This window comes from Drosophila sechellia, chromosome 3L (genome assembly GCF_004382195.2).
Source record: "Drosophila sechellia strain sech25 chromosome 3L, ASM438219v1, whole genome shotgun sequence".
Taxonomy (NCBI): domain Eukaryota; kingdom Metazoa; phylum Arthropoda; class Insecta; order Diptera; family Drosophilidae; genus Drosophila; species Drosophila sechellia.
The window spans coordinates 19,198,349-19,742,475 of record NC_045951.1 but is presented as its reverse complement, the minus strand read 5'-3'; the positions used below and the strand labels follow the sequence as shown (position 1 = coordinate 19,742,475).

Genomic DNA, 544,127 nt, shown 5'->3' with positions numbered 1-544,127 from the left:
CACCTATTACACCATTGATGGCCGAAAGGTCAAGGTGACGCGGAAGGATGGCCAGCCGTATCGGGCAACGATAGTAGACCAACAGGATGGCAGTCCGGTGCCGCTGGCAGTGCCAGTTCCGGCGGGATCCTATCCGGCGCAATATGCCAGTCCGGCGCTAAGCTCCGCAGATGGATCGCCCATCACGAATTTACATGCGGTGGACGTGGTCAGCACACCGCAGGCCCAGGTGATCGTCTACAAGACGGCGTCACCTGTGCAAAGGCGGCAAGAAGCGGGCGCTGGATCGTCTGCTGCTTCCACACCCACCACGGTGGCCTACTCATCTGTGATACAAAGCACCCTGCAGCAACAGCAGCAGCAGCAGAACCTCTGCTGGACGAAGCTGGATGACGATGGAGCGGGGCAGGAGGACATTAAGAACGTACTGCATCTGCAGGTGAAACAAGAACAGCGGCAGCTCGATTTTGCCAGTGAGGCATCCTCAGTGGACGCCGGTGGTGGTGGCGAAAATCTAGTGTTCAACCTGCCGCCCGGGCTGGAGATCAAGCAAACCTTCTATCCCGCGGGCGTGGTCGATGGGGAGCAACTGCAGCTGCAGGAGCACAATCAGAACCAATCCCAGTCCGCCGGTCGGCGCCAGCACGTGGTGGCCAACATGATCATGTCGCCGTCGGCGGGCAACTTAGCGTCACAGATTCAAGTAGTGCCAAAGGTTTGTATGACATTTTTTTTATTTCCGTTTCTATTTGTTTATTAATTTGTTTGTGTTCTGCCTTTATTTCGGTTTATTTGCTTTTCACACTATTTCTTGAAAGCCTCTACCAACTTAAATGGACTAGTTTGGAAGATCTCTTATTTAGTTCACTGTACGCTTTTTCTTTGCGATTGGCTAAAAATAAATTTGAATTAACAAAACGTACCTTAACATAAAAAATTACATTTAGACACAACATTTCTAATATTCATAATATTTGAAGTCTAATTTAATAGGGTTTTCTTGCTTTCAAATATTTGAAGTATCCAGTTTCCCGAATATGAAGTTATTTCGTTAAAGCCCTGCTCTGTAGCTTATATTTTTATAAAAATTTGCATGCCCTTTCGATTATTTCTTGTATTATGGTGGAAGCTATTCCTTTGGCCTTCTGTTCTTACACGCTTAATTTGAAAATCTTCTGTTAAATCTAACAACTGCTTCGAAAACTGCTAACTAATTCTCTAATTTAAAGTCCTGTGGCCACTTTGAAACTGTGACGTTATGTTGTAATGGTATGATCCAATCCTAATGGGGGTGAACCCAAGCACCAAACGCGTTTGCCGCTCGCAGCCCAGTTGTTAATACCCCATAAAATGCTCTGGGAGCAGACTGTTCTCTTTACCAGCCAGTGTACACGTTTACCAATCGTTTCTAATGTCCCAATGTCCAAGCTATTGATAGTGTGCTGTTTGCTTATAACCTTTGGTGATGCCGAGTGTTCTAATCCGCATTCTTTTCACACTTGCTTGCAGGAGGAGGTGAAGCCGCCGCCGAAACCAGCGAAGACTCCGCGCAAGCGCCAACCGAAGAAAACGCTCATCCCCAGTAGCAGCGACTACGGCAATGTGCGCAGTCCCCAGGAGCCGCAGCATCATCAGTTGCAGCAGCAACAGCAACAACAACAGCAGCACAATCAGCAACAGCAGCAACAGAACACGTACTACGACTTCAATAGCAAGTGGAATGCTCCGCTCAAGACGGAAAACAATGCGGCGTCCGTTTCGCCGGCGGCCACAATCAACATACCCACATATCCTCACCAGAGCCAACAGCAGCAGCACCAGCAGCAGCAAGCGCAGCAACAGCAGCAGCAGCACTTGCCACAGCCGGCACACCTGCAGTCTTCGCAGGCCCAGTCACACTTGACCCAGTTGGCGCAATACTATCCAGCCTTCCCCCAGCCCATTGCCTCCCAGTACACTGCCTGCATGCAGCAACAGCAACAACAGCAGCAGCAACAACAACAGCAGCAGCAACAGCAGGCGGCCTATACGCAGCAGCAACACCAGCAGGCCTACACACAGCAACAGCAGCAGCAGGCGCAGCAGCAGCGTCAGGAGAAGAGTGAAGCCACTCAACAGCAAGAGGAGGAGGCGAACGCAGCTGCAGCGGCGGCGGCAGCAGCAGCGGCCAGCAACAAGGTCATCGTGCCTAACATCGAAGAGGAACTGGACTTTTTGGCGGATGCCACAGCAACACCGAAGCAGGGCTATGCCAACTCACTGTCCAGCAACGGGCGCGGCACCAACTCCTCCACGAATAACACGAACTTTGGCATACGTAATCCGAACAAGACTCCTTCCCCGGAGCCAACGAACTGTCCACCCAACTCGCACGCCTCCAACAATGGGCATGGTCATTCGGCGGTGACGCCCGCGGCGCCTTCAAGCACCGGAGTCAGTGCATCCACGGCGTACAGTCCTGTTGCTCCCAAGCCTGTGAGCGTGGGCACGCTGATTGGGGAGAAGAAGACTCAGTTTATGGACAGCTATCTGAAGTTTCTGCAGGGCGAGCGGGACGACGATCCGCCGCCGGTGGTGAAGCCATCGCGGAAGTTAAATTACCCACGAGCTCCATACAAGCGGAAAGGCAAGGGTTCTGGGAGCGGAGATGAGCCCACAACCTCACAGGCCACACAGTCAGCGGGGGAAGCCGTCCAGGCAGTTGATGGACTGGCAGGTCTCGTCGGCGATGATGGGCATCGTATCAAAATACTCTCGCAGACGCAAATACTTCCCAAGAAGCGTCCGCACGCCCAAATGGTGGCTGCTGCAGCCGCGGCGGAGTCGGCACCTTCGTCGTCGGTAATCCAGCAGCCCGGGGATCAAACCTCCTTCCGGCCATACGCCCAGCAGCAGCAGCAACAGGCGCAACAGCAGCAGCAGCAATCGATGAGCGGACAGCACTTTGTGCAGCAGCATTGCGCCCAATTGACAGCTGGAGCGGGTCAAGGTATGTTACTTGACCAACAGCATAGTACCAATAAGCACTCCACTATCGCTACTTCCACGCCATGCAACAACTACAACAACAACAACAATCACCACCACACGCCAGCCAGCGCGAATGCAACAGCGAATTCGAATTCAACAACGCCGACGCCAGCACCAGCGCCGAATCCTCATCACTTTATAAACCTGCTGTGGCCTTGGCAGCACTAGCGGCTGCCACTAGCAGCCGCACCACCCACCCACGCAGCACCACCACCACCCACACCACACGGACAGACAGACAGCCAGACAGACAACCGACCACTAGACCCTTGGACGGTGTGTATATGTAAAAAACAACCATAATGACATCAAAACAAAAACAAAAAATAAGGAAAATGCTATCTTTTAAATTTGTTAAAAGAGCAAACAAAAAAAAAAAAAAAAAAAAAAAAACAAACAAAAGGAGAATCCCATGAACAAAAGTATAAAGTATTTTTGAGATGAAATCGAGAAGAACAAATATTATTAATTTTCAAAAACCCAAATAAACCGTGTATTTTTATTATTTGTACTTGTAAGACGGATCCGAATCCGGTGGCGATTCCGATCCAGGTGCTGGTGCTGGTGTTCCATGGCCGTGGGAGATGTGGTGCTGCTGGTGTGCTAGTTTGTTGTTGTCGATGTCGTTGTTGTGGATCCTGTCCCGTTCCGTTCGTGTCATCCGGGCACTCGCCACGTCCAGTTCAATGTTGCTAACCCACTTTTGTGCTCTCCACAGACCCCTTGAGTGTGCCGCCGCGACGGGAGCAATGCTCCCGCAAGGCCAAGCAGAGCAGCATGCATGCCATGCTCATGAATTCCAGTTCTGTTGCTGGCGATGGTGGAGTAGTTGGCGAGCCGGATGAGTTCACCGACTCGGACACGGATCCTGTATGGACTCCGCAGGAGGAAGACGTAAGTTTTTCGCCTCCGGTCTCGAAAACCACTGTCTCACAACCTGCTTATCACTCCTCACACGCAGAGCGATGATGGAAAGGGCTATGGGAAACGAAAGTTGGCTCGCCGGTCGAAGGGCACTCCTCGCAAGAACACCTACGACCAATCCTCAGACCTGCAACAACAGCAGCAGCAACACCACCAGCAACTGCAGCAGATGCAGGTCAACCAGCAACTTCACCAGCAGCAGCAACAGGTGCAGCAAATGACGGGTGGCGAATCAAGCTACAATTCGCAACAGAATATGTCCGGAGTGGCGGATGTGGGCTATGCCAGCGCATCATCGGGTGCAGCTGCCAACTCGGAGAACTTTAAAGTAGGTTGATATAAATGTATATACTTTTTACGATGAAGCCTCACACTTTTTTGATGGCACCATTTTAGACGGGCGACTTCATAGTTTTGCGATCGGATCTCGTGAACGATTGGCCCACCATTTGGCAGGTGGACTCAAAGTGCATTTTGCAAAAGTACGAGCCCTTCCGCCAAAACGGAAAAACCTTCTATCGCAACATGTCGAAGGTGGGTCTGCTGCATCTCTACCAAGAGTGTACATGCTGTAATCACACTTTCTTGGATTTCAGTACGCCTCTTGGAATCTCGAAACGAAGAAACTCTACCTCAAAGCGCCGGTGCGCATTCAACTGCATTCACACACCGAAACGATTGTCGAGTTCATGCGATCAGAGTTGCTGGCCGACGATACCGAGCAGTTTATTGAAAAGATCATGGAGGACTACCTGTCCTACAGGGATAATTTTGAGATCTATATACAGACTATGATCTCCCAGGCCCTCGATCCAAGCTTCTTCTCGGAAATAACGCGGGAAAAGGGTAAACTATCCGAAAAGGGAACTATTTTTTATATTTATTACTCACTTTATATCAATGCATCTCATCCGTAGACGACTACTTTTTGGGCAGTGTTCGCGTGGTAGACAATATCATGGAAAGCTGCAAGCGCAAGCTGCTGGCCATCACTCCTTGGACACGGAGTACAATCTCCTCCATCGAGACGTGGCCCAAGTGCCATGTGTTCTCCGAGTGGGAACAAAACAATCTTACCCAGAAGAATTGCGCCGGTTGCCACCAGCCAGGCATCGCTGTGCGCTTCCTCCTCTTCGGGGAGCCGTACAATCCGAACACCATGCAGACTATTCCCGTTGATCCGCGTATCGTCTATGAAAAGGTGCGCGTTGCTGAGACGCTGGTTAGGATATATTAGGCATATATTGACTTTAATGTTATTTTGTTTCTGCAGGATATTGTTCTATGTCGCATCTGTGCCGCTCGTGCAGACCTCTTCCACAAGATTGCACACGAAAAGTTCAATCTGTTCATCAACTGCTCGCAGCGGGTGACCGAGCAGCAGCAACAGTTCCCAGGAAAGACGTCAACAGAAATATTGAATGATCTGCTGGCCGAACACAACTGGATCGACGAGGTACAACTCGAGATTACCAACATGTGCTACTGATACCAACCCATATCAATTGTTTTCAGCTCTTCCGCAACATGCGCAACTGCTGGGCCGAGGTGGAGAGTCTGGAGAGGCAGAAGCGCTTCCGGGAGGTCATGCAGTAGAAGCCATTGTTACCAGGACCCATTATCACTATCAGGAGGTCTCCTGATTGCGTATCCAAGTGCTGGACATTAGGACATAAAACGCCAAGCCCCACGTATTGCTGCAATAAACTCAATGAGTTGTTATTTTATTATATACCAGAAGACACGCAAAAGCTTAGTTTTAGTGCAAGACACATATTGTACTGTGTAGGCCTTTAGTTTAAGATAAGGTCTATTCTTGGACTATGCAAGTGCATGCCATGTAAATAGCTATACTGATAGCTATAGCCGCGCATTATATCGTACGTGTATGTACTAAATAATAGAGTATTACTAACCTCATCAAATCGAAAGAACAATATTTCTGTTGCGCTGAAATTGGTTAAGCATTCAAATTATGACTTATTTGGTAGTATTTCTTAAGAAGATCATTTACCTTAGACACCCGCAAACAATCAAATTGTGTTTTTCTACCGAACGTGGTAAGGAAACCATTATCATCACTATACATACTAATTGTACATACTTAGTTTAAACCTTAGTTCTTAGTTCCACAATCCAGTTGCAGACATTTAGGTAACTTTATTTGTTATGCGGATTTTAATTTAAGTTGTGAATTTGTAGAATCTTAGAGTTCCCTGAATAAATATGAAAGAATCCCATATGTATACTGGCAGAAGCTTTAGTTGTGCCTCGCTTACACTCAACATATTTACACCCTTAACTTCTATGGGAAGTTTTCTATTAATGTTATTATCTATAATACTTTAGCAATTGGCTCGGATTCCAGTTTGAATAGCGGCTCCGTCATGTTGTACTTTATAAGATCCTCGACGATACCAGTGATTCGCCGCTTGAAAATCGGTAAAGTCCGGGCGTTAAGAATTTCGTATTCTTCAATCAGCTCCTTGTACTTGGGTTCATCAGAGGATGTCGAAATACTCTGGATGGCCTCGGAAACCGTGTCGATATCAATTACTTCGTTGGCATTGGAAATGAAAAAGGGTAGAGAAAATGCACCCATTATCGAGCCGTAAACACCGTACAGTTGCAATTGTCGATTGAAGACGCTGCGCGGATATATGTCCTCGAGGGAAAGATTGCAGGACTTCAATTTCTGGTCCAGCGTGTTGTAGTAAGCATCCATGAAGGCGGGGAAGTGCTCGTCCCGCAATCGTTTCTCCGTGCAGGCAAACAGGTAATGGACTATATCCAGTACCGGCGGAGCATAGCGAGACATTTGAAAGTCGATCAGCTTGGCCTCCACAGGTTGATCAGAATTGGGCTGGGGAATAGCAATAGTAGCTTATTCAGAGAACTACTTCGAACAAGAAGGATTCGTTACCTCATGCCTATAGAGAATATTGTTATTCCAGAAGTCACCGTGACAGATAACAGCATGTGGCGCCTGCGCCTTTCCATCCACACAGTAAAGAGCCAAGGATTTCAGCTGCTTTTCACACAGTTGCAGGACTTCCTGGACCGCGGCCACTTGGTCGCCATCGGATTCATTCAGAATGTTTCTCGCCCTGCGCAACTGCGCCTTTCCAAACTCAATTGTGACCTCCTCAATGTCGGGTGTAAATAGGTTGTCCTTCTCCACGAACTCCACCAACTGCTTGAACTGCAAGGGATCGGTCTGCTGCAGGATGAAGGAGCATGCATGTAGCTCCGCCAAAGCTTTCAGGGAGCAGACCACGATGTCGTAGGTAGGCATGATACTGCGCGAATTGGGCCGAAATCCACTCTCGGACAGGTCCTCGAATATCAAGAACTCATCGGGAGCTTTCAAGTCATTGGCCTGTAGGGCCGGTGCCACGGTGAAAGTGTTACGATCTGGAGATAGCGCCCGGAAAACGGGGAACACCTCCTGGTACATGAAGACCTCGCGAGCATAGTAGTCCACGACGTGCATATGGGATCTTCGGGCCTCGTTCCTAGGCGCCATTTTGACCACCACGGTGGCTGCGTCCGCGATCGTAGGCCAACTCACCCGGAGAACCTGTCCGTAGGCATTCTCCCCAACTCCGACCATCGGTTGCGAGACCATAGGTATGCCATGGCGTTGATACAGCTCCAAAAGGACTTGGGTAACGGCGTCTGAAAGCTCGTTATCGCTCATTTTGGTACCTGGTTTGAAGCTTCGTCGATGTATCTATCTTTCCAACTGAACTACTGCAACGCTTGTTTCGGCTTTTATAGTTCGTCGGCCGAAAAGCTCCACACTAGTTGCGCTGCATTGAGGGTGGTGGTGATGATAGAAACCACGTGACCGATTGAATGGTGAATGGTCAAGTGGTGGGGTATCCTTCTTGCTTCTAAGCTAACGATTGTATAAAAGATATTGGAGTTTGCGCGGAATATTAGTAAACCAGCACTACTAACATCATCGATATCATTGCTTATATGGATATCTCGATATTTTATCTAGAAAACATATGATATGAGATATTTTTTAAAATTCATCTGGTTTTCAACAGCATAACACTTATTTTATTGAGATCGCCAACGTCGCAGATTCCTTCTGGGATCACATATACTAATAAAATCACCGTGGTTTTGAAAAATGGTATTAAAATGTAGTACAAGTTTTTGAAAACAGTATTTATTATCGTCCATACTAACATACAGATTGATTATATAAGACCATTTACAACAAATTTCAAATTACGTAGCCGATAAAGAGCAACGAATTTTTCGTACTGTTTTTCCCCAACGTTTTTGGTAGTTTAATTCAAATCATAACTGAAATATATGTAGACTTTACTAGTTACACTAGTTACAAAGATACATTTAAACTAAATAGTTTCAATTATTTAGCTTCGAAATTAGGTTTTTCGGTTTCGTTGCACTGCAATACCAATATTTACCCCATGATTAATCTCCATTTTTATTGTAAAGCCCCCAATCCGGAAGGGTTTGAACAAAATATATAGGCCAATCGGTAGGAACGATAGTGCATTTCCCATTGTGCTCAATTTTCAGCACTAACGTCAGTAGTTTCGGTCGCTGACCCGGCTCAAGGCCATTGCTAATGCGAACATACACTCGCGGCGGACTTTCTCGTATATGCAGGCTATTATACTAGTAGTTAGAAAAGCATGCGATTGAGGAAAACAAAAATCATACCTTCATACCATACCAATCCAAACCATGCCCACCGCCGAAGCTTTTCGAGTATTACCTGCGAACCTAACACATATCGGCCATTGAACTTGACAATCGTGGTACATGCACGCCCCAAGAAAGCTCGTCGCACGATCGGATCTAACCCGTTCTAGCGGCACACATTTACGTATGTATATATATACGTTTATATACATTCACCCCCACCGATCGGCTCTAGCCGAGTGCACTTCTGAGCTTTTCGCCCCTGAGACCCACCAATGCCAATTCGTGGAAGTTTGCAGACAGGAGCTTTCGACGACTAAGGTTTAACTTTCGTTTCATTGCCATTGAAAGCGAACTTTGACGGAGGTCGTTGAACTGACACAATTTTGAAAGAAGTTGCCCAACTGCCCGAGAGACCCAAAACATCACAGTTTTCACTTTTCGATACCCACTAATTGCGAGGTATAGTGAAGTACGAACTGTCAAATAAAAAGACGGAGGATCAAGCTTACATTATATTTTAAGAGTCAATTTATGCCATGATTTGCGTACACATTTTTCTACATCCTATTTTATCCAGATAACAATGATATTAAAAAATTTTAAGTTTTTTTAAGTTGAAAGTAATGTGAAATTATTACTTAAATAAAATTAACCTAATTAAAAATATCTGCGTACACTTAATTTACAATTTTCAAATTTCATTTACAAAATAATGATTGAAAACAATCTGGTACGCGATAATATACTTAAAACATATACTCCCCTTTGACGGGTAAGTGGAACAGGAAGTTATGATAGATGATTGTATTTGTTGATCAATTATAGGCGCACAGAGGTTTGTTTACTTTGATCTGAAGGAAACACTGAAGAGGATTGGCTATGTTGGGTGCTATTGCTTTTTATCTATAATTTATAATTGGTTGAATGAAAGTGGTCCATGCTTAGTGGAATAGTCTTAGGTATTTACATCGGCCTAGCTTTGTTTTAAACAGCGAGTTCCAGTTGTATGATACAAAACTAAACGCTCTAGGAGTAACTGCTGGGGCCCAAATCCATCACGCTAAATACATTGTTACTGTAGCTCCGTAGAGTCGGCAGTGTTTGAGTTTGAATTCTCCTCCGACTTCTTTGACGACGGGGAGGAGTCAGATAGATTGGGCGAGAAGTCGCGCAGCTTGACAACATTTCCCACGGACACCAGATTGGCAGCCTCAGCCACCGAGTAGCCAATGTCCGGCGGTGTTCCCTCTGGATAGCCGAGATAGTAATCCGCAATACGTCCCGCCTCGCGCAATCCGCTCAAGTACGCTCCATGCACAGTGGCCGGATAATTCCGTATCGTATGCTCGCCCGCGAAGAATAGCCGTGGCAATCCTTCCGCATCCTTACTGGACGGCGGAATGACAGGCGCCGCCAGCAGATCGTAGTCACTGCCCGAGGAACCAACGGATACGTAGCTGTACGACCCACGGGCCCAGGGATCGCTGCGCCAACGCGTTACCACTGTCTCCTTCGGTTGTGGAACAGAGGTATTCCCGAAGATGTTTTTCAGCACCGACATACAACGCCCGATTATGATGTCATCCGTCACACTCTCCACCAGATTCGCTGCCATTCCGGCGACTAGCGCGAGCAGCACCGGAGATGAGCTTATACTCCAGAACAGAAACATTTCTCCTGCAATTAATACGCAATAATATCATTGAACACATTTAATTGCCAATACAATTTGGGATGTTGAAAGCCTGTCCAGGTCCAGTAATGGATGAATAGGATAAGCAGATGCCGAAAGTCACACCACTTACCTCTACTCGCCGTGGTGCTGCCCACGTGCCCGAATAGATTAGCGTTGGGATCCCAAAAGATGCGATCGAAGCAGAGCACAACCTTATTAAGATTCCCGAATCCCAGCCTTTTGATGGCCTGCTGTTTCCAGTCCGGCAATGGCGGGTCAAACTTGACTGTGTTACTCTGCTGTGACTCCTTATGTGCTACAGCCACTTTTAGGACGCCCAGAGTAAGTGTGCAGACGACCAGGTCTGCCTTGTACGTCATCTGCGAATTGGATGTCTTCAAGTTCTCAGCCACTACTTCCACACCTTTGGTGCCGTACTTAATCTCCTTGACGGCGCTATTGACGCGGATGTCCAGGTTTTCAGTAAGAGCTACAGGAACACATGAATAACCGTTCCGCACAGTTGTGTGGTGGCCAATAAACTCGAAGTCATCATCCTGATCCCAGTGCTTCAGCGACAGGTTATTTAGCCGGGTGGCGTTTGCAAACTCTAAGTTGGCAAAATGCCAGTCCAAGATCAGGCGGTCGCGGGACGAGAGGTACACATCGCTGCACGAATGGAGTTTATTAGGCCATTTAACATATTTCAAGCTTTCAAAGACTACTTCAAAGCCAACTTACCTAGGTCGGTTTTGCTCCAGTTCGTGCAGCTTGACTAACATCTGCTTTTCCTCGGCATGGAGATCGTTAAACGTACTGATCGTTTCCTCCATTTTGATCTGGGTGTTCCTAATGCTAAACTCCTGGTAACAGTATTTCAGATCGCCATCCGTGCCTTTGGGTTTTCGCTGGTTGATCATTGCCAAGTGCTCATTCTTTAGTGTGGCGATGGTATCTCTAAGGGTTTTCAGTCGACGACGCTGTTCAATGATCTTCGTTTGGGTAGCTATGATCTCCTGCATGTGCTGCCCCCGTTTGTGCATCACCTGCATCTCCTGCATACTGATTATCCACTCCAAGGCATCGCCTAGAGAAACTGGACAATCGCCGGCGTAGTTAAAATCGAGACGGTGGGAAAGGTAGCTGGCTGATTCCAGCAGTCGGTTAAATTCTCTCTCGATCACATCATCCTTATCCTTCGGCACGGGCTTGCCATCTGGGCCATAAAGTGGACATGTCTGCTGGATGGGTACTAGGTCCATACCGATCTGCTTGCTGAGGATCGTCATTGGATTGCCATAGACGCCGGTAACCACCATCGCTCCCACATCGGCAATATAGCTGTTCTTCCGAAACGTAGATATCCGTCCGCCTACTCGATCCCGCGCTTCCAAGACGATCACATCCATGCCGAACTGCTGTAACTGGTGTGCGACTGCTAAGCCGGAGATCCCTGCCCCGATCACTATGACTTTGCCCAGCTTTTTGGCGGGTATAGGCTTAAGTCGCTTAAAGATGCCGAAGTTAATGAAGCCATGACGCTCCAGAAACGAGTGTACTCGCCTTACCAAACTGGGCTCGCTGTCGAATGGCGGCGGCAGGTTCTTAAGGGCGATCTCGAAGCTCAGCTGGACCTTGGGATTGTCCACCCACATGTGCAAGAGGCTGTTACGAATGTTGAGGAATACCCGATGGCCCAGAATGCCCGAGCGACTGATGTCTGGAAAGCACGCTTCCTCGTTGGGTGTCATTTTGTTAAACGGCAGGCGAGATTGGAAGACGGCGCCCTCTTGGCCAGACAAAACCGTGGGCGTGCCGGCATCCCGGTCCTTGGAATCTCCGTTCTGGGATGGTCTGGAATTTCCTGCACTGGGTCCGGACACGGAGGTGGCATTGGCTTCTGACTTGCGGGTTTGGCTTTGGCCGCGACGCTCCGCCTGCTGGTTGCTATTTCCCATGGATGCCGATCCTGACTTGTCATTGGATGCGGTGTCTCCACTTCCACTAGGCCTGTTACTATAATCCACTTTTGGCCGATTGCGCCTACTTGTGCGTCGCTCATCGCTGGTGGCAGGTGCGTCATTGGAGTCCTCATCCGGGTGCTTTTGCTTCTGACCAGGATTGGGTGCTGACAATGCCGACGGCGGGTGATTGACGTTTCTTTTGGGCGTGGGCTCACCATCGGAATCGTCGCTAATCAGAGTCACATACTCAATGGGCTCCGTCATCTTGGAGCTAGTGCCTCCGAACTGGGTGGGTTTCATCTCCGGATAATGGAACTGCCACCGGGACACTGAAAAGTTGGCCCTTCAAAAGTGGAATCCGTTTAAATTTTTACCGAACTCATATCCAATTCCAATAATGCTAGCTCACGTTCGAAAATCACGAATTCTTTAGCGCACCAAACCGGAATATTGCCGCATTATTCTTTTTATATTTTTCGGATTGTTCCGTGATTTTATTATCACACGTTTCGAGGATCGGACTGCGGGTGTAGTTTTTTTTTTTGGTCTAAACTCCCTGCTTGTCTGATGACAATAAAGTTAAGTATTCTCAAATGTTGTGTATCAGCTGATCCATGCGTCGCTTTTCATTTTGCGCTGGCTCACAGATTGATTTTCCGACATTTAAAAATGCAAAATATAAAAATTGTTTATACCGTTCGAGCGGTGTGGCAGCCGCACAACGCCACCAACATCTCTGTACCGGTGCATCTGGTCACTCTGCGCGCGCATTCGTTTTTTGAGCATCATACAACGCATTATTAGAAACATTAATTAATTCGATTTATGCGTTAAAAGACATCGTGAAGATAAGTTATTTGCGGAACTTAGGTACAACTTTTACTACAACAGCCCGCAAGGCGCAGTGCTGCGACTTAAATTCTCCGTGCGGGTGTATTTATCGATAACAGCCGAAACCGAATCGGGCAAATTTTAAAATCGAATGTAACGGTCCTTGATGATTTCAAAAATGCAACAACAAAGCGGCAACTTCGTATGGAAAACGCAAAACTAGTTGAGTTGTCTTAAAAATGTTTTCGCACTCATGATAAATCTATCCCTACCTGCGGGTTTATTTTAACTTCCCGGTGGCCTTACATATAAAAAAGTTCTTATTTTCTTGAGCATAAGCTCTCGTGTTATTGCAAATTAACTCATCTACGTTTGGTAGATAAACAAATAGAAACAGTTAACAAAACGTGGCTATTAATCTTGGTATTTTCAAACACGTCTGGCTCCTAGTGGATGTTGTTCTACATTTTGGTAACTGATTAACAGAACGATAAAACTAATTGATTTCCGAAACCGAATCGGGCAAATTTTAAAATCGAATGTAACGGTCCTTGATGATTTCAAAAATGCAACAACAAAGCGGCAACTTCGTATGGAAAACGCAAAACTAGTTGAGTTGTCTTAAAAATGTTTTCGCACTCATGATAAATCTATCCCTACCTGCGGGTTTATTTTAACTTCCCGGTGGCCTTACATATAAAAAAGTTCTTATTTTCTTGAGCATAAGCTCTCGTGTTATTGCAAATTAACTCATCTACGTTTGGTAGATAAACAAATAGAAACAGTTAACAAAACGTGGCTATTAATCTTGGTATTTTCAAACACGTCTGGCTCCTAGTGGATGTTGTTCTACATTTTGGTAACTGATTAACAGAACGATAAAACTAATTGATTTCTAAATTTAGAAATAACTTCATTATACCGACACCTCTTCGCTTCAATTTCACTTACAAACAGATTAAAAAAGTGTTGTTAGTCTATTTTTAATGCGTACCATACGGGCTAAATTTTAAATGTGTGTTATTAATGTATTTTCCCCAAAAATTAAAGTCTGTAGCCAAATCGTAAAAATAAATGTTTTGAACAAAATAGAAACAGAAGAGAATGCTATAGCCGAAATCACCGACCATCATATAGCTGTTACACAGCTGGAAGTTCGAGAAATTTCAATATATTTTTGAATATTAGTAGAAATTGAAAAAAAAAACAATAATTTAAAAATTGTTCAAAAGTGGGGGCGTGACTGTTTTGGTTGGCTTGTGGGAGTTGCAGTTTAAAAATAAGGGCGTAGAATTATTTGTGTTTTATTTATTTATGTTTGCTCCACGGACAGGACCACATCGACTTGGCTATTGATCCTGATCAAGAATATATGAATATACTTTATATGGTCGGAAACGCTTCCTTCTGCCTGTTACATACTTTCAACCAATCTAGTATACCCTCTTACCCTTTTCATCTTTCTAGTGTCTTTGCTTTTACTCTACGATTAATGGGTATCGCCCAGAGAATCAACTACATTGTTTTTTTGCACCTTTATTTATATTTTTTGTTTAGTCCCGGTCATCGCAACACTTATCGTAGATGATCTTCGAGGAGCACGCCTCCACTGTCTCGTCGAAGAAGTGATCCCAGTGGCAGGTTTCCTCCGTCACCTCCTTGTTGTCCACACACCGGATGTAGTTGTGACAGTTGTTGCTGCTGCTGGTCACCAGCATCGTGCCGCGTCCGTCGCATCTGTTGTGGGTGCACACAACAGACGTGGGATTGGCGCAGAGCTGCCGATCCTCGTCGAAGAAGTAGCCCTCGGGGCACTGCATCCACAGGGGATCCAGGTCGGCGACGGGAGAGAGGGCCTTGCAGACGAAGTATCCACGGCAGGTGGCTTGGTCTGATTTGAATGTAATCTTTGTGCTGCTGGTGCAGATGTTCTCCTTCGAATGGGCGGTGCACTCCACCTTATTGGTTTCCACGCACTTGCCGCTCTCCACATCGAAATACTCGCGCTTCTTGGAGGTGATAGTGCAGCTCTTGGACGCATGGTTCCCGGTCTTGTCACACTCATAATAGTAGGCGCAGTCGTTCTCGTTCCGGAACTTCGTATTTTCCGCCACCAGCTCGCAAATGTTGTTTACATCCACGCATATAGAGTCCACGCCGTACAGGCAGGACTGAGTGCTCTCATCGAAGTGCTGGCCCCCGGAACACATCCCCGCCAGCGGTACGCCGTTCATGCAGTAGAAGTACTTGTGGCACTCGGTCGGATCGGCCACCCATTCGCCATCCAATCCCTCGCAGCGATTGCCGCAGTACTTGTTGCTGTTGGCCAACGTGTCCACGCAACTACCCTTGCTGGGATTGAAGGACTGGTTGGAGGGGCAGGTCAGGACGGTGCGGTTGCCATCGTAGCACTGGATGTACTGGTCGCAGGTGCCGGGCTTCCGAACCTTGGTCCCGTTCTTGAACAGACGACACAGCTCCTCGTATTCACCGGCACTCGCCGAAAGGGCTACCGAAGCCACCAGCCAGAGAACGCATCCGAGAAGCACTCCACGTTTGAGGTCTACGAATGATATATGATCACGATATATTAGAATGATATAGCACACCTTTTAAAACGGAATCTACCCGTAATAAAAATATGTCATACTGTTCAAAACATATTGAAATTCTTAAAAACATTCAATGAAATACTCATAAAAATTAATTGACTGTCTCTATTAGTGCTATTATTTTATCAAATAATTTGTTTAAAGAATTCTAGGGACATATTACATCAAAACAGATTCTAGATACATTTTAATTGTATCTTTAAAAAAGCTGTCACCTTTCACTAAAAATCAAGGCTGAATCAAGGGTGAATAAAAAAATATTCACGGTGGTGAATGGATGGGTTGATAAAACTCACTTAGCATGGTTGATTGCTGGGGAAACTTTGGTTTAATTTGCAACAGAATAGATCGAGTGGCCTCGGGAACTAATTACGCCCTACTAAATGGAGTTTCGTGAATGGAAGAAGCTTATATTAACTAGCAGACATTATCGTTGCCGTTGCTTCTGCTGATACCGGCGCTTTATTGCCCCTCTTATGAGCAAATCTTATCAATGTTGTGCGAAAGGAGGTAAAACCCTTCAAGTGATCGTAATTGGTGATTGAAATCGAGACATCTGACTGCAGATTCCTTAACAACTCACTTTCATAGTGAATTTAAGCAACTTAAATCGAAAAGGAAAGTTAAGGAGGTATACCCACGGTAGTTTCGAGTCAAATGAACCTCCTTTTGGCCGTTAATTAATTGAACTATAAATATATTTATCGCTGATGCGATTAAACGGTCAGCAGTTATCGTGCCGTAAATATGACAAACTTTTAAAATATACTGCCTTGCCATTTCACTGTCGCTTTCGATAGGTTTTTGTTTGGAAAATCAGAACTTTTGAAAACATTGATTGTAAGCAACGAATAGGACAGTGATTATCATTTATGAGGCCATGCTATTTCATTAGTAACACCTGCAAGAAAAGTTTCCATGATAGAGTGAATTCTTGAAATGCTATTTGCTCATTTACCTAGTTTTCAGTTGAATTTTTCAAGAATATTAATCAAAATGCGAGTGTTCTTCACACACACATCAGATATTATTTATTAGAATTTCGAACTAGATGTTGCTGATTGTTTAAAAATTTTGTACTTTTCGGTAGCTAATCTTAATCATTAGAGCAGCGTAAACAATCTACATTCTTATAAAAACTGTTAGAAAAATAACCTATCTCAATTACGATCCTCGAGTTACTGCAAAGATACTGGCTTCCAGCGAAAGTAACAAACACGTACTTGTTAGAGAGCCTAGTATCTATATCTATGACAATCCAAGTCCCACATTCCCCGAAAGAATCCGAACTACTACACTCCATTAACGTCTTAATGAATTCTGAGCTTTATTGGAAACACACGACTACGACTTGCACGCAGTGTAGGTCTGGACACTGGGAGTGCAGGCGCCCAGCTGATCGTCGAAGAAGTAGTTGCCGCAGGACCTCTCGCTCACGGTGATCCCGTCGGAGCAGCTCAGATAGTTGCGACAGCCCTTGGTGGCACTAACGACAAAACTAGCAGTTCGACCGTCGCAACGATCGTAGGAGCACTTGACCGAACTGGGGGTTATGCACATCTGGCTGCTCGCATCGAAGAATTTGTCCTGGGGACACTGGTTCCACACCGGATTGGCGTCCGGGGTGCCATCCTTCTGCTTGGCGCAGTAGAAGTAGCCGCGACAGGTGGCCTCATCCGCGACGAACTTGTTCTCGTAGGGCCTACTGGCCGTTCCGCAAACATTCGTGGGCAGCGGATGGGCATCGCAATCCACCAGAGCCTTGGACACACACTCGCCCGTGCTGGCCTGATAATAGGTTTTCGAGCATGTCTTGTACTTCAGGACACCCTTCTCACAGACGTGATACATATGGCAACCCTGCAGATTGTCGAAGTTTACGCCGTTCTTAACAATGCTGCAGTACTCGAAGCTGCTGGTGGTGCAGTCCGATTCGTATTGGCGGGAGCACATCTGGGTGGTGGCATTGAAGTGCGTCTCCGACGGACAGGTGCCGTACATGGCCGTCTCCTCGTCCGCACAGTAATAGTAGCCGTAGCAGGACTTGGGGTCGGCCAGGAATTGCTTGTTCCGATCCGCGCAGGATATCGAGCAGCTGGACGTGGATGTGGACAGTGACTTGACGCACTTGCCCGTGTCCTTGTCGAAAAACGGAGTAGATCCCGTGCATGTACTGTAGTAGCTGACGGAATCGATGCACGTGATCGATTGACTGCAGGATTCGGGATCTCGGATCACCGTATTGTTGGAGAACAAGCGGCAGATGTCCTCATTCCGGCCATTAACCACATCTAGGCTGTGGAGCAGTAGCACCAGTGCCACGCCCAGGATAGCTCCAAATTCTGCAATTTGAAAACACAATAAGGTTAGATCTATTCCACTGGTAGCTCGCAATCCACTCACTTTCCATCGCAGCTCAACTTTGGACGAAGCATAAACTAGTACTGAATCTGAACGACGACCTGCGATTACTTATAAATATTAGAGGATAAGCAGCAATCAATTTTTGCTGGCAAGATAAGCGGATTGGTTTTTGAGGGGTATTCAAATGGGTAAGATGGGTTCAATCAAGATGAAAACATGTCACTTACCTATAACTTACTGTGTTAAAAGCTGGAAGATTACAATGTATTGATTTTGTTTAGGGATTTCCTATATAATATCTTTTAAGTGATATATATTTCTAAATAATTAGAATATTTTTGAAGGAGCAGGTAAGTGTAACAAATAGAACGCAATAAATGGGAATGTTTGATACAATTGTATTTGGGAACTAAATGTTTTTAAGAAGCATTCAGAAGATTTGAATTCAGAAGAAATGTATTTTGCATTTCCTGTCTAAATCACTGGGTGATTTTCAGTCGTAGCGAATGCTTATTTTATAAACAATTTGCAGATTGCCAATTGGCTACCGGTAAATCAAATAGGAAGTTGATAAGATATCAATTGAGCCAAAAAATAGTAGTAAAACAAGGAGCAAGATCAGCTGGTTTAATTCACAAGTCTTAGTGGGTTAATCGAGAACTTCCATTCTATAATATAAAAAAAAAACATTTTAAGCGTTCTACCAACTAAAAATAAAAAGTAAATACGCACGTAGCTTGAATTATTTTTTGAGAATTTTAATTTTTAGCTAAGAATAACCAATACTTCGAAAATGCTTTGAGATTTGGAAAAAGTATTGAGTTAAGTGTTTGTTTAAATGTCATTGCATACTTATGGGCGAATTTCAAAACGGGCAAAACTTGCTTTTAGGCGAAACAATAAAATAGGGCGGCATAGATTCAAAATAATTTAACGGAAAATTAAAACTGACTATAAAATACGTTTTTGTTATTAAACATCAATTATTTTTATAGATCGTTTTTACTTTTTCTGCAGCGTGCTAATAAATTTTCAGAACACTTGCATTTGAGTTTTTAATTCCAATTAATAAAATTAAAAAAAAAAATTATGCATTCCGAAACTGTATAATTCACATAAATAAATAAATATCTATATAATTTTTAATTTCCGTCCAGCAAGGTGAGCTATTTCCCTTGGACAAGCTATTAATATAAACACTTGTAGCTCGGTAATTTTTCCCCCGAACCTGATAACCTCCAGAGAAAAGAGACTACTCAATTCAAGTCAAGAGTCGCAGTGCGATTCAAATTGAGATATCTAACTAATGTCGTGTTGCTAAAATGAGTGCCAAGATACCAGGGAAACACCACTGAGTGATCAATAAGAGCCGTGACACTTCCCCGCCTCCTCGAACTTCTTCGAAATTAAAAAACAATTATAGACAAAGAGGGTTCGCAATCAGCAGCTGATAATCCAAATTCCGCCACGGCTGTCATGTGAAGAAACGTATAAAAATATGTGAAAAAAACTAGACTAATATAGTATATAGTATGTATGGAGTCCGCTGGCCAAGATACGATTCGAGCTTATAAGCCAGTCCATTTCGGCCGGGTCCGCTAGTTTCACTTTCGACGTCCAACGGCTTCGAACCGGGAGCTAACCCAACAATTTCGGAGGGATGGAAGGTGCGTGGCTTACCCCAGACCTTAGAATCTTATCTAGCATTAATTTCGATACTAACGCCCTACTGGCGGCGGGCTTATCTGGCTGACAATTTTTTAATTACCCACCCAGTTCGCGCGGCGAATCGCCAACTATAAAAACGCAAAGGCTGCTATTGATTGAGTTAGTAACGAATTCGGAACGTTCGCTTCGGTCGTCTGTCTATCAAGCGAATTGGTCCCCAAAAATATTAGCATTCCAAGATGGGAGGTACGTTGGCTCGAAGAACGGATACAGTTATCACCTGGTGCACAGTATTCAAGCCGTCTTGCTTGGCCTAAAGTTGAAAAAAAAGTTGGTTTTGAACATGGTTTAAAGGCGCTCAAAATTCTCCTGCAAAGGAGATAGCTTTTAAAAATGGTTAAAGTGTTTTAAAATCTGGATTTGTTAGTCAAATTGAGTTTTACTTTTGTCCTCAATTGCTTTTTATCCAAAAACGCTAAACGTGTTGGGTAAAATACACAAAGGCTTAACCAATTTTAGAGCCGCTAATTGAAAGTTATCGATTGGTCGTTTCTAGCATAACTACTTTGCATAATTAAGTATAAGCAAATTATACAAGCACGGCATAAGAGTGATATACACGTATTTGATGAATGCCCATTGTCTATATTTTATTTAATAATTCATTGTTCACCTGTCTCCCCCATTTAGCAATCAATATGAGGATCTGTGTCCTGGCGGCCTGTCTCCTAATGGCGTCGCAGGCCACCGGCTACACGATGACTGACCTGTGCAAACAGTGGTCGGGCAATGGATTCATCGGCAATCCGAGCAGCTGCCGTGCCTGGGGATACTGCAAGAACCAGGAGGTTGTGTCCTGGGGCACCTGTGCCGGCGACTTGGTGTTCAACGCGCAGACCGGCAGCTGTGCTTCCCCTAATACCACGGCGTGCTCCACCAGTGCCGTGAAGACATGCGCCACCGTCAAGTCTCCCATGTATGTGGCCAATCCGTTGAACTGCACCGAATACGGCTACTGCGATGGCACGGGACAAATCTCCTATGGCGATTGCGGTACCGGCGGCGTCTTCTCGGCGTCCAGCAGATCCTGTGTTTGGGGACCTGCCTGCCCGCAGGACAGTATCTGTCGGTTCATGTTGTCCAACATCTATGTAGGCGATCCGAACCAGTGCGGCAACTACATCAACTGCATCGACGGCTATGGCACGTCCGCAAAATGTTCCAGCAGCTCCAATCCCTACTATAATAGGGTCACTGGCCTGTGCCAGTCGACGAATCCGTGCACCGGCGAAGACTCAAACAGTGGAAACTCTGGCCAGTTCACTGTTGGCCAAACAAGTACAACTGCTTGTGCCACAACAGCTTTTAATGCCGCACCCAAAATTACTGTAGATGGGAAGAGTGTTACCTACAAGTACGTTTCAGATGGTGCAACCTGCTATGGGTACTACTACTGTGCAGCAGGAGGCGCCACTGGCTATTGGAACCAATGTCCCACTGGTACCCAATTTAATGCTGATGCCGGCAAGTGCGTTTCACCAGCCTCCTTTGTCTGTACCCAGAACCGATGTGGGAACGTTAACAATCCATTCATGGCAGTTAAGGGTTGCACGAGCTACACAATCTGTTCCAGCGGACTGACCGGAAATTGTCCCACCGCTTCACCGTTCTACGACGAGGTGAACAATATCTGCACCACCACAAAACCCGATTACGCCATTTGTGAGTAGACGGCTAGTGCACGAGCATCTCCTCCAGCCATGTCTGTTTGCCGAGATACCCTTTATGAAATACACAAATAAATCCCAATGCTGAAAGCATTCAAAAGAAACTAATAAAAATGTTGACTTCGACCAATCGCAATTCGTTTAGTTAGAGCTAGGCAAATTGTTGCCTAGTTAGTTGTTCGCCTTTTTGGTAGAAAATCCTTCAAAAAGAGGCTCAGAGAAAATGGGCCTCAAAATGTAAATATGATTTCTGCAGGAGGGGTATCTGTAAATGTTATCTGCAAAGCTAACTTAATTAAAAATTTCCATAATTCAATGGCCTCCATCTATTGTATGAAGAAGAAGGTGGAACAGCTAAACCCCATTGCTTCGGAAATTTCTGGATAAGTTACTTGATTGACGTCAGCATTTAGATATTGAATTCTATATGTATAGTCTAGAATGGTATAGTATAGTGTATCAAATAACAAAATGATACAAAATAATAATAATAGTATTCAAAGAGAAATGACTCCGAATTTAGATATTCGATGAGATTGGGAGTTCGGTCTGGAGATGAGTATTCCAGCGATTCTCAGATGTTCGAGAACCGTCAATGGCACTGAGATCTTGGATATCTTTCCCTTATCAATCCGATGCGACACCACCACCACCACCACCAGCAGGAGCCTGTTCTTCTGCGAAAGAGGCAATTCCGATGTTATTGCCGTGTAATTTACATGCGGCCCCGCTATCGTACATCAGTAAATCAAAAATCGAAGAACGAAAAATCAGCGCTATCTTGGAGCTCTGATTGAGATAGCGTGTGCATTTTGGAAATTGTTTTTCGAGCAGAATGGCCTTTGCATATTTAAGAGCTCCAGCCTCCGAAGGTGCAGTATCATTTGAGTTGTGAGTGCCGCCAAGATCGCAACGGGACGTTCGAGAAACCAGGATCCAAGCTAGCCCAAGGATATACAACATGAATAGAGGTATGCCAAAGTGGGACGCCAGCTGAACGTTGAAAGTGATGGATTTCATTTGAAAGGATTGCTCTTCAAAAATCTACATATAAAACCTTCAAACATTAAGTTTTTAAGTTGATAGGGCTTTTTGGCAAGAAGAGTAGTGTTCGTAAATTTTAAAATTGACTCACAGTTTCGGGGTTAAAAAGGGTAAAGCACACTGGATATTCATCATGTTCACACGATTTTCGATTCTACTTGCAGTTAGCGGTGTCCTGTCGCTGCTGCTTGTGGCCAGTGCCCTGGGCGGCGTGATCGAGGACTTTGAGTACCTATCGGTGGTCGAGATGTGCGACCTGCTGCCGCAGGACACGAGCTTCCTGCGACCGAATACCTGCGACAACTGGGTGCGGTGCGCCAGCAACTACAGCGTGCTGGAGCAGGGCGGCTGTGCCGCAGGACTAAACTACAACAAGGAGCTGGGCCGCTGCATCCTGGCCTCCTCCAGCGCCGCGGTGTGTCCCTATGCCGACGGCATTGCGGACAAGGCCACGAACCTGTGCGCCAACGAAACGGAAGGCGCCTTCATCGTGGATCCCAGCAGCAGCGATTGCCGCGGCTACATCTTGTGCAAGTCGCACAAGCAGATCAAGGCCAACTGCCCCAACGAGCTGATCTTCCACCCCGTATCGCGGTCCTGCGTGTACGAGAAGCAGTACCGTTGCCCCGTCAGCCAGACAAAGAAGACCAGTCCCGCCTGCCGATCCCTGCCGAACAACACCCGTCTGGCCGATCCCGTCCACTGTGACCAGTACTACGAGTGCGTCAGCGAGGTCTTGCACAGCCAAGCCTGTCCACTGGCCAGTGCCTACGATGCTAATCTCGGCTACTGCGTGGATGTGGCCGAGGTGTCCTGCTACGAGAGTGCCGCCCTGCCGGAACCGGAAAACACCTTCTGCCTGGACAGTGCCTCCGGATCCGCTCGCGTTGGCTACTTTGCCGACGAGGAGTCCTGCTCCCACTACTATATCTGTGGCAGCCCCGTCGCCGGCAAGCACGACACGGAGCCCAAGCACCTGAGCTGTCCACTGGGCCAGTACTTCGACTTCGAGAAGCTCTCGTGCCGCGACAGACTCAACGTGCGCTGCCAGCTGGACAGGTGTGTGGGCACCAACATCACCTACGTCAACGTCGCCGGCGATTGCCAGAGCTATGGACGTTGCTCCGGCGGAGTGACCGTCAGCCTGGGCCAATGCCCAGCGGGCTACTACTTCGACGAGCGCAACCAGGGATGCACCCAGACCAACTACCACTACATCGCCTGTTCCGTGTAGGCCGTCCCAATAGCTCGCATCCTTACCACAATCCTTACAAAATCGCATCCAATTTAAATACCCAATAAATCGATCCAATTCATGGTGGAGGTCAAATGCATTGCTTGAAAGGAATTCATGTACTTTGTGGTGGGAAGTGTTAGCTTTTATGACATTCATCCATTTACTTCTAACCATGGAAATGGGTCTACAAATGTTATCTTCCCGTAAAATGTCCAATAAATATGTTACTGCATTGAAACCTGAAATGTATATATATAGTTTATCCACTGTATTTGGCTCTTTTGTGATTTTATTCCCTTTCCAATCTAATTTTAAAAACCGTCTGCTTCCTTTTTATAGAAAATCGTACCCTAACCTTCAACAATAAAATATGAATTAGAAATACTATGATTTTTTGGACTGATTTTTGAACTACGTTTGCGGAAATGTTCATTAGCGAAACGAAGGCGGCGTGATAAAATTCTTCTGGAAACCCTTTTGTTATCAAAACTGCGCCACACAACGGTTCATATTTGGCAATATGTTTTCGTGACACTTGCAGTGCCCAAAAAATTATCAATTTTAATTAAAATTGTACCCCAGTGGTGGGTTCGGAGAATTTCAAACCGATTTCAGATAGTCCGATGATGAATTCGCTACTCGGCGCTGCCGCGATCGCTTATTTCCGTGTTGGCCATGAGGCGATCAAGATGTATCCAACCGCCCAAGGGTCGTTTTTGTCTGTCACTAATTAAATGGAACTATTAAGGCTGATGTTACCCATTAGGAGCACAAAAATCGTACGAGTGGTGAAATGCAAATGAAATGTATCGACGCGCTCTCGTTATCGATAACAACCAATTATGGCCACTTTAAGAAGTCCACAGGGAGGATGTATGAGTATTCATTGATCATGTCATAACGATAACAAATTCCGAAAAACTCAATAACATAAGTTATCTTGTTATGATGCCCATAGAAAAAAGTGGTTTGAATAATCAACTTTGTAGTACGATAATTTCGTACTTTTCCATTCAAATCTCCTATTGCAGTTGTTAAAAAATGTTGACATTCGCTGATATCACCCATGTATGGGTGAAATGAATGGGCTCCAATGGCTACCTCCCTGGTACTTCCCCTCGCCAAATTACCAAGTGGTTTTATTGAGTATGACATCACGGTTTCACGTTACCGAGTGTGTTGCTCGGCAATCGAATCAAGGAAATCTTGGCCAGAGGTGATCTGGTAACTTAATCGTTATTGCGCCTGATTACACCACTTATATTTATTGTATCGGCGTCGAAAAAACAAACTGTCTAATTAAAACTGATTGCGTACGTCGCTCACGAGACCAAAATATTGCTGATAGTGCCATTCATCAGCCGACGTTTTCTGGCAGGCGGAATAAGATATAGCTCGGATGGTTCACGAATGAATCAACTTTTAATCGTACAACTCAGCTTTTCGAAATAATCACTTTATACCTAAATACATTTGAAATTTTAAGAGTTGGTATTGTGGTATTGTGCTACTGTAGGGGAAGTCCAATCAATTCCGCGAAATCTAAACAAAGAGCTGATCTATAATTTTTTAGGACTTCGGCCTGATAACAGCACCACATGCACCCATACTTATGAGGAGCTGCTCACGACACCGGGACCGCGATGGTGGTGCTAGTGATGGTGGTGGTGGTGTTACTTGGGACTTGGGTCCCGGTGGTTCCCTCCGATATCTGGCAGGCGGTATACGATATGACCTGGGTGGTGCACCGCTGGCTAATTTCGTCGAAGTACTCGTCCTGCGGACAAGTTCCCTGGCCAATGACAATGCCATCCTGGCAGATCGAGTAGCCCCTGCAGCCATCATCCGACTCGTTGGCGAGCTGGATGGTGGAATTGCCCAAGCCCACGCAGCGATCGTAGCCGCATTTCACCTTGGATCGCGGCACACAGGCTCCGCCGTCGGTGGCCAGGAAAAATCTTCCGTCGGAGCACACGCCATGCTCCAGCGAGAACTCTCCGTTGCCCAAGTCCTTGCAGTAGTAGTAGCCATTGCAGGTCTTGTTATCGGATATAAATCCACCCGTCTCTGGACATACACCCTTCTCGATGATATCTGGCACTGGGACGAAGTCACACTCCACATTCTGCGGATAATCGCACTGGGCCGTGGAGGCCTTGAAGTAGAAGGTGCCCGGACAGGTTCCATTGATCACCTGGCCATCCCAGCACATCTGATAGCCATTGCAGTTGTCCGTGTCCTTGACAAAGACCCCATCCGGCAGTATGTTGCAATAGCTATCCGGATCCATCTTAGCCGGGCACGGAAAATCCCGGATGCAGTCCTGCGTGCCCGAATTGTAATTCATCCCAGTGGTGCACACTCCGTGCGTCCCCTTGCCATTCTGGCAGTAGTAATAACCGTTGCAGGAGTACGGATCAGCCGCGAATCCGGTGGGTAGAGCAGCGCACGGATCACTGGACAGACACTTGACACTACTGGCACTCATGCATTTCTGGCTCTCCCGGTCGTAGAAGAGTCCAGTCGCACAGCTACCACTCACAGCGATCCCATCGACGCACTGAATCCACGCGTTGCACGCCCGAGGATCGTTCATCTTGGTTCCGTTGACCACCAAGCTGCATATTAGGGTTGCATTGAAGGTCAGGGCGCCTGATATCATGGGGATCATGATGAGACCGGAAATGAAGACGAACCTGGTGTCTGTTTGGCATAAAAGTTTGTTAGACACTTCATAAGCCTAACTCTACGGTTTTCTATCTTTATATCTTTGCGGTTAATAGTCCATGAAATGGTAAATCTTCTAGATACAAATCCATCTTCGATGGATATCTGCCAGTGCCAGAGATACTCACCCATCTCGAATTCAGCAAACTTTTAGTATTCCAAAGATACAAGTACCTCTTAACGGCTAACGAGGAAAAGAAGGTCTAACTGGATGCCATCCAAGTTTGCCAATAAATACAAAGCGAAAGACAATGCCTATGCCCTCACTATTTTCGTATTTTCCGAAAGGTCTGTAAATTTTGGGAGCTCTAAGTTAGTCTAGAACTGTCGTCAGTGGCTAAAATGGACGCATGGCGTATTCATTTTTCACTTTTATCAGATTCGGTTAAATCCAAATTTGACAAGTGATAAACTTGGCCAATGCCGCCGCGCAGTTCAATTAAAACCCAATTTGTTTATTTTTGTCAACTTGCGCGCTCATACCCTTAGTTTGTTGTAGTATGTGTTTCCGCTTGTTTATAATAACTATCTTTAGATTGGGTCTAATTTAATTTATTACACATATAGTAATTAACTTTCAAAATCAAAGGTTATTATGTTTATCGCCTGCGATCTGCTGAGTCAGGTGCACACGACATTATGCTATTAATAGTCCACGATGACCGATTCTTATTGACATACATACTTGAGATTGAGATTACTGTTTAAAATTAAACCTTTTCGTGAAATTATTTTCGATTAAACTAACTTTATGAAATAAACAGCCGATCGTTGGTTTTAATTGGACACGATAGTCGTAGAGTAAATAAAGTAAACATACTTTAAGAAAGTAGAAGGTTGATGTGAAAATTAGTATATCATCGGTATGCTAAAACAAGTAAACCACATTTAAAATTTCTATTGTCCGTGAACTTTCTTCAACTGAGTAATGAGTATCTTAAAGTTGAGGAACTACACTAGCTTACTTTTTTTAAGTCAATTAGGCTTTACCACATTTTACCAACTTTGCTGTTCCGATAAAAAAAATATGACTAGGAATCGCCACGGTTAGTCATTATTATTAAAAACAAAGTGTGTGGGTTAGTGCCATATAGTAGGTAGGTAATTTTAAGGTAATTTAGATTACTCTAATCTCATTTCGTTTAATTGATTTGTTCGAAAACAAAAACAAAAACGGACCACCTGGAAATTTATTATTATATTTGGGGAACCTGTTGATAACTTACTACTTAAATGATATAATTTGCTTAAAATTTAATCATGTATATATTTGGTTAAACAATTATAAAGTTTCTGGCTTTAAAATGCGAACTCTGTTAAAAGCTTAAATGAAATTCTTTATATATTCTTCTTAATTTTTATTTACACATTTATTTCCTAATATTTAAATTATAGAATCGCAGTCTAAAAAATATATTAAGTAAGTCACCCAAATTTCTATCCGTCCGAGTTCTGGGATAGTTCTTATCCACCCAAAAACTTTGTTGACTTGTCAAAATGGCCATCGATCATGCAAAAATGGTTCGTTGACTTCGCTTGCGATACATCACAAAATGGGTTCCTGAGCTGAAGGGTCGTCGATCAACTTGGACAGCCCAGCGGATCGAAGATAACTCCTGGCTGGACTGGACAAATAAAAGCCGAGGAAGTCCATCAACCAGAAACAGTATTCAACTAGGAGCCACCAAAAGAAGAAACAAACAATGGGTGGGTATCGCATATAAAAGTTTAGGAATTAAACAAGATACATTGGAATGTAATTTGAATATGTTCAACGCTTCCAGGTGGACAAAAAGCAACCATTCTCGCTGCCGTGGCGCTAGTCATCGCCTGTGCCGCTCCAGCTGCAGCCGATGTGAACGTCACCGCCTTGTGCCTGCTGGTCAGCAATGGCAACTACGTGGCCAGCCAGTCGGACTGCTCGACCTACTACCAGTGCCAGGGATCATCGTTCACGACCATGTCCTGTCCCCAGGGCTACTATTTCGACAAGAATGCCCAGCAGTGCACGGTCAGTGTGCCGAGCACCTGCACCAGCAACTCCAATCCCTGTCTGGGTAAAGCGGTGGGATCCTTCGCGGCATCCAGTTCGTCCTGCGGCGGCTACTACTACTGCGGAGCCTCCGGCGCTGTGAGGGGCAATTGTCCTGCCGGTGAGAACTTCAATCCCACCACAATGGCCTGTGTGTACAAGAACAGCTATCCATGCACCGAGTCCGCCGGTGGTGACTCCACTGCGTCGGTCATCCTCAACCTGTGCAATCTCGTCAAGAATGGCGTCTACTTTGGCAGCCCTTCCAACTGCAGTGGCTGGAACTACTGCCAGGACAACGTTCTGCACTCGGGATCCTGCGAAGCTGGTCTAGTGTTCAATGTGCAGGCCAGCAACTGCGGCTACAAGATGGCCTCATCGTGCGCCCAGGTCACCAATGACCCATCCCTGACCGGAGTGTCTGCTCCGACCACGTGCACCTCGTCGGGAGCGACGATCGCAGCCACCGCATGCAACCAGTACTACCTGTGCTCAGCCGGCAACTATCAGCTGATGACCTGCCCCTCGGGATACTACTATGATACCATCTCGAAGGCGTGTGTGACCAGGATGGAAGCGAGGAACAACTGCGACAGATGTGTTGGCACCACTGCGACCTTCGTGAACGCCTACTCGGCATCCAATTGCTCCGATTACCTGTACTGCGTGAACGGCGTCCAGAAGGCCGTGGAGAGCTGCCCCATCAACTACTACTTCAACGAGAACTCCGGATCCTGCGTAAACGGGGTGGAGCCCATGTTCCTCTGCTGCAATCCCACGCAAAGCGATGGAACTTCGACTTCTTCCTCTGGTTCGACTTCCTCAGGTTCGACTTCCTCAGGTTCGACTTCCTCTGGTTCAACTTCCTCTGGTTCAACTTCCTCTGGCTCGACTTCCTCTGGCTCATCTTCCTCTGGCTCGACTTCCTCTGGCTCAACTTCCTCCGACTCGACCTCGTCTGGAACTTCATCCTCAACCTCTACTGGAACAAGTTCAGGCACAAAATAATTTAAATAGCATTTATGCCATAAATAAAATGCGTTATATAATTCTGCAAAATGTATTGCAAGTATAATTTATGAATATATGAATATGACGTGATAAATACAAATTAAGTCTGGAAACTCAATTAAAAGTATCTAGCCACGTTACTGGTATAGTAAATGGGTATATGAAGTAACGTTCGATCGATCCTATAAAGGGTATATATTCTTAATTCGGATAGGAACTCGGCAAATAAATGAGCTAAAATGTCCAATATCCAGCATAAGTAGGTTAGTGGCGTCTTATTTCTGGAAATCTCCCACAAACAAAGAAAAAACTGTCACCAAATGCGAAAAAATAAGGGAAAATTTCCATCGACGTACAGAAGATCCAAGGAAATACCATCAACACTTTATTGACCCCATATGGCAGGGCAATAAAGCCGAAAGTAAAGATTGCCTGAGCCAAAAGTTTTTCATCGCCAAAAAAGTTTTACTGGCCAGCGTCATCGCCATACAAAGGAGATAAGAGTCCATTCAATTTAAGGTGCAGTTGTCAAAGTTACATAATACATATAAAAAATGTAAGCTATTTGCTAGAAGACAAAAATTATTGTCTTAAAATATTCTTATTTTAAAGAGTAGCTTAATTAGGGTGAAATATTATATTATATTTAAGCCAGGATCTTTTTCTATTGCACAACATTATGACGAATAAATTTAAATAATCTTACAACACTATCGAATGAAACCCCAACTTTTCAGTAATTGTACAACACTAGGCTTAACTACACGATGTTTTACCTTGCAAGGTAGACCTACACCATTGATAAGGATGTGGCTGCGTCAATTGTTTTTTTTTTAATTATTAAGTTGCGGAACAGATAGAAATAATGACAGATAAAGAGCTACTTAGCGGTTAATACAACTATACTTTAATTAAAATCGGTTAAATAACAACCCGAAAAGATGTTCAGCGTCGATCTGGTGGAATAAATAAAAAATGGAACAATGTTTCACTGTCTATAATTCCTGAGAATAGCTGGGCTTATCTACATTCAATTTACGATCTAGATGGCCAAGTTCAAATCGTAGACCTATAAAAACCAGGCAATGGGAAAACTCCACCATCAGTCTTCGACAACCTTTCATTGGCCGATACAAGTGGTTTTCGATCCCCAACAGCGGCAAACAGTATTACCAACTAACGATGACAGGCAAGTGTTTCGCATGGGATGTGATCTGTGGTCGATGGTCGAATAAGCCCCAGGATTTTCGCTAATTGACTTGGCTGATTTCTGGCTTGCAGGCAAACTTCTACTGGCCACGATCCTGTGCCTGATGGGCGGCCAAGCCTTGGGCGATGCGATTCTGGAAGGAAACTACAACGTGACGGCCGTCTGCACGGCGGTGAGGGTCGGAACGCAGCTGGGCAGCATCGAGTCCTGCCAGACGTACTACGTCTGCCAGTCCACCGGGCCCGTGCAGTCCTCGTGCCAATCAGGCTTCTCGTACGACTACAAGAGAGGCTCCTGCTATCCAAGCAGCGAGGTGGATTGCTTTTGGGGCGTTGAGAATCCCTGTGCTGGCAAGAATAACACCTGGGTGCCAAACACTGCCGTCTGTGGTGGATACTTCTACTGCCTTGAGGGCAAGTCCGCGGGCTCCGGAAACTGCCCGATGAACCAGAAATTCGATACCACCACAAAGGCCTGCGTTTATGGATCCTGCTCCAACACCCAATCTACTGATGGAGTCGTGCTAGGTTCACTCTGCGATGTCGTGCCACCTGGCCAATATTTCGGCGATACTGAGAGCTGCTCCATCTGGCACTACTGCGAATCCACCTCCACCGGACTCGTTTTGCAGTCGGGTAAATGCTCTACAAACGAACAAACTGTGAGTTATCAATTGCAAACCTACTACATCCCTGCCTAGATCCCAAAACACTTGACAAGTCCCTTAACCAAATCCAATCATATGGAAAATTACCTGCATCCTTTAGTGAATGTGACTTACTCCTTTCCGCAGGCATACAGCGTGCTCGCCAATCAATGTACCTACGAAAGTGCCTCCGTCTGCAGCCGTGTGACCAAAGTTCCGCTGATCGGTGGCGCAGTTTCCTGCTCCTCGAACGGTGCCAAGACAGGCGATTCCAAGGTGTGTGGCACCTATTATGTGTGCACGAACGGCCAAAATGTGGCCACCTACTGCCCCTCTGGCTACTACTACGACGTCGATTCAGAGAACTGTGTGACCCGCCAGAGCGCCACTCCGGTGGAGGGATGCAATCGATGCCAGTATGCTACGACGATGTTTGTGAACGCCGTCGATTCGGATAACTGCTCCACCTACTACTATTGCAACAGCCAGGGCCAGGCCACTTTGAACACCTGCCCGGCCGATACATTCTTCGATGAGTCACGCCAGGGATGCAAGTCCGACAATGACCTGTCCACATATGTGCCTTTGAACGGAGCCTGCAAAGGAGCCTCCGTCGACGGTGGTGATAACGAAAGTACTACGGAAGGAACCGTATAAGTCCAGTAGTCGTGAAGGACTTTCGGGATGGAACTCAACGGAACAGGACTAACTGAAAACGCGATCCTATGTATTTACCACTTAGTATTCAGTATCTAATAAATGCAATAAAGCTATGTTCGCAAGCAAATCGTGGTGGTTTTCCTTACCCAACAAGATGTGAGGTAACAGATAACTTTTCCAGCATCTATCATTTCTATCCTTCATGATAAGTTCGAGGTTATCCGGGGCTCAAATACATTTAACCAATGCTTCTTAAGAAACTATCTAAAATTAATTAAATGACAGCTGATCTGGCTGTAAAAAGCGTATTACTTCACGTACTTTGCTCGAAACTCAACTAGTTAGGATGGGATATATTTAGATGACTTAGGACCGTCTGGTATTTTTAGAAGTGAGAATATCATCACTTCACTGAATGATATCTAAAAACTCGAACATTGCGATCTGCGTAGAATGCAAACACAAGTTTTCGATTAGCTCTGACAAATGGGTGTGGCCCACTTGATCGACCTTATAAAAGGGTCGGTCATGAATCGGCCGAACCATTAACATAGTTAGTTTGGAGTCGCAAAGAACCATTATCAGAAGTAAAGGGCACTATTAACTACAATGCAATGCTCCTGGGCATTTGTCCTGGCATTGAGCATCTGCTTCCAGTTGGGAGCCGGTCACGCTGTGGACCGAAGTTGGGAACTGCCCAAAGTTCGACATACTGTGGGTGACCTCAGTCATGTGAGTATCATCTCAAATAGATGTGTACTTTAAACGAAATCCATTCGTTCTCATTCCCACGAAATTCCTAATCTCAGATCTGCTTGGGACGTCAAGAGGGCGATTTGGTGCCACATCCGTTGGATTGTAATGGATATTTCTCCTGCTCGCGTGTGCCCACTCTACTCTACTGCGACCAGGGTCTCCAGTTCGACGAGAACCGTGCGGTCTGCGATCTGCCGGAGAATACCAACTGTCGTCGCGTAGCCACTGGCACTGTGGAATCCGCAGGTGGCCTGGCGGATAACTCCGAGCTCAACTGGTGGCCACACAAGCCGAAGCCCGTCTTTGTGGCCGTCGATGTGACCAGTGGTCAGCCGGTTAATCCCATGGAGAAGTACGATCCGGAGCACATCGAGTGCCGTCACTTCGGAGCCTACTTCCTGCCGCATCCCAGAAATTGTGGACTGTACTTCATCTGCGCCTATGGCCATCTCCATCGTCATCAGTGTGGGCGTGGCACTGCTTGGAATTTCGAGAAATCCGAGTGCCAGTTAAGTGATCAGGCCATTTGCTATGGGGAATCCCTGATATCAGAGCCGCTCACGGATGTGGAAACCACGGTGAAAGTCCCTACATCCACATCCCACAGTGAAGGTGCAGTAACCGTTTGCTATATTGTGGAATCGAGTGAGTACAGCACTCTGCAGCAATTCCTTACGAGTCCAGAGATCACCGAGTTGCCTCCTGTGACACCACCATCTCCACCTCGAGCCGAATCCAACGCCTTGACCTGCCCGTCCACCAGGCAGAGCTACATGTCCCATCCGGAGGATTGCAGCAAGTACTATATCTGCATCGGAGGAATGCCAGTGCTCACATCCTGCCCCAGAGGACTCTTCTGGGATCAGAAGTCCGGATTTTGCGAGATGGAAAAGAATGTCAAGTGCTTCCAAAAGTGATTAATAAACGAGGGGCCCTTTTATTTTGCAATACAGCACACTAATTTGTATAACAATTTGTTGACATATTTCTAACATTTTCCATCAGGCAATACTTGTATCCATTAAAGAACTGTGGCCATCGTTAGTCTTTGCCATAGAACCGATCTCCTCTTCGTAGTTTCTGGGCTCTCCTTCTCAATGAAATTAGTTTTCCATTGATAGTTTCTAACTCCGCTTGTAATTCGATCCCAAATTGTACCAATATTTGGTTCTATCGATTTCCCATCTGCCGGGCTTACATCACCTAAGATACTTTCCAAATTGCAGATTAGCAGCAATAGAAACATCAAGTAAAATGAAAATCCATTTCCTCCGGATGCTCGCATTTTAATGCAGCGATGATCTCTAACTGATCTTTGATTTTATCTTCTACTTGTAGTCGCATGTCGAAATTCATAATCTTATCAATAGAAACGTTTAAAGACTTTTCGAAACGACTTTACAATAGATACAGAAGACGGTGGATAAGATAGCAAGCGTTATTTGGTTTTTGCCTAAAAGTCCGCTATATATTTTGCAAGCTCCAAAGCTCGATTCGTGCAATTTAACAGTAAATAAATATATTTGAAAACTTCTGTTATCGAACAACGCTGCTCAGCTTCACTTTTAAGACTTGAATCCGAATCCGCACAAAAACTGTATTTATAAGATACAAAATGTTAGCACATAGTGAACAATAGTAAATAATAAACTCTCATGAAAACTTCCGCTTTGGGAGCTTTTATTTAACTGTTAGTATTTGCCAAACGAGAGAATGGACTTATCCAAAGTTACCTTATAACATCAATTACGAGTTGATCTGATAGACTGATGTATAATACATAGTAATAGTAATAATACACAGTAATCGTGCTCGTAATATTCATAATATAGCATATAAGGTAGGTCAAGACAATAGATTGCCGTATCGTTTTTCTAGCTGAACTTTATTCAAAAACTCATAGATGATGTCATCCAATCGGCATACGAACTTTGAAAGATTGTCCCTGATCTCGTCGCCCGTTGATCCGTTCGTTCATTCATAAATTATCCAAAACCATGTTGTTCAGCTTGATTATGTTGCAAATACACACATGTATGTGTGTGTTCATAAACGATTGTGCGATGTGTTTGTATAATTTAAATTTAGCTTCTAAGGCAGTCGAGCTCAATTAGGGCTGCTTTTTGGCTTGAAGCTAATCGACGTGCCGTCCAGTAATTAATTCAGACAAACTCGTTGGTTGGAGTCGCGTGACTCATTATTATAAATCGCAAAATGGCAAACTGAAAATATCTTTCTGGGGATCTGTGCAAAGTAAATACAGGAAAGTTTTATAGGGATATGGATATGCATGTGTGTGTGTTTGTGCTTAATCTAACATTTAAAAAGCAAACAAAAAAGCGCAAAAAAAAGCGCTAATCAGCTCAAACGATGAGATCGATGCCCTGGTTGATAAAGAAATTGTTGTTTGGTGACATGATTGATTTATGGTATAAATGTTAATTAGTTACAAGGCCTCCGCTTGCATATTTAGCCTTGAACTTTGCAGATAATTGAAGATACATGAATTTATGAGGGATGACCTCAATAATCATTGAACCGGAAGATAAACATTCTAAACCTTGAACTTGTCAAAAGTATAACTTTTAGACAAGAAGTTTTACCCCATTAAATCATTGGTTATTAATTGTAATCGAGAACAACACTTCTTGCTTTAAACTAACGGCCCAAATTCAAATTTCAATTCAAGTCCAACTTCGCTTCTGATTCGTCACTCTCTTCCTGCTCACTCTCTTCCTGCTCTCTCTCTTCCTGCTGTTAGTTTAGTCTTAAGTCTTTAACAATTGTTTAATTTATTTCTAGGATCATAAAGACCATTGTTAATTATTATTAAGGTAGCACACCACTGCTGATACCCTTTAATACCTGTTGTACTGAGTTTTAATACCGTGCAGCTCGAGTCGAGTATCAGCTGATGGTGCGAGGCAACATACACACACACACACTCACGCACGAAGTTGAAGAGAGCGACTAGTTGAACTAACTTAGTTCCTCTCTTTTCCGCTCTCTTTGCACCGGCGAGCTTGAGCTTTTTGTACCGGCGATCGCTTCAGCTTTTTCAGTTGAAAACAAGTCACCCGCGCGCGGTGTTCTTTTAGCGCGCCGTTCCGCGAATAGTTTTATTTTGATTTTAGCCCAACTTAATTCGTTCCATGCGACTTTTGATTTTCGCGAGCGGTAGTGACGACGCTGTTTTTTGGACAATTGCGCACATACTGAAATCGCAAGGAAATAGTCGTTGTTGTTATTGTTTGTTGGCCGGAGACACGCGTCGCTTTTCCGCGTGTCTTTTATTTTTGTGGATCAGCGGCCACCTGAAAGGCGTCATTTGAAAAGCCAACAGCTGTGCGGCAAAAAAAAAAAAAAACAAATATATGCATATACGTACATATATATTCAAGTGCAAAAAGCTGGCGTTGCTAATAGAAATAAATAAATATAAAAAGGCAGAATAAACGTGCAAAGCGGTGCGTAAGTGTGTGTGTTTTATGTATTGCGCAAGCAAAAGAGAGCGCGTTGTGTGTGTGTGTGTGTGCGTGCGTACCTGAAAATATACATATAACTTAACTTGATTATTTTCAGTTTTGTTAGCAACAACAACAAAGAAGGCGCTCGCTGAATAAGTCTAATTTGAAGTGCATTTCCTTTGTGACTGAAAAGATCGCTCCAAACTCCAAAAATCGAAATCGAGCAAGGCCATACGTATATATATACTGATATATACGCATATACACATACATATATGTCTGTGGATTCAGCGCGCAAGCGTCGCGTCGCCATGCAAATGTTAATGAAAAATACAAACCTCTAAAGATAGACAGCAGCTTAAAAAACATCACAAGATTGTCACTCAAAATAAAACAACATTAAAACCAACATATCAGCAAACAGCAACTAAAGCAGGCAAGTTCCTTAAAAATAATGCAGTTCATATATGCATATGTAAATGTAGCGTGGAGCGACCTTCGTCACCAAACTAACTTAAAAACTGATAAGACCGAAGGGTAAAGAACACTTCATTCGCCAACTCTTCCTCTTCGCGATTCGCCCTCTCGTTCTCGCGCAGTATCAGCTGCGATCCAAAACAGTGGACGGAACGTTCCGACATTGCATACCCTGCAGTGAGCTATAAACCTAAACTTTTGGCAGACTTTCTTCAAATGTATTGTTTTCGGGAATTCTTGAATTTGTTTGTGTCCACTATTCTTTTCTTTCTTAAAATTGTCGTTCGCAAATTATAATTATGAATCGACCGGAAAGAAACCATCTGAACATACAATAAAGAATTTATGTTGGTTTTTATGAAAATGGTTATACTTTCGCTTACTGTTTAGTTCTGAATCTATTCAACCTTCTTTATAAAATTATTGTGACACTCCTGTTTGTTATTTATTTATATTTTCATAAGCAAAGGTGCGATTCGGCCTAAAGGTGTTCCCATTTTAAATTTTTTTTAATTGCTTGTTATAGGGAGTGTGTGTGCTATGTTTTACAAATACATTTTTTGAGGAATGTGTAAAGTTAATGAATTTAAACGACGTGCAAGCTCAAACCTGTCGAACTGCACGGCAACTTTCCAAAGTTCATGTTACTAAACTTTCGAGAAAAGACAGTTGAATTAAAATGTTTTATCTTTGGGCCTTGTAATTACAAGTTATACATATAAACTTAAGGCATTTTTGTGAAAAGAGCTCTTTCTGCGAATCTTTTATCATTCGTATGTACAGTTGTGTTGTTGAATACCATTCGAACTAACCTAGTACACCTAATACACCCTCTATGTCTGTCAGATAAATAGCTGTACACGTGCTAGAGATGGCATATCTGTTCTTTATCAAAGGCGGCTAATCTAACGAGTACGTGAGCGGAGGCTACGAGCTTCGCTTGGATTTATGTAACATTCATAGGTCCAAAATCAGGGGGCTGGGGACAGCTTTCATTATCCAGCTTTCGTTATCAAATGGTGCTGCACAATGCACCGAGAAATATTTTGTACGCATCCATTTGGTGGCGTAATTGGCTTTGGGCCCGAACCACTCGGTGCGATTCGTTTCACAACCGGTTTGGGTTCCTGCAGTTAACACTCATCTCAAACTGAAAGCGGGATCGGGGGCACACCTCACAGGAACTCCATGCAACCAGCCATCAATCACCTGTACAGTCTAGCTTCTATAACTCGAACTTCACCGAAGCTTGAGTGTTCTGTCGAAGATTTTGAGTCCACAGAATCGCTTTACAGGAAGATCCAGGAAATTGCAAAGGCTAGAGAACATTGTCATTCATCGTTCCACCAAATAAAGTGTATTTCATATTTTTGGATAGTTCAAGCTAGGGAGGCTTGCCTGTACTAGTATGTGCACTCGGACAACAATGCGTTGTCAATGAAAGCCGCAAACTGGTTTTGGCCTAGGAGAAGCAAACAGTAGTGCAAAGTTGGCTGAGGAAAACGATGCGATCTCGACCAACATATACCCAGAGTATCACGGTATTAATTACCATAGTAAACAAAAAGAATCGCGCCAGAAGGGCACCCAAAATAATATTTACAAATTTCGTTTTGCAGCTATATGATAACTTATACGCGTTGCTCACTATTCAATTTCAGGCAGCTCAGTTATAACCGAATAATAATAGCATATTATGTTACCTACCCATCACGTGTTCAGCTAAGTTGCTTGATTCTGTGGCTAGAATGATATAAATGGTTATTCATAATGGTTTTATGACAATTATCAGTACTTTCGAGTACTATCTTTTTCCCAGTGCCACCTGTGTGCAACTCTCTCGTTCCGCTATCATATCGATTGTTTGCAAGGTAAATTTGATCAGTCAATTGAAAAGTTGAGTCTGCACTCATAATGGGTTTTGGTCCACCCCAGGGTGGACTCTTCGCGCCGCAGCGATCGGTATGTGGTAACGCAATACTCGATCGGAGAGACAAACAACTCGAACTGGTGTCAAGACCAAGTGAATCATAGCATCAAATCTGGTTAGTGCTCCTCCGCTCACAATGCAATTTGAAATCGCCAACGGAGCACAACCGATATCGATATCCGTATCGAACTGATCAAAGCTGATCGAGTGCTAGTGCAAGTGCAAGGGCAGAAATAATTTCGAAACAATTGGCAGGACAGTGAAGACTCGGCTAAAATGAACCTCAACAACGCTGGCGACTAATTGAAGCTTCGCAGAAGGGAATCGCATCTTCAGCATTTGAGGGACTGAGTGTTATTGATATTCTGATCATGGCTTCCCGTGCGGTTGCGATCATTGAAGTGTGCGGTTGCTCAAATCCTACACCGAAAATAAATTCCAAATGTCAAACTATTGGTATTCAGAACAGAGAGTATGGTATAGGCAAGTTATCTGTACAGGAAAACTTCAATATTAATATTTAATAATGTATTAAATTTGTATTGCTTTCATACGCACCTCTGGTTTCTTCCCATATATTTCAGTCATTTCTGCTGCTTTGTACCAAAGCTGGCGCAATATATTTTTGCAGACGGATTCATAAGCCATTCAGTTCACGTTTCGCCATGAATGTTTAAGTTACAATGGTCAACACAATTTAAAACAACCCATTTGCAGCTGGCGAGCTATTCAGTGTTAGGAGCAAAGAGGTCTCAAAGAAACGACCACATCACCATCATGGCTGCTTGCACTTTTTGCTGAAAAGTTATTAACAACTGTGAAGAATCGTAGGTACATACGCTTTTGAAAAGGCCCAGAAAATGAGACATACGGTCACGTAATCAGCTAATCAGTTTTAAAGCAAAATGTACCAAAGTATTGCAACTACTCACTAGTGTTTGATAGTTGGGTAATATGTATAAATAATTGTAATAAAACTACTACTATAACTGCCGAAATGCGCCGCATTTATCTACTGATAAGAGTTTTGTTTGTTGTATGTGGACCTTTTTAGCATATAATTAACTTCGACTTATCATATGGCACATAAACAAATCCAACATTTTGGGTAACTTAAAGTCGCAATAAAATTCTAGAACTTGTTTCCCAATTCAGCTACCCCAGCTCAAACATAATTGGCCTCGACTACCAGAAGCCAATCGCACTAGCTGTGAGTCATGATGTAGTACAAATATTGTTTGCTTTCGGGAAGTTCTACTGAAGTGGCAATGACATTGATAAAGACAAGGGTACAAGTGAATAAATATTAATGGGTTGATAAGATCGTTCTTTTAACACATGCGAAGCAATAGATGATGTTTCTCCATAAAAATGTCACAAGAAGTCTTCAAATGATAACGCCATAATTGGGCGATTACAGAAAACATTGATTTGATGAGTGGACAATGGAGTGTAACTCGCATTCGGGCAAGTCATCCAACTATAAATACGGATTACTGTGCCGAACAGCACCACTCCGCGAAAAGATGGCCCTGGGCAATGCAATCTCTCGGATACGTTTGGCCGATGGGAACGGAACCAAAACAATCTGCCAGAGCCCCGACCAAAATGGCAACTCGATGGCAACCGACGGGAACTTATACAAGTGCGGTCGTCTGGGCTTTTTGGGTTCGAAATCTTATCACAACACGTTGGCTGTCGACTGTTGTTTTTGAGCTTTGCTGGAAATAAAAATTGCTGGCGATAACATTTAGGCAATTCCACTGCTGTGTCCCTCTTTTCTGGCCCGGTTCAGTTCTCCGGGAGCAGCTAGCTCATCCCGTCCACATATGTCAGTCGTTCGAGTGTCAGTCGTAAATTGGAATTGTGTCGAATAGTGGAGATGGACTCCTGATGCCGCTCGCTGCAAGTATCTCCAAGTGTTGGCCTTGTATCTTTGGCTATATGGGCCACGTATCTACCAGTTCACGTACAGCAAGAAAGCACTCAGAGAAAATGAACTGAAGTATTCCAGAAATATATATTACTATACTACATGCATTTCTTGATAATTCTACATGTTCCAATTCAAGTTTCTGAATAAGAATCTTCTGCTGTAAGATAGAAGCCTAATTGCTCAATGATTTGTTATAAGCATGTAAAATCAATTTAATATTGGCTTATCATAACGAAGTGGAACGAGTGCTTTAATATTGATCTAAGTGTAGATCAATCGCATATTGATTTGTGACGAGAGCGACGCATTATTACTCGTCCAAGTAGAGCGAAGTTTCACTTGTGCGATATCCACTGTACCAGATAATGGCTCCCCCAACACAAACTGATACTAACCCATACAAACGCTTGGCATATGCCAGCATTTTCGCTCTTTTTTCTGCTGTATTGGGTCGCGTTTATCAATGTAACGATTCGCAGCCATCCTATGGCGATGATAAATGGACAGAATGCACTTGTCCAGCGCTTTCGATTTGGTACCCTGCCATTTTCTGATACTGCTGGGGTCACTGTCATTTCGAATGCGGAAAATGTCAGAGTCGATTGATCGCAGAATGGATTTGAAAATGAATCTGTTTATAATCAATCCCTTCTTAGCTTGAATATTTCCATCTTCTGGTTGTCAGAAATTAGTAGCATTAAATGTGCAACATTAATTTGAGCTTCTCTTCTTCATACTCTTAAAGAAAAGTGTTCAAATGAGTGTTGGAAACAGATATTCGGGTGTTTAGGAAACCAAATTTGATTGAATCCTCACTTAAAATATATATGATATGATTGATATATGTACTTCGTCAATCGCAGGTTGCCAAAGTAGTGAGTTTTGGCGTACTGATAGCAAGCCGAGTAATAGCAATATAAACCAATCGGCTACGAGTTAGCCGACTTTTAATCAGTCTATTAATGCCTATTATTATTTTGCAGGGGTTTAAAGTCCGCTGAACTGGGAATGTATTCCAGCAAGGAGACAAAGAGCGCGGCAAAGGCGCAGAAGAAGACGCAAAAGGTTAACAAAAATCGGCAGCAAGCGTTGCCAAATGGTATTAAAGTGAAATCACCGCCGAATGCAAAGAATATCCAAACGAATAACAACAACAAACAAACCAACATCAACAACAATAATAGCAGTAACAATAACAACAATAGCAGTATAGTGCCCAATAACAATAGCAAGAACAATACTTTGCCAGTTAACGTGGCCCAGAAAGCCAAGGAAAACTACGAGGCGGAGAAGAGCATCCAGAGTCCAGCAATGGGCGCCACCACATTGCCGGGCTACGAGAATGTGCCCAAAATGGAGCGATCCAATAGCTTCTTACGCACCAAGCTGAATAAACTGATCAACCACCTGACGGGCAGCAAGGAGAATCTGTCGAGGACCGACAGCGATGGGGACTCCAGCCGCACACCGTACATATTCACCCGAAGTCGTTCGATGATCCAGATGAGGCGGCCGAATCGCCGCAGCTTCATCGAGCCCCAGCTGGAGCAACTGAGCGAGGAGACGGAGAAATCGGGGGATCTCACCTCACCGGCATCGCCGCGGAAGACATCGGTGGTTGATTTGCAGGTCAGTTCGCCGGTGCTCCTGCGAAGGAGCGAGCTCACCTCGTCGGTGAGGACTCCAAAACGTCGACAATCCGCCCAGCCCTTCACATCGACTCCTTTGGACGAGATGCAGTCGCCGGCCCAACGGAAGGGCTCGGTGATGTCGCTCAATCAAACGGAACCCGCCAATCCCCAGCTGAATTTCCAAAAGAGACGATCCAACACGCTGATTGCCTCCTTCAAGAGCACCTTCAGCGGATTCACTGGCAGTGGGAGCGGAGCCGAGAAAAAGGAGAAGATGAATCCCAAATGGAGTGCTTCGTTGCAATCCCTGCAGGCCATCGATAATATGGTTAGCTACTCCAACATGTCCTTCATCGACTACGACAAGTTCAATGGCTACGAGAAGCAACTGGAGCGCCAGCAGTCGCTGATGAGTCTGGCGGAGCAGCCGGTGCCCACCGCCACCCAGCTGCCGCTGCCTCCTTCGGCGCTGGCCCAATCGCATTCGCCCTCTCCGCTGGGCGACACCTCGCGCACCTCCGTCCACCTGGGCTCGTCTCTGGATGAGTCGGTCAGGACTGTGGTGATGCGCCGCAGGAGGAGCAAGACCTCGCTGGAGGGCAGAAGCAAGACCTCGCTGGAGGGCAGGAGCAGCATGGCCAGCCTGAACAGTGCCTTCAATTTGGACACCGACTACGATCACAATCTGGACCGCGTACACAATGTCTACCGAGAGAGCTTGGACTCGCGAACCCTGGAGCTGCTGAATCAGCGCACGCGGAACTCCTTCATCCATGACCAGGCGGTGCTCTACGATGCCCTCAATCTGGAGGACGGTTCGGTGGCCATGCGGTGCGCCTTGTGTTCGATGCGCGTTTGCAGGAGTGGAAGCATGCGGCAGCAGCAACAGCAGCGGGAACGGGATGCAGTGGACGGGCGAGGGAAGCCAGGAAAACAGGTGAGTTGAGCTCAGCGCTTTTATGTTAATTTAGACGTAAGATTGATTGATTGATCTTATTGATTGATTGAAAGTTTTAAAAAGAAAGAAGCGCACTTCTTTCATACAATCGATTTTTCGGCATATTCAAATATTTTAAGTTCTTCAGTTGCAATGTTAACAGTGACTAACCTATGTATTATTTACATCATATATATACATACATTACGTAATGTATGATGTAGTTTTGACTGTACTGTTTAATCTTTGACTCATTCCCATGAAGACTTCTGCGTATAGCTGACCGATAAATATAGGGCTTTATTCGTATTTGCAGTTATATACTAAATTCTGCGAACCGTCTGACATTTTTCTTAGATGCATCAGTTCATAAACAATGTGAATAGTTTTCCATCAAGTTCTTTAAAAGGAAATTTGGTTCTTTGAAAGTACTAAAGTACTAGTACTAGTACTAAAAGCATTTAAAATATCTCACGAATTATATCAGTAAAAAACAAGATGATCACTTATAATATGAAATTCCAATTGAATTTTAGTTGAACGCCGAAAAGTTTAGTCAACAAATCTAGGCTGTTATTTTTATATATATATATATATATATATATGATATATATTATATATACTTGCCAAAAAACCAGAGCAACACGATGAATGGGTTCTGATCGTATTTAGTTGATTTAGGTTAGCACTTGCAGGGCTAACTTTCCTTTCTATTGCGTGATATTCCATTGTATCCCCTTAATTAGTTCCCAAATGCAGAAAAACTTGTATCCGTGGCGTGGTCTTAACTATTTGTATTTGCCAATTTAGGGATGTTAAACGTGAATGAAAATTGTAAACAGTTAGTGTATAGTACAGCGACAATTGACCCTTACGAACGTATACTTGATAATTGATTGCGGATAATAACTAATTTGCACTTAAATCGATCTATGTATAAAGACAAATGTGGATGGTGTTCATTCGGCGATTGCGATTGGTATCCCCACTATTCGGTTTCTACTGCGGGTAGTCGGTGTCGCCCTTCGAATAGTGTATGCAAGCCAACACGGTGTCCAGCAGGTACAGTGCGCCCTCGATGACGCACAGCGAGCCCATGGCAATGCCCACTTGGCGCTCCGAGTTCACATACAGGAATCCCTCGTCGGCCATGTAACCCTTCCAGTAGTGTAGTGCCACTCCGCCCACGGCGATCCACATGATGCAGCCAACCACGTTCATGATGGTGTCGCACAGCTCTCTGGAAAACGTAAAACCATTGAAAACAATCAGTTTTATAGGAATATACAAGAAAAGGAATGAGCTGCGGGTCAAAGTTCAGCTATAATCGGCATTCAACTTACCCCTTATGTTTGGTGGTGCCGAAGGCAAAGGCAATGGTGTGGCATCCAGTGTAAATCAAGAATCCAACCATGACGCCCGAAGCAACGATTTCCGCATCGGCGCTCTTCTCCTCGTTCAAGTTCCAGGTGCCGCCAATGCCCAGGAACTCGCCACCATCGCCCCAACGGTACAAGAAGATGATCACCAGGTTGATGATCTGCGGAAAAGGAGCGCACAGGAGAGCAATGAAATGAGGTCACAATGAGGAATGGGAATGAATCACTACTTGGCCACGCCCCGTCTTGCCGCACAACGCGGCGTATGAGTAACATTGCTAATACAGCAGGACTGATAAAACGCGCGCTTATCAGTTGGTTATTGCGCCCACAAACAGGCTATTGCTCAATAGGAAGGGGCCAGAGAAGCCCCGAAACTTACCAGCTTCAGGCCCTTGATGAAAATAGAGCCTACAGTCTCCACGGACACCATTTCGCACTCGATATGCTGATTGCTCTTATCGCTGAGCTGGAATTTGGGCAAACACGTTAGTTCACTGAGGGCTTTCTGTTAGTTGAGGGGCACTCACAATCTTTTCTGTAATTTTCACGCGGAAACTACAGCGAAATGATTCGTGTTCGTATCGTTGTCGTTCGTCGACTAAACTGAAAAGTATCGCTGAAAGGCAACCCAACCTGTCGCGCCCAGTTCGTCGTGTCGCCAAGAATTTTGTAGCTTTTGCAATCGGAGCATACACGGTCAGCGATAAGATAAGATAGGGCGCACGATAACAGGTGCCGTCGTTCGAAATGGGTTACTAATTTGTTGACGGCTCCCCATGGGCAGGGGAACTCTCGCCGCCCAATGGAATCCAGATGCGCATGCGCCAGCCCCACCCGCGTATCTTATCAAAACGGCCTTATCGCGCCTATGTCGCCTTACATCGCGATATATCAGGTGCTCCGATTTGCCGCTTTCCACAGCATTGTTCAACATTATTCATGGCGGCCACAAAGCCACAAAACGGGAAAACAAACCGACGACTCTGAGAGACCGGAAACAGTTATTCTTGCGTCATCGATGGATTTCTGAAATACTTTCGTGGTGATCCATTCCCGCTGATAAGGATGCCCGTGGTGCATCCCTCGATCAGATTCAAAATCCACTGGCCTTGTCACGATTCGATGATCGATAGCCCACTTTGATTGCTCGCTACTGATTGAAAAGCCTGAGAAGCACACAAAGTCACTGGAACCTAATCTGCATTTCAATTGTCACAACCCTAGCACAATAATCGTGGCTGTAGGTAGCAACTGTTTGAGATTTCGAATCAATTGAAACGGCACAATGCAAAATGATAGTAGCAATTGGGTAGCGAAAAAAAGCAAATTGCGGTTGGTGTGGGATTCCTCGATTTATATTATATATTGCCTATTTATCACAGTAAAGTGGGGTATAAAGTGGGATATAATTCTTAAATGAATGGTGCGTTTTAAGTACACTGTGTAACATGAAACAACATATTTGTTGGGCCCAAACATTTTTAGGTCACGGAAAAAAGAAAGGACTTGCGGAAATAGTTACAGTTTCTGGTTTCCAAATTCAAAGTTTCTAAATTCAAAAATCTGCATATGGTTTTTTGAACAAATGAACAATTGCATAAGTTTGGAGGGCGTGTGAAAATATACTGCACATTTGGCACCTCGTGCCTTGTGTTTTGAATTTAAAGCCGCCATTAAAATGTGCTTGTAAGTTCAGAACATGAAACAAACATGACATCACACCTCGTCAAGAGGTTTTTTTATGACCTGCATTGAGTAGCAAGTATACACACAGATATTCATGAGTACTATATATAAACAAGTATTATTTACGCTGTGCCGAGGGTATTATTGGATTTCATTTCGGAAATTTAATTTTAGCATACAACTAACTTCCCAACCTAAGCTTCAACTTTTCAAAATAAATATGCTGTTCATATGTTGTTTTAGCGGAAATTGTCCCTTTTGTTTACAAGTTCTTAAAATGTGATTAAACGTGCTTGAATGCACAAACAAGTAATTGAATTAAATTTATTTAATTAAAGGTGATAAAATTACATTTGAGCAATATACTTTTTTTATATATTTTTTAATTTTATTTTTTTTATTTTGTTTTTTTATTTGCAATAAAGCAAGATACATGATACCGATGTATTTACATATATCTTTTACATTTTCAATGCAAGTTGTCTGATGCCTGGAAAAGCAAAGGAATTTCTTTGCAAATCAAGGCCAAAGGTGGCCGAGTTCTTTGTTGTCGTTCTCCCATTGCAAACACCCCTCAGCCCCGCGGAATCTTCCCCACTTCTCGAATCCCCATGCGGAGTCCCAGAAAGCGACGTTAAATTTGGAATTTGTCTCCTCTGCATTTGGTTTGTTGCGATGAATCATCAAGCATTCACTGAGGTGGGGAGAAAATCGGCGTCAGAACAACAAAAACCGGCATGCAACTTACACCAACACAAGTGCAGTTCTCTTGTGGAGGCCTCTCTTAACTAAGTGGAGAATAAAGAGCGAACCGCCTCGTAGCTATCAGATTTTGTGTGCCTTCAAGCGTCGCCATGTGAAAGTGATTATTGAGATAAAGAAACGAAATAAAATCAATAAGTATAGATCGCACATATATATCCATGGATTATATAAATGACTTTTGTTTGAATATATAAACTGTGCAGTTTCGTAGTTTGGCTGTGAAAATGTCGACTGGGCAGAATTCAAACTGAAGCGCACGTTCAGCATGGTGCTGTAGCAGCCAGATTCCTACAGCGACTCTTTACATTGGAAGGCATTGCATTACAGCGGTGTAAAGTCTATGTCAAGCGAGAATATTTCACAGATGCAGCTACAGCTGTGAGTAACTTATGACCACTTGCACACCTTTTGGGGAACTTAACCTGCCTTACTTGGACTGCCTGGCGTCAATGAGGTGTGACGGCGATTTGGTAATGAGATTTCAGTTCGATCTTAGTGGGCGTATTTAAATTAATTCGCCAGACCTTCGAAAAGTGAGTAAGAATTACGAAGAGCGCTGCTTTGGAGAGCTTTCGGTTTTGTTTTGATTATCAGTTTGATTCGATTTCGCCGGTTGCGTTGTTGCTATTTATGAATGAAAGTTGCGTTTGTTTACTTTTGCGCACAAAGCTCGAGAGAGAGAGAGAGAGAGCGGTAAGAGTGAGAGTAAGAGAGATTTATATCAAAATTGAAAAGTTTTCGCCACTCTAAATATTGCGGTAAACTTATACGTTCTGCGTTGAACAAACAGCCTTTTCAACCCCTAAATATTTGCTGTCAACTTGGAAATTGAAGAAAATGTATTTGACCAGCGTTTTATGACATTTGCCAAACGCTTGTATTCATATTCATAGGATTCTAAACGCAACAACTTACAGACGAGGCTAAAATATTAACTTGGCGGTGTTTATAAAAAATCAAATTTAACCTATAAACTTACTACGATTTATTATTAATAAGTCTAAATATCTGCTGTTTTCACTGGTTTGCGAACACAATTAGTTGTAATTTCGAAAGAAAATCAATATTAAAGGACATTTACAATATGAGATTTGTCAAAATCAGAATTCCCCCCTCAATTTTGTATTTGCATAATGCTATTTGAAGTTTCCAGCTCTACTTTCCGAAACACCACTGTGGCAATACAGTCATAGACCTTTTTGTGGGCCTAGGCATATGACAGGGCCGCCTTGTTTAACCAGGCCGAAAGCCGAAGCCCAGCTTCGTGTCGTTATCCTTATCAGGCGAGTGCTGTGCCAGTGGTTCTCCGCTGCCTTCGGGGTCCTTTAAACGAGCGGATGGCTGTGCCGTCGCCTCAGTTCGTCGGCAGCCGTCCCTCAGTGCGGATGACCCAAAATCGGACCGCGACAGCGCCGACCTTTGACACCAGCTTTTGCTTTTGCTCGCGTCCGCGATTTTTGCCGCGCTGTCAACGCGGTTTCCAACGCTTTCGATCCGTTCGTTGTTTGTGCTGCAATTTCGGGGCGAGTGATAAAAAGAATAAAATAAACAGAGTAAACAAGAATTCAAGAGCTACATGACAGAATAGAGTAAAGCCTCCGTCGTTCAATACCAAATCAATTGAAATATGTACACTCGCTTTGCAGGATGCATCCACGGTAAACAAGAGCTTGTGCACATGATTGTTTGTTTGCGAGCATCGGATTCGTTACCAGACCTATTTGGCATACAGTGCGTTTCGCCACTAAGTGTCTCTGGTGACAGCACAATTTGCATATAAAACTGCACGTGTTCTTCCAAAATTTAGCAGATTATAGTGAGCCTAAATCGTTCTAATACAACGAATTTCGAGAGTTTTTTTAAATTGTGGCTGATTTGGTTAGTATAATTTGTTAGTTTAATATTTTAATATAATTTCATCGGTTTTTTCAAATATTTCCCATACCTTGCACCCAATTCATATCTTATGTAATTGGTTTTATAAAACCTTCCTATAGTTCCGAACCGCACTGTAGCACATCAATGTTATATGTGTCACTTATCCTTGTTTGAAGCTTTTCGACTACTGTCCTTGATTCTGACGTTTGCTTTGATGTCTTTAAAAGGTCATTGAATAGATAAAGAAGGACGAGTTTTCGAACATTTTAGTCAGCTATAGCAGTGGGCACTTTAAGAACACAGCACATTTGTTTGTTTACATTTTAATGCGGAAATGCGTTATCTTTCCACAGAATAACCTTCACTCTATTTTAATGGCCATAAAAATTGAATGAATTCATTTAATTCAATGGCATTCAGTAGTAATGAATGTAATAGCTCCTCGTTGACTCGTTTACATTTAAGGAGTATAACCATTTGGTAAATGTGCAGTTTAAAAGCATATGCTAATGAAATTATATCGAACATATGAGATTTGTCCTTTTTAAACGCAAGTATATTTAAAGGACTTTAAGTGAAGTAAAGTAATGTTGTCTTTTATCTTAGTTTTTATAGATGATGATACGTTTCCTTTAATAATTAGTAATCACAGACTTCGCCCTGCGTATCCTTGAATTTGAGATTTAGTTCTGAAATAGAGTTTCCAAGGCTTTGCTTCTTATCCGAATTTAAAGTCCTACGTTTCCTTGTAAAGTATTAAATTCTATCTCCCCTGATACCTATCTCCTCCACTTCCCCACTCCTCCACTTCTCCAAGCTGTGGATTAATGTTTGTCCCCACAAGAAGTAGCTGGCGGCGTTTATTTCTCTGCGACAGAGATTTGTAAATTTGTAATGCTTAACATACTTTTGGGCACGGAAAGTACTAGATAAATGTAATCATGGAGAAGCACAAAAGGCGCCGAGTGGGCGGCTTTGGTCCTCACCCACCGACTAATTTAGCTCAATGAAGCTGGGTTCGGAAAAATCGAATTTTTGAAATTTAAAAGGTGGAATCGTTTGCCCATTTTTTGCCCATGTTTGCCCACCAATTAGTTTTTTTTGCCCACGTCCAGTTTTTGAGATATGAATTTTCGAAAAAGTTCGAAAATTTTCGAAGATCAAAAATTTCACTTTTTTCAAAAATTTTTTTTTTTAATCGCAATAACATCGTTTTCCCACGTTTGCCCACCCTTTAGAATTTTGAAATTTTCGAAAATTTTCGAAGATAAAAAATTTCACTTTTTTCAATTTTTTTTTTTAAATCGCAATAACATCGTTTGCCCACGTTTTTAAAATTAGTTTTTTCGAAAAAAACTGAAAATTTTTATTTTAAAGAGGTGGGCTAACGAAAAAACTAAATTTAAACGATGGGTAAAATTATAAACAAATTTTAAGACGTTAAAAACTAATTTTGAAGGGTGGGCAAACGAAATAAACTAATTTTAAAGGATGGGCAAAGAGACCGAGGTAAACTTGAATGTCTTATATTTCTAAAGTATAAATTTTTTTAAAATTCTAAAGGGTGGGCAAACGATGTTATTGCGATTTAAAAAAAAAATTGAAAAAAGTGAAATTTTTGATCTTCGAAAATTTTCGAAATATTTCGAAAATTCATATCTCAAAAACTGGACGTGGGCAAAAAAAAACTAATTGATGGGCAAACATGGGTAAAAAATGGGCAAACGATTCCAGCTTTTAAATTTCAAAAATTCGATTTTTCCGAACCCAGCTTCTTTGAGCTGACAAATTTGCCTCCTTTTTTGGCCCACTTCGGAGCCTTCAAATATGCATAAACTAATTTTGGCTTATGCAACATACTTTTCGGCCCACGGCATCGATGCTGCTGCTCCTCCATCTCCTCGTCGCCGCATCTCCTCCTGTAATATTCATTACCTAGCCAGCCCATATGTGCGCTGCTCCCCGTCCGCCGCTAAAACATTTAAATGCTAATAAATTTCGTTTATGAGCGAGAGTCGTGCTGGACAGCCGTGCACTGGGAGAAATGGTCTAGTTCATTGAGTAAATTCTACAAATTATTATGAATATAATCTTAAAAGTTTGCTGCTCATACATTCGCCACCTTAACTATGCTTAATGAAAGTATATCGTTAAATAAAAATAAATTAACACGATTATTCAGTCAAATATGTTTCATACAAAAAAAAAAAAAGATACTTATATAAATATATTCTCTAGTTGTCTTTAAAGAGTTACTACTTTACTATTGTCTTAAAATACCTTTTGCAGAGGGAAAACATTTTTTTTGAGTGTATCAACTGGGACTAGTCTCCGATGACGTCCGTGCTAGGTACTCGTGACGTCCGGGCTCCAAAAAAGGTTCAAAGTCAGGTGGGAATGGGAAGGAGCTGAGCTGCTGCTCCTGCTCCTGCTTCTGCTCCTGCCAAGGAATCCTCCGACAAAGAAGAAGTGGCCACGGGAAATGATTTATGGCAGCTTGGCGCTCGCTGTAGCTGCAAGCCAATTCCATTCCTCGGTTTGTTTGGTCATCCGCTGCCGGATGTGGATGTGGATGTGGGAGCCAACACAAATAGCTCCAAGATTTGTCGAATGCTGAATATTTGGTGTGTTTGTTGTGTGGTGTGTGTGTGTGGCGTCTGGCATGAGGGTGTGTGTGCCGTGGTGCGTCATAAATCAATTTTAATGTGAAAATTATTGCCGCATACTTTTGGGTCGTTGTCGGGAATTTTTCATAAACAAAACATAACAGGAATTTGTGCAGGCAGGAATGGGCGGAATTCCTAGATATTTTGACACACATGTGACACCTTAAATCTATGGGATAATGTTGTTATATAAAATGCCCCATCTTTTTGTTGGAATTTTCACAGGAATGTAAATTATTCATATTTAAAGAATATTGGTAAAAGAAGTGTTTTTGTTTATGTAATTTATGTAATGTCTGGTTATTTTAATTTAAATATGCAAACATGATTTTTACTCATGCTTAACTTTCTTTTCTTGCAGGTAATTACATCATTCTTGTTCTTTAAAATGCCAAAACTTTCTCAGATGTAAGTTAAAGACCTTGGCAAATGATCTGGTTATTTACGAGACCTAAAATTTCGTTTAAGATAACGTAGAAAACTCGATGCAAAGTTTGCACCGGAAACTGCAAACGCTCTTGAACATTTTCCTTTCGGCCTCTTTTGGGTAAAAATTATTGCCTTTTGCTACCATTTTGGCCAGCAAAATAAATATGAAAAAGTTCAGGGTCTGGCAAAACTTCATTGAGAATTGTCCGCATTTCTGCGAAATGAGAACAATTTTGACTAAACCAATGACTTGGCAAAAATGTGCATTCAAAGGAAATGCTCATGTTTAATTAGGCTAACTAAGTGTTATTAATTCTAAGTAGAGACCAATTAAACTTTTTCGCTGCTTCCAGAAATGGTTTAAAGCAGTGTTTCGTGCTCTTAGCTGGATTTTCCTCGAACGGAAGCGGATTAGGTTTTCGTTTATTCCAGGTCCCCTTATCTTGCCCATTTTCATCTCCCACTAAGACTTTCAATTTCCACGTACGTCCTGCGTGCGAACTTAAATTCAAACATGCCACAAAGTTTATGAGCCTCAATTGAGAAACTGAACAACTCGATAAAGAAACTCAATTGCAATAAATTGGCCAAAATGCGGCAAAAATGCTGCTGCGCCACTGCAGCATAAAATATATTTTGGCAATAAACCCAATCGAGCTTAAGGAACAAAAAAAAAAAAACATGCTTGTTGCTGTAGCGGAAATGCATTTTCTTCAACCATTCGAAGAAGAATGAAATCGAGGGAAAAACTAAAACTAAAACTAAAACAACCATTGAAAAGCTTAATGAATCGAAAATCCATTGCCTTGCGACCTTCACCACTTTGGATTCCATGGACTTAAAGGAGCGAATCGAATCCCCAGGTTCGCCTTCACCAAGAGCCCCTTCTGGCGTTTAGGGCTAAGCTATTTCCTGATTTAACCTCCTTGGAATGCTCCTGCTCCTTCAACAGGGACAACAAAAACAGACAACGACAGGTGGGCGGCGGAGTGGTGGTCAGATGAGTAGGTGGTCAGGTGGGCTGTTGGCGAAGTGGCTACCCAGAAAACCAATTTGATCATTATCAGAACACATAAATCAAAGTCAGTGCAATTAGCGCCAAGGTAGAAGTCCGTTTTAAAATTAATTAAAACCGAAAACAAATCCACAAAACGAACCGCACGAAGTCCACAACTCACAGCCGGATCCGGGGATACGGATACGGATTCAGAGCCGTTGTCCCAGTCGGATGTGGATAGCGGTGTGCTGGAAGTGGTGGGCGGTTGGAAACCGAACGAACGCTCCTCCCGGATGCGATGGGAAAACATGCGACAGAGCCAAGTGGAAAACTCCTGGCTGGTCGCATTACAAACAAGCAGCGGGATGGATTTTCCGGTGGTTTTCTGATTGCTCACTTTTATCCCGCCGAATAAACAGCAAAGGCACTGTGACCGCATTTCAGCCAAATCTTTGCTCAATAAAACTGTATTACTTTTCGAGGGAAATAGTAATTTAAAAATGAATTTCCCTTTTCCTGTTAACTTTTCCTTGCAAATTGCCATTGCACGAATGTGGTAAATTTGACAAGCACTCCATTCTCGAGTTTTTAAACTGGTCATGTTAGCAATTGTTAAATTTAGCTCGAGAAATTATCGAGTTAGTTGAGGAAATCATGCAAATGAACAGGAAAATTAATGAATGCCAGGACTTTCATTTAAAGTCAATCGTGTATTGGTTCGCCAGGAAAGTGCAAACTCATTTGGTTATGAAAGACTCCATGCTCAAGGAAAGTCATTTAGTTCATTCGCACATTTTGGTTTGTTTTTCTTTTATTTTGGCTGCTCGCTTACGGGGAAAAATCCTCGGCGGAGGATTATCTTCCATTTATAATGGCGTCGGCTGGAATTGAAATCTAGTTTTAATCAATATAAATCACTAGACGGCCCTCGATGGGCGCGTCAGGGGCATAGATTTCGTGTTCGCTGAATGCGAAGTGATTTATGCACTTCTGCTGGGTGGTCATCACCCGCCACCCACTAACCACCCTATCACCACCCACTCACCGCCCACTTGGCAGCCACCACCCACCGCCCGCCACTCTGCCGTAATTACTGTCGGTCCAGTTTGGTTTGGTTTGGTTCGATGCACTGAGACAAATCAATATAGTATCAATATACTATGTCAGTTGGACTCAAATTGAGTTTGTAATGAATATAGGGATTGCCTAATAGTTATGCAATTAAAATTAAATTTAAATTAAAATAATGTAACTAATCAGCTGCCTTAAGCTGTCGATAAAAATGCATTTCACTTTTGCAGTAACAATTTGATTTCTTTCCTATTTTAGTAGTATTAAATTGATCAAGTGATCCTAATTTCTCGCAGTATGCGATGTTTTTTTTTGGTGCGGTCCGCTCTGTCCGTCCTTAATTTGATTTGTGTCCTGGGCGCGGCGGCTGGCGATGCAGGCTCGCACACTCGTCCTTCCGAGGACTCGCCGGCCGCCAGGTGAGAGGGGTGCGGCCAGTCGAATGCCGGACAATGGTCACTGATTGTGCGGTGTCGTCTGCCGGAGCTGCATATCTGGCGTCGAATTGTGGATTTTCACAAGAACCGGGTGGTCTGTCCATGACTGGATAAATCCGAAAGATTAATTAAATTTTATAAATTGAGATACAGTGCTATAGATCCATGGGAATTCGTGCAGATACGAATTTTAATTGAGAATGGTAAACCCACAACTAGAGCAGAATGTTATGTTGTTCCATAGTTTTTGGTGAACTCATTCGAAAACCAATTTATTTGCATCACACAGTGATGACAACTGTGTTTACTTCCTTTCGAATTTAACAACAAAAATGAGACTTTAATAGAAGTACAAGACTTTCTGGCCCGATGAAATCTGAAAATAATTAATAATTAAATTCATACACTTACTTACCAAACAAGCAAATTTTAAGAGCTCAAAAGTAAAATACGTGCTTTCGAAGAAAGTTTCTCGAACAACTTGGCAACTTAAAAAGCGAAAGTTAAGGAGGGAATTAGGGCTGTCATGGCAGACACATGGAGCACCCTCCTTGGTCCGTCCATTTTCAAATCCGCGATGACGTCGTTCGATATTTCATTTTCGAAATGGCGAAATGGCGTACTAGTATTAATTACGTTCACCCCTCAATTAGCGTTCTCAAAAATCAGAAACCCGATAATGTCGGAGGGGTTTGGAGCTGGCATTATCTTTAACCCCGCCAACTGCGACATCAGAAGTTAAGGCTAATTAGCATGATGTGGATCAACAAGCCAGTAATAGCATCAAGAATTTAATATTCCCGCCCGAGTGCATAAGCGGATGCAAAGTCTGAAGTGCCTGCTCACCGAGCGTGTTCCTCTTTTTTATTTTTTTTTTTTTCTGGTCTCGTGTTTTCAGCAGATTGAATGTTAAAGCTCCGAGTTTAACCGCCCCAGGAGCTGCGACACCCACTTTGTACCCAATTGGGGTCAGTGAAGATACAAGGCAGACACATGGAGCACTTTTCGCTTTTCAGGTCGCTCGGAAAAAATTTGTGACCACAAAAAAGAAACGTGGCCGGTTTGGGCAATTGACAACTATCGAAAATGCTTCTGGTTCGTGTGCCCTAGTATTTTTTAAAAAATTTTTTCGAATTGATATGGCTCCCTTTCATCCCAGTGTAGTTCTGTTTGTGCCGCGGGCGCTCCTTGTTTATCAAATTTATTTAGCAAATGGACTTCAAGCGCTTTTCCGTCGCTTTGTTCTGCCTGGTTGGGGTGAGAATGTTTGCCTTGAAACGGAAACTGGGCTTGAGTGGCGCATCTCCGAGGACCCATTGCCCATTGCCATTGCCACATTGCCATCGTATCGCCAGATTGCCACGCTGCCACTCAGACAATAAAGGATAACCACGAATGTCCTGTGAAGCGGAGCGTGCCCGAATGAGCCGGAGCATGCGTCATTTTCCGCTCGCTTAATGAAACGTCGCCAACAAGCCGTATACGGCTGAGATGCTGGCCAAACGATTCTGAAAATACGGAGAAAATCCACAGAATGTTAAACTATTTCCCAGCTGCCAAGGCAGACACGCACAATACACTGTTCAAAAAAATGGCACTCCCAAGGCGTAAAACTAATCGATTTCTCAAATTAGCCAAACATTTGAAGATATATTCCTCATACATAATGTAATGTTTTTCTTTTTGATTTTTTAAATGCATGATGTAATAAGGAACCAGATTCCCAATATTTTTCTTTACCACGAAGTGGAATGGGTTTTGCTAATTGATTTTCTTCCGAGTGTATATCGATGGCATATCTTCAGTGTCCTGGCCGTATGGGGCGTCGCCTCCTCCTTTGATCCTTTCGAAAAGCCATTCTCGGATTGTTGTAAATAATTGCCGGCACTTGAGGGGACGTCCTTGCCCTTGTAGGCCCAAAATGGCCAACAAAGGAGGCATTGTTATGAGTGTGTGTGTGTGTGTGTGTGTGTGTGTGTGTGTGTATTAACAGTTTTGGGTCCTCGTTCTCGACCGGAAATCGGAAACCAAATCAGGCTGACAAAGCCTTTCGAGCAACAAATGGCATAATGGAAATCGAATGTAAAATGCTGGCGAATGAAACGCTCGTAAGCAGCAATTTGCCTGAATAAATAATATTCGCAAGTGTCATCGAGTTTTCCCTTCTGGTCAACATACATATACATACGCATTGCCAGGGGTGTGGTAGTTTCAAGGATAATCCAGCTGGGGCCGAGCTTCCTTTGTCATCTGTTAATTACAGCCACTGCGAGTACAATTGTCTGCCAATGATTAAGACAGTCAAGCACTTGGCTGCGAAGCCCTAGGAAATAATAATAAGCGAGAATGTCATTAAAAGTTTCCAAATGCTTTCGAGCACACCCGAAAGACGAAACTCAAATACAAGGATGTGTGTTTGTGTGTGCATGACACACACACACTCCTTTTACAAAGGACACGAAAATTCACCCTGCCCCTCCTGGCTCATAAGCATTTGCCATAATTGTAAGTGCTTAACGTAACGTGAAGTGTCACTCCAGTTTTCATCACTTTGACTCTCCATTCGAACACAACTATCGACTCAATAATTCGATAACGTTTTTACCACGCCCCATCGGATGCAAATTGCCGGAGACATTCAATTGGATGCCCTACTTAAAGCCTGTCATTGCGGCAATGGGTTATGCTTTGTGCCATTAGCGGGACACAATCGTTGCCAACATCTCTTCATACAGGCTAATAATCGGCTCAAATAGGAAACCATAGGCATCTATCCGTGCACTAGCAGAAAATCGAGTGCCTTTCGAAGGCATTTCACTGAAATTATATTGTTAAAACAGAGATTCAGATGCAGAACTGAAAATGGTCTAGTTATGTGGGTTATTATGTTTTAAAACATTTCAAATTGAAATGATGAATGAAATCAAATTTAAATGATTGTGTTATACACAGCTTGCCAAATAAGCACTTGAGAATTATAACGCATGTGGTAGCTAAACAGGATATATCTCATGCATTCATAGTCATTTCAGTCTTCAAGAACTACAACTTCTTTCATTTAATTAGAAATCTTTATAAGCTAGATGGCTTCTGGATAGCCATGCTTTTCTCGCAGTGTACACGCATACGCTGAATAAGGTGTGCGCCAGTCATATATGAGCATCGAAGTGAGGTGCCTGGAATTTGCCATTAATTAGTCTGCAGGTGTCGTTGGCCAGAAGAACGAAGAACCGAACGAAGAAGAACGAGGTGGCTAAGTTTAGCTACGAACTTGACCGCACCACCTGGATGGGTGGTTAGAGTAGGTTGATGGGACGGTGGGTCGGTGGGCATTTGGCGGAAGCGTGGCCTGCTCATAAAAATTGGCAAACAAAGGAAACTTTTTGCCGAAGGACGAGCCGCACACGAAAGTGCGTGAGCAAATGTGTCGAGTGAATGGCTGGGGGCTTTGGGGCAATGTTCGAGGCACGATTTACGTAAATTTTTATTACAATAATAACGCCAGGCGAGAGGCAACGCGCGAAATATACTTAATGAAAGAAACCACAGCGATCGATTTGTGTATTGGCCTGGCCAAAAGCGCGAAGGAAGTGGGAATGGCCGTTTGGCGGGAAAATGGGTAAATGGGCAAATGAGGGGAATGCACGACGACGAGCCCTAATGATGACACATCCTGGCGATGGTGGGGGCAATAATGGGGGCATGGGGGTAGATGGGGAAAACGTGGCCCCCAGCCAACCAGTGCGAACCAGTTGCCGAGTATTTCCCAAATGACGTAAGAAGTTGCAAAAGGACTGCGCGCCAAACTGGCACGGATCAATAATCGATGTGTAAAAAGTCGCTGACTGTGTTGTGCCCAAGGAGGACCTCATTAAAATTGCTCTAAAGACTTCTTGGTCGCCGGCTGGAAGTAACTTTCTAGCGAAAAGTTTAAAACCAATACTCAATCTGGCCAATTTAGTGGCAATTGGTAGCATTTACTACATTGCAGTTACAAACTTGCGCACAAAAAATGGATATTAAAAAGGACAAAGGACTTTGACCGCCGTCTTAACTTTTTTAGGTTGAATCGTTTTAAAGTCGGAAACTTTTTCAACGTTAAATGAATTAAAAAAATAAATGTTTTCATATTTCTTTCACGAAATTAAAATGTATTTTTGCAGATTTGATCCTTTTTGTTATTATTTTCCAACACACCGTGTTTAACTATTTACGCTGAACTCACTTTCCATGCATTTGTACAGAAAACTAAATCGGTTTGAATATTCTTTGAGTTTGGCGAACCATGACATCTTATATTTGCACAATATTGCTATTCTTAGTTTTCGGTTCAATAAATTCAGAATAAATGCTTGGCTTTAAGCCCGAATTAAACGATTCACCAAATAAATAACGATACATGCTGAGAAGGGCAGGACTCGCTATTTTACTTGATTCCCGGTTAACGATGTGCCCGATTTTCTTCCCGGAAAAGTTCAACCCCCAGGAAGGCAACACAGGTGCGAATTACACAAATTTATGCTGAAATCATTTGATTTGTGGGCCAGTTGGAGACTGGCGAACTTTCAGTTCGCACATAATTCATTAAGCCCGCTGTCCCCATTTTTGGCCCATTTCGGCTGTCAAACCTGGCCCAAACCCAGTGTGCCCTGGCTTAGGCCAGGCCGAGTTGGCGGGCTGTCACATGTGTGTGTACGTGTCAAATGTGAATCAGCTCGCTCAGTTCGTTTAGTTCGGGGACAGCTAATACCGACCGATTCTGACTGGCTGACTGCCTGACTGGCTGACTGACTCACCCTGGCCTGGAAAATTCTGGCTGTCAAACTCGGGGCGCTTTGGCCTTTTTCCGTCAAGTCTCGCTTTTCTTTGGCAGGGATACACTTAATTTGATCGTTTTCTATTTATTCTTATATCCCATTACTCTGCCAACTACACAAATAGAAAAAATATGGCGTTGAATGGATTTTATAGAGCTTTAATGCTATTTAGTCACGAACATAATTTCGGAAATACCTTAATGATCAAATATATCAATGAAACAGAACTGTAAAGTATAAACCAAATATCATAAGTAGTAATGCTTTCATATTGTATATCATATCTCTCTCTCTGATTCATCTTTATTCCACAAAACTGAAATCCTAAAAACTCCTGACAACTTGGCGCTCCAAAGAGGGTTGGTGTGATACGAAACTAATTTGACTTATCTGGCCCGGATCCCTTTGACTGGCCATCGACATCGGCGGAGGTCCGCAAATTGGTAGGCAACATATTAAAGCTGGCTCCACGAATGAAAAAATCGACTCAAAAGTGAAACATTTTGCCATCTTGCTCGTCTTGTGGGGCGATGTCATTGCCATTTAGGTGGCAACTGGAGGCGAAATGGCGTTTATGTGTTTGCATGTCAGCCCCTTCTCTGTGGGCGTTTGTTGTTGGGCGGTGCTGGCTTATGGTGCTTGTCTGTAGGTGGCAAGGTGGGTGGAGATGGGCGGTGGATGTGCATGGCAAGTTGCATGCTCCACTGACACGGGCGAAAGACATCGGGCATCAGGCAACAAAGTCCGTACACGTATCCTTCGAAAATTTGTGTTGATTTGCTTTGCAACAATGTATTAGGCAAACAACTGCAACTATACTCCTTGGGGGCACACACGAACCCACGTGTCTACATATGTACACCAGTATGCAATGAACTTTCCACTCGGCACATGGGCTAGCACATACACCGCTGGTCAAGATTGTAGCAGGGGTGTGCTAGGTGGAAGAAGTTGGAAGATTCGATTAGCATGTTCAGAAGGCCGGAAATCTGGGGCAGCGAGACTTTAGGTTGCTTTGGTCACCTCTCGATTTAGGAGACCAAAAGAACAGCAAATATGGTAAAGTCCTTAGAACATAACTTTAAACAATTCATCTCTTATGTATGTATCACTTTTGTTCCTTTTACTCCTAAATCCTAAAAGGGTAAATCCTTTGAAAGACATTAGGAGTTTCTCTACTAAAAAAGGGACTTGATATGCTGTTTATGGTATTAAAGCGCATAGATTGCAGTTTTATTATGATTACCCCAAATGTGCAAAGGTAACTTTACAGGACACGTATCTGTTTTGGAAATTGGTTTGCACAGGACATTAAAGGATGGAATTGTATTGCGGTGTCTCACGTTGGTTAAGCATATTTCAAATGCTTAACTAATACGGTTATCCGGGTATTATCATGCAATTGCAATTGCACGAAGTTGGAACTTTTACAATCAATTTGTTTCGAAATTGTTTAAGCAGAAACCCAAAAAATAAACACCAAAACAGCGATGACCACGAAAACAAATAATTAAAACAGCAAATATTTGAAATTAAACATTCCGCCATGTGTCGTCATAGAGCTCCGCACAATCGATCCTTGCATATTTGTTCGCTGTGAATCCGTCCGTAATTATCCTTGCGTGCGTTTGTTCCGTACTTGTGTCCGTAAAATCTGTTTGCTCGCAAGCAGTGCATCCCACACGGAACTTTTCGCATCCTGGTTTGCGTGGAGCTGACGAAACAATCGAAACCGTCGCGGTTGCCTGTGTCCCCTTATCTACAGCTCCTCCTTTCCGCTGTCCAGGACTCGGAGCGCAGGACGCCGGCTCGTCCTTGCCGCTTATCAAACGCCAATCAAAATGGTGCACGCGGTGAAAGCGAGCGAGGATGTCGAGAGCGGCAGCTGCCACGTGTCTGGCTATTTAGCATGGAAATTCGCTTAATGGCGACGGCTCTAACCGGGACACAATGCGACCGCGGGTCTGCAGTCCACTTAAAGAAAAAACTAATACTTTACAAAAGTAAAAGGTTAACTCTGCCTGCTACTTTCCTTTAGATAATTCCATACATCTTCAACTCAATTTGAACGCACTAACTATATTTATAATAACCGATATTGCAGTTCGAAGATCCTTATCCTTGTGCAGGATCAACTCGAGTGCCATCGCATTTATTACTGTGTAGGAATTACATAAAGACTTCAAGGTAACCGGCGGACTCAGAACATAGAACACGCGAACGGAGCATTTAAATCGATTTCGACGGGAGCGGCGGCATTGGGGAGTCCACCGGAGTAGCTTGTTTATAGCTCCTGCAAATTTATCTGACTGTTTTGCCGTTATTTATGGACAACCCCGGACCCGTACCGGACCCCTCTCCTCCCCAATCCAAGCCGCGTTCCATTCTGGTCAACGTTCTGCGCCGCCTTGTGTGTGTTGGCTGTGTGTTTTCAATAATGGCCCTGCAATGGGGTTAAAGCCGCTCCAAAGTGGGTCCATTCAATTTGCAAATTTGAGCACCTCCGAGTGGCCCAGTTGTGGCCACACTGTGCCGGATATGTAGTATTTCCCAAAAGACTTCTCACTAAATCAAACGTACAATCATACCGAACTGGCACTTTTGAGGCGCCCACTTAATTACAGTGCGTATTTAGAACTGACTTTTTAAACCTGGTTTTTAAACACCCTTTAGAATAACACAATTTTAGGACCCGAATATGAACTTCGCATTGAAAGGCTTGCAAAATGCCTATTTGTGTGCCATTACGTTGGCCAAATGGCAAATGGTTTGGTTCACCAACCAAAATATTGTTAAACATAAATTTTCCAAATCTAAAATATGTTTATTGCAAAGTTTATGAATCTGTTTAGAATGAAATTGATGGTTGTTATCCATGAATATTTTTATCAATGGTTAGGCATATATATATTATATTTGTGCTTTGTTGAAACAAAAATATATTTCTTTAAAGCTTAAAGGTTCTTTAATTAAGTTCTGGAAACAGGACCATCGAATTCGAAACCAATCGTTTCCTTTCTCAACCCAAACTAACAGACCTCTTCGGCTAGTGAAATTATGTTTGCTGGGTTGTCATAGGCAAAGGACCTTAGAAAAATTTCCACTCGGCATCCGTCCGAAATCAGAAATCGAAAAATCCGACATGTGGGACTCATTCAATTGCCAAACGATTATCTCCGGCCTCATCAAACACATCCGCACATCGTCCTGACTTCCGACTGCAGAACCAGAGAAGTCGATGCGAAATGCCTGCAAATGAGCGCCGTTTGTTTGCGGTCGTCTGCGGATGCGGATGCGAATGCGAATGCGGATGCGGGTCCTGGTCTCCAGTCCTGGACTCTGGTCCTGTTCGGGACCCTCGGGCATTAGTATGCCGCCGGGTGGATTCAATCTTTGCTCTTTGGCGATGGGCCCATACTTCCGTCGGTGGTGTGCACTCGACTGGATTTATCGACATGGGCCCAGACGACACAACCTTCGCTGGAGGAGACCGCAAACTATTTCAGGTGCCTAATCGCATTCTACCCAAAAACAATTCCCATTCGACGAGTGGAGCCCAGTGGACGGATAAACAAAAAGTGAAAGGAAAACGGTCCGGAAAACTGCACCACAACAAGGGAAAAATGGCCAACTGGCAAAACTGGCAAACTGGCAACAAACTGCCGCATTGTCATTGAAATTGTTGGCCGACTTTTACCTCGGTGTTCTTTGTAGTTTGACTTTATCGCAAGGCTTGGATTTGCCTTTCAACGATTTGATTTTACCAGTTTTTTAAACGAGCTGCAAGGCACATATAGAGCTATGTGGTAGTTATGACACTGGATATGAAAATAATTGTCCAGAAGGTAGCTTATTGAGTTTCTGAATCGAAAAAATGTAATAGTAATTATATCAATCCATTTTGTGTGTTAAATTTCTAGATGTATATATAGCTTTGCAAAAAATACTCTTTGGAGAATATTATAAACCTTTAAAGGGAGTTTTACATAGATGTAACTTTTACTAGATCACACTTACTTTTTAAAATACATTATTATTGTTTTCAGTTCATATTCATTTTTATATAAATATATTTTTTTAAAGCATATGTTCAAAACAAGACAACCAGGTATACTCGATTCGAATCAGTCGACTGTAGGCTCTGTGCCAGATTTTTGTTGTATTCCCTGAGCTTTTTGCTTGGCGCCCGCCTGTCATCAGAGCTCTTTCCAACCACCACCCTTCCGCCCTTTCGCCCTCCTGGCTGCCACGCCCCCGCCGCTATTGTTTGAGGGGCACATCGGGAACTATAAATCAACAAATTTGACAGCAGAATGTGCAAAGTGGTAAACAAAAAGCGACTTCGGAAGCGGCTGCAAGCCAAGTACAAAGGCGGAGTATCTGTGGGATTGCACTGGGGAATCGAGAACTGGGTAGCTAGTCTCTCCTGTCACAGTCCTGCCATCTGGATGTATGAATATCTGGCTGTTGATGGTGATAGTGCAGGCTCTGGTGCTGGTGATGCTGTTGCTCCGCCTGCTGGCGATGGCCATTATTGGTGGTAATCAAGCGTGATTAATTGAATTGAAATTGAATTTTTGTTTTGCGACAACATTCTGGTTGCGCCGCATGGGAGGTGTTGTTTTGGGTTTCGTACCAAATAGGTTGGTCCATGATCCATGGAGTGGGTTTTGCCTTTCCAATTATGGTCCACCAGACTTCAGCACCTGGCTAATTCGAATTAGCCCTTTCGTGCTGACGTTTAGTAATGTAGGCAAACAAACACGGGAAGTGCAATCAAAATAGATTTAAATTACAATTTAAATGATGCTAATGATAGTGTTAAAACTGATGAATTTCAATAGTTAACTATGCATTGAGTCACTTAAATTTATTAAATTTTAATAAATATTTCCCTGCTGCAAATTCTTCAACAGAACAACAGTCATCCTGTTTACCACATAAAGTTGTAATTTTTTTGAGCTCGGTTTCTGAACTTAAAAGCTTTATTATCCTACCTAGCTCTTTTGGATTTCACAAAAATTGCGGCGGCAGCTGTCCTGAATTGCCATTGCTACTTGTACCTTGTTCGTGAAATGAGTAATCTGAATCTGCGGAATACACGCAAAGCCAAAGCCAAGTAGCCCGTAATTGTGTTTTGTTGTGGTTTCGTGATTACTCTTGTTGACTTTATTGTTACACAAAAGAACACGATGTGTTGGTCAGAAATCAAACTGAAGACAGGGATAACTTTAAAGATGGTGCAGTTTAAATGTATCTTAGCAAGCCTACAGAAAATAATTAAGTTTAATATAAGTGGATTGAGATAGTTTTAGGTTCAACTGTTAAACTAACAAATAAACTCACAGTCTTTCAAAAGAGTTGAAATTCACTTGGCATTAGTTTTGGTTAGTAATTTACAGTAAGTAGGAAATTTCTACATTTATGGTAGTAATTTTGATAAAAAACTATTTGTCAACTCGAATTTTAACCGCATAGCCAGCAAAAGTTTTTATTTTCGTTGGAGTTACGGGGTTAAAGGATTCGATTCCACAATATGAAATATGACACGTTGCGCAAACTTCTCATGATATATATAGAAGTAACGACTCATCACTAACCTCCTGTCTGTACTCTGTCTTTTTCAAGGTAACGACTCGAATCCAGATGATATATTGCACCGATGCCTCTCGTGCAGGCGCATTAAGTTCGCTTATTGCCGGCAATAAACTCATTTACGTACTCGACCCGAGCACCTTGCTCCTTGTGGCCGGAGCAACCACGGTTGCGGAGCTGGGCAGGAGTACGGGCTCCTTCTCCTCGTCAGGTGCAGGAGCAAGCACGTATACAGATACAGTTTCAGATACAGATACAGTAACAGATACAGATACAGTAACAGATACAGGTACAGTTACAGATACGGTTAGGGATAGGGATACGAATACGGATACTGTGCCCAAGTACTTTACGCGAGTGTTTAGGTGTGTGGGCTGAGCTAACCAACCGAGCGGCAAACAAACAAACAACAGCAAGGAAAGTTAGAGAGAAAGAAGAAAGACACAAACAAACAAACCAACCGAGAGGCAAACAAATTGCTAAAATAAATGTACGGCGGGGGCCAGAAGAAACAGCAGCAACAAAGACTCAACAAAAGGAAGAGGACGCGAAAAAAGAAGAAACAAAAATCGGCATCGAAATCGGAATCGGAATCAAAATCAGAATCGAAGAGGTCCCATTAATGAACCAACCCAGGTGAGTAAGTGCCGCTGACAATAATCGAGGAGTGGGTGCACGGAGAGAAAAAGGCAGTGCTTCTTAGTATTATTTTATAATTTAATTTGGAAAACCCTTTTTTGAAAAGGACTAAAGGTTCAGTACAGTTTCAATATTTTCGGTAATCCCAAATAATTGAAATCCCTTCAGTTAAATAATTCTCATAAATGCAGATCAAATTCATCCTTTATCCTTAAAGAATAGAATATTTTAACCTTTGTTTTACTATCATGAAGCTAAAATTCTAGACACTTCAAAAGATTTATTTAAAAGTGAAATACGAATTTATTTGTGATTTTTCTCCGTTGATGAGCGCTGAATCCCATGATAGCGGAATGATGGATGGGCATTGTTTCACTTTGGCGTGGCTTTGAGTTGTGTTTTTGTTTCGATTTTGCACTTTGCACTCTGACCCGGTTTGCTAAGACAAAGCCCAAAGTTGCGCCATCCTCCGTGCATAAATCAAGGGTGGCTCGCTGATAACTTTAAAAATCAATTTGGGCCCAATGTGTCGCCGGCATCAAAGATTAAACTTTGCCACCGAAACTCGGGCCTCTCATTTCAGCCGGATTCAGCGAGGGACCTCGATTCGCTCCGGTTGTCTGGGATTTGGTTTGAGTTTGGTTTTGGCTTTGGGTTTGGATTTAGGTTTGGGTATGGGTGCGGGCCGGGCCTGGCTTGGTTTATCGATCAAACTCCGGCTGCAAGTTGGCCAGGTGGGCTCGGTAGTCGGATGCGGTTCGTTGCCACGTTGTCCTCCTCCGCAATCCCCAGCCGAACGGAAACTTTGCTGCGCCTTTTGATTGCTCAGCAAAATGTTACATTACCACAGCCACATAAAAGCAGGCATCGTAATAATGTGCTCCTTCGGCCAGGGGCATAATTCTAACTCATTCCAAGTCCTCACTGCGGTTGTCTGGGTACAGTCTGTACTACTTAGATTGAACATTGTATCTGTAGGCCTCAGGCTATTCCTTACCAACTTACTTAGTTTTTGTTTCAGATTATTATTTAATTATTATTAATATCCTGACAAGGATTCGATCTTGAAAACCTATCTTGGAAGGAAATCCACTTAGTATCTGCTAGATATGGTATAAGGAAATAATACTTAATTCTATTTACATCACTATTTTGTTAGTTTATCGAAGCTGTCCTGTACTTGAGGTGTTGAACCGGGCCAATTGGAAGTTCATCGGTGACTGGTCAGCGGGTCGAGTCAATCGTGGTGTTGCCCAAGGGTGCAATTCGCGCATAAATCGCTCTTGGAGCGAAAGATGCTCCTCCGGTGTCCTGGGGATAGTGGTTGTGTTATTTCAGCGGGCACTCGACTCCATCACACCACCACTGCCACTGCCACGCCAATTTGTATGTGGTTCACGTCGTCCAGAAGGAAGCTGAAGGAAGCTGGGTTCTGAGTTCTGAGTTCTCAGTGCTGAGCTCTGAGCTCTTTTGGCCTGGCATTCACGAGTTCCTGGCTGTGCGGGTGCTGCAAATGGCACGGGCCTGGTTCTTATGCTGATGACATCATAACAATAAAAATTAAATTGTTGCTGCTCTGACAGGCAGCGGAAATGACGGCGCTTCGCGGCTAGTTGTTGTTTGTGTCGCGGGGGCGGACGGATTTTGTTGCTGCACTGAAATTGAAAAGCGCCTCATGCGCCCACTGGCGACCCAAAAGCCCCCTTGGCCACCCATTCCAACACCAACACCAACCCCATCCCATCCGCCGGCAGGAGTGGGGTCTTGAATATAAAATTTTATCGCAAGACACACATTTAATTTAATTTAATGAGAGGCGAACAACATGCTCGCTTATCTTTAAACGTTCTGCGATTTGCCCTGCCCTGCCGTGATACAACGCTGTGTTTTTTGAACCCACTCCAGGGAATCGTCGTCCTCGTCCTGGCGGAATATTTAAATTGGTTTAGGAGGTGGCGGCAATTATGCAGGGTGGTTGGTTTATTCCTTTTCCATTACCAAAGGCTGGGAGTTATCACCCCAAGGTGTGGATATAGACCACTTAGAAAGGGGTGCTTGTCTTTTAAATTGCAAAAGGGGTTTGCCCATGCCTTTTTAAAAGCGTACTTAGTAACCTTTATAATGAGTAACTGTTTTATTGTTCTAACTAAAAGCAATAAATTAGAATAAACTACTCTTCTTATGCGAATTTTCAAATCAAAGTGTCGCTTTAAACCAGGCCACTTCCGATGTCGAATTCCCAGACCGAATCTCTATCCCTGGGTGGGTGGAATCACATCGTGTCACTGTTTTTGCTCGACCTTTTGTGCGGATCCTTTGGTTTTGCAGTAATGTGATTAGGAGGACCCGGGGGAACATGTCTGTCGATTAGGCAACGTGTTAAGAACACTTAATTGAAAATAACTTGCCATATGCCCCCACTCCGAGTCAGCCTGTAATCCCTGCCCACAGAGCTCCTCCTCCTCCTCAGCCCCATCCCTTCCGCCCCCTTGGAGGAGCTGTCAGCACCCCGATGTGTGCGAGTGTGTGTGTGGCATGAAAGATGGTTGGCTTTATTAGGAACCCGTCTGGGCGAACTCTCTGGCCCAGCTTAATTATACATTATTTTGGCCTAAACACAGGCAAACACACCGGTTGGTTCTCTATCCGCTGGCTGGCCGAGTTCCTCCACATATATACATGGATGGATGGATGGATGGCTGGTTGGTTAAACCCACTTGGAGGGCCCCAGGATTTGGGGGCATCGTGTGCGTTGCGTGCTCGAGGGGCGTCCAGGCGTGTGCAATGATTTATTTGCAACAGCCAGGGGCAACTTGGCTGTCAACTCTCAGTATTAGAGCTGCTCAGTATGTGCAAATAATATTAATAACAATAAAGTTTTCTGGCCCGTTTTATGAGCAAGTTACCTTCTTAAACCAAAAAAAAAAGGAGAAAAAAGTAGAAATCAGTAAAATAGGCGCAGGAATTGTTTATCGTTGTTTAGGCAAAAAAGGAAAAGATCTTAAAGTTATGTTGCGAATATAAATGTACGATTATGGCGAGAGTTCAGAACGTGACTGAGCAGCAGAAGCATCAATAAACTGGCCAAAATTAAAGGGAAACCGAAGACGAACCCTAATCGGAAAAATTAATTTTTGAATATATAATATTTATATTTTTACCTCCTATTTATACATTTTGTTAGTGACTTGAGCTTAGAACTTCTTACAGCGTTAAGTATTCCGATGAAAGTGCATCACCATTGAGCTTTGACTCGCCAAATTGGTTTCGATTCGGGCTGATTAATTCAGTTTTGCCAATCGGTTGACAGCAAAATATGCACATTGATTAAACTTTTCGTATTTTCCATCGATTGCCAATCGCTTTTCATCCGCATCCGCATCCGCAGCCAGGATTCGCAAAATGATGTGAAAAACCCCGCGGGGCAAGCTCGCCGTCTCATTTGAAATGCTAACACGTTTTCCCAATTTCCATAACAACCGAAAACTTTAAAGGTTGCACACACAAATCGAAGGGCGAAAAATAGCAATAACGTTGGGGGATTATGAATGAATGGATTATCATAAATTGATTAGCTCAGGAAGTGCTTATTTGCATTACTCATTTTTGCATTTTTGGTTGGCTTTCGAAAGAGGTGTGTTTTTTAAAAATATTCGAATAGCTACTTAGTGCTACAATTGCTGATAAATAAGGCAAAGGATGCATTTAAACATTAGAACATAGAGTTTTCTGTGCACCCGCTCCTCGATATCATCGATCGATATCAAAGTTGAAAGGTGAAAGGTAACATAACTAACCATTTTTCGATCCCTTTCTTTGATTTCAGCAAGCCAACAAAAGCTAAGATAATAGAATAAGCAATATGAGCATACTACTTATTACGAAATCGCTTTAAACGCACCTAGTGTTAGTCAAACTAAAAGGGAAACACATCTCGGTGTGAATCTTGGGGAAATCAACGCTTCATAAATTAACGAATTAGTGAATAACAAACCACGGACCAGCTAATTTAAAGAGCACCCATTGCAGGGTGAACCACCGAATCGGGGTAAGAAGGATCAACCACCACGGCGAAGGGCGGCCGTAATGGGTGGTGGCTTTGCGGCGCCACCGATTACACTAGCCAGCAACCAGCGACCAGTGGCTTTGGACCAGGTCGAGATACCCATTTCGGCGACGGATATGCACGAGAAACTCCTGGAGAAGGAAGACAAGACTGAGAGGACCAATCTGCTGGGCAGGTCCAAGGACAAACCGCCCAAGGACAAGCCGCCCAAGCAGTCAAAGTTCGCGGAGGGCTTGCGGCGCTCCTTCCGCCGCGGCGATCATCGATCCTTGGAGATCAAACGACAGGAACCGACTGCGGAGGAACTGAAGGCAAAGAGTCGGGCCACTCCACCGCCTCCGAGTACCCTGCGCTCGGACAACAATAACCGCCTGCCATTTGCCCTGAGCCACTTGAATTTGCCGGGTCTGGGATTGGGAGTGGGCGTGGGTGTCGGCGGACACATCAATCCCGCCCTGCTGCTGGACAGTCCGGACGAGTGCACGCCGCCGGAGTACGCCTATCAGCACCTGAGCAGCGTTGCCACCACCAATTCGAGCACTTCCTTGGAGAGCAGTTGCGAACTGGGCGAGCTGAGTGGCTCCCAGAATAGCGTCTTCTACTGGGCCTCCATGGGTGGTGAGGTGAGCACATCAGCGGGCGCAGCTGCAGCCGATGGAACAGCAGGAACTGGAGCAGGAACAGGTGCAGGTGCAGGAGCAGCAGTGCCCATCGAAGGCCAAGATAGACGTCGTCTGGAGACGCAAAACAGCAGTCGGAGCGACCAGCAGCCCATCACCACAAACGCTTCCTCAGCGCCTGGGAACAGCAGTAGGAGCTGCAGCCTGACCAGCGATAGCAGCTCCATACGGCTGACCCGGCTGCAGAACTTCCTCTTTAAGAGCAGCAACGAGAGCTCCAGGAGCTGCCAGGGTCACTCGAACGAGGGATTCACGGTGTCCTCGCACAACTCCTCCTCCGGGGAGTGGGAGCAACTGGGTGCCTATCTCTCCAGCAGCAGTGGCGTGGGTGGTGGCCATGACTTCCAGGGCGGCTCCTTTCCCGAGGAGAGCACGCCCGATGATACGGATGCCACGCTGCCGGTGGAGACAAGTAGCAGTGGCGGCGGCGGTGGCTACTACCAGTACACCCTGACGTCCCCCAACAATCCCTTTCTGCCAGAGATCACGGCGCGCACCTATCACAGCACCTACAGCGAGGATGGAGCCGTGGAGGGCGGCGAGCCAACGACGGATGATCTGCAGCTGGACGGGAAGTATGGCTGTGCGGGCAGTAGGTCCGCCCAGCTGCCAACGCCGTCGTACAGTCGAGCAGGATCGCAGGAGTCGACGCACAGCGAGGGAGGAGGGCCGCCTGGGCCCACACCCAGTCCCGCTTCCAGTTCCTCCTCCACGCCAGGTCGGCATCGAAGGAAGCTGTTCAGCCTGAACTCACCCACCCGACTGCTTCACCACCAGCAGCAGCAGGCTCCTCAGAGTGGAGCCAACTCGGCGTCGCCTCCATCCGGCGGAAGTAGCAATGATGGCGGCGGCGGCAAGTTCAACTCGGCCAGTCTGGTGCGGAGTCTGAATCCGTTCCTGCCCAGCGTTACGTCGCCGAAGAAGGCGCCGCACAAGCAGTCGGCGGTGACCTCGCCCGGCTCCTTGACCCCTGACCTTAGCACGAAACGCGAGGAGTTCCTCCGGGCCACCATGAAGATCTGCTTGGTCGTCTCGCCGCCCAACAGCAAGCTGCAGGTGAGTCCCGAAAATGAAATGAAACTGCTGGATTACCACCTGGTGATCAGGAGGAGGCGGTGGTCATCAAATTATGCGCGGCATAATCAAATGTTTACTTAGCGAAATGAGAATAAACATATTTTTTCAGTCTTATGTACGCTCGTATTTTTGTTTTATTTCCTTCTGTTCTTCGCTCCTGTTTTCCTGTTTGCGTTTTAAGTTGGGGCATTAAATTACACAATTACTTGTGAGCAACAACAGCAAAAGTATATTTACGGACATTACGTCATTTGGGGATTCATAAGACCAGCATCCCCAAAGATCCTTTAGCACCTATCAATTATTTAACGCACACTCAAACATGTTAATAAAATGTTCATCATCATTCACCATCATTTCTGTAACTTAAAAATAATTTAAAAATTTAAAAAGCAAGTGTGTATACAAATATTATTGTTTTGGGCAAATTAAAACAAAAGTCAGTTTATGTTTGCATATATTTTTTAATAGAGTTACAATTTTGATTTAAGTGACTGCGAATCCCACATTTTAATTTTGCAAAGAGGCATTTAACATATGAAATATAAATGAGATCATGTTGTTATTAACTAAATTATTCTTAAACGAGTGCTGGCTAAGTGCACATAAATTCTGTTTGGGAGTGGAGTTAATGCCTCAATGGAATGGCCATAACGATTGTGACCTTCATGGATTTCATAAATATTTTAACATCGATATTATGCACATTACGTATACGCAGTGTGGTCGTATGGAAACCATATGTGCGTGCTCATGTGCGCGGGGAATTCAATTGTCGCCGGAAGATATTTAGAGGCATTAGCGCCAGTGCAGCCAAGCAATAAATTGCATCAGCGATTTGACCAGCCCGCCATAGGGAGCTCCAAATGCCGGATGAAATCCACATGAAAGCCTCAGCAAAGTACTACTATGCTTTTATTTCTACGGGCAATGCCTTGTTGTGCAGACAAGAAAGTGGATTTGCCATCTGATTATCACCATTTCATCACTGAGTAAGGCAAATATTTTCGCAGGAGCTTCATGGACAGATGTTGGGCATCCTCATCCTCGTCCGTAATCATAATTTGTACGTTTATTGCTAAATCTAATCCTATTAGTGGCGGTCTCTGCTCAAAGGCAAAGAAAACTGAATGAATGCACGTAGGCGAAAGCAATTATGGCAAAATAACTGAATGAATTAAATGTCACAGCTTAATTGCCTTAAATTCTGTTGATATGTGGTTAACCTCATAAATCTCTTGAATTTAACTCGCATACCTTGCAGTTCCTTTGCAATTCCTTATTTTGCTCTTAAAGTTCTGAGCACAGGACATTATTTACGAAGGGTGTCCGACTGAAATCCCGAAGTGATTTTCCATGTTATGTGACATGTTTCCTTCTTTTTCCCCATTGCTGTCCCTTAAGCAGACTTGTTAACATGGAAATCACACGAGTTGAAGTCTTTGAGTGATTAGATAATCGGGCTTGTAGCATTGTAAGTTAATTTATCCTCCCAAAAGCCGTAAATTATGCAGTGCCGCATTGCATTTTTCCGACGCTGTATAAACAATCAGAACTATTATTTCCTCAGACCGGATTCCACAATGGAGAAGTGTTTATTTTATGGCAAACTACGAGAATAAATCGTTGTTGAAATCCTTTTTGTTTTGTGTGTGGGAAGCCAAAGGCCAAACTAAGCCAAAAGACGAAAGAGTCAAAAGGGCAAATGTGATTTTATGACAGTGACAACTCAAAGATATTCTCTACTCTTGAAAAATATTAGCATATATTAGTATATATTTTACACATTTATTATAATTATATGATAGTAATTATTTTTATTTTTTGCCATTTTTTCTTTCATGACTGGTTCACCTACTTCATTTCAATCTAGTTTTTTGGTCCAACACTATTTCTTTTTGCTCTTATACCATTTCTTGTTGACCCTATGCCATTTGTGCTATTCCAATATACCCAATTCCTGAGCAAATCCTGGCAGAGTAAGCCAGTCCGCAGTGGACGGCAACTCACAATATAACCGGAAACAAAAACATAAACCAAAGTAAAGGGCAAGGCGAACGAAGGGGTCGCTGGGTGAGGGCCGTCAGCTGGAAATTGCCGAAACAGAATGTGAAATATTGTCGTCAGCAGGAATAATAGACCAACGCCCGTATCCTTGGGCCCACTCCGGGCCAGTCGGTGGTCCTGATGGTCGTGGGTTCCGGGGGAGATTAGCGCCACCAGGGGGTTGAGTGGCATCCGCCCGGAGCTTAAATTCTCGCAGCTCGGATGCCATGCATGACGCACCCTGCCTTCGGTTCGGAGTTCTTCATCCTCCACTTGGCGATCCGACAATGCGAAGCTGTCCAATTGAAGTGAATCCCAAATAGCTGGAAATATGACAGAAATTTCACTCGTAATTAACCAGCGCAACAATGAAAGATGTTTCCAAGAACTGGCTGATTGTAGATGAAATATTTCGGGGTGCTCTTGAATTTTGGCATTTAGGTTTTAAAAACAAATAAAGATATTGTATCTTGTGGAGGTAGATAAAACCACGTCTCTTGAACACCCAGTTCAACTTACCTGAGTTGGGCATTAAGTGACTCACCTGCATTTTACAGCGGTTAATGTGAATTTAAGCACAGGTCGCTTTTTTTCCGTCAAGCACAATTTAAACCAAGGCATTGAGATGTGTAAATCGCAGTCGGGTGGGTGGGTGCCTCCCCAGCAAGGACGACACGGATGAAGGGCGGCGGGCGAGGCATTGACTTTGGAGCGGACCCTGACTTTGGTCCACGTCCACCACACTCTGTGCCCGGCCAGCTGGGGGCACTTGACTGATGTAATCTCGGTGCATTAGGCGAGGGAGGAAGTCCTCGAGGACACGACTAGGGCTCTCTCGCCCGCTGACTCAATCTTTTTGTTCTCGATGCATCTTTTCGTTGGTGGTTCTCTATCGACATAGCCAAGATGCCTGGCTGACGGGTTGCCGGGTTTCCTAGTTGCCCAGTTGCCTAGTTGCCACATTACCCAGTTGGCCACCCCGCCGCAAGCAATTTATTTTTGCCCGGCAAATGCCGGAACACTTTTCATTGTCCTGCAACGCCCTGCAGCCAAGCATTCAAAACATTATTCTCAGCATTAAGCGCGAATATTCAGTAATTCGATGTGGCTCCACTGGATGCACGGTCTTGGTGGCATTGACTCGGTTGCGCCCACGAAGGTCTTCGCGTGCAACACAATACATTTCCGCAAGGATCTTAAAATATACAAATCGTATCCGCAGTCCGTCCAGCATGGCTCTTTTTATAGCTTATGGATTGGATAAAAAACAAATAGCTTAGCTCATCGACATCCAGATTCCTTTTTGAGATTTATGCTCTGGCTATAAATCCGTCATTTCGGTTTCTATGCATTTATAAGAAGGTTTAATCTGGTTTAAAAACTATGCTGTACTTTTCATACTATTTTTAATTAAGCATTTTTTAAGGCCATGCCCTTCCTTTATTTATTTTTTGTAGTTATATATTGATTTCAACCATAAAAGACCACACATTTAAATTGCACTCTTTATTCGAATGAAACCGAACCGGAATCGGTGGCAACATATGAAAAACAATATGTGAAAAGCCCTTAATAACGCGAATAAAATTTAATTATGCTTGCACCCAGACTCACAGATTTCGATCCCATTTTCCGTTCCAGCTGAAATCGAAGAGTCTCACGCACTTGGATGGCCTCGACTCGGGTGTGGTGGCCTGCCAGCACGGTCCTCCGGGAATGGCCACCAGCACCACCGCCACCACCAGCATCACCGCCACGACAGCCGGCGGCATCGGCGCCACCAGCGGACTGTTCGCCACCACTGGAGCCCCAGGATCGCTGGGCCGGCAGGCCAATGTGGTAAGTCCAAGTGGTCAGGGGACCGAGGGGGAGGGCACATGCTAGTCTATCGGCCAACTGCTAGGACTTGGCCACTTAGTCAGCACATCCATCTTGCCTGGACAGCGATCACTGCGAGAAAAACTATGGTTTCAAATCAAGAATTTTAATTAGCCAGACATTTTCCGCCTGTTTCCATGGCAGCTATAAATTAAAGTATATATTGTTAAAAAAAACTTTCGAACTGTTCAAACTTTTATAAGTACTATCCGCAATGGATATAAGGTTTTTGGCAGTTTCGTGAAAACATGTTTATACCCAAAAACAAGTGGAACTTTACCTATTCATAAATTAAATTAAAAAAAAAAAGGTTTTTGAAAGATTCTCAAGCGGGAAATATTAATTAAATTCCTATAAACTGAATTGGGAACTTCTCGATTCATTTTCAATAATATTTCTTCATTGGTTGTACAGAATTCTCTATTAACATATCGTTTGAAAATCTTGATTTTAGATTATAGTTAATCCGTTTATAGTGTGTGGGGTGTACAGTGTAGTGTGTTTTCACTGTATGTTTGCTATCCCCGCGTTTTAGTCCCTTGAGTGAAAGTCCTTTCGCAAATTGATAACAAATTACTTTGCTTGCTGCTTTCGTCTGTCTTTGATTTGTGTTTATTCCGATTTTTTTAACTATTTCTCCTCTTTGTGTAGCTGTCATTGATTTAAGCAAAGTCAGTTGTTTTTTACTTTGCACTAACTTTTTGTACTTGTTAGTTACTGGATTTTTGTTGTCGACTTAAGCCGTACGTGACTTTCTGCGATGTTCACCCTCTTTCCTTGAATTTTACGTTTAATTTATGGTTCAAAGTTATAAATTGAACTAGCCGTTGCTTAAATAAGGTTTTCAAGTTTTATAATATCTAAAAGCTGGTACACCTTAGTTCATGTAAGATAGAATTTCCGAATCCATTTTATCGTATCAACGGATAGATTGTTTTGTTTTTTAAATTACAAATAATAGTGTAAAATAGTGTAAAATGTATAATCGTATTATGGTATTATGTAAATTCCTGTTGCGAAAAGGACTGTTTTATGATACCATTTTCTGTTGAAGTTGTTCTGCATTATAAGGATATTAATGTTACTATTGCACTGTTAGTATTAGCTTTTGTTGCTAAGTATTGCTTAACAATTGGCCGAACTTGGTAGATTTTGAAAAGTTGAAAAGTAACCACCCAACAAAATATGCTCACAATATCTGTCTTCTCCTCTCTGTTCTTCTCTCTTTCTTTCTCTATCTCTCTCTCTCCCTCGCTGTTCCTATATAATACCTGAATGGGCTTAATAAACTTTGGTTTTTATTTGTTTGCTGACCGCTGAAACATCCCGTTGATACCGAAAAAAACAAAATCTCAGACTGAAAAGGGTGAACGAGCGGGCGGTTGCCTGTCACCCTCGGCACCACAGCCCTCCTCGCACTCCCCACCGCACCACCCACCCACAATTTACACGCAGGCACCGCAGATCGTGCGGCGGATGCCTTCGCTGATGCTCTCGCCCACTCTCGACGAAACCACGACGACGGCCAGCTCGTCCTGCTTTGGTACCGGTCACCCCAGTGCCGGATCCTTCCACCAGCACCAGCACCAGCACCATCACCATCATCAGCAACCGACTGGCGGCGTCAGCACCGCCAGCGGCACCACCACCTCCACCACGTCTACTCATGCTGTACCCTCCTCCAAACACTTTCAGTCTGCTGGCGAGGCGGCGGCCACATCCTCGTCCTCGACGCTGAGTCCACACAGCGCCACATCCGCGACCTTGGGCGGCGGCGGAGTTGGTGGTGGTGGCGGCGCAGGTGGTGGTGGCCTAACCTCCCCGGTCGGCTGCTCCACGTCCTCCGGTTCGACGATGAAAAAGAAATCCTCGTTCATGAAGCGCAAGAAGCCACTGCTGACGCGCAGCGAGGTGAGTGGGTATCAAGTGAATCAACTGGAGCCCATGATTCACCTGGTCAAAAGACAAACAGATCTCGAATGGCTGCACAATTAGAAGGTCCTGTCACCCCGGCGAGAAATAAGCCTGCAGCTAAGGATGGTGAATTATGATTGGCGATGGTGCCAACTGTTGGATGGGCGGGGGAATGTACATTTTTAATTTCTTTATTTGTCTTTGTCGCCGTAATCAGCAAAAGTTGTTCTAGAACTTTTCCAGCTATCCTTTCCTTTTTCCATTTTCCTTTTTTGGTTTTCCACTGCCGCCACCCGCTTTTCTGTCACTTGCCGAGCAAGAATTCCGCCTCGTTTCCGACCAACACAAACACGGAGAATATTCCTTGATGTTTGGTTTTTATTTGCAGTAGTTTTTGTGGTTGCAGAATCCCATTTCCACGCGACCTCCAGATGCAATCTTCACACTTCGGAGGGCCATCAAAGAGAGTGCTGTTAATTTTTTCCAGTGCATCTCTTTGTGGCCTTTTCGAAGGCTAGATTGAAAGGTCCTTCTTTTGGGTTCGTTCCGTGAATTAACAGGGTTCTGCATCAATAAGATAGCTCTTATTCGCCCACTTAATGCTAGACTCATTCATTTGTTTAGGTATCCAGTTCCGAGTTCTTCTCCGTGTCATTCTGCCTGGACTCGTCGCAGCAGCCAGATGAGGAGTTCATTCCGGCCACCAAAGGCGTGACACTACTGTGAGTCTCTAGATAATGCGCTTCCGGATATAATGATTTCAAATCCATCCATCCACACTTTTAGTAACGCACTCAGCCACGCCCTGCGTAGGCGGAACCTCAGCTTTACACAAATCACCATTACGGACAATAATCCCACGCCCAGTTTTTTAGATGCAGGTATGACGTTTGCGCTGAGCTCCCTCGGATCCATTACCATTTTGAGCTTGTTTTGTTCCGTTTTTCCCGCCAGGTCCTTCGCTCCTGCCCGTTTCCGTGGATGAGCAGACCGATGTGGAGAGCCTGGCTGGACACCATCTCTGCATCACAGAACGAGGCAGCAACCGCAAGCCCCTGCAGAAGGCAGCTTCCTTTGTAAGTTTTACCCGGAAACGGGATGGGTTTCATGCTTTGTGGGAACACCGGCGTCACTTAACTGACCTGGGATCAAATAAAGTTAAAGCTAATGAAAAGGGTCCTGCCATTTAATATACTTAATATCCGGCTGGGTTAAAAATGTCGCTTTAAGCTTGTGAGTTTGAATGCATTTCAATTTTCCCCAAATGAATGTTACAACGAATACTACTAAAGTAGATAAACATATTTTATGAATAATATGGTTAAATCTCGTCAACCACAGGGTTCCCGACAACCACCGCCCCGACTCCTGCCCTCCGTCTCCACCGAGGAGACCAGTGAGTCGGGAGTGGCGCCCGGCAAGCAGATCAAGCAACGGTGGTCCTCCATATTCGGCATCAAGAATCCCCAGCAGAGCCAGCTGTGCGAGCTGCTGAACAGCTATGCCAAGAACGGAGTGCCCCAGCGGGCGGACAGCATGAACTTTGACCATCCGGACCTGGTCAACTCACTGGCCTATCTGCAGGGTATGCACAAATCGTGGCGGGATTTTGTAAATAGCGATTCGATGAGCGAGTCGGAGGTGAAGATCCAAACGGCCATATGGGAGCTGGTTACCACCGAGGTGTACTACATTCACGCCCTGCAAACAGTGACTGATGTGAGTGGACACACTTTGATTCCCGTCCCCCAACTAGCTCTGATCTTTGAATGCATTTGCAGTTGTTCCTAGCCTGCTTGGAGGCCGTGCAGGAGGAGCGGCTGCTGATCGACGTGGACCAGGCTCGACTGTTCTCCAATGTGAGGGCTGTGTGCGAGGCGAACATCATGTTCTGGACACTGTGGCTCTATCCCATGGTGGCACACAGTGTCATCACCCACGAGCCACTGCGATGCGCTTTTTTTCAGGAGGGGTTCCTTTCCTTCGCCTCCATTTTTGCGCCATATAAGGTGGGTCTTGAGAACGAATACTCGTACATATATTGCTGATGTCTCTGGAAAATCCTTGGCAGATCTACTGTGCGGAACAGAGCACCTGCCAGTTCTACTGCAAGGAGCTAAACCATAACAATGCCTTATTCACCTCCTACTTGGCGTGGTGCGAGTCGCAGAAGATGTGCAACCGCCTGCGACTCGCGGACATTGTGGTGCGACCCATGCAGCGACTGACCAAGTACAGCCTCCTCCTGGCCGCCATCAAGAAGCACATGAGCGACGTGGAGGAGATCGAGGCCATCGACGTCATGATGCACAGCGTGGAGAACTTTGTGGGCAGTGTGAACAACCACTTGACGATGCGGCAGGAGAACGAGCGGCTCAAGGGCGTGATGGTGCGGATCGAGTCCTACGATGTGGTGGTGAGTCACAGGATTTGCTTCATTTACCTTTACCATATTTGCTTCACAATCCTTGCAGGACACCAACAACGAGATGCTGGACAAGCTGATCAAGCAGCACAGCCAGATGTTTGACCTCTGTGCTCCGATGCGCGGTTGCCCGGCCTACCATGTGCGTCACCTGTTCATGGAGGGCGATCACAAGTTCAAGGACAACCTCGGCAAGTCCGATGTGCACTGCTTCCTGCTCACGGATCTCCTCCTGGTGTGCAAGACGATCGCCAAGCGGGGACTGGGCGCTCTAAAGGTCATCCGGCAGCCGTACCTGACCGACCAGCTAATTGTTCAGCTGGCGCCGAACAATTCACTGAACTGTGTGTACCTCAATGAGTTCCAGGTGGCCACCACGGCGTTTACGCTGCAGTGCACCGAGGCCAAGAACTGGTACGACGCCCTGTGGCGGGCAAAGACGATCTACCAAAGACTGAAGCGCGGAGGCGGCGGCGGCGGCAGCGGAAGTGGAACGGTGGGCGGCGGCGATAGCTTCCGGTTTGGTGGAAGTGCCACCAGCGGCGGCACCGCCGATTCCCTGGGCGTACGCAAGTCACCGATGAACTCCTCCATCTGCAGCCACGTCTCCAGTGCGAACAACAGCCACAGCGGCAGCGTCGAGTGGAACGACTCCCGCAACATATCCGTCGACTTTGAAAAGACAAACTCGGTGTCCAGCGACGAGGGCTCCAGCATAATGACAGGTGAGTAATCAGGCTTGGGATATCCAGGTGCTTGGTTCTTGGGGTATATATTTAAGAAATTTAAAAGGTTTAGAAATAGAACAATAACTAATCATATGTTCTCGTAACCTCTCACAATTGCAGGCAACCACGGAGTGAACCTGAAGGGCAAGCAGCAATTGATCAGTGGTCTGCACAAGACCAAGATGGGCATTATCGGCCAGATGGGCTCCAAGTCGGCTAACACGCTCTCCGTGCAGCCAATGAACCATCTGGGCCAGAGCCTGCCCAACCTGAACATGCATCACAGCCACACGTAAGTTGCGTAGAGGGTGCACCACCAACACCACCACCACCACCACCGCCACTGATCATGACCAGCTTTTAACAAAATCAAGCTAGCACACATCACCAAACCACTCACATAGCTCACCAGATCCCCAGATCACCAGACCACCAATTCAGATACCTGCCCAGTCATTTGTGAGCGTTCGCAGGGATCGGTTTCACTCTGTTTATGTTGTACCATACTCTACATTTAGTCATCATATTTATACACTGTTTTTAGCTAGTACCTACTTTAGTCATATTTTATATATTAAAACCAAAAGCAAGAAAATAAACATTTTTATTGTGAACTGTACGACTTGGATTCATGACTAATCACCACCTGCCACTCCAAATATCATTTGTGCTAATATAATTTGTATTTAATATGTCAAGATATGAATACCCTTTTAATGATTTTTTTAAAAATAGAAGTTAAAACATGAATTTAACACCATTATTATTTGAGTCTTATTCCACTTTGCGGTCTGAATCCACTTCAGTCCGACTCCTGAAAGAAGTGGCATAAAGCACCATGCCTAGTTTTTGAATGTTCACTCTACCAAGTTAAAAGAAAGGGTATTTCATACTTCGGCTTTCGCAGCTGTGATTGATTTCTTTTGTTTCTTGTGACTGCTGCATTGCGTTTTAGTTAGGGGCAACACGCCTATTATCCTTTTAACGTCACCGCCCACTGCCCACCGCTTGAGTTTCCGCTACCCCAGTTCCGACACCGGATCCGAATCCGGCAGCCTGTGCTCTTTACAGTATAACCTTTGTCCTACTTGTAGTAACAATACTCTGCTCGTGCCCGGCTCCACGACGAGCCACTCGGGCAACATGTTGTTGTCGCCCAGCCACCGCGGCATTTCCTATCCGCCACCGAGCCCAACGAGGTGAGTGTCTCTCCGTAGAGATTAGAGTCCCCCAAGTGCCACGTCTGATTGTGTGTAACCCGTGTATAACCTGTGTCTTTGTCCTTCGTCTTTCCCCTTCCAAAAACCAAACGAAAAAAACAAAATATAACGTTGCGACCTGTCGTTTATCCACTCGTGCATCGTCCTGAAATCGATCGATCCCGATCTCATAACCCACATCCTGCGCCTCATCGCAATCGCCCCGCCCTGTGACCACCGCCATGTGACCGCCATCGACTAACCAACCCACCGTTGCTAATGCGTGTCCTTCGTCCCGTTGTCTCCGTGGCTCCCGCAGAGTTCCCCTGCGCCGTGGCATGGCCTTCTCCACGTCGACGAAGAACCCGCCGCTGCGCAAGACCCGCAACATAACCTCCCAGAACAGTATTAACTGGCACCAGATCCCGGCCACGCCCACGCCGCCCAGCCCAAGATCGCAGTACCAGTCGCCGGGAGTGGTGTGCATGCAGAAATCGCTGCCCCTGCTGCTGCCGACAAGCACGGATGAGGGTCAAGGGCCCACCCAGCCACCGCCGCCGCTGCAAAAGCAGCTCTCCCACCAGGCGCCTCTGCCCACCACCATTCACAACCAGTCGAGCACCGAAACGGACGTCTGATGAGGACGACTTGGCAGGAGCACGAATCCGCGGAATGTACTTACCCATAGATCCGTCACAAACTATCCAGATAAACTACACGTACATACAAGATACATTTAGAAAGTCGCCTTTGATTTCCGGCTCGCACTAGCACAATTATTTATTTTAACCATCTAGAGTCAGATCTACCGATGGTTAGTATTCAGATTAGTTTAATCATTAACAGCGCACATAAAAGTAGAGAAAGATATTGAATAAACAGGAAACGATAATGAGTGAGAATCCTAGGCGACTTTCTAGATATTCAATTAGGATTTCGTGAGCTTGATACGTGAAAACTGCACCTTTGGGTCCAAAGCTGATATTGAACTTTTATACATTCCATAACTGACTAAGTGCCCAGCCTTGGCGAGATTACATTTCAGAACACAACGCTCCGCACATTCGCCATTTTAATCTTCCCATAACGATATGAAGACAAATAAAGTTAAACGAAACTAAAGTTAGACGTACTTGTTACCATAGAATACGCATAGTGCGAATGCCATATATAGCGAAACATACCTAGCTCGATCACACAAGCTTTATGAATAACTTACTACTGTACTATTGATGTAAGTCGTTACTTTCCTTGAGTAGTTAAAACAAATGTTACGGTCAAAATAAAACAGAATATACAGAATATTTAAACACATCTTACTGGCTGCCCATTGTTGTCTGCATGTAATATAGACCACGCTATTCTAATTTAAAATGTTACAAAAAAATATATTCTTTCCATAATGAGTTTATGTCTTTCTGCTGGTTCAGACCTACTCTAGTTAAAATATAAATAATTTGATATAATACAAATGGTTTTCCTTAGTTCTTTGGATAGGAAACTAGAGTAGTTTGAAATTATTGTAACGAAAAAGTTTGTATACCAATATATAGAGTATTAGCCGATCTTCGGTCAAAAGATGCATAGATTATATTGCTTACTTTAGTAGCAAGATTAAGTATCCTGTAGTCTTCTTCCACAAAATGCAAGTGGTGAAAGCTGATGAACACAATTTAACACGATTTATTGAAGTAAGACAGCATGGATTTCCAAATCTGGATTATTATCCGTCGGTTAAGCTACATGGATATGGGTGATACTGCTTTATTTGAGTTTGCGAACAACTTAGGATTAGCTCTGAAACCTAAAATCCTCGTTGACTAGCGTTACTAAATCAAAATAATAGTTCTTCGATTCTTTGATATCCTTTTCCGAATCACTTTATAAACTTTACAACTGTGAGATCAAAAAGAATATCCTTCGAGCTAAGATACCGTAACATATTGCAAAGTAAACTAAGATACATATATTGTTCTTCCTTCGGAATCAGTTTTGATTTAAGGGACTACACCACAGTGAGGCTTTGGATTTGGCCAAACGATTTGTACATATTAGCCCAATGGGAAAGCGTGACATAAGTTCTAAATTACATATAGGGAGACAAACGAGTACATATACATACACACACCACTTATGTATAAGGGACTATATTTATATAAATGTATATGGTACAATGTGGAGGACGAACTGCATCTGCATTGGAGGCACAAGAGTTACAATATACAACCGCAATACAAAAAAGTGTTAACCGTATTTTTATGTACGATTACTTACCAATATTTAGGGCTGCGTAGAGCTGAGATCGTATTTTAGCCACATTAACCCGCAACGAGATACATTCGTGTACAAATATCTTATCTTCTCCTCGGATTCATCCAAGGGGCATACGCATACATAATATATATAGTACGTGGTACTTAGAAGTTGAACTTATATGTTATTGCAACTATATCTACTTGCAATTTATTTACAAAGGAATAAAACCAAATACAACAACAAAAACAAAGAGTAAAGTGCAAGAAAGCTTTATTTACACGCTTGAACAATAAATATCAAAATTATTTGTAATGTAAACAACCAAATACCCTGGGCTTATTATTTAATGCACTTCGAGCACGGTGAGTAATCTGTAAACTGGCATTCGCTCCATATATTTTTATTAATTAGCCCGGATTAATTCACTTTGCCGAGTTAAACAAATGCCATTCGAAACCAATTACCAACCGAAAGTGGCCAAATAAATAAAAAATCACTGTTTCTCCAGTGGCATCGGGCCAACTGCGCTGGACAACGTCGCTTATTTAACCATTAAAAAGTTTTGTGGCAGCTGCAGCCAACCAGAGATATCGAAGGAGGCACAGAGCAGAGGCAAGGACGCAACTTGATAAATGAAGGAGCATCGTGCTGGGCCAGAAATGTCATTGCAGCAGCCGTTACTAATTGGCCTGACTTTTTGATGCAATTACTCATTGTAAAGCTGTAGCCAAACTATTGATTAAGCCATTTGAATATTTTGAGCAATAATTGTATATGCTTGGCATTAAAAGTTAACTTATCATTCAATTTGTCAAGTACTCCAAGGGAATGCATTTGAAGGTAGTATATATACAGTTCTTTCTAGCTTAATCAGCCTGGCATCCTTTTAGTTCATATTTTGCTTAGATTATGCCGCCGCATAAAAACGCATTTTTACAGTTTCCACGGCGAGTTAATAAATTATTTTCCCCCTGCTTATCGCTGCATTTGGCAGGAGTATTATACACTGCAGGCCACCACCACCAGGAGAACACTTCAACCAGGCGATGCATGCAGCAGCCAAGAGGATTATTTGCATGCCACGTCCCCAGTCCCTGCTCACCAACCACCCACCGCCCACTCTCCGCATGAAAGGCATTATGATAAATGTCGTAATTCTGCGATTGAAGTGTTCCGGCTGGCAGTTAGTCAGGCTGCTTGCCTCGGATACGCGGATCCCCTGCGATAGCCTCCGGTTGCGATAGTTATATTTAGACGTCTCATAATGGCGGTCATAAAAATACGCAATTTGCGAGCCCGCACTCCGGCGGAAAATACTCGGAACGGCGAATCCCCATTGAATTCCATTCCGCGCACACCCACTTGGAGCATCTGAAGCTGGCCGGGCTCATACTGCAAATGGGATTTCGGCTAGCTGGAACTACGGAGAATTTTAGAATATAGCAATTTGACTTTGTTTCCTAGCTTAATGCAATGCGGAGAACATCATTACCTTTTCACAATTTGATGGAAATATTTAAATTTTCCGTACATATACAGTGTCTTTACCCAATCTCCACTGCTCCTCCTGGTAGATAAAGCTATCATCAGATTGTTCGTCCGCCTGACTTACTAAAGTCAAACCAAAGTGATTGTGCAAATATTAGTTCAAGCTGAAACTGAGGCAAACAAATGGAAACTAGCTAGCTGTTCCAGGTGCGGCTTTAAAAACAATTTCGCGCTGACAGTTCTTTCGGAGACATCCACCTGGCGCTCCGCCCAGAAAGTGTCGACACCACGCTGAACCCTAGCCCAGTTCCCGGTCCCCCGACGGCACTCTTCTCCGGCACTTGCCCCACCTCCATGTGCAGGCACGCCTCGCAAGTTCCTTTCAATTAAAAACATTTCCCAGCCCGGCGCTTTGCCTCCGGCCAAAGCCAGACGTCTGCTCCGTCCGAGTGTGTGAGTGCGTTCCCGTCATTTTAGCATATTACTCGGGGAAATAATGAGCCCCGAGCAGGGAACACTCTCGTCCGGGTCCTCCTCCTCCTCCACCCCTCCGTACATATACAGTGTCTTTACCCAATCTCCACTGCTCCTCCTGGTAGATAAAGCTATCATCAGATTGTTCGTCCGCCTGACTTACTAAAGTCAAACCAAAGTGATTGTGCAAATATTAGTTCAAGCTGAAACTGAGGCAAACAAATGGAAACTAGCTAGCTGTTCCAGGTGCGGCTTTAAAAACAATTTCGCGCTGACAGTTCTTTCGGAGACATCCACCTGGCGCTCCGCCCAGAAAGTGTCGACACCACGCTGAACCCTAGCCCAGTTCCCGGTCCCCCGACGGCACTCTTCTCCGGCACTTGCCCCACCTCCATGTGCAGGCACGCCTCGCAAGTTCCTTTCAATTAAAAACATTTCCCAGCCCGGCGCTTTGCCTCCGGCCAAAGCCAGACGTCTGCTCCGTCCGAGTGTGTGAGTGCGTTCCCGTCATTTTAGCATATTACTCGGGGAAATAATGAGCCCCGAGCAGGGAACACTCTCGTCCGGGTCCTCCTCCTCCTCCACCCCTCCTTTGTGAGTGCCACGTATCCACGTATCTATGCATCCACGCATCCCGTCGCGGAGCACTTTAACCGGCTGGCCCACTAAACTGCTCGCGGGGGATTCCTTCAGAGCGTTCGCCACTCCAGAGTACCGCACTCGATGGGCTGTTCGACGCGACGCGAGATGAGATTAAAGCAAAGACTTGTTCCAGGATAGACTGTAAATAGGGTTTCCCCTCCGCTCTGGTTGATGAAGAGGGTCGAGCTTAAATAAAGGATTGCAATGCAGATTAATGCGGGATTTAGCCCCAAACTAATCTAATACTCAGAGATAAAACGTTCTTAACGATCTCGATTTGAGAATTTCGATCTTGAAATCTAGCCAGGATCAGATCGAGATCGTGCCATTCTCATATTGCAAACCACTTTGCTCTCATTTGTCTTTCTCTCCCATTTTTTCTCTTCCAAAATTTTTAAGCAGCATCGAGGATTCAGTTTGAAAATCTTAACCATTGAGATCGTTTTCATCTCGAAATCAAGAAGGTTTCTTCTAAAGAGAATGATTGATACCACTGAGTACAACCGATCTCCGTTCATTCGTAGTTCTCAATTTTTCTGGGTGTACTTATAGTTTAATAGTAGTTTAATAGTACTAATAGCTTAAAGTAGTTGAGTCCCCATTATCCCTATCGAATTTAAGTCTCAACACAATGTGTTAGTTATTGATTTTGCCAAAAACCCTGCCAGCAATCCGCTTATTTAATTACCCGAAAGTACTGCAATTGCACTTAGAGCCATGTTTAAAGTCGGGCAGCTGTGACTTGAAACCCATTTGGTGTTCATAAAAAAATTAATTCAATTTTACTGGTTTTTCCTCTGCTTTGCATTTCTCATTCAAAAAAGAAAAAAATCGAAAGAAGGTCAGTTGGCAGGTGCAGAGCGACGACAATAGCGATGTCTGGAAAACAGTTGAGTTTCCATTGCATCAGTGGCCTCGGTATTTGCTGAAATTTTTTATCTCCGTCACGGAACATTTGTTTAACATATCAACGGCAGTGTAATAAATATCCACGATGTCGATGGCTTCTCCCCGACTGCACCCATTCAAGGCCAAGTGTGCAGGTCCTTTTGGATTATTTATGAGTTCAGGTCCAGCACAGCACATAAGAGTATTGAATTTTCGGCTTGACTGATTTTAGCTACCTATGTAACAATAAAATTGCCTTGGGTTTGAAAGTGATAGTAATTGACGAAGGAAAATGAATGTAGCAAAATCTCCATTACAAGTTGGGGATTTATTTGTGGCTGACCAAAAATGTATAATTAAGCTTTAACAAAGATTTAGGTTAACAACTCTAATTGAAATGGAAGGACTCGTTACCCAATTCCTTTTAACTCTGCTTAAAGCCAGTCTGTTCTGTGATTTGCTTGGCACTCTGAATTAAATTCAAATTTAATTTCCACTTTTGCTGTATCGATCTTAGTAGATTCAGAGCCGAACCTACACGCTCCATCGCAGACCATTAATATGGACAAGCCGAGCTGCGAAGTGACTGCGGAGAGTAAACAAACACTGGTCACTCACCTTGCCACTTGCGAACCACCCAGTTCACCCGGCGGGTGGCAGAAGGGACCTCTGTGCTGTCCAAGTGTCGTCGAGTCCTCGACTTGACGGGCAGTCGTTGGTCGCCGGTTACTTTGGTCACTTGCTCCTTGCTGCTCGAGATTGAGAAATGGCACTGCAGCCGTCTGGCGCTATTATCCCGTATTTTTCTCGCCACCTTCGTCCTTCGGTTCCTGATGTGCGGCTGTTTGTTTGCCGACTGTGTTCCTGGACTGCCAGTCGACCATTATAAATTGTTGTGTAGACACCTTGTGGCCGGCGTTCAATCCAACTTGCCGCACACATTCGAAGTATTCACACCAATAAAAGGATCCGGAAACGGAATGAGAGAACTTACAGAAGAACGAGCAATCGTCTTTTAGTTATTGTTGAAATATTAGTGATAAATAAGGTTAAATGTAGTTAGCCAATTTTCTTTTTACACCATACTTGTTTGCAACGATTTATTATATTATTTTTTAATTGGAATTTTTGTCAGAGAAACCATCTTTTCTCGCAGTGACACTTCTGCGCAACCATTCTCCGTCCTTTATTTGCCATCCTTTGGCCCAATTTGTCTGGGTGCAAGTGTCTGAGGGGGTGTTCTGCCCACCCACCCATCTGGACTGGCTTTGTTTAATTTTCCAATTGTTGTTACCCGAGCGAGGAGTCATCGCCGCCGGCGTGAAGTGTCATTAAACTCGTGCCAATGCATTAAGTGTTTATTGTTTGCCCATTGCCGGGCTCAATTGTTCAAGCCTAATTACCGTTCAAACTTTGTCACCGAATGGTCCTCGATGATGTTGGCCAGTTAAATGGACCAGGAAGTGGCAAGGACTTGGACATGTCGGTTGCACCGGTCCACAGATTCCACACAAGGCACTTGAAGCATATGCAACGAAATAAGTTAAGTACAACATTAAATTACTTAAATCAGATGAGTACTAATAATTTATTTAAGTAAGAACATATTACGGATGTCAAATGCTTGATCCTGCCTGATTTTAGCTAAACTTTTCCATGTGCTCGTTCCAAGTCGGAATCGCAGTGCCGGAAATTGCGCTTCACTTTCAGCTGCGTGCGCTGACCTCTTGGTCACCAGCACTGGCAACACCCCTTGGAGCGACCCAGGCAAGCCAACCCACCGAATGGTCCACCCACCCTACGACCTTTTGCATGTTGCCAAGTGCCGGAAGCATCTGCATGATACTCCTGCATACATTTCGACGCCGCCTCCTTTAAATCCAACGGCCTGTGCATCCGGAAATTAAACATTTTCCTCGTGCTTTCCCAGCCCTGCGGTGGCTCGTCTGTGTGCCTAAGTGCCCAGCCATTCTCCGTTTGTTTTCGATTCAATTCACTTAGGAGGAATGCCAAAAAAAGGAGAACTCTGGCCAGGATGCACCTCTGCAGAAAGTCTTTCAAATTTCCATTTCACTCATGGCCTTTCTTCCATTGCCCCGCACACACGTACAAATGTGGAGATGAAGTCAAATGTGAAAATGGACTGCAACACTTAACCTTATTCGAATTCTAACCGAGCTAAGATGTATCTTTAGATGTACTTGAAAATTACCAGAATACTCTTTGTATTAATCCTCTGTTACTAACAAATTGTGCTTCTATGTAATTCAGCAGAATGTTTCCAACTTGCAGTTTTCAACGCAAATGCCAGCCAGACCAACAAAGCAAATCAGTGTAATCCTGTTTAGCTTATATGGAATTAAAATATTTGATTCATCACATTCGCAGTGAAAGTAGGGATTAAAGTTGTATTCAGGAGTTCATCTTCACGCTGATTAATTCAACATCACTTGAAAACTATAGCAGGCAATTAATATACATATGTATGGGTGTGCCTATGTTTTTCAATTATTCATGCATAAAACTGATTTATATTTAAAATTATTATTAAATTTATAACTAAGAACGATTATACCCACCATGCGTATGAGTAATAAAATATGCATGATACATAATAAAGTATTTTAAATGCAGTTTTGCGTTTCACTCTTCATCTTGGTTTTTAATGGAACTTGGTTAAAAACTTATTTCCTTATATGATACATTATTCAAAGTGACAAGGTTCACCCTAAGTTCGAGTGCGTACTTTATCAAATTTGGGATGGGCTGCCAGGAAAAGTGGTGGCGTCTCGGAAAATCCTCTGCGGCTGGCTTTTCATCTCGATACGGTGACAGACAATTATAATTGTATTTAATTCCTTTGATTGATGCTTTGTGGGCCTTTCACGAAGACGCACTTTCCAGCCAGCCGAAAAGTAGAGACTCCCACAAACCAGATCGAAAATCGACGTCAGCAAGGTGTGTGGATGGCCTCCCCTGTCACGGGCGAAAATAAACATTATTTTGTGGCTTTCATTGATAAATATAATTTATTTCTCTAATTTGCGCCACGGGAATTTCCTATATGCCACCAATACGGCGCTCTGCATCCTCCCAGAAGAAGTTAGGTGACATCGGTTGAATTATTGAATTAAATATGTGGCCCATAAATACGAGTTATTAAATTTGCGAGCGCCACTTTAATCTGCTTATCCACATGTACTGGTTTAATGCATCAAATTGAATATTAATTTAATAGGCTCTAGGATAATGGTAGCTTTAGCACTTGCTTTACTTTAAACTCCAACTTGGGAAAAGTACGACTCACCGAGCACCTTTATGAGTCTCCTTCGTTGGGAAACTCCAATCCAATGACGGTATTTTCCGAGTGCATTAAACACTCAAGAAATGAGTTATGAATTCTGACTTGGAACGTGAGAAAAAGTCTGGGATACAATTCAATTTAATTTTGTTGCTCCCCAGAGCGCACACTAAAAACATTCGTCACGAGTAAGAGGCGCTCCATTCAAAGGTCCGCCCCTCGCTGGAATATCATCCAAGGACATATATTTTTATTGGCAAGCAGGAGTAAAGGATTGGGACTTGGCCCGGCCAACGGTGCGAATGGTTTTATTTATGCGTTGTGTGTGCATTCTGATGTTCTTGATATGCTGAGGCAATCAGATGGAATGGCCTATATAAATCAGAGTCCTTTCTATAAAATATAAAATGATAAAATATTAAAAAGCGGCTCTTTCATAAAGGTTATATAATCATTCCGTAGTAATAAGGTCATCCTAGTTATCCTGGGCTTTTGATGCTTTTGATTAAATCAAGATAATAAAATCAACTGGTGTTGGGTCAAATGCTTAGCTCCGCAGTTAAAAAGTAGGAAAAACAGACCTGAGGTCCCTGCAGAAGAAAAAAAACAAGTATTCACGCGTTGATAGAAAACACCTGTACAGAATGTGTGTATGAGTATGTGTAAGGATGGAGTCCTCACCCGTGCAACGCACAGTATATGTGGATACACGGAGCCCCTGGCAAACTTTCACTCTTTCGGGCGGTTCGGGGATTGGGATTAGGATTCTCCGGAGTGCGATTACCACTGACTGGGCTGTGCTAACAGTTGCTCTGGCCCTTGGAGCTGGTGAGTCCTGCGCCACTGCCACTTGCCATTCAATGGAAAATGTTGAGTTCGGTAACTAAGACCAGCACGCACTCGATAATCCCCCCAACGTGCAACAGTGGGCCCTGCCTAGCAAAACCAACATTGAATATCTACAAGTATCTACTGTGCAGCTTAAAATATTGAATTCAATTTGGAAAACCAATAGGAAATAGATCAAAGCTATCACGCAGCATTTGCATGCTCAATACTTGTTCAGTACTTTCTGATTTTCTTTAATTCTTATTTTGAAAACTTTTATGAAAATAGAATATGAGTAACTAAATTGAAGTAGAAATAAGTTCTATATATTGAGTTTTAATATTAATGAGGCATAATCCATAGTTAAAAGCCTAATAAGTCACGTGTTTCTTGTCAACAGATCACTTTGCCATCGATTGTAAATAATCTGCAATAACAGCCCGAAAATGCTGAATGAAAAATTCACTCGGAAATGAGTTCTTTTTCTCGGGAATGTAATTAAGGCATCATCAGGCATTTTCATCAGTTCGTTGTCCGCCGACAAAGGTGTGGGTGGGAGTAACTTCGCTGGGGGGGCGGGGTAATTAAAATGGCAAAAATAAATACCTATTAAGAACGTTTACACTGATTGACACTTTAAGGCAATTTCCGGCCATAATTCTGTGCCGCAAAATGGGTACCCAAGAAGGTGTTTACCCCGGCCAAAGGGCCCAGCCAAATGTTAAGCTATCGATTTGTGGCATCAACCGAGTCGTCGTCGGCTTGGGGAAGGTTAATTTGAAAATTTGGCTGTGTCCGCTTTAAGTCGGCCTCCACGCCACAGAAGGCACTTTAAAATAGGGGTAAGATGGGCGTAACACGTCGTGCTGAGTACCTTAAATTATGAAAATTACTTTCTCTTAAGTTTGCCTTGCTTATTTGTACTTACCAAGCTGCCTTGCCTCATTTTACACGGTGCGTATGAGCAATAATCGAGTATGATTAAGTAGCTAATAGCACTTGATTTCCACGAGAGAAGACTTTGAATTTGGTTTGGTATTTGTTATGTATTTACTATGCTCTTTGAGTAATTTCCGACCATTCAAAGCCAGTTTTTGAAACTCAACACGTGATTTCGAAAGAGGTCAGCTGTGGCTTACCTAGATTTGTAAACGAAATTAAATGTTCATTTATTTCGTAGCCACTGGCCTGGCAGTCACACAGTCGTGAGCCATCCTCCCTTCTGGGTGACAGGCTTTTCCGCTGACTGAGCTGAACTCACTGTGCAACTTGACGAAGCTGCCACATGTGTCTGCTGTGCGCTGTATGTGCGTCTAGTCGGGACATTTGCCGTGGCATCCTTTAATTTGTGCCCCGTCATGTTGCACGGTGAGCGTCTGCGGCTTGACTAAGTTTCGCTGGAATGGGACTTAAACACCCCGGGTCGCCACTGAACTCCTATTGTGATATCCGTCTAATTGGAAAAGTTGTCGCACACCTAAAATTAGTTTCGTTTTTAATTGGTTTTGTATTGGCGAGAATTTAACCAGGCTACCAAATTATTAACTTTTCAAAATTAAATTTATTTTTCTTTATATTTGAGTCAATTAGGTTGGTACATTTTGAGTAGTATTAGAAGTTGATATACCATTTTCTTACAGTGTTGCTTAAAAAATTAAACAATATTATAATGTTTCCGTTCATCGGTCACACTGTCTATGACCAAAGAGCGCGATCAGCGGCTGAGACTGATTAATACAGTGCTATCTCGATAAAGTTAACCACGAAATACGAAAACTGGCTAATCAGCAATATTCATTAGAATTCCTGGGAATAAAGATTAACATCTTCACATATAATGAGCTGTTTAAAATCATAATTATAATCATGTAAACTGTATTAGCAGTATACGTTTTCCATTGATAAATCAGGTTTCCTCAAAATTACACATTAAAACCCAGTTCATTTTTTTCAATGAAGGTCGAATATTTAGTTAACTCTATTGCCATATTATCGAGTGTTCACTGTTTGGAGCGAGCGCTTAATTAGATTCTCTGTCTACATACATAAATATGTGCGATAAGAAAAGTTAAAAACAAAAACAGCTGTAAAACTCGATCGACAAATAAAGTGCAAAGCAGGTGAAAATCGAATTTTTGATTAGATTGAGCTGAAAAACTAGAACAGCCGACACCCAAAATCGTTGGCTGTAGCGCAACTCCAAAATTAATATTAATAATTTTAAGTTAAGCAAGGAAATGAAAGATTTTCAGTAAAAATTAATTAGAATATATGAAATATTGATTATACTCACTTTATGTGTACCAAGTAACAAGACAGAACAATTTATTCAAGAATTAGGACGACCTCATAAATGAATATAAAGTAAATAATTTTTAGTGAACAAAATACACGACTAAGATGAGCCCAGTGAAATCCGTACTTTGCGTGGGCTGCACGGTGATTGACTTCGTGACCATCAACGGGAGCTATCCCAAGGAGGACACCGATCGGCGTTGCCTGGATGGATTCTGGCAACGTGGCGGAAACGCTTCTAATGTGAGTACTGTGCTCCGGGTTCTTGGATGCAAGGTGGACTTCTTTGGAATGCTCAGCAGGTCGGATGGATTCCGAGTGCTTCTCGAAGATCTCTCGAAGCGGGAAATCGGCACGAATGACTGTCCCTTTACGGACAGGGATCCGCCCTTCTCCTCGGTGATCCTGGCTCAGGATTCCGGCACCCGCACTATTATCCACTGCAATAAGGACTACCCGCAAACCACCTATGAGGACTTCAGCAAGATAAACCTTTCGCAGTATGGATGGGTACACTTCGAGGCTCGCAACACGCCGCACACCTTAAAGATGATGCAAAGCATCCGGGAGTACAACCAAAGGACCGGTCAAGGCATCATTATCTCGTTGGACTTCGAAACGAGGTATGAACAGAACCAGGTACTGTGTGCGCCCTGCGATTTTGTGATCTTCTCCAAGGAGCTGGCTGGTCAGTTGGGCTGGAAGACACCGCGGCAGTCGTGTGAGGAGTTGGCCTCCAAAATTCCCGAAGGTGGTACGAAACCTGTCTTCATTTGTCCCTGGGGAAGCGCCGGAGCTGGAGCTTTGGATGCCAATGGGAACTACTATGAAATGTCATCCTATAAACAGGATAAGGTGGTGGACACGCTGGGAGCCGGGGACAGTTTCATGGCGGGATTCATTTACGCCACCCTCGAGGCTCGTCGAAGTCTAGCGGAGGCTGTTGACTTTGCCAACCGAGTCGCCAGTCACAAAATCACTGGATTCGGCTACGAACATATTTCACAGCTTAGCTTAACCAAGTAAATATTGGTTTAATTCTAGCTTAGATTAAGTCACATTGAAGGAATTTATTAAGATAAAAGCCTGGCAACAAAAATTGCAATTGCATTAAATATTATTGATTGTTAAACAGAATAAACTAATACGTGCATCACGCTCAATTAAGAATGCTTTAAAGCATATGTAAAACATTTTTTTAATTTATATAATAAAATGATGACATCTCTCGAAATAGTTAAAAAATTCATTACCCAAAAATGCAATCGGATTGGAAATGAACAGCGCTTATGTATTCTCACAAATTTTATAAACTTGTCAAATTCATTATGTTATATTATAATTATTTTCGTGATCATTGATTAGGCAAAGATTTTCTATTGTTGGTCTGGACAGACTTGATGTTCTTAAATCCCCTGCTTTGCCATTAAGGTAATATTGAAATCGGAAATCAAGAGATATCATGGCAGGATGCGTCTATAGGTCCTCTGCTCTTTTTTAATAGTTGTCCAGTTGGGAGCCTCTCGTTGTTGTCTATGTGTATTTAATGAAGTCACCTCGTTGGTCGTCCATATCCGAACCAATGGCTGAGGCGTTTATTCCGATGCCGCTCGAGGCGCTTCCGGATTTTTGCTGGCTGTTTAGTCCCTCAATAAGCTGGTTATAGGATTGTTAATTGGTTAATCTTTATCAACCCATTTAAAATCTCAACTATATCTTACCTTCGATCGCAGGCGCTTCAGTTTGCGCAATCGTTCCAGCCAATTCGATGCGTACGGATGCTTTTTCTGCACACTTTGGTAGACTAGCGACGCGAGCTGTAATTTATTGGAATTAATGAAAATCGTACTTAGCAATAGATCCTATGCTCACATTGGCGTGCAGCGCCATCTGTCGGGCCAAAAGGGGAGCACTGCGATCGGAGACTATCCGGTATTCTGCGTGGCACACGAATTTCGAAATCTCCGATCGCGCCTTCACATACACCCTGTTCGAGTTCAGGTCAAGTGGCTCCACGATCACGCAGGCGTAGTTGAATTGGCCCTGGAAGAGTAATAAACGGAATTAAATGCGGCTTATTACAATTAGAAAAGAAACTAGAGGTAGGATTCAAACTGATCAAGTGTGGATTGGATACAAGCAAACAGCTCGAACTTGGACTTGTAAAACCTACGGATATTGTGTTTAGATTGTACTCCTCTCCGCTTTCGTTGTAGATGATCTTAACAAAGTCATTGCCAATGTGGCTCTTCTTCTCGTTGCAGTTGGGATCATCCTGCAGATTGGTGGGCATCAGCGTAGCGACATGGAACGTAACCTACGAGGAAAAATACATTGGAGATACTCGCTTTGTAAGTCAGTTGGGGCTAACCATTCACCTGCAGTATGTCATCCTTCCAGATATAGGCAAACTTGCCATCTGCTCCGTTTCGATCCAACATTATAAATAGATTGTTTTGCTCAGCTTCCTTCAGACTGACCAGGGTGCCGATATTACGCAGGAACTCCACATACCTGGCGCTTCCGTGCGAATTGCGCAAGATCTCCACCTCGTTGTTGCACTGCCCTTGGCCCACGTACAGCACGCCGATCTTGTGCGTCTCGAACGGTGGGACCAAATCGATTAGGGAGACAGCGCTGCTGTTTTCCGGACCCACCTTCAATGGCTCATCTGTGACACCCAGCTGGCCAGTGGTGTACAGTTGCATGAAAATAAAGCTCGGGTTCATGCAGAGCTTGGCGTTGATGGGCGGCTTTGCGGCTCCGAAATTCCGGAAACTGCTGGCCGGCGGCGGACGCGTATTTCCGTTGTTCACCTCCCGCACCACCGAAATGGTTTTCGAACGACCTCGCATCATGTCTCCGTTGCCATTGTTGCCGTTGTCGTAATCGGAGGTTATCACTCCAACATTGGTGCCATTGCTGCCACTGCTGCTTGATTTGGCCAGTGCACCGGGCTGTGGAACAGAGGTGCCTCCAAAGCTGGTCACTCGACCAGTGCCCAGCAAAGGCGGTTGTCCGGGCGACAGCGGTGGCTTACCCAGCTTTAGCGTGGACCCTCCTGCTTGCAGGTTGCTTCCTCCAGCCACATGACTGCTGACATCGTCCGCCGAGTGCTGCTTGGGAGGTAGGGTGCCGCTTTCCGGCTGCAGGGCCAAGGCTGCGGTCTGCGACGGTGGTGTGGAGCCGGCTATCTCCTCCGGAATGGCCTCACAGCTCACACGCATATCCTTGGTGCTGTACTGAACAGTCTTCTTCTTCAAAGTCAACAGCGATTGCGGTTCATCGGCGGTGGTTTTCACGGGCTCCTGGGACAGTGGCGTAGGCTTGTTGGTTAGGAACGACTGCCGCCAGCTGGAACTCATCTCTGGGCTGGAATTTACCCGTCGGACGGGATTTCGGGCACGACTCTGAGCATCCTCAAAGGCCAGGGAGTCGTCGTCGGCTTCGCCATCACTCACACTTCCACAGAGAGCTGCCTCCTTGCCACGCTTTCCGGATGCTGTGACCCGCGGAATGGGTATGGCAGCAGCACCTCCAGTGCTGGGAGCATTTCCACTACCATTACCATTACCGTTGCCGTTGCCATTTCCATTCCCTCCGACCGAGTGAATTTCTTCCTGTCGCTGAAGGGCACGAGCCTTGGCAACCATTCGACTGCGCAGTGCACTTGCCTGAGGAGCCGTTGCTGCATTAACCTCTGGTTCTGGTTCCGGTTCGGGATCAGCCAACGTATGTGGTGGGACCTGAATGGTATTGTCCGGTCCAAAAACTCCGCCATGGGCAGTGGGAAGAAACAGCGACACCACATTATTGAACGGTAACTCCTGGCCAAAGCAATCGTTGGTGATGGGGTTCTGAATGCGGGTTATCCACGATATGTTGCCCGTGGGCCGACGAACCAACACCTCCGCCCAGCCAGTGCAGGCGCGCACGCAAACCGGCTGTTGCACTACGGATCCCGACGAAGGGCTCATGCTGACGGAGGATTGGGACAAAGAGTTTCCCAGGAGTGAGGTGTTGCTCCCCGTATGCGGCCCCTCGCCCAAGGCTCCGCCCAAGGCCTCGGGATTAGATCCCCGACGGGAAAGCGCGTCTAGCGATGCCGTGGAAGTGTTAGAGATCTGTCGATGTGGATGACCACCTGCGGCTGCTGAGTTCGACGAGGAGGAGGAGGTGAGCTCCGTGCTGCCAGCCGACTCATTGCCGCTGCTGTGCTGCAGGCTCACCTTGGTGTATCGTCTCTCACGCTCTGGCGAAAGTGGAGGAGCTGCATCACTGAGGCTCTTCGAGTTCAGACTAATGCTGGGAGCCTTGCCCAGTTGGGCACATCGTTCGCAAAGCCCACTGCGCGTGGGCGCCGACGGACAGCCGGAGGTGGTGATGGTCACCAGGTTGTTGCCCACTAGCCACGTCTGCGAAACGCCGTCCTTCAGCAGGAATTCCGCCGCTGGAAGACTGCAAAGGAAAGGTAACATCTTTAACTGCTAAGATATGTTGTATAAAATAACACTCACCGCTTGGGCATCGACGGACAAGGCGAATAAGTGTGGCGGGCCAAGAAATCAAAGCACGTCTCTGCCAGTTCGGCGTGGAAGTTGCGTAGACCGTTGTTCATTTGCGGCCGCATCTCCAGATCGTTCCAGGCATTGGCATTGTTGCGACTACCGCGCTCCGTTAGACTGGTGCTCCGCTTGCGATTGGATGAATCCTCGTTTAAGGAGTTTAGGTTCACAATGTCGCTAGACAACATCTTGGCATTCGACTGAATCGACTGGGAAAGTAAAACCAAGTCAGTACAAGTAACAATATGCAAATTTGTTATACCCACGCTTTTGATGTAGTTAACGCAGTTCCTGCGCAGCTCCAGCTTACACTTGAGGAACCATCCGGCGATGACATGGTGGGCCAAGGAAACTGTGTAGTGATCGTAGCGATGCGGTTTTGTGTACGGCAGCGTGATGGCAAACACGTACATGTTGTGCATGGACGTGAAGTTTGCGAAGAGATGCTTGGACAGATGTATAAGCACTAAACAAAGGGGACAAGTATTATTAAGTCACTGCTTCGGAAAGATCTTCGATCTAAGTTACTCACACGACAGAAATTCCAGAACCGGAGTGGCCAGTGCATTGGTATCCGACATCTTGCTCATTTGGAGCAGTACGTCCGGTAGCTTTCGCATCAACGCCTCCGGCATCTCAAGTATAAGGATGGTCATGGTGTTGATGCAGACGCTGGCAATGCCAGTAAGTACCCTCGAATTAAGAGCTGTTATAATGCCGTAGTGCTGCTGCGGCTGCAGGCTTTCGTGATAGATAACCAAGGAAGCTATGGCGGGCAATACGAGGGCGTGGAACTCGTCGGTGGGCCGCTTGAACTTGTTGTTGCTAACCAAGTTGATCTTGAGGAGCGTGTTGGCCAGCTCCTCGATGTCGTTGCCCTGCACCAGCGCCTTGTTCTGCAGCACCTTCGGCAGTTCCCTGATGACTAGCTGGAACACCTGATAATCGGTGTCGTGTTCTAGGCACCTCACTATCAGCTTGCAGACTCGTCGTATGGATATCGCTGTGGGGTGGGCTTGTGGCAACAGCGGTGAATCAATTCCCAGGTAGGGACTAAATTTCACGACTTCGTTGCTGCCCTCCGGATAACCGATATGGTAGGATCCGTTGGCCCGGGCCTTAAGCAACCAAGCGAAAATCTAAAAATGTAGACCAAGAACGTTTCAGTACACGAGGGTTCGCGACAATATGATCATTTTGACTCACTTTATAGCGCACAACACTTATGTGTTCGAAAATCTTTGGTCGTTCGTAGTGCAGTTCCATGTGGTCCATTAGAATGTTAAATATTTTAAGAGCATGGATCGCTGGCAGGCGATGCAGCTTGATGGCAAACACTTTGACCAAGCCATCAACTGCGGCGATAATATCCGAGATCTCGGATTCGTTGTTAACCAATCCAACGGTCACTTCTGCAAGAGTACCGTCACCAGATGAGGATGCATGTCGCGTGTGCTCAAAGGGTCGGTTGATGAGTGCCTCCAGGATGTCCAGCAGATCCATGCACCGTTTCGTGTCGCAGTGGGTGGCAAAATTGGAAAGAGCCCGGGCCACTGCCACTCGCACCTGCACACTCGACTCCAGGTGGATATGCGAAAGGTGCGACAGAACCACGCGACTGAGGATCTCTTCTTCATAGCAGGCACGGTTCTGGTCCATAATGCGCACCAAAGCCTCGATCGTCTTAATGCGTACGTTAACGTTGGACATGCGGTAGTATCGGCGAACGAACTGGGCCAGCACCTGGAGCCAATCTGGCCGCGTTGCTGTAACCCGTCGTGATCGGTACTCGATTAGGGCGAGAACGGAGGCCTCCGGGCGTCGGTCGGCCACTCGCTCGATGAGATCGTAGATGCGCTCCACATTGCCCAGAATCTGGGATCGGTCCTGCTGCAACAGCTTCTCGATGCAGTCGATGTTCTCGTGGAAATTGATCTGCAGGTGATGCAGACGATCCTTGTTTATGTTGACTTCTTCGTAATACTCGATGTTGCTAACGATCGAGGACATAATCTCGCAGATCAGATCCCAAATGATCTCTGAAAGCTGCCGCTTGGTAATCACCATGCGAACGCTGAGGATGACTTCGAAGGTCACGATCACCTGACGACTGTCAAGTGCCTGTGGAAAACCAAAGATTACATTACAGTTTTAGGTAGGGTTTTTAAGGCTTACCCGGAGGAAGGCTGTCAGCACATTCGTTGCATAGGTCATAGGTGAAACCTGGAAAATAATGTTCGAGCCGAAGATGTTCATGTTGAGATGGAACACGGCCCCACGCAACAGGTGGGCATCATCGTAAAGAGCTCGATCGTTGAGGATGCTGCACATCATCTTCATGGAATGGTATCCCAACTGGGTGCCCAAGAGGTTCTTCATGATCTGGAGATTTTAAAAAATACATATGATTTAATATTATTCTTCTTTCCAACGAAACAATTAAAGCCAGACAGAGAGTACTAGTTAGGCCTGGTAATTACATTGCATCTGCATTTTGTTAACGAAATGAGAAACACTTTAAATATCTTTGATTTTTCAATCTGCTTACAAACACATTTGGCAAGTGTCGAAATTCAGAAGTTTCCACAATGAAAAAGCAAATTGTTAAGGAATTCATAACCGTAAAGAAGGTACTTCATCTGCCACCGGAGCCACCACCACCGCCGCCACCTCCAAAGCGCCATGTTTTGGCAGTGGGCAGCTGCACGCTGGACATGATCACCATCGTGGATCTGCCTCTTTACCCAGGCCAGGTGCAGCGCACCACGGAGGGAAGCTGGCGGCGCGGCGGTCCCGCTGCCAACATATGCACCGTGTGGCGGCGACTGGGCTTGGAGTGCGAGTTCCTCGGCGTTTTGAGCAGGGTAAGGGCGTTCGAGAGCTTGTTGAATGGATTTCAATCGCAGGGCATCGACATTTCGCATTGCCCGCTGACGAATCACCGGCCTGCGCACCGCAGCATAATTGTCCAACGGAACGTGGATACACGAACCTTGCTGGAGTTCGCCAATGCCAACCAGGAGCTCACCTACCAGCAGTTTGTGGGCGCCGTGGACTACCAGAAGTACTCGTGGATACATTTCGAGTGTCGTAATCCCGTTGAGATGCTGCGCATGGTCCTGGCGGTCATACAATTCAACGAGCGCTGCCCCGAGTCAAGGATCACCCTCTCCGTGGATCTGGACAACTTGCGGCCGGCCACCATGTTGATGGCCAGTATGGTGGACTACGTCTTCGCCCGGAAGACCATGATGCGCACGTACTGTTTTATGAATGGACGCGAGGTTGTTTGGGCGATTAGAAATGAAATGCGAAGAGCACGGACTCAATGGGAAAAAAACCAGCCTAAAAAGATGCCCTATCTACCTCCGGATCCCCCAGACGAGCATTCCAGCGGATATTGCCCGGGACCGCTGAACAACCAACCCGTCGTCATATACAATAACTATATGGAAGGCGCCAGTTGCCTGATGGCCGACGACACCTACTTCAAGGTGGGCTCACAGATCCCGCCCAAATTTGTGGACGTTGTGGCCGTTAACGACACCTTCTCAGCGGCCGTGATATATGCACTGATTAAGGTCAAGATGCGGCTGAGGGATGCCATCGAGTACGGAACCCGGGCGTCGTCTCTGAAGTTGACGGGAAACGGATTCGATGTGCTGCGGTGTATGCCCAAGGATCTGATTGGTTGTTACTATACTTAAGCCCACGGTTTTATAAAATCTACTCTATACGTATCTGAAATCAATAAAGGGTTTAACCAAAGACACTAGAATAACAAGATGCGTAACGGCCATACATTCGTTTGGCACTATGCAGCCACTTTTTTTGTGAAGGCCAAATTTTCTTTCTTTCCGGGATCCTTTAGCAATATATCCAACAAAATATCTACTGGAAGTTAGTTCAATTATTATAACTACTGTAATTTGAAACATAAATTTTCCAAAAAGAAGACATAACATTGAGAAATAAATATTTCATAAAAATAATAATTATTTTTTAATTTCATAAAAAAATAATAATTTTATTAATAAATAATAAAAATAATAATTTTATTAATAAATAATAAAAATAATAATATTTCATAAAAAATAATAATACGTAGTAGAAAATAAAAATTAATAAAATAAATAAAAATATGAAAACAGTTCGTTGCAAAAGTCATATCGTCAGGCACGAAGTGCGGACACAAGCACTCAACAATCATTGCCTTATTAATTTTTCTCACGCCGCAAGCTGAATACCCTAATGACAAGTATTCTAATATAAAGTCATTTTCGAAATTCATTTTGTGATGTACATAGATTCGGCTATTACTATTTCTAAGCTTTATTTAAATAATAATAACGTTGAAGCAATGCAAAACAAGAATTTTTCGCATGGTGCCAATTGATAAAAAATAATATAGATTTACGAACTTCTAAGGTGAAGGGCATATTTTGTCAAATTTACAATACATGAGCATACGTGTGCACACATACAGTTGTATGCTATCACTGTATGCGTAGAAAAGAGCTGTTTGCTGTAGCGCTCTCCGCTCTTTCTCTCTCGAACAAAAACTCAAGAGAGCCTGGAGCCACCTCTAGAGCCACGGCCAAAAAATCGCGTGCCAAAAATTTGTATGGCCGTTACGCATCTTGTTATTCTAGTGTCTTTGGTTTAACCAAAAGGTGGCACCTTGTACTGAGGTCACTTGAAGGGAACTGGGTCAGCGCCCCACTCATTTATCGTCGGTATCGAAAGGGCCTTGAATACAGTTCTTCCACCTGGGGGCCACTGATTCAATGATCACTTCTTATTTCGGGAATAGGGTTAATCATCATCGGCCGGAGCATGTTGAATGATAAGAAGTGCTGAAGTCAGCGGAGCCCTCGATAAGTGGAGGAAATATCGAGCAGATAAAGACTGAGCAGAATACTCATTAGTATTAAAAAACAAATGTCGGAGCAATCTCTGCCCGCGATTGCCAAATGGGCTGAAAAATCTCAATCAAAGCGAGGACATAAAAAGCCAAGTCATTAGCAATCAACGTCGCATTCGACGGATTCCCAGCATAAACGCGCATCTGATGAAAATGGAGAGTGAGTGGTGTAAGAGTCGTTGGTTTCAGTGTGATCAAAGTTTTCGCTTCTTCCAGATCGCTTATTAGTTATATGGCTGCTTTCGGCCATCACCGCGGCATCGGTTAAGGCCGAACTTACAGATATATCCGCTATCTGCAGGATATCAGATCCCTGGCAAATGCTGCCCCACAAGGACAACTGCCAAAGGTTCTATGTTTGCACTGGCGACGATGACCTGCCCTTCCAGGAGTTCAGCTGTCCGGCGGAGTACCATTTTAGCAAGAAGCTCATGATTTGTGTACCCGGAGCCTGCACCGATGAATCCGTATTTTGTGGCCTTACAAATAGTGTGGAGCGAGTCCACAGCGATTGCACGCGATACCGACAATGCCTGGAGGGAGGATCCTTCGCCGTGGCCAAATGTTCCGTCGGAAACTACTTTGATCCAGCCCGAAGAGCCTGCCTCCCAGTGGCCATAAGTGCAGCCCATCAGTGCAGCTGTGTGCTGCCGGATAATGCCACTCTGGCCAATCCAAGCGACTGCGAGACATATTTCCGCTGTCACTCCGGACAGGCGGAGCTGGTCCAGTGTCCATCAGGAGACTACTTCGACGAGCGAGTGAGCAGCTGTGTGCCGGATCACACGGGAATTTGCCTGGAAAAGCCGACAATGCCGACACTCACAGAGCAAGCTATTGCTATGGACGAGTGCATCCGGACGGGCAGCCGCCTGGCACCGCACAGCCGAGATTGCCAACGTTACTACATATGCGCCAAAAAGCGGGTGCTGGAAATGCGCTGTCCCAGGGGTCAGTATTTCGATGTTGTACGACGGTTCTGCGCTCGTGATTTGGAAAGCGAATGTCAGGCTCTGCAGGCGGAGAAACAAGACCTGGAGCTGGACGAGAATATTCAAGTGGAGCTGGAGGAGAATATCCAGATTGACATTCCAGCGAAGCATAAGGTAAAGAATCAGGGACACAAGCCGGTCCAGAAGAACTCCGAAAAGGAAGTGGTCCGCAACCAGGAATTACCAGCGACGCAGGCTAATGACAAACTTCCACAGCCCTCAGCCGAGGCAGTGAGCAGCTACGATAAGTTCTCGTCGAAGTTTATTTCTATGTAACCGATTAATTCTAAGCAATCATTCATTAAATACAGCAATATCTGACGTTAACTATTAATAAATGCAACGAAATAATTTTGTATTTGCTTGCTGTTTGAGTGTATTCTACTACAAATGGTCAAAACTATTAAATAAAGGTATATTTGCATTCAAACTGAATGTATTCTATTTGAAATGATCAAAATACTAACTACATTTTCTAAAAAGAACTACCTATTTTTGCTATAGTTGACCAATTGGAATTTCATAACCCTGTATAGCTTCAATTACTTGATGGTTCAATAATTTCAATCATTTGATGTTTTAGGCACTTACCTTGAAAGAAGACGGGCAGTAGGGAGCATGATTCACAGTCCGGCACAAGGTGGTGATGCACTGCGGCAGCGGTTCGCTTGGGAAGATGGTGTACCCGATGACCATCTCCAGAATTGTGAGGCACTGCAGACCGATTTCGTTCACGGTAACGCTGCAGCTCAGGTCGCAAGCGTTCCTGGGGAAAAAAGGGATCCTCAAACAAAAGTTGTGGGTTAAAGAGTGCACCACTCACTGTACGATGCCCACAAGGATGTCTTTGTCCAGATGCGCTGCATTGAACTTGATCAGGTTGACCAGAATGTCAAGGTAGGGGGTGAGCAGATTGGCCTCCGTGATGGCTGGGATCCAGAGCAGCATGAACTTGCCAATCTGTGAGAGGAAGCAAGACAGTTAAGTCACCATTCATTTAAACCAGATCTGCGGCCAACCTTCTCCTCGAAGTTTGTGATATCCTTCCCATTGTCGGTGAGGGTGTCGAGCAGCTCAAGAAGGTGACGCAGATCCTCGCGGGCTTCGTGGTTCTGGATGACCAGGAAGAACTTCTCCCGCATGATGGTCAGGTTCTTGTACTGTGTGTAAATGAGCCGTTTATAGAAGCTCAAGGCAATCTGGCGTGTTTCTGCCGGCTTGTTGGGCACGATGAGATCGTTGGTGAGATTAAACAGAATGGTGATGGCGGTCTGTGGGGACGAATTACGAGAATCAACACATGTTCATGGCATCGCGCCAATTCGATGGAACGCACCTCGTCCAGATTGAAGTTTTGCAGCTGCATGTCGCCCAGCTCCTTCAGCATCCGGCAGCGTTGGGCCACCGGCTGCTCCGGGCGCAGTTCCCTCTCAAACTCCGGCCGCAGGGTCCGCTCGCCGACGTAACCTGTGAATCCCGAAATCCCAATTGAGTTCTCTGGCCCACAATGCTGCACCCACTTTGTTACCTGCCGGCAGCGATTTAAGGAACGACTTGAACTTCGACTTGTCCTTGGAGTTCATGGTGGGTCCTTGCAAGGGCGGTGGTCGGTGGAGCAGTGGCGCTGAGTGTGTGCAACCAGTAATTCCTAGCCTAGGTCCTAATAACAAATTATACACAGCACAGAACAGAGGAAGTCACTAAACAGCTGAGCGCAGTGTTACCAGACGACGATGCGGATTTCACCTCAAGTCCGCACGAGCTCAAAAAAAAATACTGCAAAACTCACCACTTTCCCGCTTTATTTGAATTCGTTGCAAACTTTGCGTTTGTATTATTTTATTAATTATGATAAATATCAAAACTTAAGAATATTGCATTTCGTGTTTCCTCTAATATTCAACGTTTTCCCACACGATTTTGAATATATTTTGATTTGCGGTAATACTTACAACATTTTGTCTGTTTACTAGCTTATTAACTTAATTAACAACTTAATAATGTGCTTGTGATTACTTACATTTTTGTTTTCTGTTGCGAGGCAGAAAAGTTTCTATTTTGCAGCTTTAGAATAACAACGATTAATCGATAAATATAATAATAATAATTAAACTTTGTTTTTGCATTTAATAAGAGCGTTTACTAATTTTCTTGAATAAATAGAAGAATCTTTCCGCAGATTTTGTCGGGAGTACCATATATGAACAATTAAATTTATTTTCATTAAAAAAAAGGACAACAAAATTATCCCACTATTACAACAATCTAAAGAAGGGGAAAAAAGGCCAGAATCAAACCAATATATTTTCCTCCTTAAGTCTTTGAATGATTCAGACAATCATCCTGCACGATCTTATTTCGTTTGTTCAATTTTATTTATTACCATTCGAATAAGATGCCAGTAAAAATGTTGTGATATTTATTTAAAGTAGTAAGAGTGAGTCGATATACTATTTATCAAAATGATTGCTAACCTGACTCGTCTCTAAGTTTCTTTCACATAACTTGAACTCCCCCAAATTGAGTGATATCAGGCCCCAAAGCACTTTTAGCATTAGTGTCGGCACTTGGATGGATGGCGGATCTGATCGTCTTGGATCGGATTGGATTGGATCATCCTCCAAAGTGACATCTAGCATGCCACACATACATGAGTAATCTTCGGCCTCTCTGCCTACGTCATAAATTAGCCAAAAATCCAACTCGACTCGATGTGGCTGTGTGTTGCCGAGCTTCGACGGTTCCTCCGTGTCGATTGGGCTCGTTGATTTATAACAAGTTGCTGTCGCTTCTTCTCCGGATTCGGTGTCTGGCTTAATTGCTTCTGGCCGTTATGATTGTATCGACACAAGGTTAGTCAATTGCACTAGGCAGGCAGGCAGGCACAGGGTCTCGATTACTTGTATAGGAAGTGTTATTCGCGAGTTTGGCCAAATCGGAAACGATCATCATCTTGTTCCCGAGCCGATGCAAATGTACATTTATCTGTGGCTCTTTTATGGCATTCCCGGCCATTAAAATCCCCATCGGCCAATTAGCGGCTATAAACGGGCATATCGTCTGGACCAAAGTCTGAGCTCTTCTATTTATAAAACCAATGTCCGATTTCATCCCAGACCAGGGACCGCAAGGCACGATGACTGGGCTGGTTAGAATCGCGATCGTGATCGCAATAGCCACGCATGACAGGTGTAATGGAAGCCCATCTGGACGGCGGACTATTTTTATCGGCCCAACGAAAGTGAACATCACATTTAGCGCTTCGCAGTTGCGGCTTCAACCAGTATGTGAATGTGAGTCTGAATCTGAGTCTCTGAATCTGACTCTCAGACAGCCGATATATATGGCCATATATTTTTCTACTTTTGTTCTGTTTCGCCAGTCCCGCACATGCGATGATTGTGGTTTTGTTTTTAGTGCTATTCCATTTTATTCTATGCGTAGTCACCGACGAGCGCTGCCCGCTGGGACTCCGTATAAAATCAGCATAATCAGAAATTCTACCCAGCAGTTCGTTCTAAGGCATCGACGGAGCCGGACGCTCATCGCGCTTTTGGCCTGGAATATTCGATCGGGACTCGCGGTGCCCATCGCATCTCAAGTAATTGTGCAATTCGTGTGTGAGCATAAGAGTTGCAAGATTTACTACGCCAAAAATAAGTCAAGTGAAATATATTAAGTTCGAAATTCCGTCTGCGGATAATTAATCGTGCCTGCATAAGATAAGAGGTATGATAAGAGGGTATCATACGAGTATTTGGTTTCGCGTTGTTCTACATTTGCGCGTTCGCTTCCTAAGTCTTTTGTTTCGTGTGGGGCTGAAAGGAAGCAAATTCGCTTAGCCAAACGAAATCGAAATTTAAATCAATCTTTATCACAACTGGATTTGGCACGCTCTCTAGATGTCTTATGTAGCTCTGACTCGGTTTCCCCCTTCCTAGACACTTCCGCCTGCAGTCCAGTATAATTTTGATAATTTTGGCCATTTTCGGCAACTTTGTGAACTGAACGTTTTATATTTTTTGCAAATTTAATGAACGTCTTAAGAGTTGAATGCATAAAATATGGTATTGACTTAAATCTTCATAAAGAGCAGTAATAAATAATGAAACTTGTGGAATAACTTTCAAAGGCAATTAAACCGAATGGGTTCCTCTTGTTTTTTGAGCACTTAAAATTAGGTAAAGTAATACGTGACTTAAAAACTTGTGATTAGCTATTTTTAGTTGGATTTAAGCCCGTAAGATGCATGTATTTATACATAATATTCCATAATATTTATTGAAATTAGTATCTAGGTATTTCATCAAAATACTCTTCTCGCCTTACCAAATTGATTAGTCATTTCGCATTATCTATGGCTCCACCACATATTTTGTACCATAGCAATCAATTAGCATAACGTGGTCAATATTATTAAATGCCGAAATGTTAAAATTAGTCGGCTTCAAGCCGCCGATGCCAAAACAAAAGCCAAAAACAGCCAAAGGTGAATAAACTGAAGGGGCCCGAGCGCGGCTTCTGTGTAATTTCTTGGCCAAGTTTGGGGAACTGGTTCAAAGTTGAGCACGTCACCAGCGAAACCGAAAGTGTGTGGCGTGGAGTGGGGTTCGTTTTTACAGACCTGGTCGAGACTTACACGGCTTTTTATCTTATCTCCCTCGCCACAGCTGTCTTTCGAGATGTCATCGAGTCGCTTAATTTGCTTTGGCCTGCTCTTCCTGCTCGCTTTCGGCCAGGTGACGTCACAGCGCACGTCACTGGACGTGGCTCTGAAGAACGTCTACAGACCGCTGCGTCTTCTGGGCCTGGCCTTTACCGGTCGATCTGGCGACGATCCACAAAACGTGCAGCGCGTGCAAATCGCGGGGGTAAGTCCAGCAGACCATAATGCAACCATTGATCCGGATTTGGTTCCAATACTTTCCGATCAGAACTTACTTATGGAAATGCGGTCAGTGTACTGTTATTTCATTTTAATTGACCGACGGCACTTTAGCTCGAAAAAATGCCCCACAAAATTTACAAATTTATACACATACGTTTTTATTAAAAATATAAAAAATATTAAACTTACATTTCATGTAAGCGAGTATTGCTGTTTCTTATGGATTGAGACCTAACAAACTGTTTTTTTTCTTCTGCTTTGGATGATTTGAAGAACATAAATATTTAAAAATACTTAATTTGCGATTTCCATTTCGATTGCCGACAGAAAACGCAAAAGTCAAACCCACGAACTCGAGCCCTGCTGGAGTTCTGCGATGTGGACCACGGACCCGGAAAGAGGAGCCCGGAGCGACCCACCAGTGTGCATCGCTTGCGACCCGGAGACATCGATGTGATCGGAGCAATGGGCGACTCGCTGACCGCCGGAAACGGCATCTTTGCCACAAACTTACTGCATGTGACCGTTGAGAACAGGGGCGTTGTGTGGTCCATTGGTGGGCAGTACGACTGGAGGAAGTACTTGACGTTGCCAAACATCCTGAAAGAGTTCAATCCCAACCTGTACGGCTATGCGATCAAGGACGGTATCTCGACGGACCGCTCCTCGCGCTTCGATGTCGCCGAACTGGCCGCCATGTCCAGGGATATGCCGTACATGGCCAAGGTCCTGGTTCGGCGCATGCAACGCGATCCGAGGGTGAACATGACCTCCGACTGGAAGCTGGTCACCCTCTTCATTGGCAACAACGACTTCTGCACAGACATCTGCTACTATCCGGAACCGGAGAAGACCGTCGACTGGCACGAGCGCAATATGCTGAAGACCTATCGCTACCTCAGGGACAATGTACCCCGTCTCATGCTCAACATAGTGCCCGCTCCCAATCTCCGCTTCCTGACCAACCTCACTGGTCTGCCGCCTATCTGCTATAGTACCCTGCGCTTCGAGTGTCCCTGTCTGATGGGCAAGGGTAAGGGCCAGCTGGATTATCTGGAGGGCATCATGAAGCGCTGGATAGCCAAGGACTTTGAGATTGCCAACAGAGAGGAGTTCAACACCGAGGTAAGCTTAACTTCTGGTCGGGATGTTACAAATTTAAGTGCGGTAGCAATTGCTTAGGATTGGAATTTAATTTTAAAATGTTTCGAATTAATTTCATTTTTCAGACATTTACGATAAATGTACAGCCCTTCTCGCAGTTCCAGGACTTCCCACGCACTCGCTCCGGGCAGACGGATACCCGTTTCTTCTCGGAGGACTGCTTCCATCTCAGCCAGCGAGGACATGCGGCGGCGGCCAACTCCATATGGAACAATATGCTGGAGCTGCCCGGGGAGAAGAGCGGATTCGCCACCCATCTGTTCGAGACCTTCCGCTGTCCCAGCGAGATGCGCCCGTTCCTGATCACCCGGGAGAACAGTCGTCCGGAGTTCGTGATCTAATCCAAAAAATAGTGGGGCCCGTTCTCCTCCGTGAATTACTCCCTGTGATATCGCACCTAAGTCTTCTTCGCTAGCTTGCCTGTGTATTTGTAGTCCTAATTAGGCGTATGCCAAGTGTAAATACAAAACTTCGACGAGAATCAGAAAGTCAAATAAAATGATATTCTTGAACTACGTGAGTGAATTTTGCATGGCGAATTTCCATATCACTAGCATAGAAGCGGTGGGCACGTGGATTTCTGTTGGCGGGGTATGGAAAACTTCTATTGAAGTACAAGTGATCCATAATAATGAGACCATGATTACCTGTTTATAAGCTAAGTCAAGCCAGAAACATAATATCAGCTCGGATTGGAGTAGTTGTAATTATACAACACAGCGAGAAACAAGATTGCTGAAGATCAGATATTTCCGATCTTAGTATAAGTATAAGTATCTTAGTATCTTGGAAATATACCCGTTTCAAACGAATAACTTTTCTCACCTTTAAACATCTAAAAGTTCGCTTAAGACGCTAACCGTTCATTTTGATGACCGGTAGATGTGTAGTGTATCAAGTGGTATCCCACCTGCTAATAATGCCATAAACCTAATGAGTCCGTGAAAATGAGACTCAAATAATAGTAACGCCTATTATGTGTGTGGCCTGTTATTATAATCGCCCTAACAAATTGCTTCTTTCGTGCTGCCAACATGGTGGTGAATTGCTCACCTGTGCGATGGATGTTAAAGAAAATGAATGGCCCATTAAGCCAGTCGTATGTGTATTTATTAAAACATCTCCCATCTCGTTATAAACTTGCAAATCATCCCGTGATAAGCGATAAGCTGTGGAGCTGTGGAACTGTGGATGACACACGACACGACTGGCGGCCAACCGTTGATGGGCGCGTCATAAAACCTGTTACAATTAATATTTTTTATTTTACTCTTCCCAGGCAACGAGGCGCACGCACCAGCGAACATCAATAAAGCCGGATCCCAATTGTGGCTTAATTCGGTGGCCGGGCATAAACAGCGAATTGCCGCCGTGTTGTACGTGTTTTCGAGTGGGCCAATGATCCCCGCCCAGCCCCTCACTTCGCCGCCAACGGTTTCGCCGCCTGGTGCCAAAAAGTAGCAACAAAGTTTGAGTAAACAAATACAAAAATATACACAACTATTACCGCATTTACTTCGAGAGCCAGCTTTTTGCGGCTTGCAGCATTTCAAAGCCGGCGCATCGGCATTGACTTTGAACTTGAGCCCCATTCCCCGCATATCGGTCAGCACATTTTTGGGTTCCGACTTGGGTCTTGAACATACTTTATGTGGGTATATAAGTATATAGTCGCATAGGCATGCGAGGCATGGTCGACCAGTTTCTCTAGATATTTACTAGATCCCATTCAATCAATTTCCATGAAAAAGTTTCGCCAATGCTGATTGCTAGTTTTGCATATGCTTTCAAAACCACTCAAATATTTTACAAAATTACAACTGATACATGAGGTCTTTTAAATGTAAAAATCATATAAAATTCACTTAATAATTTCAAACAATTTAATTGCTGTCCATTAACTACACACAAAATAGGCAATTTCATTGTCAGGTAAAGTTAAGTAACAACTATATGGCAAAAGGAGATGTAGAATCAACACTATATACCCTGTAAATGTAGTTTTCATTGAATCAATAACATATATTAAATGCGATGCCTGGTTAACCACTTGATTGAATGCTCATACCCAACGATCTTCGATCTGGGATGGGATCTCTGGAATGGAAACCGGACACTGTTTACCAATCCAAGTATCAATCAATAAATAATTATTAGTTTCAGACTGCATATGTAGAGAAGGTGCCAAAGTACAAATACCTGTTTTCGAGACGACTTTATATAGCCAATAAATTCAAACTTATTTGCTTGGCGCCCATCGTAGCGACATCTTGAGGTAAAATCCAGCACTCTTAAAACACGATAGTTATCGTACAATACGAATGGTGAATAAATAATGAATATAATACCCCGCACTAGAAGGGTATATGTATTTTGCGAGGGAGTGGATCCGTATAAATGGATCACTCAAACTTTATTTGCAAGATATGAAGACTAACATAAAAGAGAGTTCTTTTCTAATCAGCAAGTTTTTCGGGTTCAAATGATGTATCTATCGTATAATAATATTTTTATATAATATGACTTTATTTAAGTATTTTTATTTGAAATAAGAGATTTTCTTTTAGTGTCCTAAGGTCTTTGGCTTCATATAGTGAAAAGACCAAACGAAGTGGTTTCAGGTATTTCGGTAATGAAGCGAATGACCATAGCAGGGAAATAAGAAAAGCGTCGATGAAGAGTTCTTGAACTTTTCTGCTTACCTCGCACTCTGAATAATATATATTTCGATGCACTTTGGCCCGAGTTGCACGTTTGCGCAAATTTCTAGCCATGGGAGACGACAACCAGCGATTCCAGTTCCAACTGCAGGCAGTGGCAACAGTTTTCTTGTTGGGTAAGGTCCACTTGTACGCCATTAGGGCAGCGAAGTGATTGAAATATATAAGATATTTAGTTAAATTGAAAATAAAAACCCTTTGATCACAGTTTCACAGCTCTGCTTTGCCCTGCCCTTCGCATCTTCCACCGGAAACGATATAGAAAACGATGGGAACATTCAGAATTCGGTCAGTGGACGACCCGTGGACTATCACACGGTGGTGGGCCACTTCAAGGACTTCTTCATGTACCTGCCGGTGATGATGACCACGCTGAAGGAGACGATGTCCGGATTCCCCAAGTTCGCCGAGGGCATGCGCATCCTGACTTCTGGCAAGGGACGAGTGGACGGCGAGGATTGCAAGTGCAGCCAAAATGCATTGGCCAGCGGCGAACTCTTGGACACCAATTCTCGCTTCGGTTGACCCAGTAGATACTTTACACATGCGCACATGACAAATAAAGAAAAAAGAAACACATGAGAATCTAACAAATTTGAAGTTCTCTCTATCTGGAATATAGCATTTTATAGCATCTATATGCATACAAAATCTGAAGAGAATCAATATAATCAGATAACTAGAGTTCCAAATCTAGATTTTAGCTAAGGTAAGTGAAGTATTGAGAACGGGAAACGCAGCTTGTTACCAAAAGACAAACCTATAAATTATAATTGCATAGTCATTAAACAAACTGTCGGCCATATTAAGTCCTTAAGTAAGAACTAATTTGTTTACCGATGACTCTGTGGCTTAGTTAGCTAATAGGAAAATCAATTCTGGCCGTAATTGGGGAGCTCAAGTATCCCGAGAAGCCTTCATGCTCTTGAAAGGTGAAATTGGTTCGGCAATGACGACGCAATCCAGGCATAACCCATTTTCGCTGGACTTGAACTAGATACATCACATATATAGGACATATATTTACATCTATTTTCTTAAGCTGTTGCCCAGCTTATTAGCCAGACCCCTGGGAATGGTCACCACCTGGCTTCCAACCCGGCATGGCGTCCAATCAAAGCCTCGAATCTGTATTCCAATCACCGAGGTTGGGGTGGAAGTTGTGGCCACCCAAAGGAGCCGCACGTTCCATGACCCACTGTCATGTTTGCACTTGTCATTATTGTTAATTGTATTTGCGGGGTGGCCAAGCGTACAGGGACCATATTTACAAAGCAATCCGAATGGCCGAGGCGGGACAAATGTAATTCAAAGTTACCACTTTCCGTTTCAGTGAGGCACGCGGCGTTGTGGGGAACGCAACAGAGGAATGTCCAGGAAGCGCAAAAAGTGAAATTATTAGAGTTGCAAAACCCCAAATAGTACAGTAGGCACTCGCATCGATGGCCACTGGCATCGAGCTGCTGGTGGCCGCTGCCCTCTGCGTCGCCTGTCCGCCGCTAAACGATTCCCCGCCGACGAACCTAATCCAGCTGGGCGAAAATGGCACTTATTCCCCGGTCACCGAGCTGCCCATCGATGTGGAGGATTCGGATGCCGTATTCGATCCGGATGCCCCCGTGGAGACGCTGGAGACCATTAACAGGAAGAAGCCAAAGCTGCGCGAGATGCTCGATTGGATCGGGGGCAAGCACCTGCGCATCGCCACCCTGGAGGACTATCCGCTCAGCTACACCGAGGTCCTGGAGAACGGCACCCGTGTCGGGCATGGAGTCTCCTTTCAGATCATCGACTTCCTCAAGAAGAAGTTCAACTTCACCTATGAGGTGGTCGTGCCCCAGGACAACATCATCGGCTCGCCGAACGACTTCGATCGCAGCCTCATCGAGATGATAAACAGCAGTGTAAGTAGTCTGGCGGAGATTGGATTTGGATACTATATAGTCGGATTATATCTTATATCGATGGCCAACAGACGGTGGACTTGGCGGCGGCCTTCATACCCTCGCTCTCTGACCAGCGCAGCTTCGTCTACTACTCCACCACGACGCTGGACGAGGGCGAGTGGATAATGGTGATGCAGCGTCCCCGGGAGTCGGCTAGTGGGTCCGGACTGCTTGCGCCCTTCGAGTTCTGGGTGTGGATCCTGATCCTCGTCTCTCTGCTGGCCGTGGGGCCGATCATCTACTTGCTGATCATTCTGCGCAATCGGCTAACCGGCGATGGCCAGGAGACGCCCTACTCCCTGGGCCACTGCGCCTGGTTCGTCTACGGGGCGCTGATGAAGCAGGGCAGCACCCTGTCGCCCATCGCAGGTGGGCGCAATTAGGTTAAAGTGCAATCGAGCGGTTAAGATAGCCATCGGCGGGCGCTAATGGCCCACGGATTGCATGCCAAGCCATCGGGGACCGGGAACCCCGGCAGTTTGTCGTTTCATTAAGCCCATTGAAAACCATTGCAGACTCGACGCGGCTGCTCTTTGCCACCTGGTGGATTTTCATCACGATACTGACGTCCTTCTACACGGCCAACCTGACCGCCTTCCTGACCCTCTCCAAGTTCACCCTGCCGTACAACACGGTCAACGATATCCTGACGAAGAACAAGCACTTCGTTTCCATGCGGGGCGGTGGAGTGGAGTACGCCATTCGGACGGTGAGTGGGATCCCGTGGGATACGGAGGAGCGGAAAGGCATGGGAAGTCCATGAAAATATCGATTTTTAGTGGTGCAATAGTTCTGGATCCTTAATGCAAACATTTTTTGCTTAATTTCACACATAATATAGGATAGCTGATTGGGTTGTACAAGCTATTTTTCCAAGCTTTCCATAGATAATCATTCTCATGAGAAGAAAACTTCTTGATTTCGAAAACCTGTATCAGGTTTAAGATTGTGAAAGAGAGCTGAAAAAACGAGAGAGAGAGAGAGAAAGAGAGCCAAATGAGAGCAAAGTCATTTGCAATCTGAGAATGGTTCGATCTCGATCTGAGTAAGAGTATGAGTATCTGAACATGATTCGATCTTGGCTAGATTTATAGATCGTAGAGAACGGGGTTTTCTCTGCGTGAAAGTGTGTAATATGCAACCGTTAATCTAAATTGAAATCTTAAAATAGATTTCTTACGTTTATTTAAAATTTTTAATATTTATTCATTCCCGTTTATCGTTCAGACCAATGAATCCTTGTCCATGCTAAACCGAATGATCCAGAACAACTACGCCGTATTCTCGGACGAGACCAACGACACCTACAATCTGCAGAACTACGTGGAAAAGAATGGCTATGTTTTTGTGAGGGATCGGCCGGCGATAAACATAATGTTGTACAGGGACTATCTGTACCGGAAAACCGTGAGCTTTAGCGACGAGAAGGTCCACTGCCCGTTTGCCATGGCCAAGGAGCCGTTCCTGAAGAAGAAGAGGACCTTTGCCTATCCAATCGGCTCGAATTTGAGCCAATTATTTGACCCGGAGTGGGTGAGCTGATGCTTTAACCATACGGATAATGCCATTTCACACCTTGCAGGCTGCTACACCTGGTGGAATCGGGTATCGTGAAGCACCTGTCTAAGAGGAATCTGCCGAGTGCCGAGATCTGTCCGCAGGACCTCGGCGGAACGGAGCGACAGCTGAGAAACGGCGACCTGATGATGACGTACTACATCATGCTGGCCGGCTTCGCCACCGCACTTGCCGTCTTCAGCACTGAGCTGGTGTTCCGGTACGTCAATAGTCGCCAGGAGGCGAACAAGTGGGCGCGTCACGGAATCGGACGAACGCCCAATGGACAGTCGGTGGCTCCATCCCGCTGGCTGCGTGGCTGGAGGCGATTGAACAGTGGACACGGGCAGCTCCTGGGCGCCAACACCCACGGACAAAATGTCACTCCTCCGCCACCGTACCAGAGCATCTTCAACGGCGGCAGTCACGGAGCTCCACTAAATCGCTGGCGACGTCCCCTCGCAAACGGAAATGCCCTTGGCAATGGTGTCCTCCTGGGCGGCGATTCTGAGGGCGGTGTGCGGCGCCTGATCAATGGACGCGACTACATGGTATTCCGCAATCCAAATGGTCAGAGCCAACTAGTCCCCGTCAGATCGCCCTCGGCGGCCCTCTTTCAATATAGCTACACCGAGTAGATATTAGCGAGTGCAGTGATGGGAATTTATGAGAACTTATTGGAATACCTTCTGCATAATGTGTATTCTAAGAGTTTGTATCTTACTGCAGTAATGTATCTGAGATATAACTCAAACTTCAAAAATTACTTTAAAAAGATCTTGCCTTTGATTGGATGTTTCGATATAAATATTAGATTCTTCCCATCACTCCTTATATTCACGTGCAATCTACACCTGTGACCACAGCACTCGAGACGTAGACATCCAATAAGGAAAGCGTTTAAATAAAGTGCACTTATAAGTAACATTTGACAACTTTCAATTGGGGTCTTTTGAATAGCTGTTTATTTGGAATATACATATTCATATATATAAAGAGCAACGCTAGTAATAAGTTTAATCATTTTACAGAATTGCTTTTGAATTTAACTGTACGCGTTTGTGAAATAAAAAAATTAAGTGTATAATTTGTCGGTGATTCCATTTTCAGGCATTTTAAATGTGATAACATTAATTATATAGCTTTCACGTGCTACAATTTATAAAGTTTATTTACGTTACTAAGCAATCTTTATGTGCTCTTTATTGATTGTTTACATCCGTTACTCGTGAAGTAAAAGGGTATACTAGATTCGTTGAAAAGTATGTAACAGGCAGAAGGAAGCGTTATATAGTATACAAATTATATATATTCTTGATCAGGATCAATAGCCGAGTCGATTTATCCATGTCCGCCTGTCCGTCTGCCCGTTGAGATTTACAGTTTACAGATTTACAGATTACAGTTTCTAATCGCAGTTTGTTTACCCATGTTGCCACGCCCACTCTAACGCCCGCAAACCGCTCACATTTTTGAAAATAGTTTAGTTTGTCTTGCCAATTTTTATTTGTATACCAAACACACTGTGGACACGCCCCTCTATTTCACGCCCACACTTTTAAACAATTTTTAAATATTTTCTCATTTTATACCCAATAAATATGCCAGATAAATGATGAAATTTCGCGTTCGCATTAACGACTAGTGACTAGTAATTTTTAGACCAAACGTGTATACATTCATATTTATTAGTTTTAAGAGCACTTTAATGTTGAACCTGTCGTCGTGCGTCACTTGGAGTTGCCTTAAACGGCTACCCCACACATTGGTTCCCGAAAGAAAGGGCAGACTAATCCGTGGTAGTAGAACACGTTTTATTCTGGAAGAATTCGATGTTTCACAATTAAAACTAACTTAACTTATTAGCTCACCGCAGTGTGTCCTCCAACTCTTACACGACAACGCAAGCTCAATTTTCCCGGCTCTTTTTACAATGGCGAAAAACAATGTGCCCAGACACATATGGGCTTACAAATCCTTCCACATTCGGACTTCTTAAAAATACTAACTAGATAACAATATTCGATCCGCGACAGAACCATTGAACCAAAATAAATAAATATTTTCCCTGAAAATATTTGACATAATCATCTAATTGTGTAGACAGGAATATAAAGTGAATTGCCATTACTTTTTATAGTTTCATTTAATCGATCTCTTATCTATAAATCTATAATCCAGCTCTCATATAAAAGAGCAGTTTCAAAATGCAGGTCGTCGTGAAATTACTGATGAGTTAGCTAGTCAGTGAAAAAGTATCTTACGCTAACATTCCATCTCCCTTATATTGTCCTTTTGGCATTATTTGCTGTTGCTTTTGGCAGATATATAGTAAAATTGTTGTTTTATTTTTGAGTCGAACTAATGTCCCGTCAGTTGACTAAGGACAACGCCAAGAAATAAAAAATAGTTTTTAGGAGAAATAGTTTCACGACTTTATTCTTTGGATCTCAGCTTAAGACTAAAAATCAAATGCAAAGTGGATTGAGGAGAAGCCTCAGTATTTGAACAATATTTGTATTTCGGGAGAGCCTCGCTCTTGGGTTCTTAAGATTAGATAGCGTTGAAAGAGGGCAGTCAAATCTGCTTAGGTCAGGCTTTAGGATGTTTACAAGAACGGCTGCGCTGCCAAAGATAAACGAATGCTGCGCAGCTGGGATACATTATGGAAAATTACTAGAGTGCATTACTGATTTCTTTGAAATAATAGAAGTGGCTGGTTTGGACCACCCAAATACGTCACTATATATCTCAAGAAGATTGCGATTACCAACTACCGCTTATCATGTATCCCTTTTGTCTATGGGTTTCCTATGAAAATTGAGCCAATAAAGTTACACTGTTCTTGTTCTTGATGCCTAATTAAAAAGTTAAATACTTTTGACCTGTGAATACTGTGACCTGTATGTGACAACACATACGATTAGTTTTAATATCATGAAATGTTCACGGAACATATTATTTAATTACTACGTTGGATTTCAACCACGTAGCGGCTTCACTGCTCGAAGACTGAGAAGGCGTCACCGAGGAGACCTTTGCTATTAGCTAATCTAAATTATTATTCAAAATTGTAGTTCATCATTGTTGTTATGTGTTCGTGTTATGTTCGTTGCCTCTGTTAGTTCCTACGTTTTAGAGACATTCAATTGGTTGCATGACGTAAAATAAAATTATATTAATATATAAAAAACTACCTTCAATTGTGTAGAACAATCGCTAATCCCACTGCCCAAAGCTGTCAAGTACCAAGTACCATGGATACCTTTGGTTTCCGTGGGGAGGCTCTGAGTTAGCCATTACTTGTTTAAACTACCGGATTAGGCCGAGCTCTGTGTTCTAACGATTTAGACATTTCCACATTCAACAAGCAATCACCATAAGTGTAATTTTCATATTTATTTTTATTCATATTTACTAGTTTGAAGAATAAATAAATATTTTTCCTAGAAATAATTAACATACGCATTTATTTGCGTAGACAGCGGAAATGCCTCGGTTTTAGGACCAGGGATTTCCACAGTTCCATTAAATCTATCACTTATCAAGAAGTAGCCTTAATCTAGGTCTTATATAAAAGGGCACGTATTCAAAATCATTTTCAGTTCCAAAATGCAGATCATCGTGAAATTGCTGGTGAGTAAGCTAGTAAGTGAAAAAGTATCTTACGCTAAAATTAAACCTTTCCTAGGTTGTCCTTTGGGCATTATTTGCTGTTGTGTCTAGCACAGAAAATGGTCATACTAATGACAACACCCCCTGTGCATGGTGTACTTTTGACTGAATTTGAATTGGCTTGGTTTGGTCAAACGTATATGCATTCATATTTACTAGTTTGAAGAATAAATAAATATTTTTCCTAGAAATAATTAACAAACTCATTTATTTGCGTAGACAGCGCAAGCCTATCGCGTAACTTCATGTTGTTTATTTACACTTTGCACTATTCTTATTATCTTAGTCAATCTGCCTCCACTTCTATCGATCTGCTTTCCAAACTTAAGCTGTTTTCTAGGTGCTTTTACTAAGAGTTTCCAGTGTTGAAAGATGAATTCTAATATCTGCCCCCCCTGGCTGATGGCCTGGCGACGCCCTTGGTGTTGGAAACTCTTCCTTCCACCTGTTAAATACTTAAATAAATAGTATAGCTTTGGCTTCATTAATTAAGAAACAATCACAATAGTAAATGGACAAAAAAGTGAATTAATAAAACAAATACCGTAGCTCTTATGATGTAATTGTGTGTATTTATTTTACAAGCTCTTAAGCTTAATTAATTTTGTTTTTTTTTATTGTTCTGGTATAAGCAGTTGTACCAGTCAGGATTTTGAATCCTTATTCAGATCGTCTGTAATATTATTGTGTATAAAATATTAACTTTTTTTCAGTGTGGTCTATTCCAGCGTGGACTGTGTGCTGAAGACATAATGGGACGATGATTGGACGTCGAGGCTGTTGTTGGACGAGCAGGAGCTCATGGATGGCGACCGGGTGGATCGGGCCGAGGAGGCGGAAGACGATCCGCTGGAGGAGGAGGAACTGACCCAGGCGTGGCCACTGCGCCTCCGCCGCTGGCGCACTAGGCCCAAAACCGATCCTGCCACTAGAGTGGAGGCGGAGCTGGCCGAGACTTGGCGCCGTATGGCGGCATTTAGGGCGATAGGAACGGGTTCCGGAGCAGGTGCCGTGTTCGGCCGTTGTGCAGTCGTCTCGGAGCCAGACTCCAGATCACTTGACGCCGGGGATGTGGCCTCCTCCACCTCCACAGGAGCAGGCTCACCGTTCAACACCCGTCCATCCAATAGTTGCAGCGTGGGCACACTGCGCGCCAGGAGCGAGCGGTAGAGCGGCAAACGACACACGGGATTGCCCTGCAACTCCACCTCCTGCAGCTGCGGGCACATTCCCAGGAAGGAGAGCAGGCCCAGCTCACTGATCCGGTTGTTCCTTGCCTTGAGAACGCGCAGGTGGACCAGTTCGGCCAGCGGATCCACCCGCTGGATCATGTTTCCATCAGCGATTAGCACCCGGATGGCCGGCAATCCACTGGTGCCGTCGAAGCTATTCAGGCCGCAGTTGCTGATGTCCAGCCTGGTTAGCTGGAGGAGTCCGTAGCCCAGGTCGCGCAGGGAGCTCAGCACACTGCCACTCAGGTCGAGGGATTGGAGGCGCGGCAGGAAGAGCGACAGGCGGGACAGGCTGACTGTGTAGGAGATCACGCGCAGGCGCACTTGCTCCACCGCCTCCAGATCCGTGCGTTGCGTCACTCGGCGCTAAACGAACAATATTTTAATACCACTTCATCACTTTTAATTCTCAAGGTTAACGTGCACCCACCAGTAGCTCGTCCAGTGTCGGTTCCGGACCCTGTTGGGGCAGCACCACGGGCAGCAGGTGGACGAAGGCCGGAAGATGTTGTTCCTCCTCGGCAATGGCCACATCCCGATCGAAGGAGTTCCGGCGACCCAGTTGGCGCCGGTTGAACTGCATCCGCTGCTGCTGCTGGGCGGGATTCTGCTGATTTAGCCGCACCTCGGGCGGAGGCATCCGGACCTGGGCCAAGGCGGCCGGACCCGGCGGTGCCAGAAGGATGGGCAGTTCCGCCTGGAGCGAGTGATCCGGAGAGGACTCCAGGTAGTCCGCAGGTGCCTCCAGCAGTGGCATTATCAGTATTCCTCAGTGCAATACCTATCTCTTCAGTGGCCTGCTGTATTTTGTCTGTCTTTATTGACCTAACAACCCAAGCGTATCCACTGGCAACGCTACTTGGTGGCATTGTCACTCTCCATTGTTGTTATTCATTAGATCACTATTGAACGCTTTCCGGCTGAATATTATAAAAAAGAGCTTTCTTTCTTTGTATTCACTTTTTAGTTAGCGCTAGTTCATATTATTAACTTATAGTCAAAAAGTTTATGGTCCTAAATAGTAAGCAATAGCCTTCCAACATTTTACCTTACTAATCGAATAGATAGAATGTAGTAATAATTCTGTGCAGAGAACTGCAAAAGTGTCATTTTTTGCCACTCGATTCACACTCAATAATGTTGAGTTTCCCGTAAAAAACTTGGATGTTTCGTAGACACTCGAGTGCCTCGTAGGCAGTCGAGTGTCTGGATGCACTTGCTAGCGTGTTAGGATTCAGTATAATTTTGAAGCTAAAGTAGAAGGTCGCAATAATGGCAAAAACGCAAGACTTCGTGACAAATAAAATTATGAATGGATCTTACTCAGATGCCAATCAACGTAAAGGAAAACCTGTTGTTTGGAGCATTTTATGTGACATTTTAAAGAAGATGAAACTGTTCTAAATGGATGGCTGTTCTGCAGTAAATGCCGGAAAGTGCTCAAATTCTTACAAAAGGACACCTCCAATATATCCCGCCATAAATGTTGCCTAACATCAAGACGACCAAGGAATTTAAAATTGTTTCAGAAAGCTTCAAGAAAGAAACTATTAAAAAATGCACCCAATGGTGTTCTTTTGCAAGTAACAAAAAACACTGGTAAAACACTCGGGTGATTTTTATTGCCGCAAGTACACCCGGGTATTTTACTACACTTAGAGTGCCAGTGGCTTGCTGCAGTTCTCTGATTCTGTGCTCCATTTTTAATAAAAACCATTTTGACTAAATTTAATTGTTTACTAGAAGACTTTAATCAATGTACCCTAAATATTTTTAGTTTTAGGTGCATGTACTGTGAGAATAAACTTATCAATGCTGCCTTTTTGCAGCATTTTGTCGCCCGCAATCATTCCGCCGCAACAGCGTTTTCTTTTTGGCAATACGCCCACTGACGTCAGTGTGACGTCATGGTCGTGACGTTCGCACTCAAACTCTTTACCATCGACGTTCTTCTCGATTCCTCTTTCTGTCAAACTCTCTCTCTCGCTCTCTTCCAGGATGTCTGTCTGGCTTGGGAGAGCGGTGAGAGTTTCGCGGTTATTTTCTGTTCAGATGTTCAGATTGATTATAAGTTCTCTAGACATTTATGTGTACAATAGTCCAAAAATGTTATAACGCAAAATATTGATTTTTAATCATTTTTTTTTTTTCTGCATATTATGTTATATGGATATATATTCTGGATCCGCCCGCATCACAAACTTTTGCCATTTCAAGGGCCATTAGCCAACGCCAACGCCAGAAGGATTCTTAGTCTGTCCCGCTCTCTCTCTCTCTCGCTTTTCTCAGCTTTACTATAATCCAATTTTCCTGACGCCTGTCAAGCTTTTGCCGGCTTTTGTCAATTTTCCTCTGCTAAGAGGGAGGGGTTTGGCTCCTAAGGGAGGCACTGTTGTTGTTTTGGTTTTGGATTGAGCTTTTTCCATTGACGTCATCAGAGGCGAAAGCTGCGCAGTGAGCTGACATCCTACCACGCATTTATCGATTGCACAGAGGAGAAAGTGCGAAAGAGAGAGGTAGAACGAGAGAATGAGAGACGGAGAAAGTGATGTTGATTGTGTAGGAGAGAGAAGAAAATCGTGGGCGAAATCGGTTTTTGCAAAATATGACGTAGCGAAGGGAAGAATGTGATGCAAAAAACTAATTTAAAAGTAATCACAAAAATCTATAAAAGTCCATTTACTAACTAATTATTTCCACACATAGTTTCAAAAATCCCGCTCAATAAACAGCGAAGTTTCTTCCAGTGAAGCACAGCTGCTTTTTAAGTGTGAGTTCAGGTGTTGCCAATAAAATCCCATCTTCAGCTCGCACATTTTTATAGATGCCTAAAAATAGAATTTGTCAATAATACCAACAAACTCAAGCACAAGCAACACACATAGACACACACTATTACACAAACACCTGCAATGTGTGGGTGCACAGGCACGCACTGTTGACGTCATTGTCCTTAAAGCTCTAGCGCTCACTCTCTCGCGAACGGTTACTACGCTACAACTACATTGAAACGTGTTCGCTCTCAATGGCTTTCCAAAAATACCGTTCGCCTCTCATTGACGTCGACGTCGGCGTGGGCGTCACTGTTACAGTTAACAGGGGACCAAGCTTAACATTGGTTGGAGACTGCGCTTAAGCATTTGACACTGCCGGTCAGAAGACGGAAATGTAAAATTTTAAATATGAATGTTTTGAATGGCGAGGAAATTCGTAGACATGAAATATTAATTTAATTTCCAAAGTGTCTGGAAGATTGTAATATCGAGTCTGTCAATCGGTGATTAAATCAAAACAATTAAAGTTTTATAATAATTACAAATTTATATCATGCGCTCAAACCGTGGTGTATGTATGCTTTATCGACATTTCAGTCCGGATTCAAGTCGAAAAACTAACAGTATATTTTGCCACTGTTAACAGAGGCAGAGCAGTCGGCGTCAGAGGGTAATGTTGGCTTTAAAGTTGTGAGAGCCGCGTCTATTTAAGCCCCTCGCAATGACCAATTCGTTGTTATTGCAGAACAGAGTCTCGAACGCGTTGCTTTGGTTTCGGTTCCGTTCGCCTCGTGATTATTTTTTTTAGGAATATAAGAATAATGCACGGATAACGCCGTAATCGAGTAAAAATCGAACGCAGTACCGTAACACAGAGATTGATCTATCCGATAAGTGATCAGTTCTTCGGTCGTCAATGAAATCCGTATGTGCAGAGTGCGCTGAAGTGGAGCCTTGAGGAAATGCCACCAGCTCGCAGCTGAGCTGCATTCGCTGATTGTCGTTGTGGTCGTGTCCTCTCGCGGGTGTGTGTGTGTGTGTGTGGGTGTGCACTGTGTTATTTGGGTCAAAAGCTGCAGCAGCACAAAGTTCCCACTCCCAATCCCGTTTCCGTTCCCGTTCCCAGGGGGTGTCCACCTGTTATGCAGCTGGCCTAGTGGCTCAACTCGGCTCGGATCGGATCTAGCATCCCACAAGTCCACATGGACGCGAAGGTGCACCGCCAGCATCAGCGGCATCGCCGCACGGAGGCGCGACAGCGGCGCCTGGAACGGGAGGCGGTGGCTACGGGAGCGGCAGCTCCACCGCCCACCACGCCCGAGCGGGCAGAGGCCTTGGACTGTGCCACAGCCCTCAACGAGGGCGTGGCATCGGCGGATCCGGGCGGCAGCGGCGGTACGCCAAGCAGTGCGGGTCGCATCAGTGCCCAGAGCTCGGCGGACAGCATAGAACTGGTGGGTTCGCCCAGCCAGACGTCGCAGCAAACGGTGGTGCTGGTCAACGGCCACGCCCCGCCGGGCCAGGAGGAGGGGGAGGAGGAGTCGCCATTGGGCGCTGGCAATACCAGGGACTCACCGCCGCCGCCCAAGCAGAGCGATGGCAGTCGCAACTCATCCGGCGATGCGATGAGTCTGCGGGAGACCCTCCAGCAACTACCGGCCACCCATCACCATCGGTCCAGGCGCACTCACTCACCTGCTGATCCGGATGCGTCCTTTCATCGCGGAATACTTGGGTACATGGACCGGGAGCTCAAGCAGAGCTCCCCCACGCCCTCCGCCCCCGCCGGAACCGGAAACGGAACTGGAAACGGAACTAGCACGGGCGCATCGAGGAAGCAGCAGTCGCTTTCCGACCCTCAGGCCAGTCCCGCCCAGCGATCCCTGCGCTCGAGGAGCAGCTTCGACAAGAGTCCGCGGCGCAAGAGGAGCAAGTCGGAGTCCCGGAGGAGACGCGAACGGAAGCTAATAGCCGCCGGCGAGATGGAGGTCCGGCAGGCCAACGAAACCCTGATGCGGTACCTCAAGCAGTGCTCCGACATGCACGACGCCTCGCTCTCCGGCGAACTCGAGATCGACCAGAGCCTGGAGGAGAGACGCGTCCAGCGGAAGACCAAGTCGCAAAGGGACAAGCGGGGCCAGCTAATCTGTGAGTATATTTTAACTTTTAGAACTTAAGCACTCTCAAATCACTTACTTAAATTAAGGAATTAAAGTTATTTGATGATGATAATAGATCAATTAGTTTGTGTATTGCGACCAACAATTTATAAAAATGGTTACGGATTCCTTTGAAAATACTAAGCAAGTAATTTCATTGGCTTATTAAAGCAAGACAAGTTAAATGATAGTTGTGAAATACTTAAGGTTAATTAATTTAAATATTTCCGCTTGCGCTTGAATATCTTTTGTTTAAAAGTAATTGCCATTCAAAAAACAGTACCCCAAACCCAACGATAAATTCCGCAAAACGACTTGACTGATATTTTTTGGGTAGAGCCCGTGTTCCCCACTTCCGGATCTCAGTTCCCATTCAGTAAAACCAACTGCAGCAAAAGCTCCACCCATCCACCCATCTACCTGCTCATCCACCCACCACTTTCCCGATTCTGCGCACTCGCTCGTCTGAGCCATGATACCATGCCGTCTTAGCTTGTTTGATTATTCTTTAATTAACCTAAGTAGAACTGGTTGTCTTTTTCTTGTAAATCAGTTTATTTCAAGAGCCTTTACTATATATTTGATTCATTTTCTGTTTATAATAAACGTACAACAAATGGTTCTCATATGAAGCTGAGAATGGAACCACAAAGTAACAATAGTGTAATGATATCCCTCTTTCACCCACAGCCAAATTGTACTCGGCAGGCGGTATATCCTCGATTCTAAAGGAGCTGGCCGACGACATAGCTCCGGCCGATGGCGAGGAGATCTACAACCCGTTCACGCCGGTCGTCTCGCCCACGGACGATGCGCCCGCGCACATCGACAAGATGTTCCTGCAGACGTCATCCGGATATCGACCCGTGGAGCACAGCTACTACAAGCGCTCCTTCCTGGGGGCGGCTGTTCGTGGATCCGCCGGAATTTCGGTATCCGGCGGCGGAGGTGGATGTGGTGGTGGTGGCGGAGGAGGAGGTCGCCTCGATGGCATCTCGGCCGCGGAGCTTGGAGGCGCCGGTCGCCTCTTCCGCTCCAGCGGCAGCCACGGAATGGGTGGAAATGGAAGTGGGCGTGGCAGCTACGGTGATACCCGCTGTTTGCTGGATGCCGACTTTAATCGGTGAGTTGTGGGAAATAGAAAATATACCTCAGATTTCAGTTAGGCATATGAAAGTGACCATAAATAAGGTTATTATAAAACTCTTTCTTTATATTCTGGGGAAAATACTTGTATTAATTATTTGTGTTTAACTATTTGAGAAAATAAAGATATTTAAAAATACACACAATAGTGTAGAGATGTCAGTGATGTCACTCTAATCCAGCAATTTACTTCACTTTACTAGCAATGGGATCACCAGCAACATACAACTAGCCTGTGTAGTTCAACGAATCTGGCTGCTCATCTCGAATATATGCCACGGCTTGCTAGCCGGTCTAGCTCTGGCCCACCTACTCTTCGTGCTGAGCAGCCACCCCATGGACTGGGCCAAGGTCATCAATGGCATGAGTCTTGCGGGCGAGACGGTGTCATCCACGGCCCAACCCCCAGCCGCATCGACACCATCGCCGATGGATCTCGATTCTGGCAATCGAGGAACGGAGTCGGGCGAATCCTCATCCCCATCCGCAGCAGCATCCGGACTGACCCTGATAAGTGATTACGCCGGATTTGCGGAGATCTACTTGAATACCTTCTACTGCTTGGCCATAATCTGTCTGGTTTCCGTTTTCGATCGGTGAGTTTGGGCTCAAAGGATATCTTAGTGTAAAATAAGAAAAGGATTCTATTTAGCATAACTATAGATAGAACCCTTAAGCTAGCTTAGCTCTTTAGGCGATGGATTTTCTAATTTTCTAGTCACTTAGTCACAAATTCCAATTGCGTCCTTTGGGCTTTCGATGTCCTTTGGCTTGATTAAAAGCCAATTTGGCCTACCACGCAACCTTCGTAAAAGAGCGGCTAAAAATAGGAGGCCAAGAAGGGAATGCTTAGTGCTCAGTGGCAGCGATGGAGTTTCGCCACCAGAACTCATTGACCTCAGTTGGCGAAGGATTCGTTGGGAGTTTCATTGAGCTGGAAGCCAGCTGGAGGAAGTGGGTAGTTAGCCCTCGCACCTCCGGTTCTGCATACTTCCTTTATTTTTCTTTGTCTAGACACGAGGATATCGTTCCACACTGATGGATAGTGTGTGTGGAACTGATGGTGATGGCGATGGTGTGACCTCAATTTGGGTACTTGTTCGGCTTCGTGCTCTCATAGAAATAAAAATTTGCGGGGCTCGCATTGCGTGGCCGCTTTCATCAGACACAAAATATTTTAATGCCCTTAAACTTTGCTCTTTTTGCATGCCAAAGTCGCTGTCCACACACAAGCGAACCACCCTGGCTGCACTCTTGACCTTTAAAGGCTGCGCCAGTCGATGGCACAAGTGTGTGGGTGGTTTTGAATGGCTTGGGTGGCCGGGTGGTTGAGTGGTTGGGTTTTAGGTGGTCCAAAGGAACTGTCTGACGTTGTTTGCCCATTCGAATTGTGCCATTTTCGGCTGGCTGGATGGAAGTGTGAAACTGTGTATGACATTTCGCTTCGTTATCCCAGCGCCATTTGATTTATGTGCCGCTGTGGCTGTGCTAAATGTTAAGTATCTTCAGGCAGTGGAAGTGGAGTCTGTGTCCTGACCTTTGCCCCTCTGACAAACGGAGTGCTACGGGTAAATGTCAGGTCATGCAGAAATCTGTAGGAAGTGCACACCGTACGCAGCTGAACTTTCAGAAACTTTTATTCATGAATAAGTTATTTCCAGTGTGGGTGCGTATATCTAAGTGCGCCCACTTAATAATAGCTTAGAAGAAAATAAAATACATTTTTTTTAGTTATTGACTATAACTGCTTAACTTTGCCATTTCAAATTTGTAGGATGGACATCTGTCGCTGGAGCTTCTCGAACGCCAGCGAACTGATCTCCTTTCGGTGGCTCATCATCACCATGATCTATGTGGCGACAATAATCCTAACCATCTGCTCCGATTCCATCGACGAGAAGCTGTACCTGTTCAACAACAATGCCAACATAACGCTGACGCAACAGGAGATGGTAAGCGCAAGGATCGTGGTGATAAGTCTGTGTTCCATATCCAATCTACTCCATTTCGAGCAGCTGAGCAACAGTGTGCAGAGCGTGTGGAGCAGCCTGTCGGTGACGAGGAGCATTGCCGCCATATCCGGGTGGATTATGATCGGACTGACGCCGCAGGAGGATATGCTGTATGAGCACCTGGTGGACCTCACCAAATATCAGTTGACAAATAATTGAATTTAAGGCGACAAGTGTAAATATCGAACTCTTAGCAGCTATTGTTCAGTTATCGGCTTTTTATATGTACGGCATAATCGAAACGCAATAGGACTCTTATGCATACCCAAATCTTAAGCTTTAAAGTCGTCTCTTAAGGATTCACACTGATGCCCTTCGCAGGCCGCTAGAACAAACCCACGGGGAAACCGATAATATGACAACCAGAGAACCCAATGGTTAACCTTCGAGCTAGTTAACTAAGCAAATATAGTGAATACTCGTACTGTTAAAGCGAGAAGAATATGAAATACCTATATGTACCAGATAGCAGATAGATGTATTCATGTACTTACGCATATATACCATATGTTACCTACATAGATATACATATAGTACACATAATTGATATACATTACAAGCGCGAGTATAGAAATATTTACAATTCTTGAAATCATTTTACTCACACATATCGTCTTAAGATACAGAATCCTTTGTTATCTTTTTTTATCGTTGCGGCACTTTTACGGCAAAGGCTTCCCAAGTTAGATCCTCAGTCGATTAGGATCGCCTATATTCAGTATAATTTTAGCTAATGTGTTTTGTACAATATTTGCCTCCAGCAACCGTATGTGTGTATATAGAAGTGTATTTTACATTTATTTACATTGTTCAATTAAAGTTTTTTTGTTCAGTTAGTAAATCATTTTTCCTTTAGATACATGTAAACGGCAGATTAAGCTTCTACCTGAGCTGTATATAAACCGAGTGCAATAAAATAACGAATATTAAAGTTTAATTATACACTAACCAATATACAGAGACAAATGTAATAAAAACATATAGACAAATGAGCTAACGACGAATCGATCAAAGCGGATGACAAGGAAATCTCATTGTAAACTTGTATATAAAAAATATAAACGCAAATAAACAAAAATAATGTATAAAGGCAAGAAAGAATACCTTGTTTTTTTTTTAAGGTTGGGCTAAGTTTAATTAAGCTTTATTAAAAACTTTTATTTTTATGATCAGCATGCATACTTTCTTTTGAGTGGCGGACAAGTATTTGAAAGGATCATGAAATCTTACATAGTTAGTAATCGAACGAAGATGAGAACTTCATCCATTGAAAACTCGATCAGACGTAGTTCGAATTTCTCAATTTATATAAATTATAAGTCGTTTGTTTAGTTTGGTTATATTTATTTACCACTCTCCCGTTAGGGCGAGGGTCACAATATTTGGGTATTTATAATTACAAGGCGTAAGCCTCGGAGTATGATTTAAAACTAACTTAAGAATTCAGTCCCGGTTCAACTCCAGGCCTCTGGTCCGCAGCAGAACTGCTGGCAGAAGGCCAGGTCAGCACTTCTGCGTCAGCCCGATCACTCGCTCCGCGAGTGCTCCGTGCGGGCTCGGGGCAATTGCACCTGGAGTACGCGATCAGCAGTTTGTTTAGTGCGCGTGCAGACCACCGGATATGGCCTGCAATTCAGCAGTTTCACTCCGTGAGAACTGCTTGTGTTAACTTCTCCGCCTTTTAAGAGGTCGCCGTCCCGGTGACCCACTTGCTCCACATCACTGTTGTCTCCTGGCTTTGTGTGGCCCCTGGTCTTTAGGTGGTGGTAGCTCAACCAAATGGTGGAGCACAATAGGAAGCCAGCAAGTATGGCGAGGGAATTGCTGAGGAGGGACCCCAAGGTGAGTTTCTCTCTAAGAGTCCCGATGTGGTGAAGGTTCCTCAGACTTAGTTCGTGGAGGAGTGGAAGGCTTAACCTATTCTGATGAGCCGTGACGTTTACAACGGCGATGACCGACACAGCAGGTTTTTTATCTGAATTCCCTAGCTGATTAATGTACCAAGTCCCATTGAGGGCTACCTTTTCGGTGTATGTTACCAGGTAGGTACCCGACACTTTCTGGTCTTTCCCTTGGTTGTCGGTTATGGTCACGTTGGCATCATTCACAATGAGAGTGCCGTGATCTACAATGGTCACCGGATCCAGGTGGCCGGGAAGTGTAGAACAGTGTGCAAAGGCCCCGGAGATTATCTGCTGAGCGCAAGTGCCATTCTGCAGTTCTTTGCAGAAAGTGGCGCCGACCGTCGTCTTGCAGTTCCCGATGTTGATGTTCCGGGATCTGCATTCAGCCACCAAATTTCCGTCGTCGAAGTTCAAGATCTTGTTGTTGTGCTGGACCGGGAAGATTGTAATTTTCTTACATTTAATCTTAGGGTTAGGGAATTTAATTAAAAAGTGTAAAATTTCTGTGTTTTGGAATACGCTTATGCTAGATACTTCTAGTAGCTCTATTAGACTAATGTCAATAGGCTGTTTGTCTCTGAATTCGCCAATATCGGTTTCGTCTAAAATTGATGGACTTACAATGTTCAGTTTTGCTAGGGTTAAGCCCATAAGAATATTTTCTAAATCTGTAATAACAATTCTATTTTTAGCTAAAATGATCTCCAGTAAGTGTGTTTCTTTATTTGTTTCAGTTTTAGAAATTTGATTCATTGTTGTTGCAAGTTCATTCAATCGTGTTTGGAATTTGATATTTAATTCTGTTTGGCTTTCCTCTGTTCTTATTAACTGCTCTTGATTGAATTTTATTTCTTCCCAATCGTTAAAGTCGGGGGTACCGGCAATGACCTTCAGTGCCGTTCCGATCAAATTTAAACTCCTAGCAGTCCTATGGTGGAATCTTAGAGTGGCTACTAATTTGCGAATGTGTGTCAAGTCCGTCATAATTACTGGTGTCCGGTGGCCGTCTGTAAATGTCCTTGTCATTGTCTCTGTCTGATCGGCGTAGTCCTCGTACGTTGTTATGTTTGTCGAGTGTTGCAAGTATCCGTACGATTCCCAGATGACAATTTCATTGTCCTCTATTGGGATGTAGTCTGCGTTCGTATAGTCGTTAAGTCGTACCGTCGCGTCTGTCTTAACAGCTATTAGTATAAGAATTAGAGTGGGATACCGTAACCTAAAAATATATAAAAAGATTGGAAACGGGGTAAGGACTCTTGCGAAGATGTTTATCGTAGATTGTCCTTGTGGACCACCCTCCCCTTTATTAAGACCGTGGTTCCAAGGTCTGCCTCTATGGTTTCTTCTGAACATAGTGGGGAAAGCTTGTTCCCTAATCGTTTGTTGGTTTTTAAGAACACCTTTTCGCCAACCTGATAGTCCTTGTAGGTTCTATTTTTATTTACTTGATCAAGGGTCTTTTCCTGTGCTTGTTTAATTTTTCTGCTGATTTTTCCTTCGAATACCGCAGACTTCGAGTGGATAATTTCTATCGGATTTTCATTAGTTACTGAGTGAATTGAATTGTTGTACTTGTTGGTTGCCAACAGAATCAATTCGGTTGTGTCATTTAGGCCAGTTTCCAGCTTTAAGCATCTGGCTATTTCTGCCAGGGTACTGTGAAACCTTTCTACCTGACCGTTTGAGGTGCTGTGCAGAGGAGGGGCGTTGGAAATGGTGATATTAAAATGATTTAGCAACATTGTCTTAATGGTCTCGGAATTTAAGGATCTTTCGTTATCGCAGTAAATGGTTCTTATTTTTGGAAAGAAATTTATTATGTGTAATAGGGGAGGTTTTACGTCCACAATAGCCCTCGATGCGACGGTTTGCACTGTGGCAAATTTCGAAAATTTATCAATGCACGTAAGAAAAAGGGTTCCATCTGTTGTAAAGATGTCGATGTGGAGGATTTCCCCCACATAGGAAGGTATAGGTGTTTCTGCTACCGCTTGTTTGGATGGATGACGATTGTATTTAGCCATTGAGCAGGTCTTGCAGTTCAAAGTGGTTTCTGTTGCTAACCGTAGCATCTTAGGAAAAAAATAGTCCCTCAAGATTTGTTTTACGTTTTCTTGTGCTGCTCGGTGAGCTCTGTTGTGCTCTGTTATAACAATTTCTCTCTGCTCAGTTGCATCCGTTATGTCCTGCACAAAGCTTTTCGCATGCTTGAAAGTGGTGCTTGGGAACAATTCAACTAATCGGTGCTGGATAAATGCCAAGATCGGTAGGGAGCAATGTATTGCGTTAACTACTTCAGCATTTACCACGTCTTGTAATGCATTAAGAAGATTTTCTCGTTTAGAAATCCTTATTATGTGTCTCACCTTGCTTTTAAACAAGATGAATGTGTCTACCGAAAAACTGTTTCCTTCTTCGATTATTATTTGATTTCTGAAACAGTTTACCGGGTTGTCCGTTATGTCAATAGTGTAAGTTAGCGACTGTTCGCTGTGTATCGTTGCTACATCAGACTGTTCGTCATTTGAACGTTTATCTTTTGGCGAGACAGCGCGTCTGCAACAAGATTTTCTTTGCCTGGTTTGTAGACCAATTTGGCGCCGTGATCATCGATAATTCCCTTCCAGCGTTTTAGTTTCGCGTTATGGTTTTTATCCGAGATGGCAAAGGTAAGTGGTTGGTGATCGGTGAAGATCCGCAACCCTTTTACACCGTATAAGTAGTTTCGGAGGTTTTTCAGTGCCCAAACTATGGCGAGGAGCTCTCGCTCGTTGGTTGCATAATTTTTTTCACTATCTCTAAGGGCGCGTGATATCATTGTGATCGGGCGGCCGTCTTGAGATAGTACCGCTCCTAGACCAAAACCTGACGCATCCGTTGTCAAATCAAATGGTCTCTTAAAGTCTGGGTATGAAAGCAGCACGTCTTCCGATGCCAAGATTTCTCTCAACCTGTTGAACGTTTCCTTCTGTTCTTTGGTCATATCGATGTCGATTTTCCTTGACTGATATTTGCTTGCTTTTCCATTTTCTCCCTTTAGGATATTCGTTAAAGGCCTTGCGATTGTCGCAAAGTCTTTTATAAAGCACCTATAGTAGCTTGCTAGCCCCAGAAATGATCTGAGTTCGAAAAGCGTTTTAGGTAAAGGGAATTCTTTTATGGCTTTGACCTTTTCAGGTGAGGTTCGTAGACCCCCTTGCGACACTATGAACCCCAAGTATTCAACGCTCTTTTTAAAGAACTTTGATTTCTCTTGGGATACTCTCATGCCTGCCTCCAAGAGTTTTCTTAAAACCCAATCCACGTCCTTAACGTGGTCTTCCTTTGTTTTGGAGAATATTATGACGTCATCGACGTACACGTAGCATATTTTTGAAATTCCATCTCTTAGGACGTCGTCAATGGCCCTTTGGAAAATGCTTGGGGCATTTTTAAGCCCAAATGGTAATCTACAAAATTCGTACTTGCCGTTGTTTATTGAAAATGCCGTCTTTTCTCTGTCTTTTTCTGCCAGCTCTATCTGGTGAAAGCCTGACTTAAGATCAAGTGTCGTAAAAAATTTTGACTCTCCCATATTTGACAGTATTGTCGAAATTGTTGGGATATTTATTTATTTATTTATCGTCAACCGTTCTCTGGTTTAGTTTCCTAAAATCGACAACTAGTCGCTTCTTTTTTACCCCATTTTGGTCTGTTCCCTTTTTATCTACAACCCAGGTCGGGTTGTTGTAGGGAGATTCGGATGGCCTTATTACGCCGTCCGCTAGAAGTTGTTTAACCTCTGCATTGACGAATTCGGTCACACCCATGGGATGCGGGTATGATTTTGAGTATACCGGCTCCCCATCTGTTTTAATTGTGGCGATAGTATTTATATTGAATGGTAATGCCTCGTCTGGGTCAGCGAAGGCTTTGTGATTTTTAACTATCATTTTATCGAACGAGTTTTTAATAGCAAGAGGAACGTCTCCATCGTCGATTTTAATGAAGTTAACGTTTTCCGCCCTAGCAAACTGGATCTTTTCAGTTCCGTTACTAGTATTTAAAACATTTCCAGTAAAATCAAGTTTCGCATTTACTTGTTTAAGTAAGTCGAGACCAATAATACCGTCAAAGTCTTTAAGATTGTTCAGAATAAAGAAGGGTGTCTTTACGTTAAACACCGAAACCATACATTTTTTATTGATTTTGGTAAAGCCATGAATTGACTTTACAGTAAAGGGTTTTTCCGCTGCCACGACGCCTTTCAGCCCCGGGAGTGGAGTATTATAATTTTTTGAGGTGCCTGTATCTAGTAATAGTTTTATTTCTCCTCCTGCCACCGTACGTGTAATGTAAGGGAGCAGGGACTTTACCCTAAAAAATTGCAGGAGTCCTCTGCATCCAGCTCGTCCTGTATTTCTATGGCGCTTGCCTGAGCAACGGAGTCATAATCTTCTTCGTCGGTGTTTTCTTCCGGCATGAAGTTGATTTTTTGCTGAGACCGTGCCGACCGCCCTCTTTGCCATGTTGTGGTTTGTTTGGACCGGAAGGAAGGGTCACCTTCCATTGGCTCTGGCGCCGGTTGGCTTTGGCCACTACCTGCACTGTTGTGTGGGCCTTGCTTAAAGGAACCGCTTTGATGGTTTGTTCCCTTTAGAGTTCTAACAAAATGAGGGTTCTTTTTAATCGCCCCCGAATTTTTGTTGGGTTCTCCGTATGACTGAGAACTTTTCCAACCTGTTTGTTTCTGGTTGTTTGGCCTATAGGCTCTTTCCTCGTTATGTCGGGCGAACGTGGCCGCGAAAATACTTCTGTCGTTACTCGACTCAGCTTCTTGAGCTAACGCCAATGCTGATGGCAAGTCCCGCGGTTGTGCCGGAAAAACGGCAATTTTTAATGATTTCTTTAAGCCAGATATGAACGCGTGTAAAGCGTCATCCCTGTGCTGCTCATTAAGGACGGCCGCTGCGGCTGCGTCGTGTGTCATTATTGTTTTGTTTGTAAGAAGCGTTAGCTTCCGTTCTATCTCATCATAGTATTTGAGTAGGGGTAACTCTCCCTGCCTTGACAAACTTAATTCTTGTTTTATTACGTGTGCCGGAGTTTTGTCCGCATACGTGAAGTCTAAGCGCGCTATTATGGCGTGAAAATTAAATACCGTGTTAAATGAGGCTAATACAGCAGACGCTGGGCCTCTTACTTTATTTTTTAGGATTCCGACGGCCTGATAATGTCGGCTGCTACCTTCGTAAGGCGCAAATATTTTGTAGGCTGCAGTGGCGGCCTGTCTCCAGGAAACATAATTTTCCTGCTTGCCGTCAAATTCTGGAACAGACTTGACCATATCAAGGGGCTCACTACACTCAATGTTTGGATTCAATTCGATTTCTTGGAATGTCTGGATTTTCGGTTTTTTATTTTTAAGTAAACTTAACTCCCCCATAATTGCGGTCAGTTTTGCTTCGAATAGTTCTTCCTGCCTTTGAAGTGCGCAGGCTATGGCAGCCTCCATATTCGCAATTTGTTCCGCCTGCATTTCTGTTGCCCTACTGTTTGACGAAATTTCAATTCTATTTATTTCTGGCACTTTTCTATGTAAAAGTTCTAGGACTTCTTCGTCTGAGGAAATGTTCCCAGTATCCCTATACATGAGACAGTTCTTTATGTAAAAAATTTTGCGCGTGTTATAGAACTAAATCAAGAGTTTGTAGAATATTAATTATACGTATTTGTTGTATTTCTTAGCAAGAGTTGAATATCAAATTAATTTGTGGTTCGCTAAAATTTCAACTCCACAACTTGCTGGATATCATTTAGTTGGTTGGTGTATTTTTTTTACTATTCTTTATTTAAATTTTCTAACACATGAGACCGTATTTATTAGCGAACTTTTGGACAAAAAGCCTACTCACATGTTAATAAATTAATTTTATTGTCGAGGTGTATTTCCGACGGCTTTCCTTCGCCACCAGTTGCTGCTGCTGTCGTAGCTGCCGATGCCTCTCTATTTGGTTAAGAATTTTCCGCTTGGTGAAAGTTGGGACCTTTTCCTCTCGGTTGTTTTTTTTTTTTTTTGATTCGATCTGTCCAATTTATTTAATTTTTTGTGATTTTAGTTTTTTCACTTTTTATCTTTTCACTTCGGGTGATTGTTTTTTTTTTTCTCGCGAATTCCGTCTGGCGTGAGTCCGATTTCTTCGTTGGGCGACAATTATAAGTCGTTTGTTTAGTTTGGTTATATTTATTTACCACTCTCCCGTTAGGGCGAGGGTCACAATATTTGGGTATTTATAATTACAAGGCGTAAGCCTCGGAGTATGATTTAAAACTAACTTAAGAATTCAGTCCCGGTTCAACTCCAGGCCTCTGGTCCGCAGCAGAACTGCTGGCAGAAGGCCAGGTCAGCACTTCTGCGTCAGCCCGATCACTCGCTCCGCGAGTGCTCCGTGCGGGCTCGGGGCAATTGCACCTGGAGTACGCGATCAGCAGTTTGTTTAGTGCGCGTGCAGACCACCGGATATGGCCTGCAATTCAGCAGTTTCACTCCGTGAGAACTGCTTGTGTTAACTTATATTATATTATTTATTATATAGTAGAACAGCGATTCAGATTCTCAAGTAATATATAGGAACGTTTCAAAATAAAATACATAGTAGATATATCAGATATAGTAGATATAATCAAACAAATTGACATCTTGTGCGAGGAAAGCATAGATTTATGAAGAATCATTCCAACTCACTCAACCGACTCAAGCATTGATGTGAAAATTTGAATATAATCCGACAGTCCCTTGAAATCCTTCAAAATGTTGATTATGCCAATATTTGGTAAACGTAAAATAAATTCTAATTATACATGATGTAATGTAAAATGTCAATGGTTGTGAAACAAGCTTAATGATATTCTTATCTGCTAGATGGCGCCAATGTAGAATGTAAGCTATTAGATCTTATGTTGTGTAAAGGCACTTAATTTTATTAAAATCAACAGTTTATTTATGGACAAATAATCCGATAAGGTGTATATCTTGAATTTAGCTTCGATTGGTCTTAAAATGGCACGCCAATATGATACCAAGATATTTCTATATGCGCTAGCAATTTGCCAATTGATTTATTAATTCTAATTGCAATTGAAGATAATGAAAGCAAAATTGTTATTCCACTCAATTGTTAGGAAAATTTTGTACACATGATACCACGAACTGCCCAATACAAACAAGATTCGAATCTTTATTCTATTGCCAACAGAAGCCAATAAAACTTTTAATGGGTCGCTAAATGACTTCAAAGCGAAAACAAAGCTTTTAAAATGAGCGCAACCCATTTGAGCCAAGTCAATTCACAGGACGCACGCTTCAGAAATTCCAAATTTAAATGTTTCACATCATTTAAAATATTCCTTGTTGCTGCCTTTTTGCATTGCAAAATGCGATCTTTGTCATGTAAATGTTTGGCGTAAAATTTCATAATTAGCTAAGGTCGTTTTGAAGATTCGATTGAACTAGACTACAATTAGCGTTCTTCTGCTCTTTTGCATTTGCATAAATAATTTTTGTGACCTAAGTAAAGTTGCCATTATTTATACTGACAAAGAGTGAGTAATATATTATAAATTGCATTAATTATGTTGAGTTGTTTAGCCGCTCTTAAGTTAATTGGCATTTAAAATGTAAATCCTGGCGCTTTTAACAAACTTGTATGCCCTGTAATTAGATGTTCCTGGGATAAAACGCAAGTCACCGGTCGTTATCACAATCGCCAGCGTTATCGGAGTAAACGCATTATCATCATTAACCACTTGCTGCAATTATGGCGATAATTGAATTCCTAAATGAATATAATGACTCGACAAGAACAAGCACAAGCACCAAAACAGCACAATAGACCAGGATACAAGATGCTTTGTGGCCTAGCACATCCTTTAAAAGGACGTGGAACTTCAGGTATAATATCGCCGTCGAAGGACGACTTCTTAATGCTCTTTCAGCTAAGTGTATTTTTCCTAGTTAGGATTTAATTCCGAACGAAGGCATATCTATATTATATAGATATTTATAGATATTAAGTATATATATAGATATTATATAGATATTAAGTATATTCGACTTAAAAGGGCTTACGTTAATAATCTTTTTTTAAAAAAGGTTCTACTTGTATGATAATAGAACAGCAAGCCTTAAATTTCCGTTTAGAAGTGATTTAAAAATGCATTATATGAGTAAACACTCAACATTAATCTGCCTGTTAGTAGTTACAAGCGCAGGCGGAAGGCACTATGGCCTGGAACCCAGTATCCTGGCAACCTGGCAGTGAGTGAAAAGACGAGTCTGCTGTAATTAGGTTAAACACACACGTGGCTCCAAGTGCCTTTCTGCGAGTGTGTGGTGGCCGGGCGGAGATAAAACGCTGCAAAAATGAGGTGAGAAAATATAATAAAACAAGTGACGTCTGGCCCAGCGAATAAAAAGGGCGAGTAATTCGCACGTTTAGTCGCATGACAGCGAAAAAATTACGCAACACATGCACAATAGACAAAGATACAAAGATACAAACACATACGCCCATGGCAGTGGCTTTCCTTTCAGGGGGGGTTGGCACTAACACTAAAGTTTTATATTACAAATTTAGGTATGCTGGGTATGCTAGGTATGCCATGTGTTATAATAATAGGAATAATGCAATCCAATAGGCCAATAAAGTGATTATTGAGGGGGGCTAAGCAAAAGCAGTTCATTGCAGTTTACCTTTGTTGGTCCCCCCTAAGAAGATCTAGCCTCCACTCCGCCTCTGCCTCTGGCCACTCGTGTGAGCTTGTGGCGTCTAAATTACAATTACATCGCAGCGAAAGCTACGGCCAGAACACTCGAGTCGCACAACTGGCCTTGGATGGCTGCTCCTCCTGTGGCTGCTCCTCGTGCGGCTGCTCCTCCTCCTGGGCTGGACATTTGAGCATATGGTCGAGTAATTATCCTGTTGCTCCGGCCAGCATCTCGGCTAAGCCATCCACCACCGAGGTGCCCTGCTTGAGCTCCGCTGCCTATCGCAATGCCCATCAAGCTGGTGCGAGATGAGTTGATTAATTGAAATATTCCCAGCCTAAGGAGGCGATGGGACACCTAACTATGCAAAGGGATAGCTCATCGAGGACATTTGTTGGCCCGTCACCGAGGGTATTTAATATGGGTAATAGGATTATCATTGCAACCGCCACAATGACGGATGTGTTGGATCTTGTATTTCTATTCTCAGGATTGTATTCTAGCTAAATAGAAAGCTTTTAAATATGCAAAATGAAATGAAATGAAATGAAATTTAAATATGCAAAATGAAAAAAATGAAAAGTTTAAAATATTTCTTAGAACGCCCAAGTTACTGACTCATGTTTAGATATTAAAGATTATTCTATCAAGTAATTTTGTTGGATGGAACTAACTTGTAAATAATATTAAAATAACTATCATATTTCTTCAGAAATATTTAATGCAATTACCTTTATAACACTCAAAAATGAAATATTAATTTTCTAAAAGAGTTCTGGGTAAGTTTTAGAATATAGAGTATAGAGACAAGTAGGGTATCTTTCCGTCTCTTGGACTAAACAACTGTGCCAGGACGAAAACTTGTTGCCTTAACTTTTAATTAAGCCAAGAGTTTGTGTAATGTATCTGTCCATGCGTCCCTCTCTTCCCCCCCCCCCCCCACAATGTGTGCGAAATTAACAAATAAGCGTATAAATTATGCCACAACACGCTGGCAGCGCACGCTCACACAGGGGATGTCTTTTAGCCAGGATCAGGGAAATATGAGAACCAACTGCGGACGGGCGACATCTGCAGCTTTCCTGCCATTTGGCGTCATTGTCATCGATGTGTCTGCTCCACTGGGCAATAGCGGCAGGAGGGGCAGAAGGGACAGAAGGGAGGACGAGGCCCACAGCCAGTTGCCCATTTGCCGGTTGGCAGTAGACCGCATTCCAGTCAGCTTCGAATTACATTGGCTTTAAAGCGCAATGCGTCGGCATGTGTGTGCGTGCTATTGCTGCTGCTGGTCAAACATGACACTTGGCAGGATCCAGAAGCTCAGCGAACTGGGAACAGCGACTCCGTGATAACCATTAGTGTCTCGTGATTATATTGAGGTTTAGAGATGCGTACCAGTATCTTTCAACCGGAATTCTTTAATCCTATAGATTTGCAATCTGACATAACATATAAATACTAATTGAAATATTTTATTTGTATTATATATATTCAAGATGTATGTATACAAATACAAAAGTACATATTTCACTATTTCACTATTATTTATTGCCATTTCAGAGATCACCCAATGTTTAGAGGGTATCACAGCTGCTGGAGCCTGGAAGTGGCGCACGCTGCGTATGCGTGATATCGACGAACATCAGGAAAGTATCGGCAAAACGCCGACAAACTCAGTCAACCGCACATCCTTGCATCCACATTCACCTGATGGTCCAGGCTCCATGTGGCAGCTACCCAAATCGGTAGCATGGCAGCATATATGTTGGCCAAAACAGGTCTGGTAGCGATAAACAACATTCGGTGGTCATAGAATGGGAATCCCGAACGACCTGCTTTGTTGTTTGTACTGGCCATTATCAGTTTGCGCGTAAAGATTTTACGATCCTGGCTTAAAATTATTGAGGCATGTCCAAAAGTAGACATTCTTGAACCGAAATGTTACCGCGCCTTTCCCCATTCATTTTGGCACTCATTCCAGTTGGGTCGTAAAATAGAGAGATGAAATTGCAAGAATCGTTTCTAAAAGGCAGACAATTTTGTGTGAACAGACAACAAGCTTTTTAATGGGTTTTCGAGCTAATGAAAAGCAATTGGTTATGCATATGTTACATTTTATTTGTATCCGCTTGCAGGGCTTATAATGATTTCAGTCAGAAGCTTGCAGCTAAACAAAGGAGACACATTCGACCATATTAACAATATAGATTCTTGATCCATATCGCCAGGCTTCTTTTAACTTTCAAAAGCATGGCATTTGATTTGTGCTCAGATTTAAACCAATTGAACAATTTGCACTTTCTTTACCTTAGAGTCAGAAGCCATGCCATGCAATATAATAAAATTACAGCATTTCCCAGAAGGTAGTATATTTTAGGCAATTAATCCATTAAAAATATATCGTGGAATATAAGTTTATAAGAAATAATAAGCTGTGGCTTTGGAAACAAACATGCGGAAATGTCGAAGAGTCGACACCTTTCAACTGGTCTACTACATGGCTATAATTCTTGTTCCTGCACCTCGACAATACTTTGATGCCTAAACCTGCTTCTTGCCATAATTTACGAGCCGAAATGTTTCATTTCATGTTTTATGGGAAATAAATTACGACCCCGCCCAGTGTTCTCCATTGACAATGCCAGGCTTAGCTGGCGATAAGAACTTTTGGCCCACAAAAAAGGGGACAACAATAAAAAAAAAATGGCAGACGCAAAAGATGCCAAAAGTAATGGAGGAAGAACACCAAACGGATAGAAGTGAAATTTATGTGCGTTTATTGATTGCCGAACGGGAGGAAAACAGCAAAGGATGGAAACTTGTCCAGAAGCCCAGGCGAATTTATGTAAATTTAACTTTGGTCCTCAAAGCGACTTTTATGAAGACGCAGTGCAGCTGGGCTTGCCCAAAATCATCAGAGTGAGCCCATACAGTTGGAGTTTCTATTCTGGATGTCTTAACAATGTACACTGCACGAATATTCCAATCTTTTGATTGATTCAATAGGTGAGTATTTGATGGACCAAAAAAAGGATATAACTCAAATGTTAAGGCTTTTTCTAAATACGCTATACAATTATCTAGAAAAATAATCTTCAGAAAATAAATATTATAAATATTATTTTTGTTAGTTTTTAATATAAATAATTACATATTCATGTTACTTTATTATGTATTTTTTAGAACGTATATTAAGTGAAAAGTGATATTGCGGTAGGGTACTCGCTAGTTCTTTCAGACCTTTATAGATAGATAGTCTGCGCTCTTTGGTCGCCGTATCGCAATCAATGAGGCCTGAAAACGAAAGTCGCCGAGAGTGGCTGCTTAAAGTGACCAGGCCAAGAAGGGATCTGGATATGGGTTTCGGTCTTAGACGGTGACTTTAAGGCAGAGTAGTCCAAGTGTATGCATGTGGGTCATTTATATGCAAAGCATAACCATGGCTCCACAATATGTTGGCTCTAATAAGCCGGCGGAGCGGAGACCCCACCACGAGCACGTATCCCATTCCCACATCCCGATGCACAACTCAGGTAGCCCGGGATATAATTTGGTCTCGTATGGAACTCCTCCAGCGGCAGCTGCTGCCATAAATATAATTTCAATAGAAAAAGTTGCCAATATGTAAGTGCCAAGTATTGTTCGTGCTGTGCCCAAACATTTCGAACTTCGAGCAGTTATAGTAGTTTTCCCTCCCCAAAAATCGAGGACACTTATTGGCTTTCTTTAGACCTTAACATCGTTATTAACTTGCTGGCCACAGATTTACAATAAAAATAGATAAAAAGTAGTTTACGCTCCTTACAAATGGCAAAAAAAAAACTGAATAAAAGTTAAACAAACCATTTTAAATATATAGATTATGACATATAGAGATTCGCTTAAAGTTATACGTGTTTGATTGGTGTTATAATTATATACAATTATGCGAAATATTCCATGTAAAATTACTCAACGTAGCGCTTCTTAACGCCCACATACCCAATATAAATGTAATCTTACCCATAATTAAGGTAATTTATTATTAGCATCTTTTGAAGTCCCACTGAATAAGAAAACTCCAAAATACATCGATTGTAGCTTATAGTACTTCTTATGTGTTCAAAAATTAATTGGAGTGATATTTCTTTTCCCATGATTCAAAGGCATCAAAAAGCGTTTATTGAAAGATGGCCCGAAATTTAAAATTAAATACTAAAAATAGAATCAATATATGAGGAAAAACACGAGTATATAAGTATGTACACAAAACATATGTGGACAAACAAATGTATGTACCTATAAATATAGAATCACAGCGAAGTTCAGCGTCAACTGAGCAGCTGAGAGGGAAAATAAATTAAATTCTTAGGAAAATGGCAAAATAAACCAAAGTACAAAGTTTCTGTTTTTTAATTCTGTTGTTTTAGACATTGGGAGCACCTTAAATCGCGTATCTGATTTAAAGTGGTGCTTCTGTTGTAATGTTATATTATAATCTTATATATTATTGCATAATAATAACGGCGCCTTTATGACCACATCCATCCAATTGTTGGGTAGTTTATTGTATTTTCATAAATATCTTAATTGGAATCTGTATGTGAGACAAAACAAAAGAATATAACATTTCAGATATTTTCATAGTATGGAAATAATTTAGAACGAAATTTAATAAACAGTTTTAGAATATACTTTTGGTTAGTGCTAGCTCGGATTTATGCGAAGCTGTCTTGATGTAAAAGCCGTCATTAACCAGCTTCCTCTCATTCAAATTGACGTTAAGATTTTCACTTATGTTGTCATTATACCCTTACAGAGGGAATATTTATTATAGTTAGAGTTTTAAAAAGCAGTCAACCGCCGATTTGAGAAAACCATGTGCTTCTAAAAGCAAACTTGTTACTCAGTTTTGAAGGATCTCTTCAAGAAACAATCCCCATTTCAGAATATTTTCATGTCGAAACGGAACGGATCAAACCACTATATCATAAAACTGTCATATGAATAATCGTAAAAGATGGATTTAGATTTACAGAGAGGGTATATGAGCATCTGCTTGCCGCAGCTAGCCATCTTTGCAGTTTTTCCTTAAAATGCCTACGAGGCGTATGCGCAACACGGATTTACTTGATAATGTCAACAGGGCGTTCGACTGGCCTGCATGTATGTATGCTTGTTGGTGAAGATGCCTGGCAAGTAAATAAAAATTCATGAAAGCAGCGCTTGAATATGTTACACAAATTTCCCCTAAGAGTATGAGGAGCAGTCTGAAAATAAGGATGAGTCGTCTCAGGTAGAAAGTTGCCATTGTTTATGGTAATCGGCTAAAGGACTAAAGAGTGAGGCTGCGCAGGGAGATGGGACTCTGAAAAGCGGCCACTATTCACTTCACTTCTGGCAGAGCATAAATGTGTCAGGCGAGGTGCTTAAAAATATGAAGCCTTCTTCCGAGTTCCGAGGACGATGGAAGAGGGACGACAATCGGTGGCTCCGGCGGAGGAGTCTCGTCCCAAGTGTAAACTGTTTGTCGACTTGGCTTTAATAAATAAATCGCAGCTGCATCAGTTGGCACATCCCTTGTAGCCCTCACCGAATGCCCTTGACTGCTTGTGATTTCCTGTGGAACTTTCCGGCGACAGATAACAAAACAAATAAGGACACGAAAGGTGGTATACGGATTACGTGATACCCATTCCGGGTATTTCTTTATTAATTGGAAGATGATGTAGTGATAAAGATAAAGCAATATAATAATGTATTCATTATTTTAAAGTATTATTTCTTAACTACTTTAGAATATTTTTCACGTAGCTATAAATATATTTTAAATACGAGTAGAAACTTTAAATATTTATCAGTTTTATAAATCAGTATTTTGCTTTAAAAGTTTTAAAGTTTTTACAACTTTAAAGGACAATTAGATATACCATTGCAGTCACGAAGGGGCTGGGTGTAAAATTGCGAAAAGCGACGGAATGAGGTGACGAACGTCAGTAGTAAATACATATATGAGGAAGTTTAGAAGGTGAGCACAGGCTGATGGCGATAATTGGATGAGATACATTAATGGTCCATCTGCTTGTGTGCAAAATAAATGAAATATAATACTTGATTAGCTAATTGTTTGGTCCCCATTAAAGCAAACAAGAAAGAGATGCATTTTTGTCCATATTTGTAAAAGAAACGTATGGATTTCTTCCATATTTGCACAAGCAACTCATGGATTTAAGTTCTATATTTAAATATGTTATTAATAAAGCCCTGTGCAGACCTAGAGTATTTAATTAGAATGTAATATTAGCGAGCTGGTAAGTTCCTTGCAAATTCGGCAGACAGCAAATTAAAGTGTTACCCAAAGCCAGTTATCGATCTTTATGGTTTAAGATACAAATTCCGACTTATAAACTTTTACATGACATCAGTGGTTCTTTCAGCGATGGATTTATGAAGTTCCTCTTACCGAATTCCGCGGTTTACGGCTCATTTCAGGGCGTAAACTGCCATCCACTCAGCTCTGCTCGGCTTGCAGATAATTGACATGAATCACTCAGCACTTGTGCCACGGAAAGTCACTCAATTTTGGCTCGCCCACTCAAAGCCCTTGCAATTGAGTGAGTGAAACGCTGCGTATACGTAATAAACCGACGATGCTGCATATAACGTATACGCAGCGAGCGAAACGACTCAGTTGCTCGGCTCTCCACGAGCTCTTATCAGCAAGTAACCTGTTGGTCGGCCGTTTAGCCGCACGAAGTTGGACCGTTTTCAGTTGCCTGTGATTCTTCGTTGACGGCGGACGCGAAAATCGGCAGAAAAGTCCGGAAGAAAAGACCAAACAAGATTTTCAAAGGCAAAGGAAACATATTTTCATTGTGCGGCAAAGAACTGATAGCGAAAGTGGGAGCGAGGCAGTGAAAGGGAGACCAAACAAGTGCCGAAACGTGCTCGAGTGCCTCCATCCTTGCGGTTTTTGGTTTTTGTGTGTTCGGAGCCGTTCCCCCTCCTCACTGTATTTATATACATTTCGTATACGCGGTGTTGACACGTCGGCGGTCGACAGCTTTCGGTTTTTATTTATACCCCTGTTTAGTACTTTTACTCGTGGCCAGCAGGGCCAAAACTTTTCGCCTTTCCAACAATAATATTTAACGGCCAGAGTGCGAGTTAAAGATTAACTTACTGGAAGTCAGTTTGAAATTAAATCATTAAATTAAAACATTTTGGGGAGTGTGGGGTGAGTATGGGCGGAACGCCAAAATGTATTCGTGAATAAGTTTGACATGTTTTTTTGGCCACACCGATGTATATACATACATCCCCGAGTATATTCATTACGATCCGAACAAATTGAATTCAAGTCAACTTTCTCCTGCGGCCTTTTCTTTGGCTCCCACAAAGAAAAGTTTTTCCGCTGCCAAAAAAGACTGGAGGAGGCCGAGGTCCCGAAAAAAACATTCAACTTTTATATTGTTTTGCGACAAAACAAATAAGTTAGCAGCAGCAAAATGGGGAAAAGCACAAGAAGGCTAAATGGAAAGCGAGAGCGAAAAGAGATAACATTAGGAAAACCCAATTGCATTTAGAAGGAAATCGAAAGTGAGGGGGAGGGGGGAGCCACGTAGCCCGTTTACATTTTATGGCCAAGTCAAATGGCTCAGTCGTGACTGTTCCTTAATTAAAAATGCAAATTTCCCTTTAATTTTAATGGGTCCTCGAGTGTAGGGCGAACCGATAAACAAAAGACAGTCCGAACAACTTTCGATTGATTCTAATTGATCCCCTCTGACATGGATGCCAGTCATTCATTCAGCCAGCCAGCCAGCCATCCATCAATTGTTGATTCGATAAACAAATGCATTGATTGCTTTGCCCAACTAGGGCGCATGCTAATGACCATGTTGTTCAGGTGGGAATTGGTCAAGTTAGCCGCGTTGTATACGTAACGTTAATCATTATTATTGTCTGGGGACGCAGATGTCATAAGTGATAATCGTGTGATTTAGAATGATTGATGCTTTGATTTACTTATAAGCGGAACATTGGTTTCACATGCAAACTCGTTTCCAGTCTTAAGATCAGCCAAGTTAGTCGCCTCAATCGGAACATCTTCAGGTGCACACTGCAATATGCAATTCAAGCACCAGTTGGTGGACTCCTACGATAGCTCAAAGATGGAGGACCATGGATTTGAGTAGGAGGAAAACGCAATTCAATTTGCATATCAGACCGCGCCAAAGCTGCCTGATGGCCACTAAAACTGCTCTTTAAGGAAATTTCAGGTCGCCGAAATTTCGCAATTGAGGCGAAAATTCCTGAGATGATGCCTTGGATATCCTCACCCGATTATCCTTCACTGCTCAAGCTCCTTTCTCCCCCATTTGCATTTAAATCAACTACGTAATAGTAACAAATTGAGCAGCTGGAGCCCAAAAAAATGCAAGCAAAAGTTGCAAATATTTGTTTCATCCACTTGAAGCCAATGAGATGAGCGCCTAATTGCAGTCAGTTTTATATTATAATGTCGAATATTTTCCCTATTTTATGCAAGTTAAGCTGAAACCAAATATTTTTCCGAAATAGAAGTTCTGCTCAACTGTATTTTTAGAGAAATATTTGTTGAATTCCTTTTCGCCTGTAACGGCAATGTGCACATTCCGATGAAAACATTTACATATTTACAGAGAAAACTCAAAGCAAAACATTGGCATTTGGTTGGAAAAAGTACTTTTTTCTTATAACTACTTTCGGATTAAGAAAATATTTATTTTGAAGCCTTAATGGAAGCGAAAGATTTATTCCAAGCTGGTTAAACGATTCTTATTAAACATTTACTGATGAGCTGAAATTACTGAATTGAAAAAGTGTAGATAGGGTACTTTTTAGTCGAACCGCTGACCGAAAGCCATATTTCCTTTCCAAGCACTTGGTTTGTATGCTTTTTGATACCGTTTGCCATTTTATTGGCCACCAAGTTTTGCATAAATAATGCATAAGGCTGAAGGCGTGTATGTAAATACGCATTATATGTTCGTGTGTTTATGAGGCAAAGGGCTTGATAAGAAATGCGTAGAGGGGGAGCTTCGGCCAGCTGCTTGAATTTATTCGATTTCTCACAGTCGCAAGTCACAGGTGACATTTTTACGGCCAATCTGAGCGATGGAGGCCCCAGTTCTCAGTTCCCGCACAACCAGAGCAAGTCCGGGCAGCGAAGGAGCCATAAAACGATTGCCATTCCCAAGGCCAGCACTGCCAAGATGGCTATGGAATTGCCTTTGGCTTGGTCTTTGGTCTGGCTCCCTTTGCCGCCCTGTAATCTGGTTTTTTGAGTGGGTGGTCGGAGTCCCTAGTTGCCTCACCCATTGACAGCCAGCCAGTCACTCAGTCAGCCAGTCGTTTGTGGCTAGGATTTTCAAATTTCTCCAGAGACCAAACCAACCCGATTCGGCTCGACTCGAGGCTCCCTTTCAATTTACCTCTGGTGATGTCGATGTCTGGTTATGATTTCGGTCCGTGCAGTTGCTCACTTAACTTTTGTCAATAATTCAGGGTCCTCTGGGAGCCACGGTGGGAATAGAGCTGGTTGCGGGGCAGCCTAATGCAGGCCAAAAAATTAATTGCTTTTCAATTAAGCGACGGACCAAATAGGGATGCGCAGAAAGAAATCACTTCGTAGGAGCTTCATGGATGCTGAAACCGCAATTGGGGCCCAAACCCGTCGGCCAACAACGTAATTAATTCCCTATTCGTACTGGAGTCCTTTGGGCTGTTCGATTTCAGGAGAGGAAGAGTGCCCAAGCCTGATGTTGTAATGCCCAGATAAGTGCTTGTATCAAACAGCTCAAATAACTTATTAAAACATAAGTAAATTTCCAAATGCATACTATTTTGAATTCCCAGGAAACTTTCAAAGACGCGAAAGGATCCCGAAAAGGTGGCCATCAAAGTGCGCTTGGTCTTTCCAAAGTTAATAGAGTGTAAAGTTTCTTTTTGTCTAAATAATTCATGAAAAAGGCCTCATTTAAATATAAATGTACAAAGCAAATTCCTTTTCAAAGTTCCAAAAAGAACTTTTCGCTTTGTCATCTCCCCGAAATATAACCATAGAATAGAATAATCTATTTGACGCCAAAAGTTTTTTCTGCGGCGCCTCATGGAAGTGTATTTATCGATTCATTATAATATGGCTAGGAGCTGGCCAGGGTCTTCACCAGCGCCATCGCCATCGTCATCCTCATGGCCATCATCGTTTTGTGGGCAGCGCGAACCATCCCCACTCCGCATCTGGTTTTTTCCCCAATGCAACCCCATATCGTGGGCCACACCGCGGTTCAAATATCATTAAAATGCAAAAATTGACGTTCCACGTGGAGGAGGGGACTCGAAGGATGGGCGGGTTGTCCTGGTGGTGCTGGCTCTGGCCGAAACCCAGATAATAAGTGGGCGGTTCTGGTGTCTGGGCTCCTCCGTTCCGGCTTAGTCGAGATGCCGGCCATGAAGTGAACATTTAATTAATTTCGTTTGTTGTCTTGGTACGTTGATTAAAACGCCATTTACAACAGTTTGCCTGCATTTAAGTCAGCGCTAAGTAAGTTGCTTATTAATTTGCATAGACCGGGCCAAGTGCCTATTTTGCCTTCCGCCCCGCCTCATACATATATTTTTCTAAATGAACATATTGTAGACATGAATCTGCATAATGATAAATGGAAATTGAGAACAGCCAGAGCCAGGGGATAATCCCGATGAAGGTCAGCAGCTGGGGTGTATCGTGGCAACCCGGGATAACTTAATCGCTCAAAGCAGCTGCCACAGAAAAGGTCAAGTTCTCAATTTGCAAGAGTTTCTTTTTGGATATTTGAGGTCTGATGATTAGGTTCTCGAATTTTTGAAGAGCTTCTATCTCTGTTTGAATTTGTTTGTAATTTTTGCAAAATTCACTTGCTAACGCTATATTTTCTGTTAAATTTCAAATAAAATAAAATGATGTCAAATTGTTTATACCATGAAGTAAACAATCTTTTGCCTTATTAGGAATTCCGCGGCCATAAAACTCTCGAGCTTCTTGTTCTCCCAAGTCGCCATAAAAAATTAAGGCCTCCACGCTTTGGTAATATACAATGTAGATGATATTCGCGTGCTTTTGTTCTCATCTGAAACGATGGTTGGTTTCGCCTGACTTTAAGGTCTAGGCTAGAGGATTTCCTCGAGAGAAGATATCACCGCATTCCAAGACAATTTTCCGGTTGCCAAACTCGGTTATGTTAGAGCGTTTACCCGGGCTTCAACTGACCGAAGCGACACCAACTGTTTCGGGTCTCGGGAGTGTTGAATGCCCAATGGTCGTGGATCCCTCATTATGAGTGACGATGGGCAAGGACACTTTCCAGTGCACTGCCTTCTGATAGGGACATTCTGATAAGGACAATGGCGAAAGGGATTGCCCGTCTCGGTGGGCGGGGCAGGGCAACAACCCGTGAAGCGGCACTTATCCGGCTGAGATTGCTCTCCTCGAGCTGAATTTATGAAGCCATTGTCTCCGGCTCAACCGCAACTGTTTTGCAGCGAAGCTGCAGTAAATGGTCAATTAATTATGGTCACTGCCCCTTGAACCAGCCGCGCTCACATGATGGCACATGCTGCATCTGGAATGAGTAATCCTCTAGAGATATTATAGCTATTATATTATCGAAGGCAATATCTCAAAGGTATTGTTATCGTCTGAGTGATTTAAAAGAATGAAAACAATTATGGAAAAGCGTACTTTTAAGACACAAGCCACAACATATGAAGATCACTTTCAACAAAAACCAATTTGTAGCATGTTCCATTGACCCCTTTTGAGAGATTTCAAAGACTTCAAGGACTGGATCTTTTTAAATTGAACTTCGGTTCCAGCCCTAAAGTGCAGCGAAGTATGCAATAGGAACCAGACACCACAGCTCAAGGACGAGTAAGTGAGGTAGCTCCATGTGTAGTAGCAATAAAATTCATTGATTTTTATACGGTTCGAATATTGGTTGGGCTTGCCATGAGCCATGAGCCATGTGCCATCCATATGCCGTATGTGTGCGAGCCGCCGATGTCGCCGCGTGTTATGCAAGGACATCAGAGTCCGCAGAGGATAGAGGACAGGACACGGCCGGGACCAAGGTTGTGCAAACAAATGGCGTCAAAAGACAAGGGAAATTGGTTTTGGTTTCGGTTTTGTTATTGTTGCTGCGGCTGGCTGGAAAAAGGTTAAGCGTCTAAACAAGTGAGCAATGCCAAACGAGGAATAGGCACAAAATGAGCCATACAAACAACGATAAAGGAATTGGGCCAAAAAGAGTTTCAGTGCCCCGTGGAGGGGGTGAAACTTTGAAATCAACTGATTATCCTTGAAGTGGCATATGAAAGTTCATCAGGGAACTTTGCACACAAACGGGCCTCGAGATTCGCAGGAGATACTCTACCTTTCAATTGAAAGGACAGCCCAATAGAAAATTTGTGTGCAGAGTGCCGTTGAATGAAAATAAATTTCGCCAAGAGATTAAATTAGAATAGATGTTCGTCTAGTAATTTTCAGCACCTTAATTAAGTAAAGTAAGTAATATAATATGTTAAATATGAATGCATCCTTTCAGCAATTGAATAATTTAACATACAAAGGATTTTTGTGTATGAAGAATATATGAGATATTCAAAGCATAAGGGCCAAAGAGAAAGCCCACTTCATGGGCGCAAAGATAATCGGAAAAAACGAATGACCTTAAGGACTCGAACTACGAGTTGTAAGTGAAATTATTGTCCTTGCATATGCCAAATGAAAATTGTGAGTAAACAAGCCGAAGAAAGCAGTGGCTGACAGCACGGCCAGACAAACAGACAGCCGGACGGGGGAAAAGGACGAGTGTCCTTGTTAGCCACACCTCCTGTCATTGGTCCTAGTCCTGCAAACTAAGACTGCGGTCGGCACGCCCCCGGCCAAAACGCCCCCACATGTCGACCACTCGAAAGTTCGTCGCTGCTGTGTCCTTGGCATTTGCATTTTTATTTCAGACTCGGCTTGCGTTTCGGTTATTTCTACTGGGAATGGGTTGGGTTTCGGGGTTGGGTGTTGGAAAATCTGCCGGGGGAGTGGGTGTTGGCCAGCTCATGACAACTGCGAGTGCATACGATTCTCAGAAGTTTCAGCTGTTTCAGCAGCAGGCACTCGGCTGCCAAAAAGCTTACGTAAAATTATTAAGCATTCAGCCAACACTTCCCTACTGGGAAATGGCCGGAAAATGTCCTGCCGGGCTTAACTGGTCCAGTTATACTTATCTTAAGGTTGCAGGCCAGCAGGAAAACTGCTTCGTTAGTTTTCTGGAGCCCGTGTTTCTGGGCTCTAACAAGTGCCGACAAACGGAAGGAGTACGGGTTTCGACAGGACATGTCCTGGTTACACATAAACCTTATTTGTTACGCTATCAAAGACAGGATACATACTTTGTATTAGACTTTCGCAGTAAGCTCACTTAAGAATATTATCCTTGATTATAAGTAATGTAAAAAAAAATGTAATATGTAATATGTAATATGTAAAATTTGTATATAATTCACCAATTAATTGCACATTAATCCCAATGACTTACCGAATTGGGACTAAAGTTTTAAAAATACATTTTCCGAGCCTCTCACGAGTGCTTGAAGTTTCACCTACAATTTTAAAAATTGCTAAGCCAATAATCCTGGCACTCGAATAGCTTGGATTGCTGGCCATCACAAGGAATGGCCTATTACGAGTATTGTTGTTTTCATTGTTGATTCCGACGGATCATAATTGGCCCGACCATTTTGTTTTTGTGTGTGGGTTTGGTGGTGGAGGCGAGCTCGTGGCAATTGTAATTGCTCGCCATATTCAAATTGTATTTTTTCGAGGGACTTTAAAACTCGTTGAGGAAACCACTTACCACACACACAGTGGGGACCTTTGGCCTCTGGAACTGATGGCTCTTTGGCCGCACGCCTCGTTGAACGTTGGCCAAAAGTGCCCGTGTAATTTGTTTGAAATTCGTTTAGGTTTTTCAGCTTTTTCCACTTTTTTTCCGCCATTCCTGTTTCCTACTTTAAGTGGCTCGTGTTAGCAAACATTTCAATTTTCGAATAGACTGTCAGGTCTGTTATGTTCTGCAAAAAAGTGGGGGAGAACAAGCCCAACTGGAGGAAATCCATAGAAACGGGGGCCCATCGGTAGGCTGACTTGTTTACATTTTGGCTTGACTGGCCATGGTGTTTGCCATGGGATCAGGGCATTCGGGGATCAGGGAATACGGGGGGAGTTGGCCAAAAGGCCGCCCTTGGCCGTAAATTCATGATAAAACAATCTTATTAATGGCCATTCCTGCCCCCAATCTTTCTAATAATGTTTAACTGCGATTTTTATATGCGATTTCAGCTTTTTTTTTTTTGGTTTGATTTTTTGTTGCTTTTGATAAAATATTACCGCCTGGATTTCCTGTTGCCGTAGTGCTGGTTGTTGTTGTCTGCCAATTTTAGCCATTTAGTTTGATTTCAGCGTTATCTTTATGCGAATGCCGCTGACGCTTATCGACGGGTTTGTCCACATGGACCTTAATGGGCTTAGCCCGTTGGCATAGGGATGGGCATCGGAGTTGGTAGAGTCGGGGGATTTGTGGCACATTTCGGAGGGGAGCACCTCTTGGAGCCATAGCACTCGCTATTTTGGATGTGGCCATAGTCAGGGCATTAGAGGAGCATACATGTGGTCACAGGTATGCAGTTCAGTGTAGTGGCTCCACTAACTTAATTTTCTAGATATTCCACAAGGGTCTCTAATAAGTAGTAATCTACTATAATATTAACTATTTCTATACCTATACCTATATTTGAAGCTAGCCAAAGGGTATTTAAATCTCACTACCAATTGAAATTTCCCTACTTTTTGCCCACTTATGACTATTACTTCGATGCAGATACATGTGGACTTTGATATATGCGATTCGGAGTGGTGTGTGCATATACTCGATATTTATGTGTCCATCGTAAATGTGGCAAATACCCGCATTGAGTGAGTCAGTTACTGGAAGATTGCCCTCGATTCGTGTGCATCGAGAGACAAATGGAAATAACTCTCTAATTAGTTGCCGGGCATATAAATCATGTAAATAAATTAGCCCGCCGCAGCTCTCAATCGATTGGGTATATATGTATATATATATATGTATGTATGTATGTACATTCATATGCGTATGAATAATTCCCGAAGCCGACATTTCAAAAGTAGCTAAGTGCAAAGTGGCTGCTTACGAGTGAGGCAACCAATTAAAGTGCCAGTGCTATGGCATCGTAGAAAAAAAGCGCAAAAGCCAGAAAAATTCAGGCAAAATTTTAATTAAATTCCGCGTCATCAATCGATCCATGACACTGACGCAGACATTGAACACATGCTTCCAACGGCCCGAGTCTGTCCATCTGTCTGTGGGACCTCCAATTTCTTGAGTAATTTCCTAGGCGGCGCACAAACTTTATTCTTTTCGCAGCTCTTTAAAGCGAAACTAACGTCAAAGTTGTCCGCAAACTTAGTAATTGATTATCACGGAAATAGCCATGTTAATTAGTGCAAAAAGCTCGGCATTGATCACTGGCCACTCCGGTCAATCGTTAGTGGAGCTGGTGGGAAAAACCGTGGCCTGCTAATGGCATAGTTTCCATCTGCTTTTCCGGAGTGGCAGGTACTGCAGGTTCAGCCGAAAGTTTCCGTGAAAATATGCTCAAGAATTAGCTAATGGCGACACGCAAACGAGCTTAATCAACTTTATTCCGGAATAAGACTGGGAAAAATAAATATATATTATATATAGATGGTTGGTAAAAGATTCGGATGCTTAGTAATCTATGAATAAACTCAACTTAATTTAAATCCTATTGTTAATGCATTGTTATTCGATTATTTCCTGATAGATAGCGCTTGCTTTGCAATTAAACAAATGGTGTTTGATTGTTTTCCGATTAATATCTGGTCTATATCGCATTTATATTGTTATTGTTCAAGCTTTTGTCAGGTGGCTGTGAAAAGGATATATTTACAATATATATACCAGTGTGCTGAATAACCTGAGAAACAACAACCAAGTATGTGGTAGTTTATATATATTTCCGAGGAAACTGTCTTCCTTAAGTGTATTCACCCACGAAGTATTTAATTTGCTTTTCATTTAATTCCGCCCGGACCGAAATGGGAAATCAAAAGGACTTTGGGCGCATAAAAGGACCCAGAGCATGTCCTGTCCCTCTTTTTTTAGCACTGTGTTTTGGCTATCCTGCGCACCCATAAACATCCTGACAGTCCATTGAGATACACTTTAACTGCATCTTAAAGCCCGAAGCGATGGCAAATTCATTAATGGCTCTGCCCTCTGGAGGTCGCATGCACCTTGTCGCCATAAAACTCCCCAAGCGCCTATAAGTTGGCCATATACTAGCACTTAAGGAGGAGTCGAACAGTTTGATGCGGATACGGATGTTGCTGTTCCTGATATTGCGGAGGCAAAAAAAAGACCCATTGAAGTGAGCGCTTGTTCTCTCCCTGGCCTTGTTTCATTATGTCACGGGCTCAAAGATAAATCGTTGCTGCAGAAGACGCTCTGCTCAGTACACAGAAAATAATTTAGCTAAACAACGAAAATTTACAAGCCACAAACATGCTGTTTAATATTTAAATTTTGCATTCTACAAGAAAGCTGATAATGGTGCTCAAACATAAATATTACTTATTAGTAAGTTTGCTCCATTAGACATATACATTTATTTTCGACACCGACTATCTTTTCGCGCAGTGTAGCTCATAAAAAGCGCACAAAAATGGTGACAAATGCATCAAAATTAAAATTACGAAGTGCCGCAGATCACGGAAAGGACCGCCAAGATGACACACTCAACCTGCCTTGTTAGTAATGATAATGACAGCAGTGCGGCGCGTGAGTCCTGCGGAAGGACAATGGGGGCGGGAGAAAAAGGGCAGGTCGCAGAATCCAGGATGAAGGCGATGATGATGCCGACGACACTCGGGACTTGCCAATGCCGGCTGCTGGTAATGATTGTGATGGAGTTTATGGTCCACGGCAGGCAATCCCTGGATAAATGCGTTCATAAAAAGAAGGGCAAAACAAAAAATTGTTAACTGGCAATTTTTCTTGTTTCCCACGCGCTGTTGTTATCCCCAGGACACAATATCCGGCATTCGAGGCTCCCTCAACCTGCTCCTGTTTTCTATTAATTTATCAAAATGATTATACTGCCGCCGTTGGCCCCGCGGCTCTAAATTCCTTAGACATTCCTCTTGTTAACCGGATTGCAAAACATCCGGACTCTGCGAAACTTTCCGTAATATCTGCAGTAATTTTTTAGCAATTTCTCTTGTTTACATTGTCTTTGATGGTTTCTTTTTTGTTAATGGATACAAAATAGTGATAAAAAAGGAAAACCTCAAGCTTGATTGGGTTATTTTGTAAGTCATGCAATGATAAATGTTTCAAGTTTAATTGACCACCATCTATAATGCTTAAATGTCTATGAGTTTGCATATTTAAATCGCAAATTTGGTGGATTCTTTTGTTTGTTTTTGCGCCTTTGGGAAGCTTTCAATTAGTTTTGCAAACTTTGCCGTAAAAAGTTGTGCTCCTTAGGTTGTCAAAAGGATTTCTGCGGCATGCTGCACAAACTTTTTCCTCCTTCTAATGACACAATGGTCTCGAGTTCTAATTAAGTTTTGCCATCTGCAAAATACTCGCCCTTTCGTGTCGACTATATTGACGTTGTTATCTGTGACCCAGGGGCGTTCGGCATGTGTTCATTAAACGCAGGAATTCAATTTGCAGCCTTGTAAAGTACCCCCGAAATTGTCCGGAGTCCGTGATTATCCGGGTTTTCGCCCGAATATTGGACGACCTAACAAACAGGTTTTTGTTGGAGTCGCCAACATGTGCATGTGCACCTGCATGTTGGCCAAAACTTTTCCGGCCCGTTGTTAGATGAATCCAATTAAATTTGCATTTAGTTGCTGTACGTGATCAGAAGCCATCAGCCATCGGCATATTTGCATCGATGGCTTCTGGTTGCTCGCTTGCTTGCCAAAACTTTCGACCTTCGGGGAAGCAATAAAATTGCCAGAACTTCCTGCTATTGAAAACATAAGATTAAATGCCGCCCTCCGCCAGGATGCCAAAAGTACAATGCAGTGTACAATGGAGAGCTTACCAATTGTTTTGGGTATCTGGCAATTACCAATTGTTCCGATTGGTTGCAGCTCCTAATTGCGGGCCATTGTGGAGAGTGGGCTTCTTGGGTAATGGGTGGCTGATAATCTCCATCGACTGCTGGCCAGGATCTGCCCCTAATTGTGGAAGCTTTTCCCAGGGAAAGCCCATATTTTTGTTGAATGCGGCTTAGAAGCCTTAGCTTCAGCTTACTTTATCCTCTAAACAGCACATCAAGCTGTCTTAAAGTATGGAACAGAATGCTCTAGTTACATACTTTTAAACATATTTCTAATTGATTTCAAAGCATATAGTGCTTCTAAATAATTCAAACTAGTTTCTTTGCAAAGAACAGAATCTTTGGGGGAATTAGTATGCAACTCATCTCAGTCTTAAGCTGTCCGAATAGCGGTTGGTGTCAGGGTCTCAAGACTTCATTCTTAATGCCCAGTTAGAGACAGCAACTGTCACATTGGCATTGTTTTTTTTTTATAAACTCAGTGCCCCGAATCTGGAAGCCCAGCTCGAGGCTCGAAGCTGGGAGCTGGGAGCCAAGCAAGCGTGTCCTGACAGCAACCAAAAGTAGAAGCTAGTCGGGGCAACAACTTAATCCCTTTTGGCCAAAAAGCAGACAAACAAAGGGCAGAACTGAAAAAGTGAGAGCAAAGTTTTTGGGGTGGGAACAATGTTGATGGGCGGAATGTGATGTACCAGCGGGGAACTTAGTTTTTAAGTCCGTTTAAGACGAATTCCCTGCTGAAAACTTTGGAATAAGTTGAGTTGAGTTTTACACGGTTGTAAGGCACTTACTATCATCGATTTTATTGACGAACTTCGGAGGGCAATCTCCAATGCCTTGATCTTTAATAGTTTCGGTTAAATGTTATTCTAATGATATTTTAAAACATTTATGTCGAATTGTTTCCCTTTAATCCAACTAAAACTTTCTACATTTGTATGCACTTTCAGAACACAACGGCTCAGTCAATTAGCAATGAGCGGAATATCGCACAAGGCTTTCTAAGCAGCCAAGTGCTTTTTGGCCAGGCCATTCATTGGGTAAGGAGCTCAGTTCCGCCGGCGACGGAAATGGCCGCTTAAGTGGTGCGCATCCGAACCGGAACCACCGGCAGCAAGTCGAGCACACAACCACCACTCAACTCATTAGCCCCGGGAGCCGTTAAGATGGCCAACTTGAGCTGGCTGAGCACCACCACCACCACCTCCTCCTCCATCAGCAGCAGCCAGCTGCCTTTGGTCAGCACAACCAACTGGAGCCTAACTTCGCCGGGAACTACTAGCGCTATCCTGGCGGATGTGGCTGCATCGGATGAGGACAGGAGCGGCGGGATCATTCACAACCAGTTCGTGCAAATCTTCTTCTACGTCCTGTACGCCACGGTCTTTGTCCTGGGAGTCTTCGGAAATGTCCTCGTTTGCTACGTGGTTCTAAGGAATCGGGCCATGCAGACTGTGACCAATATATTCATCACGAATCTGGCCCTGTCGGACATATTGCTCTGCGTCCTGGCGGTGCCATTTACTCCGCTGTACACGTTCATGGGTCGCTGGGCCTTCGGCAGGAGTCTGTGCCATCTGGTGTCCTTTGCCCAGGGATGCAGCATCTACATATCCACGCTGACCCTCACCTCGATTGCCATCGATCGGTATTTCGTTATCATTTACCCCTTCCATCCGCGCATGAAGCTTTCCACCTGCATCGGGATCATAGTGAGCATCTGGGTGATAGCTCTGCTGGCCACCGTTCCCTACGGCATGTACATGAAGATGACCAACGAGCTGGTGAACGGAACGCAGACTGGCAACGAGACCCTGGTGGAGGCCACCCTAATGCTAAACGGAAGCTTTGTGGCCCAGGGATCAGGTTACATCGAGGCACCGGACTCCACCTCGGCCACCCAGGCCTATATGCAGGTGATGACCGCAGGATCAACTGGACCGGAGATGCCCTACGTGCGGGTGTACTGCGAGGAGAACTGGCCATCGGAGCAGTACAGGAAGGTGTTCGGGGCCATCACCACCACTCTGCAGTTTGTGCTGCCCTTCTTCATCATCTCGATTTGCTACGTGTGGATATCGGTGAAGCTGAACCAGCGGGCCAGGGCCAAGCCGGGCTCGAAGTCCTCGAGGCGGGAGGAGGCGGATCGGGATCGCAAGAAGCGCACCAACCGCATGCTCATCGCCATGGTGGCGGTATTCGGACTCAGCTGGCTGCCCATCAATGTGGTCAACATATTCGATGACTTCGATGACAAGTCCAACGAGTGGCGCTTCTACATCCTCTTCTTCTTCGTGGCCCACTCGATTGCCATGAGCTCCACCTGCTACAATCCCTTCCTGTACGCCTGGCTGAACGAGAACTTCCGCAAGGAGTTCAAGCACGTGCTGCCCTGCTTTAATCCCTCGAACAACAACATCATCAACATCACCAGGGGCTATAATCGAAGTGATCGGAACACCTGTGGTCCGCGACTGCACCATGGCAAGGGGGATGGCGGCATGGGCGGCGGCAGTCTGGACGCCGACGACCAGGACGAGAACGGCATCACCCAGGAGACGTGTCTGCCCAAGGAGAAGCTGCTGATTATACCCAGGGAGCCGACCTACGCCAATGGCACGGGTGCCGTGTCGCCAATCCTCAGCGGACGCGGCATTAACGCCGCCCTGGTGCACGGTGGCGACCATCAGATGCACCAGCTGCAGCCGTCACACCATCAACAGGTGGAGCTGACGAGGCGGATCCGCCGGCGGACGGACGAGACGGACGGGGATTACCTGGACTCCGGCGACGAGCAGACCGTGGAGGTGCGCTTCAGCGAGACGCCGTTCGTCAGCACGGATAATACCACCGGGATCAGCATTCTGGAGACGAGTACGAGTCACTGCCAGGACTCGGATGTGAAGGTCGAGCTGGGCGAGGCAATCGGCGCAGGTGGCGGGGCAGAGCTGGGGAGGCGATTCAACTGAGATAGGGTAAGTAACTTGGAGGCAAGGACACTATGTAGCAATAAAAATCAAAGTAGAGAGAATACATTTGTAAGGATGTGTCTGGTTTGCTTCGCTCATCAGTCAAACTAGAATGCCGAATTTCAGTTAACCTTTAATCAAAAAAAACGCTATTTGGTTTTGCCACCCTACTTAAGTCACATGTATGTATACATTGCTTTTTACACCACATTAGTATAAGCTTAATAAATCCCCGTTGAAGGAAACTCGGTCGACAGCAGTTGCATTTATCAATATCACCTAAAAATCCCCATATGCCACATCCTTTCAGTCGAAGGGATGGCGTCCAGCGGATTGCAAGCTCATCGGTTGATTGCGATTGTGCAAGATGGAAAATTGCTTACCGAATCACAGAGAATTTTGACGAAGGACTCATCCCATTTCCTTCGGGACAAGGAACAGCCCATTAGTGGGAGCGAAATCAGAATGCGAGCGCAAGCCTGCATGAATTTCAAATAAAATAAAATGTGCAGTGGAAGCACAACGAACTCGAGCACTTTCCACGCACCCAAACCCGCCTGCCTTTGGAGGCCACAAAGGCCATCATCTGGAAGCAGATTTTCCCAGTGTTTCGGGCCAAAATTTCATTTGTCGAGCTGCAGTCGCTGGGCCAGGCCAGCACACTTACCTGCATAGTACCATTACCCATTACCCATTCCCGTGCCCCGGTGAGCAGTAAATCAACTGCCATGAGTCAGCCAAAAGTTGCTTCCTGTCAGCGCACAAATCTCGACCTCCTGGCGGCGGCCTCCCCCCAAAAAGTTCCGCTCTTCCAGATGGTAATAAAAAGCATGTATTTCGGAGGTTACCAACTGCTGTAACTTGGTTACCAGTGCAACATTTCTGACAGTTCTGATACTCTGCTGAAATTTATGGCGAAAAGTACACGATAATTGCATTTTAAGTAGCTTCAGCTGCAGAGCAAGTGTGTAAGACTTGACAGGATATCAGATTTTAATATATTTTTGGTTCATTCGAATAACACTTATTCAATGGCTGATTTCATGTTATTTATACAAAATATTTAAAATTCCTTAAATTATCAACCATCATTCGGCATTACTTTCCCTGCTGGTTGAATACTATTTAAATTGGTCGGTTTACACAAATATTTTCAAGAGCATAACATCTTCGACATAAGCGGCTTAGAAGGCATGAGAAAATCGTTACGCATAAAGTTTCTGCTTAAAATGGCCAGCCGGAGAACTTTTGAAGTCCGCCGGAGGCTGTGAGTCCGTGACGGATGGCCAAGACTTGGTAATGGATTACAGAAATATGAGAAACGTGCCGACAATAAAGCGACCCTTTACCGTTTTGGCCAACCTCTCGCTCCACCCTCTCATTTTTATCCGGCCAAATTGGACAGGTGCACAACATAAATATAGCTAATATATGTACACACAAATTACCAACTAAACTTGGCCAATATATGCCAAGGAAAAATTACATTATTCGGCCGCCCATTGCCATTTATAATCGTCAAATCTTATGTTATACAGATGTCTAGCCAGAGTGCTTTGAATGGGTCGTAAAGTTTATAAATACATTTAATTCGCCTGAAGGCGAAGAGTTGAAAGGCAAAACAAACAATGATTTTGGAATCGTTTCTGACAAACTTTCACTTGGCAGAAAAAAATATTGCTTTTAGTGTGATTGCGGGCACAATGGATATCTCTCAATATTACGGAAATGGAAGAAGGCAGTGGTAGTAGTTGCATTTAATGCACATATGTGCACTTCTCAGTGGCTTTCCTCAATCTGGGACAGAGCACTCAAAAGTGCCCAGTGAAATACCAACTAGCCAGAGGATGTTCTTGTTTGCATTTGGGTTATGTTTGCGGTGGGTTTTTGAAAGCACAGATGCACAGCGAGACCAGGATGTGGCTGGTGGATGGTGTATGTGGCATAGTGAATAGCGGGTCTGAGGACCTCCGGCTAATGAATTATTCAGGCGGGTCGTTAGCTGGGCACAATCCCACACGGCTCTGCCTAATTACCCCGGACAGTAAATAAGGGGAGCTCCTGCGGCCAGGACTTGTGCGACGGAGTTGGGAGCTGGGAGCTGGAGTGCAAGGATGGGCTAAACCGAATGAATGAGTGAATGGCTGTGGGAATGCCCCGCATATCTCAAATACATCTCTAGGCAAACGGAGACCGACTGTAATCTGCTCAGCGAGATGACTGCATGTCCGACCATCTGCATCATCCATGAGGTTCACTGCTCCGTATTTGGAGCAGTCTGGCCGGACTCACGGCATCCTTTTGTTGGCAAGTGCGAAACTTTTATTTAACTATTTGCACTTATGCACTGGAAAAAATTATAGGTAAGTGCACATCTGCTGCTCTGTGCATTATATTCCAGATTAGATGAATCACTAACGAATAAATATAGGGATAATAGTTAAAGTTAAGTTTAAGAACGGACTAAGCTCCTTCTAATGGCCCATTTTAAATGGAAAAATTTCAATTCCTCAACTGATTTTCTCTCAGTGCAGCTAGCTGCATGTCTGCTAATGGCAAACGGTGGCAAAAAGTTGTCGTGACTTCGATTGAGAACAATGTAAGCCGGACTGCCACTGATAACTGTTGCAAAGTTTCCACACCAAAAGTGCCAGGCACAAAAGTTCTCGCTTTTAGTTAGATCAAATTTGCAGCAATTTGCAACACTCACCGCAATAAGTATTTGGCCCGAACCACACAGATGCAATTGGAATTTTCGGTTTAAGCCACATCGACTGCGAATTGTTAAATGATAGCCAATTTTTCGCTGTTTTTAGCGGTAGGCAAATGTGTTCGTTCAGGACTTAAAATTTCACTATGGTCAATAAATGTTTTCATACGAATAGAAAAGCAAAGCGCAGCAAATTTTGAATATATTTAAATGGCTTCATATTTCTGGCATTTGGAATATTCAACTCTGAATTTAGGACTAGTTTTTGTTTTAGCAAATACTTGCAGGTGTTTTCTCCACATTTTCCAATCGTTAACCTTTTATGCACATTGTTTTATTACCCAATCGAATTTGAATTCGAAAATCCGCATTTGGGTCGAATGGCCCAAATGCATTTGCCACTTTTCCACAGCCCCAATCAATCACACTAAAAGTGCATAATGGTGTTGTAAAATCAAAGAGTCTGATTAAAGCGATACGCAAGCGATACCAAGTTCGTAAATATCGAGAGTTCGGCAAACATGCCACGCCCCCATCCATTTCGGGGGGAGTGCAAGTGTGCCAGTGTGTGTGTGCGTGTGTGCATGTGTGTGAGTACGGATTTAACGGCTACAATAACAAGGACTTTGGCTGCTTATCAGACAGACACCCACACTCCCACGCCCGCAGAGGAATAACATTATTTCAATATGTACTTACACTCGATGCGAAATGTTTTTGGCATTGGCTGGCAATAAAAAAATTATTGCCTGGCATTTACTTGTTCACGCGATCGTCGCAGTCCTCAGTCCACGGATCCGGAATAGGATTGGGAATGGTATCCGGGGGTTTTAGGTGTTTCGGAACATGTGTTCCCTTCGGCAATTCCAAGGGTGGAGTTCTGATACAAAACATATGCAGTGGCTTAGCGGGCTTCTCAATAACCGCTTTAAAGATAAGTTGGCCCAATTGCAGCCTCTTTTTGGTAAGAAAGTATCTTGTATCTGAATTGCAGCTCTATTCCATTAATTTTTTTACTAAGCGAAGACTATCCCTTTTTGCCACGCCACTGGCAGGCAAATAAAGTGTCTTAAGAGCACTTCGGCACTTTGGGATAGGTATATCAAACCGTCTTACGCCGACGCCAACTGGTGAATAAGCCAACTTGAATGACAGACAGATATTCGATGTGGAAATGAACGCATTTAATGAAGTTCCCTCTTCGCCAAAAGGAAGTCTCTAATTGTTGGCTGAATACATGCCAGTTGGCCTCCTTTTCATGTGGTAATCGATAGTGTGGCAGCTGGCTAGCAGATTTACCACAGATTTTCCAATTATCAGAGTGGCTGAGATGAAAAAAATGAATGGAACATTCAAAGAGCCAAAGTTTAATTAAGGAATGATAAACTGAAACTATTAACTGAAACTTAGAGAAGTCTAAAGAGTTCTGGCGAAGCTAATCTATTTTTCAAAAACTTAAATATTAAATTTTCTGAACTGAATTCCCTATCCATATTCAACCAATGCAACTCGCACTTAATTCAAAGTGTTTGGCCAGAAAGCCAGCCATATATGTATGGTCGATTGCTGATGCCCATATGGTCATCGGGTCAAAACAAACAACAAACACGGCCATTAGGGCCCGGCGAGTATCCACAGAAAGAGCCCTGGACTTGGCCAATTAAGCAATTACGCTAACAAGCTTTATTATGTTGGGTAAGCAAGGCTGAAGCCAACAATGGGTAATGGGTGGCCAGGCAAACTGGCCAAGGTGTTGAGCAAACAATTAAAACGGAAAGCGGAAAGGACAGCAGAGGGATGGCATCCGATTCCGGTTCTAGTCTGCGATTCTCGAGTCCTGGAGCCTTGGAGTCTTGGAGCCAAGACCACTTTAAAGTGGGCCAAATTAGGTGCTAAGGACAGCCTGCGGGAAATTTATGAGCTAAAACTTTATTTTTCCTGTTTGCCCATCGGCATAAATTATAGAAAACAAGGGACCTTCCGTCGGACCCCCGAGGTTGTTGCCTGTCCGCAGAGGGAAATGCGAAAAGAAGGAAAACTTTCGACACATTGAAATTGATGGTCATAAATTTTATTGACTTGTTGTCGGGCTGCTCAGCAAAATGTATATATAATGTATATGTAAGGACCTGCTCAGCTCCATCAGCTTGATGCCTCTTTTTATGCGGCAAGCGAATTTGAGGAGGCATCCAGACATGTTGAACTAGGCTTAGTTAAACAGTCCTGCCGTTTAACTCACTCATCCAAAGTGCCCCAGGACAATTACAACTGTTCGGGGTGAGTCTGTGAGTCTTTATATATATATATATATGTATATAAAACCATGTCCGGCACATAGAGTTTCCCGGATGAGGCAGCCGCTGGAATTTCTAGCTGACTTGGCACCCATTCGACTTACACTGCATGGAGCGGGATTGATCAAATTAAAAGATTTCCAATATTCATTTTTCAATTTAAACGCATCGCCTCGTTGAGAAACATGTTTGGCAAAAAAATGCGCAGAAAAATGATTTACTAGAAGAACATTTAGATGAGGGTATAAAATCAACAAGAAGCTGCTTATATTTATTGCTGCCGAACTTTTGAGTGTTTTAGCATTTATTTATATACAATCATTTCTAAGAATTAGTATCAGTTCCTTGAAATCGATGATCGATGATAAGCTAATGAAATTCCCGGAAATCGTTTTAATTTCTCCGAGTGTCCTGTTCATTCCAAGGAAAGTGCGTCAGAGTGTGTGTGATGGCTTAATGTCTGGATGCATTCAGTCTTTGTTATTGATGGAAATTGTCCATAAAAGCGAGCCAAGTTTATGCTCCATTAAATGCCAAAAAAGGCGTTTGCCATGACTTATATGTGAGGAACGTGGCGGACAGTGGTCAGGTTGGACTTAAGCAAGTGGCCCACAGTGTTAGTACGTACATATATATATACGTCTAATTTATGCTTGAAGTTTTCCCTTTGATCCCTGACTCTTTATGGGAATGGGGGAGAAGGACCTCGTCCTGGTCCTGCCCCATCTCCACGATTCGCCCGTGTTGACAGCAGAGCTTAGCGCCACTTAATGTGAGCCAAAGGCAATATTAACTTGACAGTGGCTCATCCAACTGGGAAATCGAGACGGGGTGTGGCTCAGCTCTGGTGGCCTCTGGAGCTGTCTTCATTAGCTACTTTATTAACAGTTAATTAAATTTTGTGTTTAATGATTGGCGAGACAAAAGTCGAGAGGGCGGTTGGGCACTAGAGCTAATATTAAAAATGCTTGCGGCTTGGCATTTATTAAAGTTCCCGAAAATGGCAATTTTGGGCCGAAGGAAACCGGCGTTTCCTAGGCGTTGCCAAACCGGCAATTACAAGTTTAATGAAACGAGAAATGCCTTTTATAATAATTGGCCAAGCACAAATACCCGAACAGTTTGAGCACAAGTAATTTTCGGGATAATGGACCAGGAAATTTGTTTTGCCAGCTGACCCCCTGGTTTTTTGCTATTCTGGCCAAGAATGCCAAGACGCCTGCGTATATGACATGGCCAGAGAATCCCTTTCACAATAACTGAAATCTAATTACACATTCTGCACAGAATTTCTCGCATGCTTCAGGATTCTGGATTGGAATTCACTCTTTCATTCCGCTCGAGGAGGAGTGCGAGTGAAGGACGTATGCCTTTCAAAAGGTTCAAATACATAATTATGCAGCTCAGAGTCTCGAATGTAAACATAAAACCCCAAGCAAAAAAAAAAAGAAAACTGGGAAAACAAAAAGCTGCGGCAAAGTCAGCCAGGCGTGGTAATTGGGTCGGAGTCGTGGAGTTGCCGGGTGGAGAGCTGGAGCAGCCCGAGAAGTACCTTGGAACACCAGCCAACCCGGCTGGTAGAAGTGTCTAGGCGGAGGACTCCACTTGTCAGCAGGTGGCGTTGCCAGGGACTTAAAGGGCGTCAAGGAACAGTTCGCCTGGCTTGAGAGCCTGTCATCAACGAGCCGTGGACTAGGGAATTTTTTCAGCCATTTCTTAATTTATGTGCGAGCGAAGGCAAGCAGAATATGAATGCTAAAAAATAAACAATGTAGACGTGCTTCGGCGAAATGTTTATATTTAAAGAGTTTGTGCTTTAATACCTTCGAGGGGAAAAGCCCAGCGTTTCCTGGAAAAAGTAGTAAAAGCCGCGAAAAACTTTCACGTGAGCGGATAAAAAGGCGTGTGAGAAAAGAAGAAAGTGAAAGGAAAATCCTTCCATGGAAATTACAATAGACCGCTGAAATATTATCATAAATGCGAACACAGATGAGTTTTTCATTCTGTGTGAATACGAGTACGGCGACTTTTTGATGTTCTTTGAAAAGTGCTAAAATAAGCAGAAAGTTATTAAAAACTATTATTCTTGATGGTTGATAAGCACTCACGTGCAGAATTCTTTGAGCCATAAGATGGATTCAGAAAATAATTAAATTGCTGAACATAAGATTTTCTGAGAAAAACATAATTTGTGTTTATCACATTTCGAACATTTTTCCTTTTTTTTTTGCCCAACTCCAGGCTTCAGCTTGTCAGATGGTTATGGTCGAAATTCTGTCTACAAGAGGGGAAAATCCTGACAAATTTCTGCCTCATAATTCATCGTGCACAGGTAGAGAGGGGGAAACCTGCCACAAGGCATACAAATTCCACAAAAAGAAAGGAAAATGTCACCAGAAAAGCTTGGCTTGAAAAAATCTCAGCTTTTCCATCGATTTTCTTGCTTCACCAGTTGGGCTACCGAAAGTGTCTGTTCCTTAGGCCAGTTGAGGGTCATTAGAGAAAATTGTAATTAAAGTCTCTGTCAAAATCAATCATGTTCTAGCAACAAATCACGAAAAAGAAGGTATAGCCGAAATGAAAAGCGACGGGAAAAATCCTGAGCATTAACATTATTTTAATCAAGGGAGCTACACACGCAGAGTTTCTGTGTTCAGATTGGTATCTCAGCCAGACAAACTCCAGCTCCAGTGCCACAAAAAGCAGCGATTTCTCTTGTTCGTTTTTTTTTGGAGACAACATGGAAGCGACCTGCATGTCATTAAGCCACAGGCATCCCCACAAGTGACGGGAAAAATCATCAGTCATTTTCGACGGGCCTTTCCGTCAATGACAATCAGGCTGAGTGGGTCGCGGTATTCGGCTTGCGATCCAAATCAATCGGTGAGCGGAGGACAGTTTGAGCAAAGCCAGCTTTTAAATCAGATATAATGCAGTATGTAAAGGCGGCTTGGAGGCGTGTCTGGCAGCTCTGATGGATTGTCTATCTTAGTAATTAATTAGGAAGTGGTGGGTAGTGGCTGCTCTTGAAACGAGCTTGCACTCTCAAATTAAAACATTATATTTTTAACAAGATTATAATTTTTTATTAAACTGAGATAATATTAAATATTAGAAATCATACAAAAGTCGAATTTTGAATATTGCACCTCATTAAGCTCCCAACCAAATTCGCAATGGATGTTTGTTTACGATGGCATATTATGTACATTACATGTAGATGTGAGTGGTAAAGATCCTTTCCAGTGAATGTACTCTTTATCAGGATCACTCGTCTGTCAGTCTTATCAGTATGAACGCTGTAATCTCTGGAACTATAAAAACTATAAAGTTGAGACTTAACATAAAGATTCTAATGACTCCCAACACGGTCATACTAACCCCCACAAACCGCACGAACCCTTCACGCCCACACTTTGGAAAAAAAGTTTTTAATTTCTTTATTTTATTACATTTCATGCCAACTAGCTGATGGTTACAAAACTCGACTTGTTCCTCTTGTTTAACTGTTAATTTACATTTTGCTACTTTTTACATAATCTTATAAGTTAGTTAGTAAAACATTGTAAAGAGAAGTTTGTAATTTTTATATGATTTTTCCAATATTGTTAAAAAATTAGTTAACGTATGATTGCAAGTGAGTTGCTTTTTTAAATCTTCCTTCTTATATGTAAGGAAATTGGTTAATAGCAGTTGGCTACGCAAATCAACAGTGTAAAGAATATGTAATCAACAGTGTAAAGAATATGTACTAATACTTAACATTTTACATAGAACAATCCGCTTCGACAAGCTCAAAATAACTTCTTATCGAAAGAACTTATTTATTTTATTGTTTCTGCTGTTTGCTTAACTTGATTTCTTTATTTTTTCCGCATCCCAACAAGATTTCCTTTTCGTTTGGATACGCGTGTCCGACAGCCACAACAACTACCACCCTACGTGCCTGGCATATCAATAATATGCATATAAATTAAAGAAAGCGATGGCCGTTTGACAATTTCCAACCAGCTTAACTTATGTATTATTGAAGCGACGAAAGTGAATTAAAATTAAATTTTCCGTTTATTTCCCCGCGCGTGTATTATAGTACCCACTCTTCCCCGAAGACCGCCGCAGGCAAATTACTTTTATAAACTCTCTGACAAACCACATCCCGCCGAAGTCCTTCGAAATTCGCTTGGGAGACCGCAATGGGTATTGTGTGAGGGGAAAAATATTTGAAAAATTTAATTTCGTCTAAAATGTCTAAGAGAAGACAAAAAATAATGGGAGAAGAGCTTACTCACTTTAAGTTGCTGGCCCCGCTTATTGCTTTCATAATATTGTTTAAGCTCAAGTTAATATTTTGAATAATGCCACATCGTTTGAGCGTCTAAGTGAGTCCCCTGGTCGCTGGATATTTATGACTTCAGATATATCAGCGCCAGCAGCAGTCACAGGGCACAGAACACAGAACTTAGTGGCCCGAAGAAAACCGTTGCACTCTTTTCAGCGCCCTCGAAATGGGTCGCCATTTCTCTTAGCCTTAAGTCTCGCCTTTTGGCCATTATTGTGTAGTAGTAGTGGGGCCCGAATAATCTGAAAACAAGTTGCCAAATCAGGGTCACAAATGGATGTTTGACAACTTTGTTGGCGGAAAAATAGAAGGGGTTCTTTTCAGTTAGGAAGTCAGCTTAGGATATGCCTCAAAAACAACTGTGTAAATGAAATCCCATGCCCCAAAAGAATATTAATCTCCCAATTCATCACATAGTCCGTTGGCACTTAATATTCAAAAATACATTTTAAGCGCGATTACCCCGAAATAGAATCATATTTAAAGTGCATTGCGCTAGGTGGGGCATATTTGAGTAAGCGGATGGCTCAAGAGCTCAGACCTCACTTAACCCCGTCGACTTGAGGACTTGGCATAAGGTCACTGTCCATGGCCCCGACTAAGCAGAATTTCCAGGCAGATTTGCATGGACCTAGCCAGTATTGAACTCTGTCGACCCGGAAAACGGAGCTCCCTTCCTGACGGCAGTAAATATTTGCACGAGGACTGTCCACACACATACAGTGGCTTGAACAGCCTTGGAATCCTTTTATCGGCGTTCAGCCTTACCACCCACTCGTGGGGTGGGTTGGTAGGTGAAGAAGCTGCTCTTTTTTTTCGGCCCACTCTCGCAATGTAAATCTATTTTAATGTATGCAGCAATTAAAAATACATCAGTTTACTTTCGGGCGCCTTTGACAGCATCCACTTCCTGCGCCTTCGTCCTTCGTCCTGTCATTTAATGCGCCATTTTGGGCTCATTAAATTTCATAGCGTTAAATGTTCCCATGTTCCATGCATACATTGAGTAATTTTTTGTAATATTCAAGCCGGCATGCCTTTCTCTCGGCATGATTCAAAGCACCCAGTGAAGGAATTGAAGTGCCGTGATGGCTCAACTCAGCCATTAAACGGTGATGTCAGTGCGACACCTTCATTTACATAAAGACCAACACGTGTCGGCGACTGTCATTGAACTGTCATCCGATCCCGTTACGAGTCCCTTCCCCAGTTTTCTCTCCTCCATCTCGTTCACTTCCTGTTTTGCCTAATTACGCCCTGTGGAAAATTCATTAAATGCCCCGACACCCCAATCAGTCGTCTGTCTACACTGTCTAACTCGGCTTAATTTAGTCCGCATCGCAATTCATTAAAAAGAACATCCTTCTCGGCGAGAGCTGTTGAGCCGAGGTCCTTGGAATCCGTGTAGTTGTCTGGCTGTGGGCATCCTCTGGCATCCTCTCCTCTCCAACTCGACATATGTTCCCAGGACCACAGAGATTGTTTGCCTCGCCATCTAATTGCGGCCAACTTAAAATCCACTCCAGTCATGAGCGCTCCTAAAGGACAATTGCATGTGGCTGACATTTCAAGATGTGAGCAATACGAGTTACAAGTGCTCAGGTGCTGTCAATCAGTCAGTCCAAATCGGAACTGGAAAATTAAATAAATATTGCAATGTATTAAATAAATGATCAGCTTTTCACCAATAAACTTAATAATAAGCCCTGCTTATGAAATAAATATGCCACACTATACATTCAATTTTCTACTGCACAGAAAATAATGAAAAAAACAGCAACTTTAGTCCATCAAAATTAAACATTTTCTGCACTTGCACTTCCTTGTTCGTTATTGATTTTTTTATTGCTTTGTTTTGCTAAACATTTTATTGCCATTTCTTATTTGTTTTCCTGAGAGAACTTCCAGAAACTAGGCTACGAAACACAGCACGGAAAAGCCATCCCAAGACCAATAAGAACAATAGCAAAGCATAAAAGAAACTTTTGTTTTTTGGGGACACATTTCGGGAGCATCGATGGGAATGGGAAACAAGCGCAAAAGTACAATCATTAAAATTAATTACACAAACATTAATGTGCCGCTGGCAATTAGGGTCCCAAACCGACAGAGGTAAATTTTTGCTTGCCAGAGATTCTACAATTTCCACCCACTTCCTGTCAAGGACTCCGATTGGCAGACCACAGCCAAGTAATTTCTTCACGCACCCGAAACACCGAAAGAAAAAACGCATTTTAAATAAATCATATTTTAGTTATTAATTATGAGCCATTTCTCTTTCAATTCTAGTTGAATATATCATAAATAATGGTCGAAATTGAATGAATAAAGAACATTTTAGTACTTAAAGTGGTATTAAATTCTCGCAGTGTATCACGTCCACAAGGATCCCCGCAAAACACACACAATCACAGTCGACAATAATGAATACTTAATAAGACGGCGTTCGAGGCGGTCGGACTTTCAGTTCCAGCTGAGGACAAACAAAGGCCAAAGACCATGGCTAAGGCTGCCGGCCAAGTTTACCTTTGTTTGGACCACCTGTCCACCTCCAGCTGCCGTCCATGGGTCTTGCTCCTGGTCCTCGTCCTGGTCCTTGTTCATTGTCCTGCTTTTCGCCTCCTTTGTTACTTTTCCCCTTGCTAGGCGGCAAATTTTATTTCAATTATCAACACCCAAGCGAACGGCATTTAGCATTCAAGTTGATTTAATTTGTCAGCAAAAACGTGTCGCTTGAACTCGAAAGCCAGCTGCGATTTTTCTGTGCACTTTCACTTTCACTTTACATTAAAGGAAAATCTTTGCTTCGAAGTGAATTCAAAAGATAGTTGAAAGCCATTCATAACTGTGATTGATTTTCCATTATATTAAAGTTAAATGAATAGAATCTGTGTGTAACTTAATAGTTTAAAAATCACTTTAAAAAGCATGCGCCAAGGTATTAAAATGAGACTTTGTTTATCTCAGCTAATATTTTAATATTATTCCCTGTATCCCGTGGCCCCAAAATATATATAATATATATATATATAAATATATATACACTAAAATATATTTGACAAATTTAGAGCCCTGCCAAATTCACATTTGAAATTAATGACAATCCCAGCACGAAACATCCGCCGGATTTCCATCGAAAGTGTGCGTAGTCGACCGCAGTTTGAACATCATTTTTGTGGAACTTTACTCAGAATTGATCTTACAGTTTTAATTAAAATGTACAATAGTGTTCTTTAGCCGAAGTCAAAAGCCAATTTATTAAGTATGCGTGGTACAAATAAATATACGTAGCAGAGAACTGCAAGGTTGGCATTTTTTGGCTTTGCGGGTGCCACTCACCACTCACAGCGCGGGTACTTACAAACACCCAGTCAAAATCTGCATGAGCAGGCAAGCACTAAGGAACTAAAGCAAGCAAGTAGAGTGTCAAAAAACACCCGGGTGCCTAGACACCCAGTTCTTTGATTTGCAGCAGGTTTTTCGTAGAATAATGTCCAGCAAAACCAGTGTTAATTGTGTGAATTTGAATGTAATTTAAATTCAGAACACTAGCCAACAGACAGATACACTATAATTGAATTGCTTAAATAATAAAGGCGGTATTAAGGTCACTCGATATAGCAACCACAACACGGAGTCTGGGTCTCAAATATTCACTACCGCCTGCAATCCGATGCTCCTTTAATTAGGCAGACTACTGGAGCCTGATGATGGGTATCCAGGCATATGGCCATAATATTATTTCAATACTGGGAATTTTCTGTTTGTTTACTAGAGTAAATTCAGCACGGTGTTAAGGGTCTAAACAGCTGATTTAGATTTAATGTATGATGTACTTAGTAAGCACTACTTACTGAGGCAATTAGGCAGTTTGCACTATTATTAATGTTCAATTTCATGTGATTTGCCCAACACGTGCAATGCCTCCTGTTGTTATCATTAAAGCGAAATACTCTGTGTGAGCCCTGAATTTCAATATTGGGCTCATTGAAAGGCGATTTGCGATTTGTAGACGCAAGATGGCAAACAAATTGGCATAAGCCGCTTGCTAGTGAAGAGGTATTACGTCTTCTTGGGGCTTTTGGTGAACGTGGGCGACATGTGCATGTCACAATGTGGGCGGTCTTATTTTGTGTGTGGTGTGTGGTATTAATAAATCATTAAACTGAGAATTCCCTGTAAAAAAAGCTAACTACACACAAGAACATATGTACATATTTCTGCAAGTCAATCAATCTGCCAGCGCCGAAAGCAATCTAAACTTCGTTCTCATTTGTGTTTTTCTATTTTACAGATTTTCGAAACGCATTTCTAAGCAACCGACGTGGACGGACTCTTATTGAATTGTGCCAGTAATTCAAGCCAAAATAATGCAGGGAAACGCCAGCTGGAATTCGGATGTCCTTTTGTAACCGCACTCAACATGGATGGGCAGAAAAATGCTGATAAATGGCAAATCAAGTGACAACGATGCCGAAAGGGAGGTTGTCTAGCAATTGGCTGAAACAGCTACACAAGTCATTGATATCAGTTGAGTGTACATATAGTATATATACATATATATTTTATGGATGGTGTATGTGGTGTGTAAGTGGGTGTGCTAATGGAGTGTGCCGAGGGCAGAACTGCCGCTTTATACTGCTATTTTTTGTCGAATTTTCCGCCGCCATTCAAGTCGCGACAATTGCCGGGCCATTTCGCATATTTACAATGCCTCGCAGGGTGATTCCAACTCCAAATCCTCCGAAGAACAGTTTGCCTTTGTCGCTTTCAATTTGTACCTACTCGCAACAACTGCCAGACGACACTTGTCGTTTTGGCGTTTTTGGCTTTCGCCAGTCGCACGGAATTAAATTTCAGGCGAGCTCTTTTCATCCCCAATTGTGCGGAAATATGTCAGCTACAACTCGTTTTTCTGGGCAAGAACAATAATTTGACCGACTTGGAAATGAAAACATTCCCACGGCCGATGGAGCTCTATAAAGAATAAAAAGCTGACATTGATGAGATTTGCACCGCGTCGTTGAATTTACGAGTTTTAAACTTGACTGACAGTTGGCATCGGCCAAAATTGAAACGGAAATTGAACTGGAAACGAATTAAATCCTATCCCTTAATGCACAATTTGTCACAGAAACCAAAGAAAGATTAACCATATTTTGGGATTCACCTTTAAATTTCCATGCGTGGCATTTTCCTATATATTCCGCAATAATTTACCACTTTTCTATCAAATTCCGGCGATTTTAGTGGGGCTATATCCGAAAATAAAGGCATCAGGAGTGACTAAACTAACTTTAAATGTTTTATCACGAAATAAATCGTAGCAAATAAAATGTGTCAGGTCTAAGACAGCCATTCACTTAATTTTAAGCTGCTGGACATGCTTGTAAAGTATTTCAGAGCTTAGGTAAAAACTAAAAGAATTATAGTTAATACATATATGTGTAGATATTAAAATTAAAACGTAAGATTACCGACTACCGACTAAGCGCATCAAATGCTAGAAGTAAAGGGAGTATGAATATGAGTTGTCAAAAACATGGAGATACAAAACCGAAAGTACGCAAAGTTGTGCTGACCATGAGCCCCGCTTTTGAAAGCTTAAGTCTGGCTTTCAAAAACAAGTCACATGATTTGGTGTACTTTTGGTTGTTTCCGCTTTGACCACATGTTTCTGCTGCGTATACGTAATTATAGTTAATGTTAGTCATCGTTTAAATAAGCTAAGTTAACTGATAGGAATGTTTCGGAATACTCACTAATTGTTCGATAAGCTAAAGTTCATTTAAACTGACATTCAAGCACGAAAGGGTCTCATGAAATGAATAGGAATTTTCTATATATCCAATAGTGTAACGAAATTTGATGAGTTATTAGCTACAATTAAATGTTGGCTGTTGTATCAATGTATTATGAACGAGTAAGATAAGTCATGGAAACTTCGAAGGGCATTTTAATAGACAAGGAACAAGTTATTATATCCGCAGGCTTAAGCAAATATTATAAATATTTTAAGCGAGATCATACAACTTAGTATTACGAAAAGTGCAACTCAGCTTAAGCTAGTACTTAAGACATTTTAAAATGCGTTTTAAGCTAAGAAGGAAAACACTTGAGTTATTTGATGTGAGTACGAATATCTTTAGCTAAATGTTGTTAATTCAACACCCACTAGTTAAGGGTTGTGTTTGTAGAACGTAAAGGTTAAACAAGAAACAGTACACAATTGGAAATAAATTTAAAATGGCATGTTAAAATCGCATAATTGTAATAACAATGAGACACAGCTGAGTATTAATCCTAAAGTAAAAAAAAACTATACTTGTAGCCGAAAAAGATGTTTTAAAATACGGATTACCGACACACGAATAAATAATGGATGTTGAAGCAAATGGAGTGCCTGTTTAAATGAATGGGGGTCTGAATACCATCTTAAAGTATCTCCATCTGCATATAGTACGAGTAAACTAATCCCCGAGGAATGCGGACTGTTCCATCCTCTCAGAATGTGACAAAGTTGAATGTTCTGCTGGCGTGCTTTGATCAAATAAACAAACAAATGACAAACTGGGAGAAATGTGCAGACAGGCGATTTGTCACTAGGTAATTTATGTACCCAGTATCCCTCAACTGGGTCAACAGGACGAAGAATCCCACCCCGCAGGTCACTGCATCAAGGACGACAAGGTGTGTTCGTTCCTGGGGTTCAATTAAAACGCTGGCATGCGAAAAGTTTGACGTTGAAGTTCATAACCGGATCGAACAATGCAGAAAACTTTGTTCCGCCTCGAATGAAAGTTATGTCCTTGCAAGTTATTTCCAATATCCTTGCGAACTGGCTTGGATTGCTATGTAACTGTTCCGAGATCTGTAATTTACTTATATGAGCACCTAAGTGGATAGCGAAAGCCACATCCAGTTGTTTATCAATTAGAGCCCTTTGCCAGGAAGCCTTTAAATTAGTAACACCATAATTCCCTATGAGTTGTAATTCGAAAAGCAAACTCATTGACAGCCATTTACGCTTTAATTTCCATTATGGCCCTTAGCTTGCGCATTTATTGCGCAATTATCAACTGAAAGGTCCTTTGATTTTTATGATTACAGTTCGGCATTTGCACTTAAAGCCTTGGTTAACCAATATTACCATGGCAACACGATAATTTCGCAAATATGGCCAATGGTTGGGCGGTTGGGCAATTGAAATTATGATAAATCAAGGGCTGATGGACGACGATACTTACTGGGCAAACTTGTTTGCACAGCTAACCAAATTATTCGCCATGACGCTGCTTAACAACTGTGTGTAAAATTATAATAAATTGAATTAAGCATAAGCATTCAAATTTATGTTGCTATCAAGCTAGTTCGATTTGAACTCAGTTCGATTTGAACTCAGTTCGATTCGGATTGTGGTCTGAGCTACTGCGGATACATTTCCTGACATCTCTCACGAGAACCCATTTCAAAATAGCTTTTAAGGATGAAAACTAATAAACTGTCCCGAGCAGAGCACTTCATCAAGCCGGAGGGTCCTGTCAACTTGTGCTTACCTGGCCTGAAATTTAATCGTTACGAATGTGCGGTCGTAAGTCATAGTCCTGCGACTCTGAGTCCTGAGTCCAAGGACCCCCGGGCGGCGGCATTGAGTTAAGTGACATTATTTGGTTACCCAGACGAAGGAAAATATACATATATATGGCCCATGAAGAAACCATTTTTTTTTTTAAATTTACATTTGCTTTCCTTCCCAGAGATGCATCAAATAATTAGAAAATTGAAATGATTCCCTTTACTGAACTGTCTGCAAATCTTAACTTAAAAATACTACAAAATCACTTTGTTTAACCTGTTGTACAAAATACATAAATTGTCAAAAGGATTTATTTCACACCATATTAAAATGGAATTTCCACTCGCACAAGAACTTTTGGAAACTAGTTTTTTGAAAATCCTCTTATTTGCACCTGTGCGCCAGCATTTCAGCCACATAAATTGTCATTATAGCGAATAAGGAACAGCAAATCTGTTATTTGCTGTTCACTGGTTTCGAGACTGTCTGTTCGGTTTTTTTGTTTTTTGTGATGGTCAAGTCCTGGAAACTATTTTTGTGGCTCTGGCCACTGGCAGCAAAAGTTATTTGTTGTGGGTTTCTTTGCCATTCTTCCTCACTGCAATAAAATTGTTGTGTGACATGGATTGTATGGAACTAAACGTTGAACGTGGGCAGGAACAACGAAATGCAGGACGATAAAGCAAATGATACGTCAGACGAGAGTAGTTTACAAATTGCTGTTTTATGGCAAAATGAGTATGATGAAGTAGCCAACTAGTTAGCCGTCACAAGGAGCACAGCTACTGAACTGGCTTAAATGGAGTCCTCGAAGTGCTCGAGTGGCAAAGAGAGCGAAACTTAAGACAAAGTCCCTCGGGTGCGAAAAAGTTCAATAGAGTGAAACCAGAAAGCAAATAAATTCAATTAAAATTGAACGACACTCTGACACATGTAAGCAGGAACTGCCACGAGTATCCTCGTCTAGGCAAAGAAGAGGTCCTGGCAACCACTTTAGCAACACATTCCGACCTCGGAAAACAACAGGAACAACTCGCTGAGCCCCGAAAGTTTCCTTTGTCACTGTGTCTGTGGGTTTTTCCAAAACTTTCGGCGTGAAATGTGTCAATCAAAAGCAACAGCTCAAAACAACAGAACTTGCGCCAAGTCAAACAGTCGAGTTCGGCGGCTTCCTCTCGGAACAAATTATATAATCAGCGAAATTTAAGAAAAGTTACGGGTCGGATGAATTTCGAAGTTTCCCGATTAATTATTAAAAACGAAAAGAGGGTACAGGCTGGTACATAAGTTATATTATTATCTTATTTATAATTTAATATAATAATAGGATGATACAATTATTATAAAATTTTTTTATTAAATTGCTTTATTCACCTTATTAGTTTTTTTTTTAATCGTTACTCGTAAAGTAAAAGGGTATACCAGATTCTTTGAAAAGTATGTAATAGGCAAAAGGACGCATTTCCGACCATATAAAGTATATATATTCTTGATCAGGATCAATGCCGAGATCTCAGGAACTATTAAAGCTAGAAATCTGAGATTCAGCATATCTATCGCCAATATCTATCGATATCCCAGAAAAATGATGATTTCATACTAGCTGAGAAACGGGTATCTGATAGTCAGGGAACTCGACTATAGCACTCTCTCTCTCTCTTTCTTTAATTTTGGTATGTCTAAACAAATGTTTAATTTCATTTAAAATTATTCTTACCTTTGGATTTTTTTATTTTCTACTATAAATAATCCATTTCTCGTTTTTTGCTAACCAATACTGTCTATAGAATGCTTCCTAGTGGCCATAAAGAAAATGATTTTTCAAACTAAATAAATTTAATAATATTAAGACTAAGTGCCAGATGTCCATTGTACCCATATGCAAACCAGGGACATGCATGGAAAATAGCATTTCATTAAAAAGGAGCAAGGATGTTTGCTGCAGGAAACGCTGGTAATAAGTAGCTGAAGTAGTTACAAAGTAATTCAGCTGAACTTTCATGTGCAGCGAACTTTCAAGCCAATTGCCGACGCCTTGAGGAAATGTAACTGCCTTGCCAGGATGGCTGGAAAAACCTAATGAAATTGTCTCCGGCACGGTTTGCAAAACACTCGCCCAACAAATGGCAAATTAAGTTTGGGAAACGGTTTCCACTTACGGACATGGCAGGTTGTTCCAGCTACCACTCCTATTGCTCCTATCCTGCTACCAAACCGTGGGGAAAGTGGGGAAAGCCAGCCAAATGGCTGACAAGTGCACGCCAGTCGAGCCAGTTGACTGCTCAGATGCAGCCGACCCAGAGCTCGGGATCGGGATCTGTTTTGTCCGGGCTGAGTCCTAGGACGGGATTTCAGGTTCTGGCATTCCCAAATGGCTTTCAACTAGTTAAACTGGCAGATACAGCCACCAGTCCGACCTTTTAAAAGTCGCAATGGAAGCCTCAGATTTTTACTGTGTGTGCTGCCCGAAAAGTGTGCGAAAAACTTCATCCGCAATTGAATTAAATACTTTGACTTACTGATTCCTCTTTTGGTTTTGTAAGATGTAGTAGAGTTTTCCAGAGAATAAATGCACACTTACCAAAGATAGTATAATATAATTTTGTAAAGTATATATGACCATACAAGCGCTTACTTTAAAGGTAAGCTCCATTTTCGCAGACAATTAACTAATAGTTTATGGTCACTGCTTTAACCACAGAGAAGTTACACACATTCTAATGCTTAAACTGCGAAATGCATTAGCAAATTAAATGGCTAGCAAGTGGAAAAAGTTTGCAGAAGTGCAAGGACAACATAATAACTTCTGCTTTAGAAAAATAACTCTTGAGAGCTGGATAAGGCTTGAACAACTTTAAGTTACCCTGTAATTTGGTTAACCAATTTAAATATGTTTACAGAAATTAGGTTCCCCAACTTATTTTTCAAATATTTATTTTATTTTACGAGGAAATAATACTTGCCATTGCTTTGTAGGTACTTTTTAAAGCAAATAACGTATTTTTAGATAATAAAATATATGTCATTTTATATCATGGCAATATCACAAAAGTTGTGAACGTTCGCCCGTCGAGAGTATTGACACAAAGTGCTCACAGGAAGCGCATTCAGCAGAATCGCCAGGGAAAAATGCCCTTACGTGGAGTCCTTGCCCGAACCCACAGCTCTCACAACTCTCCCAGATTTTCCCATTTCCCCATTTTCCCATTTCCCCTTTTTCCTCCTGCTGGCCGGCAGTTTGTTTGCATTCGCAGTATCTAATGACTTTTGGCTGGAGGCTGCTGTGTTTGTGTCTGTGTCAAGGGAACAAAGAGTTCCAGCACTTAAGTGCAATGCAATGACTGTCCCCAAAAGGGCGAGACAAACAGCACAAAAAACAGGATATTCATTCTCATTTTTGAAGCATATTAAAGTGAAGGGATCTTTTATTAAGATTTTTATTTGGAAAAATGTATATTCTATTATTTATTATTCTTTTATATTCCAGTGATAGAAGAGTAATCTTAATAATATTATATTTGGCTATTTTAACAACATAAATTACATGCATCTTACAGAACTCAAGATATTTGTATAACTTTAAAAAAATAAAAATAAATTTCATTTTGCGTTTAATGGGTATTTAAAGAACTATCAGTTTGAAGGACTAAATATGAACTTGGCCAGCAGTTGACACTCATACTTGGCGTTTTGACCGTGCCAAAAGCTGTGTACATAGCCAGGAGAACAGGATGGACACAAAGACACCCAGCGACCAACACATACATAAGTAATTGCATTTGAGCAGTATAAAACACTTCCGGTTCATTAAACTGGCTGGCTCGAGGCGACTTGTAATGGTGTCCTGCAAAATGCACATGCATAAACATTTGGACCAGTTCTAATGACCCTGTACTCCACTGACTTCCTGATTTTGCCTTTATTGGTTCAGCTGCTGTCCAGGATAATTAAAAACTAATGCTGAAAAGTTTGGCCGTGAGAAATAACCATAATTATTGAAATCACTTTGTTATAAACATCAAACAATTCCTACTTTTTTATGACTTCAAATAATAATTCTGAATTAAAAGAGGCAGCAGGATTTCAACTGAATTTTATCCTCTGCAATGCTTATATTATTTTTCCGCATCGAATCCTTTGAGAGAGATAAATATTTGCATAGACACTTGGAAACAAAGCGAAGGACCTCGCCGGAAGTCGACGGCGACTGCCACAGGAAGTTGTATATCTAACTAACTTTGGATAGTTTGTCTTTGCAGCTACGCAGAGTAAGCAGAAGAAACTTAGATAAGCAGCTGCCTAAATTGTATAAACTGTTGGGTAATTAGTAAGACTCGATCCTTGAAACTTTGGCTTTCCCTTTTTGCATTCCAAGCAGTCATGAGGGATGAATGTAGAATAATTTTTCCGTCGACTAACTTTGCAGTTTCAGATTCAAAATCTGAGCTTAATGGTGCCCATTTTTTCAGCGCCAAGTGCTCATTGCCATATGGAAATTTAAGCGATTTGTTTAACACGAACATATGTTAAATGTTGATTTTTCATTTGCCACTGCCCAGGATGTGCAAAGGACATGCTAAGGGATGAAAATCCGAGCCGAATGCGGTGAGCAGGACAATGGAAAAGGCAGTGGCGACAGCGAAACCAGAGAAATGGCAGAACAAGCAAATCAAATGAAACCCTTCATCAAGTGCAAAACATTTTTGGGTGCGACGAGTGTCACAAAAGGAAGACATTGCCAAAAAAAAAAGCTGATTTGATAAACGGACGAAAAACGTGCAGAGGATTTCCCTTGTTTGCCCCTGTATGTGTAGCAGCTAACTTGGTTATAATGTTTTACAAGCACAACGAGGAAAAAGGCTAAAAACAAATCCCACTGCCATTGATTTCCGTCCATCCATCTAAATTCACATTTGTGGGTTCTGCGGTCGCTGTTTTGCATTTTTTGTTCCCTTTTGCAGTCTGTGAATCCCTCGCAAAAATCCCTCCATGGCTAAGCATAAGGCCAGAAGACATCTGGTCTAATCTTAAAGCCCGAAGAGCCAATCTCCTGACCTGTTGATGGCTTTAACTCGGCCAATTCCTCAGGGTGCTCCGTGCTGCCTTCCACCTGCAGTTGCTCAATCAACCAAGTTGTCTATATTGAGTATGCTTCAGTGGCTCTGACCGATTCACTTTGAATTCAAAAAGCAACCTGTCAAGCCAAGTGAAATAATAGACAAGACGGAATTTTTCAGTACGTCGACTAAGAGGAATAGCAGTGAGGAAATCAAATAATATATTTTTGATTTTTATTTAAATTAATATGCTTAACGTGGGATTGTCATAAATCTGCAGCTTTGTACGTACGACTTTAAAGCATTCCTTTGTTTTAGACATATCTTTAAATAATACATTTTATTTATTTTAAATTTATTTATTTTAACAAATATTGTTACTTCGATATATGTAGATGTAGCTAACTACTTTCTTTAAAATAAAATGTACATATAAATGTAGAATTTAAAAAATAATGTCAAAATAAATGTAAAATGTTATAGCATAATAACATAACATTAAATTACTTATTTTCGAATGCTGTATAGCAAGTAGAGCTCAGTTTTCCTCTCGTTTTGCTGGGGAACTAACTCTAATGAAATCGGACAGCAGTGGGTGAGTGCGAAAAGGGCAGTGGTCAATGGCAGTTTCTGATATTGATTGCATTTTGCACTTGCGGGCACTCGCTGTCACTCCGTATGTTTGGCTCCAGATGATTGAGAGCCGTGACACTTTTCAACCCGAAAAAGAAAAGTGGTTGCAGCGAAAATGTAATGCCCGGGAAATGAAAAACAGCTTAATGACAAGTACGTTGGCGAGCAATTCAAGACAATACTCTAAGCGCGTATACTCGCTTCATGGAGCATATTACGCATACGCCGAGTAAACATATTAATTATACGCCCTCGACATTGGCTGGCTGTAAATTGTGCGGAAATTCCAGGGCAGACAATAAATCAAAATATTTATTTACGATTGCCGTCTATAGGAAAGCCGTTAGCGAAAGGCTGGCCCACATCGCCATCTCGTTTTCAATATGCGTGTTCCCTTCTGCAATATTCATAAGCGTCCTGGCTGTTTGTGTTTGAGTTTTTGCTCTTGGCTCATGGGCTGATGGCTGGGTGTGGTGCTGTGGTGGCTGTGCTGCAGACTCCGGGCTTCTGGGTGGGTGCGAATCCCCACCCGCATGTGGCACAAGCAAATATTTATATTTGTGCAAAATGTGATGGTGCTGGTGGTTTCACTGGTGTTTTCGTGGCCTTCGCATTTCTGTGCCGCTGTCATTGTTGCTGCTCTTGCGGATGCCTCTTGTTTTGCGGCTTGTGCTGTGGCAAATAACAAAACTACTGCCGCCAGCTCCAGACTTTATGATACCTAAGCAAATGTTTTCCAAATTGGGTAAACTGGCTATAAGATTTACGCGGAGGGAGTAAAGTGACATGGGGAAATGACATGCAAACAGCAGCTAACAGACTTTTGAAAACATTTTGGAAAGTACTAATAATATTATCAAATTAAATTAGCATTCAGCTAACCAATATAAAAGCGTTCTGAATCAGGAACATCTGTTGTAAATTTGATTCATTAAAATTTGAAAATTAACAAAACTTTTAAAATACAATATTGAATATATATGATATACCCGAATCATCTCTTGGCTACCGTGCGAAAAAACATCGTGTCATAAAATGCATAAATTACAAATTCAATTTCGCAAAAGACGATGACCGCATTTTTAAAACATTTTTCCCCGATAGAGCAGCAAAAAAAATGACTATGCGAACAGCTGAATGGAGTTTGCTGGAATAGTGGAAATTTAATTGAGATTAAAACGCACTGTGACAAACTAATTAAACTCAAGAAAGTGAGGCAAAGCCATCAATACAAACATTGAGGTGAAAATGAGGCTGGGAAACTGATTGCCTGTCCAAATGAAATTAACACCTCATTGCACAAACCGGAATTCGATTAAAATTCTGATAATGTGAATTTCAAATTCCATCGAGAGGCTAAGGGCTTGAATTTAAGTAGTTGCACAAGTCCAACTCAACGGGGGCTTTGAATTTCATCTCAAAAGTCCAGCTGACACATGTGGCCAACTTAGAAATACTATATATGCCTTTATTCGAAGTGCAAAGTTAATCAATTTTGGCGACTGTTAATGCATTCGCCATTCACAATTTCTGTTTTGTATAAATATTATTCGGAGAATGGCAGACAGTCTGTAATGGACATTGGCTCTTGACCCGCCCCACAGAATGTCACCTTTGACCCGAAACTTCCGTCCTTCCCTTACTTCGTTTTACGCTTCAATAATTTATATTTCAATTTTCAAGATTGACGTTTCAATGCACGAACACCAACGCATTTGACACGAAAATGACTTGGGCAAAGTGAACAAATAAAAACGTTGCCTACTTCCCTGCGCATAATTACGTTGGGGATGTTAACCAGCCATTTTTTTGCTCCTTGGAGAGATTCGTTGAATTTTGTTGAAATTTAAAACCAATTTGTTTGAGTTTCTGCCTTTTTGCCAAAAACTCTTGGCAGTTGCCAGCCTTGTTGTGCTAATTAAGCAAAGGAAAAGGAAAGCCGGGCAATATTTTTCTTAATAGGGCCAAGGCAAGTCTTAAAGTAATAAAGCACAGAGCTCTGAGCTGACTGAGGAATACCCATAAAAGGGAGTGAAATGGCTGATCTTTCATTTATTATTATTATACTTTAATTCCAGCCTTAACACGTTTTTAATATATTGAAGTGTATATATCTACGGCGAAGGCATTTTCATTAAAGTACTCATGGCCGGATTAGGGATTACCTCTTTCTCGTACATCGAAAGTGGAAAAGTTTGGCGAAACTTTCGGGACCGACATGGTTCAATACTTAGCGCAACTTCCGGTTCGGTTTCATTTGAAGTTTGTTTCGCTCAGTTTGGGCAGCTGCCCGAATGGAAAAGTAAATCAAAGCGATTACCATTTAACACTAGATCGAGGGCGAAAGGAGGCTCGACTTATTAATTACTTGAACAATTTTATTAGCATCCTTTCCACAGAAATGGAAAATGTTCACAAATGGAAACGCAATTTTACCCATAATTAAAAAGCACGCGAAGTAAAAACCAAAGTTGAGCAATTGAGGAGGACAGGAGACAGACAGTCATAAAGGGCTAAAAACAACGAAATAAAGCTGAAATGTTTCATTACAAACTTCCGACACAGTTTTTAATTAAAAATGTTTAATAGTTTTGTTACCGACAGTTGACAGAAGCAGCCGCCATTCATACCGACAAACTCACTGTCGAAAAAAATGCAGAAAAAACACTCGAAACAGAAAAAGGCCCTTGAAAAAGGATTTGTGCTGAAAACGAGGATATGCATTAATTAAATAGTTATTTATAATATTATTACCTATTGCTTACTTTATTGAAAAGCATATTTAAAAAGTTTGTTTGTTCATCCTTAAATTAAGGCCGCTGTCAATTTAAGGAATTAAACAAATGTTCAAACGTTGTATATGTGCTATCTTCCAAAAAGCCAGGCTCCACTTTCCTTCGCCCATTAACAAGGACATCAACACGGAAGAGCGACAGGTGAGCAACTAATATTTTATTTTGCTGTCATGTATTTGCATGAGGAATGCACAAATAAATGCAAAAGGCGTTTGCGATATTTATGTGCACGCACGCAGATAAAAGTGACAGGGGAGTGCAGGACGAAATGTACCTGGCCATTAATGCATTCCGATTGCCGAGCAACCGGAAACGGAAACCGAAGGCAGGGGCTGCGACGCCATTTTGGCGCAAAGCTTCGCCGCCTGCCAACAAACACGTACTCAGCCAGCAGCTCCGTACCATTTGCAGCTTCCTCGATTTGGCCATAAAAACACCAGCTCCGCCAGCCAGCATCCTTAAGTGCAGCTTTGTCGTCCTGGGAACTGGGGAATGTGGAATGGGGATGGGTTGCAAGACATGGCTATATATCTAAATGGATTTCCTGGGCGACATCCACATCGCTTCTGCGTCGAGCGGTGACATTAATTGCATAAGTGCAATCAATGCCACTGCAGCTAAGAAAAATGTCATAAATGCATTTTAGCCAAGCAACTTCAGCGGGGAATAGTCATTCTCCGCGCAGGAAGTCGGTGGTCTGTCGGGAACACAGAATGGCAGAATCGCAATGGCAATTTCCGTTTTGTCCGCCGCTGCAATTAAAGCTTACTATAAATTAGGTTTATTTTCTTCCGGAGTTGACAATTCCAGTTGCGACAGTTGAGATATGAATGAGAATATGAATTACGACGATTCCCAAGGCCCTAAATGACACATAGAATAAGATGCTTCGAATTCTTCACTTCAATTAAACTAAATGCGCCTCCACCTGTCTCCTTGGCTTTGTTTAAAGTCAAAGGATTTGTTCTGCTCATCCGCAGTCGATGTAAGACCCTAATTTTCCCTCCCAATGACTTGGAAAGCCCGGCTCCGTATGTACAATCATAATCGCTGGCTGTCACAACCGCAAAACGGAATCGAGAACTCAATTGCTTCACCTTCAAAAGCGTTTCCGCAACCTCTAACACTTGCCTTGTGCTCATACGCGGCATACATGTGAAGTAATTAAAATTAAACGCCAACGAAAGCACATAATGCTTGAGGGAGAGATAATTACACTGGAAAAATCATACCCACAACAAGTAATTGATGTGAAGTGAAAGTTAAAGTGTACTAGTGTTCTTTGGGAGTTTTGAGTTCGAAGGGTAATTGTTTTTTTATTTTTGGTCCAGTAAATTTTAAGAGAATTTTGAAAAATGTATTAAGAATAAAATTTTGGGCACTAAGCGCACTTTTGGAATTTATAAGATAATCATTTATAAGCTAAATATTTTCCCAAGTAAAAATATTTAAATCGTGCCAAAGGACTCAGTATCTTTCACCTGAATTGTCCAATTTATGTGCAGTGCATGCTCGACATTCCTGGAAGGAGTGCGACTCCAACTGCTATCGCATTTAGTGTGTTTGCTGGTGTGGCAAACACCACATGAGCGTGGGACTTTGTTGGCTGAGTCCTGGCTGTTTGTCATATACCGCTAATATTGCCGAGCCGTTGGCTGTGGCTTAACATTCAATGTGGGCGGAAGATGCGATGTGGGTGGTGGGTGGTGGTGGTGCTAGTGTCAAGGGGCCTTGGCCGGATGGCAGCTTGCACTTAATTGCCAGGCGAACAAAAGCACAACATTTCAATATCGCCATAGACATCGAAATGTTATTAAGCCATTGCATATTACATTGGGGCACACTTCATTCGAAGACTTTCCACTAGCAATTAGTGAGACAGGCTGAAGCGCCCGGCATTCGGAACACGTGCCTCTTAATTGGCGTCTAATCCTCCAGAGCCATTAAAAATGCAAACTCAAAGTGCTCAAACCGGAATGCAGTCAGTTGCCATCAAAATTCTGCAGGCACCTACATCTTTTTGAATGTGCAGCAAATATATGAGTACTGAAATATTGAGCAACTCAAGACATAATGTACTATTTCCTGTTTAATATCTACCTAAGTACTTAAATTTCTACAGCTAAATGGTTATTAAGTTATCATTTGGATTCCTTTTCTGGGATCTGATTCTAAACAAACTGATAAAATCTATACTCATTTAAAGCAAAACCTGTGGAGCTTCAAAGCCAGATAATTGCACTTATGTGGGCTATTTGTTGTATTAAATTGTCCGTCATTTGGGTTTTGGATACTCACATTTCCCCCAGGATCCAAGGACTCCTCCAATCCCCATATATATTTATATATATATGTATAAAGCGTTCGGGCTTGCTGATATCATGCGACATGCGTCAATATTAAATTAAAGCGATAACAAATTGTAATTACGCAGCATGTGGCGCAGCGCGGAAAACACCACCCACTGGCCCCCAGTTCTCCACAATCCCGATTCTCGACCCGGTCGGGGGAGTCTGGGGCTAATGGAGTTTCGGCTGCGACCGCAGTGCGGCACATAAATATCCAAATTGACATAAATTAGTGGAGATTGAAAAAATTGGCGTGGAGTGCGCGGTATGGGATATGCCATCAGCAAAGTGGCCATTGCCTTTGCCATCGACATCCTTTGTCTTGGGCGCTGTGGCCCTGGCCCATTGGATTTGTGTAAAGCTGTCGTGCAGCATTAAATACCCGCACCCTTATGCTCACACGCTCACACACACACGTCCTGTCCTTCGTCCTGCGGCATAAATAAGAAGCCAAATAAGGTCAAGCGATAAATTTCAATTTGATTGCCCCGAGGCACGTCACTTGGCTGCAGAGCACAACCAGTTGCTTCTGAATCATGGAATAGATTGGAGCATGGGGACTAAACCTGATCAGGTGAATGTGAACTTATGGACCCTTTCATCTGGACTCGATTATGGTGCGATTTAGCTGGACTGATTGTAACAATTTCAAACTAACAATATGCTACTGTACTTTCAGGCAAACTATATCTTAGTTAGAGTCTATTCACAATGATAATGTGAGATTCATTCCACGGAATTAACACTTAAAATAGCACAGTAACTTCAACAACATACACTTCCTTTTTGCCCACCTAAGCCCTTTGCTTTTCAATTCGCAGATCCTGTGCTGTGGATTTATGGCTTTACTTTGAAATGGGGCGTGTGCTCGTGAGTTTTGTTGGCTATGCAAATGAGTCTAGGGCCAGGAGCGGGGATCTGGAATCTGTAGTCTTTAGTCTGAAATCAGGGATCTGGACCCGGCTCTTGACAAGTCGCTTAAGGCGTATTTAAATTGCAAACAAATATTTGCCCTCTAAGTGCTGGTTTTTGGGTGGGGCAGTGGCTTGGCCTGGCCGTCAAAGTGCTGATAACATTTTAACAAGCTCAAAATGTTTTCCAAGTATGACATGAAATATTTGCCAGCCAAAAGAACTTAAATTGAAAACGTCTTTGTTCAAAGTTGAAGGTTCCATATACGGAAAAACGAAACATCGTCAACAAATCGAATTTCATTTCCGACCTGCCATTGCCAAGGTGATTCCAATTATTTTTGGCACCGAGTAGGGAAACAGAATTAGTTCCCTTTAAAAAAAAAAAAAAAAAAAAAAAAAACCGAGTAAGGATTTTTAAAGTCCTTCGAATCGAAAAGGGCAGGGATATGTGTTTCGCAGAGGTTTCATGCACAGGCTACCATAAATTGACAGGTATAAGGTTAAGCAGATTTAATTTCTTGTCCGAATCAAAATACAATATATAAAATTAAGAAAATAAAACGAAACTTGCTCGATTTTTGCAATTATTTTATTTCTATTTAAAAATCTTTGTTTTTTCTTAAAAAATGATAAAGTGAACTCGACGGCTATCAGTCCAAACTCTGTTTTTTCCCGTTGTGTATGTACGATGACTGTTCGTTTGTTCATTATACAACCATCATTGGAAACTCCACCTGTCGGACGTTCGTGGTAAAAGCACAGTTTTCCCTCAATCACCCACACTTCACATCTGAGGAAATGACCAAATAATTTTTCCACGCCATACACCAACACCGTCTGTTGATTAAGCACCTTGGTGTGTGTATTTTGCATTTCGAATGATTGATTGCAATTTGATTTTAGATACTGCAAATTGCTTTTCAGGCGTGGAAAGGGACAGATTCAGCGTGAATCAGGTCGGCAATCCAATCCCTATTCAAACAAATTTCAAAATCAAAATGAGGGAATAGGTTTCAAAAAGGACAAGTTTTTAGAAATATGGTTTGCCGATGGTGAATGAGGTTTCAATTGCAATTTGTGATTGTAAATATTTATGCGAGCTTAATGCGATGCACAAACTTTAAAATAATCTGAAATAATAAACTACATATTTTCTGTTTGTCTGTCCGTATGATAGCTGTGATCTCCAAAACTATGAAAACTAGATTGTTGAGATAAACAATGAACCTTTTAGTGACGCCTATATCAGAAAATTGCCACGCCCCTTGGTTATTTTAGCATGTCTTTTAAACTATTATTTATTTTGGGAACTAAATCTGAATCACAATATTTCTATCACACCGAGAAATGAATATGGGCCATTAGGCTGGTTATCCTGTCATTTTATTTTGAAACTCGAGTTCACGCTGGCGACCTAATTACGCAAATATCGAAATTTCACTGAATTCCTCTGGAAAAAGAGACGAAGGACATCACCTGACCAAAGCAATTTGTCAGCGAGATGCCCAAGAAAACAAAAGAGTTACTTCCTGATGAAAAACACGACAACAAAGGAGTAAAGGATAACATAAAAGTAATATAGCCCTTTTTATCCCAATCCCGTTTATGTTGGCCGTTTTTCAAGAGCCCAAGGCTCTTTTTTCTTACCCACAACTTGTATCCTCACAAATGACTTGAATTAAAATTGCTTTATTTCAGAGCTTGCTATAAAATTAATTGCGTCCTTGTCTTCCAATAAAAACCCTCTAAAAACGTGTCATTAGCATGCCATGAAGCATTTGGCCATGGTACGGCTAAAAAAGGTTAAAAGAAGTAAATATTTATATAGTTTTCTCTATAAAAAAAAAATAACTTTACTGATGATAAATTCAGTTTGCATAGCGTTGAAAAATTCTTCTTTCTGCATTTATAAGGGAAATAAAATGCATTAAAGTAACTTATAAAACATTTTACGACTGCCAAGTAAAATGGTTAAGGAAAAAGGAGACCTAAACAAACCAAAAAAAAAAGGGAAAAACAATAAGCTGATGCAGCAGAAAAATAAGCCAACTGCTGGACAACACATTACCGGCAGGATACTGAAAGTTTTGCATACAACATCACAAAAGGATGGCAAATTTATTGATACTTTTTCTCGTACCCCAAAGCATCGAATTCGAATTTTATAGTCAATGCATTGGAAAAGCAAAACGACAAAGACAGCAATTGAACAATAAAGTTACCCCTTATAAAGAGGAGCTCAATGACTCAGTTCAGGCAGGACTGGGCTATCGTTCCAAAGGACCAAAAGGCAAAGAGTACAGTATTTTGACGCAGCTACTCGTAAATTGCACTTTTTTGTTATATTAAAGGATACTCGACCGCAGAAGACATATCTCAAGATTAACTAGCCATTATGAGGCTGAAATATATTTAAATTGCTCTTATGCTTTTTTAAAACTTGACTTCAGTCTCGATGGTAATAAATACTTAACTCACTGATCTGAAAAGTATTACAATTAATGTTTGGCTTCGCAATTTATAATTCGTTGACCTTTAAATAGCTTTTAATTTTAATAAAGTTGTTTTTGTCAACAATCCTTTGTTAAACAATAATAAAAATAGCTCACTCAAAGTGAACGCAATAAATTACAATTGGCATACAAAAAAAGCTATAGAAAATGATAAAAAATATATATGCAAAAAGGGATACATTTAATTAATTTAATGGCCAGCCAATAAAAGTGGGCAGTTATTAATGTGCATTAAAGTGTGAGCTGCAACTGAAAGCCGTAAATAATAAATACATCAAGGCTTTTTACCAACTCTATTTACCTTGTAAATTAAGTTTTCAGCCATAACTTCAACACCCACCTTAAATTTAAATTTAAATTCGTGGTAAACGAGACAAATCAGGAAATCCCCGCCTGGCTTAAAGTCCTCGGGCTAATCAGCCCGAAAAAGAGTGTGAAATATCCCTGGCTGCGAATCATCCTGGCCTTCTCGGAGCTGAACTCTTTTCGCATAAATCACGGCCGGGAATCGGTGCCCGGGGGAATCCCCTGCGCAGCATACCCGCCGCAAGAAATGTCAAATTAATTTAGCAGGCCTCTAACTTTGGCCCAACCACTCGAGCCCGTCGCCTTTGCCTTTTTCAATCAAGGTAGACGCTGTGGCATCGTTTTGCATTTCCTGTCACGTTTTATGAATTTGCTGCGACACACAAACGATGTGCCATCCTCACAGAAAGTGGCTACGACCGAGCAAACTGGATACACTAAGGAAAACAATTGGAACGAATCTTAAAAAAAAATATATACATATTTGTTTATAAATAAATAAATATAATATAAATAAAAATATAATAAAGAATTATCTTAGTGAAAGAAACTATATACAAGAACATAATTTAAGATATCATATTACTTATTTCATTGACAAGAGCACGTTTTATGAAAACGTATGATTTTTACTTGAAACTAGAACCATCCCCATTAATTAGAATTTCAAGACCCCAATTCTTCAGCACCATCGAGGATTTCACGGCTATTTATGCCGTGCGCACAGAATATCCAGCTGACTGGTGAAAAAGTCGTCGGCATTCGGCATAGATAACGCGCCAGCGGGCTTAAATGTCTTTCGCTGGGCGGGAAGGGGGTCGGTGTCTTCTGGGCTCCAAGACTGAAATGTAAAGAGTCCTCGCCGGGCCACGGTGGCGGATGCGTAACGACAAACACGCATAAATTACTCAATTAGTAGGCGGGATGCGATGCGATGCGAAGCGAGGCGTCCTAACAAGACAGCCGGAAGTGGTGAGCCGTACGGGCCACTTGGCTGCTCCTATTGAGTAATCAGATGACGGGATATTAAACACGCCTTCCTCGTCCTGGCACGTCAACCCATAAATCAGAGCCTCCTGGCAGCAAACACCACGGATTTCTAATTACAATGGCCGGACCAGATCAGATTGGAAGTAGAATGATAATCCTTATGAGCCAAGTGGCCTCAGAAAAGTATTTCATTGTAAGGATTTGAAATTGGACAATTAAATATTAGTGGTCAACTTCTTACACATTTTTGCAGATTAATTAATAAATAAAACGTAACTTAAACATAATTATAAAAGTAATTATTTATAACAGACTGTCGCTTGAACTTGAAAATAAAAGTAATAGGTGGGTTTTGATTTTGACATTTTTTATCAGTTCCTTGATTCTTAGGTACATAGATTTTTATATAGCAATACTCACTATACAGGATGTGTAAGTACCATTTGCTCAGCTTGTTCCCAAGTTTAGTCCTTAAATGGTGAGTGTGTTTTAAAGATACGATTATGTTTCCACTTTCACTCGGCCCTCGCCTGCACGTCGGTGTTCGTGTCCTCGTTGAAAATTAGCAACATAATTTGTTTGTTTGTGCCCTTTGTCACATCCCAGCCCACTGGCCATCGGTTGCCGTGTTGACGTGTCCGAATTGCGATAATGTGGCTATTTGCTTTGTTGTGTCCTTAGTGTCCTTAGTCGTCTGCTCTGTCGTTTCAGCAAGCAATTAGAAAGTGCGCACAGTTATTATTAGAAACATCGACGCAATTTGCCGGAATAGTGACCAGAGGCGCAGTCCACACACCTGATGATGGCTATCAGCTTACGTGGACTTATTAACTTGATGGAAGTGAGCGCCACCTCGCCGGCTGGACAAACAAGTCGAGGTGTCCGAGAAGAAGAGATACCAACCATACCAGATCATCGTATGAATGAATTATTCAGGCTCAAGTATTGCCATAATTAAGGCTGGCCAATCTTGGCATAAGACTTAGACATTTGGCTATACGGGAAGTAGCAGTGCCTTATGTATTTTCATGTATGAAATGCGAAGTAAATTCAAGCCACATAATTTTCACTGTGCTGAAACCTGAGCAAAAATCCAGGACATGATTTGGCAGATTATCTGCCCACCAGCACCAGCTCACTTGGAGTTGAAAGAACTCCAGTGAGTTTGTCACATGCTCACCGAGAGAATAAGTAATTAACATCACTACAATATGGAGCGTGCGTTGGGCGTGGCTCCACTGAAATCAAGGTCACTTCGGATGCCATTAATCAAAGCGGAGGGGAAAACAAAGTGGCAACCAGGCAACTGGTCAGAATCGACGCCACAACTAGGGTCTCCGGATCCGGAACCAGGTCCAGATCCAGCCCCATTCCGCCGCAGTACGCCCAAGGTGCCCGCAGCCAAGAGATTGGAGTGAAAGGCGCGCCTTGAGGCACGTCACTCGCAAGTTGAGGACGCGACATACGGAGCGTACACCAGTGCGTATGATTGATGTTGTTCAATACGCTTCTGACAGCACCATTATCTGAGGTGTGTGCGCCAGTGTGTACGTGGGTTGTTCTTTTTCTTGGGTGTGTGTGTTTGCAACTGGCACGTGACAAACAACATCAACAACAGTCTGCTACAATAGTGTTGGACCCACAGCTTTTATCTATCCAAACTATCCGATCCTATCTGCACTAATCGATAAATTATGTATCTACATGTATGTAGTATCTGTATTTTGGTCCAAGTTTTATACATTTTTTATTGATATTCTAACTAATCATTCAGCTGCTCTGTGAACTGCCATAGTTGTCACCACTGACAGGTAGCAGAAGGAGTCGCCGAGTGCCCTTAGTCTGGCAATGAAAACAAAGACGAGCCTGCGGGAGAGGAAACTGAAGGAACTTGTGCTTCTGCTCCAAAGCCATTCCACCTTTTCCTCCTTTTTTCCCTGACGGCCATCTGGGTCGTTGTTTTAATTCCCCCTGACTTTGACGTGCGTCCGACAAAAGTTGAGCAGTCGCACAAACAGGAAAAATGGGAGAGTCCGGAGGAAAAAGGTTTTAAAGGAAAGAAAATGCCGGAATGCAGGTTGCCATGCACCTCGGCTGCCAAGTTGGCTTAATTAAGCTGCCAAACTAGCGTTGAAAGCCACACCGAAAGATGAGTGCCCTTTTCTTAAAGGGTCTTTTAAATGGAACAAAATGTGACTTAATGCAGCTGCTGAATACTATATAATATATTATATATTTTTAATTATCCTAAAATCATTTAACATTACGTTTTTCTTTTGTGTTCTTTAGATATGCTTTGAGTTTAAAAACAGTTCCAATGAACAATGCATATCTTGGATATGCATTTTATTTTGAAGGGTATGTTCAAATTGGTTTGACAATCAAAGTTTCCCAGCCATTATTTATTTAAAAGCTCGCCTTGTACATTTTACGAATACTTCACAAATATCCCACGCTCCAGCTCCTTTTTCCAAAATGAAACGATCAAGAATTAATAATGCTCGGGACTGTGGGAAATTAAGTATCATTTCTCATATTTATGCAGCTGGCAAAGGATCCTCCCAGATTGGGACTCTCCAGGAGATGGAATCAGATCCTGGTCGGCGGGCTCATCCATGGCAATCCCATTTTAATCAGCCAAAGCCTGCGATAATTGCCGCCAGCTGCACGTGCCAGCATGCAGCACGTGTAATTGCACATATCGATGGCAAGGACCTCCGCAGGACGAGGTCCTGGAGGGTCCTCCACACGGTAATGCAATGCAAATGTTCGTGTTGCGCCTGTGTCCTGTCTGCATTTCCACAATGTTTTCCACTTCATTACAAAAAGCTCTGTATGGCAACAATTATTATGTGTGGCGATGGCGATATAATAGTCCGCCCAACTATTGTCCTTTCTGTGGCTCGATTTTAAGCTGATGCGCGTGCAGATCCGCAAAAACAATTGAAAACAAACAAATTTGAATAAAAGTTGGTCCAGGACATTGCCAAAGGCTATAAAAACAGGTCCCAATTCGACTAAATATTTTTATTTGGCTCTCTGCGTAATAACATTTTTTTCCGATTTTCATTGAATATAAAACTGCAATCTGACGGTCTTTAACCAAATGTACATTTTCGTGTTTTACAATATATGCATTACATTTTTTGTACGGTCTTTTAAAAGATATAACTTTGCAGATATTTCTCGGCATTACTCAATTAAATTACTTTACATTATTGGAAACGTTTTAAAGTAACAATTAATGTGGAAATCAATAAAAGAAACTTGCTTGTACGTATATATAAATATTTATTTACAGAGAAATGACTTTATATTGCTGTTATTCCTATAAGAATTAATACTAACTTTTAAATACAATAAATTCAAACATATTACCAACTTTTGTTGGCGATAATTAGAAACATACTCATAAAATACATAGATTATTTTGCTGTGAATTAAATAATACATCGCTGTACATATTTAACAAGAATTGTCCTCCTTTCTTTTTGAATCTGCATGATGTCCTTAACAAATTTAGTTTGCAGATGCATTATTGAATTATTGAATTAAAGCCACATTAGCCACAAAGGCAGTGACCACTGAGAAAATCTGTGGCACAGAAGTGCAAACTAAATCGAGAAGTGAGAATTTGCTTCTTAAACAGAAAGCTGATCAAAGCAACAAGTTGCAAGGCCCCGGGCAGATAGCCACTTGAGCAAAGCGATTTCCCTGAAAAGCCGGGGAAAAAGGAAAATAAATCCAAGTGGGCGGCCAGAGTAAAATTCCAACTTTGTCCAACTTATGGCCCTTGGCTAGAGAGCTGATCAAACAAAATCTCCTGCAATTGTCCAACCCGAGCCAAACAATTAGAGGCCACAACTTTTTCACTTTTTGCACAATAAAAAGCGTAAGTTATTTATTTTTCAACATATCGCTGCTGGTTTTCCGAAGTCCAAAGAAACATGCAACAGGTTAGTTAGCGAAGAAAATTCTCAACAATTTTCAAACAATTGCTCAAAAATGGAGTCGAATCCAGCGCACGCGCCGAAAAATCCACTCAAAATCCGGAGGTAAACTCCATTCGGAGTGAGTTCAACATTTTGGCTGCAATGTCGGCACAGATACTCGTTTCCGCCCCATTAAAGAGCCAAAATGAAACCGAAAAGTTGACCAGGGTATGGGGATGCCTTAACCACGCTTTGGTCACTCGCCATGTTTCGTTTTCGCTTTTGATTTCTTTTATATTTCCGCAAGAAATTAAATGAAATGTGGCTTGTAATATGATTGCAATGGAGCCGCACAATCGGATGCGACTGGCAAACTGCAGGAAGCGGGCAATAAGAGGACACCACTCCATTGCTGCCCGCCTCCGGAAGCATTAGCCCAGATGGACTCCTCCTTAAATGCCAATATATTTGCCATTGTCAGGACATTGTCAGGACGACCAGGAGTGTTGCGAATTGATAGTTCGGAACGGGGGGAGGTTGGAAAACAGGACCAAGCGAAGATGACTACTTGGCGCGCTTTCCATTGCAAGTGCTTTTCTCAACTGCTCAATCAATCTGAAAACTGCGATTGCACACTAAGAGAACTTGGAAACTGTCATGTTTGACACTTGCTTAAACTGTATTAAAATAAAATCAAAAATAAAAACTTATTAATCTGAGGATTAAAAGCTGACCAATCTGCTTACAGTTCAATATGAACTGAACACACAGAGTTAACACTTTTTCTCTAAGTGCATTTCTTTGTGCAGCCGCTGCTTTTCTTAGCACGGTTTTCTTGTTGCCGTTGCCTCTGGAATTGTGCATTGTTTGCTGATGTTTGCTCCCAGTCCCCCCACCCACCACCACCCCCTTTCCCCAGCTGGCTTCCGCTCGAGTGTCGAGCAATGTCGCCTCGACTTCTGAAGCTCAAGCACCCGCAAGACGAACAATATATGGTGAACCCATCTGCGTGGCTCACAGGACCCATCCGAGATGCACTGCCAGTCATTAATATATGTTCGAATTTGTCAGCGGGAACACGGCTTTTATTTAAATGAATCAGGAATTTCCATTTAAAAATAAGAAAAGGATACTTAGGTTGGCTAAAAATTAAAAACGTTTTAACAGAAAGTGCAATGTCGACTTAGATAATTATCTTAAAAATTGTACAAATTTGTAAGCTGATATGTTCAAATAGGAGAGTGATTTAAAAATCAGTACTAAAAATATAATTCTAAATTTTAAGCGCTCCTCAGTTTTTTTTTAAAAAGTTCTTAAGACAGACATATGTTTCTCGATATTTGTTGTAGAAATAATTACTTCGAATGTATGCATTCTCCAAATTGCTGCCGCACGTGAGGTCCCGCACTTCCGTCTCCATGGCAGCCCCAAGATCCTGGTTTTCCAGGTGTGTGAGCTCCATCCCTGTAATTCAGAGCCGAAACGACTTCCTTCCCCCGACGGTTAATTGCAAGACAAATTACTTGTGCACAAGTGGATGGAGCTTTCATATTTTTATAATTGCTTATTGCCATGTGAGGCGGCAAAAAAGGCATTTTCTAAATTATTTCCATACAGCACCATTTATTTGAAAAGGCACGTCTGTATGCAAGTTCGTGGTGAGAAGGTTAAAGTTCAACCTAAATCCCAGTGGATTTAGTTCTTTAATAAAGGACAGCGGTTGCACAACTTCATTTCCGGTTAACTCTCAAGTTCCGTGAAAAGTCGATGCCACAGAATTCACAGAATGAAATTTGCAAGGAAAGAGTGCACTTCGTTGACTGAGCTTAGATATAAACATGAACTCTGCCCAGATTGTATTGCACTTAATTAAGGCATCGTTTTCGGAAATCCAATATTGCCCTCTGGCTGGCAATGCGAATTATTTGGAATTTATTTGATTACAATAAAGGTGGGTTAGCTAGAGTATTTGGTTGCGTAACAATGAAAGAAATCCGAAGGGGCGGAAACAAAACATTTCAATATCTCGCACCCTACGCAGATTAAATTGCATTCCTATTGCATTGCAATTCAATCTGATGTTACGGCTAACAAAACGATGGCGTCGGATAAATGCTCATAAAATTATTATAAAACATATTCAGCACACACAACGGAAAAGACTCCGGCAGCCAACGGTCCATAAAAATAAATTCGCATAAAATGAGATCGCAAGGGCATGCAGCCATATGAAGCATCAATATACAGAAAGCAATAACATGAAATGGCCACTGGCATGGTGCATGGTGCATGGGGGGCGGGGGGTTGCACCCAAAAGGGGCGGATGCCGGAGGGGCGTGGCCGAGAGCTGCAATAATGCTGCACTTGCCAGAAGTTAAGGGCGCCATCAAAGAGCTTTAAAGACATCACAAAAATCACTTACGTCTTTTATTAAGCGCTTATGATGCAGTTGTTATGCTTGTTTTAAATATATGTAACATGGAGTAAGGCTGAAGGCTGGCAACAACCCGGTTGGCAGCGCTGTTGAGCAGCAACATGATTGTCGGAAATCGAAGTTATCGACAATCAGTCATCGAAGGAACGATCGCAAGGCAGCAGTGGAGTTGGGTGGAAGTCAGCGTAGCAGTCAGTCGAGTTCTCAGCAGCAGTCGTTCGGTCACAAACTAAGAATACTTTATATAATTACCGCATTTAGAATTAAACTAATAATTAAATTAATAATAATAAACAATCTTACATGGGGGCTCGTCCAGTCCTAAATCGGTTATATGAAGGTGCAGTTGTTTAAAGAAAAAAGACATTGTTGTGTGCGTGGATATAGTCTTTAAAAGTTGTAAAGTTGTGGCTATATCTATTGCATTTAAAGTTGGAAAAATCAGTTGTACAGATTTTGTTTGAACACAAGTCGGTAAAAGTCGGGAAAGCTGCTAGAGAGAACTGATAAAGTTGAAATTGTCGTGTGCGTGGATTTAGTCTTTAAAGTTGTAAAGTTATGGCTACGTCTACTGCATTGAAAGTTGAAAAAATCGGTTGAACTCATACAGACTCAAGTCGTTTTGCTGTTGTGGAATTTAAAACAATTAAATTGCAAAGGTGGTGAAATTCGTTTCTAACGAAAATCAAAATTTGTCTTTTAACCGGTGGCGCCGTCTGCAAAATCGACTACCGTCGCGCCGTTAGAACATTGTCGTTGTTTGCTGGTGTTAGTGCCTTGTCGCGGAATGTTCACACGTACACCACCTACAAATAAAAAACTTAACACCGACCAAATACAAGCAATTCTAGAGAACGAAAGCGAGGACGAAAGCAGAAAAGAAAAAATGAACGAAGAAGATCAAAAGTTGGCGCCTGTAGGAGAAGCAGAGGCAAAGAAGCAGAATAAAGACGCTAGTGCTAAAGTCGAAGAGAAATTTGAACAAATGATGAATACTCTAACCCAGAGCATGTTGGCAAAATCTAAACAAGAGGGGCAAGTAATTATCGCTGCAGAAAAATTTGAAAAAGTTGTAAGTGACTGTGATGGCAAATCAATTCCTATTAAAAAATGGTTTGAAATTTTTGAGAAAAATGCCGAGGCATATGAACTTTCGGAGAAACAAAAATATGTTCAAGCCAGAAGTAAGATGATTGGATCAGCAGAACTTTTCTTAGAATCTGAATGTGTCAGTGGATACACTGAACTCAAAGAGTTACTAATTGAAGAATTTTCAGGCAGCTATAATAGCGCCGTTATTCACAAAAAGTTGCAAGACAGGAAGAAGAAGAGGGAGGAGACTCTACACGACTATTTGTTACAAATGAAGAAAATAGCAGCCTTAGGTGAAGTTGAAACAGTTGCTTTGATAACTCATATCGTAAACGGCCTCGACATTAAAAAGGAGTATAAGGGTGCTATGCTCCGTTGTAAAACTCTTAAGGAATTAAAGCAAGAATTCGAAATCTACGAGAGTCTGAATATTGTTGACAAGCCGAATATTCAACCAAAACCAAAGCAAATTACACAAGGTGTAAAAGCAGATCACTGCTTCAACTGTGGTTCGAGGGAACACAAACGAAAGGATTGTACACTTCCTACCAAATGTTTCAGCTGTAATCAAGAGGGCCATATCTCAAGCAAGTGTCCGGAAAAAGTAAACAGCATGCGCATTCACGTTGATAGTGCACGAACAAAGCCAGTAATCATAAATGGGATTATCATCAACTGTCTGGTGGACACAGGATCAGATGTGACCATAATTAAAGAAGCTATATTCAAGAAGATGAAAGATGTTGATTTAAACCGCACTGCAACAGTATTGCGAGGTTTGGGAAATGCCTCAACACAGCCGATTGGATGCTTCAGAGCATTAATCAAGACCGACCAGGTGGAAGCAAGCCACAACGTTTTAGTCGTCCACGATTCTAAATTCAGTTGCGATGGAATAGTGGGACACGATTTTATCAGCAAGTTTCGTCTTATCTGTAGTGCAGAAGGCTATACTTTTCTTGACCTGGAAGCAGATAAAAAACAAGCGGTTGAGTATTCCCAAATGTTTAATATTTGTGAAGAATCTTCTTTTACAGTTGCACCACAATACCGAGAAGACGTTGAACGCATGATAGAGAGAACATACGAAACACCACCCAAGCAGATAAAGCAATGTCCAGTCGAACTCAAAATTATTCCTGATGGCGTGATTAAACCCTTTCGCCATGGACACACCCGACTATCTGAAGAAGAAGCTATAGCTGTAAAGAAGCAGGTAGAGGAATGGGTCGAGCAGTCAATCGTCCGTAAATCTACATCAAATGTTGCCAGTCGCATAGTCGTTGTCAAGAAAAAGGATGGTACCCTACGCGTTTGCGTGGACTATAGAAAATTGAACACCATGGTTCTGATGGATTGTTTTCCGGTACCCATAATGGAGGAGGTGCTTGAAAAACTGCAGAGTGCCAAATGGTTTACAACCATGGACTTACAGAACGGATTTTTTCATGTGGCCGTAGAAGAAGCCAGCAAGCCGTACACAGCATTTGTTACCCGAGAAGGCTTATTCGAGTTTAACAAAGCGCCCTTTGGTTTTAAGAATTCCCCAGCAGCGTTTATACGGTTCGTTCAATTTATTTTTCAAGAACTAATTAATTCCAATATAATGCAGCTATATATGGATGACATAATTGTATATGCCGCTACCCCAGAAGAATGCATGGAAAAGACGGAAATGGTACTTAAGAGAGCTGCAGAATTTGGTCTAAAAATAAAATGGAAGAAGTGCAACTTTATGCAGAGGCGAATTCATTTCCTGGGACATATTATCGAAGGTGGACAAATATGCCCTGGAAAAGAGAAAACATCAGCAGTGAATTCCTTTGGAACACCTCAGAATGTAAAAGCCGTTCAAGGATTTCTGGGTCTCACAGGATTCTTCAGAAAATTCATACCTGGATACGCCCAAATTGCGAGACCACTGACGGACCTATTAAAAAAAGATGCCATTTTCAACATTGGACCAGTAGAGCAGCAGTCGGTGAATAAGCTGAAAGAGATTCTGGTAAACGAACCAGTATTGAGGATCTACTCACGAGAAGCAGAAACCGAACTTCATACAGATGCCTCTAAGGACGGGTTAGGAGCCGTTTTATTGCAGAAGTTCGAAGGCAGTTTTCACCCAGTCTGCTTTTGGAGCAGAAAAACTACAAAAGCCGAATCAAATCGTCATAGTTACTACCTTGAAGTAAAAGCCGCATACTTAGCTCTGAAAAAGTTCAGACACTATTTATTGGGAGTCCCTTTCAAGCTCGTCACGGACTGTGTCGCATTTAAACAGACAACAAAAAAAGCAGATGTCCCAAGAGAAGTTGGCCCATGGATTCTCTATATGCAGGATTTTAATTTTCAACCCGAACATCGTGCAGGAGAAAGAATGAGACACGTTGATTTTTTAAGCCGCCATCCCCAAGCATGCATGATGATAACATCCGAGTTGACAGCACGTATTAAAAAGTCGCAGCAGAACGATGATTCAATTAGAGCAATCCTGGAAATTCTAAAAGATCGTCTATTCCAACCCTACAAGCTAAAAGGTGGCCTGTTGTATAGTATGGTCAATGGCAATGAACTACTGGTTGTCCCTGCACTAATGGAGAGGGAGGTGATTCAAAGCGCACATGAAGTGGGCCATTTGTCGTTGCAAAAGACGATGCATAGCATACAGCAGCAATTTTTTATTCCTCATTTGGAATACAAGGTAAAAAAGCTAATTTCTAACTGTATAAAATGTATCATCCACAGCAAAAAGTTGGGAAAGCAGGAGGGATATCTAAATTGCATAGATAAAGGAGACGCACCGTTGCACACACTACACATCGATCATTTGGGGCCAATGGATTCATCGGCCAAACAGTATAAATACATTCTGGCAACAGTCGATGCGTTTTCAAAGTTTGTCTGGTTATTCCCAACCAAATCAACCGGACAGGAAGAAGTGGTCAAGAGGCTGACCGACTGGTCAAACATTTTTGGTTTCCCTAAGCGAATTGTTAGCGACAAAGGAACGGCCTTTACGAGTGGTGCGTTCGAACAATTTATGAGCAGCCATAACGTGGAACACGTCTGCACAACTACTGGAGTGGCCAGAGGCAACGGCCAGATAGAACGAGTAAATCGTTTAATTTTGGCAATAATACCAAAGCTGTCTTCAGACGAACCGTCGAAGTGGTACAAATATGTGCCTGAGGTACAAAAGGCGATCAACTGTCACGTGCATTCATCACTGAAGCTGTCACCATTTGAGGTCATGTTTGGCACCAAGATGTACACCCGAGTTGAGGATCGGTTACTGGAACTGCTCCAAGAAGAAGTGGTCTGTCAATTCAACGAGGACCGCTATGAGATGAGACAGCTGGTAAAACGCAACATCGAGCAGGCGCAGAAGGACTACAAGTGCAATTACGACAAAAAGCGCCGAGCTGAATACAAATACAAAGCAGATGATCTGGTTGCAATTAAAAGGACCCAATTTGTAGCTGGCCGCAAGATGGCAAGCGGGTATTTAGGTCCATACGAAGTCACAGGAGTCAAAGACAATGGCAGATATGACGTTAAAAAAGCAGCAAACGTCGAAGGACCCAATGTCACATCCACCAGCTGTGACAACATGAAGTTGTGGAAGTACATAGCCGAAAATGCAGACCTATTGTCATCCGGGTCGGATGATGATGATCAGGAGGGCCGAATGTAACATGGAGTAAGGCTGAAGGCTGGCAACAACCCGGTTGGCAGCGCTGTTGAGCAGCAACATGATTGTCGGAAATCGAAGTTATCGACAATCAGTCATCGAAGGAACGATCGCAAGGCAGCAGTGGAGTTGGGTGGAAGTCAGCGTAGCAGTCAGTCGAGTTCTCAGCAGCAGTCGTTCGGTCACAAACTAAGAATACTTTATATAATTACCGCATTTAGAATTAAACTAATAATTAAATTAATAATAATAAACAATCTTACATATATGTTCATATGAAGTATAATTAAAATATATATATATACATAATACTTTATATTTGTAAAAATTAAAACAAGATATGATATGATTACAACAAAGTAGGCTTTGGTATTTTGATTTAAATTTTTCTTTAACAAAGTAGGCATTGAACGAAATTTCAATCACAAGAGGCACGGACTCGCAAGCAAAACCCTCAGTTCTACTTTCGCTCCCAAGGGGAATACACAGCATTAAAAATTATAAACCAGTTCACCCAACATCAAAAAAGTTTTCAAATACTTTCGAGAACGGGCTGTATATTACTCAGCAACAGAAACGAAAATATACTCAGCAAAAGAAGTCCGAATCCATAATAGTGTGATGTCAAGGCGCATAAGTTGTGTGCATATGATGCAAAATACAATTGACATTCATAAGCAACGTTATGATTTATGAAACACAGTCAGAGTGCCCTGTATTCAATGAGAAGCAATTTAAAAGTGGTTCAAAACTGCGGCACGCCCACACTTTTGAACAATTTTTAAATTTTCCAATTTTTTTCAATAATATCTATCAATATCCCAGATTGATGCTTCTCTCTTTTTTCATGTCGATACAGGGTGCTGTATCTGTTTCATAAGTCATAAATTTTGTTTATGAGTGCAAATTAGTTTTAATACTATTTACACCTTTCAACGCCGTGGCATCACAATATTATGGATACGTACATATCTTTTGCCGACCCGTCCTTGGAAGGTGTTTAAGAACTATTTTGATGTTGGGTACACTGTTATATATTTTTGATTTTTTTTTTTTGGGTGTGTGAAAGGTGCAGAGCCGAGAAAAAAATTTGTGCAACTGATCTTTGGTGAGTACGGAACAACCTATACGTATTTCAGCCCAAAAGCAGCTAACCCTTTTTCACTAATTTTAGAATCAAGCAGACGCTGCCTGCTCCATATTTTGGGTTGATAAAATCGTACCTGGAAGGAAGGAGGTTCGCTGTGCGCTTTCATTCAGCAATTTCCACCGAGCACAACGTGGCAGCTGGTGTTCCACAAGGTAGTGTCCTCGGCCCCTTGCTCTACTGCCTGTATAGCCACGACATGCCGCAGCCAGATGTAAGCCTTTACGGGAAATCTATGTTGGCCCGATGGTCCAGATGCGACACAGCCGATGGTATCCAGGACTTTACATACCGGTTCTCGGAATGGGTAAGTCGCTGGAACATTGGCATCAATAGCAGTAAATCCAACAACGTCTGCTTTACTTTAAAGCGGAGAACGCCACCGCCCGTCTACATCGAGGAAGCCCCCGTACCACAGCCGAACGCAGCAAAGTTCCTTGGAGTGCTTCTGGATCGCAGACTCACCTTTTCCAAGCATGTGACCGACATCAGATCGCGCCTACGTGCTAAGGTGGCGAGGCACTACTGGCTACTTTGTTCGCGCAGTAAATTGTCGCTATCCAACAAGCTGGCAATTTACAAACAGATCTTAGCACCAAACTGGAAGTATGGGTGCCAAATCAAAAGGATCCAGGCTATTCAAAAACCCCGGCTGCGAGTGGTTTGTGCGAAACACCACCCTGCACGGAGACTTGAAACTCGCAACGGTATTTGACGAAATAAACCAGCACTCGAGCAGATACCATGACAGGCTGGAGCGCCACAGAAATCGGCTGGCCAGCGCTCTAAACAGATCTCGCCCACCAAGGAGGCTCAATAGAAGGCAACCGAGGGATCTCATTACCCGATCTCCTTTGACAAGGGTCAGCAGAAGCTGACGCTTATCCTAAATCCTATTTGTTATATGTGATTGCTATGTAATTGTAGTAAAATTACTGCAAATTTGAAAAAGCTAACTATAGTTAGCCGGCGAGCCCAAATGGGCTGAATTAATAGATAAGGACACAAAGGGGCTTCAAGACTTCCCCGTATGCCTTAATAAATAAATTAAATAAAAAAATAACTAATTTTAGCCAAGCTTAAATTCATTTTGTGCATTGTGGCCCGAAATTTTGGACGCATATACTAGATAGCTCATAGCTGCGCCAGGGAAATACTGAGTAGAGCAGCGGTCCCAGTACGCTGCCCTGCGGAACTCCAGCTCTCATGACACAGGGAGTCGAGTAGTAGTTTCTGACCCTGACCATGCATTTCCGATCTTCCAAGTATGATCTTAAAACTCCAATACGGTGCTGGGAATAACTTTTTAATTTTGCTGAGAAGGCCGTCATGCCAGACCCTATCGAATGCCTGTTGCATGTCAATGAACACAGCATTACAGTATTCCTTATCATCAAAGGCCTGAAGGATATGTTGTCCCTGACGAAATCCAAACTGATGATCCGGCAGGATACGACGCTCGGTCATAATGTCATCTAATCTGTTGGCAATCAGTCGTTCCCATAGCTTAGATAGCGAAGATAAAAGACTTATGGGTCGGTACGATTCACGGCTCTCTTCAGGTTTACCAGGCTTATGTATCATTAAGATTGCTGCCATTTTCCACTGTCTCTTTGTACTGTTCCGTTGTAGCGAATTGGAAGTGGGTGAACCTTGTCTCCACATGATTTGCAAAACAATTGGCCTGATCCTCTTCATTTTTAGCAAGTTCACCTCCCGGACACCTTATAGGAACCTGTCTAAACGGCTGTCTTTTAAGGGACTTGGTGCAATTCCATAGCGAGTATCCAGCATCCACTTGTAGTCCGTAGTAGCTAGTTTCTGCTCAAAAAAGTTGCTTCGTAGTTGCTTTGCAGCACGGTTCCATAAAAGTCGGTCCCAGGAATCTTGAGATCGGATTGCTCGCCTTCGGGAGAAGTAGAGACAGCCGCAGCCCTATGAATGCTTTCTGTTAGGTTGTCAACAGCCATTTCAATTTCCTCACCAGAATTAAGCATGGTGTTCAACGAAATAAGGCTCTCCAATTGTTGACTAAAGGCAAGGAGGTGACTAGCCTGGGACTTGGATTGACATGAGTACTATCTGTCTCAATGCTAATGATAAGAGGCAAATGATCAGAATCCAAGTCCCAGCTTTGTGTTATAGTTGCTAGGTGGTCTGGTATACCATGACCCTCTATGCAGGAGGGCGTATGGCTGTACACTTTTTTTTTAAGGGAACTAATTCTATTTATTAAGGTTTCAATAGGAATCGCGTTCAGTAATTCCTCTGAACATAACCTAATGTGTGATAAAGATAAATGAGACCAAGTGGTATCTTAATTATAAAGTACAAAAGAAAATGTAATATGTTATGTTATCCTCCGGGTAAGGAGATCGCTGGGATCAGCTAGGATAGTTGCTAGTCGGTTCGGGTGGGCCATAAGCCTGTCGGCATAACGGCTGCTGTGGAAATTAATCTGATCCCCAAGAAGGGTAACTTTCAGATCTCTTTCGATGACCATGTTCGTCACGTACCAGGGGAGCCCAGATGCGTGACGTGCAGCTCTCGACTGGACCACACGGAGCCTATTAAGCTGGGATTTGGCAGCAGTTCCCCACACCTGGATGGCATAACTCCACGTTGGAGCGAGAATGGCTTTGATTAAAAGAGCCTTTGAGCTCATTTGAAGTTTGCTGGAGTGGAAGAGCCAGTCGAGCTTTTTTAGCTTCGCCAGTGACTTAGATTTGACCGACGTGATGTGGGCCCTCCAGGTCAGTCTCCGATCTAGATGAACTCCTAGGTAGCAGTGCGAACTAGCATTGGTGATAGGGCTTCCATCGAAGGTCAGATCTGTGCAGGTTCCGGGTCGCTTCCATTGCCTTGGAAAGTGCCCTAGGCTTAGCATGGCATTAAAAATTTTTACTAAGGCTAGGACTCCTTTGCGTGGCAGAGACTTCGCTACACGGTTGTCGATGCTATCGTAACCAGGGGTTTTCTTGATGTGTAGCGCCTTCAGCAGCATCATGACTTCCTTCGGTGTGGTATGCCTAATGGGGCGAGCCGGTACAGTCGGAGCGTCCAGAAAGTTATTGATTTCTACGCGGTTTGAGTCGTCTGTTAGGTTAAAGGGCAAGAAGGTGGAGGTCAGGTGCAAAGCAAACGCCCTCGCTTTTTCATCGTCCGTCTTGAGCCAGAGGCCACTTTGACTCAGGACGGGAGATTGAAACATCGGCTGTCTCTTGATATTTCTTGTGAGCCTCCATAACGAGAAGTTGCTGTTGTTATCTGGGCCAGTACCCTCCAGCAGGGTATCCAGATTTTCTCGTCGGGTCCTGGCTAGCAATGCAGTCTGTTTGTGGTACTAGAGTATAGCTGCTTGATGCTTGGATCTCCTGTGGCGATATACCGTCTCCTGAGGCGCCTTTTGTGGCTGCAGCTCCCTAGCCTCCAAGCTCAAGATGGGAGCCCTCCTTGCGGTCGTGTGACGAGCTTGATGTGGGGGAGGTGTGGCCCTCCGTGCTGCTTCCGCGATTGTATCTACGAGGTAATCTACATATGCTTCCAGACTATTGCAGGTGTCAATGGGGATGTTGAGATCAACTGTGGCCTCGATGTGCTCCTTGAAGGCCACAGTATTTGCAGTAGGTGACAGCATTTTAGTGACACCTTTGAATAGCTGGGCGTCTTCATCCAGCACAAACAGCAGGGGGAGATGGTCAGACGACAGTTCTGTCAGGGTTTGCACGTTGATTTCTTGCTGTCTGAATCCTTTGGAGATCCCGAAATCGATGGCACTTGGAGTGACACTTGTTCGAAAGGGATAGCAAGTAGCTTCTCCAGTTGCAACGATGTCGATACCTTTGCCCGCCAGAGCGGAGAACAGCACCCTGCCTCTAGTGCAGTTCCCCTGCCGCTAGGAACTTAGTGGCAAATTGAGCGATGATCAGCTCAACGTCAGCCTCCGTCCACCTGAGGTTAGGAGGGCAGTATACTGAGGCAATGTTAAAAGTACCCCTGCTTGCCGTCAGCTGAATAACTGCTGCCTGGATGTGATTTTCCGACAGGGTGGAGAAGAGTTGATGGGAGATGAGTGATCTAATAAGGATCGCCGCACCTCCGCGTTTGCTGTCATCCGGGTGGTTGGCAGTGTGGAGGGTAAAGCCAGGAACTCTGAAAGTGGACCGGGAAACGAAATGGGTTTCCGACAGCAGGAGGATGTCGATTTCGTGAAGCTCGATGAAGGCGAGGATCTCATTGGTCTTCGAGGAGGCCCCATTGGCATTCCAAGCTGCTATCTTAAGAGGACCCATTTTGAGCAGATGGAGGGAAGGTGCGATTTTGCAGGAGCAGTTGCATTAGTGTTTCAACTAGTGACATCATCCTGTCAAGCCTAGAAAACAGCTGTTCCAGCTTGGACTCAAGGTTGGCGCTTGCAGGGGGGACAGTAACGGCAGGCTTGGCGACGGGCTGACTTCCTCTGACTATACTAGCAAAGGAAGGCTTTCCAGACATGTGGACTGGTGGACTAGGTTGGTGTACTCTTCTTGCAGGACCAGAAACAGAGGGTTCATTGACTTTCCGTTGATGTTTGCGGTTAGAAGCCTCTAGCAGGTATTTTTTGCAACCTTTAAAGTTGGCTGCATGGGGGCCGCCACAGTGAAAACAGAATCTGGCCTCGTCCTGTTCCAACTTGCACTCTGCAGTGGGGTGATTTTCTCCGCATTCTCTGCATATATAGTGCCGAGAACAATATGCCTTGGTATGACCATAGCCTTGGCACCTGTGGCATTGAATCGGTTCCGATTGCTTACGGGGTTTCTCCCAAGTTACCCTGTGCCTGCAGACAATCGGAATGCCCTTTACTTGGTTGTTGTTCTCAGCTTTTTTGAGGTCAATGAACCTCATATTAAGAGGAAGAGAGGTAGCCTTGTTGCGCGGAGTATAAATCCGTACAACGTTATGTCCTTCGTTCTGGAGGGCTGCGATGATATCCTCCGATGGGACTCCGTGGTGAATATTGCGCATGACAATCTTGTAGGGTAGGTCCTCCGGTAGCTGATGGTGATGGAAAAGGGATCCTTTGTCGAGAAAGTGCCGGGCCACCAGCCTGTAGCTTTCTGGGGAGTTGCACTGAACAGCGCAATCTCCCGAATTCAGGGCCTTGATTGTATAGGAGTCTCCCACAAGAGAGTCCAGCTCGCCGCGAAATGATGTGAAGTTCACCACATTGGGAAACATCATTCTAGGTACCTTAGAGTGACGGCTTGATTTCGGGGCTGGTACAGTTTGGTGAGCACCTTTCAGCTGTTGTTTTTGTCCTGCTTTCCTTGCGGCACGGTTGAGGGCGGTATCCGAGGAGCATGGCTCGTCGTTGTCACTCGAAGATACCTCGCCCAGGACCATATCTTCCTCGTCGCTAAGGGCTTGGAAGCGATTGGCAGTGATGTTTGCCGGCTTATCAGACGCCACCTTTTTTACCATTTTAGGGGAGAGGACCGCACCTGCTCTCTTTATAATTCCTCTATTCCTAGATTTAAAGGAGACATCCTGCCAGTCGGTGGCAGATTGTGGCTTCGCAATTGAGCTGACAGATGCACTGTTGTGAGTTGTACTGGCGGCAGTAGAGCATACGTTGCCGCTCAAGGAGGAGGTGAATATGTACGCAGACGAGATAGTCGAGCTGGTGGTGGTCAGTGTGAAGGTCGAGCTGCAGTAGGTATTAGAAATACTGGTAGTAGCGAAGGCTGGATCTTCACTTTGCCAGCTCTTTGTCAATTGCTTCCGTATTTCTTTAGGGCCAGCGCCAGCAATTAGCTTCATCGACTCATAATCGATAGATTTTTGCTGTGGATCGTTATCCATATTCAAAAACCAGCTAAAAACTTACAGTTCAAGCAGCAGAGTGTCTAAGACAAGCGACCGCGTGGCCGCTGGGCAGCGGAGCCCCACTTCGTGCAAACAAATTCACAGTCTTTATTATAAGTTAAAGACGTTAAGATCCACTACAATATCACTGATAGCAACTTAAGGGTCACGCTTCCTTCTGCCTGTTATATACTTTTCGAAGAATCTAGAACACCCTTCTTTTACAACAAAGTAGGCTTTGGTATTTTGATTTAAATTTTTCTTTAACAAAGTAGGCATTGAACGAATTTTCAATAACAAGAGGCACGGACTCGCAAGCAAAACCCTCAGTTCTACTTTCGCTCCCAAGGGGAATACACAGCATTAAAAATTATAAACCAGTTCACCCAACATTAAAAAAGTTTTCAAAACACTTTCGAGAACGGGCTGTATGTTACTCAGCAACAGAAACGAAAATATACTCAGCAAAAGAAGTCCGAATCCATAATAGTGTGATGTCAAGGCGCATAAGTTGTGTGCATATGATGCAAAATACAATTGACATTCATAAGCAAGTTTATGATTTATGAAACACAGAGTGCCCTGTATTCAATGAGAAGCAATTTAAAAGTGGTTCAAAACTGCGGCACGCCCACACTTTTGAACAATTTTTAAATTTTCCAATTTTTTTCAATAATATCTATCAATATCCCAGATTGATGCTTCTCTCTTTTTTCATGTCGATACAGGGTGCTGTATCTGTTTCATAAGTCATAAATTTTGTTTATGAGTGCAAATTAGTTTTAATACTATTTACACCTTTCAACGCCGTGGCATCACAATATTATGGATACGTACATATCTTTTGCCGACCCGTCCTTGGAAGGTGTTTAAGAACTATTTTGATGTTGGGTACACTGTTATATATTTTTTGACTTTTTTTTGGGTGTGTGAAAGTTGCAGAGCCGAGAAATAAATTTGTGCAACTGATCTTTGAGTACGGAACAACCTATACGTATTTCAGCCCAAAAGCAGCTAACCCTTTTTCACTAATTTTAGAATCAAGCAGACGCTGCCTGCTCCATATTTTGGGTTGATAAAATCGTACCTGGAAGGAAGGAGGTTCGCTGTGCGCTTTCATTCAGCAATTTCCACCGAGCACAACGTGCCAGCTGGTGTTCCACAAGGTAGTGTCCTCGGCCCCTTGCTCTACTGCCTGTATAGCCACGACATGCCGCAGCCAGATGTAAGCCTTTACGGGAAATCTATGTTGGCCCGATGGTCCAGATGCGACGCAGCCGATGGTATCCAGGACTTTACATACCGGTTCTCGGAATGGGTAAGTCGCTGGAACATTGGCATCAATAGCAGTAAATCCAACAACGTCTGCTTTACTTTAAAGCGGAGAACGCCACCGCCCGTCTACATCGAGGAAGCCCCCGTACCACAGCCGAACGCAGCAAAGTTCCTTGGAGTGCTTCTGGATCGCAGACTCACCTTTTCCAAGCATGTGACCGACATCAGATCGCGCCTACGTGCTAAGGTGGCGAGGCACTACTGGCTACTTTGTTCGCGCAGTAAATTGTCGCTATCCAACAAGCTGGCAATTTACAAACAGATCTTAGCACCAAACTGGAAGTATGGGTGCCAAATCAAAAGGATCCAGGCTATTCAAAAACCCCGGCTGCGAGTGGTTTGTGCGAAACACCACCCTGCACGGAGACTTGAAACTCGCAACGGTATTTGACGAAATAAACCAGCACTCGAGCAGATACCATGACAGGCTGGAGCGCCACAGAAATCGGCTGGCCAGCGCTCTAAACAGATCTCGCCCACCAAGGAGGCTCAATAGAAGGCAACCGAGGGATCTCATTACCCGATCTCCTTTGACAAGGGTCAGCAGAAGCTGACGCTTATCCTAAATCCTATTTGTTATATGTGATTGCTATGTAATTGTAGTAAAATTACTGTAAATTTGAAAAAGCTAACTATAGTTAGCCGGCGAGCCCAAATGGGCTGAATTAATAGATAAGGACACAAAGGGGCTTCAAGACTTCCCCGTATGCCTTAATAAATAAATTAAATAAAAAAATAACTAATTTTAGCCAAGCTTAAATTCATTTTGTGCATTGTGGCCCGAAATTTTGGACGCATATACTAGATAGCTCATAGCTGCGCCAGGGAAATACTGAGTAGAGCAGCGGTCCCAGTACGCTGCCCTGCGGAACTCCAGCTCTCATGACACAGGGAGTCGAGTAGTAGTTTCTGACCCTGACCATGCATTTCCGATCTTCCAAGTATGATCTTAAAACTCCAATACGGTGCTGGGAATAACTTTTTAATTTTGCTGAGAAGGCCGTCATGACAGACCCTATCGAATGCCTGTTGCATGTCAATGAACACAGCATTACAGTATTCCTTATCATCAAAGGCCTGAAGGATATGTTGTCCCTGACGAAATCCAAACTGATGATCCGGCAGGATACGACGCTCGGTCATAATGTCATCTAATCTGTTGGCAATCAGTCGTTCCCATAGCTTAGATAGCGAAGATAAAAGACTTATGGGTCGGTACGATTCACGGCTCTCTTCAGGTTTACCAGGCTTATGTATCATTAAGATTGCTGCCATTTTCCACTGTCTCTTTGTACTGTTCCGTTGTAGCGAATTGGAAGTGGGTGAACCTTGTCTCCACATGATTTGCAAAACAATTGGCCTGATCCTCTTCATTTTTAGCAAGTTCACCTCCCGGACACCTTATAGGAACCTGTCTAAACGGCTGTCTTTTAAGGGACTTGGTGCAATTCCATAGCGAGTATCCAGCATCCACTGTGTAGTCCGTAGTAGCTAGTTTCTGCTCAAAAAAGTTGCTTCGTAGTTGCTTTGCAGCACGGTTCCATAAAAGTCGGTCCCAGGAATCTTGAGATCGGATTGCTCGCCTTCGGGAGAAGTAGAGACAGCCGCAGCCCTATGAATGCTTTCTGTTAGGTTGTCAACAGCCATTTCAATTTCCTCACCAGAATTAAGCATGGTGTTCAACGAAATAAGGCTCTCCAATTGTTGACTAAAGGCAAGGAGGTGACTAGCCTGGGACTTGGATTGACATGAGTACTATCTGTCTCAATGCTAATGATAAGAGGCAAATGATCAGAATCCAAGTCCCAGCTTTGTGTTATAGTTGCTAGGTGGTCTGGTATACCATGACCCTCTATGCAGGGCGTATGGCTGTACACTTTTTTTTTAAGGGAACTAATTCTATTTATTAAGGTTTCAATAGGAATCGTTCAGTAATTCCTCTGAACATAACCTAATGTGTGATAAAGATAAATGAGACCAAGTGGTATCTTAATTATAAAGTACAAAAGAAAGAAAAATCTAGTCTAGTTATCAATTATTTAAAATGTAATATGTTATATTATCCTCCGGGTAAGGAGATCGCTGGGATCAGCTAGGATAGTTGCTAGTCGGTTCGGGTGGGCCATAAGCCCATGGCATAACTCCACGTTGGAGCGAGAATGTCTTTGATTAAAAGAGCCTTAGAGCTCATTTGAAGTTTGATGGAGTGGAAGAGCCAGTCGAGCTTTTTTAGCTTCGCCAGTGACTTAGATTTGACCAACGTGATGTGGGCCCTCCAGGTCAGTCTTCGATCTAGATGAACTCCTAGGTAGCAGTGCGAACTAGCATTGGTGATAGGGCTTCCATCGAAGGTCAGATCTGTGCAGGTTCCGGGTCGCAGGGAAAAAGTTACACAGGCTGACTTTGAGGAGTTAATGGCCACATTCCATTTGGCAGTCCATTTTTCGATTGCGTGCAGCCATTCCTGGACTGCGTTGGAGGCAGTTTGCAGTGAAGGATGAGACGCCAGCATGGCAGTGTCTCGGCGTAAGTGGCCAGGAGCAGCTGAGCCGGGGGGACTTCGGCGTTGTTTGCGGGAGATGGCATGTCAGCAGTGTACAGGGTGTATAGGAAGGGCCCAAGAACACTTCCCTGTGGAACTCCTGCGTGAATCTCTTCCAGGCTGGATGGAGCATCACGAACTGCAACGTCGAACGTCCGATTAGAGATGAACGATCTCAGGATGGCATAGTAGGGAGCAGGAAGGAGAGCTTTCATCTTGTATAGAAGGCCCTCATGCCACACCTTGTCAAACGCTTGCTTCACGTCTAGAAAGACGCCGACCGTTTAGAGTTTGTGCTCGAAGCCATGCGTCACCTGGTTCACCAGTCGATGTATTTGTTCAGGGCAGCCGTGGGACTTCCTGAAACCAAATTGGTGTGGAGGTATGTGGTTCACTACTTGCGGCAGTTCCATCAGGCGGGCTAAGAGTATTCTCTCAAAAATCTTAGAGAATGTTGATAGCAGGCTGATTGGGCGATATGCATCGATCTGCGTTGGCGGCTTTCCGGCTTTAGGTATCATGATGATACGTGCTCGCTTCCATTGCCTTGGAAAGTGCCCTAGGCTTAGCATGGCATTAAAAATTTTTACTAAGGCTAGGACTCCTTTGCGTGGCAGAGACTTCGCTGCACGGTTGTCGATGCTATCGTAACCAGGGGTTTTCTTGATGTGTAGCGCCTTCAGCAGCATCATGACTTCCTTCGGTGTGGTATGCCTAATGGGGCGAGCCGGTACAGTCGGAGCGTCCAGAAAGTTATTGATTTCTACGCGGTTTGAGTCGTCTGTTAGGTTAAAGGGCAAGAAGGTGGAGGTCAGGTGCAAAGCAAACGCCCTCGCTTTTTCATCGTCCGTCTTGAGCCAGAGGCCACTTTGACTCAGGACGGGAGATTGAAACATCGGCTGTCTCTTGATATTTCTTGTGAGCCTCCATAACGAGAAGTTGCTGTCGTTATCTGGGCCAGTACCCTCCAGCAGGGTATCCAGATTTTCTCGTCGGGTCCTGGCTAGCAAACGATGCAGTCTGTTTGTGGTACTAGAGTATAGCTGCTTGATGCTTGGATCTCCTGTGGCGATATACCGTCTCCTGAGGCGCCTTTTGTGGGAGAGCAGCTCCCTAGCCTCCAAGCTCAAGATGGGAGCCCTCCTTGCGGTCGTGTGACGAGCTTGATGTGGGGGAGGTGTGGCCCTCCGTGCTGCTTCCGCGATTGTATCTACGAGGTAATCTACATATGCTTCCAGACTATTGCAGGTGTCAATGGGGATGTTGAGATCAACTGTGGCCTCGATGTGCTCCTTGAAGGCCACAGTATTTGCAGTAGGTGACAGCATTTTAGTGACACCTTTGAATAGCTGGGCGTCTTCATCCAGCACAAACAGCAGGGGGAGATGGTCAGACGACAGTTCTGTCAGGGTTTGCACGTTGATTTCTTGCTGTCTGAATCCTTTGGAGATCCCGAAATCGATGGCACTTGGAGTGACACTTGTTCGAAAGGGATAGCAAGTAGCTTCTCCAGTTGCAACGATGTCGATACCTTTGCCCGCCAGAGCGGAGAACAGCACCCTGCCTCTAGTGCAGTTCCCCTGCCGCTAGGAACTTAGTGGCAAATTGAGCGATGATCAGCTCAACGTCAGCCTCCGTCCACCTGAGGTTAGGAGGGCAGTATACTGAGGCAATGTTAAAAGTACCCCTGCTTGCCGTCAGCTGGATAACTGCTGCCTGGATGTGATTTTCCGACAGGGTGGAGAAGAGTTGATGGGAGATGAGTGATCTAATAAGGATCGCCGCACCTCCGCGTTTGCTGTCATCCGGGTGGTTGGCAGTGTGGAGGGTAAAGCCAGGAACTCTGAAAGTGGACCGGGAAACGAAATGGGTTTCCGACAGCAGGAGGATGTCGATTTCGTGAAGCTCGATGAAGGCGAGGATCTCATTGGTCTTCGAGGAGGCCCCATTGGCATTCCAAGCTGCTATCTTAAGAGGACCCATTTTGAGCAGATGGAGGGAAGGTGCGATTTTGCAGGAGCAGTTGCATTAGTGTTTCAACTAGTGACATCATCCTGTCAAGCCTAGAAAACAGCTGTTCCAGCTTGGACTCAAGGTTGGCGCTTGCAGGGGGGACAGTAACGGCAGGCTTGGCGACGGGCTGACTTCCTCTGACTATACTAGCAAAGGAAGGCTTTCCAGACATGTGGACTGGTGGACTAGGTTGGTGTACTCTTCTTGCAGGACCAGAAACAGAGGGTTCATTGACTTTCCGTTGATGTTTGCGGTTAGAAGCCTCTAGCAGGTATTTTTTGCAACCTTTAAAGTTGGCTGCATGGGGGCCGCCACAGTGAAAACAGAATCTGGCCTCGTCCTGTTCCAACTTGCACTCTGCAGTGGGGTGATTTTCTCCGCATTCTCTGCATATATAGTGCCGAGAACAATATGCCTTGGTATGACCATAGCCTTGGCACCTGTGGCATTGAATCGGTTCCGATTGCTTACGGGGTTTCTCCCAAGTTACCCTGTGCCTGCAGACAATCGGAATGCCCTTTACTTGGTTGTTGTTCTCAGCTTTTTTGAGGTCAATGAACCTCATATTAAGAGGAAGAGAGGTAGCCTTGTTGCGCGGAGTATAAATCCGTACAACGTTATGTCCTTCGTTCTGGAGGGCTGCGATGATATCCTCCGATGGGACTCCGTGGTGAATATTGCGCATGACAATCTTGTAGGGTCGGTCCTCCGGTAGCTGATGGTGATGGAAAAGGGATCCTTTGTCGAGAAAGTGCCGGGCCACCAGCCTGTAGCTTTCTGGGGAGTTGCACTGAACAGCGCAATCTCCCGAATTCAGGGCCTTGATTGTATAGGAGTCTCCCACAAGAGAGTCCAGCTCGCCGCGAAATGATGTGAAGTTCACCACATTGGGAAACATCATTCTAGGTACCTTAGAGTGACGGCTTGATTTCGGGGCTGGTACAGTTTGGTGAGCACCTTTCAGCTGTTGTTTTTGTCCTGCTTTCCTTGCGGCACGGTTGAGGGCGGTATCCGAGGAGCATGGCTCGTCGTTGTCACTCGAAGATACCTCGCCCAGGACCATATCTTCCTCGTCGCTAAGGGCTTGGAAGCGATTGGCAGTGATGTTTGCCGGCTTATCAGACGCCACCTTTTTTACCATTTTAGGGGAGAGGACCGCACCTGCTCTCTTTATAATTCCTCTATTCCTAGATTTAAAGGAGACATCCTGCCAGTCGGTGGCAGATTGTGGCTTCGCAATTGAGCTGACAGATGCACTGTTGTGAGTTGTACTGGCGGCAGTAGAGCATACGTTGCCGCTCAAGGAGGAGGTGAATATGTACGCAGACGAGATAGTCGAGCTGGTGGTGGTCAGTGTGAAGGTCGAGCTGCAGTAGGTATTAGAAATACTGGTAGTAGCGAAGGCTGGATCTTCACTTTGCCAGCTCTTTGTCAATTGCTTCCGTATTTCTTTAGGGCCAGCGCCAGCAATTAGCTTCATCGACTCATAATCGATAGATTTTTGCTGTGGATCGTTATCCATATTCAAAAACTGCTTCGCGACGACTCTAACCAGCTAAAAACTTACAGTTCAAGCAGCAGAGTGTCTAAGACAAGCGACCGCGTGGCCGCTGGGCAGCGGAGCCCCACTTCGTGCAAACAAATTCACAGTCTTTATTATAAGTTAAAGACGTTAAGATCCACTACAATATCACTGATAGCAACTTAAGGGTCACGCTTCCTTCTGCCTGTTATATACTTTTCGAAGAATCTAGAACACCCTTCTTTTACAACAAAGTAGGCTTTGGTATTTTGATTTAAATTTTTCTTTAACAAAGTAGGCATTGAACGAATTTTCAATCACAAGAGGCACGGACTCGCAAGCAAAACCCTCAGTTCTACTTTCGCTCCCAAGGGGAATACACAGCATTAAAAATTATAAACCAGTTCACCCAACATTAAAAAAGTTTTCAAAACACTTTCGAGAACGGGCTGTATGTTACTCAGCAACAGAAACGAAAATATACTCAGCAAAAGAAGTCCGAATCCATAATAGTGTGATGTCAAGGCGCATAAGTTGTGTGCATATGATGCAAAATACAATTGACATTCATAAGCAAGTTTATGATTTATGAAACACAGAGTGCCCTGTATTCAATGAGAAGCAATTTAAAAGTGGTTCAAAACTGCGGCACGCCCACACTTTTGAACAATTTTTAAATTTTCCAATTTTTTTCAATAATATCTATCAATATCCCAGATTGATGCTTCTCTCTTTTTTCATGTCGATACAGGGTGCTGTATCTGTTTCATAAGTCATAAATTTTGTTTATGAGTGCAAATTAGTTTTAATACTATTTACACCTTTCAACGCCGTGGCATCACAATATTATGGATACGTACATATCTTTTGCCGACCCGTCCTTGGAAGGTGTTTAAGAACTATTTTGATGTTGGGTACACTGATATATATTTTTTGACTTTTTTTTGGGTGTGTGAAAGTTGCAGAGCCGAGAAATAAATTTGTGCAACTGATCTTTGAGTACGGAACAACCTATACGTATTTCAGCCCAAAAGCAGCTAACCCTTTTTCACTAATTTTAGAATCAAGCAGACGCTGCCTGCTCCATATTTTGGGTTGATAAAATCGTACCTGGAAGGAAGGAGGTTCGCTGTGCGCTTTCATTCAGCAATTTCCACCGAGCACAACGTGCCAGCTGGTGTTCCACAAGGTAGTGTCCTCGGCCCCTTGCTCTACTGCCTGTATAGCCACGACATGCCGCAGCCAGATGTAAGCCTTTACGGGAAATCAATGTTGGCCCGATGGTCCCGATGCGAGCACGACGCAGCCGATGGTATCCAGGACTTTACATACCGGTTCTCGGAATGGGTAAGTCGCTGGAACATTGGCATCAATAGCAGTAAATCCAACAACGTCTGCTTTACTTTAAAGCGGAGAACGCCACCGCCCGTCTACATCGAGGAAGCCCCCGTACCACAGCCGAACGCAGCAAAGTTCCTTGGAGTGCTTCTGGATCGCAGACTCACCTTTTCCAAGCATGTGACCGACATCAGATCGCGCCTACGTGCTAAGGTGGCGAGGCACTACTGGCTACTTTGTTCGCGCAGTAAATTGTCGCTATCCAACAAGCTGGCAATTTACAAACAGATCTTAGCACCAAACTGGAAGTATGGGTGCCAAATCAAAAGGATCCAGGCTATTCAAAAACCCCGGCTGCGAGTGGTTTGTGCGAAACACCACCCTGCACGGAGACTTGAAACTCGCAACGGTATTTGACGAAATAAACCAGCACTCGAGCAGATACCATGACAGGCTGGAGCGCCACAGAAATCGGCTGGCCAGCGCTCTAAACAGATCTCGCCCACCAAGGAGGCTCAATAGAAGGCAACCGAGGGATCTCATTACCCGATCTCCTTTGACAAGGGTCAGCAGAAGCTGACGCTTATCCTAAATCCTATTTGTTATATGTGATTGCTATGTAATTGTAGTAAAATTACTGCAAATTTGAAAAAGCTAACTATAGTTAGCCGGCGAGCCCAAATGGGCTGAATTAATAGATAAGGACACAAAGGGGCTTCAAGACTTCCCCGTATGCCTTAATAAATAAATTAAATAAAAAAATAACTAATTTTAGCCAAGCTTAAATTCATTTTGTGCATTGTGGCCCGAAATTTTGGACGCATATACTAGATAGCTCATAGCTGCGCCAGGGAAATACTGAGTAGAGCAGCGGTCCCAGTACGCTGCCCTGCGGAACTCCAGCTCTCATGACACAGGGAGTCGAGTAGTAGTTTCTGACCCTGACCATGCATTTCCGATCTTCCAAGTATGATCTTAAAACTCCAATACGGTGCTGGGAATAACTTTTTAATTTTGCTGAGAAGGCCGTCATGCCAGACCCTATCGAATGCCTGTTGCATGTCAATGAACACAGCATTACAGTATTCCTTATCATCAAAGGCCTGAAGGATATGTTGTCCCTGACGAAATCCAAACTGATGATCCGGCAGGATACGACGCTCGGTCATAATGTCATCTAATCTGTTGGCAATCAGTCGTTCCCATAGCTTAGATAGCGAAGATAAAAGACTTATGGGTCGGTACGATTCAGGGCTCTCTTCAGGTTTACCAGGCTTATGTATCATTAAGATTGCTGCCATTTTCCACTGTCTCTTGATTACTGCTCCGTTGTAGCGAATTGGAAGTGGGTGAACCTTGTCTCCACATGATTTGCAAAACAATTGGCCTGATCCTCTTCATTTTTAGCAAGTTCACCTCCCGGACACCTTATAGGAACCTGTCTAAACGGCTGTCTTTTAAGGGACTTGGTGCAATTCCATAGCGAGTATCCAGCATCCACTTGTAGTCCGTAGTAGCTAGTTTCTGCTCAAAAAAGTTGCTTCGTAGTTGCTTTGCAGCACGGTTCCATAAAAGTCGGTCCCAGGAATCTTGAGATCGGATTGCTCGCCTTCGGGAGAAGTAGAGACAGCCGCAGCCCTATGAATGCTTTCTGTTAGGTTGTCAACAGCCATTTCAATTTCCTCACCAGAATTAAGCATGGTGTTCAACGAAATAAGGCTCTCCAATTGTTGACTAAAGGCAAGGAGGTGACTAGCCTGGGACTTAGATTGACATGAGTACTATCTGTCTCAATGCTAATGATAAGAGGCAAATGATCAGAATCCAAGTCCCAGCTTTGTGTTATAGTTGCTAGGTGGTCTGGTATACCATGACCCTCTATGCAGGAGGGCGTATGGCTGTACACTTTTTTTTTAAGGGAACTAATTCTATTTATTAAGGTTTCAATAGGAATCGTTCAGTAATTCCTCTGAACATAACCTAATGTGTGATAAAGATAAATGAGACCAAGTGGTATCTTAATTATAAAGTACAAAAGAAAATGTAATATGTTATGTTATCCTCCGGGTAAGGAGATCGCTGGGATCAGCTAGGATAGTTGCTAGTCGGTTCGGGTGGGCCATAAGCCTGTCGGCATAACGGCTGCTGTGGAAATTAATCTGATCCCCAAGAAGGGTAACTTTCAGATCTCTTTCGATGACCATGTTCGTCACGTACCAGGGGAGCCCAGATGCGTGACGTGCAGCTCTCGACTGGACCACACGGAGCCTATTAAGCTGGGATTTGGCAGCAGTTCCCCACACCTGGATGGCATAACTCCACGTTGGAGCGAGAATGGCTTTGATTAAAAGAGCCTTTGAGCTCATTTGAAGTTTGCTGGAGTGGAAGAGCCAGTCGAGCTTTTTTAGCTTCGCCAGTGATTTAGATTTGACCGACGTGATGTGGGCCCTCCAGGTCAGTCTCCGATCTAGATGAACTCCTAGGTAGCAGTGCGAACTAGCATTGGTGATAGGGCTTCCATCGAAGGTCAGATCTGTGCAGGTTCCGGGTCGCTTCCATTGCCTTGGAAAGTGCCCTAGGCTTAGCATGGCATTAAAAATTTTTACTAAGGCTAGGACTCCTTTGCGTGGCAGAGACTTCGCTACACGGTTGTCGATGCTATCGTAACCAGGGGTTTTCTTGATGTGTAGCGCCTTCAGCAGCATCATGACTTCCTTCGGTGTGGTATGCCTAATGGGGCGAGCCGGTACAGTCGGAGCGTCCAGAAAGTTATTGATTTCTACGCGGTTTGAGTCGTCTGTTAGGTTAAAGGGCAAGAAGGTGGAGGTCAGGTGCAAAGCAAACGCCCTCGCTTTTTCATCGTCCGTCTTGAGCCAGAGGCCACTTTGACTCAGGACGGGAGATTGAAACATCGGCTGTCTCTTGATATTTCTTGTGAGCCTCCATAACGAGAAGTTGCTGTTGTTATCTGGGCCAGTACCCTCCAGCAGGGTATCCAGATTTTCTCGTCGGGTCCTGGCTAGCAATGCAGTCTGTTTGTGGTACTAGAGTATAGCTGCTTGATGCTTGGATCTCCTGTGGCGATATACCGTCTCCTGAGGCGCCTTTTGTGGCTGCAGCTCCCTAGCCTCCAAGCTCAAGATGGGAGCCCTCCTTGCGGTCGTGTGACGAGCTTGATGTGGGGGAGGTGTGGCCCTCCGTGCTGCTTCCGCGATTGTATCTACGAGGTAATCTACATATGCTTCCAGACTATTGCAGGTGTCAATGGGGATGTTGAGATCAACTGTGGCCTCGATGTGCTCCTTGAAGGCCACAGTATTTGCAGTAGGTGACAGCATTTTAGCGACACCTTTGAATATCTGGGCGTCTTCATCCAGCACAAACAGCAGGGGGAGATGGTCAGACGACAGTTCTGTCAGGGTTTGCACGTTGATTTCTTGCTGTCTGAATCCTTTGGAGATCCCGAAATCGATGGCACTTGGAGTGACACTTGTTCGAAAGGGATAGCAAGTAGCTTCTCCAGTTGCAACGATGTCGATACCTTTGCCCGCCAGAGCGGAGAACAGCACCCTGCCTCTAGTGCACATCCTGTAGTTTCCCCACCATCTGTGCTTTGCGTTCCAATCACCTGCCGCTAGGAACTTAGTGCCAAATTGAGCGATGATCAGCTCAACGTCAGCCTCCGTCCACCTGAGGTTAGGAGGGCAGTATACTGAGGCAATGTTAAAAGTACCCCTGCTTGCCGTCAGCTGGATAACTGCTGCCTGGATGTGATTTTCCGACAGGGTGGAGAAGAGTTGATGGGAGATGAGTGATCTAATAAGGATCGCCGCACCTCCGCGTTTGCTGTCATCCGGGTGGTTGGCAGTGTGGAGGGTAAAGCCAGGAACTCTGAAAGTGGACCGGGAAACGAAAAGGGTTTCCGACAGCAGGAGGATGTCGATTTCGTGAAGCTCGATGAAGGCGAGGATCTCATTGGTCTTCGAGGAGGCCCCATTGGCATTCCAAGCTGCTATCTTAAGAGGACCCATTTTGAGCAGCAGGAGGGAAGGTGCGATTTTGCAGGAGCAGTTGCATTAGTGTTTCAACTAGTGACATCATCCTGTCAAGCCAAGAAAACAGCTGTTCCAGCTTGGACTCAAGGTTGGCGCTTGCAGGGGGGACAGTAACGGCAGGCTTGGCAACGGACTGACTTCCTCTGACTATACTAGCAAAGGAAGGCTTTCCAGACATGTGGACTGGTGGACTAGGTTGGTGTACTTTTCTTGCAGGACCAGAAACAGAGGGTTCATTGACTTTCCGTTGATGTTTGCGGTTAGAAGCCTCTAGCAGGTATTTTTTGCAACCTTCAAAGTTGGCTGCATGGGGGCCGCCACAGTGAAAACAGAATCTGGCCTCGTCCTGTTCCAACTTGCACTCTGCAGTGGGGTGATTTTCTCCGCATTCTCTGCATATATAGTGCCGAGAACAATATGCCTTGGTATGACCATAGCCTTGGCACCTGTGGCATTGAATCGGTTCCGATTGCTTACGGGGTTTCTCCCAAGTTACCCTGTGCCTGCAGACAATCGGAATGCCCTTTACTTGGTTGTTGTTCTCAGCTTTTTTGAGGTCAATGAACCTCATATTAAGAGGAAGAGAGGTAGCCTTGTTGCGCGGAGTATAAATCCGTACAACGTTATGTCCTTCGTTCTGGAGGGCTGCGATGATATCCTCCGATGGGACTCCGTGGTGAATATTGCGCATGACAATCTTGTAGGGTCGGTCCTCCGGTAGCTGATGGTGATGGAAAAGGGATCCTTTGTCGAGAAAGTGCCGGGCCACCAGCCTGTAGCTTTCTGGGGAGTTGCACTGAACAGCGCAATCTCCCGAACTCAGGGCCTTGATTGTATAGGAGTCTCCCACAAGAGAGTCCAGCTCGCCGCGAAATGATGTGAAGTTCACCACATTGGGAAACATCATTCTAGGTACCTTAGAGTGACGGCTTGATTTCGGGGCTGGTACAGTTTGGTGAGCACCTTTCAGCTGTTGTTTTTGTCCTGCTTTCCTTGCGGCACGGTTGAGGGCGGTATCCGAGGAGCATGGCTCGTCGTTGTCACTCGAAGATACCTCGCCCAGGACCATATCTTCCTCGTCGCTAAGGGCTTGGAAGCGATTGGCAGTGATTTTTGCCGGCTTATCAGTCGCCACCTTTTTTACCATTTTAGAGGACCGCAACTGCTCTCTTTATAATTCCTCTATTCCTAGATTTAAAGGAGACATCCTGCCAGTCGGTGGCAGATTGTGGCTTCGCAATTGAGCTGACAGATGCACTGTTGTGAGTTGTACTGGCGGCAGTAGAGCATACGTTGCCGCTCAAGGAGGAGGTGAATATGTACGCAGACGAGATAGTCGAGCTGGTGGTGGTCAGTGTGAAGGTCGAGCTGCAGTAGGTATTAGAAATACTGGTAGTAGCGAAGGCTGGATCTTCACTTTGCCAGCTCTTTGTCAATTGCTTCCGTATTTCTTTAGGGCCAGCGCCAGCAATTAGCTTCATCGACTCATAATCGATAGATTTTTGCTGTGGATCGTTATCCATATTCAAAAACTGCTTCGCGACGACTCTAACCAGCTAAAAACTTACAGTTCAAGCAGCAGAGTGTCTAAGACAAGCGACCGCGTGGCCGCTGGGCAGCGGAGCCCCACTTCGTGCAAACAAATTCACAGTCTTTATTATAAGTTAAAGACGTTAAGTTCCACTACAATATCACTGATAGCGACTTAAGGGTCACTATTAACAATTTGTGCCACTATTTTGGATTTGATTTTAGTTTATAAATTCACGAACAAAAACTATAAACATGGCTGTACACGTACGGGTACCTTGTTGGAGAGCCAGTTGCGAGGATCTTAGCTAGTTCCCGCCCGCGAGGTGAATTGTAAGTGTCGCCCCAAAGCCAGTGGCGGGCATTCCAGTCGCCACCTACCAAGTACCTTTGGTCGCAGGCGCGTGTTATTTCAGTAAAATGTCTTTCCTCGTTCTAGTACTTGGGGAGCAGTAAATGGCGCTAAACTGCAGGTCCCCCAGTCCTGTGGCTACTTTTACTGATGACAATTGTATGTGGCGTGTCTCAATGACCCTTTGTGCAAAGTGGCGAAGAGTTGTCCTCACGAACGCCGCTACTCCGCCAGCACTATTATTATTAAGGGATGGCCTATATGCTGGATAGTACGCATATCCATATAGTAACGTAATTATGCCTTCCTCATAATTCACTTATACAAAAGACCGACCGCGGTGGTCCGCCGCATCGATTCCTTGTTAACTAAACAAACATTTCTCGATATTGCGCATCCACTTAAGCCGAAATCAGAACCCAGCCACTAGGCAGACACATAGCCACGTAGCACATAAGAATTCTTTTTCATATGTATGCACATAAGCATAAGCAAAAAGCGCTCTCGCGCAGATCAAGTAAACAACCCACTAACCCAGTACATCTAAGATTTTCTCACACCAACTGTTTTAGTCTTAAGCTGATATTCAATCAATAAAAACGCAAAGCGGATTCATTCTGAGTTTTTATTTATTTCGGCGTCGATCTTAGTTCAAATACGGATCATTTATTCGACTCAAAATAAAAACTATTTTACTATATATCTTCACAGTTTCCCCTCTTTTAAGTCTAAGTTCAATCACAAGAAGAATGTCAACCTTATTGTTGTGCGCGAACAGCTCAACATCTTTAGCTTTTCTTGAAATGCCGTAAGCATTCCAAATAAGAATCTTTAGTGGATTCATTGGGAGGCTGAGACGTTGTTAAGGAGATGGGGGTTAAGTTCACTCCCAGCCCATTCTTCTAACATATTCGCTAGTTCAAAAACCATTTTTTCAAGCTTTTCCAGTCGTTGATTGGTTTGGCTTTTATACTGTAGTTGTTCTTGCTGCTGCTGTTGCAACCACAGAAGAAACTGCTGGTGTTGTTGTTGTTGGATTTGCTGTTGCCATTCCGGAAACTGTTGTTGTTGCTGTTGTAAAAATACTTGCACATCAGATGAGTTATTCGATCAATGTTGCTGCAATATCTGCTTCGTTTGTGATTTGTTTATGCGTTGACGCTGGGTTGGTCCATCCTTGGAGGAGGCTATATTTGGGAACCCTTTTACTACTGTAGCATAGGATACCGCTCTGTTTCCGCCAGTGCCTATAGATGGTTGGCTTTGGGCAAAATGAAGCTGTGGTTGTGTTGTTAGCTGCTGTACTGTTGATTGGGTGTTGTTCTTGCGCTAATTGGGCTGCAAGGCAGGAAGTATAATTAAAATATATAATAACAAACAATAAATACATTTACGTGAGAAAGCTGAAACAGGACTTTAAATATAAATATTTGAGTTAACTTTATATTTGTGAAACTTAAAACAAGATATAATACTAATAAAAATGTGAACGAAAAAGTGTGGGCGTGGCAGTCTCTAGAATCTGAATGCTGAATCTTAAGCTTCTATAGTTCCTGAGATCTCGACGTTGATACAGACAGACGGACATGGCCAGATCGACTCGGCTGTTGATCCTGATCAAGAATATATATACCTTATATGGTCAAAAAACACTTCCTTCTGCCTGTTATATACTTTTCGAAGAATCTAGAACACCCTTCTTTTACAACAAAGTAGGCTTTGGTATTTTGATTTAAATTTTTCTTTAACAAAGTAGGCATTGAACGAAATTTCAATCACAAGAGGCACGGACTCGCAAGCAAAACCCTCAGTTCTACTTTCGCTCCCAAGGGGAATACACAGCATTAAAAATTATAAACCAGTTCACCCAACATCAAAAAAGTTTTCAAAACACCGAGAACGGGCTGTATATTACTCAGCAACAGAAACGAAAATATACTCAGCAAAAGAAGTCCGAATCCATAATAGTGTGATGTCAAGGCGCATAAGTTGTGTGCATATGATGCAAAATACAATTGACATTCATAAGCAAGTTTATGATTTATGAAACACAAAGTGCCCTGTATTCAATGAGAAGCAATTTAAAAGTGGTTCAAAACTGCGGCACGCCCACACTTTTGAACAATTTTTAAATTTTCCAATTTTTTTCAATAATATCTATCAATATCCCAGATTGATGCTTCTCTCTTTTTTCATGTCGATACAGGGTGCTGTATCTGTTTCATAAGTCATAAATTTTGTTTATGAGTGCAAATTAGTTTTAATACTATTTACACCTTTCAACGCCGTGGCATCACAATATTATGGATACGTACATATCTTTTGCCGACCCGTCCTTGGAAGGTGTTTAAGAACTATTTTGATGTTGGGTACACTGTTATATATTTTTGATGACTTTTTTTTTGGGTGTGTGAAAGTTTCAGAGCCGAGAAATAAATTTGTGCAACTGATCTTTGGTGAGTACGGAACAACCTATACGTATTTCAGCCCAAAAGCAGCTAACCCTTTTTCACTAATTTTAGAATCAAGCAGACGCTGCCTGCTCCATATTTTGGGTTGATAAAATCGTACCTGGAAGGAAGGAGGTTCGCTGTGCGCTTTCATTCAGCAATTTCCACCGAGCACAACGTGCCAGCTGGTGTTCCACAAGGTAGTGTCCTCGGCCCCTTGCTCTACTGCCTGTATAGCCACGACATGCCGCAGCCAGATGTAAGCCTTTACGGGAAATCAATGTTGGCCCGATGGTCCCGATGCGAGCACGACGCAGCCGATGGTATCCAGGACTTTACATACCGGTTCTCGGAATGGGTAAGTCGCTGGAACATTGGCATCAATAGCAGTAAATCCAACAACGTCTGCTTTACTTTAAAGCGGAGAACGCCACCGCCCGTCTACATCGAGGAAGCCCCCGTACCACAGCCGAACGCAGCAAAGTTCCTTGGAGTGCTTCTGGATCGCAGACTCACCTTTTCCAAGCATGTGACCGACATCAGATCGCGCCTACGTGCTAAGGTGGCGAGGCACTACTGGCTACTTTGTTCGCGCAGTAAATTGTCGCTATCCAACAAGCTGGCAATTTACAAACAGATCTTAGCACCAAACTGGAAGTATGGGTGCCAAATCAAAAGGATCCAGGCTATTCAAAAACCCCGGCTGCGAGTGGTTTGTGCGAAGCACCACCCTGCACGGAGACTTGAAACTCGCAACGGTATTTGACGAAATAAACCAGCACTCGAGCAGATACCATGACAGGCTGGAGCGCCACAGAAATCGGCTGGCCAGCGCTCTAAACAGATCTCGCCCACCAAGGAGGCTCAATAGAAGGCAACCGAGGGATCTCATTACCCGATCTCCTTTGACAAGGGTCAGCAGAAGCTGACGCTTATCCTAAATCCTATTTGTTATATGTGATTGCTATGTAATTGTAGTAAAATTACTGTAAATTTGAAAAAGCCAACTATAGTTAGCCGGCCAGCCCAAATGGGCTGAATTAATAGATAAGGACACAAAGGGGCTTCAAGACTTCCCCGTATGCCTTAATAAATAAATTAAATAAAAAAATAACTAATTTTAGCCAAGCTTAAATTCATTTTGTGCATTGTGGCCCGAAATTTTGGACGCATATACTAGATAGCTCATAGCTGCGCCAGGGAAATACTGAGTAGAGCAGCGGTCCCAGTACGCTGCCCTGCGGAACTCCAGCTCTCATGACACAGGGAGTCGAGTAGTAGTTTCTGACCCTGACCATGCATTTCCGATCTTCCAAGTATGATCTTAAAACTCCAATACGGTGCTGGGAATAACTTTTTAATTTTGCTGAGAAGGCCGTCATGCCAGACCCTATCGAATGCCTGTTGCATGTCAATGAACACAGCATTACAGTATTCCTTATCATCAAAGGCCTGAAGGATATGTTGTCCCTGACGAAATCCAAACTGATGATCCGGCAGGATACGACGCTCGGTCATAATGTCATCTAATCTGTTGGCAATCAGTCGTTCCCATAGCTTAGATAGCGAAGATAAAAGACTTATGGGTCGGTACGATTCAGGGCTCTCTTCAGGTTTACCAGGCTTATGTATCATTAAGATTGCTGCCATTTTCCACTGTCTCTTGATACTGCTCCGTTGTAGCGAATTGGAAGTGGGTGAACCTTGTCTCCACATGATTTGCAAAACAATTGGCCTGATCCTCTTCATTTTTAGCAAGTTCACCTCCCGGACACCTTATAGGAACCTGTCTAAACGGCTGTCTTTTAAGGGACTTGGTGCAATTCCATAGCGAGTATCCAGCATCCACTGTGTAGTCCGTAGTAGCTAGTTTCTGCTCAAAAAAGTTGCTTCGTAGTTGCTTTGCAGCACGGTTCCATAAAAGTCGGTCCCAGGGGTCTTGAGATCGGATTGCTCGCCTTCGGGAGAAGTAGAGACAGCCGCAGCCCTATGAATGCTTTTTGTTAGGTTGTCAACAGCCATTTCGATTTCCTCACCAGAATTAAGCATGGTGTTCAACGAAATAGGACTCTCCAATTGTTGACTAAAGGCAAGGAGGTCAGTGTGTTTGGTGACTAGCCTGGGACTTGGATTGACATGAGTACTATCTGTCTCAATGCTAATGATAAGAGGCAAATGATCAGAAACCAAGTCCCAGCTTTGTGTTATAGTTGCTAGGTGGTCTGGTATACCATGACCCTCTATGCAGGAGGGCGTATGGCTGTACACTTTTTTTTTAAGGGAACTAATTCTATTTATTAAGGTTTCAATAGGAATCGTTCAGTAATTCCTCTGAACATAACCTAATGTGTGATAAAGATAAATGAGACCAAGTGGTATCTTAATTATAAAGTACAAAAGAAATAAAAATCTAGTCTAGTTATCAATTATTTAAAATGTAATATGTTATATTATCCTCCGGGTAAGGAGATCGCTGGGGTGTACCCTCTTCAGTCTTCGGAGGGAGATGGGATCAGCTAGGATAGTTGCTAGTCGGTTCGGGTGGGCCATAAGCCTGTCGGCATAACGGCTGCTGTGGAAATTAATCTGATCCCCAAGAAGGGTAACTTTCAGATCTCTTTCGATGACCATGTTCGTCACGTACCAGGGGAGCCCAGATGCGTGACGTGCAGCTCTCGACTGGACCACACGGAGCCTATTAAGCTGGGATTTGGCAGCAGTTCCCCACACCTGGATGGCATAACTCCACGTTGGAGCGAGAATGGCTTTGATTAAAAGAGCCTTTGAGCTCATTTGAAGTTTGCTGGAGTGGAAGAGCCAGTCGAGCTTTTTTAGCTTCGCCAGTGACTTAGATTTGACCGACGTGATGTGGGCCCTCCAGGTCAGTCTCCGATCTAGATGAACTCCTAGGTAGCAGTGCGAACTAGCATTGGTGATAGGGCTTCCATCGAAGGTCAGATCTGTGCAGGTTCCGGGTCGCTTCCATTGCCTTGGAAAGTGCCCTAGGCTTAGCATGGCATTAAAAATTTTTACTAAGGCTAGGACTCCTTTGCGTGGCAGAGACTTCGCTGCACGGTTGTCGATGCTATCGTAACCAGGGGTTTTCTTGATGTGTAGCGCCTTCAGCAGCATCATGACTTCCTTCGGTGTGGTATGCCTAATGGGGCGAGCCGGTACAGTCGGAGCGTCCAGAAAGTTATTGATTTCTACGCGGTTTGAGTCGTCTGTTAGGTTAAAGGGCAAGAAGGTGGAGGTCAGGTGCAAAGCAAACGCCCTCGCTTTTTCATCGTCCGTCTTGAGCCAGAGGCCACTTTGACTCAGGACGGGAGATTGAAACATCGGCTGTCTCTTGATATTTCTTGTGAGCCTCCATAACGAGAAGTTGCTGTCGTTATCTGGGCCAGTACCCTCCAGCAGGGTATCCAGATTTTCTCGTCGGGTCCTGGCTAGCAAACGATGCAGTCTGTTTGTGGTACTAGAGTATAGCTGCTTGATGCTTGGATCTCCTGTGGCGATATACCGTCTCCTGAGGCGCCTTTTGTGGGAGAGCAGCTCCCTAGCCTCCAAGCTCAAGATGGGAGCCCTCCTTGCGGTCGTGTGACGAGCTTGATGTGGGGGAGGTGTGGCCCTCCGTGCTGCTTCCGCGATTGTAGCTACGAGGTAATCTACATATGCTTCCAGACTATTGCAGGTGTCAATGGGGATGTTGAGATCAACTGTGGCCTCGATGTGCTCCTTGAAGGCCACAGTATTTGCAGTAGGTGACAGCATTTTAGTGACACCTTTGAATAGCTGGGCGTCTTCATCCAGCACAAACAGCAGGGGGAGATGGTCAGACGACAGTTCTGTCAGGGTTTGCACGTTGATTTCTTGCTGTCTGAATCCTTTGGAGATCCCGAAATCGATGGCACTTGGAGTGACACTTGTTCGAAAGGGATAGCAAGTAGCTTCTCCAGTTGCAACGATGTCGATACCTTTGCCCGCCAGAGCGGAGAACAGCACCCTGCCTCTAGTGCAGTTCCCCTGCCGCTAGGAACTTAGTGCCAAATTGAGCGATGATCAGCTCAACGTCAGCCTCCGTCCACCTGAGGTTAGGAGGGCAGTATACTGAGGCAATGTTAAAAGTACCCCTGCTTGCCGTCAGCTGGATAACTGCTGCCTGGATGTGATTTTCCGACAGGGTGGAGAAGAGTTGATGGGAGATGAGTGATCTAATAAGGATCGCCGCACCTCCGCGTTTGCTGTCATCCGGGTGGTTGGCAGTGTGGAGGGTAAAGCCAGGAACTCTGAAAGTGGACCGGGAAACGAAAAGGGTTTCCGACAGCAGGAGGATGTCGATTTCGTGAAGCTCGATGAAGGCGAGGATCTCATTGGTCTTCGAGGGGCCTCCAGCTTGGCATTCCAAGCTGCTATCTTAAGAGGACCCATTTTGAGCAGATGGAGGGAAGGTGCGATTTTGCAGGAGCAGTTGCATTAGTGTTTCAACTAGTGACATCATCCTGTCAAGCCAAGAAAACAGCTGTTCCAGCTTGGACTCAAGGTTGGCGCTTGCAGGGGGGACAGTAACGGCAGGCTTGGCAACGGACTGACTTCCTCTGACTATACTAGCAAAGGAAGGCTTTCCAGACATGTGGACTGGTGGACTAGGTTGGTGTACTTTTCTTGCAGGACCAGAAACAGAGGGTTCATTGACTTTCCGTTGATGTTTGCGGTTAGAAGCCTCTAGCAGGTATTTTTTGCAACCTTTAAAGTTGGCTGCATGGGGGCCGCCACAGTGAAAACAGAATCTGGCCTCGTCCTGTTCCAACTTGCACTCTGCAGTGGGGTGATTTTCTCCGCATTCTCTGCATATATAGTGCCGAGAACAATATGCCTTGGTATGACCATAGCCTTGGCACCTGTGGCATTGAATCGGTTCCGATTGCTTACGGGGTTTCTCCCAAGTTACCCTGTGCCTGCAGACAATCGGAATGCCCTTTACTTGGTTGTTGTTCTCAGCTTTTTTGAGGTCAATGAACCTCATATTAAGAGGAAGAGAGGTAGCCTTGTTGCGCGGAGTATAAATCCGTACAACGTTATGTCCTTCGTTCTGGAGGGCTGCGATGATATCCTCCGATGGGACTCCGTGGTGAATATTGCGCATGACAATCTTGTAGGGTAGGTCCTCCGGTAGCTGATGGTGATGGAAAAGGGATCCTTTGTCGAGAAAGTGCCGGGCCACCAGCCTGTAGCTTTCTGGGGAGTTGCACTGAACAGCGCAATCTCCCGAATTCAGGGCCTGGATTGTATAGGAGTCTCCCACAAGAGAGTCCAGCTCGCCGCGAAATGATGTGAAGTTCACCACATTGGGAAACATCATTCTAGGTACCTTAGAGTGACGGCTTGATTTCGGGGCTGGTACAGTTTGGTGAGCACCTTTCAGCTGTTGTTTTTGTCCTGCTTTCCTTGCGGCACGGTTGAGGGCGGTATCCGAGGAGCATGGCTCGTCGTTGTCACTCGAAGATACCTCGCCCAGGACCATATCTTCCTCGTCGCTAAGGGCTTGGAAGCGATTGGCAGTGATGTTTGCCGGCTTATCAGACGCCACCTTTTTTACCATTTTAGGGGAGAGGACCGCACCTGCTCTCTTTATAATTCCTCTATTCCTAGATTTAAAGGAGACATCCTGCCAGTCGGTGGCAGATTGTGGCTTCGCAATTGAGCTGACAGATGCACTGTTGTGAGTTGTACTGGCGGCAGTAGAGCATACGTTGCCGCTCAAGGAGGAGGTGAATATGTACGCAGACGAGATAGTCGAGCTGGTGGTGGTCAGTGTGAAGGTCGAGCTGCAGTAGGTATTAGAAATACTGGTAGTAGCGAAGGCTGGATCTTCACTTTGCCAGCTCTTTGTCAATTGCTTCCGTATTTCTTTAGGGCCAGCGCCAGCAATTAGCTTCATCGACTCATAATCGATAGATTTTTGCTGTGGATCGTTATCCATATTCAAAAACCAGCTAAAAACTTACAGTTCAAGCAGCAGAGTGTCTAAGACAAGCGACCGCGTGGCCGCTGGGCAGCGGAGCCCCACTTCGTGCAAACAAATTCACAGTCTTTATTATAAGTTAAAGACGTTAAGTTCCACTACAATATCACTGATAGCAACTTAAGGGTCACGCTTCCTTCTGCCTGTTATATACTTTTCGAAGAATCTAGAACACCCTTCTTTTACAACAAAGGAGGCTTTGGTATTTTGATTTAAATTTTTCTTTAACAAAGTAGGCATTGAACGAAATTTCAATCACAAGAGGCACGGACTCGCAAGCAAAACCCTCAGTTCTACTTTCGCTCCCAAGGGGAATACACAGCATTAAAAATTATAAACCAGTTCACCCAACATTAAAAAAGTTTTCAAAACACTTTCGAGAACGGGCTGTATGTTACTCAGCAACAGAAACGAAAATATACTCAGCAAAAGAAGTCCGAATCCATAATAGTGTGATGTCAAGGCGCATAAGTTGTGTGCATATGATGCAAAATACAATTGACATTCATAAGCAAGTTTATGATTTATGAAACACAGTCAGAGTGCCCTGTATTCAATGAGAAGCAATTTAAAAGTGGTTCAAAACTGCGGCACGCCCACACTTTTGAACAATTTTTAAATTTTCCAATTTTTTTCAATAATATCTATCAATATCCCAGATTGATGCTTCTCTCTTTTTTCATGTCGATACAGGGTGCTGTATCTGTTTCATAAGTCATAAATTTTGTTTATGAGTGCAAATTAGTTTTAATACTATTTACACCTTTCAACGCCGTGGCATCACAATATTATGGATACGTACATATCTTTTGCCGACCCGTCCTTGGAAGGTGTTTAAGAACTATTTTGATGTTGGGTACACTGATATATATTTTTGATGACTTTTTTTTGGGTGTGTGAAAGTTGCAGAGCCGAGAAATAAATTTGTGCAACTGATCTTTGGTGAGTACGGAACAACCTATACGTATTTCAGCCCAAAAGCAGCTAACCCTTTTTCACTAATTTTAGAATCAAGCAGACGCTGCCTGCTCCATATTTTGGGTTGATAAAATCGTACCTGGAAGGAAGGAGGTTCGCTGTGCGCTTTCATTCAGCAATTTCCACCGAGCACAACGTGCCAGCTGGTGTTCCACAAGGTAGTGTCCTCGGCCCCTTGCTCTACTGCCTGTATAGCCACGACATGCCGCAGCCAGATGTAAGCCTTTACGGGAAATCTATGTTGGCCCGATGGTCCAGATGCGACGCAGCCGATGGTATCCAGGACTTTACATACCGGTTCTCGGAATGGGTAAGTCGCTGGAACATTGGCATCAATAGCAGTAAATCCAACAACGTCTGATTTACTTTAAAGCGGAGAACGCCACCGCCCGTCTACATCGAGGAAGCCCCCGTACCACAGCCGAACGCAGCAAAGTTCCTTGGAGTGCTTCTGGATCGCAGACTCACCTTTTCCAAGCATGTGACCGACATCAGATCGCGCCTACGTGCTAAGGTGGCGAGGCACTACTGGCTACTTTGTTCGCGCAGTAAATTGTCGCTATCCAACAAGCTGGCAATTTACAAACAGATCTTAGCACCAAACTGGAAGTATGGGTGCCAAATCAAAAGGATCCAGGCTATTCAAAAACCCCGGCTGCGAGTGGTTTGTGCGAAACACCACCCTGCACGGAGACTTGAAACTCGCAACGGTATTTGACGAAATAAACCAGCACTCGAGCAGATACCATGACAGGCTGGAGCGCCACAGAAATCGGCTGGCCAGCGCTCTAAACAGATCTCGCCCACCAAGGAGGCTCAATAGAAGGCAACCGAGGGATCTCATTACCCGATCTCCTTTGACAAGGGTCAGCAGAAGCTGACGCTTATCCTAAATCCTATTTGTTATATGTGATTGCTATGTAATTGTAGTAAAATTACTGTAAATTTGAAAAAGCCAACTATAGTTAGCCGGCCAGCCCAAATGGGCTGAATTAATAGATAAGGACACAAAGGGGCTTCAAGACTTCCCCGTATGCCTTAATAAATAAATTAAATAAAAAAATAACTAATTTTAGCCAAGCTTAAATTCATTTTGTGCATTGTGGCCCGAAATTTTGGACGCATATACTAGATAGCTCATAGCTGCGCCAGGGAAATACTGAGTAGAGCAGCGGTCCCAGTACGCTGCCCTGCGGAACTCCAGCTCTCATGACACAGGGAGTCGAGTAGTAGTTTCTGACCCTGACCATGCATTTCCGATCTTCCAAGTATGATCTTAAAACTCCAATACGGTGCTGGGAATAACTTTTTAATTTTGCTGAGAAGGCCGTCATGCCAGACCCTATCGAATGCCTGTTGCATGTCAATGAACACAGCATTACAGTATTCCTTATCATCAAAGGCCTGAAGGATATGTTGTCCCTGACGAAATCCAAACTGATGATCCGGCAGGATACGACGCTCGGTCATAATGTCATCTAATCTGTTGGCAATCAGTCGTTCCCATAGCTTAGATAGCGAAGATAAAAGACTTATGGGTCGGTACGATTCAGGGCTCTCTTCAGGTTTACCAGGCTTATGTATCATTAAGATTGCTGCCATTTTCCACTGTCTCTTGATACTGCTCCGTTGTAGCGAATTGGAAGTGGGTGAACCTTGTCTCCACATGATTTGCAAAACAATTGGCCTGATCCTCTTCATTTTTAGCAAGTTCACCTCCCGGACACCTTATAGGAACCTGTCTAAACGGCTGTCTTTTAAGGGACTTGGTGCAATTCCATAGCGAGTATCCAGCATCCACTTGTAGTCCGTAGTAGCTAGTTTCTGCTCAAAAAAGTTGCTTCGTAGTTGCTTTGCAGCACGGTTCCATAAAAGTCGGTCCCAGGAATCTTGAGATCGGATTGCTCGCCTTCGGGAGAAGTAGAGACAGCCGCAGTCCTATGAATGCTTTTTGTTAGGTTGTCAACAGCCATTTCGATTTCCTCACCAGAATTAAGCATGGTGTTCAACGAAATAGGACTCTCCAATTGTTGACTAAAGGCAAGGAGGTCAGTGTGTTTAGTGACTAGCCTGGGACTTGGATTGACATGAGTACTATCTGTCTCAATGCTAATGATAAGAGGCAAATGATCAGAATCCAAGTCCCAGCTTTGTGTTATAGTTGCTAGGTGGTCTGGTATACCATGACCCTCTATGCAGGAGGGCGTATGGCTGTACACTTTTTTTTTAAGGGAACTAATTCTATTTATTAAGGTTTCAATAGGAATCGTTCAGTAATTCCTCTGAACATAACCTAATGTGTGATAAAGATAAATGAGACCAAGTGGTATCTTAATTATAAAGTACAAAAGAAAGAAAAATCTAGTCTAGTTATCAATTATTTAAAATGTAATATGTTATATTATCCTCCGGGTAAGGAGATCGCTGGGATCAGCTAGGATAGTTGCTAGTCGGTTCGGGTGGGCCATAAGCCCATGGCATAACTCCACGTTGGAGCGAGAATGTCTTTGATTAAAAGAGCCTTAGAGCTCATTTGAAGTTTGATGGAGTGGAAGAGCCAGTCGAGCTTTTTTAGCTTCGCCAGTGACTTAGATTTGACCAACGTGATGTGGGCCCTCCAGGTCAGTCTTCGATCTAGATGAACTCCTAGGTAGCAGTGCGAACTAGCATTGGTGATAGGGCTTCCATCGAAGGTCAGATCTGTGCAGGTTCCGGGTCGCAGGGAAAAAGTTACACAGGCTGACTTTGAGGAGTTAATGGCCACATTCCATTTGGCAGTCCATTTTTCGATTGCGTGCAGCCATTCCTGGACTGCGTTGGAGGCAGTTTGCAGTGAAGGATGAGACGCCAGCATGGCAGTGTCTCGGCGTAAGTGGCCAGGAGCAGCTGAGCCGGGGGGACTTCGGCGTTGTTTGCGGGAGATGGCATGTCAGCAGTGTACAGGGTGTATAGGAAGGGCCCAAGAACACTTCCCTGTGGAACTCCTGCGTGAATCTCTTCCAGGCTGGATGGAGCATCACGAACTGCAACGTCGAACGTCCGATTAGAGATGAACGATCTCAGGATGGCATAGTAGGGAGCAGGAAGGAGAGCTTTCATCTTGTATAGAAGGCCCTCATGCCACACCTTGTCAAACGCTTGCTTCACGTCTAGAAAGACGCCGACCGTTTAGAGTTTGTGCTCGAAGCCATGCGTCACCTGGTTCACCAGTCGATGTATTTGTTCAGGGCAGCCGTGGGACTTCCTGAAACCAAATTGGTGTGGAGGTATGTGGTTCACTACTTGCGGCAGTTCCATCAGGCGGGCTAAGAGTATTCTCTCAAAAATCTTAGAGAATGTTGATAGCAGGCTGATTGGGCGATATGCATCGATCTGCGTTGGCGGCTTTCCGGCTTTAGGTATCATGATGATACGTGCTCGCTTCCATTGCCTTGGAAAGTGCCCTAGGCTTAGCATGGCATTAAAAATTTTTACTAAGGCTAGGACTCCTTTGCGTGGCAGAGACTTCGCTGCACGGTTGTCGATGCTATCGTAACCAGGGGTTTTCTTGATGTGTAGCGCCTTCAGCAGCATCATGACTTCCTTCGGTGTGGTATGCCTAATGGGGCGAGCCGGTACAGTCGGAGCGTCCAGAAAGTTATTGATTTCTACGCGGTTTGAGTCGTCTGTTAGGTTAAAGGGCAAGAAGGTGGAGGTCAGGTGCAAAGCAAACGCCCTCGCTTTTTCATCGTCCGTCTTGAGCCAGAGGCCACTTTGACTCAGGACGGGAGATTGAAACATCGGCTGTCTCTTGATATTTCTTGTGAGCCTCCATAACGAGAAGTTGCTGTTGTTATCTGGGCCAGTACCCTCCAGCAGGATATCCAAAATTTCCCGTCGGGTCCTGGCTAGCAGTGCAGTCTGTTTGTGGTACTAGAGTATAGCTGCTTGATGCTTGGATCTCCTGTGGCGATATACCGTCTCCTGAGGCGCCTTTTGTGGGAGAGCAGCTCCCTAGCCTCCAAGCTCAAGATGGGAGCCCTCCTTGCGGTCGTGTGACGAGCTTGATGTGGGGGAGGTGTGGCCCTCCGTGCTGCTTCCGCGATTGTATCTACGAGGTAATCTACATATGCTTCCAGACTATTGCAGGTGTCAATGGGGATGTTGAGATCAACTGTGGCCTCGATGTGCTCCTTGAAGGCCACAGTATTTGCAGTAGGTGACAGCATTTTAGTGACACCTTTGAATAGCTGCGCGTCTTCATCCAGCACAAACAGCAGGGGGAGATGGTCAGACGACAGTTCTGTCAGGGTTTGCACGTTGATTTCTTGCTGTCTGAATCCTTTGGAGATCCCGAAATCGATGGCACTTGGAGTGACACTTGTTCGAAAGGGATAGCAAGTAGCTTCTCCAGTTGCAACGATGTCGATACCTTTGCCCGCCAGAGCGGAGAACAGCACCCTTCCTCTAGTGCAGTTCCCCTGCCGCTAGGAACTTAGTGCCAAATTGAGCGATGATCAGCTCAACGTCAGCCTCCGTCCACCTGAGGTTAGGAGGGCAGTATACTGAGGCAATGTTAAAAGTACCCCTGCTTGCCGTCAGCTGGATAACTGCTGCCTGGATGTGATTTTCCGACAGGGTGGAGAAGAGTTGATGGGAGATGAGTGATCTAATAAGGATCGCCGCACCTCCGCGTTTGCTGTCATCCGGGTGGTTGGCAGTGTGGAGGGTAAAGCCAGGAACTCTGAAAGTGGACCGGGAAACGAAAAGGGTTTCCGACAGCAGGAGGATGTCGATTTCGTGAAGCTCGATGAAGGCGAGGATCTCATTGGTCTTCGAGGGGCCTCCAGCTTGGCATTCCAAGCTGCTATCTTAAGAGGACCCATTTTGAGCAGATGGAGGGAAGGTGCGATTTTGCAGGAGCAGTTGCATTAGTGTTTCAACTAGTGACATCATCCTGTCAAGCCAAGAAAACAGCTGTTCCAGCTTGGACTCAAGGTTGGCGCTTGCAGGGGGGACAGTAACGGCAGGCTTGGCAACGGACTGACTTCCTCTGACTATACTAGCAAAGGAAGGCTTTCCAGACATGTGGACTGGTGGACTAGGTTGGTGTACTTTTCTTGCAGGACCAGAAACAGAGGGTTCATTGACTTTCCGTTGATGTTTGCGGTTAGAAGCCTCTAGCAGGTATTTTTTGCAACCTTTAAAGTTGGCTGCATGGGGGCCGCCACAGTGAAAACAGAATCTGGCCTCGTCCTGTTCCAACTTGCACTCTGCAGTGGGGTGATTTTCTCCGCATTCTCTGCATATATAGTGCCGAGAACAATATGCCTTGGTATGACCATAGCCTTGGCACCTGTGGCATTGAATCGGTTCCGATTGCTTACGGGGTTTCTCCCAAGTTACCCTGTGCCTGCAGACAATCGGAATGCCCTTTACTTGGTTGTTGTTCTCAGCTTTTTTGAGGTCAATGAACCTCATATTAAGAGGAAGAGAGGTAGCCTTGTTGCGCGGAGTATAAATCCGTACAACGTTATGTCCTTCGTTCTGGAGGGCTGCGATGATATCCTCCGATGGGACTCCGTGGTGAATATTGCGCATGACAATCTTGTAGGGTAGGTCCTCCGGTAGCTGATGGTGATGGAAAAGGGATCCTTTGTCGAGAAAGTGCCGGGCCACCAGCCTGTAGCTTTCTGGGGAGTTGCACTGAACAGCGCAATCTCCCGAATTCAGGGCCTTGATTGTATAGGAGTCTCCCACAAGAGAGTCCAGCTCGCCGCGAAATGATGTGAAGTTCACCACATTGGGAAACATCATTCTAGGTACCTTAGAGTGACGGCTTGATTTCGGGGCTGGTACAGTTTGGTGAGCACCTTTCAGCTGTTGTTTTTGTCCTGCTTTCCTTGCGGCACGGTTGAGGGCGGTATCCGAGGAGCATGGCTCGTCGTTGTCACTCGAAGATACCTCGCCCAGGACCATATCTTGCTCGTCGCTAAGGGCTTGGAAGCGATTGGCAGTGATTTTTGCCGGCTCATCAGACGCCACCTTTTTTACCATTTTAGGGGAGAGGACCGCACCTGCTCTCTTTATAATTCCTCTATTCCTGGATTTAAAGGAGACATCCTGCCAGCCGGTGGCAGATTGTGGCTTCGCAATTGAGCTGACAGATGCACTGTTGTGAGTTGTACTGGCGGCAGTAGAGCATACGTTGCCGCTCAAGGAGGAGGTGAATATGTACGCAGACGAGATAGTCGAGCTGGTGGTGGTCAGTGTGAAGGTCGAGCTGCAGTAGGTATTAGAAATACTGGTAGTAGCGAAGGCTGGATCTTCACTTTGCCAGCTCTTTGTCAATTGCTTCCGTATTTCTTTAGGGCCAGCGCCAGCAATTAGCTTCATCGACTCATAATCGATAGATTTTTGCTGTGGATCGTTATCCATATTCAAAAACCAGCTAAAAACTTACAGTTCAAGCAGCAGAGTGTCTAAGACAAGCGACCGCGTGGCCGCTGGGCAGCGGAGCCCCACTTCGTGCAAACAAATTCACAGTCTTTATTATAAGTTAAAGACGTTAAGTTCCACTACAATATCACTGATAGCAACTTAAGGGTCACGCTTCCTTCTGCCTGTTATATACTTTTCGAAGAATCTAGAACACCCTTCTTTTACAACAAAGGAGGCTTTGGTATTTTGATTTAAATTTTTCTTTAACAAAGTAGGCATTGAACGAAATTTCAATCACAAGAGGCACGGACTCGCAAGCAAAACCCTCAGTTCTACTTTCGCTCCCAAGCGGAATACACAGCATTAAAAATTATAAACCAGTTCACCCAACATTAAAAAAGTTTTCAAAACACCTTCGAAAACGGGCTGTATATTACTCAGCAACAGAAACGAAAATATACTCAGCAAAAGAAGTCCGAATCCATAATAGTGTGATGTCAAGGCGCATAAGTTGTGTGCATATGATGCAAAATACAATTGACATTCATAAGCAAGTTTATGATTTATGAAACACAGAGTGCCCTGTATTCAATGAGAAGCAATTTAAAAGTGGTTCAAAACTGCGGCACGCCCACACTTTTGAACAATTTTTAAATTTTCCAATTTTTTTCAATAATATCTATCAATATCCCAGATTGATGCTTCTCTCTTTTTTCATGTCGATACAGGGTGCTGTATCTGTTTCATAAGTCATAAATTTTTTTTATGAGTGCAAAAATTAGTTTTAATACTATTTACACCTTTCAACGCCGTGGCATCACAATATTATGGATACGTACATATCTTTTGCCGACCCGTCCTTGGAAGGTGTTTAAGAACTATTTTGATGTTGGGTACACTGATATATATTTTTGATGACTTTTTTTTGGGTGTGTGAAAGTTGCAGAGCCGAGAAATAAATTTGTGCAACTGATCTTTGGTGAGTACGGAACAACCTATACGTATTTCAGCCCAAAAGCAGCTAACCCTTTTTCACTAATTTTAGAATCAAGCAGACGCTGCCTGCTCCATATTTTGGGTTGATAAAATCGTACCTGGAAGGAAGGAGGTTCGCTGTGCGCTTTCATTCAGCAATTTCCACCGAGCACAACGTGCCAGCTGGTGTTCCACAAGGTAGTGTCCTCGGCCCCTTGCTCTACTGCCTGTATAGCCACGACATGCCGCAGCCAGATGTAAGCCTTTACGGGAAATCTATGTTGGCCCGATGGTCCAGATGCGACGCAGCCGATGGTATCCAGGACTTTACATACCGGTTCTCGGAATGGGTAAGTCGCTGGAACATTGGCATCAATAGCAGTAAATCCAACAACGTCTGATTTACTTTAAAGCGGAGAACGCCACCGCCCGTCTACATCGAGGAAGCCCCCGTACCACAGCCGAACGCAGCAAAGTTCCTTGGAGTGCTTCTGGATCGCAGACTCACCTTTTCCAAGCATGTGACCGACATCAGATCGCGCCTACGTGCTAAGGTGGCGAGGCACTACTGGCTACTTTGTTCGCGCAGTAAATTGTCGCTATCCAACAAGCTGACAATTTACAAACAGATCTTAGCACCAAACTGGAAGTATGGGTGCCAAATCAAAAGGATCCAGGCTATTCAAAAACCCCGGCTGCGAGTGGTTTGTGCGAAACACCACCCTGCACGGAGACTTGAAACTCGCAACGGTATTTGACGAAATAAACCAGCACTCGAGCAGATACCATGACAGGCTGGAGCGCCACAGAAATCGGCTGGCCAGCGCTCTAAACAGATCTCGCCCACCAAGGAGGCTCAATAGAAGGCAACCGAGGGATCTCATTACCCGATCTCCTTTGACAAGGGTCAGCAGAAGCTGACGCTTATCCTAAATCCTATTTGTTATATGTGATTGTTATGTAATTGTAGTAAAATTACTGTAAATTTGAAAAAGCTAACTATAGTTAGCCGGCGAGCCCAAATGGGCTGAATTAATAGATAAGGACACAAAGGGGCTTCAAGACTTCCCCGTATGCCTTAATAAATAAATTAAATAAAAAAATAACTAATTTTAGCCAAGCTTAAATTCATTTTGTGCATTGTGGCCCGAAATTTTGGACGCATATACTAGATAGCTCATAGCTGCGCCAGGGAAATACTGAGTAGAGCAGCGGTCCCAGTACGCTGCCCTGCGGAACTCCAGCTCTCATGACACAGGGAGTCGAGTAGTAGTTTCTGACCCTGACCATGCATTTCCGATCTTCCAAGTATGATCTTAAAACTCCAATACGGTGCTGGGAATAACTTTTTAATTTTGCTGAGAAGGCCGTCATGCCAGACCCTATCGAATGCCTGTTGCATGTCAATGAACACAGCATTACAGTATTCCTTATCATCAAAGGCCTGAAGGATATGTTGTCCCTGACGAAATCCAAACTGATGATCCGGCAGGATACGACGCTCGGTCATAATGTCATCTAATCTGTTGGCAATCAGTCGTTCCCATAGCTTAGATAGCGAAGATAAAAGACTTATGGGTCGGTACGATTCAGGGCTCTCTTCAGGTTTACCAGGCTTATGTATCATTAAGATTGCTGCCATTTTCCACTGTCTCTTGATTACTGCTCCGTTGTAGCGAATTGGAAGTGGGTGAACCTTGTCTCCACATGATTTGCAAAACAATTGGCCTGATCCTCTTCATTTTTAGCAAGTTCACCTCCCGGACACCTTATAGGAACCTGTCTAAACGGCTGTCTTTTAAGGGACTTGGTGCAATTCCATAGCGAGTATCCAGCATCCACTTGTAGTCCGTAGTAGCTAGTTTCTGCTCAAAAAAGTTGCTTCGTAGTTGCTTTGCAGCACGGTTCCATAAAAGTCGGTCCCAGGAATCTTGAGATCGGATTGCTCGCCTTCGGGAGAAGTAGAGACAGCCGCAGTCCTATGAATGCTTTTTGTTAGGTTGTCAACAGCCATTTCGATTTCCTCACCAGAATTAAGCATGGTGTTCAACGAAATAGGACTCTCCAATTGTTGACTAAAGGCAAGGAGGTCAGTGTGTTTAGTGACTAGCCTGGGACTTGGATTGACATGAGTACTATCTGTCTCAATGCTAATGATAAGAGGCAAATGATCAGAATCCAAGTCCCAGCTTTGTGTTATAGTTGCTAGGTGGTCTGGTATACCATGACCCTCTATGCAGGAGGGCGTATGGCTGTACACTTTTTTTTTAAGGGAACTAATTCTATTTATTAAGGTTTCAATAGGAATCGTTCAGTAATTCCTCTGAACATAACCTAATGTGTGATAAAGATAAATGAGACCAAGTGGTATCTTAATTATAAAGTCTCTAAGGCTCTTTTAATCAAAGCCATTCTCGCTCCAACGTGGAGTTATGCCATCCAGGTGTGGGGAACTGCCGCCAAATCCCAGCTTAATAGGCTCCGTGTGGTCCAGTCAAGAGCTGCACGTCACGCATCTGGGCTCCCCTGGTACGTGACGAACATAGTCATCGAAAGAGATCTGAAAGTTACCCTTCTTGGGGATCAGATTAATTTCCACAGCAGCCGTTATGCCGACAGGCTTATGGCCCACCCGAACCGACTAGCAACTATCCTAGCTGATCCCATCTCCCTCCGAAGACTGAAGAGGGTACACCCCAGCGATCTCCTTACACGGAGGATAACATAACATATTACATTTTCTTTTGTACTTTATAATTAAGATACCACTTGGTCTCATTTATCTTTATCACACATTAGGTTAAGTTCAGAGGAATTACTGAACGATTCCTTTTGAAATCTTAATAAATAGAATTAGTTACTCCAAAAAAAAATTAATTATAAAGTACAAAAGAAATAAAAATCTAGTCTAGTTATCAATTATTTAAAATGTAATATGTTATATTATCCTCCGGGTAAGGAGATCGCTGGGATCAGCTAGGATAGTTGCTAGTCGGTTCGGGTGGGCCATAAGCCTGTCGGCATAATGGCTGCTGTGGAAATTAATCTGATCCCCAAGAAGGGTAACTTTCAGATCTCTTTCGATGACCATGTTCGTCACGTACCAGGGGAGCCCAGATGCGTGACGTGCAGCTCTCGACTGGACCACACGGAGCCTATTATGCTGGGATTTGGCGGCAGTTCCCCACACCTGGATGGCATAATTCCACGTTGGACCGAGATTGGCTTTGATTAAAAGAGCCTTAGAGCTCATTTGAAGTTTGATGGAGTGGAAGAGCCAGTCGAGCTTTTTTAGCTTCGCCAGTGACTTAGATTTGACCAACGTGATGTGGGCCCTCCAGGTCAGTCTTCGATCTAGATGAACTCCTAGGTAGCAGTGCGAACTAGCATTGGTGATAGGGCTGCCATCGAAGGTCAGATCTGTGCAGGTTCCGGGTCGCAGGGAAAAAGTTACACAGGCTGACTTTGAGGGAATGGCCACATTCCATTTGGCAGTCCATTTTTCGATTGCGTGCAGCCATTCCTGGACTGCGTTGGAGGCAGTTTGCAGTGAAGGATGAGACGCCAGCATGGCAGTGTCTCGGCGTAAGTGGCCAGGAGCAGCTGAGCCGGGGGGACTTCGGCGTTGTTTGCGGGAGATGGCATGTCAGCAGTGTACAGGGTGTATAGGAAGGGCCCAAGAACACTTCCCTGTGGAACTCCTGCGTGAATCTCTTCCAGGCTGGATGGAGCATCACGAACTGCAACGTCGAACGTCCGATTAGAGATGAACGATCTCAGGATGGCATAGTAGGGAGCAGGAAGGAGAGCTTTCATCTTGTATAGAAGGCCCTCATGCCACACCTTGTCAAACGCTTGCTTCACGTCTAGAAAGACGCCGACCGTTTAGAGTTTGTGCTCGAAGCCATGCGTCACCTGGTTCACCAGTCGATGTATTTGTTCAGGGCAGCCGTGGGACTTCCTGAAACCAAATTGGTGTGGAGGTATGTGGTTCACTACTTGCGGCAGTTCCATCAGGCGGGCTAAGAGTATTCTCTCAAAAATCTTAGAGAATGTTGATAGCAGGCTGATTGGGCGATATGCATCGATCTGCGTTGGCGGCTTTCCGGCTTTAGGTATCATGATGATACGTGCTCGCTTCCATTGCCTTGGAAAGTGCCCTAGGCTTAGCATGGCATTAAAAATTTTTACTAAGGCTAGGACTCCTTTGCGTGGCAGAGACTTCGCTGCACGGTTGTCGATGCTATCGTAACCAGGGGTTTTCTTGATGTGTAGCGCCTTCAGCAGCATCATGACTTCCTTCGGTGTGGTATGCCTAATGGGGCGAGCCGGTACAGTCGGAGCGTCCAGAAAGTTATTGATTTCTACGCGGTTTGAGTCGTCTGTTAGGTTAAAGGGCAAGAAGGTGGAGGTCAGGTGCAAAGCAAACGCCCTCGCTTTTTCATCGTCCGTCTTGAGCCAGAGGCCACTTTGACTCAGAACGGGAGATTGAAACATCGGCTGTCTCTTGATATTTCTTGTGAGCCTCCATAACGAGAAGTTGCTGTCGTTATCTGGGCCAGTACCCTCCAGCAGGGTATCCAGATTTTCTCGTCGGGTCCTGGCTAGCAAACGATGCAGTCTGTTTGTGGTACTAGAGTATAGCTGCTTGATGCTTGGATCTCCTGTGGCGATATACCGTCTCCTGAGGCGCCTTTTGTGGCTGCAGCTCCCTAGCCTCCAAGCTCAAGATGGGAGCCCTCCTTGCGGTCGTGTGACGAGCTTGATGTGGGGGAGGTGTGGCCCTCCGTGCTGCTTCCGCGATTGTATCTACGAGGTAATCTACATATGCTTCCAGACTATTGCAGGTGTCAATGGGGATGTTGAGATCAACTGTGGCCTCGATGTGCTCCTTGAAGGCCACAGTATTTGCAGTAGGTGACAGCATTTTAGTGACACCTTTGAATAGCTGCGCGTCTTCATCCAGCACAAACAGCAGGGGGAGATGGTCAGACGACAGTTCTGTCAGGGTTTGCACGTTGATTTCTTGCTGTCTGAATCCTTTGGAGATCCCGAAATCGATGGCACTTGGAGTGACACTTGTTCGAAAGGGATAGCAAGTAGCTTCTCCAGTTGCAACGATGTCGATACCTTTGCCCGCCAGAGCGGAGAACAGCACCCTTCCTCTAGTGCAGTTCCCCTGCCGCTAGGAACTTAGTGCCAAATTGAGCGATGATCAGCTCAACGTCAGCCTCCGTCCACCTGAGGTTAGGAGGGCAGTATACTGAGGCAATGTTAAAAGTACCCCTGCTTGCCGTCAGCTGGATAACTGCTGCCTGGATGTGATTTTCCGACAGGGTGGAGAAGAGTTGATGGGAGATGAGTGATCTAATAAGGATCGCCGCACCTCCGCGTTTGCTGTCATCCGGGTGGTTGGCAGTGTGGAGGGTAAAGCCAGGAACTCTGAAAGTGGACCGGGAAACGAAAAGGGTTTCCGACAGCAGGAGGATGTCGATTTCGTGAAGCTCGATGAAGGCGAGGATCTCATTGGTCTTCGAGGGGCCTCCAGCTTGGCATTCCAAGCTGCTATCTTAAGAGGACCCATTTTGAGCAGCAGGAGGGAAGGTGCGATTTTGCAGGAGCAGTTGCATTAGTGTTTCAGCTAGTGACATCATCCTGTCAAGCCAAGAAAACAGCTGTTCCAGCTTGGACTCAAGGTTGGCGCTTGCAGGGGGGACAGTAACGGCTTGGTGACGGCTGACTTCCTCTGACTATACTAGCAAAGGAAGGCTTTCCAGACATGTGGACTGGTGGACTAGGTTGGTGTACTTTTCTTGCAGGACCAGAAACAGAGGGTTCATTGACTTTCCGTTGATGTTTGCGGTTAGAAGCCTCTAGCAGGTATTTTTTGCAACCTTCAAAGTTGGCTGCATGGGGGCCGCCACAGTGAAAACAGAATCTGGCCTCGTCCTGTTCCAACTTGCACTCTGCAGTGGGGTGATTTTCTCCGCATTCTCTGCATATATAGTGCCGAGAACAATATGCCTTGGTATGACCATAGCCTTGGCACCTGTGGCATTGAATCGGTTCCGATTGCTTACGGGGCTTCTCCCAAGTTACCCTGTGCCTGCAGACAATCGGAATGCCCTTTACTTGGTTGTTGTTCTCAGCTTTTTTGAGGTCAATGAACCTCATATTAAGAGGAAGAGAGGTAGCCTTGTTGCGCGGAGTATAAATCCGTACAACGTTATGTCCTTCGTTCTGGAGGGCTGCGATGATATCCTCCGATGGGACTCCGTGGTGAATATTGCGCATGACAATCTTGTAGGGTCGGTCCTCCGGTAGCTGATGGTGATGGAAAAGGGATCCTTTGTCGAGAAAGTGCCGGGCCACCAGCCTGTAGCTTTCTGGGGAGTTGCACTGAACAGCGCAATCTCCCGAATTCAGGGCCTGGATTGTATAGGAGTCTCCCACAAGAGAGTCCAGCTCGCCGCGAAATGATGTGAAGTTCACCACATTGGGAAACATCATTCTAGGTACCTTAGAGTGACGGCTTGATTTCGGGGCTGGTACAGTTTGGTGAGCACCTTTCAGCTGTTGTTTTTGTCCTGCTTTCCTTGCGGCACGGTTGAGGGCGGTATCCGAGGAGCATGGCTCGTCGTTGTCACTCGAAGATACCTCGCCCAGGACCATATCTTGCTCGTCGCTAAGGGCTTGGAAGCGATTGGCAGTGATTTTTGCCGGCTCATCAGACGCCACCTTTTTTACCATTTTAGGGGAGAGGACCGCACCTGCTCTCTTTATAATTCCTCTATTCCTGGATTTAAAGGAGACATCCTGCCAGCCGGTGGCAGATTGTGGCTTCGCAATTGAGCTGACAGATGCACTGTTGTGAGTTGTACTGGCGGCAGTAGAGCATACGTTGCCGCTCAAGGAGGAGGTGAATATGTACGCAGACGAGATAGTCGAGCTGGTGGTGGTCAGTGTGAAGGTCGAGCTGCAGTAGGTATTAGAAATACTGGTAGTAGCGAAGGCTGGATCTTCACTTTGCCAGCTCTTTGTCAATTGCTTCCGTATTTCTTTAGGGCCAGCGCCAGCAATTAGCTTCATCGACTCATAATCGATAGATTTTTGCTGTGGATCGTTATCCATATTCAAAAACTGCTTCGCGACGACTCTAACCAGCTAAAAACTTACAGTTCAAGCAGCAGAGTGTCTAAGACAAGCGACCGCTTGTGTATGTGGCGTGTCTCAATGACCCTTTGTGCAAAGTGGCGAAGAGTTGTCCTCACGAACGCCGCTACTCCGCCAGCACTATTATTATTAAGGGATGGCCTATATGCTGGATAGTACGCATATCCATATAGTAACGTAATTATGCCTTCCTCATAATTCACTTATACAAAAGACCGACCGCGGTGGTCCGCCGCATCGATTCCTTGTTAACTAAACAAACATTTCTCGATATTGCGCATCCACTTAAGCCGAAATCAGAACCCAGCCACTAGGCAGACACATAGCCACGTAGCACATAAGAATTCTTTTTCATATGTATGCACATAAGCATAAGCAAAAAGCGCTCTCGCGCAGATCAAGTAAACAACCCACTAACCCAGTACATCTAAGATTTTCTCACACCAACTGTTTTAGTCTTAAGCTGATATTCAATCAATAAAAACGCAAAGCGGATTCATTCTGAGTTTTTATTTATTTCGGCGTCGATCTTAGTTCAAATACGGATCATTTATTCGACTCAAAATAAAAACTATTTTACTATATATCTTCACAGTTTCCCCTCTTTTAAGTCTAAGTTCAATCACAAGAAGAATGTCAACCTTATTGTTGTGCGCGAACAGCTCAACATCTTTAGCTTTTCTTGAAATGCCGTAAGCATTCCAAATAAGAATCTTTAGTGGATTCATTGGGAGGCTGAGACGTTGTTAAGGAGATGGGGGTTAAGTTCACTCCCAGCCCATTCTTCTAACATATTCGCTAGTTCAAAAACCATTTTTTCAAGCTTTTCCAGTCGTTGATTGGTTTGGCTTTTATACTGTAGTTGTTCTTGCTGCTGCTGTTGCAACCACAGAAGAAACTGCTGGTGTTGTTGTTGTTGGATTTGCTGTTGCCATTCCGGAAACTGTTGTTGTTGCTGTTGTAAAAATACTTGCACATCAGATGAGTTATTCGATCAATGTTGCTGCAATATCTGCTTCGTTTGTGATTTGTTTATGCGTTGACGCTGGGTTGGTCCATCCTTGGAGGAGGCTATATTTGGGAATATATATATTAGCTGAAACAGGACTTTAAATATAAATATTTGAGTTAACTTTATATTTGTGAAACTTAAAACAAGATATAATACTAATAAAAATGTGAACGAAAAAGTGTGGGCGTGGCAGTCTCTAGAATCTGAATGCTGAATCTTAAGCTTCTATAGTTCCTGAGATCTCGACGTTGATACAGACAGACGGACATGGCCAGATCGACTCGGCTGTTGATCCTGATCAAGAATATATATACCTTATATGGTCAAAAAACACTTCCTTCTGCCTGTTATATACTTTTCGAAGAATCTAGAACACCCTTCTTTTACAACAAAGTAGGCTTTGGTATTTTGATTTAAATTTTTCTTTAACAAAGTAGGCATTGAACGAATTTTCAATCACAAGAGGCACGGACTCGCAAGCAAAACCCTCAGTTCTACTTTCGCTCCCAAGGGGAATACACAGCATTAAAAATTATAAACCAGTTCACCCAACATCAAAAAAGTTTTCAAAACACCGAGAACGGGCTGTATATTACTCAGCAACAGAAACGAAAATATACTCAGCAAAAGAAGTCCGAATCCATAATAGTGTGATGTCAAGGCGCATAAGTTGTGTGCATATGATGCAAAATACAATTGACATTCATAAGCAAGTTTATGATTTATGAAACACAGTCAGAGTGCCCTGTATTCAATGAGAAGCAATTTAAAAGTGGTTCAAAACTGCGGCACGCCCACACTTTTGAACAATTTTTAAATTTTCCAATTTTTTTCAATAATATCTATCAATATCCCAGATTGATGCTTCTCTCTTTTTTCATGTCGATACAGGGTGCTGTATCTGTTTCATAAGTCATACATTTTTTTTTATGAGTGCAAAAATTAGTTTTAATACTATTTACACCTTTGAACGCCGTGGCATCACAATATTATGGATACGTACATATCTTTTGCCGACCCGTCCTTGGAAGGTGTTTAAGAACTATTTTGATGTTGGGTACACTGATATATATTTTTGATGACTTTTTTTTTGGGTGTGTGAAAGGTGCAGAGCCGAGAAATAAATTTGTGCAACTGATCTTTGGTGAGTACGGAACAACCTATACGTATTTCAGCCCAAAAGCAGCTAACCCCTTTTTCACTAATTTTAGAATCAAGCAGACGCTGCCTGCTCCATATTTTGGGTTGATAAAATCGTACCTGGAAGGAAGGAGGTTCGCTGTGCGCTTTCATTCAGCAATTTCCACCGAGCACAACGTGCCAGCTGGTGTTCCACAAGGTAGTGTCCTCGGCCCCTTGCTCTACTGCCTGTATAGCCACGACATGCCGCAGCCAGATGTAAGCCTTTACGGGAAATCAATGTTGGCCCGATGGTCCCGATGCGAGCACGACGCAGCCGATGGTATCCAGGACTTTACATACCGGTTCTCGGAATGGGTAAGTCGCTGGAACATTGGCATCAATAGCAGTAAATCCAACAACGTCTGCTTTACTTTAAAGCGGAGAACGCCACCGCCCGTCTACATCGAGGAAGCCCCCGTACCACAGCCGAACGCAGCAAAGTTCCTTGGAGTGCTTCTGGATCGCAGACTCACCTTTTCCAAGCATGTGACCGACATCAGATCGCGCCTACGTGCTAAGGTGGCGAGGCACTACTGGCTACTTTGTTCGCGCAGTAAATTGTCGCTATCCAACAAGCTGACAATTTACAAACAGATCTTAGCACCAAACTGGAAGTATGGGTGCCAAATCAAAAGGATCCAGGCTATTCAAAAACCCCGGCTGCGAGTGGTTTGTGCGAAACACCACCCTGCACGGAGACTTGAAACTCGCAACGGTATTTGACGAAATAAACCAGCACTCGAGCAGATACCATGACAGGCTGGAGCGCCACAGAAATCGGCTGGCCAGCGCTCTAAACAGATCTCGCCCACCAAGGAGGCTCAATAGAAGGCAACCGAGGGATCTCATTACCCGATCTCCTTTGACAAGGGTCAGCAGAAGCTGACGCTTATCCTAAATCCTATTTGTTATATGTGATTGCTATGTAATTGTAGTAAAATTACTGCAAATTTGAAAAAGCTAACTATAGTTAGCCGGCGAGCCCAAATGGGCTGAATTAATAGATAAGGACACAAAGGGGCTTCAAGACTTCCCCGTATGCCTTAATAAATAAATTAAATAAAAAAATAACTAATTTTAGCCAAGCTTAAATTCATTTTGTGCATTGTGGCCCGAAATTTTGGACGCATATACTAGATAGCTCATAGCTGCGCCAGGGAAATACTGAGTAGAGCAGCGGTCCCAGTACGCTGCCCTGCGGAACTCCAGCTCTCATGACACAGGGAGTCGAGTAGTAGTTTCTGACCCTGACCATGCATTTCCGATCTTCCAAGTATGATCTTAAAACTCCAATACGGTGCTGGGAATAACTTTTTAATTTTGCTGAGAAGGCCGTCATGACAGACCCTATCGAATGCCTGTTGCATGTCAATGAACACAGCATTACAGTATTCCTTATCATCAAAGGCCTGAAGGATATGTTGTCCCTGACGAAATCCAAACTGATGATCCGGCAGGATACGACGCTCGGTCATAATGTCATCTAATCTGTTGGCAATCAGTCGTTCCCATAGCTTAGATAGCGAAGATAAAAGACTTATGGGTCGGTACGATTCAGGGCTCTCTTCAGGTTTACCAGGCTTATGTATCATTAAGATTGCTGCCATTTTCCACTGTCTCTTGATACTGCTCCGTTGTAGCGAATTGGAAGTGGGTGAACCTTGTCTCCACATGATTTGCAAAACAATTGGCCTGATCCTCTTCATTTTTAGCAAGTTCACCTCCCGGACACCTTATAGGAACCTGTCTAAACGGCTGTCTTTTAAGGGACTTGGTGCAATTCCATAGCGAGTATCCAGCATCCACTGTGTAGTCCGTAGTAGCTAGTTTCTGCTCAAAAAAGTTGCTTCGTAGTTGCTTTGCAGCACGGTTCCATAAAAGTCGGTCCCAGGAATCTTGAGATCGGATTGCTCGCCTTCGGGAGAAGTAGAGACAGCCGCAGCCCTATGAATGCTTTCTGTTAGGTTGTCAACAGCCATTTCAATTTCCTCACCAGAATTAAGCATGGTGTTCAACGAAATAAGGCTCTCCAATTGTTGACTAAAGGCAAGGAGGTGACTAGCCTGGGACTTGGATTGACATGAGTACTATCTGTCTCAATGCTAATGATAAGAGGCAAATGATCAGAATCCAAGTCCCAGCTTTGTGTTATAGTTGCTAGGTGGTCTGGTATACCATGACCCTCTATGCAGGAGGGAACTAATTCTATTTATTAAGGTTTCAATAGGAATCGTTCAGTAATTCCTCTGAACATAACCTAATGTGTGATAAAGATAAATGAGACCAAGTGGTATCTTAATTATAAAGTACAAAAGAAAGAAAAATCTAGTCTAGTTATCAATTACTTAAAATGAAATATGTTATATTATCCTCCGGGTAAGGAGATCGCTTGGGTGTACCCTCTTCAGTCTTCGGAGGGAGATGGGATCAGCTAGGATAGTTGCTAGTCGGTTCGGGTGGGCCATAAGCCTGTCGGCATAACGGCTGCTGTGGAAATTAATCTGATTCCCAAGAAGGGTAACTTTCAGATCTCTTTCGATGACCATGTTCGTCACGTACCAGGGGAGCCCAGATGCGTGACGTGCAGCTCTCGACTGGACCACACGGAGCCTATTATGCTGGGATTTGGCGGCAGTTCCCCACACCTGGATGGCATAATTCCACGTTGGACCGAGATTGGCTTTGATTAAAAGAGCCTTAGAGCTCATTTGAAGTTTGATGGAGTGGAAGAGCCAGTCGAGCTTTTTTAGCTTCGCCAGTGACTTAGATTTGACCAACGTGATGTGGGCCCTCCAGGTCAGTCTTCGATCTAGATGAACTCCTAGGTAGCAGTGCGAACTAGCATTGGTGATAGGGCTGCCATCGAAGGTCAGATCTGTGCAGGTTCCGGGTCGCAGGGAAAAAGTTACACAGGCTGACTTTGAGGGAATGGCCACATTCCATTTGGCAGTCCATTTTTCGATTGCGTGCAGCCATTCCTGGACTGCGTTGGAGGCAGTTTGCAGTGAAGGATGAGACGCCAGCATGGCAGTGTCATCGGCGTAAGTGGCCAGGAGCAGCTGAGCCGGGGGGACTTCGGCGTTGTTTGCGGGAGATGGCATGTCAGCAGTGTACAGGGTGTATAGGAAGGGCCCAAGAACACTTCCCTGTGGAACTCCTGCGTGAATCTCTTCCAGGCTGGATAGAGCATCACGAACTGCAACGTCGAACGTCCGATTAGAGATGAACGATCTCAGGATGGCATAGTAGGGAGCAGGAAGGAGAGCTTTCATCTTGTATAGAAGGCCCTCATGCCACACCTTGTCAAACGCTTGCTTCACGTCTAGAAAGACGCCGACCGTTTAGAGTTTGTGCTCGAAGCCATGCGTCACCTGGTTCACCAGTCGATGTATTTGTTCAGGGCAGCCGTGGGACTTCCTGAAACCAAATTGGTGTGGAGGTATGTGGTTCACTACTTGCGGCAGTTCCATCAGGCGGGCTAAGAGTATTCTCTCATCCGATGTCGATTTCGTGAAGCTCGATGAAGGCGAGGATCTCATTGGTCTTCGAGGAGGCCCCATTGGCATTCCAAGCTGCTATCTTAAGAGGACCCATTTTGAGCAGCAGGAGGGAAGGTGCGATTTTGCAGGAGCAGTTGCATTAGTGTTTCAACTAGTGACATCATCCTGTCAAGCCAAGAAAACAGCTGTTCCAGCTTGGACTCAAGGTTGGCGCTTGCAGGGGGGACAGTAACGGCTTGGCGACGGCTGACTTTCTCTGACTATACTAGCAAAGGAAGGCTTTCCAGACATGTGGACTGGTGGACTAGGTTGGTGTACTTTTCTTGCAGGACCAGAAACAGAGGGTTCATTGACTTTCCGTTGATGTTTGCGGTTAGAAGCCTCTAGCAGGTATTTTTTGCAACCTTCAAAGTTGGCTGCATGGGGGCCGCCACAGTGAAAACAGAATCTGGCCTCGTCCTGTTCCAACTTGCACTCTGCAGTGGAGTGATTTTCTCCGCATTCTCTGCATATATAGTGCCGAGAACAATATGCCTTGGTATGACCATAGCCTTGGCACCTGTGGCATTGAATCGGTTCCGATTGCTTACGGGGCTTCTCCCAAGTTACCCTGTGCCTGCAGACAATCGGAATGCCCTTTACTTGGTTGTTGTTCTCAGCTTTTTTGAGGTCAATGAACCTCATATTAAGAGGAAGAGAGGTAGCCTTGTTGCGCGGAGTATAAATCCGTACAACGTTATGTCCTTCGTTCTGGAGGGCTGCGATGATATCCTCCGATGGGACTCCGTGGTGAATATTGCGCATGACAATCTTGTAGGGTCGGTCCTCCGGTAGCCGATGGTGATGGAAAAGGGATCCTTTGTCGAGAAAGTGCCGGGCCACCAGCCTGTAGCTTTCTGGGGAGTTGCACTGAACAGCGCAATTTCCCGAATTCAGGGCCTGGATTGTATAGGAGTCTCCCACAAGAGAGTCCAGCTCGCCGCGAAATGATGTGAAGTTCACCACATTGGGAAACATCATTCTAGGTACCTTAGAGTGACGGCTTGATTTCGGGGCTGGTACAGTTTGGTGAGCACCTTTCAGCTGTTGTTTTTGTCCTGCTTTCCTTGCGGCACGGTTGAGGGCGGTATCCGAGGAGCATGGCTCGTCGTTGTCACTCGAAGATACCTCGCCCAGGACTATATCTTCCTCGTCGCTAAGGGCTTGGAAGCGATTGGCAGTGATGTTTGCCGGCTTATCAGACGCCACCTTTTTTACCATTTTAGGGGAGAGGACCGCACCTGCTCTCTTTATAATTCCTCTATTCCTAGATTTAAAGGAGACATCCTGCCAGTCGGTGGCAGATTGTGGCTTCGCAATTGAGCGGACAGATGCACTGTTGTGAGTTGTACTGGCGGCAGTAGAGCATACGTTGCCGCTCAAGGAGGAGGTGAATATGTACGCAGACGAGATAGTCGAGCTGGTGGTGGTCAGTGTGAAGGTCGAGCTGCAGTAGGTATTAGAAATACTGGTAGTAGCGAAGGCTGGATCTTCACTTTGCCAGCTCTTTGTCAATTGCTTCCGTATTTCTTTAGGGCCAGCGCCAGCAATTAGCTTCATCGACTCATAATCGATAGATTTTTGCTGTGGATCGTTATCCATATTCAAAAACCAGCTAAAAACTTACAGTTCAAGCAGCAGAGTGTCTAAGACAAGCGACCGCGTGGCCGCTGGGCAGCGGAGCCCCACTTCGTGCAAACAAATTCACAGTCTTTATTATAAGTTAAAGACGTTAAGTTCCACTACAATATCACTGATAGCGACTTAAGGGTCACGCTTCCTTCTGCCTGTTACATACTTTTCGAAGAATCTAGAACACCCTTCTTTTACAACAAAGTAGGCTTTGGTATTTTGATTTAAATTTTTCTTTAACAAAGTAGGCATTGAACGAAATTTCAATCACAAGAGGCACGGACTCGCAAGCAAAACCCTCAGTTCTACTTTCGCTCCCAAGGGGAATACACAGCATTAAAAATTATAAACCAGTTCACCCAACATTAAAAAAGTTTTCAAAACACTTTCGAGAACGGGCTGTATGTTACTCAGCAACAGAAACGAAAATATACTCAGCAAAAGAAGTCCGAATCCATAATAGTGTGATGTCAAGGCGCATAAGTTGTGTGCATATGATGCAAAATACAATTGACATTCATAAGCAAGTTTATGATTTATGAAACACAGTCAGAGTGCCCTGTATTCAATGAGAAGCAATTTAAAAGTGGTTCAAAACTGCGGCACGCCCACACTTTTGAACAATTTTTAAATTTTCCAATTTTTTTCAATAATATCCCAGATTCTTCTCTTTTTTTCATGTCGATACAGGGTGCTGTATCTGTTTCATAAGTCATAAATTTTTTTTATGAGTGCAAAAATTAGTTTTAATACTATTTACACCTTTCAACGCCGTGGCATCACAATATTATGGATACGTACATATCTTTTGCCGACCCGTCCTTGGAAGGTGTTTAAGAACTATTTTGATGTTGGGTACACTGTTATATATTTTTGATGACTTTTTTTTTGGGTGTGTGAAAGTTGCAGAGCCGAGAAATAAATTTGTGCAACTGATCTTTGGTGAGTACGGAACAACCTATACGTATTTCAGACCAAAAGCAGCTAACCCTTTTTCACTCATTTTAGCCGAGCTTAAAGGTGCGTGCATAAAATCCGACAACTGCATTTTGTGAATTTTGGCCCGAAATTTGGGAGACATATACTAGATAGCTCATAGCTGCGCCAGGGAAGGTCTGGAGGCTCTTGTCCCGAATTATGAGATGTTCGCTGCTGCTAAGCCTGAATCCAATTCGTTCTATCCGTTTCTTTTCTAATTAACATCCGGTGGAGTTCACAAGTATTTAAGTTGCTTCCCGTATTCTAAAATTTTATACAAGCGGAGCCTAAGCAATTTCAGGTGAGTAGTTAAAAGCTGACTGTGTCTGAGTACAGTGCGTAACCCTTTTGTTGCCCAGGTCACGAAAAGTACCAGCGAAGGTAGCAAGGTAACCGTCTGGCGTCGGCCAGTATTGAAGTCAGAGTTTAGATCTGGGAGACCCCCCAAGTGTTCAGCAAATACACTCATCCAGCGGGTAAATATTATTGAAAAGAGAATTTCAGTTATTTGGTTGCTTACTGTGATATTTTAAAATCGACAGATTGAACCCGAGGAGCACATGACGGGCTAGGAAGGATCATATGAATGTAGTGCAGTTTCTTCAGTGGACGGCTATGCAGTTGCGGAGAATTTTCTTGGAGTTTGGCAGTGATCGATGGTTCAAATGACCCTTTAAAACAAATTTCAATAATGTGCCTTGACCTTGACCTACATCGCATGGCAAGATTTTTTCTATGATTTTTAAATGTGCACTTTTGCTGAAGCCAAGAATAATGAGAACTGTCATTGAAATTATAAACAAGAAAAATATTATAATAAAATATTTAAGTAAATCCAATTTGTAAAGTTTCTCTTGCTAAATGTGAAGATCAGGGTAAGAAAGAAAATGTCTCTTGACCGCTTTTGTTTAGACCAAGAACCGCAATTAATTTTTAGCCACGTTCGAGGGAGATATACAAGCCCACGCTTTGAACAATTTGTAAATTTCTTCTCTTTATTCCCCAATATCTATCGATATCCCAGAGAAATGATTCATTTTCTCGTTCGCATTGACACCAGCTGAGTAACAATGGGTATTTGATAGTCGGCATTCTCTCTTGTTTTATCTGTAAACAGATATCTCGCAATGGATAATAACAAAAAAAGTTCTCCATTGTGTGTCGGTGCAAAATGAGGACCTACTGCTGGGTCAGTAAACAGAACGTCAAGCATATCAGCGGGAAAATGCAATGGAGCTCCCTTTTGGGGCACATTGGGGCTGTCAGGCAGTCAGTCCATCAAAACAGGTGGTGGCGGCACGGCATTTGCACGAAATTCCAGTTGCACCAAACGGAAATTGCATTTACACGGTTGCCTACCAACGCCATGCCCACAATTCCGAGCCGGACGCGGAATTTGCATTGAATTCGGGGTTGCCTACCATCACAATACACCACCCATCGCTAGCCAGAATCTTCAAATATTGAAGGGCACTCTGCCAACACAGCGGGCTCCGAAAGGTGACCGACCAGTGGTGGCTCCAATCCAAACGCAGATGGCCCTAATCACCTGGTCGTAAGGATGTGATATGAAAGCCAAGCCGCAGGTGAGCTGCTATGGAGCACCTATTGCATAGATTTGATGAGAAGTCAGACACATTAGGGGAATCAAAAGTATACGCCATACCAGTTAGAGAAAAGTCAGTTAAATATTTACAAATAAAATATATACATATATGTAAACAATGATAGTGATGGCAGCGCGATAGCGCAGGTGACAGCACTGTAGGAAACTATCGATAGGATCAGGAGAGCAGTTGGCTGGAATGATCGAAGAAGAAGTTGTCAAGTTGAAGATGTTGAAATAGAGAAGTCAAAAAGAACGCGCATAAGTCAAAATTGTGGAAAAGCGAATAAGTCGGTCGGTTTTTCAGCAACGATTAGTCAAGTCGGACACTCGTTGAAAGTAGAAGTAGTGTTGCGTGAAGTTCTGTCGGTTAAATATTACACATTTGTAAATACTCATAAACTTAACTTTGATATAATGAATAAAATACACTAATATTACATATATATATGATGGGCCTATTACATTTCCTGGACTATACTTTTCACAAGTAAGCTAATACTATTCAGTATTCAATTATACTTATGTAACTCGAAACTCATTTTGTATCTCATTAGTAATAAGAATAATTGATCTATTGAATGAGCAATCATAACACATTAAGAATACTTTTATAGGAACTATGTGATTTTTGTTCAATAACTTATACTTATTTTATCTGTTCAAACGAAATTTCCGCATGATAGCGCCTTAATTCTGCTGCAATTGAAAGTTTTGCACTTTAGTGTAACTCCACTCCACTCCAAGCAGAACCAAGAAGACGCCACCCTGATTTGACCACGGGGCGATGGACTCCAATCGAAAAGGGAAAGCAAACAGAAAGTCCGGCACACTATCGAACCGAACTATAAAAGCCTGTAAGTGCCAGAATATCTATTTTCGAACTGAAAACAAACAGAGTGCCCGGCGAGGACAGGACCCAAACGCAGATGCCCCCGAAGATTAATCGGCGGGAACTCAAGTGGGACGGAGGTGAATTCAAATAATTTGCGGCAAACTGAACAAACAGAGCGGACAAAACGCCGACTAAGATAATGCCCCGGTGGGCGGGTCGGGGTGTCGGAAAACTTTCTCCGGCAAAGTTTTGCCCAAAAATGAACCCACACCCCACAACCGGTGATAGGGAAATCGGGGGGCGGGCAATAAAACAAATCATAGCATACATCAAAGCGCAAACGAAGCGTGTGATGACACCGAGGCGAGGGTTAGGATAGGGGATAGCATTTGGACAGGTCGGGATTGGCTGAGATGGTAAGACAGGAGGACCAACAACAGCTGTGGGCTTGTTTGATGGCCAAAGTTTGGCAACAAGTTCAATTACTTTTCACCTGGCCAAGAAAAGAAGCAAACAGTTCGCAATTTGTTTAAAACCTGACACGTGGTTTCCCTATCATTGGCCAAATCTGAATCCTTGGGCGTACTTGGGACTAAGTTTTATGCCACTTTTAGAGGTCTTAAACGATTTGATCTGGCTTTTTCGGTTTGGAGTAACCACACAGCTTTTAGATTGTTTCTCAAGCACTTGTTTGTGGCAATGCTAACTCTGTTCTCTCAGTGTAAGTGTAAAGAAATATACCCAGATAGATATTAGACATGTTTAAACTTCATTTCCATACTGCACATCTGACCTTAATGTTTGCTTAAATTTGGTGAGCAATCCCTTAATAATGGATGCCTAGGTAACCATTGTGCTGTTTGCATCCTCGCCAATCTGAAACAACTGCTCGACGAGTAATCCGATGCTGTAGTAGTTTACCCCAAGAACTGGGTAAACAGAATTTACCATATCTGCCAATGGCCCGGCAGGTGGAGGACTGCAACCTGGCCACGTGTCCGGAGTCCCTTGGAAAAAATCGATTTGCCAGCGCAGTCGGAAATAAATGCAGTGCGTAGTACCAAAATAATCCAGCCGTGTCAATCGAGAATTAAGCCAGGCTAAGTGAAATGTTGAGCAGAAATGGAACAGATTGCTCGGCGAATCGCTACTGCAAAATTAAGGCCAACAAATACGGCGATAACTACATCGCTTGGGACGCGAGTTGGCCAAAAAGGAAATTGAATTGCATTCCAAATGCATTTGTCGCAGTTCAGCTGCAGCTTAAAACCGATACAGCAGCAAGTTTATGAGTTTAGCACGAATTTGTGACATTTTAAAGGGTGGAGGGAATTATAGTTGGCTGGGATCGATATTTAACATTATATTTGTTTGTTTTGCAGCGATTTATATAATAAGGGTATATCCCTGGGATAATTTTGAGTTGCGACGAATTGTGGAACTGCAGGGTGTACTACTCTATAATATATAATTTATATCTTTTTATATTTTTATATTCTTTAATGCCTTCCTTAGCTTTTTCTCTTTTTTTTCTGGGCCATTAAGTGTTGATCGTTCACCTCAAATAAAGCTGCATAATCAGGTTCAACTTTATCGCCTCGCCCGACGTTTATGGCCAGATGCAAAGGCTCGCCGAAGGGCCAACAGCTAACCAAGTCAACACCGACAATCTGGGGCAAAAAGTTGCTGGAGTTGTGAGATGCACAACTTACACGGAGAGAAAATAAGATGTCATATGGTCAGTGCATAAATTCTAACTAAATTCTAATTCCAAATTCTAATTTCGGTTTCATGCATGATAACTCCTTTGTCGTAAGTAAAAAGGGAACAAATTCTTGGTAGAGTATTCAAGTATATATAATCAAATATATATATATATTTATATAGTATATATATATCAAGTATATATAACGATTTAAACTTTCTTACAGTGCATTTTGCAGACGCGTCCGTCCAGCAAAAATGCAAAGTGTTGTGCATAAAAGTGTTGTTCTTCCCGCTGTAAGTTTGCGCCCCACTATTTATCCGGCGAAGTGGAGGTGGACGGAGGACTATGTGGCCTCCGGATGCCTTGCGCTTTGCATACTGAAACCGGCGTGGTGCCGCACTTCTGCGGCTGGACGGGGGGCTGGGTTTTTGGGGGCGTGGCTCCGATAATCCGCAGTTATTCTATGTAAACTGCGTTTCTTTGTCGATGCAACAATGAGCCGGAGGATCCGGAACCTGAAACTGGCTGGAAGTCGAAGGTCCTAGATAAAACACCAGCTGAATCCAATCAGCCGCGACTGGTGCCACCCCGTGGGCAATCAAGTGGCAAACTGCTTCGCGGGTGCTCATTAAGTCGTTAATGTGGTTGAGGTTTTTCGCCTACAACAGTTCCGCAGAGCCACGCCCATCCAGACCAAATGAGCTAGCAGAAATTGAACTTTGCAAAGCCATCAAATTAAATAAATAAGGAACTTAGTGTCCGCACAAGTGGAATACTCAATACTCTTAACAAAACAATAAATATAATTTATTACAAATATTATGTGTAATGCATAATTTGTCCTGGCTGGTAAGTATATCATCATAAATCTAAAAACAATGGACTCACTCAGCTAATGAGCTGTCTAGATAGAACCCAACATCCTCGAAGGAAATCCCTTAGATAGCGTATCGCAAAATGACGATGTAAGTTGCCTATTCCCGGTCGGCAAGCCGCAGACATATGCACCTCCTTAGATGTACTGATCGATATCCTTTGGGGCCGTGTGCAGGCGCAGGATAATTGAATTTGAAGTGAAGCTGCTCCTTGTGGCAGTTATGAAATTTCTGGCACGGCTTCCGCTGCCAGGGAACGGAAACAAAAGCGGGGCAAAACGAAGTTACAAGTTGCCAGCAAGTGTGAGAGTGCGTCTGGCCCAATATATGGGAATGGTGGCGCAAAGGATCAGGATGCGATGACGAGGCCCACATCAGTGCTGCCAGGAGGAGACAATAAATTCACTTGGGCGGCGGAAACAGAAGAACAAACTGAAGGGAAAACTCAATAAATTAGACCTAATGGGAAAGGAAAACTGGCCATATGAAGTTTTAAATTCTTATCATTCACATAGCATATATATATTTTACACTAGGCCATCAGGCCTTTAAGAAACCCCAAGACTACGCAATATATTATTATGGTTCTTAATTTTTCAGAGTTTTTTCTTGTGGATAAGCAAAAAAGGATAGCAAAAGCTGTCAGCACTGCCACACATGCTCCCATGTCTTGCAGCCTAGGCAATGAATTTGCGTTTCCGCCTCGCTGCTTTCGCCATCATGGTTAACCGCGTCGTTGATTTAAGGGCGTTCGCCGTTCCTTGCGAGGAGCTGGCGTACTCCGCATCCTTTGTCCTTACGGCGCGAGCGACACAATTAAAAATGTGCGGCCCAATTCATTTGATTGGCACGAAGGAAGCGCCGAGATAAGCATCTTCCGTTGGCTGAAATTGTGGCATCTTCATCAATCAAGAATGTGCTCATTCTCGTGGGCTGGCTGTTGGGGAAAGTGCCATATGGGTTGCTAGAAAATAATTAATGTCTACCAAAAACAGTCAAATTTTAAAATATCTTAACAAATATTGCCGATTTTCAATAAAAATATTATTACGAAACAATATATAATATTTTAAATCAATGTATTTCCAAAAAAAAGGGATTTAACAATAAATAAAACAAAGATTAAGTTGATTACGCAAGAAACTTATACATGCAAAGGAATAAACTATTATTCCTTTAACTAAAAACCCAAGAATCTGATGTCCGATTAAAATTGTCATTTTTGGCGCCTAATCGATAAAAAGCATGTCTACAGCTGTTTTAAGCAGTCTGGCAGCGCTGATCTTATCGAATATGTACAATTCCATCTCTAGAAAAACTTGCATAAAATAAAAATAAAGAACAATTGAACAATCGCATTTAGAATGGACTATGTGCACTCAGTTTGGAGCTACCTGGCCTCGATCTGCAACTGCTGGCAATGCACCGAGGATCCGGTGCAGGTAATCCGCACATTCCCCTTTCCCCGCCAAATGACCGAATACACTATGCGTTCCACCTGCAGCCCAACGAGCCGAACGAGCGGACACACCTTCTCGTGGATCCGGTGAACCATAGTCCTGCCCTTCGGAGGAGCAACTCCGATGGCCTCAGCACCGACTACGCGCACTCCCTTCCCAAGAAGGACGATCAGAACGCACTCTCCAGACTGGTGCAGAATACTGCGATGTACGTAGTTGATAGTGGATAGGGTCCACATTTGGCACTAGCATATGCATATTCTATTGATTGGAATGCTAGCATATATATCATCAAGTAGTATATGTAGTTATAGCAATGGCAGGATCTATTATGTAGTATTGTTATTGCCGAGCATTTATCGGGATGTTCAATGCAACAAAGCAACATAGCCCTGATTATCACTTATCTGTATTATATTTGTATTTGCTTATACACTCCTTTGCTCTCCAGAAACATGATAAACGTTGGAGCCATGGACTGCCACAGCCTGGAGCACCAGGAGTACGCCGACAGAATAAGATTGTACTCGCAGCGGTTGCATCAGCAGTGGAACAATGGCCAGCACGCCAGTATCGCACCAAAAGGTTTGCAATATAGCTAGATTGAAAGGGTAGTGAATGATAACTAACATTTAAATGAACCACAGGTCTCCTTAAAGACGTTCCAAGCCATCAGTTCTATCTGTCTAAGCCAATCCATCCAGATGACACTGCTCAAGTGAGTTTTCTTTTCACAAATAGCTTATTGCTTACCTATTTCGTGTGTTTTTAGATTAAACTCTTCACCGAGAAGGCACACATCAGTGTCTCGGCCATACAGATCGACCACAAAGAGGCCGTGGTTGTTCCCTTCCGGATTCCCTGATTATCGTATCTTAAGTGAAATAAAGTGATAAATTTATATGAAATCAAAATCTATATTGGTACTAAGTAGCCCTTGAATAACCAGGTAATCGACTAATTTTCATTAAGTGTACAGAAGCAAATAAATACAAACTATATTCTTAACACGCAAGGCATTTTTTATTTTGGAATGCGCACACACACATTAGATCAAATCCAAAATGTCGTTCGATCTTAACCATAAATTTTGGGTCTACACGCGCAAGGAAATTGGCCAACTAATCAAGAAGCAGAACCGCCTGAAGAAGATTGAGCCGCCAGAGGAAAAGGCTATATCGTATAAAATTTACGCAGAGCTCTATGTTTTGTATGTGGAGCTGGTCGATAAGTTAAGTTTCATATACCACAATACTTTCCAAGTGCAAAAGCGGGCATTGGTACGAGTTTTGGTGGAGAATGCCACTCAGCAGCTAATGCAACTCAAGGAGGAGTTAAAAGACCTGGAAATGAGCGAATACGTATACATAGATAAGGCGCTGATCGCTAGGAAGCTAACACCACGGGACCTGGTCGTATGGAGGTCACCACAATTCCTTTACCGTCGCCCGTTGGACATTCAAAATATCATAGCCGACAACCGATTGTACATGAACGATGAGGAAAAGGAAGAAAAGGCAGCCCAGGATTGGGTTCCGATCAGTGAGGCCGTCAAGCTTATCCAAGCTCACGAGAGGGCGCGCCGAGCTCGGGTTTACAAGTCGAACATAAAGTACGACAAGAAAAAGTTCCTCAAGGTCCATCAAAGAAAGAAAATCAATTACAAATTCACCTTTAAGCCTGATCAGGCAATGAGTATTCCCGTGAAGCGAACCATTTTTTCAGCTGACTTCTTGAAGGCGGACGAGTCCTGCGAAAACCTCATTAAAAAGGATGATGGAGCGGATACCGCAATAGATGGCAAGTAACTAGGTTGTTTCAAAACAATTGATTGGGTTTTTAAATATTTTCTAGATGAGGAAGCCTTAAGTGCAATACAGAACAATGCTGCTTGTAAAATCCAAAGTTGTTGGCGTGGCTACAAGACGCGGAAAATAGTCAAGATAAAGAAGCGGTTCAGGGAGGAACTGTATGGTATGAAGAAAATGAGGAAACTGAAGCGACCTAATCAGAAGGCAAATTCTATTATGGAAATGTACAAGAACGAGATGCTCAAGAAGAAGCTGGATGAGGACTTCATCAACTTGATCAACGATGAGCGCACCCGACTGCTGCAAGTCCGAAGTCCATGGATGATGGAAGACATATCCGATCATATCCGGGCATGGTTCAAGGAATTGTGAGTTGTTTTTCCCTGAGGCAATGAGGCAACGTATAACTCGTACTTTACTTCACAGCTACGACGCGACTGGGAATTTTCATCCTTATCCCGATCCTGTAAAACAAGGAACGGTACTGGTTGTCATTGATGAAACAATGACCCCAATGGAATTTCAGGAATCCCTTGGTAAAAAGCCACTGTCAAAAGCTGAGCTGAAGAAACTTCGCGATAAGGAGAAGAAAGAGAAGAGGAAAAAGAAGGAAAAGCTAAAACAGCTGAAAATTAAGGAAGCTAAACGTCGGAAGAAATTGAGGGACGCTGGAGTCATCGATATTGGCTACGAACTAACTGCAAGCAAGGCAATTGGTAGATAGTTCGACTTAATGGGCAATGGTTCCAGGGTATTCAAATACTCTCTTCAATTGCAGAAAACATTGAAGAGACAATGAAGAGGTACTCCAAGGACTGGAGAAATGTCGATGAATATCTGAACAAGAATCATGACCCCATCAAGGAATGGGTTACAGAGGAGCAACTGGCAAAGATTCATCAGGAAGTGAGGGGCTTGGTCGACGAATACATGAGGTAATATATATATTTACATTTACAACGAAAATTTAACTTTCCAATTTCCAGGGTTGAGTATGAGTTGCTGCGGGAGGCCTTGGCGAAGGATAACGATGAGAAGTACAAGGCTCTCAAGGTGAAGTATCCCAAGAAGAAGAAGGAGAAGAGGAAGAAGAAGCCCAAGGACATGACAGGCGATAGGACACTGGAATCCCTGTACAATGAGCTCAAAGATGCCGGCATAATAGAGGAAATCGGTCATCGAGACTTTGATGAGTTCATAACGGACTTCAACTTTGTGGCAGACGACACTCGAGATGAAGATAACTTAACGTATGTAGTTATATGTTGAAAACTACTAAGGCTAACAAAAAAAATGAATATCGACTTACAATTCAGCACATTGGGTCCAGCAAAGGGTGACATTAAAATGGTTATCCAAGAGTCGATGCTGGGAATGGGCGAATTCGATGTTCCGAAGCCGAAGTCCCTGTTGCTAATTGGACCTCTGAATAGCGGAAAACGATTGTTGTGTGAAATCATTGCATCCGAACTAGGTATAATAACATTTTGCTTGGAATTGTTTGTTTTTCGGAGCACTTAAACCTTCTGTCTACTCCAGATGCAGTTTTTATGAACCTAAGTCCCGAGAATACCTACAAATATGCCAAAGACTTGAAGTACTTCCTGCATGTTATTCTAAAAGTGGCTAAGGCCTTTCAGCCCACCATAATGTACATCGAGGAGGCGCATAGACTGTTTTGGAAAAAGGTTCCGCCTGAGGCAGTGGATATTAACCCCAAGCTGCTGGGCACCTCATTAGCTAGCAAGATCTTGAAACCATTGAAGAAAAATGACAAAATTGTACTAGTCGGCACGAGTAACATGCCCTGGGCGGCCAATGGAGGCATCAAGCGAGCGTTCCAAAAAGTCCTGCTTATTCCGAAGTGCGATTACGGCACTAGCTTCCTGCTGTGGCTAGAACTGATGACCGAGAACGCCCCAGATGACATGAAGGAGTACGCCTACTCCGCACTGGCACGCGTCCTGCAGGCGTACAACTCCGGCGACATTGATGATAACGTAAAGGAGACCTTGAATATCGACCGTAGGATGCGACTCAAGAATGAGGCATTGGATCCGAACGAGTTCCTTGAGTATTTCCTGAGCAAGAATGAGCCTCCCATTTTCCCTCCAGATGAGAAGGTATACTTGCTTACTTAATATGCTTAATGTTTAGTAACCAAATCATTTAACTGAAATTCTTTTTAGATAATGGATAAGTTCGATAAATGGTTCGGCAGCGCGAACAAGCTGCAAAAGCTGAGAAAATCGTATATGGCTCAAAAGTTGGCGAAGGCAACCAAAAAGAAATAAATAAATAAGTTTAAAACATACTTTAATATGCATTTTTATTTATAACATGTAAGTGTAAACTTACCTTGGCATTAAAGTAATGATACTATGGAAGTGCAGAAGTTCTTTGTGTTTTTTTTTTTATTGAAAATATATAACCAAAGTTTTTCCTATGGAAAATAGTATCTAACGAAATGAAATAATTTGTGTAAAATGTAGTTCTTATATATTAAGCATGTCATTTAATTGTTTGTTTGTTGTTGTGGTAAAAACTCCTCCAACTCAGAATCTTCAATTTCACACAGTCGAACCGAAATGTTGCTGTTGGATCCAATTTCTCCGACAGTGCATGGAAATAGGTATGCCTCCTCTGAATGTTCTGCATAATTAGAGAGAATTGTGATAGTTGCAAGATATGTAAAGGCATTTCCCTTGCTTACCACTTATCGTCCTTCTGGTTTTCATTTCCATCCTAGAAATCGGCCCCTCGGTCATAGAGCTTTCCCCATCGGTCTCACTTGGAAAATGCATCGTCGGTAAATACGAATCAGGATGTCTTAAATATACTTTGCCTGTGGAATAGATCAGATATGGAAAGTTTAAGTAAGATTCTTGTTACATTTTATGTAATACAGGTTCAGTATAATATAGAACGTTTGTTAAGGCATTTATAAATAACCATTTGACTATTACTTATAATGAATACAAAACTTACACGAATGACTAACTTTCGACGGTAAAGGCACTGATTGCATGAAATGAAGTAGTTAAATAGGTTAGTATACAAAGATGTTATTTGTTAGGAAGTTCAAAGGCATAACAGAATGACTTATAAGAGGAAGGTTTGTTAAGTAGTTTGAAATTGTGTGCAATATGTTTTAAAGAAAATTATTTAAAATTAAAAAATGAAAAATAAGCAGCGATTTTGTAACAGCCAATAAGATAAATAAGCTTGTTATGATACATAAACATGAAAACGTTTAGTGATGATAATCAATTTCTTTTTTTTTTTTGTATTTTATTAGATGCTATTAACTTTTTTTCTACCATATTAACGAAGTGTTTTACCTGTATTTGATTTATAGTCTTCATTCTCGATATTATTAAAAGAACTCAGTCTTGAAAGTGGCTGATTACTTGATCTCGGCAACATAAACGGCTCCAAGCAGCTCTCTGCCTCCGAGTCCAAATACAACGATCCGATATCCTCATTCAACGCGGCTATATCCCTCGTCGGATCAACATCTCCGTCTTCCCCTTTTGGTTGTGAAATCAGTTATTGCTCGGGAAAACGAGTCTTAAATTCAATACTTACTGTGCACGAAAAAGGCTTTCTTCGATTTGGACTCGTTGCTATCGTTGCTGTGTAAGCTCGACGAGTCAGCTATTTCTGCTCCAGGAACTTCGGTTATATCTGGCAAGGGATTATGGCTTTTGCGAACCCAGTCGGAACAGTCCCAATGATACTGACCATTGGCAAGAGCTGAATAATCAACGAAATTCGCACTGGAAGAGTGGCACACGTTGGGCATTTCAACGTGGATTAGTTTCCCAGTTGAAAAGCGACTTACAGATGGTCCGAAATCTCGTTTAAGTTCTGAAATAAAGAGCAGGTTAATATTTGCTTTTGCTTACTGACAGGAGGGCAGTTGACTAACCATTGTTCAGTTTATTTTCACTGAAGGTTCTTAAATGCATTTGCTCGCACCATTCTTGTTTGTAGGTATTATCTGCATCGGTGGAATGGCAGGAGTTTATGTTCACATGCTGCTTGTTTCGATTAACCTTCTGGTACTCGAATGGCACATTTTCCAGTTCATCGCCGGCCGAACCGTAGCTACGCAGGATGTCCAAGTTATTTACAAAATTCCTATTGCTCCTATTGTCATTTGGAACTGCTGTGTAGCTAATGGGACGCTGGTTAACCTCCAAGTTACTCAACTTGACGTTTGGTTTGCAGTAGTTGTCCTTGTCCACCAGTGAGTTTAAGTTCGCCTCCTTGTACGACGGCTTGTTCTTGTCCTTTTCTAGTCGGTTCCTTCGCTTTGAAGAGGAACTCCTCTTTAACACCACGCAACACAGGACACAACTGATGATGACCAGTACCACGGCCACGCCGGAAATGATCCCGCTAATGTGCTCTATAGAAAAGTTCTTCAGCTTTGTAGAAATAGAGTTCGAGTACAGGGGATCCCCGCAGCTGGCTCCTGTGAGATAAGATGGACAAATGCATCGGAAACTTCCGGGTTCATTGATGCAGGTCGCTCCATTGCCGCACGGCTGGTTCTCGCACTCATCCACATCGATCTCACAAGTGGGTCCCGTGTAGCCGCGGCACATGCAGTGCGATATTCCATCGCCTTCCTCGCAAATGCCACCGTTTTTGCACGGGTTCGGCGTGCAGAACTTTCCGTACTCACACCTCTTTCCGGACAAGTGAATGGGACACGTGCAGCTGTAGTTGTTGGGTCCGTGGTAGTCGCACCTGCCGCCAAACAAGCAGGGTCCCGATGAGCAGGGGTCCAAATCGATCTCGCAATGCTTGCCGGAATACCGGGGCTGACAGGCGCATTCAAACACGTCCGTATCGAGTTCCTTGCAGATTCCACTATTGGCACACGGCTGAGATCCGCAAATACCCAGGCGCACCAGAACATTCGACGGATCGCACTTGAACTCGACATTCGTAAAACGCTTCAAGGCAGCAATGGTACTTCCGCCGGAAATGTATAATGGCAGCGACTCTTTGGCTATTTTGATGTTTGCCATGCAGCCGATGAAGCCGCGCTGAATATCCTCGTAGCCAATTATCGATGGATGCGGACGAACCTCGGCGCCTACAAAGATATCGTTCGACTGGATGTTCAGGATGCCATTCACACCCGGAGCACTGCCATGGGAGACGTGCTTGTTGTCCACCATCACTTTGGCACTATTGAGGGACCGCTCTAGGCTGATTTGATGCCACTCGCCGTCAGAGATGTTAATGCTGGACACACTGATGACTCCCTCGCCCGAGCCCAAATCGAATCTGTATTGAACAGCTCCGTTTATGATCTCCAGGATGTTGTAGTCCACCTTGCCGCTGGCGTACAGCAGAGTCCCTGTCTGTTGCACAGTTCTTATCTGCAGGGAGTAGGAAAACTCGTTTTCCAGCGTGAACTTCGCCTTTACCTTGTTGATCTTGTAGTGGGCATAGCTCTTTCCGCCAAAGGACACCGCAGTGAATAGACCCATGTCACAGGACTCATTGCTGCACTTCGAAGACTTCCGCTCGCAGAAGGTTCCTGAAAATCCCTTGGGACACACACATTGGTAACCCAAAGTCGAGCCAGACGGCATGCAGATCCTCTGCGGGGAACACGGATCCGTGGAGCAGGCATTCACAGTCTCTTTGCAGTGCTTGCCATCGAATCCTGGTCGGCAGACACATGTATTCACCGGAATGTAAGATGGAGCAGCAAAGCTAATCACATCCGTAAAGGTGGTGGTAACGTTGTTCTTCAGGATCTGTAATATCTGCTTGCATTTCCCGTGAACGCAGTCGTTTTTGTTGCTTTGGCAGGTGGATGGTAGTACATCATCCACCACCAGGTTGGTTTCGTTTTCAATCTCGTTCTTCTTGTCTATCAGTGTCTGCCGAATTTCATCACTTGTGAAGAATTCATCGGAATCGGGTATTATTTGCTGCTTCCGCACTGCAAACACCACGTTCAAATCGGAGTCAATGGACCTGACTCGTCGAATACCCACAGCATGTTGTGATGCTTTTTGATGGTCCGATTGAAGGGTGATGAGAATTACATCCTTTTGGCGACAGCGCATGATATTGCGAATGGAGCGCATAAAGGTTTTCCTGTGACTCAGGAGAAACTCAGATGCTGAAATCCTACTGAATCGAATGACAACCGACTCTTTTAGCATGTCACTGGTTACCAGTTCCACGTTGATCTTGACAATGGAGAAGACATGGAATTTACCATCCGAAACAGACACATTCAGCTTGTACAGACCAATATCCAGGTTGGATATGGCATAGATCTTTCCCGTGTTGTTGGAAATGTTGAACAGCTTCGAGCTCTGATACATGTCCTCGGGACCGGACACCAAACCAAAGTTCAATTCATCATACTTGTCCTGATCCGAGGCATGAACTTTGCCAATGAATGCGCCCGAAAAATCGTCCTCGAATGAATTTATGGTTACTTCTAGTGGTGTCACAATCGGCGGATATTGGCTTTCTTCAATTATTTTTACAACCACCCAGGCATCCGAATATAATGGAGGTGTGCCGTTGTCGAAAACTCGAACCTGAATCACGAATTCGTCCTGCAGGTTGTGATTAAATCGCGAGGCCGTGCTCAAGGAACCATCTTGCTCCAGACGGAAAAGCCCACCCTCATTTCCAGACCTAATATCGAAGGTGTATGGCGTGGTATTGGGTGTTTCGTCTGCGTCTGATATTTTGAAGGTAAGGAATATATAGCCCAGAGGTCGGTTTTCTTGTAGTACAACACTGTAGTTAGCGCTGGAAAAGATGGGTGCATTGTCGTTCGTGTCCAAAATGTTTATATTGATTGGCACACTGTTGCATCTTTGAGGATCTCCCTGATCGCAGGCTTGAATTTCCAGAGTGTAGTGAGAAATAGTCTCACGATCCAATGGCCTCGAAACGCTAATTGTTCCGTTTTTCGGATCTATTAAAAACTGGCCTATGTTGTCGCCCCTTTCAATGTTGTAAGTTACAAGACCGTTTACATCTGAATCTTCGTCCGTGGCTTTGACGTCCAGAATCTTGGAGCCCACGAAAATATCTTCATTGACATTAATGCGGTACAGGTTTTGCAGAAACTTGGGACTGTTGTCATTAATGTCCAGAATCGAGATGTTCACATAGGCATGGTTGCTCAGTGGTGGAGTGCCGCCATCGATAGCTTGTATGGTCAAGAAGTAAAACTTGGACATTTCATAGTCCAAGGTTGCATTTAGCACCAAGTCGCCTGTGGTGGAATCCATTTTGAACTTCCCCTGCTCGTTGCCACTCATTATGAAGTAGTGAATATCCGCATTCACCCCAATATCTATCGAAGTGGCATAAACTTTGCACACTTCTGTGCCGTGAGTGGCGTTTTCTAGAATTTTGCACGAGTACTGTCGCATACTGAACTCGGGTGGATTGTCATTAATGTCCAATATGTTCACAGCAACTGTGGCAATGGAGTGTAGTTTTGGAACGCCACAGTCCTCCGCCTTCACAGTGAGATTAAACAATGAAATAGTTTCACGATCGAGACTTTTGTCCAGCCTTATGATACCAGTCGATTTTGATATTTTGAAATAATCATGGTTTTCGCCCATTAGCGAGTATTTGATTTGTCTATTTACCCCGAAATCCTTATCCATCGCGTGCACTTTCGTGATCAAAGTGTTCAGTTGTGCATCCTCGGGTACACTCACTCTATATTGAGCCATTGAGAAAATGGGCGTATTGTCATTTATGTCATTGACCGTGATGATTACTTCAGAGAAACACTCTTGCGTAAAGTCCTTGCCATCCTGCACATGTGCTACCAATTTGTACTTGGGGGTCGTCTCCCGATCCAGTGCGCTTGCCACCTTCAGGATGCCACTTTCCTTTCCTATACTGAAATCGTCCGCACCTTTGCCCGAAAGATAGAAGCGCAGTTTGCTTTGAAAATCAAAGTCAATCGCTTTGACCTCAACGAGTGTAGTTCCAATCGAGATTGATTCATTAGTGGAGATATGATAGCGGGGTTTTAGGCAGTAAGGCGTATTGTCGTTTATGTCTTTTACATCTATTTCCACATTGGCTTTGGCAGTGAATTTTCCATCAGTGGCTATTATGCTTAGGTTGTAGAACATGAGTTGTTCGCGATCTAATGGTTTGGCAATAAATAACTCTCCGCTCTTACCGATCTGGAACTGGGCTTGCTTGTCCCCAGAAACGATAAAGAAATCCATTTCCTGTTTCTCAATATCGGGATCAATAAGGAGTAAGTTGATTAAAACTGTGCCAGGCAGCGCGTTTTCGAAAACAGAAAGCCTTTCGATAGGTAACTTAAATACTGGTGCGTTATCATTATAGTCTACAATTTTGATAGTTACAGGTACTTTTGCATCATGCTTTGGGTGGCCATTATCGGCAGCAATTACTTTGAAATTGTACTCAGACTGAACTTCTCTGTCCAAGGAGGTTAGCAAGGTGATCCAGCCAGAGTAAATGTCAATGTCAAATATATTTTGGATGTTTTCAGTATCACTTTCCAAGTAGTAACGAATATCGCCATTTGGCCCAGTGTCCGCATCTGTGGCCGATACTTTCACCAAGGATATGACCTTTTCACTGTTTTCCGCAACACTGGCACTGTAGAATGTGTTGTCGAACTTGGGATAGTTATCATTTTCGTCCCTAACGTCAATCAAAACATCAGCGTAGGCGAAAAAAACGGGAACCGTGGAAGTTTCCGCCACTACAATCAAATTGTGCGACTCTTGTTGCTCCCTGTCCAATGTCTGCTGAAGGATCAGTTCACCACTGTCGGATATCATGAAGTGATCCTGATCCGCTGCTATTGAGAATTTGAACGTATAGTTTCCAATCATATGTAGCTTCGTTAGCACGGTTCCTGGTGGCGTTGACTCTATGATCTTGAGTAGAACTGAAGATTTCTCAAAAGTTGGAATATTGGCATCAGTCTCGACTATTTCGATTGACACTGGAACTTCCGAATGGAATTGAGGTTCACCGCGATCGGAAGCACGAACGAAAAACTGATAGGAGTTCACTCCATAAGATTCCGCCTTGCTTTTAAACACAATATCTCCAGTTTTCTCCTTGATTTCGATCACATCCTTTACTGCCTTATCATTGGATTTTTGAACAATTTGGTAATGCACCGATCCATTATCATTAATATCGTCGTCTTTGGCTTTAACCTGTAAGTAAACAGTTCAAAGTTCTTTAGTAGGGACTACTTAAAAGGACAAACCCTTCTTACATTCAGGATAGTTCGGTTTGCTTCCACTGTTGTGCTTACAACCATTTTGTATTCCTTCAATAGGAAGTAAGGAACGTTATCGTTCACGTCCACGACTATAACCTTGAGGGAGGCAAACCCGAATTTCCCGCCACCATCGGACACCTTCAGTAGCACCACGTACTCATCCTTTTTTTCACGGTCGAAAGTTACTTTTGAGGTTATTACACCCGTCGATTGGTCGATGAGAAAGATTTTTTTCATTTCCTCCGAAACAATTTCGTAGTAAAGATTCGCGTAGGTGCCAAAGTCTCCATCCGATGCTTTTACCTAAAAAACAGTTATCGTTACACAAGCCTAATAGCCTATTTATTAATCTATTAAATTACCGTGATTATATTATGACCGTGTAGCAAGTTTTCAGGTACTTGAGCCTCATAAGTACTTTGATCAAACTGTGGACTGTAAACGTTTTCTGGCAGTAAGGATATTTTGAGCCGGGCATATGCCGTATGAACTCCATCGGACACGGAAATATTCAAGACTGTGCTACTTTTATCAGTGAAGTTCAACATGTTTTGAAGGGAAATCACTCCTGTTAGCTTATCAATGCTATAGGTTTGCAATTCATTTCCATAAACAATTTTGTATTCCAGGGAATCCGTATCGGAAATGTCCTTATCGTATGCTTTAGGCAGAGCAACAAATTGTCCACGAACAGCTGCGACTGACAGTTTGGTGAAGTACGACGGCTCAACGAAACATGGAGCATTGTCGTTCAAGTCTTTAACTGGAATAATAGAATATATATTCACAAATTAAATGTCTGTAAGAGATAAAGCGACATAGTATTCTACCTGTTATAAATACGTTTGATCGGGAACTTAATGATGGCGATCCATGGTCCTTTACGTTAACGACTATATGATGATACTTGATTTGTTCATAGTCCAATGGAGTCTTTAAATACAGATTTCCGTCTGTGACGTCAATGTAAAACAGTTCTGAATTGTTTTGCCCATTAATGGACTCGATGTAATAGGAAAGTTTTGCATTTGCTCCAGAGTCTTTATCAGTTGCATTAATCTTCAGAATTTGTGTTCCAAACGATGCATTTTCCGGAATGGTTATGTTGTATATATCACTCTCAATTTCTGGATAGCAGTCATTGACATCCATAATGGAAACAGATAAAACGACTTCAGCATAAACGCCAGAAAGACTGTCAGTCGCTCGAATGGAAACATCGTGTGAGCTTATTTTCTCGTAATCCAATTCATTTACGACAAAAATTGATCCTGAAATTAAATATAAGCTTAGATCATTTTGAAATGACACAGATGGGGCTGATTGATTTTACCCGTGTTGTAATCAATTTCAAACGACTGACTGTCGGAAGATATTGTGTAAATTAAACTCCTTCCTAAGGGACTTTCAGCTTCAATGGATACGGAAAGGGCCGAGTACATTTCCACGTCTTCCTTGACGCTAACAGTATAAAACTGCTTTTCAAAAACGGGCATGGAACGATCAATAACCTATAATGGAAAAAAACAGTTTGTATTGAAATGTTTCCTTTTGTTTTCGTAAGAGAACCCACCTTAACCTGCAGAGGAGCTTCTGAGGAGCAAGGTGTTATGGCGCCATCATAGGCAGCCACTGTCAATTCATAGTTGCGGTTATGACCTTCGACGTGCTGCTTTATGGATAACTCCCCAGTTTTGCGGTCCAGTTTGAACAACTCCCCATTGCCCTTCTTAAGTTCGTACCTAACTTCGCCATTTTCCGCACTGTCCAAGTCAACGGCCTTGACCTGCATTATAATCGTTCCTTTTGGATCGTCAATTGAGACCGTGGCATAATAGGGCATATTGACAAACAAGGGGCAGTTATCGTTCACATCCAAAACGGATATATATATGGACGTTACTGCTCTGCGAACATTCGAATTCGTGCCGTCGTATAGCACTGACTTTGCTTCCACGAAGAGTCTGTACAAATCCTTTACTTCGCGATCGAAAATAACTCCAGTGGTTTTTAGGGCTCCCGAACTGATTCCAATATCAAACAATTGTGTTGGGTTCAGGATGCGGTACTCAACGTTTTCGTTCAGTGAGTTTCCAATCACGTTCACCAATCCAATGGTAGCTACTTTTGTGTTATTTTCAAATGCAGAAAATCTGTACGATTCACGTTGGAATGCGAAATTCGAGTCGATGGCAGACAAGACCTTAATTTTAACTATTAAAATTGCAGAGAATATTCCGTCGGAGGCACGGACGTGCAAGGCATAGTCCCGATCATTTTCGTTATTTAGTATATCGAAATTTCTTAAAAGAAAAAAGTTATGGTTTATGTTCTAAGTAAATATTGTAGCTTAGTTTACCGTGTCGTAATTATTCCGGTGTATTTTTCGATCTGGAAACATTCGTTGGTGTTTCCATCCACAATGTCAAACCTTAAGGTATCGTTATCAGCATCCTTTGCGCTAACTTGTCTAACAAACACATTCTCAAAAGTTGGAAGGAACAAAGTTACATTGAGTTCACGCTCATTAAATACTGGAGGACAATCGTTAACATTTATGACACGAATCGTCACATGTGCAGTTGTAGTGGAATGTAGTTTGGGCTTTCCCATATCACTAACCTAAAATACACAAGATTTGTACACAAAAATCCAAAGCTATTTTATGCTTAATTTACCGTAACGTCAAAGGTATAACCAGCGTTTGTTTCGTAGTCCAATTGTCGTAACAGTTCAATAGCGCCAGTTGTCGAATCTATTTTAAAAAAGTTTTTTACCAGATCGTCAACTATGTGGTATTCAACCATTCCGTTTACTCCGACATCCGCATCCTTGACTTGTAATGTCAAATGACTGAAGAACAAATATAATTTTGTTGATACCGCAATGGATGTCCAACTACAAAAACTTACTCTTTTGATGAGTCGTGTACTTTCAGTACGTAAGATCCAATAGCGGCGGATTCGGATAGTGCTCCAACATATTCATTTTGCACGAAATACGGAATATTATCGTTAGCATCTAGGATATGTATAATTATATTTTGGCAGGATGACTCGGCTGCCATATTGGTTCCTTTAACCGTAAGGTTGAATACCCTGGAATAACACAAATTTTATTAAAAAAATAAAATTGTAGTACACTTTATTGCTTACTTGATGGACTCATAGTCGATATTTCCATTGATAACAATAACTCCAGTGGAGGGGTTGATGCGGAAGCTTTCGTGCATGTTGCCGGAAATAATATTGAAGAATATGGATGACGACGACCGAGCGGTGACTTGAGTAACAAATGTTCCGATGGGCAGGTTTTCGAATATTTCTATGGCAATGTTGTTGGTTGAGAACTTCGGAGGATCGTTCTCGGACATGGTGACAATGATGTGCACCGGAATCTGCGATGACAACGGTGGATTGCCCAGATCTACGGCCTTTACTTGAAGCATGTACTCCTGGATCTTGTTGATATTCAAGTTGCCAGCCAATGTGATTATACCGAAAGTCGGATCAATCTCAAACACACTACCCACGTTACCCGTGATAATTGAGTACTGGATCTCGGCATTGTGACCACTATCTCGATCTATGGCCCTCACTTCGGCTAACTTAGAGCCAATAGCTGCGCTTTCTGGAACCTTACTTTGAATTATTTTAGCAGTAAATTCTGGATGATGGTCGTTGTGGTCATGCACGTTCACAATGATCTTGGCATAGTTTCTTTTACCAGGCGCTCCTTGATCCTTAACAAAAACGATGAGTATATGCTGCGCAGTCTTTTCAAAATCCAATCTCTGAGTGACAATAACATTTCCACTTATGGAATCGATTCGGAACAATGCCAGCGACGACGGATCCTGAGTTGCGTGCAGGTGATAGAATAGCTTCTTGTCCTCATCTCTGTCAGTGGCGTGGAGTTGCATTATAACTGATTCCTCTTCAATATTTTCGGATATATTGACATGATACACATCTTTAGCGAACTGAGGGGGGTTGTCATTAATATCGATCACTTGAACCAAAAGATTAGTGAACGTTGTGAATTTGCCATCAGTTACGCTGATAGTCAGATTATAGGACTGTTGGGTCTCGTAGTCCAAATATTTTGAAAGCAGTATGTTTCCGTTGTCTTGGCCAATGTAAAAGGTATTGTCCTCATTGCCATCTGTAAAAATGCATGCGAAATATCAAAAAGTATTCAAAACGTGAATTACCTATTTAACTTACTGGAAATGTTGTACCACAGCTGGTCGTTGTCATCATCGACAGCCAAAATTTGAGTGACCAAAAATCCAGGCTTGTCATTTTCCGTAAGGTCTACGACATTTTCGGATGTCTTCCTGACTATCAACGGTGCATTTTGGGAATTGGGATTTACAGGAACTACAACAATATTAACTCTAGCAGTTTGACTCTTCTTAGGAATTCCGTTGTCCTCAGCCTTGATGTGAATCTCAAACTCATTGTCGGAGTCCAATGGTTTTGCTATATGTAAATGGCCCCTTTGGCTGTCGATGCGAAATTTATTCTTACCCTTCCCGGACTTAATTGAGTAGGTAATTCGACCATTTTCGCCACTATCGCTGTCGATAGCGTGGACCTAAAAACCAATAATTTAGCTGACCATTTTCGGTAATTCAACATTGAAAGCCTTAGGCATACCTGGAAAATAGATTGATTGACTGTGGCTGAAGACGGAACTTGCACCTTGTAGACCCTTTGGTCAAACTCGGGACTGTTATCGTTGATATCCAGTACTGACACAACGATTCGCGATGTAGAAGATAGTACTGGAGATCCGTTATCTGATATAGCCACCTGAAAAAAATTGTCTCACCTATTTTGTTTTATAACTACGAAAAAGCTAATAAGCCTACCTCCAAAATATGTTCCGCTTGATTTTCTCTATCCAATTTGCGTTCTGTCGTCTTAATCACTCCTAAGAACATGAAACATTAGGAAAAAATGCATATAAATAAAGTTTAAATTCAAATATTCATACCTGTTTTCGAATCAATTTCAAAGTACCCGACAAGATTTCCGGAAACTATATTATATGTTATAGTCTGAGTGGGATCTATATCGGGATCGAAAGCCTTTAGAGTGATGATCTCCACATTTTCCACACTTGCTTCCGTGACATTAACGTAGTACACTGGTTTGTCCGTAAGAGGAATGTTATCGTTTTCGTTTTCGACTTGGATGTAAACCTAATGATTAAGTACATGTAAGTTTACGGGGCATATTTAGATATATGTATTTACTCACTTCCACACAATTGCTGAGGGGAACTATTGCGCAATCCTGTGCACAGAGCGTCAGCCAGTAAAAGTTTTTCGTCTCCGCATCGAGTTGCGACAAGGAAGTTATCGAACCTGCACAATATATTTGCATTAATCCCTCTAAGATGTCATACGAAGGCAATACAAACCTTGGTCGTTGACCGCAAAAATTCCCAGTCCATCGCCACCTGTGATTGAGTACGTGATCTTGGAGTTCAGGTCCACCGTGTCCATATCCCGTGCTGTGACATTCATTACGAACGTTCCCTTCGGCTTGTTCTCCTTTATCTTTCCCTCGTACACAAAGTCGTCGAATTCGGGCGCAAATCGGTTCTCGTTGACGTCTATGATCATTATCACTATGGACATGTCCGAAGTCAGAGAGGGATCTCCGCCATCGATGGCACTGACAATAAGGTTGTGCACTTGTTTGTTCTCATAGTCCAGATATCCCTGTGTCCTAATTGCACCCGTATGCTTATCGATTCTGAATAGTTCCTCATCCTGGGTCTCCTCTTTTAAAGAGAATTGGATCTCGGCATTGGGTCCAATATCTTCGTCCACCGCTTCGATTACGGCCAACACTGTTCCACGGGGCAGATCTTCGCGCACTTTAAATATGTACTCTTGAACTCCAAAAACGGGCGCGTTGTCGTTGACATCGTCGACCAGGACGTAAACCAGTGCCTCCGAGGATAGCATAGGATTGCCACCATCCTTGGCAGTTATGTGAAGAGCGTAGTTATCCTGCTTCTCGCGATCCAGTGGTTTGTTCAGACGAATACATCCCGTTGTAGCATTTACCGTGAAATCACTGCACTCAACCGACAGGGCATATGTCACCTGAGCATTGATTCCAGAGTCCGCATCCGTGGCATGGAGGCAGTGTACCACGGTTCCTATCCTGGCGCTCTCAGTCAGCCGGAAGGTGGCCAATGTCTTCTGAATAACCGGGCGATTATCGTTCACGTCGAGGATCGTTATTGGCAACATTTTTGACGTCGATTTGGTCGGGTTACCCAGATCGTAGACGGTGATGTTGAGGACATATTCATTTTGCCGCTCTCTATCCAAATATCCAATGATCTGCAGTTCACCGCGGTCTGGATCAATACGAAAAACCGAATCGTAGTCCCCGTCTGAAATTGCAAATACCAGCTTTCCATTGTAGCCCAAATCGCGATCTTTGGCCTCTATCCAAGCAACTGTTTCGCCCAATTGGACACTTTCGTTGATGGACAGCTCCTGAGGGAAGTTCACGAACTCTGGTCTATGCACATTTTGGCCATATCGACTGGGTGTTAGAGACAAGTCACTGAAAACGGATGGCGATGCACTCTTTACATTGTTTTTTTCGGCCAACGACAATGTTTCCGCCAATCTCCTGGCCACGCCGGTTTCCCGGCACTCAAAAGATCCAAAACCATGTAGAATACTGGAATCTCCGCCCAAATCTTCGGGCATTAGATGTACATTGATGATCAAGTCATCGGAAAAGTGGGTGCCGTCCGTGGCGGAAACTTTGAGAATACGATTTGTTAAGGTTGTTTTCTTTAGGTCGCAGGAAATAGACAGGGCACCCGATGTGGGGTCCAAGTTAAAGCAGCCATCCTCGTTGCCATCGCTCAACCTATAGGATATTATATCGCCTGCATCAAAGTCAATGGCTGAGGTAACGAATACCTCGGTGCCCATCGGCGCCGATTTGGTCACTTTGCCATAGCAGTTCACACGTTCAAACTGTGGCCGATTATCGTTGATATCCTTGACGACGATGGACAGTTTGATTTCCGTCTGCCTTCTGTACGGCAATCCCCAATCGGATGCACGGATTATCAGCTCATAGTTGCGCTTCATTGTTTCAAAGTCAAGCAGTGATGTGGTCTTAACTATACCGCTAAAGTGATCGATTTCAAATGGAACCGCATTTAGATTGGCAATACTATACGATATGTATGAATTTTCACCAGAATCCCTGTCCTTGGCAGTGAGCTTCACAACAAACGAGCCAGCCAAGTTGTTCTCATTGATACTAATGACCTTATTGACATTCTCAAAAATGGGATCATTGTCGTTCATATCCTGTACGCTGATTTTTACCTTCGCTGAAGATTGTTTCCGCGACCCAACATTTGCCTGATCAATGGCGGAGACTGTTAAGGTATAACTTGACTTCTTTTCGGCATCCAGCTGCTTCGCTGTGTACAACATTCCCGAATCGGGATTAATTCGGAACTCGTCGCCCTCGTTTCCACCCACGATTTCCAAGTAGACCAATGCATTTTTGCCCAAGTCTGGATCGCTCACTTTGAGCCTTATCACAGGCATGTTAATGGGTGCCGTTTCTGGAATGGATACTTCGTAAATCTCCTGTGTGAATATGGGTATGTTTTTGCTCTCGGGCTTGATTTGAATCGGAACGGATTTGTAGGCGAATCTACGGGGAGTTCCGAGGTCCTCCGCCCGCAGGGTTAAGTTGTAAATGAAATGTTGCTGGTTGAGGTGCGCAAACTGATTCAATTCGATGTAGTACTCGTCTTTGGTCTCCGCCGCCTTCAGAAGAAACGTGCCATCCGGATTTCCATCGACGATTTCCAATCGGCCTATGTTGCCATTTATCCCAGTGTCTTTGTCGTTTACTCGTACAATTCCATAAATCAAAGGATTTGATGTTGGCGTCACGCTCGAGAAGGTCTTTGTGAAAATCTCTGGAGCGTAGAAGTTAACCTGTTTCACCGAAATACTGACCTTCGCCTTGCTGGCCTGGTGGTTCTGGTGGTTCACCCATGATCCCCGATCGTAGGCCACCACCGTGAGCTCGAAGTGCGAGTTCTCCGCATACTGAAGCTGCTGCAGGAGAGTAATTTCGCCAGTGGTTGGGTGGATAGCGAAGTATTCACTATCCATCAGGAGGCTGTAGTAGATTTCCCCATTGATTCCGAGGTCAGCATCGTCAGCTGTGACCTTTAAAATACTTTGATATTTGGGCGTGTCCTCCGGAATAACAACGGTGTACTGAGTCGGGTAAAACAGCGGACTCAGGTCATTGCGATCCAGTACTTTGATGTGGATATTCGCCTCCGTTTCATAGCTGGATACATTTCGGTCGTGCAAATGTACATGTGCCTTCACTCTTATAACGTATTCCTCAGTTTTTTCTCTGTTTAGCACAACGTTATTTGTCCGAGTTCGAATCGCTAAGAAGGCAAAATCTCCGACCAGTTTCTCCTCGGCCTTAAACAGCTTCTCCTTATCGCCACTAATTATCCTATACTTAACCTCTGCGTTCAAGCCAACTCTCAGGCCGGCCAGTCTTTCATGCAATACTCCCTTGGCGTAAGTCTTGCCCAGACTATTTTCTGGTATGGTAACATTATATACACTATGGCTAAACCTATACAGATCTTGCAGTTGGTTCTCTAGTCTATACTCCAGGGTCGCCGTGTGCTTCTCATCGGCCTTGCTTTGTACAGTGGGGATCAACCATAGACTACACAGTAGTGAAATCCATTGGAGTGTGGTGAAAGCTTTTCTTTTTACAGGAGTTACATATTTTTTAATCTTCATAGTAAACATATACTGCTCTAATTTCACATAATATCCTGCAACGTAAACGGAATGGTAATCATTTTGTTAGACAGGGTTTATTTTGAACATTGTTCAATTATAGTAGTGTTTCAGTAATCCAATCTGAAGTCATTGGTTTAAGCTGAATTTAGAATTAAGCATTTAAATATTAGCGACCTACGAGGAAATACCTCAACTTTTTAATGTTCGCAATTAAACAAATTGTTAATAAGATATGCACAACACAATGTAAATCGCTCATTGCGAGCCGAAATCAAATATACGGCTATTTAACACGTCCAGTTTTAACCATTTTTCATTTTTTATTTACATAATGTATATAATTCCTATAAAATGTGGAAATGTACGAGATGGGCATCTCCACGTTTGCTGGAATTTGCAATCTTTCTTCTACATAATTGATTTAAAGTGCTCCATTTTGTTTAAACGATTATATCTACCAGCAACAATAGTCGTCTATTAAGTGTACTATATTCAGCCTCTAATTTGGGCAAATTTACGCCACTGTTCAAGGGGAATCAATCTGACAATAAGTATTTAAGCTTAACAACTTTTGCAAGGTACCTGATTTAAGGCATACAAATTATGTGTAAACAAATGAAGCAAATTTCTAGTACAATGGGTACAATAAAATAAATAAAAAAACAAAATGGTAAAATTATAAGCTCTGTTATTCAGTACATTTTAAAAAATTCACTCTTGAAAACTGAGTATTCATATGGCATAAGCCTAAATTTAAATGTTTCCAAGAAGATGATTGGGCGTCAAGAAAAATTGTAAGAGACGCCTTCCGCAATCGATTTGACCCAGATTTTGTTTTAAAGGGGCACGACCAGCTTATCAGCCACACTTCTGATGTCATTTATAGTAGTAATCGGTTTCTAAAATTAGTTTGCTCGAAAATGCTTCATTAATTTAATTCACCTTGCTTGCAAAAACAAAACATGTTCTATCTTCAAGGCTTATTCACTATTTATGAATATTTATATAATATTTTTCTCTATAAATTGATATCCAAGTAGTTAGGTTGTGGGCACAAAGCCTCTTACTTGACACCTTTGGCAAATAAGAAAAACTAATAAACCAAACGTGTGAAAAGTAGAGCTTCATTTTCCCTATAAAACTGAATGAAAGAGGTGTTTGGAATATTTTCCATAACACGTCGCTTTCGAGTCTCAAATTTGTTGTTTACAAATTTTAAGAACCGTGAAGGCTACACTTTTAAAATGAGTTTTCACCAGCATAGCAGATCAGCATAATCACTTGACTGAGGGAACCACTTGTTGGGATGTTGGGAGTGGAAATTCCGAGGTTTTCGACTATTCGATTCATGAAAACGTGAAGGTTGCGAAATTGGTGCGGCGCGTAGGTAAATATGAGTAATAAGACCCTAACACACACACATATGTACGTACATATATGTACATGAAAAGAAGTCGAAACGGGTTAGCGAGCACAGGCCATGTGAATCACTGAGGAGTGCTTCCAACTTTGATGTTTATTCAGAAGCAATGTCTGAGAACCCTTCTTAGCTTGTCTGGATTCTCACTCCGAAAATCAGTCCACAAAGTCACACAATTACGAGCACTCACTCTAGTTTTTACATAGCAGTGCAGCATTTATGTACATACATACATGCATGCATACATAGGTATACCTATGTAGGCGATGCATATGTACATAGCACATCGGTGTACAAAGATAACATGTGTCTCTTTTCCGTGTGCTTAATTTTCCGATAAGGTAAGTAAACAAACACACGCACTCCGTGGGCCTGGCACTGGGTATTTTATTGGCTTAAAACACAGAAATGCACAATTCTCGGTTGAAACTTCTTTTTGGAAAATGTTTGGCCCACATACAAACGCACTCAGGTACATATGTGTACCTTTGTAATTTAGAGTGGATCCCACAACTTGGCTGGAACTATCTAATATTCGGTGTTTTCGCTGGTTGCTCGTTAGCTTCGGGGGCGATCACTTTCATCGGTTTGTAAATTCATTCATCTCCGATTTCAGGTACTCTAGACGCAGATTACACACTCACATTAATTGGCAGCTGCATGTACATATGCACCACTAACTACGATCGCCGATAACTCCGCCCGCTATTGCTCTCTCTTGAAAATGCTAACATCGATTGCAAGAATCGAATACTGCGATAATTTACAGATCGAATGTACTGCTAGGCGCGAATTGACACGAATTTAAGCGAGGGCCTTCGTCTAATAAATACAAAATTGTCAAACAATACAAAAAAAATCGCTTTAATAACCTTTCAACAAGTGGTCAAAACGAATTATTAAAACTAATTAAATGTTTAGAATATTTGTATGTTATCAATAAAAATAAATTCTGAAACAAAATAATTCCCTTAGCGAATAGCGCTTTATCTTACGTTTCAAACGGCTTCATTTAAGATAACAATAACAAAAATTGTAAAATGGAGATACAAAAAATAGTATTTGTGTTTTTGTCGAGTGCAATTTTAAAGAGAGCACTCAACTAATTAAAAGGAAGTCCTATTTATTTGGTTCTCCTACAAAATTGTTGTTTCTTGGGTTTCTTCTAAAGGAACATATCAAGCTGGTATGTAAGAGAAGTTAAACTGTAGCCACTTTCTAGAGTAATTATCAAAATTTGGAAACTACTTTATTTAAATGCTATAGATTTCATTAAAAACATGGATCCCTGACAATATATTTGGGTGTCAATTAAGGTTGACGCCCCCAAAAAATATCAGAAATCACTAGGACGTAAACAAGGAATGGAACCCTTCGTTTCCCATAATCCGCATTGCAATGGCTTCGCAATTGAAGAAATGTAGCCCAGACCATCGCAGAAGTTTCCTGTTCGGAGGTGTATGTTTTGGCTTATTCCACTGATTTTTGGTTGAATATATTTGGTTTCTCATTATCTGTATCACCACAGGGGGTTATGCAACCCCAATTCACTGTTACACTTATTTGTAAAGCAATATTATTGTGGACTACTGGTCGACTCGGACGTATTTGTGGCACACAGCACGTATACGTACATATTTCTGCATTTTACAGATAAACATCACCTGCACTGGAAATGCGTATGGGCGCAGATACATTTATCGACTCGCGTATCCGTCGCCTAAGCTCGAGTCATATTAACTGAACAACACGACTTTCGATTGAAACATACTTTTCCTTCATTCAATTGCTACCGACGACGCACACCGTTTACTGCGATTTAAAGCAACTTAAACCGCAGTCAATGAGAACAGAAATTCAACTGATTCGACTTTTCGTTTCGAGGTCCTAACGAGTTGGGCCATATCCTGCGGTTGCCACCTCAAGCTGCAACCTCGAACAGCAACTTCGAGCTCATCCGGCCCAGCTTGGGCATGGAGCACCAATATTTCCCCTTCTGTTATTGAGTCCTTTGACCCTCTCTGGTAAAAATATCCCAGCTTTATTGCGGAGAACATGAATATGTCTGACTTCTTACATGTTTTAGACCACTGTATTTGTTATTGCTAAATATTTTGTGAGGCTAGGAAAATGCTCCTCTTCACTGTTGGATGCAATTTGTTGCCTTCTGCACATTATTATGTATCAAGTGGTTATCTATTACTATTACTATTTTTAAAAATATATTTATAACATATTTATAGCAATATAACTTTGCTATAATACGCAATCCTGCGATAAAAGATTTTATCAAGCGCGCCATCTGGTGGGATTTTCATGTAAATTTCCCTCGACCGTAAAACAACAATGTCGGTATTATTACGATAAATAAAATCCCAAGTGAGGCTAGATTTTACTTGCAAATACAACATACAGCATTTATAGGATCTTCAAGCCTGTTATCCACTCTTTTGTCGACACTAAGACTTAACATTTTAAAATAATTAGGCGAAAAATGTAACAGGTAGAAGTTATTTTCCAACTTTTATTTCCGAGACAATGCTATTTGTTATTATACTTGGCTCACGACTGGTCTGATTAGCATTTTGCACGATTTTAGGGAAATTCTCTTCCCAAGATTCCAATTACCCCACCAAATGCCATCCGGCGTGAGCAACTCAACTTTGGATTTCTGATATATTCCGTTTAAGTTACTGGAAAATACATTTTTTCAAAATCATTTAAAAAAACAAGATTTTTTGACACAGAAATGTATTATACATACCAGTTCATTGTACCCCACCATTTCGATGGATGGTATGTCATGGATCGGAATAGATTAAAGTCATCAAAGGGTTGGTTTATATGACTGCTAAATGCGTCGCCAGCATTTCCTGAGTATTTACCAATGCAAAGCAGTTTGTAGTTCTCTTTTGCACCTCCAATCACAAAATGATCATATCTTGCATACGCACTAACGTCGTCGAAATCGACGAGCTGGATATACAGTTCCATTCGTCGATTTGTCGTCATTTTATGCAATTTTTCTAGGCCAAGCCAGAACTCGCCTCCCAAATCCCCACAGCCCGGTTTTAGTTTTGAACTGATGACGTCATCGAAACTGCCATCGATTCTACGCTGGATTACCATCCAACCACGACCGGCAGAAGGAATATCCTCGAAAGCTGAGGCAAAGGGTTCGAAATTAGGTAGTGTCACTAATTTAATTGAAGGCACCTTTGAAAAGCCCAGGAATACGAATTCATCGTCGTCCTTATTATACTCAGTCCCGTTATATTCAGACAATATCTCTTTCATTTTCACTATCTTTTCGTCCTTCGCCTTTACTGCACCTTCCAGTTTCACAATTTTTAGCTTCGACTCGTCAATTTTGAATTCTAGTCTCGCGATTTCCTCTTCTTTTGACTTCAAAATTTTCTCGATTTCAACAATCTGATCATTCCCCTCTCGAAATTTTCCATTTTCCATATTTAACTCCTTTCGTTCTTTCACAACTTTATCATGTGCTGGAGCACGATTTCCTCCATCGTTGTCCTTAATTGCAATTCTACTCAAGTCGAGAGAACTTTGCAAGTCCATCATTTGAATTTGTAATTTCTGTATGGTCATTTCTTTTGTTTGCGATACTAAGTCAATCGACAATTGCAGGGTCTTAATAAGATCATCCTTATCCTTGATGCAGTTTTCAAGCATACTGCCCTTTTCCTGTTGGGCCTTTAGATTTATTTCAGTCTCCGCCAACATTCGCTTGAGTTCCGATATTTTCCTCTCATCCTTATTCTTATGTTTCAGGATTCCCTGTGCACTTGTGCCAACGAATTCCATTTCCGAATCACTGCTGCTCTGAAAAACCAAAGGGTATTGAATATTCGCTGAGAACTATGTGAATGAATTCATGATTAGGATCACTATCTTATCTAACTGAGTCTATCCAAAGACACTACTGTCGTTGGCCTATCGGAATCTCGGGAAGTACATATAAAGCGAAAAGGTTAAGAGTTTTTGTCAAAGATATAAAAATAATATTCAGCTCAAAGAAGTTCGGGTTCGGAAAAATCGAATTTTTGAAATTTAAGAACTGAAATAGTTTGCCCATTTTTGCCCACCAATTAGTTTTTTATGCCCACTTCCAGTTTTTGAGAAAAAAGTTGACATTTTTCGAATTTTTTTTTTTAAATCGCAATAACATCGTTTGCCCACGTTTGAATTTTGAAAACATGTATACTTTAGAGAATATCTTATATAAGAATATAAGATATTCAAGCTTATCTCGGTCTACTCAGAGAAAAAAGCGTTTGACCATTTCTTAAAACGAAATATTATCAATAAAAAACGTTTGCCCAACCATTATTATTAGTTTTTGTTTTAGTTTGCCCACCGTTAAAAAAAATTAAGGAACATTTTTTTCGTTTTCCCACTCTTCAATCGATATTATTTAGTTTTAAGAGGTGGGCTAACGGAATTGGTTATTTTTTAAGTGTGGGAAAACGAAAAAAATGTTTGTTAAAGGTTTTTTTAAGGGTGGACCAACGATAAAAACTTTTAAAAATTCGATTTTTCCGAACCCAGCTATAATATTCTAGTGTTTTTGGTTTTTATTTTACTTGCCAATTTATAGCGATACACCGAAAGAATTTTCCAATTTCTCACTCCTACTTCTCTAGCTAAGTAACGGGTATCTGATAGTGTCGAGAATCGAGAAAATCGTAGTGCTCACAGAATTGTTCTCAGTGCTGGAATCTGGAGAGGATCGTGACTTTTGGGAAAAGTTGTTCTGGCCCTCCGGTTTCATGGCGATAAATTTATCAGCACCACGTTTTTTCGTACCTGAAAGCAATACAAAAGAAATTTGCAAAACGCCGTGCAATGAAGGTGGAGATGTAAAGCAAGTGCCTATATTTGTAACCACGCAATATACAAATAAAAGCCGATGGATTGTGCGAAGCTATTTAGCTTTCGATGTGACCAGATATGGACTGACGGATTTACGCAGTCAGGCTACAAAATGGTGTGGGGGGTATTCCCTAAATTGAATTACAGGGTATCATCTTTATGATAAAGGAGCTCTTGCATTTTTCAACCAACGCTTTAAATAATTGTATAAGAAGAATTTCTCATTAGATTTAGCTGCCTAGAGTACACTTTTCCTATAAATAAATATTTCCATTTAAAGACAAAAAAAAAAGACACTTTGGAACACCTTTATTATCAAATTGCTTAGGAGATATATTTATTCCGAAGATATACAACATGATTAATAATCTTTTATTGTTGATAAACTTTCACACACTTTAACATATACCCGGTAATATGAACATATTTGACAACATTTAGGTCTGCAGAGTTGATCTTTGATATTCGCCTAACGTAAATACCACACACAAAACAAAGCTCAATTGTTAAGTGTTAACAGTTTACGCATATTTATTTGTATGTATTGGGAACATCCAGAGAAATCAATATATAAAAAAAATATAATGTTTATATGTGAAGCCCTTAATTTCTACTGTTGAAATTTATATCTCAATTTCTGTTGACATCTCCAAGTACTATTCGAGGTCGTCGATACTTGCGTTTCCAGATGAACACTCTATAATTTTGGCTCCGTCCAGTTGTTGCTCCGAGCTCTGCCCCAAAACGATTGGCCCGTCGTTGCCCTCGGCCGCCCGATTGCCGAACTCCTGCATCTTGACGATCAGCATCGCGAATACTTGAGCTGGAAGGGAGGATTGAAGCACCTGCAGCAGACGAGCCGGCTGGCCACACACGACGATGGCGTTCGCCAAGTGCTCCACGCCACTCTCGAAGTCTCCGCGGGCGATCAGGGTTTCGCCCAGCTGGATTTCTTGAAGGAAATATCTGCAAATATCATGGTTTAATTAGTTTGGAACAGCTGATTGGATGCACACCATTATCTTTAAGTTTATAAATTGAATTCGCTGAAAACAAACGATTTACATAAATAAGTGCATATCATACTGCAGAAGTAGGTTTTTTATGAAATAGTCTATGAGTCATATGAGTCTATGAAATTCTGGACAATATGTAACGAAATTATGCCCATACAAGGTGCTTTAAAGCCCTAAGTTTGTAAATGCTTAAACTGAATTTCTTGGCAAAAAGCCTGTTGAGAATCCCAACACTGAAATGTGCTTGGTAATCCAAGTGAGAGGCGTCTTTAGATGCTTGAAGTAATAAGCAGCGAAGAGGGTTCACACACAATGAACACGCAAGTGTAATGTGACTCCACATAACATATGTACATCGATTTGGCTGCAGAAACATATGTGGGCTTGTTTGTTTGAATGGAGGTGTACTGAATCGCCAGGCACCACTACACGTGCCACATTATATAATGCGACTCCCATGGGAGTGTCCTACCTTTCGATGGCTTCATGGTCGTTCAGATTGGGAACTCCAGACTTGGCAGTGCCGGTTTTCTTGTTGCGACGGCGACCTACAAAGTGATGACATGCTGAGTTTCTTTCATAATTCAGTTGGGGCGCATTCGGGATTCTTACGCTCACGGACTTTCTTCTTGTACTCGGGATCGCTGCGGCGCTTCTTGTCGAAGTAGATGCAGTATCCAATAAACAGAGTTCCAGCCACTCCCGCTGCAATGCCGATTGCAGTTTTGTTCATTTCAATCATATTATTACGGAAATCCTCTGTATTAACTTTGTCTTATTTTACATTCCGCATGTGCCATCGATTTACATAAAACAAAAATCGATATCGCCAACTACTGTTGTTTCATGTTTTTCACTTGTTTCGCACTAATTTGAAACGGTTGATTGGAACACTGTTTTCTTTTTTAAATTTTGCTAAGGTATATTTATTTAATTTTAAGTAAGAAATTTAAATGTATATTTTTAGTTTATTCAGAAATACTGTGGGATCAAGTGTTAAAACGCTAAGAAATAATCGTAATCAAACTTCTTGTATTATATTTATTTAATTTGCATTATTCACTTAAAATCAAAGATAGTGTCAAAGTCTCCAAAACTAATGATTTTAATTTTCTTTTTTATTTATTTTACTTTTATTCTGTAATTACTAAAATAAAAAACTGCTCGCATATATGTCTTCCGTTGTGTGAAACAGCTGACGTCTTAATTCAGTTTCTTTTAATTTTAAATTTACCACTTTTTATTGATAACTCCAGAGAAGATTTTTATTATGGCGTGATGCATGCTGAGAATTTGGTCAAAGCCTATTGTCCGTTAAAATAGGTTTAAATTTGGTTTTGAAAAATAAGATATGCTTAATGCGGAAAAAGAAAATATATATAGAAAATGATAATACTATGATATATAATATTCATTTCAGTAGAGACCACGGAGCCCCGCAAAGCAAAATATGGGTTGGTTTTTTCCCATTTTCGTTTACTTTCACTCCAGAATATGTAACTGACGCAGAACCATGATGATTCCCAAAGTTAAATTGATAAAATCCAAACTGGGAGAGTGTGGTTGTGCTTAAGAATATGGATAGGTGTATATGCCCGCATACATAAAAGCCTCTATATTTGTATTCTGTAAATATACGTTTTCTTTATTAACTAAGTATTAGTGGCCAGCAGAGAGCCCTCCTATTGAGCAATTCCTTCACTTAACCCCGGAGCACTCAAATCGACGGAACCATGCGGAGCTTGTGGCTAAATACGTTGACCAAGCAGTGTAAGCTAATGAAAATCCTTAAGGCTCCAGCGAATCTGGAACTGACTGGGTATCCTTATAGGTCTTTATAGGCTGAGTACCAAGAGGTACTCCACCAACGTTGAGCCCAAGGAGCCTGTGGTGAAAACCAAATCGATACCTGGCCCCAAATCGATTGAGCTAAAGAAGCAACTGGATTCTGTTCAGGTGAGTTTCTTCCGTCTTATCTGGGTTGTGGGGGTTATACTTTCGGCACAAGCACAATTATATATTTATTGCACTTTTCGTTCTCACATCAGACCATATGCCCACTTAGAGATAGCCCCCTGGAGTCTTATTTTTCAACTATTCATTATTAATCAAAACGAATTGCTTTTTTATAGGCCACCGGAACGATCCAATTCTTCGCTGACTACGAGAAGTCCATCGGAAACTACATCTACGACGTGGATGGCAACATTCTACTGGATGTCTACACCCAGATTTCCTCAGTTCCATTGGGTTACAATCACCCGAGGCTCTACAAGGTCTTCCACAATGAGCAAAACCTCAAAAGTAAGAAGTTATATCATCATATGTAGTTGAAGAACACAAAACAATATCTAAGCCACATAACTCCCATGCTGAATAATGCGATTATATCCTTGGCTATTCCCAGCTTTGATTAACCGACCTGCACTTGGTGTCTTCCCTGGCAAGGAATGGCCGGAAAAACTGCACTCGGTTCTCTTGAACATAGCTCCGAAAGGACTCAATAAAATCACAACCATGATGTGTGGATCGTGCTCAAATGAAAATGCCTACAAGAGCATCTTCATATGGTGTGTACTAAAGTCTCTAGTTTTAGTCATTCTACAGCCTTTTTAAGTATTTAAGTTGATACCTGTTGGAATGCTGTAACGTGGTAATATTTCGTCTTTAGGTACCAGAACAAACTTCGTGGCAATGCACCTCTTACCGAGCAGGAGAAGAACTCCTGCATGATTAACATTCCCCCAGGAGCCCCGAAACTCAGTATTCTCTCATTCAAGGGAGCCTTCCATGGGCGAACATTGGGAGTCCTGTCCACCACACATTCGAAGTACATCCATAAGCTGGACGTTCCATCCTTCGACTGGCCCATTGCCTCGTTTCCCGAGTACCGCTATCCCCTGGACGAAAACGTGGCGCACAACAAGAAGGAGGATGAAAAGTGCCTTAGTGAAGTGCAGGATCTCATTCAGCAGTTCGCCAGCAAGAATCCGGTTGCCGGAATCGTGGTTGAACCGATTCAGAGCGAAGGTGGCGACAACGAGGCATCGCCCGAGTTTTTCAGGAGCCTCCAGGCTATTTGCAAGAAGAACGGCATCGCACTTCTGATCGATGAGGTCCAAACCGGTGGAGGTAGCACTGGAAAATTCTGGGCCCACGAGCACTTCGAGTTGGAGAGTCCCCCCGATGTGGTGACCTTTAGCAAGAAGCTGCAGTTGGGTGGCTACTTCCACAACGACGACTTCATTCCGAATGAGCCGTACAGGATCTTCAACACCTGGATGGGAGATCCGGGCAAGGTCCTCCTGCTCGAGGAAGTCGTGAAGGTCATCCAGGAGGAGAAGCTCCTGGCCAATGTCGACGTGGCCGGCAAGGTTCTGAAGAACGGTTTGCTGAGCCTGGAGAAGGAATTCCCGCATATCTTGAACTCCACCCGCGGTCGTGGAACCTTCTTGGCAATCAACTGCACCAACACCAAGGTGCGAGATCAAATTATCGGCGCACTCAAGTTGCACGGCATTCAGACCGGTGGCTGTGGGGAAATTTCCATTAGATTCCGCCCAGCTTTGATATTCAAGGAATACCATGCCAACATCGTCCTCGATCGCTTCCGCAAGGTTCTTCAAGCTATTTAAGAAGAAAAAGATACGAAAATGATTTAATGATTGTGCTCTGAAAATTGCAATGCGTGCAATATAAACCATATGTTACCGAAATGAATAATAAAGTGAATTTATATTATCCCTCTGTTAGCCATGGCGTTTGTTTATTGATTTCTGTTCGAGGTTGGGACACCATATGTATATGATAAAGCACCCATAATAAATTTATGATAGACCCAACCAAATATATTAGCTTCTTTAGATAAAGAAGATAGGGTAATCTAATCGAAATGCAGATATTAGATTGTATATTGATATATAGAACTGGTTATAATGCTGCGATAAAATTTTAGTGTTGAGTGTTTTTTCCCCTCTTCATTGGAAAGTATGCCCCATGATTCCTCTACTCTGCTAGTTAGCTTTGTATAATTAAATACAAAATACGTTTTATGTTCTCACATGGGATAGTACTTACTCCATATGGTTTTCCATAAATTGTGTGACAGAAACGCTTTGTTTATGATCATTTTATTATGAAAATTTTAAAACCTCAACGTGGGTGTTTTGGAACGGTCATAATAGATATTGTTTAATATTATAATTAAATATTATAAGAATTGTTTATTATTAGAAAGAAATATACATAATGGCCATACTGAAACAAAACAATTTAATTCGCAATTACTCTATACACGTTTAAATGATTATTGCTTGCTTTTCAATAGTAATTAAGTTAATGAGACTGTGGATCACACTGTAATAATCGTACTATTGATGGATCACTTTTGGCTCCTTCTATGAACTCTTCCAAGCTTAATTTCCCATCCTTGTTTCGATCCATTTGACGAAAAATCTTGTCGGTTCGTTTCTCAGGAGTACTCTCGTCCTCTGGCATTTTCATCACCGAGCCGACCATTTTATATATTGCCTAAACAAAGAAAAATATAGTAAGTGATTAGATTTATATTTTTGATTTGATCTTCGAGAACCATTAACGTACTGTAACAATTTCCAGCATTTCCTGCCGCGATATGTATCCGTTCCCATCAAGATCGTACATTGAGAATGCCCATTTGAGTTTCTGCTCGAGTTTGCCCCGCGATGTGACACTTAGTGCACACAAGAACTCTCTAAAGTCTATAGTGCCATCGCCGTTGGCGTCGAATGTCCGGAAGACATGCTCTGCAAACTGATAATGGAATCGCATTTAAGGTGTACATTCAAAAACCAGGGTAAGGTCAGAGCTCTTACCTTGCTGGCGTCACCATATGGGAAAAAGTTCCCATAAATCTTCTTAAACTCTTCTACTGATAAGTGCCCACTGGGGCAGTCCTTAAGAAAGCCTTTATACCATTCTTGAATCTCAGCGTCTAGATAAATATAAACAATAAAAGTGTTTGGAAATAACAACCACTAAATGTTAAATATTCACTTACCTGTGAACTCTGTGTTTTGCTTGAGATCCTCCAAAACTTCTGGTTTTAGTTTACTATTTTGCTTTCCCATTGTTGCAGAACAATTTCATTATACAGTTATCTTGAATGGCAATATAATATATAAAATTAACATCTATATATTTGACGATTGGGGAAAAGTGTTCATCGGGTACCGAAGTTTAAATACCCTTGCAGACAGATTCTTAATGTACAGTTGTAAGACCATCTTGCAGTGTAAACCTTTGGACATTTATATCAAAATATAAATGCTTTGCTACGAAATATTCCATGTATGTAATCAATACTTGGACTTGTTCGTCAAATGGTAAGAAGCACGCAACCATACAATCACGCATTACCAGTGAAGATATATTCCCAGTTACAAAATTGTAGTATTATCTAAAAAAACTTTACTTTTCTACTTTGTAGATAAGCTAAGTCCCCAAAGAATAGAATAGAATTTAACAGGCTTCTAGTATGAAAAGATGGCTAAGTAGTGTAAAATTGATTTTTAAAAATATAAGAGTATATAATACACAATATTATACCCAATTTTCCCGTAAAACAGCACTTTACTTTATCATATATGGAAAATTTATCCAGTAAATTTTCAAATTTCCTTGCCGTTTCGAATAGCGTCCAATCATCGGTTGCAGACAGTTTGTAATACACGTTAAATATTTTTTTTAGGCCGTCGAGACGAAGCTAAAAAAACCTCTTAAAATAAGTGAACAATGCAAATACGATAATTAAAATCATTAAACGATTCATGTTTTTAGATCTGGTGAAAAATTTTAATGTATTAATTTGAGTGACACACTGAAAATAGTTTAATGATTGCATAGTTTTATAGTAGTTTAATTTTAGTATAAGAAATATAAATTAAGTATTTATACATTTCATTACTGATTTCATCAAATACACACATATTGTAGGATATAATTGTTTATGGTGCCAACATTTTTGACAACTCCTCATCCTGCAAGCATCCTTTCAAGAACTCATCTTGGGTTAATTGACCATCGTTATTTTCGTCCATTTTTGCAAAAATATTTTTTGCTCTTTCTTCTGCTGAATCAGCTGGACGATTAGATGAGCACGCTCCTAGCATGTCATAAATTGCCTGAGAAGACCAAAATACGTTAATTGCAGTAATTGCATTACTAAATCAATCAATCATTCGCTGAATACCCTAGTGACTAGTCACACTTCTCAGTTCCTACCTGAACAATTTTGGTCATTTCTTGTATGTCTATAACACCATTGCCATCGACATCGTACATTCGAAAGGCCCACTTTAGCTTCTCCTCCGGTGTTCCGCTTGAAGTTACATCTATTGCGAGTAAAAATTCCTGCAAAAGCAATAAGGTGCTTGTTGTAAAATTCAAGTATGCAAATCAGGAAAGATGCCTATATGGGGAATTGTCGTCACAACACATGTGGATGCATCAATTATTTTAGTTTATTTATTATTTAAAGTACCATGCGCGAGGGGCCCACAATTGGCATAGCTATACAATAATAACACAATCTGCATTCTCATCACATCGACGATATACATGCGATCATCCCAATTGACGGAATATATACAAATGGTTGTTTCTTTTTTTTTTTTTTTTTTTTTTTTGTAAAGATATGAAAGTCTCTAGAATCAACAGTCCCAATTGAAGGACCTACGCTATGATTGGAATACCAACATTAAGTAAAACTAAATTATAGTTTTCGTGGCGACCGCAGCTTGCCATGTCCAAAGTGAACCAAATATAGTGTCGAGAGAAAAGGTGTAATTAGAGAGAATTACCTTAAAGTCAATATATCCATTTTTGTCCATATCGAATGTACGAAAAACATGGTCACAAAACTCTTCCGCATTTCCGGATGGAAAGAACATTTTATACATATCGACAAACTTAGCAGGCGTCAATCGGCCGTTGGGGCAATCTTGCTATATAGAAAAGGGAGGACGAACGGACATAATTTGAGACTTTTGCGCTGGTGTGGTAATATTTGTACTCACCTTAAATCCCTTATACCACTCTTTAATTGTGGCTTCGTCATATCTCGTATGCGTTTTTAAGAACTCCATGTCCTCTTTGGTTAAACGGTCTTTACTACTTAAGCACCCCATGTTTTCACTGTTTTTAACTTTTTAGGAGCTAATTGGTTTCTATTTAGTGTTTTTCTTTGTTTAAATTGCTTTGCCTGGCCAGTACATTTGACTTAATGTTTATTTCTGGACAGAAAAACTCCAAATCAATAATTGTGCTTGTATAGCATTACGTTAACGATATGTATGAATTGTGGCACGAACAAATTGAAATTTAAATTGAACGAGCGACTCATTTATAAATTTTTCTTTATAATAATAAGCAAAAATGTACTTGACTATTAACTTGTATATTTCAAACCTGATGTGTACCGAAGGACTAATCAAATGGTTGAGGCGCATGCGCGGAAATTGTCTCTATACATGACGATTATTGGTTAACCATATTTTCTGTACACGGTAGGACTTTTTTGAAAGGGGAACAGGGTTGCCACGTTTACCTACAATCACGTTATTTATATTTGAAAATGCTATGTGCTAAAGGGTAAAATAATTTGGGTAAGAAACATAATGAACATTAATGAGCGTCACACAAGTTCTCCCAAAGGTTATTTCTCGGTGTAAAAGCCAGTTTCAGTTTATTGCAAAGTAGCTTATTGCTAGCTGTTCGCTCATTATTTTGAGTTACGTATACAAGAACTCTAAAAGATTTCAGGCAAAATGTAACATTTTTAAGTCACCCTTAAGTGTTATGGAGTATTATTGTTTAGAAAATGTACAAAAAGCGATGCAGAGCTGCAAATTAAAAGGCTGAATCAGTCGATTCCCACGAAGAGCGGTTACCTCACCGCCAAAACGAACCGTCACACAAACTGCGATCACATCAGAAAAAGCGGAATGCCATTCTGGAGATAGCAAAGATCAATGGAAAGTGCAAACGATGAACAATGTTTTAGTTTCGCGCAGCGACGAAACAATTACTTCGATTTGGAGAGCGATATAGACGATAAATTAAAATAGACTTGGTTCCGTTTGTTTAAATATTTTTTATATTTTGCGCCAAAAGGTAGTAGAAAAATATGTGCTCCATCAATAAGTGGAGTTAGTCGTTTTTACCAAATAAAAATGAAATCATCTGCAAGGGTATATTATATTCTTCGTTTTAGAAAATCCGAATGGGTATTAAACATGATCAATTAGTATGATTGATTACTTTAAAGGTTTACACACACATTTGGAAGATATTTATTACAAGTCATATTTGTTTAATTGGCTGCTTAAGTATTGGGTTAGTCATGCATTTTAGGTTATAATTAAGCTAGGCACAAATATTATTGCTATTTATTTAATTGTACTTTTTATGTGTACTTACATGAGTTTAATTTCCGTCGACCTAGTCAAAGCATTATTTACCTCCTGAGGCTAATATGCTGAAAATATCAAAAGATCTGATTACTACAAATTCGTCATCTGATTTTAGCAAAAAATATTTATGAATTTATCAACTAAACTTAATTGTTAATTCGAAAAGATAGAAGGAAACTACAATAAATGAAACAACGATGAAATATCGCATCTTTGAACCCTCAATTTAAAATTTCTAAATAGCAGCTACGAAAAAATTCAACTTAAAGCTGTGCCATGAGCCAAATTCGTGCCAAACGGAAGGTAGTAGAGTTTTGAAAATGGCTAAGGTCATGGTCAATCTGGAAGCAATTAGTTCGCTTCCTGGAGAAACCCAAAACCTCATTTTGAACACGTATTTTGGAGAAGATGTTGGGAACAAGGCTATTTTGGGATTGTGGGTCACAATCAGCGCCTGTTTCACTAGATGACTGGTATACTTTGGCCCAGAAACGCGAGTGCGAAGACAATGCAGTTTGAAATCGCCTTTCGCGATGAACATACGCCGAATAAATGGAATTTTTGGCACACGCATACGCCTGCGTGTCACGTGGGGAAGGCACGACCCGCGCCTCCAGTTTTTTTCCCTGCCCTTCCTCCCCAGAGTTCGTTCGGTGTTATGGCCTTTTTATTTTGCATATAATATTCACACCAAATCGGGTTAGGGGCTCCAGTGGACTCCAGCCGGGGGAGTGCGGGGGGCAGCAGCGAAAGGCTGGCACTTGGACACCAATATTCCACATCGTATACCAAACCAAGTGTGTGCGGTTCGAGCGGGGGTTTCTTTGGCGATGGCTGGGTGGTCCAACTTGCTACACACGTTCAACTCCCAGTGGGCCTCGGGTTCTCGCTTACATAAATTGGCACTGTTTTCTTTTTTATTTTTTTGGAGCGAGAATTCGAATGCGAAATGAAATGCATTAATATAACCGGCTCGCACTGCTCGAACCGCTCGATTTAAATAAAGTAGTTTGTTGTTTGTGTCCATATGTGCGTGCGTGTGTGCGAGTGGGCATGGCTTTGTCACATGGTCCACTTGGCCCCAACGTACAATGTCCTAGGAAAATGATTTGCTTGCTCGATTTTTATTCTCCACACAAATTCGCCCTAAATTGTTATTTTTGATATTTACATATGTACATACGCATATGTACGCAGGTGCGTATGTACATATGTACGCACATGCAGTGTATATGCACGCAAAATGGGCTAAAGTGTGTATGTAGCTCGCGATTCACACGGGATTTTCGCCGCCTCCGCGCGAGGTGGGTGCGGTTATTACCTGAACGAAAATTACACATTGATTTTAGGCACATTTCTGCTACCCGCTGGGCTAAACAAAACCACTTTTCGCAAATGCAATAAACTTATTCGACCAAAACACAATCAATACAACAAATTTAGGGGTGGCTTAAATCGAGGCGATATATATTCGAGCCTTATCGATGTGTGCTACTGGTTTTCGCACTTGATGTATCGATAAGTTAGGGTGACCTTTTTCACGCACCTTAAAATAAAATGGTTGTAAATTAATTTCGGGGCTTTTAACAAAATTATAAGTATATATTTCAACAAGAATACCAATACGGTCAGAGTATTACTTAATTCGTAGATATAACCTATATAAACAAATTTTGGAAGTGTTTCACTTTCGTCGTTCCCGTGATAGAGTAACGGTTCCTTTTTAAATAATTAAAATTCTTATTGGATTCATGATGAAAGCAAAATGTACGTGCATCTTATTATGTTTTATTGCTTTTTGTTTTATTTAAATGCAATATTTTGTTAAAAGAACAAATTTAACAATTAGGGTGTTTTATTGAAATACAATGTTAAGATGTAAATGCTGCGTGGATTTATGTGTACATTTATCAACTAAAATTCATTATCTTTAGGCTTTTTCTGGAAAAAGTTAACAAGTCTTGTAGCTATTTAAAATGAAGTGCGTATAAATAAGCAAATGGTTGAAATAGATCAAATTGAGCTTGAAACATTTATTTGACTACTTAAATTTGAATCTGCTTACTAACTTTTCCATTGTTCCGGAACTTCTGATGCTGAAATGTGAAACTATTTAGTACATAGGTGTTAATAGCGTTTCGGCCAATTAAATTTGGTGTGTGAGTACGCATGCCAACCTTTGTATATAGATGTTGCTTCTCGATATATTTAGATTAAGTTTTCTAAGTGCATTTGTTTCGAGCATCAGTTCGATCATTTAGTCTTTTTTCCTTTATATCAGTATAAACACTATAGTAAAGGTACGGTCCCTAATTTTTCATTGGACCCAATGTCCTAGTTCTAGCTGCTAGAAAATCAATGTGGATCCCTTGCACGTCTAAAATAAGTCTATGATAAAAAGTCCTTTGGAAAGATAACAGTGATATTAGTGGCTTAAGAGATAAATACAATTCAACGAAACATGATGTAACTCATTAGATGCAGATTGTAATGCATTGAACCATTTAAATCGTCCTGAATTCGAAAGGTCTGAGAACGCCAGCTATTTGGGCGTCCTGAATTCCAAACATTTCTGATCAACTGCGAAAAAAGGTTATTTTTAAAAACGAAATTGAAATTTGGGTTGTGTTGCAATGTTATGCAACGTTAAAAGGTCAACGTCTATAAAAAATAAGAAGACAGTGAAATTTGTAAAGTATCTTATTGTGATATAATTGTGTGATGATGGCTTATGTTCCCTAGAGATCGAATATTGAATGTGAATCTGTCTATGATAGATATATTAACATTGAAAGAATTCCCTTTCAGTAATATGGCAGACGAAGAAGATCCATGGGGTTTCGACGACGGCGGCGAGGAGGAGAAGGCGGCATCCACCCAGGCGGGCACTCCGGCTCCACCCTCGAAAGCACCGAGTGTGGCATCCGATCACAAGGCTGACAGCGTCGTGGCTGGCACTCCGGCCAACGAGGAGGCTGCTCCGGAAGAGGTAGAAGAAATCAAAGCACCGCCGCCTCCGCCAGAAGACGATGGTTACAGGAAACCGGTGCAGCTCTACCGCCACTGGGTCAGGTTGGTGCTCCACTGCACTGCACCGTATTGTATCTTATGCAACCTGCACTTTTCAGGCCGAAGTTTCTGCAATACAAATACATGTACAACTACAGAACCAACTATTACGATGATGTAATTGACTATATCGACAAAAAACAAACTGGAGTGGCCCGGGAAATACCAAGACCACAGACGTGGGCGGAACGTGTCCTGCGCACACGGAATATCAGGTGGAGTAGCTAACCCGGCTTGTCTCTGTATATAATAGTTGTTAATATTTATTCTCCACCTCAGTGGCAGTGACATTGATTCGTATGCACCGGCAAAGAGGGACAAACAACTAATCCAAACACTGGCGGCCTCGATAAGAACTTACAATTACCACACGAAGGCATATATCAACCAAAGGTATGCCAGTGTCCTTTAAATGTACCAATAGAACCGTCGGACGAACGGATGAGCACTCGTAGTTATATAAAGGGTAACCACCCGTTGTCAAGAGATCCATACGTATGTGTATAGTAGTCAGTCAGTAAGCGTTTGCATATCTGCGCATCTCAAAACTCTGTATCCTGAATCTGCCTTATGGAGACCTTTCAAGAAAACGAATATTGTATATTTCCTACATGCGTAATTTCTGTTAATATATTGCCATATGTACTTATTCATATATATTAACACAACTTACCTCTCAATACATGGTATTTTTAAGGTTATTTGCTTCATTTTTAGCAAAGTGAGTAAATAAAACAAACTTATTTATATTGTAAAGCTTAAAATAAAAACTGTGCAATAAATAAAACTTAATAAACATTGATGTTTTTCTTATTCTAGTTCTTAAAGAGTACTTAAGCCATGGGGACTTAAAAACCTTGTAAAAACTTAACTTCAAAGCAAAGCAATTGGGAAATTTAATTTTTATTATAATTTAAAACAATCAATCGATCCAAGATGAACGTAAATTTGAAACCCACTTTGGTGAAAGGTGAGTGAGTACTGCCCTCCATGAACGAGTAATGGAAATCAGAGTAGTCCAAAGTCCCCATAACGTGTCTATTTGCATAAATCACAAATGCAACCCCTAATAACACACAATAGGCTAAATTAGGCTATTGTGTGCGTTTGAATTAGTACAAGTACATTTTAGAGTGAACCAATCCCAAGCTAAATTTCATTAAATTATTAAAAAAGCACAGGAGAACTCAAAATATACAAAAATAATATATAGTGATCATGAAAACTACTTTAAACATCTCTGATTTTTAATATTTTATGTAGTTAATTTATACTTACTGGCTCACCCTAATAAATATATCTTATATGGGAGTCACGATTTTTCTTTTTATTTTTATTTGGACTTCAACTAGAAGCACGGCACCATGATAAAACTGAAACCGGCGACTTTTCTTATTTTACTAGTTTTTCTTTTCGAAACCGGGTGTACGGAAAATTGGTGAGTGAAATGTAGAGATTCATGAGTGCTTTTAATTATTGAGTTTTATTTCAGTCTGAGCAACGATATTCATGCATTAATTTTGGCCAGGGGAGGCAGCAAAGGCATCAAGCTGAAAAACCTGGCTGAAGTTGGTGGCTCATCGCTTTTGGCCCGCACAATTATGACCATCAAAAATTCGACTTGCTTTCGACACATTTGGGTTTCCACAGATGACAAACGAATTGCCATCGAGGCGCAAAAGTGTGAGCATTAAATATTATCATGGTGAATCCATCTTGCAAGCTCTCAAGCACTTTAGATGGTGCCACAATACATCGACGGCCGGAGAAATTCGCCAGAGATGATACCCCATCACTTCATGCCATTTCGGAGTTCCTAGATGTTCACAGGAGTATTCAGGACTTTGCACTATTCCAATGCACATCCGTGTTCCTGAAAACCAAGTATATTCAAGAGGCTGTTCGAAAGTTCGAGTCCCATGACTGCGTTTTTGCCGCTAAGAGGTACAGGAGGTGCTCAAAGTAAGATGTATGTTATTAAGAATCCATCTATTTCAGATCACATTACCTGCGATGGAAGATGGTCGATGGGGAATTGATGCCAGCGGAATTTGACTTGAGTGCCAGGCCAAGACGCCAGGATTGGCAGGGTGATATTGTGGAAACCGGAATGTTTTACTTCTCGAGGAGAAAACTGGTGGACAATGGGCTACTGCAGAACAATAGGTGCTCCGTTGTGGAAATCGATGCCAAGGATAGTCTGGAAATTGACTCTAGCCACGATCTGACTCTAGCCAAGTACCTCTTAAGTAGTGAAACCAAAACGGAGTTATAGAAAGAAAGTGTATGTTCATTGCTCTTGAATGGTGGTTTGATTTTGTAGTTTGGGCTTCACACTCTTTGTTGGCCAGGCTATCACGGAGGTGTAGCGACTGATTCGCTTGGTCAGGAGGCGTGGCACGAGGGCGTTGCTGGTGGGTCTCAGGACCAAGCAAGTCCTGCCAATCCGAGCGACACACAAGGAGGTTGGGCTGGGATTGGTCCGCACAAATGATGCTCCTCCCATGGATCGGCGTAATTTCGCCCTTTTGCTGGTTGCTTGATCATTTTGGTTGTCCTTGGCATCCTGGGGTGTCTCCTGGACCTGGGCCTTCTTGTTAAATATGGGCTTCATTCCATCATGATTGTGGGATCTTTCGCTGGACTTCAGTGACTTTTCCTTGGATGGGTAGAAGTTGCTGCGTCGCTGGCTTGGTTTCAAGGGGCAGCAGACTCTTTGGGCTTGTTGCTGCTGCCGCTGCTGCGATTGGAACACCTGTTGGTTGTTGAAGGGTCCCAGGCAGTGGCAACAAGGATGGGGGTGCACCCTGCACTGGGAACACTGGTTGCACAACGATTGGCACGAGCAACAGGGATAAAATCCTCCGGAAATCGGAATATTCGTCTGCTGCTGGAGCGCACAAGTGGAGGTTCCGAGAACTGGGTGCATCACGTGCTGACTGATCTGACTACCTAATCCCATGGAAGGATGTGATTCCATGCTCGACACAGGACAGCAGGATGTGCCACCATTGTAGCAGCCGTTTGCAAAGCTCTCCGGCTTCAGCATGCAGCAGTTGCTTCCGTTGGCTGGACATTGATACTGATTGCCCATCTCCATTGGACAGACTTGACTCGTCCTCGACGGATAGCAATTGCTGCACGTGCAGCAGGAGCAGCTGCTCGGCGTGGCGCACAGGAACTGCTGGCCAGGATACATGACAGAAGAACCCGATGTTGCCGCCCCCGGCTGGTTCATGGGCATAAAACTGATGGTCACATATGGCGAGTTGTTGGTCGGATGAACTCGAATGTTCGGATGTTGCTGCAGCGTCAAATGATGCTGCATATGCTGCATATGCTGCTGCTGCTGCTGCAGGTTCTGATGTTGGAGCAAGGACATGTGCTGTTGATGCTGCTCATTCAGTGACGGATGTCGCTGTTGTTGCTGTTGCTCCCGACTTAAATTTGAAAGTTTTTGGCGGACCTGTGCTGCAGTTTGCAGGGATAACTTGCGAGCGGCTGGTACAGTATCACCTGGGGAGGAACACAGACATAGAAGCAATCTAAAAACAGGAGTAATGATATCATTACCTTTCTGGTTGCTATTGCTGGTGGTTGGATACTGCGGAAAGGCTTTATCAGTCTGGGATCCTGCATTAGAAATGGCGTAGGAAAGCGAGGTCTGCTGCGCCTGACACTTGGAGGTTTGGTCCTCCTTCGACTGTTCCATGTCCTGTTGAATCCGATTCCTAGCCAAAGCGTCCTCGAGAACCACGAACGAAGGTCTATTCGCCAGATCTTTGTTGCAGATCTTAACGAAAGGCGGCAAAGTCTCGGTTTTCTTGATCTCCTCTATGGACTTGGCATTCTTGCTCTTCTCCAGCTTTTCAGTTGAATCATCATCGATGTCATTTGAATCCCCTTTGAGCACAGCTATGCACTCTTTCTTGGTTTCTTTAGTGCCATTCGTCGATGTGGAGTTACTACTGTCTGCTCCGCTTTGGGGATTCTTGCAATCATGATTAACTGAGCTAATTTCGATGAGACCATCAGTGCCCACGGTAATCATGAAACTGCATTTGGCCACCGCTTTGTCATTTGATTTGGCCGATTGCCCTGATGATTCATTCTCGCCTGGGGCCTCCATTTTCCTTAATTTTGATGTGTTTTCCGGGTGGTGTGGGTTTATGTTTCCTAACGCATATCTAAAAGTATTTTAGGTGATAAATGTGCTGTCAACTTTGAAATGATCATCTAAACTGGTTTTCCATTACTATGTTAGTAGTAACCAAAACGTTCGTGGTGTAAAAGATTTTAGAACCATATTAATATTAACAAGAGAAAATCATCTAAAAACTGGAAACAATATTTATTTCTTAATATAATTATAATCTTATATAGTAGAGCCGCAAGTTTGGTATCAATCAGTATGTCTCAGCTTTATGATGTCAAACATTTCTACACCTTTTGTGCTTTAACATGTACACAAAATTGTCATATCCGGGAGTTGGCCTCGCCGGGTGGTGAAGAGTTGAAGATGTTCTGCACGGAGAGCTGTGAGCACGGATGCAATGCAACCTCGTCGGGCAAGCTGATCGCCAATGGAAACGGCGGTGGCCTACAGTCGCAGGGAAACTCACAGCATCAGTTCACCATGTCCTATGCTCCACTGTCGACCAACGATGTGTCCTCCAAGACCGAGGTGGAGCCACCGCGACTGGGCATGTGCCTGGTCACCGAGTGTCCAGAGGGTTTGAGGTAATTTATTTATGAATTTCCTTGGAAAGTAATTTCATTCCTAATCCCTTCCTCTCCAGCATTGACTGCAATGTGCCACTTCCGAATTCTTTCAATTTGGATGAGTACAAGAATCACATGATCTGCTCGAGCTGTACCCAGTTCAATGGTGGCTTGGATAGGTTTGGCCAGCCAGGTACAACCGCTCCAAGTGCCAGTCCTAGTGCCAATCCATATCCAACTGCGATGCCCAATCCCATCCAGGCCTCTCCTTGCAGCTTTCATGGCCAGTGTTGTTCAGCCGGAGGACCCTGCACTGGATGCGATTCGCAGCCCAAGCCATCAAGATGCTATCAACAGGAATCATCGTTGGCTCAAGGAGCCCCAGCGATGCCGCAGATCTTTTGCCTGGCACCACCCAGTACCCATGGTGGCGTAAATCAGCCCGTTTACTTGTGCAGCCTGATTCCAGTGCCGCCATCGTGGAATCTGGTGCCGATGGCCCAACCGCAGCACTTGCCGCATCAGCAGCTGCTGACGAATCCCGCACAGGACTCGCAGCTGCCGCTGCAGCAATTGGTGCAGTACGACCTGTCCTTCAACCGCCTGCTGTCCGAATTGCGCAAGGAACGGGAGAGGTCCTGTTGTGAGCTGCAGATGCCACAGCCTCTGGCCTTCCAGCTGTATGCGCCCACGGTTAGGTTTCTAGATCAGCCAGATGCCAGTTCGGCGAAGAGAGGGCCTCAGTGTCCGCCGGCAGCTCCTTGTGCTCCTCCAGCTGCACCACCACAACCACCATCCTTGTCTCCATCCCCACCAGCCACATCTGCCTCCGCCGCCGGGCTGCCCAGAGCTCGTTCGGCCAGCCCGAAGCGCAGTCGTTCGTGTCTCCGGAACAAGGATCTCTGGGACAGTGGCGCATCCGTACCAGGTCCTTCCCCCTACTCCTCGCCCCCCCAACATGCGACCGGAAATGTGTGCATGAAGTGCGGAAACTGCTGGCACTGTCCGCGCTGCAACTGCTCCAACTGCTTCTGGCATCCCGGCTTGGTGCGAGCTCCTCCAAGAGATGGTCGCTAGGGAAGGGAAAGAACTGCAGAAGAATACGCACTCCTACACTGTAAAAGAAGAAAGTGTAATAAAATTTCTGCTCCTATTTCTTAATTGAAATTAACAAATATTTAAAAGTTACACCTTCAATAATGAGAATATTTATTCTTGTAAAATGAGGAGATAGGAACTTTTAAGGGTGTTTTTTTTTCGTTTATTAGCTTGTAATATTTAAAACCTATTTATAAATATTTTATGATACACAAAAAAAAGCTTAGTGTTACATAAAATGAATTCTTTCACAGTTTCTAGAGCAGCTGGTACTTATATCACAAGTAATATTCGTTAAACACAGAATTATTATTAAAAGTAATTATCGATCAGACTGCATGTTCATAAAGCTAGCCACGTAGTTGGACATGACCGGGGTTATTCCGAAGTGGTCGTTTCTGGGCTCGAGGGGTTGGGATTGCGGATTCCGGTGGCCGGGCAAGATCAGCGAGGCTGGCGGCAAGGGAGTCCTCATTTGGCGAGAATACGGATCCGATGCCAGCTCGGAAATCCTTGTGCGACAACGCCTAACTTTCTGGACAGAGGGACTAACCTCGGTGCAGGTCCTGCTGCTGGATTGGCAAAATGGAGGTGGCGGAAGGAGAAATCTTCGCGGCAGCTCAACTGCCGTGGTATGCGACTCGGGTGCTTGGTAGTTCTGCTGCTCATGGTAGGCTTGGATGCGCTGTTGATACGCCACTGATTCCTGGTAGGCAGTTGAGTATATGTAGGATGGATCGTACAGGAAGGCCTGTTGCTGCATTATGTAGGTCTCCGGGCTCATATGGGCATCTTGATGCACAAAGTGCTGTTGCTGCTGCTGCTGCTGCGGCGGTTGTGCTCCTGGTTGCTGTTGTATCAGCAAATGTTGCCGCTGCAAATGCTGCTGCTGCTGCTGCTGTTGCAGTTGCCCCTGTTGGAGTTGCTGCTGCTGGTGCCAGGACCAGGCCAGAGACTTCTCCTCCAGCTGGCGCTGCTGGTCAGCCATCCTCAGCTCGAGAGTTTTCATATCGGATCTAAGTTGGCGCTGCAGTTGCTCCCTGTCCAGCTTGAGCTTCTCCTCCACTTTCTTGAACTGCTCCATTTTGAGCTGGAACATTCGCTTCTCCTCCGCATGCTGTCGCTCGCAGATCAGACGCTCATCCAAGACCTTCTTCATGGACTTGCTCAGGTGATGCAGTTGATTCCTCTGACGGTTCTTGATCCGCTGATACAAGACTCTCAACTGCTGCAGATTTTCCTTGCCTGCTTGCTGCTGTTGCTGGAAAATCGCTTCGTGTTGCTGCTGACTGGCTGGCAGCTTGAATTGATGTTGCAGGTATGCAGGTTGATTCTGGATGTGCAGCTGCTGCTTGTGGAATAGCTGATTTTGATTGGTGTAGTTATCCGCGTTTTGGGGATTCCATTGGAAGGATGCCTCGTGGGCGACAGAAGCCTCAATAGTCGGATGTGGCCCGAGATTTTGATTCATTCGATCGGCGGCGTTATTGTTGCAAGTGATGGATGGGTGATACGCATCCTCGTTGCACACATTCGGTTGCACAATGTGGTGAATTAACTGCTGACGCAGTGCCGTTTGTCCGAAATCTTCAGGGGATTCCGATCTTACGGGAGCCAGGTCTTGCACAGGAACTTCAGCAGCCTCGTGGATTAACTGGTTCTGTGTGGAAGAGTTAAAGAAGCCGATGGCCTGTGGTGGCTCAGGTGACTCAAGCTCCTCTTCTGGTGATGGTTCAACCTGTTCAGGACTCACTAATTCCTGGGTATGTGGCACTTCCTCCTCCTCCTCTTCCTCCTCCTCCTCCTCCTCCTCCTCCTCCTCCTCTTCCTCTTCCTCCTCCTCCTCCTCCTCCTCCTCCTCCTCTTCCACCTCCTCCTCCTCCTCCTCCTCCTCCTCCTCCTTCACCACCTGCTCCTCTTCCATTTCCTCGTCCACCTCCTCGTCCAATTCCTCCTTCACTATCGTTTCCGGCTCCCCTTTCGAATCTGGATTGTGCCAGGAAAAGTAGGGATAGTGCTGGCGTTTGGAGGTGCTAGTTCTTATCACACTTTCACGCTGGCTCTGCAGGATTTTGCGGCTTATCTTTTCCGATTCCGAGTCAGACTCGACTTCCTTCTTCACAAAATCGTACAGCATAATGTTCATTTCATCATTATCGCATAGTTGACTCTGCTCCCCAGTTTCTGTTTCCAGATCGGGCATGCTAAGGGGTAACTCCCTAGGACTTTGGGACACTTCGGGTGGCTCATCAATGCTTTCTTCCTGCTTAATGTCCATAGTTTCGGAATCAATGTCGGCTTCTTTGGATCTCGGATAACATGCCTCCTTCATTTTCTTAGCCACGTAGCGAGGACGACCCGAACCCACCGGAAATTTCAGCATTCGGAGATGGTACTCCCGATTCTTGGCGTATTTAGTCAGTGTCCTTGTGCGCTGCTGAAGTTCGCTGCGCGCGAGTTCTTTGGGTATGAAAAGTAGTTTGTTGGAGAAAGCAATCTCTCTGCGCTTCTTTGTTTCAGCACTGAAATTAAAAAAATTACCATTAAAACTAATACTTATAGACCATATTCGATGGGGCTTACAGGGATAGCGAGTGCCTTTGTTCGAGGACAAGAGGTCGGCTTGTATCGTCCTTTGCTGGACTGTTAAAATCTTCGTGCTTATGCTTTAGATCCTTGGGTTCTGCGTTATCCGAACTAACGACTTCTTCTTTGTTGGTATCTTCTGGATTATTAACTTCGCTTTCAGTTTCCTCTTCATCAGCACGAGTACTGAGTAGGTTTTCTGGATTTCTGTATATTAATTAAGTATATTAGTGATAGTAGTAGATGAAAGTTTAGTTAGTAACCTTACCCGTCGATAGCCTGGCGCTCACTCATAGGTTGAGGCTCGGACTCGGACAGCAACTCGGATTCTGATTCGGACACGACCATGTCGTGCTGAGAACTGCCAGCAAGCACCTTTCCCTTTCCTTTAATATAATTGAAAATTGTATACAAAAGCGTAGTTATTGTTTGCCTGCGGTTTAGGATGGCTGCTTTGGACTTTCCGATGGCGCGGAGTTGGTGGCTTTAATTGACTTTCGACAAAACTTGTTCACTGTAAATAGAAAATGGAGGAGTAACATTAGTAGGCATGGGGTGGGCAGAATGGTTAAACAAAAAAGTTTAGCGCAGTTAAAATAAACCAAAAAAAAAATACAAATATTGTGTATTGTACAAAAATGATTATTAAATTGTATAAAAATTTTATAAAACTTAATATGAAACGTAAGACCAGAAAATTTCTTTCCGTGCTCGCTTACTCTTTCACTTTCATGTGTTTGAAAGTGAATCAAATTCCCCGATACCACAGCCCATCATAATTTAGATCCATTTGTAAACAGGAACCGAGCTAATCAACAAACAAATAAATCCCCATTTGTGGCTGACCCTCCTCCGCAGGATTTCGAGCTGATATCGAGTTTCGTGCTTGGGGCTCCTTGATGTCGCGACGAAATCCAATCCAATCGAATCCAATTCAATGCCGGAGGATAGCCCAACCGTGCGAATGTTGCGTTGCACATCCGAAATGTGAATGAATGCAAATGAAATTTGCTAATAATAATACGACAATTACATGGCCCGCGGGCGATAAAAAAATGCCAGACCCACAAGCTCCCGAGCGGCAATTATGGGGCATACACCGCCGGCTTGCCCAATAGATTTCACTGGGCAGATATGGCCACTGGCCGCCTATCAACCCATCCACCTGTCCAGCTAAACGGAACCCACCCCGTTTGTGGCGCTGGCCGGCATAACCTGGGTCAACCTGGACGAACTGAGTACACTAAGGACACGTCAGCGGCGGCCAGGTGAATGTGACGTGGCCACATTCAATTCCCTCAATTATAATTGGAATGTTAACTCTATTTTTCCACACGAGTCAGCCAGTTTCTAATGCCAGTGCATGGCAAACGGATAAATTCTTGGCTAATAATGTTCTATGCACTTTTTGCCAGGGCTTTGTATTAGTTTAGTGAGTACTTACGATCTTCTTGGCGAACTTATTCTTCCTGTTCAATCTTTCTCACGGTTTAGCTGATCTTTTACAAAATTAAAATTTGTGCTGTATTTTTGCTGTCTAAATTGGATGAATTGCATAATACTTTTTCAATACTTTTTAAAGCCCTCATTTTAATTAGCCAACACTTAAAAATGTAATAAGGATAACAGAATTTTTAAAATTGCAACGTATTTAATTGCTTTATGGCAATTTTACTCATCTAATTAGCAAAGTCAATAGGAAATATGAGTCATTAAGTATTACTGATGAGCATCTGAACTTTTCAATTTACTTGCAATTTTATTGAACATCTTAAGGTAGATTAATTGCAGCATCAAATCAAGAAAATGTTTTGAAATGCTAATTCAAATGTACGCGCGTAGCTGTGAACTAGTTTTACTACTAGTTCCAATTACTAGTTCATTCGATTAGTATATACAGAGCTATCGCCGTTTGGCATTTTTTAGTGCATTGCGCGCAGTAGAAAAGCAAACATAAATAAGCGGATAAAATTATATCTAAATTTCGCATCAGAATGGATAAACTAACGACAATTAGTGCCACGCTTTTCATGGCAGCCGATGTCTTTGCGATTGTGAGTCTGGCGCTGCCGGATTGGATCATCACGGAGTCCGGAACGGGTAAACATGGCAAACAAGGAAGTGATTCTAGATGAATCGTAAATCTCTCGATATTTGCAGGTGACATCCGATTGGGACTGATGTGGACCTGCATGACGCTATATAACCGACCGCAGGTGTGCTATACCCCCGAACTGCAGCCGGAGTGGCTGATTGCACTGATCTGCATCTTTGTGGGCTGCATCTGCGTGACCACCACCGTCATTCTGCTGGCGTCGTCCTCCTGCAACCGGAATGTGATTCCGTACGCGCGCTGGGTGGGATTCACGGCCATGGTGCTCTTCTGCATGGCGGCCGTAGTCTTCCCGCTGGGATTCCATGTAGAGGAGATCGGCGGTCAGGCCTACCAGCTGCCCAACACATTCAAGATTGGCATCTCCTACATCATGTTCGTCCTGGCCTTGTGGATCACCGTCGTGTCGGAGCTCTTTGCCGGCAAGGTCTGCCTGCCGCACTTCTAGAGACGTGACCACGGCATCGCTAGATTCCTCATTTCATTTGCAGTTTGCTCTGTGATTTGTTACACCTTTTGTTTTTCCCTAATTGTTTTAGCTCTCAATTGGTAGGGTGCACTTAAAACTCTCTCTATTTTAGTTAACATATTAAAATTAGGTTAAAAAAGCTGGAAACTCGAATATGAGGTACACGAATCTCCCATGCACTTGGCACATTTTAAGAATTATTTACTTTAAAACCTGATTTTATCCTAATCCTTAGTTGATAAATGTTTAGTAAGCCAGACTTGATCATATCTAAGGAATAAGCGTAGCCCTAAGACCATTTAGTTAGTACAATTTTGTTATACGAATACACATTTTGTATTTAAACTGAGAAAAACATGTATTTTTGTGTGCTCAAAAGCTTAAGGCACATGCGGTGTGCCAATCTTCAAGTCTTAAGCTCAAATTCCACTCACAATCTTTCAAAATAAACGTGTTTTTCACAAATTCTTGAAATGTATGCTGATTCCTTCGTTAATGTGGATCTGCTCATGAAAAACAGATTGACTTGCACAACAATTTCACGACCTATGTCAATTGTTTATATGTTTTACTGTTTAGACGGTTTAAAAATCCATGCGTAAATGAACTTGCGTTTATTCGCGATTAATTAGGAATACGATTATAACTTTCCAGGCGTTTCATAAGCACAACTTATTTAACATTTATTATTGAAACTTCAAAAAAAATATAGATGCATATATTCTCGCGAGGAGTTCAGTCACTTGGAAGATCGCGACAGCAACTGAAGCAATGAAGCCACACATTGGAGTAGGGATCTCGGCGGAGTCCCGAGGTCTCCGCATGCGTCGTGTGTATACATACGAGTGCAGCCATGGCCATGGGGCTACTCGCGATCCCGAGAATGCTGAGCCAGCTCCTTTCGATCCAATTCTAACGAGGGCTGCCAGAGACGAAACACTGCTGACCCAGCACTGAAGACTGTCTACGCTTTGCTTACAAGATTTGTTTGCAATCCGAGCCGCCGAAGCACTTTACAAATTCCTTCACAGCAGACGACCATATAAACAAACTCCGCCACCCATTCAATTACAACACGATAGGCGCTCAAGATCGGATTTTAAGTCATTCAACACCATGGTATCATAAGAAGTGATTCCTCTGAAAATTACTGCCAGTCGAGTTGTAATTTCCATGCCATGCTAATGTTTATATTATATATATTTCAAGATCCTGTCATATGCGTTAATCGTCGAAGAGAAAACACGGCATTTTTGAATACATAATAATATTTTATTGATTTCCTTTATTTATCATTTAATCAAAATCAATTAAATTGTCCGATAATATCAAATATTGTTCAATGAATCTACTGCAGCGTGTTTGGTGTGCCAACAAACATCTCGTTCATTTATTCCAGCGCAGGTACTTCGAAATCAGTTTCGAATCTTGAGAGTTCGGTTGATGGTATCGCATCTAAGCAGGTGAGTTTTCATCGGAGGTATTGTATCGAGTGGTTGGTTGGTTTGTTGGGATGCGATAGGTACACAAGATGTATCTTATAGAGTAGTGCGCTTTGGTGGCTTTCTCTTACTTAGTTATGTACATAAATATATCAAAAGATGATGTAGTGAATAGTTTAGTAGTAGTAAAAAACATCCGAGTAAAAAAATATATAGAGCTTTAATTGATTCTCCCTACAGAATTTAACTAGTGTCGTTTGATCAAATCGATTAGTTTAAACGAACTGATTTATTTAGTGTATGCTCTTCGCAGTGGAGAGGGAAACATATCTTGAGAACGAAAACGAGCAGATACTAGATAGTAGATAGTAGATATGTTTTTGGATTTTGGCGGGGCTGTTGAATTTGCATTTCATTGTCTATCATAATTTAATTCGAATCGTATATAAATATAAATATTCGCTGTTTAAGTGATGGCTTCGCATAAGATTAGCTAACAAATCGTACGAAATAGTCAATAACAATTTAACACTACCAACTAACTAAAAACAAATTGTTGCTAACAATACTCAACTGTGCGCGTGCTGAGCAACGTACTTAAATGCCTGCGATTGCAATCCATTACAACTAAATGATAAGCTCAAAGAATAAATAAGAAGATGCTTCTAAGTGACTTTTGGACATTAAATAGATTAAATAGTATCAACAGCAACTGGGTGACGATCGGTGATCTACAACTTCCCATCGAAAGGTGTCTTTACAAAGTAGGTGACTAGATTGCCCTTGCCCTTCACATAAGTCAGGCCTCGGCACTCGCACTCGTAGCCGGCGGTCATCAAAATCTTGGCCGTGTTTTCCGTCGTCTGGGGGAGAGAAATGGAGTTGGTTATACCAGATATCAGATGGCATTACTGAATATGAACTAATTAGCATGCAACTCAGAACTTAAACAAACATAAATGGACATTGAACACAAGCGGTCTGATTTCTCGGTTTTTTGTTCAAGTGCCCAGTAAACTGATATGTTATCATCCAGAAGATGAGACTAGCTTCAATGGGTTTCTCTGTCTTATATAAATCTCTATTAACTATTAATCCGTTCAAGAAATGTTAGCTAACACTTGAAAATGAGGGAATATTATATCATTGGACCTGTTTGTTCACTTTTGTTTAGCTCGATGGCAGCATCTATGTATATATTGAAATTGGCATTATAGTTAACGTGTAAATATGTTTATTAAATATAATAGTAAATGTTTCTTAACTGCACTTCATTCAAGGTATGTAGTTTACTTTAAAATGTTTGAAACAAAAAACTGAAATAATAATACAGGACTATAATTTCGGAGTCCAGGATACCCACTCACCTGAAGTCGTCCCATTACGCCACATGAATCCATGCGGGAGGCCACGTTGACCGTGTTGCTCCATATGTCGTACTGCGGCTTCTGGGCACCAATCACGCCGGCAATCACCGGACCGTGATTGAGTCCGATGCGGAGACGGAATCGTTGGAAGGACTCGCGATTAATCGAGTCCAGTATGGACATCAAAGCAATCGCAAACTCCACCAAAATGACCACGTTGTGCTCCTCCGTGCGCTTCTCGTCCTTGATGGGGAAAAACAAAAACAAAAAAAGGAGCAATGCGTTAGAACCGATTCGATTTAGTCCTCATTTCTTGCCGCCTCCTAGAAACCTCCTCCGCCTCCTGCTTCCGGATTCAGCTAATCCCAATCCCCGCCCCACATTCGACCCTCATTTGGCGACCCTTTTTTTATTAGTCTGCTGCTCTGGCCTTTGTTGGGCCAATGTGATTTGATTTCCTCTTTGTTTGGTAGTTGTAAAAATTTAATTAAAGCGCTTAGAAGCGATTAAAAGCCATTTGAACAGTAAATAACATTCGGTCGATTGGGATTTATTGGGGGAAAAGGTTGGAATTTAAACTGAATTCCGGCGAGTTTTTGCTTCGGTTCAATTGGATACATTTAATTTTGAAGCTGATGGGATCTGATAATGTGGGCATTTCATCATCATCATCTCCTTGAGATGCGACTGTCACAACCTTAAAGACGAAATCCTTAAAGACTTACCGCAAAGCTACGTGACTAGATTGGACAATCGAGTCAGGATGTTATTTACAGGATTAGTGAAAGCATTGGAAAGATATGAAGTAGACGAGATAGACACAGATTATATCTAGAGCGAGTTCTTGCGAAGATTACACCTACCGTAGCGCCATCCTCCTTGCCGGGTCGCAAACCCGAGGCACACATATATGTGCTCGCTATAGTCTTAATCTTTTCGATTCCACTGAACTTTGGTTTCAAGAGAAGCTGGAAATGAAAATAGTTAATAAGATCATAAGGGAATAACTCATTCTATTAAATGAAGTGAAACACTCAGAGAAAAAACCGTACTCAACTTGAGCATTTTGATCTCAAAATCTAGCCAAGATTGAATCATACACGAATCATGCTCGATGTAACTTTAAGATAATAATAAGATAAGTTAAAGTTACATACCTTATCGAAATCACAAATGATTTCGTTCAACAGACGCAGGCACTCCAGGCCCTGTTTGTTGACATCCGTCTCATCGTAGAACTCCTTGTAGTTGGGAATGGAGGCGAACATGACGGCCACGCAGGAGTAGCTCTCGTGGTAGAGCTCCGTGGAGCGTTCCAGATGCAGGAAATGGGTGGCCACATGGGCCGGCAGGATGTTCTCCAGCAGAATCTAAAGATAGGGAGTTCAAGTACAATCGCTTCTAGATTTTTTAAATGTTTCATTTAGACCTTGTTAATGCCACGCATGGTCTCCACCTCCTCCTGCTCCACCTTCAACTTGGCCTTCCAGAGGAAATCTGTGCGAGCCACATATTCACCCTGGCGATCCAGAGTGTGAAGCACCAAGATGATCACCAGGAGCAAAAGGAAGCCCTTGATCTCAAGTGGCAAGCTGCAAAAACAGAAAGTAGAGTTCAAAGTTAGTAAGAATCTTTCTGTTATAAGTATTTTTCCTTACCCGCATGTGATGTTGGCATCGTTGTACATCTCAAAGAGATCACTGTACCCAAGGACTTTCATCTGTGCGATCACAGCCACCAGCATGGCAATCAGCTTGAGAATAAATCCAGATCGCAGGAAGGCAGAAATCGCAGCCAAACTGATGGCGCAGCAATACAGAAATACGGGCGCAATGGGTATGGCATGGTCGATCTCCCACAGCTGCACATCCTCCAGGGTGGAGTTCACGAACCCACTCGAAAAATTGCTCTCCAGGATGGTCTGATTGGATGATGGCTCCTTGGTTACCCCGTCAGGCACAGTGTAGTTTATCTAGAATAATTTTTATGAGGTGGTGTCATAACTGATTTGGAAATATATATTTTGGGAATATATTATGTTTTGAACTCAATATTATTTAGACTACTAACAGTGAGAATGAAACGTGTTTGAAACATAAGCTTGTTGCTAAACATTTTTATTTTGAGTGATGGTATAATTGTAGGCTATCAGATACTCTTTAATTAACTAGTGCAAGTCCGAAACTTTAACATTAGATAGAAACTGAACTGAACGCTTCTGTCTAGGTTTCAAAAACTTTTTACCGAAACTGGTATACCTTTATTATAATTATGGGTATAATAAAATGCCACTTCTAGTCAGTTAAACGGACTTTTGGCCAAGACTTACCACACTGAACACCGCGCAGGACGAAATAAGGATGTTGACCACGACGAACATGGCCAGCCGCAAGTAGCGACTGCTGGCCACCACCTGGCCGGGACCATTTCGCTCCGTGGTGGAGGCGTGCACGTCCGGCACGGACATGTTGCTCAGGTAGAGGAAGAGGGCCAGCGATACGAAGCTGGCCAGAAGGGATCCAAGGAGGGCCAGGTTCCTGCCGGTGGAGGAACACAGAGCGTGGATGAGTCGAGGAGGTCGTTAATGCGAGTTGATCTCACCTACAATTCGATTACAATCAGCTGGACGACGGCTAGCGAGAGGAAGAGGACGAAGGCGCATATCAGGTCGAACCGGAAGTGCGTATCCGGCTGGGCGCGGTACATGGCCTCCCGGGGCGTATTGCGGTACCACATGGTGAACGGCTTCAGCTCCGTGGGCGGCCCGAAGAAATTAAAATTGAAACATTTACGCTCCGGTGGCAGTAAATTTGATTCAATCATGGCGATGCTCTGCGTACGGAAAAGGGGCAAAAATGAGAAGGACACACAACATAATAGAGTTGGCTTACATTAGGGTACAGTAAAGATTGCCTATAAAGTATTTTGTTTAAGTTTATATTGAAAATTAAATAGAAACAAATATTTTAAAAATAAAAGAAAGCCTTTTATAATTATTAAACCTGCTTATGAATGATTTAGCTTGAAATATATTAAGTTTTTTATTGATATTTAAGCATGTATCCATTGTTTTGAGTTTATAGACCATGCAATCAGCTTTGGCCCCATCCAATTTGCTGATATTTCCTGGCCATTTGAATTTGATTTCCCATACTCCACCCATCCAGAGGCAATTTTATTGGATTTTGGCCTTAACTTACCGCCAGTCCGATGTTCTTCACCAGCTTGGATTCGGCAATATTGGCAAAGGGTCGATCTGCCCCCCAGCACTCCACATATTTGGTCATCTTCGACGAAGGACGATTGCGTGTGACATGACCTGAAAGGATTCAACGTAAAATTAAAGTTTTGTTCCTATATGAAGTAATCAAAATATATTCCAACCAACTTAAATGGACCCTAACCACTTGCCAAATAGCTTCAAAAAGTATTACATTGTGTAAAAGTAAGTGACATTGTAATAGATCACCAAATGCTCCCACTAGTTTACGACAACATTTCGGTCCACCATGATCCCATTAATAATGAAAAATCTCCCCCAAATCGCTGGCATTATTACACCTCAAAAGCAGCACAGTTTTTGCAGTTCAGCTAGTCGCTTTGGGGATTGGGTGGCCAGCCAGACAAGCTCATTAAAAGTCACCCATTCGCATTAAAAATCCCATCAAAGTGACTTTGCCACATGCCGCACTCGATGTCCTTGGCAAATTAAAACTCATAAACCAGCACAGGACCTCCTCGTGCTGCCTCCATGGTTCTCCATGGTGCCTCACGTGCAGCAAGTACTATATACCACCAAAAGGGAGAAAAATCAGCCCAGCTGCTTCGTCAAAGAAGCTTAATTGCCCTGCTCCACGGTTCGCGGTCCATGGTCCATGGTCCATTCTCCATGTTCCATGCCCATCATGGATAAAGTTTTCACAAAGGCCAATCCGCAAACAAATGCAGTCTGTGATAAATTTACGATGCAAAAGTTGCCCTGCCAGCGATAAAATTTTGCATAACCTGAGCTCATTTGTGAAAGTGATTTTCAACTGTTGCGTTTTATATGGCCAGCGAACTGGGGGGCAGTGGGTGGTGGGCTACTTACCCGCATGACTGCGGAAACTTTCTCCGCTGTGGATGGACAGCTTTCGCCCTTCGATGAAGGCTCCGGAGGAGCGGCGTCTGTCGGCGAAGGACATCAGACCTGGTTGGGCGAAACGGAGGTGGGAAAGCGGACACATAAATAAGAGCTAACGCCAGCAGAACTGAAGTGTTAATGCCCATTACGGCCTTTGATTGATGGCAGGATGGATGGATGCATTTAAAAATAAAGGCAATTAGAGGGTAGCTCAAGCAACAAATTAAATGAATTAAGTGTTAATATATTCACATGTCATTTCCATAAGCCATGAAAAGTTATTATAAGTTGAAGAGTTGCTCACCTTGAACGGACAACTTCCGGCGAGATCTCTCCGGTGCCTCGGCCACCGTCAAGCTATTGGAGGCGGATGAAACTCCTCCGGCTGGAGCGGCTGCGGTGGGTGTGACACTCGCCGGATTTGAGGATTGCGCCTGGGCTCCGCTGTTGGAGATGCCGCTCTCTGAGCCACTCATACTGAGCAGATCATCGGCGGGCAGGGAAAGGGCAGCGGACTTGGCCGCCGACTCGGAGGCGGCGGAATCACCACTGCCGCGATGGCCACCATTTGCCTTCGGCTCCTTGCCATTCTTGCCATCCCGATCCCTGTGCATCAGCGGCTCGGTGACGGCAGTGGCCTCATCAGCCTCGTCCTCCTCCTCGGACAGCTCCTTAATGGACATGGAGGCGGCCGAGGCGAGTGGGGCATGCAAAGGTGCCTCCTGGCTATTAGTCGAGGTGGGTGACATCTTCTCGTCAACGATTGCAGGCGGTGGAGCCACAGTTACCGGGAGCAGGCCATCGGCGACATCGGTGGCTTCATGGAAGTGATCCGCCTCCTTGATCTCCTTGGTCTCCTCGTTGGTGGGACTGGGATCGTTCTGCTCAATGCACTCCACCACCCGTGGAACGCTGTATGTGTATGCTGGTTTCGGTGGCACTATGAGATACGATTCCACCTTGTGATCCGCCAGATACGCATCTCGATTGCCACCGTCGCCCTGCTCCACCTCGAACTTGTCGCCCAGGAAGTCCAAAGTTTGCTTCGTGATGTGGACGCGCCTGCAGGATAAACGTACACATGAAAAATTATGTTCAATGCTGGCAGGCTTACAGGGTGTATGAGCAATCTACTTGTATGTATTTTTGTATCTTTTCATTGTTTTATATTTGTATCTACTTGTATGTATCTTTGTATCTTTTCATTGTTTTATATTTTCAATTAGGAAAACCTTAATATTTTAAATATTCTTGAATAGGATGAATATATTAGAAACCTTTTTCAAGCTTGAATTTGCTATCTACTTTGTATATATTTTTTTATATATTTATATTTATATATTTGTATATATTTTTCCAGTGTACACACATATACAGTTTTAGGCAAAATAAATTATCCTGGCACTGCCTACTGTCATTTACCCTATATGTTACGCAAATTTGTATATATTTTTGCTGAGGAAGAGCAATTCGTGCATGAAGAACGAATTGAGGCGTCTGAGTGTTTTCCGGCTCATTGACTGTAGCATTTCAATTCAATTCAATTCCAAATAATTGAAGTCTGCGTGTGTGACCGCAGGTAAGATAATAGAAAACATTTCAGCATTTTCAGCTAGCATTCAGCCGAAGGACTCGAGTGTGCGGCTTAGCTACGCGAAATGAATAAACCAAAAGAAACTTGTTTGTTTGTGAAAGTATGAAAGTAAACTGGTGAAAGCGGGCTAAGAGCTTCAGACTTTGGTATTTGCCAAGCAAACATACGGAATTTCCGGGCAAAAGAATTAAGCAGAGCTGGAACATATTTTAAATTTAATTACACGTAAATGCTTGGCTGTTAAATTGGATTTAAATGGACGGTGAAATTTTTGTATTAAAAATATTTGAATGCGACGTCATGCATTTCTTTTTCACAAAGAATTAAAAAAAAAACCAATTACCACCGCATTAATGCGAAAATGTACTGAAATTTGGGCTGAACAATGAAAGTCATTTGAAATTCTTCAGCTTCATATGCGGCACAAACATTTAATTAAAATTGAACAAATGTAGGTATTCATTAATACAAAAATTCCCTGCTAACTTTTTGGTTCTTTTTCGAGTTGCAGCACTTTGAATATTGTGCAAAACTTGAACTGAAACCCGTTTAATTGGGACCACGTCGAGGCTAATTTAACTTGCCATTACGAGTACTTGACTCGCTTTGCAATGCCACAGCCATTAGAGGCGCCTCCCGCCCACTTTTCCAGCCCACTTTCAACACCCGCTGGCTCCGCGTTTTGTTTATTTATTTTTGTTCGCCTCGCTCATCAGCTTTGTCATTCGTACAAGCACCTTGGCGGAATGAAAGAAACGCTCGCACACACTGCTCAAAAAGTCTTAGTTACAATTTGAAATTATATCTTAATTATGTGAGAAGCTGAAATAATTGATTCCTTTCCATCTGCAGGATTTTATTTAATCTGCTTGATAGAGGAATATTATAGTTATTCAATATTTAGACAGTTTGGTTTTAAGATACATTGGTTTTTAAGATAAATAATATCTAAATATTATTTAAATATAAATAATACAGCATTTCAATTATAAAATACCAAGATATAATACAAATTTATATATATATTATAATATATTCTTTTATTATATATGCTTGCAAACATTTCCTCCAGTGTATACACACACACTTACCCAGCGACACCGCCGCTCTCCATGTGGTTGGCCAATGTAACGTCGTCGCTCCAAACATCAAATTGCCACTTGCGTAGGCCAAGGACGCCGCAGAGTACGTTGCCAGTGTGGATGCCAATTCGCATGTCGACATTTATGCCGGTCGCCTCACGCACGTGTCTGCCGGAATAAGCGAGTGGGAATGAAATGAGGAACGAAGGGCAAACAAACAATGCAGGCAGCACAAAGGATATAAGGATATAAGGATATGCGCACACAACTACGGGCTAGTTGCCGCCGTCGTATTAACAATTTTATGGCCCATAAAACACAAGCGGACCACGTCGACTCCACTCCAGCCTGATGGACGAGTATGATATGGGGAATCCGACGGTGGATAGCGGCAAAGCTCTACTTATAGGTACACTGAGAAATACGTGTAGCTCAAAAAAAAAATATTCTAAAATGAATTACAGGTAAAGGGAAGCATTCCACGCATATATAGTGACGATCAATCTTAACATGTCCGTCTGTTCGTATGCTTGTCCGTATAAACTAAAATATCTTGGGAGCTGCAAGGGCTAGAAAGGGCTAGAGATTAAGCAGGCAGATTCTGTTCTATCTGTCTATCTTGCTAATTTCTAGAGATATTTAAAAAGATTATAGTAAAGATATAGTAACGGATATCTGATGATCAAGAACATCGACCAATAAAATGTCAACTGATAGTTGCAATAAATATTTTAAGTGTATTCAAGGTGCGAAGGTGCTTCCTAGCAGAAAGTCTAGTCCCACAGAAAGTGGCTAGAAAGCGACTGTCGGCCGACAACAAGTTCTTGACTTATTAACTTTAACCAGCGTTTTCCTTGGCCTGCCGTCGGGTCAAATGAGCCGCATCGAAGGTCAAATCACTTGGGAGTCCTTCAGGCTTTTATTTGCTTGTGCCCTTCCTGGCCATTTGGCGAGCAGGATATGGATATGGCCGCAAAACAGGACAAACAAGGAAACTGATTTTCGATCCGGATTTGGGATCTCTTTGAATTTCGGAGTGCCAAAGTTTTCGGGAAACAGAAAGTTTAACCAATTTTGATTGAGCTGCATAATTTGTGTAAATATTTTCCGAGCTAAAAGAAAAAAAGAAAAAAAAATAAAAACACAAATGACTTTGCGACGAAATTCGTGGCATACATTTTGGGGCAAGTCGATGGGGGCGATATTAAAGTTTCATATTGTCCTGGCTTTGCGACCAAACGAAGATGCAATTCATAATTTAATGAATGTTGCCTTTTCGGCTCAAAAACTTTTGGCATTTTCCCTGGCGGCTTGTTAAGCACGACGAAAGTCAACAGTAGGAGCAGCTTTTTGACCAAGTTTGCGGGAGGAACAAAGCCAACTTAAGAGCAAAGATTAAAGGGCCACGGATCTGGAACCGAAAGGCAATGGAATAAAGGAAGGCCAGCGGAGAAAAATAAACAATAGAAATGAGAAATAAGCACAGAGAGCAATAAAAATGGCAAAAGCCAAAATGAGTGGATCCTTTTCGTCCTGAGGCCACTTGTGCATAAAATCTCGCGTGTAATAAAATGGCCTTTGTGTCGATATTGTTTATTGTATTTTATGATGTTTCTCTTTGGAATTCGCTTCTTTTTTTGGGCTCATCTCGTTCGTGTGCCTTTATTGCATAATACGTTTTTAATGGTCATCTATAAAACGAGGAATTCGGAATGTGACTCCAACTGGAATATCTAAGTTTCCTCCTACACACCTCCTCCTTACACCTCCTATTAACTTAAGCTTTAATCACTCTTTGCCAAGTTTTGCAACCAAAGTGCAAAACTAAGCAAACAAAGGACGATTCCTGGCCCAGTTAACAAAGATTTAGCTAGCCGCAAAGCCAACAATCACGGTGTCAAATGGCCTTGGCCAAAGCAGCTCCGACTGAAGCTCAAAGGACGGCCAGGAGCGAAAGACAAACAAGTCGTACACCCGATGACGGGTCCAATGCAAATGTTTGCATTACCAACAGTCACTGCCCACCACCCAAACCCAAACCCAAACCGAACCAAGCCAAGCCAAACCGTCTGAATCGGATGCAAAAGAGCCAAAAGCGATGGCCACGCGAAAACCCACTCACCTGATGGCATCGATCATCTGCAGGCCCATGTTGACACAGTTGGTTGCATGTTGGGGCCGGGAAATGGGCAGGCCGGACACACAGTAATAACAATCCCCCAGGATCTTGATGCGTAGGCATTGGTTCTCCTGCGGGAATGGAGCAATTAATTACTATTTACCATGTGGAGTGGTTACACATGTCGCACTGTTTCATGTTCATGTAAAAGAGTTTAATACAAGTGTAAATAATTTCTATAATAAAATCTAATTTATTATAAGAATTATTATATTAAATGCATGTCTCTAAAGCATTCATTAAACACATTATACCATACATAGGAAACTGGATCCTTTTTCTGCTCAATATTATGACCTCTAGCTCCATTACACCATCTAGCTTACCTGCGCTATTTGATCGAATCGTCCAAACAGATCGTTCAGGGTCTTCACCAAATCGCTGGCCGTCAGGGAACTTGAAAGGGGCGTGAAGTTGACAATATCAGCGAACAGAATGGTGACATTCGTGTGCCGCTGGACGTGGAGCTCATGGAACCGGGTGGCCGAGGTGGACGCCTGTCCTCCGGCTCTCTGACAGGCATCCGCCATTTTCAGCATGATGCTGCGCTTCACCTGCGAAGGACGAAGAAGCAACAGTATAACGATTACTTTTATATTACGTATACGCCCCAGTGACACGAAAATACAGATGGCACATAATACAACATAATTAAATTCCGTTAAAATTGATTATAATTTAAAATATTAATGTAATGCCAAATAAAAATATTAAATATTTGTATTAAATATATTTCAGAAAAAAAGTACTTATTGAAATGACAGTCGACTTCCTTTCGTTTAATTGTTAATATTTTAGTAACGTATTTATTAATTTTTGTTAATTAATATACCCACCTCGGCGGCGATGTAGGCGGGAATGACGCTGAGGAGCAGCTGCTCCTGCTGCTCCCGCTCGCACTCGAGCTTCACGCGCTGCTCGATTCCCGTCCTGGTTCCGTCCACGGTCCGGTTGTGGGCTGCGTCCGACATGATGCGGTAGTAGAGACCGGAAACGGAGGCGCTGGCCAGCATCACAATCTCCCCGAAGAGCTAAGAGCGGCGGGATATATGTGTATGTATGTATAGTACAAATACAAGAGCGGGTGAGCACGTTCCATAAATAATGAGTGTCTAACCCGAGATGGCAATTATCCTTGTGTCCCTGCATCGCGGCAAAAAACGCGATGCAACCTAATTAACAAATCAAGGAGCAGGGGATTCCGGATTGGCAGGAACCAGTGGGAACCCATTGGGAAAGTTGTGGAGTAGGGGGAATTGAAACGAGCTGGAGAACAAATTATTTCTCGCCCAGCTGGTGCAATTAAATTAAATAGTTGTAGCAAAAGGGAAAAAGTGAAAAAATTGCATTACGCAGAGAAATGCCATTTGGCTGTTGTTTTTCCACTGGATTAATGGGAGCTCAGTTAATATTTTGTTTAATATACTACAATCTTAGTATGAGAAAACAATGTATATTCCTCAGTGGCATGTAACTTAAATGTACCTTTGGCTATTTATCTTCGGAAAATAATAAACCAGAAAGGATGCAAGTAATAGCAATGTTAACAGAACAACCGAAAAATATTCTGTAACTGTCTTATGTCCCTTTTTTTTTTTTAAATTCAGTATAAACTACTTTGAGTATTATAAAATAATAGCTATTGAAACCAAATGTGGATTGTGCTCCCCAATGCCCTCCAATTAATTGTCCCCGTCGATTCGCGGAATAATCCCCACTTCGCATCTTCCATGGTCATAATGGTAATCTCCCATCATATGGAAACTAATCCCATTGCTGGTCTTTGGCCAACATTCATGGGGATCTATGGGAAAAGCAAATAAATGGCGGTGGACTTACCATTGGCAAATTGGGCGCGTAGTCGGGACTTGTGCCGATGCGGTAAACGATGTGAATGGCGGTCATGAATAGAGCCAGGACCACGGAGACGGGCCACGAAATGGGCAGCATGGAGTGGATGCACTGAGGAGAGAGCCATAAGTAGCATAATCCCCCCGGGGAGTGGCATTGCACCGGACTTGGACTTACCAGGAAGAGGGCGTACATGGGCAGGGGAGCCAGTTCGTCTCCGGTGATGGCCGCAATGGTGCCCAGCGAGAAGGTGGTGACGATGGCGAAGGCCAAGGCGGCGGCCGGGGAGCTCAGCACCGCCGGGAACTGCAGGGCCGTGAGAATGGAGCCCGAGACTAGGGCAGCCAGGACTAAGAGCATCGTCTGCACCAGGTGCTGAGAAAGCCACAAGCAAAACAGAGAGAAATATAATTAGTTGGAAATTTTTGCTAGCAAAGTAATATTTCTTAAATATTGCTAAAACTAAGAAAAAAAATATTTGACAAAAATAAATCATTATATCTTGTAAATCTTTTAGAACAATGATTTTATTTAAAGAATTTTTTTTCTGTGCCTTTGCTTGGTGAGCCATTTCAGGCAATCTAAGTGTGGTAAAAGCTCACCTGGTCGTAAACGATGCCAATTATTATGGACACAACACATGCCAGCAGCGAAGTTAACAATCCCGATCTGAAGAGCGACTTGCGGAGCCTCTGGCGGTAGCGGGTGTATAAATCGTTTAGGTGGATGTCCTCAGCTGAAAAAGTGGACAGAAGATGGGTGTATTAGCATCCGTAAGGTAATCGTGTCTTTGTAAAAAGATGGGCCAACGATAAGTAATATACTAAGCCTTGAATAAATTGGTATAATATTTATAAAATTAATAAGTAACACTGCATATATAATTATATTAATAATATTCCACAGAAAACTGCCTGAAGCATGAATCTTGAGTTATAGGAACTTAAAGTTGAAAAAACAATCACCTAACTTATTCTTCAGTATATGCAATAATTTTAGTGCACATTTGTGTGCTTATGCAGGCCAATTAACTGCGGTAATTTAATTCTCAGCTATTTCCTGAATTTATTAAGACTCGCATAAATCCATAATCTTAATTGCTTCGTGCCGGGCCAAAGTTCAGCTGCCTCCTGGCGATTTCTGAAGTTCTTATGGTTCTTATGGTCGTACGTACGATGATGGGCGGCTCCTTTGAGAGAGAATTAATTGTCCGCCCACCGAAGGAAACGCCTGACCGTCTGGCATTTAAATTTGATATTTAACATTGGCATACATTTCACAGACGCCCACGCCGGAAATCGAATACTGTGCAAAAAGACCCCACATCCATGGCATTCCACCTCCTTTCAATTTCACAGACAATTGTCTTTGAAAAGAAACTTAATTGAGCTGTCACGAGCCAAAGTGTGTGTGTTATATGCAATATGGAATCACATATCACCTTTGGCTGCAACAGAAATAACTTAATCGATATGTAGAAAATAAAAGTCAAACCTGAATGCTTTTTGACTGCACATGTTGTTTAAGGTTCCATTAAATGCTGTCACAAAATTGAAATCGAGGCAGTTAAACATGCTTATATGTACCTATATATTTACATGGCTGTCATTAAGGGAAAATAGTATCAATACACGCCCATGGCGTTTATAAATCAACAGACAGTTGATGAAAGTACACGCACTACAATTACCCTCGAAACGAAATTAGCATATTGCTTTTTTGTACAATTTGTAAATCGATACGCACGGATTTATAGCCCGCTAATTGACGGTGTTAAAGTGTTTGATTTATTTATGGCCACCGACGTGCCAGATAAGCCAGGCCCAGTGGATATTTGGCAACAGATTAGTCTATTTATAGATGTGTTCTGGTAACTTCAATTTTTTTGTCTGCCAGCTGAATTGATTTCTACCCTTCGCACAGAGTGGAATTATCGGCTCAAACAAGGCGATCCAATAAATCAATATAACAAAGTTGGGGAGTTCTCAAGGAAAAAAAAACAGAAAAGTGGAAAGTCAATTGGTCAAAAAAGTGGGACTTTCCCGCAAATTATGGGCCCAATGAATGTGGAAACATTTCTGAGGGGTCCTCTTTTCTTAATACTTAAAAATTGTTTATGGAAGGTAATAATTTTGAGCTTCGACCATTTCGTTTTTATTGGAGTTCCCAGTAGCTAAGAATAAAAAACATCCACTTTAATGGATTTCTCTTTTCAACTTTCTTTTATTTAATACATTTAAGCAGGAAACATAAGCCATTAGGCATTAAAGAAAGGAAAGTCTATAAACTGGCTTGAAATGCATTTATATTTAAAGACTGGAATAAGAATAAGGTTTTATTCAACCAACAAGCTTAAAATTGAATGCGGAAGAATAAAATGTTTAGTAGCTCAGCATTATATTTATGAATATAATTTTTAAGCATTTTATCCAAGAAATCTGAAAGGAAAGAGCACAAAAAATCCTCTTGTACTGCATTATTATTTATAAGTAGGGAATTTGGTATTAAATATACATAACAAACTGCTGGGTGAGCTATAAAAATGGCGAACCACACTTAAACGCCTTGTCGACAGCGCATTAGGTTAAGGATTCTCGTACGAGGAGTGAGTGAAAAATTTAGGAAAAGCCACAGGCAGGATAAAATAAGTCGAGTGGCAAACGGCAGAGGACAGGACCGCATACAGTACCACGTTATATGGCGAATGGAGCTGCCTTCACTTGTTTATTCTCCGCAATTAAACAGAAATTCTTTGGACACGAACCGAGGTCCTGGATGTGTAAGCGTATATGTTTGTATCTGTGTTTTTATAAGCGCCAGCAAACACACACACACAGCTGCAGAGTGACAGATGCTCTTGTGTGTGAGTGTGTAAGTGTATTAGTGTGCATTAGAGTGAATCGATATTTGTATTCTATTGGAATGTTAGATGCAACAGAACAAACGGGCATTTGAATAAACTCTATTTTCAACTCGGCTTTCATTCAAAGCTTTAAGTTTAATTTTTTATTCAATCAAATTGTATCACCCTAGTGCGTTGACTCATAAAAAATAAAGCGACTTAAGTGAAACAGTTGCAGACAACCTAGACGAAGACACGATGACAACGACAGCAAAGGCGACATTTGCCAAAGCTTTCGGCATAGATTTTATGTCATCCCGCACCTGAAGCGCTGAAATCCGCAACGGATTCCCCATCCTACACATATGTGCGATTAAGTATGTGCGGACTAGTGTTGGGTAATCCTAGTTCAATTTGAGGAATAAGTTCGTTCGTTCGTTTAAAATCAATGAACTAGGTCGTTCATTTAGTTCAATCGTTCATTTTTTAAACTTGCTTAAAGGTGCTTCAAAAAAAAAAAATGTTATGAATTTATTTCATACAATGCTGTCATTGAAAATTAATATTATTTATTCAATTGCATGCGAGCAATCATATGTGAGCTCATAACAGTTGCCTCACTCTCAATAAAATGAGCTGTAACAGCAATATAACTTTCATTTGCAAGAGAGGTCCAACAATCCGTTGTCAAACAAACTGCAGATGCCAGCTCCATTTTTTCTTTGACGCTACCAACAATTTCGTCCCGAAGCTTTGGAAGAAGCACGTTGGACAGCGTTTTTCGAGTGGGCATCTTGTATCCGGGGCAATTAGACACATCATCTATGAGCTGCTTGAAATCAGGCTCTTCTACAATTCGCAATGCATGATGACCTTTTGCAATCATACGAACTAGTTGCCTATCAATTTTCTCAGCTTTCCCGGCAGCCGGTGGTCGTTGAATGAACGAAGTTATTACTTGCTGTTGGGGTCCAATTATCTGAGGAGTCTATGTTAAAAGAAATCAAGAATTTAGTAAGCCTACTTAAATGAATAAATCAAAATATTATGTTTACATTTGCTTCCTGTCGGCTTTCATTGGTTTGGCGCTTTGTTTCCTCCAAAGCTGCTGGGTGGTTATTTTTAAGGTGACGCGATAAGTTTCCTTGCGATCCACCAGCCACACTAAGCACAGTTTTGCAGTATTTGCATTTAGCACTCTTCTCATCCACTGAATCAAAGAAATTCCAAACTTTGCTATGCTTTCGTTTTGAAGCCATAGATACGCACAAACTTGTAAGCCGTAGTTTTAAATGTATTCGAAAATTAATCAGCTTATTCGATAAGCGAACTTTCGAACTAAATGAACTAAGACCAACCTATCGAACTAAGTGAACTCAGACCGACCTATCGAACTAAGTGAACAACGAACGAACGATCAGGGTAAGAGATCAAAATGAACGACGTGAACTAAGTGAACTATATTGAACTAAGTGAACTAAATTGAACTATCGAACTATATTGAACTATAAAGGCAGACCTAGTTCGTTCGTTCAGTTTGGTGAATAGTTCAATTTAGTTCGTTCGTTCACGAACGACACAACACTAGTGCGGACACATTGTCAGGGCATCCTGGCATCCAAGGATCCTGGCATCCTGGTTGAGATGGGGGAGGGACCAGGTGATTAGGAAGATTGAGTTCGTTGCCAACGAATTTTCATGTGGACCGTCATCGCATTAAAGTTGCAGAGCAGCCCTGAACCGTAGCGAAAGATGGCTCGCATCCATCCTCCGTGTTAAGCTATTGGGTAAACGGCTTAGTAATAAAACAGTTCCTGAAACGGGCCACGCGAAACTGCAGCCCAGCAGCACATGGAGGAAATCTCAATCCGGCGGGCGGGAAATATGATTTAAATCGATGTGGGAAACCATACGATACTCTACTTTAGTCATATACATTACTAGAATACCGTATGTAGTAAAATTAAGTTGCAGTCATTTTACAAGGCTTTTTACAAGATATAGAATGTTGAGACTCAGAGCAAGAAGCTTTGAGGTGATTTGGACTTAATGATCTAGACTTTTTCCCATTTCGTTTGTGTGATCAATGGCCAGGTATTTAAGGGGTATAAGGGGAAGACAGGAATCCGAGAAGGATTTCAAGTGTCCTTTGTTTCATTCGAGGGTTATTCAATGGATTCCTGTTTCCACCATGAGTGGCGTTTTAATATTCAAGAGACCATCCGAAATGCAATCCGAGACATTTAATAAAATATTCAATATTTTTCCGCTTGGTCCGTAATATGCACGAAATAAATATATAATTTAGCATTTAATTTTCAATGATTTACGTATTGCGGTTTTGACAGTTTTTCCACAACTGTTAATTGAAAATGCACCGAGTTTTGCAGACACAAAATACATATTTTTTTGTGAGTATGCAGCTCTGCATAAACTTTAAATCTGTGCTGCACTTTTTAGCTATATACCTCACGCCCATTTATATTTTCTCTGGCTCGTTAGCTACTGCCAGTTTCCATTAATTTAGCAAACATTTGGCCCAGCTGCTGTATTGAAATTTTGAAAATACTTTCCTTCTTGGCTATAAGGCAGCCTGAAAGCATGCAACACCATTGGCCGTGGGCGTTGGAGTTGCGAAAAATATTGCACATACGACCCGTCGGCCCAACATAAAATGCAACAAAATGCAACCTGCAGTGGCTGCAGATGCCGCACATGCCTGACAGCCACTCCAAGTTGCAACCGCTGCTGCCACCTGCTGCAACATTGCAAATTACATCCTTCGGGCTGAGACAGGAATTACAAGCTTTTATGCGCTGAATCGTGGGCCGCATGGCAAGCAGCTGGCAAATGGCAGACACCAGAACACCAGGCCATGTTCCATGTCCCTCCGCAAGTATTCCAAAGTTGGTTATTTCAGCACGAGGCCTTGCAGTGGATTCCCTTTGGAGCCACATTTTCTAGGGGTTTAGTCAGAGGATCTACGCTCCGGTCGATTTGTTTGCATTCACTTTGATTTTATGGCCCATTCCAAGCGAAAGTATATTTGATGGGTTTTTATGTTTTCCCGAGACAACCATTCACACGAACAAGCGGAAGATACATTTCAAGTCCTTATATGGTTGGAAAATATGTTTATAGCTTTATACTTTTCCATCTTATTTCAGATTATTATTTAAATTATTTATTTAATTTTTTGAAATACGTCGAATTGTTATAAATACCTAATCAATCAATGTGTACAACAAGATATAAACGTAGCTTCTTCTATTATTTATTTAAATGCTGTTATCATACCTAATTTAACAGCTTCATCTTACTTTTATCACATCAGCTTCCCTGGCACAAACCATCAACACCTGGCTCGAATAAATAATAGTCCATTGGGCAGATGAAAATAAGCTACAACCGAACAAATCGGTGACAATATAACAACGAAAACGGAAACAAAAGAAATGCCCGTAGCCACCCCATTTGCTAATGGCAAAACTGAAAGGATACCGTGTCCTGGCAGCGCATTAATCAAGGTGCAGTCAATGCGAAGGAGGGCTGTGGGGTGTGGCCCTTGGCCATGTGGTGGCTGGAAAAAAGAGGAATCCAAATTGGCAACAGACGCTTAAGGTAATAGACGTGCCAACGAAGTCGTGCCCGTGGGACACACGTATTCCCTATTCTCCTGGTTGCCCAGCATCGCCTTTTCCTTATGGCCAAGAACGCAGCTGGTTATTTGGTTTTCTGTGCGTGTCGCTGGCACGATGCTCGTAAATAATGTCATGGCTAAGACAAAAGCCGTAGCCAGTCAACTCAACAGTCTGCCGTTGACATCGAAAACTTATTTTCCAGCCAGCTCTTTTAGCCATTCTTTGCCCATTCGCCTGGCTTGACACTTTTTTTCACGGTAATCATTGCGAAAAAGGGGTATGTTACATATTTTGATAGAATGTTTTTCATAACTAAAGATAAAAAGGTAAAGCACTAGCAACTTTAATGAAATCATTTCACAATTCAATACTTTAAAATGGTTCCTATTTATTGTGTACGAGGTATCCTTTAGTTGAGTTGGCTGACTGTTTTTTGCACGTGTGTTTTGGCATCTTGTTACCTTTATTTCGCTTCTAGGGCACGCAAGCCAATCAACTATGAGACCCAAAACGCTCAAGGTTTCCATTTTTGTAATGACCAAATAGTGTGTGGTGTTCCAGTGGATTGTCCCTTTTTAGTTTCTACACTCTATTTTTAGAAAATTATAAATATTATTAAGGGAAATAATCGATGGTACAGATGACTTTTAAGGAGTGAAACAAAAAGATGAAGAAGTACATCTTTCATCCCATAACTCACTCAATTTGCACATCGATTACAAATTACCTCTTGATTGAATTTAGACCAATTCGCCATAAATTTGCCATTAAACGCGGATATATTTTGTCTATGCTAAGTTGAGTTTTCCCAGATCTATCAAGATCTATGTACAACTCTCTAATCTGGATTCGTAATGTGCATATTTTAGCAATAAAACGCTGACATTGCTCCGGGTGCGAATTCACTGTCAAAGTAATTTGCATACATCTTCTTGCTGGTTGCTATTTTTGCTCGGCTTTTCTTTGGGGGCCAATTTTCGCGGAAAGAAAGAATTGGTTGGAAAATTGAAAGACACCCTCTTGTTGTCGCCTTCAACCGCAGAATGCAAATTTTGGAAAAGGGTCTATTGTTGGGGATATTTCGTCTTGTGTTGAGTGGCACAAATCTCATATCGGTTGAGCCTCATATTCACATACGATGACACGATGATGAATGCCAACTCATAAACAGATGACACTGAGGAATGGTGGTCGCATAATAAGCCAGACCGGCAGCAAAATGCAGATTCAACGTGCAGATAGATACCCAGATTCAGATACAGATACAGATACAAATTCCAGACGATGCTGTGCTATTTTTCAGAGATGCCTCTGCACGGGAATTCTCATTTCGCATGCAAGTTGCATTCATTTGAATTTCTATTTGTGTGATTCGCTTCGGTGGTGACAGATTTTTTTCCAACGGCCTTATGATGTATGTGGCACATGTCGACATTATTCTGGAATTCTTAATGGAAATTTAAGGTGCTGACTGGTGGGAAAACCCAAGGTCTTTTCCTTCTATCACTGCAAGTGCTGTGATTAAATTATCGTTGTAAAACATCAAACACCACCGACCGCAATTATGACCCCTCGAGTGTGGGGGGTCAACTATTGGGTGTTTTATTGCTGAACCCATTAACCACCGAAATTGGTTTGTTTATCTGGCATTGGTACACACTTGCCCACAGTCGAATCAGTTTACAACTTTTCAGTCAATCACAAACCAATCAGAGTGCAAAATATGAGCGCAATCACATCCAGCCAATTGTTGGTCGTTTTAGTACACCTAAATGTGCACTGTGAAAAAAGAGGGGCCTGTTCAAAAATCAAGTATATCCTAAGGGAGTACAATACATTTAAAATACATAATATAAAAAAATATTAATAATAAGTATTAAAACTAATAATAAGCAATATAAAAGAAGAGCGAACGATAAACTCAATTTCCTCGACTATCAGATACCCTTTACTAAGATAGCGGCAGTGCGATGGAGAAATTTCACAATATGATTGCCATAACAATATAAGATGGTAAGAAACAAATAGTACAATAATATTACAATACAATAATAAAATCAAAACCTTTTTGAATTTTGTATCCCTTTATACGGACGGAAAGATATATTCTAATCTACCTGTTAAATACTTATCAACGAATACTTTTCTATTTGAAAAGTAATGGGTAAAATCATATTTAGAACCAAGTGAATGTTGCTGTTGATAGATGATTGGAGCAGCAATTTTAGAAAACAATTAGTTTTTAGGTGTTTGGTTCCTATTTCGAAGGTACACAGAAAAAACTAATGATAGACTTTCATTTAAAATTATAACAAAATTTAATATAACATTTTCATCGCTTTATTTTTTTACGGAAACCGCTATAATATGGCTAATTTGATATTTGATGTCCAGGAACGTAAGGATTTTTTTCTGAGTGCTGGAAGCTCAGTGGGGACGGGACGCTTTGTGGCGTGAATGGCGCCATCAAGAGGCAGCCAGGCGGTGCTCAACTGGCAGCTGAATAAACAGCATCAACAACAAGTGCAGGGAATGGAGTATGGATGGATGGTGATGGGGATGGGACCATGCTGAATACCGTCTCATCGACACTTTTTCATTGAATTCAATTAAAAGCGAAATTGAAAATTGAAATTCAATTAAGATGCTATAAATACGGCAGGGATGGGGTGACAGGGTGCCAAACGAGGGCAGAGAGGATACAGGATACTGTGGAAGCATTCCCGGATAGAAAGGACTCGTGGCAATGATGATAGATGAGCTGCCAGTGGCTGCTGGAAGTGGATGAAAGAGATTCCATCGATCTGTGTATTGGCCAGGAGCTTCGAGCGGGGCTTGTGATATGTGACATGGCCTTTTATTGAACTTACTCTATTTTCTGTTTTTTCTGACATTTAATGGGGCATCAACACCAACATGTTGGCATTGATGACAAATAAATTGATGCTGCAATCAATCAAAAGTAAAGCAACCATATGGTGCACCCTGATAATCAAGTCTGGGAAAACAATACACTAATCTGATTAGGCTCATTAGTTAACCACCATATAATATTGTCTTATTAGGCTTCGTCTTAACATTTCCATGAAATATTGCCTTTGAGCCACATAATCAATTCTTGTTTGCCAATAAAATCTTTTTTAATTGGGGGTTAATTGGCAATTTATGGAATTTAAGCTCACTTTGCAACATATTTTGTCACTGATTGAACTAAGTTTAAATTAGTGAACTTCTGCTAAAATAAGTCCTCTTTAACACTCGCTTTAAGTAAGTCCATGATGCAAGTTTTCTTTAATAATCCCAAACCCTATTTTCCAGTCTATTGAAAACATAATTTTTAGACGGCTGCTACTTTCAATTAACGCATTAGGCAAGGAAAAAGGCAGCAGTTTGACTTTGCTCAGTGGAAATTGTGCAAAAAAAATGGAGACCAAGGGACTTTGTCTAACTTTTCCGAAAGGCTAAAGTTTCCGTGGGAGGTCGAGGTCGTTCGAAACTTTGTTGAAAATGACAGACTGCAGTGACCTAAAACCAGAGGAGATGCAGCAATTCACGTTCCCCAGCTGATGTAAAGAAAGTTGAAGTTTATGGAGTTTTAAAGTTGAAAGCGGTTGGCATTATTTGTCAAACATGGAACTGTATTTTCTAAAATTTATAGCAACGTATTTTTCCTATTTTTGATGCCATTTTTAAGAAAGCTGGTCACACAAGAATTTTGCTTTTGCATTTCGCTGACATCTGGATGCATCATAGTTGCATTCTACACACTGTTTTTCGGGTTCATTAACGCAGGAACCACTGTGGATGAGGTTATATACACGAACAGTGAGTTGGAAAAGTCGGAAAATAGAATTTTTGAGAACTAATAGCTAAGCCCAATCAACAGCACTCAAGACTGATGTATATGCGAAGTGGTTCAATGTATTTCATATAGCCCTGATGATCGCAGCTGCAGTTATCCTGCTGGTCTCTGTTATGACGGTGAGAAAAACACTTATCCTATATCTATTCTAATAAAATTCCTTTCAGAAGTACTTAAGGATCGTTTTCGTCTGGATGGCCATGTTCATCGTTCATATGATATCCTACTACATCGTCTTCAATGCTTTGATTAATGTTCGCAATCCGTTCTTCAAAAGTGCTGTCTATGCGATTATTTATGTCTTCGTGAATTTAGTGACGTTGGGTAAAACATTTATATTTAAAATCTCTATTCTCGTAAGTTATGCTCCAGCTTTTCAGGCATCGATTTATTTTGTGTGCTCAAGGTCTACACGTATTATTATGTAAAAACGCATCCAGATGAATTCAGACCAGTTTGTGTGGATAAATGAGAGGATGTCCTTAAAAATGAAATGGAGATCAGCGAAATTGAATTTTAAAATGATGAAAAGCAATAGCTTTTCGTGCTCTCTACCACATGTTCACCAAGTGATAGGATGATGCTTTTGCTGTGATAATATGGCAGACTCAATTTTCTTTATAATTTCATTAGCATCTTGATGAGAACTGAAAACGATTCCACGCGTGCCTGACAAACACGACACACATCGGGCTGGAAATTCTAGGCTAATGCTAATGAGGCCATAATACAGATTGCTTAAGTTGTGATTATGCAAAAACGTTAATACCATAATAAAAAAGATATGGCGGAAAATGTGAAGGCAATTTCGTTTGAATTTGGCGCCAGCATCTGGGCCTAAAAGTTCCGCAATGTACATAAATTACATATACGACTTGTGGTTCATAAAAAATCTCGTATCTTGTATATAGAAATTAACAAAGAATTGTTTTGATAATTTAAAATATACGCATAATAATATATATTCAAAATATAAGTTAATAAAATTATTATGCAGAACAACTTATTTGCATTTCCTGTCAAAACGTCAAAAAAAAAATGGGATGTATACTGATTGCATTGGCTGGAATTTTTTTGGCTGGCATGAACATTGACTATATTCTGCTTTGTTTAAATAGTAAATATATATTCACATTGGTATAAATATTTCGCATTAAAGTTAGTGCTTTGACAGGAACCTATTTCAGAGAAATGCAGGACAAATTCCCAGGTAACTAAGCAAATTCAACGATTCAATAAAATTCAATAAATTCTTTTTATTACCCAGAACAAGGTCTCTACACTGTGATACAAATGGCTCCAGATTTGTTAAATATCTTGGCATCGGTCATGCTAATATTTGCAATCATATCGGTATGTACATAATAATAATAAAGGTGATTTTTTACAAAATAAATGTATTTAGCAATATGGTTGGCTGTTTTGGACCACTCTATTCTTTCAAGCATTTCAGGCAGTCTACTTTCTTATTTTCAGTTTTACTTCAGCATCATTGGGCTCGAATTTAATTATAAATGAGAGTATTTGGCACAATTTAACCTATTGGATTTACGTGCTTCTATGACTAAGTAGGATAAAGTGTAGTACATAAAAAAAAGTAAATAACTTGTTTGTTTTTAGCACTGACAACGTATTTCATGTACATAGTATATTCGTACTATCGGCAATTAAAACCAGGGGCAACTGAAAATATGGTGGAGGGATTGGAGTAATAACTAATAAGAAAATAACTTTACAACTTAGTATATAAGGATTTTTTTTAAGGATTTATTTACAACTGCAACTGTAGCATTGGATTTATCGTCATTAAAAATAAAGTACATGTAAATACAAACAATTGTTTGATGAAATGTGGCGAGCGGAAAATTTCTGTTTTTGTATGAAACTGCGAATTGGATGCACAGTTATAGCGTTTTTCACGCTTTTCCTCTGTGCCGCACACCTGGTGGAGTTTTTTCGTAAATAACTACTAAGTGCTTTCCAAATAAGTTTTTAACTATATATTACAGGATTGAAGGATCCTTATAGCTTTGCTCAGGCGTCGGGTAAAAGACCAAATATGAAAGTAAATCCATTTACTAAAATTTGTATGTATTTGCTAAATTCCAGACTGGTTTAATCTTCTTTGGGGACTATTCCATATGCTGGCATCTCTGTGTTTATCTTACTCCGTGCTAGTGGTAATTAATGAACTTGCATTGATTATAATAATAAATAAATTTATTGATAATTTTTAGGGGTCTCTCCTACCCATCTGGAGTTACATAATTATCGAGGCATCTTACTTGATCTTCATAATCATTTATGCCTCAATAACGTGTGCACTGAAAATAAATACGTATGTGAACTATGGACAAACGTACTCGATCCTTTACTGGATTTTAATAATCTTTATTTGTGGTAAGTTCAACTAAATAATAGATTTAATGTTTAGTTTATCCTTAAGTTCTTTACCTAGTGATAACGACCTACTTCTTTTGGATAGTCATATCGTGTTATTTCCTAATAAAGCAACAACGCCTGCAAGGAAGTTTAAAATTATAGCAAAATATAAAAATAAAATAAATAAAGTTTCGAGCATAAATAACGTTAAATTTATTGAATAAAGTGAATGAAAATACATTATTTTTGTTGTTAAAATTAAAGCTTACCTTCAAGTAGGCTTCGAACTACATATTACTATTATTCATGTTTTTTTTTTCAAAAATAATACAAAAAATGAAATTTAAATTAATTATACTTTACACACTCTCTTTTGTTTGCGAAGTTGCCATTTCAGTAAATTCAACATTTGAAAAGGGCATTCGAAAGTTCTACAATACAGGTAATTGTAAATCAAAGTTAAATTTTGATTTGAGTTTTAAATTTTTTTCACACAGCTGACCATAACCAAGGTTTTCCCATTTGTGGAAATTGTACAAACATAAAAAACGTGCATAAAAATACAGGATTTACATGCCATTTCGAAGATGAAAGACAGGTGGAAAATAAGTTTGGCGAGACAGATGATAAATATGTGCATTGTGTGCCAAAGGATTACGTTATCAATGGTAAGTTAAAGAGTTACATAAGTTAGATATAGGTAAAAACATTCCAAATTCCCTATAATAGGTGAAGTTAAAAACTATTGCTGCTTTTGGTCGCCGAAATCGGGATGTTCAGCTGTCATCGGAAGGCTTTTGTTCGATAAAAGCTCCGATTATTGCGATACTTGCAGGGCATCTTGTTCCGGATTGAAATATTCCGACGACTCAGTGGGAAGCAATAAGATTCCGGAATATGGGTTCATAATTGCAATGCTTATTTCCGAACTGTGGATTTGGTAGGGCTGCTCACTAGGTGTAGCCCTACAATCATACTCAAATATTGTGCTAAAAAAACTTAAAAATAAATCTATTTCTTCTAGTAATCCGGAAACCAATGAATCACACTACAAACTCCTCAGCTTCAAAAATTTCATAAACTGCCAAGCATGTTAGGCGAAGATCAAATTGTCAAATTAACGGAAACAGACATTTTTTAAAAATAATTGACTCTGTTTATTATATAAATTATGAAATGAAATTTTTTGTATTGCTAGTTTACATTTGCTTGGCTCTCAAGTGCGGGAAACCGATAAACGTAAAAATTTACCATACTTCCACAACGCCTTTCTCTTCAGGTAAATGAATTAATAAAATTTTATTTAATTTAAAACTATTTCTATTTGATTGCATAGCCGATCATGAAATTGCATTTCCGGTTTGCGCAAATTGTTCAAGTGAAAAGAACTTTCGTACCAACACTGATTACTATTGCCATTTCGAAGATGACTCCGCCATTGAGGAAAATTTTGGAGAATGGAAAAATACTTATCCGGATTGCCTGCCAGACCACTTTATTGCAACTCGTGAGTCCTTCGTAAATTGGGCCAGTCAATTGTTTACCCATGTATCGTCTAATAGGGAAAATAAAAGCGTATTGCTGCTTTTGGTCACCGGAATTGGGATGCTCTGCGCTGATCGGCAGGAAGTTCTATGATAAGAAAATATATAGCTGCAAGACTTGCAGACGATTTTGCAGCGGAACTAAGCAGACCTATATCGATGATACGGATGGCAGTGATAGGGTCTCGGGATCCTACGGATCTTCAGTTTTACTGGCCTTTCTGCTACTCAGCATATGCTAGGATAAGCTATAAATGCACAGTAGTATGGGATTTTTATATAATTTATATTTTTGGACCCATCAAATTAACCATAACTAACTGCACATAAAAGTGTGCCCATAGTTATATATATATGTATCTGATTCCCTTTATAATTCGATACGATTAAATAAAGCTTTTTTCAAATCAAAATCTATTTTTTAACCAAGTTGACAATGACAAAGCTCTCAAAATATTAAGTACACACTCCTTTAAAATCGCTTTTATAAGTATGCTAATACAGGTTTTAGTGTTTTTTTTACTTTATCGAAATACTTTAGAAGATTGCGGTCATAATCATTGTAAGTACCCTCGTTATAAGCAAGGTAGTAATAATTTTATTACACCTATTTATTGATTTTTAAGCGGCTGTCCAAGATCACTACGATTGTGGCTGTTGTTCGGGCATAAGTAACAACAATGGCAAGGTGGTTGGATTCCATTGCCATAAAGATGACCAAAACTCAATTTTAAGATATGCTTCGGGTGAGGAAAGTGCGTTTGCTGAATGTGTGCCGAACTGTTTTGAGATAAAATGTAAGTCAATAGGGATTTGATCACTCACTTATGGCCATTTAACACTCCAGATCCCATTGAGGAATACTGCTGTTTCTGGTCACCGAATCTGGGCTGTACGATACTGGTCAATGAAAAGTATTTCAGCAATAAAGACGTGTGCAATAACTGCAAGTATTTTTGCCAAAGAACTACAGGAGATGGAAGGAGCTCAAGTTATCCACAGAAACTCATTTTGCTACTCTCATTACTGCTGATCGGTTGCAATTTCTATCAGAACTAAAGTTCATAATTGCCCTTCCGCTTCAATAAAGAGAGTTACTTTGCATTAATCCAAGGACTTACTTAGCCATCTCAAGGAACCCAAGTTAATCAAAAATTAATAGTGAAAGTAACTCTTTGGCCATCATTATCATTGTTATCATTATGAACTGTGCCCAGGCCGGGGCAAATTTAATTAAAACAACAAACGCGCGATGTTCCAAAGAACATGGAAATGGGGAGACCCCGATGTTATCGTGACAAGCCCAAATTAAGTAGCGCACGGGGTTACATCAGCCAGCCAGGGGACAAAACCGGCGGGTTGGGCACTCAATTTAAAGACCTGACCAAACCAAGGCAACCAGCGAGTATGGCCATGAGTTGGCCAGAAGATGAATGGCAACCGAGCCGGAGGCTCATTTCATAGACCAACAGCCAAGCTGAAAATTAAAATACATTCTACACTCGGTAAGTTGGACAGAAGTTAAAGGTACTCGAAAGTTATCATAAATAATATCTATCTTTTAAGTTGAATGCTATACGTTTCGATGCCAACCAGTATGTTGAAAAGAGAAAACTACAAGATTCTTAATTTTAAAATGCATAGGCAATGCTGTAAATATTTGTATATATTTACTACAAATAAATCTTAAAATAAGAAAATAATTGTAGTAACCACGAATTTTAATTTTGCACTGTTCCTATGGCAGCTATATAATATAATCGTGCCAAAATTAAGCTGTTGTATAACGAATTAAAGTGTTTTATGCTTAAAAACAACAGTATTTTGGTAGTATTTCAAGAAACCTAGTTCTTATTGAAGCTCCACCGTTTTCGAAGTACAAAAAACGCTCCCTTTGTGAAACTAATTTGATTTGAAGCAGCTTTTCCATTCGGGGATTAACGAGGATTTTCACACTCACCCGTGGTTCCATTTTCCTGCTCGCTCAAATCGGCCAGAGATGCCGAAAGGGCGTCATTCATCCTGGCCGCCGATGACGTCATCGTCTTGGTCTGCGTTGCATTTCCGTCGGCCTTAACAATCAGATTCGCTGTTGCATTTGTGCCATTTTCCGTTTTCGCAGTTTCCGCATTGTGATTTACCATGGCGAAAAGCGGGGGCACTCCTCACAGCCCCCAGCTGCGCGTCCTGATTGCCTCACCCTGGACGCGAGTCCTTGCTACTTCTGCTCCTGGGGATCCAACACTTGTTGCCGACTTCCTTCCTTCCTCCCGGAAATGGAGAAATCCAACTGAAGCGAAACGGAAACGGGAGTAACGATTTAGTTCGAGAGCTCTTGTCAATAAATAATTGCAATTTCGCTTGTGGCATATGCTTTTCTTATTTAAATATATACTGTATATATCAATGTATGTTTAAATATGGGTAATTATCATTTTGTTTGCCATATATGATTACTTGAAATGCAATATCCAAAAACAAATACAACGCATCTGTGCAAAAACTGCATCAATAACCAAACCTGCAAAATTATCTTTTTATATGTTGTTGAGTTTTATTTAAAGATTTCGTTTTGAAATAAAATTTATTGTTGTAGTATTTTATATAAATTTGTATATGGCAAGTTTATGGAAGAAATTAAAGTATTGTATTGGTTTAACTTTGGTTAAACTTTAAGACAACCTCATCGAGTAGGAACAAGTGTCAGTTTCGAACTTATTGTTCACTTTGTTTGATGTTTGTTAAATGTTTTTCTAGATCCAGCATTTTCCCAGCCTATTTCCACATCACTTTTCCTTGCCAGTTGTTTGTACAAAGAAAACATATTGCTCGGTATGAAAATATGTCTTGCTTTTGTGGGCTTCGCTTGAAAGTGTCTATGCAGCAATTAGAAAAGTTCCCAGCCAACACATTTGAGAACGCAACAAAAGTTACTTTTTCTTGGGCACAGCACGAGATGATAACAATACACTACAAAAAAGTAGTAAAAGTTGTTTTTTAATCATAAAAAAATAAACAGACATTGCAAGGGTGCATAGGAAGTAAGGAAGTAGTTTTAATGAATCAAAGAATATTATCTTAAAACTCACTTTCACAGAGCCTTTCCAATTTGTTAATATATACCTTTACCTTTCTTTATCTTTCACCAAATTGTTTAAATGGTACACTGTTTTCTATTTCAAAGCATGTAACTTTGATTCGAGTAAATTGGAAGACCAAAAGTGTACTGTGTAATAAATGTCAGTATGTCAAGCCGGCTCGACTGAAGTTCTCGCATATACTTAAGGCATGCGACACTCTCCTTCCATCCTCGTCCTTTTTCCTTTTAGAATAGAAAGTAAGTTGTCGCAGCTTTTGTGAACCTACCAAACTAAATACACTTTGCTACCATCGTTGTTCATTCAAGTTTGTGAAAGTTTCGCCACTCAGAATTGCTGTGCGTTTTTGCTGGCCGCTTTCAGCTGCACCTTTTGGCCAAGTTAAATTGTGTCCGTTTAGTTTTGAGTGGGAAAACATAAATGAAATCTGTTTTAAAGATACATATCGACAATTGCAGTAATCCGAACCAGAAATAAAGCGAAATTTCACTTTATGTATATTCAAAAAGAATACTGGTATACCATATACTGTTTAATATCTGTTTTATTTCAACGAAAATCGCTTGCAGATATGAAAATGCAAATATACATCTATAAATATACATATATATTATTGTAAGCAAACGTTGAACTTTATGATTATTGCTATTATAATGATGATGCGGTTATAGAAAGGGAATCAGCACATGTGTTTTATATTCCAGAACCAAAAATGGTTTTAGGGATTATTACTTTAAAATATTGTGATATCTGCATGGAAATATAATACTTTCTAAATATAATACTTTGCACAAATACTTTATATAAACGTTTTTATACGTTTATATGAAGTATTTGATCATAAAGTGTTTCAATTCCCTGTACACTCGATTTGAGAATTTCGAACTCAAAATCATGCTCAGCTTACTCAGAGCGAGATGGAAACATTCTCAAATTGCAAATGGCTTTGCTCTCATTTGGCTCTCTCTCCCGTTTTTCAGCTCTCTTTCACAATCTTAAGCCCGATACTTTCAAAAATGTCAAAATTGAGATCGTTTTCTTCTCGAAATGAAGAAGCTTTCTTTAAATAGGAATTATTGCTGCCACTGATTACTGTTTTTTTCGTTCTCAATTTTTCTGGTAATTGCACACCAATTGCTTATATAATTTTGTAAAGAGTCTGCTCCTATAGCAAGGAAAATCTTGTCTAATTTACCCTCTTGTAGGTCTTGTAGACCTTAGATGTGCCACACAATAAAGCAACTGATAGACTCAAGTCCAACTCAAATTCATTGTCATTTACACCTCTGTCTCGTTTTCATTGTGGACACTTATGGAATTTCGCCTTTGCAAACACACGACTGCAAAACGGCGACCGCTCGTTTGACCCCTGTTCATAAAAAACAGAAAAAACGCAGAAACTACTCATAAATAAATATACAGAGATCCATTGTTGTTTAGCCGCATTTTGCTGGGTTTTTTGGAGGGGTTCGGTTCTTTTTTTCGAAACTGTTTTGTTTGGCTTGGCTCGCTTATGGCTTTTCATTTTCCTTTCTTTTTTTTTTAGAAAAACAAGGGGGTTTGTTTACGCTTTTGCAAATGGCAAAAGGGGTGCTTCGGTTTAGTGCAGCGGCGGTGGAAAAATAAAACGAAATGGAAATAAATAAACAAAACGTTTTGCTGGCTGCTTAAATTCGTATAAAGATTGCTCTCCAGTTTGTTTATGAATTTGGCAAATATTCGATTGTAGTCTTTTGCACTTGATATGGAAAAAGAGGGACTTTATAAAGTATGCCAATTTTAAAAAAATTTACTTACATTTTTTAGATAGGACTTAAATACAAATTTTTAGATAGGAAATTTAGAAATACAATGAAATTGCCCTGATTTGTTTAATCTTTTACAATTGCTGTACAAGAAAAAGTCTTTAAATAACTTTCCACTTTGTAAACAAAAGTTTTTGCTTAAATGCCCATTCCCTGCGTCTAATTTGCTCGGGTAAACATTTTATGAATTATCTGCAGTTTAGCCATAAGCCATAAATATGGCTGTGTATTGTGCATTTCCTTGCAAATCTGCATTGCTATAATTTTACAGCTAGCCGGCGAACGTGGCGGATGAGCAATCTCATTCGCACTTGCTAACTCGCGATTTCGCTCTCGTTCTCTGGAGAAATGCACTGAAAGCAAGGCCGCGGCCAATTATCTTAATTTTTGCATTTAACTTATTATCATAATTATCATATTTTGAATTTGTGTGTGAGGCAGTGGAGTGGATAGAACGGTTGGAATTCATAAACCACCTTTACCATCGCAGCTTTAAATGTGCGCGACATTACTCGCAGTATATAAATGCATAAAATGTTTGTGTTTATACTTTCAATTTGACAAATTTTATATCCATTTATAACCCCAAAAAACCCACACTCCCATTCAAGCCCGCGGTTATATTATTTTGTCTCCTTTTTTTAAACATTTGTATACAATATTATTGGAACTTTGTGCTCTTTGAACGATGAGCCTTCGAGTGTTTTGTGTTTGTTGTTTGAAATGGATTAAAGTAGCCCCCAACCTTTCGTACAGAAGAACGAGGCATGTTTTTCAAACAATTGTGCACAGAAAAAAATCAGCCTTAAAGATTTTGTATTAATTTATTATTAAATAATTATTATTAAATTTTTAATTAAATTAAGCAAGCATTATATTTATCAAAACGCACTTCTATTTATAGTATTTGCAATGGTTTGCTAGTATGAAATCATAAACAAGGCTAATATTTTTTCAAGTGTACACTTTATTGAATAACCGCGAATGCAAGTGTTAGTGTGAAAGTATGTGTGTGTGTGCTCATGCGTGTGTGTGTGTGTCTGTTTTTTGTATCTTTGACTTTGATCGCGCATGATTAATGATTACGCCTGTGTTTATTGCCATTGCCACTTGGAGGAGGGATTCGGGAAGTGGGGATAAAAGTTTTCTTTCGGGACTTCGATGCCCAGTGTGTCTCTCATCTTTCAACTTGAACACCTCCGCCCAGTGGGGTGGCATTTTCTTCGTGCGTTTGTCATCATTTATATATATAATTGGACAAACTTGGCGCACATTAAACCATATATCATATATATAAACTGAAGATGAAGGTATTAGAGTTTAGTGTATACGAAAAAGATTTTTAAGCCTAAGGTGGCTCATAAATAACAACTGCACGTGTGTCATCAGCAATTTATACGCCTTAGATACATTTCTTTTAAATATTATTAAATATTAAATATTATTCCAAAGTATATATAGAGCTTACTAAGGAAACATAAATGTACTTAATTTAGTAGATTAACTTCCATTAGTAGCAGCCAAACTGTTGTCCGAATAATAAACTATAAATTTAATTAAAGTTTAGGAGGAACCACAAAAAGGAAGCAAAAGTGCGAATCCAAACTTAGAACCCAAGTGAAACTTTCCTAATTCAATGCCAAAAAAAAAACGAAGAGCAATCCGGTTTTTGGCTGCAATGCAATTAAAACGAGTGCAGGTCCTGGCATTCTACTCGTGCATTTTAAGGACGCGAGTGGCCGTTCCACAGCGACATCGAGTATACGCCACGTTGCAACGCAGCGGGGTAGAGCTCTTCAATGGCAGGCTAATTTTTGTATTCAATGCTTAAATTGCTGTCCAAAATATAAATATAAATAACAGCCATTATGTGCATGTGTATGAATGCTGATTCATTAGCCAAACCTTCAATTTCACAGACAGAGGGCCATTTAAATGCGAATTAGGCTAACCGCCCTTTTGGGTGCTGTGTGTGTGTGTGTGTGTTGTTGGGGGTGTTCTACACCCTGTGGTGTGTGTTTTAGGGGGCGTGGCTGTTGTGGCTTTTGCCTTCTTGCGGATTAGAGCTCCTAGTTCTGTGGTCTCGCCCTGGCACGTCCCATCTTTCCAAATGGTGGGTGGATGCATGATTCTTGCCGCTTTTGCTGAATGGTGTTTGATTTGATTTGGCTGAGAATGCATAAACTACTTATGGGTAAAACATCAATTAGTTGAGCTAATTAGGAGGTTGCCAATGAAAACAGAAGATAAAGAGCACAACTACTTCAACGACTTTTTCCCATTTATGAAAGCAAACAAATGTTTTTAATAGATAACTAATTTAGTTCTGGTTTCGTTACCAATTAACACATATTTTGTTTTACAGCTGGGCAACAAAAGGAATTTTCCATTTCATTGACTGCAATTTTATTGTCCCATAATTATTTTCATGACGTATTCAAGTGGATCGAGTCCGATTCCCATTAAAGTTAATTATCAAATGGCGGGCAAATCGAAAACCAATTTGAACCGGCTATTCACTAGTTTTAAGCGTTTTCGGGATCAAAAAGACCTTAATGGGACAATTCAATGAAAAGTATCTCCAGAAGCAGTCGTAAGTGCCGTGCATTTTGTTCCATTGGATCGCACTAAAATATGCTGTAATTCCTCATTTATGGATACAAAAGAAATGTTCGAACCATGTGCTAAGCGATTTTATTAGCTACCGCCGGCCATTAAAGTCGTCGACATCAAAAGTCTAAAAATACTCTTAGCCAAAAACCAAAAAAAAACCAAAAAACCCCAAAAAAAAGCAGAAAAAAAGTAAATATAAAGGAAAAATAAAGGCAAGCTGCTGCCAAAGCAAAACAACAGGTAATTAAGAATACAAATAAACAAAGGGAATCTATTGTGAATTTGCGAAATGCATAAAATCGCTTTCCATGCGGCTTTCGGATATTTTGATTTAGATTCGCACAAAGTGGATTCCTTAGTTAGCCGAAATACTTGTGTGTGTCAAAACGAAATATTTGTGCAATGCGCTAGACAAACTTGATTTGCCATAAAATTAAATTTCGCGCCCATTTGGCGATGACCAGTGGAGCGGCCCAGCCCAAAGATTTGTGCAAATGCTCAGCTGCCAGAGGAATAAAATCAATTCTCAAATGCATGGCCAAAAGCCTGGGCAAATAAATCAATTTTGGCAATCGGCTGAAAAAAACGTTTTTGAAAAATGTGCCGCGATCACTTGACATTCGCAAGTCGGACAAGTGTGAAAGGAAATGCTTACAAATCTGTGTGCAAGAACTTTCGACAAATTTTCAGCACTCGGAAACTGATTGCCATAATTTTAGTGTGCATATATAGGCAATATTTCAACAAAGTTCGAACTGCAAATTATTTGCGTCAACGGGTGACGTACGCAAGCTGCAATAGATAAATAGATAGAATTAAAACACATACAACTTGAAAATCATACCACACAAAAAAGTGAAATATTGCTCTATAAAAGTAATAATTTATTTGTAAAAACACACTAATTCATAGAAATTTAAGTGTAGTCAATCCAAACTTATTGCTCACTTTTGTAGCTTATAAAACAAAAGCCTCAGTGTTGTAGAATGCATGCATTTTGATGGACATTAAACTTATGTTCTGTAGCTTTTCATTGATGAGAGCTAAAACTTTTATTGAATGCATTTAAGTTTGACAATTGAAAGTCACAGTATTTGTTTAATGTTTATCAAATTTAATGTGAAAAATCTACGTTGTTCGGCAGCTTTTTAATAATAATAGCTTCAAATGGCTATCTATCGCAATTTAGAAACACTTTCTCACATTAGTACTTTACACTTCCTATAATAATACTTCATTTCTTTATTGTTTATTAAGTCTGATTCCTCTGAAAATGTTCTCATTATTTGTGTTACAATTTTACATTTTTAATGTGTTTATTTCGGCTTGCTTTGCTCTTGTTACCCATCATTAAACATGTTAATTATTCATTTTGGTCAAGTCTTTTTCACACAGCGAACAAAAGTGTTGATTGACAATCTCGATAACCATATGCTGGTATGTAAATCCCAAAGATAAACGTTACTTTAAGATGAATTTAATGGGTTTATCTTATAGATGCATATATGCTGGTACATTTATAGTACGAATTGCAAGCTGGCACATTTTCTCTCTGTGTATGCTTTGGAATTTGGCTGACACAGCACACTGGTTGTTGCTGTTTGATTAGGCGTCTAGGTTGACACACGGGGGCACACAAATACAGACGGGCGGACATATAGACGGATCGGGCGACTGACAGAAAGTCCCTCATATATAGACACCCATATACTTGCGGCGAACTCGAGCGACGGACATGGGCACATGTGTTGAAAATTTAACAGAAATGTGCAAATTTAATTAAATTCAAACGAGAAATAAATATAAATAAGCTTCATTCACACATGTATGTACGTACGTATAGTACGTAGATCTTGTGAAAATAAGAAGCTGTGTGACCCAAGCAAAAATAACAAATAACAAAAACAACAAGCAGAGTGCTGCTGCAATTGTGTACGTACATAACATAAATAAAAACGCAATTTTCACAATTTTTTAAACTTCACAAAGTCAAGTCACAGAAGAAAGCACAAACGCAACACTAGACAACAAATTCACAGAGGCAATAATATACATTATCAAAATAAAAAAAAACCTATAAAATATATGTTATTTTTATATATTCAATGTTATTATTTTATATTTTTTTTTATATAAAATGTTTTGTTATATAAATTAGTGATTTTGTTAACTAGTGTACAGCGCAGAGAGGCCCTTGCAAAACGTGTGATCTGTAAATGCTGTAAATTAGCCAAAACCCCAAATACTATGTGCACTAATTTATATTTATATTTATGTTTATAGGCCATCAGGAAAGACTAAAATGTAGACTGGCCAAAAAGAAGAAGAAAGAGTTAAGCTGATAAGGCATTTTCCAAATAATAATAATAATGCAAGCCCCTTTTTTAATGACTCATAGCACACTGGACGTCATTTCTCATTGCTAGTTTGTGATATTATGTGTGATAACTGAATTTAATTCCTTAACTTTCAGAGAGCAATGACAATCATTCGATTGGCAAATATAGACCAGGCTTGGCCGCTGCGAATTTAAAATATAATTTGTCTCATTGGACTTAGTGGCGGCTACAATAAAGCATTTTATCGCCGCTATCGCCATTTGATAATGGGCCTGGCCAAAAACAAATGGCCCGAAGTAAAAAACGCGCCCAGGTCGCTTCTTCAATTTCTTTTTTTTTTTTTGTTATCGGCGGAGCATATGGCTTTGATTTGGTTTTTATTTTCACTTATTCATACTATATATATATATAAGTATAAGTATATACACGAAAGGCGTGACACTTTTTATAGAATCTCAACTCGGTTCTTCACCATAATAATAAAAACTGAAAGCTGGAAGAAAAAAAAATTAACTGCGCCGAGTGGGGGCGTTAATTTATTAATGCGGAGCCAAAACAGAAATCTGCGAGAACACTTTTATAACTTGATTTATTTAAAGACAACGGCATTTGGCAAACGAATCCGTTGAGTGTGCTTTAATTTAAAAATATATCGAAATTATGAGCCATGAGCCAGAAGGACATTGACATAAAGGAGGCAGCATAGTTAAAAGCTTTTAATTAGATCGCAATTTATGGTGGACATTATCAAATGGAATACCATAGCTACTTGTATTTATCAGAATTAGAAATTGCAACCAAAAAAGCTAACAAAGCCAAATCAATTGGCCCACAAACAGTTGTGTTCAAATAAATAGATCTTAGATAAGCAGTTGGAAAATAAATATTATTATATATCATATATTTGGACAGTTTTAGAATTTCCACAACTTTTGCAGAACGAGCGTTTATGTTTTTTAACTCAAACAAATTACTCTTGAAAATAATTGAATGCTCAAGAATATTAAGTTCTAATTAGATCAATCAAGTGCAATATATATTTTATTGCATGTTGGAATGTGTTTGCTAAAACATTCGAAAAACGCGAGCGCATTAATTTGAGCACAGCTGTATAGGAAAATATATAGATAGTATGTACGTATATATTTTGTATAACTTTTTCCAACCGATCTTCACACACATAGCAACTCGTTTGGCCAATGAAGAAAAAGTTTCGAATAAAAAACCACTAAAAACAACAAAATAGCAACAATAATAACCAGAACAGACGCCGAAATCGCCAGCAGCTGCCAAGCGGCATTAATTTAATTTGTTGCTTTAATTCGGTGGCACTTGTTGTTGTTGCTGCTGCTGAGGCGACATTGCTTTTATTGTAATTAATAAACGGCTAACAAAAAGGCAAATATAAATAAATAAGTTTGTAGAAAACCCAGATCAGATGCGATTAGCACTATCGCAATGAGCAGCAACGAAAAAGAGATATTCACATATATATAAATATATATATATATACCGATCTGTCGCAAATTCAGATTCAGATCGCATGGCATTTTTTGTATTTTTAGCTAATTTTAGTTGCTATTGAGCTTGGCAATTAGTTACACTCGATTATTCGATGTTTGTGTTTTCTCTTTGTATTTGTTGTTGAATTGGTTTTGTTTGCAAAACGGAAGGAAATCAGCTTATGCATTTCATAGGCCAACAATGAAATAAACTACTTGAGTGATGCCTCTGGCTCTTTTATTCAAATCAGTTAGTTAATTAATTAAAGTTCCAAAAGTTTCCATTTCGAAGATGGGAGTGCACGTTTTTTTGCTCAGAATGGAAATTTTTTACAGCACTAGCACGTGATACGATGTTTGTTTTATTTAGTTGTTAAATAAACTTCCAATTCACAGTAAATTGTACTATATCTCTACAGTTTGTTGTCCATTACTCGCATGAATACCTAATTGTTGCTCGTCTAATCCGCTGTTGTTGTTTGTTTCATAATCATTTGAACCAATAAATCTTTTTAACTATATATATTTGTGCATTGCATAGATGCGGAGACATTTCCCAATGGCACATTTTGTTTAAAAAATACCCATTAACACATTCACACATTCGCACACACACACACACGCGCACACTTGCTATTTCCGATGCAAGGAAACGCGCGAAAAACGCGACCGCCTGTAAATCGCTTGTCAATCGCTTGTCAATCGCTTTCGAAACGCCAACGAACCGCACCCGTTCACGTTCTAATCAGAACTGAGACTGAGCAACCGAATGTCCAACAGGCTGAACGAACCCACTCCCACAGCAACATGTTGCCGACCTTGCCGAATGAGCGGCAACAAATCATGTTCGAGAGAGCCAATCGCCAAAAAGAGAGAGTGTGAGAGAGAACGGTGGACGCGGTGTTTTGATTTTGAAAATTAAATAACAATAATTCGAGGCGCCGGTACTCTTCAAATGCAAAACGATCGTGATTGAACAACAGAAATGGGATTTTAGATATATATTATATGTTATAATAATTTGTAACTAGAAAGCAGGAGTAAATAAAGCGGTTTTAAGACACTTACTCAAGTAGCTAAGAAATATGTTGCCTGCAATTAGGCGCAATAAACTCAATTAAACATTACTCATCCGTCATATAATAATTGCTGAATACCAACATTTAATAAAATAAGATAAGATTCAATACAAACATTTGCTTTGGAAGGAAAACACAAAAATTAAAAAAAAAAACATTGCAAAATCCATTAATGTTATGCCATCAAGTCAAAATAAAAAGAGCCGAAATACAAAAGATTATTAGCTTGTTGATTGGTTTTCACTGATTTCCAATGTTCAAGGCTAACTAATAGCCATAATTAAAAAAAGAAGATACTGATGTGCACTGAACTGTGCTATTACTTATGCTAAACTGCTACTACTACTGTAATACAAGCTTAACACGGTATTAAGTGCAAACTTAAATTAAGAATGGCATAAAGATTATTTTTGTAATTTAGCTTAGTAATTAATGTTGCTATAGTAACCGAGAAGACTGTTCCAAACCCATTCCAAGTACGGACTAGTCAATGAATTAATCATTATAAAATCTGACAGAAAGCCATTAACTACATACATATATAAAATCGCGAACTTTAATCTTTTGAAGTATGTTCTTGAAATTGCAATTCAATTTGCAATAGTGCCGCTGCTATCAAGCAAAGGTCTAATCTATAAGCTACTTGTGACGGTTACGTAATAGATATTCCTCCAGCTGATTATGATTCTAATAATTCAACGTCTTCTATATACCCCTTTATTAAATAAAAAATGTATAAACTATTTTATAAACTATTCAATATATTCTCAATATATCAAAACAGATATATATATACATATCAGCAGATACAGCTTTGATTTGCACCTGGTGCAGTTGACACCGACCCCAATTTCCTGAAATTAAATTACTTACGAGCTGCTCAGCTCAGTTCGTTTCCAGTTAATTTCAAACTAAGCAGGATATTGTCAACACTCGTTTTCCAATCCCCTGGATTGTCCTGTTTTCCTGTTTCCCCAGTGTGGGAAAATGTTTGAGCTGCTTTGTTGGCACACAAACACCTGGACAAAGTAAGTACTTTGCTTGCAGTGTGTTTGCTGACTTGTGCAATTTCCGTCTGACAACACGGGGCGTATACGTAATGAACTCTGACAGAACTTGGCCAACATATGTCCGCAAAGTTGGCCATTATAGGAGCAGAAATATATATATGCAAACAGAAAGTTTTCTTATTGATACTATTAAGCTTAGGGGTGCTTTATTTTTAATTGGATTCGTTGCAATTTTATATTACAACTGGCATGGATTAGCTAAACAAGCCTATCTTAATTACTTTTAAAATAAAAATGCCCATTGAAAGCGCAAATAAATATAGTGCAATTCCCAAATCATAGAATTTCTTATTCATTAACATTAATTGGTGGCTTTTCACCGCAAATTCATTTGCAGTCTAATAAATTATTGATGCCGAAAACACACAGAATATGTGTGACACACGCCTCGGTTTGTGAGGAGCAAAAAAATACCTCTTCACAATTTCGCAGGCAGCATTTTCATGGAGCTTTTGGGGGATTTGGGATTTGCATAAATAATAATGAAATTTCAACTGGGGAATAAACAAAAATTAAAGCAGCTTCAAGAATCAGCGTCCATTAAAAGGCAATTTGCAGCGAGTAATGCCAGCGAGTGGAGAACCCAAGGATCAAGGAGGCAAATTAACTAATTGAAGGCTCAAAAGGACTTTGCATAAATTGTGTGGACCGATGAAGGTGTCTCGTCTGCCGATAGATTAAAGCCGGCACTGGTAATGGCCATTCCCCAAGGTCATCCTTGGCAATCGATGACTTTCCCGGGCTTGGCGGCATGCATAATACATTCCCAGATCGAAATCAAAACATGTTTACCTTCGCACGGCGCTGGCAAAAGTTAGTCCTGGCTCAAGGATGTCCCTCCTCCAACGGAAGAGCGACAGGTGGGCGAGTCAAGAGGATACCTCCCTCCGTGGATTGACAGCTCTCGTTGGTTTGGACTTGAACTGAAAATTATTATAAAAACTGAAGGTGAATATTTCTACCGAAATATTAGCAGACCTCTTAGGGTAAATATTCATTTATTAAAAGTTTTTAACTATTTAAAAAGTAATTTCAAGCAGAGATACCAGTTAAGAAAGCATACTTATCTAGCTTTCTTATTTTTATACTTTTATTAGATCCTTAAGACTTCGTATTCACATAAAATGAACCATTTATCTTGGTGGTTTATGGTAAAAGTTAATATTATTTCGACGCTTATTTTTATGAGTTTAAAGAAGGTTTGGCTTCTAAAATAAATCAAAATTGCATTCTAGCTGATGTACCTAGCCCTCTAATCATTCCATTATTTATTTTCCATGCCCAACTTTCTTTGGCATTGACGCTTGCCATGGAAGTAAACGAAGTAAATGATAGTTTAATGAATGGCCATTAAATGTCAGTCATTGGCATTTGTTGGGGGTCACAGGCAATAGAGCTACTAAGGTTTTTTTTTTGCATTTTTAATGGCTTTCCGCGCGGTAAAATCAATATTATCCAACTGGCAGGCCGAGATTGTTTAATTTTTCACATGCTCGCTGAATATGTAAGGACTAAAAAGTCGACAGTTGGCCGAGTCATAAAGCCTAATTAGGAAATATGCTGTAATTAGTGCGCGGCACTTAATTAAAGAACTGCAAACTCAAGAGAAACAACAGCAGAATTCGCAGCAATAATATAGCCCAGTTACCTCGGGATCTGTGTCCTTTGGCACACAATTAACTGGCTGCCTTGGAAGTGTGAGTGCGATTCTGTGTGTATGTATTGAGGCGGCAGCTTGTTGACATCGCCTCGTCCTTTAAAGCGCCTGAAAGTATGCTGTGTCCCTTGATACATTCGACACATTCGTGCAGTCCAACAACAAGTTTAAATTAGGATTAAATTGCTTGAATTTATATTACAAATTCCGGGTAAGCGTCATAAACCATAATGAACACCAGCTACTTGGGCATTCAGTCCTTTAAAACAAGGCCAATTTTCATATCACTCCATTGCAGGTTAGATTTATTAATGCTCAAATATAATATATTGCTATATTTAACATTTGGAGCAACAAACTTGGATGGTCAATATCAAAAATCAATGCCAAAATGCAAATGAGCGAATAAATATTTTCAGAAATCATGCGATTTCCTGGCCAGCTTTGCGCTGAATCTCCAGCATAAAAAAGGACCAACAAAAAAACAACAAATTCAATATAAACGCAAATTATTTTTGCTGTCCGGTGGGGAAAAACGCATAAAAAAAAGGGAAAACGCAGAGCTTTCGAAAAAAATATATGCCAATTGTGGTGGGAGGTTTGAGGTTTTTTGGTTTTATGTCCTGTCGACCACGCACAAATCTGATGACTAACTCCAGAGTTTTCTGACGTGTTCGACACTCCCCTTTAAACTTGGCCAACTTGCGTGTGCTCACTTAAAGCCACGAAAAGTATTAAAGCCATAAAAACTATTTACAAAACTTGCTGAAGAGAGGGAGGAGCACGTGACGTAATAAAAGAAATAAGTTGGGTTTTTAATCAGAATTTAAATGTAAATATTATTAGTGCTGTTGCAAGCTGACAAAAACACAACACCTAATTAAACCACAATTTCCAGATCACCTTATTCAACCACTAATTTGGCACTCATAACTAACAGCTTTATATAAATAGAAGAAAACGTAATAATAAAAAAAATAGCTGCCCCCCTTGGTGCTTGATATCTATTTTCCACAGACAGCCGCCCACTGCGAATGTGGAATAAAATTCATCATACGCCACGTTGGCCCCTTTTGGCTGGGAGCAGGATGAAAGTTTCGCACGTTGCTCCGTGTGCTGACCCGCATACGAAATTAGAGGCCAGCAGAAACCGAAAAGTTGCCAAATCTTTGTTGGATTTAATTATGTTTAAATAAGCTTAGCTAAAACTTGCCATGGAGCCAAAAAGGAATTCAATAAAGGTGTATGCCCAACATGAGATCTAAAATGAAACTAATTGAATTTCGAACAAAGGAAGTTTAATTCTGCCACATGATCAATTATAATTTGATTGCTATATATATGGCATATTTTGTGTAGAAATGCTTTGTTGTTCCTTTAACCTTTTGCTGTGTGAAAATTATTAAATCTCGTTAACAGGATAAGAATATATAAAACAGTTAAATAAATATTTAAAAATCATGTCAATGCGAAAATTGCATAAATGCAAACACATAAATCCCATTAGCGGCTATAAAAGCTGTGCACACATATAGCCATTTGTAGAGATTAAATATGCATTTTTGCAGCTTGACATCAGCTGCATTTCATGGCTTTCCAGTGCAACAGATGCCAGTAATCCCAGTGCCAGTTTTGGGATATTCAGAAAAAATACAAAATGTATTTATTCAAGGAAAATGTTAGCCAATATACAAGATTTTACACTTGAATAAGCCAAATGAAGTTGAAACTTTTATCTTTCTTTTTAAATATTTTTAGCATTATTAATAATATTAATTTTAGTGGGATATTTGCCTTTACATGCATAATGAATGTGATTCAAGCAAGCATTAATTTCTCTCAGTGCACTCTGTGCGGTATTATAACAACAAGGTACCGTTAGCAGCACTGCCTACACGTGGACAAAATGGCCGCCATTCGCATTTCCGCTTCCGTGCGCGGGGTGAGCACTTTGCCTGTTGCGCTTTCTGGTCTGCACTTTGATTGCATTTCATTCCTGCTTTATTATCCGCACTCTGGACGGCTCCTTATCTTTTTCCATTGGCCGAGCTTTGCTGCAAATTTCATTGAGCCCCAGCCCGGATGCAATGGACCATAAAAAGGTGCAGCGGCGGGACAATTGGCAGCATCGGGCAAAAGGCCACATTGCCACACAATGCGGTGGAGTGCGGAATGTTGGAATGTCGGATTGAACAATGCGGGTGAAGGCTGAAATTCGACGGCCCGTCCGTCAATCAAAATATCCTCGACGGACAGAGATAGACGTTCGTGCTTGATGCAAAAATATTGGCATTTAAAAGGTAATGTTCGAAGGACTCGAACTGAACGGGCATGCTAAAAGCCCAAGCAAAACCATTTGATTGAGTAAAAAGTTATATATGATACTTAGCTATGAGCAAAAATGTGAAAATCGTGAAACAAGTAAGACTTCTTTTATGTATACATGTATACATACAGTTTTTGTTAGTTGCTTGCCTGTAATTACTTTTCACGTAATAAAAACAGTTTGTACTTATGTTTCTGATTTTTTTTGTTCCTTATCCTGGAAAATCGCAGTCTTAAAGGACCCCAAAATAACACACGAATGCCCCAGGACATTTACCAAACACACAAATGATTTGTTTTTCTTAAATTACGCCATTCTTCTGCTGGCAACTATAGCAATTTCCGAATAAGTAACTTACTTATTCATGCAGGTTTTCGCGATTCTGAAGACAAATTTGCGTTGGAATATAAAATGCGGTTATTATTATTTTCTTTATGGAAGCGGCGCTTGTTGGGCAACATGCTGCTAATGTCAGGCGCAACAAGAGGCTGGCAACTTGTTGCTGGATGCGAATGTAAACAGAGAAGTTTGTTTCACAAGCTCTCTCTTTCGTACACCTTGAAAAATATTTGGTGGCGGCCCACATGGCGGATGAGTAATTCTGGCCACATTTTATGACGTTTGCCCCTTGGCACTGTAAGCTGATAAGCATTATGAAGTGTGAAGCCAACTTATCTTTGGCTACGGAAAAATCTGTACACACACTGCCACTATATTTTATGGGATACCCATATCATGGAAAAATAATTCGGATACTTAGGCTTTTATTTTAAAATATGTATACTTTATTCTTTATTGCTCTTCGGTTGCATTCAATCAGCTTTCGCATATATGGTATGTTGTACACAAAAAATACACAGAGATATATAGTTAGAATAATGTGGATTTAAGTGACACAAACTTCAAATGCACAATAAAGTATCAGCTTTAGTTGCATTCAACAGTTCGTGTTGCACGATTTTAGTTCCTTTTAGTTTTGGGGCAACTTGTTCTTACAATAAACCATTCTCCATTCTTCAATTTTAAATACACAGCGAAATGCAAACAACTTTCTTAAAGTTAATTACTCAATTGTTAATCTGTTTGAAAATGTATGTTAAACATAGGCAATGGCATTTAGAACCAAACGACTGACTGACTGACTGACTGGTTGGCTGACTGACTGGCTAACTGACTGACTGACTGGCCTAGTGACTTGACTTGGTTTTGACTTGACTCATTGAGGACTTAGGCGAAAAATGCTCTACATCTGCACACATTCAATTTGCAAATAGGGTATCAAAAATACTTATCATGGCTTTACATTACACTTTAGTTGCAAAAATATTTAAAATTTAATACCGTTAACAAAAATACTTGACGATCAATTACACTTTTGGAAAAATTCGCTTACACTTTTGGAACAAAACTAAACTCATTTACAAGACATGTTTGAGGGAAAACAAAAAGCGTATGTTGTATGTTGTAAGTTGTGTGTCGTGTGTGTGTTGTTGTGTGCTGTTCGGTGTGCCACTTAGGCCCAGTCCTTTTTGATCTCAAAGGTCCAGTCCCACTCCAGATGTATGTGCTTGTCGTCATCCGTGAAGACCGAACTGACCGAGTAGGTGCCGCGGGAGAATGTGCCTGAAGGTGCCTCCTCGGCGGGCGTCAAGTAGAACTGAATCTCCTTCTTCGGCGGATAGGAGCCAACCATATGCTTCATCTTGTCAACTATGGAGTAAGGTGAAAAGAGAAGGTTTAGTAGGGGTTTAAATTTAGGGTATGGCCGGCACCAGCTTACCCACAACTTAAAAAATTATACATTCCGAAATTAGGGTTTGGCATTGGAGATAATGGAATACAAGTTATTCTCAACACATGACTAAGGTTAGTATGGCAATTGTGAAAAAAAGGATATAGGCAGCACTGCAAAATCCCAACAAAAGGGTTGTGCCATTGAACCAGCTTTTACCCATTTCTAGAAACAAAACTCGACTAGCCCGCACAAAAGTCAATCAAAAACTGAGGTGTAAAACTAACAATCTCGCGTCAGCATGGAAAATTGAAGACCTAGAAGTGCTTGCATAGTGTAACGCATGGAAACTAACTAAAAACAAGTATCTTCTGACCTGGTTTTAATTTAATTTTATGATTACAATACTGGGGCACTCGGTCAGTAAATAAATAAATAAATTAATAGACAATTAAGATAGGACAATAATGAAATATCATTGCTCTGCCCTAAGTAAAGACAGATAATGCTGATGGAATTAAGACTGTAAATCTTATCTATATTCTGCAAATAAGAATTTAAATCTTATGTAAAAATACTCACCATTAACACCCAAGCGAGAAGTCTTTTGAACATACTTAAGGCCATGGACTATTTCACGCTGCACAATAAAATCAATGCGCACCTTGTACTGAACACCTTCTTTGATCACAAAAAGCTGTCGAAATAGGGATTTGATTAACGAAAGTAGTCGATTGGTTGGATGGCTAATGGTATTTACCTGCTTTTTCAGCTGACTAAGGTCACCGGTAAGATCCAACTCCATGTCGTCGCGTCCTTCGACGACGAGGGCCAGTTTCTTAACAATAACTTTTCGGGGATCGTTGGGTTCTGGGTAACAAAGTTAATGCTTTAGTATACTCCACTTTCAGAGGCCAAGTTAATCGCCTTACCAACAATAATAATCTCGGTCTGTGCGGCACCCAGGAGCGCCTCCTTGTAGCGTCGCAAGCTCTCGTCCTCCTGATCGGCGGCCATAATCTCCTCGATGGTCTTCTCCGGCGGCGCCTGGTAGTTGGCATCATGCCAAAGTTGCCAAATCTTTGTTGGATTTAATTATGTTTAAATAAGCTTAGCTAAAACTTGCCATGGAGCCAAAAAGGAATTCAATAAAGGTGTATGCCCAACATGAGATCTAAAATGAAACTAATTGAATTTCGAACAAAGGAAGTTTAATTCTGCCACATGATCAATTATAATTTGATTGCTATATATATGGCATATTTTGTGTAGAAATGCTTTGTTGTTCCTTTAACCTTTTGCTGTGTGAAAATTATTAAATCTCGTTAACAGGATAAGAATATATAAAACAGTTAAATAAATATTTAAAAATCATGTCAATGCGAAAATTGCATAAATGCAAACACATAAATCCCATTAGCGGCTATAAAAGCTGTGCACACATATAGCCATTTGTAGAGATTAAATATGCATTTTTGCAGCTTGACATCAGCTGCATTTCATGGCTTTCCAGTGCAACAGATGCCAGTAATCCCAGTGCCAGTTTTGGGATATTCAGAAAAAATACAAAATGTATTTATTCAAGGAAAATGTTAGCCAATATACAAGATTTTACACTTGAATAAGCCAAATGAAGTTGAAACTTTTATCTTTCTTTTTAAATATTTTTAGCATTATTAATAATATTAATTTTAGTGGGATATTTGCCTTTACATGCATAATGAATGTGATTCAAGCAAGCATTAATTTCTCTCAGTGCACTCTGTGCGGTATTATAACAACAAGGTACCGTTAGCAGCACTGCCTACACGTGGACAAAATGGCCGCCATTCGCATTTCCGCTTCCGTGCGCGGGGTGAGCACTTTGCCTGTTGCGCTTTCTGGTCTGCACTTTGATTGCATTTCATTCCTGCTTTATTATCCGCACTCTGGACGGCTCCTTATCTTTTTCCATTGGCCGAGCTTTGCTGCAAATTTCATTGAGCCCCAGCCCGGATGCAATGGACCATAAAAAGGTGCAGCGGCGGGACAATTGGCAGCATCGGGCAAAAGGCCACATTGCCACACAATGCGGTGGAGTGCGGAATGTTGGAATGTCGGATTGAACAATGCGGGTGAAGGCTGAAATTCGACGGCCCGTCCGTCAATCAAAATATCCTCGACGGACAGAGATAGACGTTCGTGCTTGATGCAAAAATATTGGCATTTAAAAGGTAATGTTCGAAGGACTCGAACTGAACGGGCATGCTAAAAGCCCAAGCAAAACCATTTGATTGAGTAAAAAGTTATATATGATACTTAGCTATGAGCAAAAATGTGAAAATCGTGAAACAAGTAAGACTTCTTTTATGTATACATACAAGTTTTTGTTAGTTGCTTGCCTGTAATTACTTTTCACGTAATAAAAACAGTTTGTACTTATGTTTCTGATTTTTTTTGTTCCTTATCCTGGAAAATCGCAGTCTTAAAGGACCCCAAAACAACACACGAATGCCCCAGGACATTTACCAAACACACAAATGATTTGTTTTTCTTAAATTACGCCATTCTTCTGCTGGCAACTATAGCAATTTCCGAATAAGTAACTTACTTATTCATGCAGGTTTTCGCGATTCTGAAGACAAATTTGCGTTGGAATATAAAATGCGGTTATTATTATTTTCTTTATGGAAGCGGCGCTTGTTGGGCAACATGCTGCTAATGTCAGGCGCAACAAGAGGCTGGCAACTTGTTGCTGGATGCGAATGTAAACAGAGAAGTTTGTTTCACAAGCTCTCTCTTTCGTACACCTTGAAAAATATTTGGTGGCGGCCCACATGGCGGATGAGTAATTCTGGCCACATTTTATGACGTTTGCCCCTTGGCACTGTAAGCTGATAAGCATTATGAAGTGTGAAGCCAACTTATCTTTGGCTACGGAAAAATCTGTACACACACTGCCACTATATTTTATGGGATACCCATATCATGGAAAAATAATTCGGATACTTAGGCTTTTATTTTAAAATATGTATACTTTATTCTTTATTGCTCTTCGGTTGCATTCAATCAGCTTTCGCATATATGGTATGTTGTACACAAAAAATACACAGAGATATATAGTTAGAATAATGTGGATTTAAGTGACACAAACTTCAAATGCACAATAAAGTATCAGCTTTAGTTGCATTCAACAGTTCGTGTTGCACGATTTTAGTTCCTTTTAGTTTTGGGGCAACTTGTTCTTACAATAAACCATTCTCCATTCTTCAATTTTAAATACACAGCGAAATGCAAACAACTTTCTTAAAGTTAATTACTCAATTGTTAATCTGTTTGAAAATGTATGTTAAACATAGGCAATGGCATTTAGAACCAAACGACTGACTGACTGACTGACTGGTTGGCTGACTGACTGGCTAACTGACTGACTGACTGGCCTAGTGACTTGACTTGGTTTTGACTTGACTCATTGAGGACTTAGGCGAAAAATGCTCTACATCTGCACACATTCAATTTGCAAATAGGGTATCAAAAATACTTATCATGGCTTTACATTACACTTTAGTTGCAAAAATATTTAAAATTTAATACCGTTAACAAAAATACTTGACGATCAATTACACTTTTGGAAAAATTCGCTTACACTTTTGGAACAAAACTAAACTCATTTACAAGACATGTTTGAGGGAAAACAAAAAGCGTATGTTGTATGTTGTAAGTTGTGTGTCGTGTGTGTGTTGTTGTGTGCTGTTCGGTGTGCCACTTAGGCCCAGTCCTTTTTGATCTCAAAGGTCCAGTCCCACTCCAGATGTATGTGCTTGTCGTCATCCGTGAAGACCGAACTGACCGAGTAGGTGCCGCGGGAGAATGTGCCTGAAGGTGCCTCCTCGGCGGGCGTCAAGTAGAACTGAATCTCCTTCTTCGGCGGATAGGAGCCAACCATATGCTTCATCTTGTCAACTATGGAGTAAGGTGAAAAGAGAAGGTTTAGTAGGGGTTTAAATTTAGGGTATGGCCGGCACCAGCTTACCCACAACTTAAAAAATTATACATTCCGAAATTAGGGTTTGGCATTGGAGATAATGGAATACAAGTTATTCTCAACACATGACTAAGGTTAGTATGGCAATTGTGAAAAAAAGGATATAGGCAGCACTGCAAAATCCCAACAAAAGGGTTGTGCCATTGAACCAGCTTTTACCCATTTCTAGAAACAAAACTCGACTAGCCCGCACAAAAGTCAATCAAAAACTGAGGTGTAAAACTAACAATCTCGCGTCAGCATGGAAAATTGAAGACCTAGAAGTGCTTGCATAGTGTAACGCATGGAAACTAACTAAAAACAAGTATCTTCTGACCTGGTTTTAATTTAATTTTATGATTACAATACTGGGGCACTCGGTCAGTAAATAAATAAATAAATTAATAGACAATTAAGATAGGACAATAATGAAATATCATTGCTCTGCCCTAAGTAAAGACAGATAATGCTGATGGAATTAAGACTGTAAATCTTATCTATATTCTGCAAATAAGAATTTAAATCTTATGTAAAAATACTCACCATTAACACCCAAGCGAGAAGTCTTTTGAACATACTTAAGGCCATGGACTATTTCACGCTGCACAATAAAATCAATGCGCACCTTGTACTGAACACCTTCTTTGATCACAAAAAGCTGTCGAAATAGGGATTTGATTAACGAAAGTAGTCGATTGGTTGGATGGCTAATGGTATTTACCTGCTTTTTCAGCTGACTAAGGTCACCGGTAAGATCCAACTCCATGTCGTCGCGTCCTTCGACGACGAGGGCCAGTTTCTTAACAATAACTTTTCGGGGATCGTTGGGTTCTGGGTAACAAAGTTAATGCTTTAGTATACTCCACTTTCAGAGGCCAAGTTAATCGCCTTACCAACAATAATAATCTCGGTCTGTGCGGCACCCAGGAGCGCCTCCTTGTAGCGTCGCAAGCTCTCGTCCTCCTGATCGGCGGCCATAATCTCCTCGATGGTCTTCTCCGGCGGCGCCTGGTAGTTGGCATCATGGACATCCTCGTCGTGGTGCTCGGGATGGTGCTTCGTCTCTGTTTCGGCCATGATTGTTAACCTAGAACTGTCCAAACGCAATTGTTTGTTTATCAATCAATTACATTTAAATGAGAAGCGACGTTCTTAATTGTTGACTTGCTGCTTCGGATTTTGCTTAGTACGGCGTCGGTTTCTCGGGGAGCAGCTTGTGGGTCATAGGCATATTTTTAGTAGTGTGAGTAACATGTTGACGATAATGATGTTGTTTTATATACACATTTAATGGCATGTGCGCCACCATATCAGCTACATCGTATCGGAGTGTATGAAAGTATTCCTCGTTCAAAAAATGTAGGAAGAGTGCTTTTTTCTTTTGAAAATTGTCGCCCTAAGGAGATTTGAGCTCATGATGACTCAACGAAATGCAGGGCGGAAATTCGAAAAAAAATCCTGCCAACTAAATATATTTTGAGTAGCTAGAATATGTGTTTGTACAAATTACAATGTTAAATAAATACCAAATATCAGCGATTCCAAATCGCAAACATATTCCATATACTCCGCTACTGATTACGTTATCATTCGGTGGCAATAAAGCGGCTTTATTTACTAATTTTTTTGGCAACACGAGTGCCTCTGTTGCGAACAAATGTAGCCACTTCATAAGTCCGTTCAATAATATTGATTAAATTTCAATTATTAACGCATTGATGAACTGACGTGTTGACTGCCAAGGGGGCGGGGCCAAGGGGCGCTCGACCTGCAGCTGGTCCGCTCGCAAAGGAAAAGAAAAGGTCCAACCAAATACGGAGCGGCAGTTAGATAAGGCAGGCGAACTCGACGCAGGGAGAGAGGGCGGATATAGGCATTGAATAATATTGACCAGAACTGGGAACTGGCGACAGAAAACCACACCCCACCACCCCACGGAAAATGACTTTATTGTTATCTTGCTTTGTTTTCCACTATCTAAATACACGTCGCCAGCTCTCTGTCCATTTTCAATGAATGTTGGGCCAATAATAATTCTCGATTCTCCAGATTTGGCTTTATATATGTATATGTACATATACAGTGTGCCCGGGTAAAAAAAAAGTACATGAAATTGAAATGTTATTACTTGACATCAAGTTGTTGTCGGGGTAATAAAATTGTGTCTATACAAAACGATTTTGCAGGCCCATGTGTACATACAGTAGTAATAATAATGTATTTTTCAGTTTTATCAAAGCTAATAAATAAATTTCTCTATCTATCTGCTTTTTATTTGTATATGTAAATATTATTGGTGCTTTAGAATCAATAGTTTGAATCTTGGTATTGGTTTTTTTAGATCTCATCGTTATATTTCAAAATTAGGCATGTGAAAAGCACTTACAATTTCTCTCCGTGCTTGTGTGGGAATGGCAAAAAATAATAAACAAAAAATTTTCGGACTAACAACGCAAGTTTGGGCCAATAAATACAATCGCAACAATTAAGGATGGGTGAGAAAAGGTAATTTCAAGAACAATCTGACCGAACTGAAAATTTGAATTCCAAACAAATGTGCCAGCGTCGAAGGAAGTGCAAGCGAGAGGGTTAGCCAGCATGAGAGAGAGAGAAGGAGAGGACCCCCCGCCAAAGTCAAAGTGTGGGGATAATTCAGGGAAAAGTACGAACCATGCCACTTTTTTTTTCTTCTCTTTTTTTGATAAAGAAATGTGCACGAAGAATGTTAAAACCCCAGACGAATGAATCACACACACCAGCTCACAGACACACACACACACTCACACTGAGGCCGGCACATGAATCGTCACTGATTTCCAAGTTGAATTTTTGGGAGTGGTTCTTGGCCTGCAACTATATGAATTTGCTAACAACGCCAGCTTGTATTCAATTATTATAATAATATTAGTTATATTTTTTTGATGCATTGGAACGCACCGCACTCACACACACACACACACAGTTGCAAGTTGGCGACGACGCGCACTCACCTTTTAATATGCGAAATTAATCAAATAGTACGATTTTTGCAAATTAATCACTGAAAAGTAACTGTATGTTATATTTTTAACAACTTTTGATAACTAACTTTTAAACAAAGCAAATAATATAAAATAAGAATTGCAAGTGTGAACGTGTGCTTTGGTGGACAGAAAACCGAAAAGCGTGATGGCCTTGCAGAAGTCATCCGTTCACACTGGTGTACAAAAATACTTGCTTTTCGAAAAAGTTTTTAGTTTTGGGAAAGCTTTCCACTTAATCTATTATATGATGTTATAATAGATACGTGTTAAAATACGTATTATTTATTAGTTTAAATAGTTGAGCAGTTTTTGTTGAAATGCAATTTGTAATAATAATCGCTGTTTGGTTCTTGTCTGCAACGGTCTGGCAACGCCGGCAAACAGCTGCTTGTTACTTCATCGGCGATTTCGGTGTGCAAGTTGAAAAACACAATTTACTCGGTTAATTTACAATGAAATCCCACTATCTGAGCCAGCTAGACACGGCCGATAAACTGTCCGCCGAGCCTTGGCCCGAAGACGCCACCCTCTACCAGGTAAGGCGCTCTATAGCTCCAGAATCTTCACTAACATTAACCTTTTATTAATGTGCATTTAAAACAAAGCCTTATGAAGCGGAACAGATCCTGCTGCCGGAAAACGCCAGTTGCCTGGCCGTGAAGGCTTACCTGAAGATGTGCAACCTGCCCTTCGGGATTCGGTCCTGCGCCAACGCGGAGCACATGTCGCCCGGCGGCAGGATGACCAAGTTGCCCTTCATCCGCGCAGGAGCATTCATCTTTGCCGAATTCGAGCCGATCGTGAACTTTGTGGAGCAGAAGGAACTGGCCATTGGCAGCTGGCAGGACGAGGACGAGAAGTCCGACATGCGCACCTATGTGTCGCTGGTGGAGAACATCTTCACCATGGCGGAGCTGTACATTAGCTTCAAGAACGAACGCGTCTACAAAGAGGTCACAGCGCCCAGGAACGGAGTCGTCTTTCCCTGGCCCCTCAATCACATGCAGAACTATGGGAAGCGGCGGAACGCGCTGCGTCTGTTGAAGGTCTATCAGTGGGACGACCTGGACATCGACAGCGTCATCGACAAGGTGGCCAAGTGCTGTGAGACGCTCGAGTACAAGCTGAAGGAGTCGCCGGAAACGCCCTTCTTCTACGGCGATCAGCCCTGCGAACTGGACGCCATCGCCTTCGGCCACCTCTTCAGCATTCTGACCACCACGCTGCCGAACATGGCGCTGGCCCAAACGGTGCAGAAGTTCAAGGACTTGGTCGAGTTCTGTCGCTTCGTCGATGAGAAGTACTTTCAGACCAGGTGCCTGCCCAATTAGTTGTATGTAGTCGTCGCCTTGAATGTTTTTAAATTTAGTTGAAAAAAAAAAGGTTATTCTACTGATTTTGCTGCCATTAATGTCCAAAACTTTATGTGTAAATCATTTGCACAAGTGACTCAATCTGCAAGTCTCTTTAAACGGAGCTTTGCAATTCTAAAATACTTATAACGATCTTTACTTCATTTAATTTTCAGCAAATAACTTTTCGGCTAAAGAAATTTTGTAAGTATTTGTTATAATACATCAAATAAATTGTTGTTAACAAACCAAGCAAAATAGTCTTGATTTTTGAACAGCCCTTTCCTTTTCATACTTTTGAAGAAATACAAATGCATTGAACGCACGTTTATGTAAAGACCTTAAATACACATATATTTTTATTGATTTATTGTTATAATTAATTTAGATTATTATTATGAATGCAATGTACACATCTTTGCATGCAGCTGGCCAACCGAATTGCGCCGCTTGTGATATCTGCTAACGCAATCATACAAAACAATCAGATGATTCTCGATAATAAAAGCTTAACGACAATTTGTCCAGGTTTAGCAGTTGGTCCATTAGCCCAGTTGAAGTCTTAGTTTCCAGCCTGATTCACTGCCGGTCCGGCTAATTCATCATTGCCTTGCGCCGGAGCAGCGACAGCCTGCGGTGGTACTGGTGGCGCAAACACATGGGCCATCTGCGGCGGCAACGGCGTTGGCTGCGTGGGAAACAGTCCGCCCATGGAGGGTTGCACCTGCGGATACGACGGCACTGTCTGGGCACCGGCTGGATAGGAGAGGGCAGCCGGGGCCGACATGTAGGCCTGCTGTGGTGCAGAGAACATGGGCACAGGCGCTGCCGTGGCCTGTGGAAATGGCAGCTGGGCAGCGGGTATGCCACCTAGAGTAGCATTTTGCTGCGTACTGGGATCGAAAACGCCGGGTATAAAGATGTTGGCTGGCGGCGGCATTGGTTGCGCTGGTGCGGGCACCTGAACCTGTGGTTGCGCCACGGACACGTCAGCCACCGCCGGCGGAGCGGGAACGGAAACGGGCTCGGCAATGGTGGCCTGCGATTCGAGCGCAGCGGTTAGGGCATCGGTAGCCTCATCCGGATTGAAGTAGGTCTTGAACAAGCTCTGTTGTGCCGGTGGCTCAATGGTCGGTGGCCTAACCTCGGCGTTTGTCGATCCAAAGGTGTTGGCCAGTGGCGGTATGTAAGGCAACGTTGGTGAGACCACTGCGGATCCTGCATGGGCTGCTTGAGCAACAGCCGGTGCCGCTCCTCCGGCAGTCAGCAGTGGAGCAGAGGACTCCGCGGAGGCAGCAGCAGGAGCAGCAGCTGAGCTGCTGGTCACTGGCTCTGCCTGCACGGGAATACGATGCAGATAGCCGAAGCCAATGCCGCAGCCCAGTGCTCCCTCGCCACCCCAGGCGGTATTCGGCTTGATGGTCACCTCGCGGCAGGCGTCATCGTCCAGGTTGTAAACGTACATTTTCAGCGGCTGCTGCTCGTGCGTTTCGATCAGCGTGAACAGGTCGTCGTTCTCGTGCCGTATGGCATCTGCCCCAATCACGTAGTCGCTGTAGGCTCGCAGTCCCGCGAGTTCAGCTGGCGAATTGGGATGTACTTCGAGTATGTGCCAGACGCTCTCGTTGGCGCCCTCGAAGGAGCAGAACCGTATGCTGACGCCCAGCAGCCCTTGGCCACCCCAGTTGTTGCTCGGCGTGAGGGTCAGTTCGCGGACCGTCTGCGTCTTGCTGGAGTAGACGGTGAGCCGCACCGGCTTGTCAACGTTCTGGCGAAGCAGCTCCTTCAGCATGTCATTGTCCTGGTCCAAGCGTGTGCCGGCTATTGCGACGATGAAGTCGAAGAAGGCCTCCAGTCCGGCCTTTTGGCCCGGCGAGTTGTCCTGCACCTTGAGTACGTGGTAGCCTGCGGAATACGGATTGTGAATTTCATGGGCATACTTCTATATATTTCAATTTCAAACTAAGAGCGAAGGGGTAGCAGGTATGCTTTATCTGGATAAAACTGTACTACAGGCGTGATTAGAGGAAGGAAATACCCACCATATAAACTATAAATTCTATGATAAGAATGAAGATCGTGGTTAACATATAAAGTAGCGTATTTACATTAGGCATGACTATGATGTCACGATTGTAATTACGCGATTTCATTATGTTTATTAATTTGGTTTACCAGGCTTTGGGTTTTCACAAAGCTGGACATGCTAGACTAGGGTTGCCTTTATCCAGTCAAGACTGTAGCGCTCTTTTTTCTGATTGGACCAGCGGCAGGTTTACGTTTACGTGGTCCGTGGCGAACAAGTTGTTTGCCCACTTACCTTCGGTGCCGCCGCCGGGAACATGGATGCTGTGGCTCGAGCCCATCGTTTGATTTCGTTCAGGTCAAGCTCGAATCCGGAACAGGGATCTGACTTAAGCGACGCTTTGGAAACCCCGATTTATATTCTGCCAACAAATAAGTTCTGTTCTTCGTGGCAACTTTTTGTCGCAGTTTTTAGTGTGGCAGTAGGTCGCCGCCGCTGGAATGCCACATGTCCAGTGGGTGTGCTAAAAGCTACAGCTGATCCCAACATTTTAGTAGGGGAGTTCCATCAACAAAGATAAAATTTGCAAAAATACTAAAGGTATTTATATCCCATTTGAAAGATAAACAAAATCTACATTAATTCAATTTTTTATTTTTAACATATAACTTCTTGCTAAATAAAAAGAGTAACTGGTAAAATGTTACATTTAATAAATGCGCTGCACAAATTTAATTACTAGCCATTTAAAATGCAGTAAATCTTCATAATAAAACGTATGTTTTAATATAAAAATAGGGCAATTATTTTTAAAACTTTTTTTTAGCTGGGAGATGGGAACGATCTTTTTTTTTGAAAATAATATAGTTCATATAATTTTAATGTTTTAATGCATCCACTGAATCCTCATTATCATACTGTTTTAAGGATTTCATGGGTTTTATTAATTTTAAGATAAAGCGGTCGTGCCAGTAGAGTTTCGAAAGCCACTAAGCTGTCCCAAAATAAGTTATAAATTAGATGTGTGCGGGGGTAGAAGGCCTTTACTGCATGGCCGCCGCCACCTGACACTGCTGTTGGTACTTGGCCACGGATTCCCGATGCTTCAGCATGTCCTTCTCCCTGGATTAAATGAAATGAAAATGAAAAGAGGAAAAGGCAACTAGGCGATGGCCACTCACATGTTCTCCAGGGTGTCGGTGGAGCTCTTCAGCTCCTTGGAGATGTACTCCATGCGCTTTCCGACATTCTGACGCGACTCCTCCAGCTCCTGTTTGACCAGAACGGGCCCGTAGAGCTTGTAGACCTTGTTGTCGGGGCCCAGAAGATTCAGCTCGTCCAGGACGCACTTGTTCTCGTTCAGCTGGCTTTCCAGCATTGCCCGCTGCTTTACCATCTTCACGCAGGCTGTGCAGGAAGTTAAATGTACATATATTCCATGCACATTAGACGAAATTATGGAACTTATCCACCAGATGGCTCGCATTTACTCACATTTCTGCAGGTTCTGGTACGCCTCAATCTCGGCCTGCATCTTTTTATACAACGCTGCGCTCTTCTTGTCCATTTTGGTTTAGTTACCGCAGGTGTTAGTTCGGAATTACGAGTTTATTAAGACAGTTGCTTCACCGGTTGTAAATAATTTTAACAAAATTTCGGCTTTCGCATGTGAGTAAAGCATGCAGTGTGCCCAAATATGGTTTTCACAAAATATACCAGCAAATGTCGTCGTTGCCACATGGCTGTAACTGGCGTGCTTTACAGCACTGCCCAAAACAGCTGTCTGAAATGTGCACTAATTACTGTCTTTCATTCAATTTACTAATTAAAACAGGGAAGGTATATACACGAAAACCTTAAAAAATGTTGTGTACTAAACGGAGAAGTAAATGCATTTAAAATCAAATAGCTTGAAGGACTATCAAAAGAGTGTTGGCAAACGCCCAATGTATTAGGACTGGCGTTTTACATGCTTGACATGACCGCAAAAAAATAATGCTTTCATTTGCAATGTTTGGAAGCAAAAAAAGTGCTTAATCTCAAAAACTTACAATGTGTACAATGTGTATATGAAGAAATTAGTTAGTCAGTGTGCAAGCGCTGAACAGCAAAACAAAAACATTCGTCATGCAGTCGTAGCGTTGCTAGTGCGCCCATAATAACGCTGAGACAAAAGCAAAAGATTTCGCGCCGAAAAGGAGGACGGTAGAAAACACGCATAGCGCGGCGGGAAAGTAACAAAAACCGATTGTAAATGGACTCTGATGTGGCGAAAATGTGTGCCAACTAAAAGCGATTGCGTGCGGTTGTAATTGTGATCCGTGGAAAGCGTACCGCCGTCAGTACCGCCCTCGCCCTTCGCCCCCCGCCCCCGTTCCCCTTGCCAACAACACAAAAACAATGGCCCCAACGAAAAAACGCGAAAAAGACAGTAATCCGGATGGTTCAGCCGCAAATGGCATTAATGGCCTCACCCATGGAGCATCGGACGCGAGCAATGCTGGCTCTACCGTACCGCCGACGGGCGAGGGTCAGGTCAAACTCAATGGCCACCAGCAGGAGCAGGAACTCTTTTTGCAGGCCTTTGAGAGTGAGTAGAACCTGCGCTTGTTGTACCTTCGGACCGTCGAGTAATTCGCCGAATACTTACATTACAGAGCCCACGCAGATCTATCGCTACCTGCGCAATCGACACGAGACAAACGTAAGTTGATATCCCTTCCAAGTATTTGTGTCCCATACATCATTGCGGACTTAGCTTCAAATAAGAGATTCCTCGAATTCAGGTTACACCAAATCGCAATTAATACTCAGCTTCAACTGAGCTGCTCCAGTTATGGAGTTATCTTAAATCACCTTAGAAATGTCTGGGATATTTAGCTCCACCCTGCACCACTCATTAATATATACCCCTTCTCAAATACAGCCCATCTTCCTCAACCGCACGCTCAGCTACATGAAGGAACGGATGTCGCGGAACAACAAGAAGCGGATAAGCTTCCAGGTAAACTCCATGCTGGAGAGCATAACACAAAAGTCGGAGGCGGTGAGCCAGAACTACCTGCACGTCATCTACGATTCGCTGCACGAGAAGTTGCCGGCGAGGTTGGACAACGAGTCTGGCGAGGATCTGCTGCAGGAGCAGCTGCTCTGCGAAGCGGGCGAGTCTGTGAGTGTGGAGACCACGCTGTACAAGATCACACGCAGCAAGCGAAAGGACAGCACGCTGGACTTCCAGGAGCTGCTCAGCAAGTGCTCGCAGATCGTGTACAACCCAAAGGATCGTGTGGGAGAACATGCCACCATCAGCATTCCTCTCCAGACGATGCGGCCAATGGGTGAGCAGCACACACTGTACAAGCTGCTCTTTCGCATCAAGGTGCTGGCGCCAAGTACGTGCAACGATGAGAATGCAGGTGAGTTCCTTGCAAAGCGCCCAGTTGGTTTACAAACTAATCCGTCTTCTGCAGAAACTCCACCGATCAAGCGGTCGCGTCGAAATGAGAAAATGTTCGGGTCGGAACTGATATTGTACGAGAAGTCCAGCGGATTCATAACCGAAGGCGAGTACGAGGCCATGCTGCAGCCTCTAAATTCCACCAGCATCAAGTCCTTCTCACCAAAGAAATGCACCTGGGAAACGATGCCCGACAGCTACATTCCACTCTCGCTCACCTACGACGTCTACCAGCAGAGTCCCATGCTCAAGTTCCATCTGACGCTATCCAATGAGCAGCTGCCCGAGATGATTTCCGCTCCGGAGCTGCAGCGTTATGTCCAGCATCTGGATGCGGTGGCCGAGATGAACTACAACAACAACAACTACAATAACAACAACAATTGCAGCGGATTGAAGAACGGTGGTGGCGGAGGCAACAGCACGTTGTGCAAGACCACACCGGAGCACATTCAGATTGTGTACAACTTCATGTACAGCAATAATACCCGCCAGCAGACGGAGTACACACAGGAGCTGAACTGCCCGTGGTGCGGCCTGGACTGCCTGCGTCTCTATGCCCTGCTGAAGCATCTAAAGCTTTGCCACGCCCGCTTCAACTTTACCTACCAGCCGGCTGGAAGTGGAGCTCGCATAGATGTCACCATCAATGATGCCTACGACGGTTCGTATGCCGGATCGCCCTACGACTTAGCCGGTCCGTCTGGCTCCTCGTTTGCCCGCACCTGCGGCCCCGTGCGACGCACCTCGGTCACCAGCCTGATGGTGTGCCGGCCCAGGCGGCAGAAGACCTGCCTGGACGAGTTCCTGGAGCTGGACGAGGACGAGATAAGCAACCAGCGGTCGTACATTACCGGTCACAACAGGTAAGGCGCCACTTTAAGACTATACATAGAATAAGCAAATCAAATCTGTATGAAAATCCTTTCAGACTCTACCACCACACGGAGACTTGCCTGCCCGTGCATTCGAAAGAGCTGGACATCGACTCCGAGGGCGAGAGCGATCCGCTGTGGCTGCGCCAGAAGACCATCCAGATGATCGACGAGTTCTCCGACGTGAACGAGGGTGAAAAGGAGTTGATGAAGCTGTGGAACCTGCACGTGATGCGTCACGGCTTTGTGGGCGATTGCCAGCTGCCGATCGCCTGCGAGATGTTCCTCGACGCCAAAGGCACTGAGATTGTGCGCAAGAATCTCTACCGCAACTTCATCCTGCACATGTGTTCGCTCTTCGACTACGGACTGATCGCGGCCGAGACGGTCTACAAGACGGTACAGAAGCTTCAGGGTCTGCTCAGCAAGTACGCCGCCGGCCAGGAGCTGATGCAGCGGCAGCGCGAGGAGCAACTGAAGTACTGGCTGGATGTGGGCATGCACAAGAAGCAGGAAGACCCCAAGACACTCAAGTCACCCCAAAAGGCAGCACCGCCCGCAGACCAAGCATCTACCTCCTCCGCATCGACCTCTGGAAGTGGTTCAATGCAGCCACCCAAACGAATGCCGGCTCATCTGAAGCGAGGCAGCGCAGCGTCCTCCACGGGCGTCCAGGGCAAGGCCACTGAAAATGGCACCAACAGCAGCAGCAGCAGCAGCGGTAGCAACAGCAAGAACGTGGCCAAGAAGAGCGCCGACCAGCCGCTGAGCACCCTGGCCAACACAAGGGAGCGACGCTCCGAGCAAGGCCAGAAGCGCAATGTCAGCGGATCGCGACTGGCGGCCACACCAGCATCGAAGCGCAAGCTGAGCTCCAAAGGTGAGTGCCGCATCAGCATGCAGCAAGCATTCCCGTCTCATTCCCATTGTATTCATTTTATCTTTCCCTTTTTCTTACAATGGCTTGGGATTACAAACAGTAATCTGACTAAACTTTATGGCTTATGAAAAATGAATCGTCTCGTAGATTTAAACGTAATTGCAACGCGATAGTTTTAGGCTTATACATATATACAAAATCAAAGTAGAGCTTTCTTATTTGGTAATCCGAATTGCTCATGTCATTTAAAATCAATATAAATGATGTTATTATTTGAGGTAAATTTTTGAAGTGAGACAGTATAATGCCATATATTTTATGCTTGCAATTTGTGTAAGCCCATATTTCATCTATTAAACATATCATCATCAATTGCGCCACCCAAAATAACTTTATGCAGATAAACTGATAAACTGATAACATATCCAAGACAAGGAATCGCTACATGCATCTTCATATGTACAAAACATCCAATGCATCCATCCAACATCGTCATGAGTTCACAATGAAAGCCACCGATCAGTAGCAAATCCCAAAATTCAATCAAAATTGTATCGTTTGGACCTTTTTCTTTCAAACCTTTCGCTTTTCCTTTGGACATTAACTGAATTCCTCCTCTCAATGTGAACGCGCGGTCTGTGGCAGATGTGGAGCAGGCGGCGGATGCGCCAGAGGTGCTGGCCCACAGCGATAATGCTGTCGATGTTGGTATTATTGATGATGAGTGTGGCGGATTTGGTGCCGTGGGAGTTAATGGAGTTGCGAGCCCGGTTGCCAACCACTGTGTGGGCAACTAACTCAGTAGTAACTTGAATTCAAGTTGCATTTGACCCGCTCTAATGGTATATGTTTTGGAACTTTGCTAGATAATACAGTGCTTACCAAGCGGCAGCGCTACAGCGACGGAAGTCCCGGCGCAGGGACCGGAAATGGAAATGGACACGGAGGCGGAAGTGGAGCCAGCCGCAACAAAAGCAATAACTATTCACTGCCAGCAACCAGTAACAACGCCAGCAGCAGCAGCAGCAGCAAACGCCCGATTGCCCGGCGTCGCTCCACATCGGAGAGGAGCAAGGCGAGCGGATCGACGGGAGGAGGAGCTGGTGGCGTCCGTACCAGGCTATCGGTGCCGGCCAAGTACGAGAGGCGCTGACGCAGGAGCCGCCGCTGCTGCTGCTGCTGCTCCAACTCATCCTCCTCCTCCTCAATTATCGCCTCCCGTTGACCACATGCATCGCAGGGCTTAGTTTGTTTAATTCGTAGACGCAATGCCGGACCAGGCCATTTTGCAACCCCTAAGTTTATTGCTATATATTCTATTCTATTATGTTGTGTTATATTTTAACCGATTTATCATGTTGGACATTTGTTAAGACTTGTGTCGAATTTGAAATTGACCTCAAAATCGTTCATTTGGTTCGTTGCTACCAGTACGCCACAATTGTATCTAAAATCAAATATACTTTAATTCTTAATTGGCAGTTACTTAAACCTAACAAATCTACAGGGCTAATGGAAAACCAAAATTCAAAAACGATTTGAATTCCCATGCTTACACTTTACATCCTTTTTTGGATTGGGTAAAGCAAGCTTTTGTGGCGAAACAATGAGACAATTTTATCATATGTAATTAGTGCAGAGTGTATACAAATATATATATATATATATTTACAGCAGCAATAAGTAAGTCTATTTTTAAAGTAAAGTTCGTACAAGCGAAACAAACAAACTGCTCCAAAAAAATCCAGCAAGAACCTATCACTAGAGCCTACGACTACATTTATATATACGTATACATGCATAAATAAAAATCCACTTCAAGCACACGCAAAATGAGTATTGCTAAAAGCCACTGAATAAAGTTTGCATATATATATTTTCACACAATGCGTTTGTGTCGCCTGCAATTGGTAATAAAAAGAGCACAGCGTTTATTCTTTATAAGTAGATATATTTCGTATCAATTGAATCGCTTGAATCAACTGCCAGCGGGGAGAACAAATAATTATTGGGAGTTAGTGGCTGAACTTCAATTTCTCGCATGACCTTAAACGTTAAATGTTTGAATGCACTTCTATTTCACAAAGTTGGGGTTCTTTTTGAGTATAACGAAGCCCTCCATGACCGGGGTGAGGGCCAGATACTCATCGGTGGCCAGCTCGGCGCGCTCGCCAATGGCCAGCAGGACGGGCGTGGTGTGCGTCTGGAAGCCGGTGATAGTCTTCGGCTTGCCCGCCTGGCCGACCACATCGATGGCGATGCCGACGCGCACAGGGACCTGCAGCTGGTTGAGCTCCTCGTCGAAGGTGATCAGCATGCGCGCCTGCATGGCAGGCACCAGTGTGTAGAGCAGATAGTGCGATCGGTTCAGTATCAGGTTCTTCACATCCAGCAGGGAAACCAGCGTAGCCATCAGTCCAGCGACGGCCATGGGGTTCATCAGCTGCCTATCGCTGTGGTAGGGACTCAGCGAGAGGGTGCCCTTGCCCAAGTGCGTCAAGCTCTGGGCGATGCGCACCATGAACAGATTGCTGGGATCCTTCGAATGGTACTGCGCCAACTGGCGCAGCATGGAGGCCAGCCGGGCGTTATTCGTGCCGGCGCCCACCAAGCCCATGGCGAAGATCGCATTGTGGGCCACCTCGGCGTCGCTGTCGTGCGAGAACTTGCTCAGCGTGTCGATGATATTCAGCTTGGGATTGGAGGCGGATATCAGGCCCAACGCCAGTGGCACGGCCCGACGGATGGCTGGCTCGCAATAGCGCAGCAGGTTTCCGAACGAGCGGTATGCCATTTCGGCACCGATGTCCTCGCCCATGGCGATCAGGGCAATTCCCAGCACGGCGATCGATTGGGTGGCCGACAAGTCCTTCTCGCGCTCCTTTTCCTTCTCTTTCTCCTTCTCCTTGTCCTACAAAGTTAACGAATTGAAGCAATTAGCTAAGGAACTAGAAAACGAATCGCGAACTGTGGCATTACCTTATCCTTGCCCTTGTCCTTCTTGCTCTTCTCCTTCTCGTCATCGGCACTGGACGTCTCGTAGTGATCGGAGCAGATGTGGAGCAGCTGTTGGATCTTGAGCACGTTGCCAGTGCCAGCGTATGCGCAAATGTCCACCATGGTAGTGGCCATGCTGCGGTACGGCTCTTCCAAAACCTCCAAAGTCATCATCACGGCTTCGGTGGACTTCTGGCGACCCAGGTAAAGCAGACCCAGACCCAAAAACAGGAACCTCGAGTAGGTGTCCTTCAGATCGGCCTTGGTCAGACCCATGATCGTCTGCAGCAAGATCTCGGTGATCTCCGAATTGCACGAACCAACACTGATGAGACCCAGCGACAGAGCTGTAATACCCAATATCTCCACGCTGGCCGAACTCTTGTTGTTGCTGCCAAACGAGAAGACCGTCTTCAGGGTGTCGATCACAATGGAGCGATTGGAGCCAGCGTAGGCGATGCCCAGACCGAGGATGGCGCCAACGCGCATGCAGGAGTTCTGGTTGTCGATATAATCGGAGAGCAGGGCATGAGCCGGATCGACCTCGTTACGGATGCCGCAGTTGACGATTCCGCAAGCTAACAAAGCGCCCGACTTGATGTTGTCATCGGTGGAGTACAAGTACTTATCGATCATGGTCAGACCGCCATCCACATCCCACAGAAGGATCAAACCCAGCGATGCGGTGGCCGAGAGCATGCCGTGCTCCTTGTTCTTGTACAACCATTTGTTTCCGTCTTCCGACAGCAACTTGTCCACCCCGAAACCGGCGTTAACGAAACCATTTACAAAGCTAGCGGCTAGATTTTGCTTGGCAGAGTCAACCTGGATGGATGCAAAGCGGGAGCGCGAGTTGTCCAAATGCGACTTGTAAATGTCCTCCGGCGTTTTGGGCTCCATGATGTCCAGTTCGCGAGCTAGATTGAGGAAATGCTTGTTCAGATTAGCATTCGACATGATCTCCATGAGATCATCGTAGTCCGGCACCGATTCATCCAGCTCCAGGCAAATCTGTTGGCGGGCCAGCATAAAGGCCAGCTGCTTCTGCATGGCCGGCTCCTTGGGCTCCTTAAAGATCTCACCGATCTTGTCCATATCGTTGAGCATCAACGCCAGTCGCATGGCCTGTGTGTACTGGTTGAACTTGCGCGACAGCTGGAGCGCGGTTTCCAGGATAATGGTGTTGTCCGGGTCGGGAACGTACGGATAGCAGGACTGCAGATAGAGACAGACGCGGGGATAGGCCGACTCGTCCACAAAGTCGCTCAACAGGTGCAAGTGATCGATTTCGATCAGCAGATCGCAGGCATCAGCCTCGGCATTGTGCTCCATATTGTACGGGATGATCTGCTTGACCAGTTCGATGAGCTGCACACGAAAGTCACCCGTTGTATCGTGATAGTGGGCAGAAATTTCGCCAGACAGATGACGCACATACTCATGGCCCCAGTCCCCGATGCGCTGCTTGCGATCGCAGAGGAATCGGTAGGCCAGGCAATCCTTGCCGCTGCCCATGGTCATCGAGAGCACCGAGATTATGTCGGCACACAACTGGCGGGCCTGCTCATTGGGCATGTGCTTGTACACCGTCTTCATGGTTTCGTAGTGCGGGCGCATGAACTTCAAGGGCTTGGGCACCGAGGTCATCGACGTCGTGGAGGCCCTGATCAATTTGGCCATACTCTCCAGCGTCGGCTGGTAGAGCTTCACATCCGGCTCCTGCAGGTGCTGCACCAGCAGCTCCAGCTCCTCCTGCAGCTGCTGGTCCTCGTCGGAGAGCTCCGGCTGCTGCTCCTTGTCCTTGCTGTCCTTCTTTTCATCCTTCTTGGCCTTCGGATCTTTGGCATCGCCTTCGGATGCCGCCGGCTTCAGCGGCTTCTTCTCCAGCTTGGTCTCGCCCGTCATGATATCTTTCCTGGCTTGTCTGACTTAAGGGATTTAATTGGCACTACGTTTGTTTCGATTGTAATGCGGTTTATGCGGCTTTGTTCCCCTTTTTTTCGTTGTTGAAATTGCAGAATTACACAGCGCTTTTTGCAGTGCGACCGTGCTGCGAACGCCAGGCTATGCCCCGCTTATCTGTTTAAAATACCAGAATAATCAGCTACCGTTACCACGAGCTGGTCACATTCAAATAGTGATGGCAGTGACTTTCACTTTATCGATTTTTAAGGGCCTTGCCAATCAAAATTATTATTCAAAAGTGATAGAAATCAGAAAGCTAAATATTTTTGTGTATGTAGGCGGGTTTTTTGAAAATGTCGTGATATGCAGATATTTTAAATATATTTTTTACATCCGGCCTTTCCAGTTGTATTAGCTGTAATTCCTTGATACGAACGGAGATCTTTCTCCGGACGTATTTGGTGAAGTAGCGAGTCCCGGTAAGCAAAAATGGGTCTGTTGATGGTTGTTTAGGATGTTAATGGATCTCTCTAATTCCAACTTTCATCCTGCGTTAAAAAAGTATCCTTAATTTTTTCGTTGAGCTTAGGAAAATCATTATTCCACTAATATTCTGTGCCGAGTGGATTTGGATTGTCTTAAGCTTTGTTTTACAGGGTATTTTTTCTCTTATCAACAGAGAAAATAGTACCAAGAAGGAATCAAAATTTTATTCAGACTTTATAAATAATTAGCACAGTCTGCCTAATAAGAAGACTTCGTTGAAGATATAAAATAAAGATGATTATTTACTTAAAAGGTTCTTTGAAGGATTTCATTCAAATACGATAACCTACGATAAGCGATACAGAATCGGTATAAAATGTCTAATTATACAAAAATACTAGATTCGTATTTTCGATTCGTAATCGAAAACTTAAAAATTGTTGGCCCACATGTGAACTCAGTTTGTTTATTTTCTTATTCAAACGAAATATATTATATTAATATGTTAACGGTGAGCCAGACGAAGAACACCCTGCTCGATGGAGCCTCCATTGAGGAAGAGCCGTACATAACTCTGCAGGAAAGCGAGGATTTCTTTGAGAGTCTTGACAAACCGGCGAAGGAACCAACACAACTGGCACCTAGAAACACCTGTTAGACTTGCACATCCTTATTCGTAATTAAATTTCTCATACATCTTGCGATTTACAGTCATCCGCGCCGGTGTGTTGACCACAGTGAGAGGTTCCGCCTACATGGAGTACGGAAACACAAAGGTTCTGACCATTGTGGCCCCGCCAAAGGAGCTAATCCGCGCCAGCGCCCGCAGAATGAACATGGGCGTGCTGAATTGCTATGTGAATTTTGCGGCCTTTGGCACAGGGGATCTGGATTCGGTGCCGGAACGGGAACGCTACCTAAGCAGCATGCTGACCAAGGCCTTGGAGCCGGTGGTGTGCCGCACGGAGTTCCTCAACTTTCAGCTGGACATACGGGTGCTCATTCTCGACGATGACGGCTGCCTACTCAGCACTGCCATCAATTGCTGCGGAGTGGCTTTGGTGGAGTGCGGCATTTCCACCTACGACTTAATTACGGCCTCCACAGCTTGTATCTATCGGGATCACGTCTTCCTGAATCCCAGTGCCAAGATCGAGGAGCTGCTCTGGAAGCATCGCAGCAACAGCGGCACCGATAGCACAACCAGCTCATCATCCGTCCAGGAGCACGGCCTGATCATTACCGCCAGCATGGACACCTTTGAACAGATTGCCCAGTGCCAGCAGTGCGGATATCTCAGTCCAGACACCTATGTAAAGCTGCTGGATTACACCCTGGACATGAACAAGTCCCTGAGAGAACTAGTCAAAGGCGTGCTCACGAAGCGGGTGAAGGAACAGCACGAACTGGATCTACGCGAGAAGGCCGAGACCGCTCTAGAAGATCAGCGGCTGGAGGAGATAATCGAGAAGCTGAAGAAGCAAGGACCAGAGGAGTTTATACAATCGAACATACGGGAGGATCCCTATGTAAAGAGGCAGTAGTTGGTAGAGAACAAATCATACTGACACAAATCCCGGATATAATTAAACAACTCCCACCACTTGAAAAATGTCTACTACAAATATTTAGAGTCCAGACAAAACTTTTATTCGTTATTTTTGCACTTCCAAAGTTCCGAATAGCTTCGAAAATAATAACATCAAATGCGTAGCGCTTCAAAACTTTAATTCAGACTTGTATCTTTCCGAAAGTGAATTTGTATTACTGTAATGTATCTAGTAATTCTTAAAATGCCTTTTGCCTACTGCTGATCCGTGGAGGCCTCAAGCACGGCTCCTGAGTAGGCCAGATCCCAGTAGTGTTCGACCTGGTGCTTCTGAAAGAACTCACGGGCCATTTTTTCCATGGGAAAGATCTTAAACTTGATCTCGCCAAAGTGCCGTCGCTGACTAGTACCCTCCCAGACGAGCACGCATGAGTTGGGCACGTCCTGGCCGTCGTTGCCCTTGGCGATGTCCTCCTCCCACTTGATGCGCGTTAGCATGAGTCTGCGATACTTCTTCTGCTGCTTGGGCCCACCCTCCACGACAACCACACAGCAGTCGCGGAACAACACCACGCTGCCGGTCATCTGCAGCTGCTTGGCATTGGTCTCCACCTTGAACTTCTTGCTCTGGTTGTCTTGCAGATCTCGTATGCGATAGACGCTCACATGTACTCCGCAGCTGGTGTCCTCCCTCAGCTTGCGCTGCTTCTTTTCGCTCTTCTGCTCGCTGGTCAGCTTGCGCGCATTGTTGGCATCTTCGTGTGCCTTCTGCCGCTTGGCCATCTGCTCGCGCACATGCTGCTCCATTTTGGTGGGATCTTGCACGGCCTCCGAGCCAAGGACTCGCATCAGGTTGGATATGCGCAGTTTCGGCTCCGGTGGAGCCACCAAACCCAGTCGGATCTTCTCCTGCTCCTCCTTCCAGGCCTCGCGACGGTTCTGGCGACGAAGCTTTTTGCGCTCTTTCTTGGTGAGGAATACCGGCAAATACACTGGTTTCAAGGGCTCATCTGAAGGAGTAGGTGGTTAGTTGCTTGTGGGACATGTTCTAGCTTTCAACTTACTTGGCGGCTTCATTTGTGTGGGATGCTCTATAAGGTTGGTTATGGCTGTTTGGCGTATGCTTATCTTACCGCTTGCCTCGTCCACTGTCTCCAGATCCTGGGTGAGTATAACTGAGTCCCACCACTCCATGGCAGGCACATCGTCCGGCATGTCCTGTTTGGGGGCAATCAATGCCAGTTTGGTGGCCGACGAGATGCCAGTTTTTCGGGCTATTTGCGAAATCTCATTCTGCAGCCGCTCCAGCTGGCTCTTCATGCGCATTCGTTCGGCCAGCTGCTGGAACTTGCCGGGCTCGTGGAATCTCAACGTCCTCTTGGTTCTAACAGTGGGCTTCAGGGCTATGCGGTCGTCAATGTACTTGATAGCTTCTTCCTGGGCCGAAGCGCCCGACTCACTCCGTTCACCCAACCCCGTTTGGCGCTGGAACACCTCCCGTTTCTTGGCGCGTATGTTGGCTTTCAATGTGGGTGTCACCGTGGGTATATTAATGGTACGTCCGCTTTTGTCCACAGTGCGCCCTTCATCGTCCAGGATCAGGGGTTTGGGTCGTTCCTGCGCCTGAGCAGCAGCTGCAGCGGCGGCCGCTACCGCAGTCGGCTGAATCAAACTGGCCAAATTGCCAGTAAGCTTGGCCCTGATCTGCGCCTGCAACTCGGCAATCTTCCTGGCCTTCTCCGAGTCCTCGGGCGTGGGCTTCTTCGCCAGCGCTTGAGTGGCTAGGGCGACGGGCATTCCGATCGATGGAACTGACGCCAGCAGCGGATCCTTGTCCCTTAGATTACTCAGGGCACGCTTGCGTTCCTCGATCTCCCGCTGGGCATGGGCCATCATCAGCTTGATCTGCGTGGAACTCAGCGAGGCGGGTACGGCGACCTCCTCTTTCTTCTCACCACCGCCGCCATTCTTTTCCGGGACATCGAAGCGGGATTTCTTGGGCGCTTCAAGGGCGCTTCCACCACCACTTCTGGAATCTGAGGCTGCAGCGCGCTTTTTGGACAATTTCTGTTCGTCGCCATCCTTGCGCGTGATAATGGACGACATAATTCGCAATTAAATGGGTTGGACTAAAAAGTAAATCTTATTTACCAACTGCTTGGCACATTCCTTGAGCTTAAATCAGCGATTTGCAATTCAAAAAACAATACACAAGGTTTTTGGTCTTTGGTGAAAAATTCTGCGAAACACGTAGGGACAGGGTCGTTAAAGAAACATAAAAGTCAGGGTTGACATGTCGCCAGTGTGACCGTTTCGCTCCGTTTTATCGGGGTGCAACCCTAGTTCTCTCACTTTTTTGTCGCTCTCCGCTCCGCCATATTTGTTGAAGCCGCTTACAATTGTCTATTTTTTTCTCGTCGTGTCTGTGTGTGCTTAATTATTTGTTGTGGAAATTAAGGCAATTTCGTGTGCTCAAACAGTGTAAAAGTTGCATTCGAGTGCTACAATGGCATCGGAGGAAGAGAATGACGATAATTTCCAGGGTAAGTGCATTGTTTCAGTCGGCCAAAAGTCGGCGTGAAAAAAACTCGGTCCGACCGTCGCTCGGTCAGGCTAAGAACCGTGGTCATGTTCAAGAGCCGCAAAGCCGCGCAGCGTGCTGCGTCCCCCTCCCATTGTTTATTGTTGCCTATTATCCCAATTGGTCATTGTCATTGCTTTACCTCGTTATAATTTATATGTTTACAGCAATTGGTGAAATTTGTACATGTGTGGCGCGTTTTTTTCGGGCCTTTTGCGCCTCCTCCATTCCACACATATTTTTTATTGCATTTTGTGTTCCCTCCATTCGCGAATGCAGGCAATATAGACGTCCCGCTCACTCATCAAAACATATGTTTTATATGGTTGTTTTGGTAGAAATTTAAGAGCGGATGACTCTGTAAATCGTTTAGAATTAAGTTTTATCTTAAGTTTTTTAGCAATTAAGATGTTTACTTTACCTGTGAATTGTCAAGTGACAAATATAATCTATGGAAAATATAACTTAGTTCATACTTATTGTGGTGTTACCGTATATGCAGTGTTATCGTTGGATGGTATCACCTGAAAAATAGTGTGCCCCTTTTGGAGCTCGTCGAGAATACCCAGACGGCCTCGTCTGCCACCATTTACATTCATTGTTGCTTGGACGTGGCAGCCATGACGTGATTTCTGAGTTTTTGTTAAAGAGATTACATTATTAATTGTAGAGAAAACTGTTAATTAAGGGGAATACGTGCATTACTCGCCACCGCCTACCAATTGCCAGTGTAAATCCACAAATCCAGTGCGTAATATATACAACTGAAGGAAAAGCGAAAAAAGAATGATGAAAAGTGTGTGCAAAAAATAAAAACCTGAAATTACCACAAAATATGCATATGGATATATATATATATACATATAAATTGTGTAAGAAAGCAATGCAAAAAGAAAACGAAGCAATATGTGCATATATCTAAAGAAACGAAACAAATATGCGTGGAATATTGTGGAAAATCTTGTCGCACTTCCACTGACGCACATACATATGTGATTTTTTCCACTCCCCCTTCGCCGACGTGCTCTCTTGATTGATTTCTCCACTCTCTCGCGTACTTGCGTCTCTGTGTGTGCGTGTTATGCACGCGCGCTCCAGCCAAACGTCGCCGTCGCCCCGTCTCTGTCGCTCCAACGTATATGATAAAAAAACTCACAGAAACCCGACGCGTTTAAATTAAATTTAGTTAAAAACAACAACAAAAATATAGCTACCACAATGCAATCATACCGAAGTGCCTTTAAAACAACTAAACTATAGTCTTTTTAACGAGTTAATCAAAATATGCCAACACACAAGTAAGACAAAGAAGAAGAAAAGTAGAGTGTGGAAAAGAGACGGTGCCAAGGGATGGGATTGGAAGGTGCCCCGTCTCGCGAGGAAATTGCTGGAATGTAGTAGTAGTTCATAGGAAAACCCATAAACAATATGCCGCCTCTGTGTAACAAAAAGCAGCAGTATCCATAGCCACCCCAATTTTGCATACAATTTATGTTAATTCGTTCGCAGCTGTTCCTCTTCTGTCTACACTCCTCTTCTCTCTTCTGTCCCTGCCCCCATTCGCCTCTCTTCTGCTTTTCCGTTCGACGCTGTTGCACTGTGGGCGTGTGTATGTATATGTGTACGGTGTGCGTGCCTGAGGAAGTTATCCTAGAGAACTAGCGTGGGAGTAGAATTCAATGTCTAATTTTAACACGTTCCCCTCCCCGTCCTTCGGTGCCCATTCTAATTGGATTCGCTGCCGTTATCCTTCGATACATCGATAGGAGGATGCTAAATTCGCTCTCTTTTCCCTCACGTTTGTGACGTCAGCATACGTTGGTTTATTCTCAATTTCACCATTTGCCGGTTCTGTGATAATTTTTATATGATTTTCTGCGCTATGCTGTTTTCAAAATTGTATACTTTAACATTCCCATCCGATTTCCGATTACTCTACCCCAAGTAAACAATGAAGAGTAATGCGACATTGCATAAATTACAAGAGGCTAAAGCGATAGAGTGGTGTGCACATGTATGAGTGCCACTATTTATGCAGTAATGCAACAATAAAAGGGTGTGAGAGGGATAAGAAGGTATCGGCCGGCAATGACGTATGCATTTTGCCTACGTACACAGAAAGAAAAACGCAATGGCATTTAAAACCTTTTAATGTTTCATGCAATTAAAGCACATATCGATCAAATTTATTTTCCTTAAATAATCATAATAATGGCATTCATTACCGTAACTTTGTATCTTTAGAAGATCCAAATGAGTTGTTTTTTTCGGTTGTCAATCTGAACATTCTTGTCATTTTTCTATCAAAAGCTTCGCTGTTGCCGACTGCATAAATCTGCTTAAAACCACATGTCTAACAACAACAACATGGCGCCAGCACAAATAAAATCAAAAATTCAATACAAGAAGTGAAAGTATACTGTGTGTGTATGTGAGCTGCAGTTACCGGTGTATTGGTGACGATCTTACCTTGCTTTGGCGAACTACAACTTGCCATCCCGCTCGCACGCACTGCATTCAATCAAGCCAACAACAAGTGGTGCTTTTTTATATCCGCCATGTATATACATATATATATCTATATAAATATATATGTATGCTTGTATAATAGGTAAATGGTATGTGTGGGCTGGCATTTCGAAAAAGTTTACTTGCGCTTTAAGTCCACAAAACTATGAAACATAAATAGGAAAAGTAAATATTATTTTAGCTTTCAAATATGTTCATTTTATTCGAAAAACGCTCTCTCAAGTAGAACAACACTAGGTCGCTTCGATAATGGTTTTTGTTGTTCTTCTCGATTTTGACATTTGACGCGCATCGTTCGAGTCCGCTCTATGTGCCTCTCTCTCTTTCCAAGCGATTTGATAGGAGCGTGTGTGTCGCTCTTCCGGAGCGAAGGTGTTGTTGTTTTCGGCTGGAGTGAACACAGAGACGCACACATAAATACTCACAAAATCGGCAGCGTTTGACATTGATTACGGTAATACCTTTGGTTGGTCTGTCAGTCTGTGTGCCTTTTTAATATTTGTGCAACTGCTGGTTGTCTTGTTATTTCACCTATTTACAGTAAATGTCTTGTTGTCGCTGGGACAGAAGGCCGCTATTTGTTTCAGATTATTCGTACGCCAATGCACACACATATCACTCTCGCACACTGTCACAAAAACTCAGGCAGCAATTGATATGGTACATTTGTTGCTGTTTTTTTCTTTTTTGGAAGTCACCGCCACCGCAAACGGATACACATGTACCGGATTGTGTACGGGTTCATTTATTTTTTAAAGCATTCAAAGTACTTGTATGGGAATGTGAAAATTAATCCAAGCTTATCACCTGTTGTACTGATCAATTCAAACATTTTGAATGGATGCTCTGGACATTCTTCGAAATAGTTTGTTGTCGATTGACCCGATTTAAATGTGTTTATCTAAGCTCAATTACAGAGGGGGAGATATGTATGTAGTAAATAGGCAATGTGTTAATGATTGTAATAGATCACCTTGCATACCTGTAGTCCCTCTGCAATGGAATGCTTTTTAGCATGTGAGGTGAAAGTGAAGGTCATTAATATTTGCATATGAAAATGTTTACGCAGCGAAAATGCCGAAACATAAATGGTCATATGGCAAATGCTGTTTCGTTTCGTCGTGAATTTCGCTTGCCATCGGACGCCATTGTGGTTTCCGTTTCTGCTTCTCTTTTGCGCTCTCTATTTTCCTCTCATTCTTGTTGTTTTTCTGAAAAAAAAAAACACAAGCAGAATTGTTTTTGCTGTTTTTAATAGCCTTAACTTAATTGGTTCATAGTTTTGTAATTGTTATCGAGTTCCGTTGTCGGCCCACAGCAAAACCAAATTTGTGTTCGATTGTCACCGAATATAGGTTTATGTACGTTTTCTGGGTGTGTAAACAGACAAACAAATAAAACAATGGCACGCGAATCTATGTGTTCCATTTTCCCTCCAAAACATGCGTAATTGTGTCAGCAAATTTGTGTCATTTCTGCTGTTTTAGCGCATTAGCGAATGTAATCGAAATCATCGGTTTAATCGGTTCTCTTTGCGCTTCACTATTGTCTAATTAGCCAATTAGTCGCTCGCTAAGCCAATGCGACAGCTTGTAAGCTCGGCATTGCCAACAAGGTGCATAATTGTTGCCAACGACATTGCCAGCGCCCACTGTTTTCAGTGGAGGTCACGATTTTAGCAAAGAATTTCAAAACATTTCTGTGTCGATGCGTACTAGTCGGTAGGAAAAAAGCGAACCGAAACCTCTAGATAGAGAAAATGTACTTGAGATCCATGCATTTTTAAATCCTTTAAAATATTCAATTTGTGATTCACGATTTAAAATTTTGGTGTTTTTAAGTTTATATCCGCAAAAGGAATACAAATACCAGAGGCGTTATGACTAATTTCAGAAACCCTAAAAATATGAATCATAGAAAGGTTTCGGCTTGAAAGTATTATAAGTAAACATTTGCAAACAAATAGTAACTTTGTATAAGTCATAAAACAAAATATCTATACCCAACAATGTTTTAATTATTTTAAAACTTGGTTTATGGACATGTGTAGCTACTTATTAGCATAGCCACTGATTAGTTTGCAGTTGTGTGTTAATTATAGCGGATTTACACTCTTATATACAAATAAGCAGTTAATAAGCCTTTTGTGCACACAGTATAGAACATTAGAGGTAATTTGCTGACCGCACCTGTACATTTGTGATTATTATTGTAATCCGTAGTTAACTTTGGCATAGTTTCTTATAGCTGAGAAACCAGAAAATAAAACCCAAAAAACGGACATTAAAATTACCACCAACCCAAGAGACAGAAATAAAAGTAGTTGACAGCAAGCCCTCGTTTTCGTTGTTATGGTTGTAGTTGGTACAATTGTTGTTGTGGCTGCAGTTGTTGTAGTTGTTGCCACCCGACTGGTTACATATTGCTACAGTTGTTGTTGTTGTTGTTGCTCTCGCTCTGCGGCGGTAGTTATATGTACGTACGTATAGGTAGTTGTTGTAGTTGCGGTCGGTTTAGTCATACCACGCTCGCCTATAATGTTTATATAATTTTTCGTATCTTTTATTTTTCACATGCATACCGCGCGAGGTTTTTTATGGCTCGTTTGTGGGTTGGGTTTTGTGCACTCGACTCCACTACAAAAGCGCAACTCGAGTGCTGAATTTGTCGTTTTTTACTTGTGTTTTTCTTTTCGAACTCGCTCTTTCGTTTCGTTGGTACACAACTCGTACTTGATAAGAAAACCAACCGCAACATAAATCGAGGCTTAAGCGATAGGTGCTGGCTTAGCACAAAAAAGAGCGAAATTAATTGATAAAAACGAATTGAAATTTTGGGCTATAAATAAAACCATTGAAGTTGAGGTTGAATAATATCCGAATTAGTCAGAAAAACTAGAATGAATAATTCTAAAATATGCATATATTTTGATCATTACAACGCGGAATAAAATAGTTTTCATATTTTTCAGCTGGTTTCCGGTTGAAAGTTCCGTTTCTTGTGGCTAACTTCTGAATTGTTGTCATTACTGAAACTGGGTCTGCTCGAGATTCTTGTCGTTCAATCGCAGTTCCCATTCATTGCCTACTGCTCTGGTTTGGCTTATTTTTTGGCCAACCTAAATGGCAACGGAGACCGGAAACTCCGGCAAATAGAAAAAGGCAAGGTGATGGCCAGAACTGACGCGCTTTAAAAGCTACTTCTGGTGTGTGCTTGTGTGGGAATGACACACAATAGGCTGTCATAGAAGTGGAGTTGTTCTGCGGAAGTTCAATTAGCAACCTACTAATTAAGTGGAAAGAGAGAAAGGAAGCGAAAGCAATCCAGCAAGTGATAATTGATCGGATTTTTGTAGCCATATATTAGATGCATTTGCATTTCACAAGTGACTAAAGCTTTTCACCGAAAATGCATGTAAAGGTTAACTATGTCATTTATAAGATCCCCGGCAATTAAAGAGATACATACGTTTATGCCGCAGCGTAGAGCATTAATGCACTGGCGGTCGAAGATATAAATTAATCACAACTCTAATACAGCAACCAATAAAGCAGCAGTAAAATTGGTTTAATGAAATATTAAAAAGTTGATTGTACGCTCAATTTGACTGACCTTCAGTAATTTTAAAGATATAGCCTCAGATACATGCATACGTTCAAAAGTGTGTCCGTCCGTGTGTGCTGCATACATGTGTGCACGCATATACTATATACGAAATGTATATTCATTTTTTATAATGAAAGACAGCGGCTACAACAGCAAAACCAACAGCAGCAGCAGCAAATACAACAGATTTATAACAACCCAGAGAGGGAAATACCAGTCGGCAATCGCGACTCGCTCCGTTGGTGGTTGTTATTGTTGGTGTTATTGTTATTGTCGGTGTTGGTGTGGTTGTTGTTATTTGGTTTGTTTCAAGTCCGTTTGTAGTCCAGTTCCAAATTGCCAACACTGTTGCTTACCGCTGTTTCTTTTTTCATTAATACCCTGTAATGGGGTATTCATGTTTTTAAAGCTCAATTCTGAAAGATATACCATCCCGTTTTTGATATTTCAATTATACAACCTGGTGCTACAAATAGGTATTCAATCCGAATTTTGAAAATTTTTTTGTGGTAGATAACGCCAAGTGTATTAGCAACTTCGGCTTACTGCCTGTCTCCCCTCCTTTCACGTTTCGTGTGTGTTTCGGTGCTGTTGTCAGTCGCGTCTTGCCGCTGCTCCGATAAGAAGAAGAAATCCGAACTGAATCTGGGAAGACAAGTTTTCGAAGCAAACGAAGCCAAACCATCGCTGCCGCCGCTCACTCTTCGCGGCTCGGAATGGATCGTATCGTATCGAATCCGAATCGGAATCCAAGTCCGAAACTCTGGTCTGGTTGTGTTTCTTTTTTCGAATGCCGAAGCCTTCTAGGAGAAACACCATCAACACCCCACCCCATACCATACCATCCCAATCCACCCCACACCATTCCATTCCACTCTGCTCCACTCTACACTCTACTCCATCATTTGGCCACTTGAGTTGGCCATGTTTCGTATCGGGTTTTCCAGTGTTTCGGGCCTTTTGGGTGTTGTTTGTTGGTGCTTTTTGCTTTCCGTTGATTAGCATGCATATGTGTATGTGTGCTGAAGATATCGCACTGGCTACCAGCCGACGACGACGACTTTGCGTTACGAAACCACATATAAAAACTTTTATTCGAAATTTATTTAAGTTTGGTCTCCGCTGCGCCACTTCCAAAGTTCTTTATTTATTTATTTATATTTCGTCTTTTCTTGAAAATCAAAGAGGCTTAATTATTATTTAAATTGAATAGAGCCAAGCGATTAACGAAGACCAGTTAGCAACGGGCAGCATATTAGGGGATATTTTTAGGCCACAGATTTATTCTGACTTTTGACTTGACCAAACTTTAAGACGATGGGTGGGTTGAGCAATAGTGTACAAAGTTATGTTAGAATTAAATGTTAAATATTATCCATGACATATTGCAATTATTAAAATTAATTCGAACAATATAATCCCATATTTTTGGTCTTTTATTGTTCCATTTTCTTTTTTGTGTCCATTTGGAAAATCTAGTTCATTTTCAATCAGTAAGCCCACGTCCGTTAAGTGATTTTTTTTACGTATATCCATTATCCATCATCTAGTACCCATTTTTGCACTGCTGATGACATCCTAGACTAATTCTAATATTAACTGAAAACGTGTTACCGCCACTGGCAGCGTAAAAACCCAATGAAAACGTGTGCCGGTAGTTTTGTTTTCGTAACCCACTCTTCGTGTGTTTTTCTGATTAAATTTAAATTGCTTTTTATTGTCGGGTTCATTTGTTTTCGTGGCTGTTGTTTGGCTGGCTGGCTGATCGGTTTCAAAAACCAGATTCTACTGGAGAGGCAGCAGGCTCATTAATACAGGCTTCGTAGAAAACACACTTCAAAGTGGTTTGGTTTCTCGTTTTGTTTGAATCCGATTTTCTAGACTACAAACAGCTGGCTAAAAGCTTTCTTTATCCATCGATTTGGTGTGTTCGCTTTTTTATGCTTTTTACTTCTTTTTTTTTGTCTTCCCAGATAAGGTTGTCACGTAAATAAGCTTTCATATACAAGCAAAGTACCTAATCTAATCGCGGAGCGCAGTGTCGGGCGTATGTTGAAATTTCAATTTATGCCAATTCACGGTCAATGTTTTTCCGATCCGAATCGCTCGTAACTCTTCAGATACTATATCAGCAATATTCCGAGCTTTACGCATTTCCGTTTCACTTTTGGGCTGTAAAAAGCAAATCAGAGTTATGTAATGATCGGTCGTTGAACGAACAGTATCGGCTGTTCAGCTGTTAGCAGCTCCTTTTTGTATTTGTCATTCTGAATCGGGAATTTGGACGGGCTACAAGTTCAATGTACGAATTGTTTTATATATGCCTTATACTGCTTATTCTCGATATATCTTTTGTGGCTGCTGTTGATTATACATATGTATATATATCTCAGAAAGTTCAGTGCCTTTAGATAAGCTTAGGACGAAATGTGTGCATCATAGGTTATTAGTCGTTTTTCAGAAAACAAACTTAATTGCACCCTTGAAACGCGCTTCGTATTTCCCACTTGAAAAGTAATTGCTTTCTTGAGAACCATTTAGGAAGCACGCTTAATGTTTGCGTCAGAATTATAATACATGACATTTTATAGACCAGTAATTGTTGTAGTTAACTCTGTTGATGTTACAATTAGATCGTTTCAAGTTCGCTTCGTTGAATCGATAACAGTTTTTAAGCTTTTGGTGAAGTTTATAGTGCCATTTATATCGTATTTATATGCATACCATTTACTCTTAATTGATTCTGCCTTGTATTTTAAAGAGCATTAAAATTAATCGATAAAATTTCAATTATTTCGATAACAACATTGCTGGCATACGAACCTACTTATTGCACTTTATGACTCAATAATTCTGTTTAAACAACCTCGAATTTAGTGCACAATTAGCAACAATAATGTTAATTCTATGCTTCCGAAATTATTTGTATTTGTTCCACGATTATTTCGATAAACAACGGCCTTTGCCATCGGTGCATCACTGTTGAAAATTAACCCCGGCAAACGGCATCTGAACTTCGAGTGAGGTACGACGGCATTTAGCACCTTTTTATTTTTACTTTTTATCGTGAAATAATATTTCCCACTTGATGTGTTGTGTTGTGTTGTGTGAGTCACACACTCGAACATTTTGTGTTGTGGGTGCTGCCTTCTCTGGCGTTTTTGTTGTTGGTTTGTTGGACTATAAATAGACCAGTGCCGAAGATAAAATTTTATAATATTGCCATTTTATTATATAAAATAGATGTGGGTATATGAGATTCGGTTCTCTCTGGTCGCTCTTGCTCTCGTCTCGAAAATGCACAGATATGGTGAAAAACAATACGAAATATGTACGTATGTATGTTTGTTCGGTCGCTCAATGTCCAAGGCATTTGGGATTCCCATGTGGGCAATTACCAATAAGGCGTGCGTCGGTTTGCCCGGAATCGCTTGCCCCATAAGTCCCCCAACTGTCCGATTCCCAGATCGGTTTGCACCATTATCGCCAGCTCCGGCAATTGATTATTCACTCAGCACACTCGCACACCCTGAATGTACTTACCCGATTACTTACCTATATACATATAGTCGTTGTAGCGCTCCGCTTGGTGCATTTGTATTTCATTTCTCTTTAACTTTTAGTAGGTGCAAAGTCTGATAATAGGTTTGGAAATGCAATACTATCAGGCCAGTTCCGATTTTACCTTATTTTTTACTTTCGACATTTTTGCTTATTAGTTTTCTATATGACGACGTAGTAACGCAATTCCCAAGCGAGAATAAGAAGATTTGAATGCTTCCAGAAAATGTATTTTAATCTTTATATCTTATATATTATATCTTTATATTCCGTTGACACATGAGTTTATGTAGGATCGATCTGTGCTCCGTTGGGATACCTGGTCGATTCCTGCAGATGCAGGTCTTAAATGTGATTTATAGTTACTTCTAGAAAATACTCCTACTGCAAACGCTAACTCTCTGATAACGAGCTGCTATTTCATTTCTTTTGATAGCAAATACTTGCTTTTCTTCATTTTATGACGTAGCCCTGGTCGGTCGTTTTATATCGATCGATTGTTCTGGTGCCCGCTTGTGTGCGATTGTAGGTGGCAACCCTGGCGATCTGCAAAGATTTCCTATGAAGTGCACCCCCAGAATTGCTGCGTTATGTATGTATATGGAACCGAGGCAGAGGCCCGTCTCCGATGAGGTTCTTGTTCTTGCTGCCCCATTTCCTCATTGAGCATTGTTATCACCACCTCGCTCGTTTCTGTAAAGAAGTGTAGCACAAAGAAAACTGCTCGTGCACAGCTGACAGCTGCATCGTTCCACGAACAGAAGTATGTATACATATACATACACACTAAACAATGTACTTACGTACATACATATGTGTATGCGAACGAGTGTGTCATCTATTTTTCAACCGTGAGATTATACATTCTTACATGTGTATGTATGATGTGCATGCACCTAGGGGAATGGAATGGATTGGTTTGGATTGTGCGGCGGGTTTAGGGAAGCGTGTTCACGTTCGAGAGCGTGTGCGTTTTGTCTTTTCTCTTGAGCATTCCACTGCACACGTTTTCCACCATCTTTTCACAAAGTTTCCATTTATTGCACCTCGCAGCAAACGAGGGTATATTGTTTTGACTGAGCAGATTTAACCACAAGTATCAATTAGGGTGAGGCATAGTCAGGATTTTTTTCGCATTTAGCCAAGGATTTTAAACCTAGCATTATGAATTCAAAAACATCATTTGGAAATTTGTAGAGAAACATTTTGGTCATGCACTAAATTGTAATTGTTCACAACATAAGTGAAGGCTTGCTTTGATTAGTAAAAGGATTGAACTATTAAATAAAACTATTCGGGCGTAACAGGGAAAAGGTTATCCAAAGATTTTCTTCTTACCTTTACCATTCATTATTTACCATGGGTGCTCTCCTGATTGCTAAGTATATTATAGTCGGGATCGTTCTCTTCCTACTTGTTCATTGTTTTCCTATTCCCTTGGCGGTTTATGGCTCCTGTTTGCTGCGGCCAGCTGTTGTCGAGGTCCTCGCATTTCCTTTTGCCTGTCCCTTGCCCCCTGACCCTGTGCCACCTCTTCCCTCACTTTGTGTCGTCGCAGTGCATTGGCCTTTCGGCGTTTTTCCCTCAATGCTATTTGAACAAAAACGAAACTTGAAATTGTATTATGCTGGCTGCGCAGCGACTCTGCTGTTTTATATGCACAGTTTGAATATATTTCAGCTAATTTGTTTAAAGTTGGCGGTGATTTTTTTGTTTTTTTTTTGTTGCCGAGGCGGTACCCAGGGACATCATTGTAGGTAACTGGAGGAAAAGCAAATATTTTAAATAATTAAGAAAAGCAGTGGACTAGGAAATGTAATTACGAGTATGATAGCTAGTTCATAAATGTTTTTAGTATATTTTTTTTGTGTAGAAAAACGTGTTTTCAAACGATCAAAATCGTTTACATTTGTTTCGGATCGAATTCGTTTATTTGTATTATCTATCAAACAAGTTACACTAATTATATAAAGCCAAAATTCATACCGAATTTGACAGTCTTCTCATAGCCGGAATTACAACTGAAATGTAGCGACAAAGATATTTTTTATCATTGGCAAAATAAGGGTTTGGGTTACTTGGGTAAACCTCATTAATGGGCATCCATTTTCCGGCGGACACTTAGGTAATAATAGGATGTATCATTCTCGGGTTTTCCCAGACATCTTCCTATCTTGTCGCTCCCGTTTGAATGGCCATTCGTCTGTAAGCTTCTTTCTCCTTTGCTCCCAAGGGCAGGTGTGCGCCCTTGACTGTTTTACCTTACTTTTAGCCGTTGGTATGGGCAAAAACCAAATAGAAATGTAGTTTCATTGTGGAATACATAAGAACACTTACCTACGTACATTTACGCACGTGTTACTGAGTATGTGTGCGAGTGTGCGGGATAAAATTTTTAACCATAAAATAAACAGAAACGAGATAAGGCAGGCAAAATTCATTAAACAAAAAACTAAGGCAAAAAACAGGCAAACAAACTCATGCACACATACAAACACGCTTACTTTACTTAAAAGTTAGAAGATCCGCGGTACAGTAAATCTACCTGAAAGCGGAAAATTTTCGTATGCAAAAATGTCAAAAGTGAACCAAAAATACCAAAAACAACAACGTCGAGGCTAAAATATGACAACGAATTTCGCGTGCTCTGCACTCGCGCTCTCTTTGCTAAGAGAAACTTGAGTTTTTGAAAGAGTAAGGGAGCGGGAAGAGAGCAACGAGAGCCAAGAGCGAGTAACGTAAACACACAACAGCTGAGCGCGGAAAACGTATGATCGCGAACGCGTAACGCAAAACAAACCAAAAAAATCGACCGAGTAACGGGAGAGTGGAAGCAAAACTATCTCAAGTGCAAACCAAATAAAATACTAAAGTGTTTTCCTTTTTTTTATTACCCAAGTGCAGAGTGAAATTAAGTCAATGCAGTAACAAGGCAACGGAACAGAAATCAACAACACACATACACACGCACAGTATAGCAGCAATCAACTCACAAGTATGCCAAACAAAGCCATAAACGTGATTTTATATTAAAATTGGTCACAATTTTGCAGCAACAAGAAGTCAACGTCCAACAATTTAAAGCTCATATCTCGATTGACCGATAAGTCTAGACCACCAAATCGATAATACGCATTTACCAACACTGCTGCGGCGAGAGAGCAGAGCGAGTGAGCGCGCAAAACAGCTGATTGCGACTGGCACACGGTTGTTGTTGCAGTCGTGCTGTTTTTCTTTCTGTTTTGTTGGAACTTTTTCGCTGCAGCGATAAAGAGAGCGGAGCGCGAGAGGCAGAGCAGCACAAACTACTACGTGTGACGTGGTGTGGGGGCATACAGGTGGCAAAACAGCTGTTTCAACAGCAAAACCAATCTGTTTTTTATTAGAATACATAATCAATTGTAAGTACGCCCGTTGCCTGTTTGCTTCTTAATCCGCCACTAAGCTGAACTATTATTCTTATAGTACCGCCTGCAGATTTCCAGCTAAAAAACAAACTCACATACAACCAAAAAGTAAGCTTAGTATATCTAATTTTTTCAATTGCTAAGACGTGCCCAGATCACAAAAAGCTCACACGCGCAAAAAGAGAGCCAAAATTAAGAGATTGACGAGTGCCAAGTGCCAAGTGCGCACATTAAAATATTGCAAACTTGTTTTCATTTCTGCCTTGCTTTGCTTGACTGGCAAAAACAAAAACAACGAATTATACGGCAAGTGATACAAGGCACGTACATACCAAAAGAAGCGAGGAGCCAGAGAGCAAGAGTAGCCAGGCTAAGAGCAGCGAAGTGATCTGCCACTCGCTACTTCCGTTCTCTCACTTGTAATAAACGAGTGCAAAGAGAGCAGCAGCAGTAGCAACAACAACAGCAATCGACGGGCAACCACTTGAAAGCAACTCGTTTCGATTTCATTTAGCAGATACCTTTTGTACGTTGATTAAGATACCTTGGCACACACAGACGCACTACAAAAGAAGAGAAGGCAGCTAAAAACTGCACTTAAAAAACACATAAAATAATAAGAATATCAACTCGATAAATTCAGAACAGTTCTCCAAATGAAAGTACAACAAAATCCACTTGACCAAAAATGTCTTGAGTAAAAGTGTCGCATACGCGTAAAGCGTACGTATAATATAGAAATAAATATATGTATTCGTGTGTGTCCGCCAGCCAATACAAAAGCAGCAAAAAAAGTGGTTAAAAGGCATTAAAATCAAACAATATTTAAAGTGCTGAAAATTAGTGTGCGTGTGCAAAGAAAGATTTAAGTGTACAAGTATGCGTGTGTCTGTGCACACTGCGATAGCCCAAAACGTACTTATGTATCTATGTGCAACTAAAAAATATAATAAGCAGAGTCAGTGCCAGTAAAATATATAAAAATCAGCGTACAAACACAGATGATTTTTAGCGAAAAAGCGAAAAGGAAAAAGATGAAGCAGCAGCAACAACAAAATTAACAACAACAGCAAGAGTCGCAGAGAAGCCAATCAAACCAGCAGTTGTCTCGCTTCAACGCGCTCGCTACGATCACCGTATGAGCGAGTGAGAGAGCGTAAGGCCAGTCACGGACGTGTGCGAGCGGAGCGAAACATTGATTTGCTGTCTTTGATTTTGCTTATGACCTGAGGTGCTCTCTTACATACATATAAACGCCATCATCCAGGCATACAGTAGACGAGTGTGAGTGAGAGAGAGAAAGAGCATGCGACACACGTACGCACACACATATTGACACCTGGCGCAGGAGTCGCTGCTTGCGGCACTTTCAAATATATGAAAATATAGCAACAAAACCAACAGCGAGAGGGGCGAGTAGAGCAGTAGCCTTCCCCCACCTTCCTCGCTCAGTAGTAACATTAATAAGAGCAACAAAAACAGGGACAAGAGAGCAAAAATACATGCCTACCTTAACCCAATTAAAATACCATATTATTTAACAAAAGAAATTGTGTTATTTGCAAGCAACACATACAAAGAGAACGATCGAGCGAGCAAAAGAGAGAGAGTATTTGACTTTTTGAAAGTGTAAAATTTAAAAATTGTTGCCTTTGCCATACGGAAGTGAAATTCTTACATTCGTCAAAAAATAAAACATCATATAGGCATAGCTTTAAATGTCATTGAGATAAGTAGGCCTGCATAGTTTAGATTTGTCAGTTCATAAAAGAGCGCAGTGGAAGTGTGTCACGTCTTAGCAAGAACCTAAATATCCAATACGATTACAACATACTAAAATCAAACAATATTTGCACAGAACCATCAATATCTACAAAAAACAAACGTTAGCATCCGAGAGAGAGAAACTTCCAGTGGCAGCTTGCTTACCCAAGTCGTCTACTTCCACAACGAGTGCTTCCCGTACTTCCCGTCCTTTCCACGAGATCAACCAAGCCGTCGACCACCTTCCACACAACGATAACTAGCACAGCCCAGCCCCTTCCACAATTACCAAGCTGGCCCAAACAACACAACCAAGTGCAACTTTCCAAACTACAACAACTACTACTGATCCGATCTCTCATAATCCATTTCATAAATTTTCCGGAAACAATCGAGGGGCTATCTAATTGCTATCTAATTGGCGGCTAGTTGCGCGCACGTTATGACCAATTCGATTGCGTCAACGAAATGCCTGCCCAATGCACTATCGACCGGCAATTATGGAATGTCCCAGAGCCACCGTTACACCGATGATAGCAAGGAGTACATCATCGTCAAGCTTACCGATTCTGCCTTCCGTGCGATCGAGGAATATCAGCGCGATGACAACGCTAAGCGCCTGCAACCAGGCCAAAGGGCCAAAATCCAATTTGTGGGCAACACGGGCGTCATCCATTTCCCGCGACCAGCGACGGATGCTAATGGCATCCCTAATGCTAATGGCAATGGCAGCGACGCGACCGGAGCAGGAGGAGGAGGTAGCCGAAAATTTGGCTTCACTATCAACAATATGGAGGGAACGCTTGAGTGCGTTCAGCAGCAGCAACGGAACCTCGGAGTCCTCGGAGCGGTCACCCTGCGAATGCGGATTCATGCCAATGACGATGTCTACGATTCGACACGCACAAAAATGGCCATTGCTGAGGAGACGGAGAAGAGCAAGTGCATCAGGGAAATCAAGCCGAATCAGTCGGATATCGGGCGTAAGGTGAAGAAGCCGCCATCAGCAATCCAATCTTCTGCCTCCACCGCCTCAGCCTTCTCCTCCTCCAACTCCTCTAACTCCGGTTTGACGACGACGGCATTTCATCATCACAGCAACAGCAACAACAGTGGGAACAACAACAACAGCAGCAGCAGCAGCAATAGTTTTAATAGCAACAACCATAGTCGTAAGTTAGGTTCATCGCCATTTAATGGCCTAGGCGTAGGATCCAGCAGCTCCTCCAGCGCGTTTGCCTCGCGCTCGCCCAATCCCAGCACGCTGGGCGCTAGCGGCACAGTCAATGGCTCTGGCGTTGGTGGTGGTCGCTATGGTGGCGGTGCAGCCTCCTCGCTAGCTTCCACATTCGCCAACGGCATCTCGCAGGGCTACAATAACCTGAGCGGCAGCTCGCCAAGAGACTCGATGACAGCGGGAACATCAGGTGCGACTGCCTCATCAGCCATCTCCTCACGCAACAAGATGCCAAGCGGAGGCCTTACCTCCTCCAACTCCAACTCCTCATCGTCCTCCAGGAGTGCCAATAACAAGTCGTCGGGCGGCAACAAGATGTCAGATGTGTCCAGGCGCAATATACGAGAACGGCTTATCCATCTGCTGGCCCTCAAGGCCTTCAAGAAGCCTGAGCTCTTTGCGCGCCTGAAGAACGAGGGCATTCGGGATCGGGAGCGTAACCAGATCACCAACATACTCATGGACATTAGCACCATGTCGCACAACACGTACAATCTGCGTCGCCAGATGTGGAACGATGTGGATGAGAACTGGCCCTTTTTCAGCGAACAGGAGGTTCAGCAGCTGAAGCGACGCAAGCCGCAAAATCTGACACCGCCAATGAGTTCGGACGCGGGCAGTTCGACGTCCGGCCAGAGTCCAACATCGACGCACACGGGCAGTCCTCCGCCGCCTTCAAGTAATGGTGGTCCCGGTGGCGTCGGAGGTGGAGCAGGCGGTACGGGCATGAAGCGGACCAGCCTCGAGTACGACGAGACCATGTTCAGCACTGTTCAGCCCAAGAAGCAGCGCATCAGTCACTACAAGAAGGACACTCCGCCCTCGGGGACGTCGTACTCTTCCGCTGCGGTATCGATGTCACTGGGTTCCTCTGCATCATCCAGTCGGAGTCGGTATACGCCGCCGCAACGCCAGCCTGGTCCATTGGATGATCACAGCACAAGTGATCTTAGCTACAATGTGCTGGACAACATAGAAGAGTTTATGAGCTCCACGGCAGCGGCGACGCAGCAATCGATGGAACAGCAGCATCATCCGAGAAGCAGCAGTAGTAGTAGCAGACGAGGAAGCTCCTCGTTGGCGGGCACCAGCAATGGGGGCAACAACAAGGATAAGCGGAACTCTACGGGCAGCAATTCAAGCAGCTCCAGTGGCTATGAGACGCAACAGGATCGCCAGCGTTCAACGGCGTCGATGTCGTCAAACCGCAGCAGCGCATCCTCTTCAACGACGCCGCCGAAGCTTGCGGCTAGTTTTGTGCCCGCGGCTGCCTCTGGATCCGCTTCCGGTTCCAGCAAACAACGTATGCCGCCCCAACAAAGCGACCACAACTCGTACAACAGCAATAACGCGCAACATGTGGCGTCCAACAGCAAGAAAAGGACGTGTAGTGTTGGTCCTAGTGGTGGATCGAGTAGCCATCGTCACAGAAATGCCAGTGGCTCTAGTTCCGGCTATCAGCAGGTGCCGCCACCTTCGTCCAACTCGCGGTCGTCTCTCCAGCAGCAGAATCAGCACCAGAAGCAGCAGGTGCAACAGCAACAGGCGCCGCCGCAGCAGCAGCAGCAGCAGCATTACCATCAGCAAGCCAAGCATCCGTCGCCCTCGCAGCAGTTGGCTGCTGCTGCCCATGCCTATGCCCATGCCACCGCGGATACGGACTCATCCGCCACGCCGCGCTACGACTTCAGCCAATACGTGCCCATCCAGACGCTGGAGGTGCGGCGGCGTTACAAGACTGAGTTCGAAAGCGACTACGATGAGTACCGCAAGCTGCTGACGCGCGTCGAGGATGTGCGCAATCGCTTCCAGGACTTATCCGAGCGTCTGGAGAGCGCCAGGCGCTGTGACAACGGATACGGGGACTACGATCACATCAAGCGGCAGATTGTGTGCGAATACGAGCGGATCAACAACGATCACACCATCGGAGAGGACAAGCAGCGGTTCGATTACCTGCACGCCAAGCTGGCGCACATCAAGCAGCTGGTGATGGACTATGACAAGACTTTGATGAGTGCCACGATGGCGATGGCGCCCACGGACGTCGTTGCTGCTCAAAGGCCCGATCCAGCTGTGGCTAAGGCGGCGGCCAGGTTAGCCGAACATCATAGGCGCCAACATCACGCCGCGGAGACGATAGACCAGCAGCAGCAACAGCAAAAGCAGACACATCAGCAGCATTTGCAGCGTCATTTGCAGCAACATTTGCAGCAGCAACAAAATCTACTGCAGCAGCAACAAAATCTATTGCAGCAGCAGCAGAGTGTGAGTAATTCGGATGACAGTTCGGATAGCTCGGATTCCAATGATGACGACGACGACGAGGACTGCGATGATTCCAACTCTAATACCGATGACGCTGAGGCACGCTACTGATCCTGATCCTGATCCTACTGGGACTACTTCGATGAGACCATCCGCAGATTCCCATGTAAAAAGGCAAAACAAGAAAGAAACTAATATACATAAATACAACGCTAATGTAAGAAAAATGAAAAAAAAAAAATACAACAAACAAATCATCAAAATGGAGAAAACACCAACAAAAACGTTCTATAAGAAATTGTACTGCAAGCAAACAAAAAACCCTCAAACAAAAAAATGTTGAAATTATGTTAACAAAACAAAAACTTAAAAAATACACACTTTCGAGTAAAATAATTTTTATTACAATAAAAACGAGGGGTAGGCGGCGGTCCAGAACTGCTGTCACCGAATTCTACATATATAAAATACATATATGGACTATATATACATAACAACAAAAAGCCAGAAGAAGACGACGATATGATGAGGGGGAAACAAAATCAATATTTTTAAAAGCAACGGCGAAAGCAAAAAAAAATTATATACGAGTTGTAGACTTAATTTTTTGTTGAGCATATTGAGCAGCTTAAGTAACTAAATGAAAAAGAAAACAGATGTTTTACCTTGCGTTTTGTGTGTAATAAATATTATTATTATATTATTATTATCAACATTTAAATATAGCTTGTATGTTTTTCGTTTTTAATCTAGACTCTTCTTATTTTTATTCTTGATTTTGTTTAACATTTGTTACAAACGGCAAACACACACACCTCACCTCACCGGATATCCCACACACGACATACACACAACACACACACACGCAACACTGCAAAGGACTACACTCATCAACAAAACTTCTGCATTTTCGGGCATAGCTTTTGTTTTAGATTTGTGTTTACAAATGGAGAGATTGAAAGAGATATAGCGAGCGAGTGGGGGGCCAGCACAAAGTGTCCTCGCTGCTGCCGACTGCACGTGCCCGATGTCCTGCATCCAGGACACTCATGCACATACATATGTGGTGTGGGTGGGACTGGGCATTGGGTGCGAGTAGAGTTAACTGATATTGAGCCAATGTTTGCCTAGGCCTACGATGACCACAACTGAATACCGTGACCAACCGACGAACACACCGACACACTGAGAGAACAAGAGGGGAGCACCACAGAAACTGCAATTGGTTAGGAGGGGGATGGGGGTAGTATGAATAGATTGGGCCTGTTATTAACATTTTAGTTTGGCAAGGCATTTTAAAGATACAATTAACTTATGATTGGTACCAACTAGGGATTGGTTAGGAACTTACGATAAAAACAATGTAACAACAGGCAAAACTTAATTCAAGTTGTTTGTAAACGATGCAGCTGCTCCTTGGCCGATTTGCTAGGATTGTACTTCGTTTACAACCAGCTCCATGTTACCAATCCCCCATTGAATACGCGAGGATGTGTTTGAAAACGTTTCCCTTTGGTGGTGTTGCATGCGGGCGTGCCTCTAAACAATAGACTGAACTTTTAAACGGCTTGTGTAGAGAAAATTCTTGTGTTTTATCGATAACTAGTTAATTTGTTATATATTTTTGTGTTTTAACAATGCACAGGGTTTCGTTTCGCGTTTCTTTTCTGGCCAACAGCGGCGGGCGGTACCTTTCCAAACGTTAAAAACTATCGAAATCTGAAGTAATAGGGACATTTTTCGAACTGAGACGAAGACGACGGGGGAGACTTTATTTATATACACACACATATACATATTATTTGCGGCTTGGACTAGTTATTGCTCAAAAACTATGAGAGGACTAATAGAAATGATATACTTAATGGTTGTATCACAGCTATGGCGATCCCTTAAGTTGTTTGCTTTTAGTTTTAGGACAACTCTAAGCGTGTTACGAAAGCTTCCTTAAGTAAAGTAATAATAATATCGAACTAAATAAAACTGAGAGGAGAGATGAATGCAGTCGCTTGATAATTATCAAATTATTTGCTGAAACTCTAGTGTCCAAAATGATAAAGATATGGGAAGATGAAACGAAACAAATGCAAAACTAAACAAAGAAGTTTAAGAACTAACACGAAATTGAAAAGTAAAAACCATGAAATTTTAGCTATTTCGTTGCAATATTTTTTATATACGATATTTAAGTAGTAGGGGATGAAAAACAGACGGAAGGGAAAATCAAATGAAACATTGAGATCAAGTTGCAAAAATCAAGCGTTTAAAATCGATTCGTAGCAATTACAACAGAATACAAAATCATATATACAATTTATATACAAGAAACAAACAAAAAAAAAACACTAAATATATACAAAAAAAATAATATATATATATACGACATTGACATTTGATAAGCAACAAAAGAAACTTACTAGTTTTATATAAATGCCACGCCCTCATACATGAATACGCCCACAAAACTCACACACCAAACACAACAAACACACCAACATAACGGAGAACTAACACAGCAATTGAAAAAGGAACTTATTAACGATTAATGATTGTGTAAGCCGAGAATAGAAGAAGAGTAAAACAGATCAAGAGACATGAGAAAAATATTATTATTATTATTGTACATCTTAAGAGCAAAACCGCTGACAAGACCAGCAGAATGAAAAATCTTACAAAAAAAGAGATATTGTTATATACTAGTAGTTATTAAGACCACCAACAACAAAAGAAGAAAGATGAAAAAAAAACTTGACAAAAAAAGCAAAAAATAGAATCAAATAAAATATTGAATCGAAAAAAGCTAGTTTTTCTCTGTTGACTTTATCTTGATTATTGTTTCCTCCATCTATTGACCACCAACCGACCATCGATTGAAGCTCCTTGAACATGACTCACGGTAACTCCAGGTCGCCTTCCAAAGCGATCAATATATCGGGGTAGAACTAATTGCAACTCTTTCTTATTCCTCTGATTCCTTTAGAAGAAGAAGAGGCCCAGGAGGACAACGCACCTGCGGCGGAGCTGTCCAACGATTCCGACGCGCCTCTGAAGCCGAATGTGAGTGGTTCTATAAGTCATGAGTATGGTATATAGATGTAATCCTCTTAAATACCCAGCAGAACGACGAAGACGACGACTACGATCCGGAGGACAGTCGCAGGAAGAAGAAGGGCAAGAAGCGCAAGACCAGGAAGGGCGAGGAGAAGGGTCGCAAGAAGAAGAAGCGCAAGAAGAACGAGAGCGAGGAGGACAGCGACTTTGTCCAGCACGATGAGAACGTGGAGTACCCCAGCACCTCCAAGCGCGGTCGCAAGCGCAAAGAGGAGAAACAGGCCGCCAAGGAGAAGGAATCGGCTTCATCCGGTAAGAGCTGGGATTTTAAATAGTGTAGTTACCACGAGTTTTATGAGACTTAAGCCAAGTAGTTTTGGCTTTAGAAGAGGGATTAACTCTGAACGGTAGCCTCATGCTGATTTTTTCATCCACTGCCAGGAATGCCATCTGTGGAAGAGGTGTGCTCGGCCTTTAGCGTCTGCGATGTGGAGATCGAGTACAGTGAGGAGGAGCTGCAGAGCCTGACCACCTACAAGGCTTTCATGCAGCATGTTCGTCCGATTCTGCAGAAGGAGAACCCCAAGATTGCGGCACCAAAGCTAATAATGCTGGTGGCAGCCAAGTGGAGGGAGTTCTGCGAGAGCAATCCGCACATCCAGCAGGAGGGCGGTGCCGCCGGCTCCGGTGCATCCGCCGGACAGGCACGCAGCGTGGCTGGCGATGAGCCGGAGGAACCGCGATCATCGCGTTCCTCGCGCAACGAGAAACCGGACGATATTTACGAGGAGGCCGTCGAGGAGGAGGAAGAAGAGGAGGAGGAGGAGAAGAAGCCGCGTCGCAAGCGCAGTGGGCGTGGCAAGAAGGGGCGTCGTCCCTCCGGCAAGGTGCCCACTCTTAAGATTAAGCTGCTCGGCAAACGCAAGCGCGATAGTTCGGATGAGGAGCAAGATGTTAGCGGTGCATCGGAACGCGACTCGGATCTTGAGTTCGAACGGATGCTTCAGAAGTCGGATGACAGTGCCGATGAAAAGGAGGCTCCTGTCTCCTCCAAGGCGGACAACTCAGCACCCGCTGCCCAGGACGATGGATCAGGAGCTCCGGTGGTGCGCAAGAAGGCCAAGACCAAGATCGGCAACAAGTTCAAGAAGAAGAATAAACTCAAGAAAACGAAGAACTTCCCGGAGGGCGAAGATGGCGAGCATGAGCACCAGGACTACTGCGAGGTGTGCCAGCAAGGAGGTGAGATCATCCTGTGCGACACCTGCCCTCGGGCATATCACTTGGTGTGCCTGGAGCCAGAGCTGGATGAGCCGCCAGAGGGCAAGTGGTCGTGCCCGCACTGCGAGGCTGACGGAGGTGCTGCTGAGGAAGAGGACGATGATGAGCACCAGGAATTCTGCCGCGTGTGCAAGGACGGTGGCGAGTTGCTGTGCTGCGACTCATGTCCCTCCGCCTATCACACGTTCTGCTTGAATCCGCCTCTGGACACTATACCCGATGGCGATTGGCGCTGTCCTCGTTGCAGCTGCCCTCCGCTCACTGGCAAGGCTGAGAAGATCATCACCTGGCGATGGGCACAGCGTAGCAATGACGACGGTCCCTCCACCTCGAAGGGATCAAAGAACAGTAACTCCCGGGTGCGCGAGTACTTTATCAAGTGGCACAACATGTCCTACTGGCACTGCGAATGGGTGCCCGAGGTGCAACTGGACGTCCATCATCCGCTCATGATTCGTTCGTTCCAGCGCAAGTACGACATGGAAGAACCGCCCAAGTTCGAGGAGTCGCTGGATGAGGCGGACACTCGTTACAAGCGTATTCAGCGGCACAAGGACAAGGTTGGCATGAAGGCAAACGATGATGCCGAAGTGCTGGAGGAGCGCTTCTACAAGAATGGCGTCAAGCCAGAGTGGCTCATTGTTCAGCGCGTAATCAACCATCGTACGGCAAGAGATGGCAGCACCATGTATCTGGTGAAGTGGCGCGAGTTGCCCTATGACAAGTCCACCTGGGAAGAAGAGGGTGATGACATACAGGGCCTGCGGCAAGCCATCGATTACTATCAGGATCTGCGTGCGGTTTGCACCTCGGAGACCACTCAGTCGCGCAGCAAAAAGAGCAAGAAGGGTCGCAAGTCCAAGCTCAAGGTGGAGGACGACGAGGATCGCCCGGTCAAGCACTACACACCGCCGCCGGAAAAGCCAACTACTGATCTGAAGAAGAAGTATGAGGATCAGCCGGCCTTCTTGGAGGGCACTGGCATGCAGTTGCATCCCTACCAGATCGAGGGCATTAACTGGTTGCGCTACAGCTGGGGCCAGGGCATTGACACCATCCTGGCCGACGAGATGGGTCTGGGTAAGACCATTCAGACGGTCACCTTCCTGTACTCTTTGTACAAGGAGGGCCATTGCCGCGGCCCCTTCCTCGTGGCCGTGCCACTCTCGACGCTAGTGAACTGGGAGCGCGAGTTTGAGCTGTGGGCTCCGGACTTTTACTGCATTACGTATATCGGCGACAAGGACTCGAGAGCGGTTATACGGGAGAACGAGCTGAGCTTCGAGGAGGGCGCCATCCGTGGTAGCAAGGTTTCGCGCTTGCGGACCACCCAGTATAAATTCAACGTACTGCTGACTAGCTACGAGCTGATCTCTATGGACGCTGCTTGTCTGGGCAGCATTGATTGGGCCGTGCTCGTCGTGGACGAGGCCCATCGATTGAAGAGCAACCAGAGCAAGTTCTTCCGTATCCTGAACAGCTACACCATTGCCTACAAGCTTCTGCTTACCGGCACACCGCTGCAGAACAATCTCGAGGAGCTGTTCCATCTGCTCAACTTCTTGAGCCGCGACAAGTTCAATGATCTGCAGGCCTTCCAGGGCGAATTCGCTGACGTTTCGAAGGAGGAGCAGGTTAAGCGTCTGCACGAGATGCTTGGACCGCACATGCTGCGTCGTTTGAAGACGGATGTGCTGAAGAACATGCCCTCCAAGTCTGAGTTTATCGTGCGTGTCGAGCTGTCGGCCATGCAGAAGAAGTTCTACAAGTTCATCTTGACCAAGAACTACGAGGCTTTGAATTCGAAGAGCGGTGGTGGCTCTTGCTCACTGATCAACATTATGATGGACCTAAAGAAGTGCTGCAACCATCCGTATCTCTTTCCCTCGGCCGCCGAGGAGGCAACCACCGCTGCCGGTGGTCTTTACGAGATTAACTCGCTGACCAAGGCTGCTGGCAAGCTGGTCCTGCTATCCAAGATGCTGAAGCAGCTGAAGGCACAAAACCATCGTGTCTTGATTTTCTCCCAGATGACCAAGATGTTGGACATTCTCGAGGACTTCCTTGAGGGCGAGCAGTACAAGTACGAGCGGATTGACGGTGGAATCACAGGAACATTGCGTCAGGAAGCCATTGATAGGTTCAATGCACCCGGAGCGCAGCAGTTTGTCTTCTTGCTAAGTACTCGAGCCGGAGGATTGGGTATTAACTTGGCCACGGCCGACACTGTCATTATTTATGACTCCGATTGGAATCCCCACAACGATATTCAGGCCTTCTCCCGAGCCCATCGTATCGGCCAGGCTAACAAGGTGATGATCTATCGATTTGTTACTCGAAATTCTGTGGAGGAGCGCGTTACCCAGGTGGCCAAGCGAAAGATGATGTTGACTCATCTTGTGGTCCGTCCGGGAATGGGCGGTAAAGGCGCTAACTTTACCAAGCAAGAACTGGACGATATCCTTCGTTTCGGTACCGAGGATCTGTTCAAGGAGGATGACAAGGAGGAAGCTATCCACTATGACGACAAGGCGGTGGCCGAGCTGCTCGACAGAACCAACCGCGGTATCGAGGAGAAAGAGTCCTGGGCCAACGAGTATCTGTCCTCGTTTAAGGTGGCTTCGTACGCCACTAAAGAAGAGGAGGAGGAGGAAGAGACGGAGATTATCAAACAGGATGCCGAGAACTCTGATCCGGCGTACTGGGTGAAGCTGCTGCGTCATCACTATGAACAGCACCAGGAAGATGTGGGCCGCAGCCTGGGCAAGGGCAAGCGCGTCCGGAAACAGGTCAACTACACGGACGGCGGCGTTGTGGCGGCAGATACCACGCGGGATGATTCCAACTGGCAGGACAACGGAAGCGAGTATAACTCCGAGTATTCAGCTGGCTCCGATGAGGATGGCGGCGACGATGACTTCGATGACCAGAATGGCGCCGAAAGAAAGGCCAAGCGGCGATTGGAGCGTCGCGACGATCGTCCATTGCCTCCACTGTTGGCCCGCGTGGGTGGAAACATCGAGGTGCTCGGTTTTAATGCCCGTCAACGCAAGAGCTTCCTCAATGCCATTATGCGCTACGGAATGCCGCCGCAGGATGCCTTCAACTCGCAGTGGCTAGTCCGGGATTTGCGTGGTAAATCGGAGCGCAATTTTAAGGCGTATGTTTCGCTGTTTATGCGGCATCTTTGCGAGCCGGGAGCAGACAATGCGGAAACCTTTGCCGATGGTGTGCCGCGCGAAGGACTATCCCGCCAGCATGTGCTCACCCGGATCGGTGTGATGTCGCTAATTCGCAAGAAGGTACAGGAATTCGAGCATATTAACGGATACTACAGCATGCCGGAGCTCATTCTCAAGCCGTGCGAGCCCGTACGATCAGCCCTAAAACAGGATGTGGCGGCACTTGAAGCTCCGCCTGCCGGTGGCAATGTCGACAAGAGCGCTACTACCAGCAATAGCGTCACTCCAGCCACCAGTGCGGCTCCCAGTCCAGCGCCAGCCTCGGAGAAAGGTGAAGACAAAGACAAGGACTCCGAAAAGGAGAAGGATAAAACCTCGGCGGAGAAGAGCGAGGTGAAGCAAGAACAAGAGGTTGAGGATGACAAGAAGCCCGGGGATGTAAAGCAGGAGAACCCGGTGGAGGAAGCCTCCGGCGACACAAAGCCAAGCGACGCGGAGGTCAAAACCGAGGTGGCTAAGACAGAGCCCAAGGAAGAGGCCAAGGACCCGGAGGTAAAGGAGGAGCCCAAGACCGAAGAAAAGGAAAAAGAAAAGGTGGAGGACAAGAAGCCAATACCACCGACGACAGTAATTGACGACGACGATGACGATGTGATGATTGTCAAGGAGGACGGTGAGCTAGAAAAGCCCAGTGCCAGTTCACCCAAGGATCAGAAGGCGGTCGCCGGTGCTGCGGCTGCTGCAACTGGAGCCACTGGCAAGGGAGCGGAGGACAGCTTGGAGGTGCTAAAGCGCAAATTTATGTTCAACATCGCCGACGGCGGCTTCACCGAACTGCATACTCTGTGGCTCAACGAGGAGAAGGCTGCCGTTCCCGGACGAGAATACGAGATCTGGCACCGTCGCCACGACTACTGGCTGTTGGCCGGAATTGTGACCCATGGCTATGGCCGTTGGCAGGATATCCAAAACGATATTCGTTTCGCGATCATTAACGAACCCTTCAAGATGGACGTTGGCAAGGGCAACTTTCTGGAAATCAAAAACAAGTTCCTGGCCCGGCGTTTTAAGTTGCTGGAGCAGGCGCTGGTCATCGAGGAGCAGCTGCGCCGAGCGGCCTACCTTAATCTCGCCCAGGACCCCAGCCACCCGGCCATGTCGCTTAACGCCCGTTTCGCAGAGGTCGAATGCCTGGCTGAGTCCCATCAGCATCTGAGCAAGGAATCGCTGGCTGGTAACAAGCCCGCAAACGCTGTTCTGCACAAGGTGCTCAACCAGCTCGAAGAGCTGCTCTCGGACATGAAGAGCGATGTGTCCCGGCTGCCAGCTACACTGGCTCGCATCCCACCTGTGGCGCAGCGGCTTCAGATGTCCGAGAGATCGATTCTCTCCCGACTGGCGGCCACCGCTGGAAATGCCTCTAATGCAGGTGAGTCTTGCCTCCTGAACTGTTCTATAGCTTGATATTCAATTGTTGTGTTATTTCTGTTGCAGCCCAATTGATGGCACAATTCCCGGCTGGATTCCAGGGCACAACTTTGCCAGCATTCACGAGCGGACCGGCTGGCAACTTTGCCAACTTCCGGCCACAGTTCTCGGTGCCCGGCCAGCTATCGAATAATTCCGGCGTCTAGGCATCTCCTCAATATCTATGTTAAGAGCATTCGTATTCCATGCAAATATACTTTACTCAAGCTAAGAATTTAAATTTCTACACGGTAATACACCCGCACACCCACAACTTATATTTATCATAATCATTTGCAATGAAATCCAGATATCAAGAAACAAAAATTGGACCCATGTCGCGTTCACACAAATAATTAATGCAAAACGTTTGACACTTGGCGAATGGCGAGTTCGGTGTTTCCAGGCTTCGGATTCCGCTCCTGGGGCGGATCGGATCTCAGCAGAGCACGACTCGCGGTCAGTTCACATACGACAAGTACAATAGTTCTTATTAACTTCTCTACTATGTGATTACATAATCTAGATACAAATATAAATGTATTTAATTCCATTGCAAAGGAGTTCCGGGCGAATTATTTATGTGGGTTGGCATGGGAATAGGTTCCGCAGGATCTGCACTACTAATCCGTAAGTTTCTATATGATCTCTTCAAAAAAAAACTAATTTATTTCAAGCGTTAAAAGTTGTTTTATTCATAGCTTTTCGTTTCGAATATATCATCATGTTCATGTATATTAATATAAATTAGTTAAGTTCCGCATGTATATATATATATATATATCTGTGGGTGTATATATATAATTTGTAAATATCAAATACATAATCATTAGACATATTGAAGTCATAATTGATAAGCGCAATACTAATTTCGAACCGAATCTGCTCGGCGCGTCACACAAGCCAATCCAATACATGTAAATACGTTTGAGTAGAGCAACAATAGTCTGCGAGTTTTGGGATGAAATTCGTAACATCTTGATATTGCTGATCAATCAATGGATAAAATCAAGCTGTCCACAACGTTTAGCCGTTCGGGTTTCACTTCCGCTTGTTATTTACAACAATAATTACAAATTAAATGGAATTCCCCGACATGGTCTGGCATAAATAATAATAAACTGGCCAAGCTGGCCTAATACAATTAAAATGTTTAAATTATATACAACAAAAACAAAGCAACAAGAAACTATTGAGAATGGATTTGTTCGGCGTAACAAACTAAACTCCACATTGGCCAACCAATATAACATATCATCTACGAGCTAAATATGAATATTGTATATTACATGCATTACCCAATTTTCGGCAAAGAAAAATCATTGGTCCTAAAACTAATTAGGGGCTAATCAATCAACTATCGCTGAAAATCAAAATAGGCTTAGAATAGTAAATAACAAAAAATACGCGTTTCGAAACAAAACACAAACCCTCTAGAACAGAACGCATAAGATGGAAAAATATAGATCTTCATAGCCGCGATGTCCACGACATCAGTTAGGAAATTGAGCACAGCTTCTTCAGCTCTCCCTCGGTCTCGTCCACCTCGAGTGGCACACTGGCGGTATTGGGCAGCGTCCGTCCCTCGATGTTCGGTAGGTACGGCTCGTAGTCCAGGCCCTTGCGTTCGTAGAACAGCAGATATGCAGCACTTGGATCGATGACCGGCTTCTGGGATATTTCGCGGCAGGAGCTGTCGTTGTAGCAGTACCAGGAACCAGTTGCATTCGATGCATAGGAAATGTAGTGACCTCCGTTCAGCATGCCCGAGTGAGACTGCAAAACAAGATATACGGTTATCACACATTCGGGAGGATTAAAGGCATAGGTTACACCCACCACAACAGCATAGAGTCGGTATCTGGGATCGAACTCATCCACATCTGGTTTAAGTCGGTGTTGGTGATAGTCTTCGAACTCGCCATCCACGATGGGCGTTTTGGTGAGACTCGTCGATATGAGGCGTTGTCGTCGGACAGCATTTTTGGTCTTGCTCTGGCGCAGAATATTCCCTGTGGGCGGTGGTGAAGCCGTAGCCTTTGTTGACCCCGTTTGATTGGGGAGTTCTTCCTTATCCTCCTTACTAGGGGCATCAATCTCGTCCAATTCGCTAACAACTTCGTTGGTTGCCATCGTCATTTCTGCATCCTTCTTTAGCTCCAGCAGCTCCTTGTGTCGCAGTATCGTCTCCTGAGGCACTGAGGCCAGATACGGAGTAGGATCGAAGTCATCGAAAGGGAAGTGGACCACTTTCTGTGACTTCACCCACTTGCCGTTGACGCAGTTAAACCGCTTCAAGTGGACAATCTGAGGAACAGCAATGGTTAATAACATTTCACTCGGCATTTGGCGATTAGGCTTTTACCAATATTGGAGGTAGCTTCCAGATCTGGAGCTTCTTGGTGGCGCGTTTTTTGCCCTTGCAATGACTGCAGTGATACCACTGCTCCAGTTTCTCCTCGGAGGTGAAGGCGCGCAGGCAATGATTCAGGTCTACGGGCTCCACTTGCTCCCGCCGACTTATGGCAATGGTCTCGTGATCCACCCACAGCTACAAAATTACAAATATAAGTCACCCGTGGACAAAACAATGTCGAGTCTACATACACGCTCTAAGGTGCTTTGGTAGCGCAAGTGCAGGGCGGTCGGATCCCAATCGATGGCAATGGTAAAGTCTTCAAAGTATTTGGTTGTCGGTGTGTACGACAAGGAGGCGGTGTATTCCGGCGTCCGTTTAGCCTCCAGATTTGGTAGCGATGGGAATTTAGCATTCATTTTTGGCGTTGATGTATTACCTGCAAGTGAAAGTAGAATGCTTATTTCTAGCAACGACAAGCGGATTTGAAGGTCTCTACGCACTGGCGGCGGCATTGATGGGCGGCAGGGCTCCCTGGAGTACATAATCATTGTTGCAGCGAATCTCGCATCCGCGACAGAAGCTTGACCAAGGGCAAATAGCGCAGGTTAGTCCATCTGCCTTGACGGCACGCAACGTGAAGGGGAAATCGTAGCCCAGGCTGTCATCACTGCGTATACAGAAACGATTAGTAAACAGACGCAGCAAACAGCTGGACATACTCACCAATCGGCGGCATGATTTGCCTGTTCCGTGGTGGCAGGCAATGGGCTCAGCAGCCTGCTCACCTGCAGCCACACGGCGCAATAAAGATCCTTGTGGGTGCCGCCCTCGCTGTTCGGAATGAGCAGCGGAACGCCAAAGAGACTTGGCCTCGTCTTGTGGTAGGAAAGGAAGTAGCTGTCGTGCCGCGTTATCTTTCGATGCACGGCTACCAAATACTTTCCCGCCTTGTGCGGCGGCTGGGAGGAGCGACGAGAGTAGACCCCGCTACTGGTCTCCGGCTGCGAGGTAGTGATCTGATCCGGCTGATCCTGCTCATCCGCGTTGCCCTCTTCCGCCTGCTCGTCCACGTCCAAACTGGCGCCCAGGGTGTGGCCCGTGCTGAGGCCACTGGAATCGTTTGGCGACGTCCGGTAGGAGCAGTCCTCGCTGCCACTGCCATTACGGCTGCTAACCGGCTCCAGGTCCGCCAATGGAATAGGTTCGGTCAGCGAGCTCTCCATGGAATTTTCGCCGGAATGATTCGTGTAGGACATGGAGCTGGTGTTACTCTCCGTGTGCAGCAGTTTGGCGGACGATACGCGCTTCTGCTGGGCGGCAGCGCCGTGCATAAATGTGTTCTCCGGACTGGAGCTCAGGATTAGCGACTCCTGCACCGAGAGTTGGTATTAGACTTAAGTTGTGCTGATACAGGGTTAGTTATTAAAGGGACTAGGTGGGTGTAGTCGTGAATTGAAGCTTTGGGAGCTCTATTAACCATGGAACAATCTACTTTAAAATTTACAAAATAGCTATACGGTAAACGCTAAAACTCCAAATCAACTTTAAAATGTACAAATTGTTTATGGAACGTGTTTTAATTAACTTGTTGGTTTTTTTTTAGTTGTTTAGTGAGGGCGGTGGAGTGTAAAAAAGTAGCTATTCAATTAACTTGGATTAGGTTTTATACAGGTCTCGAAAGATAACCTGTTTTTTTACTGAAATTTAAAATACAACTGAAAATTACATCAAAGACACGTGAAATATGGGAATTTTAAATAGTTTTAAAATTTTAAAATGTTTAAAGAAAGTTTACAACTTGAATACATAAAGATAGATCTATCTATATCCAAAAATACATTAAAATACATCTAACAAACAAGCTAAGAAAATGTATTTCTTTTCGGATACTCAAAACTTTCTAAAAACAAACACAATATATGGAAATGGCATCGCAAAGCTTTGAGAATGACCAAAAACTACGAGTAAAATAATAATTCACAAGCTTCCAACTTGAAAACCAGCAACAACAAAGAGATTTCCAAGGATAGCCGAGAAGTGATTCGAAGTGTTTGATTGGGTTTAAGCAAATAATTTACATTAGTTTATAGAATAAGGCCAGCAACAAAGTGATTAGTAGAAGGAAGAATGTATATATTACAAATAATTGATATCAATTTGGTAGAAGTGTGCGAATACGAAAGTAGGGAGAATATACAGAGTATGCTAGTACTTTTGAGTAAATAAGAGGGAAGCCCACAAACCACGCAGCAAACGGCAACTGTTCATTTAACATAGTGTATTTAATATATTTAGATTAAACGCTTGTAAAGTGACAATCGAGAAGCAGACGGAGGCGGAATCTTGGCGGATCTCGGATCTTCCGATCTCGCATTCGCATTCAAGGACGACCCGACGATATATCATACGAGTAGCAGCAGTTTCGCCGCTGAGCAGCAAGCTCGCTATCCTAGGCAAGGAAAGTTCTGAAGCTCTGAATTTTAGAATTCGATATGGCCCCAAATAGATGGGGCGTAAATCTATGATATTAAATACGTATATGTTAATATAGTTTAGAAGCCATACCTTGAAGCAAAATAGGCTGTGGGGCATGCACTCTCTCTTTCCAAAGCACCGGCTTACCTTTCCGGCCTCATCTGGCAGCAGTTCGTGCACCTGGTTGTCCCCGCTTCCGTTTCCGCTGTAAGTGCTTACGATAGGATTGTAATTGCTGTTGCTGTTGCATTGCGACACATCCGTGCCCACCTCCGTATCGCCTTCGACCTCCAGGCCAGAAACGTGGCCGTTGCAAAGGACTCGTGACGAGGCGCGGTTGCTGGACGTCTGCAAAGTGCTCAGCGAGGACAGCGAGTCCTGGGCGCTCGTGATCAGAGCTGAAAGTTCGAAAGTGTAGAAACACATATATCTACTATTCCATTAGGTGACTTACCGGAACTGCGCTGTATGTCCTTAAGACCCTGCTCGATGTGCATGCTGAGACCTGAGTTGGATCGGGTTCGCACACTTTGTTCCGGCAGCTGATAGACGTACAGCTCCTTGGCACTCTGCGTCCGCAGTTTCTCGTCGTCGTTCAGCACCTGGCGTATTTGTGAGTTCCATAGCTCGCAGACGAGCATTAGATTTGGCGGCAGGGAGCACATAGTGGACAACTTGTGTTTCAGGTGCGAGTACTTGCAATCGGAGTTCAGGCGAAAACCATATTTGATTGGAACGCTTCCATCCAACAGAATTACTGCAAATAAGAAATTCATTAAATTAATAATATAATATATTAAACGTAGTAGTATTGGGTTCAACTACGAATTACTCACCCAAGACCTCAAAGTAGACATAATTCTCTACCGGAAGCGGCAAACTGAGCAGACTAAAGGGATCGAATCGCACCGATTCGTGTCCACAACCCAGACAGCTGACCTTGGATTTCAACTGGCCGTAGAACAGATCAATGATAATTGACTGGTTTCGGGCGTGGTGCTGGGACCACGCCTCGGCGGCCACTATTTTGTCTGGGCGCCCATTCGAGTCCTTTAGTTCGCTGTACGGCTTCTCCATCACCCGGTTCAGGTCTTCATGCAGAGCGTCCAACAGCCACTCCAGCAGCTCCTGGGAATCGTGCTGACCTCCACCGGCGAACTGCGGCGCATACTTGTTGACGCAAAAGCGTAGCTTGAGCGGCGCAACAGATCTAGTCGTGGCCGTCCAAACCTCCTTAAGCAGCTCCGCATAGCGCATGGCTAGCTGGCCCTTTGTGCCCAGTTTGTTGGCCGCGTTCACCTCGAAGCGGTGCATCTCTCGCTGAAAGTATTGTGCCAGTGGTTGGGTATTAAACAGCACCTGGAGAGCGGCGTTCATGAAGCAGGTGTTGCCCAGGTTGTGCAGGCCTGTGGCTCCGGGGGCATGAACCGACATAATTGAACTGCGTGTTAAGCGACGCCGGTCGCCCGGTGTTCCCGCACCCTGGCCACATTGAGCGGTGGCCAAGGAGCCAAGTTCCTCCGGCCAGGTCAAATCTTTGTTGCGGATTTCCAGCAACAGCTGGTCATTGTCCCGAATGAGCAGCTCTTTCAGGCACATGGCATCCTCTTCTAGCAGTATGGCACCGTTGTCCAGCTGTGGAACGTGCCACAGCCGGATATCCTCTGACTTAAGACGCAGTTGCTCGCACAAAAACTCGCCCACCTGGCGCACCGTGGCCAGTCGGCTGAAGGCGGCCGTGTAGGCCAAGTATCGCTTCGGCGGTTGGAGTACACTGCTCGCTGCGATGGCGGCATATCCGCCTCCTGAGGCCAGCACTCCGTAGCCACCGCTCACCGTGGAGCCCCAGCTACCAAGTTGAGTGCCTCCGCCTACGCCTGTCTGGGATGGCTGCGCCTGGTGGAGCAGGATTCGAAGGTTCAGCGGGTATAGCTCCAGTTCCACATCGGAGTTGGGTGGTTGGATGACCTGGAGGAATACAAATTAAGTTCGTAAGTAAACGTTTCTGATTAAATAGTTTTCTTAGCTTACCTGTCGTGGCAGTGGAAGGTTGTCGCCATACCATCGATTCAATGCCTTCCACAGTGACTTGGGCACCAGTTCAAAGTCGTGGTTCTGCACCAGCGGTGTGTCCCGCTTGAGGTGACCACCCTCGCCGGTGAGTGTCCGAACATTCCGGAACGGATTGGCGGTGATCAGGTTGCTGTTGTCAATAGGCCCTGGTCGCACAGGTCCGCAATGCCGTCCAGCTGAGATGCCACTACTCGCCGACCCGGAACCGGAAGCCGATCCCGTGCCGGAACCCAGGGAGTAGCTGTCGTGCTGTTCCGGGCTGTGGGTGTTAAAGCTCTCATCGCAGACGAGTGCCTCATCAACAGCTGTCCGCTGACTGGCGGTGCGCTTGCAATAGTCGCAGGTGTGCGCCGTGTGCTGAGTGTATTGCATCCAACTGAGCCACCAGTCATGCGTGATCAAGTACCAAAACTGTCCCACGCGGTACGGCCTGCGCTCCTCCCGTCGCAGCCATCCCCGGACAATATCGTTCTCCATGTGCTTGCACTGGGGCCACAGGCCAAAGACGATGTGGCAAAGCTCGAAGATGAGGTCCAGCAAGGGCTGCATGAGTCTCAGATCACACTGTACGGTCCACAGCATAAAATCCTCAGCGGTCAGCGAGACATTGTCTCGGGTTAGCTTACTAGGCGTTCCATCCGGACTTCTTCTCTGTCCAAACTCTAGTAGATCACTTATCACCAGCTGTTTGGTCAGATCCTTGTATTGCTGGGACTCCCGATTTTCCTTGGCCACTAATAGCAGAACATTGATCATCTGCAGTGTTTCCTCGTGACTAAGAACGCCATCTCGATCCACATCGAAGATTTTGAAGCAAACTGTGGGTAGGCGTTTATTACTCAATTGATACTCAATAGAGGAATGATAAAAGTATTTACTACTTACATCGTGTCCTTTCAACACCCGGTCCTCGGCAGGCGGCACTTACTCCGCAACACAACTCCTTAAAGTCGATGTGTCCATCCCGGTTCTCATCAAAGGCGTTGAATAGACCTGCTAGAGCATTCTTTGGTATGGGTGGGCTGATCAGCGGTCCCAGGAACTGCAAGTCGATTTGGCCATTTTGGGAAGTGTTTTTCAAACGCCAAAACTCCTTTTCCAAATCGCCAATGTCCTGCAAAAGAATTGAACGGGGTTTCAGTATGAACTAGTCAAACGTAAGAACGGGAATGAAAGGCGATTGAGGTAAATTCAGTGGCGGATAACAAAACAGTTGCGGAACCCAGCGGAAATTATTTATAAATTGCATTTCCCACGAAATGATTCGCTCGAATGTGTTGATTAGCCTCAGTTGCACATTCTCACCTTCTCCTCAAGATGCGTCACTCCAGCGAGGCTCTGGTAGAACGTTGGCGTCTCCAGCTCCGAAGTGAGGCTAACACAGTTGTCGGACAGCAGCCATTTGGAGAGGACCGTGGCATTGCGATGCTTTATGATCCAGTCCTGGAACTGCTCGAAATTGACGCGTTCGCTTTGCGCGAATAGGGAGACGCTCTCGAAGGGAGCCAGATTGACGTTGCGTACATAGTCCGTCTTGATGATGAAGGTGCCAGCATCGTTGCAGTAGAGGTTCCACAGGAATCTAAAACGTAAGTAAGTAGTAGTAGTTAGCTAAAATCAATTAAGCCTTGCACATTATGGCACACTCACTTGGTTTTCTCCGCTTGGGTACCACGAGTTATCAGGACCAGACCGCAGAGCAGGTCGTTGAAGGAGATGCCACGCTGGGTGCCACCACAGGCGGCATATAACATGTCCACGATCTTTGGCGGCACTCCCTCGCACAGCACATCCTGCTGAAAGGCATTCCGACTGAGGAAGTTCCTGCCCACGCCCGCTGACTTTTTGAAGGCATCTCTCAGGCGGCGAAGCTCCACGTCGCTTACTGGAATAAAAATCGGCGAATGAGTAACGCTGCGGTAGGGATTATCCCATGTGCCTCTAATAAATAGCCGGTATTCCTGGTAACCCCCTCATTTAATGCGATTTACGACCTCGATTTCACACCAACCGACGTGCCGACCATAACGAACTGATTATTGGGAACACAAGGTTTAGTATAGAAACCCAATTCAAATACATTCGCTGCAATTGTTTGTAATATCAATAAACATCATTTACGAGCTCATTTATCAATTTTATTACTTATGGTATTAAGATCCGTTGTTACCTAGTTAACCATTATCAGTAATTGATTTTTCACTAATTACCTAAAAAGCAAAAGGTTTGTGGGTAGCGGTGCAATAGAAGGTAACATGGATATTATGTTATCTAACGATAAATATTTGCTGTCCCAAAACGATAAATTATATAAATTATAAATAAGTTAAGAAAAGAAGAGGGTATCCCGAAGTCCACCACAAAGTTAATTTTATTTGTTTAATAATTGTGAATCATATTCCGTGGAATTAAAGCAGCATAACGCACACAACCAACGATACTTTAAAATAGTTTCGCACTTAAGTCAGAAAATGATAAGAAACGGATATCGTTAATATCGTTGTGCATTCTCAATAGTATGCTAATTTATGTTACTTCATCTTGAATGTACTACATGGTACGATGAATAAATGAATATACGTTTTTATATGCCTATTGAACAGTTTTCATTCATGCCCCGTTTGCTTATAATTCATAACTTCGATTATTTAATGTCGGAAATAAAAGGCCACAAGAAGCGCAATTAAATTGACAATAAATAAACCATTTTAATTTCAACGATCCGGTTGAGAGAACCCAGAGCCAACTGATAAGCGCCAAACCGGGCGCGAAAATACATTCCCCACTTGATTGGGCAATATTGCAGGCGAATTATGCGACGTCACGGAAACGGCATTTTATTGAATGTCAACTGCAACTCGAGTCTGCGATTATTGACCACCGCGCACACACTTGCACGCTAGTCCTCACTTTCCCCCTTGGTTTTACTGGAACCGGTTGGAGTGGCTAATAAGAAGCACACGCACCTGGTCGCACGCCCCACACCAGTGATGGTGGGTGCTGGAGGGGTGGTCCGGAGTGCTGGTGTTCCGGGGGAGTGAGCCTTATCAGCGACACTCGTTTTCTTAACTCTGCCTGGGCCGCCTGGCCACAAATAAGCAACCATAACCATAACAACACCAGCAGTTAGATGATTGCCAGCGCAAAGGGAAGGCGGAATAAAGTAAGTGAAAAGCAGTAAGGGAAGCTAAACGTCATTGAGCTTGGGGCGAAAATGGGTGGACAAGTTGGCTAAAATAATCTTAACTCTTTTGGACGATTACCAATTTGATTGCTGGTTCACTATTATAAAATATTTGGAGAAGAGTGAACATTCCGATTTTCAGACTTTGTAAATAAATTTCTACTTTTTTTCGGCTTATCAGCAAGTAATTCCTTTTCCTATTTGAACATATTCCACTTAAATAGGAATTGTGAGAAATAAGCAAATGACATGCAGAATTAAAAGCCCAATGAATTGTTTATTTTCAAACATTTTTCCTATGGTTATTCCAATTGGGAAATCGAAAACCAAAATGCTCCCCTTTCTTTATCAAAAAAATATGTGAAGTAGGCTTCTTTATAAAATACTTTAACAGAAGACCTTTGCCCAGAGAGTGCGAATTGAAATGAACACTGGAATGACATGCTGAACTTGAAATGAACCGCATTCGCAGCGACATCCGCATCCGCGCATTGCAGTCACCCTAAGCGTGAACTGCACTCCACTGGCTGTCTAACTGTTTCTCATGTGCCTTCGCTGCTTTGTTGTCTCTCACCCACCCAGCGCACACCTCCCACTGGCCACCCCATTCGGTGAGCTTTTCTATTGTGACGTCACTGGCGGCGGAGACGCAAATACCCATGCACATGAAATAAAGAAGCCACACTGGAATGGCAGTAGATAATTGCAAGAGATAGGATTAAGCGGAGCACGAGGAGGATGGTGGAGGCGGTTGGGGGTCAGTGGTGATTCCCGTTGGTCAGAAGACGTGGGCGCAACAACACAATGGAATCGATTGCACCTGCTTGTACGTTGTTGTTGCTCTCGCAGGGGGTTCTGTTTTCTTGATTAGCAGTGACCTATTTTCTGCGGCTGGGAGACGGCCCCACAAGTAACCAGCCGGAGGAGACTCACCGCGCTTCACCGAATCCTCGTAGCTGACGCTATTGGAGTGCTTGGACTCCTTGGTGCCCATGGTCCAGAATTTCTTGTTTGCGGGGGTGCAACTCAATGGATTCTGGGGCTCCGCCTGCTGCTGCGTCTGGCGACGCCACTTTTCACATTTGTTCAACTTCACTTCACAGTCGCGGGCGGAACAATCGGCTGCTGTTGAGGATCAGGTGCAGGATCACGACGATATATGTATGTAAATATATAATATACACCTGTCTTTTTGACTCTTGTCTTGTGCTATTTTCTTCTGTTTCTTTCTATGTTCGCGCACTTTCCAACACTAACTGGAAACAGCTGTTTTCCCTATCGCACGATAAGCTATCGATAGGCGACGGCGCGCCAGTGTTGCGCAGCAACGAATTATCGAAACTCATATTTTTTGTACGGGCGTAATTAGAAAGCAGTAATTAACTTAATTTCCACGTAATATCCACAACAAACCAACGTACACTCGCACTGCGTAGCGAGCGCCTTTGCATTTGCCCACCGGAAAAGCCGCCGCACGAAAACCGAAACTCGGGCGCAGACAACAAAAAGGTCTTAAAACTACGTCGCCATTTTTGACACGGCTCCGAAATCGAAAACACAACACACACACCCAAGAGAAAAAGAGCTGCGCTGCGGAGAGAAGGAAAAAACTATACGTTTTCGATTCGAGTCGATTCAATTCGATTGTGGATTTGTGCGGTTACGTCTGGGTATAGTTTATATGTACATACATACGCTAAACGGCACGCATGGGGCATAATCGTGATTAGTGTTATTAGCCAAGAATCGGAGAGGAAGTCAGTCAGTTGATTAAGGAGACGACGACGTGTACAGTGCATCACCCTTAACCCTTACCCTAACTCCCAGCTAAGCACTATTATCGGGCCAGATACTGTGATCCTACCGCAAAAGCACACAAAATGGCCAAGACCTACGACTATCTGTTCAAACTGCTCCTGATCGGTGACTCCGGAGTGGGCAAGACGTGCATCCTCTTCCGATTCTCCGAGGACGCCTTCAACACAACGTTTATATCCACAATAGGTGAGTGCCATCATCCGCGTTTATCGTGTCTTCCGATTCTTCTTTTTTTTTTGTTATTAATTATAACACCTTCGTTTGCATGAACTCATTCGCAATTGGGAATCCGAGCTTCTGGCCCAGTGACTCATAAAATGTCAGAGTTCTCCTCTTTTCTTTTTTTATTTCCTGCCCCATCCGGGCATTTGTCATAAATATTGTTGTTTCCACCCTGTTTGATTTCTCGCGCTTATTAAGATTTCCCCGTAAGGAACATATCCGGATGCCTTATCTCGCCCTGAGATTCACACCCGCATAGGAAAGCGTAAGAAGTAAGTACTCAGTCCGAGTACCCAGAGTCTTTGTACTTTCGCTGCTCTTATCGCCTCAAAAGCCGGATTGTTCCGATACGAGACTGGCCCGTCGCACGCCGAATCGGGAATGCCCTATTATATACCCAACGGGCAGGCCTATGCCCAGTCTCAGAGGGAATCCAAGTAGTTGTTCCCGTACGAGTACAGTGAAACCTTCCTACGAAACACAGCAAATACTTTTTAATAAATTCGAATCATCATCAGTACAACTTCAAGTGGCAGTTTAACCACAATATGCTTATAATTTCAAGCTTATTCAAATAATAATCACAATAATATTTGACGTGCACACTATACTCTCCCGTACTTGTAAACACAAAAGTGGAGCGATTCCCATTTCTGCTCGTGGCTAATAATTGTTTATTTTCGTTTTTGGCACGTTTTCCGCGCGACACTTCCAATTTTGGGGCATTTACTTAACGACATTGTTTAAATTAATTGCGTGGTTTGTGGATTTCGGTTCTCTTCGTCTCTTATTTTGGCTGCGATGTCATGGGTTCCGACCAAACAGGTTTAGCCTCTTGCCAAATTATTTAAATTAATTAGCAAACGTACATGTGTGTGTATATATATGCTCATCTGTTTTCTCTTTGCAGGTATCGATTTTAAAATTAGAACAATTGAATTAGATAACAAGAAGATTAAGCTGCAGATATGGTAAGTAATAGGCAATTGATCTGTATTCTCTAATTACCTATATCTCCAATCATTTTCCAGGGACACTGCCGGCCAGGAGCGTTTTCGCACAATCACCACGGCCTATTACAGAGGTGCCATGGGCATCATGCTGGTATATGACATAACCCAGGAGAAGTCCTTCGAGAACATCAAAAACTGGATCAGGAATATCGAGGAAAACGCCTCCGCCGATGTCGAGAAAATGCTGTTGGGAAACAAGTGCGAATTGACCGATAAGCGACAGGTATGGTAAATTCAGTTAGTGTTTAATCATTTGTTATTAAATCCAATAAGGGATTGGCAATGATTTGGCGCAATATTCTTTTCATCTTCATAAAGCTGTCTGTCCATAACGCCGATAATTAAGCAATTTCCCACCCGTTGTAGGTTTCAAAGGAGCGCGGCGAACAATTGGCCATCGAGTATGGCATCAAGTTCATGGAGACCTCCGCAAAAGCCAGCATCAACGTGGAAGAAGCCTTCCTCACCCTAGCCAGTGATATCAAAGCGAAAACGGAAAAGCGAATGGTGAGTGTGCGGGTGGCGAGACTCGGACAAAGCGGCTTTTTTCACTGTGGCTAACCATTTAAATCCTTTGTGTGCGCAGGAGGCGAACAACCCACCCAAGGGCGGCCATCAGCTGAAACCGATGGACAGTCGGACGAAGGACAGTTGGTTGTCCAGGTGCAGTCTGCTTTGACGTGGCAACGTGCGCTCGGCACTGAAGCGGCATGGTGGCAACGACTACACGGTAGTGGTTTATGGTGGTAACTACGAGGTAGTAGTTTTCTTAACTCCTGTTAGGTTCGAGTACAAGCGGGACCCCGAACGAGCGGACATTAACTGACATCTAAATCAACCTGGAAAATCAATCAGCAGCCGGCTCCCTTTAACCGAATAAGCGCGATAATGGAATAGAACACAAATTGCATTATGAAACAGTTATTAAATAAAGTATATGACGACAGCGTGTACGAAATATACCTAGGCATGATAATATATATACGTATATAACTCAAGTTTAAAGATGATAAAACGATCCAGCGATAGCGAAAATCGAAGAGCAGCCAATCCAACCCGCCCGCGTCCTTCTCGAAGAGGTTTTAGTATTTACGGAATTATGATTTTCTCTAGCAGCCATGGTTGTCGATTTGTAAATTATTAATTGTAAAACAAATATATTGTATGTACTATGTATGCATATGATTAGTTCACCTGTCCTTGTTTTGCTCATTGCTTGTGTGTACTTTCGATCGATTCAGAGACCCTTTTGCCATTACGTTGGGAATACGAAGGGAGGAGGTCCAGACGCACAATAACCCAAAAGTGTACACCTCCCAATCCGCCACACACCTCCCCCTACCCGGCAATAACTTTATATCATCTAGTATGTGGTAGTATCGCACAGATCGAGGGTGCTTATTATATTATTATTCTTCTTAATCTTCACACACATTTCATTTGGTTAGTTCGTACTCTATTTATTTTGTTCTTTGCCCCACACCACATGACTTTGTCAATAAAACGTTACACCTAATAATAAAACATTAACGAAGATTTGCAGAAATTTGCGAGATATCACCAATTAAAAGTAGTCCATCGATGCGAATCGATCGGCAGCAATATACAATTATGAACACATACACAGCGCAGTAAAATAAATAATGTGAAATTAAATGATAACTAATTGCATATTTGATATTAATTAATTACTTGTAATATTAATGATTAAACGTATACAATTTTATAAAAATAAATCATGTGCAAAACCAAAAACTTTTTCTTATTGGAAAAATATTTTATGAGTCGTTTCGTAGCGCTGAGCTTCTGTCATCGCAAAGGCCGGCGAGTTCGACGCGTCGGACTCAAAGTCGTGTAGATAGATTGTGCTGTGGAGCATCATGGAGTCCGGGCTGTGGACTATCAACTTAGCCAAAATGTCCATGCTGCAATTCGCTAGTTTTTAAGCGAAATCATGATGAGTTTTGACAAACTATGCAATGACAACGTCTTTTTGTACATGGACCTGCCCAGATATCGGCAAGAACCAGACCACCTGGTACAATTCTGTCCGTGACGGTGGATACCGGCTGGTTGGGAGTAGGAGATGGAAGTATTTTCGGAGCAGGCACGCTGTGTGACCTTGAGGGGATCTTAAGAAACCCGATACCAGCCTGTGGGTGAGTCTGTTCGATCAGGGTTTGTTCAGGGATTACTCTTAAATGGTCTGGATCATGTTCAATTACCGAAGTCGTGAGAGGATTAGGATTATGGACGGGAGCATGAGTTGCACGAGTCATCAAGTTGCAGCTTAAATCATACTCGTTACTCGTAGAGTAAAAGGAAGGAAGCATATCCGACTATATAAAGTATATATTCTTGACCAGGATCAATAGCCGAGTCGATCTAGCCATGTCCGTCTGTCCGTATGATCGTCGAGATCTCAGGAACTATAAAAGCTAGAAGTTTGCGCAAATTTGTTGACCCATGTGGCCACGCAAGCTTGGTCTTCAATCAAACCCACTGTAGAAGCCTCTCCTCCTGCTCCAAGAGTTCAATAGAAGCAGAAGCAAGGCAGCGCAGCCTGGAGACATGGCAGCACAGGTGGAGCAACGGGCTAAAGAGTCGCTGGACGCAGCGGCTGATTCCTAATCTCAAGCCGTGGGTAGAAGGGAAGCATGGCGAAGTAACGTTCCATTTAACGCAGCTGATCAGTGGGAACGGTTGCTTTTGCAGCTATCTGAAGCGCTTTGAACACGAGGAGGTGGAGGAGGTTGCCCATGGTGCTTGGCAGCAGACTGGTCCCATTCATTCTGCGGGTGGAGGTGGAATGGCAAGCGGTATATACAAGAGAAAACAAAAGCCGATAATATAAAAGTGGAAAAATTTAACTTCTCTTACGCTAGGGACATATCATCTTTCAAGATAACTGTCCCAAACGAGCTCTTTTCGACCATATGTTCGGTTGATTTTTGGCCGGATAGTAAGGTGGTAAAAGAGTTCGAAGCTAAGATCAAAAATAGGAAAATATCCGTGGGAATTAAACTTTCCTCACGTGGCCAGACAACTGCACCATCCGCCTCCTCATCTTCTCCATCTTCCTTAAAAAAACTAACAACGAATCTTACTATTTCCTATCAAAATGCTAGAGACTTGCGTAGCAAACTAACCAAATTGTATTGTGATGGCCTTTCCTTTGCATCCCATATAATAGTGTTCACAGAGACTTGGTTAAAGCCGGAGATACTTAACTCCGAAGCCTCCCAGGTATGTACACAATATATAGGTATGACCGTCCCTCCAGACGGGATGGTGGAGTCTTAATTGCGGTCGGGGGAGTTACTTTTTGACGAGTCTCGTAACTCAGAATTCATATGCGATCAGTTTATATTAAGTGTTCATATATTCCGCCATCTTCTGAATTCCCAGAATATCTGAATCATCTGCTACCCAATCCATCTCAAATAAACTGTTTGACAGGGACCAATTGGTAGTTCTATGTGATTTTAATATACCTGGCACAACGTGGTCGTCAGAAGAAAAATCGGATATCCTTCTCTCCATGATTTTATTTACGAATTATCGTTGTCGTAAGTTAATTATATTCGAAACTCTCTTGGTCGATTGTTGGATCTATGTCTTGTAACAAGTCCTGAAAGTGTGTTTCTATCCAGGGTAGCAGCTCTTACTCAACCTTAAGATCCATATAATCCTACTTTCGAGGTGACAATCGACATAGGTACCGTATTAAAAGTAAAATCAGTGAAGTCAACCAAGCGAATGTTTGTTTTTATACCGCAATTAAATCATTTTTTTACTCTTGTCTTCCTATGTACTATCCGTCAATCTATTAACCTCCATGGTTTAATAAAGAGTTGACACACCTAAGAAATGTAAAGTCCAGATTTTATACAAAATTTAAAAATACCGGTTCTCAGTCCATCCTTTCTAAATATTTAAGCGATCGGTTAAACTTTACCGTGCTTAATGCTCAGTGCTACAAAAATTATTTAAACCGTTGTAAGTTCCAGTTTGCACACGATCCGAAACAGTTTTATAATTTCGTTAGCACTAAGCGAAAAACAAGTTCTCACCCTTCCTCGCTATTTTTTGAAAACACTACGGTAACATCGGATGGGGCAATAGCCGATCTATTCGCCAAGTTTTTTTCAAACAACATATTCTACGTTACCTCATTCCGAACAGCCATACTCTTATGCGGTATCTAAGTCGAATCTAATATTTTGGCGGCCCACTATAAACGAAAGCTCACTGCTTAACGATCTTCAGCGTGTTAAACCGGTCTATTCGCCAGGTCCCGATGGAATCCCTGGCTGTGTGCTCAGATTCTGTGCGGAAGCCTTGTGCAAGCCTCTATTGAAACTGTTTACCTTATCTTTGGAATCTTCACAATTCCCTCATATATGGAAGGAGTCCTTTGTGATTCCTCTTCACAAAAAAGGTAGCAAGCTGGATGCAAGCAATTACAGAGGAATCTCTAAATTGTCGGCTATCCCAAAACTTTTCGAAAATGTTATCACTCCTCATTTGCAGCACCTTTTTAGATCAACCATATCACCGTGTCAACACGGTTTTATGAAACGCAGATCTACAACCACTAACCTCTTGGAGCTAACTTCTTTCGTAATACAGGGTTTCAAAAATAATCTTCAAACAGATGTCATCTACACTGATTTTAGTAAAGCATTTGACTCTGTTAATCATTACCTTCTAATAAGAAAACTAGATCTTATAGGTTTCCCTGTTGATCTTCTAAATTGGATTTCAAGCTATCTGAATGGCAGGACACAACAAGTTCTCTTTAAAAATTCTTTATCTTCTATTCTCCGAGTCACATCCGGTGTCCCACAAGGGAGCCATATTGGTCCGCTTCTTTTTACCTTATTCATTAACGACCTCCCCTTAATAATAAAACATTCGCGTGTACTTTTGTACGCAGACGATGTTAAATTATGCCTCCAGTACAAGGACACTTCTTGCCATTTGGACTTACAATCCGATTTAGACCGATTTCAAATATGGTGCCGTGATAACATATTAGACTTAAATGGCTCCAAGTGTAAAGTTATGACCTTTTGTCGAGCACCCAACAGAGTGGGTGCTCTCTGGACAGAATAACACGAGTTGATGATCTTGGTGTTCTTCTGGACCCAAAACTAAAATTTTCTGACCATATTTCGTCTATTGTCAATAAGGCCAGGGGTGTGCTTGGTTTTATAAAAAGGTGGTCTAAGGAATTTGATGACCCTTACTTGACTAAAACCTTACTTATTTCGTTAGTCCGTCCGATTCTCGAGTACGGATCACCTGTTTGGAGTCCACAATACGCAGTCGACTCGGACCGCATTCCGCATTGAATCGGTCCAAAAAAACTTCTTACTTTTTGCCTTGCGGCGCCTAAATTGGGATGCAAACCGTATATTACCTCCTTATTCCAGTAGACTACTTTTAATTAATTTACCGTCCCCAGCTAACCGTAGAAATATGCTTGGAACAGTCTTTATTTGTAAGCTTATTCGTGGGGATGTTGAGAGTCCCGACTTGATTCGTCGGCTTAACTTCTCGGTTCCAAGTAGATTCACTAGAAACTATATACCCCTTATCTTAAATCATTGTAGATCTAATTATGAGTTGCATGACCCTTACAGAGTTTTATGTTCTGACTACAATACACTTTATCCTATTATCTATAATCTTGACTCTCTGCCGCTATTAAAGCAATCGATTTTATCTTTTCTATTACATAATTAGATCCTACTAACACTAATATTTAACAAAGTTATTCCACATAATATTCATTTCCTCGTTCCTGTTCTCTTTTTTATATCGCGTCTATATCTTCTCGCGAATCGAGCCGTACAATACACGGCAGCGCCCCTCGGTCGGTTGGGCGGGAGGTGTGGCCGGTGAAACCGTGCGACAAAAAAAAAAAAATTTTTATTTCTTGGCGTTGTCCTTAGTCAACTGACATTAGTTGGACTCAAAAATAAAACAACAATTTTACTGGCGCAGTCGATAGGACACAAAAGTATCCGAAAAAAAGAACCTTCGAGTGGAAAATAAGTTAAATTTTATAGTCCAGTGCTCGAAACATCTCCCAAAATAAATTCGTGAAAACTCTTCAACTTGGATTATAATTCCAATTCGGTTATCCAATAATAAGTGGAAGTGAAATACGAAACAAAAACATTAAGTCCAAAGGCAACTAAGTTTTAAAACCAAGATATTGTGGTAGGATGAACACTTATAAGGCCCACTGTAGCATAGTCTTAGGTATGAAGCCCATAGTGGCAGAGAGAAGCATACGATCATATCCCCGTTAGGAATAAGAATATTATTGTTATCTCGCTCTTACTTATAAGCTAGCATTAAGAGATAAGAATGTATACCTAGCTCACTCATAAACGCATACACACTTCAGAGAGCATAAGAAAAGAGGAATACGCGAGAGGTGGCATTCGGTGGCGTGTGCTTAAAGGGAAAAGTCGAATAAAGGCATTGTGAAATTATTTAAAGGATTGAGTACATATATTCATTTTTCGGCGTCCACAATATAAAAATAAAAAAAAGAACAATATAGAATTTTAATAATACAACAACTCAAAAATTTACAACAAAAAAAAAAGTGAAACTAGAAAGCTTAAAAATAATAATAACATAAAATCCGAAACAAAAAAAAAAATTAAACACAAAATTTAAAAATTTTACAATAAATATGTCACAACCAATTATTGCCGCACCCCAAATCGTTGCGCTGAGCGACAACAACCTTGCCGAAGCCCGTCGGCAGCTTAAAGACATTATGCCATTTAAGAGTGATCCAGAAAGCCTTCACACCTTTGTCAGCAGAGTGGATTACGTAATTTCGCTCTACCAAACAAAAGATGTCCGACAACAGAGGATTCTACTGGGAGCCATCGAAAGGAACTTGGACGGACAGGTTACACGATCTTTGGGACTTCCGAACATCGAAGATTGGCCTACCCTTAAAGCAAAACTCATCGCGGAATTTAAAACTCAAACACCAAACTACAAACTTCTGGAGAACTTCAGGGAGACACCATACAGAGGAAACCTAAGAGCATTCTGCGAAGAAACGGAAAGACGACGTCAATTACTAATTTCGAAACTACACCTGGAAGGTAACCAATCGGATTTTCTTATTTATATTCAGGCTATTAAAGACTCTGTCAAGATACTGATAAGGAAACTACCAATACAATTATTCACTATTTTAGCCCATCACGAAATTACAGACTTAAGATCCTTAATTGCCATTGCACAAAATGAGGGAATCTATGAAGAACACATTAATTTTGAATTTTATAAAAACGCAGAATATCGTAAAAAAATTCAAATTCTAATCAGAATTCGAAAGCACAAAAATTCATTACAAATGTTCAAACTCAATATTGACCAAGTTACTCACAATATCCCCAACCCTTCCAACCTAATTTTAATCAATACATTCAACCATTTAGACCTAGCTATACACAGCAGATGACTAACAACCCACCCATGTGGCACGCACCTAATTATTTCAGACCCAACCACAATCCATTATTCAAAAAAATCCTTTCCAACAATATCCCAACAAAGCCCAAAATCCCCAAACAACGCATTTTAGAGGAAATACATACCCTCGACTACAACAACCCTCTACATATAAAAATACTAACTTCCCGATTACTAAACCACCCGACAGACCATCGGACAGTAAACAAACTAAAATGTCTATTGACGAAATTAGATTCCAAGACGCGCATGAATTCGAACAAGTCCAACCTAATTATTACGAGCAACAGTATTATAACCAAATCAATGCAATCCTTATCAAAATCATGGCTTCATTAATGAAGGGCAACAACAAGTCCAATCTGTACAAATTAATAACAAACAAAACCAAAATAATTCTGAACTAAACGAAAATTTTCGGTTAACAGCCCCGGACAACACGAATACATAAAAATAGTATACAATATAGCTTCTGAGTCTCGGTCAGAAGTTTTTTACGGTTTTTCTTTTTTTGTTTAAGGAATAAAAAAAAACAATTTGTTGCCCCTATTTTCATATAGCTTTTCAGGTTTTCTTCAGGAAACGCTTTCTTCGAGGATCCCAGCTGCCTAATAAACTACGACATAAAACAAAAAAAAATTTAATTTTAAATTTAATTAAATAAAAAAAAAATATGTGATTCTTGAAAATATACCTATTAAAGTGCAAACTTTAATACATTTACAAAGTAAAGTAAAATCATAGGGCCGCGGAAATTTGAAAAGGCAAAGTCTAGCCTAAAAGTGAGCTCAAAGAAATTAAAAATAACGGGTGTTCTGAAAGAGGGCATGCTGTCTTTGGAAGACCAGCCCCCTCCAGAATTTTTTTCCGGCCTATGTCCCGTTTTATTTAATGATGGTCTACGTCCACCTCTTTCTCTTTTACTCCATGGTCGACGACCATTACTTCTGGCTCCTCCTCTATGTTGGTTACCGTTATGATAACCCTGATCATGATGCCTGGCGCGATTGTCATTGTCAGCCGTCTGTTTGATTTATTGTTGCTGCTGAGTTCCATCGATCTGGTATATATCTGATATATATGATACATATATGATTTTCGTGATGTATGCTTTCGCTGCTTGAAATTTACGAAGTTGTGCTAGTCAGAACCAGCCGCCATTTTGCCAAAGCACAAGGTGGATTTGTGCCAAAGTTCTGTGCGAGACTAAAACGCGTTGAGCGACCGCATGTTCCAACAACTTGGAAAATTTCCAACATATGCAGCTGATAGCGCTGCCAACTTATCGCAGTGGGCGATCTTGCCAGATAGCACCGTTGATCGGTGTTGAGTTGCGACCGTTTGGCGCGAAATTCAAATTTAAAATTATATTGTTAGTTACGATGGTTACGATGGTGATGATCTTGCCCAACTGCAGCAGCCCCAATTGTAAAAAGTGGTAATGCAGTATCATAAGTATAAGTGCAGGCTCCACTAGCAGGCATTCCCACTTCTGGGCCGTGATATTAAAACAATTTCATTAATTATCAGGAAAACATCTAAAAACACGTTCTTGGATCAGTTTAATTATTGTTTTTATGTTAGCTTTTATTACAGCTGCACTTTCCATTGTTTCCATTAACTGTTGCCATGAATTTGTATAATTTGTTGGCTCATTTTCACCGCATAAATTAATCTTTCTTAGTATACTGGACCAACTGCAGCAGCCCCAATTGTAAAAAGTGGTAATGCAGTATCATAAGTATAAGTGCAGGCTCCACTAGCAGGCATTCCCACTTCTGGGCCGTGATATTAAAACAATTTCATTAATTATCAGGAAAACATCTAAAAACACGTTCTTGGATCAGTTTAATTATTGTTTTTATGTTAGCTTTTATTACAGCTGCACTTTCCATTGTTTCCATTAACTGTTGCCATGAATTTGTATAATTTGTTGGCTCATTTTCACCGCATAAATTAATCTTTCTTAGTATACTGGATCGTATTGTTCATAGAAACAATAGCTTAATGGGAAAACCATTCAGTTTATACAATCAGTTTAATAAGTAATTTGCTATTTATTATTTATATATGTATTAAAAACCGTCCACAAAATAGCTGCACGACATTTTGCTTAAGATAAAAAGAATTGGGTGACTTAAGTGTAGATACAAGTAGATTGTACGATAAGAACATTTAGTTAGGAGGAGCACAACATTCACACACGGGGACAGCCACGGATTTGGGCTTAGAACGATGGAAAAAAGATGTGGTAAGTGGAAAGCGCCTTTAGCTTGAAATATATATGTATAATAAGCACACAAGCTATAACTAGGAGGAATTGCACGTTGCGGATCGAGTGTGGGCAGCGGGTTACGACTGCGGCAGGTTCTGGTAGTAGGTGGCCAGGATGCGCCACGCCTCCGGTTCCATGAAGCCATCCGGCGGACTGGCTCCCGTTTTGGCCAGGGTCCGCATCTTGGTCCCCGAGATGAACTCAAACTCATCCTTCCTCTTGGGCTCAAAGAAGGCCATTCTACTGGCGCTCTTGTCATAGGCGGCAACACGGAAGGGCAGGATCTAAAAAGAAAATATCGATTTTACAGTCGGCTAGATTTGGCGTAAGGCAGTATGACCCCTACCTCCATGCTGTCAAGTCCCTGAGCCATCTTAAGCACTCGCGCACCATGGGTGGCATCGTATAGGTTTCCATCCGGATAAGTTTCCTTTGCTGGATGCGGCATGCCAGCCGGATCGCGGCCTACAATGTAGAAGTTCGCGCCGGCGTTCATGCGCGCCTTTGCGTGCCACTGCACCTCTGTGGGACCGGCGTACATCATTGGCGAAGGGAAGATGGCCAGCACCGTGTCCTCTCGTCGCAAGACACCTGCGTCGAGCACGGCCTGGTGCTGCTTCATGCGCACATCCAGCGGCACATCGTCGTCCTTGGTCCAGCCACCTAGAGGATGCAGCAGCAGCACTGGCTGCTTGAAGCCGCGCTCCAGCAGCTGGCGGCGAGTGTCTTGCATGAGCAGGGCATGGCCATTGTGGATGGGATTGCGCAACTGAAAGGCGAAGATGGCGTCGGCATTGAGCTCCTTGAAGCGGCGCCTTAACTCGTTGGGTGTCAGCCTGTACTGATCCAGTCCGTCCTCCCAGCGGATACGCTCGATCACTGCCAGATCGCCGCCGACCAAATAATCCCCGGACTCGTAGACCTGTTTACTGTACGGATGATTGGGATTGCTGGTGCCGAACTGGCGGGCCAGCCGCTCCTCCTTACGCTGAAAGTAGAACTCGGGACGCCGCAGAATGGCTACCGCCTTGCCTTGGTATTTAAGAGTCAGCGAGGAGCAGCCGTCCAGCCGATCCTTGTCCGCCTGCGTGGCGCTCAAAACAATGGGCACCGAGTGGTTCTCACGATAGGAACCGTCCATGCCGCTCTGAAGTGTGTTGAAGTGTAGCGTCTGCAGGTACTCATCCTCGCGCATGAAGCCGCGCAGTGGATATGCCCATCCCTCGGCCAGTACTTGCACCCACTGCAGCTCCACGGTGCTGATTTCGATGGCTTGCAGCGACTCGGCCTCGTGACGCAGTGCCTCCGTGGCAATGGATTCGCTGGGATAAAGCTCCGGCAGCAGGTCTACGTCGCGCAGCGATCGCGGAATAATGCCCTCCTGTTCGAGCAGCGTCACCAGCTTCTGAGTGGACTCGCGCACCGTGTAGCCGTGCGTGTTGACCACCAGCTCCGGCATCTGGGGTCGCTCGTACTCCTGCGTGATGCCCGTGAATCCTTTGATCACGCCCTCGCGCGCCTTCTTATATAGACCCTTCACGTCCCGGGTCTCGCACACATCCAGCGGAGTGTCCACGAATATCTCAAAGAACTTCAGACCCGCATCCTTGTGGATCTTGCGCGCCATCTCACGATCGTCGGCGAAGGGCGAAACGAAGCTGCAGATGGACACCACTCCGCTGTCGGCAAACAACTTGGCCACCTCGCCCACGCGGCGAATGTTTTCCTCGCGATCGGCGGGCGTGAAGCCCAGGTTCTTGTTCAGTCCGGTGCGAATGTTGTCGCCGTCCAGTCCGTAGGCCGGAATGCCCCGGGATACCAGGTACGCCTCCAGTTCGAAGGCAATCGAGGTCTTTCCAGCGCCACTGAGGCCTGCAAAAAAAGAAATACATGTATAATAATGTATATTAATGTTCAAAAGCGTAATAGTGGAAATTAATTCATAAAACAACCAAATTCTAACGAACTAACTTATTTTATTATAATTATTTGTTATTTATATTAGTATTTGATAAATGAAAACTATGATTCTTGTTTTTGAAGCCTTAATAAGGCAATGATTCTACATGAGTTGCGGATTTGATCTTTTCCTTAAGTTCACTGCATTTCCAACTAGTAATATATACCATATTGACGCCCTTACCAGTCAGCCACACCGTGCATCCTCGGAATCCTCGGCAGAGTCCCAGATTCTTGCCGCGCGTCTCCCTGGTGACATGGTGCTTCTGCTCGGTCACATTCGTCGCCACCTGTAGGCACTGCAAACAGAAACGTAATCGGGTTTAGCTTTCGAAATTAACATAAATTAATATTCATGTCAAGTTGGGTTGGCGATGGATGCCGCCTCGGGCGCCTTCTTTTCAGATTCTTAGCCACGGCGGCCACAAAAGCCCAACTCATTTTGGCTGAAGCCAAAATCAGAATCAGAATCGGAATCCAGTGCCAGAGGCAAGTCATCATCGAAATACTTTGCTTTGACCCCGGGGCGATATTCGTGCTGAGCTCCAACGTTCAGTTTGTTGACCTTCCGCTGGAACTCGAGTGTGCAGAATCGCAAATGGGCGAATGGAGCTATGCGATATGGGTATGCCCATGGGTATTGGCCGGGTATCTATCGCGAAGTGAGAAGTGGGCACAAATTTACATTCGTGGTAGTCGCCTGTATTGTGCCAATATAATTATTTGCACTCAGTTTTTTGTTAACTTTAATTTCGAAATGAAATGAATGACTCCATAAATACACTTTTATATATATCCTATTACATAATGTTTTTGAAGTAAACCCAAGTGTACTGCTAACTAAAATTAGCTAGTTTTCGATTTTTATATCTTTCTTATCAGCTTAGCCATATTCGCAGATGGTTTAGAAGTGGGTCACTGTGCTAGATTTTCATTTGAGCGTTTAACTTTACCCTCCGCTGATCTCAGTCCTCCAAGAGCCACTGTACTATTTGCATTTTTACGCTTACTGAGCCAGATAATTAAGATTTCAGTACTTAGTGGCGCTTCGTTTTAAACAAAATGCCTGTCAGTCTGTTTTTGTATCTGATTTGAACTCTGGCAGAATCCATATTTAGTTCAAGTTATAGTTTTTAATATTTTAATTCGCCCTTTTGGTCTTACCCTTCTTTTGATATGGGGATAAAATCCAATTGGCGGATTCGGCATTGTTATTATATTTTATTTAGCACTCAAATGCAATCGAAGTAATTCCGAAGTAATTCTTGCCTTAATAGTTCAATTATTTTACATCGAGCACTGATAGCGATGCGGATTCGACTCAGATTGCGCGGAAAACGAGCTCACTATGGATGGATTTCGTCATAGACACGCGACGAGCGTCGAAAGCGAACTGAAAGTTTTCAATAATATTTATGGTATTATATGGGCCGCTCTGCCTTCAAAAGTGACCGAGAATGGAGCTCGAAGAGAGTGTGCGAGTCAGAGAGATGTCCATGAGTATATCGTACGCTATCTCGCCCTGATCTCTCGATCGCCGATCCACGCACGCATCATTTAGATTCCCCGGTTCCAGTTCCATATGGAGAAAATGTTTGCACAGTCTGTCCAGCGCTTGTTCGCTTACTAATCCCATTCTTTCTTGGCCTTCTGCTGCTGCTTTACTATAAGCTCCAATGCTTCTGGGCCCTAATGTGGCAAAAGGTCAAATGGAACGGAAATGGAACAATCCAATAAATAAAGAAATGTTACTGGGTTGGATTGAAAAGTGCTCCTGTTCTACCTTAATTGAAGTACCTCTTCATACTTGATGTTTGTACATATTTGCCCAAGTAGTTTTTATTTATCTGCAAACTTTTGTTTATCTGATAAAAGCACAACACTTCATATCCGTCGGGTAAAATTAACAGACCTCTCCTACTCGAGATACTTAGGAAAGGAACTTACCGCATCTTCAGGCTTTTCCACACTCGGAAGGCAGCATCTTTTCGGGGAAGCAGCACAGCCTGCGCTGTTGTTATTGTTAATATTATTATGGTAGTGGCCAAGCGAATTGGCACATCGGGTAAACATTTTCCAACAGAAAACGAAACGAAACGTTGGGCAGGTGAAAAGAAAGCGGGAATCGGACAATGTGCGCTCTTTGATAATTAAACAAGTGAGAGTTCCGCAGTTGAAAAGCCAAGTTAACCAAGCAGGCAACCGCCGAAAACGCTGAACTTTCTCGCCGAAGCTCCAAACTGCAACTGAAATTCCACAGGCTGCAGGCGAGAGGAAAACCAAACTTGGCAACGATCCACTGGGTGGAGCTGTGGGATATCCAGTGGTGGTGGTCCACATAGGAACCCGTTTATGGAGGTGCTTAGCAGATAAACTTAAATTTGCTTTGTTTTTATTGCAGACAAACAGTCGTTTAAACAGCTAAGTACATATATGCATAATATTTTTCGGGGAATGGTTAAAGTTAAATATAGCATATGCAAGATACCTTAGACTCCCGAAAAAGTATCATATTTTGTAAAGATCTTCCTACACAGTTGTCTATTACTATTAATATTATGCATTGGATGTTGAAAGCAAATTAAATATTGCCCTTTCTTTGTGCATTCAAATTGTTTAAGGCATTCAATTGGGTAATCACAACTAACAATTAACGTAGTATCCATAAAACTACCGCGAATGACACATAAAAGCAATAACCATTAAGCGCAAATGTTGCTATATGGAAATCAAATTACTGGCCGTAAAAAAGCTTAGAAAGTAAGCTGCGCGAAATAAACAATGAACATTCAGTACCTTGGCTTTATTAAGCAAAAAAATATAACAAAAAAATATAAAGATAATTAATTTCAGAGTTTCCCTAATAGAAACTATTTATTTATCATTACTTGTTTTAATTTTGTTCAGTGTGATTAATAAATTAAAAACAATGCCACAAAAAAGACTCAGCCGCAAGTTATCTCCGTGGTCATTCAACCTGCAAGTGAAGCCGGGGTGTTGACCAAGATTTCAACTACTTTTGGCCAACTCCGACCACAAAGTGGTCCATTCGAGTTGATGTCTCCGACTTGACACCTTTACTGCCACTACCACTTTAGATGGCTCGCAAGACTTTCTTTCTAATTTTAACCAGTTTTAGCCATTGCAATAACATTCGATGTGGCAACCAGTTGTTATCAAGGAAATAGTTGCCTGTTGCATAAGCCATTCATTGTTTTACCTCATGTTGAGATGGTTTGTAATTGAAAAAGAGGACTTTTCTTCGGAGCAAGTTAATGCCGGAATTCCAAACCTATCTCAAAAACTTATTTATATTTTTTCCAGCATTAAAAACGATTGTTTTTAATCAGACTGCTTGAAATGGAAAAACGCAAGACTTGCGGTTTTATTTGCATGCGTACAAAATATTTCTGATGAATCAACATTTCTCGACAAATACATTTTAAATATTTCCATACATTGTAGTATAATTAAAGAATGTATGGTGAAGGCAATCTTATCAACTGCAAGCATGCAATAGATGCTTTTTGGCAGTCAAGTGCGAATTTAAATGTGGGGTAAATGTCATTTCCACGGTGCAAGATAAGATTAGGCCGGGAATTCTGGTGTTACGTGTCTGGCGACCCATATGGAGACCATTTAAACCGGAAGAGGGAAAGAATGCGTTTGGGGGAACTGCGGAGAGCGATCTGGGGATCTGAAGATACATATGTATATTCAAACAACCCAGGCTGATCAAATAGATTGATGAATTCAGACATATTCCACAGCTCTAGGTGAATTTTTTCGGGCCACTTGTTCTAATAAAGCTAGAGAAATTGGGTTTGCTCAGCGTTTTTGGGCACAGGGCCACATATGTACATATCTAGTACTCACCGTCTTCTGACGCTTTTTACTGCTCTCCGGAACTTCACTCATTTCTCGAGGGGTACTGTGCTCGCCTATTATAAGCCACCAAAGTAGCACGTCCTCCTGCCCAGCAATTCCAAACAAAACTGCGAAAAGTAGCACTTCGAATCGGAATTCGGTGCAATCGATGAATGAAGTGCGCCACGGAGGCAATCGTTGGCTGGCTTTCCGTTTTCCAAATAGGTTTAGCACTCACAACAGCTGGACTATTGCACTAAATAGCTTAAAGTCTAGTTATATCGCAAACAAACGTTTAAATCTGGGGAACGAGAACTATATTATTACTAATTCACATGCACACAAACACCCACGCACACCAACGCAGCCATCGGCGCTCAGCTGATTAGAGGTGGCCCAAGTATGCGATGGTTAAGCGATAGCGCACGACAAAGCTAATGCAAGAACAAAGTTATTAAAGCTTTGAAGTTAAATTTGTTTTAACTAAAATATTATAAATTAAATTAAAGTCAATATTCTATACTTTTTTCTAAGCCGTTTATTACTTTTACTTACTTTTTATTACTTTTTAATTTTTATAACTTTTTTTATAATTTTATATTGGTTACCCATTGAAATTTAACGTATGTTCCACTTTATAGACAAATAAAGTTGAAACTTTATTAATCTGTATTTGCCAAATATATTTTAAAATGCAATTATTGAAATCGTTTGTATTTTATATTTTTTTAATATCCCAAAAATTTTTGTATGAAAAACAAAGTTAGTTTTGAATGTACATTTATTGCAAATTCATCTGATAAATAAAGGATTAGGACTAGGCTTACGATTAAGAAGTGTCTTCGATCTAGTACGGTGGAGGTTGATACTGCTGCTGGCCCATCATGTTCTGCCGCTGGAGCTGAGCCACCAGGTTCGGCGTTTGTTGCTGGTTCATGCTCTGCTGCTGCGGCACCATTCCGCCTCCGCCGCCACCGCCAACGGCGCCACCTGCCTGCTGGGGACCGGCTCCCATGCCGCCGCCCGCGCCACCACCCATGCCCTGCATCTGCATCATTTGCTGGTGCCTCAGCTGCTGTTGTTGCTGTTGCTGCTGCTGGAACTGCTGCTGGGTGTTGAGGACGCCGGGTTTGCCTCCTCCCGCCGACTGCTGACGGGCGTACGGAGGCACCTGGCCGACGACGCCACCCGGCCCTGGACCCATCATGGTGGACATGGTTACGTTGGGCGCCTGGTTCATGTACTGGTTCCGGTTCCCGGCCATCATTCCTCCGGGAACAACGCGCTGCTGCTGTTGTTGTTGCTGTTGCTGCTGGGCAACCGCTGCGGCGGCCATAAAGTCGGGATTGTTGCGATTCGCCTGCTGCATCTGCGGATTGAAGTTGCCCATCATGTTGGCCTGCTGCTGTTGCTGCTGATTGGGCGCCATGCCCACGCCTACTCCAACGCCTGCTCCACCGCCCTGTTGCTGCATGCCCTGCTGTTGCTGCTGCTGCTGCTGGTACTGATTCTGGAAGTTCTGGAACTGCACCTGCTGCTGCGGCTGTTGCTGCGGCTGCTGTTGCATCATGCCTTGCTGAGGCATGCCTCCCATGCCCATGTTGGGATTGTTGCCGGCGCCGCCAACGCCGACGCCTACACCGACTCCCACACCGTTGCCTCCCTGAGCTCCACCGCTCTGCATCATTTGGTTGGCATTCGGGTTGACCATGCCCACCATATTCTGTGGGATCTGTTGCTGCATCATTGGATTCTGCGGCATGCCTTGACCTCCCATGTTCATCTGATTCATCTGGTTCGGCGCCATGCCGGGTCGCATGTTGCCGCCGCGCATGAACTGCTGCTGTTGCTGCTGGTTGGGATTCATCTGCTGCTGCTGGGCGTTCTGCTGCTGCTGCTGCTGCATGGCGTTGAAAGCAGCCACAGACTGAGGATTTTGCTGGGGATTCATTTGCTGCTGGCGCATTTGGTTGGGGTTTATCTGCTGCTGAGGACCGGGCTGTTGTTGCGATGGTTGTGGTTGTTGCTGCATCGGATTGAAACCGCCCCCCGGACCCTGTTGCGCTTGCTGCTGGAATGGTTGTCGTTGTCGTAGCATCTGTGATAGCGCCTGCTTGGAGTTGGCATTCAACGGCGGGCGCTCGATGCGATTTGCTGCAATGGTAAGTGAAAGGATTACAATCTTTAACCATATAGAATATCAAAAACTCGACTTACACTGCATGTTCTGCTGATGCGGAGCGTATTGGTTGTGATACGGTTGTGGCGGCTGCTGCTGCTGTGGCGCATTGTGCCACTGTTGCTGCTGGCCAGGCATTCCCTGCGGTCCGGCTCCACCGCCTCCTGGTCCCTGCTGCATGAAGTTCATCTGGGGATTTTGCTGCCCGTTGCCACCGCCCACATTCAACTGCTGCTGCAGTGGGTTGTTGCCCATTTGCTGCATCTGCTGCTGCTGTTGCAACATGGCATTCTGCTGCATCATGTTGTTCGGATTGGGTGCAAACTGCTGCATGTTCATCTGTGGAAAAAATGCATATGAGTTACATTTTAAGCTCGAGGGTAACAGAAGAATGGTTTAGCACCGAAAAAGGTTAAGAAAATCTGGATTACAAGCTTACAATTTTCGAATTTATCTGCCATCATGTTGCTTTTAGTGGCTTGCTTCGATTCCTTCATAAAGCAAATCTGACAATTCAACTATTAACAAAAACAATTTTATTACCGGCATATTCATTGGCATCTGACCCATTTGGTTGGGCTGCATCTGCTGCTGTTGCATGTGCTGCTGTTGTTGCTGCTGCTGTTGCAACTGCTGTTGCTGCACATTCTGCGGCTGTTGAGGCTGCGGTGCCAGCTGAGGCTGCTGCTGCTGAGTATTGACCACCGGTGGCGTTTTCGGGTTCTTGGGCTTGCGTTTCCGCGTAGTCGTTCCCTTGCCGCGACCCCTTCCAGTGCCACCTACCACAGCGCTTGGCGACTGATCCACCGACGAGGGCGTGTCCGCCTTCATTTCATCCTTCTACGAAATAGAAACAATACATTTAGAAAGGGTCAAGGGGAACTGCAAATAGAGAATGGACTTACTATGCAAATCTTCTCAGGAACAGGCTCAATGTCTTCAGGTGGCAGTGGCAACGGCTCATAGTAGTAACTACTGGGCTTGACCAGACTGTGCGTGTGATACTTCAGGTTGCGGTGAGCTTCCTCGTAAGTAAGGGGCTTTCGCTCCAGCTTCACTGCACCAAACCACACCCAAGACAGAGGAGCCGGGTTCTTGTGACCCTCAAGGATGTCCCACACGCTGATGCGCTGTTTGTCCGAAATGCGAAGTTGCTTTTTGTCTATATCGCACATCTTGTTGCCCTTGGTGTCCATTCCAGAGTGTTCACACGCAATCACCTAAAAGGATAAATACCACTGAGTTTCAAAGCTCGTCCAGTTTAGGGTCAACTACTCACCTCAGTGGGCTGCTTGTAAAGTGGAAGAAGCTGCCGAATAACCCGAATGGAGGCGTTGTTCTTCTCTCCGATTTCCTTCTTTAGCTTCTTCATCAGGTTCATATAGTGCCTCTCGTCATCAGAGACCAGCGTTGAGTGCACCAATGTGGCCAACATGTCCACCACGGTGGTGAACAGCTCACGATTGCAGCTGAGATCCACCACGCCCTGGCAAACCAGTTGGGCCAGAAGAATGGCCCAGTCTGTGGTGGGTGTACTGTTCTTTTGGATAGCCTCGAACATGCCGCCCACGAGCGAAAAGCGCAACTGCAGCGCATCGAGGATCTCCTCGCGTGCCTGCGGCTCATCAATGCCACCGATTGTGTCCAGCTAGAAGGAGTCATGTTACTATTAAGTTCAACTTTAGAGGTAGAGAGTAAACACTCACCTCAGCAAAGGATTGCAAACATTGTGATAACTGGGCATAGAGCGACACCAGTAAGTTTTCCTTGTACTCGTCCTGGCCTTTCAGGCAAGTTAGGATGAGTCCCAGGAATGGTTGGTAATTAAGCGGCATCTTCTTGTTGCGTGCGGGCACGCCGCCCAGTCCATAGCTGTTGCTACTGTGACAACTGTTGCTCTTCTCGCGCTCGTCGCCACTGCCCGAGCTATTGCAATCGGACTTGGGCACCTTGGAGAAATAATTCATGCTCTCGAGAACCTGACCAGCCACGCGAAGTATCCTGCCCTGCACCGCTGGTGTTAGTTTAGCGATGAGTGGAGCCACTAGCCAGGTGGACGGTTTGGGTTTGTGGGTCGCCTTCACGGCACCCGGCAGGACAACTTCCTCCATGTGAAAGACGTCGATTGCGGCACGTGCCACTGTGTCGAGCCAGACATTAAGCTCCGCGTTGTTGCTCAGCGATTGGCGGTACATAAGCTGAAGATCCAGCCACGAGATACGCAGTGTCCACTGTCCGAGATTCTCTAGTATGCGCACGATCATTGAGCGCTGATCCAGCTCGGAGATGATGTTGAACTCAGCTTCCGGATAGCAGATCATGTGCAGAACCCGCTGTGCCTGTTTCGCGGTCAGCATTTCGTCGATTATCATGTCGCAGAGTTGCTCTGCGTTCTTTAGGCACCTTTCCAGAACGTGTTCCTGGGCGCAGATCTGCTTGAGCACCGCCTGGGCGAACTCCAACAGCGAGATCTGCTCCATTCCTCCGACCGATGGCTGTTGCAGGGCTTCGGGTTCGCTTGTCAAACTGCTGCCTAACTGTAAATCGCTGGTGCCCAGGATCTGGCTGAGATCGGCAGGTCGTTGTTCGTTGCTCTTGGGTGTGCTTCCCGGATGAACCGGTGTATTGAAGCCACTACGCTTGCCGCTTCCAAAAGCGCCGCCCAATCCACCGGAGCAGGAGCCGCTGCCAGAAACCAATGGTGTTTTAAGCGCCGCATTGTCCACAACAATGAGAATGGCCTTCAGAACGGCAAGCACTGCGGCAATGGGAATGGTTTTATGGGCACCCACCAGAAGATGACGATCGCAGCTTAGCCGAATGCTAAAGTCGTTTCCCACAGCGTGCAGTGGATTCGGGGAAGTGCTAACCGAGTACATGCCAGGTTGAGGAATCTCCAAGGTCTTGAACAGTTTCAGCACCAAGTGACATGTAAGACGAGCACCTGCCTCTGCATCCACGCTCAGTTCGGCTCCACCAGCGCTCACAGATCGGGCCAACGTGGGCAGGGCGAACTTACTTACAAAGTCGGCTAGTGAGAAGCAATGCCTGGCCACCAGAATGCATACGAACACGGCCAGGGCGTTGTGAGTCTTAACTTGCCCAATGTCGACCTGTCCGCCCAGGTGCGGATAACGCGGACTCTTACTGCCGCTGCACAGACTCTGCAGAGCGTATATCCACTCCTCGGACAAGACGTTGCAGCTGGCGGTCAGTTCGGCACATGCGAGGGCCACATCGTTCAGCCGCTCGTTGTCCGTCTCTCGGCAGACGGCTATCAAAGCGTTCGACACGAAGCTGTATACATTGGCCGGCGACTCGTGCAGAGTTCCCAGCCAGTGAGGATCCAGTTTACCACCGCGTCGAGGGGCTATGAACAGCTCCTGCAACAATAGTGGGTTGTAACCCTGCGGTGGTAGGCTAAATAAAAAATGGTTATATTTGTTAGTATTATATATTATATTATTGGGCAAGAACTCACTCAAGCTGCTCTGGAGTGTTGAAAATGTCCTTGAACCGCTTGATGCACTGCAGCTGCTGGTAGTACTCCGTGGATTGTTCCTTTCCCTGGAGCAAAACGCACGATTCGTGAAGGTCGCTTAGGTAGGCAATGATGCAGCGCTCCGCCGAAGTGCACTCGCTTGGATTCGATACGTGCCGAATGGTACGACAGACTCCCTCAAATACAGACAGCGTCTGCTCCGGTGAAAGAAGAAGGCAACTGTGGTAGCGTCGCAGGATGCTGACGATGTAGAGGGCGAGTGAAGTGGTGTAACTACGCACTAGGTTTGACTTCTTCAGCTGCAACTGGTGCTCCACCTCAAGCAACTCCTTCAACAGGCTATCGCACAGTTCCAAGAGACTGTAGATATTTAGAGCCAGCTCCATCAGATCAAAGAGGAACGCCACGTGCTCCTGCACCGGCAGGTAGTTGTTGTTCCCTAACGCGAATCCGTTCAGCTGCTCCAGGACATTGGCCGCACACTGGGCGGTGACCACGTGCTGGTCGAAATAAGCCATCTGCTGGCACTTGGACGTGGTAGCTTCGAAGTTGAACTCGTTGCGCGAGTGCTTCTTCACGTGACCGGCCGCGGCCACATCTATGCTAAACTTTTTAGTGAAAAGCTTGCCAATTTCCTTAGACATCTTCTTGACAGCATGCTTCTTCTCGTCCCTCTCTTTGCCGACACCGAAGAGCAGGATGTAGCGCTGGTTGCTTTCACTGCTGTAGCTGCTCATGCTGGGATCATCCTGCGGGATGGGAAAGTGCTTGGTGTACACGTAATGCCTCGATATGCTGCCGCCAGGATTGGTTTCTCCATCGCCTGGAGGACCGATCTTGGGACTGTCGGGAGCTTCGTGCTGCTGTCCTTTCTCCTTAATATTTTGCACCAGTTTGTCCAAATCGTCGTCCACATTGGAATCATCAAATTCGTTGTGTTTGAAGTCCAAGCCCCCGCCGAATCCGTCATCATCGAAACCGTGCGTCGTCGTTGGTGGTGGAGCTGGAGGTGGCGGCGATGTTTTCGTGGCCGTCGTTCCTGATTTGATCACCAGCATCGACTCCAGGAGCAGATCACCCCGTGAAATTAGCGTGTGCATGTAGGCGTTGTGCGAAAAGACATCGTGGCGAATCAATGCACTGAACAGCTGAACAAGGTTGGTGAATTCCGTGCGCTGCTGGGGACTGCTCACGTGCTCATCTAGGACGGGGGCGTCGTGGTCGAGGAAGTGCATTAACACGTGCTGAAACACAGGCAGGCCATCAATTAAGCCGGCGCCCGAGGCTAGCGAGTCCTTGTCATCTTTATCACTGGACTGCTGATCTGCCGGCGTGCTGGTCACGTCAATCTGGCGCTTGTCAAGCAGAATGGCCACCACCATGGCTCTGTGTTCTCCCCAACGCTGTCCCGACACAGCCCACTCGCACAGGATGCGTACCGTGTCCTTGTCTTGTTTGGGTTCATAAGGCGGACGAGGTTCCACCTGATCCTCTTCCCTCCTGCGACTGGCAGTTGGGCTGGGAAATATTTGTGCGTATAGGGTATCGATACTATTATTGTGTTCCATGCGATCGAAGCAGTGCGTGTCCAAGTGGTCCAGTGTGGCCAGCACACTGGTGTATTGATTCTTGCCGGCACTCAGCCACTTGGCTGCAAACCAGCGCTGCTCTGCATGCTGAGTGCGCAACACGATGTCGGACTCGGCGGCCCGCAGTTGACGTCGAATCTCCTGATTGGTTCGCGGACAGCGTGTGGGCATCGGTAGGACTGAGGGCGCCAACGGCAAATGGTCCAGCGGACTACCCAACAGCGAGGAGGGTGCTCGATGAGCTGATATCCCACTCCAGACCAGTGCTGTGGGGCACTCTATTGTGATGATCTGTAGGATCGTGCTTAAATACAGAACTATATCCCGATGATGGGGACAACTCATTTGTTCCTGAAGCGCCAGCTCATAGGGATCCTGTTGCAACTTCGGCTCGTCCAACTCTTTGATGGTCTGCTGTTCTACGACAGTGTTCAGCAACTGGGCCAGTTTTTTGGATACTATGTAGGCCATTTTTCGGCAAAGACGCTCCGACTGGACGAAGTCGTGCATGTACTGAAGGGCAAAGCTGAGCACCAATTTCTTCAGCGGTTCGTCGAAGCTTGCCTGCGTACGCATCTTGTCCAAAAGGTCGAGGATCCAGTTTAGAAATTCCTGTCGGTCCAAAAGTGATTCCTCGTACATGTACTTGCTCAATTGGTGGCAGTATTTCCAATACTTAAGCGCATTGCGACTATCTTCGAACTGGCTTCCAATTCCGGAAATTGTAGAGCCTGGTGGCACTGCAGCTCCTGCACCAGGTGCGCCTCCTACCACAGAAGAGCCCGGTCCACCGACTACTCCTCCAAGGCTTCCCGTCGTCGGCATGACACTGCCGGCATTCACTCCTCCGCCAGGAGCACCCTGTTGGCCATTAGCTGGACTGTGAATCGGTGGCAGTGGACTGGCCATGCTTGGTACGGGGATTACGTTCGTGGGAGCATTGCTGCCGGTGACGGAGTTAATAGAGGTGGTGCCAGTGGTGCCATTGCTGGCAGGACCATTACCGGCGGCGGTTAGGCTTCCGGAAGTGGTGCCATTCGAAGAGGACTTGTCGTGGCCTAAAATCAAGAAGTTGAATAAGGGAGTTGATAGATTATAAAACTCAAGGACTGTACTCACTCTGCTGATAATACTCTTGGAGTTTGGGGAGCAGCTCTTTCATGAACTTGATCATGTTGCCGGTCCACTCGGCAGCCGGGTCGTAAATGGATCGCTTCTTGTTCTTGGACTCGGTGAAGCTAAGCGTATAGGCGGCGCTCAGCTTGATGAACCAGGTGGCACGTTGCATGTTCACCTGGTTCTCGCACAGAGTAATGAAGATCTCCTCCTTCTTGTTGAACGATGGCGCCCGTTTGGCCAGGCTAAGCAGGGGTTTGTTACCGGCGAGGTCCTTAAACCAGGCGTCCACCGTGCACTTGCGACGCGGCGACACGGGCCAGAAGTTGTCCTTGCAGTTGATCTGCTGCTTCTTTCGCCCCGTGTCCGGCAGGGTCATCAACTCCTCCTTCTTGGCTAGGACGCCACTAAAGAATGCGCTCACTTTGCTGGCGTTCACATTTGAGTTGTGGGCCGTACCGAATTCATCGGACAGCGGTGGCGTCGTCGTGAATCCGTGCTTCACATTCGTGGGCGTCAGCTCGTCCTCTCGCTGCTTCGCGTCCTGCGGATAGATGTCCGGCGGACCCAGACGGGTGCGCTTCAGCGGACGCTTCTCCTGCAGCATGGACAGCATCTTCGCGGCCCTCTAGTTGCGTTTTATAAAGAGATTTTCTCAGCGAATTCTCGATTTCCTCTGTTCGCCAACCCAACAACAAATCAAAATATCAGTGGTGGGGCGAAAAAATGCGATGAGCAATCGATAGTTCGATAACATCCCGCGAACAATCCAGCGACTGAAATCGAATTTAAGCCAAGATGTGTTAAATGGTTGTATAAACAAATTTACAAATGTCATCTTATCATGTTAATCCACATTTTCCCAATCAACCTAATACGATACTCTAAATAGGACGTAATATTTTAATTATGCAGTGAAAAAGTTGAATACATCGTTGTGCACTAACGAAAGAAATACCACTTAAAGTGGTAAGATCACGAATAAAGCTGCGTATAAAGATTAAATAATTTACGTTGTATTTTTGGTAATGATTGAAGAAACATTCGTTGTGGAACGAATAAGGCCTCACACGGCTTGACGATCGAATTCCGGTTCATCGGCATAGAAGTGTCCGTCGCTGGTCATTCCATCGCTGCACTCGAAGTTCAAGCGGAGCATTTTCAGGGGAAACTCGGTCGGTAGCTGCAAACGAAGCACAAAGTGTCACATTAACAAAAGGACTTTCGAATATATATATGTGCTTTAGATTACTCACCCGCTCCATGATGTCATGCCTGATGTCAGTGGCCGCAGCAAATAGCTCTAGGGCTTGATGAGCTGAGCGTATTGATAAGCTGGCCAGAGTGTCCAAAACGAAGGCGTCAGTGATACCCAGGCAATAGCAGATGTTCAGATACCGAAGCCGCTCATTGTTGGCAACCAAAAGGGAGAGCTGCGTTTCTCCAATCTCACGAGCGGACTGTATGGAAAGGCACTCTAATCGACTCAACTCCGCCAAGTGGCGAACACACAGATCGTCACGAGGCTTGCAGACCAGCCATCGGAGACCCTTCAAAGCACTGATGTACTGCGCCTGCTCCTCGTCAATCCAGCGTTTGCGGTGCAGAATGAGGTATTCCAACTGAATGGAGCACTGGCTTTTGGCCAGTGCCTTGAACAGGCGCGTCTTCATGTCCTCCGCGCAGTATAATTGCAGGTACTTGAGGTTTGCAAACTGCGACAGGACCAACAGATCGGCGTCGCAGTCATTGAACGTCAGCTTCTCCAGGTGGCGGCAGTTGGTGGCCAGCATCCTGAGATTGCTGGTAGTCAGAAAGCGTTTGCCGTTGCGCAGCTGAAGGCATCGCAGCTTCCGCATGGGTTTCACAATTGTTGCGAACTCCGAGGCGGTCACCTCGTCGTACAAGCCAAGTTCCACCATCTCGCTAAACTGACGTACTTCTTGTACTATGATGGGAGAAGCAATTAGATAAGATTGTTGTGATCAAAAGAACATTAAAGAGCGCTTACACTCCTTGCGTTCAAAGCTCTCCAGGCTCAGACTGTTGACCCGGGGAAGGTGTATCCCAATCGCTTTTATTAGATCCTTGCTGGTGCTCTTGTAGTTGCGCACGTACACCTTTTCCAAGGAGCTCATCCGCAATAGATACGGTTGCGCCCGCGCCACTGTTGCATTGTATATGGAGATGGACTTCAGACGGTAGCAGTGTCTGCTGATCATCGGGAGCAGCTGCAGCGGGTGATCATCGTCAAAGTGCGATTCCAGTGTACCGATGCGGCTGCCACAAAGCCATAGAAAGGTGCGCCAATCCTCCAGAGTCCTAATGCTCATATCCTTGTCAACAACATCCTGGAAATCATGGCGATGCAGGTAAAGAAAGGCGTCCCTAAAAAGGCGACAGCAACGCGCCAAGTGCAACTGGTCCTCCAAACTCAGAAGCTTGAAAATGTACAACAGAGAACTGGGGTCCAAGTCCAGAATACTGGTGATGCGGGCCATTATTAGCTGACTATGCTCATTTTGTGGGACTGTAACAGGCGTCAAGTGGCCGGATTAGCAAAGGCAGCTGGTTGTTGTACGCCTAACATGGAAAAATTTATCACAAGTCGGTAAGTTCTATTTATTTACTAATTGGACTGGTGGCAGTGATGCCAGTTTTCGAAGTAAAAGCCTTTTGGCGAGAATTAAGCTAAACGGTTAAAGCTAAGATATTTTAATTATTAATTAAGCTGTGCTTCTTAATAAGAGTACTGTTTTATTATAAACTATCTTTGAGTAAACTTAAGTAAATTTGATCAATTTCAATAAATATATTCAATGTCATGAACCTGATTTCATTACTCAAAATTTATACAATTGTCTGTGAAAGCTCAATTGTCATCACTAGTTGCTAGCCAAAAGCACTAAAGTTCTAAAATCAATCGATTAGCTATCGATAGGCCCACTGGAGCACAGCCAACTTTGCTTTGTTGGGGATGCAAAATGCGAATGGCTCTTGAAGAAGAAGCAGCAGAGGGAGGAATTTCAACAAATTACCGAGGAAAAAGGCAAGAAACGGGCGAAGAAAGCAGTGTGTGTGCATTGGCAAGTGCATAACTCCTCACCACACACACGCACACGCACCGACATCGCAGGGAGCACACACACAAGCCCCAAACAGGACCGAGGTGACCAGGACAAAAACCCCAGCTTAGATGATGAGCAGCAGAACGCAGGACGCGGAAGGTGCCTCGATCAGATTCAGCGACCACACACTGGACAAGGCCACCAAGGCCAAGGTGACGTTGGAGAACTACTACAGCAACCTGGTGACGCAGTATGGCGAGCGAAAGCAGCGCCTCGCGAAGCTGGAGGCGCAGCTGAAGGACGAGAGCCTGTCGGAGGCGCAGCGCCAGGAGAAGCGTCTGCAGCATGCCCAAAAGGAGACGGAGTATCTCCGGCTGAAGCGATTGCGCCTTGGTGTGGAGGATTTTGAGGCCCTCAAAGTCATCGGACGCGGCGCGTTCGGTGAAGTGCGTCTGGTGCAGAAAAAGGACACGGGACATGTGTACGCCATGAAGGTGCTGCGCAAAGCGGACATGCTGGAAAAGGAGCAGGTGGCACACGTACGCGCCGAGCGCGATGTCCTGGTCGAAGCCGATCATCAGTGGGTGGTCAAGATGTACTACAGTTTCCAGGTGAGTGACGAGCGCCAGCTCCAACAACAACAATGATGATACAGGGTGAGTGGGAGAAAGGGCGATGGGGTGAAGGGGCAGGCGGCAGCGCACATAACAAAAGAATTGTGTTAAAACACGGACAAAAAAATCAATAAACCAATACAACTGCAAATGCCAAAAGCGCCTTTGCCAATCATATGGTCACGTCTCTCTTTCTCTCTCGCTCCCTCTCTCATTCTCTGCGTGGGCTGCCTTTGTTGTTTTTTTCTCGATTCTCTTTCGTTCACTTCTTCTCGGTGAAAGTTCTTGCTACAGGCAAACATGCCTACCATGAATCGCCATTTCTCTCAAGTTAAATAGTTTAATAACATATTTCTGCATTGGGGACTCATCACAATTATTTTACAATGAATATAAATACACTTACACAAATAGAATGCATAGGGTTTTTATAAAACATATTAGCCCCTAAATAACTATCTTACTCAGGAATAAAAGGAATAAACATAAATGTTTTTGAAATATCTTTCCACAGGATCCCGTCAATTTATATTTAATAATGGAGTTCTTGCCTGGTGGTGATATGATGACGCTTTTGATGAAGAAGGACACACTATCCGAGGAGGGCACACAGTTCTATATCAGTGAGACGGCATTGGCGATCGATTCTATTCACAAACTCGGTTTCATACACAGGGATATCAAGCCCGATAACTTGCTGCTGGATGCGCGAGGGCATCTGAAGGTAAGTGGGATGATGAGCACACTAAAATGCCACTAAATTCCATTATTATTTTAGCTCTCCGACTTCGGACTGTGCACTGGCTTAAAGAAGTCGCATCGAACAGACTTTTATCGGGACTTGTCGCAGGCGAAACCATCCGATTTTATTGGCACTTGTGCCAGGTAAGCAGTGAAACAAACCAAGCTTGTAGTTATTAAATAAACTAGCTTGTCCTGCAGTCCGATGGACTCCAAGCGACGTGCCGAGTCGTGGAAGCGAAATCGACGCGCCCTCGCCTACAGCACCGTGGGAACGCCGGACTATATTGCACCCGAAGTATTCCTGCAGACTGGCTACGGACCCGCCTGCGACTGGTGGTCCCTGGGAGTCATCATGTACGAAATGCTGATGGGCTATCCTCCGTTCTGCTCGGACAATCCCCAGGATACCTACCGCAAGGTGATGAACTGGCGCGAGACGCTGATATTTCCCCCAGAGATCCCCATATCGGAGGAGGCCAAGGAGACGATCATCAACTTCTGCTGCGAGGCCGATCGCCGGCTGGGTTCCCAGCGCGGTCTCGAGGATCTGAAGTCCGTGCCGTTCTTCCGGGGAGTCGACTGGGAGCACATACGTGAGCGTCCCGCGGCCATACCCGTTGAAGTGCGCTCAATCGACGATACGTCCAACTTTGACGAGTTTCCCGATGTGTCGCTGGAGATACGTAAGTATATTGCTAACCAAAGGGACGAGCACACGAGACTAACGTGCATCCATTGCAGCATCGGCGCCCATACCGCAGGGCGGTGAGATTGCGAAGGACTGGGTCTTTATCAACTACACGTACAAGAGATTCGAGGTGCGAAATTTGGAGTGAATCCAGCAGAGCAGAAACTGGATTAGGAGCAGTAGCAGTAGCAGCTTGAAGGTTGCCGCACTTTGCCACCCATTTTATCACCACCACAGCCGTCGTCTCTCTAACACCATCACCACCAAGAGCATTCTCCACGCTAAACGAAATCCCCGATTTTCCTTTTTGAATGTCTTACCTACATGTGTATTTAAATACTAGCTAACATTTGTGATTCCAAACAAGAGAAGAATATGATAACGCGAACAAACGATGTATTGTATGTAAAAAAGTCTTACTTAGAGCGTCGCCCGCGCCTCGGGCTAGGTTAAACGCTATACTAATCCTCAAATGTCCTTCCATTGGCTTTGTTCAATCCCTAATCCCGATCTTAACCGTTTAAACGTTGTGTTTGTAAACCAGTTCCCCATATTAGGGACCCATTCGGCAATTCTTTATATATATATATATTGTTTACTTATTGGGCAGCAGCGAAATACCCATAAATTTATTATTTAGCAAATTAAAAATGTTATAACTTTTAGGCACGTTAATTGTACGTATATGTTTTGTATCAACTTATTATGAATCAAAGTCTTAATACTTAGTGAACCCCACACACAAAACCGAATCCGAAAATCTATCACACAAATTAGTTACTAACGCCAATAGCAACAAACGCTAATCTAGACAGCAGAATAAACAAAAGTATGTTTAAATATCGGTTTCGTTCTATGTACACCAGCCCCACACCACCCCACCCCACCCACAACCCGCGCCCACGGACACGAATATAGATTTAAAAACATTCTACTTTCCGCTGGAGTTTTGAGTTCCAAGTAATTGTAGTTTGAGCAAAAGTGAATTATTGAACAAGTTACCGAGTTACCGCTGGCAAGTATAAATCCAATTACATAGCAAACACTCAACGCCGAGCAGTTGCAGAATGCAAACTTAAAATAATTGATAATATACCTATAAATAAATTAAACGAGTAAACAAGTTTTAAGAAATTATTTTTGGTAATAGAATACAATAATAGTAAGCATACTGATAATTCGATAATAATGCTACACACACAGCAACATGAAATGCAATAATAAATGAAACATGTGCATAATAACTAACAAGTACATGCTTTTACTCGGACTCGACTCGATCTGGGCAATGAATGAGTGCAGTACTTACAGGAGTGCTAGCATCCTTGAAGCATTCTATGAAGTGTATGTATATGGATGATGAAGTCACACTCCGTGGACATCAACGTTGGAAACTTCTCACTATTTCCACTCGAAACATAAAACCTATCTCAAAGAATCCTTAAGCTTTTGAGTTTCCCGCAGTGTAACAACATGTGAATGGATACGAAGAAGCTTGAACTTCAACCTAAATTGTATTGTATCTTGAAATTAGGTAAGCATGAGGAAACCGAAAAGTAACACGACACAAATGGTAGGCTTTGTACATTTAAATGTATGTATATATTTTGTCGATCTTTTCATCTGCACTTCTCTCGATATTTCCCTATCTGCACTCGCGTTCGATTTTTGATTTGTGTTTTGTGTGTTGATGAGAGGGCGTTGATTTCATTTTCTGCAGTGTATCTGTATCTTTATCTGTATCTGAACAAGGTGGCTTGGCTTTAATCGAGTGCAACATCCGAAACCATTACAGACATGAAAATAAAGATTTCAAATTGAATTGGTCAGGCGGTTAGGCCCGAAAATCGAAAGTAACGTGTTTTCCATCTGCGATTGTCGCACGAGTGGCGATTTACTGTGTGTGTGTGTGTGTTTCTCGCTGTGTACGTGACGCGTGTGTGCGTGAATCGGAATATATAGCTAGTTGTTTATTATATATACTACATATATAAATGTATTAGCATATGGAGACTACAGACTATAAGAATTGTTACATCAGCTGGGGGGCGTAGGCAAAACTTTACAAACGGGAGAACGGGGAAAGCCCTACGAGACACATTTACACACAGCTAACAAACAAACTGTAAGTTGTCCATTTTCAATTTTCCATTTTCAGCTATATGTATGTTTACATTACGATTCGATTACTGTGCGGGCATATATGCATATGTATGTATGTTTGTAATTGAAATTTTAATTGGAATTGGAATTCGGATTGCGTTTACTGCGTACTGTGGATTTATTTAGCTTGTTTGTTTGAAATCTTTATTGGATGCTTGTAACGGGCAGTAGTATCCATAAAATTATAATGGTATAATGTTAAAAGTTTAACTATGCGCTTACAGTCTAATGAAAAGTGTATACATCGACGAATATGTATGGTAATTTCAGAACTTTTTTATCATCGCTTAGGTTTTTCTAGTTGTTTTTCACTGTCGATTGTGTGTTTTTGAATGGGGCGGGGTGCGGGGGGCGGGGTGTTTGGATGCTTGGGGTCTCTCGTTAGTTATGCTATGCGCTTGCAACTATTATTAATTTAATTTAATTTAAATTGAATTACAAGTAATCGGTTTAGTTCTTCTTCACTTTTTACTTTCATATCGTAGCTTAATTCTCTACGCCTTTGCACTTGCTTTGATTTTCGCTTGCTACATTTTACTCTTTTTTTAATTAATTTTACTTTCGTTTCGCTTGTTTTTTGTTATTTTTTTTCTTTGCTGGCTTGCCCTACGTTCAATAGTAAAATGTATATATATTTATATAGTTATATGTACGTTAAGAATTACATTAATGTAGGACATACGTCTAAGAGGATGCAGGCTTGCTAAGGGAATTTTTTTTTTTTTTTTTGGGGGGGGGGGGGTCTTTCGAGGGGGGAAGGAGTGGGCTTCAGGTGGACCGAACTGCAAGGACTTTAGGGACTTTGGGGGGCGACTTCCTATAATCGTATTAATTAGTAGTAAAATTTGTATGTACATTTCGTTACGTTGCTTAGGACTGATCGTCGATCAACAGCATGACCTGCTGCGTTGTCGTTTGTGGATTTCTTGTGCACTCCACCTGGTGAGCATTCCAATCCTTCCGCTGGCAGAACTCCGAGCAGTACGGCGTCTTTCGGCACAGTGAGCACTCGGCCAATGCTTCGCGGTTACAGTTGGCGCACTATTTAAAATTGAAAATATAAGTGAGATATCGATTGGATGGATCTGTAGTATCAAAACATACCTTCTTAGCAGAAATGATCTCGTTGCCGTGCAGGGAGCCTGATATATTTGGATCATCGATGTCCGCGTGCACTTGGACACGCATCGCGCTGACCGCTGCATCGCGCTCCTTTTGCAGAACCTCAAGGCGACGCTCGAAGGACTGCTTCATGTCGTTAAGCATGCGTTTGAAGTCATTGGTCGCCTTGACCATGGTGCAGTACACGTGCTCGATGTTCTTCATCGACTGGCTGGTGTCCAGGACGGCGATGGAGGATCCATCGTTGATGTTCACCACAAACGTTTCCCGTTCGTAAGTGTTGCCCATCTGCGACTGATCGACCAGCTCGGTGGAGGTGTCCAAGCTGTCGTTGAGCGCTGCCCACGGCTCATCCTTGGACGTGATGTTCTCTTCCGACAGGAACATGTTGTTCTCGTCCACCACGCTGGCTGTTGCAGCAGCCACAGCTGCAGTCACATCCACACAGTTGTTGGCGCCGCTCCCGCTCGTGTTGTTGTTATTGGTGTTACTGTTGTTGTTGTTACTATGATGGGTGTTACGTTTGCGTTTGGGTCCAGACTCCATATCGAGATCAGTTTGATTCCGCTTCCGACGCTTGTACGGTGTGAAGAGACGGACAGGGCCGGAAGCTAAACAAGATGAGCGTGTAAGGGGGTTAAACAAATGGTTGTACTTGGGTCCAGTTGGATGCACATGGGGCTCGGCACAACTGGAGAAGACATAACAAGGGCTTCACATAGAAGTTAACTAGAAAGGACTATTTGCTTGGCTCAGTTATTAATTAGTTATCAAACTATTACGATTTGGGGCCGAGTAAAGAAATGAGTTGTTTTCAATAAATCAGAATTACATTTGAAACGAATGTCCTGTCCGAGTGACTTAAAAAGTAGCATTATTAGTTGTTGTCAAGAGCAATCAATTTTAAATTGCTTTTAATTAACAGGCGAGATGTACTCTCAATATGTTTGCATATCAGCAAGCTCAATAAATTTTAAACTATTTTGTCTATTGCTAGTTACTACGCTCTTTCTTATTAATCTATATTTATTATGCAATGTTGCATAACCAGTTTTTAAAGCAATATATCATTCCTTAATGAGATTTTCTATCGAGTTACAATATGACTTGCACAAGTGAGAATAAGAAAGTATTAATATTATTTATTGCAACATTTTTGCCGAATATGCCCTTGCTGAGTAAGACATTGAATTATTTATTTATTGTTTAAGCCCTATGGTTGCAAACAAAAAATTGTTTATAAACAGAAGACAGGTGGGTTTTTAAAGCTGTGGTGTTATGAATTCGGTTTGTGCGCGAGTCCTGCAGTTGGGACACCATGACGGACCGATGACCAGGTCAACTCGGTGCGCCATGCAAAAGGGGGGAGGGGTATGTGTGTAGTAATTGTTGATCGTCTCACCTGACTCACCTGCTTCGTCGTCGCAGCAGACGGTGCAGCTGCAGTTGGTCGCGTGCGGCGTGAGCGTACCCTCGTCGATGAGGGACTGCAGCGATTTGCCGCCATACTTGATCGAACGCTTCCAATCCTTGCTGGAGCCCCGGCCACACACATGCTCAAATTCACTGGGCGTATGCCACTTGTCCTTGTACTTCACACAGCGTCCACGGCCGCCGGAGCCCAGCTTGCTGCGGTATAACTCGGCGCAGGTGGTTTTGCAGCGGATCTGGAAGACCTCATTGTGCTGGGTGGACGGGTTCTCCGACCAGCCCGAGGAGCCACCACCCGTTCCGCCGCCGCCACCGCCGACGCCACTCGCTCCGCCCGCGGCGTGCTCCAAGGTGGCCAGACTGTCGTGGCTATTGTTGCTCCCGGAGCCATCGTGGTTCAGCCCAATCGTATTCGTGGCGGTCGTATTGGTGCCCGCATTATTGGTGCCGCCACCGCCGCCGCCTGGTTGCGTCTGCTGCTGCTGGATGACGATCGTCTTGAGGTCGTTGCCCATGCTGACCGTGCTGCCGGACAGGTAGCCATTGTTGTCGACGCACAGCATCGGCTTGAAGTGGGGGGGCAGCTGGTCGGGTGTGATCACATTGAAGGTAGTGCCGGTTATCATCGAACCGATGGGCAGGGATACGGGCACCGAAACCACACCGCCACCGCCGTTGCCTCCGCCCGCTCCGCTTGTACCGCCACTGGCTCCGCCGCTACCACTGTTGTCGTTGGAGGAGGATGTGACCATGCGAATCTTGGTGTCCAACTGCATTACCATAGCGCACATATTCCCACGTTCGTCACATGTATGTGGGTGAGTGTCCAGCGGCCAATTGATGGCGTTTGCGATTTAATCCAATGCGATTTGCACAGGAATCGGGAAAGAAAATTCGAATGTAAGTAAACAACACAGCATGGGAAAAATGAAAATCGGTATACACAACATTTGTGCGCCACAAATGCGGTGGGTGGAGGGGGAGAAGCAGGACGGGGAGGCAAAGTGGGACTGGATGGAGGCGAGAAGGCGAGCGGGGAATGCCTGTGGCCCAGTGGGTCGCACGGAGCGTTTCGTAGGGCGCAAGTTGCGCCACCCCCAGGCCACCTAGCCCAACCACCCACCACCCACTTTCCACAACTGCGCAGAGCGAAGCGGAGCGGTTTTCGAGCCAGATTCGGTTTCGGATTCATTAGATAGAACCTGAACCAAACACACTGTCCGGAACCAAAACCACCCCGCCAAAGGAAAAGCGAATGGGAAATCCAAAACCAAATTCGCTCCTTACGCATCTGTTTGTTGCTCCTTTTTCCTACCTGATGGTGATGATGATGATGGTGATGGCTGGAGCTTTCTAATATCACCTCTTCTTTCACAACATCCTCGGCCAGCGCGGCCAGATCTTTCCTATTCAGGTGCAGCTCGGTGGAGGAGTCAACCTGTTCCATAGTATTGTTATGCCAGTTCACTTTCACTTATTCTGCGGTCCAACGATAGTAATGCACTTGAATTGTTCATCGAATTGCTACTTGCAATTGGATTATTGCGATATATGTATATTATTCGACGTCTACCGAGACGACGGACGGTCTGTTGTTGTTGTTGCTGCTGCTGTTGCTGCCGCCGCGATCCGCGTTTTTTTCAGCGCTCACCACGACTCACATGCGAATTGCGCGTTGGTCATTTTCAAGTTGCATTGCCCTATATACAGCTGGTGGTTCATTGCAATTTACATTTTTTAAGCTTAAACTTTACTAATTTACTAAAAAAGTTGATATCCTCCTCTTCTTCCTCATGATAACTAGAGTTGTCATGCGCGTTGCAGCTATTGCCCGCTATCGGCGCTATCGATAGTCGTGATTCCTGCTCGCTAGCTGTGCCCCATCTCTGGTTTTTGAATATCGGAACGCTTAGTGCTACATGTCTTGCATTTTAATTTAAGATTTGTGGAAAATACAATTTAAAAGATATACTTATGGATTGATCTTAAAATTCAAAATCACACCTAATTTGATTTTACCATTATTACCCTAAAAATTTTCGTTTGTTTTTATTAATATTAATTATTTATGTTATGAAAACTTGCACGATTTATTACATTCTAGGAAGTTTTAAAATAATTAAAAGAATAAACTATGATGGTTGTGCTGAAGCCACACAGTGTTTCATCTCTAACACACATTTCGATATATCCAATTGGACAGCTAGTTCAGAAAACGGTCACACCAACAATAAAATGGTAAATATCCGATGATCCAAAATAATAATAAATAATAAAACTGAATGCTTACAGGCCGATGTGGATGTGTTTATAAGTAATTATACAATCATCGATCCAGAAATTTATCAGCTATGGATCGAAGGCTTCTCCTGTAAGTATCCTTTTCCCAATTGCCATCTTGTTTCATGTAAAACAACTCCTTCGATTTACAATTTCAGCCAGCGAGGCGGTGTCCTATCTGAAACAGAAGGGTTTTGGCCACTCCATGGGCGCACCCAGCGACCTGATTGCTTCGGATGTACTGGATCATTACCGCACATATTCCCTGATTGAGCTATACCTAAACGCACCCACCAAACTGATGGAGCAATCCTGCTTCCAGCTGGAGCCACATATGCGTGATCTTATCACCGAGAAGTACTACTCCATCGATGATGTGGTGGCTCGCGAAATTCTTGGCAAGAAGCTGTCGTCCCGCTACCGCAAGGACCTCGACGAGGTGGCCGAGAAGACGTGCGTCAAGCTGAAATCGGTTCGGTGGGTAAATTTCACTACTCCATAGGCACAGTCTAATATATTTCAAATTTATCTTCAGCCGACAATTTGACAACGTAAAACGCATTTTCAAGGCGGTAGAGGAAATGCCCGGCACGTTGACCAACAACATCAAGCAACATTTCTTCATATCCACCGATCTGGCCAAGTATGAATAGGATTAATTTATTGATATTCAAAAAGCTAAACCTTTCACTCTTGCAGAAAGTACTCCTGCATTGTTTTCCTGGCCTGCCTGCGTTTCGAAACCACCAAAAAGAAGTTGCAATACCTGAGCTTCAGTGATTTGTTGACCTGCTCCCATGCCATCATGATCTACTGGACGTACACTTACCAGGTATGGCATAGTTCTCTTTATTCCTTGAGAAACTAAATTATTAATTGCAGCACACTGGACCGGAGTACTATGACACCGAAATGGACAAAGAGTTCCTCTTGGACTTGCGGGAGTTGCGCTGTTTACTCGACAAGGAAAAGGAGATTAAGCAGTGAGATTTATTTATCTACCGCCCAAGAGCTATTATTTAGTTTAGTCCTTGCATTTAGCCTCGTCTGCATGCGCCTCAAGCCCGTTCTTCTCGAGCGCGCATTTCACGAACTGGATGGCAACTTTCGGTAAGGACTAATTTCTCGACAATCTTACAATTTCTTACTACTGATCTGCTCCATTTGATTTGCAGTTCTTACTGGCGCGCCCTGATCACCATCGCCTGCAATTTGCATCGTAATCGGGAGCTGCGCGATCTTTTCGTCGATCTCTGTGAGAAGCTTATTGATCCTTGGCGTCAGAATGGCTGGAACCGTGAGCAAGTGAATAAATTCTTGGCTTCCATAACGCAAAGCGTTTTGGATCTGGAAATATCAAGGTGAGTACTTGTCTTGATTAATTACCTAACTTCTTTGATAATCAACTCTAAATGCTTTGCAGGGACCAAGAAACTAGATGTCTTTGGGATCGCTATATGCAGGTCATAACGATATGCTTGGATAAAATGTATCACATGTAAGCTGTGATTAAACTAAGGCGCAAATACAAATAGTATTTAATTGTTTGGTTGTGTTTGTTTCGACTTGTGTTGATTTTTACCCATAATATCAGATTGTATAAGCCAAAGTAAAAGAATGAAAATTGAATCGTAAGAGTTTCATATTTGAATGTTAAGATACCGTTGTTAATTGGCGCCATTTGGTATTTTTAAGCGAAAAGCTTGTTTCCTTTGGTATTCTTCCGAAAGTGGTTGGTATATTTTGCAGCCACGTTCACACTGCAGCTTCAAAGCTGAAGATGCATGAAAAGCTTGCAACAAATTGTCGGCCTGCACACACTTCCGTTTTAAATGTTATTATTGGGACGTTGATGTTAGTAAACAAACAAAAGAGAGGTATTCGTCGGAAAGGGCTTAATTTTAAATAAGCAAACGTCACGGATTGGCGATGGAAGTGCAGGAGTTCTGGTGAGTTTCACTGGAAAAGTGCATTGCAAATTACACACACATTACATAAAAACGACCTGTCAGTGTGTGCGTTAAGCACCCACACGAACGCACATTCGCGAAAACCAGCACACACACGCTCACACAAATTGGCCAGGTGTGCGTGTGGGTGTGAAGGGAAGAGGAAGCAACAGTTGACGCCCGTTACACGGGAAATCCACCCACTGGTTGATTAAATATCGGGGTTGTTTTCTAATTCACCATTTGTTGGTTTCGATTTAGCGAAAATCTGGAGGAGATCGAAGATGAAAACTACGACGATGAAAAGTCAGCCAGAACCTCCGATGAAAATCGCAAGTAAGGAAAACATTTTTCAAACTTAACTAAATCCATATCCATTTATTCGACTTCAAGAACTAATGTTGATTATTATAGAAAAGTTAATTGGTCTTTATAATATTCATATCCATATTCATTTATAATTTTAACATTATATCATATTAGGCAAAATCACAGCGAGATCGAGAAGCGGCGTCGGGACAAGATGAACACGTACATTAACGAGCTCTCCTCGATGATTCCCATGTGCTTTGCGATGCAGAGAAAGCTGGACAAACTGACTGTGCTCCGGATGGCAGTGCAGCATCTGCGAGGGATACGTGGCAGCGGCAGCTTGCATCCATTCAACGGATCCGATTACCGGCCGAGCTTCCTGTCCGACCAGGAGCTCAAGATGATCATCCTGCAGGCGTCCGAGGGATTCCTGTTCGTGGTGGGTTGTGACCGAGGACGCATCCTGTACGTTTCCGATTCGGTGTCCAGTGTGTTAAACAGCACCCAAGCGGACCTGCTGGGACAGAGCTGGTTCGACGTTCTACATCCGAAGGACATAGGCAAGGTTAAGGAGCAGCTATCCTCACTGGAACAGTGTCCTAGGGAAAGGCTTATCGATGCGAAGAGTAAGTGGCCATACGAAAGTTTTAGATTTACTACATTACTAAAGTTTTTTCCTTGCTTTATCACCTGCAGCCATGCTGCCCGTGAAGACCGACGTTCCACAGAGCTTATGCCGCCTGTGTCCCGGTGCCCGGCGCTCCTTCTTCTGCCGCATGAAGCTGCGCACCGCCAGCAACAACCAGATCAAGGAGGAGTCCGATACGTCCTCCAGCTCCCGGAGCTCCACGAAGCGCAAGTCCAGGCTGAGTACGGGTCACAAGTACCGGGTTATCCAGTGCACAGGATATCTCAAGTCCTGGACACCCATCAAGGACGAAGACCAGGACGGCGACAGCGACGAGCAGACAACGAATCTATCCTGCCTTGTGGCAATTGGTCGCATTCCGCCCAACGTTCGCAACTCCACTTTACCCGCCTCGCTGGACAATCACCCGAACATACGGCACGTGCTCTTCATCTCGCGCCACTCCGGCGAGGGCAAGTTCCTGTTCATCGACCAGCGGTAGGTACCATTATGGGCTTTATTTTCCTGATGATGCGACTTAAATTATTTTGCAGTGCCACCCTCGTGATTGGTTTCCTGCCTCAGGAGATCCTCGGCACCAGCTTCTACGAGTACTTCCACAATGAAGACATCGCCGCGCTGATGGAGTCCCACAAGATGGTGATGCAGGTGCCGGAAAAGGTGACGACGCAGGTCTACCGCTTCCGGTGCAAGGACAACAGCTACATTCAGCTGCAGAGCGAGTGGCGGGCCTTCAAGAATCCCTGGACGAGCGAGATTGACTATATAATCGCCAAGAATTCCGTCTTCTTATAAGGCATACGAACGTTCCGATGGGGAACATTACTTTTATTTATTCCACTACAATCCGACGACATTTGTATACACTCCAAAGATTTTCATCCGCATCGAGTTGCTGGCGCCGGCGTTTGAAATTCCATATTCGATGTACAAACTCTACCTAATGATAAGCCCATCATTTTTGTACCGCCTCAATTAAATTAACGGACAACTTGAAAAGAGATTCTAGTTTCAGCCCATCAAGGTTTCAACATTGCTCTCTGCCGATTGGAATTCTCGAAATGAGCGATCGCCTTCAATTATAAACAACAAATAGTTCTTAGCCAAGCACGTTTTGGACGTGATCGCTGCTCGAATTTCTTCGGGCACATAACAACTTGTGGTAAATGGTGTTTATCATGTGTACATAGGTACATATGTACCGACATGTGTGTATTTGATTTATCAACTGAGACGGGCTTTTTCGCCCTTTTTCGTTTCCCTCGACTTTTTTGCTTGCACTATCAATAGGCCCACATGAAAAGGCGGCAGCCCAGGCGCGTGGGTTTGTCTGGGTCTGGGTATAGATCTGGCATGGGTATGGGTATGGGCATGCCTCTGGCTCTCTCGCTCGCTGGATTCGGGTGCGGAATCAGTTGGCATAGAGCTGGCGTGGCGTACGGACGCTCTGACACCTTAGCTCCCCGACCCAGTGCCCGTTTAATTGGACAAAAGCCTTGCTTGGACTACGGTCTCGTTTTTCGGTGGTCTTATAAATAGTATATTGAAATGAGTGCCCTCATATTTCTGTGCGCGATTCTAATTGGTTTCGTGATGTATTCACTCATCAGCTCGGTGCGGCGTCCCAAGAACTTTCCACCAGGTGAGCTCTTCTCGTCCTGCACTTCGGATTACTTTTCGTGGAATACTATATTTCTTATGCAGATAAGAAATTCAAGCGTTGGTGCTCAAACAAACGATGGATTTCTTTTAAATTTCGTAGAATAACTTAACCCATATTGTGTATCGTGGGTACAGTTTGTTTTTGAAAACTAGACAATTAATTTTATTTAATAGTAGAGTAGCATTAATAACCATATTATTATAAAATATATTTGTATATGGACTCTAGATGGGAGCGATAGCCGAACATACGACCTGCCCCACGACCAATTGGTGGGCTCATTAGCAACTCGTAATGGTGATCAGAGGCATCTGTGGCCAATCGGCGGGGAACCAGACGGCACACGCTTTGAATGCTAATATATCTTATTGATAAAATCGTCACATACCTGGCCACGACACCTGGCCTAACTGGTCTGAATTGGCCAGTAACAAGGGCCGGGCTGATTTATTCCACTTGCCAATGCAGCTTTTGATTTGCATTAGGATTACGATTATGGGCGTAATAGCTGTCATTCCTGTATATAGGCACATTTTTATTATTATTCGCAATTGTTGCAATTCGACATGAGGATAAATTAGCATGTAATTTCTAAGGGAATCTTATTCACTCAAAGAAAAGCGGTCTCAATTTGCACATATAAAAGTTATGAAATTGATTTTGATAACGCATTGATAGTTAATAACTAAGCGGCTTGATTTCAAGATAGAGTTTTCACTTTCTTTTCGGTAGTTTTGCTAGCTAACAGATTTCTTTTGCAGCCGATTAGATTAGCACTTTGATACCTACATAGGGTGAACCGATTGAATTGGACGATTGTATTTCATATGAAACTTTATTGCTAACAAGCCAAATACTTAAAACTATTATCCTTTTTGAATTTCATTCCTAAAACAGGACCTCGTTTTGTGCCATGGTTAGGAAACACATTACAGGTAAGGCTCACAAAAGTATCTTAAATACTATTAAAATGAGATTATTTGAATAATAAACAAATAATTGTAACATCCAAAATCTAAATTGTTCCTTTATGCAATCCAAATCTTAAAAAACGTTTTTTCTAAAAGCGCAAGCTAAAGATGTGGATCAAGATCTCAACAACCTATATATTCTCAAAATATAAATATACTAGGGTTATTAATCCTTCGTTCCTGTATTATATTGCCAGTTCCGTAAGGAAGCTAGAGAAGTTGGCGGCCAGCACATCCTGTTCGAGCGCTGGGCAAAGGACTTCCGGAGCGACCTGGTGGGTCTGAAGCTGGGCCGCGAATACGTGGTGGTTGCCCTTGGCCACGAGATGGTGAAGGAAGTGCAGCTGCAGGAGGTGTTCGAGGGGCGTCCGGATAACTTCTTCCTGCGTCTGCGAACCATGGGAACCCGCAAGGGCATCACCTGTACGGACGGACAGCTTTGGTACGAGCACCGCCACTTTGCCATGAAGCAGATGCGCAACGTGGGCTACGGGCGCAGCCAGATGGAGCATCACATCGAACTGGAGGCGGAGGAGCTGCTGGGGCAGCTGGAGCGCACCGAGGAGCAGCCGATCGAGCCGGTCACTTGGCTGGCGCAGAGTGTGCTCAACGTACTGTGGTGTCTGATAGCTGGAAAGAGGATCGCCAGCCAGGAGGATGGGACGCTGCGGCGACTGCTCGACCTGATGAATCGGCGTTCCAAACTCTTTGACATCTGCGGTGGTCTGCTGGCCCAGTTTCCCTGGCTGCGCCACGTTGCGCCCGATCGCACTGGCTACAATCTCATCCAGCAACTGAACACAGAGCTGTACGCTTTCTTTATGGACACCATCGAGGAGCACCGAAGGCAGCTGGCGAAGGATCCGTCGCCGGCGGAAAGTGATCTCATCTATGCCTACCTCCAGGAGATGAAGGATCGCAGTGCTGGCGGCGAGAGCAGCACTTTCAATGAGACGCAGCTGGTGATGACCATCCTGGACTTCTTCATTGCAGGCTCCCAGACCACTAGCAATACGATCAACCTGGCCCTAATGGTGCTCGCTATGCGCCCGGATGTCCAGGAGAAGCTGTTTAGCCAAGTGACCGCCAGTGTGGCTGCTGCCAGCACAGATGCGTTTCCTCACTTGAGCCGTCGGGAATCCTTTGACTACATGGATGCCTTCATCATGGAGGTGCAGCGCTTCTTCCACATCACTCCCATTACGGGTCCACGCAGAGCTTTGTGGGCAACCAAGCTGGGTGGCTACGACATTCCGAAAAATGCCACTATTCTGATTAGCCTACGTTCTGTGCATCTCGATAAGGAGCACTGGAAGGATCCGCTGGAGTTCCGCCCAGAGAGGTTCATCGATTCGGCTGGCAAGTGCTTCAAGGACGAGTACTTCATGCCCTTCGGCATGGGCAGACGCCGTTGTCTGGGCGATGCCCTCGCCCGTGCCTGCATCTTCTCGTTTCTAGTGCGGATCGTGCAGCATTTCAGCATTGTCCTGCCGGCGAGAGAGTCTCCATCAATGGTCCTTCTGCCTGGGATTACGCTTACCCCAAAACCATACAAGGTGCAGTTCGTCAAGCGCACCTAAGTTCGCGACTGGAGTCGATGGTGCCGGTATTATTGGTCAAGAGATGGTGCTGAATCCACTAGGATATTTCCAAGGATTCCGAAAATTATTTACACATGAGGATATTATAAAAAAAACAATAAAAACTTATGTCAATCTGCATAGCTGTGGTCTAATTGTTCTTTATTGATGTCCTCTAAATTAAATTACAATGCTTTATAATTTAAACAAATTTACATTCGGCGAATCGCATAACAAAATCAAATAAGAACGTTTTAATTAATCGTTATCATTATCGTAAAGATAGTTTGTTTTGTCAGAATGTATAACAACACCATGTGAGGATTTCATCGTACTCGGGCTTAATGGAAAATATGTACAGACTCAATTTGAGGAAAGCAAAAACATATACAATGGGTTCTGTATAACATATTAAATTAGTACATACGAACTAGATGGAAGCAATCTCGCCAGCTGGAGAAAGCTTTGAGTAAGGTCATGCCTGGTCCTGGACCACTTCGAAAATTATAAAATTAAACGCAGATACAATAAGCAGGTGAGTGTGTGTAACAAAGATACAAGCCGACCGAACGACCAACTTTCCTTAAATGCTAGTAGTGACTGCACTTGGGCAAGGCAGACGCCTTCTCCTGCGGCCTGTGTTTCATGTCCGTGCTCTGGCCGCCTTCATTTAAATCCCGGCGGCAGGGCTTCGCTTCCTGTTGTATATGCTGCTGTGTTCAGGACTTGAGAGGGATTCGTATTTGAATAGTGTAAACGATATCCTGTCCGGTAGCGTGCTAAAAGTTAAATCCGGTACTGGGCACGTTGTCCGGATCGAACTCAAACTGTTGCGTGCCCGCCACGGGTGCCACGCGGCTATCCTCCTCTTCGTTGCCGAAGTACTGTTCGATAATGTAAAAAGATTTGTGGTAGATGTCGCGGTTTTCATGCGCCTGCAGATACTCTATCTTGTCCAGACCTATATAATATTAACGGAATCGATTTTCAAATGGAAATTTGAAAGTAAAAATAAATTGCATTACCTCCGCATTCCTCGATGGTAATAGCATAGGGATTTGGTCGCGTCTGGAACTTTTCACCTGCCTTCAAAATGTTTTCAAGTGCATTTAACGCCACCTGGACGATGTCCGAGTCGACGACGGTGAGAAAATCGCACATGGGCGGCACACAGCCAACCTGCACCAGGTAGTGGATCTGTTCGTAAGTTCCGCTGCTGGTTGCGTTGGTAATGGCCCATGCGGCCTCTTTGCGAGTCTTAAATTCAGCCGTCTGCATGATAACCATCAGCTGCGGGAATATGTTGGCATTGATTAGGGCCTGGATCTGCTCACGATTGCCGGCTGCAATATTTGAGATCGTCCAGCACGACTCCTTCTTGATTGTTTCCGCCGTCGAATGCAGCAGGTGGCTAATGCAGGGCAAAGCGTTGTACCCCAATATCACCTGGGTCTGCTGATCGTCGCCGGTCACAATATTGCCCACGGCCCTCAGAGCGGCTGTGCTCACGTTCTGCTGGGGATGTCTGCCAGGATATGTCAATAAATAATAATTGTAATTGCAATTTGTAATGGCGCAGCAGGACTACTTACAATAGCAGCTCAACCAGGCGACGGCAAACACCCGAATCAATTACAGCCTGGATTTTATCGTTGGGTCCATCTGACAGGTAGCCTATGGCCCAGCAAGTATCGCTTAGTACATCCGCATCAGTGTACTCCAGCAACCGTGCCAGTATTGGCAGACCATGGACAATTTTGGCAAAGTCTGCGGGAGGGCTTTTGCCGCGGCACAAGTTCGAAAGTGTCCACACCGCATTCCGTATCATGGTAATGCGATCCGAGTTGCTCAATACACTGCAAGAAGTCACACCTTCTTTGGCGCAATCTTATCAATATATTTATTTATAACTTACTGCAGGAGAGGCATAAGAACGCCGTAGCTGAGCAAATGGTCTCGGCATATGGGTGAGTCACCGGCTATGTTGCCTAGGGCCCACACAGCCTGTTCCTGGACATCATCGTGGGGACTGGAGAGCAAATCAATAAATATGGGCACTGCCCCGGCCTCGATAACCACCTTGGTCTGCTGCGAGGTGCCCGATGCGATGTTTGTTAGCGTCCAGGCGGCCTCGAACTGCAGCGTTGCATTCGAGCTATTTCGCAAAAAGGTAACAAACTGTGGCACTATCCCCTTTTGGATGACTTCCTCAATGGGAGGATTGGGATCGCGGGACAGCAGTTTGCGGAACTTTTGAGTCGCCTCAAGCTGTTCGGCTTCACGTCCACTGAAGAGCATTTGAATCATTTCCTCGTTGATTACGGATGGCTGTGCCCCACTTCCAGCAGCTGCCTCGTTTTGACCGCCAGTGCTACTGTCAGCCATGTGCATGTCGGCAGCCTGCAATGGAATGAAAAAATAGTTAAAACTATGCTTTCAGGCCGAACTTGATCAAACTATACCTGCTGTTCGTTATCGGTGTTGCTCTCCACTTCGGTTGATGTTGAGGATGTAGCTGGCTCAAGAACCACATTGCGTCGCTTAAAGAGCTGCTGTTCGCGTTTGTTCTTCCGCAACTGGATGCCCACCTCCTCGCGACGACGTCGCATCTCTGTGGAATCCAAGGCGGCATTTTTATAAAGCTGTTTGTGGCTGGCAGACATTTCGTCGTCTTGGCAATTTAAAAGCTTTAAATAGTTAAACAATATTTGTTTGAGAACAGAATAATTTAAGTCGTAGCCAGGTTGTGACTTTTTTTCGGCTATAGTGTGATCTAATGCTAAACGAAAATGCGAATAATCTAGAAAATATAGGCAGAGGTCGTCGTGGAATGCGAAATAGTTGATTTGAAGGTTTATAATCATCACTAGGTGTTCCCCAATGTTCTCATCCACTCCCACCAGGATTATTACGCCCTGTAACCACTGAACATTCGCTTAGCGCCTGCTCTTGAGTAATTTTACATTTCCGGATACATAAAGATTACGTTGTCTGGCCAATAATTTACATATAATGCGTTCACATTTAATGAACTATTCAGTTTTCCTGGCAAAATGCACAATCACAACACTTTCACATTTCATTGTACGTGTATGTACATATGTGCACACACGGCTGCTTTGCGTTTGTGCGTATAGGTGCGGGCTTAGGTCAGCATGAGCTATTCCCCGTTTACGCCCTTCGTTAAGCCACCACAACTCCTGGTTAGAAGAGGCGTCTTAAGCTACGTAATTAGAACACAATTTACCTGTTCAGGAAGAATCCTTTTTTCGTTTTAATCATGCAAAGAGACGGGAGACTTTACACGTTGTGAGGAACGGGGATGCCGGACTATCAGAATGCAATGCTCACAGCTGACGCGCTATCGATAGCGATATCAACCGATAGCAGTAATTCCAATCCAATTGCATTTAATTTAAATATGAAAGAAAATAAGAAAAAGTCGCGCAAAACGGCCAATAAGGCCAAGGAAACGTCAGAGAACCAGAAAAAGAAGATCATTGAACTGCTGCACGAGTACAACGATCTAAAAGATGCCACACATCGCGTCCTGGAAGCCTTGGCCAACCTTAAATGCGTTCCTGTCGGATCGGTTTATGCTACCTACAACCTGCCCCACGACGAATAAAGTTTGCGCTTTTTAGACTGTTATATTTATGTACTTGTTATAAACAACTTGTAATACAACGGAGTGCATGTAAATGCCTTCTGGCATGGCAGTTCCATGAGACTTCTGCTAATAAATCCACCTAAAACTAGTCATTGCATTTATTCCACCTATTGGCCAGCATGAAAATAGGACCGGCATCGCTCATTGAAGGTCTTGTAGGAACGCTCCTTAATGATGTCCTCGACATTGAGCTCGGCCTGGAGAACCCGCAGCTGGAAAGGATCATAGGCATCAGTAAAGGGTTAGACTTAGGTATTCCGGTGTTTACCTTGCGCTGCTCTGCCCTAAACTGGTTATCCGTATCCACATTATCCGGCTGGGTCTCCCGCTTTTCCCTTAGCTTCTTCAGATTACTGGCCGATATTGTTATGCAACTGCGTATGCTTTCTTGCTGCAAGGAGAAGCTATCTGTCAAGATCCCCGTGTGTTGTACTTAATCAGGATTTACCCTGGCCAAGTGTGACTCCTGGAGCTTCGCGTACAGATCGCGACAGGTGCTTTCGCTGTTCACCTGACCCTTAAACGACTCCGTTGGCAGGGCATTCAGTGCATATATAATCTTGTCGTCCACATCTCGCATCTTCTTCAGTGCCTCCTGTTTGGAAACTTAAAGCCATTTAGTATGCCGGCAACTAACCCAAACACCCATATTTTAAGCCCCACCTGGAAGCCGAGAAAGTCTAAGCACAATGCCGCCATTTAAACCAGGTAGCAAAACAAGAAAACACTTTAAAAAATAATAAAAACAAAATGATATATGTAAAATTGCCGGCGAAATGTGCCTCTAATCGGCGTTGCCACATGGGAGGAACAATCGATTAACAAGATTCCGGACAATCGATGTGGATGATAAAGACTAGTTGAACAAAACAAAACAAAATAGGAAAATAATTCAGAATGCCGCTAAAATTTGATGATATTCACGAGAAAATTGAAAACGGCGTCTACCAATTGGCTGTTAATGACAAAAGCACACGGAGCACTGTGTGGCGGGTGTATCGCAAGATCAAGAAGGACGATGGCAGCTTTCTGGAACACGTACTGTTCTGCATCGGCTGCAAGAGTATTATGTCCTTCACCCACAAATCCACAACGAACTTGAGGCGTCACCGCTGTCACCTGCAGTATCTAAAGAAACAGGCATTCTACTGCTACAATTCTAAGGGCGAATCCACCGACAGAAAGGAGGAGACGGACCAGGAGCATCATGAGGAACAGGATGACCAGCAATCCACGTCTGATGAGTTGGAAACAAAACCCTCTCCTGCCGATGTTGCCGCCTTTGTGGCGGAAGCGGTCAGCGGCGGGGATTCCACTGCAGCTTCAGCCCGTATTCCGGACATTCCCGAGATTGCGCTACCGCTCGACACAAGGGGGGTCGAGGAGTCCAATGTTTATGCACAGACCTGGTCCCTTGAGTACCGCAAACTCAGCGAGGACCAAAAATTCTACGCTAAAAAAGCTATAGACGAAATCTTCGTATTGGGCAGGCTACGACGCCTCACACTGAATACGGTTCCAACGGCGGAGTAGATTAGTTAATCAGGATTAAGTAGGACTTCATTTAAGCTACTATACATACTCTGTACATATTGTATGTAATCTTTAAAAACGAATCGCAAAGTCTGGGATATATCGCAATAAATTATTTGATAATTTGATTATTTCATATTTCCTACAAATTTATAATCAATTTTGATTCTACAATGTTGAAAATGTTTGGATGTTTTGCGATATATTTTTATACCTCTGGCATTTTTTATAGGAACAATCGATACAGTTTTTGGATATCGATATATTGCTGAGAGCTTCCCATCATTTTTAATATTCAACCATCTGTTCAATTGAATTAAGTTCTAATTGTAATAACAATGAGTAATCTGGCGAGACGACCACTGCATAGTAACGAACCGGGGGCTCTTTCCCAGTCGAAGGACGATGTGGACCAGGAGCACTCGTACAACAAGCAGCCGGCACAAAGCTACGAGGAGGGGACATCTTCGGCCGACGAACTGGAAGAAAGTGAATCCCATGAACCCGGTACTCCCAAACCCACCGATCAGTCCAGAAGACGCAGTATTTCAACTTCCAGGCCGATTTCAAGGCAGGAACAGCACCGTTCCATCAATGAACCTCACAACAGCATCGGTATTAAACTAGCACTTGCCGGTGCTCTATTTGGTTTAATGGTTGTCTACGGGTACGGATCCAGCATTATAGAGGAGAAACAGTGTGGCCTTAAGGATCTCAGGGCAAAGTATCCCCAACAGCAGGAAAAAGTGTGGAGAGCCCTGCAAAAGGGGATCGAGGGGCTGATTAACAAAAGGGACAAGCACCCCAGTGTATTTTTGTTCCTGCATCAGGATCCCAAGCTGCAGAAACTGATCGATGAAATTGCCGTTGAGGCTTCAATGTGCTTTGGTAAGAAAAGCGCAATATTCATTTAAAATCTTTTAATGTAACCCACTATACGCTCGCCATTTGAACAGGTGGTCCTCGAAAGCTGATTCACATGAATAAGGAGCACATGAAGGAATACGGTTTGGCGATTGAGCAATTCAAATCAAAAATCAACGATGGAAAGGTCTTTTTAATAGTGAACCTCAATGAAGTGATTACCCTGAATTCTTTCGTTCTGCAATATTCTGAAAGCCTTCCTATTACAGATTGCGCCGAATGGAGCCCGAGCCCTGCACACAATCTGTGATACCTACAGCCCTCTGGTGGAGGATGCAGTCATCTTCCTTTCCCTTCGAACATTCAACACAACCGCCGTGAACAACTCCGTCAAGCTAGCCACGGATACTCTGTACGATCTGTGGGACCAGGAGTTGGGGGACCACGAGCTGGATCCTTTAATTACTCGAGTTACCGATCAGGTGCTCCATTTGAGTTAGACTCAACTACACTATTCAAAATCTTATTACCACTCCAAGGCCTAAATTTTGGGCTAACAAAGCTTATTAAGCAATACATGATATAGTTTATGTATATAGAAAATAAAAACAATTAAACTACTTCTGTCCCCTCCAGAGTTCTCCGACAAATGTCAGAAGGCTACAAATCATGCCAAAGCACCAAAGCAGGATTAAGACAATAAAATTATCAATGCCCAGTTTAACCGGTCCTATGTCTAGGTTCGTTTTCTCAGATGCCACGATGCGATTTTGGCGGTGCGCATTCATGTATTCAGCGGCGATCTTCCATTCCCAGAATTTGTCAAAGCCCGAGGAATGCCAAGCCAGAATGAAGTCGTTGTAGGCACTTAAGTGCGGCCACAGTCGCGGCACAAACGCCACCGTAAATGCAAAGTAAATATCATCTACCATAAGCTTCAGCCGCTTTAGGGCATCATTTCCTATTAGCTCGGTGTTGCCCAAATGTCCAAACTGCAGGCGCTCGACGACAAATCCCATTTGCTCCGTGTGCGAGAAGGCGGATATTAAATTGGGATCGTACACTCGGTAATGCTCCATCAAACCAAGAAGAACTGGCTGCATACATAGGAATCTTCAAAAATTTACTAATGAACTTAATTTTGTAGAGCTTACGTCGGCCGATCGCTCGTCAATGGTTGTAATCCAGGCCTGTGAAGTCCCCGCCCAAATGAGCTTATGGTCGAATAGACGTTGGCGAGAGTCCGCCGCTTCCTCCAAAGTGGGCAAAGTGAGGATGGCCGCCAGACCGCCACTGTACACAGTGGTCAATATAATATCGATCATGTAGCTGGCCACCAGGACGGTTCTTAGAGCATAAGAGCTGGTCACATAATTAGTGCTCTGATTTACGAAAAGTTTCAGAGTACTGATGCAACCGAAGCGCAGACTACTGATCCAGGAATTGCCTGCCGAAACCGAGGAGTGTTCCCAGCGACGGGTAATACCAAGAGCTAAGCTCTCAAGCAGAAGGCAGATCATCACGCACATCCAGAGGACAAACTGGAATGGTCGGAGCAGGAGGGTCCAGCTGATTAAACGGTTCGGAGCGGGCACCAGACAGGTGACTCCAGATCGTCCCAGAAAATGAGTCATGTCCATATACTCGTACGCCTCGTACCTAGAAAGCAATGGAATGTTTACTTTTCAAAATTTGTGATTGATTAATCAAGAGTATTACCACAAATACATGCCACCTACTCCGTAATCGTTTCGTCTATCGAGGATCATTCCAACCAGACCATACCCCGAGGCATTCAAGTAGATGTCTCCCCAGTCGTATGGTTCAGCTGTGGATTGCCTTGACAATAAGCCCTAATTGAATGTAATCAATTACCTACATGTGTCCACCTGAATGGTGCAGTTGTACAACTGGCAGAAAATTAGCATTAGTTGAATATCTGTTCCATCAATGGTTACTTCCGTCGTGTTCTTAAAACGATCATAATATAATGGCGTCTTTTCCTAACTCATAGAACTGGTATTACTACGATATATTCTGGCAGTATAAAACTAATTAAAACTCACATAATCCAATAGCATAAAAGGTTTGTAGTCGAAGATGCCAATGACTACCTCGCGCCCCTTGAGGTTTCGCATCTTGCTGGACATTGCACTCTGGGTTTCCCAAGTAGCTTCCGTATCCTGTGCATCGAAACGCTGGAGTACATAGAACTCAACAGGCTCCGGATTTTTGTTAAAGTATCGCGAACCGACAAATCGGTTCGTTTTAATTTCAACAGTGCTTGAGTTCAGGTATTGTGAAGTAATTACCAAGATGTTAGGTTGATCTGACAATTTAAATGGTGAGCATGTTTAATTATTTCAATTCACTGCATTTATCCTACCTTGGAATATATAACCGGACAGATAACTACCCATTTTTTCCTCGAACTCTTTCGTGTAAACGAACATAAAACGATTTCGCAGAGATCTCCAAATGGAGTAGATACTGGCGTGATAAAAATATCTTGCGAACTCGTGAATCTGCTCCTGAAATGCTATGAAGGTCTTAAATGAATAAATGAAATATAGAAATAGAAATATAGAAAGATAAAATGAATTACATTAAATTCAAAAAAAAAAAAAAACGGGAATAAGTGTTCCAACTTAAAGTTTATCGTCAGCTGACCCGTTATGTTATCGATAGCAGATTTATTAAGAGATAAGCCGCAAAAAAAACGGGAAATATCGTATTATCAACTTGGACTAAATCTGTTGAACTGCAACATAGTCCCAGGACAATGGACAAACTGGGATTAGGCTGCCCCTTCTCCTTCCTGGTCGGAAAACCGCAGAGTATGAGTGGGGGACCCGGTTTCCTGGATCTCAACTACGACTGCTACCTTCAGATATTTTCATATCTGAATGTGCTGGAGGATCAGCTAAATCTAGGCCGTGCCCATCCACTATTCCAGGTTGTACTGAAGGACATTTTGCGAACGCGCTACAAAAAAATCAATGTGCGCCTTCTGAAAACTATTCCGGACTGGAAGTTCCTGCTTCAGCTGTGCGGTTCCGAAGTGTCCAGATGCGAAGTGCCCCATGGTAGCTGGGATGAGCCCTTTACCTACCCCTTCCTGGTGCTCCTGGGACAGCACTGCCCCAATCTGCGACAGGCAGTCATCATATTTATGCACGCCGTCACAGAGTCGCCGCCGAAGAGTGGCGACAGGGGCTACATCATGCAGCTTCTCCTGCAGCTACCCAGTCTAACCAATCTCACTCTGATCGATGCCAGATCTGCACAGCGTGAGTACTAAAACTATAAGCAATGCATAATAATAGTTTCACTTTACAATTATCGTTAAACTCTGGTTAATATTTTAACTTAATTTTAACTTAAAAAAGATATTGCTTAATCTAAAACTACTTAAGTTTATTTCCCCTCAACTTTATTTGAGGCGATGGTTGGAATCTTTTTTATGAACTTAATGTATATATTAATTACTATTGCAGTAGATCAATTGCGGCACTTCAGTAAACTGGAGGCCTTGGACTTGGATGGAATCGACCCAAACCTCGGCAACGCCTCCTTCCAGCAAATGTTTGAAAATATGACTTGTCTGAAGCGACTGCTTCTTAATTTCGGACTGAATCGCAGGAGATCTCACCAGGTCCCGCTGTTGGCAGATAAGTTCCCCAACTTAGATCACCTTACTCTCGAAAACTTTGATGTGAACTTCCCGGAGTTGGGTGAATTTAAAGGCCTCCGATCCCTACGCCTAATCTCACGTTGGACAGCGGAAGTGGACAACGACTTTTATAGGTCGGTGTCCAAAAGCGCTAGTAACCTCCAAAAGCTACAGCTCATATCCGTCCGCGTTAGAGGTGACCAAGTGCATCACATTCTGGCGATTAGCCAACTCAACGCTCTGGACTGTGATAACTGGCCAGCTCAATCGGTGTCCCAGTTGGGCCAGTTGAAAGACCTCGAGTGCCTGGCCCTGGATTGCATTGACTTACCTGCAAACCCAATTCGCCAACTTATGTTGTTGGTAAAAAATTGCTATAAGCTAAATCATCTGAGATTGGGAACACGTTGGAAGATGCCCACCGAGGATGTAAATCTATTTTTGGAAAAAGTGGCGGGTGCACGAGCGGATCGGAAAGATAAGCTTTTGCTAACGCTCGACTTCATTAAGACACCGGATACTCGGAAAAAGGTATTAACTTAATGGATACACAATTATTGGATGTACTATAATTTACCAAAAACCTTCAGTTCACAAATATTTTCAGGGATCATAAACACTTGCAAGTGAGTTTTGATGGAGCCACATGTCATAACTGTCTCCGGGATACCCTCTCTAAGTGCGATACCATCTTTGACTAGTGTTACTTCAGCTTAAGACTCACCTCACAGTGCGACTTCTCGATGGCGACAGTCAGCCTAAGAGTCCAATCGTTGTAGGAGATTCCCTTCCCCTCGAACTCATCTTCTTTTATTTTGAAATCATAAACATCTTGATCGGAACGATTGGCCCATCCTTGCCAGTCCATGATTATTAATGGCATTGGGTGAACCGTTTCCAGACGAAAATCAAACGCCGGATGCCACAAAATACAAGTGGCATGCGAGTCCGCGAAGAATTGCTGAGCTAACAATATTTTTCAAAAGGTGATCCACGCCGAACAAATGGACAACCTACCAAAAAAACTAAGCACAGTGCTCCAGTAATTTGACTCTACCAACAAGTTCTCCATTTCACAGATTTTTCCTCTTGAATTGTGCCTAAATAATAAGTAAGGAATGTATATTATTTTCTGTGTGTATTATTTTGTACATATGCATTGTGCTCTTTTTGTAGATTTAGTTAAGTGTAATATATATTACTTACCCATTTATGCACCCGACTAACAAAACTCCGCCGCCGCAAAATGACCGACGAATCGCAGAATATTTCATTTTATATTAAGAAAAAGAGCACGCTTTGCAGTCGCTACTAATAGGTTTGCCATGAATTATGTATTTAACAAATTAGGTGCATGCACCAGTAAACAATAAAAGGCCTTGTAAGTCTGTTAAAATATTTATTGTTATAAATACGTTTAACGTGTACGGTAAATAATAAACAAATAAAATGTCCGTATTAAATAATTTTAAAATTACAATCTAAGCATAACCGGGCGTGGAAAACAGAGGAAAAGCGTAATTTTAAAGACCTAGGAATTTGTAATTCCTTTGAGTAGCAAACGGGTATTCATTTGCTGAAAATCCACACCACGTTCGTGTCACTTATGATTATATACTTCACTACTATCCTAAGCCTTCACGCTGCCAATGCCGTTGCCCAGCGACTTCATCAGCTGGTAGCACTCCTTCAGCTTCCGCTTGTCGCCCACCTTCTCCAGGGTCTTGGCCGCCTCGGCTAACATGCCAGCACGTTCACCCGGGGAGCTGAGCAGCGCCGGAGGAAGATACTTGCAGGCCACGTACATGGCCGACGCCCGTTCCCGCTCTCCGCCCACGAAGTTCTGGTGCCGGCGATCCTTGCTGCCGCAGAAGATGGACGAGTGGGCGTTGCGTGATCGCAGACTCCTGTCCAAGAGCTGTTGCGTTGGACACGGTGAGGCTCCAGCCATCAGGCGACAAACTGCCTCGTACAAATATATGCGCGATTGGGCGTTCTGTAATGACAGGAGTTTAAAAGCTCAAGTTAAGGATTTAAGGGTCAGGATTCTGGCATATACCGGTATATTCTCCACAATGCTGCGCAACGAGTTCAAATCGGTCTGGAACTTCTCGAGCACTTCACCGGGCACTTGGTAGAAGCCATCATCCTCCATATTCATGTGCTCCAGCTCCCACAGAGCAGTCCTAGTCTCGAGCAGCCAATCGCAGGTTAGCAACTGGAAAAGCTGCATAGAATAGATAGAAATAATGATTAATTAGTGCGCTTCTAAAACTTGTCGACTTTTGCCAGAGACATTCGGCGTTGTGTGTGAAATGCACAGAGCTTGCACTGAAGTTGTATTGCCTGAAGCAATTGGGACAGACAATGCGACTACAATGCACCTTCGTGTCATCTCCGGAGGAAGAGTCTGGTGGCACTCAGTCGCCAATGACTGATTGTTCGGGGTGCACACATTCTTACCAGCTTTATACCCTTGGCGTCGGTGATCCGGTTAACAGTCAAGCACTCTTGGAGCTGCACACTCGACTCATCGCAGAGGATATTAACCAGTTGCTTGAGACTTTTGTCCAGTGCGTTGCCATTGTTTCTGCAATGGTGTGGAATGATTAGCCTGTTTCTTTTCATTAATCCTACGTTCACTCACTTTAGTAAGATCATCTTAGCTCGCAGCACTGCATGCAGCGCCTTGGGCAGATGATCGTTTTCGCCGCACTGTTGCAGCTGCGTGGGCATTTGCTTGATCCTGCCGTACAATTGCTCGGCCAGCGTGTCTTCACCAAGGAGCCAGTGCACTGCGGTCTCCAAAACATCGGCCCACCACACCACGTTTGTATCCCGCTCATCCTCATCAGCCCACAGAGTGTCCTTAAGGAGGGACGTGTACTTGAGCACATTGCTGACAATGGTGCCGCTGTGCTGCTGTTGCTGCAACTGTTCCGCCTCTCCGCTGACAGAAGATGTGGGCAGGCCTCCCGACTTGTGGCCCGCTCCCACCAGACACTGAATGGCCTTAAACAGCAAATGCTCACGATATTGCTGCGTCATTGATAAAAAAATAACCAATTAGTTTTGAATCGTGTGATAAACTAGAAATTCTGTCCAACTTACCTTCATGACGTGGGCAGCGGGATCACATGGATTCCTAAGACGTGTGAAGAATCCATCCTGCTCGCCGGAGTCGCTCAGATCGTACGTGAAGACGTGCGTGGCGCAGTAGCGATATCCATAGGCTGTGAATGCCCAACGTAGCTCCTGCGTTTGCTCGGTGGCCCTAGTGCGACCGCACTCTTGACGAGCCCGGCTCATGTAGTATCGGGCGAAGAGCTGTTGCAACCACTTGGGGGCACTGCGCTTCATTCGCAACGCTGTCATTACGTGGATGCAGATAGTCTCGCGCGGTGTCAGTAGATTGTGCGCCACTTCAGCCATGTTGCTGGCGAATAGTGCCATCATAATGCCGTTCATATCGCCGCGGCCTCCGTTTCCAGTCAGTTGCAATTGATTCAGTCGGTTGAAGAGCAGGGCCAGTTCGCGTGCAGAGGCCAGCGCCTGTTTCCTGCTGGCGGCGTTGCTAAACAGCCCACCGGTCCGCCGCGACAGCACCCGACCCAGCCAGAGGCGATGGAAGAGAAACCGAAGAAACTGCCACGTGGTCTGCAAGTAACACTCCAAGCGTGACGCCGGCAGACTTAACCCAAACATATGCAGACAGTTGAGGTAACCAGCGTAGGCCTGAGCCGACTGTCCTTGGCCGAAATAGAAATCAGCCCGCTGCCTATGCTGACAGTAGGCGTCCGTCTGCGAGTCCAGCTGCGGATCACCGTAAACCAGAAGTTTCACCAAGCAGCCAAGCATCAGCGTGAAGTTCAATAGCCATATCCAGGAACTCTGCTGCCAGACAACAAAACCTTCACCTAAATCAAAGAAAAGCCTTTAGTAATATTTAACAAAATCAGGATGCTAGGCTAACTACCTTCCACGTCGTAAGAGAGAATGCGTCTTTGACCGCTCATGTCGCCAAGATCATCATTACTGCCATAGTGGCCGCGCTGGAGGAAGGTCTTGAAGGGATTGACGGCCAGGATGGCAAACATAAACATGCAGAGTCCGAGGCGAGAGTGGGTGGCCATGCCGCGCATAGAGCTGGGCACCACCAGTGGTTCTTCATTGCTGCTGCTGCTGCCACTGCTGCAGCTGGCGGTGGATCCACCATAGGGTGATGGCGGCAACGAAATGTCCGAATGCATGGGCGAGAGCGAAGGATCCGATTCATCGCTGCGTGGCGGCGTCAGTCCGGCATCCGTGGTAAAGGTCTGCGAGCTCTCGCGGCGCTTCTTGGATGCTCTACCAGGCCGAGTGCCCAGCTGAAGTAGATCCTTCACCTTGGAGCCGTCGCGGGCCATTAGCTCCCTCTGCAGGCGCTGCAACTCTGCCTTTAGATCGTGATTCTGGCGTTGCAGATCTCGAATCTTGTCTATGGATTTCCGCAGTACTGCGGACTTGTTCAGCTTGGCCTGCTCTCCCACCACCAAGTTCTTCAGCTCGTTAATCTTGTCGTTGATTGAGGTGCGATAGCGCCGCTCGATGGCGTTGTGGGCCGAGCGCTTTACTTCCTTCACCTTGGGTTGAACCCGGTTGATAGGTACCTTGCCTTGGACTTCCATAGCGCCAGGTGAAGGAGCCAGTGGTGCCACTCGCACCTTGCTGGCCCTACTACCTGTGCTTGTCGGTGGTGGAGCTACAGGTGGAGATGGCGTTGGACTGGCCACCGTGGGCTGCAAGAGCAAGTACATGGCTTCATCGGAGGTTATTCCGGCCTTAGAGTTGTACGTAATGAAGGGTTGCGGATACGACTGCTGGGCCAAAGGAGCAGGAGCAGGAGCTGCAGCAACGGGCTGCATGACATTTACATTCTGGGACGCTGACTCCACCGGCGACGTGGGCGGGGACATGGACTGGTAGACAAAGCTACTGCCCAGAGATGGGGAATACACCGTCGCGTTCGGCGGCAGTCGCTGGGCGTCCATGTGATGTATGGTGGCCGTTGGCTGGGCAGCCTTTAAAAGGCCCGTTTGCTGTTGCTGGGGACAATTGTAGCTCGGGGCTATGAGGGGATCCGGCTTGTATACGAGCAGCGGCGACTGTTGTTGCTGCTGCTGCTGCTGCATCTCCTCCTTGATGTGCACTGGCGAAGAGTGCTCGCTCTTCACGTGCGGCTGTTGTTCGACGGACTGCGGCTGCTGATCCACGGACTGCGTCTGCTGGGGATGCGTTCGAGGCTCGTCCAGCAGCATGTTGTACATCTGCGTCGGCGCCAGGTCCATGTCGTTGAGGATGATGTCCAGCATGTCCGGGTGCAGGTCGGCGTCGAACGGTTCGAACACATCCTCCGCTTTGAACAAATCCATGGACTCATCCATCGGAGCGTCTATGAAGTTCATCAGTGTCGTGTCCATTGCGAATGCTGCTGATGAAAGCGACAAAAACGGTTCGAAATTAAATACTGGCGGGCCCACGTATGTGCATATTTATGTATGTTTGTACATTTGAGGATTGTTTATTAAACTTCTATGCGGCGCAATAACAACAGTGGGGAAAGTATGTTGGTGCCGGAAAAACAAAGATTACATTTGCAGATGTGCATAATAATTTCCAATCGTGTTCAAATTTGTATTATATATGTTTATAATCAAATAATTTAATTTTATTAACCATTTTCCACAGTGGCCACTTGAAACTTTGATTACACATTAAAAGGGGTTTTTATATTAAAATTTTTAATAGACGTAACAAAGTTTAAATAAATCTTTTAATTGTACTCAACTCTAAAGTGAACCAATATCGGACCTTAAAATTACTCATGTAATAACTTGTTTTATAAAACTAGCCAAACAAAATTAGTTCGTAGTTAAAATAGTAACAAAATAAAAAATCTTGAGATATTTTTGGCTATCTCAAGTTTTAAGACTAGAGCAAATTGCAAAAAAGGCGAATATTTTAAAACTGTCTAAGCTTTTACATCGCTCTTGGACCACTGTGCACTGCACACACACATACGCGACCGGGAAAGCATGCGTAAGCGCTTTCAACCAATCAGAGGGCTCGACCGGATCATACGATGTTTTCAGTGACGCCACTTGGCCTTTGGGAGCTCCAACAGGGCATTTTCCCAGGCTCCACTGCTTTCCCGATCTGATTTCCGCGAAAATTAATCTATTAGACACTATCTACATTATTAGCAGCACGATAAACGCACCTTTATCACCTTTTATCTGTTTTCTTAGTTCACGAGTGCTTTTGGGTTTCCCATAACTGGTTAATGTCAACGCACTTTGCTATAAACTAGCGACTTGTTAGTAATAGTTTCAACACGTGTTGTTGTTCATGGTTGTTTTGATTTTTTCCACGAGTATATTTGCAGCTTAATAAACAATTGCTTTCGATTGGAGTAAACTTTGTTCTTCAGGGATGGCGAGCAGTAGTTCGGGCCCAAGGAACTGGTTCAGGTCTTGACTCCCTGGCATCAAGAAACAGCTGTATGAAATACATTTCCAAACCTGTATGGGTATGGAAACATATATATTTAATAGTTTATGATCTATTTTATTGAACTGTTATAACATATCAAAGATAAGTCTGGCACGCAGAGAAAAGAAAATAAATTCAACATCTATAAGTGTTATTTAAAATATAAGGTTGTGCTCGCTAAGCGTGGTTGATGTCCCCGCTACATACATTCAAGAGAGCAATTAAGAGAGCGCAAGAGTGGTGTGACCGCGCTACCAGTACTTAAAAATACCACGGAAAGTTGATGGACGAGAGTTACGAGAAATTGGCCCAACGCACTGGCCACACTGCTACATCACATATTCAAAATCGGGTAGGTAGTCGCGACGGAAAACGGAAAACGCGGACGAATCGCGCAGCCAGAGAAGCGGTAAATTCGAAATAACCGTTTGGAAAGAACAACATGATGCGGTTCTTTATTCGTTTTGAATAAAATGGTACAAAGTGAATTTGTGATCTAATTGATAACCAGCATGGGCACCGTCAGTGTTAATTGCGTTCTGAATTGCTCTTTCGAAAACGCAGACACAAACGCACACACACAAAGTAGCGGCACCCACACGATCGCAATAGCAAAAGTGCTGCAGTGATAAAACAAATGCACAGCAATAAAGGCAAAGTCGGAAAAGTTTCACAATGCACTGGCGGCCCATGCATAAAAATGTCCAATTTGGCGCTCTTTGTACTGTCACGTCGTTGGAACAGCAAAAAACCAAGCAACAACAATAGGAACATAAACTGAAACAAAAAGAAAACCGTTTTTGCTCCGCGCTTTTGTTTTTGTTTGGACCGCCGCTCACGCACTTTCGCGCACACACGCACAAACTTTTTGCATTTGTTTTCTTCACCCGTTGCATTATCACAACAACTGATCTCCTCTCCCCCCTCTCTGATGCTCTTGCTCTCACTGGTTCGCTCTGTCTCGCCAGGGTTGCCATTTTCGACCGACAAAGTTGCACTTGTGACTATAAATAAACTTAAAAACTGTTTTATTTTGGCACAATCTTAGGAATTATTTCCGATTTTTGTGATTTGCCGCTTTGGGCGTAAATGCTTTAAAAATAGCGAAGCGCGACTGATAAATAAGATCACTCTCGCTATCTGTTGATCTTTTATTTGTGCACGGTGGTGTATTTGTTCTCTGCTGTGTGCAACAGTTTACACTTTTGTTTACCTTTACAGTCACCAATTGGAAATAGTAACTGCAAATTTGGTTGCCTTAAGTGTAAGTGTATTGTTTTCAATATAGACGAAGCTTATTTATATCAAATGGCTATTATTTAAATAAATTAAAACATTCAACCAACGGTCATCAGGAAACGTAAAAAAAAGTTGATCTTTAATTTAATTTCATTTTCATTTTGTTTAGTCAATAGGTTAAACTTTTTATAATTGCTTTTAGCTAGTCTCTTAACAATGTCGGGTTAACAATTTAAAGCCAGGATTAAAGATGAGGTTACATCAATTTCATTATATGTTCCATGACTCACACGATGTGGATTATTAGAATAGCATCAAACAAAACAATGGACAATTTTCTTTAGCGTACGGTTTCATGATTTCGCAATAGATATTTCCAAAAAATCAGATTGACAAGTCATATCCCGACCATTATAAATCCAAATGTATTTATGTTGCAGCATAATTTTATTATTTTCGGTAATATACAAAAATATGCTTTAAATCCAAATATACAGATTTCATTTATTCGATAAATTAGTTAAATATATGTACTACCGAACACTGTGATTATGACTCTTTTTTTTACCAACTTTCCTGGAACTTGGAACAATATGTGTACTCTAAGAGGATGCAATAAATGGCACAAGGAAAAAACAAATATTCCTATATTGATCTGGGACTTTTCCTTGATACAAAGAGCCTTTATCCCACTGCAATATTGAGTCATCCAACAAGCTGTTGTTGTTGTAGATTTGGTCAGATTTTTCTATTTCTTTCTTCCTGCTGTTCTCATACTCTCTGTTCTTCTGTTTCTCCGGCTTACTGCATAAATTACATTTTCCGTTTGGACTTTGCCAGTTTTGCTAGTGTTAGCACCTCCTTGGCGAAAAGTTTCCAACGGAAATTGTTAGCAGAAATTGAAAAACTCCCATGTAAATACTCCGCAAACGCACACACGCACGCGCCCAGCGTAATACACACGCACACAGGAGCAGCGGCAGCGCTTAATAAAGATTAACGCATTTCTTATCAAGCGGTGATAGCGGGCAAAGAAGATGGAGAGAGCCGGAGCGAGACAGAGCATTAGCACTGCGACAGCATTTGAGCTTCGCTTTTCGCACACCCGATAGAGCGGCATAGAGTGGGAAAGGGACAGACAGACGGAGACAGTGATATCTTTTCTCTGCCTGATTAGCAGTAGCAGCGTCTAGTTTTTCTCGTGTTATTTATTTGTTTTCTGCTCTCCGCCGCCGCTCCCGTTGCCTCTCCCTCGCAGCAGCCGCCTACGAACGCCGACGCTGCCTGCTTTATTTTCGCGCCGCTGCTGATAAAATAAAGAACAATATTAACTTAAGTTTAAAAATAGAATTCGCTGCAGATGCCCATTGCATGAATGTGTGCGAGCGGGAGAACGAGAGAACTGATTTCGCTCTACCGCTCTCTTACAGCACACACATGTTGATCCGCAGCGGCAGCGTCAATTACTGTTCTCATATCATCTCCGAGAGCGCGGGAATCAGTGATGGCATGTGAGAGGAGGAAATCTTTGGCGGATAGCAAAAACCGCTAAATGTGTGGGAGTCAACTTTATTTGTTTTAGTACTATTTATAAAAGATCGAAATAATGTTTATACCGTTTGTCATACAATTTTTAAATTAAGATTATGTTTTTCCAAAATACATGCGCTTAATATAATTTGACTATTTATCTCTTAATCCATTTAAACATAGTTTTAAAAAACTACAAATACTGTTGATAATATAGCTTAGGTCAGATATCTTTTGGATATCCCACACTGAGCGAAACTAAATTTATGCCTACCTTAACACGGAAAAGAGGCCAGAACTAAGCCAAAGTGCCATCTCTGGGAGCATGCGGAGCATGTCGCTCGTCCGATTTTCGTTTGGGGCTTTCAGTATTATTCTATTCGCCTGCGCCCCAAGTTGTTTTTTCGGATCGGCAAAGCCGCGTGCGCCCCACCGCACTCTCGCACACACACATATACGCACTCACAGAAAACGATATTATGCATACATATATGTATGTTTAATATATATATTTCTCTGATTGGATTGGGGCAAAAACAAAACCCAAAGAGTGCGAAAAAGGTGAAAAAAAAGTAAAAAAGCCGAATAGCATTTCAAATAAAATCCAGTGCGGTTTGTGTTAATAATTATTATTGAATGAAAAACAAATTCCGACAAATGTGTTAACAAGAGGAGTGTTCGCAGCCGCAGCGCCATAAAGTTTACAACAATACGGGAAAAAATCGAAAAAATAACGAAAACTGGAATTTGTGATAATTGTTTTTCGGGCCAATCAGCGAGAGGGAGAGCAGTGCAAAGATAACAGATTTGTTTCGTGTCCCTGATAAGCGACTCCACTGATACAGCGGTGTAACTTTGGACATCCGAACCTTGCCATATTAACTTGCTTATTTGACTGTAAATTCCGATAAAAATACTCAAACATTTAGAATTTGAACAGTTCGGCATTCGATTGTTCTTCCAGATTCTTCGCCGTAATCTTGTTCGCTCTTTGCGCTCTAAGAACCAGAACCCAATACAATGCATTTCTCTCTTTTTGATTGCTCTTTTAGCGTGCAATTGCCTTGTTGTGAAATTTACCGCTACGAACATTAGTTAGTTATTCACTCTCTCCCACTAGCTCTCTGCCCATGTGCAACAACAACAAAAACAACGCGAAATTTAAATGTATATTAAACCACAATATTTCCCATCCGAAGAGCGAACGCGAGTAAATAGCAACCGGAATAACAAAAAGCACAAAGTGAACAATCGTTAAACAACCAAAAAGCAAGCCAATTAGAAAAATAAACACTGCGCAAAAATCCAACAAGTAAAAAACAGGAGAATAGAAAGGAAAACGCCGTGATCGTGAAAAACAAAAAAACTTTATCTAACTGCAAATCCGACCGCCAACGTGGGAGGCATCCGAAGCGAAAACATCGGATGAGCAGGCAGAAAAGAGAGAGAAGAGCGATCTCTGGCAAAAGCTGATGACAAAACGAGCAAGGGCATCCATGTTAGTTGGCCTCATATCTTTGTCAAGAAAGATTAAACGATCTCGCGGAATTGAAATGACCAGTAAATATGAGAATATAGTTATTATATATATTTCGATACGATTAGAAACACAACTAAAATAGTTTGTTTTAAAATTATCACAGAAAATGCATTGCAAGCCTTTTTATGAAATCAGCCGATTAAATCGATTAAAAAAATCGCCATCGAAATTTGTTAGTTTTACAAGAACATTTTCCAATTTCCTGTTGAACTTAAAATATATTCATATTTTCCGTTACTGCTCTAAAAGTTTACTTAATCTCCTGCAGTTCTTTCAATTTATTTGCCAAAAACCAATACTTTTTGGTAATTCGTAATGCGAGCTATTTCCGATTTAAATAATTACCCCGATGCGTGTGTGGTGTTAGTGGGAATGCGAATGCATTGAAACCGAAACTCTTGGGTTATCAGCTGGGACTCAAGCTCCTCTTCAGATTTTCCCGCAATTTTCCCGCTTTTCCGAATGAGAGAGTTCGATAAAAGTTGGCCACCAAAATGCCGGCAATGAACCGCAACAAGTTGACTTTTCCCATCGTTGTTCTGTTAAAAGTCGTTGGGGGAGTGCTCAAATTGCTGATGTGGCTTCGGGCGTTTTCCCCTTAGTCTCTACGTACATACATACATACATACATAGACTTCGGGGAGCCTTTTCTAAACAATTTCATTTGCGTTTTCTGCTGGTCGAACTAAATTTTTATGGTGCGGAAAAGAAAAAAATTGAAATTGAAAAAAAATCAAATCTTGAACGTACTGCATTTTTTTGGGTGCTTCGTTTGTTTACATTATTCTCGGTTTGCTAATGAAATTGAAATGTTCGATGTCTGAAAACGTTCTATTAATAAGTTTGTGTATTTATAGGGAGGCGCTCGCTATTTGCACAGGAGTGTGTGTGTGTGCCTGTGGGGGTGGTGGGTGGGTCTCGTAATTGACAGCTTCCTCGAGACCTTACAGCATATTATTTTTGGCAACTGGCAGAAACGCAGAATGCTCACAGCTTGCACGTTGAATCGTATTTTTTTTTTGGGTATCTGTTCTGTGTCAACATTTGCGCAGAAATACAAATGTTTCCCCCATTTCCATGGTGTTTGCTTGCAAAATATTAAGTAATAAACATGTTAGACTCCCTATTTCTGGCTTCAAAGCCAACCATGCCGTCGTCTTCCACTATTCAGATTGAACAGGTGTTTTCTGTTTTTTTTTTTTTATCAATTTATCCTAGAAAGTTCGCAATGTAGGTGCAACTAAACTTAAAAGAAAATATTGAGAATATTTATTTGCGTTATACAAGCTGTAGTATAAAGTAGACATTTAATTTAAATAGATTCGTTGAAGCGTACAATACTTTGTGTTATTTTCCAAATTATGCCAATTCTAAATGTAGTGTTTTTTGTCGATATACAGTAATTAGTATTATTTTAAGCTGATATACCTGGAATTCTTTTTGCCCCAAATTAAAATATTCCTAAATTGCGTTAGCTAAACAATTCAGTTCGGTTTTTTTTGGCCGAATTTTCTCACTCTCAGAAGCGTATTTATTCGCATAATTTCCCTCGCGGCCGACGTCGCATTCGCAAAAAAAAAAAAAGAAAAGCAAACCGAGCAAAAAATATTTTAAGAGGCGTTTGTTTAGTCTTTTCCTGGTTGCTCTTCGCACACAGCCCTAAACTTTTACCTTAAATATAGAATAGTGTTCAGAAACTCTGGAACAAACAATTTGCTTGCGATTAGCTTTCATGTACATACTTCGGGGCATACAGCAAAGTTTTTAAATGAAATGAAATTAAGCTAATAATTTGGCGGAAAACCTAACAGCAAAGCTACGAAAACTGGAAAGTTAACAAGTTAAATAAAAATTGCATTTCTATGTTCAATGTTTGTATAATGAACGTCAGTTAATCTAAAATAATAACACGGGTTGATTTAAGTTGTGATCCTGGTCTAATAAAATGTATTTGCCCCTAGTTCCTGGTTTAAAACGAGCTCTGTTCAAACAATTGTTCTTCTGCTTCTTTTTTTTTTTACTTTTTGTATATTCATTTGCGCTAAAACCGCAAAAAGTTTTGTCGTTCGGCCACGACGCAATCTTATCATCTAATGTTCTAAAAATAGAAGCAACAACTACACCATGCATGTGTGGATGGTGGGGCCCCATCGTCAGTACCGTTCCTGAGCGGGCCTCTGGAACTTGGAGCGAAAATTGTCGCCCAACCTTTTCAGCTCTATCTCGCTATCTATCTCTATCTCTAGCTGTATCTTTATTTGTGTGGGTATAAATAATATGGAGGCATGGGCGTATCTCTATCTGAGTATCTGTATCTGTATCTGTCCCTGTATCTGTATCTGTATCTGTATCTGTGTGGTATCGCCTGGTCTATACAGCAGCATTGCATCTTTTTGCGAATTTCGCTAACAACAAAAATTTCATTTTCTTCTTCTTAGCTGTGAATTTTGTACTTCTGTTGTTTTCTTTTAGAGCGACCGTGTGATCATTTAGCGTCCTGCTAATTTAATTTGAGTCTTCTGTTCTTGTTTGGGATGTCTGTTTTTTTTAAGTGTATGCGAGAATGTTTTCAAAGTTTTCGAGTATGCAGAGATCTTGCTCTGCTACAATTCAATGAAAAAAGTATAGAAAATATTTCTTACATTCTTACACTTTTCAATTTCTAAACTATGCTTTTTCATGGAATTTTTTAATTATTATAACATAAGTGCTGTCTACATAACATAAGTTCTGCCTACGGGTTTCTTTTTATAAAAGTGAATACTCTTAACTACATATATCTTAGAATGAAAACAGCTTAGGCATTCAAAAATTTATTTATATTTCGTTCGAAAAAACTGTCAACTGTCAATAAGAAATTTGACGCCCATAATTAAATTAGAAGTAATATACTAACTGAATCTAATACAATTTTGCTATATTTTTGGGCTTTAAAATTCCGTAAGAATCAGAACCATTACTCGCGGGCTAAAAGGGTATGCTACACGCGTTGAAATATAGGTTTCAGCCCCTATTATATTCTATCTATTCATAATTAGGATAAAAGGGCAAGTCTATTTAGGCATGCCTGTCTGTGTTGTCCGTGTTGTCCGTATGTCCGTCCGCACGATCGTCGAGATCTCGGAAACTATAGGTAGAGTTTAGATTCAAGATAAGAATTTTAGCTACGACCACATCTACGAGGTGAATCTGCAATTTTGTTAACAATTTTATTTCTTAAATCTTGCTTTCAAATCTTGTGGGATATAAGATAATTGGAACCTTCTTTTGTGAACTACTATTTATTATTTTTGGAAACTTTTCACGATTGTAACGGTTTTGTATTGCGAAAAACAGAAAAATTACCGCACCCAGTACACAATTTAAATTTGTATATCATATCAACACTTTTATTGATCAGCGCATTTTATATCCGTTCACACCTCCAAAAATTACTGTCACTTTGTTTAATCATCCATTTATGACAGGCAGGCAAGCAGAAAAGAAGGAACATGCCAAATATTTTTTCTTTCCCATTTTCTTTGCTGTCAAGCCTGAAAAGTTTTTTGCGCGTTGTTGAAATAATACACAGAAAGTCGAAAAAATGAGAAACAGTGTTGGAAACAAATAAAAAATTGATTGGGAATGTAGCTGTTGTGTAAAAATTTCCACAGCCCGTATCAGGAAAAGTATAAAAAATTCCACAAGGCTAAAGAAAAGAAGTCGCTGGCCCGCTTTTTATTTAAGAGAAAGAGACATTATTTGCCTAATCATTTAACAGAAGATTGCGGTATGTTAATAACCGCGATTGGCAATTGGGGAACATTTGTGTTGGTTTATTGAAATTATAGAGTTTACCGCGGGATGTGTAGCAAAAATTCCACTATAAATAATTTGACACTCGGAATCCGTTGGCACTGCATAAATTAGACAGAACATGGTAGACACCAGGTGACCATGGCCAAATCAATGCGAATGACTTGGCTGACTTCCTCCTGCCTCATCAGCTGAAGCAACAAAGGAGGAGCCCACATGTTGGTCTGTGGTGGGTTTCCTGAGAGGTCTCGATATCCTTGTAATATGATTTGCATATATGCAAATGCACTCGAAGCAAGCTAGAGGTTCCACTTGCTTCCTTTGGCAAACAAGGACTTGCAGCTCCTTCTTTGAAATGTTGCTAATTGTTTTGAGTTTTGGTGGCTGCAGAATGAAGGATTAGGCGGGATTATGAACGAAGTGGAAGTAATTTCCATAAATATGCACATCTTGGTCTTTCCAGAGAGAGAGCATAGTAAGGCTTAGACTTGTAGCGTTAGTTAGTGCTTAGTGCATGTACTAAGGTATTAAATATTCATAACAGATCTTGCGATTTAAAAACACTCGCCTTACTTAGCAGCTTGCTTTTAATTGCCTTTCATAGCACCACTTTCTCAGATTAAATGTATGAATGTGTTGCCAATTTACGTTTTGATATATTTGGCAAGATATCTAGATGCCATTCAAGCCACCATTCCGACTCTTAATGTTAACTCGTTTTCCGCCTTAGTCGAGTCGACTCGAATGCATGGAATGCAATGCAACAGCCACACCGAGAATTACGTCAATGAGACCGACAAGTGCATAAGCTTCATCCTTGTATTGGCGGAGCGTGAAATGAGCGAACCCCAAAACCCGGCTATTCTGTTGCCCTGGCTACCAGTTTCCAGTTTCCCAAGTTCCCCCTTGATTCCCAACTACTGTGCTCCGACATTTAGCCTATGGTGTGGAAGCCATGGAAGCCAGCCATTCGTTTCGACCAGGCTAATGCAACCCGCAACAAAATCCGCCCACAGATAAGGGCCTAAAAACGGGGTAGATCGATGCAGTCGCGGATTCTGGGGAATGAGCGGATGCATTTAAATGCGTTTTTTAGCCATTAGCTAGATGAATTGTTTCCAGAGGGCAGCTTTAAAGTACACTGAAACCTTTTTCCTTTACGGTCTATTTCGAATATAAATGTAAGCATGTTAACCAATTATTTGCTTTGGTTTCAATTGGACATTTAATTCGAGTCAATACCGTAGTCGAATGCCTCCTTGTTTTTCCGCCAATTAGCAGAATATCAGCGCGACAACGAGACCAACTAGTAGTCACTATCAATAAACAGATTGTTGCATGCACCCACTGTGTGCTGTGCTGTGCAACCGAAAAGTGAAAGCACGCTTTGCGTTTTCCTGCTAAATATTTTCTCATTCATACACACTGATTTTGGCTCACACCCATGCCAAATATGAATTTTATGTGTCCATGAAGCAGCTGTGATTTACAAACACTGAATGGTGCTCAATCAAAAGGGCAAACTGATTTAAGGAATTTGAATGCGACTGTATTTTCTTTTAATTTCCATGTTTTCAATCCTAATTAAAGCGTACACAAATTTCCCAAGCCATTCGGGAAAGTGCAAAATAAATTATGCTTTGTTTTTACACGTAATAAACCTATTTTTATTTTGTGGAAATATTTAAGCGTAAACATTTGTGTTCGGCGCAATTATTAACATCGTTTATAGACCAAAATCCAAACTGTGTTGACAAAAAAAAACAGTTGAAAACGAGAGTAAGATTATTTTGCACACATTGCTGTGGGCTCCCAAAAGTCCAAAGTAATTTAATTTGGCCAATAAAGAAGCCTTTTTGCCTCGGCTCCTTTTTTTATGGCATTATTCCTGTGGGACATGACATGTGACATTTGACAATTGGTAGTGGATTTAGTACAAGTTTGCTTTTGTTATGTATATTTGTACATTTATGCGGGAATTTCACAGTCAGACGTTGGGATTTGTTCAAGCAAATCAGTGCTGTGACATCTACTTTGGTATTTGCTTGACTGAATGTCTATAGTTCAAGTATGTTTTCAATAGCATGCACTAATTTTCATAGCAAAATGCTTGGGCAGAAGTAATAAATACCCCAACGTCAATTAAGCTCACTTCTGGCCTTTCGGCCAAGTTTATTAAACTTTTTTCGCGGCCAAAAGTTTCGGCGAGAAGTTGAACTGAAAAAACCAATCCAGAAGCGATAAAAAGCAAAATCAAGGTCAGTGCATTTTATTGTTCATTAAGTTTGGAATTTCTTATCTGGCTTGCAATTGCCGGCTAAAGTTCCATAAGTTGGCGGCAATGCAAAATCAAGAATTGTTTCAATACAATTAAAATCAAAATTAATGCAAATAATAATTGCGGCCTTGATGTTGAACTAAACCTTTGACCTGAGAAGCGTTCGTTAATGAAATAAACATGGAATTGCAAATGAGCAAAGTAATAATGACACTTAACCAAAGATATTGCCATAAATATTCGCATGACATTTCTGTTGACACTTTATACTTTACCCATGTTTATCCTAAATCACACGCTTTAAGCCACAAGTGCGTTAAGATTCCTGGAAATCCACAAATAATAAACATAAAACACAACTTGCCCGAACCCTAATTTACATAATTGTAATCTACCCACAACAAAGCTGCTAATCTATTCGGTGATTTGGGCAACCTTGTTGCCCTCGGACTCGGCGACTTCCCTTCAAATCCCACCTCTGGCCAAGTGGCCATCATTTTGGGGCCCTTTCAACGCTTTTGTAGGCGAATTGTTTATGTTTGGGCCCAAAGGCCCGACACTAAATTATGTTGTTTTAACTTGGCATTAATGGCCCGGCCTTCTCGACTTGCTGCTGTTCCTGGGCGCTGCCACAAGACGGTGTCGATATGACCGGAGGCGATGTTTGCCCCCAATTCCTCCAACGGCTCCTTTCCCGGAAAGTGTCGATTGGCAGTTCCTGCCCTCCACTTCCACTTCCTTGCCATGACCCACCCCAGTAAAACCCCTCCATGTGCATAAATTAAGTGCCTCAATATGCCAAAAGCAACAGATAAGCGAATTTATGGGGCGTCTTTGCAGTTCTTGGCTTAAGCAGGTTAACAATAGTTCGTTTTTGATAGATTTTTAAGAGGAGTTGTTAAGTATGCTATGCATTTAAGTTAGTTGCAACTTAAAAAAGCTTTAAATAGACTTCTTAATACATAAATACTTATACTTTACATCAATTTAAACACCAAAAAGAGGGATAAAATAAAACTAAAAGTTGTAAACATAATCTTGCTAAATGTTTAGAAACACAATGGCTGATATGTGATGTTATTGTTAAAACGTATATATAAATTTAATTTAGTTGTTATCTCATTTCTTGCGTTTAATTTGCAACTGCAGAGGCGACCCTCGGTCCTCTCTTAAGATATTTTTCAGCGAAAGAAAACAATTTAGCAAGAATTTCACGATTCCACCGCCCGCTCGAAAATTTGCCTATGGGTCTGCCGTGCCAGCGACACAAGATGCGATACATTTTCCGATGAAAATATGAAAGGAACTCGCTGTTATCAATGTCCGCCTACCTGGCGGCCAGTTTTCCCTGCCGACTGATTTTCCGCTTTTCTTCTCGGCGCCCTTTCGTTATGGGCAATATATGTGGGCTTGCCTGTGGCCCCAATTTGAGTGTTTTTGTTTAATAAACAGAATGTAAGTAGAGTAGATTGAAGAAAACGACGCCAGTGCGGCGGTGAAAGTCCACAAAGGGTCTGCTTCCCCCTCAGTTTTTCCTTCTTCACTTCACTTTGTCGCTGCGTTTGTTTGTCTTAATTTTTTGGGCGGGGTTTTTCTCTATTAGCATTAATCGCCATCGGAAAAGTGCGAGGAAAATGCGATGTGCGAGTCAATATGCATACCCGGAGAGGTATCGAGCTATCGACACCACCTCCATCTCCCCCAGCGCCCCAAAACACCCAGCCATAAATTTACGACTCTTGGAGCTTTTAACAACTGTTTGTCCTGCAATTTCCCCCACAAACGAGAGAGAAGGAAAATTTATTATTATTTTTATGGGCTCTGCGAATTTGCTCTCGCCACCAATTTAGGTGTAAGAAAAAAAAATGTCGGTGTGCGGGGGAAATTCTTGGAAAAGTGTACCCTGGATACGGGCACAAAAGTTTTTTAATAACTTGGCCTCTTCCCAGAAAAACTAAAATGCACCCGTTTGCTTAGCATACTTTTTAGGGTAGGCGCTCTATGAAAGCAATTAGCTCCGCTCCACTCGCCCCACTTCATTTGCATCCATAGCCACCCACCGGTGCACTATGCTGTGGGCGTGGTCCCGCCCACTTTTCAGCACATGTAAGGCCCGCGGAAAAAAGCCAGAACCAGCTTAAACTCAATTTGCCACCGAGCTGCGTCACATCCTATATGTTTGCTGATAGCGGGTGCAAGTTTGGCTAACATGAATTGATTGACAATGTCAAAGGGGCTTTTCACACGGTGACCATCATTTGCATTGGCCGGAAGCAACAGATGATAGAATTTTCCACACATTTTCACAGCACGCAGAACCCGAAAGTAAACCAAGAGGTAGCAGGAAAAGTCGCATTGATTCGGGATATTTAATGGGAAATTTAAAGCAAGCTTTGGTTTTAAGTTTTGAATTTATGCTTTTAATTGAAAACTTTCCTTTTCTGCATTAAATATATGCTTTAAATACCCTGCGGATAATATCATCTTTCTTACTTAAAGTGGAATTTCGACGATAAAACTTTTCCTTATTCTCACAAAGATATTTAAGGCATTTTAATATTGGACTTTACTTACTGATGTCCTTAATAATCCACAAGGATCCTTGTTAAGATGCTGCGTTGACCAATTTCTGAACTATTTTTCACTTGCATTTTCCGCTTTTTTAAATATGTTTAGCTGTTGGCAATGTTGATGCAGGCTAATTTGTTGCCACAGCTAACAAACAGTCACTTAATTGGCATCGTTAGGGATTTTTTTTTGCATCGCAGGACTATGAAAATATACAAAGGTCAAATAATGAATTAATTGAATTGTGATAATTGTGAATACAAATATTTCCCGTCCTTATCATGTTTTTTAATAATTAAATTTTAAAAGTATTTTCATCCCATGCTCAACTTTATCCGCTGCAAAAAAAGCAATAATACGGTCGGTAAACTTTTGCTCGCAATTCGGATGCAACTGATAAATTTCAGGAGGAGGAGGGAATGGTGTTGCAACATCATCGTGTGCCCCGGAAAAACTTTAATTGCGAGATGGAAGTAAATAACAATTCTGTGAAAATAAGTCAACGTGAAAACTTATCCACATCTGTTACAATACGCTTACAACATTAATTAATTCTGTCAACAACAAACTGAAAGAGGCCGAATTTGTCATATAAATGTAAATTAAGTTCATTTATTTTGTTTTGCCTCAGCATTAATTATATTTTTGGTCATTCACAACTGCGCCTAAAAAAATCAAAGAAAATGTATAGGAATTTTTGGAGGAGGGGTAATAGCTTCAGACTTATGTAAATATCTTTTAAAGTTCTGAAAAATGTTGTATTTATTCGTTAAAAAAATACCCTTAATATTTGCAAACATGTATAATTGGCCAACTTAATTCGGTTCAACAACTTTGGCGCTTCGCTAATTGCTGGATTTTCCGCCCATCAAACGAAGATTTTAAATTAACTATATCGCCTTTTCCCGGCAATGTTTGTATATGCAATTTAAATTGAAACAAAAATATTGAAAATTTGTATTTTATATATTTTTGCAGCTCCGGTTCAATATAAACATTGTTGAAATACCTTCAACAACAAGCGTTCCAATCGATTCCTAGGACTATATGTTTCAGCGTGAAACACGACCCACATATTTACTCCAACAAATTTGTCCTTTGCAACAAAATAAGTAATATTTATTCTACGGAAATCAAAATTAATATATAACTGGATCCGTGGTTGTGACTACACCAACAATTGCAGCACATACTTACACACTATACAACAAACATATCGCGTAAGTATGAATGATATTTTAAATTATTTTCATAGTGAATATATATTTTTTAGGAAAATAAATTGCTCACATTCATTTAATTGTTGTTCTCGATGCTTTTTATCTCTTATCAGATGCATAAAATGTATCATTACCACATTTTACATATTTGCGACTTGCAATTTGCTCAAAATGTGTTAATTGCTTACTTAATCACAAATGAAAACGAACATGTGCAAAAATTGTGCTATGAGTACAACTCGACTTTCTTATACAATATCTCGTTTATACGAATGTTTATAAGTATGTAAGTTTCAACGTTTTTTTCTCTCGATTTAAAACTTAAAGTCGTCTGATTCATTCGCTGGTCGTTCGAACTCGCTCGAGTTTCTGCCACTTTTTCCAGTCAGCTTCGCAGAGCCAAAAGCGTTTTGGCAATTTAGTTTAAAAACTCGGCTCGATATGCAAATGCGAGGCTATTGGCTATTTCATGGTTACACTGCTGTTTCTTTATTTTTATTTTTTTTTTATAGTTCCTAGAAATTTAAAAGGGAGAGAGAGCGAAGTAGGTCGGCGCAACTAAGTTGCGGCAAACTCAATTAAAAGTTAAATGAAATTAAGGCTTCTTGTTATGGCTTGTTAATGCACTAAGACAAGGTCGGCTTACTATATTTCAAGTGCGAATCGCAAATGTTTTTGTTACCAACTACGCAAAGAATTCTTTCGAGACTATGCGGAAATCTTAAAACTTGTATCTTTTTAATCCGAACGCGAGTTGGCAAGACCTTCAACCCCGTGTAAACTTTTGTTTATTAGGAACTGTTACGGTAATGTACACATTTCATTCTCAGCTCGCATTTATTTTCTAAGAGATATCGCATTTGTCAGCAGACATAAATATATATAATATAGTTAAGATCGCGCCATTTAGCGACACTCAGTCGCAAATCCATTGGCGCAAATGGAGCCAGAGCATGTGTACATACATAATGCTGACATGGAGAACCGCACAGTGCGAGTATATTATGCACGATAAATTAATGATAATTTAAAGATAACTTTTATATAAACAATAAATTTTGTTCTCGCTGAATTGGCGCGTTCTATAAATAGAATCCGAGCAGTTACAAAAAGCGGCGATTAGTTAGTAATATGATATGTCGCCCGGTCGGGTCTCTGCATTGATATCGCTTTAGCTCTATGTATGTATGTATGTATGTATCTACATAAATATCGAAATATTATTATGAAAACAGGAAAATATTCGTTGTTTATTCATTAGGCGACTTGGGGCGTGTGTGGGGTATAAAGCCTGAAATACAGACTTTTGTCCGATTAAGCCGAAGGTGTTGGCAGACCTATACCTCTCGGATTAGTCTAGGCAAACAGTCAAATCTGAGCAGTCTAAAAATAGCCGGCATCTTTGCACAGTGTTTAATTAATTTTAGCTTGCTACGACGACATCTGGTCAATATTTAAATTGTGTTTAATGATCTTAGACTATTTGCTTTGCCTAAACTCGTTTACGGGTTTCTAATTATAGTTCTATGTATTTCGTTAACCGGCTAAGATTGATCAAATGATCAAGGTTATTTGTGGTTTAAGATGGCTATATGCATTTAAGCAACAGAAAAGAATAGCCACGATTCATCCGCAAATATAAATAGACCTATAATTACATTTCAAATTTAATAGTATGAAACAGTTAGAAAGAAGGGTTTCCACCCTGAAAAGTATCCCATGTCTGTTTGCCAGACCGTATGTCTGTCCGTTTATCTGTCCGTTGGTTTGTCCGTATAAACGTTGAGATCTCAAAAGTTGAACTAGGATGCAGTCTCGGAAACTGTCACCATCTCCCCCTTACTTCCTTTAGTTGAGTAAGAAGTATCTAAAAGAATTTCATGTTAAAATGGCACTCCTTTTTTATAAAGTTTATATTGGAAATTAATTCAGAATCCGGGAATCACAACAGAACTGAAAAATATGAATAGGATGATGAACTCGAGTCAATATCTCTTGTTTTTCTTCAGTTTATCTACTCACTTTCATCGTAACGCGGAAGTCCGCCAAGGGCGCCCAATTTCCATACAACAATCAGCCGTTGAAGTCTAACAAAAAAACCATTGAAAAATCGAAAAAATAAACAAAACTCATTCTCTATCGTCTACCGTTTCGATTCAGTTTCGCTGTCGATTAGTTCGAAAAAAAAGAACAGACATCTCGTGAAATGAATACAAGCTTTAACTGTCATTATTCACGGATTCAAAGCCGAAAGGAAAACAAAGCGTAAGGAGAATGAATTTGTTAAGCGGCAATTAAACGTCAATGGCAACACTTGAAATTCGATTCTAAGACGATGGATCATTTGTTTTTTTTTTTTTTTTGGGTCTTTAGAGCTGGCTGACTGGTCTTATAACTGACATTTTCAAGTGATTATATTGTTCAACTCGATTTCGTTTCGCCCTCAGTCAATTATTTGTTTTTGTTTGCCGACGAAATCAAGTGATTCGCTTGTACTGTGTACGTACGTACTATTTAGGTATACGACAAGTAATTCTCTTCGCCTTCCAATAATTTACGTGAGTGTTTGTGGCGAATGTGATAGCACTTGATTGGAGTCGGAGGCGCCGCGTAATTAGCTTAAAAATATGTGTAAGCCCACGCCGAGGAGCCGTCGAGTCCATCAATCAATGGGAATGGAATGGAATGGAGGCGACGACATGGCTGCTCCGGCATTACGTCAAAAACGTATGCTAACTGCCTTGATTGGCGGCGGAGAAGAAGCTTTGGCGGTTACAAGTTCAATGGGCTCTATCAGTCAATGGAAGCCACTGGGAGTCGAGCCGCAATCGAATTAGCTCAAGAATATTCAATTGAGAGTGGTCTGTGGGGCAAGGATCTTTCATCGGTGGCAGGGGTTAAGCAATGCAAACATCGTTGACACTAGCGACAATTCAACTCACAAACGGTTTTTGTGTTAATTAGGTTTTCTAGTCGGCGGAAAGCGATTTAAAAATTTATTGATTATAACAGAATGTTAAACCATTAATATGATGTTATTCTTTAAGTGAACAGGAAATCATTTCAGTCAGCCAAATCGATGATAAGCAGCGTGATTATATCATCTAAAAATGGGAATTCGCAATGGGTTTTGGAAAAAATCACCAACTATCAAATAGTTGCTCTAGATCCGACTGGGTGGGATTCCCCACATATGTGTAGATCTACACTTTTTCAACAGAATTTGACACTCTTTCTTTTGAGAGATTCCATCATTACCCAATTTTTATTCACACAGAGCATTGATTGCCAGATCACTACTTATTGTTACAAAACAATACGATTTGAAGCCAGCAAAGAGTATCTTTTTCGAGACAAAAGAACGCCACTTAAGTATAATCGAGCTCTATTAGAAAAGCCGACAAAAATCCAATTACACTTAAAGAGTATTTGATTGGCCGACATCATCGGATAATTTAAGTAAATGCCAATTAATTGAATCTGACAGAAAAGAAAAGCGAAGACAAAACAAATCGAAAACAACCACATCCAGTTTGGTCAGGTAGCTCTGGCAGCTGGGGGGCACCAATAAAAACTAGCAGCTGAAAAAGCTGAAAAAAGCTGAAAACCATTTATCATGTAGTGCCAAATTTGAGGTTTTTGAGGTTTGGAGTTTCGGCATTGTTATCTTGTGACCTGGAAGTCAATGGCCATCGCTGGATCGGATGGGGAGCTCTGGGCTCCGGAGGTGCCGCCAGTTGGGCTGGGCACGTTTGTAGATGAACTACTTTGCTACTTTTTTTCATGTGGCGATTGTAATCTTCGAAGACCCCCAAACTGCTTAATTAATGCGTTTTCGCTTTCTACTTTTCGGTTGTCGCGTGGCCAGACAATGACTAATCAGAAAATAGAAGTAGCGATTTAAAAATTGCTTTTTGTCTTCCCGCCAGTCTTCTTGCTTCTGCCTTCTGCTTTCATTTCACTTTTCGCCCGGCAATTCTTCGTCTTGGGGGGTTAATTGAGAGACCGCCCGGTTGGAGCTCGGTAGTGTTGGGTTGTGCAAACAAATTGCATTAATTTGTGTCTTATTATTTAATAACAAAATAAATAGAGAACGGCCGACAACGAATTGATAGAGTGCTCCAGTTGGAGGTTGGAGGTGGTGGTGGGTATTTAGCACTTTGCTGGCGCCACTGGCCGATCAATTATTTTAATTCCGATCAATTAGGAATCAAACGAATTGCACGGAATCGCGCCAAGCAAGGATAAGTCGTCTTTTGCGAATTTTTCTCTTAAAGCCAAAACTATTTGCCATCGGAGGAAATCCTTTAGTTGGGATTCCCTTGGCTTGCCATGGCAAAAGTTTGTCCTCAAAAGCAGAATTTTAATTGCGGCTTTTCGATTGTCAAGAGGTGATTACTACATATCTTATATATTACGATGAGAAATCAAGGACTTGCAGTGTTGGGTATGCCATTAATTGTGGTTGCACGGAACACACTCTATTCATAACCTCGAATCACCTACGAATACTATACAATCAAAATGTCATACTGACTCTGCACCTATTTCGCTTGTTTTTGTTTTTTTTTTTATATATTTATTTGCATTTTCCCCACCTAGCTTCTTAGCAAAACAAATTTTCTGTTCATTTATCGAAATATTTTCATTTGGGGTTCGGAATCGGATTTTCATACATACGTAGTCAACTGAACAGTTATATTCGGGGAAACCATAAAACCATAAATTTCGTATTTATTAATGTGTGTGCACACGTGTGTGAGTGGGTGATTGAGTGTGTGGAATGAAGGTGCATGGAATCGATATTTGGAGGCGCCCGAAAAGAGCAAAAGTGAATATACCAGGGTTGCACGGCATTATAATGATTATGTCGATGACTATGACTATGATTATGATTATGATTATGGGATGGGAATCGAAGACGCTCAGGGAACGACTTTTATCGCCCAGTGCGCCTGCTTTCCCGATGGTATGTTGTGCCGTGTATATACATATATACTATTAATAATATTTTATGTGCAAAAATATTCCGATCGCGGTGGTTGGAGGCGGGAGGATGTGGGGTAGGCAGCTGGCCGTGTTATCAGCCAACACCCCAAAATAAAACGAATGGAACCTGGGTCGAGATAATGCCGGGTCTGGAGTGCTGGCAGAGCTGGCAGAGCGCTGGCCGAGCTGATATATACGTAGTATACATACGTAGTATGTAGTTATAGTCCATCAAATGTGGGCTACGAATCTTTTTTTAGTCGCTCGCACAGCCGTGGCTTTGGCATGTGTAGGCACTAAACTTATTAATAAAACATCGAGCCATATCAGCGGCGACTCTTGAGTTCCCAATCTTCTGCTCGTTTTGGGATCTTTGGCTTTGCCATCGGCTTTGTGCATTGGATATCGCCTTGGCGCGACTTGGGTTCAGAACGAAACGAGTCGCCGCTGCCATTTGCTGTTTGCATATCGCTCAGCCATTAATCGCTGCTGTTTTTTGTTGCTCTTGTTGTTTTTTTTTTTTTGGTTTGCTGAAAAAGAACAACAATTACGCATATATGTACATATGTATGTATATATGGCAAGGCGTACAACAACAAATGTTATTTTTAGCTTGGAGTATTTATAAATGGCCTTGGCGTTGAGCTCAGGGCCCCGGGGAGGCGAATAAAGCGACCGAGTAAGAGCGAGGAATATGGAGAATCGTACTATATAGCCAGCCACGATCGTCCCAGTTTTACTATATGTCATTTGCTCCTCTTTCTATAGATCAATTGATCTATGTGTTTTCAACTCTTAGAATAATATATAAATAATGGAAATATTAATATGTTTTACGTTTACGTTTTTTTAAGCATTTCAGATTGCACAGCACATAAATTTCATGTCAGCTGGGATTTCGCGTAGGTGGACTTTTGACCCACAGTGTTCATCATACCTGTTGTTGCTATATAACTTTTCAATTTGATTCTATAAATATTTCAAATTGCTTGGTAATTGCGGCTGATTAAAGTACGAATTAATGATTATTATGAGTTTCACTTTCATTAATAATTTAAATGAACTAAGCTTTGCTTAAATGACACTTTGTTTTGCGCCCTGTTTTATGAACTGAATTTCCAATTTGTCCGCTGTCATTTCTGCTCAATATCCACCCATTCAATCCTTGCTGCTTTTCCTCCATAATATAACTTCTTAAAGTTTCCCTCGGCTGGGCTCAACATTCATTCATTCAACCATCTTGACAGCTGCAACTTGAAGAATGTACTACTCGATTCATACTTACCCTTGACTCTTATCGCGCTGCGCCCTGCGCACTTCATACATACATATATCTTTCTTCGACGGGAACTGTCGCCTTACATAATGACTTAATAGCTAAAAGGAGAACAATAATATTAATGAACAGCGTTTCCTCACGAACGCTCCAGGAATTATTACGTATACGCCACATTGCACACAGCTTGCTGGGGGGAGGAAAAGATTTGAAATTAGTTTTTGGTGGGTTTGGCGGACTTGGAATGCTGACTCGGAACGCTGGCCAGAGAGCAGAGAACGAGCTGGGCGGGAATGAGCCATATAACTGGCCACTATAGTTAATAAAAATAATAATAATAATACCAGTTAAACCACTTTGCGTGCAATGGCAGACACAGAGGCAGCAGCACAACGACCAGCAGCAGCAACTTGCATGGAACTTGTTAAATTGTTAAACCCATCAAGACAACCCAGCCCCAAGTAGTTGGAGCCAGTCCATCCAGCCAGCCAGCCAGATAGCCAGATAGCCAGGCAGCCACCCTGTCACCCAAACAAATGCAAACTGGACAAGAGGCAAGGACAGCTGAGGAGCAAGTGGCTAGCACACTCCTCAAAACTTGTGCTTTGATTCCTGCAAACTCATATGGCCAAATAAATTAAAAAAAAACTATTGAACTCAAAATAATAACTGATAACTGAGGATTTTATAGAAATGTTGTTGAAAGTGTTGCCATACTTTAATTCAATTTGGATAATAATCTATTCCTTTCGAATAATGCAGTGTAAGACGAGTTATTATTGATATTCCCAATTTCTTTAAGTGTACGTATCGAGATGTGACGCCGAGGCCACGTCGCGACGAATTGGCTGGGAAATACTCTTGAGAGCCTGCGAAGGCATCGATGAAATAGAAAACACTTCTAATAGGCGGTGGTAAGGCGAAAAGGAAGAGAGGCGTTGAAACTGGATAATCTTGATAGGGGAACTTCTTGTTGTTGCATTGATTAGGACTGGAGGAGTTCCAATTTAGCCAGAATATTAGTTGGGGACTCTCAGCAGATGCGATCTGGCTGGTTCTATTAGATTTTGTGCACTCAAAAATAATTGAAAACACTGAAAGTAACTACATAAAATGATGGTTACTTATGATGAATATTATAAGAAAGATATCCAGAGATTAGGACTTGCAGAACATTTGGATTAAAAATAGGGCTATGCTTAATATTAGTTAAGACCAAATCGTGTTTAGTTAACTGACATAAAAGCGATTTGATTTTCTTCGTTTTTCATTTACACATTTTGTTGAATCCCAAGAATTCCATGCCGAAAGGCATTGAAGCATTTTATTTGCCAACTGAACGGATTCTCCCTTAGTAACTATTTTCGGGCAAAACGGAAATACTGTTTCCCATCGGCACTCAACCCTTTTTTTTTTGGGTGGTGATGGATGAGGATGCAGGGATATAGCTCCTAACACGAGATGAGCTTTGAGCTGCTTCCGAGTTGAAGTTTGCCAAGACGAGAGCTCTGCAACTTGGCTTGTCTTGAGAGTTGTTGTGCCTTCTTGCTGTTGTATTTTGTGCCTTTTGGCGGCCGTTGCACATGTGGCGCGTATTCAAGTATTTCCCCACGGTCTATTTTTAGAAAATCCAGTTTTTTGGCAGCACCAACACTGTGGCAGCCCGTTCAGTTCAGTGCAGCTCAGCTCAGCTCCCCAGTCCGTTTTGCATGACAAACGGAGAGGAAGCGAGAGGGTCCCAGCGTAGACAGAGATGGCCAACCTGCAGCACAGATTGTGCTGGCTCCTTTTCGCCACTCATAACTAACTCCTCATAGCTCCACTGCTCATAAATGTTCCACTACGCGGCGAAGTTGAACTCAGCACAATTTTTGGCAAACGACCTCAAAAGTCATCGCAAGCCAGCCCTTCACTTTCACACGACCCAAAGCTGCAGCTTGGATGGAAACGCAGTCCGAAAATGGTTAGGACCAGTCGGAACGATCCTCCTATCCTTATCGCGGTTTTCTCTCTCTACACATGGAAAATGAGCTATATTTTAAATGCATTTTTAGGATGCACTAAGCTAGAGAAACATGGAATCACATATGGTTTTTCTTTAATACAGTATCAGTAGATAAGAAGTCTATTAATGATACCGATTGTAAATACAAAGTTTTCAGGCATTTTAAGATATATCTCCAATATATTTGGTAATGACAGTGCTCAACTCACTTGATGTACATAATGATGTACAGTGCTGGCAAATGAATTTCCACAGAATGAATGAATTGTTTGCAGTGCACTTGTGTCTTTCTCTTTGTGGCTTCGTTTGGGCTGTGCCTTGCTTGTTAAATGCCAAAGCTGCCGTCACGGGTTGTCTCCTTTTACGGACAGCAAAGCGGCGCCTCATAATGGGATGAGCCCAGTGGCTGCCGAGGGGTTGGACGGAGTTTCAGTTGGAGGTGCAACAGCTCCCCTTTTCCATAACCCCCCGGCCTCATCATCATCATCATCAGCGCCGTTTTTGGTCTCTTTGAAAGTGAAATTTGGTAAATTTGTAACACATGTGCGGACAATGCTGCCACATACTCGTGCTCATCCCATCTCAACCAGGCCGAGAATGATCTTAACTGGAAACACTTTTCCACTGAGAAATGCATTTTGATGTGTGTGGGTTGGTTGGATAATTTACAACAATGATGGGAGTAAGTTACGAGACTAATTTCACTTTGAAGCCCTAACAATTTTCTGCAGATTTCATATGAACTTAATTCTATTTCAAAGCAGTGCCTTTTGTTGATTTGTCTATTAACTTATATTTGAATGCATATTTTTACAGGTTGTTGGTATGCGTTATTTTGCATCAAGAGACAATTTGAAGTGAAATTGTGCGATTCAAAATGGGTTTAGATTTCAGCAACGAAACAACAATGGCCATAAAGAAGAAACTAAAGGCGGAATAAATTTCATTCGACAATAGAGAACGTTAAGCAGAAAGGACTTAGTTCGTTTTATATTTTGAATTTTACTCTCGAAATGAACAACGTTTTTCAACCTTTAATATATTCCAGCAAAAAAAAAAGAAGTGTCGTTCGAATTACCCAACACATTATGTCCATCAAAGAATTTGAAACAAATGTATATTTCTTCTTGAAAAAGCGAAAATGGTTTTTCTTTCACTTTTGCGCTATATTTCTCCATTACCATTTTTGTTCTTCCATTACCTCAGCAATGACGTTAACTAGGATTATTTGCCTCGTACTTTAAAAGTTCAAGGGTATGATGGTTCTGTCAGCAATGACAAGTAAAATAGTTCGCATTTGAATGCATTTTGGATGTTAAGTTAGTTAGAACTTGTTAAAACACCACCAATCAGGAATTATTGACGAGTTGTGGAAAATCAGTAATGGTGATGAGTAAATAATTGTCTCATCCCGCCACTTTGTTTATTTTTTTTTCAATTGAGTTTTTTTTTATCACGGACAAATTGAAGTTTAAGCCTCATTTGTTTTCCCTGTTTGCCTTACCATGAAATTTTTATTGTAGGAGAATTCTGTTCACTTTCATTCAATAAATTGCATGCTGGTTGTATTTGGCCATTGATGCTCGATTTCCATTCGAATCACGGATTTGCGACCCCGGAGAAGAGGTGGAAAATGTTTGTGAAATGAAGGGGGAGAGTTCGTTTGTGTTAAAATTTGATTGCAGGGTGTCATACGGATGGGAGAATGTTTTGAAAACAGTATTCAACTATCTTTTCAGGTTTAAATTACGAGAAAGTAGGAGAAATAAAAGTCAGAAGTTCCTAATTAGGTTTTGAGTAGAGTTTTTGTTTATTTATAAACAATAATTGAAACAATTAAATGCAGTTTTTGTGACAATATTACTTAACAAAATAGTATATTTCGTACCTTGTGTTACATATTTCACTTTGTCATTTTCTTACAATTTGTGGGTCATAGGCAATACAATCAGCTCGGCCTGTCATGAGCTGTCGTTTTCACAAGACTCCTTTCTGAAAAGGCCAATCCTTCGTCCTGTTGCACGGAGTGTCCTTGCGGCGATGGTGCTCCTGTGACCCGACCAAGATGGGCCTTCATTTGTCATACACATTTGACAGGGTCCTGTCTCCACCTGTGCCCTCCTGCCTCGTCCCGCATCCCCGCTCAACTTTCAGTCAGCCATTGAGGCGTAAATTTAAAGGCTCCTCCGTCACTGCTCATCATTGGATTGGAGTTCCTTTTTGCCGCACTTCTAATTAGAAACGGCCCGCTCACATGGTCCCTCGGTCGCTGAAAGCGTCTCGAAGGACGATGAAATCAAATTGCACATTTGGGCTCGATAATCTAACTAATGGTGGCCCATTTAAGGCCAAACAGACCCATCTCAGCCCATTCATAGGGGCCTTTGAACCCTTTTTCCGAGTCTCTCCGCGTGCGGGTTTTCTGTGTGGCGAGAGATAATGTTTCATTGTGGCACAGTTTCTGTGGCACGGGTTTGTTGGGGTCGTCCCCGCTTGTTGATGATTGATAGCAGCCAGAGGATTTAAATGGCTGTCGCCGTGGGTGTGGAACTGTCCTTGATTGTGCCACCGAGGCGAATAACAAATAATCGCAAATCGAAAATAAATTGAATCTCGTAGGGGAATTGAAAGTTGTACGAAGTCTTGGTTTTATCAGCAGCTGTTGGTATCTATAAGATTTCTTTATAATGTTACGAATTTAATGCTATGGTAGCAATAATCTAAGCTGAGTCACTTGGAGGTGCTTGGATTGTAAAGGAACCTATTATATATAGATATAAATATAGAGAGTAAAAGGGTCCAAAGGGGGCATAGAAATTCGATGGCCGTAAAACGCAAGCTACATTTTTTTTGGCGGAGATAAATATGCCCAAATCAAAATTTTGCAGTTTTTTATTTTTGTTTGTTTAATACTTAGTTTAATAAATCAGCAAATCTTAAAAGGAGTGATGGTTTTAATCAAAACTGCCTCAATAAAATGTAATCAGCTAAGAAATAAAATCGAGAGAGCATCGAATCCGCTTAAATGAAAAAGAAAACAATCTTTTCTGCCACTTGCGAGATTGAATTGGAAGTGAAACTGAGAATGGTGCTGTGATACTGATATGGTATGGTGTGATATGGTATGATATGATACTGATGTAGGACTTTAAAACCGGCAGTGAGTCAATGGGTGGATTCGATGACAATTGTCGGCGGCAGAAGCACGCACATTGTGATGGTGCGTTATATTTGTGTTTATATAGCACCCCCTCCTGGGAAACCCCCACATTTTTGGTTCCTCTTTTCCCACTTTCCCCACTTTGCCTGCGGGGAGCCCCCTTGGTGATGTTTGTTTCTCGATATATGTGCAATGTAATGTCGTGTTGGTTTATCCAACGGCCAATGGATTGTCGTGTTCGCGTCTGGTTTCTATTTTTAGTATGCAGGTTTTATTTTTAGACAACCCGACAATTTGTATGTATGAAATGTGTGTGTGTGTGTGTGTATACACACGTGCAGCAGAAAACAACTTCGTCTGAAAAGTGCAATAAAGACGGTTCCCCCGCCACCGACTGCAACTTGTTGCGCTGTGCGACAGAGAGGATGGACGGAGTGAGAGAAATGGAGTCGGAGACAGCCGGAGAGCAAGAGAGAACCAGAGAGCATCATGTTAAATGCGTTGCCCACGTTGCGGCTACGCGATTTTTATATTTTCACATTACACAACTTGTAGCTCTTTATTTGTTGATTACAACTCAGTTGCACGTTGTTCTCTCTCCGTCTGCGATTTCGTCTCTCTCAGTTTCTCTATTTCTCTGTTTTGGCCTCTCCGCGGCTGCTTTTCACATTTAACGTTAAACGTTTTATCACGTCTTGCGCCTCGGTTTTCGATTTGTTTCTCATATTTTCTTTGATATGTGGTTCTATTTTTAGACGCCCCTCGCCTCTTCCTCTCCACTAGCTCTCTCTCTCGCACTCTCTGTTTACTTTATAAATATTTAAATTGTTGTCACGTACTAAGTTCTTAATAGGTTACGTTATGTGTTTATTTAACTCATTTTGATTAGAAGTCGAGAAAAATACGGCAGAGCCACACGCGCACCGCATACTCACTCGATTCCCGTTACAAAGTTCAACTTTACCTCTTGCGCCTTTGTTATTAAAGCCACTCGACTTTCGGTTAGCTGGGAGGCCAAAACAGCAAACAGCCCACATCCCACATCCCACTAATGCACAAAATCCCCCACGCAGATGTTCGGCTCTCCCGAACTAATTGTTTACTCAAGTGTAATTAGGTAAGATGAATAGAAAATAGGCAAATATCAACAGAAAGGTAAATACATACGTGCTCACCATTAAATAATTTCTGTATCATTATTTAGTTCAGCATTAATTAGGAGTTTAATTTTTCATACGCTCACATGTTCATCCATGACCAGCTGCGCAAAAGTGCGGGGTAGAAGTACATACAATTGCGTATTGGAATTTCAGAATTTTAGTTGAGAATGAAAACGCGGCAATTGGCAAATGGAAAGTTGATTAGGTGACTAGCAAAAGTATCTTAAGTTCTTACTTTGCTTCCTGTCTTAAAGACAGAGAACACTATTGTCTTCTTGCCCGACTATTTGATACCTGTTACTTAGCTCAACGATCGTGACATATTTACGACCAAGAAGTTTCTACTTCTGAGATAACTCTTTATAGCTCCTGAGATTTCGATGATTATGCGGACAAACAGGCGGACATTGAGAGATTGAATCGATTATTGATTTTCATGATTCGATTAATCGATAAGTAAGTAAGTGGTATCACAATTTATATCCTTGAACAGATCACTTGATGGGAAAGACTCGCGACTTTTGATCAATACATAACAACTTATCTTCCAGCTAAATCTTGCAAAATATGTCTTTAAGAATACAATGCAAATTTTAGTTCGTTATTTATTAGTTGATGGTCAACAGAGAATTTTGAATTAAATTTCTAAACGCTTAACACACAAATTTTGTCAAATGAAATTTTGTCCTAAATAGTCCCAGTAATGGGTTCCGAGAGGTTGGCCCGCGCCTAGATCGACGTCCTTGAATGTTGGCGACCTGGTAGTAAACCTGGCTATGTGATTAGTGCTTGGGCATGTTCATCTTAAACGGCTTCTTCAGGTCTGCGGCAATCTTTTTTTGGATGGCCGGCGGAATTTGCTTGGCCACCCCCGGCTGAGAGCTGAGGAAGGAGATTTCGAACAGCGAGGGCCGGCTGGAGTAGACATTGTGTAACATGCTGATGAACCAGAAGAGCAGGTCGTCCATGTTCTCGAGCGTGCACTGGGCGAAGACCGCTCCCGCATCCCGGCCGTGTTGGTGGGAGTCGAAGAGGGCGACGATCGAGGCCCGGAAATCGAAGGTTACCATCACCGTTCGACTGTCCGCAATGATGGCGGCGAATAGGTTCGTGGGTACATTGTTTCGCACGGTGGCGTGCTGGAACATCTGGAGCGTTATCTGGAAAACCCGCGACAACTGCACAGCCACGTTCCGGTTGTACATGGGATTGCTGGGATCGGCCTCCATGTGCGTGTAAAACCACTCCTCTAGCCGGAAGTTCATCTTGTGCTGCGACCGAATGGCGGCGATAGCATCCGGAATGTTGAGGTTGAGATTCCTGGCGTGCGGCGTGTTAGTTGTAATCACATTGTGGTACACGCTGTTCCCGTCGTTTATGGCGTTGCCGAAGAGCTCCCATCCCCGCAGCGGCAGATCGGAGACCCTGTGATAGAATCTGTCCGCCTTGGCCACCTTGTCGGCCAGTATTAGGGAAATGATGGTGCAGGAGTTGGTGCCGCTGCGCTGGAACTCTCCAAACCGCGACTGACAGAAGTCGCGCGGAAACCACCAGATGTTCAGGTTGTCGATCTGCTCGTGAATGGCCATGGCGCCGGGTTTTTGATCGCCCGGGGATCGGTTGTTGGTCCTCGGATCCTGTGTGCAGCGACGTCTTAATTGAAGGTTGCGTTTCCGGATCCTGGTGCTCCGGAGACGCAGTGGTAAACCCGGCCCTGGCGCTGTCTCCGAAGTGCCACTGTCACATAGTTCGCAAGTGCGACGACCCCTCGGCTTCAAGGCGCACGTGTGGGTAAGGAGTTGGTGGTTTATGTGGGGATCTAGTGATCGAACCCGTCAACAGCACTATGTCCTCGGATCCGGGATCGAATTCAGGATGGCCGCAACTCCTCTCCACTCCACTACGCTCTAAGCACGGGCTTTGGATTTCAAGCAAACATCGAATTTTGAGTGTCTTTTGCCGGAGGAGCGTTCGACGGGTAAAGGTGAAAACTTTCGAGTCGGAAAGACAAAAATTTCTAGACCAACAACTGACAAATAACGAACATGATGTGGGATTTGAGACCTACGGGGATCTGATTATGAAAATGACTGCCTATTTGACGCAATATGAAAAGGTATTGCTATGTTCATATAAGTTCCTTGAATATAATATATACATTTTACATTTAAAGTAATTAAACATAGTTGGAAATATTTGGTTATTCCAACAAATTTTAAGGTTTGGTGTTAGTATTGTGTTAGTAGTGTTATTCAGAGTTATTCAATTAGCTTAGTTAGAAACTCATCAATGAAATTGAAATGGTTTTTATGTTTTGTTTACTTCAGCGTAACAGCTATTTAGATCCATGATAGCAACGACTTAAGACGACTTAAGACGACTTAAGTATCTCTGCACTTAAATAATGTGTTTATAGACCAATCTACATACGTGGCTAATCTATATTCTGGGAAAGACTATTTCCGCTTTAGCCACGCATAACTGTATTCAAATGCCATTCTTGGAAACGCGTTTCGCATTGTGCCAAAATGGTGCGCAAATATTTATCAGTGGCGCACAAATTTAGCTAGCCCGGCCAAGTAGTTCTAATTTTAAATTGCAACATTGACAAATATACAGCTTCAAAAAAACAAATATGGTATGCGAAGTGTGTCGAAAATGCAAATTTATGGCTGGCTGCGAGAGCATTTCGTCGATTGTTGTTGATTGATTGGGGTGCTCTAAAGATTACCCGTCTAAGTGGCAGCATTCTGAATTCCTCATGAATTTATTTGTTTTTTTCAAATTATTAGGAAATTTCGTGAATTGCTAATGTTTTCCTATGTCTCTTATCATGTCTTAAAGATTTGCTTTAGTTGTGTGGCTTTAATGGGTTTATGATTTTTAGCTGTGAATTAAAATTAGCTTGTGGCTTTTAAAAACCATTCGATATTAATTAATTTTATGTTTTATTGCTGGAAGTTCAAAGTGCTTCACAGTTAACCGATGTCCCAGTCGTTTGTGGTAACCTTTTTTTTTTTAAATTAACTGAATTAAATTTCCGCATTATAATTAAATTTTTGCCCTACATTCCGTTTCATACTGGCTTTCGCAATTCTTTTATTCTTTTAATTAAACTTACACGTGAGCCTGTAAACAAGGATGAACGCCATCATCCGACCGAACAGTTGAGTAATCCAATCCCATGGAATAAGCTTTCACTTTAGCGCAAACAATCAGGACAATGCTGTGGGGAAAGTGGGTTGATGGAGGGGGGAGGAGGGAGGGGTTGTGTTGCCGTAGACAGGGATAATAACAAACAAATATCTGAAACGAAATCGCCGGCGATATATATATTTAATGCCTCAAACGAAATTGCATAATGGCAAAATCAACGCATGCATAATTAATAATAACAAGCTGTGAGCTGCCCATTATGGGCCTCCATTCCGGAGGATACATATGTGTGTACGGATGTATATGGCATTCCTCGGCGAAAAGAGGCCTCTGCAGTAAGCTACTTATCGGTGATTCGCTGGTAATTCCCATGGCGAAGAACTGAATAGCCTAATTAAAAAATTCCTAAGCTCGTTTCGGCTGCCGACGGACGAGTGGTGGTCAACGATATGGAAGTTGGCCATTCCAACATTTGACATTTCCCTGCGTGGGCACTTGCCCGGCATCCGGTTGCCTGTTGGAGCACACCCAGCGTCATTTCCCTTTGCGTCCTGTGCGACACTCAGCAGTTCCAGCTTATTGATAAACAGAGAAAAATGATCGTCCTACTTGATTCCCAATTGGGTTTGGTACTTACTCAAAAGCAATTGTTGAAAGAAGCTAAGAATTGGTGTAATATGCATATTTTGAATGTAATTGCTTAAGAATGTATTTTATAGTCTTTAAGATTATATCCTGCCATCATTTATTCTCTGTGTTCGGGGCAGTCGGACTGCAGCTGCTTGCCAGCTTCTCTGCCTGGCAGCTCTTTCGTCTGAAGCAAGCCAAGTGTCTGAAATGCGTTCAGCATGCTGTTTTCTATTTGTGTTTGCCTTTGTCAAACATGCATTTTATTATGCAAAGGGGTCCTTGGCAGTTTCAATTGCGTCCTCACTTAGCTTCGGTCTTGCTCCAGTATCTGCTCCTGCTCCCAACTGATCCTTCTTCTCCGTTCCCTTCATTGCAGTGTGAGAATCCGTTGGGACCCATAGGCGTCGCGCTGAACGGCCCCGGCCTAAGGGGCCATGACGCGTTGGCCCTTTAATCTACTACTCTTGCTGTCGGTGGCGGTACGCGACTGTAGCAATCATCGCACCGTCCTCACAGTCGGCTACCTAACGGCCCTCACTGGCGATCTCAAGACGCGTCAGGGACTGGCCATTTCCGGTGCCCTGACTATGGCCCTGGATGAGGTAAGTTCGATCTTCGAGTTAGTTGTAAGTAAGTAGTATCCGTGACTATTTGAACTCGATAGTATTGAAACTGCGTCAACAAAGATAGAATTCTTATTGAAAGTCTTTCGTTTTCGTTCCGGAAACAGGTCAACAAAGATCCCAATCTTCTGCCAAATGTGTACCTGGATCTGCGCTGGAATGACACCAAGGGGGACACGGTACTGGCCACCAAGGCCATCACCGAGATGATATGCGATGGCATCGCCACCATTTTCGGCCCGGAAGGACCTTGCTATGTGGAGGCCATCGTCTCGCAGAGTCGAAACATTCCAATGATTTCCTACGTATGTATCTTAAGCGCCTGTCTTATGACGCCCCCTCGCCCCCACGGGTGCAGACAATTTCACGCACCACATTTTTCATGCAAGTGAAGTTCTTATTTCTTTTCGTTTTCCCCCTTTCAACAGAAATGTGCAGAGTACCGTGCATCCGCCATACCGACATTCGCCCGCACCGAGCCGCCAGATACACAGGTGAGCAAGAGCCGGGAGTAACAGGTGGATGGTTGGATGGATGGGTGGGTGGGTGTGTGTTCCAAGACGAGGCGGGGCGTCCTTCCTTGCGGTGGCTTTGAGACTCGACAGGCACAGCCATTTAGCCTCGGATTATCCTCAAACCGGGGACAACAAACGACAGAATGGGAAGGACAAAAGAAGCGCACGAATGCCCGCAAGATAAAAACAATGCAATGTTTTGGCAGAAGAAATGGGTAGTGAGAATACAAAATAATAAGATTAGCTCAATTTTTATATTCGTACATATGTTAGGTAACACACAGAAACCAGAGAAAAAATGTGCTTTGCAGTGCATGTTTTCTTGTTTGGGGTTTGAAATGAATTTTCATAATTTTTTATGGCATATTTACAGCGATGAAATGGGTAAAATCCATTAACCGCAAACAACATAGGTGAATCTCTTTAAACTATTTGGAGTTGTGGTTCACTTAGTGTTTCTAGAATGTCATCCCATGTCGTAGCTAAACAAGAGCCGTGTCGATTTGTGAGCTAGCTCCGCATATCCAACTCTTAATCCTTTGACATTTAACTTGATGCACACTTTCGTGTTTTTCAGGTCGTTAAGTCGCTGCTTGCCCTCCTGCGATATTATGCGTGGAATAAGTTCTCCATTCTGTACGAGGATGTGTGGAGTCCGGTGGCAGATCTGCTGAAAGATCAGGCCACCAAGCGCAATATGACCATCAACCACAAGCAGTCGTTCATCGATAATCGAGTCAAGTGCTGTGAGCAGATGCTGGATTGCTGTCGTTCTGGGTATTGGTACCAGGTGAGGGTGGAATAATTGAAATATAACCGAAATCGAATCTAATTTGTATGGGTTTTCATTTTTTCCGCAAACAGCTGGTGCAAAACACGATGAATCGCACACGAATCTACGTATTTCTGGGGGCTGCCAATAGTCTGGTGGACTTTATGAGTTCCATGGAGACCGCTGGTCTGTTTGCCCGTGGCGAGTATATGGTGATCTTTGTCGACATGATGGTCTATTCCGAGAGGTAATTGATTTTTGGAGAGACACAAAAAATCGGTTTAAAAATTGCTTCTTGAATTGCTTGTTTTCCAGGGAGGCAGAAAAGTACTTGCGCAGAGTGGATCAAATAACATTCATGTCCAATTGCCATAGCACGGAGAACTTCAATCAAATGGCCCGCAGTCTTCTCGTCGTGGCATCCACGCCACCCACAAAGGACTACATACAATTCACTAAACAAGTGCAGAAGTACAGCTCAAAGCCGCCGTTCAATTTGGAAATTCCCAGGCTGTTTGTAGAAAGTAATTTTAGCAAGGTAAAGGTGCATCAAAAAGTGGAGAAGCCCTGCAGATATAAATTCCATCTTTTCGTTTCGATTCCGATTAGTTCATATCGATCTATGCCGCGTATCTGTACGATTCGGTGAAGCTGTATGCCTGGGCTGTGGACAAAATGCTGCGGGAGGAGACCCGAGTCTTGACCGATGATGTGATCTTCGAGGTGGCCAGCAACGGAACACGTGTAATCGATACCATAATCAAAAACCGTACTTACATGAGTGAGTTTATCCACTGACCGACCGATTTTATTTCAAATATGATACCTTTGAAATACTTCATATTTTCGCACCGAAGGCATAACTGGATCCAAAATTAAGATCGATCAGTATGGCGATTCGGAGGGTAACTTTTCGGTCCTGGCCTACAAGCCACACAAGTGGAACAATTCCAACAACATGCCCTGCAACTATCACATGGTTCCTGTAGCTTACTTTCATCAAGGCGAAGAACATCCAGTGAGTGAGTCGTCTTCTCTTTTTTAGTTTGCCTTTCTTTCAATTGGTTACCGCTTATCTTGCGTGCCCCACGAAATTTCATCATTTAACTCATCATTCATATTTTGTTGCATACGACAGGAGTACAAGCTCATCAATGGCTCCATAGATTGGCCATCGGGCGGTGAGAAGCCCGCAGATGAACCGATGTGCGGTTTTGCTGACGAGCTGTGTAAAAAGGTCGATACCCACTATACGTCCACAGTCGCCGCTGTGGTTTTGGGCGTACTGCTATTCTGCTCAGGTGTTATCACCATGAGCATATATCGAAAGTGGAAGATCGAGTTGGAGATTGAGGGTTTACTCTGGAAGATCGACCCAAACGAAATAAAGGGTTATTCTGGCAACGAGATTGTCTCCTCACCGAGCAAAGTAAGTTGATGGTGGTCAGCTAGTTTACCTTTATAATGGATTTGTTTTCCACCAACAGGTCAGCTTGATGAGTGCGCAGAGCTATGGTTCCCGCTGGACCAACCAGTTTGTTACCTCCACGGGTCGCCTCCGCGGTGCCGTGGTTCGTATTAAGGAGTTGAAATTCCCCCGGAAGCGAGACATATCCAGGGAGATCATGAAGGAGATGCGATTGTTGCGCGAACTGCGTCACGATAACATCAACAGCTTCATTGGCGCCAGCGTGGAGCCAACACGCATTCTTCTAGTCACCGATTACTGTGCCAAAGGCAGTCTTTACGACATCATTGAGAACGAGGACATTAAGTTGGACGATCTATTCATCGCCTCGCTTATTCACGACCTCATAAAGGTATATTGAATTACAGTTTGTTTGTTTTTATGTGTTCAATAGATTTTACTTATGAATTAATGTTTTAATTTCTTGCAGGGCATGATCTACATACACAACTCTCAGCTCGTCTATCATGGTAACCTTAAATCCTCAAATTGTGTGGTCACCTCGCGTTGGATGCTCCAAGTCACCGATTTCGGGCTGCACGAGTTGCGGCAGTGTGCCGAAAACGAATCCATCGGGGAGCATCAGCATTATCGAAGTAAGATATTGCAGAATCATTCCGATTTGCAGATTGACTAATTGTTCGCGAACTATCTCCTATTTCCAGATCAACTTTGGCGCGCTCCAGAGCTGCTGCGGAATCACGTTCACGGCAGCCAGAAGGGCGATGTCTATGCCTTTGCCATCATCATGTACGAGATATTTAGTCGTAAGGGTCCGTTCGGACAAATTAACTTTGAACCAAAGGAAATCGTAGACTATGTCAAGAAGCTACCGCTCAAGGGAGAGGATCCCTTTCGGCCGGAAGTGGAGTCCATTATAGAGGCCGAGTCCTGTCCGGATTACGTACTGGCCTGCATCAGAGACTGCTGGGCTGAAGATCCCGAAGAGCGGCCCGAATTCAGTGTCATACGGTAATAGAATTTAACATTGAAATTAAATGATGGGTACATAATGTTCTGCTCCCGACTGACTTTAGCAATCGCTTGAAGAAGATGCGTGGTGGTAAGACCAAGAACATCATGGACCAAATGATGGAAATGATGGAGAAGTATGCCAACAACTTGGAGGACATTGTCACCGAGCGCACGCGTCTCCTGTGCGAGGAAAAGATGAAGACGGAGGATCTCCTGCATCGCATGCTACCGCAATCGGTGGCCGAAAAATTGACCATGGGTCAGGGTGTCGAGCCCGTTTCATATGATTTGGTAAGTTGGTAACTCAAGCTTTACATGCTTCCAAATAGTAAATTAATCCATAATGTCTAATGGAGTTTTCTATCTGTTTACTACTTCCAGGTCACCATATATTTTAGCGACATTGTTGGTTTTACTGCAATGTCAGCGGAGAGCACACCGCTGCAAGTGGTGAACTTTTTGAATGATCTCTACACAGTGTTCGATCGCATCATACGCGGCTATGATGTCTATAAAGTAGAAACCATTGGAGATGCGTACATGGTGGTAAGTAAGCTCACTCATGTTATAAAAGAGAAACTTAGAGACACATAATCAAAAACACACTTTTTCCTTTTATATTTCAGGTTTCGGGTCTGCCAATTAAGAACGGAGATCGACATGCAGGCGAGATAGCTTCAATGGCCCTGGAGCTGCTCCACGCGGTCAAGCAGCACCGCATAGCCCATCGTCCCAACGAGACGCTGAAGCTGCGCATTGGTATGCACACGGGTCCGGTGGTAGCGGGCGTGGTGGGTCTCACCATGCCGAGGTACTGCCTCTTTGGTGACACCGTGAATACAGCGTCCCGGATGGAGAGCAACGGAGAGGCGCTAAAGATTCACATTTCCAATAAGTGCAAGCTGGCGCTGGACAAACTGGGTGGTGGGTACATAACCGAGGAACGCGGTCTGGTCAATATGAAGGGCAAGGGCGAGGTGGTTACTTGGTGGCTAACCGGAGCCAACGAGAATGCTATACAGAAGAAGTTAGTGGACATGATGGACATGCCGCCGCTGTTCAGTCGTCCTCGAAAGAGTCCAAAGCTGAATCCCGACTCCCGTCAGCCAAGCATCCAAGCTATGCACTTTTGCGGCAACGGATCAAGACGCCAGAGCACAGTTCCCAGGGCGATGGACGGCGAATCAACGTACAGCCTCCAGGGATCCGTGAGGGAATCACCGCGCATGGTCAGCAAACGTGACAGGGATCGAGAGCGGCCACCCATCAATGGGCTGGGCGCAGGGCACTTCGTGGGGGGAGCTCTCCTCGAATCCGCACAGGCCTCGCTTAGCACGCTGAATCATTCCGAAACAAACGAAACTAACTGTGATATGGATGGGGGATCGGGAGGAGTGTCAGGATCTGGATCTGGACTAGTGCGTCAGCCCAATGCACTGCACAAGCCTTTGGCTATGGTGCGGCCGCATCGGATTATCAGTGCTGCCCAGTTACCCCAACTGCGAGACAATGATGATGACTCCGCAGACACGCTGTTGCGGGAGTCTCGCTCCCTAGATCCCATGCCCATGCAGCAACTGCGCAAACGTCACGACAGGGTAAAGTTGCCGCCCTCAAAGTTGTCCAAGAACAATTCCCGATCGCTGGACACGGGTGTATCGCTGATCAGTGGGAATCCCAACGGTGAAGTACACTCGAGTCAGCTGGATTTGGATGACGAGATGACCGCCAACCCGGTGGATGCCACCGATGGCTACGACGATGAGCTGGGCCTTCTGATGCGCCACGACAACGGCCAACTGCCCGCTCTCCGCTATTCAGGCAGCTTTCCCAACGCTCAGGTTAGCATTGTTCCTACAGGAAGGTCGGCAGGAGGAGGAGGAGGAAGAGAAGGAGGTGGGAGCAACTGTGCCAAGCATCTGAACAACAACTGCAACGGAGGTGTGAACATCGAGGATGATCTGGAGTCGCCCCTGCTGCAACGCCAGGCATCGCTGTCGGTGCCGCCAGAGGAGATGCTGGCACACAACAAACGCTGGCACTCACTGGAGCACATGGATGGACCCGGTGGGCATGGCGGAAATAGCGTTAGCTATGCCGCCGATATTGATAACCGCCACCCCGGAGATTTGGACTTCTTCAGCGGTTCCTCCAATCAGCACCATAGATCCAAAGCGCCTGGTGGGAGCAAGCTGACTAACTGGATGACTAACATCTTCAAGGGCAACGGCGTGCGCAGCGGTGAGGCTAGGCGAGTGGGAATCCTGCCCAGCAGTGTGCACGGCGCTCGAACCGGATTCACGGATATGGCGGCATCGGCAGCAGCCCGCGATCGTGAGAGTATAGTGTAGAGATAAGGAGGAGGCAGTGTAGAAACTAAGGAAGAAGGAGCAGGATGACCAGGATGAGCTAAATAGCCGGATGATAGAGATGGAAAAGTTACTCAGGAACCGAGTCGAGCAGGAAACGATCGTCTTTTGGCTTACTTCTTTGTTTTATGTATTGTAGTTTGTATGGATCGAACGAATTGTGTGTCTGTGTTGGAAGTCATCCACCTATAAACATATACCAGCCGGTTCTTAACTCTTTGATCGCTCTGGCATTGCAGGACTCTACATATGTGTCCTATGGGTTTCCAAACTATTTTTAATTCGTTTTCGAGGATAATCCTGCGATCCCGAAGTAGAAGCGAGCAGAAGCTGAAGCGAAAATCATACATAGCATATATTTTATAACTCTACATACATACATATTAGAGAAGCCGAAAAAACCGTCTAGTCACAAGGTCTTCAGACTAGTTATTGTTTTATATAAAATAAACACACACCCACACATCTAAATGTACGTTTGTAAATGTAACACATAAACACAACCACACACATATTTATACGACGATGGAGAATCAAAATCAAATATTTTATGTAAATGTAATCGAAATTTTTTGCTTTCCATACACGATGCGCTGCAGCAAACAAATTATGCTTAAAACAGAAACTAGTTAATTTATGTATTTGAAAATCAAAACGAGCGTGGGAAAATGTAATGTATCAATGTGTTTTGCTAGTACGTAGTTAAGTGCGTGTGATTGTACGTAATATTTAAGTCTCTAAAGCTAAAATAATAATTTTAATTAATTGAACGCGAATTGTGAGCAGAGAAGTCCGAAAAGGCGCCCGATGAGAGGTGTTTTAGCTGTATGTATGTATGTATGTATATTTTTAAATGAAACTTTGTTAAATTTGCCATATATAAATACAAACGAGAAACTATTAAAAATCTGTTTGTCCAGATATGCTTAAATAATGCAAATGTTCAATAGATGGTAGAAACGAGGGTGAATCCTGCGGGAAAGACTAGAAATTTTAAACACTTAAATCATCTTCTAAAAGAAACATTTGTAAAATATTCCTGATCACTGGGAACAGTTGGGTTTTGTATTTCTAGAAATACAAAAAAACATGGTAAGCATAGAAGGGATCACTTTCCTCTGTAAGTTCTTTCAACTAAAGCCATCGATTCATTCGAACTCTTTTTCCAATGTTTATGCACTGGGAACAGTCAAATGGAAGACTTCGTGGGTTTTATCAAGAGTCCTTGGGCAGAAAGAAACCAATTGTTTTTTCCTATGAGTATTTTATCTGCTCCAAAAATAGTTTGTATTATTTTACGCTATTACTTTTTTTTAACTTCAATTTAACAAGAAAACTAAGCATTAGTGACAGAAATTGACATAAGTATGTATCTTTAATGTAAAATACAATGTAAAAATGGGGTTCAGCAGCTTTCATATTGAAGACCGCAAAATTAAGTTATTTAAAATAAGAAGGTTTCTAGATAAAATTCAAAAATATAAAAATAAGAAATCGCCATATTTCTTGAACATCACAGTATAATAAATGGACGAACCTCAATATCATTTTGAATGTGCGTCAATTTAGCGTCGATGAGTTAGCTGCCTTGAAGGACCGGTGGAATTTGGAACACATTCATTAATATTTTTAATTATTTTTTTTCAATATTTAGAGGTAAACTCCAAAAAATTCTATAATGTTAGAATGCCAAGGCGCGCGATAGTCGAAGCAGGTCTTAAACGATAAAAGTAATCGATGATTACAAACAACTATCGATGCTGCACTCAATTTTGAATAGTCGATTGTATCGAATAAACATCGGTAATCGTTTAACCCTGTTGAAAACAAAGCAATTCTCGTGGTCTTTTGGCCAGTATTTAAATTAAATTCGCTGGCAAGAGTCGCGTATTAATTGCTAAAGAACACATATTTACCTCCCCTCCCCCGATTGCTTGTTGCGCCTGTGCGGATTCTTTTGCATGTCGTCTGGGCGGGCAAAAGAAAGTTAGCACGGAGAACAACAACGCAGGTGACTTGACCTCGCGACGAAGGAGGAGCGCATCGAGATGCAGAGCTACGGCCCCGAAGCCCAGACAGCTCCGGCCGTCAAGCGACGCACGGACAGCTACGAGGCTGCCCAGCAACAGCAGCAGTCGCCGGAGAGCGACGAGGAGTACGTGAACACCAGGATACTGCGGCGTCAAGTGCAGCTGCAGTCCACTCCAGTGGCCCCGGTGGTGCCCATGCCCATATCCGCCGGAAGTGGCACGGCCCCACCTTCCGTAGACGGCCGCGAGGAGCAGCCCGAGTTCCCCGGATCCTCGGCTGCATCTTACCAGGAGGAGCGAATGCGCAGGAAGCTTCAGTTCTTCTTCATGAATCCCATTGAGAAATGGCAGGCCAAGCGGAAATTTCCGTACAAGTTCGTCGTGCAGGTGAGTTCACATCCGGGTTTCATTTGCAGTTCACATCTGGATGAATGCTATTTAATTGATTGCGCGTGATGCGCGGGGCTTGGGGCGGAACTCGGGTGACACATCCGAACCACTTATTTAGGCAATTATCTCAATTTAAAGAGGCCTTTAAACAGCCTTCTCCGATCTTCAATGTTTGTCTAGATTTCGAGCCTGTAAAATGGGGTAGAGTCAACACAGTCTTGATTACTTTGCTTGCATTGTTAAGCCCCTCCATTCTTATCGATGCCTTATCTGATAGGTTCAACTATAGTTAGCACAATACGTAATAAAGCAAGGGAAAATTCAAGAATTTTATGGCTAGATACTGCGTGTGGGCGCAACTCGTACAACCCAAAAAGTTATTCAATATGCGATATACATCGGTGCCAGGGGGATTTCTTGCGGGCTAGGTTTCATGCGATTTTTAATGATTAATGCGAAATGTTATCACTAGTCATTTAAGGTCTACAACTAAATTAGATTTCCTGTAGATACCCAATAAATATAGTCTGACGCATGCCCTAGCATAATTCGGCTTTTATTTATAGCTTAGCCTCTAGATCTCTGAACTGGCGAGCAAAAGAGGGTTCGTCGCCTGGGGCCAAAGGCAAATAGAAACTTTAAAAGTTATACTATGAACATTTCTTAGCAACTCACCCATTTTTCCTTTCAGATTGTAAAAATCTTTCTGGTGACGATGCAACTGTGCCTTTTTGCCCACTCGCGGTATAACCACATCAACTACACGGGTGATAACCGATTTGCCTTCTCGCATCTATTCCTGCGCGGCTGGGATTCTTCCCGGGAGGTGGAGAGTTATCCACCCGCTGTGGGACCATTTGCTCTATACCTCAAATCTGAGTTCTTCAACACTGTGCAGTACGCGGTCGATGGCTACGCGAATGTGAGCCGATCTATTGGACCATACGACTACCCGACGCCCAACAACACAATGCCGCCACTAAAGCTTTGCCTGCAAAACTATAGAGAGGGCACCATATTCGGCTTTAATGAGTCCTACATTTTTGATCCACACATCGACGAGGTGTGTGAGCGACTACCTCCGAACGTTACCACCATTGGGGTGGAGAATTACCTCAGGCAGCGCGATGTGGAGGTCAATTTTGCATCACTTGTCTCCGCGCAGTTGACGTTCAAGATAAAGACGGTTAATTTTAAGGCGAATGGTGGACCTCTTTCTGCTCCTGATTGTTTTCGGTTTGACATTTCCATAATGTTTAACAACCGAGACCACGACGGGCAGATGCTGCTCTCACTGGATGCGGAGGCGACGCGGCTGAAGTGCCACGGAGCCACGGACTTCATATCAGAGGCCAATTTCGATTCCATGCTGCGAAGCGTACTCAATATATTCGTCCTACTAACCTGCGCACTATCCTTTGCACTCTGTACAAGGGCTCTGTGGAGAGCATATCTGCTGAGATGCACAACTGTCAACTTTTTCCGTTCGCAATTCGGCAAGGAGCTGAGCTTTGATGGCCGACTGGAATTCGTTAACTTTTGGTGAGTCCTTTGTTTTGTGCTATAAAAATCCCGGCTAACTTGCCAACAAGTATTACCCATAATGCCGAAGGTTAAGCCGACGTAAACCCAAAAATTACAAGAAAGGTTGCAGACTATAATAAAACGTATTGCTTTCGCAGGTACATCATGATCATTTTCAATGACGTCCTTTTGATCATTGGATCAGCTCTGAAAGAGCAAATTGAGGGAAGGTACTTGGTGGTGGACCAATGGGATACCTGCTCGCTTTTTCTGGGAATCGGCAACCTGCTTGTTTGGTTCGGAGTGCTGCGCTACCTCGGCTTCTTCAAAACCTACAACGTTGTGATACTCACGCTGAAAAAGGCGGCACCAAAGATTCTGCGCTTCCTTATCGCCGCCTTGCTGATCTATGCTGGATTTGTGTTCTGCGGCTGGCTGATCTTGGGACCCTATCACATGAAGTTCCGATCGCTGGCTACAACGTCAGAGTGCTTGTTTGCGCTGATAAACGGTGATGATATGTTCGCCACCTTTGCCACGCTTTCCAGCAAGGCCACCTGGCTGTGGTGGTTCTGCCAGATCTATTTGTACTCGTTCATATCCTTGTACATCTATGTGGTTCTGTCGCTGTTCATTGCCGTCATAATGGATGCCTACGATACGATAAAGGCGTATTACAAGGATGGCTTCCCCACCACCGATCTCAAGGCATTTGTCGGAACGCGCACTGCAGAGGACATTAGCTCTGGTGTCTTCATGACCGACCTGGACGACTTCGACCAGACAAGCTTCCTGGACGTGGTGAAGAGCATTTGCTGCTGTGGACGGTGCGGTCGGCATCAGGAGCCCGCCCAGCCCAACAGTGGTTACACCAGCCTTTCTAGTATTATGAAGTAACTGGGTGCGCCATGTCGACCCGCAGGTCTTGATTCTGTTTTGTTTTGTCAGGTTAATGTGTGTAGTCAAACTTGTTGTTAGCTTTTTGTATTAGTTTGTTAGTTTGCCAAAGCACTTGAACCGAGATAAGAGAAACCATAACGTATGTACCTATGAGAAATTCCAAAAGCAGCTGCTCTGATCACAAACCGAGGGCATGTTCCGATTTTGGCTTTCGCAGAAATGGCATTAATTCGGTTTGCCAAAATCTAATTCTTGACTGAAATTCATTTTTCTTCAATACAAAAAATTACAAAATATATAAGACCAAAAAGAAAAACCAAATGTAATGCGAATTTGTGTCATTTCTGCGAGAGTAAAATCCGAAAAATGACAAAGAAAGGGCACCAAGCAACTGGGAAACCACAAAGCCGCAAATTTGTTTTTGTAACGCGAGATATTAAGTGTGTGATATAATGTGGAACCAGAATCGGAGAACAATTATATTAGACGCAGCTATTTTTGTCAGCGATATCGACATGGGCTTGGTCAAGATCTTCCATGAGAACGAATGCATCCGAATCGAGTTTTCATAGAAATCTGAAATTGTATAAAACTGCACTGGTCGACAAAATGAGATTATTGGCAGTCTAAGAAAATGGTTATTTTGGAAAGAGTTTAGTTCTGCATAACACAACATCGATTTTTGTCGACAAATTCAGAAGCCATAGATAAGGAAACATTAGGTAACTATATTTTATGTGTACAATGAAAACTTTGTATTTATAACCAAAAACCACAAACCCAATAAACTGTTTATAGAACGATTGAATTGAACAAATTGCTCTTTGAACCAAAATTTATTACAATAATATACTCTCATTGTCACCTGAGATTAGTTAAAAATAATTAGTTGTGCGCTTACCAAAAACGAGGAACAATGAAGTCCACTTTTATCTTCAGATGTAGGTGGCGCAATGTTTAAATCTTTTGACCAGGAAAACAATCATTAAATTATTTTGCGGAAAGGATACATCCAAACCAGTCAACATAATAAGTGTCAAGAAACCAAGCGAAACATTTCTACAATCTGGCGATTGCATTGCAAGAAAAGAAAACCCAATAAAAGGGAAAGGCATAAATGGTTGCACAGTAATTGGACATTTAATAATTTGCCCGATCGTAAATTTTTGCGGTTTTGAGCGTGAATTTCATTGAATGTTTTGCAAGAATTCGGCGAAACGAGATGAGCAAATTTTAATGAAATGGAAAACTGGTTCTCCAATTGACGTAAATTTCATCAGGCAGATGCTGTGCGTCTGCGTTGAAGCGGAAACAGTCCAAGCTAAAGACTTATTTTACTTAATCTTAATTGGAAATTCGAGCCGAGAGGCACCAACCTGGCCAGTTGGCAGTCAGCCTTACTCCTCTATGCAAATGTCAAGAGTGGCAAAAATAGACAATGACAATTCCAAAAGGTCCCTCGCCGATCCGCAAAGCACTTTGGCACTCTTTGGAGTTGGAGCCACCAGAAATCAGAAAGAAACTGGAAAAAAAGCTGAAAAAAAAACGCTCAAGTTGGTGGCAGTTCGTCACGCCTTTAGACGCCTCTCCGTCAGCTGCCAGTCGGCGAGCCACGACGTACCGCTCTGTGGGCCATAAATGGCTTTAATTTGGCTTTAAAATGATGAAGGTCGCTGCGGGTAAAAAACTGCTTTTAAATTGGAACGACCAGACGACGCAGAGGAACTACTTAGCAGTCAAATTATAAAAAAAAATCGAAGATGTATCTTTCTTCAAGTTTGGTTGAAGCAATACGAACTTGAAATACACTTTCCAGTTTGAGGGATGCAAAGTTTCTTCGCTTTATATCATGAAACTTATTTTACTTGACATGACAAAGATACACTCTTCTTATTGTATAAAACTTGCCATATCTTTTAGACTTCCTTATGTAGAATATAATATCTATATGCAAAAGTTCTTTATTAGAAACCAGACTGGCTCTTCCACTCAAGCAAACTTCAAATGAGCTCTAAGGCTCTTTTAATCAAAGCCATTCTCGCTCCAACGTGGAGTTATGCCATCCAGGTGTGGGGAACTGCCGCCAAATCCCAGCTTAATAGGCTCCGTGTGGTCCAGTCAAGAGCTGCACGTCACGCATCTGGGCTCCCCTGGTACGTGACGAACATAGTCATCGAAAGAGATCTGAAAGTTACCCTTCTTGGGGATCAGATTAATTTCCACAGCAGCCGTTATGCCGACAGGCTTATGGCCCACCCGAACCGACTAGCAACTATCCTAGCTGATCCCATCTCTCTCCGAAGACTGAAGAGGGTACACCCCAGCGATCTCCTTACACGGAGGATAACATAACATATTACATTTTCTTTTGTACTTTATAATTAAGATACCACTTGGTCTCATTTATCTTTATCACACATTAGGTTAAGTTCAGAGGAATTACTGAACGATTCCTTTTGAAATCTTAATAAATAGAATTAGTTACTCCAAAAAAAAAAAAAAAAAAAAAAAAAAAGAAACCAGACTGTGAACAAAAACAAAAACTTGCTGGCAGCCCTTTTTTAAATGTCTCAAAAAGCCCTCTAACTAAGCTTGAAGATTTTACTGGTCAAGAAATTTGCACTTTACGCATCTTGAACCAAGTAGAAAAGATTTTATGCAACGTACAAGCATACAAATTCATATCAATCATACGCACTGTGGACTATCATTTAACTAGTTACCCTAGAGTACTTAAATAGCCGGAGCTTGGGAGATACCCAAACAAAAGTATGTACGTAGGATGATTAAAAATGCATTTTTGGCAACTGTATGCGTGTGTGTGGCTGTGTGGGCACACCCAAGTGGATCGTTTGGCCTGACACACATCCAACACCCTGCCGAAAATGGAGAGGGCTAGTCCCTAGAGTTCGTTGCCAATCGAGAGGCACCGCAGACGTTCTGGAATCCGCCATTACGGCCAGTGCATAGGTGCCATTTGCCAGGCACTCCAAACTTCGCACACTTGCAGTCCACAAGCATGGGGGCTCCACTTCTCACCTCACCGCAGTTCGAAGTCGATAGCCGCCACCATTTTGCATATAAAAGAGTGATCGCGTACGTGCCGCACTTCTCTCGTCTTTTCAACCACGATCCGGTCACGATCGGGCCCAGACTTGTGCAACACAAACACTCACAGAGCTATTCCGGCCCAAAGCCAATTGGCCAGAAAGGCAGAAAGCCAGAAAAGCAGAAAGCCAAACAGACAAACAGCCAAAAAGCCGGGCTTGCCTGTGATCAGCGATCGGCAATCAGTGGCTCAAAGCTCTTGTGGATCGCATTGGGCGCTACCCCAGCAGAGCTTTCCAAAACCCACCACAGGTGCTCGAAAGAGACGTCGCCGCCGCCGCCGTGTAATAAAAGAAGCAATTTTGACTTCGTCTGGGGCTTTGGTGTCAGAGAGGGGTTCGAGAAATTGTGCGCGGCATCGTAGCAAACAGTGTAAATGGAGCTTTGATAGCGATCGGAAGGACAAGACTAGCGCTCCAAGAAGTGTTTCTTTACCAAAGTGTGTTTGCCAGGAAAAAAACATCGATATAAGACTCTGAAAAAGTGTACAGCAAATAGCAGCGATCGATCCAATCCCAAGTCCACCTAAAGATGGCAAAACTGTTTGTGGTTTTTGCCGTTTTGGCTCTGGCGGCCTTTAACGAAGGTAAGGTCTCCAATGAAACGCACATATGTTATGCCTCGCCGTAGTCATAAGTTTTAATTATCGAACTGCAATTTGCATTTGGCTGGCGGAAGTTGTTGTCAAGACATCAATTAAAACTGCTCGACTGGTTCGGCCTTCACAGACAAAACGGAAACAAGAAGGCTGGAAATTGAAAAGCCGTTTTCGAGATGCAGATGTGAGTGGCGTGGCGTGTCGTAACCTTGATTATGCGAAAAGGACTCGTCCGGCTGTGACTAGTTGGAAAACAACTTTCGTTTTCCGAAGGGACAAACGATTGTTTGCCTTGAGTCGCGTTGAAAACCATTCAGCTTGACATTTGAGCTCTGTGAATGCAGTTCTCTGAAACTCAATACGAATCTCAATCCAAAACCACTTGGCTTTGACAGGCCATCGATCATGATTAGAGTCGCAGCATAAACATCGCCGTGTTGCTGTCCGTCAATTAACGGTTATGCAAATGCGGCAACTCCCTCGATTTCAAAAATTCAAATCCGAATTCGATTGCGATTTGAAAAATGCGCGACAAGTCGGCTGTTGCCAAGCGTCGCGAGATGCAAAATGTCAAAGTTAGAGCGCAGGCGCAGCAGCGAGTTTCTAAATTCGCTTTTCGGATTTCGGTATTTATTTTTGCACCGACATTTATTTGTGTTTCTGCGCTCGGTTCTCTGGTGACATCGTATTTCATAATGCCAAACGTGTTTTTTTTCGGCCAACACACCGAGCAACCAACCAGCCCGACCGCATGCCATGTATCCACTCGTATCTGTATCTCTGCAGCTGTAGCTGTAGCTGTAGCTGTATCTGTGTTTTTGTAACAGGAAGTGCCAGGCCATGGCGACATGGAACCAAACCCAACCCAACCCAACCCAAGCCAACTCAGTCCACACCCAACCCACATTCGCCGTGGAAATTCTTCCGGTTTTGCAACTCCAACTGCCACTGCATCCATTTATATTTCCATTTCCTTCGTTTCGACTTGCAGCCAGTGCCAGCGATCCGCTCCTGCGATTCAAGCGACAGGCCACCACCGAGGAGACCAAGAAGGAGGAGTCCTTCGAGAAGGAGCTTTGCAAGGACAAGGACGCCGGCGAGTGGTTCCGCCTGGTGGCCGGCGAGGGCGACAACTGCCGCGACGTCATCCAATGTACCTCATCGGTAAGTTGGGATACCTAGCTAAGTATCTATAGTTGCTATAATGGTTTACTTACAAATCTTTTGATGAGGGGTTGCTAGTCTATCTAATATATCTTCATAAAAAATACTTAATATTATTATTTTGTTTTTTGTATTTTTCCAACAGGGCCTGCAAGCCATCCGTTGCCCTGCTGGTCTGTACTTCGATATTGAGAAGCAGACTTGCGACTGGAAGGAGTCGGTGAAGAACTGCAAGTCCAAGAACAAGGAGCGCCGCGTGAAGCCCCTGCTCCACACGGATGAGCCCCTGTGCCAGGACGGATTCCTCGCCTGTGGCGATGGAAACTGCATTGAGCGCGGACTCTTCTGCAACGGCGAGAAGGATTGCTCGGATGGATCCGATGAGAACACCTGTGGTGAGTACTTTGCATAATTATTTTGTTTTTAAGCTCTTGGCACACCTAAGTCGAAGCACTTAACAGAAGTAATAAAATATGTAATTAGTACGCATTAGCAATTTTATGCATGATTTATGAACAGCCAAAAACTTAAATTGCAATAATTGGGCATTAGGCCAACTTTGGCCAAGGACCAATGAAATGGAATTACCAAAAATAATTGCTCCAATATGGGGGATAATACGTGCTCGCTCACATTTTTTGAAGCACTTTTTCATTTAAGTTTGACATTTGACAACAATAATTCAGTGTGACTCAGCACAAATAGAGGAGGGCGTCAATAGAAGTAAACCGCCGCCAAGTGTTGTTTGTAGGATTGGCTTTCCCAAAAGACCGAGGTTGAGTGCTATTACTCCATCGGCTCAAATGATATATGTAAGCCCTCAAGCTCATGATATGGGTGCATACTTTGTCAGATAACATGGCAATAGCATAAATAACTGATCTTATGTTGCCTCTCTTGATACATCCAAATCCGAATCCGAATCCAATATCTTTCTCTGGTCGAAATTTCTTCAGTTACTCCAGTCGCACCTTAAAACCGGTTGACGGCATTTAAGCATTACCTCAGAGGAGGAGGAACACTTCAAACTCCACTCTCGAAAGCACTGACACAACACAAGTGTCTGAATTTCGTGTTTCTTTCGGTTTTTGGTTTTTAGTTGTTGGTTTTTGGAAGGGGTTTGGGGATTCCAATGACGCCCACATGCAACGGAACCCCGTCTGCAGCACAGATCCCACGAACCGGTTTCGCAAAGCCCTTTAGCTCCGTCGGATCTCGGAGCCAGCTGGGATCAGCTCCGATCTCAAATGGACAGCGATCTTTGGGTGGAAATGTCAAGTGTGAAGTGGAAACGAAATGTCAGACACACGGCTGGTGGCCAGCTGGCTGAAACAGAGGGGGTTGGGGGGGAATAAGGCATGTATGGAAAACATTAAATCACTAATTAGCAACATCGTAATAGCGCTAACCTTGGACTTAATAGAAATCAAATCGTAGCAAAACAAAATGCCGCTCCATAGGTGGTTTCGATTCATGTGTAAATTAGCCTTACATAAGCGGCTTAAGAGCCACGGTTATTTTTAGCAATTGCAAAAAGCCGCAAAAGCCGAGCCAAAAGCGGGCGAAAAATAAACACACAGTCATAAACACCAAATAATAATACACTATAATAACAATAGTAACCGAAGATCGATACAGCAGACCGCGCAAAATCGCAACAAATTTATAAGAATACCAATAGCAAACAGTGAGTGCCATAAGTTTACGCTCACTGCGTTCTTCTGCTCGCACGAACGACATTTCCCAAGTGGATAAGCTGGCTAACCTGGCATATAAACGCTGCCTCAACAAGCCAATTAAATGCCAAATAAATCAGGCCAACTAGCTGCTGCTTCTGCTGGATTCACCACCACCTGCGATTGCGATCCGTAATGTATATATCTATCTATCTAACTATAAAATGCGAAAATTTGCACTTCTGCCTGACTTTTGAAATGCCCAGCCGAGCAGAAAGCCATGCCTGCGATCGCAAACAATTGAATAACTCCAGTCCAAGTTTAGACCACTTCGCCTTTGGGCTCAATGAGGAAGTCCACGTCTCCGGGAGGCGAAGCAAATGGCAGGCGATTAAAAGAGCGATTAACTGGTCATACATCGTAGTTTTGAAAACAGCGACAAAGTAACGAGGAAAGTGATACGAAAAATGTTGCCAAATAGTGCAGTTTTACTTGGGCAATGGCCATAAAGTCTATAACTGCACCACATATGTATGTATCTTTAAGATACATATGTTCCTATCCTATGTCTTTAGTTAAATTGAGATTATAAGTGCATATAAAAATTGGCATCAAATGATCATGACTTGTGCAAAATGATAAACTAATATCAAGTTGATTCAGAATGAAGAGTTCCCAGAATTCAATCAACACTTTTGATTAATGAATAGTTCCAGCTTCACATTACCGATTCTCGGAAATTCAGTTAAAAACAAAATTCCCCACAATTATTTCTCGACCACAATCCATCCCAATCTTGGCAAGCAGCTCCTCTTCGGCCATAATGAGCCAGCTCACATACATTCGGCAATCTGCGCGGCAATCTCAGCCAATCTCTGCAAAAATAAATAAAATGAGCAAAAGCCAAAAGCCCTAAAAAGTCAATAATGCCGGGGGATCTGGTGAATACCGAGTGAATACCGAATGCTGAATGCTGAACCGGTCCGGGATGACATAACAGTCGACTTTAACGACAGATTATTGGCCAATATCGGCAGAAAGGAGGGGAAAGAAAGCGGAGCCATGGCGCAAAAAGGTCAACAAAGAGACAAAGCCGGCAAAAAAAAAAAAACAGTGAAAAACTTGATGGACAAAATGCTTTGGCCTTTACATGCCGTGCCTGCCATTTCACTTTGGCCAATACCAATACCAAATTCCAAAAACCAAATGCCAAATGAGACAGCGGCCACAATAATTGCGGCTAATATCTTTGGAAACTTTCGCAATTGAATCCGATTGACGAGCCGGCAAGTGCAAGGCTTACCAATTGGTAATTGAGTGGACCATCATTTGCATTTGGACGATAGTCGGGCAACTTTTTATTTTTTGGGATGGGTAATGGGTGTGGTGTGGCCAATAAGCAAACGCTCTCTGCATTTCAAAGCGGCCTCGCTTGATTAACAACACTTGAAAATTGCTCAAAACAAAGCCAAGAAAAATGCCAATAATAATAATGAAAGAAACATATACCGATGAAAAACTCGCATTGTGCAGACATTTTCCATTCACTTTGCGTTTCGGTTTTCCCACCTTTCTTGATTGCTTTTCCAGACCGCCTCGGTTCATTGAACCAACCCCATACCCCCTGCCCCCGAAAGCTTTTCCCCCTCACCGCTGGCTAATTGCTTAAATATTTATATGAAAAGTTAAGTGAACTTTTGCCGGTCAGGTGAATGCAGTCAGAATATCAATTGTTTATTTGTTATTTAATGGGAATCGAGTTGGTTAGCAAAAGGAGTTCTAAATTGGGAAGCTTGCTATAATAAATTTGTATTTTACAGGGTATGTAATATTCTAATCATATACCTTCAATATCTCCAATAACTACAATATCTCTATAAGATATAAGATCTCTACTATCAATTCACATAGTTTGCGGAATCTTTCGTAATCTTCCTTATGGTTTCCCCAACCTAACCCCATAATTTGTACCATTTTCCCCGCCCACAGATATCGACAACGATCCCAACCGTGCCCCGCCCTGCGATCCCGCCGTGTGCGTCCTGCCCGACTGCTTCTGCTCGGAGGACGGCACCTCGATTCCCGGCGACCTGCCCGCCAAGGATGTGCCCATGATGATCACCATCACCTTCGACGACGCCATCAACAACAACAACATCGAGCTGTACAAGGAGATCTTCAAGGATCGCAAGAACCCCAACGGCTGCTCCATAAAGGCGACCTACTTCGTGTCGCACAAGTACACCAACTACTCGGCGGTGCAGGAGACGGCACGCAAGGGACACGAGATCGCCGTGCACTCGATCACGCACAACGACGAAGAGCGCTTCTGGTCGAACGCCACCGTGGACGACTGGGCCAAGGAGATGGCCGGCATGAGGATCATCACGGAGAAGTTCGCCAACATCACGGACAACTCGGTGGTGGGCGTGCGTGCTCCCTACCTGCGCGTGGGCGGCAACAACCAGTTCACCATGATGGAGGAGCAGGCCTTCCTGTACGACTCCACCATCACCGCTCCGCTGTCGAACCCGCCACTGTGGCCCTACACCATGTACTTCCGGATGCCCCACCGCTGCCACGGCAACCTGCAGAGCTGCCCCACCCGATCCCACGCTGTGTGGGAGATGGTGATGAACGAGCTGGATCGTCGCGAGGACCCCGTCAACGATGAGTACCTGCCCGGCTGCGCCATGGTGGACTCCTGCTCGAACATCCTGACCGGCGACCAGTTCTACAACTTCTTGAACCACAACTTCGACCGCCACTACGACCAGAACCGCGCTCCCCTGGGTCTGTACTTCCACGCCGCCTGGCTGAAGAACAATCCCGAGTTCCTCGACGCCTTCCTCTACTGGATCGACGAGATCCTGGCCAACCACAACGACGTGTACTTCGTGACCATGACCCAGGTGATTCAGTGGATGCAGAACCCGCGCACCATCAGTGAGGTCAAGAACTTCGAGCCCTGGAGGGAGAAGTGCGTGGTCGAGGGCAAGCCCGCCTGCTGGGTGCCCAACACCTGCAAGCTGACCTCCAAGGAGGTTCCCGGGGAGACCATCAACCTGCAGACCTGCGTCCGATGCCCCAACAACTACCCATGGGTCAGCGATCCCACTGGCGATGGTTTCTTCTAAGTCAGCGATCTTAGCCCCACGCCCCTTGAGCCCCGAGCTCTAACCCAAACTCTAACCCAAACTTAACCCATACCTATCACACACCAAACCCTAAGCCCTAGCCCAACACACTCTCGATCGATTATCGCCCATTTGAATTTGAATTGCAAGACTTTTACGAGTGCACTCGTACTCTCTATTTGACTGATTTCGAGGATCAAGTCTTTGCTGTGTTACGGTTACGTTAAATCAAAAACGAAATGAAATTCGACATGAGGACCAACAAAAGATATTCAAAACTGCAAGCCACAACATCCGAACTTGTGTTTACACTCTTTTTTGTAGTTTTACGTTAATTTGTATGTGTATATTTAAATAAAAAAAATGAAATAAACGAAAAAACCACAAAAAATCAAGAAAAACCAAATACTGGATTTTTAATTTGTTCCGGCCAGTCAAAATATCATTAAGTATTTAGTTGCCAGCTAGCAACAGAAATATGATTTCTAAGAAGCCAAGAGGAGCAAAAAATGGACAGCCCCCCATTTAGTATGCCATCTACCCACTGACTTACTAACCAGTTTCTTCGGAATTAACGAATTTGAATAACAATAACGCGTTTCGGTGGAGCTCAGTTTCGATTTCAGTTGGAGTCCCCCCCCACATGTGCATTTCATATGCAAATTTCGCATATGCCGAGACAGGTTTTGGACACCCCAAAAACGCCGATGGGACCAATCTCTCGATCCGGTCTAGAATGAGATATATCGGTCTATATTATACGGCCATAAAGTATGAAAGGCTACATTCGCTAGATTCGCTAATTCGTATGCGCACAAATCAATGCAGAGGGAGATTTCAATATGAATGTGACTCCGAGGATGGGCAAACAGGTTCTTGGGCTGGGTATTTCGGATTCGATTCGATCCGATTTGGTACGAATTGACTTGAGTTGACTTGACTTGGCTCTTTGCGCAATGGCTAACACATCGAAAAGCCGCTAATTAATCTTAAGCATTGCAAATTTTCGGCTGCAAATACCAGGCACATATGAATACACATTATATTTATATATATGTATATAGATATATTTGCAGCCAGATAAACAAATACAAATACGGGGATTCGTTGTATGTATCTCGCGGTGCGAATGCGACGCATAAATAAGTTTTATCATCCATCAAGGTAAGCGGCTCTCCGCGGCTCAAAAGTGGCCCAAAAAACGGGTTACCTGCGCTCAGGTGTGTAAGATTGTAACCCGAGCAAACTTTTACTTTTGCGCGCCGAGGTAAGTGAACTAGTTGCAAAGTGGGCGATTTGCACAAATTGCAAGCCGGTCCGCACAGTGGGTCGAAATAGCGACGAAATGGGTCCACAAACTATGAAGAATTGAAAAGTATAGAGGAAATTCCTACTTCCATCTCACATAATTCAATAAATTGCTTAATCAAAATTACATTTATTTATGACTTTTAAAATTGTCATCAACTCAAGAGCATTTTGCGCTCATAACCTTTTTATAGCCTTCGTTCAAATCGGGATCATATATATTTTTGGCGCGGCTTTAAAATTTGTCAATTTAAAAATATGCATAAACCGAAACTAATTAGCTAATCCTGTTTGCAGGCACCTCAAATTCATAAACATAGAGTAACGTGCCTGGCCGACTAACCGGTTTCATTCGGAATAGAAACGAATGCTATAATTTATATTAAACCGTTGACATGTATATACTTTAAAAACAGAATATTCCTAATGCTTTGATTTAAATTTGCAGCTGGAATTTATTAGCCACTGAATTCATTTGGTTGAGCTTGTGAAAAGGTTTCCCCATTTGCATTCGATTCCTCAACTTTTGTAAGCGTTTCGATCCACTGTTCGCCAAGCTGACGCCCCAACTAGTCGTATACTTAATTCTCGAATATGCTTCCTTGTTCTGGGCCGCCTTTTGATTCGTTGAAACGTGTGGGAGATTGAACATTGTTCAATCGGTGACGTCAACGGTGAGGCAAGGTGAAGCCATCAGCTTCCAGGTGAGTGATAAGTGGTCACCTTCGCTGCAGCTGGCAGGTGATCAGTAGAAGACATCGCCGCTTTTGACAGGCGATTTGCGAAAAGTTCAGACACACACAATAATTGCATAACGATGGCAAGATGGCAATTAAAATGCGGATCGCAGCTGATGAGTTTTCAAACGGAAAATGGAAATTGAAAGTCAAAGGCAAACAGTTCGCTTTCGATGCTCCGACGAGCGGAGATTGAAGTCTTAACTAAAAAGAAAGTCCGTTGTTTGCTGCAGGCCTTCGATGCTCTTGGCTGCCATAAATTAAACGCTCCCCGCGGATCGAAGATCCGACCGAAGATATATGTAGATATAGCCGGCGGAAAGGAGATCCGGCGACTCTGCGAGGAGGGGCAAGGGCGGAGTGCAGTTATGCAACGCAGCTCGTGTCTTGGTTTTTTATGGTTATGCATTTCTTTCGCAGTTTACAGGCTCATCTTCCACTCCGACTTCGGTTTATTGCCTTGGCCACCATTTCCTTCATTAACCATTCCGCTTTGCCTGCCGCTTACAAAGAAACCAATTTCTCTTTTCCCCCAAAAAAAACATATTTCTATGGTTTTGATTGGTTTTTAATATTCTGCTTTCCCAGAACGCCAAAAGAAAGCTTGGAAAAGCTCAGCCAAATTTAAATATTTATATGAAATTGGAGAGGAGATAGTCAATATATCTTTATCGATAATCAAGATATCTTTATCGATGTATTATCTACATCAAAAGTGAAAAGGAAATTAAATCAAATGACAGAAAATAAAAAAGAAACGAGTATTTTTATAAGCTGTTGCCTTTCGCTTATATTTATTTCAATATCTAATTAAAGTAATTCTTCTTGATTTTAAGTATTCAAAGGTACGTTCAAAGATAGAAAATATCATAGACTTTGTAAAGAACTGTAAAACATTGAATATGAATATATTTCACATCATTAAAGGTAAAATTTTCATTTCGCTCTAGTAGTTAGTTTAGTATGTGGGTCTATAATTCATTTATGATAAGCTAAGTTCACCCATATTTTAAAATAATGATTCAATAAGTGATAAGTACCGCATTAAATGCATCTTAAGTCGTGTAAAATCTCCGATAAAAGGCAGATTTGTAAGAAAAATTAATCCAGCTCTTCTTTATTATGTTGTTCCAAGTTCCAAGATTTACGTAAACTAGGAAGTTGCTTAGAATCACTAACGCCAAAGCTGATTATCTTCATATGTATGGAAATCATTAGCGCAGACAGATGGATCCGTCGAAACGCATTTGGTATGCAAAATAACTCGCTTTAATCTGGCGAAGGACTATGGAAAAGCCCATGGGAGTTGCTGATTTGACTCTTTTCAAGTCCAAAGTGTGTCACTCATACGCTCAGTTCGAAATCTCGAATCGCCGACCTTTCCAGCGAAACAGATGGCAGCTGCGAAAAAGGCTAAGTCGCTTACAAATTTAAATCAAATCAATGGCAATAAGACAATAACAATCGCCAGCAACTAGAAACAAATCGAAATATCGAGGGCAACTAAATTATGTAAATCCGTAAGAGTCGTGGTAAAAAATAAGATGATAAAATAAAACGATTTTCACTGCTCATCTGGTCAAATCATCGCTTTGGGGTGCCAGTGCCAGTGCCATCATATCATCAACATTTTCACTCTAATTGAAAAACCAGTTTTAACAGTTGATTAAACGGCAAGAAGAAGACGCGGAGTAATAATAATAATCAGTGCTTTTTGTTGCCTTTCGACGAGATGCTTCACCAGTTGAGGGATTATATCACCGTATCACCTCCGAAATTAATTGTAACTAAGAAAATGCTGCAATCGCCATTTCGCGCCGAAGAAGGTGAACCGCTTTTTGCGGCATCTTCGTGCCAATTGGCCAACCTTCACTCCAGTTGTGTTAAAAATATATATAATTGTGATCCGAGCCGATTCCGAGAATTTTCCACTGCACTCGGTCGGCAAAAAACTACAAAAAAAAAAAGAAAAATACTAAGAAAAAACACTCATACGCCATGTTGGCCTTTCTGCATTCTCATTTGACTTATGCACAGAGTGCTTGCTCTTTGGCGACGTGACAGAACTCGTTTTCAAGTTCAGGAAATAACTATGCAATGTGCTGGAAATACTCGAATAAATTGCATTAACACGCCACCACCGCCGCCAGTCGATTCCTTCTAGATCGAACACGAATCAAACTTAATTGACATTGCTCTGGGGCTTATATCTGTGATCAAGTGATCCGATCTGTGGTCAAGTGAAGCGGTCTTGGGAAAAAAGCAAAAGTGGTAATATTGAAGAAATACTTGATACTCATGATAGCCATGATACTCATGATCGATGGCTCTTGGAAAACTTCGTGTGAAGGCTGTCGTCAATAATATAGTCACTTTAGGTTCTTAGCAACTTCTTTAGTTTTAGTAATATTATTACAGTAGCTTCCAAAAAATCCACACAAAATATTGTTAGCCAACCAAGCCCCTTTGAGCCCAATATCGAATTTGAAACGTTTTCAGGATTTTAAGGATTAAACAAATAAGGCAACTCGAACTAACTATTTTATGAACTCATAAGTTTATTTGCTGAGTTGAAATAATAATAATTTCAAGCAACTGTAAAAAGCAAATATTATGTTTTCCGATTTGTATTATTCATTAAGCAAACATTTATCTTTGCCTTCATTCGTTTCCGTGGCAAAGTGATCGAAGATTTGTGTATGCCCATTGTCCGCAGAAGTGTCCG

General features: G+C 43.2%; 77 protein-coding genes and 13 long non-coding RNA genes across 149 annotated transcripts in view; 53 read left to right on the top strand and 37 right to left on the bottom strand.

Moving 5' to 3' along the window:
* The window catches only part of LOC6616259 (probable serine/threonine-protein kinase yakA), an 8,771-nt gene extending 2,571 nt beyond the window's left edge, over positions 1 to 6,200 (top strand). For 5 of the 9 annotated variants that reach the window (XM_032717276.1, XM_032717277.1, XM_032717275.1 and 2 more), the window contains 9 exons: positions 1 to 715; positions 1,510 to 2,989; positions 3,749 to 3,924; positions 3,992 to 4,282; positions 4,351 to 4,488; positions 4,551 to 4,800; positions 4,872 to 5,155; positions 5,228 to 5,410; positions 5,470 to 6,200. The exon at positions 1 to 715 is cut by the window's left edge. In XM_032717276.1, coding sequence (XP_032573167.1) covers positions 1 to 715; positions 1,510 to 2,989; positions 3,749 to 3,924; positions 3,992 to 4,282; positions 4,351 to 4,488; positions 4,551 to 4,800; positions 4,872 to 5,155; positions 5,228 to 5,410; positions 5,470 to 5,550 — 3,598 coding nt within the window. In that variant the 3' untranslated portion in view covers positions 5,551 to 6,200. The other 4 variants (XM_032717279.1, XM_032717280.1, XM_032717278.1 and 1 more) reach the window with 3 other exon arrangements.
* Positions 6,199 to 7,706, bottom strand: LOC6616258. Its single transcript, XM_002040586.2, has 2 exons — positions 6,878 to 7,706; positions 6,199 to 6,817 (listed from the first exon to the last, which is right to left on the bottom strand). Exons 1-2 carry the CDS (start codon positions 7,652 to 7,654, stop codon positions 6,290 to 6,292), a joined length of 1,305 nt encoding a protein of 434 aa, XP_002040622.1. The 5' UTR covers positions 7,655 to 7,706; the 3' UTR covers positions 6,199 to 6,289.
* Positions 7,707 to 9,145: 1,439 nt separating this feature from the next.
* LOC6616257 (possible lysine-specific histone demethylase 1) lies at positions 9,146 to 13,018 on the bottom strand. The gene is made up of 3 exons (XM_002040585.2): positions 11,063 to 13,018; positions 10,452 to 10,990; positions 9,146 to 10,323 (listed from the first exon to the last, which is right to left on the bottom strand). Exons 1-3 carry the CDS (start codon positions 12,583 to 12,585, stop codon positions 9,719 to 9,721), a joined length of 2,667 nt encoding a protein of 888 aa, XP_002040621.1. The 5' UTR covers positions 12,586 to 13,018; the 3' UTR covers positions 9,146 to 9,718.
* Positions 13,019 to 14,636: 1,618 nt separating this feature from the next.
* LOC6616256 (peritrophin-44) lies at positions 14,637 to 16,131 on the bottom strand. The gene is made up of 2 exons (XM_002040584.2): positions 16,025 to 16,131; positions 14,637 to 15,679 (listed from the first exon to the last, which is right to left on the bottom strand). The coding sequence occupies exons 1-2, from the start codon at positions 16,029 to 16,031 to the stop codon at positions 14,670 to 14,672; spliced, it is 1,017 nt and encodes a 338-aa protein (XP_002040620.1). The 5' UTR covers positions 16,032 to 16,131; the 3' UTR covers positions 14,637 to 14,669.
* Positions 16,132 to 17,030: 899 nt separating this feature from the next.
* Positions 17,031 to 18,199, bottom strand: LOC6616255 (peritrophin-44). The gene is made up of 2 exons (XM_032719333.1): positions 18,132 to 18,199; positions 17,031 to 18,070 (listed from the first exon to the last, which is right to left on the bottom strand). Exons 1-2 carry the CDS (start codon positions 18,136 to 18,138, stop codon positions 17,073 to 17,075), a joined length of 1,005 nt encoding a protein of 334 aa, XP_032575224.1. The 5' UTR covers positions 18,139 to 18,199; the 3' UTR covers positions 17,031 to 17,072.
* Positions 18,200 to 19,654: 1,455 nt separating this feature from the next.
* LOC6616254 (peritrophin-44) lies at positions 19,655 to 21,618 on the top strand. 2 transcript variants are annotated; one of them, XM_032718705.1, is made up of 2 exons: positions 19,655 to 19,759; positions 20,451 to 21,618. In XM_032718705.1, the coding sequence occupies exons 1-2, from the start codon at positions 19,753 to 19,755 to the stop codon at positions 21,488 to 21,490; spliced, it is 1,047 nt and encodes a 348-aa protein (XP_032574596.1). In that variant the 5' UTR covers positions 19,655 to 19,752; the 3' UTR covers positions 21,491 to 21,618. The 2 variants fall into 2 exon arrangements, with proteins under 2 accessions (XP_032574596.1, XP_002040618.1); XM_002040582.2 differs by lacking the exon at positions 19,655 to 19,759 and adding an exon at positions 19,906 to 20,006.
* A 735-nt stretch (positions 21,619 to 22,353) lies between these two features.
* LOC6616253 lies at positions 22,354 to 24,013 on the top strand. The gene is made up of 2 exons (XM_002040581.2): positions 22,354 to 22,458; positions 22,696 to 24,013. The coding sequence occupies exons 1-2, from the start codon at positions 22,449 to 22,451 to the stop codon at positions 23,763 to 23,765; spliced, it is 1,080 nt and encodes a 359-aa protein (XP_002040617.1). The 5' UTR covers positions 22,354 to 22,448; the 3' UTR covers positions 23,766 to 24,013.
* Positions 24,014 to 25,166: 1,153 nt separating this feature from the next.
* Positions 25,167 to 26,807, bottom strand: LOC6616252 (peritrophin-48). Its single transcript, XM_002040580.2, has 2 exons — positions 26,624 to 26,807; positions 25,167 to 26,471 (listed from the first exon to the last, which is right to left on the bottom strand). Exons 1-2 carry the CDS (start codon positions 26,625 to 26,627, stop codon positions 25,393 to 25,395), a joined length of 1,083 nt encoding a protein of 360 aa, XP_002040616.1. The 5' UTR covers positions 26,628 to 26,807; the 3' UTR covers positions 25,167 to 25,392.
* Positions 26,808 to 28,116: 1,309 nt separating this feature from the next.
* On the top strand, positions 28,117 to 29,602 carry LOC6616251 (peritrophin-48). The gene is made up of 2 exons (XM_002040579.2): positions 28,117 to 28,202; positions 28,280 to 29,602. Exons 1-2 carry the CDS (start codon positions 28,199 to 28,201, stop codon positions 29,533 to 29,535), a joined length of 1,260 nt encoding a protein of 419 aa, XP_002040615.1. The 5' UTR covers positions 28,117 to 28,198; the 3' UTR covers positions 29,536 to 29,602.
* Positions 29,603 to 30,479: 877 nt separating this feature from the next.
* On the top strand, positions 30,480 to 32,181 carry LOC6616250 (peritrophin-48). Its single transcript, XM_002040578.2, has 4 exons — positions 30,480 to 30,497; positions 30,553 to 30,727; positions 30,820 to 31,409; positions 31,542 to 32,181. The coding sequence occupies exons 1-4, from the start codon at positions 30,480 to 30,482 to the stop codon at positions 32,049 to 32,051; spliced, it is 1,293 nt and encodes a 430-aa protein (XP_002040614.2). The 3' UTR covers positions 32,052 to 32,181.
* A 429-nt stretch (positions 32,182 to 32,610) lies between these two features.
* LOC6616249 (probable chitinase 10) lies at positions 32,611 to 33,762 on the top strand. The gene is made up of 2 exons (XM_002040577.2): positions 32,611 to 32,786; positions 32,864 to 33,762. The coding sequence occupies exons 1-2, from the start codon at positions 32,664 to 32,666 to the stop codon at positions 33,725 to 33,727; spliced, it is 987 nt and encodes a 328-aa protein (XP_002040613.1). The 5' UTR covers positions 32,611 to 32,663; the 3' UTR covers positions 33,728 to 33,762.
* Positions 33,728 to 34,127, bottom strand: LOC116801192. Its single transcript, XM_032719291.1, has one exon. The coding sequence runs from the start codon at positions 34,093 to 34,095 to the stop codon at positions 33,832 to 33,834; it is 264 nt and encodes an 87-aa protein (XP_032575182.1). The 5' UTR covers positions 34,096 to 34,127; the 3' UTR covers positions 33,728 to 33,831.
* Positions 34,128 to 35,904: 1,777 nt separating this feature from the next.
* Positions 35,905 to 84,145, top strand: LOC6616244. 6 transcript variants are annotated; one of them, XM_032717270.1, is made up of 15 exons: positions 35,905 to 36,277; positions 36,393 to 36,713; positions 41,604 to 43,188; positions 75,061 to 75,258; positions 76,654 to 77,208; positions 77,836 to 77,933; positions 77,998 to 78,092; positions 78,166 to 78,287; positions 78,553 to 78,930; positions 78,993 to 79,220; positions 79,283 to 79,627; positions 79,686 to 80,361; positions 80,485 to 80,656; positions 81,459 to 81,563; positions 81,883 to 84,145. In XM_032717270.1, the coding sequence occupies exons 3-15, from the start codon at positions 41,629 to 41,631 to the stop codon at positions 82,199 to 82,201; spliced, it is 4,851 nt and encodes a 1,616-aa protein (XP_032573161.1). In that variant the 5' UTR covers positions 35,905 to 36,277; positions 36,393 to 36,713; positions 41,604 to 41,628; the 3' UTR covers positions 82,202 to 84,145. The 6 variants fall into 6 exon arrangements, with proteins under 6 accessions (XP_032573161.1, XP_032573164.1, XP_032573159.1 ...); XM_032717268.1 differs by lacking the exons at positions 35,905 to 36,277; positions 36,393 to 36,713; positions 41,604 to 43,188 and adding exons at positions 65,311 to 65,547; positions 69,377 to 71,352; XM_032717273.1 differs by lacking the exons at positions 76,654 to 77,208; positions 81,459 to 81,563 and having other exon boundaries at positions 35,908 to 36,277.
* LOC6616248 (protein snakeskin) lies at positions 43,963 to 45,205 on the bottom strand. The gene is made up of 4 exons (XM_002040576.2): positions 45,098 to 45,205; positions 44,950 to 45,036; positions 44,532 to 44,728; positions 43,963 to 44,428 (listed from the first exon to the last, which is right to left on the bottom strand). Exons 2-4 carry the CDS (start codon positions 44,998 to 45,000, stop codon positions 44,188 to 44,190), a joined length of 489 nt encoding a protein of 162 aa, XP_002040612.1. The 5' UTR covers positions 45,001 to 45,036; positions 45,098 to 45,205; the 3' UTR covers positions 43,963 to 44,187.
* Positions 84,146 to 91,828: 7,683 nt separating the features above from the next.
* On the bottom strand, positions 91,829 to 92,814 carry LOC116801195. Its single transcript, XR_004361835.1, has 3 exons — positions 92,702 to 92,814; positions 92,369 to 92,579; positions 91,829 to 92,314 (listed from the first exon to the last, which is right to left on the bottom strand). It is a non-coding gene; the product is annotated as an uncharacterized LOC116801195 (long non-coding RNA).
* Positions 92,815 to 93,490: 676 nt separating this feature from the next.
* On the top strand, positions 93,491 to 94,919 carry LOC6616243 (ketohexokinase). Of its 3 annotated transcripts, none has more exons than XM_002040571.2 (2): positions 93,491 to 93,560; positions 93,820 to 94,919. In XM_002040571.2, the coding sequence occupies exon 2, from the start codon at positions 93,841 to 93,843 to the stop codon at positions 94,759 to 94,761; it is 921 nt and encodes a 306-aa protein (XP_002040607.1). In that variant the 5' UTR covers positions 93,491 to 93,560; positions 93,820 to 93,840; the 3' UTR covers positions 94,762 to 94,919. The 3 variants fall into 3 exon arrangements, with proteins under 3 accessions (XP_002040607.1, XP_032573592.1, XP_032573591.1); XM_032717701.1 differs by lacking the exon at positions 93,491 to 93,560 and having other exon boundaries at positions 93,847 to 93,978; positions 94,038 to 94,919; XM_032717700.1 differs by lacking the exon at positions 93,491 to 93,560 and having other exon boundaries at positions 93,847 to 93,978; positions 94,035 to 94,919.
* Positions 94,920 to 95,005: 86 nt separating this feature from the next.
* Positions 95,006 to 105,799, bottom strand: LOC6616239 (tuberin). Its single transcript, XM_032717699.1, has 15 exons — positions 105,745 to 105,799; positions 105,553 to 105,683; positions 105,236 to 105,487; positions 105,040 to 105,176; positions 104,808 to 104,982; positions 100,476 to 100,682; positions 99,507 to 100,421; positions 98,833 to 99,439; positions 98,567 to 98,766; positions 98,253 to 98,509; positions 96,114 to 98,193; positions 95,909 to 96,052; positions 95,608 to 95,778; positions 95,457 to 95,552; positions 95,006 to 95,391 (listed from the first exon to the last, which is right to left on the bottom strand). Exons 1-15 carry the CDS (start codon positions 105,797 to 105,799, stop codon positions 95,269 to 95,271), a joined length of 5,550 nt encoding a protein of 1,849 aa, XP_032573590.1. The 3' UTR covers positions 95,006 to 95,268.
* On the top strand, positions 100,806 to 104,574 carry LOC6616241. The gene is made up of 4 exons (XM_002040569.2): positions 100,806 to 100,879; positions 101,002 to 101,990; positions 103,214 to 103,384; positions 103,441 to 104,574. The coding sequence occupies exons 1-4, from the start codon at positions 100,806 to 100,808 to the stop codon at positions 104,490 to 104,492; spliced, it is 2,286 nt and encodes a 761-aa protein (XP_002040605.2). The 3' UTR covers positions 104,493 to 104,574.
* Positions 100,840 to 102,079, top strand: LOC6616242 (ketohexokinase). Its single transcript, XM_002040570.2, has one exon. The coding sequence runs from the start codon at positions 100,889 to 100,891 to the stop codon at positions 102,005 to 102,007; it is 1,119 nt and encodes a 372-aa protein (XP_002040606.1). The 5' UTR covers positions 100,840 to 100,888; the 3' UTR covers positions 102,008 to 102,079.
* Positions 105,800 to 107,719: 1,920 nt separating the features above from the next.
* LOC6616238 (phospholipase B1, membrane-associated) lies at positions 107,720 to 110,767 on the top strand. The gene is made up of 4 exons (XM_032719096.1): positions 107,720 to 107,945; positions 108,887 to 109,087; positions 109,432 to 110,229; positions 110,334 to 110,767. The coding sequence occupies exons 2-4, from the start codon at positions 108,899 to 108,901 to the stop codon at positions 110,607 to 110,609; spliced, it is 1,263 nt and encodes a 420-aa protein (XP_032574987.1). The 5' UTR covers positions 107,720 to 107,945; positions 108,887 to 108,898; the 3' UTR covers positions 110,610 to 110,767.
* A 2,231-nt stretch (positions 110,768 to 112,998) lies between these two features.
* On the top strand, positions 112,999 to 113,517 carry LOC6616237. Its single transcript, XM_002040566.2, has 2 exons — positions 112,999 to 113,104; positions 113,197 to 113,517. Exons 1-2 carry the CDS (start codon positions 113,041 to 113,043, stop codon positions 113,511 to 113,513), a joined length of 381 nt encoding a protein of 126 aa, XP_002040602.1. The 5' UTR covers positions 112,999 to 113,040; the 3' UTR covers positions 113,514 to 113,517.
* Positions 113,518 to 114,314: 797 nt separating this feature from the next.
* LOC6616236 (glutamate receptor ionotropic, delta-1) lies at positions 114,315 to 117,433 on the top strand. Its single transcript, XM_002040565.2, has 5 exons — positions 114,315 to 114,892; positions 114,964 to 115,303; positions 115,450 to 115,643; positions 116,162 to 116,463; positions 116,517 to 117,433. Exons 1-5 carry the CDS (start codon positions 114,431 to 114,433, stop codon positions 117,127 to 117,129), a joined length of 1,911 nt encoding a protein of 636 aa, XP_002040601.1. The 5' UTR covers positions 114,315 to 114,430; the 3' UTR covers positions 117,130 to 117,433.
* Positions 117,434 to 118,161: 728 nt separating this feature from the next.
* Positions 118,162 to 118,478, bottom strand: LOC116801068. Its single transcript, XR_004361757.1, has 2 exons — positions 118,363 to 118,478; positions 118,162 to 118,310 (listed from the first exon to the last, which is right to left on the bottom strand). It is a non-coding gene; the product is annotated as an uncharacterized LOC116801068 (long non-coding RNA).
* Positions 118,479 to 120,718: 2,240 nt separating this feature from the next.
* On the bottom strand, positions 120,719 to 122,226 carry LOC6616240 (leucine-rich repeat-containing protein 56). Its single transcript, XM_002040564.2, has 2 exons — positions 121,829 to 122,226; positions 120,719 to 121,764 (listed from the first exon to the last, which is right to left on the bottom strand). Exons 1-2 carry the CDS (start codon positions 122,153 to 122,155, stop codon positions 120,886 to 120,888), a joined length of 1,206 nt encoding a protein of 401 aa, XP_002040600.1. The 5' UTR covers positions 122,156 to 122,226; the 3' UTR covers positions 120,719 to 120,885.
* Positions 122,227 to 124,897: 2,671 nt separating this feature from the next.
* Positions 124,898 to 130,171, top strand: LOC6616616 (H2.0-like homeobox protein). Its single transcript, XM_002040563.2, has 5 exons — positions 124,898 to 126,320; positions 127,022 to 127,454; positions 127,681 to 128,073; positions 129,252 to 129,429; positions 129,493 to 130,171. The coding sequence occupies exons 1-5, from the start codon at positions 125,375 to 125,377 to the stop codon at positions 129,646 to 129,648; spliced, it is 2,106 nt and encodes a 701-aa protein (XP_002040599.1). The 5' UTR covers positions 124,898 to 125,374; the 3' UTR covers positions 129,649 to 130,171.
* Positions 130,172 to 146,883: 16,712 nt separating this feature from the next.
* Positions 146,884 to 177,086, top strand: LOC6620572 (prolactin-releasing peptide receptor). Its single transcript, XM_002044740.2, has 3 exons — positions 146,884 to 147,358; positions 159,330 to 161,354; positions 174,986 to 177,086. The coding sequence occupies exon 2, from the start codon at positions 159,546 to 159,548 to the stop codon at positions 161,346 to 161,348; it is 1,803 nt and encodes a 600-aa protein (XP_002044776.1). The 5' UTR covers positions 146,884 to 147,358; positions 159,330 to 159,545; the 3' UTR covers positions 161,349 to 161,354; positions 174,986 to 177,086.
* Positions 177,087 to 205,323: 28,237 nt separating this feature from the next.
* On the top strand, positions 205,324 to 206,529 carry LOC116801051. The gene is made up of 3 exons (XR_004361745.1): positions 205,324 to 206,080; positions 206,147 to 206,426; positions 206,490 to 206,529. It is a non-coding gene; the product is annotated as an uncharacterized LOC116801051 (long non-coding RNA).
* Positions 206,530 to 212,276: 5,747 nt separating this feature from the next.
* Positions 212,277 to 213,387, top strand: LOC116801055. The gene is made up of 3 exons (XR_004361750.1): positions 212,277 to 212,942; positions 213,005 to 213,284; positions 213,348 to 213,387. It is a non-coding gene; the product is annotated as an uncharacterized LOC116801055 (long non-coding RNA).
* A 6,324-nt stretch (positions 213,388 to 219,711) lies between these two features.
* LOC116801056 lies at positions 219,712 to 220,828 on the top strand. Its single transcript, XR_004361751.1, has 3 exons — positions 219,712 to 220,377; positions 220,440 to 220,725; positions 220,789 to 220,828. It is a non-coding gene; the product is annotated as an uncharacterized LOC116801056 (long non-coding RNA).
* A 7,577-nt stretch (positions 220,829 to 228,405) lies between these two features.
* Positions 228,406 to 229,564, top strand: LOC116801052. The gene is made up of 3 exons (XR_004361746.1): positions 228,406 to 229,109; positions 229,176 to 229,461; positions 229,525 to 229,564. It is a non-coding gene; the product is annotated as an uncharacterized LOC116801052 (long non-coding RNA).
* Positions 229,565 to 235,372: 5,808 nt separating this feature from the next.
* On the top strand, positions 235,373 to 236,516 carry LOC116801046. Its single transcript, XR_004361739.1, has 3 exons — positions 235,373 to 236,067; positions 236,134 to 236,413; positions 236,477 to 236,516. It is a non-coding gene; the product is annotated as an uncharacterized LOC116801046 (long non-coding RNA).
* Positions 236,517 to 242,804: 6,288 nt separating this feature from the next.
* On the top strand, positions 242,805 to 243,951 carry LOC116801065. Its single transcript, XR_004361755.1, has 3 exons — positions 242,805 to 243,502; positions 243,569 to 243,848; positions 243,912 to 243,951. It is a non-coding gene; the product is annotated as an uncharacterized LOC116801065 (long non-coding RNA).
* Positions 243,952 to 252,155: 8,204 nt separating this feature from the next.
* On the top strand, positions 252,156 to 253,283 carry LOC116801070. The gene is made up of 3 exons (XR_004361758.1): positions 252,156 to 252,827; positions 252,895 to 253,180; positions 253,244 to 253,283. It is a non-coding gene; the product is annotated as an uncharacterized LOC116801070 (long non-coding RNA).
* Positions 253,284 to 258,279: 4,996 nt separating this feature from the next.
* LOC116801176 lies at positions 258,280 to 259,853 on the top strand. The gene is made up of 4 exons (XR_004361807.1): positions 258,280 to 258,978; positions 259,045 to 259,315; positions 259,374 to 259,490; positions 259,557 to 259,853. It is a non-coding gene; the product is annotated as an uncharacterized LOC116801176 (long non-coding RNA).
* Positions 259,854 to 265,305: 5,452 nt separating this feature from the next.
* LOC6619444 lies at positions 265,306 to 266,506 on the top strand. The gene is made up of 5 exons (XM_002043623.2): positions 265,306 to 265,480; positions 265,543 to 265,706; positions 265,950 to 266,083; positions 266,146 to 266,216; positions 266,271 to 266,506. Exons 1-5 carry the CDS (start codon positions 265,403 to 265,405, stop codon positions 266,361 to 266,363), a joined length of 540 nt encoding a protein of 179 aa, XP_002043659.1. The 5' UTR covers positions 265,306 to 265,402; the 3' UTR covers positions 266,364 to 266,506.
* Positions 266,507 to 266,562: 56 nt separating this feature from the next.
* LOC6619443 (dynein regulatory complex protein 11) lies at positions 266,563 to 269,622 on the top strand. Its single transcript, XM_002043622.2, has 8 exons — positions 266,563 to 267,298; positions 267,353 to 267,677; positions 267,736 to 268,025; positions 268,088 to 268,244; positions 268,296 to 268,559; positions 268,626 to 268,783; positions 268,849 to 269,432; positions 269,499 to 269,622. Exons 1-8 carry the CDS (start codon positions 266,563 to 266,565, stop codon positions 269,601 to 269,603), a joined length of 2,619 nt encoding a protein of 872 aa, XP_002043658.1. The 3' UTR covers positions 269,604 to 269,622.
* Positions 269,623 to 269,697: 75 nt separating this feature from the next.
* Positions 269,698 to 287,590, bottom strand: LOC6619441 (fat-like cadherin-related tumor suppressor homolog). 3 transcript variants are annotated; one of them, XM_032719122.1, is made up of 22 exons: positions 287,523 to 287,590; positions 282,038 to 285,490; positions 281,875 to 281,981; positions 281,609 to 281,816; positions 281,484 to 281,545; positions 281,269 to 281,424; positions 280,834 to 281,206; positions 279,763 to 280,771; positions 279,520 to 279,705; positions 279,286 to 279,460; positions 278,967 to 279,229; positions 278,181 to 278,910; positions 277,941 to 278,118; positions 277,438 to 277,878; positions 276,970 to 277,370; positions 276,602 to 276,910; positions 271,241 to 276,539; positions 270,898 to 271,179; positions 270,651 to 270,839; positions 270,298 to 270,327; positions 270,023 to 270,154; positions 269,698 to 269,961 (listed from the first exon to the last, which is right to left on the bottom strand). In XM_032719122.1, exons 2-22 carry the CDS (start codon positions 285,462 to 285,464, stop codon positions 269,825 to 269,827), a joined length of 14,094 nt encoding a protein of 4,697 aa, XP_032575013.1. In that variant the 5' UTR covers positions 285,465 to 285,490; positions 287,523 to 287,590; the 3' UTR covers positions 269,698 to 269,824. The 3 variants fall into 3 exon arrangements, with proteins under 3 accessions (XP_032575013.1, XP_032575012.1, XP_032575014.1); XM_032719121.1 differs by lacking the exon at positions 287,523 to 287,590 and adding an exon at positions 287,365 to 287,499; XM_032719123.1 differs by lacking the exons at positions 270,298 to 270,327; positions 287,523 to 287,590.
* Positions 287,591 to 289,375: 1,785 nt separating this feature from the next.
* On the bottom strand, positions 289,376 to 291,850 carry LOC6619439 (fibroleukin). 6 transcript variants are annotated; one of them, XM_032719124.1, is made up of 3 exons: positions 291,596 to 291,850; positions 289,643 to 290,721; positions 289,376 to 289,571 (listed from the first exon to the last, which is right to left on the bottom strand). In XM_032719124.1, the coding sequence occupies exons 1-3, from the start codon at positions 291,668 to 291,670 to the stop codon at positions 289,430 to 289,432; spliced, it is 1,296 nt and encodes a 431-aa protein (XP_032575015.1). In that variant the 5' UTR covers positions 291,671 to 291,850; the 3' UTR covers positions 289,376 to 289,429. The 6 variants fall into 6 exon arrangements, with proteins under 6 accessions (XP_032575015.1, XP_032575016.1, XP_032575017.1 ...); XM_032719125.1 differs by having other exon boundaries at positions 291,487 to 291,834; XM_032719126.1 differs by having other exon boundaries at positions 289,643 to 290,716; positions 291,487 to 291,834.
* A 272-nt stretch (positions 291,851 to 292,122) lies between these two features.
* Positions 292,123 to 293,607, bottom strand: LOC6619438 (mitochondrial import receptor subunit TOM20 homolog). The gene is made up of 3 exons (XM_002043617.2): positions 293,400 to 293,607; positions 293,260 to 293,335; positions 292,123 to 292,737 (listed from the first exon to the last, which is right to left on the bottom strand). Exons 1-3 carry the CDS (start codon positions 293,527 to 293,529, stop codon positions 292,428 to 292,430), a joined length of 516 nt encoding a protein of 171 aa, XP_002043653.1. The 5' UTR covers positions 293,530 to 293,607; the 3' UTR covers positions 292,123 to 292,427.
* An 801-nt stretch (positions 293,608 to 294,408) lies between these two features.
* Positions 294,409 to 296,539, top strand: LOC6619437 (4-aminobutyrate aminotransferase, mitochondrial). Its single transcript, XM_002043616.2, has 5 exons — positions 294,409 to 294,557; positions 294,619 to 294,743; positions 294,920 to 295,091; positions 295,195 to 295,357; positions 295,459 to 296,539. Exons 1-5 carry the CDS (start codon positions 294,521 to 294,523, stop codon positions 296,420 to 296,422), a joined length of 1,461 nt encoding a protein of 486 aa, XP_002043652.1. The 5' UTR covers positions 294,409 to 294,520; the 3' UTR covers positions 296,423 to 296,539.
* Positions 296,540 to 296,990: 451 nt separating this feature from the next.
* LOC6619436 (neurocalcin homolog) lies at positions 296,991 to 302,593 on the bottom strand. The gene is made up of 6 exons (XM_002043615.2): positions 302,559 to 302,593; positions 301,245 to 301,302; positions 297,826 to 297,925; positions 297,641 to 297,759; positions 297,390 to 297,578; positions 296,991 to 297,317 (listed from the first exon to the last, which is right to left on the bottom strand). The coding sequence occupies exons 3-6, from the start codon at positions 297,893 to 297,895 to the stop codon at positions 297,123 to 297,125; spliced, it is 573 nt and encodes a 190-aa protein (XP_002043651.1). The 5' UTR covers positions 297,896 to 297,925; positions 301,245 to 301,302; positions 302,559 to 302,593; the 3' UTR covers positions 296,991 to 297,122.
* On the bottom strand, positions 298,655 to 302,593 carry LOC6619435 (neuronal calcium sensor 2). 3 transcript variants are annotated; one of them, XM_032717641.1, is made up of 6 exons: positions 302,559 to 302,592; positions 301,245 to 301,302; positions 299,843 to 300,409; positions 299,627 to 299,770; positions 299,049 to 299,177; positions 298,655 to 298,948 (listed from the first exon to the last, which is right to left on the bottom strand). In XM_032717641.1, exons 3-6 carry the CDS (start codon positions 299,951 to 299,953, stop codon positions 298,772 to 298,774), a joined length of 561 nt encoding a protein of 186 aa, XP_032573532.1. In that variant the 5' UTR covers positions 299,954 to 300,409; positions 301,245 to 301,302; positions 302,559 to 302,592; the 3' UTR covers positions 298,655 to 298,771. The 3 variants fall into 3 exon arrangements, with proteins under 3 accessions (XP_032573532.1, XP_002043650.1, XP_032573533.1); XM_002043614.2 differs by having other exon boundaries at positions 299,843 to 300,058; positions 302,559 to 302,586; XM_032717642.1 differs by lacking the exons at positions 299,627 to 299,770; positions 299,843 to 300,409 and having other exon boundaries at positions 302,559 to 302,593.
* An 861-nt stretch (positions 302,594 to 303,454) lies between these two features.
* On the top strand, positions 303,455 to 305,098 carry LOC6619434 (flightin). Of its 2 annotated transcripts, XM_032717640.1 has the most exons (4): positions 303,455 to 303,537; positions 304,046 to 304,309; positions 304,366 to 304,521; positions 304,586 to 305,098. In XM_032717640.1, exons 2-4 carry the CDS (start codon positions 304,050 to 304,052, stop codon positions 304,716 to 304,718), a joined length of 549 nt encoding a protein of 182 aa, XP_032573531.1. In that variant the 5' UTR covers positions 303,455 to 303,537; positions 304,046 to 304,049; the 3' UTR covers positions 304,719 to 305,098. The 2 variants fall into 2 exon arrangements, with proteins under 2 accessions (XP_032573531.1, XP_002043649.2); XM_002043613.2 differs by lacking the exon at positions 303,455 to 303,537 and having other exon boundaries at positions 303,904 to 304,309.
* Positions 305,099 to 305,658: 560 nt separating this feature from the next.
* Positions 305,659 to 306,610, top strand: LOC6619433 (N-acylneuraminate cytidylyltransferase A). Its single transcript, XM_002043612.2, has 4 exons — positions 305,659 to 305,744; positions 305,799 to 305,989; positions 306,046 to 306,250; positions 306,305 to 306,610. The coding sequence occupies exons 1-4, from the start codon at positions 305,671 to 305,673 to the stop codon at positions 306,579 to 306,581; spliced, it is 747 nt and encodes a 248-aa protein (XP_002043648.2). The 5' UTR covers positions 305,659 to 305,670; the 3' UTR covers positions 306,582 to 306,610.
* Positions 306,576 to 308,528, bottom strand: LOC6619432. Its single transcript, XM_002043611.2, has 2 exons — positions 307,880 to 308,528; positions 306,576 to 307,822 (listed from the first exon to the last, which is right to left on the bottom strand). Exons 1-2 carry the CDS (start codon positions 308,433 to 308,435, stop codon positions 306,597 to 306,599), a joined length of 1,782 nt encoding a protein of 593 aa, XP_002043647.1. The 5' UTR covers positions 308,436 to 308,528; the 3' UTR covers positions 306,576 to 306,596.
* Positions 308,529 to 308,727: 199 nt separating this feature from the next.
* LOC6619431 (proline-rich protein 36) lies at positions 308,728 to 310,184 on the top strand. Its single transcript, XM_002043610.2, has 2 exons — positions 308,728 to 309,046; positions 309,106 to 310,184. Exons 1-2 carry the CDS (start codon positions 308,826 to 308,828, stop codon positions 310,103 to 310,105), a joined length of 1,221 nt encoding a protein of 406 aa, XP_002043646.1. The 5' UTR covers positions 308,728 to 308,825; the 3' UTR covers positions 310,106 to 310,184.
* A 72-nt stretch (positions 310,185 to 310,256) lies between these two features.
* On the bottom strand, positions 310,257 to 314,542 carry LOC6619429 (transcription factor SPT20 homolog). The gene is made up of 4 exons (XM_002043608.2): positions 312,981 to 314,542; positions 312,710 to 312,919; positions 312,033 to 312,648; positions 310,257 to 311,912 (listed from the first exon to the last, which is right to left on the bottom strand). Exons 1-4 carry the CDS (start codon positions 313,058 to 313,060, stop codon positions 310,449 to 310,451), a joined length of 2,370 nt encoding a protein of 789 aa, XP_002043644.2. The 5' UTR covers positions 313,061 to 314,542; the 3' UTR covers positions 310,257 to 310,448.
* Positions 314,543 to 314,636: 94 nt separating this feature from the next.
* On the top strand, positions 314,637 to 315,643 carry LOC6619428 (uncharacterized protein C16orf52 homolog A). The gene is made up of 2 exons (XM_002043607.2): positions 314,637 to 314,812; positions 314,873 to 315,643. The coding sequence occupies exons 1-2, from the start codon at positions 314,707 to 314,709 to the stop codon at positions 315,271 to 315,273; spliced, it is 507 nt and encodes a 168-aa protein (XP_002043643.1). The 5' UTR covers positions 314,637 to 314,706; the 3' UTR covers positions 315,274 to 315,643.
* A 916-nt stretch (positions 315,644 to 316,559) lies between these two features.
* LOC6619425 (adenylate cyclase type 2) lies at positions 316,560 to 355,311 on the bottom strand. 2 transcript variants are annotated; one of them, XM_032717675.1, is made up of 21 exons: positions 355,007 to 355,311; positions 345,164 to 345,493; positions 329,535 to 329,668; positions 329,110 to 329,307; positions 328,921 to 329,043; positions 327,918 to 328,112; positions 327,408 to 327,635; positions 327,025 to 327,152; positions 324,912 to 325,070; positions 322,531 to 323,288; positions 322,194 to 322,292; positions 321,304 to 321,422; positions 320,709 to 320,935; positions 320,433 to 320,640; positions 319,762 to 320,075; positions 319,533 to 319,695; positions 319,261 to 319,473; positions 318,967 to 319,071; positions 318,829 to 318,843; positions 318,104 to 318,346; positions 316,560 to 317,599 (listed from the first exon to the last, which is right to left on the bottom strand). In XM_032717675.1, exons 2-21 carry the CDS (start codon positions 345,345 to 345,347, stop codon positions 317,468 to 317,470), a joined length of 3,945 nt encoding a protein of 1,314 aa, XP_032573566.1. In that variant the 5' UTR covers positions 345,348 to 345,493; positions 355,007 to 355,311; the 3' UTR covers positions 316,560 to 317,467. The 2 variants fall into 2 exon arrangements, with proteins under 2 accessions (XP_032573566.1, XP_002043640.1); XM_002043604.2 differs by lacking the exon at positions 318,829 to 318,843.
* On the bottom strand, positions 332,153 to 333,359 carry LOC116800937 (zinc finger BED domain-containing protein 1-like). Of its 2 annotated transcripts, XR_004361689.1 has the most exons (3): positions 333,133 to 333,359; positions 332,830 to 332,984; positions 332,153 to 332,762 (listed from the first exon to the last, which is right to left on the bottom strand). XR_004361689.1 is itself a non-coding variant. In XM_032717676.1 (2 exons), the coding sequence occupies exons 1-2, from the start codon at positions 333,031 to 333,033 to the stop codon at positions 332,340 to 332,342; spliced, it is 627 nt and encodes a 208-aa protein (XP_032573567.1). In that variant the 5' UTR covers positions 333,034 to 333,354; the 3' UTR covers positions 332,153 to 332,339. The 2 variants fall into 2 exon arrangements, 1 of the variants encoding a protein (XP_032573567.1); XM_032717676.1 differs by having other exon boundaries at positions 332,830 to 333,354.
* On the top strand, positions 339,023 to 340,195 carry LOC116800939. 2 transcript variants are annotated; one of them, XM_032717679.1, is made up of 4 exons: positions 339,023 to 339,240; positions 339,302 to 339,396; positions 339,445 to 339,601; positions 339,658 to 340,195. In XM_032717679.1, exons 1-4 carry the CDS (start codon positions 339,096 to 339,098, stop codon positions 339,747 to 339,749), a joined length of 489 nt encoding a protein of 162 aa, XP_032573570.1. In that variant the 5' UTR covers positions 339,023 to 339,095; the 3' UTR covers positions 339,750 to 340,195. The 2 variants fall into 2 exon arrangements, with proteins under 2 accessions (XP_032573570.1, XP_032573571.1); XM_032717680.1 differs by having other exon boundaries at positions 339,650 to 339,741.
* LOC116800940 lies at positions 340,287 to 340,837 on the top strand. The gene is made up of 4 exons (XM_032717682.1): positions 340,287 to 340,394; positions 340,452 to 340,487; positions 340,545 to 340,630; positions 340,754 to 340,837. Exons 1-4 carry the CDS (start codon positions 340,316 to 340,318, stop codon positions 340,793 to 340,795), a joined length of 243 nt encoding a protein of 80 aa, XP_032573573.1. The 5' UTR covers positions 340,287 to 340,315; the 3' UTR covers positions 340,796 to 340,837.
* Positions 341,108 to 341,853, top strand: LOC116800941. Its single transcript, XM_032717683.1, has 5 exons — positions 341,108 to 341,235; positions 341,287 to 341,322; positions 341,387 to 341,457; positions 341,515 to 341,677; positions 341,736 to 341,853. The coding sequence occupies exons 1-5, from the start codon at positions 341,127 to 341,129 to the stop codon at positions 341,819 to 341,821; spliced, it is 465 nt and encodes a 154-aa protein (XP_032573574.1). The 5' UTR covers positions 341,108 to 341,126; the 3' UTR covers positions 341,822 to 341,853.
* LOC6619427 lies at positions 341,923 to 342,698 on the top strand. Its single transcript, XM_002043606.2, has 3 exons — positions 341,923 to 342,101; positions 342,157 to 342,327; positions 342,389 to 342,698. Exons 1-3 carry the CDS (start codon positions 341,966 to 341,968, stop codon positions 342,601 to 342,603), a joined length of 522 nt encoding a protein of 173 aa, XP_002043642.2. The 5' UTR covers positions 341,923 to 341,965; the 3' UTR covers positions 342,604 to 342,698.
* On the top strand, positions 342,804 to 343,582 carry LOC116800938. Its single transcript, XM_032717678.1, has 3 exons — positions 342,804 to 342,938; positions 342,996 to 343,166; positions 343,222 to 343,582. The coding sequence occupies exons 1-3, from the start codon at positions 342,836 to 342,838 to the stop codon at positions 343,443 to 343,445; spliced, it is 498 nt and encodes a 165-aa protein (XP_032573569.1). The 5' UTR covers positions 342,804 to 342,835; the 3' UTR covers positions 343,446 to 343,582.
* On the top strand, positions 343,644 to 344,400 carry LOC6619426. Of its 2 annotated transcripts, none has more exons than XM_032717681.1 (3): positions 343,644 to 343,765; positions 343,830 to 343,949; positions 344,051 to 344,400. In XM_032717681.1, the coding sequence occupies exons 1-3, from the start codon at positions 343,696 to 343,698 to the stop codon at positions 344,260 to 344,262; spliced, it is 402 nt and encodes a 133-aa protein (XP_032573572.1). In that variant the 5' UTR covers positions 343,644 to 343,695; the 3' UTR covers positions 344,263 to 344,400. The 2 variants fall into 2 exon arrangements, with proteins under 2 accessions (XP_032573572.1, XP_002043641.1); XM_002043605.2 differs by having other exon boundaries at positions 343,830 to 344,000.
* Positions 355,312 to 361,454: 6,143 nt separating the features above from the next.
* Positions 361,455 to 369,569, bottom strand: LOC6619424 (rho GDP-dissociation inhibitor 1). Of its 4 annotated transcripts, none has more exons than XM_032717370.1 (6): positions 367,436 to 367,520; positions 363,357 to 363,471; positions 363,185 to 363,294; positions 363,007 to 363,121; positions 362,473 to 362,478; positions 361,455 to 362,402 (listed from the first exon to the last, which is right to left on the bottom strand). In XM_032717370.1, the coding sequence occupies exons 1-6, from the start codon at positions 367,502 to 367,504 to the stop codon at positions 362,206 to 362,208; spliced, it is 612 nt and encodes a 203-aa protein (XP_032573261.1). In that variant the 5' UTR covers positions 367,505 to 367,520; the 3' UTR covers positions 361,455 to 362,205. The 4 variants fall into 4 exon arrangements, with proteins under 4 accessions (XP_032573261.1, XP_032573262.1, XP_032573263.1 ...); XM_032717372.1 differs by lacking the exons at positions 361,455 to 362,402; positions 362,473 to 362,478; positions 363,007 to 363,121; positions 363,185 to 363,294; positions 363,357 to 363,471 and adding exons at positions 365,419 to 366,366; positions 366,437 to 366,442; positions 366,971 to 367,085; positions 367,149 to 367,258; positions 369,418 to 369,569 and having other exon boundaries at positions 367,321 to 367,520; XM_032717371.1 differs by lacking the exon at positions 362,473 to 362,478.
* Positions 369,570 to 369,827: 258 nt separating this feature from the next.
* On the top strand, positions 369,828 to 371,148 carry LOC6619423 (metaxin-2). Its single transcript, XM_002043602.2, has 2 exons — positions 369,828 to 369,986; positions 370,056 to 371,148. Exons 1-2 carry the CDS (start codon positions 369,903 to 369,905, stop codon positions 370,779 to 370,781), a joined length of 810 nt encoding a protein of 269 aa, XP_002043638.1. The 5' UTR covers positions 369,828 to 369,902; the 3' UTR covers positions 370,782 to 371,148.
* A 6-nt stretch (positions 371,149 to 371,154) lies between these two features.
* LOC6619422 (Golgi reassembly-stacking protein 2) lies at positions 371,155 to 373,320 on the bottom strand. Its single transcript, XM_002043601.2, has 2 exons — positions 373,123 to 373,320; positions 371,155 to 372,707 (listed from the first exon to the last, which is right to left on the bottom strand). Exons 1-2 carry the CDS (start codon positions 373,166 to 373,168, stop codon positions 371,365 to 371,367), a joined length of 1,389 nt encoding a protein of 462 aa, XP_002043637.1. The 5' UTR covers positions 373,169 to 373,320; the 3' UTR covers positions 371,155 to 371,364.
* Positions 373,321 to 373,589: 269 nt separating this feature from the next.
* Positions 373,590 to 374,525, bottom strand: LOC6619421 (probable prefoldin subunit 6). Its single transcript, XM_002043600.2, has 3 exons — positions 374,323 to 374,525; positions 374,010 to 374,235; positions 373,590 to 373,950 (listed from the first exon to the last, which is right to left on the bottom strand). Exons 1-3 carry the CDS (start codon positions 374,393 to 374,395, stop codon positions 373,872 to 373,874), a joined length of 378 nt encoding a protein of 125 aa, XP_002043636.1. The 5' UTR covers positions 374,396 to 374,525; the 3' UTR covers positions 373,590 to 373,871.
* Positions 374,526 to 374,671: 146 nt separating this feature from the next.
* On the top strand, positions 374,672 to 379,920 carry LOC6619420 (polycomb protein Su(z)12). Of its 3 annotated transcripts, none has more exons than XM_032719998.1 (7): positions 374,672 to 375,418; positions 375,486 to 375,532; positions 375,755 to 376,244; positions 376,299 to 377,151; positions 377,217 to 378,040; positions 378,686 to 378,841; positions 378,907 to 378,998. In XM_032719998.1, exons 1-6 carry the CDS (start codon positions 375,229 to 375,231, stop codon positions 378,835 to 378,837), a joined length of 2,556 nt encoding a protein of 851 aa, XP_032575889.1. In that variant the 5' UTR covers positions 374,672 to 375,228; the 3' UTR covers positions 378,838 to 378,841; positions 378,907 to 378,998. The 3 variants fall into 3 exon arrangements, with proteins under 3 accessions (XP_032575889.1, XP_032575888.1, XP_032575886.1); XM_032719997.1 differs by having other exon boundaries at positions 374,673 to 375,418; positions 378,686 to 378,844; positions 378,907 to 378,999; XM_032719995.1 differs by lacking the exon at positions 378,686 to 378,841 and having other exon boundaries at positions 374,678 to 375,418; positions 378,907 to 379,920.
* A 50-nt stretch (positions 379,921 to 379,970) lies between these two features.
* On the bottom strand, positions 379,971 to 383,086 carry LOC6619419 (26S proteasome non-ATPase regulatory subunit 2). Its single transcript, XM_002043598.2, has 2 exons — positions 381,020 to 383,086; positions 379,971 to 380,951 (listed from the first exon to the last, which is right to left on the bottom strand). Exons 1-2 carry the CDS (start codon positions 382,940 to 382,942, stop codon positions 380,115 to 380,117), a joined length of 2,760 nt encoding a protein of 919 aa, XP_002043634.2. The 5' UTR covers positions 382,943 to 383,086; the 3' UTR covers positions 379,971 to 380,114.
* Positions 383,087 to 383,853: 767 nt separating this feature from the next.
* LOC6619418 (exosome complex component MTR3) lies at positions 383,854 to 385,157 on the top strand. The gene is made up of 2 exons (XM_002043597.2): positions 383,854 to 384,081; positions 384,140 to 385,157. The coding sequence occupies exons 1-2, from the start codon at positions 383,931 to 383,933 to the stop codon at positions 384,970 to 384,972; spliced, it is 984 nt and encodes a 327-aa protein (XP_002043633.1). The 5' UTR covers positions 383,854 to 383,930; the 3' UTR covers positions 384,973 to 385,157.
* On the bottom strand, positions 385,056 to 387,255 carry LOC6619417 (U4/U6 small nuclear ribonucleoprotein Prp3). The gene is made up of 2 exons (XM_002043596.2): positions 386,042 to 387,255; positions 385,056 to 385,987 (listed from the first exon to the last, which is right to left on the bottom strand). The coding sequence occupies exons 1-2, from the start codon at positions 387,081 to 387,083 to the stop codon at positions 385,233 to 385,235; spliced, it is 1,797 nt and encodes a 598-aa protein (XP_002043632.2). The 5' UTR covers positions 387,084 to 387,255; the 3' UTR covers positions 385,056 to 385,232.
* A 107-nt stretch (positions 387,256 to 387,362) lies between these two features.
* On the top strand, positions 387,363 to 415,474 carry LOC6619415 (chromodomain-helicase-DNA-binding protein Mi-2 homolog). Of its 3 annotated transcripts, XR_004361900.1 has the most exons (6): positions 387,363 to 387,520; positions 408,911 to 408,987; positions 409,047 to 409,293; positions 409,423 to 414,873; positions 414,939 to 415,162; positions 415,222 to 415,474. XR_004361900.1 is itself a non-coding variant. In XM_032719749.1 (5 exons), exons 1-5 carry the CDS (start codon positions 387,484 to 387,486, stop codon positions 415,076 to 415,078), a joined length of 5,952 nt encoding a protein of 1,983 aa, XP_032575640.1. In that variant the 5' UTR covers positions 387,363 to 387,483; the 3' UTR covers positions 415,079 to 415,474. The 3 variants fall into 3 exon arrangements, 2 of the variants coding, with proteins under 2 accessions (XP_032575640.1, XP_032575641.1); XM_032719749.1 differs by having other exon boundaries at positions 414,939 to 415,474; XM_032719750.1 differs by having other exon boundaries at positions 387,364 to 387,520; positions 409,050 to 409,293; positions 414,939 to 415,474.
* LOC6619416 (RNA polymerase II elongation factor Ell) lies at positions 388,159 to 408,282 on the top strand. Of its 3 annotated transcripts, none has more exons than XM_032719753.1 (5): positions 388,159 to 388,288; positions 400,154 to 400,249; positions 400,308 to 400,655; positions 400,720 to 400,769; positions 402,520 to 408,282. In XM_032719753.1, the coding sequence occupies exon 5, from the start codon at positions 402,868 to 402,870 to the stop codon at positions 406,039 to 406,041; it is 3,174 nt and encodes a 1,057-aa protein (XP_032575644.1). In that variant the 5' UTR covers positions 388,159 to 388,288; positions 400,154 to 400,249; positions 400,308 to 400,655; positions 400,720 to 400,769; positions 402,520 to 402,867; the 3' UTR covers positions 406,042 to 408,282. The 3 variants fall into 3 exon arrangements, with proteins under 3 accessions (XP_032575644.1, XP_032575643.1, XP_002043631.1); XM_032719752.1 differs by having other exon boundaries at positions 388,159 to 388,305; positions 400,159 to 400,249; XM_002043595.2 differs by having other exon boundaries at positions 388,159 to 388,305.
* LOC116801275 lies at positions 390,161 to 394,519 on the bottom strand. Of its 3 annotated transcripts, none has more exons than XR_004361905.1 (3): positions 393,700 to 394,519; positions 391,070 to 391,298; positions 390,161 to 390,988 (listed from the first exon to the last, which is right to left on the bottom strand). It is a non-coding gene; the product is annotated as an uncharacterized LOC116801275 (long non-coding RNA). The 3 variants fall into 3 exon arrangements; XR_004361904.1 differs by lacking the exon at positions 393,700 to 394,519 and adding an exon at positions 392,571 to 392,836; XR_004361906.1 differs by lacking the exon at positions 393,700 to 394,519 and having other exon boundaries at positions 390,162 to 390,475; positions 390,549 to 390,988; positions 391,070 to 391,609.
* Positions 398,872 to 399,821, bottom strand: LOC116801274. 3 transcript variants are annotated; one of them, XR_004361903.1, is made up of 3 exons: positions 399,333 to 399,821; positions 399,241 to 399,275; positions 398,872 to 399,015 (listed from the first exon to the last, which is right to left on the bottom strand). It is a non-coding gene; the product is annotated as an uncharacterized LOC116801274 (long non-coding RNA). The 3 variants fall into 3 exon arrangements; XR_004361902.1 differs by having other exon boundaries at positions 399,343 to 399,821; XR_004361901.1 differs by having other exon boundaries at positions 399,241 to 399,821.
* A 107-nt stretch (positions 415,475 to 415,581) lies between the features above and the next one.
* LOC6619414 (ubiquitin carboxyl-terminal hydrolase 32) lies at positions 415,582 to 426,248 on the bottom strand. Of its 2 annotated transcripts, none has more exons than XM_032719751.1 (14): positions 425,936 to 426,248; positions 423,469 to 423,703; positions 423,124 to 423,400; positions 422,704 to 422,932; positions 421,777 to 422,636; positions 420,582 to 421,713; positions 420,200 to 420,502; positions 419,836 to 420,143; positions 417,994 to 418,640; positions 417,771 to 417,937; positions 417,519 to 417,706; positions 417,277 to 417,462; positions 416,751 to 417,218; positions 415,582 to 416,687 (listed from the first exon to the last, which is right to left on the bottom strand). In XM_032719751.1, the coding sequence occupies exons 1-14, from the start codon at positions 425,994 to 425,996 to the stop codon at positions 416,409 to 416,411; spliced, it is 5,340 nt and encodes a 1,779-aa protein (XP_032575642.1). In that variant the 5' UTR covers positions 425,997 to 426,248; the 3' UTR covers positions 415,582 to 416,408. The 2 variants fall into 2 exon arrangements, with proteins under 2 accessions (XP_032575642.1, XP_002043629.1); XM_002043593.2 differs by having other exon boundaries at positions 419,893 to 420,143.
* A 72-nt stretch (positions 426,249 to 426,320) lies between these two features.
* On the top strand, positions 426,321 to 429,248 carry LOC6619413 (ras-related protein Rab-8A). The gene is made up of 5 exons (XM_002043592.2): positions 426,321 to 427,006; positions 427,953 to 428,013; positions 428,074 to 428,278; positions 428,422 to 428,562; positions 428,642 to 429,248. The coding sequence occupies exons 1-5, from the start codon at positions 426,883 to 426,885 to the stop codon at positions 428,732 to 428,734; spliced, it is 624 nt and encodes a 207-aa protein (XP_002043628.1). The 5' UTR covers positions 426,321 to 426,882; the 3' UTR covers positions 428,735 to 429,248.
* Positions 429,249 to 436,310: 7,062 nt separating this feature from the next.
* LOC116801049 lies at positions 436,311 to 436,858 on the bottom strand. Its single transcript, XR_004361743.1, has 2 exons — positions 436,702 to 436,858; positions 436,311 to 436,641 (listed from the first exon to the last, which is right to left on the bottom strand). It is a non-coding gene; the product is annotated as an uncharacterized LOC116801049 (long non-coding RNA).
* A 542-nt stretch (positions 436,859 to 437,400) lies between these two features.
* LOC6619411 (bifunctional 3'-phosphoadenosine 5'-phosphosulfate synthase) lies at positions 437,401 to 443,999 on the bottom strand. Of its 3 annotated transcripts, none has more exons than XM_032718457.1 (4): positions 443,681 to 443,999; positions 439,989 to 440,103; positions 438,192 to 439,717; positions 437,401 to 438,129 (listed from the first exon to the last, which is right to left on the bottom strand). In XM_032718457.1, exons 1-4 carry the CDS (start codon positions 443,720 to 443,722, stop codon positions 437,923 to 437,925), a joined length of 1,890 nt encoding a protein of 629 aa, XP_032574348.1. In that variant the 5' UTR covers positions 443,723 to 443,999; the 3' UTR covers positions 437,401 to 437,922. The 3 variants fall into 3 exon arrangements, with proteins under 3 accessions (XP_032574348.1, XP_032574346.1, XP_032574347.1); XM_032718455.1 differs by lacking the exon at positions 443,681 to 443,999 and adding an exon at positions 441,752 to 441,995; XM_032718456.1 differs by lacking the exon at positions 443,681 to 443,999 and adding an exon at positions 440,969 to 441,180.
* Positions 444,000 to 444,434: 435 nt separating this feature from the next.
* LOC6619410 (mediator of RNA polymerase II transcription subunit 12) lies at positions 444,435 to 452,673 on the bottom strand. Its single transcript, XM_032717571.1, has 8 exons — positions 452,061 to 452,673; positions 449,332 to 451,999; positions 447,557 to 449,270; positions 447,130 to 447,498; positions 446,756 to 447,070; positions 446,394 to 446,690; positions 445,889 to 446,189; positions 444,435 to 445,825 (listed from the first exon to the last, which is right to left on the bottom strand). Exons 1-8 carry the CDS (start codon positions 452,671 to 452,673, stop codon positions 444,519 to 444,521), a joined length of 7,584 nt encoding a protein of 2,527 aa, XP_032573462.1. The 3' UTR covers positions 444,435 to 444,518.
* A 267-nt stretch (positions 452,674 to 452,940) lies between these two features.
* Positions 452,941 to 454,697, bottom strand: LOC6619409. Its single transcript, XM_002043588.2, has 3 exons — positions 454,069 to 454,697; positions 453,314 to 454,005; positions 452,941 to 453,240 (listed from the first exon to the last, which is right to left on the bottom strand). Exons 1-3 carry the CDS (start codon positions 454,556 to 454,558, stop codon positions 453,124 to 453,126), a joined length of 1,299 nt encoding a protein of 432 aa, XP_002043624.1. The 5' UTR covers positions 454,559 to 454,697; the 3' UTR covers positions 452,941 to 453,123.
* A 340-nt stretch (positions 454,698 to 455,037) lies between these two features.
* Positions 455,038 to 458,415, top strand: LOC6619408 (serine/threonine-protein kinase tricorner). Of its 2 annotated transcripts, none has more exons than XM_002043587.2 (5): positions 455,038 to 455,736; positions 456,254 to 456,463; positions 456,518 to 456,624; positions 456,682 to 457,166; positions 457,225 to 458,415. In XM_002043587.2, exons 1-5 carry the CDS (start codon positions 455,254 to 455,256, stop codon positions 457,317 to 457,319), a joined length of 1,380 nt encoding a protein of 459 aa, XP_002043623.2. In that variant the 5' UTR covers positions 455,038 to 455,253; the 3' UTR covers positions 457,320 to 458,415. The 2 variants fall into 2 exon arrangements, with proteins under 2 accessions (XP_002043623.2, XP_032573969.1); XM_032718078.1 differs by having other exon boundaries at positions 456,670 to 457,166.
* Positions 458,416 to 459,126: 711 nt separating this feature from the next.
* Positions 459,127 to 463,689, bottom strand: LOC6619407 (deformed epidermal autoregulatory factor 1). 3 transcript variants are annotated; one of them, XM_032718076.1, is made up of 4 exons: positions 463,203 to 463,689; positions 461,868 to 462,657; positions 460,439 to 461,067; positions 459,127 to 460,375 (listed from the first exon to the last, which is right to left on the bottom strand). In XM_032718076.1, the coding sequence occupies exons 1-4, from the start codon at positions 463,332 to 463,334 to the stop codon at positions 460,205 to 460,207; spliced, it is 1,722 nt and encodes a 573-aa protein (XP_032573967.1). In that variant the 5' UTR covers positions 463,335 to 463,689; the 3' UTR covers positions 459,127 to 460,204. The 3 variants fall into 3 exon arrangements, with proteins under 3 accessions (XP_032573967.1, XP_032573968.1, XP_032573966.1); XM_032718077.1 differs by having other exon boundaries at positions 461,859 to 462,657; positions 463,251 to 463,689; XM_032718075.1 differs by having other exon boundaries at positions 461,859 to 462,657; positions 463,203 to 463,688.
* Positions 463,690 to 464,028: 339 nt separating this feature from the next.
* LOC6619406 (acidic fibroblast growth factor intracellular-binding protein) lies at positions 464,029 to 465,715 on the top strand. The gene is made up of 9 exons (XM_002043585.2): positions 464,029 to 464,125; positions 464,180 to 464,258; positions 464,326 to 464,644; positions 464,703 to 464,810; positions 464,867 to 464,999; positions 465,050 to 465,150; positions 465,209 to 465,277; positions 465,343 to 465,528; positions 465,591 to 465,715. Exons 1-9 carry the CDS (start codon positions 464,123 to 464,125, stop codon positions 465,667 to 465,669), a joined length of 1,077 nt encoding a protein of 358 aa, XP_002043621.1. The 5' UTR covers positions 464,029 to 464,122; the 3' UTR covers positions 465,670 to 465,715.
* Positions 465,716 to 465,931: 216 nt separating this feature from the next.
* On the top strand, positions 465,932 to 468,080 carry LOC6619405 (protein cycle). The gene is made up of 5 exons (XM_002043584.2): positions 465,932 to 466,116; positions 466,378 to 466,452; positions 466,600 to 467,054; positions 467,125 to 467,554; positions 467,611 to 468,080. The coding sequence occupies exons 1-5, from the start codon at positions 466,097 to 466,099 to the stop codon at positions 467,870 to 467,872; spliced, it is 1,242 nt and encodes a 413-aa protein (XP_002043620.1). The 5' UTR covers positions 465,932 to 466,096; the 3' UTR covers positions 467,873 to 468,080.
* Positions 468,081 to 468,490: 410 nt separating this feature from the next.
* Positions 468,491 to 471,434, top strand: LOC6619404 (probable cytochrome P450 305a1). Its single transcript, XM_002043583.2, has 3 exons — positions 468,491 to 468,719; positions 469,638 to 469,675; positions 469,909 to 471,434. Exons 1-3 carry the CDS (start codon positions 468,626 to 468,628, stop codon positions 471,289 to 471,291), a joined length of 1,515 nt encoding a protein of 504 aa, XP_002043619.1. The 5' UTR covers positions 468,491 to 468,625; the 3' UTR covers positions 471,292 to 471,434.
* Positions 471,429 to 474,643, bottom strand: LOC6619403 (importin subunit alpha-7). Its single transcript, XM_002043582.2, has 6 exons — positions 474,539 to 474,643; positions 473,754 to 473,978; positions 473,207 to 473,691; positions 472,884 to 473,147; positions 472,317 to 472,816; positions 471,429 to 472,252 (listed from the first exon to the last, which is right to left on the bottom strand). The coding sequence occupies exons 2-6, from the start codon at positions 473,952 to 473,954 to the stop codon at positions 472,071 to 472,073; spliced, it is 1,632 nt and encodes a 543-aa protein (XP_002043618.1). The 5' UTR covers positions 473,955 to 473,978; positions 474,539 to 474,643; the 3' UTR covers positions 471,429 to 472,070.
* Positions 474,644 to 474,661: 18 nt separating this feature from the next.
* Positions 474,662 to 475,049, top strand: LOC6619402. The gene has a single exon (XM_002043581.2). The coding sequence runs from the start codon at positions 474,713 to 474,715 to the stop codon at positions 474,917 to 474,919; it is 207 nt and encodes a 68-aa protein (XP_002043617.1). The 5' UTR covers positions 474,662 to 474,712; the 3' UTR covers positions 474,920 to 475,049.
* Positions 474,922 to 482,320, bottom strand: LOC6619398 (coiled-coil domain-containing protein 58). Of its 4 annotated transcripts, XM_032718072.1 has the most exons (10): positions 481,756 to 481,847; positions 479,745 to 479,897; positions 479,425 to 479,687; positions 479,238 to 479,361; positions 479,078 to 479,186; positions 478,513 to 479,017; positions 478,288 to 478,455; positions 475,410 to 475,556; positions 475,230 to 475,352; positions 474,922 to 475,173 (listed from the first exon to the last, which is right to left on the bottom strand). In XM_032718072.1, exons 2-10 carry the CDS (start codon positions 479,809 to 479,811, stop codon positions 475,069 to 475,071), a joined length of 1,611 nt encoding a protein of 536 aa, XP_032573963.1. In that variant the 5' UTR covers positions 479,812 to 479,897; positions 481,756 to 481,847; the 3' UTR covers positions 474,922 to 475,068. The 4 variants fall into 4 exon arrangements, with proteins under 4 accessions (XP_032573963.1, XP_002043616.1, XP_032573964.1 ...); XM_002043577.2 differs by lacking the exons at positions 474,922 to 475,173; positions 475,230 to 475,352; positions 475,410 to 475,556 and adding exons at positions 482,049 to 482,131; positions 482,238 to 482,320 and having other exon boundaries at positions 477,925 to 478,455; positions 479,745 to 479,907; positions 481,756 to 481,997; XM_032718073.1 differs by lacking the exons at positions 474,922 to 475,173; positions 475,230 to 475,352 and having other exon boundaries at positions 475,463 to 475,567.
* Positions 475,804 to 476,622, top strand: LOC6619400. The gene has a single exon (XM_002043579.2). The coding sequence runs from the start codon at positions 475,859 to 475,861 to the stop codon at positions 476,492 to 476,494; it is 636 nt and encodes a 211-aa protein (XP_002043615.1). The 5' UTR covers positions 475,804 to 475,858; the 3' UTR covers positions 476,495 to 476,622.
* LOC6619399 lies at positions 476,704 to 477,978 on the top strand. Its single transcript, XM_002043578.2, has 3 exons — positions 476,704 to 477,382; positions 477,451 to 477,572; positions 477,628 to 477,978. Exons 1-3 carry the CDS (start codon positions 476,833 to 476,835, stop codon positions 477,856 to 477,858), a joined length of 903 nt encoding a protein of 300 aa, XP_002043614.1. The 5' UTR covers positions 476,704 to 476,832; the 3' UTR covers positions 477,859 to 477,978.
* Positions 480,063 to 481,993, top strand: LOC6619397. Its single transcript, XM_002043576.2, has 3 exons — positions 480,063 to 480,648; positions 480,856 to 481,562; positions 481,622 to 481,993. Exons 1-3 carry the CDS (start codon positions 480,141 to 480,143, stop codon positions 481,730 to 481,732), a joined length of 1,326 nt encoding a protein of 441 aa, XP_002043612.1. The 5' UTR covers positions 480,063 to 480,140; the 3' UTR covers positions 481,733 to 481,993.
* A 97-nt stretch (positions 482,321 to 482,417) lies between the features above and the next one.
* LOC6619395 (sterol regulatory element-binding protein 1) lies at positions 482,418 to 487,508 on the bottom strand. 3 transcript variants are annotated; one of them, XM_032718071.1, is made up of 7 exons: positions 487,300 to 487,508; positions 485,008 to 486,498; positions 484,143 to 484,948; positions 483,679 to 484,070; positions 483,495 to 483,621; positions 483,091 to 483,258; positions 482,418 to 483,027 (listed from the first exon to the last, which is right to left on the bottom strand). In XM_032718071.1, exons 2-7 carry the CDS (start codon positions 486,488 to 486,490, stop codon positions 482,662 to 482,664), a joined length of 3,342 nt encoding a protein of 1,113 aa, XP_032573962.1. In that variant the 5' UTR covers positions 486,491 to 486,498; positions 487,300 to 487,508; the 3' UTR covers positions 482,418 to 482,661. The 3 variants fall into 3 exon arrangements, with proteins under 3 accessions (XP_032573962.1, XP_032573961.1, XP_002043611.1); XM_032718070.1 differs by having other exon boundaries at positions 487,291 to 487,502; XM_002043575.2 differs by lacking the exon at positions 487,300 to 487,508 and having other exon boundaries at positions 485,008 to 486,501.
* Positions 487,509 to 487,923: 415 nt separating this feature from the next.
* Positions 487,924 to 525,751, top strand: LOC6619393 (receptor-type guanylate cyclase Gyc76C). Of its 6 annotated transcripts, none has more exons than XM_032719650.1 (18): positions 487,924 to 488,038; positions 491,531 to 491,891; positions 501,491 to 501,732; positions 518,485 to 518,710; positions 518,839 to 519,036; positions 519,160 to 519,225; positions 519,824 to 520,036; positions 520,111 to 520,265; positions 520,334 to 520,556; positions 520,628 to 520,799; positions 520,876 to 521,036; positions 521,157 to 521,447; positions 521,506 to 521,838; positions 521,917 to 522,082; positions 522,152 to 522,458; positions 522,524 to 522,752; positions 522,843 to 523,007; positions 523,088 to 524,812. In XM_032719650.1, exons 4-18 carry the CDS (start codon positions 518,543 to 518,545, stop codon positions 524,810 to 524,812), a joined length of 4,572 nt encoding a protein of 1,523 aa, XP_032575541.1. In that variant the 5' UTR covers positions 487,924 to 488,038; positions 491,531 to 491,891; positions 501,491 to 501,732; positions 518,485 to 518,542. The 6 variants fall into 6 exon arrangements, with proteins under 6 accessions (XP_032575541.1, XP_032575540.1, XP_032575542.1 ...); XM_032719649.1 differs by lacking the exon at positions 487,924 to 488,038 and adding an exon at positions 490,707 to 490,892; XM_032719651.1 differs by lacking the exon at positions 487,924 to 488,038 and having other exon boundaries at positions 490,970 to 491,829.
* On the bottom strand, positions 514,914 to 516,428 carry LOC6619394. Its single transcript, XM_002043574.2, has one exon. It carries the CDS (start codon positions 515,909 to 515,911, stop codon positions 515,105 to 515,107), a length of 807 nt encoding a protein of 268 aa, XP_002043610.1. The 5' UTR covers positions 515,912 to 516,428; the 3' UTR covers positions 514,914 to 515,104.
* An 889-nt stretch (positions 525,752 to 526,640) lies between the features above and the next one.
* On the top strand, positions 526,641 to 530,491 carry LOC6619392 (mucolipin-3). Its single transcript, XM_002043572.2, has 3 exons — positions 526,641 to 527,247; positions 527,942 to 528,792; positions 528,933 to 530,491. The coding sequence occupies exons 1-3, from the start codon at positions 526,879 to 526,881 to the stop codon at positions 529,669 to 529,671; spliced, it is 1,959 nt and encodes a 652-aa protein (XP_002043608.1). The 5' UTR covers positions 526,641 to 526,878; the 3' UTR covers positions 529,672 to 530,491.
* A 2,585-nt stretch (positions 530,492 to 533,076) lies between these two features.
* Positions 533,077 to 539,706, top strand: LOC6619391. The gene is made up of 4 exons (XM_032718494.1): positions 533,077 to 533,368; positions 534,372 to 534,544; positions 534,690 to 534,939; positions 538,210 to 539,706. The coding sequence occupies exons 1-4, from the start codon at positions 533,314 to 533,316 to the stop codon at positions 539,355 to 539,357; spliced, it is 1,626 nt and encodes a 541-aa protein (XP_032574385.1). The 5' UTR covers positions 533,077 to 533,313; the 3' UTR covers positions 539,358 to 539,706.
* The last annotated feature ends 4,421 nt before the right edge of the window (positions 539,707 to 544,127 follow it).

What these genes read in the sequence shown, in the direction of transcription:
- LOC6616258 (XM_002040586.2), bottom strand. Translation starts at nt 7,654, where the DNA reads ATGAGCGATAACGAGCTTTCAGACGCCGTTACCCAAGTCCTTTTGGAG. An exon ending in ATATTCTCTATAGGCATGAG is followed by an intron (nt 6,818 to 6,877) that starts GTAACGAATCCT and finishes GCTATTCCCCAG; the next exon opens with CCCAATTCTGATCAACCTGT.
- LOC6619393 (XM_032719652.1), top strand. Translation starts at nt 518,543, where the DNA reads ATGACGCGTTGGCCCTTTAATCTACTACTCTTGCTGTCGGTGGCGGTA. An exon ending in CAAAAACCGTACTTACATGA is followed by an intron (nt 520,800 to 520,875) that starts GTGAGTTTATCC and finishes TTCGCACCGAAG; the next exon opens with GCATAACTGGATCCAAAATT. An exon ending in TTATTCACGACCTCATAAAG is followed by an intron (nt 521,839 to 521,916) that starts GTATATTGAATT and finishes AATTTCTTGCAG; the next exon opens with GGCATGATCTACATACACAA.
- LOC6619423 (XM_002043602.2), top strand. Translation starts at nt 369,903, where the DNA reads ATGAAATCCCACTATCTGAGCCAGCTAGACACGGCCGATAAACTGTCC. An exon ending in AAGACGCCACCCTCTACCAG is followed by an intron (nt 369,987 to 370,055) that starts GTAAGGCGCTCT and finishes TTTAAAACAAAG; the next exon opens with CCTTATGAAGCGGAACAGAT.
- LOC6619414 (XM_032719751.1), bottom strand. Translation starts at nt 425,996, where the DNA reads ATGGGCACCAAGGAGTCCAAGCACTCCAATAGCGTCAGCTACGAGGAT. An exon ending in GGGTGTTGAAAGGACACGAT is followed by an intron (nt 422,637 to 422,703) that starts GTAAGTAGTAAA and finishes GCCTACCCACAG; the next exon opens with TTTGCTTCAAAATCTTCGAT. An exon ending in ACCGACTCTATGCTGTTGTG is followed by an intron (nt 416,688 to 416,750) that starts GTGGGTGTAACC and finishes CTTGTTTTGCAG; the next exon opens with TCTCACTCGGGCATGCTGAA.
- LOC6619425 (XM_032717675.1), bottom strand. Translation starts at nt 345,347, where the DNA reads ATGGTAAATCACAATGCGGAAACTGCGAAAACGGAAAATGGCACAAAT. An exon ending in ACGCGCCCAATTTGCCAATG is followed by an intron (nt 328,113 to 328,920) that starts GTAAGTCCACCG and finishes CGCCGCTCTTAG; the next exon opens with CTCTTCGGGGAGATTGTGAT. An exon ending in CAGCTGATTGTAATCGAATT is followed by an intron (nt 320,641 to 320,708) that starts GTAGGTGAGATC and finishes CTCCACCGGCAG; the next exon opens with GAACCTGGCCCTCCTTGGAT.
- LOC6619441 (XM_032719122.1), bottom strand. Translation starts at nt 285,464, where the DNA reads ATGTTTACTATGAAGATTAAAAAATATGTAACTCCTGTAAAAAGAAAA. An exon ending in TCAATCAATCTATTTTCCAG is followed by an intron (nt 281,207 to 281,268) that starts GTATGCCTAAGG and finishes ATTGGTTTTTAG; the next exon opens with GTCCACGCTATCGACAGCGA. An exon ending in ATCAAACGTATTTATAACAG is followed by an intron (nt 277,371 to 277,437) that starts GTAGAATACTAT and finishes CTATTATTCCAG; the next exon opens with TTAAAGACTTGAACGACAAT.
- LOC6619421 (XM_002043600.2), bottom strand. Translation starts at nt 374,395, where the DNA reads ATGGACAAGAAGAGCGCAGCGTTGTATAAAAAGATGCAGGCCGAGATT. An exon ending in GTACCAGAACCTGCAGAAAT is followed by an intron (nt 374,236 to 374,322) that starts GTGAGTAAATGC and finishes CTTCCTGCACAG; the next exon opens with CCTGCGTGAAGATGGTAAAG. An exon ending in ACCGACACCCTGGAGAACAT is followed by an intron (nt 373,951 to 374,009) that starts GTGAGTGGCCAT and finishes CATTTAATCCAG; the next exon opens with GGAGAAGGACATGCTGAAGC.
- LOC6616244 (XM_032717268.1), top strand. Translation starts at nt 69,637, where the DNA reads ATGGGTGGTGGCTTTGCGGCGCCACCGATTACACTAGCCAGCAACCAG. An exon ending in CACTGCTGACGCGCAGCGAG is followed by an intron (nt 77,209 to 77,835) that starts GTGAGTGGGTAT and finishes TCATTTGTTTAG; the next exon opens with GTATCCAGTTCCGAGTTCTT. An exon ending in ACCAAAGGCGTGACACTACT is followed by an intron (nt 77,934 to 77,997) that starts GTGAGTCTCTAG and finishes CCACACTTTTAG; the next exon opens with TAACGCACTCAGCCACGCCC.
- LOC6616248 (XM_002040576.2), bottom strand. Translation starts at nt 45,000, where the DNA reads ATGGTGTCCGTGGAGACTGTAGGCTCTATTTTCATCAAGGGCCTGAAG. An exon ending in TCATCAAGGGCCTGAAGCTG is followed by an intron (nt 44,729 to 44,949) that starts GTAAGTTTCGGG and finishes CCTTTTCCGCAG; the next exon opens with ATCATCAACCTGGTGATCAT. An exon ending in GGCACCACCAAACATAAGGG is followed by an intron (nt 44,429 to 44,531) that starts GTAAGTTGAATG and finishes TACGTTTTCCAG; the next exon opens with AGAGCTGTGCGACACCATCA.
- LOC6619426 (XM_002043605.2), top strand. Translation starts at nt 343,696, where the DNA reads ATGCTAATACAGGTTTTAGTGTTTTTTTTACTTTATCGAAATACTTTA. An exon ending in AGATTGCGGTCATAATCATT is followed by an intron (nt 343,766 to 343,829) that starts GTAAGTACCCTC and finishes TTGATTTTTAAG; the next exon opens with CGGCTGTCCAAGATCACTAC. An exon ending in GAACTGTTTTGAGATAAAAT is followed by an intron (nt 344,001 to 344,050) that starts GTAAGTCAATAG and finishes TTAACACTCCAG; the next exon opens with ATCCCATTGAGGAATACTGC.
- LOC6619438 (XM_002043617.2), bottom strand. Translation starts at nt 293,529, where the DNA reads ATGATTGAAATGAACAAAACTGCAATCGGCATTGCAGCGGGAGTGGCT. An exon ending in CAAGAAGAAAGTCCGTGAGC is followed by an intron (nt 293,336 to 293,399) that starts GTAAGAATCCCG and finishes ATCACTTTGTAG; the next exon opens with GTCGCCGTCGCAACAAGAAA. An exon ending in GACCATGAAGCCATCGAAAG is followed by an intron (nt 292,738 to 293,259) that starts GTAGGACACTCC and finishes TGATATTTGCAG; the next exon opens with ATATTTCCTTCAAGAAATCC.
- LOC6619429 (XM_002043608.2), bottom strand. Translation starts at nt 313,060, where the DNA reads ATGGTCGTGTCCGAATCAGAATCCGAGTTGCTGTCCGAGTCCGAGCCT. An exon ending in GAGCGCCAGGCTATCGACGG is followed by an intron (nt 312,920 to 312,980) that starts GTAAGGTTACTA and finishes ATTAATATACAG; the next exon opens with AAATCCAGAAAACCTACTCA. An exon ending in CAAAGGCACTCGCTATCCCT is followed by an intron (nt 312,649 to 312,709) that starts GTAAGCCCCATC and finishes TTTTAATTTCAG; the next exon opens with TGCTGAAACAAAGAAGCGCA.
- LOC6620572 (XM_002044740.2), top strand. Translation starts at nt 159,546, where the DNA reads ATGGCCAACTTGAGCTGGCTGAGCACCACCACCACCACCTCCTCCTCC.
- LOC6619433 (XM_002043612.2), top strand. Translation starts at nt 305,671, where the DNA reads ATGATAAAACTGAAACCGGCGACTTTTCTTATTTTACTAGTTTTTCTT. An exon ending in TGCCATCGAGGCGCAAAAGT is followed by an intron (nt 305,990 to 306,045) that starts GTGAGCATTAAA and finishes CAAGCACTTTAG; the next exon opens with ATGGTGCCACAATACATCGA. An exon ending in TGCGTTTTTGCCGCTAAGAG is followed by an intron (nt 306,251 to 306,304) that starts GTACAGGAGGTG and finishes CATCTATTTCAG; the next exon opens with ATCACATTACCTGCGATGGA.
- LOC6619406 (XM_002043585.2), top strand. An exon ending in ATGGATCGAAGGCTTCTCCT is followed by an intron (nt 464,259 to 464,325) that starts GTAAGTATCCTT and finishes TTACAATTTCAG; the next exon opens with CCAGCGAGGCGGTGTCCTAT. An exon ending in ATATCCACCGATCTGGCCAA is followed by an intron (nt 464,811 to 464,866) that starts GTATGAATAGGA and finishes TCACTCTTGCAG; the next exon opens with AAAGTACTCCTGCATTGTTT.
- LOC6619419 (XM_002043598.2), bottom strand. Translation starts at nt 382,942, where the DNA reads ATGACGGGCGAGACCAAGCTGGAGAAGAAGCCGCTGAAGCCGGCGGCA. An exon ending in AGGACAAGGGCAAGGATAAG is followed by an intron (nt 380,952 to 381,019) that starts GTAATGCCACAG and finishes TTAACTTTGTAG; the next exon opens with GACAAGGAGAAGGAGAAAGA.
- LOC6616242 (XM_002040570.2), top strand. Translation starts at nt 100,889, where the DNA reads ATGAAAAAGCAAATTGTTAAGGAATTCATAACCGTAAAGAAGGTACTT.
- LOC116800940 (XM_032717682.1), top strand. Translation starts at nt 340,316, where the DNA reads ATGGGATGTATACTGATTGCATTGGCTGGAATTTTTTTGGCTGGCATG. An exon ending in TATTCTGCTTTGTTTAAATA is followed by an intron (nt 340,395 to 340,451) that starts GTAAATATATAT and finishes GTGCTTTGACAG; the next exon opens with GAACCTATTTCAGAGAAATG. An exon ending in TAATATTTGCAATCATATCG is followed by an intron (nt 340,631 to 340,753) that starts GTATGTACATAA and finishes TCTTATTTTCAG; the next exon opens with TTTTACTTCAGCATCATTGG.
- LOC6616249 (XM_002040577.2), top strand. Translation starts at nt 32,664, where the DNA reads ATGCAATGCTCCTGGGCATTTGTCCTGGCATTGAGCATCTGCTTCCAG. An exon ending in CTGTGGGTGACCTCAGTCAT is followed by an intron (nt 32,787 to 32,863) that starts GTGAGTATCATC and finishes TCCTAATCTCAG; the next exon opens with ATCTGCTTGGGACGTCAAGA.
- LOC6619403 (XM_002043582.2), bottom strand. Translation starts at nt 473,954, where the DNA reads ATGTCTGCCAGCCACAAACAGCTTTATAAAAATGCCGCCTTGGATTCC. An exon ending in ACACCGATAACGAACAGCAG is followed by an intron (nt 473,692 to 473,753) that starts GTATAGTTTGAT and finishes ATTCCATTGCAG; the next exon opens with GCTGCCGACATGCACATGGC. An exon ending in TACCATCGAGGAATGCGGAG is followed by an intron (nt 472,253 to 472,316) that starts GTAATGCAATTT and finishes AATATTATATAG; the next exon opens with GTCTGGACAAGATAGAGTAT.
- LOC6619410 (XM_032717571.1), bottom strand. Translation starts at nt 452,673, where the DNA reads ATGCTGTCCATGCTGCAGGAGAAGCGTCCGCTGAAGCGCACCCGTCTG. An exon ending in GTTTGCAATCCTTTGCTGAG is followed by an intron (nt 447,499 to 447,556) that starts GTGAGTGTTTAC and finishes GACTCCTTCTAG; the next exon opens with CTGGACACAATCGGTGGCAT. An exon ending in TTCCTGAGAAGATTTGCATA is followed by an intron (nt 446,691 to 446,755) that starts GTAAGTCCATTC and finishes TCTATTTCGTAG; the next exon opens with AAGGATGAAATGAAGGCGGA.
- LOC116800938 (XM_032717678.1), top strand. Translation starts at nt 342,836, where the DNA reads ATGAAATTTTTTGTATTGCTAGTTTACATTTGCTTGGCTCTCAAGTGC. An exon ending in CACAACGCCTTTCTCTTCAG is followed by an intron (nt 342,939 to 342,995) that starts GTAAATGAATTA and finishes TTGATTGCATAG; the next exon opens with CCGATCATGAAATTGCATTT. An exon ending in AGACCACTTTATTGCAACTC is followed by an intron (nt 343,167 to 343,221) that starts GTGAGTCCTTCG and finishes ATCGTCTAATAG; the next exon opens with GGAAAATAAAAGCGTATTGC.
- LOC6619424 (XM_032717372.1), bottom strand. Translation starts at nt 367,504, where the DNA reads ATGGCCGAAACAGAGACGAAGCACCATCCCGAGCACCACGACGAGGAT. An exon ending in GACCGAGATTATTATTGTTG is followed by an intron (nt 367,259 to 367,320) that starts GTAAGGCGATTA and finishes TTTGTTACCCAG; the next exon opens with AACCCAACGATCCCCGAAAA. An exon ending in TTAGTCAGCTGAAAAAGCAG is followed by an intron (nt 367,086 to 367,148) that starts GTAAATACCATT and finishes CTATTTCGACAG; the next exon opens with CTTTTTGTGATCAAAGAAGG.
- LOC6619391 (XM_032718494.1), top strand. Translation starts at nt 533,314, where the DNA reads ATGGCAAAACTGTTTGTGGTTTTTGCCGTTTTGGCTCTGGCGGCCTTT. An exon ending in TCTGGCGGCCTTTAACGAAG is followed by an intron (nt 533,369 to 534,371) that starts GTAAGGTCTCCA and finishes TTCGACTTGCAG; the next exon opens with CCAGTGCCAGCGATCCGCTC. An exon ending in ATCCGATGAGAACACCTGTG is followed by an intron (nt 534,940 to 538,209) that starts GTGAGTACTTTG and finishes CCCCGCCCACAG; the next exon opens with ATATCGACAACGATCCCAAC.
- LOC6619417 (XM_002043596.2), bottom strand. Translation starts at nt 387,083, where the DNA reads ATGTCGTCCATTATCACGCGCAAGGATGGCGACGAACAGAAATTGTCC. An exon ending in CACACAAATGAAGCCGCCAA is followed by an intron (nt 385,988 to 386,041) that starts GTAAGTTGAAAG and finishes CTACTCCTTCAG; the next exon opens with ATGAGCCCTTGAAACCAGTG.
- LOC6616241 (XM_002040569.2), top strand. Translation starts at nt 100,806, where the DNA reads ATGAGAAACACTTTAAATATCTTTGATTTTTCAATCTGCTTACAAACA. An exon ending in GCAAGTGTCGAAATTCAGAA is followed by an intron (nt 100,880 to 101,001) that starts GTTTCCACAATG and finishes GGCAGTGGGCAG; the next exon opens with CTGCACGCTGGACATGATCA. An exon ending in GCATCTGATGAAAATGGAGA is followed by an intron (nt 103,385 to 103,440) that starts GTGAGTGGTGTA and finishes CGCTTCTTCCAG; the next exon opens with ATCGCTTATTAGTTATATGG.
- LOC6616250 (XM_002040578.2), top strand. An exon ending in TTACCAACTAACGATGACAG is followed by an intron (nt 30,728 to 30,819) that starts GCAAGTGTTTCG and finishes TCTGGCTTGCAG; the next exon opens with GCAAACTTCTACTGGCCACG. An exon ending in GCTCTACAAACGAACAAACT is followed by an intron (nt 31,410 to 31,541) that starts GTGAGTTATCAA and finishes TCCTTTCCGCAG; the next exon opens with GCATACAGCGTGCTCGCCAA.
- LOC116801192 (XM_032719291.1), bottom strand. Translation starts at nt 34,095, where the DNA reads ATGCGAGCATCCGGAGGAAATGGATTTTCATTTTACTTGATGTTTCTA.
- LOC116800941 (XM_032717683.1), top strand. Translation starts at nt 341,127, where the DNA reads ATGTGGCGAGCGGAAAATTTCTGTTTTTGTATGAAACTGCGAATTGGA. An exon ending in TAGCTTTGCTCAGGCGTCGG is followed by an intron (nt 341,323 to 341,386) that starts GTAAAAGACCAA and finishes GCTAAATTCCAG; the next exon opens with ACTGGTTTAATCTTCTTTGG. An exon ending in TTTAATAATCTTTATTTGTG is followed by an intron (nt 341,678 to 341,735) that starts GTAAGTTCAACT and finishes TTCTTTACCTAG; the next exon opens with TGATAACGACCTACTTCTTT.
- LOC6619431 (XM_002043610.2), top strand. Translation starts at nt 308,826, where the DNA reads ATGTTCTGCACGGAGAGCTGTGAGCACGGATGCAATGCAACCTCGTCG. An exon ending in GAGTGTCCAGAGGGTTTGAG is followed by an intron (nt 309,047 to 309,105) that starts GTAATTTATTTA and finishes CTTCCTCTCCAG; the next exon opens with CATTGACTGCAATGTGCCAC.
- LOC6619416 (XM_032719753.1), top strand. Translation starts at nt 402,868, where the DNA reads ATGACCAATTCGATTGCGTCAACGAAATGCCTGCCCAATGCACTATCG.
- LOC6619437 (XM_002043616.2), top strand. Translation starts at nt 294,521, where the DNA reads ATGCGGAGCTTGTGGCTAAATACGTTGACCAAGCAGT. An exon ending in AGCAACTGGATTCTGTTCAG is followed by an intron (nt 294,744 to 294,919) that starts GTGAGTTTCTTC and finishes GCTTTTTTATAG; the next exon opens with GCCACCGGAACGATCCAATT. An exon ending in TACAAGAGCATCTTCATATG is followed by an intron (nt 295,358 to 295,458) that starts GTGTGTACTAAA and finishes TTTCGTCTTTAG; the next exon opens with GTACCAGAACAAACTTCGTG.
- LOC6616243 (XM_002040571.2), top strand. Translation starts at nt 93,841, where the DNA reads ATGAGCCCAGTGAAATCCGTACTTTGCGTGGGCTGCACGGTGATTGAC.
- LOC6619399 (XM_002043578.2), top strand. Translation starts at nt 476,833, where the DNA reads ATGAGTAATCTGGCGAGACGACCACTGCATAGTAACGAACCGGGGGCT. An exon ending in TGAGGCTTCAATGTGCTTTG is followed by an intron (nt 477,383 to 477,450) that starts GTAAGAAAAGCG and finishes CCATTTGAACAG; the next exon opens with GTGGTCCTCGAAAGCTGATT. An exon ending in TAATAGTGAACCTCAATGAA is followed by an intron (nt 477,573 to 477,627) that starts GTGATTACCCTG and finishes TTCCTATTACAG; the next exon opens with ATTGCGCCGAATGGAGCCCG.
- LOC6619398 (XM_002043577.2), bottom strand. Translation starts at nt 482,305, where the DNA reads ATGAAATATTCTGCGATTCGTCGGTCATTTTGCGGCGGCGGAGTTTTG. An exon ending in CTTTTATGCTATTGGATTAT is followed by an intron (nt 479,362 to 479,424) that starts GTGAGTTTTAAT and finishes TCTATGAGTTAG; the next exon opens with GAAAAGACGCCATTATATTA. An exon ending in GTAGGTGGCATGTATTTGTG is followed by an intron (nt 479,018 to 479,077) that starts GTAATACTCTTG and finishes ATTGCTTTCTAG; the next exon opens with GTACGAGGCGTACGAGTATA.
- LOC6619408 (XM_032718078.1), top strand. Translation starts at nt 455,254, where the DNA reads ATGATGAGCAGCAGAACGCAGGACGCGGAAGGTGCCTCGATCAGATTC. An exon ending in ATGCGCGAGGGCATCTGAAG is followed by an intron (nt 456,464 to 456,517) that starts GTAAGTGGGATG and finishes TTATTATTTTAG; the next exon opens with CTCTCCGACTTCGGACTGTG. An exon ending in TTTATTGGCACTTGTGCCAG is followed by an intron (nt 456,625 to 456,669) that starts GTAAGCAGTGAA and finishes TAAATAAACTAG; the next exon opens with CTTGTCCTGCAGTCCGATGG.
- LOC6616237 (XM_002040566.2), top strand. Translation starts at nt 113,041, where the DNA reads ATGGGAGACGACAACCAGCGATTCCAGTTCCAACTGCAGGCAGTGGCA. An exon ending in GGCAACAGTTTTCTTGTTGG is followed by an intron (nt 113,105 to 113,196) that starts GTAAGGTCCACT and finishes CTTTGATCACAG; the next exon opens with TTTCACAGCTCTGCTTTGCC.
- LOC6619405 (XM_002043584.2), top strand. Translation starts at nt 466,097, where the DNA reads ATGGAAGTGCAGGAGTTCTG. An exon ending in ACCTCCGATGAAAATCGCAA is followed by an intron (nt 466,453 to 466,599) that starts GTAAGGAAAACA and finishes ATATCATATTAG; the next exon opens with GCAAAATCACAGCGAGATCG. An exon ending in AAGGCTTATCGATGCGAAGA is followed by an intron (nt 467,055 to 467,124) that starts GTAAGTGGCCAT and finishes TATCACCTGCAG; the next exon opens with CCATGCTGCCCGTGAAGACC.
- LOC6616616 (XM_002040563.2), top strand. Translation starts at nt 125,375, where the DNA reads ATGGACGCGAAGGTGCACCGCCAGCATCAGCGGCATCGCCGCACGGAG. An exon ending in CTGGTTTCCGTTTTCGATCG is followed by an intron (nt 128,074 to 129,251) that starts GTGAGTTTGGGC and finishes TCAAATTTGTAG; the next exon opens with GATGGACATCTGTCGCTGGA. An exon ending in CGCTGACGCAACAGGAGATG is followed by an intron (nt 129,430 to 129,492) that starts GTAAGCGCAAGG and finishes CATTTCGAGCAG; the next exon opens with CTGAGCAACAGTGTGCAGAG.
- LOC6619415 (XM_032719749.1), top strand. Translation starts at nt 387,484, where the DNA reads ATGGCATCGGAGGAAGAGAATGACGATAATTTCCAGG. An exon ending in ACGCGCCTCTGAAGCCGAAT is followed by an intron (nt 408,988 to 409,046) that starts GTGAGTGGTTCT and finishes TTAAATACCCAG; the next exon opens with CAGAACGACGAAGACGACGA. An exon ending in TGGAAATGCCTCTAATGCAG is followed by an intron (nt 414,874 to 414,938) that starts GTGAGTCTTGCC and finishes TTTCTGTTGCAG; the next exon opens with CCCAATTGATGGCACAATTC.
- LOC6619392 (XM_002043572.2), top strand. Translation starts at nt 526,879, where the DNA reads ATGCAGAGCTACGGCCCCGAAGCCCAGACAGCTCCGGCCGTCAAGCGA. An exon ending in CGTACAAGTTCGTCGTGCAG is followed by an intron (nt 527,248 to 527,941) that starts GTGAGTTCACAT and finishes TTTTCCTTTCAG; the next exon opens with ATTGTAAAAATCTTTCTGGT. An exon ending in CTGGAATTCGTTAACTTTTG is followed by an intron (nt 528,793 to 528,932) that starts GTGAGTCCTTTG and finishes TTGCTTTCGCAG; the next exon opens with GTACATCATGATCATTTTCA.
- LOC116800939 (XM_032717679.1), top strand. Translation starts at nt 339,096, where the DNA reads ATGCCATTTTTAAGAAAGCTGGTCACACAAGAATTTTGCTTTTGCATT. An exon ending in TGCTGGTCTCTGTTATGACG is followed by an intron (nt 339,397 to 339,444) that starts GTGAGAAAAACA and finishes AATTCCTTTCAG; the next exon opens with AAGTACTTAAGGATCGTTTT. An exon ending in CGTGAATTTAGTGACGTTGG is followed by an intron (nt 339,602 to 339,657) that starts GTAAAACATTTA and finishes CCAGCTTTTCAG; the next exon opens with GCATCGATTTATTTTGTGTG.
- LOC6619411 (XM_032718455.1), bottom strand. Translation starts at nt 441,877, where the DNA reads ATGTTTACCCGATGTGCCAATTCGCTTGGCCACTACCATAATAATATT. An exon ending in TGGAAAAGCCTGAAGATGCG is followed by an intron (nt 440,104 to 441,751) that starts GTAAGTTCCTTT and finishes TTCTGTTTGCAG; the next exon opens with TGCCTACAGGTGGCGACGAA. An exon ending in ATGCACGGTGTGGCTGACTG is followed by an intron (nt 439,718 to 439,988) that starts GTAAGGGCGTCA and finishes CTTTTTTTGCAG; the next exon opens with GCCTCAGTGGCGCTGGAAAG.
- LOC6619427 (XM_002043606.2), top strand. Translation starts at nt 341,966, where the DNA reads ATGTTTTTTTTTTCAAAAATAATACAAAAAATGAAATTTAAATTAATT. An exon ending in TCGAAAGTTCTACAATACAG is followed by an intron (nt 342,102 to 342,156) that starts GTAATTGTAAAT and finishes TTTTTCACACAG; the next exon opens with CTGACCATAACCAAGGTTTT. An exon ending in AAAGGATTACGTTATCAATG is followed by an intron (nt 342,328 to 342,388) that starts GTAAGTTAAAGA and finishes TCCCTATAATAG; the next exon opens with GTGAAGTTAAAAACTATTGC.
- LOC6619434 (XM_002043613.2), top strand. Translation starts at nt 303,969, where the DNA reads ATGTTCCCTAGAGATCGAATATTGAATGTGAATCTGTCTATGATAGAT. An exon ending in CTCTACCGCCACTGGGTCAG is followed by an intron (nt 304,310 to 304,365) that starts GTTGGTGCTCCA and finishes TGCACTTTTCAG; the next exon opens with GCCGAAGTTTCTGCAATACA. An exon ending in CTGCGCACACGGAATATCAG is followed by an intron (nt 304,522 to 304,585) that starts GTGGAGTAGCTA and finishes TCTCCACCTCAG; the next exon opens with TGGCAGTGACATTGATTCGT.
- LOC6619407 (XM_032718075.1), bottom strand. Translation starts at nt 463,334, where the DNA reads ATGGAACAGGTTGACTCCTCCACCGAGCTGCACCTGAATAGGAAAGAT. An exon ending in ATCATCATCATCACCATCAG is followed by an intron (nt 462,658 to 463,202) that starts GTAGGAAAAAGG and finishes ATGGTAATGCAG; the next exon opens with TTGGACACCAAGATTCGCAT. An exon ending in AGATCATTTCTGCTAAGAAG is followed by an intron (nt 460,376 to 460,438) that starts GTATGTTTTGAT and finishes AATTTTAAATAG; the next exon opens with TGCGCCAACTGTAACCGCGA.
- LOC116800937 (XM_032717676.1), bottom strand. Translation starts at nt 333,033, where the DNA reads ATGGCTTCAAAACGAAAGCATAGCAAAGTTTGGAATTTCTTTGATTCA. An exon ending in AAAGCCGACAGGAAGCAAAT is followed by an intron (nt 332,763 to 332,829) that starts GTAAACATAATA and finishes CTTTTAACATAG; the next exon opens with ACTCCTCAGATAATTGGACC.
- LOC6619435 (XM_032717641.1), bottom strand. Translation starts at nt 299,953, where the DNA reads ATGGGGTGCTTAAGTAGTAAAGACCGTTTAACCAAAGAGGACATGGAG. An exon ending in AGTGGTATAAGGGATTTAAG is followed by an intron (nt 299,771 to 299,842) that starts GTGAGTACAAAT and finishes TTTTCTATATAG; the next exon opens with CAAGATTGCCCCAACGGCCG. An exon ending in ATGGATATATTGACTTTAAG is followed by an intron (nt 299,178 to 299,626) that starts GTAATTCTCTCT and finishes TTGCTTTTGCAG; the next exon opens with GAATTTTTACTCGCAATAGA.
- LOC6616257 (XM_002040585.2), bottom strand. Translation starts at nt 12,585, where the DNA reads ATGAAACCCACCCAGTTCGGAGGCACTAGCTCCAAGATGACGGAGCCC. An exon ending in CTGGAGCAAAACCGACCTAG is followed by an intron (nt 10,991 to 11,062) that starts GTAAGTTGGCTT and finishes CCATTCGTGCAG; the next exon opens with CGATGTGTACCTCTCGTCCC. An exon ending in CAGCACCACGGCGAGTAGAG is followed by an intron (nt 10,324 to 10,451) that starts GTAAGTGGTGTG and finishes TATTAATTGCAG; the next exon opens with GAGAAATGTTTCTGTTCTGG.
- LOC6619439 (XM_032719124.1), bottom strand. Translation starts at nt 291,670, where the DNA reads ATGAAACCGGAGGGCCAGAACAACTTTTCCCAAAAGTCACGATCCTCT. An exon ending in CCAGCACTGAGAACAATTCT is followed by an intron (nt 290,722 to 291,595) that starts GTGAGCACTACG and finishes TTGGTTTTTCAG; the next exon opens with AGCAGCAGTGATTCGGAAAT. An exon ending in TGGTGGGGTACAATGAACTG is followed by an intron (nt 289,572 to 289,642) that starts GTATGTATAATA and finishes TGTATTTTCCAG; the next exon opens with TAACTTAAACGGAATATATC.
- LOC6619397 (XM_002043576.2), top strand. Translation starts at nt 480,141, where the DNA reads ATGGACAAACTGGGATTAGGCTGCCCCTTCTCCTTCCTGGTCGGAAAA. An exon ending in CGATGCCAGATCTGCACAGC is followed by an intron (nt 480,649 to 480,855) that starts GTGAGTACTAAA and finishes TTACTATTGCAG; the next exon opens with TAGATCAATTGCGGCACTTC. An exon ending in CACCGGATACTCGGAAAAAG is followed by an intron (nt 481,563 to 481,621) that starts GTATTAACTTAA and finishes AAAAACCTTCAG; the next exon opens with TTCACAAATATTTTCAGGGA.
- LOC6619428 (XM_002043607.2), top strand. Translation starts at nt 314,707, where the DNA reads ATGGATAAACTAACGACAATTAGTGCCACGCTTTTCATGGCAGCCGAT. An exon ending in CATCACGGAGTCCGGAACGG is followed by an intron (nt 314,813 to 314,872) that starts GTAAACATGGCA and finishes CGATATTTGCAG; the next exon opens with GTGACATCCGATTGGGACTG.
- LOC6616236 (XM_002040565.2), top strand. Translation starts at nt 114,431, where the DNA reads ATGGCCACTGGCATCGAGCTGCTGGTGGCCGCTGCCCTCTGCGTCGCC. An exon ending in TGGAGTACGCCATTCGGACG is followed by an intron (nt 115,644 to 116,161) that starts GTGAGTGGGATC and finishes TTTATCGTTCAG; the next exon opens with ACCAATGAATCCTTGTCCAT. An exon ending in AGCCAATTATTTGACCCGGA is followed by an intron (nt 116,464 to 116,516) that starts GTGGGTGAGCTG and finishes CACACCTTGCAG; the next exon opens with GCTGCTACACCTGGTGGAAT.
- LOC6619400 (XM_002043579.2), top strand. Translation starts at nt 475,859, where the DNA reads ATGCCGCTAAAATTTGATGATATTCACGAGAAAATTGAAAACGGCGTC.
- LOC6616238 (XM_032719096.1), top strand. Translation starts at nt 108,899, where the DNA reads ATGTCATCGAGTCGCTTAATTTGCTTTGGCCTGCTCTTCCTGCTCGCT. An exon ending in AGCGCGTGCAAATCGCGGGG is followed by an intron (nt 109,088 to 109,431) that starts GTAAGTCCAGCA and finishes GATTGCCGACAG; the next exon opens with AAAACGCAAAAGTCAAACCC. An exon ending in GAGAGGAGTTCAACACCGAG is followed by an intron (nt 110,230 to 110,333) that starts GTAAGCTTAACT and finishes TTCATTTTTCAG; the next exon opens with ACATTTACGATAAATGTACA.
- LOC6619409 (XM_002043588.2), bottom strand. Translation starts at nt 454,558, where the DNA reads ATGGCCCGCATCACCAGTATTCTGGACTTGGACCCCAGTTCTCTGTTG. An exon ending in GAGCTTTGAACGCAAGGAGT is followed by an intron (nt 454,006 to 454,068) that starts GTAAGCGCTCTT and finishes CTCCCATCATAG; the next exon opens with TACAAGAAGTACGTCAGTTT. An exon ending in GGCATGACATCATGGAGCGG is followed by an intron (nt 453,241 to 453,313) that starts GTGAGTAATCTA and finishes CTTCGTTTGCAG; the next exon opens with CTACCGACCGAGTTTCCCCT.
- LOC6619443 (XM_002043622.2), top strand. Translation starts at nt 266,563, where the DNA reads ATGTCGTTCGATCTTAACCATAAATTTTGGGTCTACACGCGCAAGGAA. An exon ending in AGCGGATACCGCAATAGATG is followed by an intron (nt 267,299 to 267,352) that starts GCAAGTAACTAG and finishes AATATTTTCTAG; the next exon opens with ATGAGGAAGCCTTAAGTGCA. An exon ending in TTGGTCGACGAATACATGAG is followed by an intron (nt 268,245 to 268,295) that starts GTAATATATATA and finishes TCCAATTTCCAG; the next exon opens with GGTTGAGTATGAGTTGCTGC.
- LOC6619394 (XM_002043574.2), bottom strand. Translation starts at nt 515,911, where the DNA reads ATGGCCATTCACGAGCAGATCGACAACCTGAACATCTGGTGGTTTCCG.
- LOC6619444 (XM_002043623.2), top strand. Translation starts at nt 265,403, where the DNA reads ATGGACTATGTGCACTCAGTTTGGAGCTACCTGGCCTCGATCTGCAAC. An exon ending in CTGGTGCAGAATACTGCGAT is followed by an intron (nt 265,707 to 265,949) that starts GTACGTAGTTGA and finishes TTTGCTCTCCAG; the next exon opens with AAACATGATAAACGTTGGAG. An exon ending in ATCCAGATGACACTGCTCAA is followed by an intron (nt 266,217 to 266,270) that starts GTGAGTTTTCTT and finishes GTGTGTTTTTAG; the next exon opens with ATTAAACTCTTCACCGAGAA.
- LOC6619418 (XM_002043597.2), top strand. Translation starts at nt 383,931, where the DNA reads ATGTTAACGGTGAGCCAGACGAAGAACACCCTGCTCGATGGAGCCTCC. An exon ending in ACTGGCACCTAGAAACACCT is followed by an intron (nt 384,082 to 384,139) that starts GTTAGACTTGCA and finishes TGCGATTTACAG; the next exon opens with TCATCCGCGCCGGTGTGTTG.
- LOC6619395 (XM_032718071.1), bottom strand. Translation starts at nt 486,490, where the DNA reads ATGGACACGACACTGATGAACTTCATAGACGCTCCGATGGATGAGTCC. An exon ending in CCGCTGCCCACGTCATGAAG is followed by an intron (nt 484,071 to 484,142) that starts GTAAGTTGGACA and finishes TCAATGACGCAG; the next exon opens with CAATATCGTGAGCATTTGCT. An exon ending in ACGCCAAGGGTATAAAGCTG is followed by an intron (nt 483,259 to 483,494) that starts GTAAGAATGTGT and finishes TATTCTATGCAG; the next exon opens with CTTTTCCAGTTGCTAACCTG.
- LOC6619422 (XM_002043601.2), bottom strand. Translation starts at nt 373,168, where the DNA reads ATGGGCTCGAGCCACAGCATCCATGTTCCCGGCGGCGGCACCGAAG. An exon ending in TCCCGGCGGCGGCACCGAAG is followed by an intron (nt 372,708 to 373,122) that starts GTAAGTGGGCAA and finishes CGTATTCCGCAG; the next exon opens with GCTACCACGTACTCAAGGTG.
- LOC6619404 (XM_002043583.2), top strand. Translation starts at nt 468,626, where the DNA reads ATGAGTGCCCTCATATTTCTGTGCGCGATTCTAATTGGTTTCGTGATG. An exon ending in TCCCAAGAACTTTCCACCAG is followed by an intron (nt 468,720 to 469,637) that starts GTGAGCTCTTCT and finishes TTCCTAAAACAG; the next exon opens with GACCTCGTTTTGTGCCATGG. An exon ending in GGTTAGGAAACACATTACAG is followed by an intron (nt 469,676 to 469,908) that starts GTAAGGCTCACA and finishes TTATATTGCCAG; the next exon opens with TTCCGTAAGGAAGCTAGAGA.
- LOC6619420 (XM_032719995.1), top strand. Translation starts at nt 375,229, where the DNA reads ATGGCCCCAACGAAAAAACGCGAAAAAGACAGTAATCCGGATGGTTCA. An exon ending in CTTTTTGCAGGCCTTTGAGA is followed by an intron (nt 375,419 to 375,485) that starts GTGAGTAGAACC and finishes CTTACATTACAG; the next exon opens with AGCCCACGCAGATCTATCGC. An exon ending in GCAATCGACACGAGACAAAC is followed by an intron (nt 375,533 to 375,754) that starts GTAAGTTGATAT and finishes TCTCAAATACAG; the next exon opens with CCCATCTTCCTCAACCGCAC.
- LOC6619436 (XM_002043615.2), bottom strand. Translation starts at nt 297,895, where the DNA reads ATGGGAAAGCAAAATAGTAAACTAAAACCAGAAGTTTTGGAGGATCTC. An exon ending in CATATGGTGACGCCAGCAAG is followed by an intron (nt 297,579 to 297,640) that starts GTAAGAGCTCTG and finishes TTCCATTATCAG; the next exon opens with TTTGCAGAGCATGTCTTCCG. An exon ending in AAATGCTGGAAATTGTTACA is followed by an intron (nt 297,318 to 297,389) that starts GTACGTTAATGG and finishes TTCTTTGTTTAG; the next exon opens with GCAATATATAAAATGGTCGG.
- LOC6616240 (XM_002040564.2), bottom strand. Translation starts at nt 122,155, where the DNA reads ATGCCACTGCTGGAGGCACCTGCGGACTACCTGGAGTCCTCTCCGGAT. An exon ending in CGACACTGGACGAGCTACTG is followed by an intron (nt 121,765 to 121,828) that starts GTGGGTGCACGT and finishes TTGTTCGTTTAG; the next exon opens with CGCCGAGTGACGCAACGCAC.
- LOC6619402 (XM_002043581.2), top strand. Translation starts at nt 474,713, where the DNA reads ATGAAAGAAAATAAGAAAAAGTCGCGCAAAACGGCCAATAAGGCCAAG.
- LOC6619432 (XM_002043611.2), bottom strand. Translation starts at nt 308,435, where the DNA reads ATGGAGGCCCCAGGCGAGAATGAATCATCAGGGCAATCGGCCAAATCA. An exon ending in CAGCAATAGCAACCAGAAAG is followed by an intron (nt 307,823 to 307,879) that starts GTAATGATATCA and finishes GTTCCTCCCCAG; the next exon opens with GTGATACTGTACCAGCCGCT.
- LOC6619413 (XM_002043592.2), top strand. Translation starts at nt 426,883, where the DNA reads ATGGCCAAGACCTACGACTATCTGTTCAAACTGCTCCTGATCGGTGAC. An exon ending in AACGTTTATATCCACAATAG is followed by an intron (nt 427,007 to 427,952) that starts GTGAGTGCCATC and finishes TTCTCTTTGCAG; the next exon opens with GTATCGATTTTAAAATTAGA. An exon ending in AATTGACCGATAAGCGACAG is followed by an intron (nt 428,279 to 428,421) that starts GTATGGTAAATT and finishes CACCCGTTGTAG; the next exon opens with GTTTCAAAGGAGCGCGGCGA.
- LOC6616239 (XM_032717699.1), bottom strand. Translation starts at nt 105,799, where the DNA reads ATGAACTCCAAGGACAAGTCGAAGTTCAAGTCGTTCCTTAAATCGCTG. An exon ending in ATCCTTGTGGGCATCGTACA is followed by an intron (nt 104,983 to 105,039) that starts GTGAGTGGTGCA and finishes TTTTTTCCCCAG; the next exon opens with GAACGCTTGCGACCTGAGCT. An exon ending in TGTCCGTCGATGCCCAAGCG is followed by an intron (nt 98,194 to 98,252) that starts GTGAGTGTTATT and finishes TTTCCTTTGCAG; the next exon opens with TCTTCCAGCGGCGGAATTCC.